General features: G+C 32.5%; 6 protein-coding genes, 1 long non-coding RNA gene and 1 other non-coding gene across 8 annotated transcripts; 5 read left to right on the forward strand and 3 right to left on the reverse strand.

The window, feature by feature from the left end:
• Window positions 1-347: 347 nt before the first annotated feature.
• LOC118180912 (uncharacterized) lies at window positions 348-21,552 on the forward strand. The gene is made up of 4 exons (XR_015043112.1): window positions 348-582; window positions 2,706-2,744; window positions 10,188-17,593; window positions 21,355-21,552. It is a non-coding gene; the product is annotated as an uncharacterized LOC118180912 (long non-coding RNA).
• Window positions 21,553-28,948: 7,396 nt separating this feature from the next.
• On the reverse strand, window positions 28,949-48,539 carry LOC118180836 (uncharacterized). Its single transcript, XM_035349920.2, has 3 exons — window positions 48,385-48,539; window positions 43,749-44,039; window positions 28,949-32,081 (listed from the first exon to the last, which is right to left on the reverse strand). Exons 1-3 carry the CDS (start codon window positions 48,403-48,405, stop codon window positions 29,961-29,963), a joined length of 2,433 nt encoding a protein of 810 aa, XP_035205811.2. The 5' UTR covers window positions 48,406-48,539; the 3' UTR covers window positions 28,949-29,960.
• An 80,919-nt stretch (window positions 48,540-129,458) lies between these two features.
• On the forward strand, window positions 129,459-195,502 carry LOC118180207 (putative ATP-dependent RNA helicase DDX10). The gene is made up of 19 exons (XM_035349594.2): window positions 129,459-129,706; window positions 131,782-131,842; window positions 131,955-132,085; window positions 134,749-134,907; window positions 135,258-135,378; window positions 139,264-139,378; window positions 139,669-139,765; window positions 146,291-146,395; window positions 146,485-146,647; window positions 157,984-158,068; window positions 164,962-165,063; window positions 168,707-168,794; window positions 170,832-170,920; window positions 181,189-181,387; window positions 183,815-183,937; window positions 186,265-186,429; window positions 190,580-190,654; window positions 194,964-195,151; window positions 195,268-195,502. The coding sequence occupies exons 1-19, from the start codon at window positions 129,542-129,544 to the stop codon at window positions 195,410-195,412; spliced, it is 2,376 nt and encodes a 791-aa protein (XP_035205485.2). The 5' UTR covers window positions 129,459-129,541; the 3' UTR covers window positions 195,413-195,502.
• Window positions 195,503-210,161: 14,659 nt separating this feature from the next.
• On the forward strand, window positions 210,162-233,535 carry LOC118179279 (histone deacetylase complex subunit SAP18-like). Its single transcript, XM_035348759.2, has 3 exons — window positions 210,162-210,330; window positions 211,597-211,703; window positions 233,127-233,535. Exons 1-3 carry the CDS (start codon window positions 210,253-210,255, stop codon window positions 233,410-233,412), a joined length of 471 nt encoding a protein of 156 aa, XP_035204650.1. The 5' UTR covers window positions 210,162-210,252; the 3' UTR covers window positions 233,413-233,535.
• A 12,135-nt stretch (window positions 233,536-245,670) lies between these two features.
• LOC118205275 (uncharacterized) lies at window positions 245,671-458,351 on the reverse strand. Its single transcript, XM_085824214.1, has 3 exons — window positions 457,986-458,351; window positions 303,313-303,505; window positions 245,671-247,484 (listed from the first exon to the last, which is right to left on the reverse strand). The coding sequence occupies exons 1-3, from the start codon at window positions 458,109-458,111 to the stop codon at window positions 245,917-245,919; spliced, it is 1,887 nt and encodes a 628-aa protein (XP_085680340.1). The 5' UTR covers window positions 458,112-458,351; the 3' UTR covers window positions 245,671-245,916.
• Window positions 458,352-483,024: 24,673 nt separating this feature from the next.
• LOC118193814 (guided entry of tail-anchored proteins factor 1) lies at window positions 483,025-507,303 on the reverse strand. The gene is made up of 5 exons (XM_035364964.2): window positions 507,145-507,303; window positions 502,690-502,855; window positions 499,738-499,805; window positions 492,260-492,374; window positions 483,025-483,134 (listed from the first exon to the last, which is right to left on the reverse strand). Exons 1-5 carry the CDS (start codon window positions 507,229-507,231, stop codon window positions 483,058-483,060), a joined length of 513 nt encoding a protein of 170 aa, XP_035220855.1. The 5' UTR covers window positions 507,232-507,303; the 3' UTR covers window positions 483,025-483,057.
• An 8,502-nt stretch (window positions 507,304-515,805) lies between these two features.
• Window positions 515,806-548,969, forward strand: LOC118200496 (uncharacterized). Its single transcript, XM_085824551.1, has 7 exons — window positions 515,806-515,899; window positions 524,028-524,320; window positions 535,951-536,069; window positions 537,927-537,972; window positions 542,101-542,457; window positions 546,310-546,944; window positions 548,736-548,969. Exons 2-7 carry the CDS (start codon window positions 524,029-524,031, stop codon window positions 548,754-548,756), a joined length of 1,470 nt encoding a protein of 489 aa, XP_085680677.1. The 5' UTR covers window positions 515,806-515,899; window position 524,028; the 3' UTR covers window positions 548,757-548,969.
• TRNAI-AAU (transfer RNA isoleucine (anticodon AAU)) lies at window positions 524,834-524,906 on the forward strand. Its single transcript has one exon. It is a non-coding gene; the product is annotated as a tRNA-Ile (tRNA).
• Window positions 548,970-576,716: the final 27,747 nt, after the last annotated feature.

The following is a 576,716-nucleotide window of genomic DNA, read 5'->3' on the forward strand; positions in this document are numbered from 1 at the left end:
CTAGATAGCTTAAAGTCACTTTAAATTTTTATACAATTAATAACACAACACTCGAAGTGCTATTACAACTCATAAAATTACGGCTTGTTTCCAACGTTCATGCAAAAGTACACCTGGGTAATGATTATACCAATCATGATTCATTCACCTACTTTAACTTATCGTCTTCATCAAAACTTCCACGCTTTGACGTTTATGGAATGTGCGAAAGTCTTTCCACTTCTTAATAATACTCGCGAACGATTTAGATAACAAGGCGCCAAAGAAGACCCTGAGTCAACAAGGAAGGATGAATGTATGGCATCTTCAAAGGATTTGTTCCTCCTGAGCAAACACCAAACTTGCGAAATTCAAAGATGAGACTAGGACGTCAGTGAATTCTAGAGCAATCAGAATTTGTAGCGTTTTATAGAGGGTTGGCGCATATATATACAGTGAAGTGATTGACAATATATCAATCCAGTGTGATTTCTAATACTTGAATAAGCTTGAAGTGGCCAAGAAATTAACTATTCAGAATGAAGTTGTTCGCTTACATCTTTTTCCTCTTGATGGTTCTCATTCTTTTAGTGTGTCCTCTAGGTAATTTTTTTATTCTATTTTGCTTCTGCGTAAGCTAAGTATTTTAATTTTTTTTTAATTTTAATTTTTGTATAAAAGAACAATTACAAATTTAAAAAAAAATTTCTTTTACTTTAGAATAGGTTATCTGAATATTTTATTCAGAGATTTTGGATATAAGAAACACATGCATAGATTAAACTTTCGATTTTTCGCATCCAAAATGTTACACTACATTACACTGTCAGGATGTTCATCATAAAAGCAGCCCGAGAAATTTTGCTGTTTCAAAGAGGCATAAAATATTTTCTTTATCATTCTTACATCCTTATAAATGAATTATCAGAAGTCTTAATAAATAAATGAAATAAAATGTTTTTCAATTAAAATTATACTTAGCCTAAATCAACGACTTAAAAACAATGTACTTTCATCTAAATAATGTATATATTTAATTAATATTAACAATATTATTAATTATTTTAACTTAAAATAGCTCTAATTCATGTGTTATACTGTACCTAACCGATCATATTAAACAAGCGTTAACATCGTTACTGTAATTAATAAGATATGTTTCTGTAAAATATGTTGCCACGAAGAACTTTTTATACGTAATATAAGCAAAATCTTGTTTACCTATTGAATATAACTTAGAATGATGAACAAGGAGTGTTATTAATACTCTCGATTTTTTTAAATTAGAAAATTTAAAAAAGAAGTATCAACTCCATTATTTTTATTCCGTAAAATTTAGCAAATGATTTCTGCATGTAATTTTACTTTTAGCTATTTAATCCATCATTTTGTGAATTTCGAATTTTAAAATGTGAAATATTATATAACTAGTAAGTAGTTGTGTGATGTATAATGTGAAAAACAGGCTTACTGAATTAAAATCTTGAGAGCATTTTCAAAGAGCATTAAATTCCAAACAAGCAATAATTTACTGGCTATTTTTAGCTGTTAACTTTAATCTAATTACGCGGTTTTTGTTGTTATTTCTATATCTTAACATTTTCTTTGAATTCTGAGAGAGCATAATTTTTCACAGACACATACATCAATCATTTTCTCCTTTCAGCCAAAGGAAATGTTGGAAATTTCCATGCATAAGTGTCAAAAATTTGATTTCACTACCAGGAAAAAATGTTTTAAAAAAATCCCAAAAATGCTAGAGGAGCAAACAGTACGAATCAGAGCAAACCGTTATTTTGTAACTCTCCCGAATTTTAAACGCAAAGAAATATCAATGACTACATTACTTATTTCTATTTTTAAAACAAATTGCATTCGGTTTCATTTGAAATAAAATTAAAAAATAATGTATTACTATTTGTAAATGCTACTTTATGTAATAAATGTTCAGTTTTTCGAAATATTATATCACGCTTTATAAATATTACATGTAGGAACATAGAAATAAATACAGAATCAAAAATTTATTTAGAATTAAAAATTAAACTTAAAAATGTTTAATTAAGTAGCTTATTTAGTTGTTAGCATTCCTGAAAATTAGAATTGCAGTTTAATGTTATACATGTAAATTCATTTATAAGGTATTTCTCCCGCCTTCTTAGCATGCCTTGGTGATGTAGTGGTCAGCACGCTTGCCGCGAATTTGGGAGATTCGTGGTTCGAGTCCCGGCGACGGCATTGTTCATTTTTCATGTTTCCTGCTTCAAAAGTGGTCCAGTGTCTCTGCCCATTATCTACTTAAACATATGCAATAATTTAACATGTTTAGGCGTAAACATAAAAAAATCACTCTAGCCGTTGTGGCAACAGTACAAAATCAATCTAGTCGTTGCCCATTCCAACAAGGCGTTCTTTAAAAATGATCAAATTATACAGCATTGTTATTTATCAACAGATAATTATGTAAACTTTTTATTATTTCTTTATGTACAACTCGAAGAAGAATAACGAGTTTTGATAATTATTTTAAAACTGTCATATCGACTTAGGAGTTGATGACGACAAAAATGGAAACTGTTGTGGAAATTCAAATAATATTAGAAGAAATCTCTAAGTGTTTTAAGGCAGGAAATTTAATCTAAAAGATATTTTAACTAAAATAATTTTGCTATTTTGTGAAATATATGTATTTAAAAGTAATGTGTTTCTATTTTTTTTTCTTTCAGCCATTCAAGCGGCTGACACCACCACAGCTGGAGCTACAGGTAAGCTTTCTGAACTACATATTTTTTTTCCTTCTATTTTGTTGTTTTCTTAAATCATTTGCTTATTTTAAGCTAATAAAAGTCTTTCTGCTTTATATATTACTATACAGAATGTAAACATATTTCTAATTTCTTTCTAATATGTTGTAGAAAAGCACATTCATTAGTATTATCCCATATAACGCATTAAATGTTTATTAATTGTTTTTGCATCTGCTATAAGGAATTAATACGAATTTTATCACATTAATTTTATTCAAATTTTTTATTTCTTATATTTTTTATTATTTTTCATAAAATATAATAAGGGTGATTCAAAAATATGAAGGGAATCGAAATAAGCAGATTTTGTAAAGGAATATTTGTGTGGAAATAACGCATTGAGTTGACAAAGAATGCTGCTGAGTGGTAGATAATAGTGCTTGTATTGGGATATATCGTCATTGCCCAGGTGAATTTCGAGCGGTATGCATTGCTACCCAAAGATAACTCTAACATAGAGCTCGTCGAAATGCATTTTATTTACATATCTGCAGCTAAAACAAAGCAGCTACTCAAGTATATAAAACGATTTGCAGTTCTGTCCACAGCTCCTTAGATGCATTTCGGTAAATTCGCCAATTAAAATAAGCTTTACAGTTTCCAAGTCAGTAGTGATCGATTCATATTGATTACGTTTTGCTGCTGACACATATCTCTTAGATTTTCTATGCATGGACTGTGAGTGATTACCCGAAATGCATATTCTTATTAAAATATTCGTATTTCAATAGAGACATCATTAAAGTAAGTCTTTTCTTCTTGTTAAAAGCAAAATTATCTCGGAAGGTGCTTCAAATATGAAGGTAATAAGCTTTCAATCTCTATAGTTCAGCTTTCGCTACTGACAAGGCAGTTCAAATAACTCGGTTATATTTCTTCGACAGTATTATTTTCTTCATAATTACGAAACATGACTAAATCTACAAATCATTCAAGTTCTTTTGAATAAATTGTAGATTAACTTTATACGTAAAAAATAGGCTATTTTTTTACATTTATGTAATATCGTAAGTTATATTATAAGGACAAGACTTTACCCTTAATAACACTGGTCAATGAAAAATTTGTCAAAGAATAATTAACCATTTTCTATGCATTTCTGTAAGCTGGGGTTCCATATGTGTATTCAGAATTTTGCTGTTACCCGCAGTTTTGAGTCATGTCACATGATAATTCATAAACTCTTCTTAAATATGATATTAAGATAATTCCTTACCGAACGTGGGTTACGTCCGTAATACATTGCGCATACGTTAAAGTAAGTCGCATTCTGCAAAGTTAACTTTCTATGGAAAAAGCATGGTTAAATATAGTTCACATTAATTAAGTGTGCATAATTTTTTCAAACTTAAATGTTATTGTATTTAAATCGGTAAAATGAAACAAATGTTAATTCAAAGACTTTCTAATATTATTTAATAAGTACATGATAATTTTTTAGTCCAAAGGAGTTTTGTCCCTGAAGGACTATTATTTTCGTTTTGCGATTTTGCATTGAAAACTTTAAAAGGCTGTATCACTTTTCAAATCGTTGCCACCAAATACTATCGCCCTGTATTATATTTGAAGAAATTAAATAATGATGAATCTGTATAAATGTATGTATATTTCTCGCATTGGGGTAAAACAACGGTACATAGAGTTATCGAATTTTGAATTATGTAATTCTTCTACGAATATGGGCATGTGGAAGACCAAATTTGAAATTTTGAATTTGTTTTATTATCGATTTCATATTTTGTAACACTTCAACGAATTTTTTATTAACAAGCTCAACGATTTAAAAGCGAGCAATGGCAACACTGTACGGAAAAAGAACCTTTTTATCTCCAGCGCGTGGAACTGTGTATTGTAAATTCTAGAGATATGCTCATTTTAAAATTATTTTGCGATATTGCTCTTGAACTGAATTTTATGGTCTAAGTGCGAAGAACATGATATTTAATAGCTAAAGGTAACACATAAAATGTTAAAAAAAAACGCCCCTTTGGACGTAATTTAAAATCTGAAATCTTTCAGTTGTTTTCCCCCTAAATAGCTGGTGATTTTTGCTTGGAACGACATCAGACGCAACTCATAAACATTTCGCGAAAAGCAGTGCAAAGTTTTTGAATACTCCCCATAAAGTGTTCTCTGCTTTCTTCATTTAGACAAATCTCCATTACAAAATCAGACAGCCGTTTTTAATATTCATTTAACTTCTTATACGTAAGGCTCTTGATCTTCTTCATCACCGCTGCTTTAACCGTCTGTTAGTGTTGTAAGATTATCCAATTTTACATTCGTCATTTCACGATTGTCATTCTTGAGTGATCCTTTAATTTAGTTTATTTAATAAAAGTATATTATTTGTTTTCGTTTGGAATTTAGTGTTGTACTCTCTGACATCCGCAAAATGAAACAACAGAAAAAGTTCTTACGTTCACAAACATTTATACCACACTAAAACTTCTAAAATTAATTTTAAAACGTCTAATCTTTAGTGAATTCAAATTCATTGAGACTAAGCTGGAGCTGCTTGAAACCAAGTGGATCTTATCTCACTAGTTGTAATTATAATAAACACAGTTTTTGCAAAGTTCATTTTGCAATTTAACTGATTTATTATATTTTTCAGCTATTTTAAGTTTCTTCTACAGTATTTTAAGATTCTCTATAAATGGCTTCTTCATTTCAAATCTTGATTCTGTTTTACTCCTTCTCTCTTCTTGCTAGATTATTCTTCGCGCCCATGTGCAGGCCCACCAGCGGCCGAGCGGTAAAGACGCTGAACACTGGTAGTTCAGTCCGAGATTCGAATCCCGCGAACAGGCTGCCTGCATGGGCGTTTTCGTGGTTTTCCCCATGTGTATACGAGCCAGTTTCCCTTAGAAAATCCTCCACGAAGGCATCCCTCCCTTTAGGCAGATAGCCCTCTAGTGCTTTGCTGTAATTAAATAATCCAATCCAATCGCGCCCATGCGCAATGCCGTTTTCTCTAAAAGTTAAAATAGAAATTATTTTTGAACCTCGTGATGCATAACAAATACTTCATCGAACGAGCGTTTTTAAATTCAGCTAAGGTCATGAAAACCTTTCTTAGGCAACGGCTACAAAATCATCATCACGGATGTGTATTGTTCAAACTTTCGAGAAACATATATATTACAGATATATTACCGAGAAACATATATTACAGATGATTATAAATTCAAAAAGATAATTTTTGTAAGACCATAAATAACAAAATATCTTCTGAATCTGAAATTCGATCAGCAGTTCAATCCAAACAAAAGCCCTGCTCGGCAGTCTTGCGAGACTGTTTACAAAAACTTCGCGAGGAAGTGTAAGCAGAAAACGATCATAAAAGTAACAGTCGTTCCTCCGCAAACAACTATAAAGAAAACAACCGATTCTGTACTAAGCATGTAACATCATAAACACAGATGTCATGATAACAGTCATAAACATCTTATATTAAGCAAACGGATTTTCTGGAAATCTCTATCCTTAAAAATCGAACAATCTGCACGTATACGAGTTCACCTTACAGCGAAAAGACGGTGGAACCTAGATTTTGAACTCTTGTAGTTTTGCATGTGCACACCGAAACCTGAACTTTGAAATTCGTTTTTTTTTTTTTTCATTAGCCCAAAGGGCGCTAATCCAAAAGGGCTATTAATTTCGTTTTGGCATTTTGTGTTGATTCACTATAAATGTCGGTTCACTTTTAAAATTGTTGCCACCAAATATTATCCCCCTGTATTATATTTAAAGAAATTAAGTAATGAAGAATCTGCATTAATACATGTATGTTTCTCTCATTGTGATAAAACAACGGTACCTAGAGCCATCAAATTCTGAATAACGTAATTTTCCACTGAATATGGGCATCTGGAAGCCCTAATTTGGAATCTGAAATTTGTTTTATTCATATTTTGTAACACTTTAACGAATTTTTTATTAACAAACTCAAAGATTTCAAAGCGAGCAGTGGCAACAATGTACGAAAAAAAAAAAAAAAAAACATTTTTATCTCCAGCACGGGAGACTGTGTATCGGAAATTCTAAAGATATGCTCATTTTAAAAGTATTTTGCGATATTGCTGTTGAATTAAATTTTATGATTTAAGTGAGAAGAACGTGATATTTAATAAATAAAGGTAACGCACAAAAAGTTAAAAAAACGTCCCTTTGGGCGTAATATAAAATCTGAAAATGTTCAGACTTTATATATATTGTATTAATTCAAGAAATTTTGGATTTAAAAAGATCTTTCAAATAAATGCATATATTATTTCCTCACTCATATTGTTATACCGATGTCCACGTCTTTTAAGACCTCGGACTCGAAAGATTAAAAAACTACATTTGAAAATTACATAGACTAAAAGTCTATATAACAAAATCACTGGTTTATGAGAAGTTTGAACTCAAGTTTTTTAGTGAGTAAAATATTTTATTATGCATTTTTTATTTTAGTAGCTACGGTATAATTTTTTTTTTTTTACTTTAACCAGCTGTTTGAGCAGCCAGCCTTCAGTCTGGCATGCGTAACTTGTGAAATTGAATGCATGCTTGACGGAATGCTGGCCGCATATTCGGCTAAATATATAAAAAATGTATTGCATCTCTAACTATCTTTAACTAATCATTTAAATGCTTTATTAATGAAAAATATTGATTTAAATTATAAAGAATGCGTTTGTTGCTTTTCAATAGTTCAGTTTTTTAGATAGTTATAAATTCATTAATTCTGTAAATACGTTACCCTCAAATATTTTGACAAATGATAGGCCTGAAAGGACAAGTATACCCCCAGGCGTATGTAGCAAACCGTCATGTTCCTCGCTGTGGCAACGGCTATGGCATGATATCATGTTTCTCTTTGTGGCAACATTTCTAATAGCGAATGGATGACATATAATCGCCCAACATAATGCAGTGTAATAAATGAGTGTACCGCAACCCTTCTGGCCGATAATAATCGGCCAACGCAGCACACCCAACACGGCCTAACGTAATGTAACTGTTTAAAATTTTTGGAAAGACTTCATTTAGAATATTTTAAATTTCGAAATACTGCATGATCTTTTGAGATCACACTTCGGGATGCAGTGTAGCATTTAATTTCGCTCTTCGCCTTCCTGCCTAGAATTTCTTCCTTGCCATTCTCGAATTTATCTGCAATGAACTCTTTCAAAAGGAAATTTCCGATTTTCAGAGAGATATTTCCAGTTCGTTTATTGATTTTTTCTAGATCCATAGCAGAGCTGTTTTTCAAATACAGCAGAAAATTGTACACCTCTATCTTTTAGATAATTTCTTTCCTCAATGTATATACAAGATGTATACCAACAGGAATTTTAACTAGTTTCACAGATATACCTAGCGGAATAGGAATATTCTGATTCATCCACTGTTAGATTGATATATTTTTGCATCTTGCGATAAAAGTGAGTAAAACACGTTATTTAATAAATAAAAGTAGCACACAAAACGTTCAAAAAACCTCCTTTGGAAGTAATATAAAATCTGAAAGCTTTGAGACTTTTTTATTTATTTATTTTTTTTTACAAATTTATTTTATTTTAGTTTTATATATTTATTTTTTACGAGACATTTGTTCCAAAGTTAATTCTGGTACATACGTTTACGAACAGATGGCGCCACTAAAAACTCGTTCCGTAGTTTTGTTTAACATCGAGAATTAAGTATGTTATTACTAAAACATAGCCTCGTCATTGAAATAAAAATATTTCTTTCGCTCATTCAAGATACAGAGCAATCGTGAAAACAAAAGACAAAATTTACTTTGCTGATGCATGGGAAAAAGAAACTCGAAGTTGATTCATCTTATTATATTATATCTACATTACAACATAATACAATTATACTAAAATATATACATTATAACAATTTCCAGGATTTTTTCTGTCCCTTAAAGTTTGAAAACATCTCAATCCGTTCACGTCACGAGGTCGAAAGGGAAAAATCCTTTTTTTTTCTTTTCTACTTCGATGACAGCCAACGCCATTTGTACCTCGTACATCAAATGAAGAGGAGATTTTTTTTTTTTTAATGTTTGTAAGATATTAATCAGTTTCACAACACTCCCACCTTTTTGATTTTCAGAAGCAAAATCAAAAATCAAATAATGGTATCCTTAGTACAGGAATACACTTCTAGAGGGTACAGTTTATGTACAGGGCGAATCAATATGCCATTTCTAGTTTTCACTTTTACAACTCTTACACGTCCTTGTACAAAGTTCTGCTTGTACAAGGACACTTTGTAAAGTTGTACAAACTTTGTACTGGCTTGTACAAAGTTCCTGGACACAATCGATTGACCAGTTCACTCTTTTAAAGTTCTCACAAACTATTAGCACGATGTCTCCGACTTTCAATTCAGCGGCCGAGCGGTAAAAGTCGCTGAACACTGGTAGTTCGGTCCGAGGTTCGAATCCCGCGAACGGGCTGGCTGCATGGGCGTTTTCGTGGTTTTCCCCATGTGTAACGTGTATACGAGCCAGTTTCCCTTAGAAAGTCCTCCACGAAGGCATCCCTTCTCTTAGGCAGATAGCCCTCGAGGCTTTGCCATAATCACACACACACACATTTCCGACTTTCAATTCACAGTCTTTTTGTCCCTGCTTTTGTACTAACTGTCCAAGATACTCCTTGCGGAAACGGCTTCGAAATTGTTCTCGAAGCTCCTGGCAGAAACGCTGATGAGCCAAGAGTTTATTTCGATCTAAAGTATCCAAATCTGCTGTGCCTGAATCCTTAATGTCCTGTAAGAACATGGAAGGCGTTAATGGTAGAAGATAATCAGAGTCATTTGACACATAAATAAGTGGTCGGCAGTTTATTACGGCTTCCACATTACAGATGATGGTGAGTAACTCTTCGTAATTGACTGCAGCTTGTCCTAAGACTCTCACAATCAAATTCTTGGTTGATTAGACGCTCCCACCATCCGCCCCATCAAGCAGCAGTGGGCGGAATGAACTTCCAAGTGATGGGATGCTAAGTTTCCTGAGCAGTTACCTTTATCCAGTCGGCTTTTTTCAGCAATGCAGATGTACCGACAAAATTTATGCCGTTGTGTGAGTAAACTACAGATGGCCGATCTCTTCTGGCTATGAACCTACGAAACGCTTAAATGAAGCATTCGGTACTTATGGATGTCACTAGCTCCAAATGTACACATTGATCCGCAGCACATGTAAACAGTACTACCCAGGCTTTGTTTTTATTTTTGAGAATCAGAGGGCTGTTTCTAGTAAAACTTTCCATTGAAATATTCAAAAATTATTTTGTTTATTTATTTAAATAAATTGTATATAAAATACTTATTTGTGTGTTCAAAGTGTATTGTTTTAATAAAATTCCTAATTTGTTTTTAATTTTCTTTCAGATGCTGCTGCAGGTGAGAATATGGATCTTTTGTACTATATTTGTTATATTTCATACTTAAATGCATATTTAAATATTTTGAGACTTTAATGTAATATAAACTGCTTAACATTTCTTCTTAGTTATCATTTTCATGATTTGCCTAAACTTGTATTTGATAAGCTTTATTTTAGCACAATATTAAAATGTTTTCTTTTCTTTTTTTATTTCAGATGCTTCAAGTGAGTATGCTATTTGTATACATCTTTTCCTTTTGTTATCGTATTTATTTCTAGTATTTATTATTCTGCTTTGAAGAAAGTACTTTTAAGTAGATTTAAAAATTAGTATTATAACTGAATGCAGAAGAGTTCCAACTATTCATTGTAGCTGAGACCACACCCTACCCGGATAATTTAGTTGCGATTATTTTTTTTTTACTAAAGCGTAATTAATATTGTACGATGATAAGTGACAACTTGTTTTTAAAAAATTTGCAAATGTTTTAATCATTTTAAATTAGACTCATTTTTCGGTATTAGTGTATTAGTAATAGTAGTACGCAGTTAATGAGAAAATTGCAGCTTTTAAATACAGAAATACCTTTTACAGCGTAGTATGCATCTAGAACTTATTTAAAATAATTAATTGCATAATGAAGTTGTAGTAACGGAGAATTTTTATATGTTTATAGATTTTTAGTTATTTACCATAATATATTATTATCTATTAATAGTTTGTTACTTCGTTTCATATATAAAATTCTGTTTATTCTTTCCATTTCAGGTACTACTAAAGGTGAATATTCGAATACTTCACATGAGATTTGTATATGTTATTTTTATTCAAAAATGTTTTAGTATGCATTATTTTATAGTAATAATTATCTAATGCAATAATAATAAAAGAGAAATTAGGTATGTCTGTACTCTATTTAAATAATATAATATATTAATGTCTGTTTCTAGTCTGCTACTATATATTTAAAACGTTATTTATTATTTCCATTTCAGGAACTACAGGTGAATATTTGAGTACTCCATATAGGATTTGTATACATTATTTTCAATAATTAATTTAGTATACATAATTTTATAGCATTAATTTAATTTGTGAGGTGCATCATCTATATCTTTAGCTGTATATCTTTTTAATATTTACTTTTGTAGCTTGTTAATTCATTCATATCTAAAATGCTGTTTCATATTTCTATTTCAGGGACTACAGGTGAATATTTGACAACTTCAAATATGATTTGTATACATTATTTTCATTAAGATATGTTTTGGCATAAATAATTTTTATAATGTTAATTTCATGTCAATAATATCATCTATATCATTGTCAGTAGTTTACTTAAATTTTTATTTTATGTCTTCGTCAAACTTACTTTTATTAACTACAAGATTTTTTAATTTTATTTTATGTTTAAAATCAAATAATTTTTTGCTACTAGATAAATAATGTGACATGACTTATTTTTGTGCGAAGGGTAAGGATCGAGATCAATTTCAAAAATCTAATTGAAAAAGAACTTTGCAGACGATGTATGATATTTCGTAAAACAAAAACAGAGGAAACATGTAGGGATAGAAGAGGAGAATTGTATTACAATACCATCCTTTTTCTCTACCACAAAAAATTTTATAGTTTAGAAAATGTAAAGAATTTTGATATCACATGCACCATATATTGCAAAAGGTTATTTCATTAAAGCCATCCTTTAGATAAAATAACGCACTTCTAAGAAACTGGTCTCGTCTATGGTGTTATTTGCTTTATTTTTCTGATATTAATGCCATAGGATATACTTGAGTATAGAAGCACTATGTTAATAGCTAAGATGAAGATTTTAATCTCTATTTCGTATTTCCAAGTTATATGAGATGCAGCAATATTTACTCTAGCAATATGGGTTTGATCTTATAATAGATAACAATTATAATTTGAAAGATTTCTATTTTGGAGTAGAAAAGATATTTCTAAATATCTCCCATATAATCTTAGCCTTCGATTCTCAAAAATTATAGACCAAAGATTTCGCATAAACATTCTACTTGAAACTCTTATTTAAAAAATTTTTTAAAGTTAAATTTATGATGTCACAATGTATAGGATGCTGATCTAAAAAAAAAAAAAAACCTTATATCCAATAATAGTTTTGGAATACTGAAGGGTTGGATATAAGTTGAAAGCAAATGTTAAAAAATTTTTTGCTGTAGCAGAATTAAGAAAGAAAAGCAAATCATTTCTTACTCCTTCTTGAAATGTTTACAATATTATATTGTACACAAGTTGTAATGACAAAAGCTTTTGCGTCTTTAATGTCAAATGTTAAATAATATAATTTTATCGTTACATTTTATTAACTAAGAAAGAAGAAAGGAGCCTAAAATATCATATGCATATTTCATAGATTTAACACTTATCTCACGCGACCAAATTATCTGAATTACCTTCTTATCCGTAAATAAACTTTGTTTCGAAATCTATCACTATTTTTTCTTCCAATAACATTTATCTGTTCTTTCAACAACAGCCAATACTGTTTATTTCATCATTAGAATTTTTAAATATTGTTGCCATATTTGCCTTAAATTCTTCCATTGCTGATGATGGACAGTTTCTTTTTTTGTTTTGTTTTGTTTTGTTTTTGTTTTTGTTCTGCAAGTTTTAACATTTCGTTTGAAAAGCTTTCGATATATTGAGTTAGAGTCAAATAGTTGTTCAGTTACTATTTCATAAAACAATTTTTCCAAGTACCTCGTTTTAAGATCAAAATTTTGGCAAGTTCACAGAAGATGGGACAAACTGTCGCCTAGGAGTTGAAGGCACGAAATTGCTTGTTTCTTCACAGCCGTCAGATTTACTATGACTAGACATGAGAACTGAAAGGTCCTAGCTCGAACGATGAAAAGCAAATAATACCATTATGCTTCTTTTCCAAACTTCATAAGTGGCTTCTAGTTATGTTTTGGCATTCATCATGTTCTTACAATTTGCATATCAATATCAGATTTCAAGAAGATGGAATACGATTCAACACATCTGTAAATAATATGTTTGTTATCTTACAATCCAGTTACGGCAGACTGTATACCACTTTATGCTATTCTAGAATTCTTTTGTGTGATTGTAGTCTCAAATGAAAGCCCTCAGACATCAGTTTAAGCTTTATGTTAGCCTCCAAGCAGCTTTCGAAATATCTCCTTCAATATCGGTATAATCCGTGTCATTGAATCTTAATACTGGGAAAATTAATTTTTTAAAGTGTTAATTTCAGCACCCTTTATCACATTTTATTAAGCTTATTATTTTATATTTTAGCTGCTGTTGTTTTTAATCTCATCTATTTAACAGAAAACAAATTTACTGGCGCTGAAATTAAGATAGAAATTTTCTAAATTATCTTGCTTCAAAACTGTATAGTTTTATGACACTATATTGGAAATCGCATCTATCTCTTCATTTTTTTTGAACCTGAGCTAACAGTATACAGGTAATTCAAGAAGAGTCAGATACTTATAGCTGTATAGTATGAAATCAGGTACTGAAAACATACAAATGTAATTAATTAATAAGTAGTTTTGAATATTGTGATTTTTATTTCTTACTTATATTATAATTAATAAGTAAAGAAAGCTTATTTTTTATTTATTAATATGGTTTATTTAACTTTTATCCAAAACGTATTTTTCGACCGAGATTACAAAATACGCTTTATGTTTTTCTTTAAGCTTCCTCGAGTAGGTGCTTTAATTTTTCAATCTGTATGCGTACATAACCATATTCTGGAGGAAATTTGGGTCGATTAATTTTTCTGATAGTTAAATATTTTCTCCTCATATTACCTAAATTAAAATTATACTATAACACTACATTGTTAGAACTTTCATTGCATTAAAATAAATACCTGTGGAGCTATGAAATATTAAACATTAGAATCCTGACATCATAATTAAAATATTACATTTAATGATGCGTTTCTCATAAATTCAATAGATAATTATTTGGTGCTGACCTATTAGAATATATTTTTCATGATATTTTAAAAAATTTACACAAAGCGTCTACAAAATTTTAGGACAAGTCGGAAATTGAAGAAACTAACATACCTGCTTCTAAGCCTCCAATGAACAATTCTTATAAATCTGTCAACTCTTGGCATTTTCATACATGGCTAAATTTTTTTCGAAGAACTTTTGAAATTCTATTTTTTAGTTATAAAGTCTCTTTAATGTTATTAAAATAATAACTTATGAGATGAGAAATACGTAGATCTCTATGAAAAGAAAACAAGTTGTGACAATTTCAGTGCTAAAAACTTCTTGAGGAAAATGAAATTATGCAGTGGGTGACAGAATTCATTGTTGAACGACCCAGTTATTCGATTGAGATTTTTCAGGACTTATTGCTCTGAAATCTCTTCAAAACACTGTCCACTACGTCTTTATAAAATACAAAGTTCATTGATTATCCATCATTAACAAATTCCTTGTATTTTATCGCTTTTCAATCAAAAAGAAGTCACCAAATTTGTCTTCGCTTGAAACTTCTGAGACAGAAGTGTTTTAGGCATCTACCAATTTTTTAAAGATTTAGGATTAATGACTGTCCCTTGGATCAAATGATATCATACACAAACTCGATCTTCTTTCTGTTCTAGAATCAATGCGTGAGGAACGAAATGGAGGTTTTCATGATCTTCCATGAAATCTTATGAGCAGCTTCTTTATTGTATGTTAACTGTCAATGAGACAACTTTCAGCAGAAATCGTTGCCCGTTTTTGATATTCTTAACCGTCACAGGCTAAGAACGATGCTGCCTCTCATATTCCTCATCAACATAAAGAAATTGGAGAGGCCATTCAGAAATTGTCCCTACGAATGAAGAACAAATTAGATCGTGTTTAATATCTGATCCTCGTATGCTTTGCACAACATTTCAAATGCTTCTATTGCTGTATTTCCTGCTTGGCAGGAAAATTTTATTACTGCTCTTTGCTGAGCTTTCGAATCCATATTTGCAGATGTTCACTGGACCAAAGCAAACGATTAACTGCTAAAAATTTTCAGTACATACGCAGACGATATTTTAGGAAACGTGAGTTGAAATATCATAGTAACAAATGCTGTCAGTTATCATTTCGCAAGCTTATTGGAATTTGTTAAAAAATAATTCTAAAATTTTGTAGACACATTGTGTGTATTTTAATAAGTTTTGTCATTTTTAGCTCATTGTTGAAGAACTGTTTTGCCATTTGCGATTACATAATATAAAAATTCACATTTTCTTAAAATTGCTATTCTCAGTCTTTGATAGATAGTTTTTAAATAGTTACAGATTTTAAAATTATTATTAAATGTTATCTTTAATACTTTTTTAATAATTTTAATGGCTTAAGTTGTTCTTTGAAAGAAAGTTATGTCACTAAAATTTAAAAATTTTGTTTTCTTATCATATTTTGGAAACTAGAGGTGAGTAATTAAATATTTTATTATTTTTATTATTTTTAAGGTCATTTTTGCATGCAACTCCATCTTTAACTTGGGGTTAATTATTTCAAATATGTCATTAACTGTATTTTGAATTTTTCAAAATACTTTCCTATTATCGAAAATATTCTAGATATGTAACGTGAAAATTAACATTCATAATATAGGATATAATTCTTCAAAATACTTTCCTATTATCAAAAATATTCTGGATATGTAACGTGAAATTAACATTCATAATATAGGATATAAAAAGATACTATAAAGATATTCAGTGGTATTCAGGATTTTTGCTTCATATTTTATGAACCTACATTATATAAAACTATATGCTCTTCTTAAAGCGAAACAAACAAAAAAATAGCTATTTTCGCAAAGCAAACAAGTCTGTTTGAAATTTTTACCGATTCAGTACTCTTGTTAATGCTGGTGGAATATAATCCGAAAAATTATATTATCTTTATTAATTCTAAATTTCATTCATTATCAGGAAGTGAAAACTGATTAAACAGACACTTAACTTGAGTTGCTCAAGTAAGAGACATGAGAATATGAAAGTCTTTCGTAATTTACATCATTTTTATTAGTTATAAATGGATTTCTATACATTTCTCCATTTACATTTTGGGACTATTTAGTTTTTTTCATTTTAGGATTCTTAGAATATATACGAATGTTATTTACCACGCCTTGAGCATTTCTTAAATACTGCAGTTTCAGAATTCGAACGCTGTTATATTTAAATATTTAAAATAGTTTTCTGTTTAGAATTATTCTCGTATTAGGGTTCAAAATTTTGCCTAGTTCTCAAGCATTGCCGCCAACGAATTTCTGAAAAATACATATTTTTTCCTAGTGATTTTCTCTTAATTTTCCTGGCTGCCTTCAAATTTCGAATTTTATCTTCTTCTATAAATTGATCAAATGTTTTTAAATACCTGGAAGTTTTGTATTGTTTTTAGCAAGCAAATTTTCTGACACACACAAAAAAAGAGAAAAGAAAGGAAAAGAAACTGTTTCATTTGAGGATAATATTTGTTGCAAGTCCCTGAACACAGTTCCAGTTAAATAAATAGGCAGCTAGATCTTTCACAATTAAATCTTCGCTTTATTAAATAAATGCCCAGTTCCCTGCATGGTGTTAATTAACGATGAAACAATATCGTAACATATTTTCTCTACTATTTGTTTCACCTTTCAAACATATTTTAAATACAAGACTTTATGTTCTTGAATTTCTGAAGAACTAATCTTGAACTAGCAGGCTCATTATAACTTCTTAATTTGAAATTGCGTCAGGTGTTAAGCTAAAATCTGCGTACTAAGATAGATCGCATTCATTTTTAAAATTTGCATTGTAAACTTCTTACTTTAGTTTAGTACTCACTCGGGAATTGCATTATATGATAACATTATAAGAAGAACGTAGAGAAATCGTACATCAGAGACTAGTTTTTTTGTATAATGCATATCAAATTTTTGGACGTCATAGAACTAGTCACTACCTCTTATTTCACGACGAATTCGCATACTTGAATTAGAAAGTATTTATAAAAAATTCTTAAAAATCCTTTAAACGAAATGCTAACTCAAAAATACACTGAGCGCTTTTCGAATTTTTTCCTTTGTAAAGCTTAAATTCTAAAATAAATCCAATCAGTGCTTTTAACTGTCATTATTTTAGTACTGTGTTTATTTGGTTGCAACATTACATGGATACTGTTATACTTTAAAGAACTCGGTGCACTTTAAATATAATTTGTGCCTCAGAATGTTTTCCCTCTATTTAGGCAATACTTATTTAAAAGATATGATTCGGTTACATAATTGCTTTTTTAGTTTTACATTCTTATAAGTTTCTGTTAACCAAAAATACTCTTTATTATTTTGCAGCAGCTGCAGATGCAGCAACGACTGAAGCACCTAGTAAGAGTGAGTATAATTTTCTTTTGTCGTAGATTATTTCTGTGTCTTATGTATCTCAGTACTCCGATATTACGATATTTTATACCGCTTGCTAGTGAAATTTCTGTACCGTGAAGTAAAGGCGCAATAAAACTTAAATCTCTATGAAAGGTAGAACGTGTTAGGGTATGCAAATGATTAACATTTCATGGCATGGGTACTGTACAGATATGAGTAATGGTACCTCAAAGTAATAAAAAGATAAACTGAAATGAGTTTCTCTTTTAAAAATCGCGTGTCTCGCTGTTTTTTTTTTTTTTTTTTTCACTGGAGATTACGGTTTTTTTTTTTTTTTTTGTTTTGACTCGCATTAGCACATCTCAGAATTCGATAGAGAGCAATTCGAGCTAATCCGGAATGCGAATTATCACAAAAACCAACTCCTGCCGTTAATCGAGATCTGATGACCGTGATAAGAAGTTGCGATTTAAGGGCCCAGAACGATGATGCCCGAGACTATGGAGGAGGAACAGTGCAAGAAAACACACAGTGCAAGAAAAATATTTCAATATTTAATTTCATTGTTAAATTCTTAACTTGATTTCTTCAGCATTTTTTATATTTCCTTCTTTCTTGCAGAAATCGTCGAAACTATGTCATATTAATCAAAAATGAGGTAAACTCGTGTAAGCCTACTTACTATCGCTACTCGGCCTTTTATCTAAGATCAAAGTGTAGTAAGCCTACTTACTGTCACAGTGATTTGATTTCAAAACATAGTGGCGCCATCTAGTATTGACAAACTCAGTATCAGTTTCATTTCTTCCAGTATTTAATATTGCGTAAAATCGATCGATATAGAAAAAAAATTGATCTTTTACTTCACAGGCATTTACTAGAATTAAAGAAATTCTTCATTTTTCATAAGCCTCTGTCAATTGCCTCACAGAGAAGTGGGAAGTCAGTTGTCTCCGTTAAGCTCAGATAAACCGCAATCTGAACGGTCCTTAAACTGCTCAAAAGCCGTACTGAAGTCCATTTTTTTTAAATTAAGGATAATTTTGATTATTTCAAAAATAGATGCAACTCACAGAGTTTCTTCCGCAGTCATGCCTTTGTCCTTTACTACTCAACATACTCAAAATTTATTCTTTTTCCCCATAAGTACAAAAGTAGGCATCTATAGCAATAATACTCGCTAATTTTCAAAGCCTGTGGTAAAACCGTAATTTGCTGTAAGCATGCCATTCAAGTTTAGATTCACTTGAAAAATAAAGTTTAGAAGAGTGAGAATATTTTTTAAGCCTTAAATATTTATTTCATTGTTAATTAATTGGAGCAACACATCAGATGCCTATATACTCATGTCTTCGTGGGGGAGTTTCATCGCAACTTTCATTATGGTTGATATTTTCGATTCCTGAACAGTATAGCTCGTCAGGACAGTTCTTTTAGGTATTTTTATATAACTTCCATACTTGTTTTCAACATATTACTTATTTTTTGACATAAAAATAATATAACCAGCTTTTAAGAAATAAGGCTTACGCAACGCTTATCATAGAACACTCCAAGTAACAACTTTTTTAACTCAACTCGTTGTTGCCACACAGCGAATCTGAATAACTATGAAAAAACATTACGTCATGTTGCCAATTAGAAAATCTTAATAATTATATAAAAACATTAAATTATGTTTCACTAAAAGTTGTTTCATAATTCAAATATACTTGCGATAAATTTAATGGTTCATAGTTCGTGTAATATATGGACTAATCTTCTGATCTGTGAGTGAGTTTTCTGATGAAATTAATGCGACGTCTAAGAATAATCAGTGTTCTAGTGTTTGCACATTGTCATATAATCGATCCTTTGATCAATTCATCTTTGTCGGTTCGTTTCTATCCACTTATGAATGTTATTAGTCAACTCTATTTGCAGGAAATAAACTGGGACACTTATGCAGGTTTAAGAATAACATGAGCTATATATTTTTAAATTTTGTAAATACACATTAACGTTTCACAACGTATTGCTTTTATTCACATTTACATCAAACGCCCAAGTAATACATTGCATCTCTCAGTTCCTAACAAAAGAAAAGAAAAAGACAAACTCTCCTCTCGGAATACAGCCAAACTAATTTCAAATTTTTTTTCACGAGGATGCCGTTCTTCTCGCATCAAGCACGTTTCTTCTTCTCGTTGCCAGATTTTCCCCTCTCCTTTCAGATAAACTGTTTTTTTCACACGAGCATGCCGTCCTTTTCGCATCAAGCACGCTTCTTCTTTTCGTTGCCAGATTTTCTTCTCTCTCCTTTCAGCTATAAGTCGTTGGCTTTCAGCTATAAGTCTGTTCTTCTGGCAGGTTTGGTCGGTAGCATAGAGTATGTGCATGACACACATGTTAAAAATTTAATATTCGAGCTCTGATATTGATAAATATAAAAATAATATTATCGCCTAGAATTTTTAAGAACAAATAATATTAGATTCAATGATCTTGATACTGGGATAAATTTGAAAGTATTTTCAAGAAGAAGAGAATCCAAATATACTCTAAATCAGAAACGACTAAACTTCATTTCACTCGGAGTTGCATCTTAGAATTCAGAAATTTCAAGAAATGCATCTACCCATTTACAACTTTTAAAAGTAATAAAACAGTTAAATAGATAATAATAAATATAATTAGTAACACTTTAAATAAATTGCCAATGAATTCACATTTTGTTTTATGATTTTGATAAGCTTATGTAAATAATTATTAGTCCAAAGGGATTTGAATCCCGAAGGACTATTAGTTTCGTTTTGGCATTTTGCGTCGGACTCATAAATGTCGGTTCACTTTTCAAACTGTTGCCACAAAATGTTAGAGTCCTGCATTATATTTGAAGAAATTAAATAATGAAAAATCTGCATAAATGTATGTATATTTCTCGTATTGTGATAAAACAACGGTACATAGAGTCATCGAATTTTGAATAACGTAATCCTCCAACGAATATGAGCATGTGGAAGACCAAATTTGAAATTTGAAATTTGTTTTATGATCGATTTCCTATTTTTTAAAACTTTGACGAATTTTTGATTAACAAACTCAAGGATTTCAAAGCGAGCAATGGCAACGTTGTGCAGAAAAAACATTTTTATCTCCAGCGCGTGAGTCTCTGTATCGGAAATTCTAAAGATATGCTCGTTTTAAAACTATTTTGCGATATTGCTATTGCACTGGATCTTATGGTTTAAGTGCGAGGAACATGATATTTAATAAAGAAAGGTAACACACAAAATGTTAAAAAACGCCCCTTTGGACGTAATTTAAATACTGAAACATTTCAGATTTTTTTTTTTTTTTTTTTTTTTTTTTTTTTTTTTTTTTTGCTTTTACTCTGTATTGAGAAAAATATGCTCTTAAGACATATAAATTTAAATTTTGAGTGGTGGATAAACTTTTTCCTTCAAACTTAAAAATCTAAGCCTTTATTATTATTATTATTATTATTATTATACCTCTTATCGTATCATTTAAACAAGAGTGAATAAATCTCTTTTGTTTTCTAGAGAGATCTGAGATAGGTACCTTTTTTTCGAAACAATTTTAAGAAACAAGGACTTTATGGGACTAAAAGGGGATTATATTTAAAATCTACTCATTTTTGCCTAATTTTAAATCATTATGAGTTCTTATTATTTCATTAAAATTGTCAGTTAATCTGTGCTATAGCCACAAGTTCTACATATTTTTACAAAACAACGAACATTTATGCATTCTTTTTTCTTTAACAGAAGCAGATTAGAAGAACTCCTTGTTTTAGCGACTAATCCGGTGAAAGCAAGACTTAACATTACTGGAGTGGAGGGTTTTGGTGGCGTTGAATCTTAACAGAGAAAGATGTTTGGGCGGTTGCGGGAAAGAATATTCTGTATATCTCCCAATTCTTAATTTCCCGCCTCTGCAAAATAAACCTATTTTTTGTATTGAAATCCATGTGTCTTATTTATCGGGACAGAAATGCATTTCCAAACCTCTTTCCTTCAAATGTCCTTCTCTAACAAGTACAAGCAAAAACACTTCGTTTCTTAGTTTTGAATATCAATTTTCTGTTTTTTATTCTAGTAATAAATTTCCAAGTATTAAACATTTTGATCAAGACACAGCATACAGGTTGTCACACAAGCCAATAAATTTGCTTCTTGAGGCTCGAAAGTGCTTAAAAATATTACTGCAAGACGGTAATATTTCTAGAATCTAACATAATTAATGAAAATTAAATTTTCTGAATACCTAACAGATTAATAATTCGCGAAATAGACAAAATAATTATAAATTTTCAAGGCAATAAAATTAGGAACTATCACTATGCCTAGATTTTTCAAAAAGCATTTAACTCAATCTGATTGCTAGTAGTCCTCAATGCACTCAAAAATACGAAGTGCTTTAAAGGTAATTCCTCGTATTTCAAAAACAAAAATCGTGTAATCATGCATAATAACTGCAAGACAGAAAAAAATTAAGCAAGCTACTCTTTAGAAATTTTATACTTAGCGCTGAGCTACGGACACTACGTTTAAAAATATCTTTTTGCAAATATGGTCAGATTACTCAATTGTATTACATTTTTAGGTCATATTAATTTCTAAGGGGGGGCCAAGACGTGATATTTTGCTACCAAGTAACATGCCAGAGACCTACTTGAAAAGAAAGGAACCAGAAATACTAAGGATTTTGAAAAAACTCTATGCAAATCAAAAATTAGAAATCTTAGGAAAAAAAATCTATAGCACTGGTATTCCATAAACCTCGTGAAAACAAACAAGTTGTTTAAGTGTTTAAATAGAAAGCAAAAACATAAACACTTTTTTGCGATTGAAATGCCTAGGAATAATACTTGATGAAAATATAAAGTTATAATCACATTTAGAAGAAATTAAAGGAAAGAAAAATCAAGATAATGACAACCTTAAGGAAGACCTAAGGCTATAACTGTGTCCTTAATGCCCAAATGCAGGAGATTTTGTATCAAACATTTCAGATATAAAAACGAACGTTAATTTACCCAACTGGAAAGTGTAGAGAAGAAGCGAAATAATAAAAGGTAGAAATTTTAAACAATAATATTTGTTTTAAAATCTTACAAAGTGAATTAATTTTTTTGGAAAAAATTGTTTGAAACTCAATTATCTAAGATTAGAAGTAGTTTAAGAGTCTTATAAAATAATTTCTAAACTTTTTAAACGCTCTTAATAACTTTTCTGAAGACATAAGAAATACATGAATTCATGCTTTTTCATTTTTTTGTTTAAATTATTATTAATCCAATGGGCCTTCACCCAGAAGGGCTATTAATTTCGTTTTAGCATTTTGCTTTGATTCACTTTTCCAACTGTTGCCACTAAATATTACAGCCCTGTATTATATTTAAATAAATTAAATAATAAAGAATCTGTATAAATGTATGCATGTTTCTCGCATTGTGGTTGTTAAGAACAGAGTCTTTAAAATTTTCCGCATAATTATCGTTTGTGACAAGCACTCTGCAACTCAACGTTACACTAACAGCGCGCTTAGAACGAGCGGCGAAAATAGATGTATTCTATGACATGTAAAAGATATATTCTGAGATATACAAAATGTTATTTTAAAAGATATTACAGTGTTCATTTACGTGTGGCCTCTTAATTGAGTTACACTAGTTTTCTGAATGCTCGTCAAACATCGGAAATACAGTCATGCTGCAAAGAAAAGGCTAGCTGAATTTTGATATTTCACTTGAAATAAAAACGTTTAAAGAAAATAAAAATATTAGGTTAATTTTGTAACAGTGATAAAACAACGGTACCAAGAGCAATCAAATTTTGAATAATATAATCCTCCACTGAATATGTCCTAATTTGGAATTTGTTTTATTATCTATTTCATATTTTGTCAAACATTAAAGAATTTTTGATAAACAAACTCAACGATTTCAAAACGAGGAATAGCAACACTGAACGAAAAAAAAAAAAAAAAAAAAAAAAAAAAAAGACATTTTTATCTCCAGCGCGCAAGACCGTATATCTGAAATTCTAAAAATATGCTCATTTTAAAATTATTTTGCGATATTACTGTTGAATTGAATTTTATGTAAAAAAAAAAAAAAATGTCCCTTTGGTCATACTGTAAAATCTGAAAGCTTTCAATTTTTTTTTTGGGGGGGGATATTAGTATTACTGACAGATTTTGTAACTTAAACATTAATACGTGTTCCTAGCTTCCTTACTGTGGCATCGCTATCAGCATAGTATAATGCTTCTGCTTGCGTTTCACTTTTCTTCAAAATCGTGAAGTTTTCTTTGGCTTTTATTTTTTCAAATGGAAATCTGAAGCATTTATCGGAAATATCTGTCATTTAGCTTCTCATCACGGAATTCATTACCAAAAGTGCACCACAGAGGTAATACTGATATTACGCTCACGAAACAACGGGGAAAGACCAGGCGCAATCAGCTGAAGTTTCAAACTTACAAAACCAGTTATCAAGCTATACTACCCACAATGCAATCCAAAGCGATGAAGACTTCTTAATTAAAAATATATTCTTGTCTCGAAATTAAAAAACCACATACACTTCAACAGTGCTGAGTAGCAGGGAAAAAATCATAAGGACAAATACCGATAATAGACAATAATGATAAATGTACACAATAATTATTGCTACAGAGGAAACGGCCATCACAAATTCGAGACTAACAATGTGTATAACGAGGCTCACTTGTGTATAATAAGGCTCGCTCAACGTGTATACAATAATTATTGCTATAGAGGAAACGGCCATCACAAATTCGAGACTAACAACGTGTATAACGAGGCTCACTTGTGTATAATAAGGCTCTCTCAACGTGTATAATAAGACTCACTTAGCGTGTATAATAAGACACAGACATGGTGGAAAAAATTGACATCACATCAGTGAATTGTGCCGTTGTTCCCTTCTACTTTTTATTTTAAAAAACTCTTCTTACAAAATTCACTGTGATGCCGTATGAAAATTACCTAAATGCTCAGAACTACTAGAAGCACTTTGTAAAACCAGTACGGTAAAAAGCGCATGCTATCACTTAGTATGGTTCTCTGTTGCCAATTATTACTGTTAACAAATACTGCTATTTTATAAATATAGTCTGTTGTGATTCGATGGCTCTTTAAATATACATCTTCTATTCTATTTTAAATCACCGTTGCTTTAATTTTTCATTAATTATATATGTATATATTGTTATGAAATGCACAGGTGTGGTAAGATGGCTTCCCCGCAAAGCAGTTTTAGGGTTGCCATAAAATGGCTAGGGAAGACAGGGTTGCCACATTTGGCGATAAATAGCCCATTTGGCGACAAAATTGGCGATATGCCATAGACGGATGGAGAATCTTCTGGAACCAGTTTAGCCCAGAATGTTCTCGAACACAAGTCGAAAGTTATATAAACCCTGTTGGTCCACAGTCAATTAGAGTGTGCCTTGTCGAGAAGGCGGGTCAGAGTGGGCCTCGTGGAGTGCGAATTAGTTAGTGCGTCTCATCTAGTTAGTCCGTGCGGAGACGATCGAGTTGACAGATGGCCAGCGAGTGCCGAGTGGGTCGTCGAGTGCACCGAAGGAGTCTTTTAGTGCATCGTCGAGAGAGCGCGTTGAGCTCCGGGAACGACTGAACCGAAGAGTCGGGAGCTGTGCTCTGTGCGTCGTCGAGTGCATCGCGAGTTGTAGCCTGGAGAGTACGTGGAGTTCCGAGAACGACCAAGCAGAGTCGGGAGCTTTACTCTGGTGCTTTGCAGTGAAGCTGTCTCCACCGTGATACCTTGATAACCTGAAAGCTGTGTCGCTGATCGTGTCAGCGTGTTTATAACAGTTCGACGACTGTAAACGATATTTTGGAGCTGTCCTGATTAATACCGGCCAGTAAAGCGTGTTTCGATACTTCATCAAGTGTCGTCGTTATTCACACGAACCCCATGCGAACGTGAAGTAAGAAAATAACGTAACAGCTGGTGTCAGAAAAGAAAAAAAAAGTAACAATATGTATTTTATAATTAAATAATATATTAAAAGCTAAGATAAAAGTTATCTCAGCTCTTAACATATTGTTTGTAAAAATTGTGGTCTGTGAAATCTTTGTCCAGGAGGTGACTTTTAGTTATCTGTGCTCATTAATGGATTTATGTCAAATACTCTAAAATAATTTTACAAAAGTAAATAAATTATCAAAATCGGAAAACTATAAATTTTAAATAAACTTTAAAACAGTTTATGCTCATTTGAAGCCAACTTTTTCTGTTGTTTGAGACAATTTTCTATGGACTACCACAAATGTTGACAGTGTTGCACAACAGAATTTATGAAATGTGAAACTTAAGATCGTTTATGGAATACTGAAATGTTTAAGTTTTATGTTTTTGATATTGCAATGTTTTATAAATTATGATGCATTAAATTACACAGCTATTTATTTTCCCTGTATCCCCCCTGCCTTCGAAACTTCAGCTATTATATTTTTCGTTTAAGATATTCAAAATAATAATTTTTATAAAATTTATTAATTTTCTGTGATTGTATAGGCATGTTATTCCTTTCACGTGAATTAAATGAAAACTTTTGAAAAGAATCAGAAAGGAAAGTTTATTTTGTGCAGAATGCAGCTTAATTGTAACACTAGTTTAAAACGGTGACTGAAAACGCACTATTTTTGAATTTTGTAAATTTTATGTCAGACCATAAAAACCTTGCCTGTTCAAGCACTACTAATAGCCAACAACAACAATTGCAAGTAGAAACATCCCTCACTATACCCTACGATTACCAGGCGCGAATGCAAATTTCCTAGAAGCAAAATATGCATAAGGTCTAAATGAGCACGAAGCACAGCTAGGAACAATTTTCTGGCATGTTGGCATTGGGAATTCGGCTTGAATTCTAAAGAAGGCATGATTTTTGGAATGTGTTTTTTCAGCTTGAAGACGTTTAACATACTTTTTAGCAGAAAGTCTTCTTGAGAAGCTGGCGATAGTAGACTCTTTGAGCCGCGCCTCCATTAAAAACGAAATATAACGAAGCTGGGACAGGTCACTCTATTAGGTATTTCTCCCGCCTTCTTAGCATGCCTTCGTGGTGTAGTGGCCTGCACGCTGGACGCGTATTCCAGAAGTCCGTGGTTCGATTCCCGGCGAGAGCGTTACTCATTTTTCATGACTCCTGCTTCAAAAAAAAAAAAAAAAAAAAAAAAAAAAAACCTAATGTCTCTAGAAATTATAGAAGTGCCAACACGAGCTAAAAAGCCACTGTACGATTTCGCTAAATCAATTGCACATTCCCGCATGCCAAACTTTACGTTCTCTTATTGGCCTACAGCTTAAATTATATTCCACAGGTGTGAACGAAGTAATAGTTTTTATGACTTTAGTGGGACTTTTATGACTTAGGACTTTGATAGTTATACCACCGCTTGAAGAAAAAAACACCTGTACTTTATTGAAAACGTTAGGTAGTTTGCTTCAACTCTCAAAATAATTTATGGATAAGCCTTTAAATTTTAGCAAATTGTTTGGAGCGGATAGCTACAAAATTGTTTAGAAATAATTTTGTTTCTTTTTACAAATAATTTTGTTTCTTTTTACAGTGTGGTTCCAGCTCTGAAAAGCGGCAGTTTGAATCATAGTTAATACCTGCGTGGCATATAACGGTATGGTAGTTTACTTTACTTCAGTTTTGAATGCACGTAAATATGAAATTATTGTTTCAAAGTGCATCAAATTTGGAAACACGAATTTTAATTCTGAAAGGCAAGATCATAAGCATAAAGAGAAAGCTCTAAAGGATGTCGGTCTTTTTGAAGTTTTCCCTTGTGTAACAAATATATAAGACAGTTCGCATGAGAACGGTCCTCAGGAAGATGTCTTTCTTGTCAGACAGATGGCGCTCGTATGCTTTACAAACTCAAGACCTTTCAGTTTCCTCATTTCAGTGCAGTTCACAATTTGTGGAATATTTTAAACTAAAAGCAAATACACATAGGATTTTTTTAATTAAAAAATTAAGTTGCTAAGCTTAAAAAGTAACACAAAACATTAATCAACACGAGAAGGCTGCAAATTGTTTTTGCTAAATATGTTGTTTCCAGTAAACGTGGAATCTAATTTCCCGATTTTTGAACAATTTTCACTTACAGAATATGTCCTCGAATAATTTTCCCTCTGACACTTTGTACATATTGGTATAAGTTTTTATACTATAAGCAGACTATTTGGATAAAAATCACACACATGTTTTCTTAACAGATTATATATACTCAAATTACAATAATTTGTTCGTTTATTTACAGACACTTATAAACTGGGGGGCGGAACTAAGCAAAGTTGTACGTTCACCTGTATGGTGCTCCAGGCTCTTGCCAAAGACAGATGCAATTTTGCACTCCTTGCCACGAAGAATTTCGTGTGCTTGTGCTTATGTTACTGTCAGACAAGTGAGATAAGTCACAACAACAACACAACACTGACAATTATTACTAAAATTACAGTCTGTATGTATCATAGACCAGTTCCTTTTGCAAATGATCTGTATCAAGTCACCTATGTACATTCAGCTTACCAAAAATAATCATACAAAAGCAAATGCTTACAATCTGCTTATCATGAACTGCTCATCTTAAAGAAAAAGACGTATGCAGCTTTTATATGCTTAAAATTAAAGTTGTTTTAATATGAACTAAGGCCATCTTTTCATTTCCATGAAAGATGTGAATAAGAAATTGCGGAGGAAATGTCTGATGTAGAGCTCAAACGGATTCACTAGATTCATAGAAGGAAACGAAGTCTGTAACACAAAGCATCCTAAGCATCTCCGAATATTATAATTTTTGGAAGTTCATATTATAGTATTATAACAATGTAATTTTTTTCAAAAGCGAATAATGACTATACTTTTACATAGTAAAATAATTATTCCCTTTTTTTTACTTTTATAAAGTAAAGTACTACTGAAAACGTACTTTGCTTTCATAAATTACTTTTCCTGTAAGAATAAATGTTTCTTAAATTGTGGCATATTTAATGAATTAACATTTTTATAACATAAATGTAATTTTTATACCCCATAGAAAAGCCATAATTTCATGTGTCTCGGTTTTATTACGATATTTATAATGTGATTGTCTAAAATTAAGCAAATCTCGATTTAGGCTTGTAACGTGTAAGGTATCCGAAATTTAAAATTTAATATATTTTGGATTAATTCGGAGGAAAATTAGTAACAAATTTCAGATGATTATAGAGTTAAATGAAATGAGTTCATACCCAAATCAAAATTTAAAAAAAATGTAGTTTCATTTAAATTCTAAAAATAACTACAAGTATTATCCATGACGTAATATATTTTTATTTGAAAATCACAGACACTAAAACAAATATGTACATAAAAATCTCACAAAAGTGTAAATCACTTTAAGAATTGAAATTTGGTTTTCAGTGACGATTTTAAAGTAGACTATTGCATTTTCTTACAGTTAATCATCACATGAATCCCTTTAAATTAATTAAGATCTGAAAAGATGTTTATGAATACTTTCCAAACCCTGCATTATTAACAATAACTTTTCGCACAGTTTTCTTAATTGCAGGCATAGTGTTTTGGTTTTTATTATTTATTATTATCCTATAGTTATCTCCCTTTGTATTAAAAGTGCTTTAAAACAGATGAAGTCTTAGTGTTCTTGGAACCGTAGGCAAGACAACGCATTCCGTACATACCTAATGCTTTAGCTTCTCTTATTTCACTCAGTTTGATGCAAGAGTTTTTATTTACTCATATGCAGAGAATGTTTGTTTATATCCGACACGTCTCTATATTATTGTCAAATGATACGCTCATCATTAGTCTTACTAACCTATGTGTTCTGTAATTTTGATAAAAAATCATGCTATAAAAGTACTTCAAATCCCTATTAGCTTTGAAACTAACTGTACCACCAGCCGTATGAGACACACCAACGTTACTCTTGTCCCATTAAAGCGTTCTTCAATAAACAAAACAAAATGCTTTGGAATTTCTTGAAAGATTTAAGAGAAAACACGTTCTTGAACTGAATTTAACCAAATTCTTTTTTCTCCGTTCTGTTGCAGATTAACTTCACAGCATGACATAAAACTCTGTTCTAAAAACCAAGATGTGTTCTTTGTGCAGAAACGTCTTCTCTTTCTTAATGAGAAGGAGGTTTCAATGAGCAAGATTATCTTATCTACTATTTAGCTCGTATTTCTTTCAATGCGAACAACAAAAGCTAAAGTTTTACAATCAATTCCATGTGCAATATTGTATTTCGAAGCACATTTCAGAAAGAGATGGTGAAGTCAGTTTTTCGTTAATCTTCATTTTGTTTCACTATCCCAAAATACACGCTGTCCTCCTGGAGTACTGTTATTCTGAGGCTTCTTGGTTGACAATTTATGTACAGAAGAGTCTGATCTAGGCAAATTCGAGATATATTGGACATTATGAGCACTTGATGCAGATGAAGTTCCATCTTGTTTGGATTGCCTTCGTATCTGGTTCCATAAAGGTGTTATAGGTATCCACTTAGATTTTGAATAGTCCCGAGTCTTGATAGTTTCCTTTTCAGATTTTTGAAATGTATCAATATGAGGTTGACTTAGTTTATAACTGACATGATCTTTTCCGAGAGAAATGTCTTCTTTATGCGGTGCTTTGTTAGACATAAAATCTATATTTTGTCCATGAGCTATATGCAGAACGATAGCAGCTGGGCGTTTAAGCTTCTCTAAGGGAACCATATTATTTTGCTGTTGATGAGTATGTTGTGCATCATTATGGTTTACTGGAAGATGTAAAATCCCATGTGGTTTTAATGGGAATGCATTTTTGTCAAGCACAACTGGAATCGATGAAGCACGATCGCCATAATTATGACTCTGACCATTATAGGGTATCGCGACGATACGCTGACCTGGAGCTTTGCTTTCAATTAGTTGCTTATAAACATCAGCATCAATCTCTAATATTGCTTGTTGCAATGGAAATTGCTCCTGGTTTTGAGTTGGTGCTTCTGTATTATGCTGTTGCAAAACACTTAAAGGTAAATTTTTTGGATAATTTTCTAACTTCTCATTATAAGGTTTAGCACCTATACGGATTTCTGCTTCTTTGTTAGAATCGGGTTTATACGAAGGTTTACTGTGGGCATCTGCTTTATTTATGTAACGAAGTTGAGGACCGGATTGATGTACAGCTTTTTGTAATATTTGAGTTGGAGGCACATCTCGAGAAATATATCGTGCACCATACTTCATTTGGTTTGGGGTAGGACTTTTATTATTATTATTATTATTATTATTATTATAACCTAAAAGATTTGGTTGCTTATTTCCGTTAAAAAAATCACTGTTCTTATAAAATCCATACTGTCTGTCTCCATAATTAGATTCTTCTTCTTTCTTATGCTTTATAAAGATAGCTGTTTGGCCAGGGTACGGTACACCTTGTTTATTATCCTGTTGTGGAAGATCAGTATTGTATTTTATTTTATCTGCTTGAATTAAAATTAACTTACCTTTCTCGTTGGGGTACGGAAAGTCTGCGTCATTGGCTGAATTCTTAAATATTTCATAAAATTCAGGTTCTACTAAAAGCGGGGCTTCGTGTTTTATTTCTGCTCCCCCTTCATTTTCGTCGAAATTACCACGAATTTCATCCATTTCATTATGTGGATGATTTCCCTGCTCATACTGTTGGTAAACTATCTGAGGACGTTTTTCATTTCCGTAGTTATAATCTTCATTTTCATGATGATAACGTTGATTTGTGGGTGGAGAAAAAGTTTCTAATTGGCTTCCGTACGGTCGGTGATTAGATGTAGTATCGCTAAAATCAATTGGATATTTATGTATTGGAATTGTATTTTCGCGTCGAGGTACATGTTTCTTGAAAAAATGCCTGTATACGACAGCTGGTGAGGCATTTTTGTTTCGTAATTGTTTGTTGATTTTAGTATAATAGTATTCCTCATCCGGTTCACTGGAAGATGGGTTTGCCTCCGGACTCAAATAATGTTGAGGATGAGGTGAATGCTTCAAACCGTAGCGTGTCTCTTCACTGTGTGGTTCGTCATTTATGAGTGTCTGTGGAGGTTGAAGATTAACTTTGTTATCTGTAGCATCCTTGTGTATAGTTACATCACCTGTAGGATAACTGGCTCCAGAAGCTGCAACTTGGGCATGGAGTGTCAAATCCTGACTTTTCTGAATGCCAACATCTGCAGGATCTTCATTAGCAACACCTGCTTCATTCGTTTTTACGTTTGCCCGAAAGCCAAAGTCATCTGCGATGTATTCTACTTGACGGTATTGCCCCTTGCTATCGCGATAACCAAATCGACCTTGGACATTTCCCGCTGCATCCTTTCGTTCATGCCGGAATTGATGGCCCTCTTTATGGTCTTGAACTTCAAATCCAAACTGATATGATTGAGGAACCTATAAATAAAAAAAAATATCTTAAGAGTTCTTTTGGCTAACAAACAAGCATAAATATTAAACACTTATATGTTTGTCAGAAGGAAATAAGAGAATGTAACCTCACACATACACACCCTTAATTTTAGTTATGAGTAACTTCTTCCTGTACAGAATGTACACAACTAATTCCTCATGTATAGAATTTATCATAAGTGAAGACAGACATTTCATTTTCTAGAAATAAAAGTCGAATTCCCGAAGGAATTTATTTTCGTGAAATTTATTTTCTGGTTCATTTGTAGAATCTAGTTTAGTTTACGTCGAAAAGCAGAAACAGTCTCACAATAATGAACTAAAAACATTAATATAATATCAACATTGTAAAATATTTCTCCCGCCTTCCTAGCGTGCCTTCGTGGTGTAATGGTTCTGCACGCTGGCCGGTATTTCAGAGGTCCATGGTTCGATTCCTAGCGAAGCCGGTTGCTAATTTTTCATCTCTCTTGCTTCCAAAAAATCCTAATGTCTCTACAGTGGCGCTCGAACTAAAAAGGTTGTGGATGATGACTCTCCACACCCAGGACTTGGCGATTGGGTCCTCTAAAAACCATAGTCGCCCTTTAAAAGAGGGGTATGTAAGATATTTCTCCCACTTTCCTAGTGTGCCTTCGTGGTGTAGTGGTTCTGCGCGTTGGGCCGGTATTCCAGAGGTCCATGGTTCAATTCCCGGGAAAAAGGGTTGCTAATTTTTTATCTCTCTTGCTTTAAAAAAATCCTAATGTCTCTACAACATAAATAAAATAATATAATAATATATAGTAAAATAATATAATAATATAGAGTATTTAGTTCATATATACAAACATAATATGAACTAAAAAGAGAAGTTTTTACTTTGGTATCTCGGTTGCTTTCATTATTATTCTGCGAGCTAAAACAAAGTTCCAATTTTTATTGTTTTATAATGCTAAGTTGTGGTTAGTCAAATTTCATTAGAAGTTTATTTGCATTTACCTTTATGTGGTTGCTGAAACTTTTAAGCACTAAATTAGACTGAAATAGTGTTTAAAATGATATTTAGCCAAGAAACATTCATAAGAAGCTAGAAAAAATGGATCATTAAATTAAGGCAAAATTTAGGTTTAGAAATTTTGATGAAAAGAACCTTTAGAGACGGAATATGAGAATTTCCTATTCCATCGTTTTTTGCCTATCCTTCAAGAATTACGTTTAACTAGACACTATTCAGCTAGACATAATTTAAGAGAGTAATAACTAACCCACGCATTGCTTAAATTCTTCTGTCAGACGCTTATAGTTAAAGTCAGGAACGTTATTGTTTCATTACTAGTCAAAGACAGAAGGTATTAAAATTATTCTTTTACGATCTACATGAGACCACAGTGCGAGGTGAAATATCAGTGTTTACACAATCGGAGGTGAAAGATCAGTGTTTAACATGCTCTACAAATAGATTAAGATGGCTAGATAGCTACTTTCTTTGCCGACCCGTAGAATGAGTAATCCTGTGATCAGAATAATATGGACGCATAAATTTCTTGCATTCTAAGTGTATGAGAGAATTTCATCCAACAAACAAACAGTTTGAAGTAGAAAGCCAATTTCAACCTATGTATAAATTTAAAGTCCAGTCTGCTTCGCTGAAAAGTGTAGTAAATTGAGAGAACTTGGTGGTCATTCAAGATAATTCATACTTGAGAAAGAATCGTGGTTTTCAAACGAGGAGTAATTGTCCTCAGTTTAGAACGCTCGTGAGATAACGCGAAAATTTTTTTAAAATTATTATTACAAGTAATTTACATGTAAAGAATTCGATTTGTACGAATAATCGATTTGATCCTGCCTTAAGAGATATCCAAAAAAGGAAAAGGAAGGATGTGAAAACCGAAGCATTTGCAAGTTTCATTTTATTTAAAGAAGGTACTAGAAGTCTTCTTTGAAGAATCGTTATTTTAATTGAACTGAAGATATTCAGGAAATGGTAACCAGGGACTTACACGGTGTGTCATAAAATGAGATATATAAAAGAACCAAGCAGTTGTATATATTTGTATACTGAAACCTAAGAAGTAAGGATTTTGTCTTCTTCCAACTTTCAATTTTATGTAAACTTATTTCTAAATTTTGTAGAAGCACTGTAAATAAATATATCATATCATAGAGCTATGATTAGAGCAGTAAAAGAGTCTGAAATATTTCGGCATCACAAAGTATTAAAGCATTTAAATTCAAACAACAGAACATTTTTCATATATAACAGAATTCTTTCAATAAAGCATTAATTTCTCATAATTACAATAAAATTAATACTAATGGAAATGAGTTAAAGAAACTAACAATCAATAAGCAAATCATGAAAGTAATTTTTCCAATTATCTCACAGCATAGTTTCGGTTTTCCAATAAGTGCTTTAAGAAATTGAAAGATATGAGCCAAAATGCGTTTCCTAATTTTCCTACGGGGGGGGGGGGGAAAGAATTGTACTTTTTGAGACAAGGATGAATTTTTTAGAAATCCAAAATTATTAGGTCAGAAGTTCAAATACGTTACTATATATAAAAGAACATACATTAAAAAATAAATATACATGAATTAGTAGAATACAGTATTTCCAGTCCGGTTTCAGCTACAAGTTTTTCTTAAACTAGTTTTCCATCTAATTGAACATAACAACATAACATAACTATTAGGTAAATTAAATAAATCCCACAACTTCAAAGGTGCATATTATTTACTTTTTAATAATGATTGTATATTTTAATCATTCTTAAAAAGGATTTATGAAACTCTCTTTTCTATTTTTCTTCAATGTAAATTTCATCAACTATTTCGCTTGTGCTGGGTAATTTTTCCTAATAAACTGCGAATATGTAAGTTTTTTGTAATCATTTGCAATTAAATATTAAATTTTACCAATTTTAAAATACTGATTTATTATATTGAGGTAAATATGAAATTTCAATGAAATCCACAATAATAATAAATTTTATTTGAATATTTTTGTTCAGTGATGTTCGAAGTAAAATTTTAATAGAACTTTCAAACTCTGTAATTCATTATATTAAAAGGAATTAGACACATTTGAAATTTTAATTTAGGCAAAACTCGTCCCTTTATTGAGCTTTGTTTCATAAAATTCTCTAGCATTTTCAGGGAATAAGTCCTAAAAGTGCGCTTATTCTTTAAATAGTATAAATATTCTGTATGGTATCTCAGATAAAAATAAATGCATATTATTCAGAAAGAAACAATAATCAGAATTATTCAGAACAAACAACAATCAGGCAAAAAAAGCCCAAGAAAATAAAATTATGAGCTAAAATTTGTGAAAAATAATTAAGTTTTTAAAAACTTTTACAGAAAATGTTTCGAAATTGATGTTATTAACTAAAGTATGCTGATTTAATGATAATGTTTAATTAAGGGTTTAATTTTTTCTTAGAGCTTCCTAGAATGAATGACAGAATTTTATTTTCTATAATGCCTAATTTTCTTGATAAGAGGTGATACGATTATTGTTTCTTTTACGTATTATTTATTTACTTTTATTTTGCTTATTTTACTGGCATATTTCTTGTCTACAGAGCTAAATACATTTTTGCTTTGAAAAACGAGGGGTTTGAAGAAATTAAATAAATTTGGTTATGAATTATTTTATACATAAATTTTGTAGATCATTATATTGAAAGACAGCAAGTAAATTTTAAATTTTAATTTGGGAAATTATCAGAAAGGAACAGAATTATTTCAATATAACGTAAGAATTATATATTAACAAATGAAAATTAATTTAAAATAGATAACGCGAAAGCAACGAACAACAACAATACTGTTTTGTTTTCACCTGATTATTCTAAAAGTTAAAACGTATGCTAAAATAATTGGTTCCTAACTTTATGAGGGTTAAAAAGTTGCATATACGTATTTAAACTGTGTAAAACTAATAGAAGATTTTTTTAGGAAATTTAAAATTATCAGTTTACATGTTCAATTACATTATTATAAGTAAATGAATAATACAACTTTTTTTTTAAATACATCGAATTTTTCTAAAAAATAATGTTAATATAAGTTTGGATTTTTAATACATTCAAACTGTTTATGTTCACTATAACACTTACGCCAGATCTAGGTCATTCATTATTACTTCACTTTCCTTCATAGTTTAAGATCATGCAGTTATGCACTCTAACATTAACACCAATTTTATCATTGTTTACAAAATCGCGCATCATCTTCAAAGGTGTGTGTGTGTGATTATGGCAAAGCCTCGAGGGCTATCTGCCTAAGAGGAGGGATGCCTTCGTGGAGGACTTTCTAAGGGAAACTGGCTCGTATACACGTTACACATGGGGAAAACCACGAAAACGCTCATGCAGCCAGCCCGTTCGCGGGATTCGAACCTCGGACCGAACTATCAGTGTTCAGCGATTTTACCGCTCTGCCGCTGATGGGCCCATCTTCAAAGGAGGATAATATTGGTATTTCTTCTTCAAGCAGGAGAACAACATTTGCTTTTTGAAGACAATAGTTTTAATCCTTGAAGAAGAAGGGACCGTGTTAATATCCCTTGAAATATATTCCGTCTTACATAACCTAAAATATGAAACACATATTTTAGGTTATATAAGACAGAATGTATTTCAACTTAATATTATCATATAAAAATAAAATATGATAATATCAAGTTTTTCTACAACACTGGTGTCCAAGATTATTTGACATAAGGTCAAATTTTGAAAATGAAAAAATTTGAATTCAGAGGCTTCTGCAATGTATATTTCATTTTAACCAAAAAAAAAAAAAAAAAAAACCATTTAATTTATGCAAGTAATTTTTTGCAAGTTATTTGTAATATGACAAATAGTTTCAATCTTCTGTTAAGAAAATTTTTTAAAAATCAGTTTTTCTCTATGATCGGTTATTAAATTAAAATTAAAAAGAATGATTAATTTTAATCAGATTTGAGTTTATACTAATCATTAGTTAAGAACTAATGCAAAAACAAATAACAGAACAACTGATGATAGATATACAAACAATATAAAAATTTCGGAAATTCATGAATAGAATAAGTTTTATTTGGCGTATTTACTGAAAACAAAATCAAATTTAAACTTAAGAAAGGTGGAAATTCTTAATGTTAACCTATTCTGCGTATAATCTTCTTTCTTCTTTCCATAGTTGTATTGACCCATGTTCTCTTAAAACTGAAAGTATAAACCTCTTGAAAGCTGTAATGATGCAGATTAGGAAGAGGAAAAACATTTCTAAATGCCTTTAATCTTTTGAAAAATATTGCTTTCAAGCGAAGTAATGGCATCGCTATTGTGCCTTTTCTTGTCACTTTCTCTATTGCAAAATAAAACTATTACCCAGACAATGACCATTTTTTTGCTTTCATGTAATTACCTCCTCCTATTTGTTAAATAAATAACTTAGTCATTATGAATGAATATGAAGTAATCCGAGGAAAACACTCGAATCAATGCCGACCCCATTTTTTTAATATAAATAAAGGATATTTTTATGCGAATGAACTATTACCATGTCTAGCAATGTGTTTCACCCCGGATTGTATGGTTACAGTTACAGAGAGAAGACAGGAGTTATTTCCAAACGCACAGCTATTATTTGTGTATGATATTTTTGATAAAAATCATGCTCGCTGTTTAACCAGAAAACATTATGGCTTTCAAGAGATAGAGAGATATTTTACTTGTTAGGTGAAGACAATGATAAAAGGAATGTCAAATATGCATAAATTATATATTTACCGTTTGCTAATAATCTAAATGATCTGATTTCTGAAGTTAAATAGGAATTAACATAGCATTCATTTTATAATTTAATCAATAATGAATGAATCTTCTATAAACAATGCCATTGAAAATTTTCGTTCATGTTAATATTTATTTTTTTAAACTCAAAACTAGAAATTATATATTTAAAGAAAAGTGATTGGGACCGGAGGAAATGCAGGCAAGCTCCTACGGCAAAAATATATCAGTGTAATATATGATGAAAAATTTATTCTCGGAATTAATATAAAATGAAATGGAAAACACTAAGTGCGAATTGATTTATTTTATTGCTTGATTAGCATAAAGAGATAAAATGCTTTTTCAAGTTTAAGATTCCAACTGAATTTATCCTAAACAGATAGCCTTGTAATTCGAAAAATGCATTTTCATCACAATAACAGGTTAATTTCTTTATTACAATGGAAAGTATATACTTATGAATGCATCAATTCAAAAAGAATTATAATGATTCCAAATTAAAAAAAACGGCGCTTTGATGCGAAGACAAACAGAAAACCTACAAATGCTTTATTTCTCTTTCTAAGCTATAATACGCAATTTTGCGACATACTGAACTAAGTTTTAATCTTTCCAATAAAATTAAACAAAAAATGCTTACAGATGTTTTCTGTCTATGTTTTAAAACAGAGATTCATATTTTAATGCGAAACTTATTGTATAGAAAGAAGAATCAGGAAAATCTATAACTAAAGTACAATGAATATATGCCTTAGAAAAAAACTTCTGTTAATTACACTAATTTCATAAATATTCATAAAACAATTATTCTTTAAATAAAATCAACAATCTATTTTTAAATAGCAATGAAACATTATACGGAAGTTGCAGTTTCAACAACAAATTTTCTATTAATATTCTAGTTATCAAGAAGGTTATTGTTTTTAAATGGCTCATTTACCGATATTGATAATCACAACATTGTTACAATTTGGTGAATAAATGAATGGTATTATATCTTTTAAATTCGTAATAACAAACAAGGCACGGCAACATTCAGAAAGGATTTTATGCGCGTGGCATATGACATTACTTTAAGATATTGATGCATAATAAGTAAATAAGGGGCCCACCAGCGGCCGAGCGGTAAAGTCGCTGAACACTGGTAGTTCGGTCCGAGGCTCGAATCCCGCGAACTGGCTGGCTGCATGGGCGCTTTCGTGGCTTTCCCCATGTGTAACGCGTATACGAGCCAGTTTCCCCTAGAAAGTCCGCCACGAAGGCATCTCTACTCTTAGGCAGATAGCCCTCGAGGCTTTGCCATAATCACACACACACACAATAAATAAATAAAAAAAATTTAAAAATCTGAAAGGTTTCAGATTTTAAATTACGTCCAAAGGGGCGTTTATTTTAACATTTTGTGTGTTACCTTTATTTATTAAATATCACGTTCTTCGCACAAAACAACGCGAGAAATAGACATACATTTATGCAGATTTTTCATTATTTAATTTCTTCAAATATAATGCAAAACTCTAACATTTGGTGGCAACAGTTTGGAAAGTGAAATGGACATTTATAGTGATTCAACGCAAAATCGCAAAACGAAAACAATAATCCTTCAGGGACAAAGCCCTTTTGGACTAATACTTTAAAAATAAGAATACACTTACATAGTCATAAAATTACCCATAATTTCATTTTAGTATTCAGGAAAGAAAGTTACGCAATTCAGCCTGTGTATAAAAATGCAGTTGAAATTCAAAACACAATCGAAGGATTATTTAATATCTTATTTACTGAGTACGTTAATGATTTTTCTTCATCAACAAGGAATTGCTTTGTTTTGTCGCTGCTGATAAAAGTTGCTTAAAACGGGTCTTACTCCTTTTTACCAAGTTTTAAAAAGCAGAATTATAAGGTTTTTATTTGAAACTCAACAGTTATTTATAATTTCATCCGTTATTAAAACTTCTGTTTCCTCACCAGAATGGAAATGAGAATAAAGCTGACGTTTCTGGATGTAAGGCATAGCGTGTTTCTGTCTCTTGCGAACACCTTACTTTAGTTCTGTCATCTCTGATAATAAGTATGTAATTATGCGGCTTTACGTTATTGCTGCCGATATTTAAATTTGATGCACCGGTTAGAGTTCTCTGAGTAAGCTTAGATTTAAATATAATAGACTACTAGTATGCGTTTAAATTTGACTTTTACTTTCGTTACATCGCCACAAGTACTGGTTGATTTGTTAGCACAAGACGTACACTTATATTTAAAGTTCTGTTTTAATTTTTAAAAAATGTATTCTAAACCTTTTCTGTAGGTTATAAGGTATAGAGCTCGAATCCCAGTGACGACATTACATATTTTTCACGTTCTTGCATCGAAATAACCTTATGGCTCCAAAAGTGGTTCCCGAATTAAAAGGTGGGGAACGATAATTCATCGCCACCAGGATTTGGCGATTGGAACCCCTAATCCACAGGGCTCTACAAGTTATTTCACACGCAGCGATCATTCGCTTTACGTCTGTTAAGAATTTTAAACTAGTTTATCAATTTCCCTTGGGCAATAAGGACCAGTGTTTTAGGTATTAGGACCATTTAATCAACTATTTTAATAGGAAGGAGCAGAAAAATAAATCGATAAGCTCTTACCCTTCTTACTCTCTGCCACACGACGAACCGCACGCGAATATCATCGCCTATTATCAGGACTCTAAATGTGGATCTAAATCCGCTTTGCTTTCTGTTTTAAAAGCCTTCCTTGAACACGAACTTGAGGAAGTCCAGAATAAGTTTGCGAGCAAATCTCCTCTGCTGAGCATAAAGAAGTTTTATTTGGTAACAAAAGAAGAAAAGCACAAAGTGTCCATGCCTACTGCTACAATCAAGGTCTTGCCGAAGGAAAGGGAAGTAGGCTTTTAAAACTTAAAGGAGAAGTGCATGTGCAAAGAAAGATATGAGAAACCTTAAGGCAGATATGGAAGAACAAGCAAAGTTGATAATGAAAGAATTAGATAAAATTGGTTAAAGCTTTCCGTTTATAATGAAAGAGTGGGAAGACGCATATTTAAGTGAACTGTGAAACTGAAAGACTATATAGATACATAGTACATGTAAATACTATTTATAACTAAAACATTTCTTAATTCGTATCATTTCCAGCATTGGTGGTGGTTATAATATTCTTTGAAATCTTCTTTTTACTTCCTTATACGAAGTAGTCTCAAAATATCCATTTTGATCGTTACCGAAAGCAATTCAGCGATGTTTTTGCGTGATATCTGTACGAAAGGACAAAATAAAGGACTCTTTTTCTCCAAACGAATTATAAAACTGGCTTAAAAGGGATTCAGAAGAAAACTTTTCGTGGCGCTTGTACGTACGTACGTATGTATGTATCACACATAACTCAAAAAAGAGTAGTCTCAGAACATTGAAATTTTGTATATACGATTACTATACGATATGTAGTTGTTCACCTCACTTTTTGGTTGCAATCGGCTGCACCAACGGTACATATGTTACGGTGAAACATCAAAATCTGCAGAATGTCGACTTTCACCGGTGAATGTCAACATTAACATAGTCGCTTGGTGTATGTCCGAAATATTTTCCAAATACTTTTATTTCTGACTTACACCGATAAATGTCGACGTTCACCATGCACTAATGGTGAATGTTGAACATATAAGAATATTATATTTTCCGTAATTCAGAAACTTACTTGAGACTCGAAAAAACGCACTTGAGACTTAAAATAAGAGTTTAAGAACCTAAGAACTTAAAACACACAGTACATTCAAAATGAGAAAGGAAAATAATAGAAGTAAAAACTTACTAAATCATGTGATTCAAATCTTATTTATTGCAACAACTTAAACTATTATGACACTTTGAATTGCACAATAGGCCCTTGCTTTTACAACTGTATTTATTTGTGGAACACTTCCTTTTGCAAATGACAGCGTGTACATATACTCCTCTATTTTCGACCTACACCAGAGCATATCTGTGATTGTCGACATACACCGGTGAGGGTCCGAATGAACAAGAATGTAATGCAATATTCCATCTTTCACCGACGTATTTGGTGAATGTTGATATTCTCCGGTGAAAGCCGACATTTTCCGATTTCGGTCTTTCACGGTAACATATGTACTCTGTTACTCGGCTCCGTGAGTCCATTTTTTTCCCTTACATTTTGGTAAATTGTGCATTTTTTACTTTAAAAATGATTGAATTATATTGTTCTTATCTTCCAGTTAAAGTTTTTATGCCTTTAGTTAATCTACATGTAATATTTGTAGAATTAATCAGCAATTTAAAAGTTGTTTAAGTGCGGCTAAGCCTGATTTTTTTTTCTTTTTGTACTATAGCAGCTGTATTTGTTTACATTTGAAACTTAGTAGAATAGTAAAATAATTCTTTATTCACCTTCAGTGTCTTTTTGCCGAGTGGGATCAAAAGGAAACTTTTAGTTTTGTGCACCGAAAAATCTGCATTTTTAACAGCTGGCCGAACTGCTTGTTTTTGCGCAGAAACGCTAATTTTAATTGTAATTTTTTTTAATTGCTTTAACTGTATTTGCTGTTTTATATTTTTCTATATCTTTCAACTTTTAATGAAGATAGTTTGAGTTTTTATGTATTTTGGTCTTCCCTCGAAGTGAGAACTGAATTAATTGAATGAGAAATATATCTCTAACGAAATTCGAGGAAAGAAGTGTTTCGTATTAGCAGCAAATATTGTCGCCAGTCTGACTCGGACAGATAAGAATGTTTAGAAGTAGCGCATGCGCATTAGGTAGGCGCTGTATCGTCTGTGAAAAACTGTTTCTTTATTACTTGTTTAAATTCTTTTATACATCGTTTTAGAATTATTAAAGTTTTTGAATAGAACATGTGGCAACGATTAGATAATCCTTCGGATGGTTTAATTTTTGAGTATTTTATGTTATAAAATGAATAAGATGTAACTCTGTTAAATCCACCTAAGACTAGAGTGTCGCTATGGTAAATAAATATAGTAAATTTTAAAGAGTACATTTATTGTATTGTGATTTATTCGCTATCGACGAAGTAGATTTAATTCAATTTAATAAATATAAATGAAATACAGGAAAAATGCGTATAATTTAATATTCCGTACAAGGAAGTCATGTAGTGTACACATCAATGTTTTTAAATAATGTTCCACAATTTGGGTCCTGTATCGAGAATAAAAAAATATTCCCACAATAATATATGAGAAATATCATCAAGCATAACAAGCTTTTTATTACAGCGAATTGCGTTTATATGGGGGGCACTACTGTATGTGAATTTAAGTGCGTATGCTTAAGATTTTAGGAAGTATTGATCTAAGCCACTATTTGCATAAGACTTAAGTTTCAGTGATATTAAATTATTTATTAATCCTGTTTCCTCAGCTCCCTAGTACTGAAATAATATTCTTGATTCCCAAACTGAATGGCCATACGTTACGAATCCCAAAAGCTAAAGTCATAAGAAGCAGTCTTATGGTACCATGGCTGTTATGAAATGACAGAAAATTTCATTATTTTATTTTAATTTTTCATGATTTAAGTTGCTAATATTCTTCTTCTACTAATAACCCACTGTATTGCAGAATTAATGTTTCATCCTAGCGATCTTAAAAATTATTAATATTATCATCGCTGTTTTTAGGTAAAAGAAAATTAATGATTGTAGATTTTATTTTGAAGTTGGTGATTATTATATCAATAACCAATATTTACTTCTGATACCTTTGATAATTGCCTTGGCTATTGTAATAACAATTTTTTAAATAATCCTTAAATAATAATTCTTAAAATGACAACAACCATAAAAATTGTTCAATGGCATACTCAAAATTGTTCAATATTTTACCTGTTTCTCTTCATTCCCATACTTGACCTCCTCGTAGTCTTCTGCCAGCAAAGACTGTCGAGGAGCCGATCTCTGGTGTATTTCTTCTTTTATATCTTCTTGTAACTTTTCATCTTGCTGTTGCTTTGTATCTTGCTGCTCTACGTACTTAACTGGATCTTCTTCTGTTGCTTCAGCCAGCAACGTTTCTGATTTGGCTTTTGGAAGCGTAGATTTTAGTGAATCTGTGAAAAGAGCTTGAGTCCCAGAAGCCGCAACATATGCGATCAGAAGGCAAAATCCTGTCAAGGCCTGAAGGAAAGAAATGTCAATATCCTTTTAGTTTATGAAAGCTTTATATGTGTTACTTTTTGTTTGCGCTAGTAAAGATTATGTATAGAAAAGAGCGTAGAGTATACATTTAGTTTCATTAACCAGTTATTTTATGTTAATTTAGCTTTCTTGTCTTTCTCGATTTCCATTTTCCTGCAGAATGCTAATTTCTAGTTCGGGCATATTCAAATGAGATTGAAACGAGGTATTTAAGGTAAAGACGCCGGCGTGGAAAATAAAACAGGCAAATCGACAACCTTGTATTCGGATTTTGTAAAATCCCAGTCGATTTCGGGGGGATTTTAAAAATTCATCAGGAGCAAAATTTTCGCAGAATTTTTTGCTCCTGATGAAGGGGGACCCGTTTTCCATCGAAATCGATTGGGATTTTACAAAATCTACCCCAAATACAAGGTTGTCGATTTGTCTGTTTTACTTAAGGTGAGTTTTAGAGGGGAGAATCAGAGGCTGTTCCGCCTGCTGAAAGCATCATTTGCTACTTCATTCTCTTGAGAGCGGTTTATCTGCGGCGTTATCTCGACATTAGGCTTTTCAAGCCGGCATTAGGTTCTTGAGCCAAATCTTGTGTATTTTGTCTGTGCACCTTTTGGACTAGCTTACAATTAACTTCGTTTTTAACGTCAATTCTCTTACTTTTTTATTTACGCCGTAAATGCTGGCTGTTTCTGTAAGCACAAAACGTTCCTTTAAATAAAATGTAATTTAAATAAAATGATCCTTTACAATATTCGCAGTCCATGTAGTAATTTTCCAAGACAAATAAGTCTCTTAGGTAGAATTCTTGTAGTTTATGTTACCAAAGAGAACGAGACTCTATAAGAGATTATTAAATTTTTCTCGCTTGTTGCGACTGGAATTATGATACATGTTCATTCTCTACAGTAAAAATAAAGCGGTTTTGTAAAATGATTAATTTCAATTTATCGTTTACCTTATGATATTGTCAATTAAGAATGTTCATAAAAAATTATTTAAAGTAATTAATTTTCAAATTTTAAGTAAAACTTTTATTTTAATTAATAATTCAAAAGGAACTATTTTTAATATAGAACATATAACTGATTACTTTTTAAGAAATAATTATTTCTTAATTTATTTCAACACAAGACTCAGGAAGGAAAATTATTAAATTTAAAATTACACAAGTCATCTTTAGATTCTTGATTTTTTTATAAAATAACAAATAATATTTTTAAAACGGAAAACGTTTCGTATATACAATATTTCAGAATCAGAATTTTGAAAAACAAATGCATTTCCGTGACATTAATTTATCCGAGAAAAAAAAGGGGGTGAGAAGCAGAAAGTACTTGTCATGTTTCCATTGTGCGTAAGCAAATCATTCATCTTTATTAAAATATCAAAAATTTCAAAATTTCAAAATTTCGTGATTCAAACATTTAGTTCAAAATTTTTAATTAAATGAGTCAGTTTTACTGATTTGATTAAAAATAAATTCTGCTGAAACATTTTTAAATACATGTATCTAAGTCTTATGGCATTGTTTAAAGTTAACTATAGCTAAACTGAAGATTACAACCGAAACACTAAAAGCCGAAATCTGCTTTATTGTCTCAAATTTTCTTTTCGAATTGAACATTAAAAAAAAAAAAAAAAAAAAATACGATTTAAAATTTCCCATATTATTATTTAGGATTTTAAAAAGGTTTTCGTTTTTATTTTGCTTTCTTCTAATTAAACAATCGTAATTGTCTAATGAACATAATAACCCTTAATTCCTATACTAATTGGCATTAGACAAATCAGAAGAAAATATCTGATGTATAACAACATTCATATTGATACGCAATACGAAAGATGCTTTGTAGTCGTTAGGGACATATAGAGATCTTTAATTTAAGTAAAATTCCTTGATAATTTTTTTTCATTTTTGAATGGTTTAGAATAGCATTCTACTCATTACCTTAAATTTTTCAAAAGGTTACAAGCATCAAACCAAGTGCTAAAATTTTAGTCAGCAAATACTAATCTAAACCAAAGATTTTCAGAAATTTATTTGGATAATTTTTGCAAGTTTAAAAATAAATATCGTGTTAAAAAGAATTACGGAAGTCTGAAAGCTTTTCGATCATTAATTGTTTTCAGTCTCCAACTGAAGAAAAGTATGCATAAAATAATTGCAGCATCAATAATAAGGATTTTGTTGCTTTCAAACTATTTAAACAGTTCTTCACCAAACATCTTTAAGAATGATTTTTGACTTTCTTAATGATGATTTCGGAAATCTTTACAATTAAAATCTTGAAAATTTTATTTGAAATTAATAAGTAAAAGCTATACAATTTTTAAATATAATTATTTAATAATAATATATGTAAAATACAAAATTAGTCAAAACAACAAATTTATTTTGGCATAGGATTTGAATAAAACCCTATTGATTTCAAGAACGATTTGACACAATTCCTCTTTTTTAGGAAAAAACCTTTCTACAAAAAAAATTCATTGCAGAATTTTTTTAGAGGGGGGGAAGAAGCTACTGAAGAAGACGGACCTGTGTTTGCTCGCCTTTGAAATCGATAGAGTTTTATTTAAAACCTTCGTCAAAATGAGTTACTGCTTTGAATAATAAGTTAGTAAAGTAGTGTACCTTTTAAAAATTATAAATAAAAATATAAATATTTCAAGAAATATTTAAATGTATTATTTAGTTATTTTATTTATATCAATGACTTTATGATAATTATAAGAAGACTGAACATTTAGTAAAATTCAGTAAAACTCTTCGCGAATCTTCAAAAACTATTTTATCAAATTAAATAATTAACGATACGGCTTTAAAAGAATTTCAGATCATTTTCATTCATTTTTCATGCTCACAATAATCTTTTTTTTATATAATACAATAAGTCTATAATGAAAAGAATTTTTAAAAAACACTCAAAATTTTTTCTATAAAAAATAAAAAACTTTCATTTAAAAAAATATTTTGTGCAGTAAAATAAATAAATTAAATTAAATTATTAAAGGCAATTTAAAATAAGTCTAGACTGCCTTTAATTAATACTTGTATTAGAAATGTTTAAGCATGCTAAAAAAGGGATAAAGGATAAAATGATAAACATAAGTATATGTTTAGGTGTACCTTGAAGATACAAAATTTGATCTAAATTATGTAACGAAAAAGTGAGAAAGAGCTTAATTTCAACAGCATACTAAAATCAAACGAACTCAATGCAAGCCGAACAGAAATAATGTGACGAGCACTTTTCTTTTCTAGTGCTTGTTTATAAGCTCAATTATCACTCAAACATTTCTGCTTATGTACTATTTCTAATTATGCGTCAATAACCGCAAAAAAATATTATCGATAATAGTTATGTAAACATTTAGAGATTGATTTTTCATGTTATTATAAAAATACTATCATGAACGTTTTCAAAATACTACGGGTTAAATATGAAAAAGGACTTTTAGAATCATTTCCCTCTCTATTTTTCGAAAATACAAATAAAAGCGTCTTTAAAAATATTTATTTTTTAATAAAACAAATCATTATTTTCTTTGCCTTAAATAAATATTGCATTATTAATTTTTAAACACAATAGAGAATAGAGAATAAAATGATAGGTCTAGCTATAGGTTCATTTAGACACTGAAGATATGGAGCTTAACTGTGTAAAGCAAAAATAAGAAAGATACAAGTAATAATAATACCTTGAAATTCAACAAACAATACAAGTTTTTTACAAACGATAAGAAAACTTTTTCTCTGGAGTGCATTTAGAAGTTCATTTATCTTTCATTCGGCTTCAGAAATTTTGTAACTCATTTTACATTCTTAATTATTAATTTTATATTTTTCACAGAGAGGAATATTTTTAATATGAAAAGAAACGATTCTTCAATTGTTGGTGATGATGCTCACTGCAAAGAACATTTTTCAATGTAACTTCAATTTTTGATCATGATGGTCACTGTACAAGAATGTAAAGATAATTATTTGTTTGAAATAAAACTAATCATCGCTCTGTGTACGAGATGTTAAAACTTCATATAAATAATTATCGAAAAGTATTCTGAATTATATCTTTAGTTATACGTAGTTAAAATAAAGTTTTCTTTGGAAAAATAAAAGCAATGTTTTCGCAACTAATATATAATTATGGAAGGCGATGAATTTGGATTATGGTTAGTAACATTTTTCTTCCATCTGGTCAACAAGTCCAAATGAGGAGACAATAATTAATTCTCTTTTCAATTTGAGTGTTTTTAACAGCATGGATGTATAAAGAATTTTTCATTCGAATATACCTCTCCTGTAAAATCGCAAAACACTTACTCTCATATCATCTGCTGACATTAACGTATCCAGTAGCTATTCTGATAAACACCAACACAAAGCTCTTTGAAACATATCCTCCAAAAACACGTGGTACTCTTCTTATATACAAAGCCACGCGGTTGAACGCACTGATGTAGCACAGAAACTGGAAAATAATGATAGCATCTGCAACAGAAGGAATAAAAAAAATAAATAAATAAAGAGCTCGATGATCTGAAGTGCCTGGAGGCAGTAACGATTCCGAAAGGGATATTAGCTCGTTAGTGCGGCCAGCGCCCGGGTTAGACGAAAGGAAAGAAAAAAGTTGGTCATCCCTCGACTGCTGAGTAGGCGTGTCTCTTCAAAGCTTCCTGGAGAAAGTTTTCAACGGATCATGACAATTCCAAGATGGCCCACAATCATCCTTTTGGCATAATAATGCAATCAAATTTCATAATTTAATAACAGGATTATTAACCGCATTCTGCTGTTTATTGTTCATCATGATTCATTCAGATTTAAAATGGCAAGACTTTGACTATTTCCATTAGCAGATAGTAACATTCGAAAGAAAGGGATGGTCCAGCGATTAATATACCTGAGGTTGTTAAGGGTTTTAATTAAAATGAAGAATTTGTATAATTGATACCAGAGAATCCTTGAAATGGCATTAAGATTTATTCTTCAAATGGGCTGCGAGGAAGAATGTTAAATATTATGGCAAAAAAATCATTTCAGCTATAATTAGTGTAAATAAAATATTAATTATTATAAATATTGCTCACTTTTAGATGTATTAAGGTAGTTTTTGTTGTCAATAATTTCCTTTAGATAGTAGTTTTGAAGCTATTCTGAGCAAAACCAAGAGATTCAGTAGGCATTACGTAGATATAAAATGTGCCTTAATTAATATTAGGAATTTTCACATTTATATGCTATAGAATGATTTCGTATTACATAACAATTTTAAGTTTTTTTTTTTTTTTTTTTTTTTTTTTTTTTTTTGTTTGTTTGTTTTTTCAAAAAAAAAAAAGGATCAAATATTTTTCACTGCATAGAAAAACGAAAAATACTTAAGATTTTCGATATCTGCTTAAAGGATTTTCGTTTCCAAAGATTATTTTCCTTTTTAATGTGCTGATCGAATAATCTTAAATTATTGTAATTATAGTCGTTTTAGATTTAAGAAAATGTTCAAACTGTGCTGCATTTATAAATAAAAGGCTCAGTAAATAAGAATGTAAGATTTAAATTTTTGATTTACTATTGCATTATTTCCTTGTGACAGACCACTTTGGACTCTCTGTCTAAGTTCATGCCAGTTTTGAATTAAGAATACTACTTGGTGAATCTAAGTTTTTTTATTTGTTCTTTCCTGTAACCTCTTCAGATCTTGATTTAGGCTTTAATTAGGCACATGTCAATTCAAATCGTATTTTAACTTAACCATTATTAACTAACCCTGATTCTTTTAGTCTTGTTGGAAAAGAAAGTTATAGAATTAATGGTTATTCTGACCAGTGTGGTGGACAAACAGATAGGAAAGGGAAATCCTACTCAAGATTCGAGGAAGAACTGTTGCGTATGTACATAAGCAAATGTAACTCGTTGACATTACTATTTAGTAAAGAAGCAGAAATGTTCAGTTTAATGATTCGATCATTAAGCAATAATGTGTCCGTTGTCAGTCTCAGTGAGAATTTTACTCTTATCAACTTTGATGCGGGATAATACAGAAATATTTTCAGATACTCATTTTCTTATTCTGTCGCCCGTATGATATTGTAACATCCTGTAACTTTAGACTCATAAAACGTATATGACATTGAAAAGTCTTTTAGCTTTCTTCTAAGGGTACTCATACACAGCACTCAATAATTAAAACAAAAAGAAAAGAAAAACCTATAAGACGGTAATAACGAATTATGATTTGGAAACTAGTTAAATGAAATTAAATAGAAATTGGTGGTGCTTAATTGAATGTAATAAAAAAAGAATGTTTAAGGTTTAACGTCTTTCACTACTATAAATTGGGACCAACCCTTTGACAGATGTAATGCGACTTATGTGTAAGTGCAAGACAGATTTAAGAAGGGTGTAAAATACCCTTTATTTTAAACTAAAATTCATAAACAGAAGGCACATCTTTTGCTTACAAACACGCCAGCATTTATGACGAGAACCTTAAAGTAAAAATTAAAATGTAAATCTTAATTTAAATATCTAATAGCCAAAGGCTGCTTAGAATGATCTAATTGCGAAGTTTCTGGACTTCACCAGTTCGAATTTAACTCTCGGCAAGAAGTAATGCAATGCCGAAGGCACGAACTCTTATCTAAGATAGCAAACATAAACATAGTAACGTGGTCTTCAAGAGGCAGAGCACGCTCTAACTTAACAATCTCAAACCCTCACTTATATATACGCGAACTAATTTGCAATGAGGCAGGAAAATGGAAAGAGATGTGTGACAGTAAGGATTTCAAACATAAAATAACTGGTTAAACAAATTAAATAAACCTCACAAATGTAGCAATAACTAAAAAGAAATCTGTTAGCAGCAAATCTTAATTACCAAAGTCGGAGATTTAAAATGTTTTGGGATATTGGTAGAGTCTTCTATTGTGTTTTGGGAACATAAACTGGTAGATCATACTGAAAGACGAAGTAGCGAATTCTCGCTAGGTCTTGAAAGAACAGATGATTGGTTATAATAACCTTTTTATTTTAACTAAATGGAACAAAAATGCACTCACTCGTGCTCACAATTTAACCACCATTAACATTTTTAATTTGTGGCTAAGTACTTGAACAGAAAATAGTATGTACAATCATAATAGATTAAAGTTTAACTGTCGAGTGGCTCCTATTTTATCTAAACATCTTAATCGGCTGCACACAACAACGACGAGCCTAGAATATCAATATAATCTAAAGAAAGTGGCTAGCACCAACTATTCAACTACAAGGTCACTAAATCAACTACATGACATAAATTCAGAACTAACTCTCCTACCACAAACTCTTGAAACTGCCGCTTAAATATTGTTTAAATTTGCATATATGTCATTAAATTTACATTCTAGCAGGAAATAAAATCAGAAGAGAAATAAAACTTTCTTGAACTAAAAATAATTGGTTAGCACAAAATAAGGTCTTTACGTATTCAGTTCATTTCGTTTAATATTAACGCAATCTACGTTTTTATTGAAATATTTTAGATAAATATTTCCTTTGGCATAAATTCAGTTTTATTATAAGTTACGTACGTTCAATTTTATTTATTAACATAAAGAGCAATAAAACTTTACAAACTCACTTAGATGTGCATATATGTTATTAAATTTACATTCTGGTAGAAAACTAAAATCAGAAGAGTAAGAAAACTTTCTTAAACTAAAAATAATTGGTTAGCACAAAATAGATCTTCAGTTCATTTCGTTTAATAATAACGCAATCTAAGTTTTTACTTTATGTTTTAGATAAATATTTCTTTTTACATAAATTCAGTTTTATTATGTAACATAAAAAGCAATAAAACTGTTGAATACAGTATTTTGTGATTAAAATATATTCCTTTCATGTTATTCTGAGTAGTGATGAGTCGGTACTACCGAACCGGGTATTTTGTAACGGGTACTTAGTTGTAACGGGTACGGAAAATCGGTACATCCAAGAACCCGTTACTTCAGTACCGAAATCGGTACTTTTCGGTATTCGTTACTCTGTACCGAAACGGGTACTTTTCGGTATTCGTTACTTCTGTACCGAAACGGGCACTTTTCGGTATTCGTTACTTTTGTACCGAAACGGATACTTTTCGGTATTCGTTACTTCTGTACCGAAACGGGTACTTTTCGGTATTCGTTACTTTGTAACGAAAATATGCGTCTCTTCTCGGTATTTCGGTATTCGTTACTGGAGGATCGATGAGGGTTCAGCTCACTTCGGTTTTGGTACGAGGACAGTAGTATCTGGTTGTATTTGCGAAATGATGATATGCGCTCCTTGTGTCCATGAATGGTCTGCTCCTCAGACACTTCCGTAGTTGACATGTTTTCTGATATTCAAAATCTTACTTCGTACAGATAAAATCAAACACGTGGTGACGTGGCAGAGTTCCTTCAGTGCGCAAAATTGTTAGCTGCGTATTTCGGTACTCCAAATCGTTACTAGGGTACTTTGGTACTGCAAATCGTTACTAGGGTATTTCGGTACTCCAAATCGTTACTAGGGTACTCCGGTACAGCAAACCGTTACTCCGGTATTTCGTTACTTCGGTACTCCAAATCGTTACTTGGGTACTCGGTACTTGAAATCGGTTTTCGGTACTTTTCAAAGTAACGGTTACTTGAGTAACGGGTATTTTGTACCGGGTACTTGTCTGTACCCGTTACTCTCGTACCGGGTACAAGAATGTACCGAAGTTGCCCATCACTAATCCTGAGTGTTATACTCGTCTAACATGCATAAGTTAGATTTTCTAGTAAAGCCACAGTATTTTCTTTTTAGACACTGATAACATACGCTGATACCATAGAAAATCGCACTGCTTTCCTTATTAGAAAATTTCCCAGCTAGCAGCTTTTCAAAGCAAATTATACCAGACATATGTGAATAAGGGCTATTTGAAGCTGAATTTCACTACAGCTGAAAATACTATTTCCGTTTTAAATACCGCATTCGAATTTCAGTGCGCTCCGATTGAAACCTTATATATTAAGCATTGTTCTCACACAAAGCTGAGGTAGATATGATTGGAATTAAAACAGTTTTAAATATTTCAAGTAAAAAAAACCTTAATACAGTAAATTAAGTTACAGCGTTTTAACTCTAATTAAGAAAAATGTCCATTATAAAAGGTTTTCTGTAACAATACCACTGGAATGGAAAGAAAAAGTAAGATTGTACGTCTTCTAGAGAATATATCCAAGGGAACAGCTGTTTTTATATTTTTATTTAATTTTGTATATTGATGTACAGACTTGTGATGATAATGGTATTTAATAATAGACATATCTATTTAAAGAAATATTTTCTTGCATTCTACACATAACTCACATTACCCTTGAGTAATATTTTCGTTTCTTTCTTTGGAATATAGTTTCTCAAACAAGCCTCTATAAAAATCGCAAAATTTTATATAATATGCGTGAATAACTATACTAATAAGGTAGTCTAACCTAAATATAGTACTTCATCAGGTTACATAATATGGTAAATTTCTTAACTCATTCATATTGAAAGATTTGCCAAAAGTGTTCTTTGTCTACCCATCTCAATTTCTTTTTGTTATAAGCCATTCCATCCATTGGCAATTCTGTACCTCTTTAATTAGTAGAAATTATAGCTGTTCTTATATTAGATCGTGTCTTATTTTGAAATTTCTAAAAATAAATTACCATTAAAAAATTTAAATACCATTATTAAAATACGTTATAGTGTTTAAATACTGCTTTTATCATGGCTTCGAAGAAAGCATTTTTGTACTAGAGATTTTAAAGCCTCAAAAATTTGATTAAAAATAAAAGAAGAAAATTGGACAATACTTCTAGAAAAAACTACTATAAAGAAAGGGCAATAATTTTTTATATATGTCGATAGTGACTTGGGTAGAATGTTAGTAAAGCATATTATACAGAGGTAGAGTATAACGAAGAGAAATTTTAATGATGGGTGAAGAATTATTGAAAAAATACTTTATATCATGCAAGTTCTGTCTCGAGTAAGATGCTATTCTATTTTTCGCGCAACACTCAAAACATGCATTCACAACAAAAGCTGCATGGAATTGCAAAGAAATTTTTTTAAAAAATCTGAAAGGTTTCAGATTTTAAATTACGTCCAAAGGAGCGTTTTTTAACGTTTTGCGTGTTACCTTTATTTATTAAATATCATGTTCTTTGCACTTAAACCATAAAATTCAGTTCAATAACAATGTCGCAAAAAAATTTTAAAATGAGCTTTTCTTTAGAATTTCTGATACACAGCTCCGCACGCTGGAGATAGAAAGGTTTTTTTCTTTTGCCCGTAGAGTGTTGCCATTGCTCGCTTTGAAATCCTTGAGTTTGTTAATAAAAAATTCGTTAAAGTTTTACAAAACAGAAAATCGATCATAAAACAAAATCCAAATTTCAAATTTGGTCTTCCACATGCCCATATTCGTAGTAGGATTATGTCATTCAAAATTCGATGGCTCTACGTACTGTTGTTTTATTACAATGTGAGAAATATACATACATTTATGCAGATTTTTCATTATTTAATTTCTTCAAATATAATGCAGGACTCTAACATTTGGTGGCAAAAGTTTGAAAAGTGAAACGGACATTTATAGTGATTCAACGCAAAATCGTAAAACGAAAACGATAATCCTTCAGGGACAAAGCCCCTTTGGACTAACAAGCTTCGATAAATGATTTAAGATTTAAAAAATATTTGAGCGTTTTTATGTGCAGTGTTACATATTAATAGTTATTTATATGATAATACAAGTATATTCAATAATACAACTATTTTTTTAAAATTTTATAACATTCTAACTAATGGTAAGCCATATTTCTTTTTTTTTCTTTGCACCATACATAACATATACCTGACAAGTGATTTAAACAAAACAATTTTGATCCTTTCCTGCACTTCCCTTTCATTGTTTTCCCCTACATGCTTTAATTTGAAAAGTAGCCGCGGGAAGGTTTTTGACAGGTCCGGAAGCAGGAAGATTCTAACAAACAAATGTTTATCGACTCCCTTACATTTTTCTTTATGGCATAGAGCATAAAACATAACCAGAAAACAAATAACTGCACATGAGTAACTTAAAGAAAACAATTAGATTACGAATGTGAGCAAAATTTTGAAGAAATGGTTTATGAGATTTATATTTAACTAATTTTTAAATTAGTTAAATATAATATTTTTATTTTACAAATATAGAAAAGTTTTGAAAAAATGTCATAGATTCTAACTGCACAAAAGTTCGATTTTAACTAACTGATGTACTGATGCAATTGTTTTTAATATTTGGCATAAAATTGTTGAATTGAATTTTTAAAATCACCTTTTTCAACAATATTCAACCTAATTTTTATTTACCATTCTAGTTGTGCTTTCTTCTTATTTATTTATTGTATTCTTTCTTTTTATTTTTTTATATTGCACTTATTGCATAAACATTTATATATTTAAAAATATATTAAATAATTTTAGAGTATTTTCCTTTGTATTATTTCATATGATATCTTCCCTAATACATAATTCTTCACATCAGTAAGCAATTAATTATCAGTTTATTATTATTTTTTTGTTATCAATAGGATCTTGTGCATATTCGGCTATCAAAACTCAATTGGTCTCCTGATCATCTTCGATCCCTAGGGGATCGATACCCAACCCATTGGAATTATTAATAATCCTTAACTAATTAATTATTAATAATCCTTAACTAATTAATTATTAATAATCCTTAACTAATTAATTAATTAGTCTCAATTAATAATTCTGGGGCATTTATTTTTAAATTTTTCTAATGAGAGGTTATTTAATTCACACTTTTCTTTTTTGCCTTCTTTCGTCACGAGGTTCTCTTCCCCTTTGAATGACAAATAGTTTTACTATAAAGTTAGAGTAATTACGAATAGCCGAGTGTAAGTGTTTTGACCTCTACTAGTTGCTGCCTTTCCGAATAAAAAGTTGGGCTGATGACCACTCCAAATCTGGTCTCGAGTTAAATATTGAAGCCTAAGTGCAGATTCGGATTCGGTAAACTAGTATGTTTAAATTTCTATCTCCGTTTAGGCTAAGCTTGCAGCCATTAGTTAGATTAGATTAAATAGTCGAAATTATGGTAATTGTGAACATAAGCCAGGTGCAGTTGGCTGTTATTTGATTTGATTTGGTTTGTATAATTATGGAAAGCACTGGAGGGCTATCTTCCTAAGGAAAGGGATGCTTTTGTTAAAGATCTTCTAAAGGAAACTGGCTGGCGTACACATTACCCGTGGAAAATAACCACGAAAACGCGCATTCAGCCAGCCCATTTGTCGGGATTCGAACCCCGAGCCGAACTCCCAGCGTTTAGCGACTTTACCGCTAGGCCGCTGGCGAGCCGTTGTTGCGTTTTGTTTGTATAGTTTAATTTAACTCTTCTCAAGTGGTGAAGCAGGATAAATTTAAAGTGATTTTACTTCTGTATTTGTTTGCTTAAAATTAGAAATTCTAGTGGGGATAAATCATCTTCTAAAATAAGTAATACCATATTTTTGTACCAATATGTGCTTCGGTATTGTTTCTGGTCTCCAGAAGCAAAGATTTAAAACAGTGAAGACTTTCATATTTACTCAAGAGAAAGATGGGAAAAATTTTATCAATCATAGTTCACCTTAAGAAGAATAGATTAAAGCCTTTTGCAAATCCCTCTACAACAAAATTATTTTTTAAATATAATTACACAGTCAAAAATTTATTAAGAGAGTATTAAAGAAGCGAGTGTGAAATAGTTCATAAATAATCTAAATTATATTTTTGTTCCCTTTTCACCAATACCTTTAGGTACTTTTTTAGATTTTCAAGCTATTCCTGTGAAAAATTGTGCTGTGCAAAGTACGGAGGCTGCTTGAGTGCTTTCGTGTTTTTCCCTCTGAGCAACATTACCATAACATAATGTTACCTTCATTTATTAAATATCATGTTCTTTGCACTTAAACCATAAAATTTAGTTCAATAGCAATATCACAAAATAATTTTAAAATGAGCCTATCTTTAGAATTTCCGATACACAGTTCCGCGCGCAGGATATAAAAAGGTTTCTTCCCTCCCCCCCCCGTAGAGTGTTGCAATTGCTCGCTTTGAAATCATTGAGTTTGTTAATCAAAAATTCGTTAAAGATTTACAAAATATGAAATCGATAATAAAACAAATTTCAAATTCAAATTATGGCTTCCATATGCCCATATTCTATGGAAGATTACGTTATTCAAATTTTGATGGCTTTAGGTACTGTTGCTTTATCACAATGCGAGAAACATACATACATTTATGCAGATTCTTCATTATTTAATTTCTTCACATATAATACAGGACGAGAGTATTTGGTGGCAACGATTTGAAAAGTGATACGCCGTTTATAAGGTTCCGACGCAAAATCGCAAAACGAAAACAATACTCCTTCAGGGACAAAGCTCCTTTGGACTAAACAGATCCCCTTTTTTGCATATCCTTTCTTGGACGCGTTTCTCCGTTGGAATTCGTACCGAAAAATTGTATGAAAAACTATTTGGTATCATAAGTCACAATTATTTTATTTGTGCTGGTAACATACTATAAATAATTAATCATGTATAAAAGCGCATGCGTTCAGAGACTTGATAAGAATGGCTTTTAAGAGCCAGACAATTTTCATTATCTTGCAAATCAAAAAGTTGTGGATTCCAACTTAATAAATTATAAAAATGTCTGCTTCCATTCTTATTAAGATTTGACTGAAAACAATATTTAACTAAGCAAATTATATTAAGTAATAATTATTCTTCGAGAAATTGAGGACTTGGGAAAATCTGCGACATAAATCAAAATTCGGAACCAGCTTTACGGTAACCACAGATCATATAAGCAAATTATTCTTCGGCAACGTTTGTTGTATCCAGTTCCTGAAATGAGCGTTAGCTTCTTAATTTGGTTGAAGTATGCCAAACGTTTTCTAATTTCCCATGAAAAAAGTGAATCGCTGCTTATTTGTGATTACAAAAATTTTTTTAATTTCAAATATAGAATATTTGTGGGTAATTGCTCTCAGGCGAAAAAGGGAAAAAATGAATAATACAAGAAACTAATTCTTAAATATATAAAAGTGTAATTAACAAATTTAATGGGTTCTAAAGAGTTAAGTACAGTAAGACCCCGCTTAACGCGGAGCATCCGTACCATCAAAGTAGAGCGTAATGCGAAACAGCGCTAAACGAGGCTATCTTAATATGTAAATAGTGGAGTTAGGGGAAGATGGATAGAAAATTGGTTAGGTATTAAATTTAATAATGTTTTTTTTAATAAAAATAAAACCAAACATTTATTTCTTACAAAAATAAAAACAATATAAACGAATATATTTATAAAAACAAATAAAATTCTAAGCCAGTCAGATCATTCAGTCTATTCTGTGTTTCCAATTTTCTGCCTTTTTTTTCAAGAAGGCATTATGATAGATTGGCTTAATGGCATATTGCGTTCAATTTCGTCGTCAATCCATATAGACAGTCGTTTTTCCACTTCCTCTATAATATTATTTCTAGAACGGGTAATTCTAGTTGCAGAACTTGACGTAGTTGCAGTTGCCGATGACAGTATTTTTTCTTTATTCTTAAGAATTGCCCTTATTGTTGAAGTTGCAAATTCAATGCAGCACTAATTTGAGATTGACTCTCACCAGAATCTAATCTTCTAATCACTTGCTTTTTAGTTTCCAGTGAAATGCTTTTTCTGGTTGCTTTCTTTTCTTGTTTTTTATTATCACCCATGATAAAAACTAAAGATCATAATATTTGTCACTGTATTAATCGTTATAGTATTATGTAAATTTATACTTACAATAATGTCAACAAATGTTTCAAATGATAAAAATGCTTCCGTACAGCCCCTCACCGCACCAAACAAGAAACATAACTACAAAGTTTCGGATATGTTATTTGGAAACCTACCGCTGCGCTCAATTTCGAGGAATCCCCGTAGTTCATGCTGCGAGCAATTTCGGGGAATCCCGAGGTTGAAATAAAAGAGCGCTAAACCGAAACAGCGCTAAACGAAACAGCGTTAAGCGGGGTCTTACTGTATAATGCGCTAGCATCAGTATTAATATATTAAGCACACTAACTAGGATAGCTTCATTAGCGTGTTACAAAAAATGATAGTTCCTGTTTTTACTTTCAATACGCTTTTTAAAAATACACATTACTGAAAATCAAGTAGCTTGAGGTCTAGGTAATAGTATCAAAATATATATTATATGGAAGTATAATATATATTTTCTTGTTGGTTGCTTTTCTAATTTTTCGAATTTCAACTTAATATTTAAAAGTTAATATATTTTTGTATTTTTGTAATATAAAACATGAGATGAAAAATTCAGTATATATTTTCTATAATGAGAAACATTTCTTTATACCCATACATGATATGTAAACTTAAAAAATTGAAACTTATAGTGACAGCAACTGTTATACACGAATTAAATGATATCAGTCATAAAAATTATCCTATTTAGAAATACTGCGGCACATGGTTTGACAACATTTCTTATTTCGACAGAACGCAATTTTTTTTCAACCCTGTTGAATAGTAGCATCTGCTTCTGACTATTAAGTAGAGTAGGCTTGTAGGAAATAATGATTTCATAAAAACCTTTAGTGAAATCAGGTATTTTTAAAGAGGTGGACGCCACATCTTTAGCTTATAGTGTATATTTTGTTTTACAGGTAATATTCTCATAGACTATGATTATCATTTCTACAGCTTAAGATGTGATCTGCCTTATCCGAATGAGCTAGGAGATATAACTTTGCTCGATATTCATCTCAATTAAACAGCTGTAAAAATCTAGGTCATGGATGTATTAATCTACAATGATGTTTACCCACATTACCTCATCACCTCAAGTACAGAACAACAGATACAATAATTGACGAATACGACATTAGTAACGAACAAATTATAAGATTAAAGAGATTTGCAAATAAGCCTCCTATTTCTTTGTCAAACCAGGTGAACGTACGAACATACCAAACAATAGATTCAATGAGAAGAGCGGCAAACAGATGAGAGATATGCAAAGTCATTATAAGCGGTATCAGAAGATGTGATATAACAAGACAAACCCATATCAATAAGATTGACTTTCTGATATAGAATAGCGTTCGTTAGGTGTTAGCGAATACAACTATGAAGTTACTAACAGTAAACAGGATTTTGCCCTCAGTGCTTGTTAACGAATTCTTTTCTTGAAATAATTGTGAAAGAATTTATTTTCCTCAACTTGTCTCACTGCACTAGTTCAATATAACTACAGTTGATATTAACTAAAGCATATATTAGAAACCTTATTATTAACCCAGAAATAGATGAAAATTTGGTACGTTCTGAAGATGCATCACATGCGATATTTCTTCGCGCTTCTATTAAAATACATAACCCTACGCATAAATGATTATTTTGTAATTAAATGCTTTTAAAACATTTTTCAAGTTTCATATTAAAGCAAAAAAATCTGACTTTACTTACAGTGTCTCACAAAAGTGATGGGACACTTGTGATTTACAAAATGAAACTGTAGTAAAATAAATTAAAAAAACATGTAAAAATTTTTTGTGGATGTGTTTCACACTTAAATTTAGTAACAATTATTACATAACATACATTTTCTCAAAATATTGAAACATTAATTTAATAAAAATGCAATTGTTTAGAACGGAGAAAAAATGACTCACATAAGTGATAGGACACTTACTTTTCCATCAAATATTTATTCAAAAATTTTACTTTTTAAAAATTTTTAATATTTTGTTGGATTTCCTTTTACTTTTAAAACATGATATAATCTTCTTGGGATAGATTCGACTAATTTTTTTTGTGATTTCTGAAGTGATTTTAACCCATTCTTCTTGAAGCACCGATTTTAATTGTTGTTTTGAAGAAATGGTGTGTTTGCAAATTCTAAATATTCTCTATGGGATTTAACTCTGAAGATTGTGATGGTGTTTTTATTATTTCAGGACAGTTATACAGCAGCCAGAGTCTAACGTTCAAAGCAGTGTGCTTGGGGTCATTGTCCTGGTAGAATTTAAAATCGTTATGAAGGTTCAATTTTCGTGCTGAATATTTCAAATTTCGATTTAAAATGTGAATATACTTGTACTGATCCATTATACTGTCAATAAAAACAAGATTACCAACTCCAGTGGATGACATACACCCCCATACCATAACTCCTCCTCTACGATGTTTTATTGTTGGCACCAAGTTCTGTTTGCGAAATTCTTCCCTGGGTTTTCTCCACACCAAGATTCTACCATCAGAACCAAATATATTAAATTTACTCTCATCAGCAAATATAACTTCATTCCAGTAATCAGAATTCTTATTTATGTTGGATTTTGCGAAAGCCAGTCTGAGTTTTCTATTCTTTTCACTTACGAAGAATTTTTTCCTTGCTGCTCTACCGTGATATCCAGCAGATAGAATTACTCTTCTAATAGTCTCAGGATTAACAATTACTCCATATAATGCTTGCAAATCAGCAGCAACTTTAGGAGCACTCATTCTTGGATTTTTTTTAATATTTCGAACGATAATTCGCTTTATTCCATTGGATAGCTTTGATGGTCGGCCAGGTCTTCTTTTATCCTGAATCATATAATTCTTTTTATATCGTTTAATGATATTGAAAACTGTTGAATGACTCAAGTTAACTGTTTCATCAGTTTCTCTAATAGATTTTTCACGTTCAACATGCAAATTAATAACTAATTTTCGAATTTCAGGCAAAGTTTCTTTTCGTTTAGCATTCATGGCTGCACAGAGCTAAAAAACACAACATTTCCAAAACAAACTGGAGAGATATACTGCAGACGATTTTATAAATTACTGCCAATTGCTTTTGAGTAAAATTAAAAAACCCAAAAAATATTTTTATTGTAGTACGTAGTAGTATCTAATGGTGTCCCATGTGAGCCATTTTTTGCTCCGTTCTAAACAATTGTATTTTTATTAAATTAATATTTTAATATTTTTAGAAAATGTATGTTATGTAATAATTGTTACTAAATTTAAGTATGAAACACACCCACAAAAATTTTTACATGTTTTTTTAATTAATTTTATTACAGTTTCCTTTTGTAAAGCACAAGTGTCCCATCACTTTTGTGAGACACTGTATTTCTATTTGGGATATTTTCATATTCAAATAATAAGAATGTCTCGCATTTCGTTAATTAAAACTGCGTACATAATAAAATATTAAAACGAAAGCTGTTGTAGTTGTAGATATAAAATTAAGTAAAGTTTTTAATTTCCTTTCTATCAACCTATGCATATTAAATCACTATCATAAAAATCATAATGAAAATTTCAATTTCTATTTCTATTTCCTACGCATTTTAAAACTCAAACATCCACAGACGACATTTTAAGTTCTTTTTATAGGTAGTCTAAATGTTGAAACGTTAACTTTAGAATTCAGATTTACAGAGTGTAAGTATGTACTGCAGTGTCCGAAGTACTGCAGTATTACAGTTATTACAGCGTGTAAGTATGTACTGCAGTGTCAGAAGTACTGCAGTATTACAGTTATTACAGCGTGTAAGTATGCACTACAGTGTGCTTGCAAATAGAAATTTTAAATTTTATTTCTAATTTTAAAATAAGTTTTTAAAAAAATTATATCTTTCTCAAAGAGAAACTCTTAAGTTTGTTTTCAAGCAATCATATGAAAGATAGAATAAAATTATTAGTATATTTAATTTCAAATTCAAAAGGAAATTCTTGTTAAATATTAAATACTTTGATCTACAATGCAGTCGTTTTTTAATCTTCAGCAAAAATAAAGTGCATCAAATTTTCAAATATTATTTAGATTACAGACAATCATTGGTGCAAGTCACAGGCAGACATTAACTGCACTGCATATTTCCAAAAAGCCGATCCGTATGTAAGACAAAAAAATAAGATACTGCTGCAAAACTCCAGCTAACACCCCACCTGAAAAACCAGTTTTAAGCCTAATTCACCCAGTATTATCCAGCTATATATCGCCAAAAGTATTAATAGTTAGTCATCTTATTTTATTGGACTTAATCAGAGCTGAAGGTGAGGCTGATATCTTTATTCATCCTGAAAATGGAGAAGCTATATTGATAAAATTCTATACTGAGAAAAATGATATTAATATATAATAAGATTAAATGAAATAAATATAATATTTTTCTTTTATTTGACTTATAACATCATTTTTGTGATAAAATTATTATAACATCATTTTTGTGATCAAATTATTTGTAACCATTTTGAATTCGTATACAAGGCGATGTTCAGTTTTAAATAAGAAAAAATTTGCTAAACATTCTGGACGTATACTCAGAAATATATGGTATCTGAAATGTAGTGCTTTAGTTCCTATTGCAATCAGTGATTATTACGAACGACAGGAAAAGAATCATTAAATTGCGAATAAATTAAAAGATCATAACCCTTTCTCCCCCAAAAAAGATCTTAAGATCCCCTCCCAAAAAAAATCTTCAAGATCCCCTCCCCCCCCGGAAAAAAAAGAAATTATACCAATAGGATGAAATTCGGTAGATGTGCTGTGTGTGTACATATATATATATATATATATATACAGCAACATCTACCGAATTACCTATATTTTTGTAGTATATAGACTTCAAGATTCTAAAGTTAAAAATAAATGGGAGTGAAAGCAAGGTTATTCCTCAACAATATTAATATTAGCAATCGTGTATAAGAGGTATAAGACATAATCCAAACATATCAAAATTAACGATTATCGTATTAAAAATCAGATGATAGATAATTATAATCAAGATATCAAAATTGATGATCACGATTGCTAATATTAATATTGTTGAGGAATAACCTTGCTTTGACTCCCATTTACCTTTAGAATCTTTAAGTCTATTTTACTTCAATCCTGCAGCTAGAGCGCAGAACGGGTATAAAAATGTGCTTGTAATTTTTGCCTGTTATGTTTCTTTTTGTGGATATATAAGATATAACAAAATACGATAGCTGCTTTTAAAAAATAATTGGTGACCTCAAAATTAAAACATTCTAAATTTGGTATTCTCCCCCTAAATTCATCTGTTCTCCCAAATTCGAGATCTTTCGACGTTATGTAACGCTACTAACTAACCAATCATAGATTAACCGTACTTGTACATTAAACTTCGTATAAAAGCTCTGGCAAGCTAGCCAAGCATTCTCCGACACCCAGCAGCCTGAAAAGTAACAGCCATTTCATTGTTGTTCTTAAAAGAACATTTCCGCACCATGTAAATAGTGTACATAGCAATTTCTGAATATTTTATATAATTATTTTGGATTATGTGCTTATATCTTTTCAAATTAGTGCAGTAGTTGACACGCTACGCCCCTTCATGACATTAGATTCGCTGCTTTAGGCAACGTGACCATATAAACGATGCTGACCAGAGTCCCTTTTATAGCTCTATCCACTCTTGGCATTTTCTCGCAGGAAGCAATGAGCTTCAAAGTTTTTCCCACCTCAGCTTATACCTCATCTGGAGAATACTGTTTAAGGGGGCTCATACACCTTAAACCCCTTATGATCTTCGAATTATTTTACTGTTGCAAGAATTGGGATATTTTATTTATTTTAAAAGCAGTTACTTCCAAACTTTTACAGCTGACTACATAATATAGCTGCTTTGGAAACAAGTAACCAGAAAGTTTATGTTGCCACTAATAATTTTGTTTTTTAATCCGCTTTGTGACAAAATTTTTCATCGTGTTTCCAACTTCCGCGTATGATATTTTGAAAATGGCTAATGGTACATACGTGAAATTTGATGGAATTCTTTATATGGGCACTATTTTCTAACTGAACGAAAAATCTGATGAATGTTTTAATATTAAAAAATTTTATGCACGAAAACATTACATATTTTTTTAATAAAATACATTTTATATACTCAACTGTAAATAAAATAAAAATTTTAACATGAAATTCTTAGAATTTTTGGTTCACGGTAGTTTCCAAATGTTATAAAAGCTATATATTAAATATGGAATTACATCATGCAACAGAATGTTTTAAACAGTGCTCGCAATGTAGAAACACGACGAAACATTTTGTCACAAAGCGGATTAAATTGTAAACATATTTGTGGCAACACAAACTTTCCGATTACTATTTCAGAAAGCAGCTTATATTATGTAAGCAACTGTAAAAAAAAGTTGGAAATAGTCGCTTTTAAAATAAATAAGATATTCCAATTCTTGTAACAGTCAAACTATTCGAAGATCTTATAGGTTTTGAGGTGTGTGAGTCCCCTTAAGGACTTCCTCAGACGTCAGTCCCAATTCGGGATTCAATCAGAAATCTGGAAAAAGCAGAGATAGAAATTCCCCGCTGCATGCCAGAATAATAACAATAGTATCAAAGTATCTGCGTGATTCTTTTCCTAGCTTCCACCTTGCTAATAACTCCTCGCTTTGCTTCCTCGTCTAAGCTGCCTGCGTCTTAATTTTAAGAATCAATGTACACATAAATTTATCATATTTAATTATGATTGAATAAGTGTCTGCCAAATTAATTGGATATGGGTGAAAATAAAGACTGGAAATCCTTCATGTTTTATTATCGTCATTTGTAAGCCTTCACCTGCAGCTACGACGGCTGCAAGCTGATTCTTCTTCTATGCTTCCCCGAAGTATGACATATATATGAAACAAAAGAAACGAAGAAAATTTCAGAGAAATTCAACGATTTAAGCAGATACAGCTACGTATAACAGAGTGCAGAATAAATAACAAATAATATAACAGAATAAATCAATAAAGCGTTAACTCCTCCTCCTGGTCTTTATGCAACCTGTTATTCGGCTTGGTACTGACATACACAATTAGCGAGTGATCTCCTTAGGGATTTCTTACCATATTTTACTAACTGTCGAATTAAGCCTCTTACATTAGTGTAGGGCTCACTGGCGGCCGAGCCACAAATTCGCTGAAGACTGGTAGTTCGACCGAGACTGGGTTCGATTTCAGGTGAATGGCCTGATTGGTGGATGCTTTCCTGGTTTTCCTCATATGTTACTTGTATACGAATCCGTTCCCTTAGAAAGTCCTCCATGAAGGATTCTCTCCCCTTAGACAGGTACCTCGAGTGCTTTGCCATAACAAAATAAACCAAACCAAACTAAATGACGAAAAGCGTGCAAGACTGCACTAATGGTTGGCACTAACGAACTGTTCAGCCCGTTCTCCAGGATCCAATCCAGTAAATTAAGTACTGCTATAATGGATCATTTAATGACGGTTCTCTGTTATTTTTAATCGTGTTTTATGCAATACTGTAAACTTTAAGAAAATAACGAATCTCAAACAAAATTATATTAGTAATGTTGAAATTGCTTGATTTCAATTGGAGTAAATATAAATTGATTCTTCTTTTTCGCAATGTTCTTTCATTTTTGACTTCTCGTACTAGTAATGCATGTACCATCTTCAGTGTTTTGGATCATTCAGATAATAAATGCATACTGGCACACAATTTACCTTGCAATCAAATGACATAAGCTTATACAGTATCGCTTTATACAAGGTGGCCCTAGATAAAACGAACCCAAAGTAAGTGAAGAATACATGAACTGTGAGTCAGTATTATGCAAATATGTAGAACCCTTTAAAATTTTCTGATGTCAGAAAATTGAAGAAATGCCCAATGCTTTCGCCAGGATTCGAACTCCGGGTCTCCGAATACGCGTCGAACATGCTTCCAGTTACACCTTTTATACCACGAACTGGTAAACATTACCCTTCAGTTTGTTTCACAAATAAAAATAACAAATGCACAGATTAGGTGACTGTTGAGGGAACAGATCCTTCGAGACAATCCTGTCAAGTATAAAAACAGAATGCACTGCTTTCCAAGGGGGCTTGTGCTGCCTGTGCTGTCGCGCTATTCTGCTGTACACTAGCACTTCTCGGTTTCTTCTCAACTATCTTTGGTTCGGTTTATCTTGGGCAACCTTGCAGAACACAGGTATGTCATATATTCATTTTGATTTTCTGTGTTGTTCTTTTTCTTTTGTACAAGTAATTTACTTTAATACGACATTACATAATAGAAATAGCATACAAAATATCACTAATCAGTTATTTATACTTCTATTAATGTATAAAGCAAATTGATAATGGCAAAGATTTTTGAGAAAAACAAAAACTTATGCTCAGATTTTTAATTGAAAAGCATACAGTTTTTCGCAACTCCCATTTAATTCAAGGATCAAAAGTACATCTTTCTAGAACTACTAATAACCGTACAGTTTCTTTAATAATAACTGAATTTAATAATTTGAAATATAATTACGGCTATTATTGACTAAGTATATTTATAAAAAGAAATATCTTTCATTCAATTCAAAGAATATAATAGGAACTTTTTCTAAAAGTCAACTAGTAATTGACGCTACTTCTGCTTGCAGTCCAAAGCGCTTGGATTTGACAGTTAAATGCATTAAAGATCTATCCTAAAAGCAATTAACTTCAACAGCTTCAATCTAATGGGAGCATCGCTATTATGGTGAAATATAATTAGCATATCTACTCTGATATATCAATGATGCTAAATAAAAATAAGAATTTAAATATGTTTTCACCTTTAGTTTGACAACTTGTAGCACCTGATAATACATACCTGCCATTGTAATTGTCTCGTAAGAAATGTTAATGGTTAACATCAGCATATCACTAACTAAATTTTTATCTTTATTTGATTTGAATATTATTGTTGCTAATAACTACACTCACGTTTGTGAAAATTGCAACACCATGAAGGACTTACGCGAGTGAGCTGAAATTTTCAGGAAATGCAAAGTAGCGCATGATATGCAAATGATTAGAATTGCAAATCCGTAGCGCATGCGTATGCTGAGCAGCGCCCTCTGAACGGCTGATGGATCCGAATAAGTAGATGGCTGTAGCGAGGCGTGTATGGTTATCGGTGGTTATCTGCTAGTGGTAAACGTTAACTCAATCTGTACTTATGCCTCGTCGACGAAAGAGAGCGAGATTTGAACAACTTACAGAGTTTGAACGAGGGAGAATCATCGGCCTTCGTGAAGCTGGATTGTCGTATCGTGCAGTAGCCTCTCGTGTGCAGCGTAACAGCAGCACAGTGATGCGCGTTTGGAAGCAGTGGACGGACGAGTGTCTGACAACTCGGAAATCCGGGAGTGGACCCCGAAATGTGACGTCAGCTCGCGATGATAGACACCTGGTCCGCATGGCGCGGACGGACCGTACAGCTTCCTCTAGACAATTGGCAGCACTGTGGTCAATAGCTACAGGTGTTTCATTGTGTGCTTCATCAATTCGTAGACGTCTGCTGCAGTGTGGACTGCGCGCACGGACTCCTTTATACAGGATCCCCCTAACGCACGACCATCGCCGCCTGCGGCTACAATGGGCCAATCAGCATAGAGACTGGCGTGCTGATTGGCAGCATGTCGTGTTTTCTGACGAATCCCGCTTTAATTTGTGGTACCATGATGGCCGCATTCGTGTCAGACGCTATGCCGGTGAACGCCACCTTCCGGAGTGCATTATCGAACGCCACAGTGGACGAACACCCGGAGTTATGGTCTGGGGCGCCATAGCATATCATAGACGATCTCAATTGCTACGAATTGTGAGCAATCTGAACAGCAACCGGTATATCCGTGAAGTTCTACAGCCCGAAGCTGTTCCCTTCCTTCAAAGCTTGCCAGGCGCTGTATTTCAACAGGACAATGCCCGCCCTCATACTGCTCGGATTGTTAAATCCTTCTTTGCAGCGCAGCAGGTACAGCTTCTTCCTTGGCCTGCGTGTTCCCCGGATATGTCGCCAATTGAACATGTGTGGGATGTCATTGGTCGGCGTCTTGCTCGTGATCCTCGTCCTGTTGCGTCTGCAGACGAACTTTGGGTACGCGTACAAACGATATGGAATGCTCTTAACTTTGTTTGACTCCATGCCACGTCGTGTAGCAGCACTTATTGCGGCGCGTGGTGGCCACACAAAATACTGATTCTGATCTCTTGTTCTTGTTTGTTTGCTTTGAACATTTAATCATTTATTTGTACCACTACCACTCAACTGTGTATTAAATTGCATTCAATTATGACGATTCCTTCTTGGTGTTGCAATTTTCACAAACGTGAGTGTAGTAATAAAAACAGACACAGAAATATAATTCCCGTGGTAAGGAGTTAAATATTGCAGCAACTCTCCTTTTGCATAGAGAAGAAAATAATTGCAATGTGTTAAAATACACCGGAGAATATTTTGGAGATAAATCTTGCATTTGACTCCAAGTAAGCGATTGGAAAATTTCCAAATCCATGAGAGCTACCTGCCTAAGGGAAGAGATGCCTTTTTACGGATTCTCTAAGAGAAACTGACTCGTATTCACTTTATATATGAGGAAATCAGAGAGATATTCATGCAGCCAATCGTTTTACGTGAATTCGAACCAGCATCAAAATACCAGTGTTCAACAGGTGTATACGCTCACCCCCGGATGGGCTTAGCATACTTTTAGACAAAACAAATTGCTATTTTACTGCTATTATGTTATTTGCTATTAAATAAATTAAAATTATTAAATCATTAATTAAATTATAAATTGTTCTTAAATAAATTGCTGTTATATTATTTATTGCTATTTTACTGCCGTGATTCTCTCTATTGCATCCACTCTATATAAGTGCATCTACATTATCAGCCTTCTTTTTCTACATTCTTTCTTATCGTTTTCTAAACCTTCTACTCTATCAAATTTTTATTAACATCCTTTCGACAAAAATATCCTTTTTATTCATTACAATTTTTTAAATCATAACAGTTTTATTTTTGCTCATAATTAAATACAAAATAAAATTTAAAAAATTACGAAACTATAAGAAAATCTGAAAGGTTTGAAATTTTAAATTACGTCCAAAGGGGCGTTTTTTTAACATTTTGCGTGTTGCCTTTATTTATTAAATATCATATTCTCCGCACTTAAACCATAAAATTCAGTTCAAGAGCAATATCGTAAAATAATTTTAAATTGGGCATATCTTTAGAATTTCCGATACACAGTCTCACGCGCTGGAGATAAAAATATCTTTTGTATACAATATTGCCATTGCTCGCTTTGAAATCCTAGAGTTTTTATTCATAAATTGGTTAAAGGTTTACAAAATATGAAATCAATAATAAAACGAATTCCAAATTTCAAATGTGGGTTCTCAGATGCCCATATTCGCAGTAGGATTACGTCATTCAAAATTCGATGGCTTTAGGTACCGTTGTTTTATAACGATGCGAGAAACATACATACACATATGCAGCTTCTTCATTATTTAATTTCTTCAAGTATAATACAGGGTGATAATATTTGGTGGAAACAGTTTGTAAAGTGAAACAGACATACAGAGAGATTCGACGCAAAATCGCAAAACGAAAACAATAGTCCCTCAGGGACAATGTCCCTTTGGATTATTAATGCAAAAGTAACCGTGAGAATATTACGTAATCACGTTCAAAACGTCTCATAAGAGTCTTATTCAAACATCAGTTGCTATTAAAGTATTGATAAGGAAATGTGTATCCAGAAGCAATGTGGAGCAGACGTTTTTGCGAGCATTTGCCATACAGTTTGGGGTAACAAAAAAAAAAAAAAAACTATATACTTTTACTAACTTTAATTGTTATAACCATTTAAAAATTCAGATGAAACGATTAAATTAATTAACATATATACGAGAAAAAGTTATCCATTTTTCTCTTCATTAATATTATAGCAAAGTGCAGCTTCATATCAAATTGGCTATACTATACTTATCATCTTGTATATCTTTCTAACTGTTTGCATTTTATATCTAACTAATATGGGAAATTTCATCTAGAAAAGAAGACACAATTTCATGTAGCTAAAATGTTAACGTCAGCAAATCACACTCCCTGTAGCTATTCTAAAATAAAAATATAAATATATCGCAACAAATAGAAAAAGAGAAAATACCCGGAGCCAATAAAAGCAACTCCGTGAGTAATTGAGTAAATTGAGGAACATGATTCCGTGTAATTTTAGTTTAAGCAAAATCTGTTATTCACTAATTTTTATCTCTAATATTAAACCGCATTAGTTAATTTTAAATACCATTTAGATTAGTTACCATAAATGAGGAAAAAATAATCCTAACAAAAATCTGGTAGCTGCAATTCTGGTTAGTTTTACATATAACTAACAGCATAGTTAGTAATTTCAATGACAAAGACAGGGTAATTTTTGTCACTTGTATTATCACTGTCTGTTAAAAAATAGTAAAAGAGGAGTAAATTGAATTTTATCTATTCAAAGTAACTAATACAAGTACAGATCGCGAAACAAATAATATACAGCCTTTCCTAGACTTGCACCACTTTTGCTCGAATGTAAGGCAAGAAAGCGTTTTTCTTATCAACCCATTGTTAAGTCATTGCATTTTTTTTTTTTTTTTTTTTTTTTTTTTGCATTCACGACAGAAACAGCAATTATAATGCGTTGTGACTATAGGATAATATCCGCTTCTGTTGATAAGGCGAGAATAAAGCGATGGAATCATATTCTCTTCAGTGTTATTATGATCTATTTCTGGATTGTTGTTCTGGTCGGAGCTCTCTGCTTTGTTAAAGATTTCAGACGTACCCTAGAAAGATGCATGCATAATCAAGATAAAAGCCTGCAATTTTCGGCACATGCAAATGCTTTTTGAAATGAGAATAATTATGAGGCTCTTATATTTGACGAAAAGAGCTGCTAGTGACATCATCTCAACTAAAGGTTGAGAACATTCAGAAAAACCGAACTGAAAGTGGTACGTTTGTTATTTATGTTTTTACTATTTATGGCAAAAGCAATTTCATTGCAAACTACGGCTTTACGAAATAAATATTATAAAAAATTTCTAATTTATTCTTCATATATATATATATGTTTTCTACGATACTTTCTTATGAGCATTTACATTTGAGAGCAGAATGTACACACTCGACAATAAATTTCTTTCAGTCTATTTTGTCAAGTTTTGCCTGCTTGAAGATTGTTTATTTGAATATAATAAAGCACATAAGGGTTATCTGCCTGTGAGAAGGTATGCCTTTGTGGAGGACATTCTATAGGAACTGGCTCCTATTTACGTTACGCATGGGGAAAATTACGAAAACTAGCCCGTCAGCCTGTGTTTGAACCCGGGATGAATTCTGCTATTCAGCAGTCTTTAAGCACTTGTTTGAAGGGAATCATTTCATTAGTTTACCATATTTTAACATACATATGATGACTCCAGTGATTACTGACGCACATTATTATTTAAATATTTCATAGTGCTCAAGTTCAGTTAAGAAATATTGATTATGAAATTCATATATTTTCTCAATATTTCCAAACACAACATTTCTTTGACCTCGTAGTGCCTGTGGTATGTCTTCCCTCAGAAATTCAGGAATAAATATTAATTTTCAATAATATATTCGAGCAATTTCACATAGTCCCTTTCAGTCTGAATCAGTTCCTTCATAATAAGCATTAGAGTCTTTTTAGATTTAACCTCTGCGTTATTTCCAATTTCATTGGTACTGCTGATATCTGGGACATTTGCGGGAGATGTTGGAGACATGAGGTGAGAGTTTACAGGAACAGGTCCTCGGGCAGTGTCCAGTCTTGCCTGTGTAGCGGATTTCTTGTAAGCATTCTCTGAGTTACTTGAATCGGTACTTCCCGGGTTTCTTAGATTGCAGTCCGTATGAGGATTCTGAAGCCTTTCTACACGAAGCAAAGCAGTCTGTTCTCTGACTTCAGCTTTGGCTTTCTCAAGAGCTTCGTCTCTCAGCTAGAAAAGAAAAAGAAGGAGATTTCACAAGTATGGGCGCAGACGAACGCATGGTGATGTAGAGGGCGCTGTGTGTACACCACTTCCATACTTAAGCTCAGCTGTTTGACGTGTGCAGCCAGTCTTTATTCCGCTAGGTGACTTTGCAGAAGTAACATGAACCAATATACGGGGAATGAACTTGCAGATATGCATGTAAATTCCAGACATATTCCAGAAGGTCCGATTGTCCATGCAACGTCGTTGTGAGTCATGCATTCTAGCACATGGTCAGCAGTTCGAGCACCTCTTGTAAGTCTGTAAAACCGATGCAAAGAAATGTTACATGTAAAATAATAAATGTTTTTTTCCTTACTAGTCCTTCTTATGTGTACTTTCCATCATTGAACTGGGGTCATTTTGTCCTACTATATGGCATATGCGCCCATGCATTCCTATGTGAAATCTCCTTCTTTTCCTATTCCCTACCTCCTCACCAAATATTGATGATGAATTCTGAATCACCCTGTATTAAAAGGCTGAGGTTCTTGTTTCAAAAGAGGCACTTTGTAAAATAATGGCAAGTTTATTTCGCAGAAGAAAATAATGCTCTTGAAGAAACATAATTTGCGGTTATTTTAGAAAGCTTTTCTGATACCAGAATATGGATACAAAAGCGGATATATTACAGGTGGGTAAGCCTAATAGTTCGATTAGGCCATCATTCGCGCAGTAATCAGTAACCTAAAAAACCAGCACTTTCAAGTTCGATGACGTAAATCCTTCAAAGAATAGGAGATGGATAACAGAATACAGCAGGCCCAGAATTTAAATGCAAGCAGACAAAAAATGTCACAAAAATATAAAAAATTGGTTTCTAGAGGAAGGAGCTTGTTGAGGTTGTAAACTAAAAATGCATCATATCATCACATTATCCATAATGGATCTTCAGTTGTGATAAGACTATTTGCTTTTAATCAGAGAAAGATCGTGCTAGGATCAAAAGGTTTATAACAGGGCAGGAGCTGATGAAAATTAACTGGATTTTTCTTTTAACAGTCAATGCCATTGGCGAAGTTGAGCTAGTGATGATGACTTACATCATTTCATCCCATAAATAATATCGTTTTTTAGAACAGGTATTGAAGAAATAAAAGAATAAATAAGATACTAATTTAGTCAACTCCATGTTCTGCACTTTAATCAATAGCATTCTTCCAGCGGTTTTCTATGTTATTCCTAAAGAAAATGACAACTTATTGACGAAAAAGGTGTTGAAGACAAGTTTTAAGTGCCTGACGAGAACTGCATTCTTTTCCATTAATGAAATTTTGCAAGCTTAGAACTACGTCACTCGACAGATAAATAAAGAACAATGTTTTCCACATGAACTGCCCTGCTCGAGCATTGTCAGTAAGTTTGAATAAAACCTAGCTGCCAGAATTAAACACGATTGCAAGTTTCTTCAAATGGCGATAGACATGAGTTGATAATGAGGAAGTAAACTCTTCTGTCAACGTTTTAATTGCAGTTTTCAACTGCAGCTTTCAACACTTTATTATCAAAAACGACAAGACCCCTTCAGTGGTTGGAATCTTTTAAACAAAATTTGCCTTGTTCAAGTTTACAGATCCATCATTGGCACTTGCGAATATTCAAAACACCTTTAATCTACTCGTCTATATTTTTTGTTGCATTATTGCCTTTTTTGTATTTGCAAAGCATGATGTGTCTGATGTGCTCTTCAGCCACCGCCGTTTTCGTGACGAGCTATTAAAGAAATAAATTAGCACTTGCGTGCGTAGAAGCCAAAATTTTTCTGAATCTGTTTATGCTCAGTGGTATTTAAACATCCACGAAAATCAGTCATTTAAACGTGTTAGAACACGTTTTAACAAGTCCTCTCTGACATTACTTATGGGATTGACTAATAATTAGGTAGCTTAAAATAAACACAATCTTATCCTACTCTACAGCAATTAAGGGTAATCTGAGCCCATTGACTGGAAGGACAATGTAAATGCTATTGAATCTGTTGAAGTGAATCAACTATTCAAAAAGATCATTCCTTTTGGTCTCTGACAGCAGTAATATTTCCAGCCAAAGCAAAAAATGCAAAGAAACTTTTGATTATTCATAAACTGCATTTAATAGGTTTAAACATGCATCTATTAGTGACGAATATCAAAATAAATTTCTCTTCAGTTCATTTGGCCAAATTCAAAGGATCTTTTTCATATTTCTTTCTTTATGAATAATAAAAAAATATTTAACTTATCAAAATATCTCTACTCAATTTTTTAAAACCAAATATCGCTTTCAAACACTATAATATATCTATCCTAGTGCAAATAAAGCAGTAATGATTATCATTTCCATTTTAAACAAGAATTCAACAGTCATTATCTGTGCTATCATTTCATGTTTGCCATCTGAATAAACAATCTGATGATAGGAAACTCTTTCCCTTTATTGAAACTTTGAAGTAATTATATACAATACAATTCAAAGAGTAGAACAAAATGTAGCACACAAAAAATGTCTTTGGAAGATATTATCAATAATTTTCAAATGGTAAAAGACAAATTCAGTTTAAAAATGCAGACACTACGTAGCTTTAGCTACGTAGCTAAAGCTACGTAGCTAAAGCTACGTAGCTAGGAATAGAAAATAAACATTTAAACTGGACAATGTTCGATGGCAAATGTGACACTGAAATCGAGATTTTGTTACTAAATTATAAGGCTTATTAAGGTTTTTGAAGAATGAAACGTGAAAATATCCACCTCTGGAATTGAAGTGCGAATCTTACTACATTTAGTACTTATATATGCTAGCCATTTGTACTTCAGAACTCACTAGGTAATGTTACAGTTATTTACACTCCCCGCCCTCCATCCATATATTTAAAGAGCCAATGGAGTCCAGTATATATAAGTGATGAAGAGTTTACCATGCCCACATTTTAAATCGAGCGCTACTGTGCTTTTTTTATTCCAGAAAATACATAAAATTATTTGTATTCTCGCAAGGATTCCATTAAGGATCTTCCATTTACCAGTTAGATAATTACCACTTACATTAAAAGCATTCCAAATGTAGTAATTCTTAGTAACATTTCGTGTTTTAGACTAATGGGGTAAGTCTTAACTACTGCACAAATTAAGAGGCTTTTCAGACCAAGTATCATGAAAAATCAGCGGTGTCTCGCCAGAGTTCGGACTACGGATCTTCCAACTACAAGCTGCATGTGCTAATCGGTTATGTCACAACAGCCCGAATGGATAAGATACGGAAATTTCTTAAAGCTAAAAATCAAAATTTTGATTAACCCTGCTGGCTGCTATCCATTTAGTCTCCCATTTGTAGAAAAGGCGAAATGTGAGAAATAACTGTAACTTCTCTCCCATTTATTAAAAGAAATTCCATATCAAAATCTCGAAAATCTTCAAACTGTAACCAGACAAAGCTAGATTCTGATTAATAGCGGAACAATTAGTCTTTATATTTGAGAAATTTTGAGGCACATTACCACCATTAGTTTTATATTACACTTTTAAATACCATAAGTATTCAAACTTATCGACGCTTTTGTGTATAAAATGTAAAAATAAATGATTATGAAATGATTATACTTATTGCATGCAATTTTCACTTGTTGCATAAGCAACAAGTGTAAATAAATTAACAAAGATATGAAATACAGAGTAAAAATACCCAAATATATAACAATGCAAAAGGAAAAAAAGGAAAAATTTGCAATATAGCAAAAACAACAGAAAACTCTTGCACTTAACTTCGCTACTACTCAAAACACGAATTATATTGGACGTAAAGGATTTCCGGATTCCTATCTCTTCTGGATTTGTGCTCGAGTATCCTCGTATGCCTGTCCTTTAAAAACCACAAGAAAGGAGTTCAAACTTTCCGAAAACAGGATTTCAGTAACAATTACCAACTTGCTTGTGTCAACTGGAACAAAATCTTTTGCCGCTGTGACACAATGGTTATGGATTCAGTTTTACTAGATAAAAAAGTCAGTATATTTGAGTCAAGTCAGTATATTTCGAATGTTATAAATCTGTGTTCCCATTCATTTTTAAAAGATTACATAAATAGTAGCTTTGCTACGTAACTCTACAAATAACTATAATTAAGTGTAAGATGCTTACCGTCGCTTGTTTATGCATTTATCTTCACTCATATAACCAATCAAAGCATTAGAGCACATTAGAAACTGGCCCCAATGATAATATAATAATCAATGCAAGCTGAGATATTTTCATGCCTTTCGGTCCATTGACCAAATCCTCAGTAACACATGGACATTAATTAGTCTTTGCGATACGGAAGCTTTTGAAATCTGACGAAATGAAAGTCGTCATGTTTTAAAGACATTAGGTTATTTCGAAGCAGAAAAGATGAAAAATGAGCAACGCTTTCGCCGGGACTCCAACCACGGGCCTCTCGAATACGCGCCGAGTGTGCTGACCACTACACTACGAAGACATGCTAAGAAGATGAGAGAAATACCTTCCCCTTTTTAATAATTCCCCTTTTAAAGAGCGACTGGGAATTAAGAGACCCAGTGGCCTAATCCTGGTGGTGGAGAAATCATCATCCACTACCCTTTTAGTTTGGGCGCCATTGTAGAGACATTAGATATTTTTTATAGGGGAGACGTGAAAAACGAGCAACGCCTTTGCTGGGACTCGAACCACGGGCCCCTCGAATACGCGCCGAGCGTGCTGACCACTACAGTACGAAGGCATGCTAAGAAGGCGAGAGAAATATCTTATAATGTAAGGTTGGTCGTAAATAAAGTTCGTATTACTATTTAGAATTTAGATTGTAAAATACTATGAAATTCAATCAGCAGTCCATTCAAAAATTAGGAATCGATTTTCTGCTTGCATTAGAAAGAGAGAAACAAGATGAAATTTTTATACTGTAAGAAATTATCTCACACACGAGTGCGTGATCTCGTGGTGTAACTGATTAGCGCAGAAATCGTCGCAGAATCAGGGCAGAGATATACGAAGTTTGAATTCAGGAAAGAGCACAACTGATATTTCACATTTCCCGTTCTGAAATCTAATAGTTTCTTCAATCAATTTCTGCATGTACTTATACGCACTGAATAAGTGAATGGCACTTTAAAGTTTTAACCAAATATGTTATTTCATAAACAGTGGTAGATAGTATCATGAGTAACATGTTCAAAGATTTAGAGAGAAGAGTAAAATCTTCCAAAGTTTCAGCAGTATCTTCAAAATCCAACCTAGGCTATACTTGTAAGGTTTTGTTTTTCCTCTTTACCGCTGTAATACTTCTTTGGCGATATGAAGCAACTCCAATGATGGAACACAGCAATAACTTTTATTTAACACTCAAAAAAATGGCGACATACAAACAAGAAAAGAAAACATATTCTAACATTTAAAAATAAATTACATTCTTCGTGCGAGAGTCGCACGTGGCACTCTAGTCTGGTTTCAAATATTGCCATACACAAATACCTAAATGTTCATCTATTTAAATTGTTTAAACTACAAGATTTTAATATTATTTAAAGCTGTTACACCGCATACCTTAGTTATGTAATTATAAAGTACGTTTCGTACGTAGCGTCAGAAGGTCCGGAATTCGAAATCTCGGCGAGGGCATAGTGGATTATCTTACCTTTCCTGGTCCAAAACTTCGAGGATTCTATATGCAGAGCACGAGCTAAAAGGTAGGGGGAGCTTATTCGTCACTACTCGGATTTAGCGATGGGGTCCCCTCTTCCCCAGTCGCCTTTTAAGTGGGGAAGAATTAAACGCTTGTCTCCTTCCTTCCTGCTTTTTATAATTGGAAAGGACGTCCGGTTAGCATCGGAAGCTCTTGAGTTCGACTTCGGGCCAGGGCATGGCACACTTTTCATGTTTCCTGACTCATATCTAACTGCATCTATACCACCGCCCGTGAACTTATCACATTCGGGGACTGACACAGAGTACCAGTAAGAGTCACCCAAAACATGACTTAAAACACACCTGCTGAGCCCGGAGTCCCCCACCCCCGAGACACCAACAAATTTTAGGCTCCATCCAGCTAAACACTTAAGTTTAGTGTGTCCCACAGCTAAACACGGGCCAGTCAGAACCACCGTCCCTCCCGGACGGATACCACGGTTGAGTGGGCTGATGACAACTTGGAGCGATGACTGGCAGTTCATTTTGGCTACCTGCCAGCACTACGCGGGATGCCCCTCTCCTTAGGCTTTACTTGGAATACCAAGAACAGCAGTGACCAGACTGTCAATGGTGCAGTTTGCTATTTGGCTACCAATACCCTGGTGGAGGAGGACTTACACATCCCGGCCCATGAAGAGTGAGTATAGACCCACCCCATGGACCATCGGGAACCGCCAAGTTCATAAATTTTATACCCCCGTAGCCGAGACTGTCTAGGTACAGAACCTAGCCAGTACTTCGCAGAGTACTCTACGTCGACCCCCCCGGGGGGTGTTTCCTGACTCAGAAAACCTAATGACTCTTATATACTGACGAAAATAACACATTCTACTGAATGTATTATGAAAATTAATAAAACAGGCGATATTCGCATTGCAAAATATCTGTTCGATGTTATAAATTTACTATAAAAGAGTCGGTAGTGTGACAGGTAAAAGTAATTTAGAAAATAACTGCGAATAAGCTATATAGTCTGTATGGCATTTCGCATCTGTGAAACTTTTGCAGCTAAAATTTTAAAAGTCTTCTGAGCATGAAAGGAATGTTTTCCTGTCTATCGTTTTCTCTTTTCTTTTTCACAACACATGACTAACGGGAAGTGATCCCGCCTATGTCAATCGTGACAATGAGATATTATAGTAGCACGAATTCAAATCAAATCATATTATGCCATCGAAATCTCTTCAGGAATTCTGCCGAAAAAAAAATTTTGCAATCAAGAGGCATCAGCTTTCTCAATGGTCATTAAACTTCGGAAAATCTATTATGATCAACTTGCAATTATTCTTCTGTCTTCCTCGCTTTCTGGAAAGGAAATCATTGCATTTTTAAGAAGAAAAGCTTGGAGAGATTCTATCGATGCATTTTTATAATTAGTAAAAGTTTCTTAATGCATTTAACTTCGTATTTTCAATGTGTAAGATGTGTGTAATAAGATTCAATGTGTAATAAGATGTTTTGGAACATATTGAGAATTTTCTCATTTTTAATATGCTTACATTCTAATTCAGGGTACTTTTAAGTTATACTATTTTTATTTTATTAAAGATTTACATTTCGTTTCACATTTTATGGGGCTGAATTTTACTGCAGAACGACAGGAAAATCTACGTATTTGTCAAAATATTTATATAAACTTATTCGAAAAGTTTTGTGTAAATAACTACGATTATTTCAATTCATGAAACAGTGAATTACTAAAGCATTACACCGAAAAATTTACTTTGAAAAAGCAAATGTTTAAAAAATATTCTTCTCGAACAAATTATTCGCGTGTTGTTTAATACATCGCGTATGGGTTGGTAAATACGCAGGTTTTTAACAGTTCATGTGTGCTTTGTCTAAGTCAAATAACCTATTCCAATTCACTACAAACTTAGAGTAAAATGAATAGTTTATAGAGGGATAAGAATCCTGAAATTTTTTACCTTTCTCAGAATAGTTAATTGAATGATAATGGCAAAGCAGGCAGATGCTGCCTGTTTAAAAGGAAGGATACCTTTGCCGAACATTTTCTGAAGGAACTTAATTCGTATTTTGATTATACGCAAAGAAAGCTAGGAAATTCCAGCAATTAGTCCATTCATGCCTAGCACTGGATCAGACTATATTACAGTTTAACCTTAAAAATTTCCTTATGAAATGAAAGCGGAAGAATGCTGTTATGGTTTAATCAAATTATTGTTGTTTAGAAATAGCCTTCAAGGATATTTTCCAATAAGAGTGATGCCTACCGGGGAGGAGAGATTCTAGAGAAACTGATATAGAAAAACAAGAAATGGAAGAAAATGGAAAAGAAAAAAAAATTAACTAAGCGTGCTTACTGCATTCATTTCTCTGCAAATGGCTGTAAATTAAATCTTGTTTACTAATTTTTTTTTATATAATTTATGATACCTCTTAAACAGAAATATCCTTTAGCTGTTTAATTTACGTATAATTTTTAGTGGATAGTAAGATCTGGGCACTTATAAAATAACTGATAAGTAACATGTACGTATAACTACAGATCCGCTAGTAGTCGAATGAATAACAACGTTAAACACTAGTACTTTGATCTGGCTGCCCAACTGGTATAGTGGTTAACGTCGCTGAGTGTCGTGCCGAAGAGCCCGGGTTCGAATTCCGGAGAAGGCATGGATGTTTGTAAATGTATAGTGTCCGTGAGGCATGAGGGCACTCTAAATATGCGGCGAGCCGAAAGACCTCTCGAGAAGTTGAGGGTAGGGGGAGAGGGTAACCCTCGTGAGGTTTATCATAATCAACTAACAAAAATAACCCACTTTATATTGTCTTACATTTAATGGCTTGAACTGATTGAGGATTATTTTGAAATGCATGATACCGTATTCAGAACTTAACGTATTCCAGCTTGTCTTCGAGCTCACTCTAAGTCCTTCAATAACTTTTCGTTCTTACGATGTACATATTTATTTTTGGTGTGTGTATATGAGTTTTATGTATGTATAACTAAAACCTAGGCACTGTTCAGCTTCAGTATTGTACAGCTAAAGAGAAAACATAATTATTACAATATACACTCTAATACCAAGGCGTTAAAAAATTTAACTTTAAATCAGCTAACCAAAAGTCTATAAATTATCAAGTAATTAAGACACATAACTCCCATTTTCAAGGTTGTGTTATTATTAAAATTTTACTGCCGGTGAAAGTGTTTTAAGTTTTAGTACTTGACAAAAATCGATACTGGTTTAGATGTTAAAAACAGTTATTCATTAATACTTGTGAAACAGGGGTGTAAACTTATTCTGGGTACGTGGTCTTTCTCGCATCCATGGTTATGAAATGATTGACTCTTTTGGAAATTTACAGCTTTTTGAACAACATTGTAGTTGCTTCTCTCTTTTCAGAGAGGGCTATCAGACGTTTGATTAGGAAGGAATTCAAATAAAAGTGGAGAGAAGAATGGGATAACGAAAATACAAGAAGGAAAGTGTGTGACGCGTTCACAGAACTTCTGAAATCTTGTTTATGATCAGGTTTTTTATTTGATTCAGGTTATAATAAGATATGAAAAGTTGCCAGAATGTAGCAGTTGTTATTCCGAAGTGTAAATTTGGAAAATTAAATGAACAGGCTGATATTAATCATTATTATTTGGTAATTTCCAGTTAATTTGGCGTCCTAATAATGTAAAAGCCGTAAAATCGCTGAACACTTAATAGCTTAATCCGAGTTCAAATTCTGGTGAACGATCATGATTTTACATGTATGTAACGTAAATGCAAGCCATTTTCTCTTAAAAATTCTTCCAAGAAGGCATCCCTTTCCTTAAGCAGAAGCCCTTTTCGCTTTTACATAATCAAAATAATCCAGAACAGTTACTTTGGCAGTAAGAAGAGAATTCTTCAATAAAACATTCTTCAAAAAATAGTAAATTACTATTTACGAGTACAAAATTTTGTATTGATATGCAATGATTAATGGATTTATTATTCAGGCAAACGATAAAATAATAGTGCTGAAAATTCACTCCTAAACTTATTTTGCGGTACTATCAGTGTTTTGCAGAACAAGATACAAGGTTTGTACAGCTTTTATATGATACAAGATATATATCATATAGGTTTTATATGGTAACGGTGCACGAATATGACACAATATTTGATTTGTTAGTGCTATGCTTATTTTATCCTATTTTGAACGACTGAAATTATGTATTATTATGATGACTAGATTTATTGTAAATTTTATTGTATTCACTAAAATGTCAAATTTAGCATTTTATGGTGTCAATGCATATTTTTCTCTTAAAATGTTACAAATTTTATCTTATATCTTCTTCATTTGGCCTGGTATGTAGTCATTTGCTTTTATGCCTAGTATTAGATCTGTGTATTAGTATTACCTAGTATTAGTATTTGTACCCAGTATTATTTCAGAGGGGAATTTTTTATTTGTCTTAATTACTTTAGTTTAATTTAGTTCGTTCTTATGATGCAATAAATTAGCATGTGGTCGAACATATCAAAGATACCCTGTTTGATTGCAAACGAACACCGTGAATTTTTCAAAATTTTCCACTCTATAAATCTTTCCTGCATTTGCATTTGACTCCGGAAGTAAAAATGGTGATCGGTAGTTTGTCAGCTGTGTTGACTGTCCACACCCCCCTGTCGTCTTCTAGAAACAAAAGGGGAAGAATGTATGGAGATAAAAAATAGAAAGCGTTTCTGACAGGGAATCTTGGAAAATTCACCAACATACTAAACTTCGCATTACAAGAGCTTATGGGAAGAATGTCTTAATTCCTTACATTTTTTTCAGCTAATAGTGGCTGGAAAGTGACAAGACGGCATTTATTCGGTAATTCTTGATTCGATTACAAATTATAGTTCACTTTTTTAATTCGGGTACCAGACATATAGGAAAAAATCGTAAAAATAATTATGAGTAATTGGCCAGATGTTAGTAATGAAAGTTGTAAGTTTGGTTCCATAAGTTTATTAATGACGGGCACTTCATTAATGACCTGTACACGTTATAATGCCATATTTGAATAAATCATTCATGCCTGCTTAAGCGAAATTATCACGACAAATTTAAATAAAGTAAAATTCTGCATTAGCATTTTTATGCTTCTGGTAGTTTTCTCCTAAGATACTGACTGAGCTGCTTCATAGCATACAAATATATCCTAATATTATCGTCTAGCGATTAATGAGGCATATCAGGAAAAAAGTGTTGCCTTTTCCCATTGAAGGTCATTATCTTGAAACCGAGATCAAGTCACGAAACAGCACCTTTGATAGTAAAAGTACTTTCGTTATTGCTGCTTTGTTTTGTTTGTTTATTTTTATATCCAAATTAATCGCTTTCCTCTTCATTTACTGAAACAAAAGGAAACTTAAACAAATATACAAGCTTCAAATTAATAATTTTTACGGAACATTCATGTATGTTCCGTTATTTTAACTAAAAATAGCGTTTTGGCTTTCTGTCAAAAATAGTTCAGAAATCGAAATCTTAAAATATCCAGTATAAATATCCCATAAATATAGTTGTCGAAATTTACATTAAAACATATTGAACTGAATAGAATACATAATATATACAATGTCTTAGGTCAATATTTTTTCAACCAACTTAAAGTAATGCTGCGAAACGATAACTTACAGCAAGGATTACTGACAAATTTCAACTTATTATTGATTAAAAGAAAGATATTCAAGTGCAACTGTTTGATTAATTTTATGCAGCTTATAATTACTACTTCAAATTTAATATCAGAGGCTGTTCACAACCAGCTTATTGCCCAAAACAAAGCGTCTGCGCCTACAGACATTTTTCTGTTCTTTAAAGTGTTTCTTAAGGATCATTTACTACTTTCACAGCAGTTTAGAAACTGCAAGGTGATTTTACTACACGAGGGTCACTTGAGTATAGAAAAATTTAAGAAAAAAGTTACATATGTTTTGTTCTTACTAACCAAGTTTATTTATTAATATAAATTATAAATTATGATTCAGAACTGAAAAAATGGCTTAAATTCTACAGTATATTCTTTGTTTACATTTACAAAGGTTGTCATTTACAAATTATGAAACTCTAAATACTGAAATGTTATATATTGTTGCGTGCGTACGGGTTCGTAATAGATTAAATGCACAAGTCCGATAAAAAGTTAATAAAATTTATTCTTATCACAAGAAATAAAACAAAATGCTGAAAGTTTTCCTCACAGATATTTGTAAAATATCACACAGTAGTTATATTTTAAACTACTAAAACGTTAAATAGAACACAATTCAAAGCGCAGAGAAAGCTAATCCGATCTCAAAATTGCAGCAGCTAAGTAAACAACAACAACAACTGAATTGAGATGTTTCTCTCCGGCTTTTATAAGCTTTTTAATCAGTCACGAGAGGCTTCTGGTAAATTTCTATTTTCTCGAGGTTTCTGAGAAGCGAAAGCTTTACTAGATATATATTTATTAAATGCGCGTGCTCCTGTATTTTTACTTTTTCGGTGTAGTTCTCTCTTAAAACTTGTCACGCGCTGCATTGCACGGGAAAATGAACAATTTTAATTACAATTTACTAAACAAAAATTAAATACAGGAGCCGTAACAATATTTCCTTTTTTTACTTTAAGCAGAGCTCATTTGAATGTAACAGAAAAAGATAGTGATGAATATTCAGAAATCAGTAACTACTAGCAAAATGATGAAATGAAGAAAGAGAGTAAAAGTGAAGCAACATTATATCGACCACAAAGAAAAATATCAGCTAGAATCTTACGTCAAAGTAATATAAGACTATAAAGTTGAGTTGATAGAAGAAAATAACTTATTTTTCAGAGATAGAAGGATAATTATCCCTGCATACAAAAAGGAATACTGAATTTAATACATGAGTATCACTTTTATATGGAAATATGTAAGTATAGTCGCGTGGTGGTTATATGCTTGGTGTATATCCTCGAATTGACATGACTCCTTTTCTTTAAACATAACCTTTATTCACACACACCATAACTTTAAACACAACTGAAATAACGGAACGAAATAACAAAATCTACTAAACTAAAATTCAAACATCCTATGCTGCAGCTATGCCGCGCTAGCAGTTTTTACATAAACCACATGACGAGGATTGGCTGCGCACGCAGTCGAACGTCAGATTGCCACATAAGAAAAGACCTACAGATGTTTTATTTCAAAGATCAGTTACATAATCAACAATATTTCCGATGACGTTTTCTTTCTGTTAAAGAGCAAATATCTTTCATATGCAATATTTTTCCTAGATACACAGTATTCTGTATAAGTGTTCCCATTTTACCGAAATTAAGATCTTTGTTTACATGAAACTTAAACATTTCATACTTATATACTGATGGAAAATAAAATCCCAGTACCAAAAAGAAATAATTTAGAGGAATGAACTGTAGGCAGAATATTTGTCTAGGTAATATCACAGATTAAAATAGGCGTGAGAAGAGCCATTTGAAATGTTAAATGGTGGTACATGAATAGCTGCTGTAGTCATCAGGGTGTTGAATGCGAGCATGAAAACGCATATTCATTGTGTCGTACAGGTACCCTGTGTCAGTTTGTCGGACGGAGTTCAATGGCTGTTGAACTTGGTCAGACAAATCAACAATGGTCCGTGCTGTTTGTGGATGATGCTGAATTTGTCGTGCCATCATGTTCTGTACATGTCCGATGGAAAAAAAGATCAATTAACCCCGCAAGCCAAGGCAATATGTTGGGGGATAGCAGTATTATGGAGACGAACGTTTTCCTGTTCGAAAATGCTCCTTGGAATATTGCTATTCATCACCGGCAATGGCAGAACAACCGGTGCCACCAGTCTGATGTACAAATTTGTTGTCAAGGTGTGTGGGATAACGATGAGAGTGCTCCTGCTGTTACGGGAAATTGCTATCTCGACCACAACTCCCGGTGCCAGTATAATGTGCGTACACCGCAGCGCTGAACAGCGCTGACCTGGCCTCCATCTAACGAAGACACAGCCATGGCTGGCACAAGTCAGAAATGGCTCCCATCTGAAAACACAACATATATCTATTCCGCCATACATTGAGCTCTGGCAGTGATTTGGAGTTAATGATATGGCCCCAATAAGGCGTCTAGCTTGGAGCTGTACTTCAAGTAATTGATTTGTTACAGTTCGCTGTGTTACTCTGGTACCAACAAAAGATCGAATGTTTGCTGCAGAAGTAGCGCGATGCGTCACAGATATGCGGGGAATACGGCGAATGTGGCACGAATGCGTCCGTACCCCAGCCTTTCATGAGACAGTATCTTCCAGTGACCAGTGCTGCCAACATGCATGCACAGTGTATTACATCCCTGGGTAGTAGTCTTTCTGCAGTATCGCGAAATCAAAATCTGCCTTCTCATAGTTTTATTACACGGTAAGCTTCTGATACTGCCTTTTTCGTCTCCTTAAAGGCACTTTTGATTCAAATCTCGTTCACAACGCCTAGACCGAAACTCTAGCGCTTAAGTTTTAACTTATTCGTCTAGAGCAAAATTTGAATAGATCTCACCTTTCAGATGGGTAAACACGTCTTCCAAATTTCGTTTATCTAAAACAACTCCTTGGCATTTGTATTTCATTTTCCATCAGTGTATATACTATGATTATATATTTCAATACTGTGAATCCTATTACATGGAGAAAAGTATTAGCTCTTATTTTTACACCTTCATCATGAGAACTATTAGCTTTTTCATAAGTTTCAAACGACTAAGGCCATTATTTCCAATCAAACGCGAGATTTTCGTCAAAATTCACTGGCTCTTCTGTCGCTAAACTTCTAGAGTCTCACTCGTTTTGGTAACACACACTAAGTCAAGACTCCGATGTAGAGCTAAGCTATGTCTAGATAAGCAACAGAAACTTACTAAGGGTGTAGAACACTCTTTTGTTAAGAACTCAAATAAGCTGAACAGAAGGCGCTCCTGGTGCTTACAGAACAGTCAGCATTTATGGCCTGAACTCAAAAGTAGAATTTTAAATTAAAACTAAATCTTAAATAGCCAAACGCTACGCAGAGATATTTAAACGCGCAAGTTGGCTCTAACCTACACCGGTTTAACAGCATAACCCCCAAGAATAAAGCAATGCCATAGACAGGAATACTATCGCAGAATGTCAATTAGTAGCGTAGCTTTCAGCAGACGAAACACGCTCTGACTAAATGACTCTCAAACCCTCACTTAAATACACGCGAGCTAAAATTTGCATTCTGGGAGGTAAACGGAAAAGGAGAAGTGATAGTACAGATTCGTAACATATATACCTTACAAGCTTTACATTTTAAGCACGAAAACACACCTGACACCACATACAGTGTCTCAAAAAAGTGATGGGACACTTGTGCTTTACAAAAGGAAACTGCAATAAAATAAATTTAAAAAACATGTAAAATTTTTTGTGGGTGTGTTTCATACTTAAATTTAGTAACAATTATTACATAACATACATTTTCTCAAAATATAAAAATACAATTGTTTAGAACGGAGCAGAAAATGGCTCACTTAAGTGATGGGACACTACGTACTATGCAACAAAAATCGTCTGAAGTAAGCAATAAAAATATCTTTTGGGGTATTTATTTTTACTCAAAAGCAATTGCCAATAATTTATAAAATCGTCTGCAGTATTTCTCTCCAGTTTGTTTTGGAATTTTGTGTTTTTTAGCTCTGTGCAGCCATGAATGCTAAACGAAAAGAAACTTTGCCTGGAATTCGAAAATTAGTTATTAATTTGCATATTGAACGTGGAAAATCTATTAGAGAAACTACTGAAACAGTTAACTTCAGTCATTCAACAGTTTTCAATATCATTAAACGATATAAAAAGAATCATATGATTCAGGATAAAAGAAGTCCTGGCCGACCATCAAAGCTATCCAATGGAATAAAACGAATTATTCAAAGAATGAGTGCTCCTAAAGTTGCTGCTGATTTACAAGCATTATATGGAGTAATTGTTAATTCTGAGACTATTAGAAGAGTAATTCGATCTAGTGGATATCACGGTAGAGCAGCCAGGAAAAAATTCTTCGTAAGTGAAAAGAATAGAAAACTCAGACTGGCTTTCGCAAAATCCAACATAAATAAGAATTCTGATTACTGGAATGAAGTTATATTTGCTGATGAGAGTAAATTTAATATAGTATTTGGTTCTGACGGTAGAATCTTGGTGTGGAGAAAACCCAGGGAAGAATTTCGCAAACAGAACTTGGTGCCAACAGTAAAACATGGTGGAGGAGGAGTTATGGTATGGGGGTGTATGTCGTCCGCTGGAGTTGGTAATCTTCTTTTTATTGACAGTATAATGGATCAGTACAAGTATATTGACATTTTAAATCAAAATTTGAAATCTTCAGCACGAAAATTGAACCTTCATAACGATTTTAAATTCTACCAGGACAATGACCCCAAGCACAGTGCTTTGAACGTTAGACTCTGGCTGCTGTATAACTGTCCTGAAATAATAAAAACACCCCCACAATCTCCACAATTAAATCCCATAGAGAATATTTGGCAAGAATTGAAATCAAAAATTCGCAAACACACCATTTCTTCAAAACAACAATTAAAATCGGTGCTTCAAGAAGAATGGGGTAAAATCACTCCAGAAATCACAAAAAAATTAGTCGAATCCATCCCAAGAAGATTAAATCATGTTTTAAAAGTGAAAGGAAATCCAACAAAATATTAAAACCTTTTAAAAAGTAAAATTTTTGGATAAATATTTGATGGAAAAGTAAGTGTCCCATCACTTAAGTGAGCCATTTTCTGCTCCGTTCTAAACAATTGTATTTTTATTAAATTAATATTTCAATATTTTGAGAAAATGTATGTTATGTAATAATTGTTACTAAATTTAAGTATGAAACACACCCACAAAAAATTTTACATGTTTTTTTAATTTATTTTATTGCAGTTTCCTTTTGTAAAGCACAAGTGTCCCATCACTTTTTTGAGACACTGTAAAAGAAATGTATCCATTGACTACCAAAACTGATATATTAGCACAATTGGTATTCTAAATGAATATAGTATACTAAATTATGATACAACTTTGCTGATTTAAATTCTAAAATATTGTGAATTTCTAAATTCCAAGATTTGAAAAACATTTTCAGTTTTTATGTATTTTTGCCTTGTCACACAAAGTGAGAACTGAATTAATTGAATGTCAAATATATCTCTAATGAAATTCGAAGGAAAACGTTTGAATGAAATGCAACAAAAACATTTGTATAATTTAATAGGGCATACAAGGAAGTCATGTGGGTGTTCACATCAGATATTTTCTAATTAGTATTACTAAGATATTCTTCATTACTATGTAGTGAACACTTGTCATAATTTTATATTAAACTACAGTTTTTTTTCTTTTTTGTGATGTTAAATTATGTATGATAATCATACTATTAACGTCTTTAGCCATTAAGTACGATTTTGGTGAGTTATTTAATTTTGGAGCATGATTATTTTACAGTATGTTTTCTGCGTCTACCGAAGATAATATTAGATAATCTAATCATAAATAGTCCAAAAGTTTTAAAAAGAAATTTAAAAAATTTCACTTTTAGCTGTACAGCATGAACACTAGTCAGCTTTCATGAAAACCTCCATAAAGTCGTTCCTTCTCTTAGACTAACAGCCGTTGGTTGCTAAATATGAATTCTTAAATAATAAAATATCCAACAGAATTTTTCAAAACTCTTTGAGTGATTCGTTTCGTTGAACTAATTTTTAAAATATTCTAATTCATGTATTCTGATATTTAAAATATTCGCTGACTTAAATATCCCGGTTTTTATATCATGTGAAGTACTAAGTAATAAAAACGCAGCTTCTAAACTTATTTTCGCTTAGTTTAGAAAATGAAAGAATAAACTAAATTCTTTTATCACTAAAATCTAAAATCGAATCTACGTTTTTCCTTCAATATTTAATTTTTCATAAAGTTAATAAAATTAATCTCTTATAGTATTTAAGATAGTCTGCAAAAATATAAGCATTAGAATTCAATATTTTATAATGCTGTTTATTGTGTTAATGATGTGTTATGTGGAAAAAACGTTCAGGAAAAAATGCAGAATTATCTTTCAGAAAAAAAGGTATTTTATTGCTGCTTTTTTCATTAGAAAGAACCATAACCACAGTCGTGACCATAACCTTTTCTCTTTCCTCTTTATTTGACTCAACTGATAACACATAGCTTAGATCTTTAGTACTATCGTTTGGTAGTGATACTACATTAAGAAGAGCAATAAAATTTGAAAACGAACAAAAATAAGTAATGCATTTTGGCAAAAACGGTAGAAGGAAGTAGAACATAAATGTGAGATTTTTCGAAAGACACGGAAAACGTTTTGATGAAACCGTACTTTAAATAACTCTGAAACATATAGAAGTTCCATTAACTCTTAAGCATTTCGTACATTTGCTTTTGAATATGAGATCGGTATTTAGTAAATAGATTTAAAATAGATTCTTTGCAGCTATTATATGTGCGTATGCTTCATTAAACAGTTGTGAGTGAAGGAAGCAATTCTTTCAATAAAAGCTTGGTAGGCAAGTGTATTTTCGTTTGCTAATCTTTTTAATTTAAAGAATAATTGTTATAAAATGCTTTGATTGCAATTTAATTTTGCTTCATCTACTTTTCTCATACATTAACAAGCAATCAACTAAGTTACAAAATAATAATAATAATAATAATAATGCGTTTATCGATGAACAATACGTCCAAGGATAAATGTACATTAATTAATTTTCTATTAAATCAAAATCAGGAACATTTTAGTCATTTTATTTTATTTTATTTTTTGCCTAATAAATCAGTTACTTCTGTTACTAAAAAATGAGAAATTTGTGGATGATGGTATGAGTTCATCGTACTGTGGAAAGTCGGTCGGAATGAGAGACGCCACATTTTGAACACACGTAGTCCTACACCCGAATGTGTGCATCTTCAAGTCCAAATTTTGAATTGCAAATTTGTTTTCTTATTTATTTTATATTTTGTACGAATTTAAGGAATTTTTCTGCTTCCTTGAACGAAGTAAAGGAAGTGCTTTGGTCGCGAAAACATTCGGATATCATATTTTAACAGAAATATTTATTTTGACTGATCCCGAATCTCTTTGAACTATTTTTTGGATGATGTCTGTACGTACATACAGAATAAAGGATGTTTCCAAAACGGATTTAAAAATCTATTCAAAAGGGACTTTTTTCGTGATGTCTGTATGCACGTATGTATGTATGTACATACATGTGTACCTCGCATAACTCAAAAAACGATTAGCCGTAGAACATTGAAATTTTGTATATGCACTGCTATAACATATAGTTGTGCATCCCTCTCTTTTATTGCAATTGGCAGAACAAAACATATATACATGTGTGAGTGTGTTTGGTTCCGCCGGGGGTTAGTATGTATATGTATATATATACCCACTCTTTTACACTGCATAAAAGTCCTTACCCGGTCTTTTTTTCGCAGTTGTTGGTCGTAGTTATATACTTCCAGTAACAAAAATGTTTCAAATATATGCATGTGTTTGGCAACGTCAATTTTTTTTAAAATGTTAATTTTTGACAAATAATGAAATCGAACTTTTAATTCGGTCTTCTTTAATTAATTAATTAATTTTCATTAATAAGTCTTCCGGTTCCTATACATATATTTGGCTAAAATGTAGATTCGTTATGAAAAAATAAAATTAGAAGAAGTTTGACTATCGTATGACAACAATTGACAGGGATATTTAATTTGAAAATTTGCAGTTTGTAATGTCATTTTCAACTTGCCTTGGGAGATCGGTTAATTAAATTCCTTAATTAATTAATTAATTTTCATTAATATGTCTTCAGCTATTGATGATATAAATAATAAAAATAACGATGGAGGTAATAATCAAAAACTTAAATTATTTATTCCTGGGAAAGCTATATCAGGAGCCCCTAACATAAATGGTACTAAGCAATTACCAAATCCACCAATTAAAATAGGCATCCTATACATATATTTCGTTAAGTTTTATATTACTGACAAAAAAAATTAGAAAAAGTTTGACTGTCGTACGAAAAAAATTGACAGGGATATTTAATTTGAAAATTTACAGTTTTTAATCTCATTTTCAACTTGCATTGCGAAATCGGTTAATTAAGTTAAAATAATTCGAGGAAATACGTTTAATGAAGTGAAACAAAAATTATATATGGTTTAATAGGCTATAATAAGAAGTCATATCAAAAAATTCATAAAAATAATCCAGATGTATAGTTATTACTGAATAAAATAGAATTTTTTCTCGCAAGTATTTTTTATTTATTTGTGATAATTTACAAATATTATTTTAGATGCGTAATTTTATTTTTATGCCCTCAGTTTACAAATGTCATTTAGATAAGTTATTTCGTTTTTATACGGTCGAAAGAATCTTATTTAATGATTAAATACAGGAATTAAAATATGGATCAGCTTGTTCCTTTCCTTCAGATCTTCCTAATCATATTTATATAATTTTTGTTATCTTATTCTAATTTGTAATATATATTGACAGCGCTGATGTTAACTGAAATACAAATAGGTTCTCCTCTTTAGTTTTTATTGAAGAATTCAATGATAATGGACACAAAGTCATATTATAGCAATCCTCATATGTACAATTTCTGAAGTAAAATTTCGCTTTTTCTCTCTATCTACGCAACGAAACCTTGGATATCTTTCTAAAAAGAACACCATAAAAAATCAAGAAACAAGCCTAATGATGATAGTAAAATAAAGAATAAACTGCGCGGACCTATAGCACGACTGGATAGTAATTGCTAAAAACCATGCTTAAAGCTATCAGACGAATGACGGTTTGCATTGAAGATAATGAGGAAGATTCCCACTATTAAAATAAATATATCTCCTTGGCACCCACATTTAATCCCTGCATGTCATTTCTAACTTTCTCTACGGCTAGATATTTCCCGGTTAATTTAGGAAGTTCATGGCCTACTTACGTAGTTTAATATTGTTTTGCTAGACATCACAGATAAAAACCTGATTTAAATGCTCCAGATTGCTAAAAACAGTTTAATAAATTAGTAGGAAAAGCTGCCCGCGAGGTAAATGCGAGTTTCGAAGTTACAATTAATTAATCTTCGGTCTCAGAAGAGTTGGAAAGTATCATTGTAATCCTGTAACCAGTTTTAACTGATATTTTCCTTTTTCACCTGCTTCAACAAGGAATGGTTCTGGAGTATTTTTAAATGGGCTGGATGGAGCGTAATTGTGCATAAATTCTGTCTGATGAATATTAATATTTGCAATTTTAAAACTTTAATAATTGTATCAAGGGAATTCTATATTCTCTTTTGTAAAGGATAAATGAAAAAGAGAATTCTTAAAAGGATATCTGCTTAAGTACGCTCGCTGTAAATAGATTATTAGTTTTCGATAAATCTTATCTAAACTAATCTTTATAAGAAAGTCTTGTGACCATTCTTGTAGATAGTCTTCCTTAACAAATTCATTTACATAAGGTTTATTCCTATTTCGCTTTTTACTACAAGGAAGAATCTAAAATTAAACGTATAGTTTATAAATATCCGTAAGTAATACAATATTACAAGTAACAAAATATCTATAAGTAAGAGTACAAATAATTAACTAGCTTTAGCAAAATCCTTATAATATTCAGTGCAAGTACATATATGCTTCAGTAATGCCTGTATTTCCCAAGAAAACAAATTCCTGGCTGTGTAGCTATTGGTATATTGCCTCCTTTACCTCATTGCCTCGACTGAAATTTTATCAATATGTGCACCTTTGAAATATTTAAAATCATAAAATAAATTCCAGTCTTATCGCCCATTGCCTTTTGATCACCCACTTAATCTCTGTTTTCCAGTTTCATTATCCAAGAAATAGAAAACTGTTTGGACCTTTACGATTGCTTCCAAATGGAAGAACATCTTGGTTATTGTTTATTAACTTCGTATTTTCCTTGAGGACGATGATTCTTTTCCCTATGCAACCTCTTATGATGCGATAAGAGTTATATTTCATTTAAAATAAAAAGCACAATATTTACATATCTTATAAGATTCTTATCTGATTTGGATTTGTATTGCCATATTAAAGCTACTTGTTCATTCTTTCTCTCGTGACTACAAATTTAGCAACATTTACAGTTTTCATATTTTCTCTTCCTTTCAAATATTCGTGATTCAATCCTTAAAGAATTTTATTGATGTATGATCTAAAAAGAATTAATAAATATTCCGTCGCTTATAGTTGTTGGTCTTCGTTATCGTCTGCAATGTTTCAGTAATCAAATTCCTTTTTCTCTCTGTTTATGAAACAAAACCTGGCGATTCTTTCTCAAGGAACATCGAAATAGATCAAGAAAGGAGCTTAGCGATAATGTTCTAAGATATAGGACAGAATGGAAGTCTTTTGAACAGCATTTTTTTTTTTTTTTCAATTTTTCTTCTACTAAAATTTATATGAGCTTAAGAACTAACTTATTATTAATTTTTACCCTTTACTTAACTATGAAGATTAATCTTTTCGTGCAGCAAACAGCTTGATTAAATTACAATCAATATGCATAGATTTCACGCTACCACAACATGAGCGTAAATATAAAAAATTTGATGTGGACATCATATGAGTTCCTTGTGCGACCTATCCTATTAAATCACACAAATTTTTTGCTGCACATCATTTAAAATCATTTCATATACATTTCTCATTCAATTAATTGAATTCTCTCTTCGCCGCGAGACAAATGTACATAAAACTCAAAACACCTTCATTAAAAATTGTAAAATACGGAAAAACATAAAACATACAGTTAAAACAGTTAAGAAATTTTTTTTACAGTTAAAAGTAGAATTTTTACGTAAAAATAAGCAATACGGCCAGCGGACAAGAACGCATATTTTTCAGCGCACAAAATTGAATGCTTACGTTTGGTCCAACTAAGCAAAGAGACACTGAAGGTGCAGAAACTGGCTTAACTCATTATTCTACTAAGTTTCAAATATAAACAAATGGCGGCTTCGTTAGGCTTAGTAGCACTTAAAAACTTTCTAAATTTTTGACAATAATACAGCTATTACATTCAGATTAACTAAAGGCATAAAATCCTTAACCAAAATATAAGAGCAAAATAATTCAATCACCTTTAAAGCAAAAAATGCACAATTTACCAAATATAAGAATAAAACACTGAACTCAAAGAGCTGAGTAACTGATTGAGTACACGTTTTGTGCGGTCGATTGGAACCAAAAAGGGAAGTGCACAACGTATTATAGCAGTCCTATATACAAAACTTTCCCGTTCTGAGGCTACTCGTTTTCGAATTATGCGAGATACATACGTACACACACGTCACGAAATAAAATCTCTTCTGAATCCATTTTAAATCCATTTTTCAGTCTGTTTTAGGAAAAAAAGTGGTAGAGCCATTAGGTTATTTTTAAAGGAGTAATGAAAAATGAACAACGCCCTCGCCGGGAATCGAACCACAGACCTCTGGAATACACGCGTAGCGTGCAGACCACTGCACTACGAAGGCATGCTAAGAAGGCAGGAGAAATACCTTATATACCCACCTTTTAAAGGGCTACTGGGGTTTTTAGGAGACCCAATCGCCAATTCCTGGGTGTGGAGAATCATCGTCCACCACCCTTTTAGTTCGAGCGCCACTGTACAGTCATCAGGTTGTTTTTAAAGCAGGAGTGATAAAAAATTAGCAACGCCCTCGCCGGCAATCGAACCACGGACCTCTGGAATATGCGCCCAGCTTGAAGACCACTACACTAAGAAGGCGGGAGAAATACCTTAGTATATAGTCCTTTAATCTGGCGGCCGTACATACATATGTCACGCAAAAACATCGTTCGAATAGATTTGGGAGCGGTCAAAAAGGATATTTTTGTTGAAATATGATACCCGAAATTTTTCGTGATTACAATACTTCCTTCCTTTACTTCTTACAAAGAAATGAAAACAGTATTTACCTTAATCTGTTTTTTTTTTTTTTTTTTTTTTTTTTTTTTTTTTTTTCCAAAATTAAAATAGAGGAATTTTGTAACACGTAGTGAAACAGCATATTTAGAATTTTCTATAATTATTCGTAATTAAAGAAGCCCATATACTCACTGAGTACTGTAGTCATGAAATTGACTTTTTTAATTGTCTATTGAAAAAATGAATGAGACCGGCTTTTTCAGGTTTGTATTGCATACTTCACTTATGAGAGCTTATAAACTAATAGCAAATATAATATTTAAAATTAGGCAAAAAAGTAACCTCGGTTTAACCTATATTTTGAATTTAAAAAACTATTGATTTCAAAGGCGATCAAATCCTGATTTTTAAATTTTTAAATCGCATGTTTCCCTCCAGTTTAAACAAAGAACATACCCTAGGAACATTAAAAATCCTTTGAAAGTTTAGCATATCATGAATCTATAAAATATATGTAAAAATATTTTTTTTTGTTTTTCATCTATATTTTTTAATTTACCAGGCTGAATAAAAAAACTGAGCGGATAAGAGCACACAATAAATGCAGACTTTCACTTGGCACCACTGGTAGTTAAAAATATATGCATAAACTTAAAACTGAACCATTTTATAATAAAATTAATTGTAGTATACGCATAAATATTGTAATAGTTTTGCAGCCACTTCCCTGTTGTTAGTATTGTGGTGGGCTCGAATGTCGCAAATATCTGCTTAAGACGCCATACGATACTAAGCATATCTGTCTGAATTCATCAATACAGTAAAATGAGCGCTCAAGTAAAAGATGGCCCGCCGAGTAACATATTCGTCGCATTGAGGGTAATATCGTAAATAATAAATAACACAAAAAGTAAGTCCAGTAGGAAGTGCTTCTAGTTCTGATGGAATTGCTCCCAACAAGTGAAGAAATATACTATGAGCAAAAATTGAAATGCATAATGTTTTATATAAACTTTATTTAATGCAGAGAATCCAAAACTATAATTTAAACTGGAATATGTTACTATACGTTTATAGGATGATAGGAATGCGGATCATTTGCAGTCAAGTCGTAAATTATAAAGAAAGGAAAACACGGGATACTAGAAACAGAAGGGTCTGCGGGCTTCGGAGTTGTGTAAAAATACGAAGAGCCATTTAAACATCTAACTTCTGTGCATTCAGTTTTATAGATAGGAAAATATAGAAAAACTCAATTCTTTGAATATATGTAATTTTTTACCATGAAAATAAATTATTAAATGATAACTATCACACAAACAAATCTTGGCTAATCTTTGGAATATGGTAACAGGTAGTTTGGCGACATTTTGGTAAGGCGATAAAGGTTACTAGCTAGGACTTTAACAGTGTACATGGATATAGTCAAGAGTGTTCGCAATGCCATTTTTGTGCAATTATGGGATTTTTTTTAAGTGAAAATGGGTCGATGTGTACATGAATGATACCGTGTATGTGCAATTCGTAAAAACGCGGCAAGCAGTGGGCGATTCTGCTCTTTGTCCCAATTTCGCACCTAATCTTCGTCATGATTAAGCACTTTTGTTCCATAAAAGTTCTAGCATAAGCGTAATTCGGCTAGCAGATTGTTGGAAAAAAATGTTGGAAATGTTGAGTAAAAAAAAACAAAAAACATGCCTTTACTTCGTGAGAACAAAATGGCGTCCAAACAAAAACTAGCAGGTTGTTGGAAAAAAATGTTAGAAATGTTGAGTAAAAAAAAAAAAAAAAAAAAAAAAAACATGCTTTTACTTGGTGAAAACAAAATGGCGTCCAAACAAAAACTAGCAGGTTGCTGTAGCAGGGTTGGTCGCCAAATTTTCGCCAAAATTCTCTAAGTTACCATAATCCAAAGATTAACCCAAATCTTTTTTAAAGGGACAAGGGAGGAAGACACATATTTGTTACGTCAAGGAATATGATTGTAAATATTATTAAGTTTCGTACTTCGAATGCCATGTTATATGAATATGAAATATCTGAATATCTAAGAAATAGTCTTAACTAAAATGGCTTCCAACTTTTTTATCTCTAAGGGCCTTTTTTCAAATTACAAATACGTTGCGGGTGGCTGCATTTTGAGTTAATTTTCTAATGCCATGTAAACATTTATTTATTTTTAATTCGGATCTTATGAATAAATGTGCGTGTTACATGTATGCGTGTGTATGTATGTACGCATATAACTAGAATGTAATCATTTATTGATGAGAATAGATGCCAAAAGTCGATGAGAAGCTCGTAGTCAGTAAATTCTAATATTTATTTGAAGAATAAATATTTATGTATCCTTGTTAAATATATTTTCAAGCCCTCTTACATGTGTATATGAAATGCGTGTTCTCGTAATTACAGATACATGTGTGTTATTCCCCTCGTACGTTTCAATACATATACTTATATTTATAATTAAAAATCTTTTAAAAGGAGATTCAAAATTTATAGTTTAAAACTGTTGTTTAGAAATGCATTTATCTCTTTTATGTTTACGAAAGGTATTTCTCTCTTTACCCATTCACTGTATTCAAGTCGATAAGTCATTCCCAGTTTCAAACCGGGTGAATGGGCTAGCTGTGTAAGCTGCAGTGAAAATTTTAACAAAGGGCTCGTACTTCATCTTATGACAACAAGGTATCAGAATATAATTAAATGTTTCACTTCTTAGAAAAACAGAAAGTACAAATATTTGTGAATAAAGAAGAAAATATCTAAAAAAATTAAATTTTAATTTACAAAATTATCAGCATTACAATTGCAGAAATTACAAAGAATAGCGAATAAATTTATCCCGTACAATCTCGCTAAATGTAAAATAGATTGTACAGTCAGAAAGCTCTCCTTGTCACAGAAATATTGTCCTTCGATATTCAGACTAGCTTACGAAGTTCAGTGAGTAACATGTATTTTTCTTTGAATAAGTAAACTACGATAAGAAAAAGGGCGGAAGAGACTTGGAAAATATATGCAAATTTAACAAATGGATTTCACCAGCTTCCCTACAGCCTAGTACTATGTCCAAGCATTTTCGTGATTTTCCTTACGTTTAATGTAAAATATGAGCCTAATTTTCCTAGAAAATTCTCCACGAAAGCATGCCTTTGTCAGCCAGCCTTCATATGCTTTTTGATATTCAATTAAATAACCACACGAAATCTCCTTTTCTTAAGATTATAAAGCATAAAAACTAAGATACATTTTATAAACATTTAGTGCTATTTAATTAATGCTATTTAACTGGAATTGGATTTGATTAAATGTTTATAACAGTGTTTCCCAAGCTTTTCAGTCTCATAACTTACATGTATATATTTCTAAGGGGGAAGAAATTCCTAGACGAAAATAACGTAATAATAATTTTTTTATAAACAGATAGATATAATCAATAAAATAATCTGAGAATGATAATTTAGTTCGCGTTTAATGAGCAGATAATATGTTATTAATAATCCAAAAAGTGCTAACTAATATTATTAAACTGATACATAAAAGAAAAAGAGCATTTCAAAATTTTCTTGTTCTATATAATTTGTCTCCATTCTTGTTACCAGTAGTTACCTATTGGTAACTACTGGCTTACACTAAATAACAGGGAAGAGCTCTCTTTCTGTAACTCCATTCATTTTTTTCCTGATACAGTGATACTGAACGAGACCTAAAAATATCTTTTTTTTTTTTTTTACAATATGTCTCCCCTTATGACCTCTAACACATAAAGCCATGAAGCACAAAAAGCATATATTAATCAATAGCATATGTTATTGTGAAGGCTTTACTAGCAACAGACCGTGAAAAATTGAATATTTGAGAAATAAAATTTGTCCATGAATTTGCAAACGTACGGTATGCTGATATCCCAGTCATCGGATAATTCATGGGTAAGCATTCATTTCAATTATTTAGAGTTAAAATAATTAGATTTTTAAACTAAATAAATAAAAACAATTAGACGTAAAAACACTCCTTGCTGATTACTAAACTCATGCAGTTGCGAATTTTTTATCTTCAACAATTCAACATATTAAGCAACCGCTAAAGAGATTGATGAATTCCTGAAATGGTTATCAGGCTTAATAGCTTAATCATCCACGTTCACTGATTTCATTTATCGTTTAAACTAGAAAGCCCGGCGGTCATACGAAATGACCGCTGTTCTAGATATTATAAATTGTAATTAAAATGATTTGTGCAAAGGTGTCTGCTAATTCAAACTGAATTACCCAGGGCAGGCGGCGAGGACGCCCTTTGCTTACTGCCCCACGTGGTTTCCCCCTTCTACTTGCTTAATTGCTTAAAGTAGAATGCAATGAAGGAAACCACTGGCGGTATATTTATTAAAAGCCACCGCTAGCTCAATCCGTGGCACGCCATTTTGACCATTCGCGTCTTCGTGGGACATTAATTAGCCGAGATATATTAATTAAAAACTAATTTTCCCCTACGTTTTCCCTACATTTTCCACTTTCTTTCTTGGGTTTTTCCTATTAGAGGGATTTGGCTACGCGCCAAATTCTTTTTTCTCGAATATCTACGGAACGGCGCCGAGTTGAAATTCGAGACGCGTATCTTCGGATTCCAAAAATTTCTCTGAATCCATCGATACCGTTCTCATCTTCGTACGAGTTTAATCGGCCGGGATATTAATTAAAAACTGCGGAAACGTTAATTTCTGCGCTCATTTTTCCGAGTGGCAACAATAAACTATCGGCGACACACACTTTAGCCGCTTATATATATATAAAGATGTTTCTGGAAAAATTACGCAGAACTCTTTAACTTTTAATACTAAGATATATATTTGATAAAACACTGAGTAAGAACTCTCCAATATTTAGTTTCCCCTTCCAACAGTTTGCTTAAGTGCTGGGATTGATAGTATAGTATTTAGGAACCTCACAGAAAAAAATTTAAGATGTCCGTGACAATGAGGGCTATAGATGCTCAGAGCAAAATAGTTCTTTTAATTGTTAGTTATGAAACATCCTCGGACAGATGATTACTATTAGCAAAGATATAAATGCCCAGATGAGAGAGAACACTGTTTAACAAGTTTAGTTGTCACCTTAACGGGAAAGTGGTTAGTGAATCTGACTCTTCGAATCCCGCAGAAGGCAGGGATGTTAATTGTCTGTCCCTTCGTAGGAGGCAACGGTGGTCCCTATTAGGAGCCTCCATAATAAAATGACCGCCGCTTCTGGCCTTTGGAGCAGCCAAAGCCTAAAATGGCTAGAGCCTGCCCTTAAAAAAAATTAGGTTATGAAAGTTTTATTGCTTAAGATGATTTTTGAATATTTTTAAATTCTCAGACTGCCAACATGAACTTCTAATATGACATCATTCTCAAAACTAAGAAACTATCAAATTCACCTGAAAGTTGCAATCTTTTAAATTTCTTTATATCACTTAGAAAACTGCTGATGCTGCGATATTGGAAAGGATTTTCTTCTTTGAAACGAAAAAAGTTAAATTTTGACACACTAAGATTATGATTTCTGAAAATAGAACTCAAGCCTATCCTGCAAATTAGTTAAATATACCTTGGCTGAAAAAAAAATTCAGATTCTTTCTTGATGTAGCTGAAATCTTTGATCATAAATGAATGTTCCGACACGCAAGTTTTATTACTTTAATTCCCAGGAGATGTTCCAAGAGTGTTGAAATCTTAACTTCTTCTTAAACACTTTGCCACAACTCACATCAAGATATTAAAACCAGTACTACGAGTGTACATTCATGGCTAGAGTATCAAAAATTGCTTGTGGAATGTCGACATTCCACAAGCAATTTTTGATACGCTAGCCATGAATGTAGACGATACTGTAACCCTTACATAAAATGCATATCTTAAACTAACAGCTAAGGACTTCGAATAAACATCGATACGCTGAAAGCCTGTCTCGTTAAACAGAAAACGAAAATCAACATTTGACAGTTAATTGCATTGCTCTTCAGTAGAAAAAGAAGCCCCTACCAGTATGTGGCATCGCAATACCTTGGGTAAAGAAATGTGCTCTGGGATCTTAATTTATCATAAGCTTTGCAAATTCACACTTCAAGCCTCACATTCATGATATAAGTACTGTGCATACATCAACTTATCAACCAACTTACCAATCAATCAACTTATCAACCAAACAGCCTGAGGAAATTATTAATTTTTTCTTGATTAAAGAGCATTTTTAAATAGGAACATTTTGTTTCACTGGTTGAGAACAATAGAAAATATTTCTACTTAAGATTCACGAGGTATTACGTCAATTGCGCCGTAAAAGAAATAGCTTTCTAAAGCCAAACAATTGAATTTATCTGTTTTTGTTCCGAATTCGTTTACAGTTGTACTCTATTCAGAATTTTTATCTATGCATTATACTATTTTTGTTCTCTATGGACAATTTATGCGAATAGATACAAGAAAAGCAGTGTTACTTTTATTTAGTTTTCTAAGTTTTAAACATCCTCATACATATTTATTTGAATATTTCTATTTTTTTAATTTTTATGTTTCAAAAAGTGAACTTGATTTGTTAGGTACCGAAACTAAGAGATCATGGTAGTTGATTTAGCAAATATGTTAACCTAGAAAATTTTATTTTAATCTATATTTTTGTTTTATGAAGAATTCATAAGTATCCTGCATTTGGAATAATTTATGCACATTACTTATATCATGATCATTATTCCGTAAAATTCATCTATAAATGTAATCACAAAAATCTCAGTTTCTTTTTCCAGCTAAATGTACACAAAATATTTAAACCTGAACTCGTGCATTAAAAACAGATGCTCGAGATTTGTGCTAACTCTTATAGCTAAAAAAAATCGAATATTATTTGTAACTAGTTTTAAATAAAATGTTAATATAGTTGGAGCTGTAAAAAGATGCAATCTGAATTTTTCATGCAATTTTCTACAAGAATTATTTTTATGAGAAATAAACGTCAAAATTTGAAATTTGTTAAACTATGTTAAAAACTAGTTTTTAACATAGTTTAATATTCCCCGATTGCTTTTGATTTCACTTTATTAGTTTAAGTTTTGATTGATTCTGTATCTTCCTTTTCTTATTAGTCCAAAGGGGCTTTGTCCCTGAAGGACTATTGTTTTCGTTTTGAGATTTTGCGTCGGACTCATAAACGTCGGTTCACTTTTCAAACTGTTGCCACAAAATGTTAGAGTCCTGCATTATATTTGAAGAAATTAAATAATGAAAAATCTGCATAAATGATTGTCTATTTCTCGCATTGTGATAAAACAATGGTACATAGAGCCATCGAATTTTGAATGACGAAATCCTACTGCGAATATGGGCATCTGAAATCCCAAATTTGGAATTTGTTTTATTATAGATTTTATATTTTGTAAAACTTTAACGAATTTTTGATTTACAAACTCAATGCTTTAAAAGCGAGAAATGGCAACGTTATATAGAAAAAAAAAATACTTTTATCTCCAGCTCGCGAGACTGTGTATATCGGAAATTCTAAAGATATGCTTAATTTAACATTATTTTGCGATATTGCTCTTGAACTGAATTTTATGGTTTAAGTGCAAAGAACATGATATTTAATAAATAAAGGTAACACTCAAAACGTTAAAAAAACGCCCCTTTGGACGTAATTTAAAATCTGAAACATTTCAGATTTTTTTTTTTTTTTATTATTATTATTAATTTTGTTCTGTATTTATTGTTTGAATGATATAACATGGAAGAAAATCCTTGTTCACACAAATAGGTTGTGCAGAAAGGCAATAAAAATTTAATAGCTTTATTTTAAATGACTTTTAAATTTTTTTTTTTTTTTTTTTTCTTTTTTTCGGTTCAGCCAAAAGTTAACAAGCGAAAGGTTATTGTTTTTGAAATCTTCAGTTAGAGTTCGAATACAGAAATTTCTATCAATCGCTCTTTTTCTTCGCGAGATAAAATTTCAGGTACATTTGAACAAAATAGATTTCTAAGCCAATTTTCTTTTTATTATCCCTCGGAAAATACACATTGAAATTATTTATCAATTAAAAACAAAGATTTTCAAGGTCGGGTGTTAATTCTTCGTTTATTTTAAAATTATTTTTGGTTAGAAAACTTTCTAAAAGTGGTAAAAGCTTAAAATATTATTGTCCAATTCTTTAATTAATAGCTCGAGTTTTTTTATCATTGCATTTATTTTATTTCTAATGGTAAACAAATTAAAAGTTTGTCCCTGTAGTAAATTTAAGGTACTTTTCCAATTCGCCCGCGCAAATCTAACCAAGCAGACTTTAGTGGCGAAAGCACACAGTATACACATAAAAAAAATGTCAACAAATATTATTTCTAAGAATTTTTTACTTTAGAGACATAAACATTTTAATATCATTTAAAATATTTTTTTTTTTTTTTTTTTTTTTTTTTGATAACTTTTCAGATGATGACATGCCTTTCCTCTGGCCGTTCTGGTGCCGTTTCAGTGCACATCTGTTCCGTGACTGATATCCAACTGACTCATTTTCACACCATTTAAATGAAGTTAATTCTTCACCTCAACCATAAATAAACCTCACAAACTTCAAGAAACTCAATTTCGATGACTCAAACTATGTGTGTTTCCGGATGCGTTTACTGTGACAAATTCAAAGACTGCAGCACCACTGCATTTCGTCTCCGAAATACAATTTCATTTCAGAATTATTATCACAAGTAGCAGTCTTAGGCAAAACCCCTTTCGCTTAAAAGAATTTGACAGATTCTGGGCAATTCCCAAATTTTCATTGGTTTTTCTTCCATTTTTGACGTATTAGGGAAAAAACGCGGCTGATAAAAAAAAATGGCCGCGACTTTGCGCCGAGCAAAATAGAAAAGTACCAAATTTAATTCATTTAATTTTCCAAAAATATCAGCTAAATTTCTTAGATTGCATAAATTTATGTGCGTTAGAGAAAAATCTTAAACAGGATGTTGGGATTTTTAATTTTTGAATTTAATAGTTAAAAATACTGTTTCTTTTGCGTATCACCTCTTTTTCTCTTGCGTACCACCGATTGAGAATCGCTGTTCTGTAACAACGTCATTTACCAGAGGGTGCTTCATAGTGTTTTATGAAGTGACTTCAACCTCTGAAAAAGCAAGGCGAAATTATCAAGTTAGAGTATATTGGGAAAAGTAAATTAGCTGACGTAATATGTAATTTTAGGCCAGTTTTGTAATAAGAGGTTGAGATTCTGTAAAAGTATTCATTTCGTCTGAATGTTAAGAAAGGAAAAGAGAATTAATTCGTCTGATATCACAATTAATCAATCATTGTTTGTAAGACAAAGACATTATCTTTCTATATGCTATTGAGCTGATACAATTTTACGATGTTGATTGTTATAATATGAGATGGAGATCTTTATTGTGATCCATTGTAGAATAAATGTAAGATGTATATTTTTAGCTCCTAGCAAGCAACATAATTCAAAAGTAAAATTTGTATGGGTGATCAATCCTTAAGCACCTCCTTAATTTTCCTTTGTTGGTTTAAATAAATGAACGATCTCTTGATTTGACAAAAAGATAGTATAAATTTAAGCGCTCCTCATTGACTTTCAAGAGTGACGAGAATTAATGCTAAATGTATTATAAGAACGGGAAAGAGGCAATTACTCGCTTAATCAAAATAGTAATTATTCTAACTTTGTTGAGGGCCATCATGAAATTAAACTAAGTTTAAAGATTGCCTTCAAGATAGCTTTTGATCTGTAAGATAAACAGTATCTTTGTCTTCCCAAAAGAAAGAAAAACCTAAAGAGTGATTAAGCCATAAAAAATCTTTCAAAAATAAATGAAAGTATTAAAATAATAAAACTTTCAAGACAGAAATTTAAATTAAATAGTCTAATTAAATGCTTCTCCGGTATCTTAGTAAGCGATTGAACTTACGTTTTCGGACCATTTTGCGAAAGTTGAATATCTCAGTGTTATTAATTCCCTACGTATTATTAATTCGTCATATTAATTAATACCTAATACTTAATTACGTATTATTATTCCTAACGCTTTACTCTCTTGAGTCACAATAATAATAATGCATATATTATTAATAGCATATTTCACGTCAAAATATTGTCGTGAAAACAGTTTAGTAAAATTTAACTTCTGAACAGTCTGCAAAATGTTTGATACGGTTGTAAGGTATTTATTTTAATTAACCAGTTATTTTATATTCCGAAACTTTACTGTCACTTCTCCCTTTCCGCTTTCCTGGCAGAATGCAAATTTTAACTAGCGCGTATTTAAGTGAGAATTTGAAATTGCTTTTGTCGGTGTTCCGAGTGCTGAAGGTATAGACAGAAATGCTGTAGATGCTATTCTACAGCATTTCTACAGTATAGACAGAAATGCTGTAGACGCTATTCTACAGCATTTCTGTCTATACTGCGTTGTTTTAATCTTGCAAATAGTGCTGTCAAGCCGGTGTAAATTAGAGCCAAACTGCGCATTTAATAGTTCTGGGTAGCCTTTGGTTAACTAAGTTTTAATTTTAAATTTTACTTTTTTTAGTTTACTCCATAACTGCTGTCTGGTTTTGTAATTGTTGAACTTTTCATAGTATAGAGGGCGCTGTCGCGCCGAAAGAATTCTTCTGTGTGTTTACATTATGTAATTGTCGGTTCGCCGTTGCTATGTGTTTGTATTACTGGGATATATTTTGGTGTTTTCATTAAATATAAACGAAAGATGTCATCATGTATTTTGTATACCAAATCGAGATAAAATTACCACTGGTGCAAACTCGTCGAAACAAAAATAGCATTCGTACAAGAATCGTCAGTTGTTGTTTTCGCCTTTCGAACTTCGCATTCGTATGGTTAATCGCTTCGTATTATGTGGTGCATCGGCCCGGAATCGAACCGCGGACCTCTGGAATACCGGCCAAGTGTGCTGACCACTACACCAGGAGTGCCTTCTGTTCAGTTTATTTGAGTTCTTAATAAAACACCCTTTTAACGGGATTTTTTTTTTATTAAGAACTCAAATAAGTTAAGTAAGTTGTTCTACACCCATCTTAACATTTCTGTTTGCTTAACTGGGCACAGCGATAAGTTGCTTTGTTCTGTTTAAAGTGACTTAGTGCATGTTACCATAATTAGCGACACTTTACACGTTCTGGAGATATTTCTTAATTTTAAATTTAAGCTGCATTTTTCAAAAATAGTTAATATTAAGAAGATGAAAGTTTAAGAAATTTCTTATCTGCTTACCTTATCTAAAAGTAGGAAAAAAAATATCAAAACTTTTGTAGGATGTGAATTAGTATATGCTCCCGAATGATGAATAATGACTGCCACACTTCATTATAAACTGCAATTTTAAAATTTACAAATAAGATTTGCCTATAACTTTGAAGTAGATCTGCAATAACTAAAACTTTCAAGTAGATCTGCAATTTCTAAGACTTAAAGCAAAATGCAGCAAGGCTGAAAGCAACAACTTTTGAATAAATCCAGAATATACACAGTCAAACTATTCGTTAACTGGATCAGTCAGCATATATTGAACTTCATTTCATATCTTACCCTCAATTTCGGATAAATTTATTTATGAATAAATTGTAATTAACAAAATGCTAAACCAATGGTATAAGGAAATGGCCCCTGTTGGCGCATTTTACGCCAACAAATCTCGCCAAATTATCGCCTCCTACGATTGAGGCAACAGACTTGAAGAAGAAATCTAACTGGTCTGACGTGAGCAATTACTTGTAACCGAAGCTCACAATTAAATTGTATTTTGCTTCGCTGTAAATATTTGTATATGATGTTTTTCTAAATAAAATAATTAAAAACGAAGCAGTGAAGCTGGTCCGTCGATAAAAAATAACCTTTAAGAAAAATAAGTTTATTCGTCTGGCTCCGTCGACCCTGGAGCCTACTTCAGCGGTATGGATATATTAATGAAAAGCAAAGCATCCCTAAAGGGGAAAATAACTAGATTCGAAACTTTTGTGCAAACTGCAAATAATGATGTGGACTTAGTTGAACTTAAAGTTAAACTAAAGAACATTCAAGCTCTTCAAAAGAAAGTTGATGAACTACGAAGTGCGTGCTACGCACAAAGTGAAATGAAAGATGATGATCTGACCAAAATTGATGACGACTTAAACCAATGTGATGATCGTCTGGAAAAATTGGAGGTAAGAATTGAAATTCTCATTAATTCTTACAATAAGTTAAATTCTGCAAAAGCAGTAAATGTTACTGAAAGTAATGTAAATGAAAATTTTCAAATCAAAACTAAAATCCCAGCGTTAGTTTTGCCTGAATTTTCAGGAAAATATGAAGAATTTAGTTCATTTAAAACTCAATTTGATGATTTAATTACAAATAATGTTCAGCTGAGTCATTCACAGAAATTATATTATCTAAGATCTTGTCTTACTAATGATGCTAAGCATTTAGGTAGTAACTTTGATAATTTTGAATCTTTGTACAATGCTTTAGAATCTCGCTATGATAATGAACGTCTGATTGTTGACATTCATGTGCAGAATATTTTAAATTTTGAAAAGATTCAATCCGAAAATGCGAAAGATATCAGAAGTATGATTGATTGTATACAAAAGAATTTACGCGCTTTGAAAGTATTAAAATATGAAAAGAACAAGTTATGTGATGTTTTTCTAATAAATATTCTTCTTCAAAAACTAGATAAAGAATCTAGAAAAAATTTTGAATTATCTCACAAATCGAAAGTAGTTCCAACATTTGACGAGTTTATTAGATTTTTGGAACAGCGTGAATCAGTTTTGTTATCTATAAATAGAAATATTACACCCGGAAGTAAGGTTAATATAAACAAGAATTCCACTCCTTCCCATAAATCGAAGGTTCTTTTGACAAATGAAAATAAAAGTAAAAACTGTGTTGTGTGTAGGAGCTTTCATCCTATTTTCCTTTGCGATACATTCTTAAAGTTAAGTGTTCATGAAAGATTAAAATTAATTCGTTCACATAAACTCTGCCAATTATGTCTAAGGCAAAATCATAAGAAAAGTCAGTGTCTCTCGAAATTTAAATGCGCTTGCGGGGAAAAACACAATAAATTAATATGCATGGATAATGAAGGTCATTCGAAGACTCCTTGTCGCTCGGTGACGCCACTTAGACAAAACAAAAGTGAGCTCGATGCCGCCGCTGGAAAAGGTGACTCAGAATTGAAAGCGTTGAGTGTTTTAAGTAACAAGAATAAACAAAAAAGAAAAAGTGTACTTTTTTCTACTGCAGAGATTTATGTCCGTGACGCCAATAATCGAAGAATAAAAATCCATGCGATTTTAGACAGCGCATCTAATATATGTGTTCTTACAGATAAAATAAGTGAATGCTTAGGAATAAAAAGGGAGAAAATTAAAATGTCTGTTACAGGTCTTAATGGATCAATTCAAAATATTAAATGGAAAGTGAATACATTTATTTCAAATGAAGAATGTACCTTTAATGAACCAGTTGAATTCTTGATTGTAAATAAGATAACAGGACTAACTCCGTGTACTACGTTAGATATTTCGAAAGTAGAAATTCCACAATTTTTAAATTTAGCTGACAAATCATTTTATGAAGCTTCAGAGGTACATGCCCTTATAAGTGCTGATTTATTTTTTAAGGTTTTGAAAAATAATACGTATAAAATAAATGATGATTTATTGTTTAAAGAGTCTGAATTCGGATGGATCGCATGCGGGAAGCTTAACGAAATACAACCTTCTTATCAGGGACATTGTTTTCTTGTGCAAAATGACTCTCTTCAAAATACTTTAAAACTTTTCTTTGATTTAGAGGAACTTGGTATTCGTGATGATCCAGTTTTGCATGAAAAGGATCAGGCAATGGAAATTTTTAATGACACCGTTGAATTTAAAAATGGACGTTCTGTAGTACAACTACCTTTTAGGAAACATTATGAAGAATTATCTGATAATTATTCCTTGGCGCGGCAGCGTTTTCAGAATTTGTGGAGAAGATTTAGTCATGATCCTGAGCTACATCAACAATACCGTGAAATTATTTGTGATTATTTAAAGGAAGGCATAATCAGCATCGTAAATCCTGATACAAAAGAAAATGCTTTAAACAAGCCTATATATTATTTGCCTCATCAGGCTGTGCGGAAAGAAAGTAGTTTAACGTCGAAAACTAGGATCGTCTTTGATGCGGGTAGTCATCAAAATAATGAACTTTCTTTAAATGACTGCTTGTGGCCAGGGGTTAACTTAAATCCAAATCTTTTGGATTTACTAATTAATTTCAGATTGAACAAAATTGCATTTTGTTCAGATGTTAAACAAGCTTTTCTGCAGATATGCCTCTCTGATGAACATAAGGATGCAGTTCGTTTTCTTTGGAGTAGTGATGATCCAAGTGTTGATAAAAGGCCCAATTTACAGATTTACCGTTTCAATCGAGTAAATTTCGGGGTCAGTTCGAGCCCATTCCTGTTAGCAGCTACTATTAGACATCATATTAAAAAATATAAGGAAGATTTTCCCGAAACAGTTGAAATTTTAGACCAGTGTTTTTATGTAGATGATCTCATTTCTGGAAGCGAGGATTTTGAAGAAGCACTTGAAGTATCTAAAAATGCCAAGAAAATTATGGAAGAGGCTGGAATGGTCCTCAGGAAGTGGATTAGCAATAATGCTGAATTAATGGAGCAATGGAAGAATGAAGAATTCTATACCTATCCTGCAGACGCTACTCTCAGCTTGGGCGCACACCAAACTAAAATCTTGGGACTTTCTTGGAAGACGCACGAAGATTATTTAACTATGGATACTAAAAATCTTTTGGAATTTCTTTCTATGGACAAAAATACGAAACGCTTCTTACTTCAAGCAATAGGGAAGATATTTGATCCTTTAGGATTAATTTCGCCTTTCACCATTCGAGTTAAATGCCTCATCCAAGATCTCTGGAATGGAAAAATGCAGTGGGATGAACCTTTACCAAAAGAAATTGAAAAGGAGTGGAAGAAGTGGTGTGCTGAACTTCATCACTTAGAAAATTTGAAAATACCTAGGTTGGTTAATGATTCTGCATCAAAGGAAGATACTGTTGAAATACAAAGTTTTTGCGACGCAAGTAAAAAGGCATATGGCGCTGCCATATATTTGAAGGTGAAGACACTCAGTGGAATATCGGTGAAACTCCTAACTTCAAAAAGTCGTGTGGCTCCATTAAACGGTGTAACCTTACCAAGATTAGAACTATTGGGTGTTCTAGTTGCAGCTCGTCTTAGTTCTAAGGTAAAGAGAATCGTGAATCTGCAAAGATCTGTTGAATACCATTGGACAGATTCCAAGATTGCACTTTTTTGGATAAAGGGTGCAAAAACCCGATGGAAGCAATTTGTGGCAAACCGAGTGAACGAAATCACCAGCTTGACAGATCCCAACTCTTGGCATCACTGTGCAGGTAAAGAAAATCCTGCCGATCTTCTCTCACGTGGAATGAATGCTGATTCCTTGGTGACAGATTCTAGATGGTGGACAGGTCCAGAATTCTTGATGCAGCCTGACAGTTTCAAGAACTTGCAACCATTTATTCCTGAAATTGAAACCATCGAACAAGTCGAAAAAGAAACTTTGCGGCGAGAAAGGAAAATTCCTTTTGAAGATGAGACTTGTAAAGAGACAGCCCTGCTAAATGACAGCTCTCAACATTTTATTGTGGACAACCTCTTAGAACTTTCAAACAATTATTATAAAATTAACCATGTTTTGTCTTATATTTTCAGGTTTATTTCCAATTGAAGGAATAAGGTAAAAAACACAGGACCATTGTCAGTGGAGGAGGTAAGAGAAGCCGAAGAAGTGTTGATTAAGCATGAACAACGAGTTCTCCTTGAAGGAAAGAATCTGCCAAGTAATATTTCGAATTTATTTCCGTTTTTTGATGACAAAGGAATAGTACGTGTAGGAGGAAGGCTGAAGAATGCTTCAGTGCTATATTCTCAAAGACATCCTCCTATTTTACCTAAGGGTTCAAGATTAAGTAAAATTTATTTTGAAAGTTTACACAGGAAATTATTTCATGTTGGACCACAAGGTCTGCTAAATGCAGTGCGCTTGAAATTTTGGCCTTTAGGTGGCCGTAGTCTCGCACGCAAAACAGTACATCAATGTGTAACGTGCTTTAAATGTAAGCCCACTCTTTCTTCACAAATTATGGGTAATTTGCCTAAAAGAGTTAATGTTTCAGCTCCATTTTCTATTACAGGTATTGATTTATGTGGCCCTTATTTAGTGAAATTTAAAAATCAACGTAAAGGTATTCTGAATAAATTGTATATTTGTATTTTTATATGTTTCGCAACAAAAGCCATCCATCTTGAGACATTAACAGATTTGACTTCCGATGCTTTAATTGCAACACTTAAACGTTTTACAAGTAGACGTGGCAAATGTTTCAAAATTTATACCGACAATGCTACTAACTTTGTTGGAGCGAATTCAAAATTGAAAAAATTTTATAAGCTCATTAATTTCCCAGACAAAGAATTAGCTAATCATTTTTCGCAAGAAAATATAGATTGGAATTTTATTCCACCCAAATCGCCTCACTTCGGTGGACTTTGGGAAACTGGAATAAAATCGGTGAAGTACCATCTTAAACGTACGATTGGCAATTTTCATTTCACTTACGAAGAATTCGAAACGATTGTCATTCAGATAGAAGGAATATTAAATTCGCGACCGTTTACTCCTCTTTCTAGTGATTCAGAAAGTTTCGAAGTTCTGACGCCAGGTCATTTCTTGATAGGGCGACCTATAACAGCAATTTCTGAGCCGCTTTTAACGGATTTAAAGAAAAACCGCTTAAGTCGTTGGCAAAAAACTACAAAAACTATACAACTTATTTGGAAAAGATGGAAGTTGATTACTTGAATACTTTACAATCTAGATCAAAATGGATGGTTGAAAAAAATGATCTGATGATCGGCCAAATGGTTTTGATTAAAGAAGATTTTCTGCCAATTAACAATTGGCTTTTAGGGCGAATAACATCATTGTACCACGGTTCTGATGGAAAAGTCCGTGTTGTAAAAGTTCGTACCAAAACAGGGGACTTTAAAAGGACAATTAATAAAATAGCTGTATTGCCTATTGAAGTTTAGCAAGTTGTGAATTATGTTACTCAGTTGTTAGTAATTATATTGAAAATTATTTTTCTCAATAATTTTTATATTCATGTTTTGTTCACTTATTTTATTTTTTTCTATACATATTTTATTGTTTACATGAATAACTGAAACTTTAATACTGGTATTTCATAATTAAATTTATGTTAAGTTCTTGCATGTGAACATAGCAAGGCCGGGCGGGATGGTGGCGCATTTTACGCCAACAAATCTCGCCAAATTATCGCCTCCTACGATTGAGGCAACAGACTTGAAGAAGAAATCTAACCGGTCTGACGTGAGCAATTACTTGTAACCGAAGCTCACAATTAAATTGTATTTTGCTTCACTGTAAATATTTGTATATGATGTTTTTCTAAATAAAATAATTAAAAACGAAGCAGTGAAGCTGGTCCGTCGATAAAAAATAACCTTTAAGAAAAATAAGTTTATTCATCCCCATCCGGTAATGGATGTAAAAAATGCACTACTTTTGAACTTATATAAATAATTTTAAAAATTCAATTCTTATTTCGTATTAACTTATGTAAAATAAAGACTATGAAATTTGAGGGGCAATATGTCTCTTTTGTGTCGAATTAACTCAAATTCATATGTCTTGAAACATAAGCTCAATGAAGTTTAGCCAGTTCTTTTAATCTAATTTGTATAGTCCAACATATCATACGGCAGAGGTGGCCTAAGTGCGGCTCATGAGCCTGATACGGCTCTCGCAGGGAATTTGTGCTGCTCATGCATATAAAATATATGTATGAAATATGGTAAACTAAAACTATTCAGTCTCTAAAAAGAAGTAATTAATTAGTTTAGACTCTTTTTACAAAGTTATCAGGGATTTCTTTCTATTTAAAACCTCTTTCACTACGTGTATAATGATGCAAATATGAACTTGTGGCTTGTAGAAAATCTAGATGCAGCTCTCGAACATTCCTGAATTCAAATGTGCGGCTCTTACTGACATGAAGTTTGGCCAACCCTGTCATATTGTATAAATATCAATATTTCGTTTTTCCCCTCAATCATGCAATGTGTTTATCACGCCATTTAGTGTGACACTTAATAGAGTTCACGTTAGTGCTACTTGCTACTATTATTCATGTACAGGAGGAGGAACCCATGTCCTTACCGCTCAAAATTTATTGCTACTCTCTTTTAATAAAATTTAAACGATTCAGAGATATCTGAGGTAAATCTAAACTGTTATTTTTAGAGAACCTGTATTTTTAAGGTGTACGTGTTATTATGCATTGATTACATTTTGGTTAAGTGCATTTTGCGCTTTATAAACAATAAATTTAGTAATTATGTATCACAATGTTAACTGATGAATAAGCATGTTGATTGCACAATTATATACATAGAACAATATAGAATATACCGTAATTAAAATATCGAATACAAATATGCATAACATATTAAAAAGAAAACAGGAAATACTTTTCTATTTCGTAAACCGTGCCCGGAACCGAAACTGTAAAAGATGGGTATGCATGATGGATAGAAAGCTCTACCTGTTGGAAGCATGTGGAAATATGACAATCATTCTCGTAAATTTTTAAGTAGAGAACTGGGTATATTATGCATGAATTTAAACTAAAATTTTCTGTGAAATTAAATGGCACAATTAGTTTATCAGAATCTTAATTCGGTAAAGGGTTAAGGTCATAATTTATGAAACTGGTGTACATAGACTGTTCGCTCGCGGTCCAAGAAGGGAAATGGCATGAGACAGGTTATAAGGTATTTCTCCCACTTCCCTAGCGTGCCTTCGTGGTGTAACGGTAGCACGCTGGGCCGGTATTCCAGAAGTCCGGGGGTTCGATTTCCGGCGAAGGCGGTTGCATATTTTTCATCTTTTCTGCTTCCAAAAAAACCTAATGACTCTACAAGTGGCGCCCGAACTAAAAGGGTTGTGGATGATGATTCTCCGCACCCAGGATTTGGCGACTAGGTCCCTTAAAACCCTAGTCGCCCTTTAAAAAGGGGAGTATATAAGGTATTTCTCCCACTTCCCTAGCGTGCCTTCGTGGTGTAACGGTAGCACGCTGGGCCGGTATTCCAGAGGTCCATGGTTCGATTCCCGGCGAAGGCGTTTGCTAATTTTTCACCTTGCCTGCTTTCAAAAAAACCTAATGACTCTACAAGCTCTACATTATGATTTATGTTTACTAACAGTTTTGATGGAATTTGTTATGATGGATCTAAATTACATCGGTATGATTGCTTTTATATGATAATTTCATTAATCAAGAGGAAATCTAAACTAGGATGTCAGATTTTCCCCATAGCGTGAAAAACTATCGAAAAAACTAGTCTGAAGAAATAGGTTCCTTTTACTAAGAAAACGAAGCGAAGGAAAAAATTTTTTTTTAATTTGTTTCATGTTAATGCTATTATTATGTTTATATTTTATTTATATATCTCACTGCTGTATAATTAATTTAAATATTTTCATTATCTACGTAATTTAAGCAGCCTTCTTGAAATAATCCTTCGTATTTTTGAAATATATATATTGCACACTTGCTGTGAGATGTCCTTTGATATCTGTAAAATTATATACATTCTGGAATTGAAATTCAATTCATACCAATAACAAAATAGTAAAATAACTAATTGTTTTCAAAGAATAGAAAATAAAATTGAATTCAAAGAGAAAACTATATTCCAAAATTGAATCTACATCATCATAAAAACGGAGTATAATTTTTTTTTTTTTTTTTCTGTAGCATGCAATATTTTGTAATTAAAAATGGATAAATTCAAAAGAGGAAACGTTTGCTCTAATCATGCTGAACTAAGTTTCAATTATATTACATTATTTACCTGAAATTTTCAGAATAGCTCATTCCTTTCTATTACACAATTTAATACGAGTATATTGAAAATAGCGTAGGCAATTTTCAATATATTAGTTTCAACAATATTTTTGAAATTGTATATTGTATAAATTGGGGCATGTTTATAAAACATTGAAAAATACAAATTTAAAAAAAAAATATTCATTTGGGGCTTTGTCCCTGATGGACTATTGTTTTCGTTTTGCGATGTCTATGTCTTATCACTTAGTAAGAGGCAATCGACCATTAACGGCCTTTACCAATATATGATACTTGACTTTTAAATGCTTGAAGAATCAAGTAAGTTGTATCCAATAATATGGAAGTACTTGTACACATGCTGTGCTAGAACTCAGAGATTACTAGCGACGGAGGCTTTCTGTGTCGCCGTCCGTAGAATAAGTCAACTTTGAACAAAAGAGGTGCTCGTGTGGCGCCATCTATTAGTAGTGATCAAAAGCATTTTAGTTGACTGAAGCCCTGGTTGCGCCATCTCTTGCAGGATGTATTGTAAGGCATTTTCAAAATTTCACAAAAATTATTCTTTTGATAAGCAATAATTGGCAAGTAAAATGATGAAAAACACAATTTGCAGTACATTGAAACGTTTCACAAGAGTAAAAACTATTTACACACAAAGTCTACCTGCTTTGGCAGAAACAAAGTCCATAGAGCTTTGTAATTTGATAAGTAAATCGTTTTGCGATTTTGCGTTGAATCACTATAGATGTGCGTTTCACATTTCAAACTGTTGCCACCAAATGTTAGAGTCCTGCATTATAATTGAAGAAATTAAATAATGAAAAATCTGCATAAATGTATGTATATTTCTTGCATTGTGATAAAACAACGGTACATAGAGTTATCGAATTTTCAATTATGTAATCCTCCTTCGAATATGGGCATGTGGAAGACCAAATTTGGAGTTTGTTTTATTATCGATTTCATATTTTGTAAAACTTTAACGAATTTTTGAGTAACAAATACAACGATTTAAAAGCAAGCAATAGCAACACTCTGCGGGAGAAAAAAAACCTTTTCATCTCCAGCGGGCGCGGATTTGTGTATGTGAAATTCTAAAGATAGGCTCATTTTAAAATTATTTTGCGACATATCTATTGAACGGGATTTTATGGTTTAGGTGCAAACATGATATTTAATAAATAAAGGTAGCACACAAACGTTAAACCCTGAAGACCTTTAAATCTTTGGACGTTAGAGCTTTGGACTTCATTTAAAATCAGAAACCTTTCAGATTTTTTTGAATTAATCTTTCATTTATAATTTCAGTTTTTAGTATAAATTCTCCTTTCCAACAAATCAGTTAGTATTTAAATTGGCCGACCAGACGGGGAAGTGGCTAGTGACACTGACTGCTGTACCGGAGGGCCCGGGTTCGAATCCAGGAGAAGGCATGAATGTGAATTGTCTCTGCTCCTTCATAGGCGACAACGGTGGTCACCTATGCACCACATATACTTCTGTGAAACCTATTAGATGCCTCCATAATAAAATGACCGCCGATTCTGACCTTAGTAGTGACCAAAGCCTAAAATGGCTAATATTTAAACTGAGGTTTTGAAAGACAGATTGGGTTTCTGTTTTTCACGGCAAGTTATGTTAGTTCCTGCTAGCTCTGGTAAGTTTGTAATTATTCGATAGCAATATGCTGCTATTCAGTTGTTGAATTTGATACGTCGTTTAGAAATTCTGAGGCAGCATAGATTTAAATTTAATGGTTTACAGTTTTTGGCTACTATTCTACGTTTAAATTCAAATATGACTGTTACTTTAGTTCCATCACCACGAGTTGTAGTTAATATTGTTAGCGGGAGAACGCTCACTTATGTTTCAAATTTCTGTTTAAATGAAAAGTTAATTCTATACCTTTCAAGTCTTTGTAATTACTTTCAGACATAGCGATAAATCCGAAGCTTAAATTGTGCCGGGGCTATTGCTACGGTACTTTTTAGCTTTTGGAATAAATCATAATTCTAGTCGGAGCGCACCGGAGCCCTAAATAAGAACCGGGGAGCCCTAAATAAGAACACTTCCGTACTTCTCTTACATGACTGAACAACAATTTCAGTAGAAAACTGACCTCGAAAATTTTATTTTTAGTAATAAAATTATATTAAAATCGCTTATTAAATTTTAATTTATCTCTTTACATTTTATTAAGTTTTAATTTCAATTCTTTATTTACTTAATTAATTATTTAATTTATTTTAATTATTATTATTAGTTTATTTTTGTGGCTAGCGCATGCGCAGAGATGGACGAACTGTCGTAATGATAGGTCGTATTTTGTAGCGTGATGCTTGATCGCCGATATTTCGTAATGCCGGCTTATATGTAATTGTGCATGTGTCAAACATAATAACTGAAGCAGCAAACTTCATATGTGATTAGTTGGGGGGGGGTATTAAATACAGAAAAATGGTGGTTCATTTTCAACAAAAGTGTACTTATGGTGCTTTTTTTTTTTTTTTTTTTTTTTTTTTTTTTGGCTGGACTACGTGTCGAGCTATTGGCAGTTACTAGCACTGCATATGGTTAGCATGGTCGCATTACAGTAAAGGTAAATATTGAATGAAGTATACACGGGGGAGGGGAACTCTTTCAGCTAAGCATGAGCTCATATGATATGATAGCAATGTAGGTAGAAGTGCTTTTTTTCCGCTTATGGAATGCTGGAGTTGTACATACCATGTCTCAGCAAATATGTTATTACATTTTCCTGTAAATTTTTGGGATTTAGTAAAACATCATATTTAATAATGATTATATTTGGTTGAAAGTGAAGAATAAAATTATAATAATTCTTTCTAATTTAATAATGACTGTTCTTAGTTTAGCCTATATAGTTCAGTATTAATAACTGTAACTATAACATGTATTCTATATATTTACCTATTAAATACTTCTGTTAAGAAATGTATTGTTTCTTATAAAATATCAAGTGGATGTATAAAAGTTAATAATTTATTCATTTTAACAGTTTTTATTTAACTCATTTCATCTTCCTTTGCTTCCGTTGTCTAGTTTGTAACATATACAAACATTTACCAAGTGTTATATATTTTCCTTTATATATATATATATGGGGACATATCATGAGTGGCATTGTATTCAAAATATGTATTTAAGTTTTAAAGGAAAATTCAATCTGAGAAATATTTTATTATGTAAGAAATGTTTATCAGAAGTAACATAGGTAATATATTATTTTGAAAGATCATGTTAAGTAATTATTACATTTATAAGTGTTAGGTTTATTTTAGATTTTAACGTATACTTGAGTAATTGATTATTACTATTCTTTTAATAACAGATTTAAATAAATTATAAATCTATCTTTTCTTACTTAGACATAAGTAATTATCACATCTGTTCCTTTTTCTTCATTAAGAGACTGTTAGTTTTCCCACTTTAAAAAATTCTATAATTTTTAATTTAATAATTTGCCTTAATAAGACATAAAAAGTATATTTTATAACTCATAATGATAGTGTTCCTTTTAAAAACTGTTATTAGAAATGTAGGTACTTTTCCTGTTATATGGGCACTGTAAAAGACAGTGTTAAACTATGTGATAACTTGCTGAAGATAGCAACAATGTGATCAGCAAAGTCATCTTGGTTTTATGAGTGAACTGAGCCGCCAAATATCCATATGTTATTATTTGTTTATTACACTTTATTATTCTCATTAAATAAATATAATTTACATGCCGTACAGCTTTGGTTGTGCATTTTTCTAATATTAACCGTAATCTCTGTTCATTGGACTGCAATATACAATGGTGGCAAAATTGTGGACACTTTTGGAAATTTTTATGTTTTTAACTTTGTATGCTTATAGAAAATGTTACGTTTCGCAAAATGCAAACTTGTATATATCTTTTAAAGAGAATTTATTAAATTCAATACAAAACACAAAATTCAATTATTTGCAATACAAAAAAGTTAATATAAATAAAAAACACAGTTATGAAGTGGTTTGTAATGTCTAGCTTTCTTGGCCAATCACTGTTCTTGTTCTGAGAACCAATCAAATGTTAGCAACTGCCAGTAGAAGCTGACATCATGTTTACATTTGAAACAATTCATTATTTTGCTTTGTTTTGTAGAAGGAGGACCTGTTTCTTATACACTGCAATTACAAGTAGGAATTTTTGTAAAAATTTTTAATATTTAGTCAAGAAGCAATGACATCAAATAAAAGAGTAGATTGGACACCTAGAAAGAGATGTAGTGTTATTGTGTTACGAGAAAGTGTTCTTTCCTATGCTGAAATTGCAAGACAGGTGGGTGGTTCAGTGACTACATCTGGAGTCCGAAAGTTTTGTTTACGATATCAGGAGACAAAATTCAATAAAAAACAAAGAAGGAAAAGGCCGAAAAAGGTGCACCACATCTATTGATAACAGAAGAATAAAAAGACTATGTCTCCAAGATAGAAAAATGTCATCAGCGGCCATCAGAAGTGATCTGAATGATGCTGGTGTTTCTGTCAGTTCAAGAACAATCAGGAGAAGATTAACAGATGTTGGACTGAGAGGTAGAATTCCACGAAAAAAGCCTTATCTTAATTTTCAGCAACGAAAAAAAAAAAAAAAAAAAAAAAAAAAACATTACAGTGGGCAAAGGAACACATTAATTGGACAGATCATCAGCGGTCACAAGTTATATGGAGTGATGAAACTAAGATATCGTTATTCGGTAGTGATGGGCGAAAATATGTAAGACGTAGAATAGGAGAAGAGCTACATCCTGACTGCATTCAAGCAACTGTGAAGAACCCAATTAGTGTTATGATTTGGTCATGCATGTCAGCAGATGGTATTGGTCGCTTTCATGTCATCGATGGGACACTGAATGCCAGAAAATACATTGACACTATTCTAGAATCAAAACTTCTACCTTCCATCAGAGATCTCTTTCCTAACAATGCTTCGTTTATTTTTCAGCAGGATTCTGCTCCTTGCCACACGGCCAAAATATCGAAAGAGTGGTTTCGTACAAAGAGCATTAAATTGTTGTCATGGGCAGGAAACAGTCCTGACCTCAATCCTATCGAAAATTTGTGGCACCGTTTGAAAACTCTTGTCCGAATAAGGCGCCAATGAAATAAAAGGGAACTAATTGAGACTATAATTGTTTCCTGGCATCATGTAATAACGAAAGAAGAGCTTAAAACTCTTGTCAGCTCAATCAAACATCGATGTGAAGCTGTAATCAAAAATAAAGGGTACCCTACTAAGTACTGTTAACTCACTGCAATCATCTCTATCTAATGTATATCGATAACTATTATCGTTTAACTTTTTTTGTATTGCAAATAATTGAATTTTGTGTTTTGTATTGAATTCAGTTATAAATTCTCTTTAAAATTATATATACAAGTTTGCATTTTGTGAAACGTAACGTTTTCTACAAGCATACAAATTTAAAAAACATAAAAATTTCCAAAAGCGTCCACAATTTTGGCCACCACTGTATAAAGCATTTGTAATGAAATCTAGAAATTGTTCCTTTTGATGTCACTTCAAAACAGAAGATTTTTTTTATTTCCCAGTCCTCTATGAAAGCATGCAGAACCTATTTATCGGGCCCTGTTGACATTCTCATTCCGAGCATATATGACAGAAATTTAAAAAATTATGCACGATGTTCCATCGATTTAATTTAATGTCTGCTGGACTTGTTTTTGGCTGTGCTAAGCAGCATTTCTGAAACAACAAAATGTTGTTCAGACCATGAACATCCTTGAAAAAGAAACTGTCACTGCAATTTTTTATATCCTGTATAGCATGGCTTTATACTGACTGCTGTTAGAGATATAGTACAAAGATCTAGAATATTCGTGACATTGGCAATTTCAGATTTAGGACTTTGCTACATATTAGATCTTACGTTTAAATCCAGTAAGATGTTAATTATAAAATTAAAAATATGAAATAGTGATTTATGAAATAACAAAGTATGTATGACCTAAAGGGAATCCAAATGTACAAAAAAGAAAAGCTCAATATTTATTTGTTTGCTTTATTAAGCATTTATTTCAATGTAACTTGTTTAATTTTTTGTGCTAACACTTTCTCTTTAATTCTATAGATAGAAATTCTTGTTCAATAGCAAAGTTGCATGGGATTAACCACAAAAAAAAAAAAAAAAAAAAAAAAAAAAAAAAAAAAAAGAAAGAAAGAAAAAAGAAAGAAAGAAAGAAATGAGGAGGAAGCAGTGAAATTACTACAGAAAAAAGGGATTCGTCATAGCTGAAAATTTTGTAAAAATAATTCTGAAATGATGTGTTTTACCAATTACGATACACCAAAATAACGTTTCAATCTTAGATCTTGCCCATAAAAAAGTCTCAGATCTCACACTTGGTTTGAACGATCGCATCTAAATTTCCTTAGAGCTGTAGAATTTATGTACCATTGTACCATGGACTGACCTCAGTTGAGTTCTGTAATCAGTGGCGTAGCTAGAACTCTTGGGCCCCTATGCAAAAAAATTTTCCTGGCCCCTTTCCCTATAAATTTAATGTGCTTAAAATTAAATAAATAAAAAACGCAAAAATTTTTAAAAAATTCAACGATTCCAGGAGCCAATGTTTTCATGATGATTTTTAGCACATCTGGATTAATTGTTAAAAAATAAAAGCACGTTCTTAGGGAACCAGTTGAAAGATATGTAACGTGAAGAAAGAATAAAAAGGAAAATAATTTCCCTTCACCAACTGGTGAAATGAAAATTTGCTTTAGTCTGGGTATTTGACGTCAGATGATTTTAATTCAGTTAATTAAGACTTTTTGTGTGAGTGCGAGAGACAGATTTTTCTCTCCTTTCATTGAGATGCGTACTGATAATAAATGAATAAGTCTATATAAAATGAATAAGTCTATATAAAAAAAGGAACATGTCGGCGTAGGATGCACTAAGAAAAGGAAGAAAATATGTCTACTGATTATTCGATTATAATGCGAATTATACAGAAACAAATTAATACATAAAATAAGTACTTTATAATAAATAGTTACAATTAATTTCCACTTCCACCGCTTTTTGATTTGGGATTGCAAAAGGAGAAACCTTTCCTTTAGGGGGTCGCCTTTAATAATTTTCAGGTTTGAGACTAAAGAATACAAAGAAACTTTTCCTATTTTCCGCTCACTACTATCCTAAACTGGGGTAGGTCATGAAGTTATTATTTCATAGTCGAATGCTGGAATTTTAACTTTTGCAAACACTTGAATTTAGCTGTTTCAGGTGCTTCCAAGAGCCTCCTATCTGCGTCATACAGAGAATTGCGTCATTGCGCCAAATAGGTAGGGGGCCCTTAAAAACTTGAAAGGAAACGAATTCTATTATCTACATATACTTAAGGATTCTAAAGCTAAAAGTAAATTGGAGTCAAATGAAGGCTATTCCTCAACTATATTAATATTAACAATCGTAAAAAAGGGGTTAAACACAAAATCAAAACATATCAAAATTAAAATAAGAATTTATAGTAGTACAAATTCTAAAAATAAAAATGAAAAGCAAAAGGGAAAAAATACAAGATAAAAAATAAAAAAATATTAATTAATCTTCTTTTATTGAAATTCTAATTCCAAACTAATCAAGGGAAAATGAATTAAAACTTCTATATATATATAGTATATATGTAATGGAATCCGTCTTTTAAGTTTAAACATGTTAATGTAGTTCAGCAGGACATTTAAGGGATCCCTAAGCCTTCGGGGCCCTATGCGACGGCATTCCTTGCATACCCTTATTTACGCCACTGTCTGTAATATGCAATACAGTTGTTGATTGGAACAATTATATGCAGAAATTTTTTTAACCATTTTATATCTAGGTATGTCTCATGCCTGTTTCTGAAGTCTGTTAATAAATGTTATTTTATCAAATCCTAGTTTATTTCTCATTTAAACTACAACAGTGCACAATCCTAAATGTTGGAAATTATTTCTTACAAATTTTAATCTTTATGAAAATTGTTAAAAAATATATTGAAGCACTTATGTCAGCAAATTGGAGTTAATGGCAATCGTATGGACATTGAACAGGTTAAGAGAATTCTTAATCGACATAAGATTTACAATATAAAAGCATTTACTGCAAGAGAAAAATTATTTCTAATGTGTCAGCTAAGTAATTTGACAATTGTAACGTTTAAATATTAATTACATTGGCAAAATGACAATTTTATGTGCTACCTCTCTTGCAAGAAATATATCTCATTTTAAAAGCATGAAAATATTTTGACTTCTTTTTAATATTTTTTTCCTCTTATTATACAGCAAGGATTATATACACCATAAGTTTGGCATATTGTTGCTATTTTAGGTTATGTGCTATTAATATATGTACTGCGCACTTACAAGAAATAACTATTTTGAAATTTAAAGTTTGAAAATTATGGCAATTATTTTAATTAATAGTGTCAAGCTGATATAATTACAGAACAATTTTCAAATTTTAATTAAAATCAGATTTTTTAATACATAATGAAAGCAATCTTTCATTGAACATTTTTATAAACAAAATGGTATATATCAAAGAACTATTTACCATTACTTTAAATGGAAAAAAGTTCTCGGATTAGAAAAAAATACCTTTCAAATTATATTTAAACAAATTAAAATTACTAAAATATAAGATGATGTAATAAATATATAGTCTAATTAATAATATATATATTATTAATTAGCATTTAAAATTCCAGCAAGTGCATTATAATTACAGGTGGTTGAGTAATGATTATGTTTAGTATCCTGAGTTGTTAAAGATCTGATAGTAAGAGGTGCAATTTTTTTAGGCAGAAAGAAGAACGAGGATCATTTAGTAGTATCTTAACCATTGCTTGAGTGTGTACTATTCCTATGATTTCTATGCCTGTTTGCTCACAGCACTGGCAGTTCAGGCTTATATTGTGTTATGGTTAGCACAAAATATTGAAATTAATATATTCAATAAACAAACATTTGTTTAATACATGATAAAAGCATTTTGAAAAAACTGTGTTAGATCAGTATACTTTCTTAAAACTAAGGCGTACATTTTTGCAGTCATTGCATTAAATAAAAGTATTAAATAATAATTTCACTTTTTCATTCTAGAAAAATGAAAATCCATGCTTTCTTTTACGACCCTTAGTTCTTTATGAAAGTAAATTTAAGGCCTTTGTAAAAGAGAAGTGGCATAAAGGATTTAGTTATTATAGTCATATAATTCAGGAATAATAAATTTCCAAATATTAGAAATATTTATTATAAATATATTAGGGATTGAGTGGGCTTTCTACTAAAATACAGAACTTGCCAATGTTCAGATATAATTTCATTTTTTGTTTCAAATTATTGAGGTCACATAAGAGATTTTTGAAGAATGAACAAAAAAAAATTGAGTACCACATATATTTTTGTTTTGATGCACTGTATTCATATGATAAATCTGTATTTATTTTGAAAAGCTTAGAATGAGAATTAAAGGGGTGCAGGTTGGTGGCATTTAAATTTCTCTTCACTTTGTGGCATTTGTGTATATAGCAAAGCTTAAATTGTGCCGGAGCCTGGCTCCGATAGGTCTAAGTTTTCGAGATAAATTATAATTTCAGCGGAAGCCCTAAATAAAAGGGCTCAGGCCCTTTTTTTACGCTAGTGAACCACAATTTTAACAAAGAAATTTTGTTTTAATAGTAAACATGGTTTAAAAATCCGATTCTAACTTCTGAATGCAAGCCTGTCTTTCCATAGCACTCAAGCCTTGCAGGTGACGGAGGACGGGGACGCCTGGCTATAACATAGGTAAACAGGCATATGTCCCACGTCCTCCACTATCTCGAAGAAGCAACTCGCTGGAGCGACGTGAGGCTGTACCGGGAGTTTACATGGCCATACAGGGGCTAGATGTCGAGTAGTTTTTACATAGGACGTTGTTAATAACACAAAGTAACTTAAAAAGAATATGTATTCCTCAAAGAACTAAAAGTGACACCCTGGTCGTGCCCGTTTCATGCTAGTGATTTCCTTTGGCCAGAGCTGTAGACTTTCTGAATGATATAATCAAACGGGGGGACCACTGCTGCCACTTGTACCGAAAAGTCTTATATTTATTCTCACGTTGTATTCAGGAAAATTTCTGCTTGACGGCTAGAATTATATATCGGCAGGGCATCGCGATCAGGTAGTCTTGAACTCTTCCCTCTTTATCTTCAAAGCTAGACTTTTCAGTTAAATTTCTTTCCATACCCTTATACTCTTTCTAGAATTCTCACTATTCTCCTTAGTGGAGCTTTAATCGATAATGATACTTGTCATCCCTTGGAATAGTACATTTTATGTATAATCAGGGTTTAAACTCAGCTGCTTCTTAGCACCTAAGTGGAATTGTAATTCCGGACAATGTCTCAAATAAGACGAGGTCCGACACTTTTTTTTTCTATTTAACTATTCAAAATTAATTTAATAATTCATTAAACTTCTCTTTATCTTCACATTTTTCTTACTTAAATTAGATAATTTAATTAAATTAGTTAATATTAATTTTAATTTATTATTTAATTATTAGCTATTTTAATTATTTATTTATTTTTTCTTTTCTTCCTCACAGTCTTCCATAGGGCTCCGGCACTTCTAATTTTAGAAATTAAGCCCTGATATATAGCATGGAACAATAAGTCCTCAAGAGTTAATGGGAACGGAAGAGGGGTAGATGATCTTTGGATCTATCTTCTAGTCATTGTTTCAAAATGAGATAGAGCTGGGCAAATTCATATCGTCACCTATAATGTGTCGAAGGTTTAAACTAATGACAGACATAACTAAGTGCACTCTTGGTCAATGATTTCGTAGACGTTTTTGATGTTACTATCAGAGGAATCTGTGATTATATTTAGAATTTAACTAAATCAAAAGTTATTATGTGTTATTAATTGCTTCAACATTCAATTCATTTATTATTAAATAATCAATTAGTTAAGTAATTTTTCCTTCTATCGTGTCTAAATAATTTTAAATTCCGAAGCTGTTATTTCAATATACATATAGAAACTATAAATTTATTCATTATTCCATAATGTAATGGATGAATTAATATGCTTAACAATTGCAACCTAATGTGCTTTCAGCTGTTGAAAAAAAATGCCTTCAAAGCTTCTTAACTAGAACAATTAAAATAATACCCATACTTTAAGTAAAATTCATTGTACAAAATGTGAGGTACTGAATATCACGAAAAGCAATAAAACATATTGCTCTTTAGGTAGAACAATTTTATGTTCAGATACACGTTTATTGAGACTGCCTTTACCGTCACCATTTTGACGGTATTTACTGACAGTGAATTCTGTGGATGTATAGCAGAATAAAAATATTATATTATTAATTGTTATTTTACCGGCACAAAAGTAGTTGATGAACACTTCTTTCACAGAATCAATTGAGCGTAAGCAATTCGACGCTTCAACAACAGCACATGGATATGTATGCCAAAATGAAACTGATATGCATTCACAGATTCTTTTTTACATACTCATCACGACATCTTTTACACTAATTATTTTTTTTAATTCTGACATGCAAAGCAGATAAACATTGTTTATTTCTGAAACTAGCCTCTTTCTTATTTATCTTGCATGTTGACACACATAATCTTTCTTAAAAATAAACTTTGCTGTTTCCGATTTGCATTGTTTTGTTTCGGAAGATACAATCCAATGCACGTAGGAAACAGGTTCAAAATGTATTTCAAAATCCTCCCATCTGTCTTCACTCTTCAGACACATCTGATTTCAAAGTCTCTCATCCTCTTTTCCTCCGAAATTGAAAGACACTACTTCGTAGGAATATCCATCAAATACAATTTTATAAAATTCATTTTCCACTTCGTTTGACATACTCGCAGCCATCACAGATTAGAAACATAAACTGACAGCGTTATTTCCTTTTGCGCGTGCGCCTGGTGTCACAATTTCGCCAAAACCGGATAAATCGCCAAATTTAGTCACGGGTTGCGTTTCCTAGGGAGGAAGTAAAAATACACGAACGGGTTAATATTCCGTACAAGGAAGTCATGCGGTGTACACATAAAATTACTCTTGGGATTTTTACAAAACTTCACAGTTTGGCATAATATGGGTCATAGAACAAAAATATGGAAAAAAATTGACATGTCACTTCAGAAAAAGTCCGATTTTATGTCAAAATATTTATATTCGGACAATGCTATATACAATCTAAAAAATATCCTAAGTCGCACTTTCGAGACATGAACAAAGCAAGATAATTTCCTCAATCGGCCGAGTAGCATGGGAGATATAGAACTGTCTTTTTTTTTTTTACCCGGAGTGTAATTTAAGTTAAAAAATTGTGGCTCTCAAACAAGGCCAACTAGATATCTAGTTGCTCTCAAAAGGGATTTCAATGCAAAATTAAATACAGCTGCTAACCAAGCCGCCAGCACCAACATTTCTATAGACAGTATAATCAAAGAATAGCTTCTTTGGTATAATACTGAAGAAACAAAAGTCTGTGCTGATGTTAAATTTAAAAGTCAGTACTTTTTATTAACTAGCAGTTTTTAGTATTTTATATGTTTTGAAATTTAACCTAAAATTACAATTTGGCAACAGTGTCATAAACATTTATTTTGCTTGTCTACTTTACAAGCTGTGTTACTTCCACTTTTGTAGCACGTTATTTAAAAATTTACTAGTGTCCACTACTATATATATATTTTTTTTCTAAAAAAAGAAAGAAAATGGGTCCGAATCCAAATTTCGGTCAAAAAAGTGGAAAATTTGGAAAGAAAATTGATAAAAGATTCTTAAGTAAAAATAAATCCATAAAACTTTATAAGGAGAAGAAGAGTAAGATCGATTTATTTAAAAAAGAGGTTGAACAGTTGAAACAAAAATATGAACAAGTATGTATATTTTCATATTTTATTTATCATTATTTTTTACCGAGAGGAGATTTTCTCAGTTATAAAAGAAAGTATTATGTTTTTATAATATCGGCACATTTTTCAATATTAAAAGAAAAAATTCCAATACTTTATCCGCTTACCGAATTTTGGATGTTTGTAATTTAGGTAATAATTTTTGTAAACTTTTCTTATGGAAAGTCAGTCTTAAACTCCGATTTACAATTGCGGTTATTTTTTGCATTTTAAATGGATCTTATTATAATTTTGATGTGAAATATGTATGTTTTATCTATTAATCTGTCATTTTATCTACCTTTTATTTAATGCAGTGTAAGCGTAAATAAACAACGTATTTCATCCAGATTCTGCACAAGTTTTCTAAAATAAAAGAAATATTAGGTAATAAAAGTGTAAAATTGGAGTTATATTTCTGATGCATCCTTAACTAAATTAAAGCCTTTTCCTATTCATGGTGCTATCTGTGATTCAGTCATCAAAAGTTTTGGCACGTATTTTTTGCGAAAGAAAATACTTCATTTGTGTCTGTTGTAAGTAAAGTGAAATGGGAAGTTTTAGGCCAGATGTGCATCATTTTCTTCTCCTGGTACCCCCCTTTTTTTTTCTTTAACCCTACAGTGCTCGCGTAGCATATTGTTAGGTTAAAGTTCACGTCGCATCTCGCAGACTCCAGGTATTTTGCTGTACTAATATATATTTAGGTCATTTAGTTCAAATTTATGAATGCAAAGGGATTATTGAAGTAACACATGTATATTTGTGGCATCATATTACAAACACAAATTAACAAAACTTCAGTTTATGATGAAACTTAATTTTATTCAACTTAGGCGAATACAAATGAAAATACAACTGAAATTATCTCATTTAGTTAGTTGCACGAATTAGCAATCAGCGCATATTTGTTGAGCGTGTTCTAAACATAGAAATTTTTTACAACTGCGGCATTTGTACTTGATGTACTTGATCTTGTAACGGCCACATTCATGACATCTCTGCCTTTTTTTAGCCTTAGCCTCTTTTAGGGTTTTTTTTTCCCTTAGGTAAAATGCCTTTCCGTTAGTTTCAGTAGAGCTAGTAAGCATCCAGGAAGACTTTTCCTTTACCATGTACTGCTGCATGCATAACAATCAGTCAAGCGATAATATCCAACTGAAATTGTAAAGTCGTATCTTTACCACTATGTTTTTTTTATACTAGATTTTAATGTTTTTTTACTAATCTTGTAGAGAACATTCACTACTCCTTCACTCAAGATATTTCAGGTTCTGATACTGAATCACATTCTGAATTGCAAGAAATTAGTCACATACATTCTGAATCAGCAGTTATTGTATGGTTAAAAAAAATGTTTACTACTTGTACATCGTAAATTATCAAATCAACAGTACAACTTTAAAAACTATGACCTAATGAGCATCTACATCCATATCTATATGACTAATCCGATATTAAAAATAGAAAAGATAGTAGCAGAACAGTAAAAGTAACTGAGAAATTAACTTAATGTATACAGCTTATGAGAAAATCAGTCATGATCCAAAAGCAGCACCTTATGGTGCGCAGGCTAAACAGGGAAATGTGTAATTTGAAATAAGACAGCTGTCTTGAAGGCAGCAGACAGAAGAAAATATTTGTGAAGAAAGTAAATCATAAGTTAATAATATTGTAAGAAGAAACACCACCACATTATAGGTTATTACAGCCTTGTAAAATACGTAAGCAGTTAGAAAAAAATTCCATACCACAATTCAAAAATTTCATAAAACATATTGTAAGTCTTTCTTAAATCACATGTTTTTCTGTTCTGTTAATGTAGTAAAAAAGCACAGGAAACATGGACGTTAGTAATAAAGAGTGGGAGTAAACATGATATAAATGTACACTGTACTGTAGCTGATGTAAAAAAATAACATCTGCTTTGATGGTAAGTGTACAGATTTAGATAATGATTCAAAATTATCATTTTTTCCCAAACATTTGATTATATTTGTAATTATTTATTATTATTATTTCTTCACTATATTCTAAATGTGCCTTTAATTCTTTTGAAGATTGATGTTCAGACCATTGAAAAATTTGATGATTTCCCATTATCTGACAGAACAAGAAGAGGTAATCTTATTTTATTTTCTGTTGCACAAAATATATTTTTAGTCTTATGTAATAAATAAAATTTTGTGATCTTAAAAAACCCTTTTTTAATATAAATTTCTTTCTTTTGAAGCATTAAAAGAATGCAACTATGTTACACCCACAGAAATACAAAAAGAATCCATTGGTTTTGCTTTGAAAGGACATGATATTTTAGGAGCTGCTAAAACAGGATCAGGAAAGACGCTGGCTTTTGTCATACCTGTAAGTATATTGCTCTCTAATGAATTAAGTCCTTACAAATAGGAATATTTGTCTTTTTGTAGATTGATTTTAAGCTTTGTAGAGTAGCCTCAACCTTTTTCAACACATTTCATGCTAAAAATTTAAATTTTGGATCAGAGTTTAAATGCTTAAAATGGCAGGGTTTGTCAGAATTTAAATGCCAGGATTAAAAGTTTCCAGTTTCTGGCATTTAATTCTTTTGGAACGAGCACCTCAATCATCCGTCTGCGTTCTTGGGGTAGGGTGCCACTCAGGTAGTTCTCAGAATTAAAAACTTTATCATTGTATTTTCCTTGCCATTTCAACTATAAAAATGTTTCACTAAAAGTATTTGCCTCAACAGTAGCCAAACTCTAAGAAGAATGAATAAAATCTCCAAAATGGGAAGACATGTATCCCCATGTTGCCAAAAATAAAAACGAGTGTTCAGAAGTATGAGAACTTCCCCCGTGAGTTAGTTAGCTTTCACAGTTATGCTTATGCAGTTAACAGCTAGCTTTGTTTATTTACATTACTCAACCCATGATTTCTGCTTTGACTCCAGACTCTGCACATGGCACACGCATTTCAAAAGGATTAAAACTCTAATTGTTGCCTTTTTTTTTTTTTTTTTTTTTTTTGAGAAGGGAGATTAGATAACTAAATTCATCACTAATGCATGTACAGAATTTTTTAATGTACCATAATTAGTTCATGATAGTAAAGGCATTAAGATCTTGTGATTCAGAATTAAACTTGATCAAGCTAAAATTTAAATTAGTGTTTTTATTATATATGTTAAAATTAATTTTTAGATTTTACCAGAAATTATGATTAGTTATTGGTATAATTAGGAATGATATAGGCAAAATATCTGTTGTGGACATCACATGACTTCCTTGTGCAACCTATTAAATTATACGTATTTTTGCTGCATTTCATTTAAACTTATATAGTCAACAGTCGTTAATCCGGACTCGTTGGGACTTCGGCGATTCTGGATTATCGATTTTTCCGAATTATAGATCATCAGTTTAATCTGGTAAGATGGCATGCAGAAATTATAAAATTAAAAATATGAAACCGTAATTTATGAAATAAAGAGCAATTATGATCTAAAGGGTATCAAAATTTACAAAAAAAAAAAAAAAAGCTTAATATTTATTTGTTTACTTTATTAAACTAATGACAAGGAATTTGATTTAAATCATATCAAAGACGGAGTACATCGAGATGAAATACTACATTTAGTAAGGAATTATAAACCAAATAAAATAAAAACATCTGCTCTGAAGATTAGGATAGTGCTGACAGATCAACTTCCAATTCATTGCCCGCCGCGGTGTTCACCCCGCAAAGCAGCGTGAAATTGATAAACAGATTTCGGAATGGTTAGATAAACAAAGGATATGCCTTTATCCATTTTTTGCAGCAATTCCACTTTTTGTTTAATGGACTTCGAAACATGCTTTCGCTTTGTAGATCCTTTACATATTAGTAAATATCTATCAGAAATTCTATTTGACATAATCGAAAGTTCAAGTTTACTTTTATAAAATTGCTCTAACAGTCTGCAAAAAATAATAAGCCGGATCCAATTCGAAAATTAAGGAACAACGCAATCTGCAACATTAACTGAGTTAGATAATTTTAGCTTAGCTTATACCGTCCGTTATACATTAAACGCGCATTCGTAAACGTATTTTGCACACGCATATTCGCAGCCGTAAAGGTCTTACGCGACGCATACGCAGAAAGTTTGTAGCTTTGAGGTCCGGATTATGGGTGTCCGAATTAACGACTTTTGACTGTATCCTAGAATTTCATTAGAGATATATTTTTTATTCAGTCAGCTCAGTTCTCACTTTACAGCAAGGCAAAAATACATAAAAACTCGAAGCATCTTCATTAACAATTGTAAAATACAGAAACAGCTAAAACATCAAATACAATTAAAAAAAAAAAAAAACAATTCTTACAATTGAAAGTAGAGTTTCCATGCCAAAGCAAGCAATTTAGCCAGTGGGCAAGAAGATATATTTTTGGGGGCACAAAATTGAAAGTTTACTTTTGGTCCCACTCAACAAAAATATACTGAAGTTGGTGCACACTGGCTTAATTCACTATTCTACTAAGAGTTTCAAATGTGAACAAATGGTGGCCTCATTAGGCTTAGCACCACTTGCCTTGTGTAGGTTGCTACTGTCATAAGGATTTAAGTTTTACAAAAGTTTCATTCCTTGGCTGGAAGCAGCCTCTGTTTACCATAAGACTTATGGAAAGAAATTCATTTTCTCAATGAATTAACAAGTTGTCACTCTTAATTTTTTAGATTTACTTTTTTTTTTTTTTTTTTTTCTTTAGTATATGTATGCCAATAAATTTCAGTATTAGAATTTTACATATTTTGATATGAAACATTTGTTGTGTCTCAGTTTAAAGTCAAGCATTTTTATAAATATATAATTTGCGTAAAATAGTAGGCATGTGTTTTAAGATCTGTGGTATTAGACAAAAGTAATGATATATATCTCTGAATTTATTTAATCCACATATTTTAATCTTATATTGATAGTGTGACTTCTAAGTATTTAGGAATTGAATTTTATACTTTTTCTGTGGAAAAGGAAATAAGTGTAAATTACAGTGTCTTTATTTTTCAGGCTTTAGAATGCTTATATTGCTCTGGCTGGTCAATACTTGATGGCTTGGGGGTAATCATCATAACTCCCACACGAGAATTAGCATATCAGATTTTTGAAGTTATGAATAAAGTTGGCGTTAATCATCACTTTTCGGTTGCATTGGTTATTGGTGGAAAAGTATGTATCAAAAATATTGTAAAATTAATTTTAAAAATTTTAATATTTTCATGTGAAAATCTGTTTTTAATCATCTTCGGATCTTTTAAATTATAGGAGAACATGGAAGTAAAACTTTTCTAAACTTAGAAGCATATCTCTTTAGCTAGTTATTTCAGTAAACAAAAAAATGGAAATTTTCATTTCAAAAAAATTGATACGGGAAAACGTGGTCAACCAGTGGATAGTTTTATGTTAAAAAGACAAGTAAAAAACATAGGATAGTAATATATAGACTGTTAAACTTCATGATTTTTAATTCAAAGTGCATCATATTTTTCTTCCTTGATACATATATTAATTCTTTTCAGGATTTAGCAAAAGAAAGAAAACTTCTTGATAAATGTAACATTTTAATTTGCACACCAGGGCGTCTTTTGCAGCACATGGATGAAAATCCTTTGTTTGATGCTATGAATCTCAGAATGTTAGGTATGTAACTATATTTTTAACTGAAATTATTTTCTATCCCATTGTCTCATAACATGAAAGATTTTTTTGCATGCTAATTTGTTTCTCTGAAAATTGTTTTCATAGATACCTCTCCAATTATTCAGTGTAATTATAAATTATTTTTCTTGCATTCTGAATAAATTGTATATGGTGTTATTTTCATGTATTTTTTATTAAATATTAATATTCCCATTGTTGTTCTATATTGATAAATCATTGAGTGTAAATTTAAAATATAGTAAAAATAGTTAAACAAAATGTATTAATTAAACTTTTAATAATGTCCTGTTCAAGATCAAGGTTTTCTTGTGATTAATCATAGCACACATAGGATGCCCCTCCCCAAATAGAAATGCAATAAATTGAAAGAATATGCAATGAAATTACATAAGCATGCTGAAAAATAAAAAAGCATGTATGATTATAGTGAAATAAAGTACTTTAGACTGATATTGTGAGAACCATGTTTAAACATTAGTAAGAGAGTTAGCATACAACCTATTTACTTTGTGAACAAACAGGATTTAAAATATTTAAAAAAAAAAAAAATTTTTTTTTTGATTTTTAAAATTTAAAAAAGCAAAAACTACTGTTTTACTAATGCTTAAAATGTGCCTTTTAAGCATGTCAAGCTAGAATATTTATTTTGTTTCCCATAAGTATACTGGCTAATGCTGTAACCAGTGCCCAATACTATAATGATTTATGTTAATTAAATACAATTGAACACAATATTGCATTTCCGTGCAAATGTGAGCAATGGAAATATGCAAATTTGGTGATTAACAATGTGGTACACAGTGGATGTATATTGGAATTCCTGTCTGTAGTACTATTTAAGTTAAATCTGGTTTCTGAGAATGATCAGTATTCAGTAATTAAGCATCATTTAAATGGTAAAGTCAAAAGGCAAATAATTGGTAGAATCAAGGGAGGTCACAAGATGGATACACAAGATTGGGATATCCCTAAAAGCAAGAGTTTGTAACAGCTTTTTAAGCACTGGATCAGTTGATAGACAGTCTGGTCAAGGAAACCCATGAGCAGCAACTGCATTAGAAGACCGTTTTCTGTCTTTGCCAGCTCAATCACAAAGCAACTACAAGGAGATTTGGTTTTAGATCTTCAGGCTGCCACAGGAACTTTAATTAGCCATTCTACTGCTGCATAATGCGTTAACGAGGTTGGACTATATGTGAAAAAACCAATTTCTGTCTCACTCACTCCAGTTTTCAGAGGGGCCCATTTAAACTGGTGCCGTCGTCATGTTTAGTGAAACCAAGGCAGGTGGGCCCGAATGTTGTTTACTGACGAGTTCAGATATAATATGAAAAGTAATTCTACACATGTTTTATTCTGGAAAATGAAAGGAACACCCAACTTGTGTTTCCTTGTCCATGAAATATTCTCTTTTTGCGACTAGCGATTTTAAATTTTGGGGCGGAATCATGACAAATGGCCAAACTGAGTTTCATATCTTTCAAAGAGGTTCTGTAACCGCTCAGAGATACATGCACGAGGTATTAAAACCCCAAATTAGGCTGTTTATGTGTGCTGTTAGCTTATGGTTTTTACTAATGGATGACGATGCTTGGCCTCATTAAGCATATGTGACGTCAGAATACTTGTAAACAGAAGATGTCACTCGAATGGAGTGGCCACATTGCTCACCCTACTTGAAACCAGTTCATCATTTTTGAGATGCTTTGGGTGTCAAATTCCTCCCTAGACCCTCCAAAAGCTGAAAAAAGGTAGTCATTATCCTTTAATTTTGTTCACTGGTGTACAGAGGCTGTTCGCACATTTCTTAGATGATTTTGGTAAGCGGTAATAAAAAAATGTTTGCTGCAAAAGAAGTAATTGCAATTGTACTATGTTTTTAAAAGTCAAAATTATCGTCTGTGGCTTGAAAGTTTTGTTTTTATTCAAAATGGTGAATTTAACAAAGCAGTGGTTCAAAGGCTACATTTACACTCTTCCCGAAGAGAAATATGCATACTCCGTTATCCAAAAACGATGTGAGAGTCATGGTTTTGTAATATTTAGAGCATCGATAGGTAATATCATCAACAAGAAAGGAAAAAAATGTCAAATTGGAGCCTCAAGTGGGACAAAAATCCAAACAAGTATCCAAGGAAAAAACTGACATCTTCGACTATTGCAAAGATACATTGTTTAATGTTAAAAGGAAATCCCCCTAGTCAAAGGACAGTTGCAAAATCATTAAAATGCTCAGTGTCCGCCGTAAACAAAATGATAAACGTTGATTTAAATCTAAAGAAAGCGAAAAAACGCAATGTGCATAGTCTTCTTCCAAAGCATGTCGCTCAATGCAGGACACGCTGCAGAATTCTATATGAGAAACACTTATCCAAAGAAAAATGGAAAACAATTGTCACAATAGATGAAGCATGGGTGTATTTAAATGGCTGTAACAAAAAAAAAAAAAAAAAAAAAAAGAGCCATTTATTATCATAAAAGGGAAGGAAAAAATTTAAGTACATGGTTCAAAGAATCGAAAGAAAGTTTTTCTAAGGGATTCATGATAGTTGCTGGTTTTTCTCATAATGGCAAGTTAAAAATAAAGAGAGTGCAAAAAAATGTCAAGATTAACTTCAAATACTATCAGGAACATATTTTATCGCCAATTTTTCTGAATGAAATACCATCGCTTTACCCACAGTGCCATCAATCTGTGAGACTCCATCAGGACAAAGCTAGCAGTCACATATCAAAATCCACTGTAAATTTCCTAAAAGAAATGGAGCAAAAAACTGGTATCAAGGCCATACCCTTCACTGATATTCCTACTAAATCTCCCGATGTGCCACCTATGGATTTTTGTGCTTTCGGACTTTTAAAAACTGCCTTATCCAAATGTTGTCCCAAAACCGTAACAAGACTCTGGAAAGCTGTTCGGGAGGAATGGGATAGAATACCTCTTCTGCCACTTCAGAAGGCATTATTATCCTGGAAATTGTGGTGTCGAACATTTAAAACACTAGAATTTTATGTAATTTAGTTTTGTGAATACAATATACATCATCTTAAAAAATGTGTGAACAGCCTCTGTTTATTAAATTGTTATATATCATGAACAATGCTAGGTACTATCTTTTAATCAATGAAGTATGTTAAAAGTATAATGAATTTGTTCTGAAATTGATAATTAAGATAAACTTTGCATAGGATTGCAAAAAATTATTTATTATGTTCAGATGTATTATTACATATATGTTATAAATCAGTTACATGTGCTGAAAGTAAACCTATATTTAAAAGCAGGTTACCCCAGCCGTGGATGAAATTTTTGTGACATTTGCTTTAAATTCAAAATAGTTTAGATACTCTGAGGTAAAAGTAATGTATTCATGCAGGAATTTTAGTGTGATTACTTTAATTCAAACGAATCCTACAGGTACATATTTAAAGACTGAAAAATTCATATCTGTACAATCACAATGAAAGTCATTAAAACTTGGAATGCATAAGAAAATGATAAAACTTATTAAAACTGAAGAATTGTTATGTTAATGGTTTCCTGAAAAATAATTACACAGATGTATTCCAGAATTTCACGCATTTTAAAAATGACAACTTCTAATGTGATTGCACAATACATAATTACCTAACAGATGTTGAGGTAATTTCGAAATTATTTAAAATGAGAAGTGATATTGTGGAAATCAGTGAGGTAATAGTCATGTAAAAAAAAAAGAAGTCAGTCTTAACATTCATTTGATAGTATACTGTTCTGTATATGTGTTACTTTGAAACTTTTATAGTTATTTTGAACATGTGCATAAGGTATTATATTAAAATTAATTCAGTTTTTGAATTAATAATCATTTCTCAATTTTCTAGTCCTGGATGAAGCAGACAGAATACTTGACTTGGGTTTTGAGAAAACAATGAATGCTATCTTGGAAAATTTGCCACAAGAGAGGCAAACAGTTTTATTTTCAGCCACACAGACAAAGTATTTCTATTCTACATTTTGTTTTATTTACATATTGCTTAAAACTTGAATAGCAGCTTTTTAAAAATGCATGTATAATTTATATATATAGCTGTTATTATTAGCTTGCATAATTAGCTTACAACCTTAATTATACTAACTAAACAAAAAAGGAGATTTAGATAAAATAGACTTTGTTAGTGTGTTCAAATTTGTTTACTCTCAAAGTATCTGATAAAATTCTCTGTTTATTGTCATTTTATTTTTCTGTTATTTTTAAAATCTTTATGTAAACTTGTTTTCCATTCAAGGTCTGTTAGAGATTTAGCCAGATTAAGTTTAAAAAACCCAGTTTATGTCTCAGTTCATGAAAATGCAAAGCACACAACACCAGATACTTTGGTACAAGTAAGTATTATTAATTAATATTATATAATATCTTATTCTAATTTTTAAATGTGTGACAAGGCATACTTACATAATTCTTCAATAAAAATGTATTATTTTATGAAAAAACAAAATTGGTATAATTTTAGCTATCCTGAAAATGTTCTGTTATTTTCAGCACACTCAGATTATGTCCAAGCTCAAAAATTTAGTTATGGCTAACGGGATAGTTTTGATCTTTCTATTTGCTGCATTATAAAAATATATTGCTTATGAGAATAATTAAATGAATCATTTGAAAATAGTATGTATTTTCAGTAAAGTTTGAAAAGTGTCATCTATATTTATATCCATTACCATTGCAAAGAAAATATATTTATAATAGCATATATTACTGTACCTCCAATATGAAATTTCTGTTTAACTCTTCAACTTGTGTATTATTATATGAATACAAAATTAAATCTTTTTTTAGAGTTCTAAACTGTATCCTTATACATTATTTTTTAAATTCCATTTAACTAATAATGCTCTTTTTAATAATAGTTTTACAGAGTTGCCAACTCTCCCGATTTTCAACCAATCTCCCGCCAACCCGATTTACAATATATTTCTCCCGACTTTTTCTTATTCTTAAAATTTCTCACGATTTTTATGGAACTTGGCTTAATACTTCGTTATATGAACAAAAAAAGAAAAGTGATTTTGGACATCTGAAAGCAATTGAATTTTATCTAGATTATATCTAAAACAAAACCTTGCGAATCAGATGAGAATTTCTGCTTTGTGAGTGAGAGATTATGTATCCAGAAACGTCATTCTCCAGTTCTCTAATGGGCATCGAGCTCCACTGCGTGTCATCTGGCATATATCGGCCAATAAGCACAAAGCAAGCTCAAAGCTGTTAATTGTATGTTCTTTAGTTATTTCGTTCATCTTGTCCTGAGTTGTGTGAATACACGTGCCTTCGGGAAATAGTTTTAGAAATTATCATCTTTTGTTATGTCTGTGAGAAAGGTGAAATACTCGTGTATGTTTAAAAAATCGTACACAGTTAACTTTCCTTCCATTATTTCCTCGAGGAAATTTAATAAACTTGCGATGTGTACCGCTTGTCATTGTGATTTTTGGATTTCGCATGGTGGAAGGGCGGATGTTCTCAAACATGTGCGTACACAAAAACACAAAGACAGCATGAGTTGTTTTGAAAAAAAGAAAAAAGCGAAAAATAGAATTTTTCTTCGGAAACAAAGGACCGAAAAGTTATTATTGCAGAATGTCTGTTCTCTTCCTTTTTACTGGAGATCAACCTGCCACTGAATGCATCGGATCACGCTGCAGCTTTATTTAGAATAATGTTTCCCAATAGTAAAATCGCTAAGAAATACTCAAGTGCAAGGACCAAAACAGGTGCAATTGTTAAAGAAATGGGTTTGAAAAATAAATCTTTAGTTATTGATTGCATTAAAACAGCTTTGTCCTGCCTCTTTACGGATGGAAGCAATAATACTGATTCAAAACTGTATTCAATTGTTCTTTCTTTTTTTAATCCAGAGTCTTCAGAAATTAAGTGAAGTTTACTTTCTGTCCCCACTTTAGAAGGACATTCGACAGGCTTTAATATAGCACAGCTAATTATTAAAACTTTAAAAGAAAATGCAGTCCCTCTGGATAATTTGCTTAGCACTTGGTGCCGATAATGCACCAGTAATAAGAGGCTTGAAGACTGTTGTTGCAGGCATCTTAAGAAAGAAAAATTCAGATTTGCAGATTATGAGGTGCACCTGTCACCTCTTAAATTTAGCAGCTGAAAAAGGGGCAGCTTCTTTACCAATAAATGTGGATAAACACATTGTAGATATTTATTATTATCTTGAAAGAAGTTCTAAAAGGAAGTAAAATTTGAAACAGTTCCAACAGCTGCATAACTAATATTAGTGATGACGCATTAGAAAAACTTTTATTAGCGAAAGCAGGCCTACGTGGTAATTGCTATGAACAAAATTATGAAGTTTCTTTCTTAACAAAAGCAAAATCTGCCACTGTTCATAACATTTGTATGAAAACTGATTAAAGTGTCTTTTTTTTCCTTAAAACGATGCAAGTAATAAAAATGTTTTTTTAACATTGTGAAAAATCTCCTGATTTCTTAAAAAATGTCTCCTGATTTTTGAGTGTCCTTTTTAACATTGTGAAAAATCTCCTGATTTTTGAGTGTCATAGGTTGGCAAGTATGGTTTTATATTTTTCAGTTTACATCTTTTTATGTTTAAAAAAAGAAAAAAAAAACTCTTGGAACAAACTTTTTTTTTAGTTCGTTTTTGATATATCTGATTTATTGTTAGAGGAGTTAAGGCAACAAGAATCAGTGTAATATTAATTACAAGAAGGATTTCATAGTAATGTTTTTTTAACTGTTTATGGGGCTATTTTAAAATTATTTCATATGTATATTATTCACAATAAATTTCAGCTGTATTTCTTATGGCAATAACAGATTTTTATATAATATCACTTCTGCCTTAGTGTGAATGCATACAAGAACCGAATGATTCATTTTAAAATTATTATTCGTACTTAAATCAGAATTTCCGGTAATGCTGTAATCTCTCTGCAAAATTTCTTCAAGAATTGTTTTAAAACTTACTTTTCTTATTTGTTGGATTCTTCTCATTGAAATTATTTCTAGGGCAAAGCCCGGAGAAGTAAATAATGACTATGCATAAAATTTTCATAATTGTGAATATTCTAAGGAGATCTGACCTGTAGTCTGATGATGTTTTGAAGTCTGAAAATTTTTTTTCTAACTTGATCTTTTTACCTTTGCATTGAAATATACTTCAAAATTAAATTTTTAACTGTTCATGTTAAGCAATAAATTTTTTAAGTCTGCATTTATTTTTAATGAAAGATTGCAGTAATGTGTGGGGGATGATATCAGGTTCTAACTTTAAAGTTTTTAAAATATATATATATACATTTCAGACATTTGTAACTTTACATATCAAAATGACAAAATATTATCATTTCATTCCCAGTTGTAAAATTGCATTATTCATTCAAAGTAGGTTTTGTTAATAATCATATACTAAATAACCTTATAGTCATCAAGATTGCATATATATATGTATATATTTGTGCATGTTGAAAACTTCTCTAACCACTAAAGCAATGTTTTGTAAAACAACAACAACAACAAAAAAAAAAAAAAAAAAAAAACATATATATGATGTGGATACCACGACTCTTCCTTGTGCCAACTATTAATTTCATTAGATATATATTTCTAATTCAATCAATTCAGTTCTCACTTCACGGTACGGCAAAAATACGTAAAAACTTTATTAAAAATTTTAAAATATAGAAAAGCCAAAAATACCAAGTACATTTAACAGCAGTTGAAAACAATTTTTATGATTAAAATTAGTTTCTCTGCAAAGACAAGCAATTCGGCCAATGGCCAGGAAGACTAAATTTTTGCTGCAATAAAAAGTTAGCTTTTGGTTACAATGGACAAAAGACACTGAAGTTGGTACACTAGCTGGCTTAATTCACTGTTCTACTAATAGTTTCAAATGTAAAGAAATTGCTATTTAGTTAGGCTTAGCAGCATTTAAACTTTTAAATTGTTCATAATTCTACAAATTTTTTTAATATTCTTTTAAATATTCAATCAGTATTCTTTTAAATTGTTCACAATTCCTGTTTTAGGATGAAAACCTTAACCAAAACGTAAGAGCAACATAATTTAATCGCTTTTAAAGCAAAATATGCACAATTTACCAGCATATATGAGTAAAAAAACTGAGCTCACTGAGCTGGGTAATAGAGTGGCAATATATATGTATATAAAGTAATTAAAAGTAAATTAAAAAGCCTATTACTTGCACTTAAGCTGCAAAGTTATAAACCAATAATTCATAATATTAAATAATAGAATAATAATTTATAATGAGAATTATGATAGAAAACTTTCCATATACCATCTCCAAGGAACACAAATTTAATTTAAAATCATGAATGAAAAAATTTTAGTCAGAATTCTAATTGGTATTTTCAATCCCCTTGCTTAAAAACATAAAAATTTGCTAAGAAAAATCTTTAATGGACTTATCAAGGGATAAACCAATCTACCATCAATTAACAACAACTAAATTAAGAGAGAATGTTTCATCTTACTTCCAAGTAAGCATCAAATTATTTGCTAGATCTAAATCATAAATCACAATTAATACTCAATCCAAATATAGACATTAGTCCATTTAAGTCAAAAATATCCTGTTAAACAAAATAAATAGTAAATAATGTTAAAATTAAAGTTTCTCATTAAGAACACAATTAATCTGATCGAGATGCTTACTTTAGAAGACACATCCCCTACACTTTCATTTTCAAACTCAAAAACAAAAGTACTTTAGAACATTAAAAGTTAATTCAAAATCATAAGAAGTTCAAAAATGAACTAAAAATTAAAGTTTAAAACAAGTAGTTAGTTAGAAATTTAAAGATCAAACTAATAAATTAAAATTAACAAACTTGCTTTCAAAATTTTAAAAGCAAGTGGCTGGAAATTCAAATATTAAGTGATGGAAGTAAAATGGTTGCCATAAAGTGCAGTTTTCTATTTAAGAAAGTTTAGCCTAAATTGATGAGAAAACTGGAATTCAATTTTGGAGATAATACATAGAGAGTAGGCTATTACTAAAATAGTACTAAAAACTGCTACTAGTTAGAATATAAATTCAAAATAAAGTAATTAAAAGTAAATAAAAAAACCTATGACTTGCACTAAAGCTATATATATGTATAGACGTAAAGCATCTATAGTTAGTATTAAATTGGAATTTAATGCAAGGCAATTTCTCAACAATATTAATAATTGTAACTGTGTATAAGATGTTTAACACAATATCTAAACAAATCAAAAACGAGAATTCGTGTTAGAATAAACTCAAAAAAATAAAAATGCAAAAGGGAAAATATACAAAATTTTTAAAAATACACAAAATATAAAAAATTATGTATAATGTTCAAATTATGCAGCTGTAAAAAAATAGAATTAATTATGGTGATTTGGAAAAACCTGTTTCATTGAAAAATGGGTAATTACAACAGTTTTAAAATTGATTAGAATTCTGACTATTTGCTTGCAATTATCACGAGACAACTACTATGAAAGCACTGTGTGTGAGTTAAAGAATTATACACTACAAAGTCTTTAATCCGGACTCATCGAGACTTTGGCGATTCCGGATTAGGGTTTTTCCGGATTATAGATCATGAATTTAAATCTGGTAAGATGGCATGCAGAAATTATGCATTTAAAAATATGAAACCAAAATTTATTAAATAAAGAGCAATTATGATCTAAAGGGTATCAAAATTTACAAAAAAAAAAAAAGCTTAATATTTATTTGTTTACTTTATTAAACATTTCTTTCAATGTGCGCATGCGTAAAGCATACATTACGCATAGTCGAAATTAGAAAATTGCAACCAGAAAACTATTTGATGTGTGTTCGTGATATTTATGATGACGAGGAAATTGATTTAAATCATATCGGAATACATCGAGATGAAACAATACATTAAGTAAGGAATTATAAGCCGAATAAAATAAAAACATCTGCCCTGAAGATGAGGATAGTGCTGAGAGATCAGCTTCCAATTCATTGCACGCCGCGACACTCCCCCCCCCCCCAAGAGCAGCGTGAAATTGATAAACAGATTTTGAAATGGGTAGAGAAACAAATCACCTCTCTGTCACTTTCTTCATGCCTTTATACATTTTTTGCAGCAATTCCACTTTTTGTTTGATGGACATCAAAACATGCTTTTGCTTTGTAGATCCTTTGGCAGCTCCAGAACCAGAAACTCTTTTTGACATAATCGAAAGTTCAAGCTTACTTTTTATAAAATTGCTTAAACAGTCTGCAAAAAAAAGCCGGATCCAATTAGAAGATTAAGGAACAATGCAATCTGCAACATTAACTGAAATAGATAATTAGATAATTTTAGCTTGGCTTATACCGTTCGTTATACATTAAATGCACATACGTAAACGTATTATGCACGTGCGTAAATGCATATGAGCATGCGTAAAGGTATTATGCGGATGCGTAAACGCGTGCGCAGAAAGTTTGTAGCTTTGAGGTCCGGATTATGGACATCCTGATTAAAGACTATACTGTATTCTCCAAAATATATCTAAAAAGAAAAAATATGTCTACTTGTATCGAATGTAAACAGGGTTACAGCTGTCTTACTAATCCTTATTTTTTTGACAAATTTATAAATATTGAATATAAGCACTCTTCTGTTTAGAGGTGTTTGGAATCTGTGAGCAATCTGAAGTTCATAGAAGAAAAAGAGGAATTTCTTTTGAGTTCTAACTTTTAGTAATAGTATGATTTATAGTTGAGGTATGATGTGAAAAGTTTAAAGAATTCTCTGTAATTATGTTATTAATTACTGTATTAGTTGGTTATGTAATTACTCATTCATAAATTGATTGCAAATTAATATTAAAATATCCTTTCATTTTAGAGTTATGTGGTATGTGAAGCTCATTCAAAAGTGAATTTATTATGGTCATTTATTAAAAGTCATAAACAGCAGAAGATTTTAGTTTTTATGGCTAGCTGTAAACAAGTAAGTTATATATTCAAATGTTTTAATATTATTATATCCTCTTAAAATTTTGTCTCTTATGATCATAATTTTTAACTTATCTTGGATAGGTTAAGTTTACTTGTGAAAGTTTTTGCCGCATGAGACCCGGTGTTAGCTTAATGGCATTATATGGAAGTCTGCATCAACTTCGAAGAATGGAAATATATGACGAGTTTTGCCGAAAAAATCATGTTGTCATGCTTGCCACTGATGTTGCTTCAAGGGGATTAGGTGATTTAATTTTCTTATCATAAAATACTTGAGCTTCTAATTACATAAAAGAGAATATTTAATAATAACAGCTAAGTGATTAAGAACATTATGTTATCCTATTCATCTTGTCTCACCATAATGATTTTTCTTGTGCTTCAGTTATAATTTATAATAATTATCTAGTAATCTATATGTTAAATCATTAATGAATTCATATAATCTTTTTAAGGCACAAAATTAGTATTATTTATTGTAACTTGTGATATTTTATTTGGTATATTTGATGACTAAATTTTGTTGTTTTCTGTCAGTGGGGTGCCACTTAATGCCAAACATAAATGTTGGCCTGAAATCTAACTAGATTGTGGCAAAACTAAAAATGCTTAAAGCTTCAGGAAAAGAATAACTATCATGCATATAGGAGGCACACTAAAGTCTGGTATCACCCGTTTAGCTGCCAAATGGCTGCAGCTATAGTCATAAAAGTGGTGTCTAGGTATAGGAAAGTTGCTACAGTCAAATACTGAAAATCCGCCGACCTTAAATCCACGTTGCCTCTCAGAATATAAACATTCAGTTTATAGGTTCCAGAAACCGCAACATTGAGTACGAAATATCGAAGACAAAAATACTTACAGAATAATGACGTCATAATTACCGAATGATAATGAGTCAAAACGGAAATACCAAATTATTGACATAAAAAAGTTAAAAAAATAAGATAAAATAAGTAAGTTTTTTTTTTTTTTTTTTCCGTCTAATCTGCATCGAGATAAAAAAAAAGACGATTCACTAAACTCTTTGTTCAAGTTCACGATTCACGTTGTTGTATCTTCTGAGTTTGTTATTTCATTTCACGAGATTTTTTAGTGCTGCCCTTTTTTTATCCGGATATTTTGTGGATAAATTAAGAATATTTTAAATTTCAGCCCTTTTTAATATAATGACAGATAAGAAACGCACTCATGATTTTACTGCTTGCAACTTTGAAAAACGTAAACACGTCGCATTGACGGTAACGCAAAAAGTGCAAATTCTGCAAGAGATGGAAGCAGGTGCTACTCCTCGATTTATAGCAGAATGGTATGGAATTGCAACACGATTGTGTATGATATATGGAAAAATAAAGAAAAGCTGTTGAAATTTTACAGCAACAGTGATTCTAACACCGGAATTTGAAACCGGAAATCTTTGCATGAGGTGAAATCGCCAAACCTCGATGCTGTGTACGTATAATATAATGAATAATATAATCAATTTATATATGTAATAATAATTTAATGCATATAATAAATTATTGCAATAATGTATATAATAATTTAATTAAATGTATCTTAATACGCCTTATTCATTTTGCACTTTTAGTCTGAATATTATGCTTTATCTTTTCTGTCCTGAAATCCGCAAAATCCTAAAATCTGCACAACCTCTGGTTCCAAGCTTTGCGGATTTCTGGAATTCTACTGTATTAGCTACTAACGGAAATAGCTTACTGCACCACCTGGTAGAAAACAGCGGAGTTGGCGTCCTTATCTTGAAAACAATACGAGAAAGAAAAGGTGAATTACAAAGTTGCAGAACATCGTTGATTTACTAAGAAAAGACAGCTTGTGGACATGAATAGTCAGAGAATAGAACGTTTTAAATGTGCATTTGTTTGTTCATGATTTCCTACACTGTGACATCACAAAAGGATCTTAGAAAGAAAAACCAACTAGTTTTCACAAGCTGCCTTTATTTTCAACGTTCAAACTTTTCTCCATCAGCTGAAATGCACATCTAGACCCTTGTTATAACATCATGTTATACACATTGTAGCATAGCGGTTATTAATTTTCTGAATTCCTCCATCAGGTACTGTGTCACTTGACATCTGGTGCGCTGTCATGTTGAATCCATCCATTCTGGAGCTGAAATAATGGCAGGTTCTCAACAAAACCAGATATTAAGTCTTGCGAAGCTCTAAATATCATGCGTCCATTAATGTACCCTAGTAAAATATTGGGCCGAATTAGCTTGTTATTATAAATTTCACAGCAAACATTAATCAAAAACTGGATTTGATGTCAAACGTCGGAAAAATATGATGGATTTTCCAGTGCCTAATAATGGGTATTCTGCCTATTGTACATTTCATTTTGTGAAAAGCATGCCTCACCCGTCCACACTATATCTGCCAAGAATGTTGGCTGGACCTCTATCTGATTCATGACGAAGTTGCACCATGCGAAACCTCTGCATTCCTTTCCAGTAATGCCTGATTAGGTGTTGGCCGGTATGGATGAGCACTTAATTCATTTAGGACTTTGCAAACGCGATTGTTTTTTAGAGGCCATAGTTTTCACTTATCTCTTTTGTGCTGCTGTTTAGATATTTAAGGGTGCATGATAAGACATCTCCCAGCTGTACTTTTCACCCTACATTAGCTGGTCTGCCAGATCAAAGTTGGCTAGTCATGCAGCGTTTCTCTCTTAAAAGTTTTACAACTTGTAGGATGGTTTTGTGTGAAGGATGCGGGCCTGAAAGAAAACATTCCTGATACTACCATGCTGCCGACTGTGTTTTGCGTCCACATTCACTGTAAAGTAAAACCATCTCACAATAATCATTTTTTGAAAATCGCTCTATGAGCATGAGCTTCAACATACAACCCCAATGAGATATCTCTTCTATAGTTGTCTCAGGAGAACAGGTGTGACGTTTCATACACTATTTGCATAATGCACAAATTCGCACACCAAGCTCAAATGTTGTTGAGTTGATGTGCTTTGCGACACAATTGTGCACATTGTTTACTCTGTAATGACAATCTGTACAAGGATGCACCCCACAGGGTTTGAATCGCAGTTCTCTCGATTGTGAATTACAAACGATACAACTGTGCCGCGATACAGGCTCTTGTTTCATCTGAAACACAATCTCTTCTCTTTCATTCAAGTTTTGTGATGCCACAGTTTCAGAAATCACGAAGAAACAAATATGCCTTTTCAGCGTTCTGTTTTTAGTATTCATATCTACAAGGTGTCTTTTTGTACTAAATTGGCAATGTCTACAACTTTGTAATTCACTTTTTCTTCCTGTCTCATGTCGTTTTCAAGATAGGAACACTAACTCTGCCATTTTCCACCAGGTGGCACTATAAGCTATCTCATCTAGTAGCACATAGCCACTTTACTATACCTAGACATGACTTTTATGACTGTAGCTGTTCGGCAGTTAAACAAGTGATTCCGGACTTTAGTGGGAACCCTCTATAATGAAAATAACATATTATACAATATTAAATGTGTGCAATGCCAAGGCTGTGGACGATGCAAAATTCGGTTATTCTCTGATGTTTTTTTAAGCGATAATGGATTGCTTTCTGCATGGGGCAAACAAAGGTGTTGTTCTATGTACATAATAATCAGTTTTCTCTTAAAAAAAAAAAAAAAAAAAGGAATAGCAAAAATTTGGCGTCGAGCACAAATTTAGTGAAGAATGATTATCTGTGTTTCAACATAAAAGCAACTGAAAATCTGTGATGGGAAATTACTGTTTGGTATTTATTCTTTTCACTTGTTGGCAATAATGCATTACTAATGCAATGTAAACAGGCTATTACATTTGCCGATGGCCTCCACATTAACAGAAAAACATCCTAATTTTTTACTTTTAAGTACATTATAGGAATCGTACACATATTAGATAATTTATTGTAATAAAGCTGCTTGTTCATGCTTCTTCGTGTGTGTGTATCACATAGCAAATAGTCTCAGTTACAAAATTTGATACATATTTGAGTAATAAAGGTGTGCATCTCAAAGTGATTTTTTCAGAATCTATTATAGTTTGTTTTTTTTAACCACCTCTTTTTTTACTCATATTTTACCTTTTATGAATGAAAGTTGTGCTTTTTGTTCCTCAAACTGGTTTAACTGTGCTATTTTGTTTTACGCCCGTCATGTTCTACACAAATTATGCCTCGAAGATCGTCTCATTTCCCTATTAATGTGCCTCATACAAGGTCACTTATTCAGCAGTTAGCTCATGAAAAGAATGAACAACTGTTTGATAGACTGAATGAAATTGCTAGGCTTCAACATGAAGTCCTGTCAGGCTATCTGCTTGATATTCATCTTCACCGTGAGGAAGTGAATTTTATTGACTATTTAAAAATTATGAAAGTGATGTTCGTCCCTTCAGAGATTCTGAATGACTCACTCACTTTGCATTCTTGTCTGACGAGGCCTATTCATCCAAATTCCAGAAAAACAGGATGCTGAAAGTGATACTGTTAGTATTGCAACCTCCAAAACTGATGACAGGTACTCGACTACCCCGTCTAAAGTTGCTAAAATGACACTGACTCAGACTGACAAGCCGGCACCGGCTAATGCTCCTGAAAAGCCTGTTACCTCCACAGATTTAACTCCTAATATTTCTACCATGAACAGCTTTGAAGTTGTAGAAACATATCCTGTTCCTGAGAACTTGGTAGACTCTAATCATGAACGCTCTGCTACGGAGACAAACCAACCGGATGTTAATGTCACCAGCATTTCAGATGTTGTCACTGATTCACTTGAAAAATATAGAGAACGTGCACTGCCGATCATCTGACTCGACTGGAAAGTATTCTGGAAGGAAATGAAGCATTTTTACTAAACATGGAGTAAAAAGATATACAGAAATTCTGACTACAGATAAAATTACCATCATCTTTGACAATGCTGCCAGTCAAGAACTCACACTTGCAGTTTTTGTTAAAAATGAATTGCAGTTCAATACTTTTCTACTGGAAAAAGACTCTCATCTCAAGATTGTTATCTGTTGATTACCAGAAGATTCAGATGTTAATGATATCTGCACTGAATTCTATAATAATGGTTTTCCGTTCCTCAAAGTTGCACATTTTGTTTGGAAGTCTAATGGAACTGAAATGAAGCTGCCTGTATTTTTCAGAAATGATACTGGCAGAAGTATTTACAAAAAGAAAATTATCCTGGATCTACATGTTAATATCCGTCGATTCAGGTCAAACAGAAATACCATTAATGTGTTCCTGCTGCCGTAGGTTTGGTCACGGACAACTTTTCTGCAGTAATGCACCGAGGTGTCTAAAGTGTGAACTCAATCATCTAACCTACACTTGTGCTTTGCCCAAGATGAAAAACCTACCTGTGTTATGTGTAAAAAATCTTATACTGTGCTGTATAAAGGATGTGAATTTTTCCCCAAAATTCACAATATTAATTCTGATGATAGGTCTGCTCCTGAGTTGCCCAAAGAAATTGAAAAGAAAACTACAAAAGCCCAGAAAATCTATTCCTGATGTTGCTGCTGCTTCAAAAGCTCCAGATACTAAGTTTTTTTATATTGCTTAAAAGTCCCAAGTTGTTAATATTCTTGACAAATTTTCTGGATTCTTCAGAAACATTTTGCAATTTGCTATGATTCTAAAAAATATGAACTCTCACGAAAGCAGATTACAGCTTGCCCTGCAGTTTATTGGATTAATTGAGGAGTTGAATATTTAATTCTCTTTCAACTACTTCATGACAATGACTGTGAATAACTGCGCCAGACCTTACTAGATAGTGTCACTTTTCAAGCACGGTTCATCCCGTGCCTGACAACAAATTTTTTTCTTGGGCCAGTTATGCTTCGGCCCTCTTCGTTTACTCTTTGTGATTTTTTGTCTTCAGATGATGGACATTTTAACTTTCGTCGCCATCGAGCACACTACTACATTGAGCCAACAAGAAGCTACTTTATTATACTAGCTAGGGTGCCATATCAACAGAACAGGAAAAGGAAATCACAGAAACAAATCTTTAACACTTGGCATGCGGGCAATGTATTTTTATGTTTTTTGCAGTCTGTCACTGGAGCGCGGGTTACGTAAAAATACGTATGGCATGCGGGCAACGTATTTTTACGTTTTTTGCAGTCTGTCACTGGAGCATGGATCACGTAAAAATGTGTATGGCGGGCAACGTATTTTTACGTTTTTTGCAGTCTGTCACTGAAGCGCGGATCATGTAAAAATATGTATTTAGTAGATTTATGGTGGATACCTGCTAACCACCACAAATCTAGGCATGATATGGGTGTTGTTTGCGTTGGCAAGCAATGCTTTGCATTTTTTCTTTCAACAAGTTACGATTGGTCAAGTTACTTAATGTTTTTTTTTTAGTTATTTCGTCTTCAATCGAATTCTTAGCTCCAGAATGTACAAGTCGTGTTTTGTCAATTTGAAGCTTGGTTTTTTATTATTGATTAAATAAATTGATAAAATGAATCATTGTGACAAAGATAGTGATGAAGAAATATGCGCTGACAGATTATCGAACTTTTTGTATGATTGTGATTCTGAAAGTCAAGATATCGAAGAAAGTGACAATGATGAAATTATTCCAAGTTCTCAAGTGTTCATCCGAAGAAGAATTTCTAGTACTTCTGAAACAACTTCTGATGAAGAAGCAGATGAATGGTCATCAACTGACAATCCTCCAGACCTTGAAGAGTTTTTGGGTCATCCTGGGATAACTAACATGGCTGATGTTCCTGAATCCACAGCTGATGCAGTAAAGTTATTTATAGGTGATGACTTTTTTGCATATTTAGTCGAGGAATCAAACAGGTATTATTATCAAAATATGAATCAGTTCAAAATATCTCCCAAAAGCATGAAATGGAGAGATATTACGATTCCAGAGATGAAGAAATTTTTGGGGCTTATTATTTTCATGGGACAAGACGCCCGAGACGATTATTGGTCATCTAATTTCCGCACAAGTACGCCATTTTTTTTTTTTTTTTTTCAAAAACTATGTCAAGGGATAGATTTTGCCAAATATGGAAGGTTTGGCATTTCAATAACAATGAAGATATCACGGACGATTCTGATCGATTATTCGAAGTCAGGCCTATACTAAACTATTTTGTTGAAAAATTCAATAACATTTACAAACCGAAACAACAAGTACTGTTAGATGAGGGCATAATACCTTGGAGAGGACGATTGTTTTTTAGAGTTTACAACGCTGGAAAAATTATAAAATACGGCATATTCATACGAATATTGTCCGAAAGTGACACTGTTTATATTTGAAATTTTAAAGTTTATGCAGCTCAAGGATTACGTTTGATCGAAACGATACTCACAGTAGTTTCGCCATATACTGATGTCTGGCACCATTTGTTCACGGACAATTACTACAACAGCCTTGATAACAAGGAAGCCCTTTCACAAAAAAAAAAAAAAAAAAAAAAAAAATACGAATTTGCAGAACAATTAGGAAAAATAGAGGTCTACCAGAGTGCTTGAAAAAAACTAATTTGAAAAAAGGAGAAACAATCTTTCGAAGAAAAAATTATATATTGGTACAAGTTTGGCAATCCAAGAAAGAAGTCAGCCTCATGTCCTCAATCTATTCCGCGGAAATGAAAGAAAGTAGTAATGTTGATCGTATCAAGAGACAAAAATTATAAAGCCAAATGTTTTGATCGACTACAACAAGAACATGAAAGGAGTAGATCGGGACGATCAGTATTTGTTCTGCTATAGTATTTTGCGTAAAACAGTGAAATGGACAAAGCGCTTAACTATGTATATGATGAATTGTGCATTTTTCAATGCATATATAGTATACAATTTGACAAAGACGCAAAAAATAAAATGCAATAAATTCTTGCACGACATTGGGTTACTGATGAACTACCTGAAATCAGCACTGAAGAACCAGAGCAAATGATATCAAAATGCGACCCTCCTGGAAGATTGTCCATGGATATGCGCAAACACGTATTGGAGAAAATTGTTGGTGCCGGGAAGAAGAAAAAATCCACAAAGACAATGTCACGTTTGCGCAGCCAAAAAAGTGCGAAGTGAAACATGTTTCATATGTAGCTTCTGCCGTGTTCCTCTTCATAGAGGAAAATGCTTTAAACGGTGCCATACTGTAAAGAACTATTAACGTATTATCAGTTCTATTTGTACTTGTTATAAAAAAATATTTTTAATACATTGTAAAATTTTAAAAATCGTTTATTTTTGTAATTTCGTAAAAATATCTTTTTTTTTTTTTTTTGGTTAAATAATTATACAGTATATATTTAAGTGTAAAATAAAAATGTTTCGTTCATAAAAGCGAAGTAGTTTTCGATTTACTGTGATTTTCCTGAATAACTATACTTTCGAGCGATTAACGAAAAAATGCCCGCTGCACACATAAGTTCGTGGCGAAGTATAACCGCATGCCAAGTGTTAAATGAAGCTTATTGTGAATCTAATCTGTAGCATAGTTTGGTTAGTAGATGGCTTTGTAACTTTTGAAGAGTTTTTTTTTTTTTTTTTAACTGCTGTATGCTTATTAGTTAAAAAATTTGGTACTTTTCTGTTATCAGGACCGGATTCTGAAAACTATATACATGTGCATGCATGTATGGATATATGTGTCAGAGTTGCCACGCTACCTGGAAAACCGGAAAAAGTCAGGGAATTCGAAAATTGACCAAAAATTCAGGGAACAGTCAGGGAATTTAAATATTTTGGTCAAAATCTCAAAAGTCAGGGAATTTCATATGGCTATTCCCCCCAAAAAAGCGAGTTTTTGCTGACGTTGGAAGCAATCACTTCCTTGGTGAATTATGTATCATGTGAGCATCATTCAGCCAGCTGCCATAAAGCCCATTTTCGCAGCTCCAATCAGATTCTCTTTTAGAAGGCAAAGCAAGTTTCCAGTAACCTTGAGTATCAAGAGACAGGGTACAGTGGAGGTTAGAATAGCCTCCATGTAACGTATACAGGGGATTTGGGGATATTATGATGAGTAGTAAACTGGTCAACTGTTGGCGACAATTTTCAAAGTCGTGCCAAGGCTGTAGCGTATACTAGGATTTTATCGCAAAATCTTTTTAACACCCCTTTTTTTTATAAATGCGTTATTTGTCATTTTGCAGTAAAATAAAAAAATAGTAATCAGTCACCTAGGCTAACTATTTAATGTATTAATTATATTCGTTGATTATTCTAATTCAATTTTTAAATAATTATCTTTTTTAATGTTATTTGTGTCATTTAATGTTGCTTCTTCTCTCTAAATTTATTTATTAGTAAATAAAGTACAAAAATTATAGTACTAAGCTTACTTTAGAGAAGTTTACTAAGCTTACTTTGAGAGCATCTTAGAGTGTCTTTTCATCCTATTTTTAGATGTTAAGACTCATTGAGATGCCATATAAATTTTAATTAATGAATTTTCAGCATCACTAAAATAGTATGCTGAAGTAACATTAATTATACATTCTGTATTACTATCATACCGTAATTCCGACTCGTCGGGACTTAGTGGATATACTGATTGGGGGGTTTTCCGTATTATAGATCATCAATTTAAATCTGGTAAGATGGCATGCAGAAATTATACAATTAAAAGTATGAAACCATAATTTCTGAATTAATGAGCAATTATGATCTAAAGGGTATAAAAATTTGCAAAAAAAAAGGCTTAATATTTATTTGTTTACTTTATTAAACATCTCTTTCAATGTAAGTTGTTTAAGTTGCTTCATTTTTTGTGCTAATACTTTCTCTTTAATTCTATAAACAGACATAATTTCTTGTTCAGTTTCAAAGTTCCACAGTTCAAGTTCTGTAATTGCTGTGTCAAGAATACCGACTAACTTGTCAGTCGAAATTTTGTTTTCAATAACCTCTCTGCCACTTTCTTCACTATCGGAAGTGGTATTTTCTGGATCAGGATACTACAGATTTCACTGTCCGTTAATTGATTGATGATTGGGGCATTGTTGTCGCAATGAAAAATTTCTGTTATATCATCTTCATTTATTACTGCTTCCCCACATTTCTTTACAAAATCCAATAACTGGAAAATTTCACCTTTAATCCACAAAAAATTCAAAAAGTTTTTTTTTTTTTTTCTTTTTGCTTATGTCATATACAGTTGACTTTCTAGTGGCATACTCCTTGCATAATTTTGAGACAGATATGCCTTTATCCATTTTTTGCAGCAATTCCACTTTTTGTTTGATGGACATTGAAACATGCTTTCGCTTCGCATGCCAAACAGCCTTTGGCGGCTCCAGAAACAGAAACTCTTTTTGACATAATCGAAAGTTCAAGCTTACTTTTTATAAAATTGCTCAAACAGTCTGCAAAAAATAATAAACCGAATCCAATTAGAAGGTTAAGGAACAACGCAATCTCCAACATTAACTGAAATAGATAATTAGTTCATTTTAGCGTGGCTTATACCATTCGTTATACATTAAATGCGCATGCGTAAAGCATACAAAAAACAAAAAAAAGAGTTTGTGGCTTTGAGGTCCGGATTATAGATCATTCTGAATAATGAACGTCTGGATTATGGACTTTGTACTGTAATACTTTCAAATTTCAGGAAATTGTCTCTGGCATAATCCTGAAATTAATTCTAGCAATATGATAACTTACTATCACGAAATTTAATGCACATATTTTTTGCTTATATATTCTACTAAATAAATATAAAATACCTGAATTTATTTTAAAATATCACTAAAAAGATTTTTCTTTCGTTTAGCTGCAAAATGTCTGCAAAAAAAGACATTTTTAAAACCAGATTGGGCAGATTCTAATCTCAATCTTCAGTGGAGAAAACAACTATTATAGTTATAATAGTAATGCTTTGGGGATTATATATTATAAGTCATATGTAATTGGCAAATTTTTTTTGTTTTCAAGTGGTACCCTCTTTAATTTATCTTTTAGCACAGCCAATGTGCATTGCACGGATGGACTGGAATTTTCTTTAAAAAAACCTGGAAAAGTCAGGGAATTTTATTTTCCTGTTTGAGTGGCAACCCTGATGTGTGTGTGTTCATGTATATGTAAGTACGAATGTGTGTATGTGTATATACATTCATGCATTTCTGAATCTGGTCCTGCTAACAGAACAATACCAAAAATTTTACTGATTATAAAATAAACTTTTCACACTCTTTTAAAGTAAGAATGATATTTAAACTAAAATGTTAATTATTTTATTTTCTGCATTTTTGCAAATAATGTAAGTAATAATCAAATAATATATGATACGAGTAAAATGTTGACATATTTGAAACTCTTAACACATCACATTTTATAAGTATATATACTTATTAAAAGTGTAAAGAAGCTTTATTTTTTAGTTTAGTTTAATAACGAAACCATGTGTTAGCATATAACAACTATGCAACCTTAACATAAATGCTCTGGGTATATGCTGTTTTAATTTTTTTTTTTTTTTTTTTGTCTTGAGTTTTTAATCTTAGTAAATAACTTGTTGTAGATAGAATGCTGTGAACTATTAATTTTTAATTAATTGCAGATTTTCCTAATGTTAATTGGGTTGTTCAGTTGGATTGTCCGGAAGATGTTAATACTTATATTCATCGTGCTGGACGAACTGCTAGGTAATTCAAATTCCGTATTTGATTGTAGTATTAAGCAGTTCATAAAGATGGAAAATAATTTTGACGTATATTAGTTCTAAGATTATACTATTTTTTAGTTGCATTTTTACTAAACTTACTTTGAGAGCATCTTAGAGTGTCTTTTCACCCTGTTTTTCGATGTTAAGACTCATTGAGATGCCATATAAATTTTAATTAATGAATTTTCAGCATCACTAAAATAGTATGCTGAAGTAACATTAATTATACATTCTGTATACCTATTATAGCAACCTCATAAAAGATCTGTGTTTTGTAATTTATGAACCTTTTGGTGGTAAATAAGGTCAACTTGCAAACAAATTATAACTCAGAATGGGTACAACCAATTTAAGTTCGTGTTAGGGATTTCTTTCTGAAAAGTGATCAAAAGCTGATCTCTTCCCCTTGAAAAAAATGGAAATATTTTTGCTTTACAAACAAGTATAAATCATAGAAATTACTGAATCGTATTTAATCCTACAATTTTTTTCCATAACAAGGAAAAAATTGGTCTTGCATCTTAGCATAACTGGTTTCCCCTTTTCAGGTTAATTTATGTTGATGAAATGGCATCCCCCTCAAAAAAAGGGAAAGCATTATCAGCAATTAGTTTCTGAGTTTGATAGAAGTGTGGACATTAGCGTTAAAGCTCAGGAAATGAATGTATACTGTAAAACATGAACAAGCTGAAAATGCAAAACAGTCATATAAAGTTATTTAAATAAATCAATTTGAGTTGATTCAGCTTTACAGGTACTACCAGAATGAATAAGGTGATAAACATATGTTTCTTTAGAATGTCTTAACTGTTTTATGATAAATTTATAAATTATATCACTGTTAAAATGAATTATTATACAACTGAAAATATGTATCAGTTAAAAAACAAATGACATTCACATGTGTATCATTAATCTCTGCAAATAAGTCTCCCCCCCAATATTAATATTGTAAATATTATTGTAACATTACTGTGTTTAGTATTTATTCAAATTAAACGTGGAACAGTACATAAGAAGGGGGAAACTTTTATCAGTATATTTTTTAGTGTTAAAGGTTTAATATCATATATGTTAGTTGATTTTTTAATATACATTCTTTGTTTACCTCGCCATATTAATAGTGCTTGTTAAAAATTCAGTTTAATGTAGTTAAAATTCTACTAAAAGTATACAAGGCGCACCTTCAGAAATGTTATTGTGTTGCATCGCTGAAGATTAATACCATTTAAAAAAGCAAGTGAAGAAAAACAGGTTGCAGTTTTGAATGTTACTGCTATGGGTATTGTGCATAAGGAAAGCAATAACTTAATTTTGATAAACTTAAAAAGCTTATTTGTTGTACCATGTTCTTATTCGAACACCATGAGTGTAACTTGTTCTGTTCCTTTTTATCTGCATATTATTTATAGTATTTAGCTACTAAATTTTTTTGAAGCTGTAGATTGTTTTACTTTGTAAGAAAATATGTATTTTATATTATATAATAATGCATGAAGCATTTAGTTGCCACCTATGGAGATTTTTTGCATTGCAAGAGTCACATTGACATATGATTTTGTATGAAAATGGGCATTTGTTTTCACTAAGTGCTGGAATTATTTGTATTCTGAACTCTGAAGGTATTATTTTGTAGTTTCTGGAAGGTAGAGAGAGGATAATAACTGGTTGGAAGCATCTTAGAGTGTCTTTTCATTCTATTTTTTTTTTTTTTTTTATGATAAGACTCATTGAGATGCAATATAAATTTTAGTTAATACTTTTTTTTTTTTTTTTTTTTTTTTTTTTTGCATTGCTAAAATAGAAATGCAGAGAAAATCATTAACTAACATCTTTATATTTCTTCTAAAATAGCTCAGTTAATGGTGATCACTATTTTCTTTCATCTTCTTTAGAATGAATTCAAGAATTTTGTAATTTGTCAAATATTATTATATATTTTCATTCTTCGTATAAACTATTCCATTTTCTTCAGTTTTGTTATTTTTATCTACATCATACTCATTTCTGCTAAACAATTAAATGTTTGTAAGCTACCTGCAGAACATTTTATGTAGAATATTGTTATATAGCATGTACATTAAATTCCTGTCCTGACTTTTACTTTCACAACTGTCAGTCAAAGACATGTTTTTCTAACTATAGAAATGTTTTAAATGCAGCGTATATTCACATTTTGCCATACTTAAAATTAAAAAATCAGTTGTAAAATTTATGAAATCTTACTTTTTACACTTTTTCAATTCCTATTCAATAAAATTTTGCTCTTGTATGACAAAAATTGGCCAAAATATATAATTTTAAAATGTGAAAATGGTATATTTCTTGAAAGTTCAGGGGTTCTATGGTGAAATATTTAAATTTGTATGCAACTAAAAATAAAATATCAATTTAGGAAAAAGTTCCTAATATTTCTAATACATTAGATAATGAAAAACTATATGCAGACTACCATAAAAAGTTTTGATCGGTATGATCTTATTTTTCAGAATCTTATAGAATTTATGCTACCTGCTGATCTACTGAGAGGCCCTTGTAGCAGTGAGAATCAGCAATGGAATTAAATAATATGCTGTCCGAATTAAAAACTTTATTAGAAGCTGTGCTCTTAATAGCCATTTTTTTCTCAAAAAAAAAAAAAAAAAAAATTCTGCAAACTACTCCGAATACAAAAATTTGTTAATAAACACGGAAGTAAGAGGGAAATCAAGAAAAGAAAGTTTAAGATTATTGTTATTAAAAGGCAAAATTATTGTATTTTTAACGAAACAAAGATCTTATCTTGCTGCTCTTTTTCAAAATAATTTATGGTTGTTTAAGTTATACTATTTGTCAGATATTTTTGATAAATGATCTCAATTTGTCTATTAAAGGAAAAAATAGCAACATATTTATTTTGAGTGATACAATTAAAGGTTTCTTTAAAAATATCTAAGAAACAGGTTGGGAAATGATTCATTTAAAATATTTTTGACTATCAACAGTTTTATTATTGAAAAAAAAAGCAATTGCAAAAACTATTATAGGTAACTTAAAAACCCTAGTATCATATTCTTGTAGATACTTATGTCAGCTTTTCATTTCAAAAAATTAGCTTGGTTTTAAAAACCATATTTGATTGGTATTTATGAGATTAATTACTGCTATATATAGCCCAAAAGGAATTGGTAAGTTTATCGAGTGATTGAAATTTAAAACTTGAGCTTCCACAAAATTTGTTACTTAATTCTGAATCAGAACTAGAACTGATTTTCTCACAATTTTTGAAATGGCATTAAATGGTCTTCTGCCATTCAGCACTAGGTATTTATACGAAATGACTTTTTAAGCTTTAATACTTACTAAACCCAAATATCGTTTAGTGCTGAAATGTCAAATATTGCACCAAGATTTTACAGACAGAGCATTTAGGTACTTAAGCAAGTACCTGAATATAATTTACTTGTAACCTAGTTATAATTAACTTATTTAATACTTGAATGCAAGTACTTAAATGTTTTTTTGTAATTTTCTTTGATGTAGGAGCATGAAAGTTATTTAAGAAACTATTTTGCTGGTAGACATATTTTTTTTTTAATCTTTTGAATTAAAAAAATAAAAAGTCTTATCATTTATCCTTTCTCACCACCACCAGCAATATTTTTTTAAGTACTAATATTTCCTTTGTTCATAAATATATTTTTAAAAATATAATAATTTTTCATGTGATAAATTCTGATCAAATAATCCCTCAAGTATGATTTAATAAATTATTTAGGTACAAACAATTAAAATTTGATATAAAAATTAAAAGAGGGTAAATGTAAACAAAGCTGAGAAATTTATTACCTATTAATTCCGAAAATTCAGTAGTCCATTGTTCTGAGGTATTCGGATGATCAGAATTCGACTATATTAACATATTTTTAGCATTTTACCACCGAATTACTTTTGCAAAAATGCTTTCAAGGTACTAAATATTAACAAAGTTATAAATTAAAGAATGTTACATATTAGTAATCACTCAATGGGATTACATGGGAAGAGGACTTTGAAGTATTGTAATTTATTTTTAAACCATTGAAACTTCGTGAAATGCAATGAAAGTGATGAAAACTAGTTTTTGACACAAAAATTCTTTTAAAAATCTCAACTTTTTAGGAGTACAAACTACTAAATTATAGCTCTAGAACTGGGAACTGTAAAAAAAGTTAGCTTTTGTAATTTTTACAAAATTGATTATTTAAAGTATTATAATATAAATTTCACATCATTTAAAACATTTTTGTTACTGGAAGTCAGTGTTCAACAGTTGTGAAAATAGATTGCATAAGGACCTTTAAGGGCATGATTTGTAATGAAACTCAAAACCTTTGGTTATTTTTTTGGATTGCAGTAGTGACATATTAAGATAGGATTTAGTAGTAGAAGTTATCATTTTCATTGAATGCCAGAAATATAACTGAATTTATACTTTGAAACCCAGTTTGCGTATTTATAGAATGTGATTGAATTGATTTAAAACATCTTAGAGTCTCTTCTGCTGTATTTTGTGACAAGACTCGTTGAGATGCAATATAAATTTCAGTTAATATGTTTTCTTCATTGATAAGATGGAAATGCAGAGATATTATTCAGTAACATTTTTCAGTTTCTTTTCTAATGAGCTGATTGTCCAATTAATGATGATCATCATTTTGTTTGTTGTTCTTTATGTTTGAATTTAATAATTCTGTTATTTATCAATTATCATTTCATGTTTTTGTTCAAACTATAAACTGTTGCTTTTCCCTCTCTGTTATCAGTTTTGTTATTTTTATGTGCATATTCATTTCTAAGAACAAGCTACTAAATTTAATTTTTTTAAACTGCTTGCAGAATGTTGAATAAGTTGTTTGAATGTTGAACCTAATATTTTTTAATGTTGTTAAATGACTTGTTTGAATGTTGAACCTTTTTTTTTTTTTAATTGCATCAACCTAAAATCTTTGTTCATAGATTTTTTTTATTATTGCAACAATCTGATATTGAGATAATTTTTTGGTTTGGTTACTTGATAGTTATTTCTGCAGAAAATATGAAGTTTTGATCTTAACAGATGGTAGCAACTTGAAACTGAATTTATATAGAATGCAACATAGGAGTAAATTGGTTTAAATTAAAAAGGTTGAAAGTGCAAATTCAAAGTGTTAAAAAAATCAATTCCCCTTCCTAATTTTTTTTTTTTTTTTTTTTAGTAATTGGTTAGGAACATGAATCACTTTCCTTGAAATTAATAAAGCGGAGGATCTGGCTGAAGAAATAAGCTGTAGAATAGCAGGCATTTAAAAAAAAAAAATAACAAAACATGCATGTTTATTTATTTTTTATGTTGATGTTGTAAGTACTAAAGTAACAAAAAAGGATAATTCTCTGTATGTGTTAACAAATCACTAGCAGCGGAGTGATAAAAGTATAGACCACTATTATTTTGATCTGGATTCAAATCCTAGCAGATTGGTTGGCAGCATAGGCGTCTTCATGGGTTTTTCCATTTGTAGCATGACTAACAGGCTAGATTCCCTTAAAGTCCTCTGTATATCTTTCCTTTAAGCAGATTATGTGCTTTGCCACTATCTAAATAATCCAGTTTAGTCTTTAAAGTATAACTAGCCGTGAACTTTGTCATTATTTTGTAGGAGTAATGAATTCATTAGAATTTTTAGCATTTTGGGGGAAATTGCTTTTAAATATGCTAATTAGTCTAAAATGTAATATGAATGCCCTTAGAAAATGGTGGCAAGTTAAAAAAAAGAGGCAGTCATCTCTGAAAATGAGTGTTGAGTGATACTAAACTATAAACCATCTGTGATAAATGTATGTTAGTTTTATATATACTTATATAAAATAGTATTCATGTAAAAAAGTGTATTTTGCTCAAAGTAAATTTAATTGCCAATATTGAAAAATGGGTCATTTAGGAGAGCTATTATTACTAACAAATAGACACTGACCATTACTATAAGAGAACTTAACTGAAATTGTTTTTCAAGCTTTTTAGTAATTTTTTTTTTTTTTAATATCCAGTTCTTCCAATTAATTAAGTGGTAGGCTGCCTCTTAACATAGAAAACAAGTTTGTCACTAAACTTAATTCTATCTTTTTAAGTTTGTATCTCATTGGTACTGGGGCCCACCAGTGGCCGAGCGGTAAAGACGCTGAACGCTGGTAGTTCGGTCCAAGGTTCGAATCCCGCGAACAGGCTGGCTGCATGGGTGTTTTTGTGGTTTTCCCCATGTGTAACGTGTATACGACCAGTTTCCCTTAGAAAGTCCTCCACGAAGGCATCCCTCGCTTTAGGCAGATAGCCTTGTGTGCTTTGCCATAATTGAATAATCCAATCCAATCCTCATTGGTACTGGTATGCTTGATATTTCTAGTATTCATACACCAGCCAGCTTTATGTAATCTGAGTATTACATTATTTAAATTATTGAACTTTAGTTTTTAATGTTAAACTCTCTTGTAGAGTTCATCTATATTCAACTGGAATTTCCTGATTCAATAATTCTCAACATTTTCTACTTGTACAAATTCTCTCCCCCCCCAGCCAATATTGTAATATATCAGATACTGAAAATCATTGGTAGCACATAGAGTACATGCTTCTTTACCTATTAAAGCTCATTTGGAATAGTAATTTATTTCCTTTTTTGGTAATCAGATGATCAGAAAACTAGAGATGTATAAAAATGGATCTGAAGAATCTGCTCAAAAATAAGACATTTTATTACTTCTCTAATGGTTATTTTATCTCATGCAAAGGGAAAATACAAAGTTATGTACTGCTTTTAAACATAAGGATAATACATTAGAGAATTTTCATGTTTTTAAATACCTTGTTGTTTCATTTAGGTATCAGAAAGGTGGTGAATCTTTGCTTGTTCTTTTACCATCTGAAAAAGAATCTATGGTGGAACAATTGAAAAACAGAAAAATACCAATAGAGGAAATAAAGTAAGAACAAAATGTTCTGTTTGTGATAGAATTTGTGTGTAGAGGAAAATTATAGAAATTAAGTGTTGTATGTGTGAATGATTGAAGAAATATTTTATCTTTTTTGTGTTATGTGCTATTTTGTGAATGCTAACAGGAATTCAGTCAATAATATGTGCAGCATTATGAGGTTTGCTTTATATTTCAGGAGTTTCGTGTCATTTATTTTATATTTTATGCAATTTAGTGATTACTCAAGTCAAAGTTTTATTAGTTTAAGTTAAAAATTATTTATTTATTAAATACATATTGATGAAATCAGTGCTTTTATAGTGTTAGATCTTTTTTTTAAAGAAAATATAATGATATTTTTTAATGTTGCAATTTCATGGAAGAAAGATATTTATTGTTTACAATTAAATAAAATGATTCTCTCTCCACCTCCCAGTTTGAAATTGCATTCAGCAGAGCATCATGCACACAGGCAGAAAAATCAAAGAAACAACTGTAAAAAAAAAAAAAGAAAAAAAAATTATGCTAATTCTATTGCAGGAAGGCCAATGAAATGTAGTTGTTTGATAGTTCAACATTAGCACATAATTTAATGGGATTCGCCTTCACTACAAGGGAATATGCAGATTTTTCTGTCTGTTCTTTTGACATGTGTGGAAATGAGTGCACAAGTCTCTAAATTCTTAAAAGTATCCAAAAGCATTCTGTTAAGAAGCTGGAATTGGTGTAAAGATGCTGATGCATACAACCAGATCAAGATCGAAAACATGCCACAACAGACTGTTGGCTGTTATTTGGCAACAATTGCTTAAAGAAAGGATAATTGACATTAGCCCAGATTTTAAGGGAATTTGCTGCAGCTGCAAGAAGTTGACTATCCAGATATACAGTGAATGGCATGCTCATGAAAGAGGGCTATATGCAAGGACACCCATCATTTATGCCCCTCTAAATTGGGCTGGGAAATGCACCTGATTACAGTGGTGCAGAATTACACAATCAAGTTGTTTTTGTTCGGAGATTGATTCCAGACATGTTACAATCTAGAGCAAACAAAATGCATTGCACTAAGTTTGAAAACATCCTTGAAAGGCATACCTGCAGAGATAATGGAATTATGGTATAGATGAGCAAATCATTTTGAATTGCCGCACTATCTTGAAACATTTTTACCAATGCACTTATGATTGCTAAAATATACAGAAACGAAGTTCTTGATCCTTATTTCAAGTAGGTTAGGAGTGCAATTGATAATAGCTTCCTCCTGACAAATAGTGATGTTTATCTGTATTGTGCTGAACTAGTGACCAATTATCTTGATCATGAGGGAATCCAATGGATGGAGTGGCGGACATATTCTTTAGATTAAAATCTAACAGAACGTGTGGTATGCACTAGGGCACTGACTTTGCCACTGTAGCTCCCACCCTAGCACTTTCCAAGAGATTCAAAACCTTATATATTATCAGTACACTATAGGAGATCCTGGAAAATCTAATTCACATCATGGAAAATCACTGTAAAACTTGCATTTCTGTTCAAGTGACCATACCTTATTAATTTTCCTGTGTATCTCTAAGAAGTTGTTGTACCATTTTTTTCCGTTACCCTGCTTTATATCACATTTCTATGTTCTTATTTAAATTCATTTCTTGCAATAAAAGGCAATTCTGCATTTTGAAGTCATGCTAGGCATGATAAAATAATAAAGATCTACAAGTTTTATATTTTTAACTACAAAGTATACAATAGTATTTTCTAACTATCTATGCCCAAAAAGTCATGTAACATTATTTAGACAAAACAGTATGTTGCTAAAATAGTTATGTGGCAACCTGTGATGTTCCAAAAAGTAGTCGTGTGACGATCCAGGTATGCACGCAGAACGTGTCTGTTTTGGCTGAATGTGCAATGCCAAAGTTGTATGATATGGAGCTTGTGCGATTTTCTGTACTTTTTTTTTAAACAGATCATTTTTTACATGGAAAGAAACACAGTACAAAAAAGGGGGGACTCGTTGAAAAGGTAATTGTTTTATTACCAATGTTTCTTGCTTTTTTAATTGCATTGATTGAGTGCTCTTGTATGGAATTCTCGAAAGTGTCTTGCCTTTTGTGCATTAGTTTGGCACAAAAATTAACTGTCAACCAGTCTGTGACTTTTTGGTGGGACATCAGAAAATACTCATTTAAGTTACAAGAGTTTTTATAGTTGTCCTTTCATTTTTCTCACCCATATATGTAATGCTCTCTGATTTTATATTCTTTAAAAATGTTTCTTCTAAGATATTTAATGTAAACCTGTAATTTTTATTTGCATGCAGTGTTTATAAATTTCATATAAGCATAAATTATATATGTTCTTGTATATATAATGTAGCATCAAAATAAACATTACAAAAACTAGTAATAAGTGACTAGTAAAAGTAAAAAAGAACTAAACAAAATCATCATAAGTAAGATAAAAAAAAATGTAGCTTTAATTAATTTTCTAGTGAGAAGAGTTTTTAGCATTTTTTAAGAGGTGAAAAGTATGAAAAGATTGTAATGCTATTTTGTGATGAAAGCCAAGAGCTGAAAATTTTTGTATGGAAAGAAATGATGAAAAAGTGTTATTTAATCATTAAGGCTTTTGAAATCGATTGGTACTGAGTGATGTAAAACTTGTCCTCATTACAGAGGCTCAAATGTTTATTGTATTCTTTCCTCCAAATCATTTATTCATCATTTAGTGAATGGATATTGAAGTGTGGCATGCATTAACTTGTGAACAGGGGCAAAACCATTCTAGAATTTTTGAAATATTTGAACATAAAATCTGCTGTGGAGAGTATCGCAAGGTCGTGAAAGGATATGCCTGCAGATGTTTTTTAAAATGCTTAATATAATTTATGCCAGCTACCGTATTTGACGGTGGTTATGATGATTGTAGTGTATCGAGAACTTAATGGTGATTGAACTTAAAGCTGGTGCAGCACCAAGCACACAAAGCTATTGTAAACCAGAACTGAGGCTGAGAGTGCCAGTAAATGGAGCTGTACCTGTATATGCGAGTGATGATGTGTTTTATATGTAATAAAGTATCACATAATTAAATACAGTGTCTTGTGCAATAAATTCTCACTAAAGACTTAGTAATGATGATGATGATAGCCTCATATTTGAAGGTTTTTTAATATCACATGTAAAAGGTGGAATTTTCGAATTGATGGGATGAGATGCGGAAATGCGATACTAAATGAAGATTATATAACAGAAATTTTCTGTAGCAGTGACAATGCCCCAATCATCATTCAACTAACAGATGGTGAAATCTGAACTATGGTTTTAAATCCACACCAGAGAGAAAAGTATTAACAGACACATACATTGAAAGGGTTAACACAAAAAACTTTAAGAAAAAAAATTTAATTAATTGAAAGTGTTTAAGAAAACAAATTTTAATTCCTGTAAGATCATAACCGTTCCATATTTTTTATTTAATAATTTCTACATGTCATCTTAGTAGATTACAATTGATGATATAAAATCCACAATCCTTGAAATCCCAATAATTCCAGATCTCTGATTTTGCATTCTGTTAGCATAGAATTTCCTACAGTAGTTGCCTTGTTTTTGTATAACAAACTGCTGATTATTTCATTGCATTTCAGAGTAAATCCAAGTAAACTGTATAACATGCAGAGGAAACTAGAAGCTATATGTGCAAGAGATGTAAATTTAAAAGATTCTGGTCAAAGAGTAGGTATTTTATTTTTAATAATGTTAGTTAAACATGTGATACACCACATCTGTGGTCTAAACCACAAGTCGCCTTTTGTGCTTTTATATTGTATTTGTGTTTTAATTCATTCTGGGGTATTTTATTATGTAGTTCTTTTGCAGAATTTCATTACACAGCATTATAAATAAATTTTTAAATAATTCCAAAATTAGTTATTATGTAATTTAGTTGCTTTTAAATTGGTATTTTATATGAACTAATTCGTACAACGTTTTGCATTTCAATTTATAGAAAAATTCTAACTGTGGACTAAATCAGTCATTTCTTTTTGGTAACATTTTTATTGCTAGCATTTATTGATAAAGTCCCATATTAAACACATTTTAAATTACAAATAAAAGACCATACTTTTATCATTTCTCTTGTGTAGTTTATATATTGGATTTAAATCAGATTTTTAAAAACATTTAATAGGAATCCTGGTACTTTAACCTTAAAAAAGTTACAGAAGTTAAGTGATTGCATACTCCATCAATGGATTTTTGAAATTTTCTGCGAACCTGAGTGTAAACAACAATATTTCTGCATTGAAAATGTGTATAATTTTTTTTTTAAATATATTACTCATTAACCGGGCAGTATTTTATTAATGTGAGATACTATTAAACTATTCCAAATAAGACAGTAGAATGAGAAAACAAGGCCAACCAGCTGCCGAGCGGTAAAGTCGCTGAATGCTGGTATTTCGGTCCGAGGTTCGAATCCTGCAAACGGGCTGGCTGCATGGGCTTTTTCGGGGTTTTCCCCTTGTGTAATGTGTATAGGAGCCAGTTTACCTTATAAAGTCCTCCACGAAGGCATCCCTTCCTTTAGGCAGATAGCCCTCGAGGCTTTGTCGTAATCACACACACACACAGAGAGAATGAGAAAACATCAACTTATAATATTTGTAGACAAAAATTTAAATTTATTCTTTTTGCTATGTTGATGGCAGGAACAAAGGTTTTTATCAATAGTTTGCTGTTTTCCACAATCTCCCACTCATTCTCCTTATTTATCTGGAGTGCTTTTCAATGTTATATTTCCAGAATAGTAATTTTTAAAGTGCATTATTTATTTTTCTTCTGTTTATATGGTTCAAAGTCAATATCTGGGCATTTCTAAATACATTAATTTTTATATGATATTTTCTAACATGTTTGTTTTTAACCATGCATTATGGAAGATAAGCAACTTAATAGCTTGTGTAACAAGAGTCAAGAGTTGCTATTTCTTTTAGAATTTGTGTGTTTTGAATCACTTTTTAAAATTGCCTTATATTTTAAAATTATATGCATAAAATATACCAAAGAAAGAAAGTTATTCATTATTAATAGCCTAATTAGGTGATAAATGAGCATTTTAATTAGCTTGAAATAATAACTATATTATATAATTTTAGAAATGGAAGGTATTTTTATTTTGTGCATTTTCAGTAAGATCTTAGTCTGTTATGAGCCTTTTTATTTCCTTGTACAAAGTAAAGGATATGTCATTTAGATATTTAATGTGTTGCAGTTAGCTTACATTCTATGATTCAGTATTCAGTTTGTTTCAATTATTTAGATATTAATTTTATTGCACTTAGCTTACATTAAATTATTCAGTATTCAGTTCATTTTAATATTAAGAAATTGCATGCAATTTGTTTACGCATGTAATTTTTAATGATTATCAACATGAATTTCAGTTATCAAATTCTTTTGGTGCCTTCATATAGTTTTTTCTTTCATAGCTATAATAATAATAAAGTTTTTTCTTTCATAGCTATAATAATAATAAATAAAGTGTAATTTATTTTATTTGAGCTAACAGCTTATCAGTGAGCAATTACATGCATTTTAATGTATTCTGGGGTGTATATTAGTTAATAACTTGTTTTCAATAGGATGATATAATACTGAGAAATGTATTGTTTATAAATGTTAATCTTATGAAACATTATTTTTTTGCCCTGTAATAAATCAGGAAAAAATATGTCTTATGAAACCTATTAATTGATGATTATTTTCTAGGCTTTTAAAGCTTATTTGAAAAACATATTTTTGATGAAAGATAAGACAGTGTTTGATGTAACCAAAATAGATGCTGAACTTTATGCCAGGTATGTTGAAGCTATCTTTATCTTTTGTATCAGATGTGTTTCACAGTTCTAGATTTTATGTGTTAATAAATACAATATAAGATATTAATTTAAGTAATAAAAATATTTTTTATGTAATGAACAAAAAGCTAGGCAGTGTGTTAAAAAAGTGAATTTAAGATCGAGATAGGTAAATGCAGTAATCTTTAAAATTGCTAAAATTAAGTTTATTAAAATAAAATTCGGATAAGCTAAAATTGAAGTAAGTGAAAAAGTTTCAAATCAAAAATTCAACTTGTCAAGCAAAAATCGAAATTCACTTGATAATAAATTCAACATATGAAAAATTTTGACTCGTCAGAGTTTTCCATCATTAGGTGAACTTCTTGTGGTAAATGATTCGATTTTGGCTAAATGTTCCCAAAATTGTGTAGAAAAGATGCTGTTATGAATTTTATATATATGTAAATAATTTTACTGAAATTATATGTAAAATATCAGTGTCTCTTGTATAGGATTGGAGGAAAAGTTCTGTTGTATTTTAAATAGGCAGGTGATTTTTCTTGTAAATAATAAAAAAAAAAAATCTGCCTAGTGAGTCATTCGGATTTTTTTTTTTTTTTTTAATTTTTATTTTTCAGCTGCTGTATAATATAAAAGGAGTCCTTTTTTACTGTTCATTATTTACTTGTGATTTTTAAAGTGAAAAACATGTCAGTAAAAAAAGTGCATTTACGACACTGCATTTTGTATGAATTCCAAAAAGGAAGTGACGTATCATTGGTTGCATGTAAAAATTTATGTGCGGTATTTGGAAAAGATATTGTAAATGTTTGTACCTGTCAAAGATGGTTTAGCAAATTTCGTTCTGGGGATCTGAGGCTCGAAAAAAGTGATCGATCTGGACGACTATCCAAGATCGATAATGATGTTTTGCAATCCATGTTGGAAAATAATCCACATTTAACAAGTCGAGAAATTGCAGAAGAGTTTGGCATTCATCGTACAACTGTTGGAGATCACATTAAATCTCTTGGGTTTGTGTTAAAGCAAAGTGTTTGGGTTCCACATGAATTAATGGAAAAGAATTTGTCTGATCGTGTAAGAATGTGTTCATCACATCTGATTAGACACAATGTGAAGCCGTTTTTGGACAGGCTGGTTACTGGAGATGAAAAGTGGATTCTTTACGAGAATGTTAAGAGAAAAAAAATCTTACTGCAAACCAGGAACATCATCAGCAACAGTTCCAAAAACAAGTATCCATCGAAGAAAAGTACTGCTTTGTTTGTGGTGGGACAGGAAAGGTCCAATGTACTACGAGTTGCTGAAACAGGAAAAAAACCATTAACATGGATCTGTACAGCAGTCAGCTGGATAAATTGAATGCAGCTATCAAAGAAAAAAGGCCAGCATTAGAGTCCAGAAAAGGAATAGTGTTCCACCACGATAATGCTCGACCGCATACTGCAATGGTGACACAACAAAAACTGAATGCGTTAGGATGGGAAGTCCTTAGTCACCCACCGTATTCACCTGACATTGCACCATCTGATTATTACCTGTTCAGATCTCTGCAAAATTATCTAACAGGAAAAAAATTCAAGACTTTTGAAAGTGTTTCTAAGGCAGTTGCTGACTATTTTAACTCCAAGGATGAGAACTTCTACAAAACAGGAATTTACAGGTTACCTGAAAGATGGCAACAGGTTGTAACAAATAACAGCATATATAATTGATTAATATTAAACACATATTTTTATAAATGAATTCAAATATTTTCTTTAAAATACGACAGAACTTTACCTCCAACCCAATATAATGTAACATGAAATGCCTTGAGAATGTGAAGCTGTGTCGGAAATATGAGATTACAGGGACAGGTTTATTTAACATTGAAGTGTCTATCTTGCCGAATTGTTGAGATAGCACAGTGCCAAGCTAGTAAGGACCATTTGGCAATTTTTGGGTGTGATCCTTGTGTAACTGTAATTGGTCTGAATCTAATATGTAACTTTAACTGTATATGCCTTCCAGCAATTTTGAGAATTCAAAACTGAAGGCACTTGGCAGCCTAAGGAAAACTATGTAATGTCAGAGAGAGCATCAGATCCAAGTTTTTAGTTTAGAGTTGAATTCAGAGTATTGAGAGTCTGTATGAGCTTTGCTCTTTAAATGTGATTTCAATTATGTTGTATTTAACATTCTTAATAGTTTGAAGTGGTAAATACTGATTAACTCTGTCTTTTGTAAAAAGTTCCAAAACTTTAGAGTGTTTCTTTTGGGAATGTAAGTTTTGTCAAGCTGTGATCAGTTCTGTGTGCTGTCAATCCATTACATACCCATCACACATAACATTGTGAAGTTAATCTTATATAGCATAATTAATAACTTGTTTAATCCAAAATTTTAAATAAGTAAAAAGTCTCCCTATTTTTATAATGTGATACAAGTCTGCCACCACATGTGACAGGCTTGATATTTTTGACTTATGATCAAAAATGGTTACTTATCATTTAACTGTGAAAGTGGAAACATGGCTACACCAAGAAAATTTTTTTTTCTGTCGTTTTAAGTGTCAGAGTGCTGCAGCTGATTATGCTGTTTCTTTCAGGCCTGTGGTTGAGCATTTGCATCAGTTTGTTGCTGCCATCAAGGGAAGCCCAATATGCATAGGATAATGATTTCTTTATTTTCTCTCAACAAATAATTTTTCTTTTTTTGTCCCGAAGGACTATTACTTTCGTTTTGGCATTTTATGTCGGACTTCTATAAATGTCGGTTCACTTTTCAAACTGTTGCCACAAAAAGTTAAAGTCCTGCATTATATTTGAAGAAATTAAATAATGAAAAATCTGCATAAATGTATGTATATTTCTTACATTGTGATAAAACAACGGTACCTAGAGCCATCAAAATTTGGATAACGTAATCTTCCATAGAATATAGGCATTTGGAAGCTCCTAATTTGAATTTGAAATTCGTTTTATTATTAAATTTATATTTTGTAACACTTAAACGAATTTTTGATTAACGAACTCAAGGGTTTCAAAGCAAGCAATGGCAACACTCTACAGGCGGGGGCGCTTTTTTTTTTATCTCCAGCACGTGGAACTGTGTATCAGAAATTCTAAAGATAGGCTCATTTTAAAATTATTTTTCGACATTACTATTGAACTAAATTTTATGGTTTAAGTGCAAAGAATGTGATATTTAATAAATAAAGGTAACACACAAAATGTTTAAAAAATGCCCCTTTGGATGTAATTTAAAGTTTGAAACAGTACAGATTTTTTCCCGTCCTCCCTTTTTTTGTTTTTTGCTTAATCAGTTTTTTGAACATTTTGATTAATAAAATAGCTATTTTGCTTTTTAGTTTCATCTTTCTTTTGCTTATGTTGCTATTTAAAATTCAATAAAATTGTTTAAAAGAACTGAAAGAGTGTAATATAGCCCCACTTTCCACTAAGTAGTTTTTTTTTGACAATCGATGTAAAATCATGTAAGAGCTCAGTGAGACCGTATCAGTACATCAAACAGCTTAAATAAAAGTTTTAGCTTAAGCAGGAGAATGTCAAGTTTTCGACATGAGATTAAAATAGAGAAACTCTATTTTTTTTAAACAAATTTTTCTTGGAAAATAATTATCGAATGTCGTGTATCTATAGAAAGAAAGTATAAAGTCTGAGATTTGGACTCATTGTGATTTTGGTGTTTCTGGAATTTAGATAACCAGTTTAAATTTAGTAAAATGACATGTAAAAATTATGTAATTAAAAGTCTAAAACTCTTTATTAATAATGAAGCATTTATGACCCTAAGGGAATCAAAATTTACAAAAAAAAAAAAAAAAAAAAAAAAAAAAAATGTTTTTTTATTTGTTTGCTTTATTAAGCATTTCTTTCAGTGTAAGTGGTTTTAAATTACTCCTCTTTCTTTTTTTTTTTTTTTTTTCTAGTACTTTCCCTTTAATTTTATAGGTAGACATAATTTCAGCTTTAGTACAAAGTGGTGTAATTATCATGTTGAGAATTTTTATAAATTATCAGTTATTTATTTCATCAGTTTATTTATTTTAAGTCCACAGGGGCAATTTGCATAGAAGGACTATTTATTTTGTTTTGGCATTTTGCGTTGTTTCACTATAAATATCAGTTAACTTTTCAAATTGTTGCCACCAAATATTAGAGCCCTGCATTATATTTAAACAAATTAAATAATGAAGAATCTGCATAAATATATATATATTTCTCGAATTGATAAAACAATGATAAAATTTTGAATAATGTACATTTCCACCCGAATATGGGTATCTGGAAGCCCCAATTTAGAATTTGTTTTATTATCTATTTCATATTTTGTAAAACTTTAATGAATTTTTTATTAACAAACTCAACAATTTCAAAACAAGCGATGGCAACAGTGTACCAAAAAAGTGCATTTTTATCTCCAGCACACAAAACTGTGTAGCTGAAATTCTAAAGATATGCTCATTTTAAAATTATTTTTAGATATTGCTGCTGAATTGAATTTTATGGTTTAAGTGTGAAGAACATGATATTTAATAAATAAAGGCGACACACAAAACATTAAAAAAATGCCCCTCTGGGCTTAATGTAAAATCTGTAAAGCTTTCATAGTTTTTTTAATTTATTTTTTGTTTAATTCCTTAACAACAATTCTCAATTTGTTCACTATCGGTAGCAAAATTTTCTGGATTTAGAACCATACTACAAATTTCACCTTCTGTTAGCTGTTTGCTTACTGGGGCATTATCATTGCAATGGAATACTTCTGTTATATGATTTTCATTTCTTCACAATGCTTTTTATTTGTGATATCCAAAACCTTCATATTCATGGCTATCATCAAACTAAAGCTTAGTATGCATCTTCTATTCATTACTGGTAATATATCATGAGATTGGTGGCTAAAAACTTGTTATTCTGCTGAAGAAGTAAAGCCTGAATTATATTAGTTTCATTATTTATTATACTTGTGTCCATATAGTGAAATAAATTCCCATATATATTTAAGGTAGTACCTTCTGTTGTGCACTTGCCATGCATTTCGGCCGATATTTTAATTGTAAACAATTTCTAGTTATAGGCCTAGTTTATAGTAGATGGCAAGTGATGATCACATCATCGTCACCTGCCATGTGCCAAAAAAGCGTGACAGGTGCATAATTGGAAAGTACCTTTAAAGCTTATCAGAACAACAAATTAGTTGTTTGTAATTTAAACAGTACTAAATGGCCCATGTATTATGGCTTAAGAATATCATTTATAAAATATATTTTTAAAAATTACTCGTCGTCATCACACTTAACACTTCGCAACGCAGTTGGTTGAAATCTGTAATCGTTGCCAAGCATGTGCCCCATAAAAGCTTTCCATGCTGTCTGATATTCAGTTGCTGATATTTAAAGCGAAAACTGTTTTAGACATCGCTGTGTGATTCATTTAACGGACTGATATATTAATTCACCAGTGTTTAAGGAATACTCTGGCAGTTACTTTTAAAGGCCTCCACTTCTTACATAAGGTAACTGGCCTTTATGAACTCTACTAAACATTCCACTATATGTAAAAAGTAAAAATAATAATTCTATGGGGGAAAAAAATCACATTTTTTCATAAGGTAAGGAGCTTTCAACTTTATCTTATATGAGGAGTGTGAAAGGAACAGTTATTCAGAGGTAAAAATAAGCCTCAGTTTCTGAGCCAGTACTCCCTCAACATATTCCGTCTTTACATGCATTAATTATAACTTTCAATTACCATAATTCTAAATTAATTTCAGATTCTTTATTAGTTTCAATTTTTAGTTACATTACTCGTTTAATTTTACCAGTTATTCAATTTTTAAAGTATTAATATTTCTATATTTTATAACAAATATTTAACATCAAAACACTTAATATTTTCAACATTATACTTAAAACACTGTTTTATATTCATTTTCTATACTAGTGTTCAAAATTACTTTCCTTATTTATATATTAACTTCATACTCAAAGTAATTCAAAATTCTTAACATTAAATTTCTAAATATCATAAAATTTTAATTTGCTGTGAAAATAACATTAAATATATCTACAAAATGTGTAAATTCAAAACCATTTAAAGAAAATGAAGTTATACTGTCATTTTTTTAATAATATTTGCTTCTGTTTCGAAACAACACAATCAAATTTCAGGAATATTTCATTAAATTTAAGAATAAAATTTTAAAATCTGCAAAAAAATCTAAATTTAAAATAAATTATATTATTCTTTTTATTGAAAATAAAAGTAGACAAAACATTTGCCTAAGCATTTTAAGTCACTTCTGAATACATTATATGTCGAATGATTTTAATTTTTCTTGCAACTTAAATTATTGCTACTTTTGAACCAGCAGCTGGTTGTAAATTTAAGCTGTAGAACATCACAAACAGAATGTTGATATTACTTCTTATCCATCTTCATGATATTGCTATTAAAGAACTTAGAATTTCAATTAAAACAACATAGAACTTTTGAACTTGCAGTTTAATTCTGTAGACCAATTTTTAACTAAGCAGGGGTCCTTTTCCACAAGCTCGATCCTGTCCAACTTATTGTAATAACTTGGGGAGTCATTGTAATACACTGGAGATAGTTGAAAAGCATAATAGATGCACAACAAAGCAGAAACTTGCAGATGGGGTAAAATTAATTATTTCATTTTTATTCATGGTTGTCACACATTTTTCATTAAACCAACACAGGTAAAATGAGCTTTACAGTGCCCTGTGCTTAAAATAAAAAAATTTTCACGTCAGTACTGATAAATTTGTGAAATATATCCTTGAAGATAGTAAGCAGCCGCAAGTTGACATAGTGAAGCAGAAGTTACACATTCAGGAAAATGTGTGAGAGATGTGTGAAAAGTTTTGGTTCAAAAAAAAAAAAAAAAGTGATTGATGGTAACATACCTGCATTATAGGATTATGTAATATGGCATGAAACACATTAATTTGGAATCATGCAGTTTATATCGATATATTATAAATGGTCACTATTGTTAGGACAGAAAGGGGAAGTACCCAAATTAAAGTGAAGAATAAAAGACTTATTACCAAGTTATAATGTGTGTGTGTGTATGTAAAATATAAAATATCTACCTTTACAGTAGATATTTTGCATACACACAGTTAATAATTACACATAAATTAACAGTAGTTCTTTATCTTCACTTCCTTCTTCATACTAAAATAGCAATGCAGTAACTTTTCTAATATAATCTTTATGCCCTGTAATTCTGAAAGTAATCCGTCATCTGTTTAATATCGAACATGAGCTGAGATCATCAATCAGGAGTGCCCTTTATTCCATATGTATGCCAACCATGTAAAAAAAAAATCATATATGTACTCAGTGAAACAAACATGTGAAAAGGGTTATTTTTATTTTTTTACATGCAGTGCTTCTGTTTCAAAATTCTACTACTCTAATTTTTTCCATTTAATTTATTAATTAATGCAATAACATTTTTTTTTATAATCAATGAATAAAAATGGGAATGATATACATTACTTTGAAATTTAGATATGATTTTTTTTAATGTTACACTGTTTTATGAAAATATCAGACTAAAATTTTACTGTATTAGAAATTTGAATTTTAATAATTTGATCTAATTAATTAAGTAAAGAATTTTAATATTTCCTTCAGGGAAGATTATTAAATTGTAGTGTGATTAATCATTATATTTTTTAGTTATTTTTTAAAATATTTGAGTTAATATTCAGAGCTTTATAATTATTCTGAGAATGAAGTGACTATAAAAATAAGTAGCATTAATACAGCTAATTTCAAATTATGGTAAATGAACGGTAAAAATTAATGGCTGATATTCTGTTAAGACTAGAGTGTCTTGAGGGAGTATGGCTTTAAAACAGTGGCCCTGTTTTTACCTGTTATTTATCCTTTTTACCCTCTTTATGCAACATAAACCAAAAGGCTCACACCTAATGTAGTTTATATTATTATTACAGTCAAAAGTCGTTAATCCGGACTCGTCGGGACTTCGGCGATTCCGGATTATAGATCATCAGTTTAAATCTCGTAAGATGGCATGCAGAAATTCTAAAATTAAAAATATGAAACCGTAATTTATGAAATACAGAACAATTATGATCTAAAGGGTATCAAAATTTACAAAAAAAAAAAAAAAAAAAAAAAAAAAAGCTTAATATTTATTTGTTTACTTTATTAAACATTTCTTTCAATGTAAGTTGTTTAAGTTGCTTCATTTTATGTGATAAAACTTTCTCTTTAATTCTATAAATAGACATAATTTCTTGTTCAGTTACAAAGTCCCGCTGTTCAAGTCCCGTTAATTGCTGTGCCGAGAATACCGACTAACTTGTCAATTGAAATTTTTTCGTTTTCACTACCCTCTCTGTCACATTCTTCATGTTTTTATCCATTTTTTGCAGCAGTTCCACTTTTTGTTTGTTGGACATCGAAACATACTTTCGTTTTGTAGCGGCGCATGCGCAGAAAGTTTTTAGCTTTGAGGTCCGGATTATGGGTGTCTAAATTAACGACTTTTGACTGTATTATTATTATTATTATTATTATTATTATTATTTTGCAATCTAATAACATAGTTCAAAAAGGCCAGTTGCTTTATGAGTAACTCCCTAGCACTCCTTTAACCTTTGCTGAATATACATATAAAATATGTACTTGTCTAGTAATAAATTAATAATAGCTCTTAACTTCACTCTCTTCATTCTAATATAGCAAAGTAATAACTTTTGTAATACAACCTTTACTTCCAGTAATTCTGAAAAGTAATCCATCATCTGATCTCTGTCCTCAGTTATTAATGGAAGTAAAAAGTTCTTTAAGAATAAAGTGCTGTGGCACCAATTTAAATTGTGTTGAATTAAATAAAATTGTATGCCAACTATGTGGGAAAAAAAGTCTGACAGGTTTCAAATTTTAAATTACGTCCAAAGGGGCATTTTTTTAACATTTCGCCTGTTACCTTTATTTATTAAATATCATGTTCTTCACACTTAAACCATAAAATTCAGTTCAACAGCAATATTGCAAAATAGTTTTAAAATAAGCATATCTTTAGAATTTCCGATACAGAGACTCACGTGCTGGAGATAAAAACGTTTTTTCTGTACAATGTTGCCATTGCTCACTTTGAAATCCTTGAGTTTGTAATCAAAAATTGGTTTACGTTTTGCAAAATAGGAAATCGATAATAAAACAAATTCCAAAGTTCAAATTTGGTCTTCCACATGCCCATATTCGTAGGAAGATTATGCCATTCAATATTCGATGGCTCTATGTACCATTGTTTTATCACAATGTGAGAAATATACATACATTTATACAGATTTTTCATTATTTAATTTCTTTAAATATAACACAGGGCAATAATACTTTTTGGCAACAGTTTGAAAAGTGAAACAGACATTTATAGTGAACCAACGCAAATTCGCAAAACAAAAATAATCGAATTAGGCCATGTCTGCATGTTTCTGGTTTATGCATCCATCTACCACACCAAGTTATTACATTAAAGTTATCTTCTTCCAAATTTTATTATATATATCAATTTGAATATTAATCTGCAATGTTTCTGAAATTTATTTTACTTAAGGTAAACGTTTTTGTAATGTAATCTAAAATATAATCTCTATATAAGGTTTTTTGCTCTCATTTAGTCACCTCTTCTCTTTGTTCGCAGTTTCCCTCTCTTTTAGCCACCTGTTCCCTTAGCTCACTGTTTGTTTGCCTCTTTTTGCACTCTTTTACTTCACTGCAGCAACATACTGCTGTCTTAAAAAAAAAAAAAAAAAAGCATATTTTTGAAGTTTATGTAATATAAAATGGTCTTTAAGAACAAGGCACTGTAGCACTGATTTGATTTGTGTTGGATTATATAAAATTGTATGCCAACCATGAAAAAGAAATTGATGTTAAAAAGAGATTCGCCTCATCCCTTTATTAGATAATGTATATGAGATTAATCATTTATAAATTAAGTAACTTTCTGAAACAAGTAAACCGTTTGTAATGCTTGGAAACTTTTCAAGTCTTATTCTATTTTATGTCTATAAATTAAATTTTGTAAAATCATCTTTTTTTGTTTATGATGTTTAATTTTAGAGTGATTATTAAATATATGATAGGTATATGCTAGGGTACAAAGTATTAGGACCTATTTATGATAGTGTTATTAGTTTTTTTATTGAATTATTACCCATTTCTGTAATATCCCCTCTTATTTTTCAGGTCATTAGGCTTGGCATTTGCACCTAGAATTCGTTTCTTGGAGAAGCATTTAAAAGCTTCTGGTAAAGTATTTGAAACAAAAAGTCGACCTTTTGATGAAAAAGAATATTTGAAAGAGACAATTAATTGCAGTGATGAATCTGATGATGATTTATTGAAGCCAAAAGAAAGTGCTCATCTAGATCCAACATCAGGAGAAGTAAAACTTCCATATTAATTTGGTTTAATAATTTCTAACATTATTTCATAACCTTAATCGTGGTCAATTTCTTATGCTCAATAATCATTGATGATTGTGTTCTTTAATACCTGCTAATTTTCTCAAGATCATAAAATTTTACAGATAGCAGTTTCCTCTTAGTCACACATTTTTACATTTCACATGTATATGTTATGTGTATTGAGTAATGTGAATTTAGCTATTTGAGTGTTCTGTGAAAAGCAGCTTTTGCCTATTAAATATATTGCAGTGCTTGAATACCTTCTCATTCAAAAAATCATAAGCATTCTTTCTTTTCTTTAAAATCTGCAGTTAAGGGAACCTGTTTGAAGTTACTGGGTGAACAAATGTTGGAAACTGATTTGAATCCTAACTTTGGTCTGTGGAAGACAGGAATATGTGGCTAAAGGAGTGAAGTGTATGGAAGGCTGTGAAGTGAACATACAGCTTTTCTCATTCACTAATGTGTAATTAAGATATTTTACTTCAGTTGTAATTTCTTTCTTTCTGACTTTTAACCAGAAGGTTTCCATGATCTGTGTATAGTAATATTGATTCATTATTATTCCATTTGGAATCAAATGATGCAAAATTATATTTGTATTGAAAGAGTCTATTAGTATGTTAGCAGTACTCTTTTTTTTTTTTTTTTTTTTTTTTTTTTCATTTGTTTCTTTTTGTTTTGTTGTTACTGACAAAAGCTATCCAATGCAAATTTAGTGTTGTGCCAGAGATTTTTTTACCAGTTTATCGGTATATTTTATTTTTGCAATATTCTGATGTTTAGTTCTTGATCATTTTGCATTACTTGACTATGTGACTCATATATTTTGCCATTATGTTGATTTTTAATATGGACGAATATTCAGTGTCTTCATTCTTTCAGTTTTCTTGAAATTATAGCACTCAAATGCATATATGCATAACAGTTATTCTAAAAAATTCTAGTTAGCATAAAAAATTTATTTCTTATTTTATTCATTTTTAATGCAATTATCATCAGGCGCTTTATTGCAGAGCAACAGTTCTTAATTACTGCTTACCGTATTTAGTATTATCATAATAATTCCTGTTTCTCAAAATAAAATTTCACCTGATTGGGCACTGTTGAGAGATATTGGGGATTTGTTCTCCCTTGCCTTTTATGTGTGTGTGCATATTATTGTGTAAAATGAGGGAATTATTTTATGCAAATTTTACACTTGCGTTAATTATTTTATTCCAACAGTTGTTTTATGCAAAGGTATCCTGAAGCTGTAAAAACATGTGAATGGATGTATATAGCATTAGAAAGTTAAATGAGGGAAAATTATATTTTATTCTAATCTATCTAATTAAATTTGTAAGAAGGGAATTATCAGATTCAGTTTCAAAAGTGAAGTGGATGCCTAGATCAGTTGAATTCATAACAAATAAAATCTTGATTAAACCATCTTTATAACCATAAGAAAGCATGTATATTTCATCAACTTGGTGATTCCAGAACCAAAAAAATAATTTTTCAAATTATTTGACCTCAAAATCATGCATGTAAATGTCAGTATGTACTGGACTAAGGGAGTTATGCATAGCTAGTCCTTTAGTTTAAGAATAGTAATTATTTTGAGAAATGAAGCAGTCTGACTCAATTTTAGTGAGAAAAATTAACTGTTGAATTTCAGAATGAATGAAATGTAATTCTTGAAATCAGTTTCAAGATATTTTACTGATCCCTCAACTGAAATGTTAGTAAATATTGATATTAGTGAAAGCGGTTTCATGAACTAAATATATATTCTTAAATTTTCACTCAGTGTTTCAAAAAGCATGTGACAAGAGCAAATAAACATGCCTATTTACCTGTGTTTCTGAGTGTGGTTCCAGATTCTTTGGAATGTATTCAATTTCCTTTGATTGCTACTGCAGTATTCCAAAGCATACAATGGGGGGGGGACATCCTGTCAAATTCCTTCCATTTCGATGTTACTCTGTTTCTGCTGCAGGGATTCTTTTCCCCCCATTTCTTTCTGTTCAGAAGAAGATGGACCTTTGTTAGATCACTCTCAAAATCATAGAGCTTTCTGAGTTACCTCCAATATTTATAGAGTTTTAATAAAAAATCTCTGCCAAACTAAGGTTGCTTTTTTGTCAAATTTTAAATATGCTATGTATATTTTCTGTTATAGATGTTTGGGGTTTTAATTTACCCGAGTTAAATAAAATTACTAATTAGACTTCTATATTTTATTTTTCCGTTTGAGTTGCTTACTAAAATGCCAACTCACCACGTAATAAAAGCACACAGTTTCTTATCATGAACATTTGCTTTGTTTATATTAATTGTTGGCAAAAATAGTATTTAATTGCAGTTTACATAAACAATGAGTTTTTTTTTTTTTTTTTTTTTTTTTTTTTTGTCTTTACTAGGAAAGTGAAGGTAATCAGATTATGAAGCCAAAGAAACCATTGACTAAAGCAGCCTTAGCTAAAAGAATATTGAAAAAGAAAATAAAACCAAATACCATTACCAAATTTGATGAAAATGGTGAGGTAAGTAAATCAAACTTACAGAAACTTACTTCAACAACAACCTGCAGGAAGTTGCAATTTAAATACATCTGTGCTATTGATAATACAGATCATTTCTTTGTTAATGCTCCAAGTAGCCAAGGTTTTTGTCCCCAGACTCCTGTAGTTCCCAAAAAGGCCATATGTATTTGGTATTTTCTTAATTACAATTCCAAATGACCCTCTCCAGTTGAACATTGACACTTTTTCTTCCAATATATATGCTATTTTAATTGTCTGGACATATTTCAAAATACATGTCTAAGTGTTGAAAAATGCCAAGACTATTATTATTATTATTATTATAATATATGGTTTGGCCACTTATAGGGTTAATACTTATAGGAAGTCTGGATCCATCTTTCATTAGCCTGATGTAATTTTTCTTTTTTTGTATTGATCACCATTCATTAGTTAAAATTACATTGTAATGACCTTCAGTGATTTCTTTTTTCTCCTGAATTGATGAAATATTGATTAAGTCAACATCATGTGGAAAAGATGAAATATGCAAGTAGTCTTTATGCTTACTGATGCAAATATAGGAAATGTTTTTTAAGATTTCATACTTTTGAATAGTCTAGGAAGTTTGTCCTTTAGAATTATATTGGTCTCAGAAAGGAAAAAAACTTTCATTCTTTTAAGTTTTAATAGAATAATATATTAATAAACCACTTTAAAGAAATTCAAGCATCATTCCATACACAAAAGTCTTGCATTTCTCATTCAATTTATGATATATAAATTTAATAGAGTATATTTATTTCGTAAGTATAATCTGATTTTAATTTGCACATTTTAAAATATTTGAATAATTGATAATACTGGGTAACACATAAATTTCATGAGCTTTGAGATACTTAAAAATGAGCTTTTAAGGAAAAAATAAAAAAGAAAGGGTTTAATGAATTTAAAAAAAATGATATTAAATAAATAAACTTGCATATTTAAGGAAAAGTTAGTCTATATAGAATCAAGAGTTATCACTTTTGAAACCTATTTTTGTATTTAAACTTTGTTGCCAGTTACATGCGGGCACATAGCTGCTGCCAGTTACATGCAGGCACATAGCCAATCATGCACCATCACATGATGAGGTATATGGTAACACTTGGTTTTCACATTTGTCAACTTTGGTGAGTTTTCATATACTGACATTGACAACAGATTTGTTAATACTAAAATAATGTGTAACACACAAGATAAAGAAAATTAGTAAGTTTTTAAATAAATAATTCTATTCATCAAAAAGCAATTGAAAAGACCCTCTGGATTTTGAGAAAAGTAGCATAATCTTTCGTAGTAAAAGAATAATATGCAAGATTATTTTTAGTGTTAACATCTGTGTTTAAAATTAATGTCTAAAGGAAGTTTAATTTTACAAATTTTCAATTTTTTGCAAGTCAGAATTTTATTGTTTAACACTTTTATTATTTACATCATATGATGTGACCATTTTTGTACGGCTAAGTATTCATTTAAAAAAAATTATTTAATATGCTGTTTTTAGAAATTTTAAAATATGCTTGGCATTTTTAAAGTAATAGTAAATAACCAGCATGTTGTGAATGAATATTGAATTTCTCTTCAAATGATAATTATGTTTGAATGATTTTCAAATTTCTGCTCAAATGATCATTTCATTAGCTACAACAACTGTGATTATCTTCAGCAACTTTTATTAACTGCATCATATGATATAATCATTTTTATATATTTAAGTGTTAATTTCCAAAAATTACATTGGATGTGCTGTTTTATAGAAAATAAAATATGCTTGGCATTTTTCATATAGTGTATGCTATGAGTGGTTGTCGAATTTCTGTTCAAAGAATGACTTTACTATCTTCAATAACCTATTTAGTGTATGATAAAACTGCAGAATGAATTCTTAATATTGTTATATTTATTTCATTCTGTGCCCCTCCCAAAGTATTATTTACATATTAGTGCAAGATTAATCGATTTCAGTATCTGGAAATACTTAAAAGTATATTTATATTGTAGTATGCCATTAATTAAGATTTTACATTTCCTAGCATTTGTTAATGTGCACTGTAAAAACACCCTTTATCAGTGCTTAAAATGCTAAGCTTTTCAATTATAACTAATGTTGATATTGTGTATATGTTGTTATAGTTCATGAAAGCAATTCCTGTTATGTAAAATTGTTCAAGAAAATAGTCATGAAAAATTATTGAAGATTGATCATAGTAAAATCGTTTATCTGCTTTATCCTGCTTCACACTCGCAGATTTTTTTTTATGTAGCATCATACTAAAATATGTAATAATTACCTATCCTTCTAGCCAATTCGAGAAGTATGTGGTAAACCTGTACCTGTAGTTGCACCTGAACTCCACAAACAGCTTCTTGAAGAAGGATACAGCATTGAGAAAGCAAAATTACTAAAAGAAAAGGAAGATGAAGTTGACAAGCTTTTGTATAAAGAAAGAGTCAAATCAAAACATCGGGTAAGTTTTTTTTTTTTATCTATTCATTTATCATGCTTAAGTTAAAATAAATTTATTGTTTCAGTATCTATTAATAGTTTATGTGGATAATTATTACCTATTGTTACAAATTCGGTACTTAAAAAGCTAATGTTAGTTCAATTATAAATTAATTGGTTTTATTTCCCGCCCAGTGCAGCGCGTGACGAATATTAAAAGAAGAAAGCTAAGCCGGAAAATTAAAATTACAAGAGCGCGTGCATTAAATAAATAAATATCTCTTTTTGATTTTGAGAAAGTACTGGAAAATTCTAGCGCGTGATTTTAAAAGCTTATAAAAGGAGGAAAACATCTCAGTTCGTAGGAGTTGCTTAGTTTGTTTTTGTTTAGAAAACTGCTCTTGTTGATTGTAGCGAATTCGCGGATTAGCGTTCTTTAGCTGTTTTGAATTATGTTCTATTGGATATTTGAGTAGTTAAAAGATAACTACTGTGAGATATTGTAATACTGCATGATAATTTGAGAAAATTTAAGCATTTTTGTTGTGATAATAATAAATTTTTGTTCATTTTTCCTCGGACTTGTGCATTCATTTCATAACGAACCCGTACGCACGCAACAATTTTTGGTGTCAGAAGTGGGATTTGAATGCCAATAACAAGAGGGATGGAAGAACAATTGAGACAGCTCATTACTGCTTTTGCTGCGTTCCAAGAAAAGATGGAAGCTGGCCAATCATCTTTTAAAGAAGAAATTAAGGAGAAAATAGATGCTGGTCAAAAATCCGTACAGGAAAAGATTGAAGCGGGACAGGAAGAAATGAAATTGGGCCAGGAATCCCTTAAGGAAGAAATGAAAACGGCACAGGAACAAATGAAATGAGCCAAGAATCCGTTAAGGAAGAAATGAAGGCCATTCAAACTGGTCAATTAACTTCTAAAGACGAAATAAAAGTTGTTAAGGAATGTGTTAAAGAAGAAATAAAAGCTGTTCAAGTCAAGATTGAAGAAAGTCAATGCGAAATGAAAAGAGAAATTGCCTGCATAATAGAAACCAAATTCGATGCTATGGAAGGCAGAATAGATGTGGTTGAGAATAAAGTGGGACAAATTGAGGAAAATGTTTCTTCTGTTAAAGAAGAAATAGAAGAAAGAGTTTGTTCCGTTCAGAAACAAATCGAACAACAAATTGATGACCGGGTTTCTGCGGTTGCCAAAGAACTGGAAACTTTAAAGAAATTCGTAGCTATGGCTGGGAGTAAGAGTGATGATTTTAAATTCTTACCGATGCCTGCTCGTCCATCTCTGAAGCTATCCACATATGATGGGAAGACATCCTGGCAAGTGTATAAGACCCAGTTTTCTATCGTGGCGGATGCGAATGGATGGGATTCCCAAGCTAAGGCCTGTCATCTCGCCGCTTCTCTGAAAGCAGATGCAGCGGATATCCTGCAGACGCTTCCCGAAAACAAAAGGTTAGATTTCGAAGCTCTGTCCGGCGCCTTGGAGTTGCGCTTTGGGGAGAAGTGTTTAAAAGACTATAGCAGGCTCCAATTAAAATCTCGTCAACAGAAGCCTACCAAAACACTTCAGGAGCTCGCCACGGATGTTGAAAAGCTGTCACATCACGCCTTTTCGGAGTGCCCGACAGAAACAAGAGAAATCCTGTCGCTGCAATATTTCATCGACGGCATCCGGGATCCTGAAATACAGAAAGCTCTTCGAATGGCAGATGTAAAGGACATAAAAAGCGCTCTGTTGTACGCCATGAAGTTCGAGGCAGCCCAGCAAGCAACTAGTAGAGATCGCTACCCAGTTAGAGCTGTGCGAGTCCATGAGCCAGTGGATCAACTGATGGTTCGTTTAGATGATTTAGCCAGACAAGTCGACGCTTTGATACGGAGTAGCAGTGAGAACAAAGTGGCTGTAAGATGTTGGAGATGTGGTTCTGAAGGTCACCTACGACGGCATTGCAGAACACCCTAGGGCACGGATAATAAAATGGATGAGTTGACAAGACCAGTGAATGCTTTAAGACTTCCGTCTTAGTGGTGAAACGAAACCGACCCTAAAGTGCTGGAATTGCGGTGTTGAAGGCCACCTACGAAGGAACTGCAGAACTCCCCAGAGCACGGAAAATAAGGCATACGATTTAAACAGACAATTAAATGCCACGGGAAGGAAAAGGACTGACAAGAAACCAAAGTGCTGGAACTGTGGAGCTGAAGGCCACATACGAAAGAATTGCAAAACACCCCAGGGTACGAAAATTGAGACAATTTCTGAGCAACGACGCAGGAAACAAATTAATGACCATATCAAGGAACGGAGGTTGCCAGATAATGAAAAACCCTGTTTTAAAGCGCTTAAGATCTCTATAGTGAGTGGCAACAATAACGGACTGTCCATCAATGGAAATATCGATGGAGTTCCTTGCAATATGATCATTGACACAGGAGCTAATGTTACCACCATTAGGAAAGATTTAGCTGAACAGTTTAAAGATAAACTTATTTGGACGCCATCCTGTGTTACCTTTCGGACTGCGTCTGGTGACAAGATCGACATAACTGGGAAGTTAAACGTAAACATCACGTTTGGAAGTGCCGCCTACCATCACACGGCATATGTGGCGGATATTACAGATCCATGCATACTCGGATTGGACTTTTTAAGGAAATACAATTTTTCCTTAGATTTCAAAAACAATAAGCTGCTTTCAGCATCTGATGGCATGACTATCCATCCTCAAAAGGGATCCTCGCCTGGAAATGTCGACGCCTTGTCCGAAAGATCGAGCTCGGGAAGCTGCCGAAATCATACCAGGGTCGAAAAGAAACGCAAGACTACCAGCTATTCTCCATCTCAGAAGCTCTTCGGTCGAGACCTTCGTCTGCCTTGTGACCGCCTGTTTAGTCGCCCTACGGATGCGCCTTCATCGCCTGAGGAACACATCCAAGATGCCTGGGCCCAGTTTGAGGGGATGCACCGTTCTGCACGAAAGCGAGTCAACTTGGCGACGGAGAAAATGAAGACCAGATGCGACACAAGAGCTACTAGACATAGATCCAACAAAGGAGACAAGGTGTGGTTGTGGAACCCGATTCAACGAAAAGGACTGAGTCCTAAATTACAGTCACCTTCGGATGGTCCATAAACACGAATGACGTCGTGGTTCGGATCCGTGAGTCTTCGAAATCTTACGACGGGTTAGCTTATTACTATGGCCATAGTACATAATGTAAATAATTGTAAATAGTATAAGACCATGGTCCTTTTTGTTTTTAAATGTGTATTTGATTTGATTTAGTATTTGATTTGTATTTAGTATTTGTTTTGTATTTAGTATTTGATAGCATTTGATTTGTTTAAGTTAGTTATTGCATTTATTGTTCATGTTGTTTGATATTGTAATGTAATGCTTATGCCTCAGTTGCATTTATGCCTCAGTTATAAGTTTGACTTCCTGTCCAGGGATTGTACTGCCCGGGACGTGCAGTCCTTGGGAAGGGGGCAGTGTTACGAATTCGGTACTTAAAATTCTAATGTTAGTTCAATTATAAATTAATTGGTTTTATTTCCCACGCAGTGCAGCACGTGACGAATATTAAAAGAAGAAAGCTAAGCCGGAAAATTAAAATTACAAGAGCGCGTGCATTAAATAAATAAATATCTCTTTTTGATTTCGAGAAAGTACTGGAAAATTCTAGCGCGTGATTTTAAAAGCTTATAAAAGGAGGAAAACATCTCAGTTCGTAGGAGTTGCTTAGTTTGTTGTTGTTTAGAAAACTGCTCTTGTTGATTGTAGCGAATTCGCGTTCTTTAGCTGTTTTGAATTACGTTCTATTGGATATTTGAGTAGTTAAAAGATAACTACTGTGAGATATTGTAATACTGCATGATAATTTGAGAAAATTTAAGCATTTTTGTTGTGATAATAATAAATTTTTGTTCATTTTCCCTCAAACTTGTGCATTCATTTCATAACGAACCCGTACGCACGCAACACTATAAATTTGAAAAGAATAGACAATACTTTTGTAATCATTAATATTTGGCAAGTAGAATTAAATGTGTAAACGTTAGTTATTTCAAAAGTGACATTTTTCATAGGAATGATTTCATGTAATTAATCCACTGGCAGTTTTTCTTAATTTTTTAATGTATTACAGGAACAGAGACTAAAAGAGAAAGAAAAAAGGCGAATGAGTAAATCTGGAGCTGCTGCAAGACTAAAAGAACCAGAAGTAAGTGAACATTTAAAGAAATTTCATACAGTCTGTAGTAGATCTAATTTCGGTAGTGAATTCTCCAGCCCCCCCCCCCAGAAACTTGTAGGCAAAATTGTTTACAATATATGTTCTTTGTGATTACTGCTGATGTAATATATTATATACACGTGTTTTGAAATTTCTTCAAAACAGTTTAGAATTAAATCTTTTTGAGCATTTTGTTAGTGTAAATCAGAACCCTGGAAAATATGCAGTTTAAGAAAATAGTTGTTGAAATTAAAGCTTTTCTTGATGTTGTTTTGAGCTTGTTTTATGTAATTTTGTTTTCATCTGGTAGATTTTATTAGAGACTTATAAACATAAACTACAATATTTTACTTGTATTTTTGTATTCCCTTTCATTATTATTTTGCATTTAAATTCTGATATATATGGTTTTATTTCAAATTTCATAATAAAAAATTAATAATTTTTAAATTGAATTCTGAAGCTTTTAAAAGTTTTATGTGCACAGATTAAACACTCCAGGGAAAGCCATAAATGAAAATTTTTACATTAATATGTATGTTTACTTTTTAGTAAAAAGAAAAAAAAAAACTTTACCATTATCATGAACAAAATTTACCTTGCGGTAACTATACATAGCCTTTGTATGAATAAAACTCTTCTTTGTAAACAGTATATTTGATATGTTTTCCCTTTATATGCATCTTTTGTAGGACTTTTTAGACAAATGTCTTTGAGGGTATCCTGTAGTGAAAAAAGTTGACATGATTAAAAAAAAAGGTTTTGATAATTAGTACTGATGTATATAAATTTAAATTATATTGCATTATATAAAAAATTTATTTTGTAAATGTATTAATGCCTTATACTGTTTTGTATAGCTAAAGCCATGAATATTAGCAATTTTCTTTCCATTTTTAGTTTACATCATTGATACAAGTTACTGTGTGGATGTTTTTATAGTTTTTCCATTGTGTAATGTGATTTTAAACCATTTTCCTTAAATCTGCTCAACAAAAGCATCCTTGTTTTGCTTTGAAATACTTTGCTAGAATTAGCTAATTAAACATTCATCCACAAAACCATTGGAAGTAAATTATCAGACCATTGGAAGTAAATTATCAGGATAAGTGCAATATAATATAACTTTTTTCTGCTGATTGAAGGATGAGAGAAGTATTACATAACTCTTTTCCTTAGCTTCACTTTAAACTAAAAAGTTGTTTTTTATATATGATAATGTTATTAACTTTTGTTTTTATGTATGTAAACTCAAAAAAAGTTAATATTGTTGGGCGCTATGCTTTCATAGATAACTTTAATAGATTCTTACTGATAGATTAAAAAAAAAAAAAACTTAGTAATTCTGCACAGTAAATAAAGCAACTGAAAACAGATGAAGAAATTAAATATAAGCCAAAATTCCCACAAACATGTGAGAAATATTGCTGAATAAATCAGAGTACATTGCAGATACTTAGCTATACCATTTCCCAGGGAAAAGGGGATGACATTGCTGGAACCTTCTGGGAAAATCAGCTCTACAGCTTCAAAAGTGTTTTCATTAGAAACGTCCAGAATGCTACCTAGACTCGGTAGAATAGATTTTGTCCATATATCTGATTCTATTTAAACTCTGAGCCCATCAGCGGCTGAGCAGTAAAGTTGCTGAACAGTGATAGTTTGGTCTGAGTTCAAATCCAAGTAAACAGACTAGCTGCATTGGTGTTTTTATGGTGTTCTGTTTGTATAATGTGTGTTTCCCTTAGGAAGTCCTCTATTAAGGCATCCCTTCCCTTAGGCAGATAGTCCTCAAATGCTGTGCCATAATCAAATAAACAACAACAGAAAAAAAAAAAAAAATCTTTTTAAACTACTTTCAGTTTCAATGCTATTCAATTTTAAAACTTTATGGAATACTATATAAAGTAAATGCATATAAATGCTATAAACAAATTTTAACAAATTACATAGCAATTGAACATAAATTATCATACAATATGCGCTAAATAATTAAAGTAGCAATAATACAAAAATACATAAATTACAACATCAGAAGTAAATATTAGTATCTAAACATGTTGCCAGATTTTGCAATAAAATTTTATCAGTATACTAGTTCATATCATTAGTCAAACTTGTAGGTTTCAACTAAATGAAAAAGATCTTTTGAGTTAAAATTTTTTATTGTTGGTGTAGTTTAAAAATTCAGTGCTGTTTATGAGTTTGTTTGATATATAATTTTTACTAGCATTTTAAGTACATTTAAAGAAACTGAGCAGTGAAGTCGCTAAACACTGATAAATTGAACTGAAATCCCAATGAATGTTGCACAGGTGTTTTTGTGGATTTCCCGAGTGTGATGTAGATATGAGACAGTTTCTCTTAAAAAATTCTCCACGAAGGCATTCCTCCCCATGGGATAGCCCTCGAGTTGTTTAATCAGTTAAAGATTGATGGTATTCAAATTTAAATGGAAATTTTAGTATTCTCACAATTAAAGCAAACAGTTAAATTAACTACTGAACTATCCCTTCCTTAAACCATGGGAAATATTACTTATTAATTGCCATTTTGTCAGAAGGCCTTAACATTTCAAATTTCATTTCACTACATTTACTATTCCATTCAGACCTGAAACTATACTTGCTTTCTAATTTATTTACATCAGGTATACAAAATTGGAATAAATTCAGTTAAAATTCATTCAAATTGTATAAACTGTAGGAACTTAAAGAATGTTTTACGGCACTTCTTCAATCGTCCTTGTTCTTTTCTAAAATTTTCTTATTGCATATTTTCAAGCTGGTTCTTTGCCCCATTTGATGGAAGTAAAAATGAAAATAGTAGATTTTCAGACAAAAGTTTTGGATGTATTTTTTGAAGTCACTATCATGTGACAAAGTGTAGACACAATGATGTTCAAAAATTCTGTATGCAAACTTTGGTACATCATTATTTTCACGAAAGCACTGAAATGCTGAATGCCACTAAGTAACTCTTAAAAATGTATATAACTCAAAAGTACTTTCCAAAACATTAGCTTAATCATTTATTGAATTTTGGCAGTACTTTTTCCAAGTTTGTAACAATGTTTAATGTATAAATGTTATATTTTTTGTCATCCTCTATATGCAAAAATTTGATTAAATAGCAAAATGCAAGAACACACACAGTCTTAAAGAAGGATTATGCTGCATCGTTTGCAAACAGAAAAGACAAATTTAAGTGGTTGGCCTGATTTTCCCTCTCAACTTCATGCAAATTTTTGGATGGTCCATCTTATCCTCTACCTAAGAAAGCCATATTTCTTAATGTTATACTTCAATCCCCCTGTCATTACTTAATTATTAGGTTTCGACCTTTCTGGAAGTGATAATTTTAAAAACTAATGGCATTAGAATGGTGATTTAGAGAATTTATCATTTTAAAAAAGTGAGTATATCTCACTTTTTTAAAATAATAAATTCTTAAATACAACTTTTTTTTTTTTTTTTTTTTGTCTAGATTCATTATCAGTTTCTTCCAATATGTGATTGCTTTAATCCGTGTTCTGCAAATCATTGATTGAAAATAATGTATTACGTTTTTTGTCACATGTGGAAATGCCATAACTGCTGAAATATATACTAATATTTTCTAAACCATATGAAAATTTAAAAATATTTTAATATTTTGAACCATCTTTTGTGTATAATTTAGTTCTGTGAATAATTCAAATACAAAAACTTTCAGATCATGTAATTCAGCTATTCTATTACATTTTAAAGTATTCTGATCATATTTAAACATTTTTATTTACATTGGATATAGTTTGGAAATAAACATTTGAGAATTCTATACCTGCTTATTTTCCATGTTATTATAATTTTTTGGATCATAGGCATAATACCAATCGTAACTTTTTTTAAATATGCAGGTATGATCTTTTCATATAAATAGATAGAAAACATTTAATATGCAATTACATTATCAGACGCGTTTATGAAAAATATTCCTAACTGTTGGGATCTATTTTTTCAAGGCTAATCAAAACAATGGACTTCTAGGTTTTGCCCATGAAATTATTTTAAGTAACTTACCTGTGGCAAAATTATTTTCTTCCTCATGAGGAATTTTAGCCCTTTATACATTTGTTAGTTTTACAGAATACTGTTTCTATGTCCTCTCTTACTTTATTTAAAAAAAAAATAATGTGTTTAACTTCCCTTTTTTTAGTGTGTTCTTACTGTGATAAAATTATTCACACTCTTCTCAATTTTGATGAAAATTACCTTCATCTACCATTTGCTAATTAAAAAATTATTTCTTCTTTCAGGATGAGAATGAACAAGATAAGAATGAGAGCTCTGAAGAAGACATTGACCCAAATAATATGATGAGTTCTGAAAGTGAACCTGAAGATGAAGCATCAGATTCATCTGACAAAAAGTTCAATAAAGAAGAAACTTTAATGTCTTCTGGGGGAAGCTCAGATGAGGATTCAGAAAATGAACTTCAGTTTGGGTATATACTAGTTATGCAAGTCTTTGCTCCCACAAAAATTAATTAAAACAATAGATTTATATATAAATTAAGCTTTCAGTTTTTATTCTTCTAAAAATTGCTTTTTCAAATTTTAGAAACAAAAGGAAAATGGGTGTGCAGATGACACAATTAAAGAAACAGAGAACAGATGAAGTTGAAAAAGTGTCGAAGACCAGTAAATTAAGTCGTAGCTTAGAAGATGATGAACAATTGGCTTTACATTTTCTTAGCAATACATGAAATTAGAGAATTGTTAGATTATTGTATATAATATAATTTGTGCATATTATTGAAAATGTAAATATAAATATATTTATTTTTTACAATTTTTTTCTTTGTTTTGTTGTATATCTTTACAAAAATTTTTAAATAACTGTGGTTTGTTTCACTTAAAAGGAGAAAAGTCATGCTATTTTCTGCAGGAAAGATAAGCAGACTAGGAAGCTAGTGGTATTCAAGGGCTAAAAAAAAATACAAAATAAAATTAACATGAAAAAAACTTAATGAGAATGAATTGTTATTAACCAGACCTAGTGAGGATAAATGCATAAAAGAAGTAGTACCAGAAAAACAAACTGAGAGAAGACTATTGATTATTTAAGACAGCATTTATTTTTTTATAGTATAAACCATGGCTGGCCATGCTTTTTATTTAATAAGGGTTAGATTTCAATAATAAAAATATAAATTTTAGTGAGACATCTGGTTTTCCTTTACAAAACTAACCACTTGTTGAATGAGGTTGTTGCTACTCAGAAACAATATTCTAAATTAACATTAATGATTCATGTTTTCAATTATGATTTGTTATGATTCAGCTGACTAAAATGCTGTTCACAAGTGCATTTCCAAATAGTGCAATCATCAACAGAGCATGTATTTTTCATTTGTAATTTTCCTGGCTATAAATCCACGCCTACGAAGAATAGGGTTGCAAATACAGCTAACAGTGTATGATGATTTTTTAAATCTTAAAAATAGGTTTTTGAATTAAAGATTCAAGTGGGATATCTATGAAAGTAATTATCTGCAGCCACCTGTATGACATCTGGTTGCAATAACAATGTAAGAAAATAAGTGTAGATTTTTAGCCTCATCTTTTATTTCCAAGTATCATTTAAAATGCAGAAATCATATCAAACATATTGATAAGCTGATATTTCCCTTATAGACTAATATTAACATTATATACGTGGCTAGTTATATCGTCCAGAAATGCAAAGTTGCAAACCCCCTCGTCTTCAAACCCTGGGATACTTTTTGACTTGCTTTCAGAGAATGACTGTATTTCTTGCTTCAAAGAAAAAACAAACCAAAATCAACCATCTAAACTTAAGGAAATATGTATAGTTACTGAATATGAAAATCTTAACACCAAGAAAACATAGATTTTACTGCCATATAAAATAAACATTCATCTGAATATTGGTATAACAGGTTGCAGAGGAGATAGGAAAAAAAAAAAAAAAAACTGTAAAATGAGGTATTTTTATGACCACCCTTAGTTTTAAGGGTAAGGGCAAAACAAACTTATGAAATGATCTATTCTATTAACCATTTATATAAAAAAATTAAAGCTTGGTTTGCATACCTTCAGTATACACAAAAAAGAAAACAGGACTTGATATAGATGGCGCTTTACTCAATTATAGTAGGTTCTGTTCCTACTAATATTATAAAACTGATCACAAAATCTCTTGAGACACATCATGAATGCACACATCTGATAGCACTGCCAAGTTGCTGCAAATTGACTGGTGCTCAGCTTTGCAACACTGCATGGCATAGCTCTGTCTTTCCACATCATGCAGAATCAGCATGTGATGATGGAATGTTCTTTATTGGGATATGATGGTTGTTTTATGTACTATATTGTGTTCTAATACTCTCTTTAATATGAACCAGCTCTGTAAGGCATAAGCTGACACTTGGCGGGCCGCCCGTGGTATAGACCAGGACTGACGAAACTTCACATCAATAGGAGTCGCGTGTTGGAATTCAATAAAGTTCTAGAGCTGCAAAAGAAACATCTGAAGTACATTAATGAGAAATTCATATTTTTAAGAAATGAATGTGTTTAGGTATAAATATATAATTCTTACTTCTCCATATTTAAGAAAATATTTTTCGATGATATACACATATGAAAGTATTTTAAAATGCACGTGGATTTTTTTTTTTTTTTTTTTTTTTTTTTGAGACAGAAGCATTTTCTTTTTATTTCCCTCTCCTTTTTCATTAATTGTTGAATGGTTTTGGCAAGATGTAAATTTGCAGAGACATTAGGGTTTTTTTTTTTTTTTTGGAAGCCAGAGAGATGAAAAATGAGCAATCGCCTTCGCCGGGAATCAAACCACAGACCTCTGGAATACTGGCCCAGCATACAAAGCCACACCAGGAAAGTGGGAGAAATAGCTTATACATTGAAATCAAAAGAAGATGTAATGGCCATTATGAGTACAATAATGTAAAAATCTTTATTTGAATGAAGAATAAAGAATTAATTTAAAAGATTCGAAAAAGGAAAATGTATTTTAAAGAAAGTTGTCCACTAATGAGGTTTTTTTGCGTAAAAAATCATTTAGCTTTTTCCCCCCACTCAATTAATATGATACTGAGATCAAACATAACCTTAAATAATTGAGTTAATTCATTAAATGTAAACTCAATTATTAATTACCTTTTTTTTAGGGATGGAATATTTGAATCTTGAGTTAATATTAAGTGATTTAAAACAAAGCAACTCAAGGAATGCTTCCTGGAGGACCTTTTAAGGATAACTGGCTCATATCCATGTTAAGACATGATGAAAATCATGGTAACTTCCATGCAGCTAAGCCATTTGCAGGGATACGAACCCAGGTTGAACTACCAGTATTCAGCAATTTTACCGCTCAGCTGCTGGTGGGACTTTGAATCTTCAAAAAATTTTAATTTTAGCCTATTTCATCATTTGAATCTTAAGTAATCATTACATCTTTTAACTCGAATCATCGAAAAATTTAATTTTATTGATTTCCAATAAAGCATTATAATTTTCCAGCATTATATTCAAAATCTACCAGTATTTTCATTATCAGTGCACTGTGCTTTCTCGGACATTCTCAAAAAACAACTTTCCAATCATTTCGGTAATTCTGGGCATAGATAACCTACTACTGGATATTTCAATCAACTCGTGCCGTGATATATCAGTGTTGAGTTGCGCATATTACTTATCTACTAATTGAACTGTTCAGTCATAGTTACTGAATTTTGAACTGTTAATTGAAATCTGAACACAAAATGCAGCATAATTTGGCAAACATACCCAAATAAGTTTGACAAATTATGTTAAAATTTGCCGCAAGATTCAAGAATTATATACTTCATTTTCTAAATTTAATTCATATATATATTTAATAAATATAGGTGTATATTTTTAAACTATGCTCTTAAATTTTTCTCTTAAGCAAAATTTCATATTTTGCCTTATTTAGAAACTTCTAATGACAAATGATTTTTTTGTTTTTTTTAATTATGTTGTTATTATTCGAAGGATTCAATAATAATTCAAGATTTGGGTTTAATAAAATTGTGAACCTACTTTAAGATTTCTGATTGGAAGTTAGAAAACTATACATATTCGTAGAACAATATTTGACATATGCAATCAGTACATCATAATGCATATGAACAAAAGTCATTTCAAAGATAATGCACAAGAAATGGAAAGTGAGTGATGTAATAGGACTGAAATTTATGCCCTTAATTTTGACTTAATCATCGGAACTCCAATTTGACAATAAAAACAAAGTTTTGTGAGCTAAGTATATATAACAAAAACTGAATAAATGGGATGACCGGGTATTTGAAGCAAGATTTACACTCTTATGTTTGCCAAAATTTCTTGCTGAGGAAATATTCAGACATATAAATCCAAATCAAGTTTTACTAATTATGGAAATACTCCAATGTAAAATGTGGAAAACTTAATAGGAAGTATTCTACAGGTTTGTATTGTTGGTCAGATGCTGATGTTACTAGCATTATCCTAGAAACCAGTCTGTGTAAATGCGTATTGAAAAAATATCTTGCAGTGCTAATAGAAATTAATGGTCTCAAAAAAACTTTTGGACTATACAGTCAAAAATCTTTTAATCTGGACTCGTCAGGACTTCGGCGATTCCGTATTATAGATTATCAATTTAAATCTGGTAAGATGGCATGCAGAAATTATAAAATTAAAAATATGAAACCGTAATTTATGAAATAAGATCTGAAGGGTATCAAAATTTACAAAAAAAACTTAATGTTTATTTGTTTACTTTATTAAACATTTCTTTCAGCATGTGAAAAGCATACATTACGCATAGCTGAAATTAGAAAATTACAACTAGAAAACTATTTGGTGTGTATTCGCGATATTTATATTGACGAGGAATTTGATTTAAATCATATCAAAGACGGAGTACATCGAGATGAAATACTACATTTAGTAAGGAATTATAAGCTGAATAAAATAAAAACATCTGCCCTGAAGATAAGGATAGTGCAGACAGATAAACTTCCAGTTAATTGCGCGCCGCGACCTTTCCGCCCCCCCCCCCCCCGCAGAGCAGCGTGAAATTGATAAACAGATTTCAGAATGGTTAGAGAAACAAAGCATATGCCTTTATCCATTTTTTGAAGCAATTCCACTTTTTGTTTGATGGACATCAAAACATGCTTTCACTTTGTAGATCCTTTGGCAGCCTCGAGAATTGGAAATTCTTTTTGACATAATCGAAAGTTCAAGCTTAGTTTTATAAAATTGCTCTAACAGTCTTAAAAAAATAATAAGCCAGATCCAATTCAAAGATTAAGTTACAACACAATCTGCAACCTTAACTGAAATAGATAATTAGATCATTTTAGCTTAGCTTATACTGTCCGTTATACATTAAACGCGCATGCGTAAAACGTATTATACGCATGCGCAGAAAGTTTGTAGCTTTGAGTTTCGGATTAAAGACTTTTGACTGTACTAGAAGAAGGATATGTATAGTAATCCAACTTATAGGAGTTCGCTAATATATCATATTAGTTAAAGAATGAATAAGTCTGCTTTTTGTACATAATTTTATGAAATTTTTCCCATCTTTTATTCATACCATATCTTTCGGTATAAACATGTTTAACATTAAACCAACTACAAGTCTTTTAGTCAGGTTGGTAGATGCTGTTTCCATCCCCTATAAGTAGTCCTAACCAAGAAGCAGATTGTATACAGTTGCATTATTTGTAGCTGCAAATTTAAGAGGAAAGCAAGTGCCTACTTCAGTTCTCTGGCATAAGGGCCCTTTACGGTAATGAATACTTGCAAGGGAGTCTGCAAGCATCTGGGGCATAGTAGCTGTAAGAAATCAAAGATTGTACATTAAAACAAAAATCTGCACGCAAAATTCCAAGAGGAATTCAGAGTGAATTTGCCTGATATTTGATGTGATCAACATGAAGTAGTTCCGTTGAGCTATTCTGAGAGATATTACTTCATAATATCTTTTGGTATAAACATATTTGACATTAAACCAACTACCAGTCTTTCAGTCAGGTTGGTAGATGCTGTTTCCATTCCCTATAAGTAGTCCAAACCAATAAGCTGATTGTATACAGTTGCATTATTTGTAGCTGCAAGTTTAAGAGGAAAGCAAGTGCCTACTTCAGTTCTCTTGCATATGGTCCTTTAAGGCTGCGTTCAGACGGGAGTATAAGTGGTTAAAGCCGAGCTCCGTTGCCAAGGCAACCAGTCTGTGTTACGTCACAAAATCTAGTTTAGGGCTCGCGCCTTAATGTTCTAAGTTTGCAACTTTACGGCGAGTTTGAGATAAGCGTAGACCAATCAGAGTGAAGCTAAAACGAAGCAGCTTTCTACAGACGATTTCGATGTGACATCGAAGGTGACTTATTTTTTTAATATGGAGCACATCGTATCTGAAAGAGTTGTAATCGTATCCGAACGAAATAATGAGTTGATTTCGCAAGAAGTCTATAATGGTGACGTGCATTTTTTAATGAGTTTGCACAATAAATTGAAAAATATGGATGAAACTCGTAAAGCGAAAATTAAGCTCAGGATCATGCAAGCTGTGTATGATCCTGTAGATGATTGATCCCATCCATTATTTTTCATTTTATTATGAAAACTTTTTTTAAAACGCATGCTTGCAAAAATTTTATTTTTTCTGTGTAAATTATTATTACAGTCAAAAGTCGTTAATCCGGACACGTCGGGACTTCGGCGATTCCGGATTATAGATCATGAGTTTATATCTGGTAAGATGGCATGCAGAAATTACAAAATTAAAAATATGAAACCATAATTTATGAAATAAAGAACAATTATGATCTTTATTTGAAATGCCTATCATCTTTACTTGAAATAAGATTTGATCTTTATTTGAAATAAGGGTATCAAAATTTACAAAAAGAAAAAGCTTAATATTTATTTGTTTACTTTATTAAACATTTCCTTCAATGTAAGTTGCTTTGTTTCATGTGATAATACTTTCTCTTTAATTCTATTAAACAGACATAATTTCTTGTTTAGTTACAAAGTTCCCCTGTTCAAGTCCTATAATTGCTGTGTTGAGAATACGGACTAATTTGTCAATCGAAATGTTTTCGTTTTCAATAACCTCTGGGTCGCTTTCTTTACTATCAGAAGCGAATTATAATGACGAGGAACTTGATTTAAATCATACCAAAGACTGAGTACATTGAGATGAAATACTACACTTAGTAAGGAATTATAAGCCAAATAAAATAAAAACATCTGCCCTGAAGATAAGGATAGTGCTGACAGATCAACTTCCAATCCGCGGCGTGAAATTGATAAACAGATTTCGGATTTCAAAACATACTTTCGTTTTGTAGATACAATTTACATATTAGTAAATATATATCGGAAATTCTATTTGACATAATCGAAAGTTCAAGCTTACTTTTGTGAAATTGCTCTAACAGTCTGCAAAAAATAATAAGCCGGATCCAATTTGAAGATTAAGGAACAACGCAATCTGCAACATTAACTGAATTAGTTAATTTTAGCTTAGTGTATAACTCCGTTACACATTAAACGCGCATGCACACATATTCGCAGCCGTAAAGGTCTTACGCGCTCTCGTAAACGCGACGCATGCGCAGAAGGTTTTTTGCTTTGAGGTCCGGATTATAGATCATTCCGGATTATGGGTGTCCGAATTAACGACTTTTGACTGTATTACTTTCTTTCTGTTTATTATTTTTGTATAAATTATTACTATCATTTTCTTCCTGTTAATTATTTTTGTATTTAAGAATAAATTTATTGAAAAAGTTGGAAATATTGTATTGCTATTTGCTTCAAATGCTGATTTTCTTTCCAAACAAACTTCACAAATTAATTTTACTAAAACATCAAATCAATATTAGTAATCTGCTGGGTATTTTTTTGACAGTAAAAATATTACTTACAAAAAAAGAAATTACTTTTCAAAAAAAGAAAAAATTATTTTCACTTATTTAAGAATAGTCACAGTAGTCAATTGAATGGTGTAAGCTTTGTATACGTAATAAAAAAATAATCTTTTGAGAAAATGCTCTTATGAAGTCCAAGAAGGAAACAAATGTAGTGAAATATCCTCAAAACAACAATGAAGTCTAGACAGTTTTGTCTCCTGATGATGTTCTGTTTTTTAATTACATTCTCCATGAAAGGAATTGACTTTTAATGAAACTGAATAGCACATGTAATTCAAAACATGGATTATAATTTAATGAATAGTATTTGTTATTATTATCCACTGTTTATCAGTATCATTTGAATGGAATTTTGATCATTAAATTCATGCTATTTCTCTGGTAGAAATTCCTGGATAAGGTATGAATGTTTATAATTTTGTTGTATTTGAAGACTTGGGTACCTAAAATTTGTCAATGTGAAATTACTTTCGAGATATTGGTTGTAAATAGAAATGACAGCATATGTTGAAATTAAACTCTTTTGGGTGCTTCAATATGCATGTCTGCCAGTGAGTGAAGAATTGTCATATCTTTCAGCAAATGAAAAATCATTAAAAGTAATTACTTCTGACAATAGACATGGATGAAACTTACATCTATGACATCTCAAAGCAGAGCAAAATTTAATTTGAATTACTCATATGATATAAACATACCAGTTTGCAGAATTATATACAAAAATTTCTGAAAATTACTGTTTACTTTGTACTGTATTTTCTCGAGTAATTTTGTACTGTATTTTCTCGAGTGTAACCCCCCTTTTTTTTTTCAGAAAAAGCATATGAAATTCAGGGGTGTGGCTTATACATGCAAATGATTAGAAATAGATTCATAAAAACAGCTGGCAACATAACAAAATATATTTAATGATTGAGCATAAAATACAATGTTGTGTGAACGTTTCATAGTATTGTATAAGTTTAGTTGTCGTGGTGACCAGTTGTGAGATACTAGTACTAGTAATAATTGATACTGGTAGTGCAACCAACTACTGTAGTGATCGACAGTGACTGAATAAGGAGTGCTAAGCACAGAAACATCTTCCTTTTGATTGAAAATTAAAATAATAATAATAATAATGAATGTATAGTAAATACTGTTTTCTGCTTAACTGCTTTCACACCTGCAAAATGGAAAAATATTATATACAGGCTATCTGTCTCTTATCCTGAAGATTTTTTTTTAATTAGGCATATTTAGAATATTGTATTTCTCCTAAGAGGCATATTTTACATATAAAAATTGAAGAAGGTTTTATATATATAAATATGCATGTTCATGTTTATAGTATAGAGAGTATTACAGTGCAATACAGAAATATTTCATACTGCTTTGCACAGAAATATGTGCCAACCAAGTATTGGTCTTTCCAAAAAAATATCTCTAGACCATTTCGCTCTTTTTCTTTTTTTACCATCTTCCGTTGGCTCTTGGCTAATAAGAAGGGCAGATAAAAGAGCCTTCTGTCGAGCCAGTAAAACTTTGTGGTGAGCTGAAAAAGCCTTGACACAAAATAATGAAAACAAGCAGAGTGAATGTGGGAAATCAATCGAGCGGTAAAACAGCATGCGAAAGGTGTAGGCACATCTACACATGCACAAATTTAGCTTCTCTCATTGGCCACAGCTTAGATCCCGTCTCGCAGGTGTGAAAGGAACTCCCATATTTTATGACCTTATGACTATGACTCTATGCCCTTTATGCTGCCGTCTGAATGCAGTCTCAGGTAATGAATACTTGAAAAGGAATCTGCAAGCATCTGGGCCATAGTAGCTGTAAGAAATCAAAGACTATACATTAAAGCAAAAATCTGCATGGCAAAATTTCAAGAGAAATTCACAGTGAATTGCCTGACATTTGATGTGATCAATATGAAGCAGTTCCATTGAGCTATTCTCAGATATATTACTTCATGAAATCATGAATCAAATGAGGTATATTATTATTACTTCAAAATTCATGAAGTAATAATAATATACCTCAGACCTACAAAAAGACTGAAAACCTAAGAGATAAAAAAAAGTCAACAGATGAAAGAATTGTGATACTTGTGGCTGTCTAGAAAGGAAGAAATTCACTGAGCAACATGCGAAGAAATATCATAAGTTACAAAAATTTCCCCAGCATTAATAAACTGTGTTTTGAAAAGCTTCATAAGAGGACTTTGTATGTGATGGATGTTTCATTCCTTGTTGCAACATTATTGAAATAAGAGTTGATTGAAGCTGAAAGATGTATGTCTCAAAAATATGCTACTGACCAAAATGTGAAATCGCTGCCAATACAATGAAGAAATCCATTCTCCCTGCAACCCAAAATTTCAATGATAATTGAAATAAATAGTTATCTCTCCTTAGGATTACCAATTAATCATCATGAAAGTGTCATTTATGGAAACTGTGTACACTGTGCAGAAAAATATGCAAGAAAAGACTTGGTTAGCTTAGGGGTAAAAAATTCATTTTGAATGTTAGTGCATGACTTTACATCAGAAGCCTATAAGAGATCTGCTGATTAAGTACGAGTCTTATCTCATCCATTACAAAGTTTGCACGTGAATCCATCTCAAATTCTTCCCCAAATCAAAACAGCCCCTGTAAAAGTAGCATTTTCTCTTCCTGATTTAAAGGCTACTAAGCTATCTGAGAACAGAATAAGAGTAATAATCTAAAAGTAACAGAATTTTTCCGAAACACTACATCGTAGCTATTGACGAGCAAGGGGATTACATAGAATCATAATAGCACTGTAAGATATTTTTTCAATACACATTTACACAGACTGGCTTCTAGGATAATGTTAGTAACATCAGCATCTGACCAACAATACGAATTGAACATTAATTTGTGAAACATAGTATCAACTTTGTGGATAATGAATCTGGCTGTCATATAAATGAATTAAGATTACAATGTCATAATAGATTACGTGGAGGCATGTTAAAGCGACATTGCAGACTTCTAATCGGAAATGCAATTTGGAGTTTTATTTGGTGGTTTATATATTTTTCCATCATTGTTCTGAAACAGGAGAAGATGCTTTTAACAAATTTGTGTTGAAATTGTTTTGGAGCTATTTGAAATTGGTATTTCTGCTGTTCAAAGAAGCATTTATTTATGGTAAGTGCATTTTGTTTTATTCTTGTTCTTATTTAGTAGAACGTTATTTGTTTTTTTAGTATGAATTTCTGTCGTTATTGTTGTTTTTTTTTAATTGTTTGAAATTTATTTTAGTTTATTTTCTTGATTAGTGCATTGTTTTTTTGAATTGTTTGAAATTTATTTTAGTTAGTTTTGTTGATTAGTGCATAATGCCTACATTGTGTAATTCGTAAATGTTTTGTAAAATTTAAACAGAACGCTGTGTACACGGTATTCTTGAAATTCATTGTTGTTAGTTAATTTATTAAAGCGAGGTGTGCGTAGATCGTAGATTTGTTTGTTACCTTGACTGTGCAATGTGTAGACTTTTTTTAAGTTAAAACATATCGCTGTGTACATAGATTCTTGTCAAATATTTTTGGTTAGAAACTTTACATTTCTGCTACCTAAATTTTTTGTTTTTATTTTGGATTTTTAGCTTAAATTGTGTGTTCAAAACATTGTTTTTGCATACGTTTTTGGAGACATTTTTGGCTTAAAGTTCGAAATGTAGACAAAAAATTTAGATAGCAATATGTCAGCGTAGTTTCTTTCCAAAAATGTTTGCCGAGAAATTTGGCAACCTGAGGGTGCATATTTTGCACAGCAATTTATTAGAAAGAAACAATTTTAAGATGAAAAAAAAAAAAAAAATCTGCATGGCCTATATTTACATTTTTACAGTTAGTGGATATTATTCAATTATGTAATAGTTAAATATAAACCATTTATGCCTTGAACAAAAGTAAATGGGATAGTTCTATATCTCCTAATCTACTGGACAGATAGTCAAAATTTTAACTTGCATTTTCCATGTCTCGAAAGTGCAACTTAGGATATATTATAGATTTATATATAGCATTTTTCTAACATAGATATTTTGACATGAAATCGGACTTCTTCTAAAATAATATACCAATTTTTTTTCCATATTTTGATACTACGACTCAAATTATGCCTATATATTAAATTTTGTAATTATTTGTGGGAAATTTATCTTGGCACATTTTTTTCAGTTTGCACCAAAAACAATTCGAATGGCGAACTTCTTAATTTACAACAACTTATTTCCCTTTCCCTTTTTTTTTTTATTATACACAGGCAAAAAAAAGGTCATTGTTAATACTTTCAAATAATTTTAATAAAGATTCGGCATTACTAACGCTTGTAACACTTATGGCAAATTTCAAAACACACCAATATGTAAATTCATATATATCTAAGGAAATTTTGAATAATAAACTGTTATTTTTTGCAGGTATGCTTAGAAATACATCTTAAGGTATTTCTAAGTAAGCAGGTATGCTTAGAAATATTTCTTAAGTTGATGATGGTGAAAATTGTGTAGGTTATAATTCAAAATTTATAAAAATTAATTTTAAAATAAATCATAAAAAATGATGAGTTTTATTTGGAATGAACCTAAATTTTGAAATGTGAAAGGAAGAATTAAATAAATTTAATAAGAAAAAAGATATTAATAAATATATATAAAATTCAATTAACATAGAGGAGCTAAAATTTTAAGAGCTATTTTTTTAAAAACTACTCATGCGGTTTTTACAAAACATGGCACTCTAACATAATTTGAGTCATAGAATTGAAATATGTAATAAAATTGATATGTTATTTCAGGAAAAGTCCCAGTTTGTGCCAAAATATCTATGTTAGAACAATGCTATAATATAAATCTAATATATATCCTAAGTCGCGTTTTCGAGAACTGGAAAATGTAAGTCTGACAGTCAATCCAGTAGATCAGGAGATATAAAACTACCCTTCCTTTTTTCGTGTGCGTGTGCGCAAGGCGTATATCCACGTGTCTGGCTTGGCTTTTGTCATGTGCATATATGAAAATATGCCAAAAACAATCAGACTGAAACTGAGGCTGCAGTTAATCAAAAAGTACTGAAATAACATTAATTTTAATATATAAATTCATAGGTATATTCAACACATCTGTCACTTGAATTATGAAAGCATAAAAATAGTCAGCAATTACATCACAGTCTTCAAGTTTAAACATTTTAGTGTTTTTTTTAATATATATATATACACCAGTAAAACCAACAAAGATGAAATAAATATGCATAAAAAACAAATACTCTGTTGCCAAATAAATCTTTTAAATACAATAAACATCCAACACTTAGAATATCTTTGAATTATAATTTTTTTTTTTTTTTTTCAAAATTTATAAAAATATAACTGATTTGTATAAATACAATAATATTTTTTACAAAGAACTAAATTGCCTCCCTTTTAGGTATTTTATAAAAAGTATAATTATCTGCTTTTACATTAAATGATTGATAAAGAAATTCCTATGCTTGAAAACTTTTCTTTATGAATTCTAAACAGCTAGTTTTTATTGCATAACAGTCAGATACATTTTTTAATTCCTATGGTCAGAAACTTTGATTTGTTTGTTTTCATTTTAAATTACACTGCTCTAATGAACAAACACTACTCAGTTTTTGAGTTTTGGGGATCTTCAGTAGGAGGTTTAATTAATTCCATCTTACTTTTCTCAAGTTTTATATAGCATTCAACTAAAGGATCCAAAAGTTCCTTTAATTTAGTTTTTGGGAATGCCTTTTTTTCATCAGAAAATAAAGCTTGATTAACTTCTCTCACTGGGAAATCATCTGTTTTCAGGCCTTTCTCTCGGCAGGATTGCAAGATGGCTAATAACAGTGCTTCACTTTGTACTGCATCTGGTACAGCATTAAGGGCTGGGACATCACAAGATTCAAATTTATGGTATACTGCATCACGCAACAATGAAAAGAGGTGAAAATGTTCTTGCTTCAAAAGATTTAATTCATTGACTATGCACAGAGGTTCTGATATCAATAAAGAACTCAAGGACTTATAATTTAATTTGTATATTGTTTTCATCGAATAAAACCCAATGCTCGGAATGCAAGAAGAATGATACCACATACCAGTAACTGGAGAATATTGAGTTAAATCAAAAGCCTGCAATACCTGCCCACTTTTTATACTGTATACAGACAAATTCTTAACATCATCTGAAAAAACAAACAATGTATTCTGCATTATAAAATATTCCTCTAAATTTCCTGCAGTGATATTCAGAGTAATTTTGCTACGAATTTCACCATTTGGTGCAACTGCAAGCAATTTATCATTATGTAAAAAATAAGCAAAATTTTTCACACTATCTAAAATCTTGCAAACTCTGACAGTACCACTCTGATTCCACATGCCTAATGTTTTTGTACAGAGTGAAATAAAATCTGCTGCAGTGTCAATAACAATACCCCTCCATAATAATTTTCCATCAATATGGAAAAGCCAAATATGTGAACGAGCAGACAAGATAATGTACAGATTGATAGAATTTGGAAGGTGTGGTATAATGCAAATATTGTCTCTTATTTCTACAAGTTCAAATTCTGGACAGTTTTTTAACAATTTCTGAGGTACACCAATTGCACTCTGAGTTATTTCTCTCACACCATTTAGTGGTATCTCACGTTTATGCAAATCAAAACAAGTATCACCATTACCTGTTTTCTCTGACCAATATATCATATTATGCTGTTGCGACACTAATGCTTTCGTCAACACAATATGATGATTGTTGTTACTATTCGGAGATACAATATTAACATTAAAATACCCTATTCTAGCCCATTCAAACAGAATAATCCTATATTCAAATATTTGAACATCTCCATTGATTAAAACTATAAACATTCGGGTTGACGTGCTTTCAGTATCGAAAAATATATCCAGAACAGGAGAAACGGTTGTAAGCAATTCATCGGTATCAGCTTCGCTAGGTGATGTACTGAAATCATAAGGTCTAGCATCACAAGTATGGATTTTAGTGTCATTCGTAGTGAATACAATATGCCCAGGAGTTATCCAGAGACGAGAACTATCCTGTGGATCGAAATTTTCTTCGAAACGTTTAATGAGCAGCTCATTGAATATACCACAAGATTTGAAACAGTCTTCAATTTTGAACATTCTAGATTATATATATAAGTAAAATCAACAATGATCTAATGATGATTTTCCAGTCGTAAACATATGAAATCAATTTGGGAGCACAAATCCTAAACACATGATACTCTGTTGCCGAATGGTTATCTTAAATACGATAAACATCTAATATTTAGAATATCTCAGAATTATATTTTTCTCAAAATTATATTATTATTTTATTTTATTAAAACAAAATTGATTTTTTTTAAAACAATAATAGTTCTTCGATAATTATTCCCTAAATCAAAGAATCAGACAAAATATCCTGTCTTGCCTGTAACTAAAAAACACTGCGAATATAACCGCGAATTCAGATGAATGCTATTCTTCTGGAAGTGTTGATAGCAATTGTGTACTATTTGTGAGATCTATTTTGTTTTTCCATTTTCTGGTTTCAAAATGGCACATTCTGGTGGAGTCGTCGAATCGGTTGTTGAAGAAAAGAATGAAGCTGAAAAATTAATAGATAGAGAAAAAGTAATTATTTTGACACAGTATTCAAGTTTAGCATTGTTTAAAACTTGTATTGTTAGGTTTAAGTAGGCTGTTAATTTTTTTAAGATAAATAATAAAATAGCTGTTTATGAATCATTTTAATAATATTCTTTCAGTGAAAGTTGGTGTAAATGTCTGTTTATTAAATTAACATAATTGAATGCTCAAATTATATTTATTTCTGTTTGAAAATACTTTGGGTTTTATTACTTAAAATTATTAATGATAATTTACACTACATTTAGAAATATTAAATGTAACTATTTTTCATGAGCATTCTTTTCATTCTCATCATTCTTTAAGACTTTCAAATTATTTTTTTTTCTAATTAGGTTAGGGATTTTTTTTACGTCTGCCTTAGCTCATACGAGCTTAATTTAGTTTTAAATTTTTTTATATGAATTTTACTGCATGGGATTTCACTTTTAAATAAGCTTTGTGCTCCTTCAGATTACTAGTCAAAGATTAGCTTGTTATAGTAGTATAATTTATGTTAATAAGTTAATGTTACTGCATTAAGTTGTGTTATGTTTTCATTATACATTTTTTTTTTTTTTTTTTTTAAATTTTTAGTTTCGTTAGCTCAAGTGTAATTAGTGAAGGTTAAGTTATTATTATTTATTATTTTAACTGTAACATAAACTTTTATGTTATTCTAAGAACTGCAGAGGTGCAAATAAATGCTTAAATAAAAGTTCAGTTTCTTCATGGCATATAATTTTAAAATTATTTCAAATTTTCATAAAAATCATTAAATCCAATTCAGGGAGATTATATGTTTATGTCAGGGTCAAAATATTTTCTTCTAATGTGTTACTTTAAAAATGTAAAAATAACGGAATTAAAGCTGAAGAAGAATAAATTAAGTAAACTTAAAGTGAGAAAATTTGAGAAGCAAAATGGTATCTTATTTTACATTGCATTTTTTTAATCAATCATTTTTCTTAGCAACTGGTTTCACAAGCTTTTCTTTCTCAGAAAGTGCTTTTATTTATTAAGATTATTTTGTATAATTGATGACTATTACAAACAAAAAGAAAAGTTGTATATACATACTTTGCATTCACATATCATAATAGGTTATTTATGTGATGATTAATTCAAAAGTTATCATAAATATCTGAATTTTTCCAATTATTTTCAAATCTTTGTAATGAAAAATTTAAATTATTTGAAGAATATATTGAATGTATGTTACTTAATGTTTCCATATTTGTAGTTATATATATTTTAATATTTATGTTTCAGACATGTCCTCTGTTATTGAGAGTCTTTTTGAACAATGGGCGCCATCATTCATTCACTGAATATACTCGAGGAAATGTTCCCTCTAATGAGCTTCAAATTTATACTTGGTATGTAAAATAAAATTCTCTATATAAAAGTACAACTTTATATTATACTATAATATAACAAAGTAAAGAATTCTTTTTAAACAGACTTCATTGCCAAACTGCATATTAAATACTGTTGTCATTCAAAAAGAAAACTTCCAATAATTGTTTTGAAGATTTAAAGTTAACTGACATTTCTATAGTATATGTTTTTGATTAGTATCTTCAGCAGCTCAAATAGATGAACAAATGCTTAATATGCATACAGGAAAATCCCAGTTTTCAGCATAAATTAGATTAAATAGTGATAAAAAAAGGAACTACTCTGATATGCGCCCTCAAGTCGGCAAATATTTTTGGCGAGAAACTTTACGCTGCCATATTACTATCTAAATTTTTTGTCTACATTTCGAACTTTAAGCCTAAAATGTCTCCAAAAACACGGTTTTCGCACATGCAAAAACTACGTTTCGAACACACGATTTAAGCTAAAAATCCGAAACAAAAACAAAGAATTTAGATAGCAAAAACGTAGTTTCTAACCAAAAATATTTGACAAGAATCCATGTACACAGTGACATGTTTTAACTTAAAAAAACATCTACGAATGGCACACTGTAGGCAACGAACGAATCTACGAACTACACACACCTCGCTTTAATAAATTAACATAACAACAATAAATTTCAAAGAATACCATGTACACAGAGTTCTGTTTCAACTTTAAAAAAACATCTACGAATTGCATAATCTACACTAAAAACAAATCAAGAATATAAACTAAAATAAATTTCAGACAATTCAAAAAACAACAATAAAAACGGAAATTCATACCAAAAACAATGAGTATAACATTCTACAAAATAAAAACAATAAAATAAAATGCACTTACCATAATGAAAGCTTCTTTTAAAAGCAGAAATATCTTTCCCCCCTATCTTCTCAGATACAGAGCATGCAAAGTCCAAAATACATTCTTTAATAAAATTTCACCAGTCACACAACGTCTGTGAAGAAAACTTCCATGATTTTGCTATATCACATGCCTTCCTACGATTCAAAATTTCAAAAGTAACAATAGAAACTTCCTCCAACGTTAACTTGCTACATGAAAACCAAGATCCAAACCTTAAACTCCGCTGACACCCACATACTTTATTAGCAACAATTTTACTGCAAACCCACACAAGTCTATCAGAAACACCATTTTTCGTCCGAGTTCCCATATCAGCTCCGCATTTCGGACACGTCAAACTCCGTTTTAAAAGTCTCGACTCCCACAGAAATTCTAAAAATACACTACGATCTCCATAAATACATCCATGAACAAAAGACTCATTAACAACTCCAAAATTGTACCTTTTCGTACTAAATTTACTCTGCACATAATCTAAAATACGCAGCTGAAACCTTCCCACCACGTCTGTCTTTCATCGCAACACACGCGACACGAACCAACTAGCAATTAAGAAGCTACTCCACCAAAAGACTTTTCAACGTCGACATGGTTGCCACACAACACGCAATCGTGCCAAAAACCAGCGCAAAACACATATCGTCACATTTGGTGAAATTAGGGCGTTTATCAGAGTTGTACCATAAAAAATATCTACAGAAAATGTAAAGTAGGCACTAAGTTAAAAAAAATACTTGAAACAATAAGGAACTTAATCACTGCAATCTGAAGTCAGTGAATGTATTAATTGAGTACAGTTTCATTAGGAGGACCACAAACAAAAACTGCTATATAAATTACCGTAATTTCCGGAAGAAAGGCCGCATCAGCGTAAACGCCGCACTCGAGAAAAATGGTGGGAAAAAAATTAAAATTACACAGAAACGCCGCAATAGATTTAATTGCGCGTGACATCGTCGTGGGCCGTATAGATGCAAAATCTCAACCTATGTCTTGATATATGACATATAAGTTAAGAAAATTGCATGAAATGAAATCATAACTAAAAAATAAATTAAAGGTAAGAAATGTTGAAAATATATTTGTGTTCACGAATATACTTGTATATACCCACTTAAGAAGTCCATATTTGTAATACTCAGACTATATTATAAAAAATGTTGCAACAACGAACTATTAAATTTGGATTACAAAAGGAAATTTTAAATTTTAGGTTGATCTTTACATTACGGTAACTTGGCGATTTTTTGGCGAAAATTTGGCGACCAACTCCCCTACAGCAACCCTCTATTTTTTTTTCCCCGCCGCCATTTTGTCTTCACGAAGTAAAGACATGTTTCTTTTCTTCTTATCTACTGAACACTTCTTCTAACAATCTACTAGCCGAATTACACTTATGCTAGAAATTTTATCAAACAAATCTGCTTAATCATGACAAATATTCACTGCAAAATTCGGAAAAAGTGCACAATACCATACACCTTACGCGTTTTTCAAAATAACACATACACATAAACCATGTACATGCCGACTTATTTTTACTTAAAAAAACATCCCAGAATTGCACAAAAATGGCACTGCGCACACTCTTCACTATATCCATGTACACTGCTTTTTTCTCATGAATTCGAAAAATTTCACGAAAATACATGACAATTTTCTCAATCTTTAAACCCGGTAAAAAGAACATATATGAAATTACCTGATCGCGAAAAAGTATTTACCCTTTACAAATATGAACATTTCCACATATAAAATAAATAAAATATCCAAAAACTTTTACCTCTAAATCATCTATTACATTATACACGTCACCAACGAATTCATACATGAAGCATTACAAATATTTAGTATCAAATGTTTAAATTATTTCCATGCACGTTTATTTCAACTTAAACGTAAACCAAATTCCTACAAGCATAAAATTCACAAAATAACTATCATTTCATTAAAATATCACTGGACCATGTACACGTCGACTTATTTTTACTTAAAAAAACATCCCAGAATTGCACAAAAATGGCATTGCGCACACTCTTCACTATATCCATGTACACTGCTTTTTTCTCATAAATTCGAAAAATTTCACGAAAATACATGACAATTTTCTCAATCTTTAAACCCGGTAAAAAGAACATATATGAAATTACATGATCGCAAAAAAGTATTTACCCTTTCCAAATATGAACATTTCCACATATAAAATAAATAAAATATCCAAAAACTTTTACCTCTAAATCATCTATTACATTATACACGTCACCAACGAATTCATACATGAAGCATTACAAATATTTATTATCAAATATTTAAATTATTTCCATGCACATTTATTTCAACTTAAACATACACCAAATTCCTACAAGTATAAAATTCACAAAATAACTATCATTTCATTAAAATATAATTAAATTCAAAAACACCACTTAAAATATACATGAGCACATACATTCAATTAATAAAAATTACCTTACAATCCTAATTACTTTAAACTAAATCATTGCTAATAACAATTTTCCCAATAATACCAAATTCCTTTCCACCTTACATTTCCAACAATGCATAAAAATAATTAAAAATACTAACTTACCTAATCTCCTTCAGAATCTTCATTACGTGGCGGATACACTTTTCTTCATTCTCTTTCAGAATCTTTAAAATCATACTTATCTTTCAAAGCAAGATACCACGTAAAATAAATAACATAATAAAACATGTTTATTTCTCTCTCACACAACCTTAAAAAACATTTCTTACTATCCTTTTCAATACCACTATATACCCATTTCGAATTCACTTTACTTACGGCCATGGGATCCAAAAATTCACAAACACTATTTCACACAACACAGAATAAAGCCAAATACAAAATTCCCAGATTTTTCCCCATTAAAGAACAGTAATTCGTCCATTAAAATCACATGACATATCCCATGATCTCTTCCGATTAAAGAACCGTAATTCGTCCATTAATATCACATGACATATCCCATGATCTCTCATTTCCCCCACACAAAAAAATGCGTAATCGGAACTCAGTACTGCTCACATTATTACCAAAGTCCCAGGTAGTAACCTTTATCGCCTCCAAAATGTCGCCAAACTACCAGTTACCGTAATGTAAAGATCAACCAAATTTTACTTACAAAAGGAATTACAGCAAACTATACATCAAATGAAGCCATCAAAATCTGATTCTTCACTTTCTGAATTAAGATTTAGTAAATCCTGATCTAAGTCCAAGTCTTCCAGATCGTCACATTCATCCTCTTGGTTTACAGTCTCTTTATCTAAAGATATAATTTCAGCTTCTTTGAATCCTGCTATTATTGACAATGTTTTTACCGATTTCCACGCACTTCCTACCCACATTGCAACTTCTTCATAAGATGCTCTACGCATTTTGCCGCTTTTGGTATACGTATGCAATCCTTCACTCATCCAACACTCCCACCGCTTTCGGACATCAGCTTTGAAAGATTTATTACCTGACAAATCTAATGGTTGTAAGATTTTTGTCAAACCACCAGAAATTATTGCTACGGTCGTAGACAATTTTTGACATCTGGTTTTCACTGACTCAAGTAAATGCGCACGTATGGAATCCATTATCAATAACCCTTTTGGTTGGAAAAAAGATCCCTTGGAATGCCAAACTTTTTGTAGCCACTCATGCATGATTGTTTCGCACATCCAGCCGTTCTCGTTTGCACAAATAATTACGTCATTAGGAAAATCTCCCTTCGGAATAGTTTTCCATTTAAAAATGATCATCGGCTTTAGCTTGTCACCGTTTGCGGCAAAAGCTAACACACATGTAAATGACGTTCTTTCATGCCCCGTCGTAAGCACAGATACAGTTTTTGCACCAGTTTCATCAACAGTTCTGTTTGCAGGAGAGTCGGAAGCTAACGGCTTTTCATCCATATTTATTATCTGTGACCGAAGAAGTTTTCTTTTGTCAATAATATCTGTCACATATTATTTTAGAAAAGATGCCTTTTTATCCCGCCAGTCCATTGGTAATTATTGCCCGACTGTTGTTCTAGTACGCACAGAAATATTTTTTCTTTTCATAAATCTGCTACACCAGCAAGGCCCTCCTTTGGAATCATTTATGTTCATTTGCTTTGCTATAAATTTTGCTTGTAAGCGAATTTTTACAGTCGGTTTCTGTTGTGGCATATTTTAAAGTTCTTTTTCAGTTTTCCAACGTCGAATACATCTCTCGTCCACTTCAAACTCTCGAGCTGCTGCTCTATTTCCAATTTGTTCAGCACGTGAAATTACATTAAGCTTAAAACCAGCAGTATAGCTTCTGTGCCGTTTAGGTGCCATTTTAAAAAATTTTCCGCTCTTACAAACTATCCAACAAGTACTTGTACCCAAACTGATGGGATCTGTATCTGGCAGAATGCCAAGAAAAATCGATTCATGCTGAAGGGGAAATACGTTATTGCGAGGCAGGTGGAGTCGTGTCCGCCTTTGGAAAAAAATTGCAGAAAAGGCAGGGGTGGAGAGAGGATGGTTCCTGGAAGATTCATAGAATGGCAGAGGAGAGAGACTATTCGATGAGAATGCTGATTTCAAAGGGGGAAGAATGTTATTGTTCTGAGATCCCGTTTAGGGTGAATAAGGCATGTAGGTACGTTCAAGGGAAAAAATGTAAACAAAATAACGTTCGCAAAAAGCAACTGAGTGGTCTTTTGTGTTGGAACAACTGAGTGGTCTATGTACAATGACGACGCCATCCAAACTATGTACAATGACCATCAAAGGAAATATTTTATTTTTAGTACACCTAAACGCCGCACCCGCTGAAAATTTAAGTTTTAAACATGTAACCGCTGCGGCGTTTTTTCCGGAAATTACAATATAAATCACTCAAACTGGCTTCTTTAGAGAATTTTTCTTCTTCACCTTCATTAGAACTACATATAGAAAATTGTTTGGTTAGAGTAGACTGGTTCGCGATAATACAAGGGTACCTCTTGTATTATCGCGAAGTTGTTGTTTCATTTATGGTGATCTGAGTAGTTGAATGTTCCGTAAATATACTTTTACCTAGAATAAGGTGCTCTTTTTACTTTTTAAGTGAAAATATATCGATGTGTACATGAACAAATTCAAGGGAGTGCGCAATGCCAAGTTCGTGCAATTCTCTGATGGGTTGGGTACTAGCAGATCATTACAATAAAGAAAGTCACCACTTAATTTATGTATGAGGAGTTTGCTTTTGATAACTCTATAGCCCTGTTCACAAGAGCAGATTCGACCAACAGAGAAAACCGTTTCTTCCAACGTGTCGCATTCACATGGCAAATAAGCATTAACTGCTTCTCCGAATTGGAGGTAGAATTTGCTAGAATGCTCCTACCTCTCGGGAGAAGGGAAAATGTGGAGATTTCTCGTACTATACTGTGCGGTTCACTTAATTTTAGTTACTGCTCGCTGAACTGTCAGTGAAACAAACCTGCTGATAGATGTCTGGGGATGTGATAGCATCCCCCCAAAAATTAGATAGAACTGTACAAGATACGGAAATTAGGGACAAATACAGACAAGGTTATCTGATAGGTATTCCAGAAATATTGTTCAAATTAAAACTAAAGACAAGTGCATATCAGCTTCAGCGCGACAAGGGAATTGGTATCTTTTGAATGATTTTTTTTTATATTATTATTAAAGCATTTTCATCTACTTTTTATGAATATTATTAAATAGTTTTGTAAGACAAAATAATTTTAAGCTGAAAAAAAGTTTTTGCTAGTAATTTTTTTTATTTAAATTTTTGAAGAAAAATTTTACAATTAAAATGTCTTTCTTGTCCTACAATTTTCAATGTTGTCCCCCCAGTTGTTTTATTGTATTTATTAGAGTGTTCTTAATAACTTCAAGGAATGATTTTGCAATTAATGAATTAGTTTCTGAGAAAAAAAATAAAAATACACTTTTATCTAAAATCTTTAAAACAAATATGATCTCAGTCACATTTTAATTTCAAATCATTTTTCTTTTCAGTATTTTGCAAAACCCATTTTATCTATAAAGTATATAATTTTAAATAAGCAGTAAAAATAATAACTAATTTAGTCCATACCTGTATATGTTTTAGGACTTTAAGTAAAAGGATTTATCGAAAAAATGCAAAAGGTTTCTCAGTTTGCATTTGCATTTTAAAGAATACAAACTGTCTAAATAGACATTAAATCATTTCAAATTTCTTTAAAATTTTATTACTGAATTTCAATACACGCACATAAATATAAATCAAACCCAGTGCTATTTATTCAATTGGTAAATATAAACATAAATTACAACCCTTTTTTTTAAACCTTATCTGGCCAGAAAAATTGCAAAAAAAATCATAAAATGCAAGCAAAATTTTTCTTTACCTGTTTTTGTTTTGTAAAACACGTTCAAAACAATTTTAATACGTTAATTAATTATAATACTGTTGCTTGCATACAGGTTCGTAATAGATTGATAATAGATCGTAAATGATTGTCATTGCACTCAAATCCGATGATAGCTTACTTAAATTTATTTTATCAACAGAAACACTTCAAAGTTTTGGAATTTTCCACAGAAATACTCATACAAGTGTTTAGAATATCAGTAAGTATAATCAGTAGTTATGCTTCAATCTAATAAGAACGTTAAACACAACGCAGTGCAAAACGCATATTAAGAGAAAGTTAACTCAGAAATATCTCCAATCTCATGCTGAACTAAAAACTGGCAGCAATAACAACTTATATAGTATAAATAATGTCATAAAAATAGTGTGCTATAAGGAGATTATTACTTTGAAACCGATGTTTCGAATTGATGCTCAAGAAGAACCAATATTTCCCATTCTGCTTCATTGCATATCTTTTAAAAAAGTAAAAAAATCATTCAATTAATTTCCTTTATCATTTTTTTAAACGCAACAAGTTTGTTTTTTAAGCTGTGAAAATGTCGGAAATTTGTAAACAATATATTTTTAGATATGAAATTTTAAAATTAATGGGCACCAAAAAGTCTAAAAATATGAACGATTTTCAAAAATTCTCCCAAAATATTTTTTTTTAAATTTCACTAAAAATTCCATTAATTTTTTCCCTCCACTGTGTCCTATTGTGCGAACTATAATATTCTGAGATTCTCAGTTTATTTGTTAATATTTGCAAAAAATTGTTTCAACTTTAAATTTGAAAAAATCTAATCCTCTAAAAATCAAAAGCGTGACACCTGATTCACAAGCAGTGTATGTACAAAGTTTGAGTTCTATACCTTATTGGGAAGCAGTTTAAAAATCCATGATCATCTTCAAGAGTGAATTAAATAGCAGCTTATAAAATAATAATAATAATAATAATAAAGCATATATTTTTCAGGAACCATTACGAAAGTTCAGGTACCAGTTGCGAAAGTACAGATTACAAAATTAACAACGGTAAACAACGTTAAAAATGTGTAATCAGTATTAGAAATCGGCCAATTCGAAGACGTGATTGTTCACAGAGGCTTAGGTGTAAAGGAAAGGAAGACGATGGTCTTCTGAACGTGTCCTAGAGACGAAACTCTTTCATGTCTCCTTTTTCTCCTCTTGCTAATGGCAGCTGTGCGAAGGAATGTTGCATGTGAATGTGGCTTATTATGTGGACAAATATTTTCAGTTTTTGTTTAGTATTATCGCGAAGTTGTTGTTTCATTTATGGTGATCTGAGTAGTTAAATTTTCTGTAAATATACTTTTACCTAGAATGGGGTGCTCCTTTGACTTTTTAAGTGAAAATGTATCGATGTGTACATGGACAAATTCAAGGGAGTGCACAATGCCAAGTTTTTGCTATTCTCTGATGAGTTGGCTACTAGCAGATCAGTACAATAAAGAAATTCACCACTTAATATATGTATAAGGAGTTTGCTTTTGATAACTCTAGATATGTGTTGCCAGACATTTTCAGTTTCTGTGTAGTGTAACTAATGCAATTTTATTCATTGCGTAAAACAAGAAAATTATTAATCTTTACTTTTGTCTGCGAAAATTACTATCCATTTCATATAGAACAAAATGTTACTTTCAGAAGACATTAAAGGATGCTATTTTGCAGCTTGAATTTTCCAGTTATATGCCAAATAATATTAGCTAAATTCCTGAACAAAAGAGCATCATGAACATTCCTAATTCTGTTTAGGAATACATCATATTGTTACGTTTTTCTTTTCTGACACCAGTTCGTAGATATGGAGTGAATAATGATGACACTTGATGAAGTATTGAAACACACTTTATTTACCAATACTAATCAGATAGCTCCAAAATCACTTTTACAGTCATCGAACTGTTATAATCACGCTGACACGTTACACGCTGACATTCAGCTACACAGCCTTCACACTGTCAGGCAATAACGGTGGAGACAGCTTCACTGCAAAGCACCCGAGTACAGCTTCCAACTCTGCTTGGTCATTCTCGGAACTCCACGTACTCTCAAGACTTTTCACGCGATGCACTCGACGATACACAAGAGTATAGATCGCGACTCAGCACAGTCTAAGACAAAACTCGCCGATGCACTAAAAGACTCTCTCGATGCACTTGACGACCAACTCAGCGTTAGACTTTGAGACACTCGCTCAATGACTGACTATCAGCTCGCTAGACAAGGCACACACACACTGACTGACTGCAGACCAGCAGGATTTATATAGCTTTCGGCTTGTGTTCGAGAACATTCTGGGCCAAACCGCTAAAAATTCGTTCCAGAAGGTTCTCCATCTGTCCATGGTATATAACCAATTTTGGTGCCAAAAAGAAAATTTCTCGCCAAATGTGGCAGCCCTGCCTTCCCTTGCCATTTTATGGCAACCCTGAAACTGCTTTGCGGAGAAGCTATCTTACCGTGCCTGGACATTTCGTAACAATATGTTCGGATTAACCATCATTCCAATGCAAGGAATACTATGAGCTTTGTTTATTATCCTCAAAATTCAGTGTGCTCGTAAGATTACAGTATGAAAAACATAGCGTTGGACCCAAAACCCCAAAGATTTATCTACCGTGAAATTGTTGTCGATCAGCGCGATTTAGTGTCAAGTGTGGGTTAGTGTGATGTAATAACATACTCGTACCATTTGTGCTGTTGTTTGATGCACCGTCGACCGATTCTTAATAAGTAAGCCACATTTAAGTTTTTCAAACAAGGATATAAATTGAATATTATTGCTGCATTTTTTCTTACATTTTGAGAACAATGATTAAAACTTCAGACCTGACTTTCACAGAACAACAAGCAGTGGATTATTCATTAAGTTATGGGATAGTATCATAAAAAAACATGTGCTTTAATGGATACTATATGGTAAATTGAATATGATCGAAGAAACAGTCATAGATTAGAGCAAGTTTGTATTCGCAGTATTCGAACCAGGGATCCTTCAAAATCCACAGAGGGGCTTAACAAAATAGTAGAAACCGTAGAAGCTTCTTCAGGAAGCAGGTCGAATATTGACTGTTTATTAAATAAAGAGACTTCAGAATTCTGAAAGAAAGTTTGGCGAAATCTGCCAGCAGCGCTTTTTCAGGCAAAGGGTAGGATTTACCTGAAAAAGAATGACAAAAAGAGTTTTCTTTAGGGTGGTGGTAGATGAACATTTAATTCAATTTTCACCGACAGATGGTGTTGCATTCTATCAACTGAAGTTAGAATAGCACCCAAAACAATTTATTCACACGACAGAAATTTTCATGCGTCTTAGAAGTAATTCCTAAGATTATTCATTACTAGGAAAACTATTGTTCAATGTTAATTTGATTATTTCCTTTACTCTCGATTTGGTAGATCGACCTGTTTTGAATCCTGACGGGTTGGGAAACTGCTTTAAAGTTTCTCAGGTTTTCACACAATATTCCTTCTTTTGCTCTTGTGTTTTTTGTCTATAGTGAAAGTGATTACTAATGCACTAAACGTGATCTCAGGATTGCCGTCTTTGCGTCTGCTAGTTTAATGCGAGGGTGCAGTAGTGCATGTGCTGCAAATTAAAATAGACAACAAGTTTATGGCGTAGAACTCATACATAATATACTGACTATGAGCAATGTATTTCCCTGCCTCCTTGGCTTCCCGCTAAATTCAATATTTCACTTAATTGTAAGTCGCCGGTGGAGTTCAAGGCTACCACAGTCTACATTGATGGATCAAAAGGAGAATGGTTGACATTGTATACTAAATGGAAGCCAGATCCTGGGAAAGAAAGCTCAAACACATCTCAGTTTCTCAGGCATGAGTTTGGTTGCATCAAAAGCCACAATAGCTGTTAGCTAATAAATAGTACAATATTTATATAGATTCTGCCTCTAGCCTTCAGACGATCCAGGGCCCATACTGTAAAAATATACTTGTCAGGTCCTTACAAAAACTCCTAGTAAATATACCAGTAAACCTTAAGCCTAAACTCCAGTGGGTATCTGCGCTCATAGGAATACTGGGTAGTGAAATTGTAGGTGAAACAGCCAAGAGAGCAACGACTGAGCCTCATGTACGCACACTGTTGCCTCTACTTGGCTCGTTCTTAAACACAGCTTGAAAGAGAATCATTGAAGCATTGGTAACGTGTATGGGAAACAAAGAGTACTGGCAAAAGAGGCTACAGATTTTTTCCAAAAATAGGAGAGCTTCTATCTAAGAAGTGGCTCTACTCAGTTTCTAACAGGGCATGGGCCCTTCATGTCTTATCTGGATTGCTTTAGACGACGTGAAAATGGCCTTTTTTCATGGGGGTGGCAGCAGAAGGTCCTGATCACTATGTGTTCCTTTGCAGAGAAGCATATCCGTACATTCCATACATGGGTTGAAGTTCTTTAAAAAAATTGCTATGCTTTGAAACTCATACTCGATTGAATCAATATCGCACATAATACAGTCAAAAGTCAATAATCCGGACTCGTCGGTACTTCGGCGATTCCGGATTATAGATCATCAGTTTAAATCTTGTAAGATGGCATGCAGAAATTCTAAAATTAAAAATATGAAATCGTAAGTTATGAAATAAAGAACAATTAGGATCTAAAGAGTATCAAAATTTACAAAAAAAAAAAAGCTTAATATTTATTTGTTTACTTTATTAAACATTTCTTTCAATGTAAGTTGTTTAAGTTGCTTCGTTTTATGTGATAATACTTTCTCTTTAATTCTATAAACAGACATAATTTCTTGTTCAGTTACAAAATTCCACTGTTCAAGTCCCGTAATTGCTGTACAGAGAATACCGACTAACTTGTCAATCGAAATTTTTTCGTTTTCACTAACCTCTCTGTCACCTTCTTCATGTCTTAATCCATTTTTTGCAGCAATTCCACTTTTTGTTTGATGAACATCGAAACATACTTTCGTCTTGTAGATTCTTTGAGAACTCCAGCATTGGAAATTCTATTTGACATAATCGAAAGTTCAAGTTTACTTTTATAAAATTGCTCTTGCAGTCTGCAAAAAATAATAAGCCACATCCAATTTGAAGATTAAGGAACAACGCAATCATCAACATTAACTGAAATAGATAATTAGATAATGTTAGCTTATACCGTCTGTTATACATTAAACGCGCACGCGAAAACGTATTCTGCACTTGTGGACACGCATATGCGCAGTTGTAAAGGTATTACGCGCTTGCGTAAACGCCTATGCGCATGTGTCAAAGCGGCGCATGTGCAGAAAGTTTTTAGCTTTGAGGTCCGGATTATGGGTGCCCGAATTAACGTCTTTTGACTGTATTTCAAACAGGATGGAGTAAATTTCAGCTGCCATCTTCGTCGCCAGCACTGCCTCTATATGTTCTGTGCCTTATTTAAGTTATACGATTTGTATTTTACTAAACTTTTTCTGTTTATTTTTATTTCCTTTTGACATGCAACGTAAATCTACCTCCTCGTGGTGCACCCTTACAACTTTTGGCATTATGTGCTGCTCTCAAAGAAAGTTTTCCCTGAAGGTTCTTCAATGGAATGCAGGCGGTATCTTCCAGAGCAAGAGAGGTGAATTAATGAAGTCCTTGTGCGGCCAGATAAAAATGTTCGTAAGGAAATGGACGCGAACCATTTGAGTCACTGCCCTACACTAGGATCAGAACACTTGTAGGAGAAATACTGGAGTGCTCAGCACAGTATGAACGGTTTATAGACTTACTGTAGTTTTATTAGCTGTTTCTTCTGTGAATATGTTTGTATTTCTGCCTACGATTGTCTTCTAAGCTGCCATCGGAAATATATATATATATAATTTATTATTAGAAAAGTTTTTATATATCATCTGCAAGGAACATAAATTTAATTAGTACAATGAATTATTATAAAAAAATTTGCACATTAATAAAATTCATTGTTAAGTTCTTATCAGTGCGAATTCTGCCTTCGGGCCACGTCATTACTTGACGTCGTTGTGTTTGCCAGTGAAGTTTAATTACGAGTCAACTCGATTAGTCATCTTTGTACTAGACGAGGCACACATACTGACTGACTGCGGACCAGCAGGGTTTATATAGCTTTCGTCTTGTGTTCGAGAACATTTTGGGCTAAACCGGTAATAATTCGTTCCAGAAGGTTCTCCATCCGTCCATGGCATAACGCCAAATGTGGCAACCCTGTCTTCCCTTGCCATTTTATGGCAATCCTAAAACTGCTTTGCAGGGAAGCCATCTCACACTGTGCCTCTACATTTCGTATATCATCGAGAGAGCGAGTGAGAGTGCAAGATAGTCAGTATCAAGTTGGTGTCTCGTCTAGAGAGTCGATCCCCCGAGTTGACAGCTGGGCAGCCAGTGCATAGTGGGTTGCCGAGTTCACCGAAGGAGTGTCTTAGTGTATCGCGGTTAGTGCATCGTCAAGAGAGCGTGTTGAGCTCCGGGAACGACTGAACCGAAGAGTTGGGAGCTGTGCTCTGCGTGTCGTCGATTGCATCTCGAGTTGTAGCGTGGAGAGTCTCGAGAGTACGTGGAGTTCCGAGAACGACCAAGCAGAGTCAGGAGTTGTACTCTGGTGCTTTGCATAAAGCTATCTCCACCGTGATAGCCTGACAGTGTGAAGGCTGTGTTGCTGATTGTTCCAGCATGTTTATAGTAGTTCATTGACAACTGTAAAATGTGTTTTGGAACTGTGCTGACAATACTGACTAATAAAGTGTGTTTCAATACTTCATCAAGTGTCGTCGTTATTCACTCCAAATCTACGAACCCTGTATGAACGGGTGTCAGAAGAGAAAAACGTAACAATATCTTGTTGTCAAATAGCATATCTGACAAAATGTAAATTGTGTCATCTTAAATTCCAAAGGTAGATGAAAGTAAAATTTGAGTCATGACAAATTATTTAAGTTTGGGGCATGTGTTGATAAAAGGCTCTTGTAAGCATTTACATGAAAAATTAGGTGATAGTGCTATAGCTTATTTTGTGACCCCCAAATATGCAATAGAATTCATGCAGTTATCATTCATTTGCATCAAGACAGAGAAAACGATTGACAAAGTGGAAGAAGTTGTCTGATAGATGAGTGAGTATTTCATCATGTTGCAGAGACTGTGGGTATTTCATGGAGTGGTATAGCATCAGTTTTAAAGAAATATCTGATGGTCTCAGCCATTGGCGGCACAAAAGGTAGAGTGTTTGAAGACTTCAGAGTCGCTTTCTGAACACTGTTTCAGTGGGACTCGAAGATTTTTTATATAGATGTGGGACTTAGGATGAAGCATGAGTTCATTGCTTCAATGCTGAGAATAAACAACTGTGCATGGCCTAGAAATATGCCTTCTCTCCTGTAAACAAAAGATCTTATATGTTAGTATCAGTAGCCAAAGTTATGACCAATATTTTTTTTAGATGTTAATGACCTCTCAGTGACCAATTACTTTCAGGAAGGAAAAATAATCACAGGGAAATATCATGTGCAATTAATAGCAAATCTGTTTGGAGAAGTTGAGAATAAACAAGGAGCAAAACTGACAAAATTAATTTAAAGCACTTTACTTCTTAATGTCAAATAGCTCCCCCCCCCTTTTTTTTTGTTCACTTAACATTGTTTTTTATACTCCATTCTATAAATTTTTTGATTGCATCTGATGAAAATTCTTTGTGAGCTTTGACTTAAATTAATAACACAAGCCAACATTTCTTTCAACTTTGGAAGGAAAGTTGTGGTTTAATATCATGATTATTAATTTAAGAGTAGAAATAAGAGTTAATATTTTGTTTTATTTCAAGGATTTTTATGTTTCCTTCAAGCTTTATTATTATTATTATTTTTATCATTTCAGCACATTATTAAGAGTGTTATTCATACAGCTGGGAAGTTGTGTATATTGATGTTCATAGTAATGAAATATTTTAAGTGAAATCTTCTGATTAATTTTATAGACTGATTCATGTATCAGTTGCAATATAAGAATTGCATGTATGTCCTGCACATATTTCACAATTAGAATTGATAATCTACAGTGAAATCTCGGTCCATGAATTTATTTGTTCATAATGACCAGGAATGGGCAAACTTTCAGTCACGGGCCAAAAATCGAAAAAAAAAAAAAAAAAGGTTTGGCGGGAGTTCCTTATGTTGAGGTTCGAAGTGAGATGTACTGATTCTAAGGAACGAGGTTAAATGCTCATCTGTAAGTGTACTTCTGAAATAATTCTTTCTAAGGTTCATAGTTGAAGACAGTTTTTCATATATATAAGATGAAGCAAACATAACGCTGATTTTCTGGGCGTGAGATATTAAATTTGGGCAACTTACTTTTGATAATTATTTGTAAAACTCTAACTTTGGCATGTTTAGAAACAACTGCTTGAGATGAGATTGTTAGATTGCAAATCAATTAATTCAAGCTGCAAATCTGACCTCACTGCTTCACAATTTATGTTGAAAGACATGGCAAAAATAACCAATTCTGAATAAAATAGAATTGAATAGATTGAAATCTGGATAATTTGTACCTTTTTGAAAAAATTTTAATGACCTGATAAATTGTTTTACAAAGACTTTCTGGATTTTGCTTTCTTTCATATTCGGACATTGCTTCGTAATTGGAATTCTTATGCTTAGATGTGAAATGACAGGAAGTGTTATATTCTTTGAAGACTGCTAACGCTTCATTGCAGATGAGACACACTGGTTTATCTTTTATAATTTAAAAAAGTATTTGCAGGACCATTCATCATTAAAAGCACGGCACTCTGAATCAACATTACGTTTTAAGTAGCCATTTTAAAGTTGAAATGTTTTACGAATAACCCAAACAAGCACTAGCTATGCTATACTTTTAATAATTTCACCACTATTCACAATGATACTATATGTCTGTAATCTTTTCATACGTAATCAATAATATTAGAATTCGTGCCAAAAGAAAAAGCCGCAGGCTGTAGCTTAAAATGCGCAGTCTACCGCATGTGAGGTCTAATTCACCTATATCGGATTACCGAATGTCTGCTCCCAGAAAAATAGATAACGCTTGTTGGCACCAATCTACAGCTATTTGGCTTTAAACACTTTACCGATTTAAAGCTGTCTATGCTTGCTATTTCCGTCGATTTATGTTTTGTAGAACAAAAAGAAAGTAAAACAGTCATCAGTCCTTTGAAAAAAAGAAGAAATAAAATAATCTTTAAACAATGTAGAAAAGGAAATAGATATATAATATATAAATACATATTTCTTTTATTTTGCCTCAGACCGGCAAATTAAAATTCTATCCACAAGCCGGATTGAACCTTCCGGCAGGCCGTAGTTTGTCCATCCCTGATAATGACTATTCATAAACTGAAGAGTGATAAGAATTACAAGTTTCTTATAACTCGGTTTGATTTTAACACAATAGGGTAGTTGCAGAAACCTTCCTATAGCACACACAGTTTCATTCTAGCACGCTAATGGATATGCTAAAAGTTCTAATAGCACGGATATACGCTGCGCAAAAAAAAGGGGGGGGGACAATTCTATATTTCTGGTTCTACTTGGTCGATTATTGAAATTCAACTTTCATGTCTTGAAAGTGTGACAGGATATGTATTAGATTTATATATAGCATTGTTCTAATGTAGGTATTTTGATGCAAAATCAGGCTTTTTTTTTTAAATGACATGCCAATTTTCCCACATATTTCGGTTCTACAACTCAAATTATGTGAAACTGCAAAGTTTTGTAAAAATCGCACAAGTAAAAATTAATTTAATTAAATTTTAAAATTTTGAGAGCTCTCAAAATATTAGCTCCTTAATGTTGAGTTTGGTATATATTTATAAATATCTCTTTTTTTATTAAATTTATTTAATTTTTCCTTTCACATTTCGAAATTCAGTTCCTTTCCAAATAAAACTCACCCATTTTTTATGATTTATTGTTAAAATTTGTATTTTTAAATAATTTTTATAAATTTTCCAAAAACAAATTGAATAATTATCTATAAAATTTTTACCATCATCTTAAAGTAGATGTTCTAAGCACACCTGCAAAAAATTAGATTTTTTTATTAAAAATTTCTGCAGATATACTCGAAATTATATATTGGCGTGTTTTGAGATTTGGCGTATTTGTTGAAAGCAATAATAACATCAAATGTAGTTTAGGCAAATTGTTAAAATTATATTTGAAAGTAGGAACGAGATGACTTTTTTCCCGCTCATCCACGATGTAAAAAGGTAGGAACGATGTGGCGTTTTTTCTGCTCCTGCACAATGGAAGGGAGAGGAAAATAGGTTGCCATATATTAAGAAGTTATCCAAGTGAATAATTCTTGGCGTAAACTAAAGAAAATGCGCCAAGTTAAATTTTTGAATTTCTCCTTAAATTTCGCACCAGATTTTACAAAATTTAATATTTATTCATAAATTGGGTCGTAGAATTGAAATATGGAAAAAAAGGTATGTCATTTCAGAAAAGTCCCATTTTGTGTCAAAATGTCTATATTAAAGCAATGCTATATATGAATCTAACATACATCCTAAGTTATGCTTTTGATACATGGAAAACGCAATTTGAATTTTGTCAATCGGCCCGGTAGAACAGGAGATATAGAACTGTCCCTCTTCTCCTACAGTGTACATATTTTGATAACACGGTTTTTATTCTAAATAAACAAAATTAAATTACTATGCCACCTTGTGACAAATTTACTGAATTGTAAACCGAGTGTTACGAGTTATCCCTGAAATTCGGGACTTCTTCAAAATGTCATGTAAATGGTATTTTCTAGATTATAATTAAAAAACAACTTTCTTACTTTACTTTTTTTCCAATATACTTCATACTTGAAATGGAATTCATTAAAAGCTGGGGCTGAAATTTTCATGTGAAATACACTGCTCGACATTGAAAAAACACCAAGAAGGAGTGGTCAGAAAGTGATGAAATTTGGAAAAAAGACAGAGACAGCAAGCAGCAATAAGTGATTTTTATTTCAAAATGATAGTCAGAATACAGAGCGAGAACGGCATCGGCTCAGTAGGATGTAGGACCACCGCAGACAGCGATGCACGAAGAAACACGTCTAGGCTTAGAGTCAATAAGACTGCGGATGGTGTCCTCAGGGATGGCTCTCCATTTCCTTTCAACCATTTGCCACAGTTCGTCTTCTGAATGAGGCAGGGGCAGAGTCTGCAAACGTCATCCAATCACATCCCACATATGTTCGATTGGTGACAGGTCAGGAGAGTACGGTGGCCAGGGAAGCATCTGTATACCTTGCAGAGCATGTTGGCAGATGCGAGCACTGTGTGGTCAGGCATTATCCTGCTGAAAAATTGCATTAGGCAGCCCCTTAAGGTAGGGGATTGTTACCGGCCGCAGTACATTATCCAAGTATCGTTGGGCTGTCATAGTGCCCTGGACTAGAAGTGTCCTGGAATCGTAGGCAATAGCCCCCCAAACCATTATGCCACGAAGTCGTGCGGTGGGCATTCCATAGTTACTTCCGGATTAGATCTGTCTCCGCGGCGACTGTCACTGGATAAACAGAAGCGTAACTCATCTGAGAACACGACGTTTCGCCATTCTGTCATCCACATCGCTCCAGTCCGGCACCATTCTAAACGTTTGCGTCTATGCTGTGGGGTCATTGGCAGTCTTCTTAACGGACGACGTGAGTGCAGGCTGCGTTCAACCAATCGACGTGAAAGGGTTCTGGTTGACACAAACACCCAGGGTATCTTGCCCATGCTGCAGAATCGCGATACAAGTGACTTGCGGGACCACCACAGCTTGTCGGCGGATTCGTTGATCCACGCATGCTGACGTCACTTTGACTGCACCTGCACCTCTCCTTCTTCCCACATTTCCTAGTTCCAACCATGTTCACCATAGCCGATGCACCGTACTCGCATCCATGTGGGTATCAGCTGCGATTTGACGCAAGGACCAACCCGACCGTCTCATTCCGATCACCATACCACTTGTAAAGTCGTTTATCTGCTGGTAGTGACTTTGTTGAAGGCGGCCTGGCATTCTCTCCAATTACAAGTATCCTCCGGGACAAAAACCAACTTTCTTTGATAATTCGTCTGACAGAAATAATGACACGAATATTGCCCATTCTGCACCTTTCTTCCCTTATAACTTACTTCACGTGCGTCGGAGAGCTGCGCATTTCACATCATTTGCATAACTCAGTGACGTGTGATACTCTAAAATTTGCATAAATTTCTGATCGCTCCTTCTTGGTGTTGCATTTTCAATGTTGAGCAGTGTAAATACGAAATTCACCTTTCTGTATTTAATTTTCCATCCATAATGCTGAAGCGGTTAAGTTACTATGGCATGCTTGTGAATAACAACCTTTTTATTTACACATACACAGATAAATGAAAAGAAAATTCCTGGAATATCCACTTTCTCTCTCATGGAAATTCTTTTGAAATTGAGTCGTGCATATCATTTATGCAGTACGTGTCTTGTGCTCTGAAGGCCTGTTCGGAATGGGGTTTATCTGAGCTGACGAAGTCTTTTCTATGTGTTGACTAGCTCTGCTATGCAGGCAGTTCAGAATTTTCAACTCGCTGATCTATGGGGAGTAGTTTTGGAGATAGGTCAGCTATGTCAGTAGTCTCTGTTAGTTCAGATAAACCCCAGTCTAAACGGCTTAAGTGTTCAGTTGGTAGATTGCCTAAATTACATAACTGTGAATTTGGAAGAAACGGTTAAAAAAAATCTGTGTGTTAATAATTAGCTTTGTTGTGCTTAGGAGTACTTATTGCAAAATTGTATTTCAGTCCCAAGCTATGTCTGAAATAAGAAAACTTTTGAAAGGAAATTTATTTCTGTGGAGATGAAAATACAAATTTTGAATCATTTGCTGAAAGAAAAAAATGTCTGATGTTGCGGTTAGGATAATTGAAATGAAATCTTATTGCCATCCTAATTCTTTTATTGATAATGAAAAAAAGTTGTTATATTACATTAAATTTAAATCATGACATCGTACGTATTAAGTGGAAGTGTCAAAAGTTTCTGTTTCCTGTTACAACCAAAAATCATTTATGAATTGATTGTTGCTTGGAAAGACTGAACTAAATTCATTCATATTAAAATGTTGTTATACATTTTCTTTTCAAGTATACACAGAACTTATAAATTTGGCTTAGGTCATAGCCCGCTCATCTGGCGAGTTTGCCCGCTAGTCTATAAGAAGATATGTCTCGTATCACTACTAATATGGTAATCTCAGAAAACAGTAATGAGTTTTTACTTGTCCTCCTATCAATTATGGCAAAAGAATACAAGTTAATTGTCTAAGCTTCATGGGAATTTTGATTCAGAGCATGCTGGAAGGTGGAATCTAAGGAATGTCATGCTCTTCTTCCCCTATCACCAACTTCTGAAAGATATTTTTTAGATCACTGAATTTTAACTGCTTCTGTTCTACAAGGATACTACAGTTACAAACATCTGTGTCTTTCTGATAGTGAAATCTGATGCAGCCCATTGGCATGACAGCCAGCCTCCATTAACTATCATGTTAACTACAGAAGCATTTAATTTATTGACATAATACTATATTTATAGAATGAGTGAGTATTTATCGAAGTAGGAAACAGGAAAAATCAGTGATCTATTCTCAAGGATTTGAACTGTGGAAATTCCGATTGCTAGTCAGACAGATATGCAGTGTGAAAGGAGAAAATTCCTTATATCCTCTTTGTGATGGCAAGCCCTTATTACCGGCCCAAATTAACACTCTCCCACTTACACGGCAGCTAGGGAGATGATATCCAATTGCCAAGTCTAGTTGATGAAGTATTGTCCACTTTATCTTAGGTGCCACAGTGGAATGATTAAGTATTTATAGAAACAGAAAAAATCAGCTGTGCTTTCAATTGCATTGCAAAAGCCATGCATTAAGAAAGGAGGAAATTCCTTATATGTTTGCTGTTATTATGTTAACAAGCATATCTAAATATGTGTCTCATAAATTTGTTTGAAAAATGTAGAAAGTTTGTAATTTAACCTTTGGTTCAGTTCACATGTTTTAATGAGAATAAAAATCTTAAATTTCTTCTTCTAGGATGGATGCAACTTTGAAGGAATTGACTGGTTTAGTGAAAGAAGTCAATCCTGATGCCAGGAGAAAAGGAACTTACTTTGACTTTGCTCTGGTATTCCCAGATGTTAGAGGACCTGGCTATAGAATGAGAGATATTGGTACTACATGCTCTGGGGAAAAGGGGGTGGATGATAATAAAACTCTGGCAGCTTGCCGTTTCAAAATTGGTGATTACTTAGACATAGCTATAACACCTCCATCATCTAGAGGGCCTACTTCTTCAAGAAGAGGAAGACAAAATTATTAACAATTTGTCTGATTTTCACTTTTGTAAAGAATTTGAAAATATTATGTTATGAATAAATTTGTATATTTATGTTTGTAATTTGTAGAATGGTTATTACATTAAATTTTGGCCTTACTTTGTTTAGGGCATTGTTTATTATCTGATACAAATGAAATATTTTCTTGAAATAATAAGGAGAAATTCTATAATATTATTTGTTTTCTTATCGAGATTTGAAAGTAGCAGAAGACAGATTTTAAATGTGCAATAACAAATATAACACATTCATTAATCATTCTATTCAAAATCACCCTATGTGATTCTTTTAAATTAATATAGAATCTTTACTTTTTATTATAACATGCAATGCATAAGATTGGTTTCCCCCTTCAACTTTAGGTACATAATGTATCTTTAGAAAATGGAAAACTATGATAAGAATATGTTATGATACCATACTTAAGAAACTGCTATACTTAAATCATTAGCAACTATGTTTTTAACACAGTAGGGCTAATTTTTTGAAATGTGTACTGGTTTTGTATGCTGTAGAATAATTCCATTTAGCCAATACTAAGAAGTGCATTTTTATACACATCTATCTGTCTATAAAATATTTAGTTTAAAACATCTGTGGTGATATTTTTTGTAAACAAGAGAAAATTAAAATGGTTCTCATGGAAATCATCTATTCATTGCCAAACATGCATCATCTTTAAATCTTTTAAACTAATATGGTGTTTATTAAATAATCTTGTTAAGATAATTTGATATTTCTCAAGAGTAGCAAGATTATTAATAAAGATCTGCCTTCGAAAAAGATTTTCATTGTGATTTTTAAATACCAATACTGTAGTTAATTTTGTTTCTCAAAAGACTTTTATGTAAAAATAAGTGATCAATTAATTTCTTTAGAAAAAAGAGGGGAACTAATTTACTTGTTTGAAAAATTTAATTTCATACAATACAGAAAAATGTCCGTATGATCTAAACACAAAGGTGGAAATTTTCTTACCATGTATATATATTCATCTCCCAAAAGTTGGTATATATCAAAGCAATAATAAGTTTCATGCAATTATATGCATAGTTGCTAAACTCTCTTTGTTTTTTGTCCCTGCAGATCACTGAATCTCCTGTTTTTTAGTTTTTAATCTCACTAAGAAAAATGTTTCTCAGCAATAAGTAAAATTTATCGAATTATTAAAACAAAGTGTGATTATTCTATATCTCCTATTCGTAGTGATTTTAGTATAATTTTTCAGTCTGAATTCTCTTAATCTACTGTAGCCCTTTATGAAACTTTTTACAAAAACTCAACCAGCATTTAATCAGTTAATATTTGTATTTAATATTTTTTACATTGCATTAATAAGTTTATACATGCAGTAGTATGTACATTAATTATTAATTTTATGTCCAACATTTTCAGTCGTATACAGTAAAAATAATATTTTAGCTAGTTTCCAATTTTGAAAACAGAATAAAAGTTTAATTCTTATCAATGTGTAATCGAATCAAAAGATATAAGAACTTAGCCAGAGAGTGTACTCAGTAATTAAAGAATTAGTTCAGTTCATAAATGTCTGATTACGGTAATTACAGAATAAGTTCTATTAATTAATGTCTGAATTTTTATATGATAAATTGAAACTTCCGATAGACCAAAAAAAAAATCATCAGCTTCCGAATGGGAGAAGTGTTACTGGTTTGTGTATGCATGAAAGGAAGGAAACTGTGTATTGCTAGTTTTACAAATAGTAAGTCACTTTGTGGTTGTGTTGTGAGACATAAGGACAGATATTGGAAAGAACTTTCTAAGCTTCTTTCTATTCATGAACTGTCTCGAAATCACATAAATCATAAATGCTAACTGAAAGAATTTTGAGAGTTCAAAACTTATTAGATCAAGTAATATAACATCAAATTGAAAACTTCTATCTAGAACTAGTTTGAGAGAGGTTGTTTTCTATCATTGTATCTAGGAAAAGGGGGTCTTCCTTCAAGAAGCTGTCAAAAAACTAGAAAATGCACTCAATTGGAACTTAAAAATAACACAAGGTTCGATTAATGGCCAAATATGATGCTTGTTAAGTAAACTTGTTCAACGATTAGTGAAACCTTGATAACTGGTTACATACTTTAGCAAGGATATTCAAAGTGAAGTATTTATAATTGTTATGAAAACAGTGTTAGACACAAATGTTATTTACCAGTCTAGACAGCACATCAGACACAAGTCACAAAGAACAGCTGAGTATGAAGAAGTGATAGATGTATGTTTCAGATCAGTTACCATTTAAGAATATTTTATCCAATTTTATGGAATTGAAAATATGAACATACTGGGAAAAGTTTCACTGAATTATTGCTCTATACATCATCTAACTTTGGGATATCTCGTGCACATTGCCATGGACGGTCAACACACCCTAGATAGATAAGGATTTAAGTGTAGGGGTTGTCGGGATAATGGAAACAACACAAAAAGGTAAAATGTAGCACACAAGCGTGTATTTTTTCAAGAAACCCCTGATAGTTCATTACGTGATTATTCAGTCAAGACATCAATTCAGTTGTTAGCAATGCAGATAAATCTTCAACTGTTACACTATTTTTTTAATGTGGTTTAAAGATTACTATTTAATTTTCTGCAGCTATGAACTTATTTGTGAAGAATTTGCAAAAAAAAAAAAATTAGGGTATGAATAGCAGTTATAAAAAATTGCAAATGCTTTTAAGAACCCCAGACAAAATTCATGAGGCAAAAGTACGAGGGCATTTCGAAAAGTAAAGATACAATGGCTCGCATTCCTTAAAAAAACATTTTATTTAGAAAACGTCAGTTACATCTTATTAACTGGATTATTTATTATTTTTCGACATAATCACCCCCATTATCCAAACATTTGTTATGTCGGTGCACAAGCTTTTGTATCCCACAGTCATAGAAGGTTGCCGCCTGTTGGAACCCAGCGCGCACACAATTTCCTGTACCCTAACTTGACAGTCACAACTTCAAAGAGTTGTCATTGACACTTCCGGTATGATCTGATGCAATTCATTCAATTTGAGACGTCTATTCGCACGAATTGCTTCCTCTGTTCTCTGAAGAAGGGCATCAGAGATCACAGATGGCCGACCTGTTCTTTATTCGTCATGAACATCGGTCCTACCTTCAGAGAAATGACAACACCATTTCGTTACATTTTGTCAATTCATAATGTTCCCATAAACAGAAACAATTTCTTTGTGAATATCCGCTGGTCACTGACTTTTTGCATGAAGAAAACGTATGACGGAGCGCACTTCGCATTTGGCGGGATTCTGAATCGGCGCAGCCATTTTAAACACGACCTACTCCAACCAGAATCAATGTTGAAATGCCGAACGACCGCGAGGAGAAAGCCAACGGTTCAAGGTTAACACCTGTGTTGCCAACTTGCTCACCAAAACTTTTTTTTTTTCTCTGGCGTACGGTGTATCTTTACTTTTCGAAATGCCCTTTTATACCAAGTACCCTCACATTATAACAAATTACTGACAGTTGTGTAAGAGTAGTATATCTACAAAAAATTCGGAAGACATTTCCTCAGTGTGTCAATCGCAGTGAGAATTTTTTTTTTTTTTTTTTTTTTTTGTGTGTGTGTGCACTAGTATTTGTACCTTCAGCGGAAATCAACCTTTCAGAGCTAATATAAAGTACGATGTTTAATAAATGAAGGACGTTTTAGAGGGCTTTCTATTATAATAAATGAAACACATCTCACATTTATTTGCATTAACAAGTCAGTTACGGCTTTTGATAATCAAAAAGCAAGGCCTATAAACATTAAAGTGACTAATGTAGAAAAAAGAAATACAAAAGGGAAAGAAATTAGAAAAGAAAATACTGGCTGTTCGTAAAAGAATGTCCGAGTTTTAATGGTATATTACAGGAGTTTATTTTATACTAAATATAACAAATCATACATGAAATTGAAGGAAAACTAACCTAGTTTTTCCTATAAGTGCTCAATGTGTGCGCCTTTAGTGATACGGCACACATCCAAACGAAAAAGCAATTCTTCCCATATTGTCTGCAGCAAGTCCGGAGTAATGGAAGCAACAGCCTGTTCAATTCTACCTTTCAAGGTTGGTAAATCGTGGGGTAGGGGTGGAACGTAGACCCGATCTTTTACGAAGCCCCAAAGGAAGAAATCACAAGGCGTGATGTCAGGTGAACGAGGCGGCCAGGGTAACAGAACTCTGTCGTCTGGACCGTGACGCTCAATCCAATGGTCAGGGACTTCGACGTTTAACCAATCTCGCACAAAGAGACTCCAATGAGGAGGGGCTCCTTCTTGTTGCCAAATAAAGTTTGCAGGTTCACTTTCTACTAATTGGGGAAAGAGCCATTGTTGTAGCATATCCAGATAAGAAACCCCTGTAGCTTCAGCGAAAAAAAATGGTCCGTACACTTGTCGTCGTGAAACAGCACAGAAAACGTTTATTTTTGGAGAATCTCTTTCGTGTTGTACAAGTTGATGAGGATTTTCTGAACCCTATATACGAACATTATGGGTACCTTCCCACTTGTATTAAACGTCGACTCATCACTGAACACCACATGATGCAGAAAGTCATTGTGCTACGGCACAACACCATTTCAGAAGAACTTCACATGCAAAACGAAATCATACTGCACAATCATTTGGCTTTAATTGCTGTACCAACTGTAATCGGTATGGACGTAAGTGTAAATTTTTTTTTAAAAAAATCGTCCAGACTGTCGTCTTTGGCAACTGTAGTTCATGACTTGCTTTCCGAACAGATTTCTGCGGACTACCACGGAAAGATTCTTCGACACGTTCCACATTCTCTACAGAAACTGGGTCTTCCCGGGCTTTTACCTTTACAAAGACATTCGGTCGTTTCGAATTGTTGATACCATCGGCGGATATTTCTGTCACATGGGGGATCACATTTAAACTTTAATCGGAACGCTCGTTGAACGGCAATTACCGAATCACTCTTAACAAATTATAGAACACAAAACGCTTTACGCTCAGAAGTCGCCATTTTGAATAGATGACGCTGCAACTGTGAAAACGATGTAGCGGTACAAACGCATGCGCTTATCTGAAACTGTTGGAGTTATTCTTTATTCGTCACCTTCAACCACAACTGTCGAACGATTACAGCTGATACTATTACAATTTGAAACTCGGACATTCTTTTACGGACACCCTGTATGTGATTTTATATAATAAAGCTGTAACGAATATAAGATAGCTTTCATCAAAAATGACAAAAAATAAATCAGACTACGTTTCGAAGTAAATGTTTATGACACACTATTGTAAAATTCAGGAGAAACTTCAGGTAAGTGCTGTAATGTGTTGTAATTTTGAATGTAGTGAAAATATGCTTGACTTCTCAGATTTATTTTACTGATACTTATAGATTTATTTTACTGAATGTGCACTTTAATTACACTGATTTCTAAAAATTAAAGAAAACATCACAAAAATAGCAGTAACTTATTGAAAAATAAGCCAATCCGTATAAAATTTGAATATGTTGTCAGATAAGAGTTGCTGAGTAAAGCTGCTGTAGGCAAATTAGTGCGCTGCGAGTGGAATACGTCATCTGTGAGGACCATAAAAGTGCTTGTTTGAGAGTAACATGGAAATTTCGCTGTGATACTGAGATAAGAAATCTGGGATAGCCAATTCGTAACAATGCCATCCTGGCATCATTTTCCTGAAGAACTGTGATGAAGAGTTATTGGGATACTATAGGCAGGACAAAGTCAGACAGAAGTGGCCAGGTGGCTAAATGGGAGTCTTTCTGTGGTTCATAGACTTTGGCAACAATTGTTAACCACAGATTCGACATCCAGGAGGTTCAGCCTAGGACAGTTAGCCGCTATGACGAGCGCCAATGATCGATAGTCGTTGTTATGGGCACGAAAAAATAGAATCGTATCTCCGACTCATCTCAGATATTCATTTTCACCAGAAAATTGTTGTCAACGTTAACTGTGCGTAGAAGGCTTCAAGATAAACGTCTGCACGTGAGGGGACCAACCATTTGCGTGCCCTTCACGTCACGTCATAGAAAGGAACGTTTGAAGTGATCATATCAATATGTCCGCTAGATGGCTGATCAGTGAAGGGCGTTCTCTTTACATATGAGTTTAGGTTTAGCCTCCAAAGTTGCAATAGGCGTTATTTAATTTGGATAAAACCTGGAACCCGTTGTCATCCGTCAAACATCTGGGAAAGAGAAGTGTACGGAGAAAGCAGTGCCCTTGTTTGGGATGGTATCTCTTTGTGTGGAGCACAGGCCTCTATGTCTTTTCACGTGGAACCGTGAATGCTCCAGGCCTATAGATATGATATCCTCGATGCTTATGTGCGCCCTTATGCCAGAGCAATAGGTGATGATTTTCTGCAATAGAATGACAATGCTAGAGAGCACAGGGCTTGCATCGTGGATCTCCAGTAGCAAACAATTCAGCGCATGGAGTGGCTACCTCGATCACCAGACCAGAATTCTATCAAACATGTTTGCAATGCTGTCTATCAGGGGGGGCCCAAGAGCGATGCGCAGTGCAGGGAGAAAGTTATGCCACATACGCATGACGTCATGTGGGTGACAGCGTTAGTTCTTGGCGTTTGTTTACTTTCGTTGCATCAACAGTTTGATTTGATTTGTGTTGTTAATTTGCTATTATACCTAGGCGGAAGTGGCAAATTGTGCTATAGCGTTGTGTCAGAATTATACACGTTAATACGTTTTTTGGCGGAAAACACTCTTTACAACCAGATAAAATATTTATTTTTTAATGTATTTATGTAGTTTTCATACATAACTGTGTAATTTTACATTTATTTTTCATTTTACTGCTATTTTACATTTAAATTGAAAAATTTCTCATTTTAAATCATTTTTTATCATAATCTTCATTTTGTGTATGAGACTTACATCGTAGTGAGATATTTAAACTCAGTGTCATGTTTACCAATACTGAGTACCTGAATGATTAGTTAATAAATTCGCGTATCCAACTTCATTCACATGTTTTGGTTACTTTCTTTACATCCCAAATGCAATTCTATGTATTGAAGCAGCGTCTGGGTTAAGCTTTGCGAACTAAATAAACTGATACATGCCTCACCGTGAGGAAAGAACAATTTCTCGACCACACTATGATGCAAACATCGAATGAGTGAGTGACATATTTCCTTCAGTGTTTTTTAACTGATGCATACAGGTATGTGTGATGTAATTTAATTGATATAACTTACACATGCTTGAACCCGAAGGAAAACAAATCTGTGTATAATGCTAGAATACAAATAGCGAAAGAGTAAGTAAGATATTCTGTTCAGTGTTATTTAACTGCTGCATATGTTTTAATTTTGATTCCATATAACTTGTTTTTAATTATAAGAGAAAGAAAAATAATTCAATATTAAACACATATTTACAGTATAACAAAAGTATTTTAAGAAACAACCTGATAAAAATACATTAGTAATTAAAAATATTTAATTTGTGTACAGGCTGAATTGAAATTAAGATGTGGTGGTGTATTTAATTATGGCAAAGCACACTAGGGTTATCTGCGTAATAGGTGTGATGCCTTCGTGGAGGACTTTCTCAGGGAAACTGGCTCGTATACACGTTACGCATGAGGAAAACTACGAAAATACCCACGCAGCCAGCCCGTTCGCGGGATTCGGACCGAACTACCAGTGTTCAGCGACTTTACCGCTCGGCCGCTGGTGGGCCGAAACTAAGATGTAGGGCAAGTTTATTATTATTATTATTGTGCGTATATGTGTAAGAAAATGTATTTTAATTGTTCCATTTTTAATGTATGGAAGGAATAATAGGATGCCAATATCGAAGATTATTTACTATAGCAAATAATCACGTCAGGATAAATGTTATATAGAAATCTTAGGAGTGTAAGGGATTATAAGAGTACTTTTAGATTATACTGAAAATATACGCACTTCTGCTAAAATCTGAAGTGAATCAGTATGAAGTGACTTTTCACTTTAAAAAGAATGTGATAAGTATACTATTTAAAAGTATAATGACGGATATTAAGAAATTTGTAGAATTTTATGGTATTTAAATATGAATTAAGTCAAATCTTTTTATATATTTTTTTGCTTGAGATATGTAATTTAAACTGAAAATCACGATCATATATTTCTCATGGAATGTCTAAGTTCATTTTTATTAAAAAAAGTGCATGAGCAATGAAAGTAAATAGAATAATACTTTTTGATTATGTTTTTACCATGGTCTTAGCAGTTATGCCATCATGTGTTCTGTTTAACAAGATTTATTTAGTGCAAAAAATACTACGAAAAAATATTGAAAAATACCTTGTTTTACAATATTTATTTCCCTTAATTAACTTAAATATTGTTTTTCATTCTCTAATGCTTTCCTTTACGAAAAGAATTTAATGTTTACAATTATTTTCAGCATTCGTACGAATTCTATGCATAAAATAAACATTTTCTTTAACAAAATACTTAATCGGAAAGTATATACCCGGTATTTCCGGTGTATCTACCACATATAAAATGATCATTTTGCTTTAGTTTACATTTTTTCCATTACCAAAATCATGTAGCAGACGCATCGGCCGATGCGTCTTGTCTCCCGGGTCACGTCACTACCAGCAACCAATGGCACGCTTTTTTCGTTCCTGGCCTAACCTTAGTATATTAAAGAACCTTGGCTGTCTATATATACCTGATCTCAATCCTCTTCTTCAGACCTTGCCACATTTGCAAATGCTTTGCAAGAGCAATGGCTGTCACTTCATACATAGCTGATAGACCGCATATTTGACAGCATCATACATCGCTGCATATGCTGTATTGCTTCTAGGGGAGATATACTCCAAACTGAATGTAATTTTCCTATACCAAACTAGCACATCCGAACTGATCATTTTATACTTATGCTAATTTCTATAACACCATAATTGTCTGGTAATTTCTTTTCATGTTATTTTATACCTTAATATATACTGTATACATAGTGGTGGTGGTGGTAGTGTATTTAATTATGGCAAAGCACACTAGGGCTATCTGCCTAAGGGGAGGGATGCCTTCGTGGAGGACTTTACGAAAACGCTCATGCAGCCAGCCCGTTCGCGGGATTCGAACCTCGGACAGAACTACCAGTGTTCAGCGACTTTACCGCTCGGCCGCTGGTAAGCCTGTATACATAGTAGCTATACATATTGCTCAGTTTCATTAAATTCTACGTGTAAAAAAAAACTTTTTGAGTACTTGTCATTTTTGTGATTTTCCTTTTATTAATGTAATATTATGCAAGTATCATCTTACAGTGTTTTATTACGTTCTACATGGATATTGAAATTGTATTCTACTTGGATATTGAAAACTGCATAACTTTGAAAACTGTCAATATACATAAGTGTTCTTAATTTTTGTTTCCGAAATAAAATGGTTAGTGGTAATCAGTTATTTAATAAACTAAGCCTGCTGTAGAAAATAAAATTTTAAAGTGGACCCCATTAGGAAGCCCACTTATCCCTATTTCCAGTATACCCCACAATTGCATAAACCGACCTTGTTTCCGCTCATCAACAGTTATTGTTGCGCTGAATTCTCTTCTGAAGTCAGCGCATTATATTATGACTTTTAAAAAATATGGAAGTTCATCATCCTGTGCCTCAGAAAACATATTCGTTTACAATCGAGAAGGGTAACCAATATGGCCTTTAGTTTAAATTTCTGAAACCGAACTATCTATGGCCATCAGCTTCTCCAACTCAAGCAAATGACTGCCATTTGTCTCAGCTTAACAAAGCCCCAAGTTTTAATTTATTTGAAAAAAGTCGGGATCAATGTCTACCATGTTTAAACCAAATCACGAAATTCAGTCTTCTTTATACTCTGCAGTGAATACGTGAAAGACAAAATGAGAACATTTTTTTAAAACTTTTTCCACAATATTTTTCGGTCTTTTTTTTTTTTTTTTTTTTTTTCAGTCCAAAGGGATTTGAATACCGAAGGACTATTAGTTTCGTTTTGGCATTTTGCGTCGGACTCATAAATGTCGGTTCACTTTTCAAACTGTTGCCACAAAATGTTAGAGTCCTGCATTATATTTGAAGAAATTAAATAATGAAAAATCTGCATAAATGTATGTATATTTTTCGTATTGTGATAAAACAACGGTACATAGAGTCATCGAATTTTGAATAACGTAATCCTCCAACGAATATGAGCATGTGGAAGACCAAATTTGAAATTTGAAATTTGTTTTATGATCGATTTCCTATTTTTTAAAACTTTGACGAATTTTTGATTAACAACTCAAGGATTTCAAAGCGAGCAATGGCAACGTTGTGCAGAAAAAACATTTTTATCTCCAGCGCGTGAGTCTCTGTATCGGAAATTCTAAAGATATGCTCGTTTTAAAACTATTTTGCGATATTGCTGTTGCACTGGATCTTATGGTTTAAGTGCGAAGAACATGATATTTAATAAAGAAAGGTAACACACAAAATGTTAAAAAACGCCCGGACGTAATTTAAAATCTGAAACATTTCAGATTTTTTTTTTTTTTTTTTTTTTTAAACTCATCAATTATAATTCGAAGAGCCAGATGACGATTTTTCAGCTACAATTTTTGAACTTTGTTCATGCTCTCATTCGTTGGACATTGCCACCACTCCCGGGTTCATCATGAAACTGTTCATACCAACGAAAAATATTGAACCATGCTAATGCTCTACACCTTGCGACCACCAAAGTAATAGAAAAAAATCAAAAACCTTTACCTTTAGGGTGCTTCTAAATATAGGGCCGACATATGATTATTATCCAGTTTAAAGAAACTAAAGACATCAACTCTGATCAAATAATTTTTGACTAAAAAGTAATACTAACCATTTTATTTACACTCATTTATACACACAGTATCCAAATCTTCTGTTCTTATCTGCAGTCAAAAGGAAATTGTTGATAGTCCTCTCGTCAGTTCTTCTCTAGATGGCGCTGTTAGGGGGGAGTTAATAGTTTTAATAATACCAGTGATTCTTAAACTGTAATCTGAGGTTCGCGGGGGTCCGAGAGTCAATAATCAGCGGTTTTGCAAGAGAGTGCAAATTTAATTTGTTATTTGATTTCATTTAAAAAAAAATAATTTTCCCCCAATGGCGAACTCAAGTCGTCGATTTCCCCAATGGCGAACTCAAGTCGTCGATAGACGTTGGTCCTACTAAGGCCGGATGTGGTGGTCACTTTATTATGGAGACATCTAACAGGTGAGCCACCGTCTCCTTCTATGAAGGGACTGACAAAGTACATGCATGCCTTATTCGGGATTCGAACTCGAGCCCTTCCGTACGAATGCCAGAATCACTCACCACTTTTCCATCTGGGTGGCTGAAAAATATAATAAAAGAAATTACAATAATTAATAAATAGGGTTCCGGCAGAATGTTCTTCATGTAAAAGAAATCCAAGAATTTGTAAAATTTAATAATCTCTGCTTTGTGCAACATTTCAAATATTTCAATTACTGTTTTTTTCCACTTTAATTCATGTTCCTTACTTAGCGTTTAAATCCATGACAGATGTTCACTATGTCAAAGCAAATTATTAATTGCGTAGAAAATTCTGGGATTATATTTCAGGAAAAATAAAGTGAGAATAATAAATGTTGTCTTGCTTAGCAATTCCCTGGATTTTTTTTTTAGCTTTAGTCCTAAAACAGATCTGTCTCTCACACATCTCCTTAGAAGGGCAATTATCCTTAATAAATTAATGAAATAATTTAGAAGTCACTACACTATATTATAATAAAGAAGCATATTAATTTAATAACTTTTTCAATCAAGTGTAACTCTTAGCTCTTTAGTTTTATTTTGAAAACCGTAGGAGTAATATTTATTATGAATTATTATATTTTTTTAAAAAACGTATCCTTTTTCTTTTTTAATTTAAATGCACGTTTACCGTGTATATTTCTTTCATCTACTTCATAGTAAAAGTAAATTTTTACGCCATTCATAGTTATTGTATTGCATTTTGTAGTAAACATATAAAATTTTCCTTATGTTTAGTTTGATAGTTAATTCATTATATTTGGTCAGGAAAATTAAATTTGAGTTTCAGTGAAAACTATACCATTGTTTCGGAGTGCAAGATCTTCAGAATGCATAACCACTGCATATGATATCCATGTCTGTTATGAGGCACTTTTAATGTAATTGAAAAACAGATGTCTTTAAAATTCATTTAATAAACTTTTAAAATATACATACAAAACATTTGTTCTAATTTACTGTGAAAAACACATACTCCAATACTTCATATCTAGAGTTTCTAGTTTATTGTCTATAAAACATAAATAATAAAATCCTTTGCCTATGAAATATTTTACCCCTAAGAAAATTTGTATTCAGTAATGTATCTCGGATACTTTGTACAATATTTATAAATTGTTTTAAATTAATTTACTATTTCCTATTCATCGTGTCTTATTCCTTGTTAAAATTAAACGATGTGTTTGACTATCATTATTAGTCACTGCATAAGATGAAGTGTCAGCTGCTTGCACTTGTTTTTCACCCTTTAAAACATTTGCTCCATGACACGCATTAGTGGAAATGCTTGTCTTTCCTGGAATCTTTGGACTGTTGCTGTCTGAATCTAAATGTACGCAGTCGTGCTTATCTGGTGAACTAGGAATGTCAGTTGACCCAGATTCACCACTATTAGTAGATTTCTTCTCCTTTGGTAGAAAACTTGATAAAGGAATGGGTATGGGTATAGGAACTGGAAGAGGCACAAATATGGGATAGGGTAACATGACAGTATTAGGATGCATAACAGTGCTTGAGTTAGGAGGATGTGGTGTCCCACGTGTAGCTGGTAACATGGATTCATGGAAGAGATGAGGTGGCAGGGGAACACCGTGCCTCATACTCGATTGCATTCGTAGAAGGGCATCCAACTGCTGTTGCTGTGACAGAGGGTTCATAGGTGACTGAAAAAGTGAAGGATTGAAAGGTGAGTGCATGAAATCATTGTTCAAAAGAGGAGGAGGTGGAGGCAATCCTGGTGGTAAAAGTGAACCCGTTATTGCAGGATGCGGTTGAAGAGTATTTGTATGAGCAGCAGGTGGATTTAATGGCGAAGGAGAGGTTGTGTTAAGGGTTGGCGAATAAGGAGAAATCGACGAAGGAAAGACTCTGTTTTGATTTTGCAGTGACAGCGGAGGGTGCGCTGCTGAAGAGAGATGCGCTGGTGGTGCTTCAGGATGATGAGTCCTGTTTCTCATCGATGAAATGCGTTGTCTTTTTCGTGCATGTTCCCTTTCAGTTTCATGCAATCGTTTCTTACGTTCTAAAATACTTTTATCTCTTTCATCTCTTAAATACGATGCTAAAGTATTGCACTGTTCTGTAGGTTGCCTGTCCCTTATCTGTGAATTTTTGCGAATTTCATGAGAAATGTCTCTGTCATGTACAGTTGTTGTGTTGCTGCCTGGCAAATTACTGCGGTCTGGTTTTGAACTAACAGTGAGATCTTCGAGTTCAGATCCATTACCAGATTTCTCTGTATTGGAAGGGGTCATTTCATCCTCACTTTGAGATAAACTAGCTGCTCCCCCGCCGTTCACCGGTTCTTGACAATCGCGCAGCCACAAGTCAGGCGTGATTAACTTAGAGCCTGTACCTCCAGGATTTTTATTCGTTTCTTCATGCAAATGCGGATTCATCTGGAGGTAAGCTTGCGTTTCTTTGCAGAAAATCTGCATCTTATATTGATTGAGACACTTGTCACTGCAAAATTGTAGCTGATCATCGCCGTCTTGGAAATCGACATAATTAACAGTGTGCCGTACGTGCCTACACCAGTTACAAACACGATTTTTCTTGAAAGCTGCCCTTCGACACTGATTGAAGCAAGGCTCGCTACAGAACACTTTAGTTTCACCGGAAGAAGTTTTTAAAGTGAAAAGTTTTAGACCAGTTTTCAAGCACCAGGCACAAATGATGGTCCCGCCATTTGTATTTGTCGCCTTGGCCGATTCTGAAAAGGAGTAAATAAAATTAGATTATGCGTATATAATCGAAATAGTTATAGTCATTAATGTACTAAAATTTGATGTAATGCTACTGTTTTCTGTTGAATGAATAATGATTTTAATTATATTTAACTACTACAAGTTTATAATGTACTTTCAAAGAATCTGTCGATTTATTTAAGTAAAGAATAAAACAATATTGAAATGCATTAAGAGTAGAGCAATTTTATAAAATCACGTTAATTTACACTGGTGACCATTCAAAATGCAGCACGAAGAAGGACAAGAGATATTAAATACAAATTCATTTTAGAGATTACACATCGTATTAATGTTAATTGATCTGAAATACATCATTCTTTGAGTTGAAGAAGACAAGAAAATCAGTAATGAGTGTTGCCTCCACGTTTGTCAATAATCGCTACTACACCGCGCGAGTGAAAGAGACTTTGGATGTGTTACCTGGGGAACGGCAACCCATGCTACCTCCACACGTAGCCAGAGTATATTTGGTGTACCCCCGCGGGCGCAGCATGCGGGCCAAGCGTTCTCCTATGATTGACCAGACATGTTCGAAAGGCGATAGACAATAGATGGGAAGAATGAGCATGCCAAAGTAACCATGCAATGTCTAAAAAGAAAAGAAAAAGCTTGAACATTGACTGCAACGTGTGGTCGCAGGCCAACCTTGAATGTAAGGAAGGAGAAGAGGCTTCAAACCCTCAGAGATATAGCTTTGACTGGTAAGTATATCGATAACGCGTACTAGGGAAGTGAACGAGTGGAATCCAATATCACCGCACACCATAACACCCGGTGCAGGATCAGTATGACGATGCGATAACATAAGAGTCGAACAGCCTCTTTCCACGTCGTCTCCAAATTTAATCTCACCATCGTGATACTGCAGGCAGAAGCGTGATTCGTCCGAAAACACAATACCATGCCATTCGAATGTCCGTCTCCGACGTTCTGTACACAGTTGCAAACGTAAACGCCTGTAGTTTAAAGCTAAAGGCAAGCGAAGGAATGGAGTTTAGCAGACAGTGCATTGTGCTAAAAACAACGTCGAATTGTTCGTGCAGACACTGATTGTTGTGTTATAGACTGCATTCGTCGTGATATGATTGCGGATGTGGCAGTGCGCTCCATCAGTGCCATGCTCACAATATGCCTGTCTCTCTCTTGGAGTGGTGCAATGAGACGGTTGTAATTGCTCCTGTCTGTTAGTCGTTGTCTGCTGCATCCACCAATTCCATATTCGCATGACTGTTGCTTGGCTACGTCCGACACGATAGCCGATTTCCCAGGAGGATAATCCGCAATCTCTGTATGCAACGATTCTGTTTCGATTAAATAACTAAGTGAGCATAATTTTATCATATATTTTGAAAATTATTTCCTTAATCACTTGCGCTACGACTAAACTTCACGATTGCAGTGCTGTGCGCTACAATATAACAAGCGGTAAAGTGTATCATTTACACCGCTTCGCGTCTGCGAGTGCATTCCAGAGCTGTAACTCGAGAAATAAACAATCTCGTTGTTAGGCGACGTGTGCACCACGTTATTTTCATTTTTGCGATAAATGCCCATTGACGTGGTGTTCACGTCGCTCGCGGTTTCAAACAAAAGCATCTCGACGTGCGTGGCCCGTCTTTTTAGCGCAAGTGGTTAATTGTAATAATATTTTAAACCAGTTTATTCTTTGTCTTTTTTAATTGATTGATGATTGATTCTAGCAACTAACTTGTTGATTGTTTGATTAACTTGATTTTGTAGATGTAGAAAAATAAATAAATAACATTATGTTAGTTTAAGCGTACAGAAACGTTGTATTGTTTCAGCAAAGATCTTATTTTCAGTTTAACGAGCGCCTAGTAGGCAATGTGCAGATTGAGTGCCTAGCAGGTAACGTGCAAAGTGGAGACAGAGGGAAAGGAAACGAGAGAAACAAATTTTTGAATTTTACGGAAACCATTAATGTGCACATTACCTAGGTAAAATGCGGAAAACTCTTGATTCAGCACTTTAACGGAGCAAATCAGTTAATCTGAAGATTAGCTAGGTAATGTGCACATTAACGATTTTCGGACTTTAGCGATAACATAAAATATTACCACAAATATTACGGAAATCATAATCTTAAATTTCCGGAAATGGTGCAAAGATATAGATACAGGATGTAAAAATAAATAAAAGAACATATGATCAGAAAGATAACATGCTGCACATTGCTTACGTATATTGAAATTTTGAATTAATTTTTGAGTGCTGATTATAATAAACTGGAATTTTAAACACATTATGAGGAAAGAAACCACATCGAATAAAATGGAATAGTTTTATTTTTTTATTTTTATATAATAGGATCATTTACTGTGTGATGTTTGTTAATAAAAGGATATAAAGATTACAGAAGATTTCACGTCTCCTCTAAAAATAAATAAATAAATAAATAAAAAATCTCAAACGATTTTTTAGCTCCAACTTAACTGCGGTTTGCCTTTAAAAAAGTAGGCCTTCTATTTATATGTCTAACGGTACACGCTATAAGAACTATTTTCGCTAAAAACAAGGTGTCGAACACTACGTTTTTCTCCAGTAAATAACGGATCAGTTACGCTATAGTGTGACTGATTATTCTAATGTTTATTCTCATTTATCATGCCAGTTAAAAGTCATCAATTATCCAGAAAAAGACTTCACCGATGTGATAAATGAGGAAATGTTAAAGTTAACAGACATTAAAAAATATATCACCGGAATCAAGAGAGTAAGAAAGATAATTTGCGTTCGAAACTGCGACTGCCAGCTCATGGAAGCGCTTAAAAATGCGACTGCCAAAATGGTGGATAAAACTATATTCTTATTATAGTGCAAATTAGAATGAGTTTTACTAAAACTAGGACCAAAAAGAAAAAGGCTTAGAAATTCGGAGCATTTTCATTTATTTTCTACAGTGTCTCACAAAAGTGATGGGACACTTGTGCTTTACAAAAGGAAATTGTAGTAAAATAAATTAAGAAAACATGTAAAAATTTTTTGTGGGTGTGTTTCATATATAAATTTAGTAACAATTATTACATAACATACATTTTCTCAAAATATTAAAATATCGATTTAATAAAAATATAATTGTTTAGAACGGAGCAAAAAATGGCTCAAATAAGTGATGGGACACTTACTTTTCCATCAAATATTTATCCAAAAATTTTACTTTTTAAAAGGTTTTAATATTTTGTTGGATTTCCTTTTACTTTTAAAACATGATTTAATCTTCTTCGGATGGATTCGACTAATTTTTTGTGAATTCTGGAGTGATTTTACCCCATTCTTCTTGAAGCACCGATTTTAATTGTTGTTTTGAAGAAATGGTGTGTTTGCGAATTCTTGATTCCAATTTTTGCCAAATATTCTCTATGGGATTTAAGTCTGGAGATTGTGGTGGTGTTTTTATTATTTCAGGACAGTTATACAGCAGCCAGAGTCTAACGTTCAAAGCAGTGTGCTTGGAGTCATTATCCTGGTATAATTTAAAATCGTTATGAAGGTTCAATTTTCGTGCTGAAGATTTCAAATTTTGATGTAAAATGTCAATATACATGTACTGATCCATTATACTGTCAATAAAAACAAGATTACCAACTCCAGCGGACGACATACACCCCCATACCATAACTCCTCCTCCACCATGTTTTACTGTTGGCACCAAGTTCTGTTTGCGAAATTCTTCCCTGGGTTTTCTCCACATGAAGATTCTACCGTCAGAACCAAATATATTAAATTTACTCTCATCAGCAAATATAACTTCATTCCAGCAATCAGAATTCTTATTTATGTTGGATTTTGCGAAAGCCAGTCTGAGTTTTCTATTCTTTTCACTTACGAAAAATTTTTTCCTGGCTGCTCTACCATGATATCCAGCAGATCGAATTACTCTTCTAATAGTCTCAAGATTAACAATTACTCCATATAATGCTTGTAAATCAGCAGCAATTTTAGGAGCACTCATTCTTGGATTTTTTTTTTTTTAATATTTCGAACAATAATTCGCTCTATTCCATTGGATAGTTTTGATGGTCGGCCAGGTCTTCTTTTATCCTGGATCATATGATTCTTTTTATATCGTTTAATGATATTGAAAACTGTTGAATGACTCAAGTTAACTGTTTCAGAAGTTTCTCTAATAGATTTTCCACGTTCAATATGCAAATTAATAACAAATTTTCGAATTTCAAGCAAAGTGTCTTTTCGTTTAGCATTCATGGCTGCACAGAGCTAAAAAACACAAAAATTCCAAAACAAACCGGAGAGAAATACTGCAGACGATTTTATAAATTATTGCCAATTGCTTTTAAGTAAAAATAAAAACCCCAAAAAATATTTTTATTGTAGTACGTAATAGTATCTAATGGTGTCCCATCACTTTTGTGAGTCATTTTTTGCTCCGTTTTAAACAATTGTATTTTTATTAAATTAATATTTTGATATTTTGAGAAAATGTATGTTATGTAATAATTGTTACTAAATTTAAGTATGGCGTGATCGCTTACAATACAGCAGAATTTTCTAAGAAAACTTCGAACATCTATACAGGATGTATCAGTACAGGTGACAGGTGAGAGCAGGTCCGGACACCCAGACGGCTTACATAGATTAATCGGGTATCGTCCGGATCCCGCTACTATCTGAAGCTACACTCCGAAAACAATACAAGGGCAAAATATAGATTTTTCTGCATTCAGAATTAAACATTTTCCTGGCTACATCGCATATTAACACATTGCTATACATGGTGTATCAGTACAGCGGTGACAAACTTTCAAGAGCGACAGAATATACCTATAGACGATGGGAAATCACATAAGAATGCATGGTCGGAAACGCTTTCCTGGCGTAGTAGTGACGACTCAAAAGTCAAGAAAGAAAGGACACGAACAGGTGCGAAACAATGTTTATTATTCGGTTATTCGGAGTTAAAAAAAAGGGGGGAGAGAGACAATGGTCATCATCAAAGAAGGTGTTCGAAATTACAACTCGGACCGTGAAACCGTGCGTCATGCATCTCCCATGCGAAAGAAATGCCAGGAAAGCGTTTCTGACCATGCACTATGTTATTTCTCATCGTCTAGGTGTACTCTGTCTCTCCTGAAAGATCGTCACCGCTGTACTGATACACCCATAATTACAGGTATGTTCAAAGATATATAGCGCAGTCTTGCTTACATTTCGTGGTTAGGTGTGCGTGTGTACATATATTGTACATATATTAAAGAATTTAGTTCGCACGATATGGCAACAGCTTAATTTGTGTGACTTGTTCATTCTAAATTTGAGCCAAATGAAAAAAATATGATTTGAAAGATTCTTTCATTTGCTATTAAAATTAAATCGTAAAAATAATGATTGATGCAAATTAGATTATTTGAATATTGCAAAGTACAAGAGGATATATATATATATATATATATATAATGTTGTATGAATTTAAATCCATTTAGTGCGAATACAAGTTATTATTACTTGCGCAATTGCTGCAAAGTTAGTTAATAATAATTTATTTCCTAAACAGTATTGATTAATTGATTATATTATCTCCTAAGTTTAATTAAAGTAGAATTATTTTTAAAGTGTGCATCCATACTGGTAAGTTATATTTTGAAAGATGTTTTGAAGTAATTTGAAAGCAAAATGTTAATAATGTTTTAAGGGGGACTGGAGTTAAATCATCACGAAGAATAATATTTCAATTGTAAAAGGAAAAATTAAAACATGTAATTATTGTCATTGATCGGAAATTAGTTGACTTTTCAAGGGGAACAAACCAACTAATTTCCGATCAATGACAATAATTACATGTTTTAATTTTTCCTTTTACAATTGAAATATTATTCTTCGTGATGATTTAACTCCAGTCCCCCTTAAAACATTAATAACATTTTGCTTTCAAATTACTTCAAAACATCTTTCAAAATATAACTTACCAGTATGGATGCACACTTTTAAAATAATTCTACTTTAATTAAACTTAGGAGATAATATAATCAATTAATCAATACTGTTTAGGAAATAAATTATATATATATATATATACTACCTGGAGGGATGCCTTCGTGGAAAATGTTTTGTGGAGAACTGACTAGTGTTCACGTTACACATCGGGGAAAACTATGGTTTTGTGAAATGTAATTGCAATTACAATTAGATTATGCAATTACTTTTTAAAAATAAATAAAATGCAATTACTTTTTCAATTAAAATTACAATAATTGCCATTGTATTGTAAAACTTAATTACAATTACAATTTAATTTCAATTATATGACCTAATTACAGTTACATTTAATTGTGACCAATGCTATGGAAAACCACGAAATCAAGCATCCCCATCTGTCTGGGCTCGAAGCCACGTCGAACTGCCACTATTCAGTGATCTTAACCACTTGGCCACTGGTGGGATCACATTGATTCGATTCATGTACATTTGAAGTTAATAAATAAGGTTTTAGATGCAAATTGCTTTTTTATTTCTTGTTGCATGGATTTGTTGTTAGTGTGCCCCGTGAGGATGCACTTCGATAGATGGTTAGTGCAGTGGGACAATACCACTTTTGCACATGGCGATGTTTTGGTGCCCCCAGCACTTGTTCCTGTCTGTATGAATTAGTTTTTATTCTAAGCATTTATTTTTTACTTTAAAGGAATATAAATTTATAATATGTGTATACTTTAAATGTTTAATTTAGTTATGTTTTAAGTGTATGTTTAAGTTATGCATTTATATGTATGTTATGTATTGTATACATTGCATATACATCTTATTGTCATACATATAATATTGAACATTACTCTGTAAACACAAAATCTATTGTATTTGAGCAGAACCTCTGCCACCTCCATACTTATGTTTGAATCTGTTGTTAATATACTCCAGATAGAACGTATTTAGGGACCTCACGGAAGGTGTTAGTGTCTCCAGATAGTGGAAGACGAGGGATTAATACCTGCTTACCTCTGTAGTAAACCTTTAGACATAAGGTATCCCCGTCTTCCGTTACCAATAATTCTTTCAGTCTCAAAGAAGTTTATTACTAGTATAATACTACTAATTTATACTAGTAGAATTCATTACGCCCTATGGCGGGCTCTAACCATTAATAGGTGTTGGCCAGAGCTCAAATTGCGCCGGAACCCACCATACTTCTTAGTTTTGGGGATAATTCATAATTCTAGCCGGAGCGCCCCGAAGCCCTAAATAAGAAGACTCCGGGACTCTTTTTATGTACCTGAACAATAATTTCAGTAGAAATTTGGTCTTGAAACTTTTATTTTTAGTAATAAAATTATATTAAAAATCGCTTATTAAGTTTTAATTTATCTCTTTGCATTTTATTAAATTTAAATTTTAACTATTTAATTACTTTAACCATTAATTATTTAATTATTTTATTAGTCATTTCATTTATTTATTCTTGTTCCTCTTTCCTGAAGGTCTTCCACAGGGCTCCGGTACTACTAATTTTAGAAATTAAGTCCTGGCGTTGGCCACTATTAAGGCCGAAAGCAGTGGTCTTTTTATTATAGAGGCACTTAAAAGGTGGGCCACCGCTGCCTCCTATGAAGGGATGGACAAATTACAGTCATGCCTTTTCCGGGCTTCGAACCCGGGCCGTTTAGAACTGTGATCAGAGTTACTAACCACTTTCTGTCTGAGCGGCTTATACTAATAGAATAAACTTAATATTTACAGTTTTTCCTGACGCATTTTCTTTGGAAAGGGTGTGATTCCCGCCGTTTACATCTCAGAAAGTTTATTACGGTACAAAAAGCTTCAGATCGTCTTTTTACAGTGTATGAATCTAAAAATGATGTTAATGGCACATAGCTGCAATTATAGCTTTAAAGAGGTACAAAGAAATACTAAAACAATACTGCAACGGACTCGTTTGAAACAAAAAATGCTTATGTTATATGCTTAGATTTGCTATGCATAAAATTTCATAAATGGTTAAAAAAACTACCAAGAATAATTAGGAAAACACCACACATACATTCATACTGAATCAGTAATTAAAGTATATTTGAGGCGCACTTTTAATTTGCAAATGAACTACGAAAACCGTTACTTTTAAAATGATGGCCTTAGTGAATCTACATACATGAGCTCATTTATTTTATATAGGTTTCTGAAATTTTACAGAAAGCCTCGGATTATTTGAGAGCTAGCTAGAAAACTTTTAGAAGCGAACAAAATGATGCCGTGTTAATCGTAGTTTCACATCTTCTAAGTGCAAATAAAAGTTCAGAAGTTGTTTGTCCACCTTTTCCTCAGCAAGTGAATTCTTATCTGGAAGTTGCTTATGTCATTCTTTTAATAACCTGAACATTGGTGAAGCAATAATAATGTACCTACAATAACCCCACAACTTAATTCTTCCGCTGGGAAACTGACAAGGAAACAGCAGACGCAGGTCCCGACGCAACTTCCCATTGTCAGTCATCTGTCATCTTCGAATATTCGACTGCGAAAGATTCATCCCTCTTTCCCTACCTCACTCCCCGTGTTTCATTTTCTCTGCTTCATTCCGAGATGTCAAGGTTCCTCATTCACCTCCTGTTGAATTTTCTCACCACCATCCCTTCCCCTTTTCTATCCACTTCGCATTCGAATGTTTCCTAAGCTGAGTTTCTCTTTGTTCGATTTCCCGCGATTTATTTCCAATGGCCTATTGAGCATCTGTTGTGTTCGTTTTTCTTTTTTCCCTAGCCTTTTCGATTCACGTAATAGGTTTTCTTCGGCCCTTGAACTGCTTCTTTTCGAAAGGCCGAAAATGAATCGGATTAACAGAAAAATAATATGGAAAAGTGTGGGAGTGGTGGCAGCAAATAGTGGATGAGATTCGGCCCACATAGTCAGACACAAATGGACCATTGAAATGTTTGAGAATACAAAGGCAACGGGTGGAGGTAATAATAAAGTCTTAAGCAAAGCAGCAAAGCAAACGAATGCTCTGGTCAGACATATTTTATTTAGCGATTTATCGAAATAAATCCGAACGAGTATTTGAACAAACTGAGAGTACATAATCTTTCTCAGCTTTTCTTCGTTCAAATCTGGGGTCGCTGTTTCCTTGGGAACATTTCTGTGCAATAGTTTATATCAGGTTCATTAAGTTGCTGAATGCTGTTGTAAGTAACACTTATTCTTGCGTACATATTCCTGAAAAATACTTGACAGTTTGTTGGTGAATCAATAAATGGGACTTTTGAAGGATGCATGCTGCATTACAACAAAATTTTTCCACGTTAAATGTACATGATTATTTAGTTTCCATTTTAATAAACAGAAAAAGATTTGATATTGTTATCAAAATAGATTTCTAAGGACTGGTTCTAAGAACTGAGCTCTAAAGAATGCTGTTATCGATAAACAATTGCGTTTGGTTAAATGTAAATCAGAATCAATCTTGAAAGACATAATTCCCTTACATTTTCTCTTCCCCTCAAAGAATGCTATGCAGTTGTAAAAAGGTGATGACACTTAATTATAAAAACTGCATCATGAGTATGCAACTAAATATTGTAAACAGCTTCAGATAAAAACATCATCTTGCCTCTTAATATGCTAATTAACTAAGGACGTAGGTTTGCCTAGTTTTTCAAAAGTAAAATGTTCCGATGAATCTGTCGTAAACTGAAAAAACGTAAAACGAAGAACACTTATCATTAACCTCATAATATGTTCCAACTACGGAAGAAACATTGCACATTTCCAAACCTATACTATAAACGATGGAAGTATAGCAAATAGCACATAAAACATGGAATACTAAGCGCAAACAGAAATGAATATGATAAATATGCAGTCTGAATAAAACAGAAATTATATACGTACATCAGAATTCAGCTGTTCTGAAATATCGAAGATAATGAATGTTCGCACTGTGGGCTCAAATGTAGAAAAGTAACCGAAATTCAAATACTGGCAGCAGAGTTGAACATAAGAGAGAAAAGAATATAATTTAACATTACATCGCCATTTGAAAAATCTGTCAAGATAGGCAGGTTATTAAAATCTGCAATTTCTATGTCTATGTACCTCGATATCCACTCTCAAATTCGTTATTTTCTATGATTGATATGAAAAGCTTGAAATACGACAGTATGTTTGACGGTCAATCATTTTTCTATCCTATAGTAATTTGCAGAAAATCGAAATGTCTTGAAAACCTACCCTATATCCTCATATGTAATTACAAAATTGTATACTATTTTGTTGTATACTATTTTGTTGGAAATGCTGCATAAAAATAGCCGACGATATCTTAGGATTCCGTTTTCCTCGTCTTTAGATTTATTCTATGCACCGAAAAGAAGTATCGCAGTACCTTTTGTTAGTTATGTGAAGTCTTCACGAATTTTCATAAAATTGGGGCTGATTCTACATCTAATCACATGGAAAGAATATGGTTGCATATTGATGTAATACTCATACATAGCGTAACGTTATTTAGAAATAGTTGATATTTCAAGGAATCGTTTTTGCTATGTGTACACCCAGTTAAAAAAAGGGGAGGGGACAGTTCTATATCTCTCGTTCTACTCGCCTGATTGACGAAATGCAACTGGCTTTTTTCATGTCTCGAAAATGCGACATTTCTTTTAACGGCTTATTACATCCAGAAAACCTTAACGCTTTAATGATTTTCTTGAGGTATTCTGAAGATATATCCACAATCATCCTTCCTTTTTATTCGCTATATAAAATACTCACTTTTCAATTAGCTTGTTTTCTGCGACATTCTTATGAGCAAAGATGTCGCCATCCGCTTCATCAGTAATTGGTCAGAGTAAAAGTGATTTTGACCAGTGACATGATTTTGTACAAGATAATCAACGATTTTGGAGACTAGGCATTTTGAAGGCATAAGATAAAAGAACTAGTTTTGTTAACACTGGAAAACTTTTTAACTGGTATCATAAACATGTTTAGATAAATTCATAGATCTTCAATAAATTCATCTGAGACATCTTTGAAATTCTCCATTTATGATACGATATGACATTTAGTGGCGTAATTTAAATTTATATAGCCCTTCTTGGGTTAAAAAAAACAGTTGCTCTTGGCGATGTTATTTTTTGTCTTTTTCGCTAGTATAGGCCTGTTCGCTGGAACATTTGACACACTACTCTGAGTGAAAATTTCAGCAAAATATTATTTGAACCTCCAGATATTTCTCATTGAACATTTATGTTGTTCATAGAATAACTAATGTAATTTTGCTAACAGAAGTTTATATATGTTATTCAAAAACTCTCTTTCTCAAATATTAATTTTTATTAACGAACAAAGCAATATTTCGCTGAAACTCATAAGTGTGCAAACACTTTTGGGAGCCAGTGTATATTCATAAGCAATCAGAGTGTATTAAAATAATAAAAATGTCGCAGAGTTTACATAAATGCAAATATAAATACGAATCTGCCTTAATATAAATACGACATCTAATTAAAGAGAATAGTTTTAGAGGTATGTTTTTGGCACGAGTGTAAAAGTAAAACGTCGCATTTCTTTTATCTCTTCCATGTAAAGAAAAGCTTTCTTTGTTAGCGATTCAAGCAGACATTTAAAATTGTAGCATTGCTTTGGCACCTCATTTTGTAAGTTAAATCTAGTATTATCTATATAATCTATATAAAAGAAAGTCTGTTTGTCGTCTAATAACTCAGTCACTATTATAGCTATCGTCACAAAACTTTCTGCAAATATTTTTTGAGTCCTGGAAAAGTCTACATCCACTTTTTTCCAAAAACAAATAACTAAAATTAGAGATATTAATTAAAAACTCGGAAAAACGATAATTTTCGCCCTCATTTTTCCTAGTGACAACAGTCTCGCAAGTTGGAGAAGAACATTTGCTTTATTTCGAAAATTGTTGCCACTGCTCGCTTTCAAATACTAGAGTTTGTTAATAATAAATTTCGAAGTTTTACGATGAAATAAAAATAGCATTGCTAAACATTAAATGCATTATTCGCGATTCCAAAAAATCGTGGGAAGCCATTTCGACTGTTCCCCTCTTCATACGACTTTAATCAGCTAAGATATTAATTAAAAGCTCTGAAAAAAATTAATTTTCGCACTCATTTTTCTGAGTGGCAACAGTATTGCGCATTGAAGATCAAAATGCTTTATTTCGAAAAGTGTTGCTACTGATCGCTTTCAAATCGTAGAGTTTGTTAATCAAAAATTTGTAAGTTTTACAAAATCTATATATATAAGGAAGATTATCTGTTTATGTGTTTGTTTGTTCACGTTATTGATTTCTGATTAATTATGATAAATTTTTTGCCACATTTAATCGACGTAAGATTGAATATAAATGAAATATTGGTTGGAACTTGAGCTTTTACGACCATCTGATTAAAAAGACGAAAATCATAAAAAATTGCGTGCCATTGTTGCTGATGTAATGAAATAGAATTAGTTTATTTTTCTATCAAAATTTTTTATGTGGTTCCATATCGCATCAGACTTAAAAATGTATGACTATGAATTGTATTTTTGGCAATGTTATTAGAGAAAGACTACAACGGTATCGTTTTCTCTGTTATTAGATGCATTATTCTCAATATAATTTAACTACCATCAGGTACTTCCGCTAGTATATATCTAAATAACTGTTTACTTTCTCATGGTGAATAACGCATGAAGATAATTATCTCGTCTTTGACAACGTTCATTTGCACTACGGCTTTGGAAGTTTAAAAACTAATGCGCTAACAAAACTCTACTGAGTGTTGTTAGCGCACAAAACTCTGCTTTATGTCTGAGAATATAATAATAGAGTTTAAATATTTGCAAATCTAATACTAAAGTAGAATCAGTAGGGCTGCCATTATAATAGGAAATTAGAGTTAAAAATCCTACAGACCCTAGACAGAGAGTTATCACTACGTCTTAAACAACTCACAAAATACAGAAAAAGGCTTAAGTACTTTTTTATTTTAATTTCATTCTGAGGCACAACTTATGCTATAGAATAGGTAAAATGCTAAAGCTGGAGTATCATTTTTAAATAGAGCTGGCAAAAAATACTAACAGCAAAACGCGATTACCAAAAGTCTCAACTAAAGATTCGAAACCGTCAATTTAACCCTTTGGTGGTCATGAATGAGTTCAGTTCGTTTTCCAGTTACACACCACAGTGGGCGCAAACGAATAAGCTACCATTACAAATTTACGACTGATAGATAGCGTGTGTATTGGGGAAGAAAGAACTGCTTACTCTTGCAAACACCGAGGGTTTAAATTCACACAAAGATAATTTGCATTCTGGTGAGGAATACGGAAAGCAGAAGTTATAGTAAAGCCTTAAATCAAAATAATTTGTTAATTAACATAAGACGTGTAACAAATCTAATAACCTGTTTCTTAATTTAAGCCATCCCACTGGTGACCGAGCTGTGACTGCTTATAGTTTGTGCCAGAAACCAACCTAGGCGAACGAGCTGGCTGCATGGTTTTCATTATTTTGCCCTTGTATGCAAAGTGCCACGTTTCTTTAGGAAAATCCTCCATGAAGGCTTTCCTTCCCTTAGGTAGATGGCCTCCATATGCTTTGCCATATTTAAATAACCAACCAACGTAATTTATGCTCGATTTCTAAACTAAGAAAACCAGTAACATACGCAAACCTAGTGTAGTTATACAATCGGGGAGGAATATAACAGATACAGTGCCAATAGTTGAACTACCAAAGTCACTCACTTAATTTGTAGTTTTGGGCAGAGTTGAAGCGATAAAACTTCAGGTGCTAAAATTTTGATTCATATAAAATTAGCATATATCCGCAGAGGAGAATCTTCTAAATTTTTGAAATTATTTTACAAGAGGAATTTTAATAAATTCTAATATAACAGAAAATGTTATAGAAATAATGGCAATGTGAAAATAAATATAACAATAATCATCATTTATCATATTACTAATGATTTAAAATTCAGGTTTTGACAAATCACAATTGATTTTTAAAAATGTGTTTATTCTAAGTTTTATGCTTACATAAAACCTATTTTGGTTTAAAAAAATAGCTCTGATAATAATTAGGTGCCCTTTCAAATGTAACATTACTTTTAAATAATGTTGTTTACATTTGAAATTAGATTATTTAAAAAATTTATTATGCAATAAAGGAATATCTTCGGATATAAAAAATCTACAAAATCATTCTTTTTGTTGCCTTAGCTGCACACGGAAAAGAAGATAAAAATGTTATGTTCTAGTAAATTTCCGTAGTAGAAGACAGCATGTTTTATTAGCCCAAAGGAACCTTAGCTAAGAAGGGCTATTAGTTTCGTTTCGGCATTTTGCATCGATTTACTGTAATTTTCCGTATCACAAACTGTTGCCACCAAATATTGTCACCCCGTGTTATATTTAAAGAAATTAAATAGCGAAGAATCTGCATAAATGTATGTATGTTTCTCGCAATGTGATAAAACAACCATCAAATTTTGAATAACTAAATAAATAAAAAATAAAAATATAAATAAAAATCTTCAGGGCGCGAGTCTTGTGTATCGAAAATTCTAAAGATATGCTCATTTTAAAATTATTTTGCGATATTGCTCTTGAACTTAATTTATTGGTTAAGTGCGAAGAACATGATATTTAATAAATAAAGGTCGCACACAAAACGTTAAAAAAATAATAAATAAAAAATAGGCCCCTAATGTAAAATCCTTTTTTTTTTTATTAGTGCAAAGGGGCTTTGTCCCTGTGGGACTATTGTTTTCGCTTTGCGATTTTGCGTCGAATCACTCTGAATGTCCGTTTCACTGTTCAAACTGTTGCCACTCAATATTATCATCCTGTATTATATTTGAAGAAATTAAATAATTAATTATCTGCATAAATGTATGCATGTTTCTTGCATTGTGATAAAACAACGGTACCTAGAGCCATCAGATTTTGAATGACGTAAACCTCCTTTGGGAATTTTTTTTATTGTCGATTTCATATTTTGTAAAACTAACGAATTTTTGATTAACAAACTCAAGGATTTCAAAGCGAGCAATACCAACGCTATACAGAAAAAAACATTTTGATCCCCAGCGTGTGAGACTGTGTATCGGATATTCTAAAGATATACTCAATTTAAAATTATTTTGCGATATTGCTCTTGAACTGAATTTTATGGTTTAGGAGCGAAGAACGTGATATTTAATACATAAGGTAACACAAAAGATGTTAAAAAAAACGCCCCTTTGGACGTAATTTAAAATCTGAAGTCTTTCAGATTTTCTATATATATATATTTTTTAATCTGAATTTTTTATATTTTTGACTAATCTGCAAAATAAATTTCAACGCATCTCTATATATGATAGAAGAAAGTGTTTGTGTGATGATGGCAAAGCCTCGAGGGCTATCTGCCTAAGGGGAGGGACGCCTTCGTGGAGGACTTTCTAAGAGAAACTGCTCGTATACACGTTACACATGGGAAAAACCACGAAAATGCCCATGCAGCCAGCCCGTTCGCGGGATTCGAACCTCCGGCCGAACTACCAGTGTTCAGCCACTCTACCGCTCGGCCGCTGGTGGGCCCCCAATAAAAGAAAGAAACTGTCTGTGTGTGTGTGTCTTTCGTTCGCGCTTGCGCGTAAGCGAATAGACCCACGGCTACGAAATTTGGTACATAGGTGCATCTAGACAAGAGCCAGTGCAGCTTGAAGCGAGTTTTTCGAAACTCGAATTCTAATTTTTTTATTTTATGTTTTGTGACGAAATCGCGTCATTTTGAGACATAATGGGCTATAGGAAAGCGAGATTTTACTCTACACACTCCATTTTCACATCGTCATGAAACGTAGGCATTTAGCTATTTTACGAATTTAAAATAAATTTCAATAAATCGATTCAATACGAATTTATTTAACAAAGTGAGCTTAACACCTCTTCAACGGGATTTTTTCTAAAAAAGTTTATTTTTTAAAATGTACAGTTTATTTTTCTTTGATTTTTGGACACGTTAAACTTTCATCCTTGCGATTGCTTTTACAAAAAGAATTTTGGAAAAATTATAATATTTTGTATTTAAAATTTTTTTTTTAAATGAAGCTTCCGAGTACACTTCTCTCATCTTACATCTTTAAAAATGTGATTTTGGCAACAATTTTCCTTTCTTATTGTTGTTGATAGATTTTTGATGAAATCGCATCATTTTGAATAGTTTCATTCTTTTACAAATATAGGTTTGGCAACAATTTTTCATCGTATTTTTTATGTCACTGTTTTTAAGAGATTGGCATATTTAATTGTCATTTATATATATATATATATATATATAATACATTTTTATTAATTTTTTTTGACAAAGTTGTTCTGCAGAGTAAAATTTTGCGCGGAATTTTTTGTTTTTGAGTTTTTTTCATGTTATTTTTTGCTTATTTGACTGTTTGTAAGATATTGAAAAGTTTTGCACGATTTTTTTTCTTCAACGGAAAGTTGGTTAATTCTTTATTAGGATAATTAATATTTGTATTAAGGGATATAGCCTATTTCATTGTAATTTTTTTACTTGAAAATATAAGATAAAATATCATTAATTATACTTTGCTTTTCAGAATTTTTTTTTTTTTTTTTTTTTGTATTCTTTTATGTTATTTATTGCTCATTTCACTGTTTTTAAGATACTGAAAAGTTTTGAGTGATTTGTTTCAGGAAACAAGGTTCTTAACCTCCTTTATATCATTTGAGTTCTTAAGATTTTGCAAAGGGAAGTTGGTTAATATATTTATTAGGATAATTAATATTATCTGTCAAGAAGCTCATGAAAAATGTTATTGAAGCAACTATTTTAACTGGTCCTGCAAAAGGAAAAGACGTGTTCATCCCAAGAATTCCCATTATACCATCTGATATACCATTTCATTTTAAACGGCTTCAGTTCCCAATATCTTTAAGTTTTGCAATAAGTATAAACAAGGCACAAGGACAGTCATTAAAGGTTGTTGGGCTAAACCTACAAAGTCCATGTTTTTCACACGGCCAGTTATATGTTAGTTGTTCTAGAGTGGGAAGAAAGAATAATCTTTACATCTTTGCTCTCAATGGGAAAACATTTAATATTGTGTATCCTTCAAGAATAGCAATAAATTAACTGACTGTAACACTTTATAAAATTTTTGCTTAAAATGATCCTGTGTCTGAAACGAAGCTGAAACAATTTGCTTTACAAATTAAATGGCTGCGATGTGACTACTGACACATTTTCTCGGAAGATTAACTAAAGTATCATAACATTTCAAAATTACAGAAAAAGAATCATTCAAACTATCGAGTAAGAAACACTTTATAAAATGCTTGCTTAAAATCATCCTATGCCTAAAACGAAGCTCAGAGACTTTGCTTTAAAAGTTAAATGGCTGCGATGTGCACATTTTCTCAGAAGATTCCTAAAGTATCATAATATTTCAATACTTCAGAAAAAGAATCATTCAAACTATCGAGTAAGAAACTGTTTAAAAAACTTTAATTTTATTGTAGAATTTTTATATAATTTTTTATATAGTTATGGTGGTGGTTAAGAAGGGGTATATAAATTATGCTTTGACAAATGTTTAATGCACATCTCATGTAATCAGTTTGCTAAAAATTCAAGATGTATATGTTTTTCTGGAGATACAACAGGGCCGTATGCAAGGGAGGGTTGGAATCTTAACAAAGAGAAAAATGTTGGAAGAACTTAGCGGCCATCGGTCCCAGGTGTGCCTTTTAGGCATTTTTCCGGTACGTTTAAACGCAAGACGAAGGCTGGCCGCATAGCGGCTAATATAAAATGAAGTTAAGTAAGACAGCAGACGATAAAATTGCAATGGTAAAAATTTATTCTTTATGAAAGGAAAAAGAATATTTAAACTTTTGATTAACATTCTTTATAAATTTATCCGATGTGAATACCACATGACTTCCTAGTACGGATGTTCACATAATTTTATAATTTGTACACATTTTTTGCCTTACTTCATATAAAATTACTTTCTTGAATTTCATTAAAGGTATATACACATTGAAGAGCGAAATGCTTGCAATTATACAACAGAAAAATGAAATATCAATTAAAAAGAAAGGTTTCTATTTCGATGTTAATAGATTAAGTGAAGAGAATTACTGTGCAAACTGTTATGAAAAGATTTTATTTACAAAAATCTTGTAGAATTCGGGTTTGAGAAAACAGTGGCAGATTTCAGTTTTGCTACATAGCAACTCGTAATAATATTTACTTAAAATTTAAAATATTTCTAATCCGATGATTTTTTGTATGATTATTAGATTATGACTCAAAAGTAATAAAACTTCATGAAAATATTAATAATGTATTTGCAAAACATAAAAACTTATGAATTATTGGTGTAAAAATGCTTTCAGAATACCAGTTGTGCCAAACTGAAAATAAAATTTTACACCGTAATTGTTCTCAAAGTAACATCACTGATCGACATTAAAGGCAAAAAAATCAGCCTTTAATTATTTTAATTTATTAACGCCCCTTCAAGGCAAGCCGAAAAAGATATCGAAATTCCCATATATTGAAATTAAATATGTCGGTCAACATACGTCGAAGGGGAATCAAACTTTTTGTATTTTATTTGTTATAATAAGTGTGAATGTTTATTAAGCTAACTAAGCGACCGTGTAAAAATTACATTTTATAATGTTTACAAAATTGATATTTTAAATTTATAAATAATATAACACAAATATTTGCGTTGGTTAATATATTTTTGTAACTGAAAGTATATGTTTACGGCAAACGATTGCGAAAATGAAGGTGTACCTACTTTCGATGTACAAAACTAAGCGTCGTAACTGCTATTTTTAAAACAGTTGTTGCTTAATGTATGACCCCACTTTTCTTAAAAACAAAATCAATATTTTGTTAAAATTAATTGTTGAAATACCTGTTTGTTTTTCCGCATAAGTAACCTGTTGTGTCGCAAGGCAGTACTTTTTTTAGCTCCATTTTTAGAACGCTTGTTAATATCGTGATACCTGTAACTGCAATGTGTGGCAAGAAAGAGGTAGTATGTGTTTTTATTAATTTTTAAATATATTCTCAAGAACACATTTAACCTTTTATTTCTATTTCTCTAAAACTGATATTTATCGTTTTTGACAAATAAATTTTCAAAAATTCTTTATTGCGTCCGTTTTGCCTTTACATTATACATTTTATCAAATACCTCACTCACCACTATGTATGTTTTGTTTTGTTTTTTTAACTATTATGAATTCGTGTTTTCACAGAGTTTAAAGAATAAAAATAGACATTTTTAATTTATTCCTTACAAGTTAGTATGCATTTTTATCAGTGATGAAAAATGCTTTAAAAATCTGATGTGGGTACCACATGACTTCCTTGCGCGGCGTATTAAATTACACACATTTTTGTTGCACTTAATTTAAACTTATTTCCTGGAATTTCATTACAGATATATTTCTTATTCAATTAATTCAGTTCTCACTTCGCAGGAAGGCAAAAATACATAACAGCTCAAAACATCTTCATTAAAAAGTGTAAAATAAGGAAACACCTAAAACACCAAATACAGTTAAAAACACTTAAAAAATAATGTTTAGAATTAAAATTAGAGTTTTTTACAAAAACAGATAGGAAGGCAAAATCTTCGGTTTGCAAAATTGGTCTTTTTGCCTAGTGAGCCACCAGTCAAAAAGACATTGGTGCATCAGCTGACTTAATTCACTATTCTACTAAGTGTTTCAAATGCAAACAAATGGCAGCCTCGTTAGGCCCCCGCACCACTTTAACTTTTAAACTCTTGATAATTCTACAACTACTGCTTGCAGATTAAATAACGGCATAGAAACTTAAATGGAACATAAGAACAACATAATTCTATCACTATTCTATTTAAAGTAAAAAATGCACCATTTACCAACATATAAGAATAAAAACACAAAGCTCGCCAAGCCGGGTAAGCGAGTGGGTGTATATATACATATTTATATTATGTTTGGTGCTGCCGACTGCAACCAAAAAGGGAGGTGCAGAGCTATACGTTATAGCAGTCCCATATACAAAATATCAACGTTCTATGGCTGACCGTTTTTGAGTTATGCGAGATACATACATATATACGTACGTACAGACGTCAAGGAAAAATTCCCTTCAGAATCCATTTTACAATACTTTTTCGAAAAAATATTTCTTTCGCGTATTTTAAGTGTATCGTACGTATGAATCTCCGTTAATTTCTTCGTACGTATAAATGTCGCGGGGAAAAAAATCGTTTAAATGGATTTGAGAAAGGTCAAAATGGATATTTTCCTTCAAACATGATAACGGACATTTTTTGCGATTACAATATTTTATTTTGTACAAGGAAATAAAAAACGATCGTTGACTTTTTTATTCGTAGTTTTTATAAGAAACACTTGTTTTGTCATTTCTATAATTTTCTATTAAATATTAACATGCAAAATGCGAAAATTTAAAACCGATTTGTCAATGGTCATCACCATCATAGAAGACAAACCGAAGCAACGAAGATGCACTTTTTATGGCCAGTTGACTATTCTGCGTATGATTACATATTGTAAATTTCTACGTAATGATGATTATATGCAAAATCACTTACAAATTTATTCAGCCACTAAAAGCAATTAGGAAAGAAAAAATTTAATCTCAGAAAGGTAATAAATCATCTGTTCCAACAGCTGTATATAAAAAAATAAAACATGAAAAAATTAAAATATATAAGTGAGTATATTTTTTTCCGGAGCCCGCTCTATATTTTCGAGCTTAGTTTAAAAAAAGTAAACGATATTGAGTTCCCTTACTCCACCCTTCGTATTTGAGGAGCTATGTTACACCTCCGTTTTATACGCAGTCATATAGCGGTTAGATTTATCGTTTTATTAATGAAACGTATCAGACAGCCTAACATATCAAAGCACTCTTTTATGTTGTTTTATTTACAGTAGTGTAATAAAATATCTCCCGTTCATTTTCCATCCATATCGCAGCTTTAAGTTTCTGTTTAATGGGCTATTCAGTTTCTGTTGATATTTCGGTTAAGGAAGTTCATATAAACAGGCAACCCTCGATTATAGTCTGTTACTTTAAAAGCCACACTGATCGGTATAGTGGTTAGTATATATCGAGCTCACTACAATATTTCTTCCTATCATATATATATATATATATATATATACAGCGGTTGGACAAAAATATGGAAACACCTTTAAAAAAACATGTTTCTTTGCTTAATTTGGTGTAGGAAACCCGTTGGCATCCAAAACAGCTTGCAGTCTTCTCGGAATGGATAAATACAGTTCCTGTATGTTTGCCAAGGGAATATTATACCATTCTTCCTGCAAAACGGTGGCAAGTTCAGATAACGATGTTGGCGGTGGATAACGAGAACGCACTTTCCGTTCCAATGTAGACCACAAAGGTTTGATAATATTCAGGTCTGGTGACTGTGGTGGCCAGGGGAGATGGGACAACTCATCCTCGTGCTCAGAAAACCAGTCCTGGACAATGTGAGCTGTGTGAACAGGGGCTTTGTCGTCTTGGAAGACACCATCACCATCGAGGAACAAAGTTTGTACCATGGGATGAACTTGATTGGCCAAAATGTTCACATAAGTCTTGGCAGTCATGTGCCCTGACACAGTTACCATGGGGCTAGCAGAGAACCACGATATGGCTGCCCAAACCATAACAGAACCCCCGCCATGTTTCACTCTTGGCAACATCAGTCTGTATTATAGGCTTGAGATGGCGTTCTCCAGACATAAACTCGGCCAGAAGTGGGAAACAATGTGAAAGAAGACTCGTCAGACCATATTACTCGCTTCCACTGCTAGTCCAGGCTTTATGACTTAAACACCTCCTTTTCCTGTTACGGGCATTAGCATCAATGATGAGTGGCTTCTCAATTGCAGCACGGCCAGCAATTCCCTGTTCATGAAGCTCCCTTCTAATTGTTTTGGTACTCACAGGGTTCGGTAACACAACATTCATTTCAGCAGTAACTTTTGCAGCTGTGGTCTTCTTATTTTTCGTCACAATTGCCCTTAATGATCGTCTGTCACGATCACTCAGGACACACTTTCGTCCGCGCTGTGATTTAGCAGATGATGTTTTTCCGCGTTTCAAATATGCGGAATAAATCTTCGATACAGTACCTCTTGAAACACTAAACACCTCGGCTACCTTGCTTACGGAAGCACCTAGCATACGTGCTCCAACAATTTGCCCACGTTCGAAGTCTGTTAACTCTGACATAATGCAATGACAACCTCACATAACAGTACTCCGACAACAACTGAACTGCTTAGCACATTTACGAAGTTGTATAGGTGGCGTCAGTAGTCAAAAACGCCAGCGCCACCTACATATTTCATTAAAATCAATCTTTCTTTTCAAACATGCATTTCACAAGGTGTTTCCATATTTTTGTCCATCCACTGTATATATACTATATACATCGTATCGAGAAGCCATAGTTTCGAGTTTTTATGTAGTTAGAACTTTTGTTTTTTATAGCACAATGTGAATGCATTCAGAATTATGTACAATTAAGCTGCGTATTTTTGTGAATAAAAAACAATTTGTGTAGAAAATTTTGTTTTACGCTGATGATTTAGGATAGTAATGTATCCGTCGTTCTGCAATAAATAAACTTTTTTCCCTAACACAGGGCCGGGAGCCCACCAGCGGCCGAGTGGTAAAAGTCGCTGCACACTGGTAGTTCGTTCCGACGTTCGAGTCTCGCGAACGGGCTAGATGTATGGGTGTTTTCGTGGTTTTTCTCATGTGTAACGTGTATACGAGCCAGTTTCCCTTAGAAAGTCATTCACGAAGGCATTCCTCTTCTTAGGCAAATAGCCCTAGTGTGCTTTTCCATTACAAACTAAATCAAACCTACATGATAACTCCAAAACAGCTTAGCAGCAGCCATAGATATTTCATAATATATATACAAGAAATTATATTATATTATGTTATATATATTTGCTTATATAAAGACATAAAGTAAGCCACCAGTCAAAAAACTTTAGAACTAATATATATATACATAAGAAATTTGGAAAAACATCTCCATGAGATAATTTAGTGAATCTGATGTCCTCTATCTATTATCTTTTCCGGCACGCTACCTTTTAAAGTCGGAGTTTTGATAAAAAAAAAAAAAAAAAAAAAAAAAAAAAAAAAGTAGGCAGTCTAATCAGGCCTAGAGGAGTACACAAGTAAAATTTTGTGAAGATAGCACTTATCGTTTAATTCTCTGGATGTGCCCAAAGTGGGCACACTGATTGAATATTGCTTCGAAAAGAGTGCTGAACCGAGCATTGTTGTCAATGAACTGACCGATGAGATGCGTAGAAACAAAGAATACAGACTCTCAGTTGTCCTACATTATCGGTGACCCTAGGTGAACCCTAGGTGTGCTCGGGCACACCTAGGGTTCGCCGTTTGATTTTAGACAAGATTTTAAGGTAAAAATTTAAAACCAATATAGAATAAGGAGATTAGCATACAGCCAAAAAATAACATAGAAAGTTCTTTTCAAACAATTCCTTTTATAACTTTAAAAAAAATTTGGAAGATTTCTTTGAAAAATGAGGGTCTTAAAAAAACTAAACATGGCTAAAATATATGGACTGGTTTGTGTTGAACTGCCATCTACTATAAATAATGAAGGTTCAGAGTAACCTATAGTAACCTATAAATCTTTTTTCATTCAATTTTTCTGTGCGTACAGAAGGAAATTTTTAGGTGTGTCCAGACCGGACACATTGTGCCGCAAAGGGTTAAATAGGAGTACTGTTCGGATAAAAGGTTATGAGGAATTGTTTCAAACAAAAACAAAAAAAAAAAAAAAAAAGACTGAAAATAATATAAATTAATATTACAGTATACAAACATGCCACTGCCCAAGACGGTTATCCATCGCAGCTGTCATGTTTAATCAAAAGAATTTCTAGAAATGGAATCTTAGAGTCTCATACTTCTCTGTTCCTACGATTAACCTCTCAAAATAACTTCTGGATTCACAGGTTAAAAATTTACGCGATGTTATTCCACAAAGGTTTTTGGGTCCCACCAGCGGCCGAGCGGTAAAATTGCTGAACACTGGTATTTTCGACTTGGTTTTGATTCCAGGTGAACGGGCTGACTGCATGAGCGTTTTCGAGTTTCCCCGCGTGTAACGTGTATAAGAGGCAGTTTCTCTTATAAAAAGCCCGAAGGCATCCCTTTCCTTAGTCAGATAGGCTAAGGATAGCCTATCTGACTAAGCAAACCTATCTGACTTTCCTATAGTCAGATAGGTTTGCATGATCAACTAAACCAAGCCAAACTAAACCAGAAAGACTTTAATTTATAGTTTAATTTTTGAGTTTTTGTACCCTTTCGCTGAAGTTGATATATTTCTTATAGTTTCAGTCTTTGGCTGGTTTGTTCACATTCTGATTATGAAACATTCTGGCATTCTGATTATCTTGTAATATCAGGACGACGAGAAAGATAAATTTTACTTGATGACTCCGTGTAGTAAAAAGGCGAAGAAAGCTCATCTGTTTGCTCATTGTGGTATGCCAATGATTGCATGATAACCAGCCGAAGATTGTTCACTTCAAGTTATTTACTACGGATAAGAAAATGCTGTGACTTTTAATTAAAACATTGCATTATCAGAACAAATACTTTTTATTTCATGACTAATGAAAAATTTGAAAGCAGTTTATTCATGCATTCAGTTCAGTTTATTCATGCATTAGGGGGATTTCATCCATCTTCTCGTCTACGGCAGCAGTTTTACTATCGTTTCTTTTCATTATTTTGTAGAGACATTAGGTTATTTCGAAGAAAAGATGAAAAATGAGCAATGCCATCGCCGGGACTCGAACCACGGACCTCTCGAATACGCGTCGAGCGTGCTGACCACTACTCCACGAAGGCATGCTAAGAAGGCGAGCGAATTACCTTATAATTTTTTAAACGACTTAAATCATTTTTAAAACCTTTACATTGTTTTAGGAACATAGATAACTATTGATATTTTACATTATTTGGAAAACTAAATGTATTTCATTTCATCCAGTCTTTGCTGATTTAATTGTATGGTAAATTATATTCAATAAAAAGATGCATAACCATTTGAATTTAGCAAATTTAGTGTTATATTGTGCATAAATAAACGGCGTGTAACATTAACTATGAATTTAGTTCTATTTCAAGAATGCCTATAAAAGTGAAATTCAGTGTCGGATAATATCCAAAAACGGATCTTGTCAATGGACTGCATTTTTCATATAAAACAAATCTAATTCTGAAAATAATTGATATCCTATCGTTTGTTTCAAAAGCACATCTACAAATTATTGAAAAAAAAAAAAGGTATGTCAAAAAATTATTTGACTGAAAGATAATTGAATGAATTTCTGGATTTTAAAGAAATTAACAGTCAATCAGAAAGATGCCAAATAAAATATTTTATTATTTAAAACATTTTAAATATTTAGGAAGTAATAGAGATAAAATATAATTTATCACGGTACTAAAAAAAAAAGAAATCAAGGGAGTTTCCCGCTCTTTTTGAAAATATGTCAAGTCTCTAAAAGGATAGAACATTTTTGAATAACAAGCAAATGAGTTGCAATCGCTATTTCTAAGCAATGTAGCCAAATTTAGGCATGTAACAAAAATTATTCCCTCAAAAACTTAAAAAACGAAAATAAAAGAAAGAGAAAGAAAAGAAAATGAGAAAAACTTTTTTTTTTCCTTTCTTTATCGCAGGGTTTCTTAGACGTTTTTCAATCGCGACCCCTTTTTATCACTGAGATTTCTTCGCGAACCCCAGGACTCCATAACATTTACAAAAATTTTGTTGGATTCCATAAGTTTTGCGCAAAATCCGAAACACGCGTGATTGAAACTGTCAATTTTTTCACTTGTACTGTCAAATATTATTGCAGTTTAGGTCCTAATTTTAAGACATAGAACAATGTGAAAATTTTAAATAAGTAACAGACGAAATGACAGCGTCAAGTGCAAAGCAATGAAAATGAACGTTGATATTATAAAAGGAATGCGTCGAAACGTTTTCGTTTTTTGATTTGTCTGTATTGTCTTATCTATTTTCAGATATATTCTGTAAAAATATTTGGTAATTGTTAAATTATTATAATAAGTTAAAGAAATATCAAAACTTCTAAAATTTTTGGAGACTCCCTTGGAGGTTGTGACCCACAGTTTAAGAAACCCTGCTTTATCGGACAGGTCTTTAAGCATACGTCGGAAATTGACCATTTCCGACGTATTGAGGCCATTTAGCCGCCCCATCACCGAGAACATTGCCCAAAGTGCACAGCTGTAGATGACAGATATTATACCGATGATCGTTGGGAAAACAATATAAGATAAAAGCCAAATCTCCATCAGGAGTTCAAAATCTTAGCCTTGAGTTTAGATTAGTAATCAATCTCTATTTATCACCGGCCCACCAGCGGCCGAGCGGTAAAGTCGCTGAACACTGGTAGTTCGGTCCGAGGTTCGAATCCCGCGAACGGGCTGACTGCATGGGCTCATGCAGTCAGCCGTTTTCCCCGTGTATAACGTGTATACGAGCCAGTTCCCATAGAAAGTCCTCCACGAAGGCATCCCTCCCCTTAGGCAGATAGCCCTAGTGTGCTTTGCCATAATTAAATAAACCAAATCAAACCAAAACTATTTATCACGGCCTAAATTAAAAAAAAAAGAGAGAGAGAGAGAGAGCTATCTGCTTGTAGAAAGGAATGCCTTCATGAAGGCCATTCTCAGGGAAACTAGCTGGCATTTATGTTAACACGAGAAAAACAGGAAAAGCCCATACAATTAGCCCACTTGCTGGGATTCAAACTGAAATGGAACTAGTAGTGTTCAACTATCTTTATCCCTTCGACTACCAGTGGACTATAGAAATGACAGAATATGCTCTTCATTCATACAGGAACTTTAGATTGTCTTCCATCATCACCATAAAACTAATAGTGTTCGCTAAATTTTCATTTTTTTTTATTTTTTCCATCTGCCGTTTGACAAAAAAGAATCAAAATTTGGCAAAAAAAAGAATCAAAACAAACATAATTCTGTAAATTATGTTCGTGTGTTTAATCAAAACAGCAAAGCAAACGCAAGCTATTTTCCTAGGATAATGAATTCTATTTAAAAGAACCCTCAAAGCTTAACTGGCTCGTATTTAACTTAATCATTGAAAAAAATTAACAAAACACTTACGCAGCCAAACTGTCTGTTTAGATTCGAAGTGAGACTGAACTAGTAGTATTTAGTGTTGCGTTGTTGCTGTTGTGAGTTACCTCACTTGTCTGACAGTAACATCAGAACAAAACCACGAAATTCATCGTGGCAAGGAGTGCAAGATTGTACCTGTCGTTGGCTAGAGCCTTGAGCACCAGACAGGTGACAGTACGACTTCGCTCAGAACCGCCCCAATTTTGATGGAGAGCACCCCGGGGGACGGATCCAAGGGTCTCTCACGCCTCTTCCCCTACCATCAACCTCTCGGGAGGACTTTTGGCTCGCCATGTATTTAGAGTGCCTCCATACCGAAAAGACACTATACATTAACAAATATTCGTGCTATTAATTTAGAAGTCAGACAAAAAAAAAAGTCTTATATTTGCAAATGTTCACAGGACTAGTTTCGAACCATCATCCTCAACTGCCAAAGATGATGCTGAGGATGATGGCTCGGTAAAACCATCAAAACTAGCCCTGTGAATATTTTTGAAATATAACACGCTTATTTTTGTTGTTTGACTTCTAAATTAATATTTGTTCGGCGTATTATTTTATCTTAAACATCCGTGCCTTCTCCGGCATTCGAACACGGGCCCTTCGGTTATCGCAGTGGGCTCCCCTAACCACTAAACTATCTGGGCGGCCCACTAGTACTTAGTACTTTTATCCACTTAATCACTTGTAGATTCTATGAATTAGAAGTAAGTGGCTTTGTATATAAGTTTTTAATATACCAGAAGAGTTCAGGTAGGAATTTGGAATCGAGATACTTGAATTTGTATATCCAAAGATTCTGTTAAAATAAAAAAAAAGATCGAAAGTATTTTACATTTAGACTGCAATACGCAAAGAAAAATCAAAATATCTTACTTACAGTGTATTTTATCTGTTATTATTACTATAGTATATTTTTATCTATTAGTGATAAAGAAATCTTAAAGCGTGACATAAACATACAGATAAATTTAGAACTCCTTTTCACCTTGAAAGTGTTTAAATTGATTAGTTACTCTAAGGCTGCGCATGTCTCTGCGCAATCACTTTTTTTTTTTTTTTTTTTTGAAAAAATAGTACTTAGTTCAAAGGTCTAGAACCTCTTTTTTTCTGTCGCCAGTTTCTTGAAAATCATTACAAACCAAGATTTTTATGTGCCCTACTCTGCATAGATACTATAATCAAAAACTGTCTTGCCTTGTTCGGCGCGGTAGTGGCCTTCATGGATCACCTTGTCTATTGGGTGGTTAATTTTATCTTTTGAATTGATTTAATTGAAATAATTGAATCCTATATCAACTTGGAATTCTATGTGAACGTTGGATTTTCCGAAAATAACCCGTTTTATAAAGTCTAGTACAAAAATATTTCTCTTGAAACATCATCATAATATTAATGATGGACTATTATCAAAATATTGTTCGAAGCTTAGTTTAAAGTAACATGCTTGGGAAAGCAAACACTTCTTGATAAATCAAGATGCTGAGTGTAATAAACTGCATACTGTTTTCTTAATAACTGTGGTTTCTGGAAACATCTTTTTCATTACAAATACTGCAGTTTCACACGTCAAAAAGCTGGTCATAATTTGGTGGTGTTAACGTCACCGAGCTTTAGATACAAATCGACTGATATCTCTGCATCTTGCATAGAGGAAACAATCTCATCGCCCCCTGAAGTTACCAGCGATCACAAGTTCTTGCATCTTTTCGACCATATGCGGTGAGTTGTTTCTCGAGTACAACAGCGGTGGCCAATGACGAACAACTCCATGCATCAGCTACCCTTTGGCAACAAACATCCATTCTCCGCGAAACAAGCCTCATTAGGAATTTGCGTCAAATCCTGAGTGTGGATTGAAAGATGGAAGCTGCTGTAAAGAGACGGCATGGTAAGTAATGGGTAGCGAAGAAGGAAGGGGGGACAAGTGAACCTCTGGAGCAAATTAATTCCACGCCCCACCGCTCATCTAAGGTCCCAACAGCTGTTATTACATACTTGGGAAACTCCTTTACTTATTCGCAGGTGGGGGGTCGCTACCAAATGGTAAAGAGAACCTTCCAAGATTTCTTACCAGCAAAATATTTTCGCGTTTGAAAACTGAAATAATTGAATAAAGAGAACTAATTTTGTAAGTACACTGTTTAACTATCTGTTATCAAAACGATACGCTGAATATAAAATTCTCATTTTTTCTCTCAGTAGTTTTCCTAACTTATGTTACCATATTTTTATAACGACTTGTTAATAAAATTTAGATAAAAAATCTACATCAGTCTTCTGTTGTCTGGTAGCGAGCGATTGTATATTAAGTGTGTAAACATGATCATATAAATCTGACAAGGCCTGCCCATGGAAAGAGACGCTTTCGTGAAGGATTTTCCAAGGGAAACTGTCACTTGTTTACGCATGAAGGAAACAACCACGAAAACTCCAAGCAGCCATCCCATTCAACCACCAAAAATACAACGAGGGGCAAATTACCAAATCTTCGCAGCTTTAGACATTCTACCGCTGATTGGAGTGTAATGTTAGGAATTGTCATTGCCTTTTAAAGCAGTCTCTGCTTTGAATTAAGGGGTATTATAGATTTCTTTCGTCTTTTATCCGTCAACTTCCCTTATAACAAGTAACAATTTTGAAGATTTCCGGAACTCGGATTTCTGTATTTTTATGTTTCTTTCCTATGAAAACATATGATTGAAATGCATTAAACTTATTTCCATCAATGTTATGGTAAATTATTTGTGACTTTTATCACATTTCAGTGTTTTACTTGAAATTTCAGCTTTAATCTTTTGTGTAAAATAATATTCATGCATCTTTTAAATTAGCAGAAATTAATAAATTCGTTCATGAACATAATTATTTTTCGTTAGTTTTATCTAAAGAATAATGAATCAGACTTTGGATATGAATGATCAGAATATTTATAAACATTTTTAAAGTTATAAGGTATTTTCTCCCTTCTTACTGCATGCCTTCTTGGTGTTAATAGATAGCACATCCGGCTAGCAATCGAGTGGTCCGGTGTTTGAATCTCTGAGAGGGCAGAGCATATTTAACACGTTTCTGAATCGATATAGCCTAATGACGCTACAAAATAATAAAAACTTTAGCTAAACTTCTAACAAAAGAATAGATAAACGCAAGTATGTGAAAGTAATGATTACTTTAAAATATTCAGAATGCTATTGGGTGTAAAAAGTAAATCACTTTGGAAGCACATTTAAATTGAAGGATTCTTTGCATAATTTAATAGTAGTAAGCGATTTAATTTATACGAATTGCTAGTTAGATATTAAAAATTATCCTACTGATATATAGAAAAGTTCTGTTTGCTAAAACATTTTTTTCAACAGATAAAACCTTTTCACTTTTAAAATTTTAAAGTAAAAATATAAAACAAAATTAGTTTTTTGAGTATATTCGCTTTCAGATAGACGTTAATTAAAACCTAAGTTACTGTAATTTTAACAGTCGTGTTGTAAAAATTATTGATGAAGTTTGGTAACTACATATTTAAAAAAAACTTATCTTTTGACTATTTTCTCAAGAGGAAAAGCATCATTTCTCCTCAAAGTCTCCTATAAAAAACCGTAAGGCTTTCGAAATAAAGTACATTTTGGTAGATACTTCGCTGTTATTGAAAAATAAAGTTTTTATAATTATTTAAATTTCCATAAATCTGCTTAAAATAACGAGAATGAGTTTCCAAATCTGAACTGAAATATGTGTTTTCCTTCTCGCAGTATTTGAAAGGTGGGAATTTATTTCTCACTTACTTACAACTCAAAACTGCATGAAACAAAATCACACGTTTAAATTGCATCTACTCTCGTGCATAAGGTTAGAACAGTTACTTTAATAAATTAGTATGTCCGATAGGTATAGAATAAAAAGCAGTACTCTAGCCACTACAGATGTCAGATTTATTTCCTATTAACACGTTACTGTGTAAAAAATATTCTGATTTCTTACCGCGTTCCTTCGTGATATAATTGGAAGCACCTCCACCTAGCAGTCGGGAAGTTCGGACTTCTAATTCCAGCGACCCCCCCTTAATTTTTCATGTTTCCATCTCCGAAATAAACCTAATGACTCTTATAACAAAGTCTGGTGTTTCTTGTAACAAAGTCTGGTTTATTCTCCTACTGTTTCATTTATTTATTTCACCAAAATATGTAAATGAAAGAAGTTTAATCTAAGAATAAGACTATAAGATAAAGAGAGAAGATTGGCTACTTCAGTTCACTGTAAAAACTTCTTCTATATCTGATATGAAATATATTCATATCGGTTGATGATTTTACCTCTTTTCTTTGAATATTATGTGGTAGATAGTAATTTAACCTTGTAAATTGTAAATAACAGTTACTTGTTGCCTGCTATTTTAACAAGAAAAGAAATCAAATTTGTTTGTATTTTAAAATTTAGTTCTGTATTTCGATTTAAAATCACAAAAAAGTTTTTAGTTGTTTTTATTTCTGTTGTAGTAATTGAATGTTCTGTTATTTTTAATTAAAGCCGGGATGAAGCTAGAAGATTAAGCTAGCATTTAGAATTAATCCATAGTGAGTTTAGCCTCATACAGAAAAGGCGTTTCTGGATTTAATATGGTAAATTCTGGTAATAAATAGATGCATGCCATTTGTGAAGTCAATATAAGTTTGAAGCCTTCCGTAATATGAATAATTAACGTTTAATCATAATGTCACAATGCAAGTTAACAAAACAATTGCAAAATTACAATAATTACTCCTCTTTTAAATTTATTACTTATTACATTAGAGCATAAAACGGTTTTTTTCTGTATATTTCAAAAGAACATGCAAAAAACTGTAGACGAGACCCTAGGAAAGTAACGTTACGAAAGCTAAATCTCTCCACAACCTTCATTATTTCTCTAATAGAGCATCTATTAAAAAATCATTCGCAACATAAAGGAATGTTTCACATAGCAATCTAATAATAATGACTAGAATTGAGCCAATTATGCCATTAAATATACAATGTGTTACAAAATGCAAAGTGAAATAAACGAGAAGAAACGTTAAACGGTAAAGTAATTTTTATTGAAAAAAAAAAAATCAGTCAGAAAAATTTAATAGCAATTTCGTGATGAATAGCAGTCATAAACCGAAGAACAATGTTCTGAATCCACGAATGGTTGAAGAGGGAAGAAATTCACTAAAAGATCTAGCTTGTCTTTTGATAACAGATCAGTAACCCGCATCGAACTGCATGTTTAACAACGTATGTAATTTCAGCACTCAAAGAAAGGATCAAAATGTTTGCAAACATTGATTTTCTGGAAGAAAATTTCATCTCTTTAATGAAGGTACATATACACCAGTTCTTAGAGGCATAGCAAATTTGAATGGTACATCGCCACAAACGAAGGAAAATCTTTGTTGTCGCACTGTGAACAAACAGGTAATTAAATAGGCAATTTTTTTGAATCAAACTCGACCGCTTCCGCTGGTCGACCTACAGTTGGAAGTCATCAAGGGGCGGTCTGAGAAGAAGAAGGAAAGAGGAGGATTCCCAATTATTGTCGAGCATCAATCGAACATCTGTGATTCAGTATGATGGACGAGATAATGAAGGCCTGGAAATTTTATTTCTGAAGACGGGATATTTCAGACGAAGTAAAGAAAAGACACAAGTTGACCGGAAATTAAATCGAAAACCATGAAAGGTAGATAGCACAAGAAAAGTAAGAAGACTGTGAAATTATCTGTTTTCTGTGTGTGCATAAAATTTCTGCTTTTATTCAGCTGTATTCAGATAACAGAAATGACGAACATTGCACTCAGATATTTAAAATTAAAAAAAATCGAACATTAATGATATTCCGCGAAAGTGCTGTACGTTGTTAGTCGTTATGTGATGATAATTATAACATTCTTACTTATACAAATTTAAATTTTATTTCTTGATTTTTAGCACAGGGAATAAAAGTTGTCGGTTATTTTATTTCGCCGGCAAAAGGCAAACAAATTGATTAATCGACACACAGTTTTGAGAAATTGAGTTCCAAATTTTGGTTTTTAGGTCTAGATATTAAAAGAACTCAATGATTTTATTAAAAATTCTTTGTTTTTAATTTTGGCTAAAATTTTTATTTCAGCAAGAATTTAAAGAAACTTAGAAATTAAGGTTCGTTGCTTGCTATTAAGTGGATGCGTGTCCTATTAAGTTGTTTGCTATTAAGTGGATGTGTGTTACGCATAGGCCTAGACTCATCCGCGTCTACAATGAAAACAAAAACTATGCTATTCAAAAAGGCTAGAAGCACGGCGAAAAGATATTTTATTAATATTTTTTTCTACAGTTTTCGCTGCAATTGCATTAAGCTCGCGTTCCACATTTCTGACCTCTTCGGGTCATTTGATTTCAAACGCGCTGTGGTCTGAATTTTTCATGAGTGTCGTAGTTCAATTGAAATACGAAAACTAATAGGTTATAACTCGAAAACTTTATATGTTTGCGTATATTAGCTTGTCATGTAAGTATGTAAATATCAAATGAAACAGTGGGATTGAGATGATAATGCGAGGTCAAATAGAAGGTTACGCTTATGTAATTGATCTCAGAATTCATTGTAGCGCGTATCATGGATGAGTTCCTATTGCTGCCATACATGAACAGGTTACAGCTTAATCGAAAGCCTTGGCTTAGACCCCAGGTAATTACGTGGAGACGAATAAAATACATCAGTTTTAGGTATGAATCATATAGACAATAGCTTAACGAAGGTTTGGTTTGATTTACTTGATTATGGCAAACACGTGAAGGCTATCTTCTTGAAGGAAAATAGCCTTGGTGGAGGGTTTTTTTAAGAGAAAATATCCCGTATCCGCTTTACATAAGCTGAAAACTATGAGAACGCCCGTTCGCCAGGATTCGAACCCAGGTCGAACTACCAGCATTCAGCAACTTTACCATTCGGCCACTAGTGGGCCAAGTGAGAAACGCTGTCGTGGACACCACATAACACGCGACTCGTATCGAGTTTTTAATCAGCTGCTGTCCGCCTTTAAGACCAGAGGTTTAGTCCTCTTGTTACTTAAAACGTATTGTAGTTTTTGTCCGTTTGCGTACTACATACGTAATATTTTAAAAGGCCAGTCTTAGATATTTGCGTAAACTATTCAAAGTCAGCTCTTATTTAAAATTTTAGTTTGTAGTTTTATATTTTTACGTTCAGACCACAAGTGGTTGGTCTCTGTATCCCAAAGTGCGGGAGCACCTGTAATTATAGTATAATTATTGTAGAAAATGAAAGTTAACCCTTCCTGCTTGTGTTGTCCATTCCACGTCTATTTGAACATAGCTTGAGTAAGCTCCCTGTTCCCATTCAGGACACGTCATGTTCCCAAAACAGATTAAAAGGAATACAAGACCTGATAACCTTTATTTATTAAATATCATGTTCTTCGCACTTAAACCATAAAATTCAGTTCATCAGAAATATTGCAAAATAATTTTAAAATGAGCTTATCCTTAGAATTTTTTATACACAGTTCCGTGCGCTGGAGATCAAAAGGTTTGCTTTTTTACCCATAGAGTGTTGCCATTGCTCGCTTTTAAATCGTTGAGTTTGTTAATCAATAATTCGTTAAAGTTTCACAAAATATGGAATACATAATAAAACAAATTCCAAATTTGGCTTCCAGATACCCAATTCGGATGTAAACCTACGTTATTCAAAACTGGATGGCTCTAGGTACCATTGTTTTATCACAATGCGAGAAACATACATACATTTATGCAGATTCTTCATTATTTAATTTCCTTAACTATAACACAGGGCGATAATATCTGGTGGCAACAATTTGAAACGTGAATCGGACGTTTATAGTAAACCAACGCAAAATGCCTAAACGAAAATAATAGTCCTTCAGGGAAAATTGCCTCTTTGGACTAAAAAGTATATTAGAAATTAGCTCCGTGTTCATTTGTGTGAAATACATCAACATTGATTTTAATCCGAGTAGCATATCCTGTAATGAAGCAATCCTCTTGCAAAGCTTCCTTACATTATTACATATCGACGTGTTTACCGTTTTAATTCGATTTAAAAAAATATTTTTGCTTTTACAAACATGGAGTAAACACTAAATAAACAGGTATATAAGGAAAGTAAGTATTAAAGCGAGACACGATGCATTTATTTTCCTGGTGAATTCATACATAGAATTTTACACAGAAAAGTTCCCAATTCTCATCTTTAGTCAGTTATTTGACAAAGATGAAAATATACCCAAGCACGGCATACGGAGACATACGATAAGGTAATATTGAAATTAATTTATTTAATATATTGCCCGCAGTGCAAATTAAGACTGATTTTTCACCGAGTACAGCACATTTTCCACTCAAGTAGCGTGTAATAATATCCCTAAGATATGTAAATAGTTTCGATTAATGTAATGATGGTTAGTTTATATTTTATAAAGCTTACACAATATGCAAGAAAGAAAACTCAGCTATGCATTTTATGAAGTTCATATGAAAATTAAGGTAATCGTTACTTTTTCATTACCAAGGTATTTTTTAGCAAGGTCAGTAAACAAACAAGATTAGGCTCTTCCCAGTGCTCACACTTACAGAAGTATGATACGGTTGCTTTTGAGCAGACTAAGAGTCAATGGTGTCGCACAAGACAATCCTTAGAGTATAGCGACTTTGCTTTTTAGTTTCTTTCGCCTATAGTTAAAACAAGTCATCAATATATTCTGCGTCGAATTCGATTCAGTCCACGATGAAGTTTCTCGCGTTTATTAGAAATATAGGAAATATTCCTTTTTCAGTTAAATTTGCTGATTAGTAAAATGACTAAATATTTAATTTCACTGACCATCTCAAGGGGATCGTTATCAAAATCCAACTGATATCCACCATGACATAAGTTGGATTTCATTGATATGTCTTCTATCAATGAAAATGGTGTTAGATTTGCATAGTTAAATTTCAGCTTAAAATTAATCGACCATTCACAAATGAAATTTAGAACAGCAAGAGAAAAAACGTCATGCAACTCCTTTCTCTGAACACAGAGTAACAGATTATCATCAAAAGCAACAACTTTACAACTGAAAGAGATCAGCAGATTTCCGCAAAAAATCTTTGATAATGATAATCTAAAGCCTGGAAGTAATTACTCCAATGATACTTCCTAAGTCATTTTACAAGAACAAAAGTAGGGATGATACAATACTCGAGTGGAATGAACTATACAGGAATTCTACTACTGCCTCTTTGACTAAACTATATTTTGCTTCCATTCCTCACAGACTGAATAATAAACACTTTTTCTGCAATTTTGAAGTTACTCAATTTCTAACTGGACATGGTAAATTCAATTCATATCTGAAGAGATTTAGATTATCTAGTACAGACTTGTGTTCATGCAGTTTCGGGGGAGTGCAAAATGTCGAACATTTGTTGTTCTATTGTTTAAAGCTCAAGGAAGGACGAAAGGAACTCATTTCTAAGTTAAACTCTGTGAATATTTCATTTCCTCCCCCTCTTCATGTTTTTGTTCAACATAAAATGGCTTTCTCTTTTTTCTGTAAATTTATCTCTTACGTATCATCTGTGAATTTGTAAGTTTATTTTATTTTGTGTTGTGTTGTTGTATTTGTTTGTTTTTTTTTTTTACTTACCTCTGTAAGCCTTGTGTAATACTATGTGGTGCACAAGGATTTAAAATTTTCAATAAAAAAAAACCCTTCTGAGGTTGACAAATTCTTCAGTGGACAACCAAAAAAAGCTCAATAATACTATCCTCAGCAACAACATTAAACACATTATGAGGCAATTTCATTTTCTTCCAAATTTAGGAATTTCAAAGTCATTTTCCACCTCCCAGATATTTTCGTAACCATGGAAACGACAGCTACAACAAACAATTCGTGTCGCCTAATTTTTCTTCCGCTCCATTTTTGTTTAAGGATGTTTTGCTTCAAGAGAAAGGGCGCAAATGAAGGCTGACTTGAACTACAGTTTTAAAATGAGGTAAAGGAAATTAGTGTTGTGCGGTGATGACAGCATAAGTTACGATAGCAAATGGGAAGGGTTGGCAACGTCCTTGAAGTATCTGTTTTAACTAAAAATGAGTGTTCAGAAGGAACAGGGATATTTTTCCTTTTACAACGGGTTTTACAGTGATATTGTGCAGAAAGCGATCTGACTTATCTGTCAGCAGTTTGTTAATTTCACACTGTAAGGAATTAATACATTCCTTTGTACGTGCTGTCCTGGTGTTAGTGACAAAACATTCAGCTAGACTGAAAGATCAGTCGTTCAAATTTTAACGAGGGTGCAATTGATTTTCTATGTTTCCTGAATTGGAAAATTTAATATCTAAACAACATTTGCTACAGAGATAATTTTAATAATAATCAGCAAGAGAGATAATTTAATAATTTCAACTGACTGATATTTAGATGCGGAGAAAGATTTCAATTTAGAAACAAGAATCAGAAATGCTTATTCCAGTGCTTCTATTCTAAAACTGATGATACAGCTGAGAGTAAGGAACGCTTAAGAGCACAAATATGTGGATCGGCTTCTCGAAATAAAATATAACAGAACCTCTGTGAATGTAACTTGTGATTCACTATTATCTGATTCAGGAGAATACTACAAGTCTGCCGGAAAGCAAAACTTGGGGACCTTCGACTTACACGATTCAACACATGTGCGTTCCCTTTACCTACACTGAGGTGAGGAGCGGCAGGCGAAAAGGAGAAGGAGATCTCAAAGTAAATGTAATAAAAAAACATCCGTAATTACAGCTCGCCTCCCTTGCTCAGCTTTAGCACCTCCCGTCGTTACGCGCCACAATTCCCTGAGACTGTTCTCCATCGTATTACCTTAATCACGGCCCACCGAAAAAGCTGATGACAATGCAACCGTCGTCCTTTTCAAGATACCCCGCTGTCAAAAAACTTCAAGGATGGGGGCTTTCATCTTCTCCATCAAGAGCAAGTTCTTCCTATTATTTCGATTCTTTTTCTTTTCTGTACTTTCACCTCCTTCTCCTCCTCCTCCTTTTCTTGTAATTTTTATATTCTGCAGATTATACAGAATGGGCTACGAGTTTGATTCTTTTTTTTTTCTTTCTTCCACTTCGCCGGCTGTCGACTTTCGGACCTCAATTAGTTGCCCGGGAATCAACAGGTTGTATTCCTAGAAGGTAAAGGAATTTTTTGGAAGTGATCACGCAACCTGCTAGAAAGATATTTCGAAAGTAAGAACTAAGGCGGTTTGTGAAACATGGACAGATCAAGATTTCTTTTTTCAAACATTTATTCCTATTTGATTTGAAGAAAGGTGATAGAAAATTGAGTCTTTATTCTACAACATTTCAAGCTTGCCGGATTAATAAAGGCATAACGAAACTAGTGTCCAGCAAAGCCAATGATTTTGCAAGTTTTACTATTTAAACTTTTCATTCTTTAGTATGTTGTTCGTGAATGCTATTTACATACACCATTATCCAAATATGTACGTAATTATGGAATCGGCATATACATTTTTGTAATTGAACTCTTATTCCTACAGCGGAAGACTAGTTTCTGAAGATAATATAACCTGGTGATAATTAATTATAAAAGCTATTATAAAGAAATAACTCTATTTTAAATATTTATAGAGTCTCTAAATCTTGTCGGAAACTAATATTTCAACCCTGGTGTCAGAACGTAGGATCAGTAGTTTAATCAATAAATAAAAAAAGAGTTATTATCCTTTTATCCTTACCTTAATTAAATGCAAGCAATAATTTTTAGAATAGCGTATATGAATCAATTAGCGTTTAAAAGAAACGTTGCAGCAATTATAATGAAAATAAATTTATGAAACTTCCGGAAAATAAGGTTCTCTTCAGAATTACGTATATACTAGGATGCTTCAAAAAGACTGCAGAATAAGTATCTTTTGAAAGTTGCTCGTAGACCCATAAGGAAATGAGATAGGTCTTCAGGCTGAAAAAGCTTTGGCCACATGATATTTTTAACACAAATATAAGAAAGTTGAATTTTTATTCAGTTATATATATGGGATCGTTCAAATCTATACATAAAAAATGTATTGATTGTATAGATTATATAGATTTATAAGGATTATATATTCAAGGATATGAATTAAATTGCTGTTTCTTCAATTTTCGATTTTGAAACAAATTTTTCTAAAACTCTATAGAGCATTAGGTATGTACACACATAAGTATAAGAACGCAAATGTTAAAATTTATTATTGGAAGAACAGACTCCTACTATTTGAAGCTTCGAGGAGTGGTTTAGTTTGAATTCACATTATTCTTCTGACCTGGCCAGGATCTGGTTTTTCCCGAAAACAAAATTCTTAAAAAAGTATCGGCAGGAAAAGAAATGTGCCGATTTTTGACATCATGGCAAAAACATCTATCTCCTTCAATGTGATAATTAAAATATTTTTATAAAGTAAATTATTATTAAAATATTTTATATAGTACTGGAGATAAAAGTCTCTCTGGTAATATTCAATAAATAAAAGAAAATTATTAAAAGTTACTATTCTTTCTAAGTTTCAAAGGGGATTTTTAGAAGCATTTGGATTTAAAGGCGAGCGCATGTCATTAAAAATTCGTTAATCTTTAAATTTACTTTTAATAATGATAACTATCTTAATTTAATTAATGTTCTAAATTATTAAAATTACATTTAGTAAGAAATTACAGAAAATAGTTTTAAATGAAATGTTATATCCTTTCTTTTTATTTCAGAGTCATTCATGAGGGAATTACTTTGCAACACATAATTAATCGAAAGCTATTCAAGCGATGAAGATTTTCTCACCCTCAAGACAAAAGCCTTACTGATAATTTTGATGACTGGATAATTTAATGCAGAGGACCCCAAGAACCTCAATCAAAATTATCATTAAATATACTTATGAGTAGTTTAATCAATAAATAAAAAAAGAGTTATTATCCTTTTATCCTTACCTTAATTAAATGCAAGCAATAATTTTTAGAATAGCGTATATGAATCAATTAGCGTTTAAAAGAAACGTTGCAGCAATTATAATGAAAATAAATTTATGAAACTTCCGGAAAATAAGGTTCTCTTCAGAATTACGTATATACTAGGATGCTTCAAAAAGACTGCAGAATAAGTATCTTTTGAAAGTTGCTCGTAGACCCATAAGGAAATGAGATAGGTCTTCAGGCTGAAAAAGCTTTGGCCACATGATATTTTTAACACAAATATAAGAAAGTTGAATTTTTATTCAGTTATATATATGGGATCGTTCAAATCTATACATAAAAAATGTATTGATTGTATAGATTATATAGATTTATAAGGATTATATATTCAAGGATATGAATTAAATTGCACCAGGTTCTGACACCAGGATTGAAATAATGCGTAAAAATGCATTAAGAAATCTCTGAAGAGATTAAACACGTGGCAGTGCGATAAACGGAAATATTACACAATTGCAACGCAATTTTGACTACAAAAGGAAGTCACCCATAAAGTTATTAACGGAGTCAATGAAGCAGTCATTTATTGACAATTGTTTGGAAAATTATGCGATAAGAATCCATCACTGTCGTATGTCAATGCATCTAATAAGTCTACAACAATGCCATTCATAAGATTCTAGCCTGTTTCTATTCTAATTTCACTTCAGTTGTTACGATTTCAAATTTCATTCATATTTCCATCTTTTTCTCTTCAATTTTAAATAAAATATTTTATTTTTGCATTTCTCTTTTTCTATATAGTATTAGACCAATGTGATACCACCAGAACAGCAAATGTGGTGAGAATAATTGAAGAGTATGTTGTTGTTTTTGTTGCCTATTCTCAACTGTCTGACATAGTCAGTCCAAGCCCACGAAATTCCTCATGGCAAAGAGCACTAGATTACGCCTGCCGTTGGCAACATCCTTGAGCACCAATCAGGTGACATTGCGATTTTGCTCAGTTCCGCCCCCAATTTTGGAGAGCACTCCGGGGGGGGGAATGGGTCCGAGGTTCTCCCACCCTTCTCCCCTTCCACCAAATCACACGAGAGGACTTTCGGCTCGCCGCATATTTAGAGTGCCGCCATACCACACTGACACTATACATTTACAAATATCCATGCCCTCTCCGGGATTCGAGACGCTAACCACTCTACCGGTTGGGCGGCTTGAAGAGTGTGTTATGTTAATTAACCAATTATAATGATTTTGGCTTTTGTTAGAACTTTTCTTTTCCACATTCCTCAACAGAATGCAGTTGGTTGTTTGGATATTTAAACTGAGGTTTTAGGCTTTTTGAGAGAGAGTGTTTCTGATAATATTTGGTTAGTTTCTGCCAGCTCTAGCAGTTATAATCTATTTCGACTTTGCATTATCTCGAATCCGATACTCTAATCTGACGCGCCGGTAATTTACAGAACCCGCTTATAGCTTAGTATATAATTGTATAGTCTTCGACTACTGATCACCCTTTAATCTGCTACAGCTTGTGGCGCCACAAGCTGTAGCATTTGCCACGGTCGGTGTAGCACAAAACCGTACCCTTATGTTCAAAGTTCTGTTTAAAGAAAAAGGTTGTTTCATAATCTGAGTAAGACTTTGTCGTTCTAGCTCAGTGAAAACTGGCTAGACATCTATTAGGGTTACGGTTTAAGAGAGCATTGTCATTCCAAAAATGAAATTTAAAGCACTTAAAGTAGCAGAACCAACAGTCACTTTAATTTTGCTGTATAATCGAGTAAGGTATTATTTTTAAAAAATTGAAATGTTAATTTTGGAAAATGTAAAAAACTCACTAATTTAGTTAGTTTTTTTACATTTTCCAAATTGATAAATTGAGCTCTTTCTTAGTTATTATTACCAGTCAGAATTTAAAAACAATTACGTTTCTTTTCGAAAGCTTCGAATTACAACCTCGAAGATTTTATCATTAAAGTTTCAAAACATTAAACAAAATATTTAAAATCTTAAAAGTTATACAAATCATAACGTTAAATTAACAAAAATTAAACAATCGTAGCACTCAGATTTGAATTTAACGCTTTAAAGAAATTAAGGTAAACAGTTACGATCAGCGTACCGTTCAATAATTAATTTATAGAGAAAAATAATTATTATGAATAATCTATAGAAAACAAAAATATATATTTAAAAATTATTACTAAAAATAGCAATTTCATCGTAAATTATCACCATAAGGAAACGTGTGTGCTTACTTATTAAAGAACATACTAAATTATTCAATGTGTAGTCGTACATTTATTTCACTGGATCGTTTTCGTTTCAGGACTGCAACAAATATTTCGCTCCTGTAGGAATGTACGTCTAAATGGATTCGAGAGCATTCAAAATTCATATTTTTATTAAAATATGATACCCAAAATTTTTTTGCGATTACAATATTTACTTTCTTCGTATAAGGATGTAAAAAATAAAAATTGTAAATAATTTTAAGAAGAAATCGATAAGTTTGGCAATGCCTTTCCATAATTCTTAATTAAAAAGAAAGGGCTTTGCCATTTTGTTCGCAATCGGTTCAACTTAAAAATGCGAGCAAATATTTTCGCACATGAAATTTATTTTAAATAATAACAGGAGTAACTTAACTACCAAAAATTTAGATGCTCGTATTCGTCTTAAGACGACTAATTATAAGCCAGACTTGACTAAATTGACGTAATAAGTTCAGTATCAAAAAGCCTTTGTTATCGAAGTAGGGGAGCTATCGATATCGAATTGAAAAATAAAGTTCATCCAGTTATGCTTGTTTTTATAATAATTATAACTTTAATTTTTATATTTAAAGGTTTAAGCGTAATATAATTTCTTTCTCAATAAAATTCATCTTATTATGCACCAAGAAAGCAAATTTTAGAATGAAAATACTACTGACCTGAAACGCCTTAGTAATACATACATTTTGGTTTGTTTTGATCCGTAGCCAAAAAAAGGTTGAGACATCTGATACAGAGAATAATGTTTTAAACGAGCTGTTGAAAACATATGATGTTGCAAACATATGATGGAGAAAAACTTGCTATCATATTAATGCAACGTGGAGACGTGCACTTATTGCATTTAAAAAATATTAGACGCATTTGTTCGTTTATTTTATTGGGAAGGCTGTATATGAAGCTTGCAACAAATACTTTCCTCAGGTAAATACCTTTTATTTTGCAAGAACATGAAGACAACTTGCTGAAAATAATAAATACTTTTTCTAAATTTTTAAGAATCGGGTTACTAAAGACAAGAAATATATTTAAAAAAAATGTGTTTATATTTTCAAACACGAACGCTACATTTAACAGATTCGATAGTATAGAAGTATCACATTTATATTCCTCTCCATTATAAATTACACATTACACTCATAGGACCAATACTGTACGATCCATGGACCTTATAAGGGATAAACTAAATGAATGGATGGATTGCGTAGTCTTTACATATCTGGAAGGAGAAGTTGGAACGATCAGCTTTAATAGAACATTGAGATCTATAGCGATTATGTCACATGACTATTTTTAATTTTTTAAATCAAAAGTTTCATGTATCACGGAATTAAGAAATTTACAGCTTTTGTGAATAAGATTTTATCTCATCGTTCACGCGTAATTCTTGTTTTCGTATAAATATCATTACTTCGTTAAAGCAGTAACAATGTTCATTCTTAAAGGTTATATTACTCTAAAAATTTGAGTTTTAATAACACTATTAAAAATAGAAATTCAGCGTTTGTTCAGCATCGATTTTAAATGAAAAGTATTTGTGCATTACTGGATTAGCAAAATCTGATGTGTACACCACATGACTTCCTTGTACGGAATATTAAATTATACGCATTTTTTTCCTGCATTTCGTTTAAACTTATTGGATTGAATTAAATCTACTTCGCCGACAGCGCATAAACCACAATAGAATAAATGCATTCTTTAAAATTCACTTTGTTTACCATAGCGACACTCTGGCGCTAGGTTTACTTAACAGTATTATATTTCATTCATATTATAACTCAGAATGCACAAAATGTATATCATTTAAAGAATTATCTAATAGTTGCCACATGTTCTGTTCAAATACTGTAATAAAGCTAGAACGATGTATAAAAGAAATTAAGCAAACAAAACAAAGAAGAAACAATTTTTCACAGACGATTGACTATTTCTCATTAATTAATTCAGTTCTCACTTCGCGAAAAGGCAAAAATACATAAAAACTCAAAATATCTGTATTTTAATTACTAATTATTAAAAATTAAGTAAATCCCTAACGCTTATTTCTTTGAAAAAATTCCAGTAAGGATTAAGCATGATTTAATTCGCAATAATAAATGAAGGCGTTATCTTTGTTGTTGCGAAGCTACGTTTCTTTAGATTGGCAACAAATCCACTACTCTGCTGTTTCAAATGTAAACAAGCAATGGCCGCCATCAAAAAATTATTAAACTTAGTGGCACTTAAACAACTTTAAAATTGTTGATAATTCTAAAAATATTTCATACAGATTTACTAAAGGCATAAAAACCTTAAGCGGAAGACAAGGACAACATAATTCAATCATTTTTAAAGCAAAAAATGTACAATTTAAAAACATATAAGAGTAAAGAAACTGAGATACAGATATCACGCAAAAACATCGTTAAATTGCATTCGAAAGCGGTCAAAATGGATATTTTTTTGAAATATGCTGCCTGAAACTTTTCGCGATTACAATACTTCCTTTTTACTTTGTACAAGGAAATAAAAAAGGATCATTTCGTGTGAAAAAACGACGGTACATGGAGTCATCAAATTTTGAATAACGTACTCCTGCACCCGAAAATGTGCATTTAGTTTGCTTTGATTACCGTAAAGCGCGCGACAGTTATCTATCTAAAGGGAGAGATGCCTTCGTGGAGGACTTTCTAAGTGAAAGTGGCTCGTATACACGTTACGCATGGGGAAAACCACAAAAGCGCCTATGCAGCTAGTCCGCTCTCTGGGATTCGAACCTCGGACCGAACTACCAGTGATTTTACCGCTCGGCTGCTAGTGGATCCACATGCGTGTAGAAGCCCGAATGTTAAATTTCAAATTTTATATTTCATATTTTGAAAAACTTTTGTTTGACAAAATGATTTTAAAGCGAGCAACACTGCATGGAATAAAATATTTTTACCTTCAATGCACGAAACTGCCTAACGGAAATTCTAAACATATGCTATTTTTTAATATTTTGTAATTTTGCTCTTGAATTGAATTTTAAAAGGTGTAAGTGCGAAGAACATGTTATTTAATTAATAAATTTAACACACAAAACGTTAACAACCGAAAGACAAATGAAAAGTTTTGCAAACCATTTACTATGAAAACTGAGTCTTGATATGATGAAAAATTGAAAAATGTATGCCAACACTTAATACTGCATCGGGAATGCTAAACATATATTTCTATGCTGCTTTTAAAATTTTTGTAATTTTGCTGTTGAACTGTATATAGCCTAAGTACGAAGAAAATAAGGCTTAATAATAAAGCTAAAAAGACAGAAAGAAATGGGTTAGCAGGAGTGGGTGCAACAGCAGACTGGTAGACTGCACGCTCAAGGAGAGCTTAAAAAGCCTTAATAAATCCTTTTCGGCGATTTTCAAAGTCTTTCATTATTTGATGGTCTGATTTATTTGGTTTCCTCCGGCCTTCCTGATGTAATAAGTGGAGGGAAAAGTGCGTTATATGAATACTGGTTGGTTCTTTTTTTAAAAAAAGTTTTAAAAATTAATATAATTTAAAGTTCGTTTTATTCATCATGAAAAAAAATCTATTTGTTTTATTTCCTAACAATTTGAGAAATACTTTTTCAAATATGCTATCGAGATTTAAATAGTTCACTAATTCCAGTTAGCAAGCAAAAGTACCGAGGCTCGAATCTTGGCGAGGACACTGTTGATTTTTGACGTTTCTAGCTACAAAACTTAATAGTATCTACAAGATTAGATTCAGATGTTTCACGTTTCTAGCTACAAAACTTAATCTCTACATATAATAAAATAAAGAGTCTGTCTGTGTGTGTGTGTGTGTCTTTCGTTTGCGCTGCGCATAAGCTAATAGATCCACGGCTACGAAATTTGGTACATAGGTACATCTAGGCAAGAGCCAGTGCACTTCGAAGCGATTTTTTCGAAATTCGGATTCAAATTTTTTTATTTTTTTATTTTATGTTTTGTGACAAAATCGCGTCATTTTGAGACATAATGGGCTATAGGAAAGCGAGATTTTACTCTACACACTCCATTTTCACATCGTCATGAATTAATAGCTTAGCTATTTTACGAACTTAAAATAAATTTCGCGTTTCAATAAATCGATTAAATGCGAATTTATTTAACAAAGGAAGCTTAACACTTTTTCAACGGGATTTTTTCTAAAAACATTTATTTTTAAAAATGTACAGTTTATTTTTCTTTGATTTTTGGACACGTTAAACTTTCATCCTTGCGACTGCTTTTACAAAAAGAATTTTGGAAAAATGATAATATTTTCTATTTTTAAAAGATGTTTTAAATGAAGCTTCCGAGTACGCTTCTCACATCTCACATCTTTAAAAATGTGGTTTTGGCAAAAATTTTCCTTTCTTATTGTTGTTGATAGATTTTTGATGAAATCGCATCATTTTGAATAGTTTCATTCTTTTAGAAATATGGGTTTGGCAACAATTTTTCATCGTACTTCTTATGTCACTGTTTTTAAGAGATTGGCATATTTCATTGTCATTTTTAGCAGAGTAAAATTCTGCGCGGAATTTTATGTTTTTTGAGTTGCTTTCATGTTATTTTTTGCTTATTTCACTGTTTGTAAGATATTGAAAAGTTTTGCATGATGTTTTTTCTTCAACGGAAAATTGGTTAATTTTTTAATTACGATAATTAATATTTGTATTAAGGGATATAGCTTATTTCATTGTAATTTTTTTCTCTTGAAGATAAAATATCATTAATCATGCTTTGCTTTTCAGAATTTTTTGTTTTTTTGCATTCTTTTATGTTATTTATTGCTCATTTCACTGTTTTTAATAATATATTGAAATGTTTTGAGTGATTTTTTTAGGAAACAAAGTTCTTAACCTCCTTTATACCATTTAAGTTCTTAAAATTTTGCAAAGGAAAGTTGGTTAATTTATTTATTAGGATAATTAATATTTGTACTAAGGGATACTGCTTATTTCATTGTAATTTTGTTATACTTAATAACTTAATAACTTTTTTTTATGAAGTTGTTCTGCAGAGTAAAATTCTACGCACTTTTTAAATTTAACGTTTGGTGTTCCCTTCAGCCATTTTTCCAGTACATTTAAAAGCCAGACGAAGGCTGTCAGCGAAGCTGCTAGTAGTATATATAAGATTAGATTCAGATGCTTCACGTTTCTAGCTACCAAACTTAATAGTATCTACAAGAATAGATTCAGATTTCTCACGCTTCTATCTACCAAATTTAATAGTATCTACACGTATATATTGAATGTATAAAGTAATTTTTATACCTTAATTAAAAAACATCCATTAAGAAATTTCTCCAAAAAGTGGTTTTTCCTAACGTAAATAACTTTCGATCTATAATTCGTCAAGCAGTTTATTTACGGTATCAACACATTAATTGATGAATTATACATTTGCTTTGCTAAAGCTGCAAATCTTTTTTAAAATGAACCTAATTGGCTCTTGTGTCTGCAGTTTGGATTCGTCTTCTGTTATGTAATTTTTGTGTTTTAATACTAGAGCATGCTGAAAATTAGGTAAGCTAACCAAATAATAATTTAATAATTTGATTAGCTTATATTATTCCCAGTACCTTAATCGACATATGTTATTAGCTCATGCTATTTGCAGTACTTTCGTCAGTCAGCCAGTTCATCAGTTTTGCAGTACGTTCATCGGTTAGTCATCAGCTGCTGGTGTCATCTAGTGAGCTTTTGTGGCTTGCTTTATATTTATATCAATTCTATTCAGAGAAAGAAATATACTCATTTTTCCCTCTTTTAAAATGGAAGGTTTTTCGCTTTCCGATTAATCTCTTAGCAAATTTCTGCGCATTACTTCGCTCTTCATAACGTCTACGCCACTGCCTTTAGAAATAACAGAACGAATAATAATAACCTTCTTCCGTGCCTAATGATTAGTCCTCTAAAATTTAATTTCGTTCACACATTTCACTGTGACAGGGGCTTTGTTACACCTACGTATTATGAACTGATTGAACAATGTATGCCCCATTACGTATCCTTTGTCTGTAAGAAATGAATTGAAAAATGACAGACATAAAACGAAACGCTAAATCAGTATGTTTCACATATAATCTTCGAAGCTATTCTCAGTAATTGATAAACACATCAAATACTGCAAACAATAAGGTGGTGGTGTATTTAATTATGGCAAAACACACTAGGGCTATCTGCCTTTGCAAACAATAAGAGTGAATACATGTAGTAAAGGAAGTAGTTAGTGATCAAGCTTGTTTAATAAAGAAAGCAAATATAAAAAAAAAAAAAAAAAAAAAAAACTACTTCCTTTCAATATCCGGAAACGTAAGTTGTCAAACAGCGTGTACTTCTTGAAATCATTAACTAGAAATCAGAAAATATTGGGTGACTATCAATAATTCTCTTTCTTAGGAATTACTGACAACAGAGAACTTTGTAGATTAAATCTACATTTACAATATAACTTTACTCAACTATTCGCTGACGAATTGGTCCATGCAACCAGCTGCCTTTTGCTTATTTCTAACATGAAAAAACTGCCTTTTGTCCGATGATATAATATTAGTCTCAAATTTTTAAAATAATTTTTTCTATTCTTAATTGTATTCATAATGTATTCAAACTTATTGCAAAATTTTTATTTTTGGAAGAATATAAATTTTTAGTATACGGTTTAAATTTTATGTTGGTTACCTAATTATCTCACTTAATCCTAAGCGACCTTGATAGTCTGAGATACTGCATATTTGAAATGCAGCTATCGTTAGACAACGATCGAATAAATATTGAAGTTTTATTAATTTGGATTGCGGATCGAATAAGTATTGTATCTTCATTTAGATTGGGGATCGAATAAGTATTGGGAATTCTTTTAATTTGGATTGGAGATCGAATAAGTACTGGCAACATATTCTCAGGTAACCATGATCTGAGACACTGCATATTTGAAATGTAGCTTTCGTTAGAAAACTATCGAATAAATATTATGGACCTTTTTAATTTGGATTGGGAATCTAATAAGTATTGGGGACATTTTTACTTTGGTTTGGAGATCAAATAAATATTCGGAACTTTTTAATTTCGATTAGGGACTGAATAAGTATTGGCGACCATATTCTAAGGTAATTATGGTCTCTAGAAACTGCATATTTGAAATGCCGCTGTCGTTAGAAAACAATCGAAAAAATATTAAGGATTTTGTAATTTGGATTGCTGATCGAATAAGCATTGGGGATTTTTTAATTTGGATTAAGAATGGAATAAGTACTGGGGATATTTGAAATTTGGATTGGAGATCACCGAATAAGTATTGGCGACATATTCTCAGGTAACCATGATCTGAGAAACTGCATATTTAAAATGCAGCTATCATTAGAAAACGATCGAATAACTATCGAAGATTTTTTAAATTTCAATTGGGGATCGAATAACTACTGAGGCTGTTCGCACATTTTTTAGACGATTTTGCTTTGCTATAAAAATTTTCTCTGCTAGGAAATTTGTTTATTAACTGCAGCTACATTTTTTAAAGTATTAATTATCATCTACTACGTGACAGTTTAGTTAACATGCAAAATGGCGGTTTTAAAGAAGCAGTGGATAGAAGGCTACGTCTGCCTTCTTTCCGAAAAAAATTATTCTTATCTAGTTATTACAAAACACCGTGAAAGCCGATATCTAAAGCTTGTATAGACATTAGGATTTTTGATGCTGAGAGACTTGAAAAATGAGCAATGCCTTCGCCGGGACTCAAACCTCGGACCTCTCGAATACTCGCCGAATGTGCTAGCCATTACATCACGAAGGCAAGCTAAGAAGGCGGGAGAAATACCTTATATACTCCCCCTTTTAAAGGACGACTGAGGATTAGGGGACCCAGTCGCCAAATCCTGGTGGTGGAGAATCATCATCCACCATCTTTTTTACTTAGGGCGCTAATGTAGAGACATTAGAATTTTTGATGTTGAGAGACGTGAAAAATGAGCAATGCGCTCGCCAGGTGGAGTGGAGAAGAAATTAAAAATTAAATTAGAAAATTAAATTAAAAAGAAATTAAATTAAAAATTAAATTAAAAAGAAATTAGAAAGTGGAGAAAAATATTAAGATCAATTCCACATAATATCAGGAGCACATCTGATACAAAATATTCAAATATAAAATACCTTCTCTTTAGCCACAGCGCCATCAATCAGTAAAACAGCAAAGACACAGCAAGCAGCCACATGTCAAAATCTACTGTTAATTTCCTGGAAAAAAACGGAACAAGAAATGGGTATCAGGCCCCTACTATTCACTCATATCCTTACTAAATCTCCAAATGTATCATCCACGGATTTTTGCTTTTTGCGCTTTTAAAAAGCGGGATTGCCCAAACGTCGACCTACAACACTCCGTGGACTTTGGAAAGCTGTTCAAGAGGAAAGGGATAAAATACCTCTTCCGAAACTCAAAAGACTCTGTTGTTTTTGAAATAATAATGTAAAAAGAAAGTGAAAATGAAGGGTTATCAAACCGAACATTTAAAACACAAAAATTTTAGGTAAGATATTTCTATAAATACAAGGCAGGCCGTCTAAAAATGTGCGAACGTGCGAACTACCTTTGTATTGAGGATTTTTGAATATGGATTGGGAATGGAATAAATACTGGAGATTATTTTAATTTAGATTGGTAATCGAATACGTATTATCGACATATTCTCAGATAACCATGGTCTGAGAAAGTGCATATTTGAAATGCAGATATCGTTGATGCAGAAAACGATCAAATGAAGTTTGGGGAATTTTTAAACACAAATTTTAATCAAGTTTGGTTTCAAACAAATTATCACTATCTTTAGATTTTTATTAATGACGGAAAGACATCTCTTGCGTCTTACATCTAATTAAAAAGGCATTTTTTTTTTCAGTTTTTTAAACTTTTAGTGCAACATGTATTTAAAAGGTAAGTAAGAGGCTTTCAGCATAATAACAAGGGTCACATGAAAATTATTAGAGATGGTCGATGCAAATTTTATTTTCTATGAAAAGTTAGATTGCAAGACCCATTTGTCCTGGCGCTTATAGAATAACGAAAAGTACCTCAAGACCTGCCTACTCTTTCTTAACTTGAATTTTCATTATATCCAAAAATTTATTTTTATTTTCCAACTTTTAGTAAGTTGCACAAATTTTATTCATAATGTTTTCATTTTTGCAAAAATTAAATGTTTGCTCAAGTCAGGAGCCTACGAAATAAAATGAAGGAAGAGCGAAATTATTCGTCCATGCAAAAACAATCGCGTGAAAACTATTTCTGAAACACGAGTTTAAAGGATTAGGGGGATTAGGGGACCCAGTCGCCAAATCCTGGTGGTGGAGAATCGCCATCCACCATCTTTTTATTTCGGGCGCCAATGTAGGGACATAAGGATTAATTCGAAAAGCCGGAGCAACCGACTTCGCCGGGAATCGAACCACGGACCTCTGAAATACTGGCTCAGTATGCTGACCACTACACCACGAAGGCACGCAAAGAAGGTGGGAGAAATACCTTATAAGATTACAAAAATAGAAAAATTAGATTTTCCAGTAAATTATAAAAAAATTGCAAAATACATGAATAAAATGTTGTTATTCTGCAAGGAAATTTGTCAGTGGTTCAATTACTGATGTTGAAAATAGTATACAGAAAGATTTCCGAAACTGGAAACTCAGTAGATTCATTCAATTTGTCGAAGCAGTCAACATAAAAAATGAGCTTTGCTGCCATCGGAACTCAAACTCTTGACCTCTCGCTTACTAGCTGAAGATGCTTTCAATTACGCTGCCAAGGCACGTGGTAAGGGTGGAGAAAATACCTTGCATTCTCTCCCAAAGAATTATTGGGGAGGATAAGAGCCAATGGCCGAATCCTGGTAGTGCTAAATTATCGACTACCACTTTTGGATCGAACGACATTGTAGAGTAGCTGTGCTACGCAGAGCTTTAAGAACTTGCACGTGCAGTTTCTTGGGGGTAATGGGCCAGGATACCTGATTTCAATGAGTGGAAGAGAGAACAAGAAAAGCCAAGATGGGGGTGAACCGATTTTCGAAACCCCTGCTTAGCTGAGAGGAGTATACGATATGGACGGACTGGCCAAGGGAAGCGAAATTTACAGGAAACAAACCCCTTACGCCTTCGTTTCGGCATCTAGCGTCATTCGTTGAAGATTGCGTAGGAAAGCAGAGTTTTAGGCGCAATTTATTTCATCTCGCGACTCCGGCTAGCAATACAGTGGAAATTAATCCATTCTTCCTTGGGCGAAAGACGGGGAATTCCTTGAGGAAAGAGATCATCTCGGACATTCTAAGCTGGGATCAGGACCAGCGTGCCTTGTAATCAATGTCATAATCCGTGCTCTAATCTTTCTTATCGGTAAGGACATTCTGCACTATCAACTCTTTACGGATTACATAAGCTCATGAGCTTAATATTATTACCTTAAGGTATGTGACGTTACATGGGTTATTTTCCATATGCAGAAACTTATGCTTACTTTTTTCTTTAAAATGATTTTGTTTAATTGATAAATTATTCCGGATATCTTAAGAAAATAATATTCTTTTTTTTTTTTTTTTTTTTTTTTTTTTTTTTTGTACTGTTTAATGAGAAAATAAATGAATGTACTTAAATATGGTATATAATTCGAAGTTCCTCTGATATTTTTAGGTTAAATTCACTAATATTTATATTGACACGGTTGTATTAACCAATACGGAATAGTTCTCAATCATTATTTAATTTAAAGTAAAGGAATTATAGTTTTTTTAAAAACAAATTAGTGCTGTGGTTTTCTACATAACATTCCGCTGCTTCAGGAAAATAAAATAATAAAATTGAATTTAAATAAAAAAATGAGAAACAAAAAAGGGAATAGCAATAAAAAAATTACATTCTGAACGAAAATTTGGCAGTTTTAATTTAATGCCTTCTCTAACGGGTGATTCCGCTGTCACTAGCTCCAAATTTATTGTAGGAGAAATGGACCGACGACAAGGCGTCGACCGATACATACGAGATGGTTTCTCTCTTACCGTTCCAGAGTTTCCCGAATCCGCTGGAAAGTTTACGAAACGTAGTGTCCCATTAAATAGAAACTGGCTAGTCGATGTGGAGTTAATTCCCAATACATTTTTATAGCGATGCTACAGAGATTTTTCCGTGAGTTTGTCCTCTTTGTGAAATTTATTTTTGCAGTTAATAGATGTTCATTAATAAGTGTTGCATTTTGTTCTTCTGATACACTAAAACCTTGAAAATGGTAATACATCCCCGGTAGAAAAACGTTGCATTATTGACTGACACGAGCGCATTGTAGTTTTCAAGTAGGTAAGCATTTGTGTTTTTTGGCATAAGAGTTTTATTTGCCTTATTTTGTACGCAAGATGAATTTTCTAGAAAAGAAACAACTTTTGAGTGCGCATTATCAATTCAATCATTACTTGAAAAACGCCACAGAGTTGGCGTATCCTCCAAATAAAAAACGAAAATACTGATATTCACAGACGCAAAGGATGGTTGGCCGTTATGTGTAATTTATTGATCATTCCATGTTTTCTGCTAAATCTGACGTAATTTCGAGGAATGTAACGGGAAGTTTTTTTATATAATACTAGCCGTTTGAGCGGCCAACTGTCTAAAATAGGAATTATAAAAATGAAAAATATATTTAATAATTTTAATGGATCCAACTAATTTAAATCTATAAATCTAGCTAATAATTAATAATAATACAAAGGAATAGTTGCATTTATCGCTTTTAAACCGCTTTATAAGGTATTTCTCCCGCCTTCTCAGCATGCCTTCGTGTAATGGCCAGCACACTCGGCGCGTATTCGAGAGGTCCGAGGTTCGAATCCCGGCGAGGGCATTGCTCATTTTTCATGTCTCCTGCTTCGAAACAACCTAATGTCTCTACAGCTTAATTTGTTAATTAATTTTGGAATAAATTTGAAAGAAAAATGAAATATCTTGAGACAACGACAATACACTGCTGCATGGAAAAAAAGAATATTTAATTCGAGCTGTAGCAACATACTTTTTAATCGCTGCGTTTGTTGATTAAATTCGAAAGACAAATGCACTGCATTTCGTTGAATGTCAACACACTTCTTTTATATTGCTGCGCTTTCAAATTAAACTTGAAATATAAATATCTTACGTGGCAAAACAAAGGTTTTTATATTGCTGGATTTTTAATCAGAAAGTTCCTTAAATTCGCAGAAGAAATGAAATGAATAAAAAAAATTCGAAATTCTAAATTCGGACTTCGATTTGCACATGTCCGAGTGGAAGACTCCGTGTGTTGAGAATTTGGTTGTTGTAGGTACTGCCGTTATTCCACAACGTGTTTAAATTCGAAAAACATATGTTGCATTTTGCCGAGAGACAACATACTTGTTTTATATCGATGAGTTTTCTAGCTAAATCTGAAACATAAATATCTTACGCTCTGTTATAGTGCTATCGATACAACCAAACTTTATTTGGGTTTCAATAAAGAAAAAAAAACTAATTTACACTAGCGGATGCTAGTGCTGAAAGTATTGCGTGGTACAGTTTTTTATAAAAGCTGTAAAATAAACATTTAAAAGATGTTCCCCCCCTCAAATGACCAAAATCTTCCTCTTGAAACTATTTGTCGGGAATGGCGAATCCATCTGTCATTTAACTCGCATCACAAGAACACTGCCCAGCATGCACCACAGGAGCAGACCCTACACCAGAAGGAAGGAGGAGGTACTCAAACAGTGAAGCCTTATGTGGGATTTGAATTTGAACCAGGAGTTCGGAATTAAATCCTCCACGAAAGCATCTCTTTAGGCAAATAGCTGTTGTGGCTTTGCCATATTCAGATAACCTAACCTCTCAAGAGCAAGAAAGACTCGAAAGAAGCCTTATTTTAAATGAAAAAGATGTACAAATGCTCTGCAATATAGGTGAGTAACTTTAATGTAAGACATTCTTTTGCTTAATGTTTTTGTAAGTGCTTATTTCTGTTTACAGTTGCCATAAATATATTTGCCATAAATTATTCGAAAATAAAGTTATCCGATATAGCTTTGTTCCGGTTATTTCGGATAATCGCAGTTCTACAAATATACCACGCAGTATCTATAGAAAGCACAAAACCTAAACCGAAATGGTAAGAAATTAAAAATATTTAGATATTCTTGTACGATGTTAAACTGAGTTCATTTCTAAGAATCACGAATACCTGTCTCGGGGTGGGGAGAACGCGACCTCCCCGTATCTTCTTCCGAGATATCTTCGTCTGCTCTTAGAGGACTCGAAGAAGATGACGATGTTGGGAAATGGTGGTTGAGAGTCTTGAGGTTTAAACCCCTGGTGTCCAATTTGTCGTAACCGTACCAGCCAAGAAGCTCATTCATTGTGGTTTCGGCGTAATCCTGTAAACATTCCAAAGTCAGACAAGAACGAAAATACAATTCCTAGTATAATATACATTAAATATATATATCTACATTGTTTACATTTAAATTTTGGGTTTTGATTTTGCAAAGAATTTTCTTGCTTTATCGTCATGGTATGAAACATATCTTACAAATACTTTGAGACTAACAGATATTCAAATATCGCTTTACATTCTTATTTGTTTGGGACAAATAAAACCCATTGCTTTCTTTTTAACTGATTAAACACCAACTTTTTATTTAGCTATATACAGTGCAGTATACACTGCTATATATAGTGCAGTAAATATATCTAATTTTCTTTATTTATGTATTCTAAATAAGACAAATGTTTTTTTCTACTTTAAAAAGTTAATATAATTTGGTTAATGATATATTACTTTTAAAATAACGTGAATAACAGGGTAGAAAGAAGTGTATTAATAAAACCAAATACTGATACGAATATTTGCTTAATATTATATTTTATGGCTGAGGCAAATATAATATTGGTTTATGCAGTGCATAAACTTTTAAGGCATCAATTTTAAGTAGTTTCTCAATATGTGCAATGTCCAAAGACATGCCGATTCTAAAATGCATAGTGTAAATTTATAAACATAATGTTACTGAATAAAGGCTTGTGTATTTATTCATTAACTCTGAAAATACTTTTTTTGTCCAAAGGGGCAATTTGGCCTGAAGGACTATTAATTTCGTTTTGGCATTCATTGGTTCACTATAAATGTCGGTTCTCTTTTCAAATTGTTGCCACTAAATATTATCGACCTGTTCTATATTTAAAGAAATTAAATAATGCAGAATCTGCATAAATATATGTATGTTTCTGCACTAGGAATAAAACAACGGTACCTAGGGTCATCGAATTTTGAATAATGAAATCTTCCATCGAATTTTTTGCATCTGGAAGCCGAAGTTTGGAATTTGAAATTCCAAACTTGTTTTATTATCGATTTCATATCTTGCAACACTTTAACGAATTTTTAATTAAAAAAAAAAAAAAAACCGATTTCAAAGCGAGCAATGTCAACACCTTCCGGAAGAAAAAAAACATTTTATCTCAAGCATGCGTAACTGTTGCTTATTTTAAAAGTATTTTGTAATATTGCTCTTGAAATGAATTTTATGTTTAAATTGCGATGAACATGATATTTAATAAATAAAGGTAACACACAAAACGTTAAGAAAACGCCCCTTTGAACGTAATGTAAATTCTGAAAGCTTCCAGATTTTTTTTAAATTATTTTTTGAATCCAAATTCTGCAAAAGCTGTAAATAAAACAAGCAAGTGCATGGGGCTAAAAAGGCTGAGAACCACTACTATGCACCTTCAATGATTTTTCCAGGAACGGACAACAGATTTATTACTTTATATAAAAAAAAGAATGATTCTTTATACTCAAAAAGGCAATTCATGCGAAAAACAAATAAAAATACAAAAGGCATTTTTTTCGCTCCAAGATTGGGAGAAAAGTAGCAGCTTCCGCATAAATAATGGTTTTCCACTCTTTTTTTTTTTTTTCCTCCTTTCGTGCGCCCGTGGCTCTGAGCGTGGTTCGTGTCAAAGGCAGCGGCGCAAGATTGAGCGAAAGCTGAAATGGACGAAACAGATGTTGCTCGGCGTTGATAGAGAGATGCTTCTGGTTACACAACCGGCCGAGGGAAAGTGCAAGTGGAATAAGGTTACCTCTCGTCTTCAATCGTGGGTATTTTTAACTCCTCTTACTCCCGTAGGCGTCTCGAGAGGGCTCCAGGGTATTATTTTGACATTGATGCAGGACAGGATTGGGATGCAAAAACCATCTGATGAGTAACTACTACTTAACCTATTGTAAGGAAGAACTTTGAAATATGATCTAGACCAATGGTCTCAAACTCAAATTATATGCGGGCCTAATATACGATCTTAAAGCAACTGATGAGCCGGATTATTTTTTTTCTGGTATTAATAAACATTTATCAAGACATACATAAACAGCAATAAAAATATTAATAAAGCAAAAGGAAAAAAAATTCAAATTGACCTAGACCAATGGTTTCAAACTCAAATTGTATGCGTACCTAATATACGATATTAAAGCAACTGATGAGCCGGATTATTTTTTTCTGGTATTAATAAACATTTATCTAGACATACATAAACAGCAATAATAATAATAATAATAATAAAGCAAAAGGGGAAAAATTCAAATTGATATTATATTCTCTCTGAATTTTAACGTTTTGCGCCTGCGAGAAAGTTCTGTTGGTTACACTCTGTAATTCAAACGTATTTACAGCAAAATATTAAATTTTAATACTCACATTTATTTCAAATAATTCTAATACATCGAATTAACAACTAAATAACAAACTTGAATCAAAAATTAAAAAATTATAAAAAATTTACAAGGAAACTGCATTATACGCGCGTATACCGTGTAAACTTTTAAAGTTTTAGATAAAACTTGAGAACAAATAATGACAATCTAATTTGTTTCTTTCATTTATAAACATTTCTTAGACACATAGAGAAAAAAAAACTGTTTGTAAGCAAATTATTATGAAGAGACATTAGGTATTTTTTGGAAGCAGGCAAGATGAAAAATTCGCCGAAAATCGAACCTCTGGAACACGCTTCCAGCGTGCAGACCACCACACCACGAAGGCGTGCCAGAAAGGTGGGAGAAATACCTTATAATTATAAATTTCATTTCTTACGACCAACTGACATTTAATGGCATTTTGAGTGTGATTATAATTGCTGGAAACTCATTACAAATCGTAGAGGGACTTCAATAAGTAGAGATCTTTTCGTAGACTTGTTAATTTTCAATTATGAAAAGAGAAATCATCTCACATATAAATATGTTCCTTACAAAGCGATTATTCATTTGTAAAATTTCTTAACTGAGGATATTTATCTCTTTAGAAGCGCGAATAAAAATTAATCAAATCTGTATCTTCAAATCTTTTACATGTAAATAATTAGCTCCATTTGTAGAATTTTTGGGTGCATTATTCATGTTCCCTTGTTAATTGGTGATGAAACTAATATAAAATTTAACTCTACATCATTAACATCTTTAAATCTATTTTCAAATTCTTGACGTAATAATGCTATTCTTGTTGCATTTTTTGAGATTCTTTTTTAAATAATAAATTAGGATTTAAAACATAGGAAATCTACCAATGTTTTTGATTCTAACTGTGTTCCCCAGTAACTGCAAAATCCTCAATACGAGCCTACATGCTAGTGATAAGTTTATTCTTTTCTTGCAGCTCTTTATGGAGAATATTTAAATAGTTGGTTAAGTCAACAAAAAATGCTACATCATAGCACATGAACTGGATTACAACTATACAGTGGCAAAGTCCCTACCAATTCCTTCCATCTTTTTTTCATTCGGTAACAGTCACACATATAAGCTCTTTCCGTATCTCTATGTCCTTAAAATTAAGAGCACCGTATTTACAATAAATGCATAACTGAAATAGTACGTTTGTAAGGATCTTAAGTTTTACTAACGTTTATTTTTATTTTAAATCTTTACTATCACTTCTTATTTTCTACTTCCGGCAGAATTAAAAGCGTTAACTTATTTATGCAAAATTTGTCTGGCGAACGCCAAGTACTTAAGTTGTGGCTTTTTGCCAAGCGAGAGAGAGGAAGGAGTTAGGCGAAGCAGGCCGCTTGCCTTAGAAGTTTTACTCGGTTGCTGTTTGCCTTCCAGGCCAGAGGTTTAATCCTCGTGATAATTTTAAACGTATTGTAGTGTTAACAGTTCTCTGTACTACATACGGCTTCCTGTTAATATCCGGCCAATCTTACACGTAGGCCCTTGTTGATTATTCCAAATTTAAGTTAGAGTTTAGTTATATTTTTATATTCTTACGTTCAGACCACAAGTAGTTGGTCTCTGTATTCCGAAGTACGGAAATTATTGTAAAGAGTGAAAAAATAAAGGGTTTTGTATACCCTTCCTGTGTATCTTGTTTACTTCCCACAGTTATTGAACATAGCTTTAGTAAGCTCCCTGTTCCGAGTCAGGTCCTTGCATGTTCCCAAAGAAAGTAAGACGGAACATTGAACCTGATACGTTCGCGGGCCGCCAGGTTGAGATCACTGACCTGGACAACGTCTTTATAATCAGAATTAATATGGGAATTAAAAAAGGTAAGTCCTAATAATAAAAAAACCGTACCATAAATTGCTTATATATTATATATATGTCTACATACAATTAAAAGTTAAGTTGTAAGAACAAACGAAAAAAGACCAATTTTAGTCAAAATACATATGTATAAACATGTTTATATACATACATACATATGTATAAACATGTATATATACATATATATATCAAATGTTGTATGATCTTAAATTCACTTAGTTCGAAAACAAGTTTTTCTAATACTTGCGCAATAGCTGCAGCAATAGCAAGTAAGATAATAATTTATTTACTAAAGAAATACTGATTAAATTATCTCCTAATATAAATTTAGTAGAAGTATCCAAGAGTGAACTTATATGTAGGAAATTTAATTCCGAAAAATGTGTTTTAAAGTAACTTGAATGTAATGTATTAAAAATGTTTTACGGGGACTTGAATTAAATCATGAATAACAAAATTTCATCTCTTTTTCATTCCATCAAATTCAATTAAAAAAAAGAAAAAGAAATTCAATTAAATGCAAGTAATTATCGCTATTGATCGGAAATTAGTTGACTTTTCAAGGGGAACAAACAACTCCCGTTCAATGAACAATAATTAATAAATACGAAGATGCTTCGTCTTTTACTCAAGTAAGAATGATTATGCCAAACTGGCAAATTAAGTTAGGCCAAATAGTTCCATGAAGGGATGGGATTTAGAACCAAAGTAGAGTACCAAAGAAATTCTGAATTAAGCATTTTCGCTAATACAAATTTTGAGTGAAAAGCAATTTACGTAGTAAAATTTATAAAATACTTGAGTAAATGTCCCCCGACACCTTCGCTTTTATGCATGTTAATTCAAAACTATTTGTATAAAAATTAAACAGTGGTAATCTTAATTTGAATTATGAACTAGAACTCAAAGTAATTGAAATAAACATTAGAAAATTAAGAAACATAATGCTATCTTGGCAAAAACAAATCAAATAATAAAAATTGAAAAATTAATATATATATAATAAGAAAAAAATGTGAAATATACATTAAATGGCCAGAAAATGCATTAATTAACTTTTGCGTTCTTTCTAGTGGGATGTCGTTAAAGTGTTTTCTTCGGTGTCTTACTCAGAAGGGGTGTGTGTCCGAAAACGTTTTAAATCTTCATGTACATTTCACATTTTAGGGTACCCAGTCGCCAATTCCTGGAAGTGGAGAATCATCATCTACCACCCTTTTTAGTTCGGGCGCCACTGTAGAGTCATTAGGTTATTTCGAAGCAGGAGAGATGAAAAATGAGTAACGCCTTCGCCGGGACTCGAACCACGGGCCTCTCGAATACACGCCGAGCGTGTTGACTACTACACTACGAAGGCGGGAGAAATGCCGTATATCATAGCACTGCAATGCGTCTAAAAGACATCTTTGTGTCCTGATTGCAATATCAAAGCAGGAAATCCTCTTAAAGATGCTCATGAACCAGTTTCTACAGGTTTTTGGCTTTTACAAATGCTGCGCTTTTCTCATGCGGGTAAAGTTAACTCTGTCACATCACTTGTGTTAAAATTCTTATTATTTGCATCATTCTTCAAGCATGAGTTGCATGCCGAGTTTTGTATTTGTAGTTTTAGTTTTTATTGTATTTATTTATATTTTCTTCTTGAAATATTTATATATTACGCACCTCAATACAGAATCGTTTGATTTTTAAAATTCTTATTTTCTTATATCAATACATATGTTATTTCTCATAACTAGAGAAAAGGGAACCGGTTCATATTACATATTGTTTGTTCCTTATCCCTTAAGCAATAAGTACGATTCCAAAGTACATTATCGTAAAAATATTAAATATAAATCGTTATTTCATCGAATTAAAAAAATATACAGCTACTGTGATCCGAGCTCTGAAGTGGTAATTAATATTATTTTTCTGTTTAATAAGCTCTGTAGTTACAATCTCACTCTGTCTGCAAAAACTAAAACGAATTTTTACGTAGGTCCGTGATGTAGTTTTGACGCATTTCAGCTGGAAAGAAAGGAAAAAAAATATTTCATGTGTCAAATGTGAGTAGTACTGAAAATCATTCTAATTCTGTTCCTTGCAATTTAACTTTTGCTTTGGCGGGGGAAATACCATGATGATATACAATGATTTATTTCATAAAAAGGACACTTTAAAATTAAAGTATGATTCTAGTTCGACCTGCCGTAAATATCTCCAGCAAAGTCTGCAGTTTCATCAACTTTTTTAGTTAATAATTTGCGTAGTCAAAAACAAAACAAAACAAAGAAAAAAAAAAAAAAAAAAAAAAAAAAAAAGAAAGAAAGAAAAAGAAAGAAAAAAAAAAAAAAAAAAAAGAAATTCTCACTTAATGTTTCAATTAAAGTGAATAAATTCAGACTGTTTCTATGAAATAAAGTTAAGAGCTACTAAAATTTTAATCAAGCCTATCGCTGCCTTTTTGTTACAAAATTCGTTTGAGAAATGCTTTAAAAAGGTAATTCATCACACTGAAGTTTGAAATTAAATGCAATAACTACACAGTGTTATGATATATACCACATGCAATATTTTGTGGTTCTCAGACATTCAGTTCCAGGTAGAAGTATCAGGTTCTGTGTTCCTCCTTACTTGCTTTGGGAAGCATTAACTGTCCTGACTCGGAACAGGGAGCTTACTAAAGCTATGTTCAATAAATGGTGAAGTAGACAATACACACAGGAAGGGTATACGAAACCCTTTATTTTTCTATTTTTACAGAGCTTTCCGGACTTCGGAATACAGAGACCAACCACTTGTGGTCTGAACGTAAGAATATAAAAATATTAACTAAACTCTAACTTAACTTTGGAATAATAAACAAGGGCCTACGTGGAAGATTGGCCGTATATTAACAGGAAGCCGTATGTAGTACAGAGAACTGTTAACACTACAATACGTTTAAAATTATTAAGAGGATTAAACCTCTGGCCTGGAAGGCAACCAGCAACCGAGTAAAACTACTATGGCAAGCGGCCTGCTTCTAATAACTCCTTCCTCTCTCTTGCTTGGCAAAAAGCCACAACTTAAGTACTTGGCGTTCGCAAGACAAATTTGCATAAATAAGCTTTTAATTCTGGCCGGAAGTAGAAAATAAGAAGTGATAGTAAAGATTTAAAATAAAATAAACGTTAGTAAAACTTAGGATCCTTACAGAAGTACATATGAGTTCGAAGCTCATCTGTCCAAAACTGTATTTCAATGAACATTTTGATTTGACAAAGTTTTATAATTATCAGGTTGTTTTCTAAATCTAATATAATTGAATATTGCGATCAAAATATCGTAAAATAAAAAAAACATATTCAATATAATTATGAATTAAGATGAAGTTTAACCAGAAAGATCACATTTTATTTACTTTAAATTATAAAAATTATGATTTTAATCTCAGTTAAGTAATTAAACATCTTTTGATGTTAGAATAATATTGACGTTAGAATTGTTATGATCTTAGGTTTTCCGATTTATGTTTCCTCGTCATATTACAACACGTTACATTAGCACATTATGCGGTATTTTTTCCTTCCTTCCAGCATGCCTTCGTGGTGTAATGCTAGCACAATCGGCGTGCATCGAGAGGTCCAAGTTCGAGTCCCGGCGAGAGCACTGGACTTTTTTTATATCTCTTGCTTCAAATTAACCTAATGACTCTACAATATCACCATCCATTTTTATTCGCCTTACAACATTAATTGTTTACTGAAATTGCAAATTAAATATTTCTCATTTAATTTCGAAATTGCAACAACAGAGTATGATGCAGAGTAAAGCATTAAAACGAATATGCTGTTGTTAATAGAATTTTGACATTTTTCAATAAAAACAAATTTTATTAGCATTTAACCTTAGCGTAAAGGACAAAGGTCGGTTCCAGCGGAAAATATTTTGCCCCCTAAGCACAGCTTAGTGTAATAATACAATATACAATGTATTATATTAATATCTCACACTTAAAGTTGTCTAAAAGCAAATATTTGTATCTTAGGAATTTAAGTAATCTGCTGTTACCATTACTCATCGACTTCAAAATTTAATTTTAGTTCTAGCAATATTTTTGGAAAACAATTCCGAAATCTGTTTTTAGAATAGTGCACACCAATTTTATGACAACTACCAGATATCGATAATAGTATTTCTACATGTTTTGATCTGCTCTTCAAAAAATGGCGTCGAATCACTTTCCAGAGAAGCGCATGAAAAACAATCCGTTCCATATCGTCTGCTTATGACTCTCGGTTAAACACACATGGGAAAGCGTCTTTTTTTTTCATCTGGCTCTTCTCCGGTTACTTTGACGTCACAATGAGCTATAAGGATCGCTTGCCAAGAAAATGTCGCAATATTGTGTTTGGATGAAGTTTTCAACTTTTCTGCGGATTGCTTGCCTTTGCGTTGTTTCCCAGGAGCAGAAAGAGGGAGCTAAATCTTTGTTCTCTGGTTACGGTTGCAGTGATAATTGAAGGAAAAAGACAGAATGTATAAGATAAGAAAACGTTATTTAATTTGAAGAACGCGTCAAACGTTTAAGTATTTTAATGCTGTGGACGTTATATAGTTTTGGAATTAAGATTCTAAGCTAAAATTATTTTAGTCTAAGGCTAGGCTTAGACTAACAGAACGAAAATAATTTTTTTTTTATCAAATATTTTCTTTTTATTATCAAATTAATATGTAATCTAAGAGCTTTAATAAATATTTTTGCGTAGTGTTGGTAATCCTAGTAGCTTAAAATATATTGTAACTTTAAAAATCACGGAACATTTAATGCAAAAAATGTATCCAGTTTAAATTTTATTTTATAGTCACCGAAATTTATTCACTTTAGACTTTTAGGAAAACATCGGAATACTTTTATAGCGTATGTAGAGTTTATTTAATTGGGCTAGTGTGTAAACTCTTGGTAGACGTAAGCGAATTTATCGCTAAGTAACAACTGAAACTTGGGAAGCGTATTAAATACCCTTTATTAAAACTACATAAGAACAAAAAACCTTCCTTGTGCTTACGACCCAGCTAACTACTTCTAGCGAGATGACTTAAGTTAACAATAAGTTGAATGCAAAATTTTAAATTCAAATAAACTAGTCGTCAAAGGCTACTTCATCAATTTAACGTGAAGCTGGCTCATAACTTAACCGGCGTACAATTCATTTATCGGCAATTATAATGCAAGGGCGAAGACAAAAACTCTTATCTAAGAGCAAACTAGTAACGCAGCCACGACAGGCAGAACACGCTGTGTCTTACAATCTCAGAACCCGAACTCTAAATACTCGTGAACTAAATTTGCATTTTGGTGGAAAAATGGGAAAAGAGAAACGACAGTACAGATCCAAAACATAAAACAACTAGTTAATTAACATAAAGGAAACTAAAAATATGCTTTTTTATTGCAAAATGATTTATTGTATGCAAATAAAACACGCTCAACTTATCGGGTACGTATTACTCTACAGAGAGGAGGAGATGGAGGTCATTGAAAATTGTCTATCCTCTTCTGGCCGTTTATGATCCTCGGCGCACTGAATTGGTTAAATGTTTACCAAGGATTTTCTTAACACTTAAATATAAAATCGAGTCTCTTTAGAAAGACTTTAGAGAAAGGCCATACAACCCATGTTAGACGAGTATCACTATTTAGTCTTTAAATAATTACTTATTCATATTATACTATGAAATTTAAATATATATATAAGTAAACATTTTAATTGATCGTAATAAATATTTTATATATATATATATATAATCATTATATATAATATAATATATATAATGTATATTGAATTATAAGTAAGGTTGTGAGAACAAACGAAAAAAGACCAATTTTGGTCAAAATTGTGCGCATTGTGCTGCAAAATTAAGGAAATTAGAAGATAAATTTTAGTACGCACGCCAAAAAGTTACCAAAAACTGTGGCTCCGAGAAAACTCCAACATAAACATATTTAGTTCTATGAAATGTGTGAAAGAGGAGAAAAGATATTTGAATATTTATAAATTAATAATTAAGCTATATGCTAAACAAATTAGGTAATTTTTAACACAGTAAAAAAAAAAAACAAATCAATTGAACGAGGTAAAATAAAGATAGTAGCCTATATACTAAACGAAAAAAGTAGATTATAAAACACAGTAAAATACTAATCAATTGATCAAGGTAAAATATAAATTATAATTAATTAATGTATATTGAATATATATAATGTTTTTTGATCGATAAACCTATCTGAGGAAAAATGTGTAGGGCCTATTTATGATGTTGTTATATTAAAAGTGGAGATATATTGTGGTCAAAGTTGGTAACCTAAACTTTTCGTAAGGAAAGTTAAAAATTGTTTAAACAGTGATGTAATCATTAAAATTAAAAAATAAACGAAAAATCAATTAATCACCTCTGATTAATGATTCAAACAGAAGTTCTCAAGGAGTAAGTATTTAAAACATTAAACCAGATCGATTAATGAATGCTAAATAACATGTTTTATTCCTCTCGATACTGTAAGACTCCAAACTGCTGTAAATTAATATCATGTTTGAAATATTATTTTTCAGACAGTCTTACACTCACGAAGAGCTACCCCTACATATTATTCCTCACTCTTCGAATTTACTAAATTATAGAAAACTAGAGGGGGGGAAAAATAGTGCACAAAAACGTTTCGAAAGTTTTTGAGTGCAGTTTTACACGTTTTTCGTTCAGTTTACTATGATTTTGTAATTTGTATGCTTTAATTTTATTTTGTACATTTTTAATTTAGTTTTGGTTGTTTTTTACATTTACTGTGATTATAATTCAAGGAGTAACATGTAGGGGTAGCTCTTCGAGAGCGTAGGACTATCTGAGAAATAATATTTCATGCAGTAAATTAATTTACATCAGTTTTGAGTCTTACAGTGTCCAGCGGAACGGAACACGTGGTTTTCCCCATGTAACGTGAATACACGTCAGTTTTCGTTAAGAAATCTTCCACAAAAGCATCTCGCGTATTTCACCATAATCACTCAAGCCAACAAACAGAGTTATCGGGAAGCAGATGGCGTAGTATTTACTTAGTTTTTCAGCGAAGTATTAGTTAGCCTAACTTGATTTAAAGTCGGCGAATGTTTTCGAAACTTTCTGACTTCGGATTCCTGAAATTTACCTTTTAATGACTGACGCCTCGTATGACTTTCGATTATTTTCACGTTTATTTGTAATATCTTAGGAATAAATGTTTGCCATCTGTTGCTGATATTCTCTGAATTCTCTTTGACAGGAGGAATAAAATCCCCGAATTAATTCATATCAGAGAATTGGAATACAATTCCAATATGAATTATAAATAATTTTTACATTAAAAATATAACATTTCGAAAGAAAAAATACTGTCACAATAGATGAATCTTGGGTATATTTAAATGACCGCAATAAAAAGAGACCCATTTATTATCATCAAAGAGATTCAAAGAATCTAAAAAGAGTTTTTCAAAGGGATTTACGATTGTTGTTGGTTTTTGATATAACGACAAATACAAATTAAAGAGAGTGCAGAAAACTGTTAAGATCCACATATTATCAGGAACACATTTTATACCCAGTTTTCAAATATGAAATATCTTCTCTTTACCCAGAGTGCCATCCGTCAGTAGACAAAGCAAGCGGCCGCACGTCAAAATCCACCGTTAATTTCCTGGAAAAAATGGTACAAGAAATATGTATCAAGGCCATACCATTCACTCATATCCCCTGCTAATCTCCTGATGTATCATCCACAGATTTTTGTCGCTCTGGACTTTAAGAAAGCGGATTTTTCTGATGCCGACCTACAACCGTCCTCGGACTTTGAAAAGCTGTTCAAGAGAAATGGTATAAAATATCTTTTCCGCTACTAAAAAAAAAGCTTTATTGTATTGAAACTTACAGTGTAGAAAGTAAGTGAAGATTAAGGGTTATCAAATGGAACATTTTAAACGCAAAATCTTTAGGTAAATATTTCTGTAAATACAATGATAAATCGTTTAAAAAATGTGCGAACAGCATTAATGTATATAACACTGTAAATGATTTAACTACATTTATAGATTTGCTGGAGCGTTGTTCACATTCGTTTTTAATGTAAATGAAAATAATATAAACTTGAAGTTCAAATAACTAAAATTTTGAAATCTTTGCAACACCGTGTTTGCAACAAAGCTGAAATGTCTTCGCGGGCCGGCTAAAATTGCTACGTGCCTCGTGCCGCCAGTTTGACACCCTTGCTTTAGATAATACCATAACACAGCAGTGCATTCATTGTCACCTTGTAGAGACATTAGGTGTTTTGAAGCCGGAGAGATGAAAAATGAGCAATTTCTTCGCCGGGAATCGAACCACACACCTTTGGAATACACACCCAGCGCGCAGACCACCACACCACGAAGGCATGCTAAGAAGGTGTGGAGAACCATCATCCGCTACCCTTTTAGTTCGTACGCCACTGTAGAGACATTAGATTATTTCGAAGCCGGAGAGATGAATAATGAGCAACGCCTTCGCCGGGAATCGAAACACAGACCTCTGGAACACGCGCCCAGCATGCAGACCACTACACCACGAAGGCACGCTAAGAAGGCGAGAGAAATACCTTATAAACTTGCCGCATTAATCTTGTACTCGGCTTGGTAAATTATCAATTCACGCGTCATAAAATATTTCATTTGGCTTCCGGAATATCACAGTATATTGCTTATTAGCAGTGTTAAAAAGTTAACTCAAAACAACGCATACGCTTAATAATATTTTTACACTTTTTGACAATTATTTAAAAATAGCTAGTTAATTTTCATAACACTTTTATCGTTGTGACAAGACGATCCAGCCACCATGCATTGTTCATCTGAGATGCAAAAATTATATACATATATATAATTAACAGATAATTAAACCACAAATTAAATCAAGAAAGAGCTCAACCGTCTAACCGGAAGTACACACAACAAAACGGATACAAAAATAATTCAATAAAATAACGTAATACAATTAATACAATTAATATAGCATGATCAAATTAATATACAAAATGTTGTTCTTTGGTCCTTTTTCAAGGAGCAGCCGAAGAATTGTCAATAGAATCACATTTCTGATTTATATTTGGATTATTATAAGTTCTTGAAATAATAATTGAAAGAAAATTATAACATAAAAAGTAATTTAATTAAAACTATTGAAGTTCTTTAAAAGCGCCATAAAATGAAAATCTTCTTTAAAACGTTTTTTTAATTAATTTCAATTAATCATCAAGATATAATTTGCTCCGAAGTGATATGAAAATTAATGCAAAAATAAACATTATAAAAAAATCTATAAAAAAAATTCTCGAGTAAGAAGCCAGAATAACCACTAAATAAATATTAATTAAATTTCGAACCAGAGAAAAAGCAGAACTACTTAAAACCTTTACAACTCAAAAGCAATTACTGTAAAAGAAAGAAAAAATATTTCAAGTCAAAACTTATATAGAAGAAATTAACCAATAGTGAAATAGATAAGAATTTAAAATTATAATTAATATAGAATCGTTTCCAAATTGCGGGAGAACGAAAAGAACTATATAAAAATGGAAGGGTTATAGCCTACAAAAAGAATAATTATTAAATAAATAAAAATGAATTAATTAGTTCAGTGTGAATTAATCTGAATATGAAAAATAAAATAAAAACCTGAATGAAGCAAAACATCCACACAGCTATTTTCCGCATATTTCTCGGGAATACTGTTTAGAAGTAAGAGTTGAGTTGAGTTGGAGGAGGCAAACTTGATTAAATGTGAATTAAAAAACGCAAAAACTGAGTTGAGGGTGCAAATATGCAGCTTGTAAAATTGAAAATTTTGGAGATTGTAAACTTAATGTTAAATTTGAAATTTAATTGGGATTAATTTCATATTATTTAATTTAATCGCAGGAACATAATAATTCATAATAAAATAAACTAATTTAAAAACTACTTTTTAAAGTATGTAAGTTGTGTTAATTTTCAATTAATTTAGATTAATACAAGTGAATTAATTTTTTAAGTGTATATAAAAAGGAACTTTGAGTAGTATGGAGAATGGGGAGCAGAAAAAGTTTTGAAGAGGAAAAAGGTGAGTAACAGTAAAACCTCTTCTTTCATTTGGCGTATAATGGGACTGGAAAAGAAACGTCCATTTGTTAGTAACAAAGCTAGAGGGATTAGTTGCAGATATACAAGTATATTTAAAATTGTTACACTCCACTAAATATCTTCAAATATGGTTTTAAGTAATTTCTGTCATAAGTAACAATAAAAAATAAAACGAGCTTCTAAGTGACATTAGGTTATTTCGAAGCAGGAGACATGAAAAATGAGCAATGCCCTCGCCGGGACTCGAACCACGGACCTTTCGAAATACGCGCCGAGTATGCTGACCACTACACCCCGAAGGCATGCTAAGAAGGCGGGAGAAATACCTCATAACCTATTGAGCAATTTTTGGAGAATTAAGTTAATAAATTCAATTATTTTTTAATACTCATAGTTTTAAGACGTTGAATTTCTTGATTAATGCCTTCAATATCAGCGAAAATATTTTTAATTCTTCGAATTCGGTTGATAATGGTGTTAGCAATATTTCTCTCAGAAATATTGGAATTCCAGTATACTAGTTTAATTAATTAGTTAAAATTAAGTTTTGTTTTTAATCAAAAAGTTTAGTTTCTTTACAACTGAAAATTTTAAGGTCCAGGTAATAATTACGTTATCATTGGAATTGGTGATCTTGAAATGTTAATCTTGAAATATTTTGGATAAATATTAGCAGTTTCAATTAATCCAGAATTATTGAAAGCGATAAGGTTATCATTACATTTAAAAATAAGATTAAATTTTTCTGTTTGATTATAGTTTAGCATAAAAATGAACTCTTTTACAAAAAGAAAGCGATTGCAATTAAAGTTAAATATTTTGTCCCCATGGGAACGTTCTTAATTTATAGAAAGTTTTCATCTCTTTGATAAAATTATGGAAATTCAAGATATGTAATCCATTTTTCGAAATTAAAGATGTTACTTAGAGCTAAAAATAATTCGTTAAGTTTTGATAAGCCTATTATTGCTTTCTTTTAATGGAAGAAAGGTATATAAGTTTTCAAAATCATAACTGTAATTATCAATGATACAATCTTTTTTAACGATTTTGATAATTTTTTATTACTTTTAATAATTTTTAGTACCATTCGCCATTATAATTATAATTATTACCATTTTATTGTTTTTAATAAAGTTACTTAGTGGATTTTAAATTAAATTTTATTTAGCATTTACTTTTGAATTTTTCATTTGTAGAGACATTAGATATTTTTTCGAAGTCGGCAGGATGAAAAAAAAAATATATGCAACGCCTTCTCCGGAAGTCGAACCACGGACCTCTGGATACGTGCCCAGCGTGCAGACCACCACACCACGAAGGCACGCCAAGAAGGCGGGAGAAATACCTTATATAGTCCCCCTTTTAAAGGGCGACTGGGGTTTTTAGGGGACCCAGTCGCCAAATCCTGGATGTGGAGAATCATCATCCACCTCTCTTTTTATAGTTCGTGCGCCACTGTAGAGACATTAGGTATTTTTTGGAAGCAGGAAAGATGAAAAATATGCAACGCTGTCGCCGGGAATGGAACTGCGGTCCTCTGGGTACGCACCCAGCGTGCAGACCACCCCACCACGAAGGCACGCCAAAGAAGGCGGGAGAAATACCGTATACATTAATTTATAATTATCCAGATATAATTCAGGAACGTAGCTCTATTGAAAACTCTTTGCCTTCTCCTTGAAAAAAACTGTTATATTATTTTATTCAGTTGTTAGTTTATTTACTTGTTTTGTTTTGTTTCAGATGTGTTTCACCTGTTATTTTTCCCTCTCTATTTTGATTTAATTATTATTTCTTAGATATTTTATAAGGTATTTCTCCCGCCTTCTTAGCGAGCCTTCGTGGTGTAGTGGTCTGCACGTTCAGCGCGCGACTGAGAGGTCCGCGGTTCGATTCCTGGCGAAGGCGTTGCTAATTTTTCAACTTGCCTGCTTCCAAAAATACCTCATGTTTCTACAATTTAATCAGTTTCGCAACACACTGCGCGACATTAATAATCTTTATTTTGAAATTTCTAAACTCGTGTTTATATATATATATACTGTCAAATTTTCTAAGCACAGTCGGGGGATGGCTAGAACTCTCAACAGCTTTCGATGTCCGTCATGGCTGTGGTTAAGATGAAGATAATAAAACATGAATTTGAAGAATTTACAGTCTTTATTTTCACACATATTTTAATTAATTTGGCAGGCACTTATTCAATCATAATTAAATATGATACATTTCTATATACATTGATTCTAAAAAATTAAGACGCAGGCAGTTTAGACGGGGAAGCGAAACGAGGAGTGGTAAGCAAGGTGGAAGCTAGGTAAAAAGTAACGCAACACTTTGACACTTTGTTTGCATATTCTGGTTTACAGTGGGAATCAATTCACTACAGCGGGGATAATTACAACAAAAGCAGCTTTACGTTTTTCATTGGTATATCTGAAAAAGAATGAATTTTATTTCTACGATCCCTTGAAATAGTACATTATGTTGTATATTCAGGATTTAAATTCAGCTGGAGTCTGCTTGAAGTTTTAGTTTTTGAGTGAAATTGTATTAATTCCATTCGGAGCCCCAAATAAGACGATGTCCGGTATTTATTTTATTATTACACTATTTATCAACAGTTTAATAATTTAATAAAGTTTTATTAGTCTCCTTATATTTTATTCAGTTTTAATTACTTTATTTGTTTATTTTTGTTCATTTTTCCTGACAGCTTGCATGGGGCTTCAGTACTTCCAATTTTAGAATTAAGCTCTGATAACAACAGTTTGTAATATGTAGTATAGAGCAGTGGTTCTCAACCTTTTGACTAACGCGTACCATCTAATCAAAAATTGGAAACCTTTAGTACCAGCACTACAAAGTACTACTACCACCACCCCTCTTGAACAAAGCTTATATCGCATAAATTTACGAGTGTTAGAGAAAAACCTCAATCAGGATGTTGGGGTTTTAATTTTTGAATTTAATACTTAAAAATGCCTTGCTTCTTTTTGCGTACCACCTATTTTTCACTTGTGTACCACCGGTTGAGAACCCCTGGTATGGAGTATATGATGTTTAACGTCTTTCACTACCGTAAACTGTGACCAAATCTTTGACAGACATAAAGCGACTTATCGCTAAGTCTGACTTAAAAAGTATGTAAAAGACCCTTTATTTTAAACTAAAGAGGATAATTAGAAGGCAAACTTGGTACTCCCAAATACGCCAGCATTTATGGCAAGAAACTCAAAATTGAAATTCGAATATAAAGCTCAATTTAAACATCTAATATCAAAAGGCTACACAGATCAATTTAGTCGCGAAGTTGGATTGGACTTCACCAGCGTGAATTTAACCATTGGCAAAAAGTGATGCACCGCCGAAGACAGAAACTCTTATTTAGAATAGCAAGCCTTGAAGAGGCAGAATATTCTCTGACTTAACAATATCAAACACTTATATACACGCGAACTAATTTTCATATGGAAAGAGAGAAGTGAAAGTAAAGATTCCAAACATAATTGACGTTAAACAAATTAAATAAAGCTTATAAGTATTATGTATGAGAGCAAAGTTTTGTAAATCGAACCCTGATAATGGAACTAATTGAAAGGATTTTCTAATGGTGTAAATAGTTAGTTTCATAATAGTACTTATTATAATTTTCACGATTGTACTAAGAGAGAAGAAATTTTAGGAGTAATATTAATTATTTCATTTGTTTTACTTAATATTCGCGCCTATTATATATATTAGTTAATGAAGTGCGTCACCTTAGCTATTGGACACCGGGTACCAGCTTCTTACCGCAAAATCCAACGCCAAACGTGGCAAGGAACTAGTACTTTGGGGACGAGGGGCAGGGGTCTGGGATACCCGAGATGAGGAGGGCCGAGCTATTCCAGGCTGTTGCCGTCATCCGAGATCTCTCCGGAGGAGGAGAGGCGGGCGTCAGGCCAGGGATGGAAGATCTGGGCTGAAACATGACACTCACTAGCGAGGAAAAGAAAGTGCTCAGGGAGCGGCGTCTTACTGACGAGAGCGCATTTCCAGGTCGGGAACCGCAAACGCGGTCGCAAGCACCGCTCCCAGATGAAGCGTCTTCAGATCGCTTTTAGTATAAGCATCTGCTGATGCCTCAGCACTCTATGCAATTACCGAGAGTTAAAATGTTCTAACTATAACAGAGTTGAAAAAGTGGTTGCCCGAGAAAGAGGAAGAAACTGAATGAAATGGCAAATATTTTTCTCTAATTACGCATTCCTCTACCGCCTCCCTCCAAAAAAACAACAACAAAAAAAAAAAAAAAAATTAAGTGTTGATATCAGCACTCTTCCTTTTCTCAGTTTCACACAATGCTTATAAGTTCAAGCGTTACTCTTTCAATTTAGCTAGTTTTGCGGTAGATTTCTCATAGCATCGTAGTAACATTCAAACTTCTTTTATCTTTATTCTTTTCATCTCAATATGGTTATACTAGCACTTTTTAGAAATAGATAAATAATGGTTGTCATATATCAGCTTTCGTTAATAAATTTCTCGTTAGTGATTATTTATTTCAAAATTCTTATTTACTGTAGCTATAATTAAGATAAAATAATGTGCCGAACAAGTTTTAATTTAAAATTCAAACAATAAAAAATAAGCATTATATTGGCAAATTTTGACAGGACTAGTTTCGATGCCATTTGCACTTTGGCAACTGAGGATGATGGTTCGGTAAAACCATCGAAACTAGTCCCGTGAAAATTTGTAAATATAACGCTGATTTTTGTTTCTTGAATTTTAAATCAATATTGTACCTATGTTATCATCTGCTATTCCTCTGACTATCTATAAGATACCTGGTGACAAACGTATGTTAGGTCGAGCCGATGTTATGGTAACTTGTCCGTGTTGGCGATTAAAGCTTGGCTGGTGACTATTACAGCCAGCAGAGGCTGTCGATTAATGACTAAGTCGTGCCAAGAGTAGTACGAATGATTCACTTTCCTTCGGTAAAAAATAAAACAGGCCACATTAACATAGGTATAATATTTAAAATATTAATTAATATGAGCCACCCAGGTGGGAAAGTGGTTAGCGACTCTGACTGCCATACCACAGGGCTCGTATTCGAATCTTGGAGAAGGTATGGATGTAATTTGTCTGTCCCTTCATAGGAAGCAACGATGATCCACCTAATAAGAGCCACCACAACAACGAGACCACAACTTCCGACCTTAGTAGTCACCAACACCTATAAATGGTTAAACCCATGGAGGTAGGAAGTAAGAAGGAGTCGCCCTAAACAAGTTTCTCCGTACTCTGCTCTGAAGCACCGGCGATCCCTACGTGGTGACCAAAACATTGGGTCATTTACCATTGAGTTCTATGGGATTTGACGCGTTCGGGTGTAAATATTTTGTAATTACGTCGCAAATATACATATAAATGTATATATTTTCTTTTTCTTCAACACTTCAGAGTCCTAAGTATGTGAAAACAACATATTTTTAAACAACATTTCATTCTGAACGGAATTAAATGCTATACTTTTCACAGGACAGTTTTCTCAGAATGGTTTAATTTGAATGAAATATTTTCACAAGTTTTCGTTAATTACATTAGAAAAAAAAATTAAGGTAATTCGATTTTATTCGGTTAAGGTACAAAAATTAAGATCAGAGTTTATTGTATTATTAATATTAAAATTATGCATTATTTCTTTTCTATTTATAGAGCTTCTTCCTAAAATACTTTCTTAAATACGACATGATTTTTTGGCTTCTTTTAAATCGAAAAGTGTAAGTCAATTTATAATTAATGCTCTATTCGGTTCATTTTAAATTAGATAATTATTAGGAATTAGCGAAATACTTTAAATAAGTATTTCGCTAATTCCTAATAATTAAATAGGTATTAAATAGTATTTGACTTTCTCTGAACATTTCTGAAAGGAAATAAAATAAGTTTTTTTTTTTTTTTTTTTTTTTTTTTTTTTTTAAAGTATTATTTAAAACTTGTAACTGAGTTATTATAAAATGTAAAGGGAATAATTCTTTTAATTATACTTATCAGATTTTTTTTTTTTACCCTTCATTTCAACAATACATATTCCAAAACTCTTTATTACGTTCTTAAGTGCGCATCTTATAGCATTTGCTTTACAATACCTTTTAACAGATTGCTTTCCAATACGAACAATTCTTGCTTAAATAGTTTTATAACGTATTTGTCAACAGGATTTCAATTTATGTTTACAATTCAATATTAAGGTTATTATATATTTAGATAACATTTATAATCATTATAAATTAGATACATTTAATCATTAGATTTCTTCACAGTACTTTCACAGTTGTTTATAAGTGAATAAATTCTTCATTTCAAATACATTTATAAATAATTTAATGAATATTTAAGTATTTTGTCAAAGGCAGATACATGCTTTTTGCAAGCACATGCATAAATACCCGTATAAATAATTTATCATTTCCAGCATGTGCAAATCTTTAATTTCTGTGCATTCACTATATTTTTCGTGTAAAGTAATTTACGCTAATTTAGCATACACCCGAAAGTTTTACATAAAAAATATATATGAATATAATTTGAATGAAAATTATAAGTATTATTTTTAATACCCATTCAAAGGTCAGTTTTTCTTCAAAATTCCTCCACGATGGCATCTCTCTCTTTAGGCAGATAGCCATTGCATGCGTTACTCTATTTAATAAAAACTTAATCTGACCTATGTGCCTAATTACAAATATTTTAACATACATAATTTTATATTTAAATTTAGCCATCAAGTTTCAAACTTTTCAAATCTTCTAGAAAATAAATTTTGGCAGATCTCTTTTAGCAATTTTCTTAAAATCTATATTTTTGTAGTACAACAGCTTAGAATTTTATAAAACAAATTCATAATCAAAATCGCTGTTGTTAGTTATCGAAAAATAACCAAGATGTGATTTTTGCGTAAATGTCAGTAAACTATACAAATTGCTATTATCCATCACACTATGAATGTTTCTTTCATGCGAGAGTGTCCCTTTTTCGATTTCTATGGAACTGTCGTGTGTCGAAATACTATCAGAATCTTGTCAAGCGAGCTTCTGAATGTAAACAAAGAACGCCCCGTCTGGTGACCCAAGCTTCAAAGCAGTGCTTCACTTCTAGCGCGGAATGGCCCCTCCTCCCTTTCCTACCTCCATGGTTAAACCCCGCTAGTGTTTGTGAGGGGGATTATTGATTTGAAAAGTGATTTAAAATCTTTAAGAGGCCACAATTTGAAATTTTTCTCCTGATTTAAAATTTATCAGCAAAATGCCTGATGATAATGGTCTTTTTTTAAAGTATAATGTAAACTGAAAGAAGAAGTAAGTTTACGTCTTCTTCAAAATTGCCGTTTCACATTAACAAGGAATTTTGATGATAATTTCACAATGGGTTTACACTTTGTAATTTTAGATATTGCATTTTCATGGAGTTTTTCTGTTCTTTCTCAATACATTTTCCCTTCTTCTTGAGTTCGTGTTATACGATCAGTTGTCATGCAGTTAAGAATCAGAAATTTTCATAGTTGCCTTAAAATGCAACTGAGATCGTTCTTGTTCTATAAATGTTTCTGCAAGTAAAGTACGGTTTTAATTTTTGGGGATCTTATGACTTTCCAGTTAAATAAACAGTGAAGCATTCCCTAACACTACAACTGGGGTTTCCGAGCACTAGTCATCTACAAATGTCTTATCTTAGAGATTATTATTTAAAATATTTTGTACCTATATTTATTTATATACTCAAATACTAGTCGTTTTCATAAATGGTAGTACGACAGTGGTCTAAAACTCAAAACGCATGAGGGCTGAATGCACAATCTGAAAACAGCCGGGCAGCTAGAACCTTTTTTTTTTTTTTTTTCCAAGAAATTTTCAAGCTCCCGAAAATTACCCGAATAAGTTGTATTTATTTGGTTATGTACCTTAAATACTTTTCTTTGAACATATATCCAACGTGAAATCAGATACATCGGGAATTGGAAAAATTTTCATGTTTAAAAAACTGGAGAGCCATCCTTCGGTACGGAATTTTACATCCTTAACCCTTGGAGCAAATACGGAGGTGATATTTCTTGTGTTATCGTGATACAATCTATATCGTGTATTAAAATAAGTATTGCGTGTATTGTCGAGACCTTAATTTCGTAAAGCAACTTAGTGTAATAAATTTGCAGTTCTGCTAGTCAGAGTACTTTGATCTCCATATGCTAGGATGAGAGATTTTATTTAAAGGTAAATGTGTATATTATATTTTTCTTGCTGATTCTCCATCTAATCCAATATGCTTTATACAGTTAGAATTTGCACAAAGAATAATACTTTAAAAAATGCAGTAAATAATACATATATCGCAAAAATAATACATATATCACAAAAGCTGTCAGCGAGTTTTCTTAAAGGTGGCTTTTTTAGCACACGAGCTTGGATGGAAAAACAAACTCATAATTTGCCAAGAACTGGCTCACACTAAAGTGCTTTAACTGCTTGTCTCTAAGACATAGAAGACATTTTCAATTTATACATTTAACTTTCTAATTTTTACACATTTTAACGAATTGCCACGTTTAATTTCTGATCAGAAATAAACGAAACAGATACAAATTTCGCCGAATAGAATCAAACGCTGACATATTCCAAGTAATATTTTCTAACTGACTGAGAATAAGCTGCCAGCTCTTCTACAGCAATTTAGCTCAACAAGTAGCCGAGTGTTTAAGAGCTCTCAATACTAAGATTTCGATTCGGATTCGATTCCAAGCTAACGGGCTAGCTGCTTGGTTGGTTTTCGATGTTTTTCTCGTCTGTAACATGAAATATGAGCTGATTTTCCTTATAAAGTCCTATATGAAGGTATCCCTTCCCTTAGGCAGATTCCGTCCTACTCAACCTAATTTACAAAAATTTATACCTATTATTTGGGCTCTCAAAAATTTATTTTGAACATTGCTTGTGTTGCTACTTAATTTTCAACGAAGGAAACCGTTTTCTTTAAAAAAGAGGCTCATTGAAATGTTTCCGCCACGAAAGTTATTATGCAAAGTGATATTTAAAAAAGATATTGATAAAAGCCGAAATTAATATTGTCTCAAATGAAATTACACTCTTTTGCAAAAAAAAAAAAAAAAAAAACTCGAAGCACCATGAAGGAAGTGGTTGTTTTTGATGAAATTGAATAAGTGTATAGCTCATACATAGATAATAAAAATGATTAAAAAATCAAGGTCATAGTACCTGTTCACAGCTCACAATCACCCATTGAGTGTTCAAATTAGTAGTTAGTCGAACCGCCCCTGGCGGCAATGCATGCTTGAATTCGTCGACGCAAGGAGTGGTAGAGGGTCCTGTCATCCTGTGACACATTCTGCCAGGCATTCATCAGTTGTCGCTCCAGATCTCTGCGATATTTTGTGGTGCCCGAATCTGGCGGCCTACTATGCCCCAGACATTCTCGATTGGTGAAACGTCCGGTGACCCTGCTGGCTAAGGAAAATTATCAACCGCACGGAAACACTCCAGAGATATGAGAGCGGTATGTGTCCTGGCGTTATCTTGTTGTAAAATGGCCCCAGGATGACGTGGCATGAAGGGTAATGCAACCGGCTGCAGGACGGTATCAACATATCGTTGAGTTGTAAAAGTTGTACGGAGGATGACTAAAAATGACCTGCTGTCATAAAAAATAGCTCCCCACACCATCACACCAGGGGTTATGGTGTTATGGTGTGATTAAAGGCTGATAAGGACCGCTGGCCCCGTTTCTCCAGACACGAACACGGTGGTCATCTGCTTCAAGAGTGAAGCGAGATTCATCGCTGAACACTATACGATGATCGGCTGCGACAACACTGCAAACGACTCCGCCAATGTTGTGGGGTCAAAGGCAAACGCCTCTGTGAGCGTAACGCCGCCTTCGAACAAGCGCCGTGAGATGATGGACGGTACCACGAGAGTTATAGACGTGGCTGTAGTGCGTTGAATAGTCGACAATGATACCGCTGGGTGGTTCAGGCCCGGCGAACAATCATCCTGTCTTGCCTCGCATTTCTGCTCCTTGGCCTTCCAGAGCCTTCCTTTCGTCGGCAATTTCCTTGTAGCAACCATTGCTGCCAGCATCTTTGCACAGCAGTGTCTGTACCTTGCAGGTAACAGCCTATTGCTAGGTATGACCATCCAGCTTCACGCAACCCTACAATGCGACCACGTTCGAAGTCGTTTAGTTGTCTGTAACGTCTTCGATATCGTCGTAATGGCATCCTTAGTTGCTTCTTTACGGAATTACAATGGCCAGCAACATAAAAAGATAAATTTTTCGCCCCTGTTACTGGTTTTATACTTTGCGAATTGCGTAAAGTATAAAAGTATATAGTATTTGCCTTGAAAAATTGATCATTTGCACGTTCGATCAAAATGTTTTTGTATGCCAAATTTCGTCTCGATCGCAAAAGTGTTTTTGCAAAAGAGTGTATTTTAATTTTATAGCATAAATATGTATATGTATTGGTCACATTTTAATAATCTTAGTTCTTAAGTACGAAACTCTTTACTCGTTTCCACCTAGTAATCAATGAAAACCTCCGTTCAGTAGATACCTTGTAAGGTACTTCTCGCGCCTTCTCAGCATGCCTTCGTCGTGTAGTGGTCAGCACACTCGACGCGTATTCGATAGGTTCGTAGTTCGAGTCCCCGCGAGGGCATTGCTCATTTTTCATCTCTTCTGCTTCCAAAATATCTTAATGTCTCTACAACCTAATTCAAGATTTCATTGATATAGAGGCTGGTATTAATCTGAAATCAAGCAAAAGAACTCTAATTCGGTTACAAAAACGAACTTTTATTTTTAATATAAAAGCTTTTCGTACTCCTTTTTTATGGATGATATCGCTTAATTTTTGCGTGTACGTCTGCAAATTCGCATTTGAGATTGATCACTTTTCATTTAAATTTTAGTTTAATATATACCTTATATATATATATAAAAACAAACTCAGAAAAAGTTTATCATTTATTCTGACTCGTATAGTGCACTAAATGCTTTGGAGGCATTTTCTGATGGCCGCAGTCAACTAACTGTTGAAATTTTAACACTGCATTTGAATTTATCTATTCGTGGATATCGGATTCTTTACTGCTGTGTTCCCGGCCATTTAGGCATTTAGGGGAACGAACTGGGAGACGTTACTGCACAATCTGATGACCATCAAGAAGAGTATCTTAGATAAATGGCAGCAAAGTTGGAACCTGCAGCAAGTTACGAAACATCAAGAATAAAGAAAGTCGAATATTGGGAGACTACTAGGAAACCGGAGGGAGGAGATAATTTTAACTCGCCTTAGAATTGGTCACCCATAATTATCTTTTAAAAGAATAAAGTGAATCTATTTGTTGCCATTGTAATGTTATTTTATCAGTGTGTCACTTACTTTTTAACTCAGTGTTCTTATCTTAACAGACTTCGTATGAAGCATTTTAATAACTGTGACGTACCTCTTAAACAAACACTGGGAAAAGAGGTCAACACTAATTTGTTTTATTACCTGCAAGAGTCGGGTTTTTACTACTTAATTTGAATCATGTTTTAGAATATTCGTTTTCATATTAACACTGTGTACACTAATGTACTCATGTTCACATCTGTAATCTTCTCATTTTTATATACATTTCATCTCAATGTGTTTCGTTTAATGTTCTTGGTTTTAAACTTGTATTTGGAAATATTTGACACTTGTCTGGCACAAATAACCTTTTAGGTTATGTGCCAAAAACCCTACCAACCAACCAACCATGTTTTGTAAAACCTTAGAGAATTCTTGATTAAAAGACTCAAGATTTCAAAGCGAGAAATGGCAACACTGTACGTAGAAAACATTTTTATCTCTAGAGCGCGAGCCTGTATATCGAGAATTGTAAAGATATGCTGTTTTAAAATATTTTTAGCCTAAAGGGACATTAGCCCAAATTCTCTCGAAACGTGTATGTTTCTAAACGAAAAAAAGGCCCTTTGGGAGTAATAAAAAAATCTAAAATCTTTCAGATTTTTGCTTCATTATTTTATTTTATTATCATTTCATATTTTGTAAACCTTTAATGAACTTTTGATTAACAAACTCAACAATCTGAAGCGATCACGAGCAACACTTACATTTTTTAACATTTTTATTGCCAGCGCACGAGATTGCTGCCATTCGAAAAAATTCTTTATTTGTCTTTCAGTTTTAATTAACAAACTGGGCTGTATGAAAGCAATGTGTTGCCATGTCGGAAATAAAATACTTACATCTACGACTGTTGAGTGTTTTGCCATTCAGTAACATCTAAGATACTTTCAAATTTAATCTGGAAGATTACCCAGTGATAAAAAAAAGCGATTGAGCAATAAACACAGTTCTAATTTTTTTCCCTGCTTTTTAATGTAATTGATTTAAATAAACGTATATTAAAATCATAAGAAATTCTAGTTAGAAATATTAAATATTTTTATAAAATTACACAAGCCTAACTCATTAAAATCATTATATATATTTTTATGATAAATATTTTAGGTGGCTGATCGCGCGAGTGGCTAATTTTTAAAAAATAATATAGCGAATTTAAAAATATGTATGACAACCTCTAAGATTCTGTCGAGATATGTTGTTTCTAAATATTTTGCGATTTTGCTTTTGAAGTGAATTTTATATGGTGTAAGTGCGAAGAACGCGATATTTAATAAATAAAATTAACACATAAAAAGAATAAAAAAATTTTCTTAGCCATCTTAAGCTACCTTTGCTAGCCATCTAAGGAAACTGAATATGGATATATGAACTGAGAAAGGACTAAAAAAGTGCAAAATTGTTATGCCAACACATAACACTGCATTGGGCTGCTAAACATACGCAGCTTTAAAAAATGCTGTAATTTTACTGTTGAAAAAAAAATAAAGTTAAAAAGACAGAGAATGGGAGGTTAGCAGGAATGAGTATAAAAGTAGAAGGGCAGACTGCAAGCTCAGCGAGAGCTAAAATATCTAAAGAAACCCTTAATTTTAAGACAATAAATAGTTTGCTATGATTTAAAACAGTATATATTCAAAAAAACCAAATGCGACTTTTTCTCCATAGCCGAGCATTCGCTTGAAAGGAGAAACTGAGTTTAATTCGTTTGACGCTGATCTTTAACAAAGATTTTCATCAAGTAATGGCTTAAAAAAATAGTTTTCTCTTTTAGGTATGGTTAAACTGGTAGATTCTTTTTTGGATCCCCTTATGTAAATTAATTAAAAGTAATTTATCGTAGAAATAAATGGTCTCATATTTAATCTTTTTATTTCCTTTTACGAAGTAAAAGTATTGTAATCGGGAAAAAATTGAGTATCATATTTCGCATAACTCAAAAAGAGTATCCTGAAAACCTTGAAATATTGCATATGGGACTGCTATTACATCTAGCTGTGCACCTCATTTTTTTTTTTTTTTTTTTTTTTTTTTAGTCCAAAGGGGCTTTGTCCCTGAAGGACTATTGCTTTCGTTTTGCGATTTTGCGTCGGACTCATAAACGTCGGTTCACTTTTCAAACTGTTGCCACAAAATGTTAGAGTCCTGCATTATATTTGAAGAAATTGAATAATGAAAAATCTGCATAAATGATTGTCTATTTCTCGCATTGTGATAAAACAATGGTACATAGAGCCATCGAATTTTGAATGACGAAATCCTACTGCGAATATGGGCATCCGAAATCCCAAATTTGGAATTTGTTTTATTATAGATTTTATATTTTGTAAAACTTTAACGAATTTTTGATTTACAAACTCAATGCTTTAAAAGCGAGAAATGGCAACGTTATATAGAAAAAAAATACTTTTATCTCCAGCTCGCGAGACTGTGTATATCGGAAATTCTAAAGATATGCTTAATTTAACATTATTTTGCGATATTGCTCTTGAACTGAATTTTATGGTTTAAGTGCACAGAACATGATATTTAATAAATAAAGGTAACACTCAAAACGTTAAAAAAACGCCCCTTTGGACGTAATTTAAAATCTGAAACATTTCAGATTTTTATTTTATTTTATTTTATTTTATTTTATTTTATTTATTTATTTATTTTTTTCAATTGGCTGCACCTAACGTAGATATACAAACCCACCCTCTTAGCTGGATCGGTGAACTTAATCACACAATTAAAAAATTTCGGAAGAACAACTGCTAGTAAATTGTTTCTGCTGTGTCACATGATACAAAATAACCAATCCGAACGGATTACTTCGAGATTATCATGTAGAGGGGAAACCAGCCGTCCCATATAAATGATGATCCATGACGGGGATTTGATACTGATAGCTAACTGGTAATTGAAAACGAATAACTTACAATTTGTTTTGTGAAAGGAAGGAAAAATCGTGTGTCTTTCTTTCAGTGGTAAAGCTGGTAGAAAAAATTGTTTGAAACGGTTGTTTATTCGAAATAATGGATGTGTGAAAGCAGCCAACTGGTTTCAGGTCACTACTCGACATCACAAGATATTTAAAGCTGCTTTAAAAGTAAAATGGTCGTTAAAATATCTTTAAATATCTTCTTTTGCCCATTTTTGATTTTAGAGATTGTAAAATATAAACAGCATGAACAATTAATGCAGAAACCTGTGCACGGGAAGTGAAATTTAATATACATAGCACTCGTGAAGATTCAAGTAATGTTATCATTTAGTTACAATTCCTTACTCGGCAGCTGTAATAAGTTAAAACGAACGTTGGTGACTATACTTCTATACTGAAATACTTCGCCTACTGCTGTCTCACTGTTTACTTTCGGACATATCTTCTCCATGTGCTAATTTTTTTATGAAAGCTGCTTTTTGCGCAAAATAGTTTATACCATTCTAAATTTTTAAAAAATATATATTTTATTATTTATAATAAAAATATGTGTATCGAAAGCTCGACTTTAAGTCGAGCTCTCGACACGTTTCATGAATATTTTACATTCTTTTTGATAATAACATTTCTGATATTTCCTTAATATATGAATGTTATGATACTTCCTTATGCCATCATTTCTTTATGAAAGAGACACATACATACATCATATGTACAGAATGTACATTCTTGGTATGTACAGGAATGACGATCACAACTATATTTTAATGTTTCTTCTAAACATCAATGATTTTTACAAATTATAATTTTCTGGGATTATAGACATATTTCTGGTATTGTTTCTGGTGTTCTCTTTCGTTCCACACAGTGAAGTTTTACTGTTGTGGAAAGAACTATATTCTACGAAAAAATAAGTGGCGAATAATTGAACGGCGCAAATGAAGTCACGACCCTTTAGGAGAACATCTCCCGGAAGCACTGTTATGATCGGATCATAACGATCAAAGGAGTTCAGTTGTGTTGTGAAAAGATAAATACACGAAGAAGAAAATGAAAAGAAAAATAAAAAGTTTAAAAATAAAATTTATATTCGTAGAAATTGAACAAAATATGAAAAATAAAAACTTTATTTTTTAAGAAATCTATTGTATAAATACTAAAAACTAAATTAAAATTAATTCGCAAAGCAAAAATCAGGCAATAACAATAAAATTTGAGTTTCTTAAAACAAACACTATAAAAGAACGGACAGCTAAAATTTATTTTCGGGACCATAAATTAGAAATGTAACATGGGTAAATACTGTACTACTTCTAGTTTAAGTTGTAATTGGATTTTAAATTGGAAAATTGGGGGGAGAAAAAAACTAAAAATTTTCCGCCCTCGAATTTAATCCTAATAGAATTTTAAAATAGGAACTATCTTAAAAAATCAAAATAATTTTGATATTGAAAAGTATTTTATTTTAAATCATTTTGATTAGCTTGATTAACATGTTACTGTGTAAGAAACTTTCTCCTTCCTTCCCGCTTGCCTTCATGGTGTAGTAGAAAGGAATGCTGCCTATATGCGATCAAGTCATAAATTTAGAATGCCTTTTTTCAGCCCCGTAGAAAGTACGTCCGGCTAGCAGCCGGAAGGCCTGGAGTTCGAATTCCAACGACGGCAGAGATTATTTTACATGTTTCCTGCTTCAAAATTTCCTAACGACTTAACAATTAAATGCTTGCTTTGATCCTTATCGATGATTCTTTTTATATCCTTGCAAACAAAGCTATTATAAAATCCAATGATCGTACAAATTTGTAGTCAAAATTGTCACAGTCGGGAAAAAAACTTACCATGCCAAGAACAATTCCGAGTGCACTTCTGCTTTCATTTTCTAACAACTCAATTCCACTGTGGCGCTCACGTGGCCAAAGTGATGGTACTTCTCATGGAGGTATACCTCCGTGCTTGGAGGGGGACGTGTTTTGTGACGTCACTTCCACCCTGCGTTTACTGCACTTAGTACTGACGTTTTATAGTGCCACTGATAATTACAGTTATGTCATGTAAGACAGAAAAGTTCACTTTCTGTGAAGATACAAAATACTATCTTTGGGGAATAAAACATAAAAATTTAATTTCATAATATGATAATATTTTCACTCTAGTTGACTTTCACTGAATGTTCTCCTTTCAAAATAAATCATCTTATCATTGTAAGTTCTTGACGCATTTTTTTCTGAATTAATCAGCTGCATAACTGTTCAGTAAAATGATTCTTCAGACCACTAGTTTATTATTTTGATAAATTGGTAAACTTCATAATCCACAGTAAAAATATCATAACTATTGTGATATTTGGCTTATTTAATTATGGTAAAGCACTTGAGGGAAATCTGCCTAAGAGGTGGATGCCTTCGTGGAGGACCTTCTAAGAAAAACTGGCTCTAGTATACACGTTACACATGAGGAAAATAACGAAAACGCCCAAGCAGCCTGCTCGTTCGCCGGGACTCGAGCCCCGGACCGAACTACCAGTGTTCAGCTACATTACCTCTCAGCCGCTGGTGGGTTACAGTTATTGTGATGAAATCAAGAGACATGTGAATGGTGTAATGTGGTAAAGCTCTATGGATTCTCTGTTTTGGGGAGGACTACTTTCTTAGAAGAGTTTCTAGTGAAAGCTGCATCTAGCTTCGTTACATATGAAAAAAATCTACGGAAGTTCCGAAACAACCAGCCCATTCCACCCCTTACAATCTAATCCAGAGTAGATTGTTTTGCGATATTATTCATTCGGATGTTGTTCGTTAATATGAATAAAATTGAAATACTGAATTTGATGATTTCATTCGTTACCAACTTTCTCATCAAGATAGGAGCTTCCTCACGAATAAGTTAACCTGTATGAAAGAAAAATTCCCATTCTTATGCTAATGATACCTCAGACCTGCTTTAAAGGCATGAAAAATGCATTCTTCTGCTAGCCAACTGAAAAGGTTGAACAAACTTTATTTTTGCTTCATTTTATTAACATCAAAACTCATCAGAAATTTCATTTGTTTTTAAATGAAAGCAGATGGAACAAGAGTCAACGACATTAGATATTTTGATGCGAGAAAATTATATAGAGATAATAATTCTTTCCGGAAACGGAAATTTATGTTTTTGTTCCCCACCAGTTGGTAAATATTTGATATTGTTTTAACCAACATTTTCACCCATCCTAATCTTTAGCAAGAAAGGTCTCATTACACCATTACTTCAACACGATGCAAAAGAAAAAAGAAGGAAAAAAAAAAAAAAAAGAAAGAAAAATAAAGAATCCCCTAACACTGAAATCCTGTTTTCTTTTCGTTTTCACCTCTCATTTCCCCCACCTCTTCTCTTAGTCGAAATGCGACCCGAGTAGTTTCGTATGTCGTCTGTTAAGAAGTCGTGGGTTTCAGATTACATTGCGTGCCTATTGTTATATGCTGTGCGTTCACAATAGAGAATGGAATTCAGCTCAGGTATAGGGAGGGAAAGAGGATGCATATTTCTAGAATTCATTTGTGTGATTCATTCCTAAAATCAAAGTAAAGAATAAAGCATACTTACGTCCCAATTTGTTGCTAAGCTATCTGTGATTTCTTTTGATAAAATATTGGTCTTGAACATTCTTGAAATTGATGAGACCAGTCTTGGCTTTCATATGTAATAGTATGATCTCAGATTTAATATATAATATTTCCCAGATACGTTTTAGCCCAAAAGAGCATTTTGCCCAGAAGAGATACTAATTTCGTTTTGGCATTTTGCGCTGGTTCACTCTAAATGTCCGTTTCTCTTTTCAAACTGTTGCCGTCAAATTTTAGAACCCTGCATCATATTTAAAGAAATTAAATAATGAAGAACCTGCATGAATGCATGCATGTTTCTTGCACTGTGAAAAAACAACGGCACCTATCGACATCAAATTTTGAATAAGTAGTCCTCCACTCGAATATGGGCAATCTGGAACTCCAAATTTGGAATTTGGAATTTTTTTTTATTACCTATTTAATATTTTGTAAACCTTTAACGAATTTTGGCTTGACAAACTCAACGATTTCAAAACGAGCAATGGCAACACTGTACCCCCCCCAAAAAAAATTATCCCCAGCGCGCGAGACTGTGCGTCGAAAATTCTAAAGATTTTTTCTTTTTAAATATTTCGTGATATTGCTGTTGAATTGAATTTTATGGTTTATTAAAAAAAAAAAAGAAAAGAAAAGAAAAGGCCCCTTTGTGCGTAATATAAAATCAGAAAGCTTTCAGATTTTTTTTTTTTTTTTTTTTTTTTTAAGTTAACAGAATCTGAATAGTGCAAAAAGACTAAAAAATTGACAGTTACGGGAAATTACATAATTAATAGTTTATTCAAGAAATTTAATCTATATACAGGGAAACTTTACAACGAAAATGTTTTTAAATCATTATATCTTCGCTTTTTTTATATCTATATTCGAATCTTTTAAAAGCCTGACCTAAACAAATCATTAATCGTTTCAACTTAAAACTTTGGAAAGATTAATTTTATTAATACTTAATAAAAGCGATGTATAACTGGAACTTTGTATAAGTCTTGCAGAACCTACTAAACTGCTAGCGAGTTCTCGCTTAATTTTAAGCAAATCACAAATATTGAAGAAGGTTAAAATAATCTTTTTATTTAGTTTTAAACTGCCGCCCAGACGGTATAGTAGTTAGGAAGGCCGAGTGCGATGCCATAGGGCCAGAGTTCGAATCCTGGAGAAGGCATGGTTGTAACTGTCTGTCCCTTCATAGGAGGGAAATGTGACCCACGTATTAGGTGCCTCCAAAATAAAGTGGCCATCATTTCTTCCCTTAGTTGTGGCCCGACCGAAGTCGGCTGAGTGCCCGCCATTGGGAAAATAAAGTCTTAAACTGAATAAAGCAGGCGCAGCTTGTGCTACAACGAATTTCCGCTACCTTGCGGATATTTAAATTAATATAACAGAAAATTAAGCTTCAAATGGACATTTAGTAGTCGTGGGCTATATATAAAATAGACTAATTAAACTGGCTCAGAATTTTACAAGCGAATGTAACCTTAAGCAAAGTTGGCGGGAGCAAAACGCGGCTGCCAGAAGCACTCATCTAAACATTCAAAATACTCAGCTTTTAAGTATACAAAACCTAATTAGCACTCGGGTGAGTAAAACTTTAATATTCAACTTACTCGATACGAGCCAGTTTCCCTTAGAAAGTCCTCCACGAAGACTTCATTAGCATAGCTAAAGAAGATTGCAACTGTAACAGCAACAAAAGGACGCCCACATTCATTTTATCGACCTATAGTGCTTTCGAATGAAATGTTGGATTATCACAAAACACAACAGGGCTATCTGTCTAATGGGAAGGATATCCTCATAGATGATTTTCTGGAGAAACCGACTTGTATTCACGTTATGCGTGGGAAAACCACAAAAACACCCTTACAATAACCCCGTTCCTAGGAATTCGAATCCAGTCTATCTATCAGTCACCAGAGGTCTTGTCCACTCGGCAAGATATTGCTCTGGAAACATTTTGCTTTCGATAACATTTATGCTGCATGCTGCACATCTTAACTCACGAAAACTAAAGTTAGAGAAAGTATGCAAGAATCAAAAGCAACTGCGGTCGGGAAAATGCTAGGATCTAATTAATGGATCAGGATTATTTTCTTACCCTTTTCCTATAGCAATTTCCAGTCTTTTTTAAATTTTTTTCACAATAGCGGTTTTTTAATTTTTAAACTTTTAACAAGGCATTGACATTTATTAGATACTACCAGTTTCTTAAAAAAAGATTCATTCAATTCATCAGTCATACTGTGTTTAGAAATTCAACTAATTAAAACTTCTGTCATTATGATAACAAAAATATTGCTTATCACGGATACCGAACCTTTATTTTCAATGTGAAAATTGTTAAGCACCTCCAGGTTCTTAAATAGGAATTTTATTCGCTTAAGTATCATGTTTAGAATACTTATTACTAATTTTATCTTCACCGTTTGATTTTTTTTATTTCAAAGGCTTTTAACAGTTATTTTTAAAGAAATTCCAGCTTTCCTGAGTACTTTAATGGCATCATTTTTATTTTCTAAAAAAGAGCACATACTGTTATTTCATAATTTTTATCCAGTTATCTTAGGATAATTTAAAATGAAAGATTTTTTTCATAAGCAATGGCTTTTATGATTTTACCAGCGAACCTAAAATTTCTACCAAAATTAAGATTTCTGTATTTATTTTCTCTCATTAAACTAAAAAAAAATAATACTTTAATCAATAACTTTTCAAGCTTAAGAAAGGGGAAAAAATTTCAAATTTTTATCAAGGTTTGTTATTGTGTTTGTCTATTTTAGTTTGATTTTAAAAGAACATCATTCTGCGCAAAAGTTATTTAAAAAAACTCTTCTTCTGATTAGAGAGAGTAAAATGTTCTTATGTTTTAAAATTCCTTTAGGAAGGAATATTGAAAGGAAGTCTGAAATATTTATCTTATTACGAAGTAATAAATTTACACCACTTTTTACATGTTACGAAATTCTACTGCTTGAAATATTTATATTATGAATTGGGCTATAATACACTATAAGTGCAATGAAATCTCTCAGTTTTACCATCTCCCATAGGTGACCTACCTTGAAAGTAAACAGTACTTCTGAGAACATAAGTAAATGCCAGTACTGAAGATTTCTTCTTTAAGTCGACTTTCTCTACAGACAGGTTACGTTATTTGAAAATGTCAAGGGTACGAGAGCTATCTTCAGATGAGGAATGCCTTCGTGGAGAACGTTACGGAGGAAATTGGGTTGTATCCACGTTACATCACCAAACCCAACTATGTAACCAGCCCGTTCGTCTGCAATCGAACCCAGAAGCAGGTCGATTCAGGAAAAAGCGACCACAGATGGAACATTCTCTACAGATGGAAAGGTGGTGTTCAGTGCAGATGTTGGCATTCTTAGAAATATTAATATTTTCGAAAGTGGTCGTATTAGGGAAATGGTCGCCACAGATTGTTTACTATTTGAAGATAACATATAGAATTCTTATGTGTTCTGCTACATTTGTAGAGTCATTAGATTTTTATTTCAGGCAGGAGACGTGAAAAATGTCAATCTCCTCGCCGGAATCCGAACCTTGGACCTCTCGAGCACGCGTCGCGTATGCTTCCAATTACATCACGAAGGCATGCAGAAAGTAGGGAGAAAGAAAATACCATTTATATTTAGTATGAAATGTTTCGAATTTTTAAAACATTCAAAATTTTCGTACTTATTTAAGAAAATTGCTAAACTGTAAAGCAACACTTAGAAAATGACAAAATTATTGCAGGTATGTACTTACAAATGCTCAACTTTTGGTCTTAATAAAAATATAACATTTGTGTGATGAAAATTATATGTGGTAACCTTAGAACATGATGCAGTTGGAGCATAAAAATGTAACTGCAGTCATAGCCGATTAAATATTTCTTTATTTTTGGCATAACATTCTTGAATACAAAACATGCCGCTAAACTGTTGCAAGATGCAAACTCATTCATCAATAATTATTACGTATGTTCCTTTAACAATTTATAGCAATCTAACTGAAGTAAGAAACGAAAGCGGCGGCTGGCACAACAAAGAAAGAGAAATGAAGTTTGCGATACGATTACGATGGACTGGGAATCGTGAATCTGCTTTATTTCTATCGATTGATTAAGATTTTGGTTTACAAATTTAATATTATTATCAGGTAGAAGATTTCAGTTTCATATTTGTCGACTCATGTACTTAAGAGCGTGATATAAAAGTCATATGACACGGATTAATTTTGAATGACACAGTTCAGAAAGTTTTATTTATAAACATGCCAATACTTTAGGATATAGAGAGAAAACAGCCAAATTAAACAGCAGCGATTAAAGTTAGAATTTTATTTTATAGATAGAGAGAGATTGTTTACTATTCAATTGCATTTGCATATACATCAATAACACATATACAGGGTGATTGTAAATTGTTTTTACAAATTAGGAGGGGTGATAGTATTTATCCAAATGAGCAATAATTACCATAGAACATAGGGTCGCATTCCACTCTGAGAGGTAGAAAAGAGAAATATTAGAGTTACAACCTGAACTTATAACAGTGTTGGAAGAACGAATGAATGAGACCAAAATTTGCCTCATCAGTTTAGTGAGAAAAACTCACAGAGAGATCACAAAACGGATAAAACCGAAAACGTAGCATTCGAGTGTTAGTTCAAGCTCAGACTTTGATGACAAACCCTCAAATGCGGTTAGCAAGGTCTCAACCTCGCAAACAATTGCAACAAGTCAATTATCTAATCAAGGGCTGAATATTATCAACTAACTGCAACTCAATGTAGGTTTGATACTATACTTTCTCTTCTTTGCCATCTTCTATCCTGTTCTCCTGGAATTACTGTGCTACTTGAAGTGCTCTTCTATGGGACACGAAGTTCTGACAGCCGGAACACAGCATGAACTTTTCATTCTAACCTCGGTATACAGCGGAAGTTAGAGTTAGTTGATGATATTCAGTCCTTGATTAGATAATTAACTTGTTGCAATCGTTTGCGAGGTTGAGACCTTGCTAACCAAAGATGTGCATCTGAGTGTTTGTCATCAAAGTCTGAGCTCAAATTGACACTCGAACGCCACGTTTTCGGTTTTAACCGTTTTGTGCACTCTCTCTAAGTATTTCACTAAACTGACTGCGCAACTTTTGCTCTCATTCAGTCGCTCTCGCAACACTGTCGTAAATTCAGGTTGGAATTTTAATATTCCTTTTTTCTACCTCTCAGAGTGGAATGCGACCCTATAATCTATGGTAATTATTGCTCATCTGAATGAGTACTATCACCTTTCTTAATTTGTAAAAGCAATTTAAAGCCATTCTGTAGATACACGTAATACATATGCCCATTTATTAATTCATAACGACTTTCCTTACTTTACTTCCCGCTTTAAGATTTTATAAACGGAAGAAGTGTCAAAAGCATGCATTTTTCCTAGATTACCCCTTTAAAGACATTTTATTTTCTTATAATATCTTCCCGTATATTTTTTTCAGCTACCGCGTCTAAAGGCTTTTCAGTGTTTCATTATTAAAATGTTAAGCTTGAAGCAGAATGAAGCAGATGGGGGAAAATGTGACATCCCATACACCGTCCACAAGATGTTATCGCACCTTCCCTCGTAGACAGGACTGGATTAGGTGTCCGATTTCCAAACGCTCCTTTCACATTAAGCTTGCCATCTCTGAAATATGATATCGGCTGCGGGCAAGTATGGGTTTCGTCTCCTGCGTAGGTTTCGAATGAAGTGCTCACCTACCAGCGTAAAAACACCATCTAATAGTAGGCTTCTCTATTCAACACCCAAGATTTATAAACAGAGATTGGAATCGTTGGCTCAGTTTTCAAGAGCAGCTAGCATAAGAAATGCGTCATAACTTGAGAAAGGAATTATAAAAGAACGCGATTCACTTTTCGAAACGTTTCTTTCCAAGCGTATATAAAAATTCAGAGAATGAAATGTTAAGATACATTACAATACACGAAACAGTTGTAAATGGAAATCATTGTTTAGGGGTTCGAATGGAATTTTCTGATGGGATTGCATTACTTCGATAAAAAAAAATACACAGTGCACATAGATTAACAGGAAACAGCAAAACATCATTTTTAATAGCAACTACAGTTTATGAAATCACTTGATTACATGAAACATTCTTTCAGTCATTTCATACATTACCGTAGATACATTAATTATAACATACATCATCTTTAAGACACTTCTGTAACACCCACAGATAGATCACAACAAAAACGACAAACTGACAACGTAAACTACTGATTTTTAGAACTTTTATTGTGTATTTACTTATTTAATCATGTATACTGCAGAAAACTATTCTATTCACTATACCGATATTTTGGGAAATTGACAGGCAAAACAATTCAGGGTATTTAAAATCATTTTTTTAAAGGAAGGTTAAACATGTCCCACGGTTATGCTGAAATATGCTGACGATATCTATAACAATAAAAAAATCATAAAATGTTTGATTTTGAAGCTTTTCTAACTTTGATGATTATAAAAGTACATTGACATCTATTGCGCATTCATCACCTTCTGAAAAACAGTAGATTTATCTTAAAAAAATATATAAGTAAAATATAAATGAACTTCAAAACTTTCATTTAATTTTATTCCTCTTATTTTGAACTTATAATGAAAAGATAATATTTAAGAGTCTTTTTTTAATGTCTAGCAAAACTGCTTTAGATTATGGTGGATCATATTCTCAAAAACAAATTTTAAATAAATACTCCTACTCATTGTAGCAACAGTTACTTTATTTGGTATATTGAATGGATGCTCAAAAGTGTCCGAGCGATTAAATCGCTAAACACTGGTAGTTCGACCCCTCAAATCCCGGATGCAAGCTGGCTGCATGGGTGTTTTCGTGGTTTATGCATACATAAAATGAAAACGTTTCTCTTAGAAAGTCCTCCATGAAGGCATCCCTCCCCTTTGGAAGATAGCCTTCGTGTGTTTGCCATAATCAAACAAATCTAGTATATTTATCTTGGCATGATTCCTCGGATTTTCTTATTCCGTAATGATATAGAATTATTTTGTGCTGGCACAAAAATACTTTAATTTATTCTCAGTTCAAATTTCAGTTCTCTTTTTTAGAGTTACACTACCTCAGAATTGAACTGTACATTAATTATTTTCTAATGATGTATTTTCAACATTTATAATGTCCTGAAAATATTTACTGATTTCTTATTTGAGAACAAAACAAAACAAACAAAGGTTTGCCTAAATATAGATTGGTGACAATGAGAGTTGTTACAGTTAATATGCAAATAATTTCTAGGAATTAATTCTTAGGGACGCAAAAATAATTAATAGAAATACTTAACATCAAATGTAGTAACTCACCCATAATGTCAAACTTCTACGATTTCATTTGGAATGGAAAAAATATTCACCACCACACGTAATTTTTCAACGTGTTTGAAAAATAATATAAATATTTATTATTTAATTATTGTAATTAAATTAATACCATTTTAGGAATAGTTTATTTCAATATTATTTATTAAACGTATTTTTTTATATTGAAAAGCCTCAATATGCATAAAAAATTAAAGGTTTTTTATTTAAAGGTTTAGGAAAATTAATACATGCTATTTATACAGCTTGCCTTTCAAAACGTGCAAAAATATTTCTTGAATGATAAGTCATAGATGCAAAGTTTGGATTTTAGAAATAAATTGATTTCAGATTATGATAATTTTGGTCACATGAAATCTTTTGGTAAAAATATTCGAAATTTAAATTTTTATACGTGCCCTCAGTGAAGAAAGCTCCAACTAGTGTTCTTCATCCAACTGGAAAACCTTTTAGAAATATTTGTGTTAATACGCAAACCAACCTTGGGGGGGAGAAAAGCGAAAGAAAAGAAAAGAAAATTACTGAAACAAGCATTTTCATCCCAAGAAAAGGAAGGCGATTTATAGGCTGAAACAAAGTTAAATTGCGTTAAATACAGAATTAATCAGCATTTCTGCACATGGAAATTTGAAACTATAAAATAATTATCTTCAATGCAACAGGTAGCTTTCAGGAATTCGTATTGGAAAATTTATCATAAGCATAGTTGTCTATGGCAATATTTGTAAATATCCCCAAAAATTTTAATTAATGATGTCTCAAAAGTGTGAAGGATTTCTTTTTTCTGACTATTTCGGCGGGAAGACTTTTTCTCATTTGCATTATTGTTAATACGGCTCGCAAAAAAAATATTTCATATTTTTTTAAAAACAAACGAGAACAAAGTTTAGGTATTTTGAAAGCTTACTTATCTGACTTCTTTTCAAACCGGAACTTTGAGTCAACCACTAATGAGATTATTTAGCTGTATAATCTGTTTCGAGTACCATAAATAAACTCTTTTTCAATATTAAACTACAGTTTATCATTTAATCAAGGCTTTAAAAAGTGCCCTTAATTTGCCTTTTCACCCTCCCTCATAACTCATTTACGATCTAATGGGTGTTGTCGTGACCTTACATCACTTATCGTTCTCCACCTCATTTGAGACTTTCAAGTCATTCTTCATTCGTCAGCTTTTCACGAAGCGAAACATGCTAAGCGGAAATTAAGTAGAGGGAAGAAACTATTAGGACACTCGATCTTCTTCTGCAACTGTCGTTACCATGGTTACGAAGCAAGGCGGCCAGCAGATCTTATAGTCTTTTACTCTGAAGCGTCCATTCTAAAGTAAAAGACTATAAAAAATAATTAGTTGTTGACCTGAAGCCTCATCGACAACATAACTTATAGATTAATACCTATTTTCAATGTTATATGCATTGTACATAATCCAATTAACAGCAAACGGATTAACAGGGCCCAGTCTAAGGAGGGAATTAAATTATTATGAAAGGATGGAAATCGATGATTTTTCTATTATTTAATAACGTTTATTTCGTTATTTACTGCGTGTTATTTTGTTTTGAATACTAATTTCATTTACATTATTCTCCATGTGAAAATGCGTGGAATTACAGGTAGCGTAATTCATTAAGTGCACATCGGTATCGCAACCGAGAGAAAAGCTACTAGAACGAATCAATGAGCTCCCAATAATTATTTGTGTTTTATCACGTGACGTTTGCAGAGCCTAAGTCGAGACAGGTGAAAATTTTTAGCCGCCCAATCTTCTGTACAACATCCATTGGTCTAAATTCGAAGCTCCTCCCTCGGTTGCGATACCGATGTGCACTTAAAATTATGCCGGCAGGTAAGTTCTTAGTTCTTCTTTGTTAAATACAAAATGGGTTGCCTCCCTTTCCGGTGTTTTTCAATTGCCTGCGGATTAATTGTGAACGCCATCACCGGCATTATACGAGTAAACAGGAGTTGATTGTATTTTTGCAATAAAGTAAGCTAACGGCATGGACAATATCATACGAAGTTTAAAGCATAAACAATATCTGAATTCATCGCAGTATTGAGTTTGCAGAGGGGTGCATTTACAGTAGCGTATTAGTTTATTTCATGAATATGCCTTTTACCTTTGCGACTGTTTACACTGCTCTCACTGCCGTGGAACCATGTGACGTCTGCAAGTGTGTGTGTACTAACATATGAAAATTTCAATGTTTTATAACAGATCGGTGTTTATTTTATAGTAGTGTGGCATTAAATAAAAAAACCTAGTAATAACTACACGCATTTTAATGTATTCATGAATATCTTAAAAGATATTTTTTATTCTAGTGCTACATAGCTTGTTTGTAAGTTTCAACAAATTTACTATACATTTACCGAAGGGAGGAAAAAAACCGCATATAAGCGGACCGTGTGCTTCAAGAATTAACAATATTTCATTGAGGTTCCAATGAGCCTTGAACTTATTCACCTCCCTTACTTTAGTAAATTCTAACTGCATTGCAAGATTCATATAAAGCTTTATGATTACCGCATCGTGCGGGGACATACTTTACGAAAAACATGTATGTCCCATGTTTCATCCTGTCATATTTCTAAACATTTCCTTTTTTCTTTAACCCTGTGCGTTTGGTTACTTTTTGTACCAACTGGTTAGCCGCCCAGACGGTATAGTTGTCAGAGGAGCCTGACTACGATACCAAAGGTCCCGGGTTCGAATTCTGGAGAAGGCATAGATGTAAATTGTCTGGCCCTTCATAGGAGGCAAAGGTGGCCCATTTTAGGTGCCTCCATAATAAAGAGACCACCACATCTGGCCTTGGGAGAGGCCAATGTCGGCATAGGCAAATGTCCGCTTGGAAAAAAAATGTACCAACTGGTTTTAAATGTCTGTAGTAGGGGTTCTCAACCGGTGGTACGCGTACCACTGGGGTACGCAAGAGAAAGATAGGTGGTACGAAAAGAAGCAAAGTATTTTTAACTATTCATCTAAACAAATTCAAAACATTTCAAATTCAAAAATTAAAATCCCAACACCTGATTGAGTTTTTTTCTCTAACACTCGTAAATTTATGCGATATGAAAAAGCTTTCGCCAAGAGTGGTGGTATTAGCAGTACTTTGTAGTGGTGGTACTAAAGCTTTTCAATTTTTATTTAGATGGTACACGTTAGTCAAAAGGTTGAGGTCTGTAGGATGCAAGGTGTAGTAAGTGGAAAAAGAGCATTCCGAAGGCGTGTATATTTTAGACTCCTGAAAGAATCCTTCGAGTCAATCGAAAATAGTGGACTTAGGACGGGAACGTTTGACCTGATGATTCGCTTAGAATGGAATGTTAACCACTTCTGGTATCCCAGCTCATCGCATTTTAGTACAAGCGGCTAGTAGTCAGCTAATGGATTTGACAACCATTTGATTATTGTTTTGAATTCTAATTTTTAATCGTTTCTTTAGTTTTTGAATATAAGTGTTTCCAATATTATTGGAATGCGATTTCTGTTTTTCAAATCAAATAATGAACGCAGTTAGTGAACTATGTAAAAATTCTTCAACCCACATATCTTAGCATTAAGTGACAAAATTTTATGCATTTATTTAATTTTACTTACTCATTCTTTTTTATGAAAAATTAGGGCTGTTATATTGTTCGAGATATGGCTAAAATCAATACGCCCTTGCCACGGTGACCACCTAACACAAATATTTCGTATTAACGTAGGCAGGAAAAAGGTACTAGATCGGAAAAGAAAGTTAAATTTATATCTAACTTTGTTTATGTTTTTATTTTATTATCATAGATAAATTCAATGTAAAACAATTAAATTATAATTATTAAATGTATTATGAATAGAAAAATGTAACCTGTTGGGCAAATGTACCCGCTAGGTAAATGAGTAGTCGGACAAACGTATCGTCGGGAAAATGGTATCGGACAAACGACTTAATGCGGAAAATACATAATATATTTAAAATTATATTTATTCTATATACATGATTACTTGCATCAACATTAGAAGCTAAAACTGTATAACATTTGCAGATGCATCATCTGGTATTTCACTTAGGACATGAGTTCAACATAAACTAACAGTTCAACAGTTCTCTGTAACCTGACAAAAAAAAGCATGTGTATCTTCTACGGACATATCCTATGTTTCTTCTCCTTCATAAAATATATATTCTAATTACATAATTATCTACAGCTAAGGTTCCCACCTCTCCTGGAATTCCGGGATTTTCCCGGAACTAGGCCCTGAAAATTAAAAATCTCCCGGCTCCCGGAAGGAATTTAAAATAAATATTACTGCCCCGGAATATCAGGTTTTTCGAAAATAACGATACAATGCGCACGGACGAAATGGTTGAGAGCATCGAAAATTACACGACCGCGCACTACAGCCAAAGAACATCTACAGTGGATGGACAAAAATATGGAAACACCTTGTGAAATGCACGTTTGAAAAGAAAGATTGATTTTAATGAAATATGTAGGTGGCGCTGGCGTTTTTGACTACTGACGCCACCTATACAACTTCGTAAATGTGCTAAACAGTTCAGTTGTTGTCGGAGTACTGTTATGTGAGGTTGTCATTGCATTATGTCAGAGTTAACAGACTTCGAACGTGGGCAAATTGTTGGAGCACGTATGGTAGGTGCTTCCGTAAGCAAGGTAGCCGAGGTGTTTAGTGTTTCAAGAGGTACTGTATCAAAGATTTATTCCGCATATTTGAAAAGCGGAAAAACATCATCTGCTAAATCACAGCGCGGACGAAAGTGTGTCCTGAGTGATCGTGACAGACGATTATAAGGGCAATTGTGACGAAAAATAAGAAGACCACAGCTGCAAAAGTTACTGCTGAAATGAATGTTGTGTTACCGAACCCTGTGAGTACCTAAACAATTAGAAGGGAGCTTCATAAACAGGGAATTGCTGTCCGTGCTGCAATTAAGAAGCCACTCATCAGTGATGCTAATGCCCGTAACAGGAAAAGGTGGTGTTTAAGTCCTAAAGCCTGGACTATAGAGCAGTGGAAGCGAGTAATATGGTCTGACGAGTCTTCTTTCACATTGTTTCCCACTTCTGGCCGAGTTTACGTCTGGAGAACGCCACCTCGAGCCTATAATACACACTGCTTGTTGCCAAGAGTGAAACATGGCGGGGGTTCTGTTATGGTTTGGGCAGCCATATCGTGGTTCTCTGCTAGCCCCATGTTAACTATGTCAGGGCACATGACTGCCAAGACTTATGTGAACATTTTGGCCGATCAAGTTCATCCCATGCTACAAACTTTGTTCCTCGATGGTGATGGTGTCTTCCAAGACGACAAAGCCCCTGTTCACACAGCTCACATTGTCCAGGACTGGTTTTCTGAGCACGAGGATGAGTTGTCCCATCTCCCCTGGCCACCACAGTCACCAGACCTGAATATTATCAAACCTTTGTGGTCTACATTGGAACGGAAAGTGCGTTCTCGTTATCCACCGCTAACATCGTTATCTGAACTTGCCACCGTTTTCCAGGAAGAATGGTGTAATATTCCCTTGGCAAACATACAGGAACTGTATTTATCCATTCCGAGAAGACTGCAAGCTTTTTTGGATGCCAACGGGTTTCCTACACCATATTAAGCAAAGAAACATGTTTTTTTTAAAGGTGTTTCCATATTTTTGTCCAACCCCTGTATGTCCATACATATTCTCTGCAGCAGCGATCTACGGTGAGCAGTGAGTAAGCGCCTAAGTGAGTCGTGATTTCATGCCGGCGTGTCGCGCTCATACGCCCTCATACCCCCTCACCCTCTCATTTTCAATCCATTCTTTTATTTAGTCTGCAATTAGCTAGTGCAGACTAAATGCCCCAATTATCCACGAACAAGTGCGTATTTTGAATTTATTTAAATACTTTCATAATAATGTCTAGTGAAAAAGAAAACGATTCTGATTCTGAGAGTGAACAAGTGCCACCAAAAAAAAGACAAAATTTTCGACGTAGTTTCAAGACAAGTGGTTAACTCAATTTGATTGGCTTATGAAGAGAGAAAACTTTAGCAGAGAATGTAAATTATGTCGGTGCGAGGGGGTTAGAGTTATAACTGTACATTCCCGAAGCAAGATACACCAATCGTTAATACTGAATAGGGATTCTTCGCAATCGGTTTCGAACGTTTTCATGAAGAAATCTTCAACAGAAGATGACAATATATCGTATATAATTATATATATATAATATTCATAATCAGCAATTGAAATTACTCCAGTCTATCATGGGATTAAACACCATAATAGCCAGGATTGTATAGCACTCTATTTCCAGATTCTTCCTCGACAAAAAAGATTTCTTGTGGTAGAACGAAACGTACAAGTATTTACGAGAGTGTGCTTGCTGCTGCAGCTCAAGAAATATTTTTAAATGAGATTAAGGATACGAAGGTTTTTCAATTGCGACTGGAAAAAACCTTTTTTTCTTCTCCCAGAAACTTTTTCCCCTCTCCCGGATTTTGACAGCCAAGAGGTGGCAACGCTACCTACAACATTACAAGCAAAAGTAGCTGTAACCTTTACAAATATAGCCTTCGGAATTTTGCAAATAAGTTCTGCTTTGATAACTAAGTTCTGCTTACATTATAGGGTATTTCTTCCGCCTTCTTAGCGAGCCTTCGTGGTGTAGTGGTCAGCACACGCAGCGCGTAATTGAGAGGTCGCGGTTCCATTCCTGACAAAGGCGTAGCTAATTTTTCATCTTGCCTGCTTCCACAAAATACCTAATATCTCTACAACATAACTACGGCTTGTAATATCACAAGCAAAATATCTGTAGGCTTTACTGGGGTTATCCTTGTACTAAGAATTCACCTGTATATGTTATTATAAAGGTCCATAGCATCCAATTTCCTATGAGTTTCTTTAATAACAGTCCAGAATTTTTTACAGTGTGGTATCGTTTGAAAAAGAAGAAATTTATTCGAATATATTTTTTTCAAAAGAAGAAATTTATTCGAAACGTAATTTTTTTTTCCCAAAAGAAGAAATTTATTCGAACCATAACTTTTTTTCAAAAGAAAAAATTTATTTGAAACGTATTTTTTTTCCAAAAGAAGAAATCTATTCGAACCGTAATTTTTTTTTTCAAAAGAAGAAAATTTTTCGAACCGTCTTTTTTTTTTTTTTTTTTCTTTTTCTTTTTTCAAAAGAAGAAATTTATTCGAACGGTATTTTTTTTTTTTTTTTCCAAAATACTATTCAAAAAACAGTTACCGATACGTAGTTTCATCACTACCATATTAGATTTTATTTTTATTACGGCTGCTGTTTGGACGCAAGAAGTAAAGTAAGAAACATTGCTATCATATGGCTTTAGAAATGTATTTTATTCATTGTATTAATGTGTTGAAACAACAAATATTGCAAATTATTTCTAAGAAATAAAGATAAAATTGCTTTTTAAATTAAAGTCGCTTTGTTAAGTCTAATGAAAACACGGTTTTAAAATAGGGAAGACAAATTAAATTTCTAAAGTTTTGTCAAATCGCAACAACTTTTGATTTTTCTTGTGTCGGACGAAAAGCGAAAGTGAAGTAACAATTCCTTAAATAAGTCAATAACATTTAATATACGAATGTTAACTTTGAACTTAAACTAAAATTTCTTCTAATCCAAGTAATAAAGATGATATACGATGAAAGAATTCTGTTTATTAGAGCAACAATTAGAAAAATCTTTGCATTGCATTGTTCGAAAAAGACCGGTTAAATATAATACATTATTTTCTTCTAATCTATAAAAGTTTGACATGAATACTGTATCTCACGCGCAAAACATCCATGCAAGGTTTCTGACGCAGATAATCTAAATATTGAAGCGCAGCAGTTTTGGATATTGAGCAGCAGTAAGACACTAGCATTTTCAGCATGAGATGACAGTGGAACTTTTATGATAAACAAATTAGGAACAGTTATAAAATATTTAAAGACAATTTTATGAAAGCTTATGACGATAACATGTACTAAAAATGATTTGTTTTTCTTTCTTTAGCCCAAAAAGGCTGTTAGTCTCGAAATACGATTTTGCATTGTGTCACTTTTCATTCGAGTCTGTTGCTATTTGGAATAACGTAATGCATTATTCTTTCATATTTAATATGTCTGCTATTATTTAGAAAATTAAACTATTTAAAAACAATAGATGCAGTTCTTAAAAATGCTACTAAATAAAAAATGCATTTAATTCATGATATATCTAATTCAAAACATTAAATATTTTTACAGAATTTTACATCAACCATTTTGTCACCTAAATAGGCAGAAGGTATATAATGTTCCCATGTTTGTCTTAATGCATATTCAACCAGTATTCTATAAAATGTTCCACTATTATACGTGCGCCCTCTCTGTCTATGATCTCTAATGTTAAATCCTGTTAAACTTTTAAAGATCTCTTTCCGGTGATTGATAAAATCTAAAATCTGAAAAATTTCATATTTTATTTACTTTATACGTTCGAAGAGGCTTTGTCTCTGAGGGACTATCGTTTTCGTTTTGCTATTTTGCGTTGAATCATTATAAATGTCCGTTTCACTTTTCAAACTGTTGCCAGCCAATGTTAGAGTCTTGCATTATAGTTCAAGAAATTAAATAATGAAAAATCTGTATAAATGTATGTCTCTTTCTCGCAATGTGATAAAACAACGGTACATAGAGTCATAGAATTTTAAATGACGTAATCCTCCTACGAATATGGGCACGTGGAAGACCAAATTTGAAATTTGGAATTTGTTTTATTATCGATTTCATATTTTGTAAAACTTTAACGAATTTTTGATTAACAAACTCAACGATTTCAAAGCGAGCAATTGCAACACTCTACGGGGAAAAAGAAAAACCTTTTTATCTCCAGCGCGTGGAACTCTGTTTTGGAAATTCTAAAGATATGCTCATTTTTAAAATTATTTTGCGACATTCGTGTTGAATTGAATTTTATGGTTTAAGTGCAAAGAACATGATATTTAATATACAAAGGTAACACACAAAGCATAAATTAAAAACGCCCCTTTGGACATAATTAAAAATCTGACTTTACATTTTTTTTTTTTTTTTTTTTTTTTTTTTTTCAGTCTAAAGGGGCTTTTTCCCTGAAGGACTATTGTTTTCGTTTTGCTATTTTTCGTTGGTTCACTATAAATGTCTGTTTCACTTTTCAAACTGTAGCCACCAAATGTTAGAGTCTTGCATTATATTTGAAGAAATTAAATAATGAAAAATCTGCATGAATGCATGTCAATTTCTCGCATGGTGATAAAACAGCGGTACGTAGAGCCATCGAAATTTCAATGACGTAATCCTACTGTGAATACGGGCATGTGGAAGCCCAAATTTGAAATTTGGAATTTGTTTTATTATCAATTTCCTATTTTGTCAAACTTTAACGAATTGTTGATTAACAAACTCGAGGATTTCAAAGCGAACGATGGCAACGTTGTACAGAAAAAACATTTTTATCGCCAGCGCGTGAGTTTTTGTATCGCAAATTCTAAAGATGTGCTCATTTTAAAACTATTTACGATATTGCTGTTGAACTGAATTTTATGGTTTAAGTGGGAAGAACGTGATATTTAATAAATAAATGTAACACACAAAATGGTCAAAAAACGCCCCTTTGGACGTAATTTAAAATATGAAATATTTCAGATTTTTTACATTTATTTTTACATTTTTTACTTTTAGTTAATTTTTTTAATTTTTAACTTCAGTTTGAGACAAATATTCATAGGGAAAAATAATTATAATATTAATTGCTATTTTTAAAATTATGTATAATATTACTATGTATAACTATGTTAGTTATATAATAAACGATATATTGCAAACAACATCAGTCTTTATGGAATGCTTTAGCAACTGGCAAAGAGAATAATTTAAGTTAATACTCACAAATTTAGCTCCATTACATTGACTGTCAGTGACAAAATAAACTGAACATGGAGCGGGATCATATACTAACATCCACAGAAAGAGATTATTCGCTGACATTGCAAATCCCTTTATAGTCCTATTCTACAGTCAAAATCTTTTATTCTCTATACCCTAAAAGCGAACGATTTTATATATTCTCCAGACAGTGCTCCTCCAGCCGAAAGCAAACATTAAATTCTATCCGACTAAAAACATTATCTTTTAGAACAACAACAAATTTTAGTTAAAATATAACTTTTCGTAAACGAGTTCGGAAACCTTTTACTGTCTGCTTTCAAATCTCTTCGCAAACTATTCTAGACTAATAGAATAAATATTAACTATTGCCATTCGTAGAAATTTTTGTTCGAAATGTCTCTACCAGGCACTTTTTCCTCACTCATGTAATAACATCGTGCGATATAATATAATATAAAAGACAGGTTTAATACTATTAATAAACACAGATTTATTGCCAATTATATCAAAGTAAAGTTAAATAAAGAACATTTATATATCTTCAGAGACGTATGCTACCAGCTGCCTTAAGAAAACGATTTATTTAAAACATAACACGCACGTACACTGTGTACTTAATTTTTTTTATCTATCATATAACACTGTGAGATATTAGTCTGCTGTATAGAGCAGGGTACCAAAAAAAAAAAAAAAAAAGGTGATTAATGCTATGTGCATTAGCATTAGAAGTCTGCTTAGTATTTGACTACTGCCTAGAATCTAAAGCTTCTTTCCTATCTCGTACCTTATAAATGATACTAGCTTATAGTTTATATTGAAGAGAAGATCCGAAATTCTAATCGGAAAATTTTCTGTCATATGGAAAGCACAAAACAAATAAGCGAATATTATATCATGGTAACGAGGAATGCTTGGGGAAAATATATTCTAAAAAACTATATATGAATTTCTTGGATAAAAGTAATAAAATCTGTAACGTTTAGTTTAAATTCTGTATTTTTCAGATGTCTAGATCATAAAGGATTTTCATACCTATCTAAATGACTAAGCAAATCATCGCTCACGGGAAAATAAAGAGCTTACAATCAAATAAATAACAATAATGCTTGCTGGAACCCCGCCTTATAGTTGAGCATAAAATAATTAATAATACAGAATTTGAAGGGTTCGCTAACTTTCAGATAAAAATAAAAGTAACGTACAAAGTATACCACACTTCTAACTGCTCACACAGTTAGACATCTGATTTTTTTTTTTTAGAAATGAGAGAAAGTCTTCTAAATTTCCACTTATTCCTAATTATATTTCAGAGTCATGGTCAACCAGCAGCGCAGAACAGCTCTCAGCTCTCAGATGAAAACGAGTACACTTGTCGTCAATAAGTTATTGTAACGAAAACTAAGAAATAGCATAGTGTAAGAACGTTGGTTTTTGAGTAATATTTAACTGAGAAGAGCACAATATAATGCCAAAAGCTAAAATTATTTTCCATACACGGGTTTCAGAAGCCGAGTAATTAGAGAAGGAGACTGAATGCCAAAGCAGCGAACGAAATTTGCATTTCAAATTAACAAATAAAACAAGAATTTTGCCATACATTTAAAATACGAAGTGAATCTTCCAGCAGCTCTAATTGGAATAGTGGTTAAAATGGCTTGCTACCATGCCGTTGGGTTCGAACCATCAGCCTTTCATATTCGAATGGTGTTTAAAAGAAGATGGCAACCATGCAGATTAATTCGATTCGAATCTGGAATAATACAACATGCAGCATTATGTTGCACATTCCAAAAAGGTGAAAAACCTTTGAAAGCACTTAATATGCCTCGGAATACCCTGCTGATAAAGTGAAGGTCAAACTTTTTCGTGAAAGTTTCAATGTAATTACAGTTGCTCAAATGATCAGATTTAAATCCAGAGTGCTGATACGTATGTTTTAAATCCAGAGTAAATGAACCTGGAGTAGAAAAATTTATGATACGGAAAATTTAATGTATTTTATTGTTTCTGTAGAACCCTATAAATTCAAAAGTGGTGTGGCATAGTGCCATAATTGTCAGTATTTTTTAATTCCACTGGCGAGTGTTAACTCTCTCCGAGGTATGTCAAATCTTCACTCCCGTATAAAAGTTCACATTGCCAGGCCAAATAGATTTCTAAGCTGGTTTTTTGTAAGTGTGGCATGGATCACGCTGCAAACTTTTGCATATGCCTGAAAAAATCCAATGAACATTCGCAGAAGAAATTCAGAAAAACCCAGGCCTCTGAATATGTAAACTCTGGACACATGGTAAAAGGCCAGGATCCGCCACGCATGGGAATACGAAAAACCACAGGTATCAACTCCCCTGAGTGAGAAGAACCAAGCTACTAATACAGGAAACAGAAATCTGCCTAAAGATAAACGCTTAAAATTAATATGTCTGAGAGGCCTGTAACTTCAATGAAGAAAAGTATAAACAGCTCTGATAGCACTTCCACTACCTTAGCTGACATCTTTAAATTGTTTAATGAAGTCAAAAAGATATACGCTGATTATTCTGTTCTCAATATTCTGAAAACTATTACTAGGAGATAAGGAGAAATTAGAGAAGCCCCCACACCCATTGACAAGATGTTTGTTGCACTTAACATTCTTGAGGAAATCTTGTTAGTTATATTTTAATTCTTTCGCATACTGTTCGCTATTTTCGTAATTTTCTTGTTTGCTAGTGTTTTGTTAATTAGTTGGTATTAATATAAGTATTTTTGGTATTTCGTTGATTGTATTTGGTATTTTCTTTTACATTTGTTATGATGTCCTTTGAAATCATATTGCTTTTATATGTTCAATTTTGAAATGCTGGTATTTAACACTCACCAGTTCGATAGCTTGCCTTATTTTCATTTATGAATCATTCGTGTAAGCGGCGTTATCTTCATATTTATGGACTTTGTTTTTCATTAACCTAGTAGTACCTCAGTTATTTCGTAGTGATACCTAGTAGTACCTCAGTTATTTCGTAGTGATACCTAGTAGTACCTCAGTTATTTCGTAGTGATACCTAGTAGTACCTCAGTTATTTCGTAGTGATACCTAGTAGTACCTCAGTTATTTCGTAGTGATACCTAGTAGTACCTCAGTTATTTCGTAGTGATACCTAGTAGTACCTCAGTTATTTCGTAGTGATACCTAGTAGTACCTCAGTTATTTCGTAGTGATACCTAGTAGTACCTCAGTTATTTCGTAGTGATACCTAGTAGTACCTCAGTTATTTCGTAGTGATACCTAGTAGTACCTCAGTTATTTCGTAGTGATACCTAGTAGTACCTCAGTTATTTCGTAGTGATACCTAGTAGTACCTCAGTTATTTCGTAGTGATACCTAGTAGTACCTCAGTTATTTCGTAGTGATACCTAGTAGTACCTCAGTTATTTCGTAGTGATACCTAGTAGTACCTCAGTTATTTCGTAGTGATACCTAGTAGTACCTCAGTTATTTCGTAGTGATACCTAGTAGTACCTCAGTTATTTCGTAGTGATACCTAGTAGTACCTCAGTTATTTCGTAGTGATACCTAGTAGTACCTCAGTTATTTCGTAGTGATACCTAGTAGTACCTCAGTTATTTCGTAGTGATACCTAGTAGTACCTCAGTTATTTCGTAGTGATACCTAGTAGTACCTCAGTTATTTCGTAGTGATACCTAGTAGTACCTCAGTTATTTCGTAGTGATACCTAGTAGTACCTCAGTTATTTCGTAGTGATACCTAGTAGTACCTCAGTTATTTCGTAGTGATACCTAGTAGTACCTCAGTTATTTCGTAGTGATACCTAGTAGTACCTCAGTTATTTCGTAGTGATACCTAGTAGTACCTCAGTTATTTCGTAGTGATACCTAGTAGTACCTCAGTTATTTCGTAGTGATACCTAGTAGTACCTCAGTTATTTCGTAGTGATACCTAGTAGTACCTCAGTTATTTCGTAGTGATACCTAGTAGTACCTCAGTTATTTCGTAGTGATACCTAGTAGTACCTCAGTTATTTCGTAGTGATACCTAGTAGTACCTCAGTTATTTCGTAGTGATACCTAGTAGTACCTCAGTTATTTCGTAGTGATACCTAGTAGTACCTCAGTTATTTCGTAGTGATACCTAGTAGTACCTCAGTTATTTCGTAGTGATATGTTCGGCAACAGCCAAGTTTTCGATGGAGGAAGGTACCTGGACTCAGATGCTCCGGTCTCTCATCGCTTCTCATGGTTAATCTGGGATAAAATATGGACATCTGGAACTGAAGTAGCTTTGCAAAATGGTGTCTTTTAAGATTAGGAGGTTGTCAAATCCTATGAAAAATGACAGGAACATTTTCTGACCTACCCATAACCATTCATGACAGCCTGGACATATGATTAACGATAACAACAATAAACAACCCTTCTTCGAGAGTTACTTAAAGCATCGAAATACAATGTACCGTATAGATATTCCAAATTGTATTGAGCTTTTGTTGTCAATCATATTAATAAGAAATACAAGTTGAATTCTATCAGTTCAGGAAGTTCTTATCAAATATATTTGCTGTGATTATATTATCAATTTGTTGATTTTTTTCGGCTCCCCCTTCCAAAAAAAAAAAACGAAATATCAGTTTAATGAATGACAAACGCTCAAAAATTCTCTCATTATATTAGGGTTTTATAGAGTCCAATAATGTTTCGTCTGTTTTTGAAAAAAAAGCAGCTTACTGAAATGATATAATAAATTCATTAACAATTTCTCCTTGTTTACATCTTACTTCTTGTTTGTAACTTTTTTTACATCTTGCTTATAACTACACGTTTTTTATTTAGATGCAACTTCGTATGAATTAGATCAAAAGAACTATTAGGCTCGAAACACAACTTTGCGCTGATTCACTTTAAATTAACTTTAATTGACTTGTCATTCCATTCAACAAAATGCAAAATATTTAATCTGTCTGTTACTAAAACTAAAAAAAAACTAATTCATTTAAAAGCAAGGGATAAAGTTCTTATTTTTTTTTAACCTAGTGGATTTAAGCAAAAATGCATTTAATTCACATTATACCGAATTAAAAACATTCAATATTTTTATATAATTATGTTATTTGTTTCACCTTTCAAAAGTGCAGAAGATATATATAGTTCTCATGCTATTCTAAATGTATCTTTATCTATCATCTTCATTCATCCATATATCTATATGTATTCTATAAAATGTTTCGCTATTCCATCTGGCCCATCTGTATTGATAATTTCTAATGATAAATGATATTAAACTTTAAAAGAGCCCTTTCGGGCGACCATTGATATCTGAACTTTTCCAGATTTATTTTCTTCTTTTGATCAAGCAAATGAAACTTTTAAAATGAAATTTTTGTATGCATATATTTCACATCAAATTTGAGTTGAGCTATTTATCACTTATTGCAATTTTTTGGATTTTGAAGTCATCTCGATTTGTAATTTTTAAATTTATTTTTTAAGAGATAGCTTTTACTACTTTAATATTGTTTCTAGATGTTACATAATTTTACATTTTTACTAAGGAACTATAGTGTCAAATGTATTTTTTAGCATTAGCTTTTTACATTCCTCTTATAAAATTTTAAAAAGTTTTGCAGCTCAATGGGCAAATTTTTTTACCACTAAGGTCTCTCTAATTCATGTTGTCTTGCTACTTTCGCATATATGTATATATATATATATATATATAATTGCCACCAAAAATGGATTGCCACAAAAAAGGGAGGTGCACAACTACATGTTATAGCAGTTCCATATACAAAATTTCAACTTTCTAAGATTGCTTGTTTTTGAGTTCTCTGAAATAAATCATACGTACGTACAGAAGTCAAGAAAAAATTTAAATCCATTTTACAATCCGTTTTAGAAAAAAACGAGTCCTTTATTTTGTTCGTATATAAACATATCACGCAAAAGCATCGTCCAAATGGATTCGAGAGCGGTCAAAATAGATATTTTCTTTGAAATATGATAACCGAAATATTTCGCTTCCTTGCTACTTCGTACAAGGAAGTAAAAATATTTGTCAATAAGAATAAACCTATATTAAAATCGGCATATTTGCAAACATCTTTAATGTAATTACTTCTTTATGCATCTGCAAGTCAAGGAGCTCTAAACTATTACATTTGTATATCACAGTGGGGGACTAAAACTTCGAAAATGTTTTAATATTATGTACTATATATTTAATACTACTAATTAATTTGATATTCCTATTTAATACTATTAATTTCACAATTTTTTTCTAAAAAATGTAGTTTGAAATAATTTGAACAAAATATGATTCTTTTAGTCTACGTATTTTGAAATTTAATTCTCAAGAGTTATACAAAATATTTATTATTCTTAACATTTGATAAACTTTCGCATTTTTGAGAAATAATATCTATTTATTCTTATACCAAGCTGCATAACACTTTTTATTCAAAAAGTACAAAAATAAAAATGCATTTGTCTTATGTAACTTATCCATTATAGGCAAGATGAAAAACTTAAAGCTGTCATAAAAATTTGCTCTTTTTCTTTGATGACGTATTTCTGGTGGGAGTGCTGAATAATGCTTTGGGGGGGGATGAAGTGGAGGGCGAGCATGACAATGGACTCGTCCTATTCCATGTTAGCCTTATATTTGGAAAGAAATAACATGGAAAGTGATAAAAACTCCTAACTCTCTGTTTCAGCTGGAATGCCATAAAATACAGATGCCAGAAATAACACTGCCCCACTCGATGTGAAAACACGCCCAACAAATTGTCTAAGAATAAAAAGGAAAGATTTAAATATTTACTAAAAAAACTGCATAAATACGATACGTGAAAACCATTATTTCGATATTCTACTTTTATGAGTCACTGAAAAAAACAAGTCTGGATTGAACATTAGACGATGTGAAACTTAAAGAAAGCTTAAACTATGCTATTATACAACAGATTAGACTTTGAAAAATCTGATTTCTTTACCATGAGCTAGTACTAGTAAATCCTCCAGTTATAAATGACTTATGACTAAATCGTTCACTTCACTGATTAAATGATATACTTGGGATCTTCTGAATTAACACGTATTACAAAAGTTATAATACACAGGCGCCATATGAAGTATTCAAGCTTAAGTTATGTTGTTACAAAGCAGATTAGACTTCTGGCTTCGTTACCATGAGCTAATAACATAATCATGAAAATTGTTCACTTTGGTAAAGTGATATACTTAGGATTATCTAAATCAACACGTTACAAAATTTATGATGTACAGGCAAATACTGAGATTAGACTTCTGGCTTCGTTACCATGAGCTAATAACATAATCATGAAAATTGTTCACTTTGGTAAAGTGATATACTTAGGATTATCTAAATCAACACGTTACAAAATTTATGATGTACAGGCAAATACTGAGATTAGACTTCTGGCTTCGTTACCATGAGCTAATAACATAATCATGAAAATTGTTCACTTTGGTAAAGTGATATACTTAGGATTATCTAAATCAACACGTTACAAAATTTATGATGTACAGGCAAATACTGAGATTAGACTTCTGGCTTCGTTACCATGAGCTAATAACATAATCATGAAAATTGTTCACTTTGGTAAAGTGATATACTTAGGATTATCTAAATCAACACGTTACAAAATTTATGATGTACAGGCAAATACTGAGATTAGACTTCTGGCTTCGTTACCATGAGCTAATAACATAATCATGAAAATTGTTCACTTTGGTAAAGTGATATACTTAGGATTATCTAAATCAACACGTTACAAAATTTATGATGTACAGGCAAATACTGAGATTAGACTTCTGGCTTCGTTACCATGAGCTAATAACATAATCATGAAAATTGTTCACTTTGGTAAAGTGATATACTTAGGATTATCTAAATCAACACGTTACAAAATTTATGATGTACAGGCAAATACTGAGATTAGACTTCTGGCTTCGTTACCATGAGCTAATAACATAATCATGAAAATTGTTCACTTTGGTAAAGTGATATACTTAGGATTATCTAAATCAACACGTTACAAAATTTATGATGTACAGGCAAATACTGAGAAACGCCCTGTGAATTCAGTCGAAACAAATAATTGAAAGTTTTTGCAAAAGCAGCATCTCAGAAAAGAATAGAACCAAACTGAAAATTCTCGATTTTTTTCGGGCCTGTTTTGAATACTTATTACAAAATAGTTGCATTAATTGTCAAAATTTCTACAGCAATTATGTTCAAAGAAAATTTCTAATTGTACTTTTTTTACCATGGGCCGCCACTACCAAGTGTTACGATTGATGAATTCGTTGGCAATAGGAAAATCATTAAAATGGCGGACGGTTTCAAAAATATACTCAAAAGTATCGTCCACTAATGGCCAACTAGTAGTTAGTAAAAGATATGTATTCTTGGCAATTAGTTCAAAAGATCATTAATATATAACTGTGTATTATGAATGCTTCAATGTAAACAAATTCCCGAGCATGGTGTTAGCTTTTGTCCGGTCATGGAACACTTCCATAGATGATTAGCAGAGTGGAGCGATACCAGTTTTGCCCATGGCGATGTTTTGGTGCCCCCTGTACTTCTTTCTGTCTGCTGGTAAGATAAGAACGGTAGGAGAGATTCTTGGATTCATCCCTCTGGGTGTTATCTATCAAAACTGGGACGAAGCTGAACAAACTCGTACCGTCATATTTAATATGCCCAAGCCTTGGCCAATGCAGATGCTCTCTTCCTATTGATAATGATGAATTCGTAGACTTCATATCGATCATGTTCAAATCAAGAGGATTAATAAATACAACAGTACTGGTAGCTTGTCTTGAGTTTACTTGTTGATAGTCGAAAGAGATGAATGTATACGTTTTCAGTGATTTTTAAATTAGTTTTCTTTACAAAGTTCTCCACGAAGATATCTTTAGTCTTCGCGTAGACTTCAAGAGTGCACATGTAGTCTTCATGAGCTTTAATATAATAATTAATCAGACCATTAATCAACGATAAAGATGTGTTTGTCCACTTATTAATGCTAAACAGGAAAACTCCGCTTAATGCTCAATATGTGGGATAAACATTTAACGCGATTAGTAAAACTGAGGCAGCTTCGCTTGCTTCAAATGTATGGCTTTCTGTAATGTAAGTATGGCTTTCTCAATGCTTCAGGCGGAAGAAAACTTGTGAGTTATTCTTTTCTAATTAAAAAAGATCAAAAACATTGTTTTTGTTCGATATTTCTGAAACCGAAGTTCCTGTGGCTGTGGAGAACTTTCTCCAATCCAAACAGGTGACTGCCGTTTTGTCTCTAACTCATAAGCAAAGGGACGCGTTTCATTTTTAGTTGCGATTTGTTTGAAAAATAGGGGTTGATTCCTTCCATTTGGATCACAGTTGTACGAGTAGAAATCCAATCCTTTTCTCTTCTGCAGTCAGCATAAAAGACAAGATGAGAACACATTTTTTTTGAGACATTCCACCGCAGTTTTGTCACCAGTGTCTGATGTTAAGATCATCAGCTATCATTCGAACAGACGGATGACGATTTTTTAGCGACAGCTGTCGAATTATTTCATGTTATAGACCATTTGATACTTCGAAACGGTTCAGTTATCAACGTGGAGCTTGTTAATGTGTGTTTTACACAACTTGTAAGCTTTGCAGAACATTTCAAGTGCTTCCGCTGCTGTTTTTGCCACTTTACAGCAAACTTTTGTTGCCACTCTTTGCTCAAGTTTCGAATCCATGAAAGCAGAGGCTCGATCAAAGGAAAGGATAAACTGCAAAGAAAATTCTCTCCAAACATAGACGATGTTTTAAGAAAAACACGTTGAGATGTTATAGTCATAAATCCTGTCAATTATCGTTTGGCAGGTTTCGCAGGTTTGGTGAAATTTGTTAAAAAATATAGTCCTAAAACGTTTTAGATGTATTACATACTTACATACTTTTTTTTCATATTTAAACTAATTGGGGTATAAATTAAATTATCTGTATTTTCTTTACGTGAATTCACTTAGCGCGCATTACTTGGAGGATTAATTAACCAGTTTTCTTCTGCACTGTTCGTAGTATGGCAGGACGCTTATATGTGTTATACAGGACCAAGATATACGATCTCAAATTAGAACAAGAGCAAATGTAAAGACTGGCAGGGAAAGAGAATTAAAAACACCGATGATCACTGGCTGCATTAGCAATAACTCGAGCAGTAATTTTATCGTAGAGACAAAAAAATTCGCGAGAAGGTCAAGAGATGAGTAGCGAAAATTAACGAAACTTCTGTGGCCAGGGATATATATTAACAAATCAGAGAAAAATTTCGCGATCTAAGATATTGCTTTAGTATTTCAGACAGAATGTAACTATCAGAAACGAAGGGACAACAGAAATAACTAGGACGTAAGTAAATTTTCATTTTACTATACATTTTAAAATTAGTATTCATGTTTATAAATCCATCAGAGCATGGAAACGTATTCAACACTGCTACAGCAGATCAAGATTATCATTTAATTGGACAATGTTTTTTATACTATTGAAAATACATAAATTTTCTTTATTTAATTATTTTAATTTAAGTAGCATGTTTTTTAAGTAAGGAACTATCGATGTCAGAATTATTTGTCAGCACTTTAATCTTATATAATTTGGGGGAACAACTTTTTATCCTATTCTAGGATATCCCTTTCTCCTGTTCTAGAAGTCTTAGAGTAATTCAAATTTCTCATTTGGATTTTAGTAAAGGATTACCTTACACTAAACTTTTTGTAGAAGCTCTAACTAAAAACGGCATAAATATTATTTAAATATAAAATAATCTAATAGTTGGAGTATAAATTAAAAAAATAATATAAAAATCCGAACATGCAGATTTATTACATATTTAAAAAACTTAGAAAATCTCTTAAAAGTTGTGAAGATAATCGCCTAAATTTGCTCCACGATATAGTAATTGCCATAACAAAGGATTTGATTTTACATGGAACATATTCTTATTATACCACAAAGTATCACAGAGGCTGAGCGGTACAATCAGCAAACAGGTACTGGAACTCAAAGATACAGAAGTCAAGCAAAATTATCAAACAAACGATACACGAAAAGAAAGGGGAAGGTGCATACTTTTACAATCGGCAGTACCAAAAGTTTATATATGTAAGATATAACAAAAACGTTACGTAACATAGAAAGATGTAAGATATATATGTAATATATTATATTTATGTGCAAGATATAAGATTAAAACGTATATTATGATACGTAATATTATGATACATTATGAACATTACGTATGACAGCTGCTTTAAAAAAATAATTGGCGACCTCAAAATTAACATTCTAGATTTGGTGATCTCCCCCTAAATTAATCTGTTCTTCCAAACTCCAGATTTTTCTATGTTACGTAACGTTTTAATACAGCTACCTCTTGCCCAATCAAATTAATTGTAAACTAAAACTTTCTCTAATTTGAACTGAAACTATCGACTCCCTCCCTTCTTCCTCTGAGTTGCAGCTCTCTCTTTCGCTTACGCCTACCTGCTGGCAAAACGCTGCTTTTCCATGCTGGGGCTTATTATAACAGCTTTAAATATTATTAAAATCTTGTAGTTTAAAATAAATAATTTAATTAGATGAACATTAAGGTATTTGTGAATGGCAGTATTTGAAACCAGGCTTCAGTGCCACGTGCGACTCTTACACGAAGAATGTAATTTATTTTTTAAATGTTAGAATTCTTTTTTCTTCTTGTTTTGTATGTCGCCATTTTGAGTGCTAAATAAAGATTTTCCTGTGTTCCATCATTGGAGTTGCTTCATATTGCCAAAGAAGTATCACATTATTTGCCGTCGTACTTTAAAATAGGACTTACTGTATTCCACTATAATTAAGAAATATCTTGTCTGCAAAAGGATGATTTGATATACGTAAAAAAATAAAGATTGTAATTCTTTAAGCTCAGTTGTTCTAAATGCGTCATCATGCTCTTCCACTCGGCGCTACCTTCAAGCCACTGCGGTCTTCTCGGCCATCTACGCAATATCGAAAGCTGCCAAAAGTTCCAATGCTTTCAAATACACATTTGGAATCATTACACACACACACACACACACATATATATATATACATAATTTTTCTTTTGCGATGTAATACGGAAACCGAAATAGGTTGAGTCCAAATATTCTTACAGCTACGTTAGGTTTTTGATCTTGACTTTTATAGTCATTTAAAAATTAAGCAGCAGCACTGGACGCTAATTTTCTCTCACTCTCTCTCTATATATATATTAATAAATCATTATGAATTGCCTAATACTTGCGCAAAAGCTGCAAAGTAATAAAATAATAATTTATTTACTAATGGATTATTGAGTATATTATCTCCTTTGAGAAAATTAGTAGAATTTTAGTTGAATGAAGAAACTTACAAGCATTTAAAAATGAATCTTGAAATTATTTTTAAAATGAAACATCAAATATGAATCATGAAAAACTGAAAATGGAAACATTTAAAAATGAAAAAGTAATCAATAAATGAAGTAATTATCGTCATTGATCGGAAATTGGTTAACTTTTCAAGGGGAACAAACCAAACCAATGACGATAATTAACTTGGTTTACTGATTACTTTTTCATTTTTAAATGTTTCTATTTTCAATTTTTCATGATTCATATTTGATGTTTCTTTTTTAAAAAAATTTCAAGATACATTTTTAAATGCTTATAAGTTTCTTCATTCAACTAAAATTCTACTAACTCTCTCAAAGGAGATAATATACTCAATAATCCATTAGTAAATATTTCGGCTTAAAAGTCCTTGACCGGCCTTTATTTTCGCAATCTTAGGTCGCAATCATATAATTTCAATTATAGAAATGTTTTAAATGACGAAAATATTAATGTTTTGTCAATGTCAAATTTAAAAAAAAACTTTGGACAAATAACGAAATCTAACTTTTAATGCTGTTTTTCCTTTTCCCATACTTATAGTTGGGAAAGTTTTCTGTTCGTTATGAAAAAGTAAAATTATAATAAGGTTAACCTACCGTATGACAAAAATTGAATGGAATATTTAATTTAAAAATTTGCAGCTTCTGACATCATTTTCAACTTGCCTGGAAGGATCGGTGAATTAAAAGAATAATTTATAAAAATAAGTTTAAGCAAAGAGTAGCAAAATATGTGCAGCAAAAAATCTGTATTATTTAATAGGCCGTATAAGGAAGCCATGTGGTGTTTGTTCACATCAGAGTTTTAATAGCAAAGGGAAAAAACTGTTAAGGAACATTACCATTCTGAACAGTTTATTCAATAATCATGATTATTTATAGTTTTCTAGATATTGTTTTTCCAATAATGTTAACAGTCGGAATTTTGAAAATTCTTTCCATTATCCGAAATATAATTATGCAAAAGCTGTTACTATGAGAGTATTCTTCAACCGATTTTAATTCCTTTTCAAAAATATAATCGGAACTTTTCTTCTAAGAAAAGTGTTCCTTCGGCTGCTGCCTTGAACACTTCTATAAAAATATTTTGTGTATTTTGTGACTCTTCAGATCATACAAGCTTGTGTTGTAAAAGGTATACAGACCAAGAGAAACGTTTTAAATTAAAGAAGGGAGGACGCTGTTACAAGTGTTTCTTAAAATCACACCTGTCTTCTAACTGTAAAAGTAAATTAACCCCATGTTCGAAATGTGGTAATAAATTTCACAATGAGCTGTTCTGTAATAAATCAGAAAAACATGAAAGTACTGAAAATATTAACGCAGATAAATCCACAACCTTAGTATCTTGCGTTTCTGAACAGAAAAATAAAACTATTTCTACATTATTCCGAACTTGTATTGTATGTGTCTCTGGTGGTGAAAACAGAATCCATGCAAGGGTTTTGTGTGATAGTGGTTCAGAAAAATGCTTTATAAAAGAAAATTTAGTAAGAAAACTGAATTTAAAGCCTATTAGAAAAGAAAATTTATTAGTATATTCATTTGGCGGACGAAAACCACAAGAATCATCATTTGACGTAGTTTCTCTTGAATTACAAAATGTTTCGCAAACAAACAATTCCATAAATATTGAAGCCTTGGTAGTTGAAAAAATAACTGGCGCTACAGTCAAAATTCCAGACAAAGGTTTGATTCAACGCTTGGAAATGAGAGGATTTAATCCTGCTGATACAGGGCATGAACGGGAAATAACTATTTTACTAGGGTCAGACTTTTTATGGCAAATTCAATTAGGTATTGTAGGAAAAATTGGAAAGCATTTATACATTGCAGAAACTATTTTCGGACATACTATTCAGGGGCAGATAGAATCAAAAGATAGAAGAATAAATTGTTGTAGTGTATCAGTTGAGAGTGAAAATGATGAACTGAAGAAATTTTGGGATTTAGAAGTCATGAGTATTGTTGAGAATAACGAAAAGAATTCTAGTGATTTAGAAATCATAAATGACTTTCAAAATAATTTGAACTTTAAAAATGGCCATTATGAGGCAAAGTTACTATGGAGCAAATCTCGCGATTTATTGAGAAATAATCTTGAAGTGGCTAAAAGAAGATTTGCTAGTCTAGAAAATAAGTTTAAGTGTAATGAAATGTTATTTGAAGAATACAACAATATTCTCAGGGAACAAGAACATTTAGGAATTGTAGAAGTATGGCCTGAAAACAGCTCGACACTTAATTCTTATTATATGCCTCACCGTCCTGTAATTAGAGACGACAAAAGAACAACAAAAGTACGCATCGTTTACGATGCTTCTTCGAAATCAAATAATGCTCTTTCTCTCAATGATTGTCTTCACCCAGGCCAAATCTAAATCCAAATGTTTTGGACGTTATTTTGAAATTCCGCGAAAATAGGATCGCCTTTTCGGCAGATATCGAAAAGGCATTCCTTCAAATATCAATCGCAGAAGAAGACAGAGATTATCTGAGATTTCTTTATTTTAAAAACCTTGATAGAAAAGAGAGTGTAATATCTTACAAAATGACAAGATCAACCTTTGGTGTAACTTGTAGTCCTTTCATCCTTGTCTGCACAATAAAACATCACATTGATAAGTACAAGAATTCTAACTTTAAGACTTTTGAAATGCTTAACTCAAATCTTTACGTGGATAACCTGTGTTCTGGAGCGACAACTGTTGAAAAAGCGCTTAATCTATCAAATGAATCTGTTAAAATTCTTGCTGAAGGAGGTCTAAATCTAAGAAAATTCGAAACCAATTCCCTAGAGCTTAAGCAGAAATGGCTTGAGGAAAAGTTAATCTCTCTCAATAGTGACACTCCATGTACATCCTTAAAGGCATTAGGTTTAATATGGAATAATGATGAAGATGTCTTAGGACTAGAATTAACACCCTTACTGTCCTCTATAATCACTGACTGTACCAAACGTAATGTATTAAAAATAGCAGCCAAAATTTTTGACCCATCTGGATTTATCGCACCCTTTGTAATTCGAATTAAATGTTTATTGCAACAGCTATGGCTTCAAGGGATACCTTGGGATGAGGTCTTTTCTGGAGAACTTGAAAATGACTGGAAAATATGGCTCTATGAAATAAAAGAACTTAAAATGTTGAAAATTCCCAGATATTAATTTCGTGTACCAAATTTAGACAGGGACACTGTTCAGTTACACATTTTTAATGACGCTAATCCGAATGCGTCAGTTGCATACTTGAGATACAGAACTGATGAAGATAAATTTGAAACTACATTTGTTTTGGCAAAATTACGTGTGGCACCAATAAAGAAGTTAACGCTTCCCCGCCTTAAATTGATGGGAGCACTGGTGGGTGCTAGGGTTGCCAACTTCCTGAAAAATATTCTACATATTTCAAATGTCATTTTATGGTCAGATTCGGAAATAGTTCTACATTGGATTAAAAGTACAGCTAAAAGATGGAAACCTTTCATTTCTAATAGAATTTCAGAAATACATGAAATTTCAGATCCTTGTTCATGGAGACATTGCGAAGGAAAACTCAACCCTACAGATCTAATAACAAAAGGTTGTTCTGCAAAAGAACTGATAAATTCTTCGAAATGGTAGCATGGCCCTGCATTTCTTTCGTTACCTGAAAGTCAATGACCAAAACCCAAACTATCAACGTCAAAATTACATGATGTATCAGAAGAATCTCGAAAATCGGAAGCTATCCTAGCGTGTTTGATCAAAACAGACAAAACTGAAAATGTTCCACTCATGAATTTGACAAAATTTAGTTCCTTGAAAAAACTTTATCGTGTGACTGCTTGGGTTTTCAGATTTATATCAGATTTAAAAATAAAAGGGGAAAATAGAAATTTTCCGGATAGGGTTAATGAATCTCCGCCTTTCGCAATTTGTGGACTCGATTTTTCAGGTTCTTTGTATGTAAAAGAAAATAACAACAAATATTACATATTATTGTTTACTTACGCCATTACAAGAGCTATTCACCTGGAGCTCGTAAAAGGCATGAGCACTGAAGAATTTTTACTTGCGCTCCGCAGGTTCGTATCCCGAAGAGGTGTATGTTCCACTGTGTACTCGGACAATGCTAGAACATTTAAAAGAGCCGAATTTGAATTAAAGCGAATGTGGAAAGTGATTAGCCACCCTGAAGTTAAAAAATTTTATGCTTCGCATGGAATCACATGGAAATACATTGTGGAACGTGCTGCCTGGTGGGGCGGTTTTTATGAACGTTTGGTTCGCAGTGTAAAAACTAGTTTAAGGAAGAACATTGGGAAATCATCTTTGACTCAAAGTGAATTAGAAACGCTTTTGCTTGAAATAGAAGCGATGATAAACTCGCGTCCATTAACATATGTCTTTTCTGATCTTGAAGAACCCTCCGCACTTACTCCAGCCCACCTGTTGATTGGTAAGCGACTCTTGAGTTTGCCAGCTGTAAGGAGGAATGACTTGAATTTACCAGGTTCCAGAGAAGTAATGTTAAACGTTTCCGTACACGAGAAAATCTAATAAATCACTTTTGGAACAGATGGAAAAAAGAATATCTCCTGTGCTTGAGATCTGCTCATTATACCGATCAGAAGAAACCATCTGCATTCAACGTAAATGATATAGTACTTGTTCACGATGAAAACTTACCTAGAAGCTAGTGGAAATTAGGAAAAATAACCAAAACCTTTATTGGTAGAGATGGAATGATCAGATCGTGTGAAGTGAAAACTGGTAATTCGGTAATCAAACGTCCAGTGCAGCTATTGTACAACTTAGAAATTGATGATATCAATAATTGCAATAATCAGTGACTGGTCAAAAAATAGACTGAATGACTGATAAACTGATAATTTTTTTTCATAATGTTTTCATTTATTCATTTTACTATTTTCCTTGGTTTAATGATTTGTGGTGATCTTGAGAAATATTAATTTAAATGTCTTGTTTTTCTATAGTTTCAGAAAAAATTTTCTTGGTATTAAGAAATTATTGATATAATGTGACCTGTATATGTAAGTAATTTTTATTTGTTTCTTATGTTTATAGTAATATTGTAGAGGTTAGTTAAATTTGTGATGAACCTATTGTTCATCGGGGGAGAGTTTGTTGAAATTATTTCTTTTCCCTCCGATGGAGATAATTTGTCTTTTATTATTTATCGTCTGTCGCCGACTAGGTCACGTGACTGGCGGCAGAGAAAGAATGTAATAACTCTTTGAGTTTAGCTTGAGTGCGATGCTTGAAATGATCTGTTCTTGGCCGCATAGCGGTAATCAACAATTATAATAATTGTTCTTGATAAGCTAATCTTGGCCCTATGATGGGAAATTTATATTATATGCAAATTTTGTGTTTTGAATAATGTAAATAATGTACATAAGCTCTTCATTAAATATTTCTGTGTTTCAACTAGAAGTTCTTATTTTCAAGTTGAGTCTTTACGTGGAAAGGGTATATTGACTCTTGATTATACCAGTATATTCTTGACTAATTTGATGCTCTCCCAACTCGTGAAAAATAGAATCGTGAATTCGTGATCAAAACGTAACAAGTTTTTATACACCCAGATCTTGAAAATTAAAAGTATATTCAATGAAAATTACAATTCTTTTTTCGATTTTTTACTTAGCTTATTATTTTTATTAAAAAAAAACTACAAATAATTCGATGTTAATTAATTTATCCCAAAACAGAGCTTCTACGTAATAAAGAAGGAGAGATGGAACTAAGCGGTGATCAAAATCGAGCATGACAGTAAACCCTTAGTTGTATTTGGTATAGTAAAGAGGTGCTATTCATATACCCCTACACACTCGTTCGTAATATGAGAACACTGATAAGATACACGAGGAGAAAAGAACGCTGACCTTTTACGATGGCCTGAGAATATGGAATTTCCGCTACTCTCTTTTCAGTGTGTTATTTCGGAATACATTTTTGGCAGCGGATACTGGTAACCAGCTGTATATCCTCTGTAGTACAAAGTGTGAAATTCTTTGCTTTTATTTAAACATTTTACATGCATTTACTTGAAAAAAAAGAAGGATCTTTTACATAATTCGGCGATATAAGCCTTTTATTAAATTTATTTTATGCATTATAGGTAATATTTTAATAGCACATGATTAAAAAATTTTAGCAGAATTTAAGGAAAATCCCAAATGAGTAAAATTTGTTTATATGCTTTAGATATGTAAAAAATTAAACACCATTTATATTAGTAAATCGTATTATAGTTAGTAGGTTCATTATTTTTCCTATTTTTATCCATTATTCATACTGCAACAAATTAAATTACATTGTTAATGTTTTAAATGTAATTTAAATTAAAATATCTGAGATAGGCTAAGAATTAAACGTACAGCTACTACTATAATAATGATGTTCCAACCGGCCGAAAATTAAGAGTTTAATGCGTTCGCCCGGTATAATCATTTAACCGTCCCATCACCGAGAACATTTCTGGTTCTGGAGGTGCATCAGTGGGGAAGATAGAATTACACGCTTGAGAAGGAAGAAGCTCCATCCGAATTTTAATGGCCTGAAAAAAGACGTGTCCAACGGTTTCACACCCTTCTTTCCCTATCACTAATTTCTCAAGAGGACCTTTTGTCTCTCAGTATTTTAAGTACCTTATGTCGCAGAGACACTATACATACAAACATTCAAACTTTCCCAGGGATTCGAGCTTGGGCCCAACGATACGGCAATCAGCATATGAACAAAAAAAAATTAATAAAATCACTTTCAATAGAAGCATTAACTATTTTATATCACATATTAAAATTTAATTTTAAAACACTATCTCAAATACTATTATTATTATCAAAGAACTAATAGACGGCCGGAGAGCCAAAAGATGATCTCCTAAGATAATAATTGGACTCGATTCCAAAGGATCTTTCAATAAGTGAAATCCTGATAATAGTAACAACAGTTCGAATGGTATGAAAATAATTATCAACCTATATTCAAACTGAAAGACAGAGCAAAGAGATGCGTCAGATGGGTTTTGGAGTGTACGCTACCAGATTCCAAAAACAATAAACAATAAATATATAATATTAGGATGGCAAACCATGAACATCATAGAATATTTAGGCCTAAGAAGATGTTTTAAATGTCAATAGTTTGACCACTCACAAGACAAGGAAACAGGTGTTGTCCCCTTATACCAATGTCTATTTGGAAATACCAGCACCTCACCATTTAATAAATAACTGATTGTTCCCTATATTTCTACATATACCTATATATTCGCTACACTGTATAACATTTGAGATGTAAATTCCTAAAGACACCAGGTTCTGCAAAAAATTGTTACCGCTTGGCGTTGTAAAAAGGTCGAAGTATTATTTTAAAACTTTTGGCTCTTTTGGCATGTTTATTCACAAAATTTACCCGAACTGTTAACATTAAAAATACTAATTCAGTGTTTAAAAACACTGGAAAATAAATATCCAAATGTTTCATTTAATTATTCTTTGTTTTTGAAGCTGAGGGTGGCACCGATTTCTAAACCAATTTAATATGCAGTTCTAAGCTTTACGACTTTTATTTTGGAAAACAGACACAATATTATTTTTATACATTTAAAATTGTGAATTTTAAGATTCCAAATAATACACTGAATGAGATGATATAAGCCTTATTATTATAATCTAATTTTATGATTTACATTCCGCGAACTCGTTCGATGTTAGCTTTACGGTATTATGAGATGAATGGACTTTAAGGCTCTATTTGTCTACTTTAGTTATTATTAGCACAAAGGGGCAATTTGCCCAGAAGGTCTATTAATTTCTTTTTGACATTTTGCATCGTCCACTATAAAACGGCGTTTCACTTTTCAAATTGTTGCTACCAAATATAAGAGCCCAGCATTATATTGAAAAAAATTAATAAGGATGAATTTGCATGAATCTATGTATGTTTCTCGCACTGTGAAAAAAACGGTACCTAGAGACATCAAATTCTGAATAGCGCAGTCTACTTGAATATGGGCCCAATTTTGGAATTTGTTTTGTTATCTATTTCATATTTTGTAAAGCACTTATGAGTTTTTGATTAAGAAACTCAATTATTTCAAAGCGAGCAATGGCAACACTGTACGAAAAAAAAAATTTATCTCCAGCGCGCCAGGCTGTGTATCGGAAATTCTAAAGATATGTTCTTTTTAAATTATTTTGCGATGATGTTGAATTGACTTTTATGTAGTTTAAGTGCGAAGAACATGATATTTAATAAATAAAGGTAACACACAAAACGTTAAAAAACGCACTTTTGGGCTTAATATGAAACCTGAAAGATAAATTCACCTAGCTTAGCCTGATTCAAATAAATTCACCTAGCTTAGCCTGATTCAAATAAATTCACCTAGCTTAGCCTGACATATTTTAGGGAATGAAAGTATTGTATTGTGAATTATAGATATTAGAATAAGGAAAAGAAGAACAGCCGTTTTTTACTAAGAATTCACGGTACCTTAAAAATGTTGATTAAAGATAAATGCTTCTAAAATTTAAAAAAACGAAGTTAACGAATTTAATGGAAATAAATATTTAATAATAGCAAACAAAAAATTCAAACATTCATTACATTACATTTAGAGCGGACATTTTTTTATGTTGTTGCAAAACTATAAAAAATAATTTTCCTCCACATCATATCCTTCAAAACTGAACAATTATGCACCATTTGTATTTTAAAATCTCCAAAAAATAATAGAAAACTTAAATGCTTAATATAAGGCTTATTAAAAAACATTCAGAATCATAAGGAGAATATAAGGTAAACCAGGAAGAGAATATAAGGTAAACTGTAAATAAATATGTCATAGTTACATAATGAGAGTAAGGTTATTTATACATACATAGTTACATAACGACAGTAAAGTTATTTATACATACATAGTTACATAACGAGAGTAAGGTTATACGCAGATTTTCATTTGCTAGAAACAAACGAAAATCTGCGGCTCACCAGGCGGGCACATAAACAAAGTCGTTAAGCTCTCGTAGTTCGACTCTGATTCATATCAGGCAAAGGAATGACTAAATGGGAGTTTTCATCGTTTCGCCATGTGTTACATGGATAGCGGCCAGTTTCTCTTAAAAAGTCTTCAATGAAGGCATCCTTTCCCTTTCGTGGATATCCTTGTGCGTCGCCATAATCCAAATAAAATAAAAAAGTAAAAGAATATTTGAAAGGTTTCAGATTTCAAATTACGTGCAAAGGGGCGTTTTTTTAACGTTTGGTGTGTTACCTTTATTTATTAAATATCATGTTCTTCGCAATTAAACCATAAAATTCAGTCCAAGAGCAATATCGCAAAATAATTTTAAAATGAGCATATCTTTAGAATTTCCGATACACAGTCTGAAGATAAGCGCTGGAGGATAAAAAACTTTTCTTTACAACGTTTGCCATTGCTCGCTTTGAAATCCTTGACTTTGTTAATCAAATATTCGTTAAAGTTTTACAAAATATGAAATCGATCATAAAACAAATTCAAAATTTCAAATTTGGCCTTGCAGATGCCCATATTCGCAGTACTATTACATCATTCAAAATTGGGTGGCTCTAGGTATCATTGTTTTATCACAATGCAAGAAACATACATACATTTATGCAGACTCTTCATTATTTAATTTCTTCAAATACAGGGCGATAATATTTAGTGGCAACAGTTTGAAAAGTGAAACGGACATTTATAGTGATTCAACGCAAACTCGCAAAACGAAAACAATAGTCCTTCAGGGACAAAGCCCGTTTGGACTGAAAGAAAAACTCTTAAATTCGCGTTAGTTTTTTCATAAAATTCTAAAAAATTTCGAGAGCGACTGACATAGGTCTTCTCCTCCAGAAGCACAAAAATGTTTCAAAAGAAATGAGGGATGTGTAGAGTCACAAGAAACTAAATCGAGACTCAAGCTGGATTTTGAGCGACTTATCGTTATGTTCAGTAAGAAGCTAGCGAGCGTAAAAAGGTTGTAAAAGACCCTTCAGAACTCAAAAATAAAACAGAAGGCACTTCTCATGCTTACAAACCAGGCAGCATTTTTTGCGTAACTCAAAAGATAAGGAATTTAAATTTAAAACTAGGTTAAATATTAAGTCCTAAAGACAAAACAGAAATGAATAACGCGCAAATTGGCTCAGACCCATACCGGCGTGACAAACACTATTGGTAAGAATAAAACAACGGCGCAAACAGACTTATCTTAAAACTGCTACTAGTAAGTGGCCTTCAGCAAGCACAGTACGCTCTGATTAAACAATCTAAAAACCTTTCTTTAAATAAGATCTCTTTCTACCTCATTTGAATACGCGCGAACTATAAATTAGCATACTGCCAGGAAAACGGAAAGGGAGAATGACAGTAAAGAATTATAACATAAAATTACTTGTAAGTTAAAAATAAATAGATCCTTACAAATGTTGCCTTGATGTATATCACTAGAATCAACAAGTTCTATGCTAATAGTGTAGGAAATTGCTCAGTTCAGAATTTATTTAAAAATAAAAGTTTTGCGTTCAGTATTAGTTTAGAAGAGAAAGTTCAGTATTCTCCAAATAATTTTAATTAGACTACGTGATTGATGAGTGTGATATCAAATTTGTCGTACCTGCAAAATGTTTAGCAGAAAATGAATTTAAAAACTTTTATATTACCTGATAGGATGGCATCAGTCAAATACATCGATTTTAATTTACTTATCCTTATTGCGCAGCTTCGTAATACAGTATTGCTCAGTAAATGTATGAAAATGAACTATAGAGAATAAAAATTCTTATGGTCGTAGCCAAGACTTAAGTGAGCAACATTTAATAACTTGAATGTGGCAAATATTTAGCTTATAACTTTCTCTCTTCAGCTCAGATTTAAAATTTTATTGTTTGTCAAAAGGAATCCCTCATTTTCAAAAAGGTTTTCCAGCTTAGCTATCCTCTATTGACTTATTTGAATCAAGTCTCGGCGCTCCAGTTTATCTGTCAAAAGGGAAGGTATGCTTTCATGGGGAACTATGTCGTATTTTCTCGCCTTAATTAGTTAAATTTTTATGGCAAAAAAAAGTCTGTTTTTGCTTTCTAACTGCATTCGGATAAAAATGCATACAATTTGGAATTTTTCTTCCGTCTTGAAACTTTTAGATTTAATTTTTTTCATCGCTTGATAGCTGTGTTAAGAGAGATCTACTAAAAGACAGTAATTCTTTAATATGAGAGAATAAGCTAGTAGTCAATGTAAAGCGTACTGTAAGTCCCTAAAACTCGTCTCATTAAACTTGCGGATGGTCCCTGTTTCATCCTCAAGGATTTCCAATTTATCCTGACACCTGTACATCGGCTGAAATTCGCTCTAACTGTTACGGCTGTTACCTGTTTCCAAAGGAAAGGGTTTCTTTACCGCTTAACTTAGCACCTATATATTAGCGACGATCTTTTTTTTAACCCTTTTCTCTATTTTTATTTTCACCATTCCTCTGCATTAAACGTACCATTATATTTTAAAAGTTCATCTACAAACGGCGAAGTTCTAGAAGGCTTTGAATACATGACATAATTCTGGGGGTTGGGGGGGGGGTTCAGAAACAATTTTGCGTGGCCTCTGTCAGTAACACTGAAGCAGCAAAGCGGTGTTCTCTGAGAGGGATCACTTCCAACGTGGTGTTCCGAAAAAACAAAAGCGCGGCATATTTATTGTGTTCCCTTCTCCTCTTCGCCCTCGTCTCAGCTGACGTCTTAGATCCGTCGTTTTCCACAGCGGCTAAAAATAGTCCTTGTAGGATCAAATGACTCGAGGAGATCAAAACACACCACACACACACGTACGTACCACGGTAGACCACGAGAAGGAAACTCCCCAGATAAATTAAGGACATTCTAAGACCCATCTCTCGCCATTCCCTGCACAGCCATTGTTGTTTCCAGCTGCTGTCGACTGTTGGCGAGATTCCGCTTAATGAAGGGTGACTTCGTTTGCCTAATCGACTTTTCTCCAGCCACAACACCGCATTGAAACTTTATGCAGTTCGTTCGGTATTCAGATGGTAGCTGGTAGCATTCCAGACTGTTCAAATTTTCGCTTGAACAAGCACTTAAAAATTTACAGAAATTAGTAGTTGAATTTAAAAGTAATTAAAATTTTTTATTGTTTTTAGAATTTATAAAAATTCGAAATTTGAAACTTCAGCGTTTTAAATAGTAATGTGTTGAAGTAAGTGATTCAGAAGATAAAATGTCCATCTTCGAACAATAACTATACCAATTCGTTCGAATGAATAATAATAACATTAAAGAAATATAGTTTTTACCATTTAATAGTCCATTTTGGCATCAACATTCTTACAAATAAACCAACAGCCAATTTTTTAAACATCTACGATTTACGCCATTAATGTAAATGCAAAACCATCATAGACTTATCTTCCTTAACTGCTATCATAAATAAATTTACCAGTCAAATTAGTCAATTATGGTAAAAATTTTATAAACATAAAACCGATTCATGGTTTAGCTTATTAAATTAAAATAGTCAGTCTAATTTCTTTTTCTGAAAAATATACGGTTTTAGCGATAATAGGTATCAAAAGCTGATTTTATAATGCATTTTTAGAAAAGATTTTGCTCTCATGCGCAATAGATTTTAAATAATAACATAAAAAATTATATTCGGTATGTGTCCGTTTCATAATCCATTAATATATATCCTAAATTTATGAAATCTGTGAAAATTTTCTTTTAAAGAATAACAATTAAAGTTTCACTGTTTTTTAATTTCTGAATTTGTTATCAAGTGATTAGAATACTATGTGATTTTCTTTTCAGATAAATCATCTGACGTAAATTAAAGTATCATAACGTAAATTAAGATAACTACCATATCTATACGTAGTATTTTTTCAGGTATGAATTAAAGCATCATAATGCATGCACGATGTATAGAATCAATATATAATTATTATAGTATATTGATTATATTAATGTATTCTTATATACATGTATTAAAGGTACCGAATCAATGTAACACTTTTTCGAGAATAAATCTTAGTAATAAAGGCCCACCAGCGGCCGAGAGGTAAAGTCGCTAAACACTGGTAGTTCGGTTCGAGGTTTGAATCCCGCGAACGGGCTGGCTGCATGGGCGTTTTCGTGGTTTCCCCATGTGTAACGTATATACGAGCCAGTTTCTCTTAGAAATTCCTCCACGAAGGCATCCCTCCCTTTAGCCCTCGAGGCTTTGCCATATTCACACACACACTTTGGAATAAAACTGAAATAATCAGCCCTTGAGTTATTTATTTGAGAATTAACTGAAACAATCAGGCTTTCAGATGTTTATTTCGGAGTTAAGATGTAGATGATTTCAGTCATTCAACGCATTTCAGCACCGATTTAATTCTTTTCTGTTATAAGCACGGAATCATAAAACAAATGACAAGTTTAAATATGTTGCAAGTATTACAAATGTACATGACATGGATGAATCAGATCTAAAACTTTCTCAAACATGCGTTTCTAAGTAAACACATAAAAACTGAGATAAATATCGTTCTAAAATTTAGAAATGTCTTAACAATAAATCACTTTTAAAGAAATCAAAAATACATTTTTAAAAATAAATTTGGCTTCAGTTATGAAAAAATTTTCGAAATACGTTATATGAGCTAGATAAAAATTTAAAGACTGTTGGGGCTTTAAATAAATGAATACTAAACTAATGCGGTGAAACAAACTCCATTCAATAAATGAAGACAAAAGCTGACGAGGTTCGAGGTATAGTGGACTGTGCTGCCAACTCGATGAGATATTCTTCTGCTGGTAAGGTATAAAATAAATGGATTGGATTACTTGATTATGGCGAAACAAAGTGGCGCTACCTTGCAATACGATGGTATGCCTTCGCGGTGGACTGCTGAAGGAAACTGGCTCACATTCTTCTCAGTTTTTGCATTCAAAGCAGATTTCGGGGATTACAGAACGTTCGAGCTTCGCTCTTTGCATATGCTTAGCATTGTGCAGTGTTTAACGTTATTAGTATGTAAGATTTATCCTAAGTTATCTTTAGTTAAAGCTACTTTCCTCTCTCTCCTAATTTCAGCTTACTATTTCTTGCCAGAAGTGTGTTTTTAGAATCGCGATTAATGCGAATGAAGGAAGAGCGGTACTTAAGTCGAAGTTCCACTGACTTCGTTAGAGAGCCCGAGATTCTGACTAGCGCGCGTTCACCTTTTGGCTACACTCTCTCTAAGCTATTACTACGTTAGGCCGTATTTCAGGCCCTCGATGCTTCACCGTTTAGTTAACATTCAGGGGCCAACTCCTTTAGAATTTTGATAGCTTCGGCTATATCTTTTTAGTTAAGCATTAGTTAAGTTTGATTTCTTAGTACTCTTGAGTTCAAGCCCAGGTGGAGGCTTTACTGTACGCTCTGAGACAAGAGCCGTCTGTAAATCCTTACGTTCAGAAATAAAGGGTAATCATCACTTATTGAGTTTACGTTTCTGTTTCCGGAGCTAAAGCGATTATTCGCTTACCAATTCTCCAGGTTCCACACACTTAGTTGTAAGAGAAAAGGTTGGAACCCCATAAGTAGTTTGGAAGTGGTAAGTACTGATTGTGCTCTTTTATATAGTGAACAGCTGTACGAATACTTTTGAGAAAATAAATTTTATCAATCATCGTTTCTATGGGCATTCAACCATTACAAACCCGTACGCATACAACAATATTTATAATTAATTATATCTGCTTAAATAGTGCTGAGATACTGAAGATATCCGTTTTCTATTAATATTAAATTAATTGCTACTTTTTGCAGCTCAAAAGAATGCGATAAAGGAGAAAGCTTATGCAAAATCGTTATATTAGAAAATGTAATTTGAAGTAACCGTTTACAACATAAATATTTGTGTGAAAAGTCGTTAATTCGTAAACAATTTGAAGTTTTAAATTTAATTTAAATGTGAAAATTTTTTACTTTTAATTATGATTCCTTTGAAAGTTCATTCAAACTGCCCGATAAATTTACAACGTATTGATGAAAAGTGTGCTGCACATTTTGTATTAAATAAAGTTCAAGGAATGATTGCTTGTTAGCTGCTGGTAATTTTTAACAATTATTTTATTTGATACAATAATTAAAAATATTTAAGTAATTTTTTTTAAGATTACTGGCAAAAATTATTGACAGTTCATTATATTTATTTATTTTAGTTCATTAATAGTTAGCTGGTTACTTGTTTGATAACCAAAAATTACCCACCATATATTACCGTCCTGTATTATATTTAAAGAAATTAAATAATGAAGAACCTGTGTAAATGTGTGTATGTTTCTCGCATTGTGATAAAACAACTGTACCTAGAGCCATCCAATTTTGAATGACGTAATCCTACTGCGAATATGGGATCTGGAAGCCCAAATTTGAAATTTGGAATTTGTTTTATTATCGATTTCATATTTCATAAAACTTTAACGAATTTTTGATTAACAAACTCGAGGATTTCAAAGCGAGCAATGGCAACGTTGTATAGAAAAAACATTTTTATATCCAGCGCGTGAGACTGTGTATCGGAAATTCTAAAGATAAGCTCAAATTAAAATTATTTTGCGATACTGCTCTCGAACTGAATTTTATGGGTTAAATGCGAAGAACATGATCTTTAATAAATAAAGGTAACACACAAAATGTTAAAAAAACGCCTTTTTGTACGTAATTTAAAATCTGAAACCTTTCAGATTTTAAAATTTTTTACTTTTTATTTATTTTTTTACGGAATGTTGTTCTGTATCAATTTTAGACCTCAAAATTATCATAAATTTTCTTTTCAAAAGCACGAAATTTTTAATTCTTCACTAGCGAAAAACTTTCCAGAGCCATTTAGAGTAGAATATCAGATTTTAAATAAAATTGTTAAGATAGAGCAACTGCAAAATATGAATCAAAACTGATTCATATTTATTTATTAATTTAATTAATTTAATTAAATTATTCATTAATTTAATAAAAAAATTATGCGAATGAATATTACGCAAAATTTATCTGAAATGTACATTATTTTTGAATAAGAAACTGCATGCATTTATCTTATAATGTCTCTTCATTGGAAAAATTTCAACTTTTTAATCAACAGAATGTAAGTTCTTTCAAATGTATTGCAGGAGAAAATCATAGACCAGGTTTAATAACTCATCTAAAAAAACAGCTAGTAAAGAAAGACAAAAAGATTTAGAAATTATTCAGTAACATTTATTTGATATATTTTTCAGTGTAATAAAAAACAAAGGAATCTTCCCGTCTTCCTGGAATAATAGGTAAGATCGTAATAATAATAATAATACGTAATTGTAATAATAATAATACATAATACGGAAGTTTTTTTAAAAAAATTCTATTTCAAATTATACTATAAATTATGAATCGTGAATAATAAGTAAAAAATTTCAAATTTTACGACAAATTAAAAATCGTGCATAGTAAAGGAAATAAAAATTAAGATTTTAGTATACATTAGGAATCGTGAACAGTGAGGCAACTAAAATTTCAAATTTTACTACAAATTACAAATCGTGAATAGTGAGGTTTGGTTTGGTTTATTTTAATTATGGCAAAGCACACTAGGGCTATCTGCCTAAGGGGAGGGATGCCTTCGTGGAGAACTTTCTAGGGAAAACTGGCTCGTATACACGTTACACATGGGGAAAACCACGAAAAAGCTCGTGCAGCCAGCCCGTTCGCGGGATTCGAACCTTGGACCGAACTACCAGTGTTCATCGACTTTACCGCTCGGCCGCTGGTGAGCCGTGAATAGTGAGGTAAATAAAATTTAAAATTTTAGTATAAATTATGAATGGTGAACTGTGAAGGAAATAAAATGTTACATTTTACTATTAGTTACGAATCGTGAACGGTGAGGGAAATAAAATTTCAAATTTTACTATGAATTATGAACCATGAATAATAAAGGATACAAAATTTCAAATTTTATTATAAATTATAAATCGTGAATACCGTGAGGGAAACAAAATTAAAAATTTTACTGTCAATTATGAGCCGTGAAGAGTAGAAGAAATAAAATTTCAAACTTTACTTATAAACTATTGATCATGAATAATGAGGGAAATTAAATTAAAAATTTTACTATAAATTATTAATCGTGAATAGCAAGGGAAAGAAACAGGAAAAAAGCTGAAGTAAATCAGTACGCAAAGCAAAAGGTGCATCAGGAGCAGAGCCACCAGCAGCCGGCCTTGTGCTAAGAGGTCACGTTTTCGTGCTCAGGCCATGTAACTATGCTAACAAGCTAAGTATTTGCCTCAGATGGAATTCCCAGGCAGAACGCTGCGAAGTATGATATTGATGCGAAATGCCCAGTGGCTGAGCGGTGAGATAGGTTCACCTCAAAGCCGGGTTAGGGTTACCAGAAAGTCGCAGGAAAGCAGGGTTGACAGATTTGGCGCAAAATCTCCCCTTTGGCGATATGCCATTGACGGAGCCAGAACATTTTAGAACGCATTCTTAGCGGTTTTCTCGGGAATATTCTCGAAGGTAGGTTAAAGCTATATATACCCTGTCTATACGAGCAGAAAGTAGTTTCTTGAATTCAGAGATTAGCTTGAGAGTCATCGATCGAGTTGAGAGCTGTACTTTAGCGTTTTGCTAAAGTACAGCTCTCAACTCGCACTTTACCGTGAAGCTATCTTCACCTTTATAGCCTGAAGGCTGTGTTGCTGATTGTTTCAAAGTGTTTATCGTAGTTTTTCGAAGAGTATAAACGTGTCTTTGGAACTGTCCTGTGTAATACTGGCGAATAAATTGTGTTTTCATTCTTCATCAAATGTTGTCATCAATTACTCCAAATCCACAAACCCGTAAATCCCAACAATATTATAAATATAATAAAGTAAGTATGATATAAGCATACGTTTATAAGCATGATTAAATAAGTATTATATTATAAGTATGACAAAATAAAAACATGTAACGAATAACTTTAAATTTCAGTCTAAAAATTAGATTTTTTTTTTTTTTCAATGGCAGATTGTGAACAATTACAAATGTAACCTAGTCCAGTAATTTATACAAGGCCGGATGTGGTGGTATCTTTGTTATGAAGGCACCTAATAGGTGGGCCACCATCTCCTTTCCTATAAAGGGACGGACAGTTACAACCATCCCTTCTCCGGAATTCGAACCCAGGCCCTTCGGCATCGCAGTCAGCTTCCCTGACCACTATACCGACTGGGCAACCCAAAAATTAGATCATTATCTCAATCTTTTTATTCCAATTATTCTATTATTCAGTGACTGTAAAGTTATTTTCCTTTTGAGATCATAACTCCAATTTCCCCTTAATATTTTAAGATCTTTTTCAATTTGAACATTCTGCGCATTGTCCATTCTAGAGGTGAATGTGTTCAAACAATGACTTCTTGTCTTTTCAGCTGTCTAAAAGTGAAAGTACCGACAGAAATAATTAAAGAAACGCATTGAATTCTGGTATCGGTCTCATAAACGTCCTCCCTCAGTTACGCCGTAAATCTTTTGAAATAAAAGAGATAAACTTGAGAAATAGAAATCGTTTCCTAATAAAGAAAAAGTATCGGGAGAAATAATTAAGGAAACGCATTAAATTTTGGTATTGGTCTCATAAACGTCCTCCCTGAGTTACGCCGTAAATCTTCGCAGGTAAAAGATATAAACGTAAGAAATAGCTTGCTTTTATTTATTTCATTGCAAACATATCAAAATGTAATTTCTCCTTTAGCGCTACTTTTTTTTTTCTTAATATCAGTATACTAAAATTAAATCAATTTATATTTGTTCTCGACTGAATCGAGAAATCAGGCTTTGAATGAATGAAGTTTTTTCAAATTTATTCTTTACCAGCCCAAAGGGGAAATTTGTTCAGAAGGACTATTAATTTCGCTTTGGCATTTTGCGTTGGTTTGCTATAAATGCCGGTTCACTTTTCAAATTGTTGCCACCAAATATTATCGCCCTGTGTTATATTTAAAGAAACTACATAATGAAGAATCTGCATGAATGTATGCACGTTTCTCGCAGTGGGGGAAAACAACGGTACCTAGAGACATAAAACTTTGAGTAACGAATATGGGCATCGAATATGGAACCAGATGCCCATATTCCACTCGAATATGGGCATCTGGAAGCCCAAATTTGGAATGTGTTTTATCTATTTCATATTTTGCTAGAACTTTAACGAATTTTTTATTAACAAACTCAACGACTTCAAAGCGAGCAATGGCAACACTGTACGTAAAAAACATTATCTCCAGTACGCGAGACTGTGTATTAGAAATTCTAAAGATACGCTCTTTTTAAATATTTTGTGATATTGCTGTTGAATTGAATTTCATGGATCAGGAGACATTTTCGGTGGGTCACGAAAAGTACCCTAGATCTCATTGTCTAATTATATGAACTTGCCTGTATTTATAGGTTTATTTATAATTATGAATTAATTGTTGGTAATTATATATCTTTATTTATTTATTATTGTATTATTATCTTCCAAGAATCTCCATATTTTCCCTCCCTTTTTCCTCTCTTTCAGAGAAACTTTATGTATATGAGTCGGGAAATATCACAATTACATGCAACATGTAACTACTGTATGCAGGTCACATGCATGTGTAATGATTTGTAATCACAATACAGCTGTATATGCAATCACATGCGTATGATCGCAACTGTATTCATCTGGGTGACGTTGAATAGCAAGTACGTACACGTGCGTCGCAATGTTAAAAAATTTGAAAAACGGAGCTATGTGTACAACCTTTCTTTATACAGTACTAGTAAATCACAATTATTATGTGTCGAAATCTTCTGTACTATACTATTCTGCACTGTACCACAATGTTGCGCATTATGTATTATATATATCTGTATCTTAGAATTCTCATCACTTGCTTCCTGAAATCTGAGCTGATTGTGTTGGCGAAATGTTTGTCCTGTAATACGTTAGTAGTGATAAAATGGGAGTTCGGCATCACCATTCATAAGTTTAATATTTTATTCCATTTTAGACACTAATACAGTTTTTAACATTTTGAATTGTTATAATTTATCGTGTATTCAGATATTTCTTTATAATTTTTAATACATATGCTATGTTCTCCGATCATAACTAATGGTCAGTATGATTTCATTTAACTGAATTCTACGCACAAATTTCCTTCCAGAACTTTAACGATATAATTTAATACCATTTATACCTGAATGTGAATATTTATTTCTCATATATTTTTAAGGTCTTCGGTTGTTTCTAACATCATGCTTAGTTTTAAATCTCGATTACCTTTAAGCGTATTCATAATTTTCATTTATACTTTACAACCATATTCACTATTTCATCCACTTATACCAAAATATTTCTTGCAACTTCTGATATGTAGTATACACCATATTTCAAAATTTCACGTTAACATACAGGTCGTAGTCTTACACTTACAATTACAGAAGTATACAAAATGACGAAAATATTCATGTTTAGGCGATTTCAGAATTAAAAAAAAAAAAAAAAAAAAAAAAGAATTTTGGGCAAGTAGCGAAATCTAATACGATGTCCCCGTTCTTATACTTACATTTGGGGAAATTTTACATTCGTTTTGAAAAAAAAATAAAATAAAATTATAAGTTTAATTCTCGTACTAGAAAAATTGAGCGGGATATTTAATTTTTTAAATTTGGAATTTTTTATGTCATTTTCAACTTGCCTTGAGAGAACAATTACTTCAAATAGAAAAGTTCAAGGAAGTGAGAGTAAATGTAAATTAAGTGCAGCAAAGAATGAGAGTAATTTAATAGGAAGGATAAAGAAGTGATGTGGTATCCATATAATATTTTTTTTTAGACTAAGAGGGCTTTAGTCTCGAAACGCGATTTTGCGTTGTTTCACTTTTCATTTAAGTATGTTGCCATTCGGCAAAATATAAGATATTTATCTTCCAAACTAAATCCATTTGCTACTGATGAACAAACTAAGCTGTTAAAAAGCAATAGCTGCAGTTCTTAAGAATATTAGTTTTTTTTTTTTTTTCCTTTTTAATACGATTCATTTAAACAAAAATACATTTAATTCTTGATAGAGCTAATTAAAAACATTAAATCTTTTTATACAGTTATATCATCATCATCATCACAAGGGACAGCCCTGATCCTCCTAGTCGGCACAAGCCGGCCGTATAATAAAAAGTAGGACTGGTCAGAATTTCACATACTGATATCGAATTCAACATGAGTCGAATTCAACATGAGTCGATATCGAATTCAAACATCAGTCACATATTCGAAGATCATAAGGGGTTTAAGGTGTATGAGTCCCCTTAATCTCATTACAGCCGAAGGGTTAATACGATCGAGTTTTATACGATGATTTCCCACACTGCGCTTACAGCCGAAGGATTAACACGATCGAACTTTATACGATCATTTCCCACATTGCGCTTACAGCCGAAGGGTTAACACGATCGAGTTTTATACGATGATTTCCCACATTGCGCTTACAGCCGAAGGGTTAACACGATCGAATTTTATACGATGATTTCCCACATTGCGCTAAGGAAGATGGCCGTTAATGAAGAGTGTTTTCAGCATATTAAGCATTCTAAGAAATCAGAAATTAATATATAATCACCACCTTAAGTGGCTATCGAACTTTATACGATAATTTCCCACATTGCGCTTACAGCCTGTAACAACTTTAAATAGTATTAAAATCTTGTAGTTTAAATAATTTAAATAGATGAACATTAAGGTATTTGTGAATGGCAATATTTGAAACCAGACTCGAGTGCCACGTGCGACTCTCGCACGAAGAATGTAATTTATTTGTAAATGTTAGAATATGTTTTCTCTTCTTGTTTGTATGTCGCCATTTTTGAGTGTTAAGTAAAAATTATTGCTGTGTTCCATCATTGGAGTTGCTTCATTTCGCCAAAGAAGTATTACAAGCCGAAGGGTTAACACGATCGAGTTTTATACGATGATTTCCCACATTGCGCTTACAGCCGAAGGATTAACACGATCGAATTTTATACGATGATTTCCCACATTGCGCTAAGGAAGATGGCCGTTAATGAAGATTGTTTTCAGCATATTAAGGCATTCTAAGAAATCAGAAATTAATATATAATCACCACCTTAAGTGGCTACGACAGGAAAACGGAACATCAACAAAACATTTAAAGGCATGTAAAATTTATGTGTACTTTGTTTAGTGTTTCTAAGATGAAATCTAATCAGTCTTACGAAAGGAGAGACCAATTATGTTTATATTTTATGATGTAAGGAAAATAAATTACTGCCTTATAAATATCCCCGTTAATATAAATAAAAATTCTTACATCCTGGATTTATGTTGGAAATGAGGCTTAGAAAACTTACGTTGTATATTTTAATACGAGATGATGTTAGTCGTGCCAAAACATTCTCCTTTTCCACGTAATATTTTCGAATGAGTTTATTTTAAAAAACTTAGTTGACGTTTAAATTTATAAATGTTATTATTTTGGCTTAAGTCATAACTTATGAGTAATCTGCAAGAAGATCTGTGACTAAATATATTAAAATGTGTCTAGACTGAGAAATGAAAAGAAGTAGTAAATTATAGAGATAGGATGCAACTCAAATTTTCTTGAATTCGAAACCTGAAAGATTCATAAATCCCTCACGTAGGATCAACAAGAAGAAGGAAAAAAAAACTTTTTTTTAAATATAAAATAACATAATTTACTTAATATCTGCTTAATATTAAATTAAAGCAAAATTTCAAAATAGGATTTTATTAAACAAAATTAAGAATATAAAATTTTTAACTTATTAAGAAATTGAAAATGAAATTTACATAATTAAAACATAGTTAAAAATTGCTATACATAATTAAAATTTTGTATCTTTTTTTACTTATTACGTGCTCCGCCCTTAGGCAGTACACGGAAAGGGAGAAATGCGCCGTGGAGGTCCTTTTAAGGGAAACTGGCTCATATCCACGTAACACATGGGGAAAAACAAAGAAAACGCCCATGCAGCCAACCCGTTAGCCGGAACTCGAACCTCGGACTGAATTACCAGTATACAGGCTTTTACTGTTCGGTCGCTGGTGGGACAACTTTTGAATCTTGACGTTTATTACTTCCTCGTACGAAGTAAAAGAAGTATTGTAATCACGAAAATTTTCGGGTATCATATTTTAATGAAAATATCCATTTTGACCGTTATCGAATGCAATTGAACGATGTTTTTGCGTGACATCTGTACGTAAGGACAGAATAAAGGACTCTTTTTCCCAAAATGGTTTGCAAAAAGAATTTAAAATGGATTTAGAAGAGATTTTTTTTTCCGTGATTATCTGTACTTATATACGTCTGTATGTATCTCGCATAACTCATAAAACGAGTAGCCTCAGAACGTTGAAATTTTATAAATAGGACTTCTATAATATGTAGTTATGCATCTCCCTTTTTGGTTGCAATCGGCTGCACAGAAGTTTATAAATATACATGTCTCGTCTCCGTGAGCTTACTTTTTTTATATGTTGGCAAATTGTGTATTTTTGTTTTAAAGATGATTTAATTATGTTGTTCTTATCTTCCGGTTAAGGATTTTATGCCTTTAGTTAATGTGCGTGCAATAATTATAGAATTATCAACAATTTAAAAGTTTTTTACGTGCGGCTAAGCCTAATTTTTTTTACCATAGCATCCATATTTGTTTACATTTGAAACTTAGCAGAATAGTAAGTTAGTTTCCGCATCTAAGTAAATTTTCAGTTTTGTGCACCGAAAAATCTGCTTTTCTACCCGTGGGCCGATTGCTTGTTTTTGCTTAGAAACTCTAATTCTAATTGTAAATTTTTTTAATTGTTTTAATTGTATTTGCTGTTTTATATTTTTTCTATACTTTTAAAATTTTAATGAATATATTTTGAGATTTTGGTACTTTTCCGTTTCGCCGGCGCAAATCTCGCCAAGCAGACTTTGTTGGCGACAACATACAGTACACACATAAAAAATGTTAATTCTAAGAATTTCTTTTATTTTGAAGGCATAAACATTTTAATATGGTTTAAAATTTTGTAAAAAGCCAATAAATAAAGACAATAAATTTGTAAAAAGACATTAATTTAAGAATTTACTATGCTTTCATGGTTCAAAATCCTGATTCGCCGGTTCGTATCACGTGACCCCAAGTGATCTCTTCTCACGTAAACTACGCTACTAAAATCTAATTCGCTCAGTAATTATCTACATTAATTTCAAGTTAAATCTTAATTTGGAATACAAGTTTAAATGCAAGAATTATTTCAATTCGTACGAATAGCTTACTCAGAAATTATGTAAAACCGCAGTGCTTTACTTCGCTAGTGCATTCTCATTAGAATTGATGAATTTAACACTTGATTTCGCCTTCGGATGAGCGGTGTAATTGCGTTCTAATTGACTTAGAACTAATTGACTTATTACCGTGAATTGTCTTAGGGGATAAAATTTAAATATCGTGTAAAAATTCTATATGCCAGTATTGAAAGAAACAATCTGATAAGAAATGGCTTCAACTTGTTTTGAAACTGAGGCGTAAAATGTTACCAGCGAAGATATTTCGTCTGGCATCAGTTAAACCATTATTGGCGACTTTATCGTTTGCGCCGGCAAAACGGAAAAGTACCGAGATTTTATGTATTTTTGCCTTGCCGCGAAATGAGAACTGAATTAATTGAATCAGAAATATATCTCTAATGAAATTCGAGAAAATAAGTTTAAATGAAATACAGCAAAAAAATGCGTATAATTTAATAGTCCGTACAAGGAAGTCATGTGGTGTACACATCAGATTTTTTAAATTTTTATTTTAAACGAACATTTCAACTGCACGTCGAGAGAAGAAACATTTCCAAAGCCTTGAAATAAAGATTTTAATAGTTCTTAAGCTTAAGATTCGAATGACAAAAAAAAGCACGAAAATTCGAGTTTTCATGTTATCTTTCATTAGATGGACATGGGATTCGAGATGGGATTCAACATGGGATTCGAGATCTCGAATGTCTCATCCTTCATAAACTGCCTTAGACATTTTAGACTCTATAAGAATAAATTTATGTCATTTGCAAATTTGAATACATAATTATACAGCAAGTATTTATCTTTGGTTCAATAGAATAGTAGTAAAATTAATATATAGTGTGCAATAAACGTTGCACATGTAACAAAACGTAAAAATAAATTTTATATAGTGATGTCAGAAGACACTGAAGAAACAGGTACACTGCGGGGAGGGAGGGACAGTTCTAAATTTCCTGTTCTACTGGGCCAATTGACGAAATTCAAATTGCACTTTTCATTGTCTCGAAAGCGCGACTTAGGATATGTATTAGTTTTATATATAGCATTGTTCTAATATAGGTATTTTGACACAAAATCGGACTTTTTCTGAAATGACATGTCAGTTTCTTTCCATATTTTAATACTACAACTCAAATTATGCTTAAATATTAAATTTTGTAAAATTTGGTGCAAAATTTGCGAGAAATTCAAAAATTTTAAATTTATCTTGGCGTATTTTTTTCAGTTTGCGCCAAGAAATACTTGGCGAACTTCTTAATTTATAGCAATCTAATTTTCCTTTCTTGTTTTGCATTGCAGACGAGCCGGAAAAAAAGTCGTCTTTCATACCTTAAGTCGTCTAATACATACCTTAAGTCGCGCTTTCGAGAGATGAAAAGCGCAATTTGAATTTCATCAATTGACCCAGTAGAAGGGGAGATATAGAACTGTCCCATTTTTTCATAGTGTATATGACGAAGCTTTATTGTAGCATGATTTGGATACATACTGAAACAATATAATTGGGGGCTGAAAGAGTGATGGCGATAATTGTACAAAGGCAAGCATGAGAAAAACAAAGATCATGATAACTGATATCAAATGAAGAAGAGTGAAATTTTATGTCGTAATTAATTTCTCAAAATAAGAAAATAGTAATAAGTAATACTTCATGTATACAGAGTCCTAAGATTATACGACGAGGATCCATTTTGAAATGATGCAGTTCAGAAAGACTTATTATAAGCATGTTTCTAGCTTTAGGCTAGAGAGAAGGAATAGCCAAAGTAAAATGGAAATTTAATCGGCGGTTATAAATTAAAATTAGAATTTAAATAAATTAGAATATGTATGTACAACACTTTCTCGCCGACGAGAATGAAAAGTAATAAATTTTCTGATTAAGGCGGAATGAAAACATTAGAAATGACAATGACATTTTAAAAGAACAGCTGTCGTTCCTTAAGATAATACTTCCTTACGTGCAGAAACGACAGATGGATGAACAGATGTAATATGCATCTCCTGAATGCCCCAGTTTCTCGAGACATAGAAAAAAAAGGGGGGGCGAAAATCCTGGAATTCATTTCTTTATATAGAAGCTGTATCATTCTACTAGAATTAAACATGTTAGATGTCTTTAATTTCGGAAACATTACATTTTTCTTTACATATTATGTATGGATTCATTGATGTTTACCTTAATAATAGTGCATTCTTATTACCGATAGTGTGTTGCTATATATTAACAAGAATTAAAGAGATATAATCCACATCAGATAGAAAAATATCTGATGTGGATTCCGCACGGCTTCTTTGCATAGCCTATTAAATTATACACGTTTTTTCTTTGCCGCACTTCATTTAAACTTACCTCTTTGAATTATTCTAACTTAGTTCACCGATTCCTCAAGGTAAGTTTAAACTAACATAAAAAATTCTACATTTTGAAATTTTGTCGTAATGGGTCAATTTTTGCTGTTAACGGGAGTCAAACTTCTTTTAATTTTTTTTTTTTTTCTTCATGACGAGTGTAAATCTTTCCTAAATATAAAAACCGGAAGACCGCATTGAAAGTTAGATTTCGTCATTTGACAAAAATTATTTTTTTAAATCTGACATTGACAAAACATGAATACTTTCTTCCTTCATTTAAAACCTTTCTGTAATTAGAAGCGTATGACTATGACCAACGATTGCGAAAATAAAGACTGGGTAATGACTTTTAAGCCAAATAAGCGGGTGGGCATGTATCGTTTGGTTCTGCCAATTGTAATACAAAAATTTAGCAGCACAACTAGATGTTATAGCAGTCCCATGTACAAAATTTCAACGTCCTACGACTAATCGTTTTAAAATTAACAGAGATACGTTCATATATACGTACGTATACGCACGTACAGACGTCACGAAAAAGCCCCTTTTAAAACCGTTTTAAATACATTTTACAGTCCTTTTTGGAAAAAAGAGTCTTTTATTTTATACTTACATATAAACGTCATGCAAAAACATCATCGAAATGGATTCCTGAATGGTCAAAATGGATATTCCGTTGAAATATTACGCGCAAAATTTTTCGCAACTGCAATTATTCCTTTACTTCGTACAAGGAAGTGAAAAGGAAAATTCTGCAATGTAGTCGAGGGGTAAATAACAAAAATTCGCGAAATTTGGCAGTCTGGAATTTCATTAATACTTTCGCTATCGAAAATTTGCATTCGCGTTTTGGAAAGGTACTAGAAACAAAGCAATAATACAAATAAAAAGCATTTAACTAAATAAAATAAAATTTCGATTTAAATTTACATTTATAGACTTTAAATTTACATTTATAGACACTCGGCATTACAATTTTAGTGAGAATGTATTTGTATTCAATCTATAATACTGTTGCGTGCGTACGGGTTCGTTATGAAATGAATGCACAAGTCCGATGAAAAATGAACAAAAATTTATTATTATCACAACAAAAATGCTTAAATTTTCTCAAATTATCATGCAGTATTACAATATCTCACAGTAGCTTTCTTTTAACTACTCAAATGTCCAATAGAACGTCATTCAAAACAGCTAAAGAACGCTAATCCGCGAATTCGCTACAATCAACAAGAGCAGTTTTCTAAACAACAACAAACTAAGCAACTACTACAAACTGAGATGTTTTCCTCCTTTTATAAGATTTTAAAATCACGCGCTAGAATTTTCCAGTACTTTCTCGAAATCAAAAAGAGATATTTATTTATTTAATGCACGCGCTCTTGTATTTTCAATTTTCCGGCTTAGCTTTCTTTTAATATTCGTCACGCGCTGCACTGCGCGAGAAATAAAACCATTTAATTTATAATTGAACTAACATTAGCTTTTTAAATACCAAATTCGTAACAATACATTCTCATTATTTTATAGCGGGTTTCAGAAAAGAATTACTCGACGCCGAAATTCTTTCTCGTCGGCTTTTGGTTTTAGTTTATTATGGCAAAGCACAACAGGGCTATCTACCATAAGGGAAAGGGGTGCCTTCGTAGAGGGCTTTTTAATGGAAACTGGCTCGTGTACATGCTACACATGAGGAAAACTATGAAAACGCCATGCAGCCAGCGCGTTCGCCAGGATTCGAGCCCAGGCCGAAACTACCGTGTTCAGCGACTTTACCGCTCGACCACTGGTGGGCCCTTCGTCGGCATTAACAGACAACGAAAAGCAGCTTTATGTAACTTTGGGAAACGACTTTCGTATTCCAGAAATCCAGCAAAGCTTAATTTAGTTTTTCAGTTTGACTTTCGGAACAGATTTACTGTGCAGTGCATTTTTTGCAAAACATTCTAGTATAACAAATACCGTGAAAATGATTTAAATGCAAAGTAATCTAACAATTATAATAGAAATTAAAAAATATTCTTATTCTAACATATGTGAAAAGTTAAGAGAAATCTTAGAAAATCCTCCTAAATTCTTGAAACATATTCAGGTAATTTCGCGCTGTATAACGCTGCTGCACTAACTTTTAAAATACCATGATTACTAGTAATGCATAATTTCTTATTTGAACACAAAAATTACAAAACATGGAAATAAGGTAATTAAAACGCTTGTTCCAACGTAAGTGATATAACATTGGCCATTTTTTTTTCGATTTATACACGTTGATTATAAAAATTCACGTATACTCGAAACGTTTTAAAGTGAAAACTAAACTAGATAGATAATACTAACTAGATAAAAAAACGCATCAATTTCAGCAGTTGTTTTCATTTTCATACTCATCAAATGATATCCGTCATCAAATCACAAACTTTACACGCATTGAATATCTCTTAACTGGTTTTAAAGAATCAATATGCCTTTTCAAAAATTCTCCTAGCTTAATTTAGGTCATTAACAATGTGAGTATTAAATGATCAGTTTGCTTTACAAGATATCGAAATTCTTTTAAAACAAATTGATTACATGAAAACGTCTAAAACTTCTCATTCCTTTATTCTTTCGCATTATTAGAGCGAGAAATATTTACTCATACTTGATTATGAATGACTATGAGCAATCATTCAAATTTTATAATGATTATGAATAACTGTGAGCAGTCATTCAAATTTGAACACTTTCGTTATAGCTAAAGAAGCTTATGCCAGATTCGGTTCAGAATATTACGGGTTCAAAGCAATCCCTCTAAGCTTCTTTAACCCTTTCGCCGTCCTCTCCTGTCGGCGAAAAGTTCCCCCCAGCGGCCGTCTGTTTTTCGTAGCGTGTAATGTTGTTTTCTCTGTACATCATAACTTTCCATACATGACTTTCGTAGTGGATGAATGTCAATGAATATTAAGTAAAATTATAAGGAAATAAAGCATAATGGAAAAATAATATCTCTGCTTATTTCTAACAGCAAGATAATTTGATAACATCTGATCCAGGCGGTCCACTCCTCCCATTTTGTTGTTGTAATCTTTCACAATTATTTGATCTTTTAGAGTTCTTTTCCGTGTTCCAACATCCATCATCGAGTAATTATGGACTGTACTCATCAAACGTATATCCTCCTTATCTTTCCAATTCACAACTTCATTTTTTCTCTTTTTCCGCTGAGTAGACATTGAAGCCATCTCTCACTGTCTTGTATCTTATGTAAAATGGCGCGAGTATTCATAAAACCCGGGGCAGATTCAATTAGAAATAGAATACTTGATTAGTGCTACTCTCTAGGAGGTATTAGAACAAACAAAAATAAAAACTCAAACAAGTAAACATTTAGAAAGCGTTTATATGTTTAAAAGTTTTAAAAGCGCGAGTATTCATAAAACCCGGGGCAGATTCAATAGAAATAGAATACTTGATTAGTGCTACTCTCTAGGAGGTATTAGAACAAACAAAAATAAAAACTCAAACAAGTAAACATTTAGAAAGCGTTTTAAACGTTTAAAAGTTTTAAAATGTAGAAGAACGCTTGAGGCGCGTTACGGCCGCCCTGCGGAAGTTTCACTTGAACGCGCTAGACGCGTTACGGACGACGAAGTGGTTAAGGAATTATCTCATCCCCCCTTTTGTGCTGCCGCAGTGTAAGTAGTTAGCAAGTCCAGCTAGCAACTGGAAGATGCGCGATTCGAATATCGCCGCCTAGCTGATTTTTCATGTTTCCTAGTTTCGAAAACCCTATAGATCTCTACCATAACTATACATAACTAACAGAAAGTCAGCAGTGTAAAATCTGAATAGAACTAACTGACCTGAAAATGCGTCCCCGGAAAAGTTTCAGAATGTTACCAATCTCACGAAAAACCGCCGGATGTCGCCAAGGCGGTAGGAAGGATTTATCTACATCTTTGGGTCTGCTTCGGGTGTTCTTATAATTCCAACGTCAGTCAACTCATTAAAATAACACATCAACTAAACATCAACAAACACAGTAAGTGGCTAAGGTGGGGTGCGTTTTCGAGTTCCTCGGAGGGAATTTTCTCCATGTTACCAGAAGTTCGTAACGTACTCCTACTGTTAGTTAAATAATTACGACTTTGCTCAGGCAACGATCATGCTAAACTCCCATATTTCTTGCATATTCATTTTTCTAATTTTCGCCGTAATGTATTATTTTTTTGTGTGTATGAAATGTGATTTAATGTGAAAATTTCCCAAAATGTGTTGTTTTATAGCTTTTTATCTTCCCTCAAAACTTGTTATTTATCTTAGAAAAGATTTAAAAATTCCTGCTCATCTGGCCTAGCTACTTAAAGAGATCTCTACTAACTAACGGGACGCACATATATTTAGGGAATATAGCTCAAATATAATAATACAATATAATAATAATATTTAGGGACTGTAACATGAAATAAATGTAATTGTTTTCAATGCAGCAATTTAACCTTTAACTGGCATGGTAAAAATGTTTATGAGTAAATAATACACAGAAATCGAAACGGTTTAACAATAAAATTATATTAAATTTCTTTAAATATATGTAGATAAATAGTCAACAAAAATTATAATTTACGTTCAACTACGCTCAAGTTTCTTTGAAATGATGAAATTGCGGATGAACGCATAATACTACCTGCGCAATAATCTCTTGCCGTAAAACATACACGGAAAAGAGAAAAGTCGCTATGTAAAACACAATCCTTGGAGTCCTTGGGATACGAAATGTATCAAATGAAGGTTATTATATTGTTCTTTGTCAATAATTTGAAACTGAAGTGAAAATCCAGTTTAAAACAAAGAAAGCCAACTGTTTGTTTAATTACAGCGGTAGAATTTTTCACCATTTCATCTTGGAAATCCTATCTTCTCCGCTACTTATCGGCATCGTTTAATTAATAAACTTTCAATTTTAAAATGTTTTTCGTACAATTATCATTTTCAGAGCAGAACTCGGAAGTGAAACAGCTGCCGACCTCTTCCACAAACACTAACTGCCTATTTATATCTTAATTTGAGGATTTGAATGTTATGTAAATCTAAATTCATAGCTCTCTGTTATTTCCAATAGTACTAGACTTACAATATCACTTCAGAGGAGAACAACAAGGGTTAACAATTAAGAAAAATATCAATGTTCAAAACTTGAATTACGAATGTAACTTAACGCTCATCGCTTTCGCCTCATTATTAAGTCGAAAAAAATCAGATGGTAAACCATTCGGAATATTTAACCACGTTAATATTAATATTCATAACACAGTTAAACAAACAATGTCAACAAGCATTGAGAACAGTTTACTCATTGCAGCTTTTTGGAGGAAAAGGTATCACTTTCAAAGATTTTCAGAAGATTGTTGTACTTCAAGTTCTAATTAGTATACTTATTATCGTTCTTATTTTGAAAAATGGCATCGTACGCACGCCGTTATCTTGCGAAAACGATTCCCACAGATGAACACTAGACAAATAGGCACGTGGGGAGATGAGAGGGATGGGACACGTGCAGACGATGTACGGAAGCCGATTAATTCGTCGTCTGACCTTCACCGCGCCGTTATTTCGCAGATCGGAGTTGTTCTCGGGTTACCGACGAGACTTCGATCCCTCCGTACTCTGATAACGATCAAAAACGATCAATAACGGTTTTTTAAACTATCTATGGATAGAATTTCATAGGTTACAGTTATCGCTGGATAAGCCGGGACATGAAAAACAGATATTTGACACTATTTTTAAAAAATGTAATGGATCTTTGTATATCGTATTCAATGCCTTTTCAGCTTAAAAATAAGGTATCGCATTAATTTTAAATACGATATTCTATACAATATGTGCACGTTACAATAAATATTATAATGGTTTTTAAGATGGTAAGATTTATGTTAGCAGAATTCGCTGAATATTATTTCTAGGTTATCAATTAACAACACCGAACAGAAAAAATTACATAAATAAGATAGGTTTCCCGCCATTTTTTCTTTTAATTAATATTATCAACTTAAATTAATCGCAATAATAAGTTACTCTCTTTTTAAAAGTGTAAACTATAAACTGAATAAATATTTTCCCCCCTTGTGAGAACGTAATTATACAACCTTTTTCAAGAACAGCACTGTCAGTATTGACGCACGCAGACAGAAACAGTTCTCCAACTTATTCTTGCATAACATTTTGATCTAACAGCTTAAATCTTGTGATAGTTTCCGGGTTCGACCCCTGATAATTCCATCATTTAGGATAATGGATTCTATTCACCGCCTCAACAGATGGCGCCACCAGCAAAGTTTCACTTATTCAATGACTTACTCATTACCGATCTGAACGGTGTGCTCACACAAGAGCTTTGCAAGGCACGAAAAATGGTATAAGGATTTTGTCTAAATGTTCTAACTGCTCATCTTTATGCCAACTTGAAATACAAACGGACTAATCACAGCGAAGGCAAAACGAACTGGTCGGCAATTTTTCCGTGTCACCTTCATATTTACACAAGCGCACAGGTCAACCATAAAGCGTGGACAATCAGTTTCTCTGGCATTTGCTACGGCACGTATTTTCATGACAATAGTTTTATCACTTATTGCAGTATCGAGATCGGTTTCCTTAGAATTAGATCTTTTGATAAGATAAATTGAAGAAGCCATTGTAACAGCTTTAAATAGTATTAAAATCTTGTAGTTTAAATAATTTAAATAGATGAACATTAAGGTATTTGTGAATGGCAATATTTGAAACCAGACTCGAGTGTCACGTGCGAGTAGCTTTAAATAGTATTAAAATCTTGTAGTTTAAATAATTTAAATAGATGAACATTAAGGTATTTGTGAATGGCAATATTTGAAACCAGACTCGAGTGTCACGTGCGACTCTCGCACGAAGAATGTAAATTATTTTAAAATGTTAGAATATGTTTTCTCTTCTTGTTTGTATGTCGCCATTTTTTTGAGTGTTAAATAAAAGTTATTGCTGTGTTCCATCATTGGAGTTGCTTCATTTCGCCAAAGAAGCATCACACCATATTTGAAAGATATAAGATTCGGGTCCGCCCACCACAGAACCCAACAAGGGAACACAGAACTCTGTGTTCGGGATAGTGAGACCTATATGCAAACTGAAACTCCACAGTCGGCTTTCCCGAAAGCAGGTACTCCCGAGAGCTTACCCCAAGCCACTGACAGAAGGCCTAGTGTGACCAGCACATTCACACCCATGAGGACGACAAGATGCCTCCCGTTTAGCTGAAGCAGAGGCAAGATCATCTTGATAGGAGATGATCCCATCAAGATGGCAGAGGCCGAAGCAGTGTTTTGGGGGCCTTTCAACTACCAGAACCCTCCTTTCCAAAGACACAGGTCTCCACGTACGGAAAATACGTGAGCAGTTTTCTCGCCACTGAAACTATGCTCAATAGTTTCAGACAAGGGCTGTTCCAGTTTCTTACGGTGAGCCTCAACCTCCGCAGAGGAAAACTACAGGGAAAAAGGGAAGAAGAAAAGTATCAGCTAAGAGGAGAGGAGACCGAAAAGAGAATAGATCACTGAGGCTCCAGGATCGTAATATCCGTCTCACCAAGATCATCCTCTGAAGGGCTAGGGTATCTCGGGATTGCCACATCGGAACTCACAAAAACAAAACAGCCCCTGAGGGCCTAACTTTTTTTAAGATCTCCGTAGAATAAAATGCCCAGTTATCAAAATGCATGTTATGCTGTAATAAATTAAAAACAAAAATGTTCTTAACTCTATATGAAAATTTCGGAGAATACGCGAGAACGAATTTATAATTTAGATTACTTCTCAAAGTGATGTTAATGAAAAAATTCAAAATTTCCCGTGGTATTCAGAGAGCAACTTCATAACAAGTTATTCGTTTCGTGTTATAATTGCTTTATGAAACAGCGTTTGTTATTAAATTTATAGCTATGCCATGAAAATACAAATTAAACAAGACTCTGCTAATTTGGCTATAAAAACGAAACATTTTCTTTTTTCTCTGTTTAGCTTAATAAAGTACAATAAATATTTTATTAATTGAAATTTTTGCTGTAAGAATATCATATAAAAAATAGATTTTTATATTTCCAGAGCCTTCCATCCTGTTGTCATAAAATTTTCTATATATCTTTGATCAGCATCGTAGGTGAAAATACATTTCTAGAATGAATGTTTAAGTAAATAAAACTTGTAATCACCTTTTAGAATAGTCTAGTATAAATATTACTCCTATTCGACTATTAAAGGAAAATAAATAAATTTAATGATAAAATTAACAATTAATAATTATTATAATTAATTCTTAATAAAAAAATATGAAAGGTTTCAGATTGTAACGATCGCCCAAAAGGGTTTGTTAAGGTTTTTTAGACTCTCGCTGAGCTCGCTGTCTAGCAGTCTGCTGTTGCATTCGCTCTCATTAAACCTTTTTTTTTTTTTTCCTTTTTCGCTTTATCATTAAGCATTATTTATTTCCCACTTACGCCACTTCGCTAGTTCAACAAGAAAATTACAGAAATTTTAAAAATAGCATATATACGTTTAGAATTTCCGATGCAGCGTTAAGTGTTGGCATACATTTTTCTGTCCCCCCCCCCCCTCAATCTTTTCTCAGTTCATCACATCAATGTTCAGTTTTCTTACTAAGATGGTTTTTACAAAACTTTGTTTTTTGTCTTTTTATTAGCAACTTTTTGTGCGTTTAGTTTATTTATTAAATATCACGTTCTTCACGCTTACGCCACATAAAAGATTCAACCGCAAAATCTCAAAATATTTAAAAACCGCGTATTTGCAGAATATCCGGCAGATATGCGCTGGAGATAAAAATGTTTTATTTCGCACAGTGTTGCCACTGCTGACTTTGAAATCGTTGAGTTTGTTAATAAAATATTCGTTTAAGTTTTACAAAATATGAAATAGGTACTAAAACAAATTCCAGGTGCCCATGTTCAAGTGGAGGACTGTTTTTTATTCAAAATTTCACAAAACTAGGTACTGTTGTTTTTCACAATGCGAGAAACATACATACATTCATGCAGATTCTTCATTATATTCAATTTCCTTAAATATAATATAGGACGATAATATTTTGTGGCAACAATCTGAAAAGTGATACAACACATTTAAGCGCTGCGACGCAAAATGCCGTTTCGAAACTAATATCCCATTCGGGACTAATGTCCCTTTAGGTCTAATAAAGGATAACTGAAAAATTTCATGCCAGAAAATTATAATTCGTATTTGTGTGATATTATATTTCAAGTATCATATTAAATGTTAGATAAATATAGCATTAAATAGAAAGCAGCATGCATCGCAAAACTACACTTCATAAGCCACATGCGACTGTTTGCCCTGCTGAATTAGGTTTACATTGTAATAAGAAGGAATTTTATATTTGAAGCATAGCTTAAAATATACACTTTTTCTAATTCTCAGGAATTTAAATTACTAAGTTACTGAATGCGTATAATAACTTTAAAACAAGCGCTATGACACTAATTACAAAATTGCCAAAGTATTGAATGAAATCAATTAGAATTTAGTACACAAAAAACAAATAATTTTCTGTGGTTATCGTTGTAACACTTCTACCTTTAGGTAATGGCTAACAGGTATAGTAGTTATCAAGATACGATAAGAAAAATACAATTGTTGATTAAAAAGTTTTGAGAATGCTTCTATTTGTCATTCTAGGTGATAGACTTGCAGCATCTCATGAACAATTACAGAGTTTCAGTCATAAAAGTCACAGCAAATGGAACTGCCTAGCACATTTTATCGTGGCGGCTGAGACAACGGCTGAGATACTCAACAGCGGAAATATAATCAAGTCTGGTTAAATTTAAGTAACAGATGTCACGAAACTCATGAAATGTTATAATTTTGCATACGATGAGGAATATGTAGGTTTGGTTTGCTTGATTACGGCATTCTGGTTCGCAGGAGTTATCTGCCCAAGAGGAGGAATAAGACTTTCTAAGGAAAACTGCCTCGTATTTACTATGTTACACACGAAGAAAGATTAGGCATGCTTCAGTGTTTCAGTGAGACAGTCTCTTCAAATTGGAAACGTGCGAGTGATCGATGATCCAGCAGATTATTCACCGCGGTTACGGATATCAAGATTGCATATCCACGGAAAACAGTCTTATTATTAGCTTCTGAGTCGATTATAAAATGCGGTAAAAAGTGAAATTCTATGAAAATGATTCAAATTTGAAACATAAAATATCTGATGAGGATATCATATGACTTCCTTGTATTATACACGATTAAATTACACACATTTTTTGCTGCACTCCATTTAAACTTATTTATTTCATTAGAGATTATTTCTAATTTAGTTAATTCAGTTCTTCCCTCGCGGAAGGGCAAAGACACATAAACACTAAATCTTAATTAAAAATTGTTAAATGCAGAAAAACCTAAAACACTAAATACAGTTAAAAATAATTAATTTTTTTTTTTACAGTTAAAATTACAGTTTCTACGCCAATGCAAGCAATTCGGTCAACGGGCAAGAAGACAAAGTTTTGGGTGCGCAAAACTGAATGTTAACTTTCGATCCCACTGGGCAAAAAGACAATGAAGTTGGAAATTTAAATGATTTAATTCACTATTCTACTAAGAGCTTCAGATGTAAACAAATAGCCGCCACATTAGTCTTAGCTCAAATTTTTAAATTGTTGATAATTCTAGAACTATTGCACGCAGATTAACTAAAGACATAAAACTCTTAACCGGAACATAAGAACAACATAATTCAATCACTTTTAAAGCAAAAAATGCACAATTTACTAACATATAAGAATAAAAAAATAGTGAGCTTGCCAAGCCGGTTAACAGAGTAAGTATATATAAGTATTAGTGGAGCCGATTGCAACAGAAAAGGAAGGTGCTGAAAGTGTTATAGCAGTCTATACAAAATTTCAACTTTCTACGGCTGCTCGTTTTTGAGTTATGCGAGATACACACAAATGTACATACGTACAGATGTCATGAAAATAACTTTTCTGAATCCATTATAAATCCATTTTACAATCCGTTTTGGGAAAAAGAGTCCTTTATTCTACCCGTACGTACAGATATAACGCGAAAACATCGTTCAGATGGTTTCGAGAGTGGTTGAAATGGATATTTTCGCTGAAATATGATACCCGAAATTTTTCGCGATTACTATACTTCCTCTACTTTGTACAAGGAAGTAAAAATGCAGGCCCTGACATGACTCTGGATAAGAGATTCAGTCCTGAAGTGTTTCAATCGATGAACATGAGCAACAGTGTTAACGATATACTTCGAATTTTACCATCAGACGGTAAGAAAATATCTAGTTATGACCTTGCAAAGGAATAAACAAAACGTATCTCATGACTCATGTTCCTAATAAATTAATTACATGATTCAAGTCTAGATATGATCTTCGTATGTTGGAGTGCAATTTTTTTAATAAACTTCTATTTTTTATGCAAAATCCCTTATTGATTGGCAGTTTAATTTGAAATAATTTTTGTATCAGCTACAATTTTCTCAAAGCATGCTCTACGTTATTATGCTTGTTTTTTATTTATTTTTTTTTCAGAGCAACGTACTCGGGTAACTATTAAAAAAACTTCCTGTTCTGCATTTTAAATTACAGCCCTTATTCTTAACATGAATAGAATTTTTATGTCAATGCAAAGGACACCTATTATTTCGGTTTTATTTACTTCTTTTAAAATCAGCTGACTGCTATAACAGGTAAAAAAAATTAACAAGATAATAAAATAATGCTTGGCTTTTCTGCCTGAAAGGAGCAACAATCAAGTGGATAGCGGGAAAATGTTTTATTTATATAAGGTAGAAATATATTTATTTGAAGGCACAGCAAAGGCCTTTCAGAACTATTTATGCTTGTAACAGGTATTATAAATTTTGAAATATAAAATTTTTGTTGATTAAGTGAAAATGATTCTCTCTGCTCAAAAACTATTTTACCACTTTTAAAACGATAGAAATATCTAGTTGCGGGTTCTTCAATATTTCTGAATTTTTATTTATGACTTCTGTTGAAATGAAGTTTTTCTACCCCTGAAATGTGCCATTAAATATACTAAACTTCTTTTTCCTTGTTTAGTATTTTTTCTTGTTAAGAAAAACTTTATAGATACATGATTGTATAATAAACTAAAATTACATATTCAAAAAAATCTCAAAACTTTCAGATTTTATATTACTCCCAAAGGGGCATTTTTTTAACGTTTTGTATGTTACCTTTATTTATTAAATAAATATCCTGTTCTTCGCACTTAAACCATAAAGTTCAATTCAACAGTGATATCACAAATTAACTTGAAAAGAACATATCTTTAAAATTTCTGATACACAGTCTCGCGCGCTGGAGATAAAAATGTTTCTTTTTCCGTAAATTGCTGCCATCGCTCGCTTTGAAATCGTTGAGTTTGTTAATGAAAAATTCGTTAAAGTTTTACAAACTATAAAATAGATAATTAAACAAATTCCAAATTTTGGCTTCCAGATGCCCATATTCGATGGAGGATTACATTATTCAAAATTGGATGGCTCTAGGTACAGTTGTTTTATCCCGATGCGAGAAACATACATATATACCACTTTATATTTATCATGATATTTCGTCTTAAGGTAACAAAGTTTAAGAAAATTCTGCTCATGTTATGACATTTATGTTTAAGTTTTACTAAATTCTTGCTTCTTTCTGCAACGAGTTTCTTTCGTTTCAGAATTAATAGAGTTTTGAATTGCAAGCAGTTTTATGATAAAGTTTAAAGAAGGACGAACAGGAGTGTGAGAATTGTTGGCTGCTTCTACTGCCATGATGTTCTCTCATTTTAGAAATGATGGACGTTTTGAATGGTAGGCAGTTTATGATATGTTGCCTGCTTCCACTGCCATGAGACTCTTTCCTTCCAGAATTGATGCAAGTTTTGAATGGCAATTAGTTTTATCATAACGTTTAGAGATTCACGATCAGTAGTGTGAGAGTTGTTGCTTGCTTCCACTGCCATGAGACTCTTTCATTCCAGAATTGATGGAGGTTTTGAATGGCAATCAGTTTTATGATAACGTTTAGAGATTCACGAACAGGAGTGTGAGAGTTCTTGCCTGCTTCCTACTGTTGTGATGTTCTCTCATTTTAGAAATGATGGACGTTTTAAATTGTAGGCAGTTTTATGATAACATTTAGAGATACACGATCAGTAGTGTGAGAGTTGTTGCCTGCTTCCACTGCCATGGGATTCTCTCATTCCAGAAATGATGGAGGTTTTGAATGGCAAGCAGTTTTATGACAAAATTTAGAGATTCACAAACAGGAGTGTGAGAGTTGTTGCCTGCTTCTACTATCATGATGTTCTCTCATTTTAGAAATGATGGACGTTTTGAATGGCAAGCAGTTTTACGATAAAATTTAGAGATTCACGAACAGGAGTGTGAGAGTTGTTGCCTGCTTCCACTGCCATTGGATTCTCTCATTCCAGAATTGATGAAGATTTTGAATGGCAAGCAGCTTTATGATAAAATTTAGAGATTCACAAACAGGAGTGTGAGAGTTGTTGCCTGCTTCTACTGTCATGATGTTCTCTCATTTTAGAAATGATAGACGTTTTGAATGGCAAGCAGTTTTATGATAAAATTTAGAGATTCACGAACAGGAGTGTGAGAGTTGTTGCCTGCTTCCACTGCCATGGGATTCTCTCATTCCAGTATTGATGGAGGTTTTGAATGGCAAGCAGTTTTATGATAAAATTTAGAGATTCAAGAACAGGAGTGTGAGAGTTGTAGCCTGCTTCCACTGCCATTGGATTCTCTCATTCCAGAATTGATGAAGATTTTGAATGGCAAGCAGCTTTATGATGGACGTTTTGAATGGCAAGCAGTTTTATGATAAAATTTAGAGATTCACGAACAGGAGTGTGAAAGTTGTTGCCTGCTTCCACTGCCATTGGATTCTTCATTCCAGAATTGATGAAGATTTTGAATGGCAAGCAGCTTTATGATAAAATTTAGAGATTCACAAACAGGAGTGTGAGAGTTGTTGCCTGCTTCTACTGTCATGATGTTCTCTCATTTTAGAAATGATGGACGTTTTGAATGGAAAACAGTTTTATGATAAAATTTAGAGATTCACGAACAGGAGTGTGAGAGTTGTTGCCTGCTTCGACTGCCATGGGATTCTCTCAATCCAGAATCGATGGAGGTATTGAATGGCAAGCAATTTTAGGATAAAATTTAGAGATTCACGAACAGGAGTGTGAAAGTTGTTGCCTGCTTCCACTGCCCTGCCGATAGAATAAAAGACTTTTGTCGCCGAGATTACTATGGCTGAGGCTAAATCCTGTTTGGCAAGTGTATGTGTTTTCGTAATGCTATCGCGGACTAAGGAATATTGTAGTCTCGGCCTAGATTAGCTTAAAAGTATTGAATTTGTATCTGCTGTACTTTAAAAGAAAACTTTACATGGAAACTAAGTGAAGGTTGGCTGGTAATTTTATGTTTCATTTTAATACGTTCATTATTGCATATTTTTATTTAAACGTACAGGAATGGTGAGAATGAATAAATTTAAAGCATCTTAATTATGTCCATTTGTTGGAAGGTTAGCTATTCTGGTGGTGATAATTAATTGCATAGATCAGTTGTAACAACTTATTTTAATGGTCATATATATCACAAAATTAGTTGGAACCCACACCAGGTGTTATAATATGAGTTGCTGAATGTAGTTCGAGACAAGAATCCTCATTACGGTACGTTGAATAACAAGTGGGCTCACTAAGCAAGTTGGACTTTACAGGGTTCGTACACACTTCTCCACACGAAAATTAAGGACTTTTAAGGACCATTAGTAAAAAAAATTAAGGACCTATGAGCAAACGGGAACTGAATAAATTCAATTGAAGATATTATCTATGCCTGAATTTAACTTTTGTAATACCATCCTAAAAATAAAACAGATCCCTAAGTAGTACGCATTATTCCTAAACATGACTTAATTAACATAATTGTTAATAAGTTTGAGAATAAAATAAACTATGCAATTTATCAAGTAGCATTGAATATTTTACACTTATGATAGTTAGTCATATTTGAACGTTTATATCGATTTCCTTCTCTTTTAAGAATAACAATTGGAGATTTGTCTCAATATGCAAATCAATGCTCTCACTAGTTTCTGCGTGCTTCATCTCCTAACTTGTCAACCTCTCCATAATGTACCTATGAGGGTTTAATTGATCTGGTAAAAGTTAAATAGTCCAAAACCCCCGACAGACGTGAAGCATATTATCGCTATGTCTGAAATTAACTACAATATCACACAAAGGTTTAAATAAGCCTCTTATTTAAAAAGAACTTAGAACATAAAGGCATGTTCTGATGCTAACAAAATCAATTACAGCTCACGGTGACGTAATTAAACAAGAACAGTCAGATTCAAACTAATAATGTGGACTAGTGGTCAAAGATTATACAATTTAATTGTAATTTAATCTGGCTCAATAACTCTATCATATGAGGAAATAGAAATGGAAAATTATAGTAAAGGTTGAAATCATAAACAATTGGGTAATAACTGCACATATTTTTAAAGAATAATTTCGTTTACGTACTCAGTTTCTTTCTTCAACACGTTTCCTTTTCATTTTAGAATTTTTGGATTTAATTAAGGATTTCCGTTATTCTAAAAAACACTAAATGCATTTAGAATGTACAGAAAAAGCGGCTAATTTTATTCCTTTAGTAATATGAACATTCAGAAGCAATATGAAATATATATAGTAAAGAACGGTTACAGAGCTAATGTGGCAGAATTTCTAGAATTTAGTGACACACCGAACAACAAAATCTAGAAATGGCAAAACTTTTAGAATTTAGAGCAAGCATTGGAAGCAGAATTTAAGATCCCCAGAGATTACATCAGGTGGAAAAATGCCTAGTGCCAGCTATGTGTATGATGCATTAAAAAATATTAGATGAATATTAGATGAATATTTTAAATTAAAATATTCATCTAATATTTTAATTAAATATTAGATGAATATTTTAAATTGTAAGTTTTCAATTTCTTTATTAATACTAAAACATCCCTTTCTATAATGCATTCCCATGTGATAAGATCACAAGCATTTTTGATATTTTCCATGCTTCTGTCTATGAAAAGTAGAGAAGATAAACATGTTAAGATTCTAGTATCAGAAGTAATACATTCAAATATTATGTTTTCATTTTCTTCCAGATGTTCTCCCAAAATTAAGAAATTCATTGCAAACTTTCTGTAAAATATATCCACTACGTGCTGATAGATACATTTTTCATTTTGTCACATATATCTTGAATCTTCTAGAATCGTGGGTCTATAAATCTTGCCTTCAAATCCTTCTAAACTTTCTAAGCTGCAATGTCTAAAATCCTAAAGAAAAATTATCCCTACCATTTCTGTCACAGAAAAAGCCAGAAATATTTTGGAAAAAAAGTAGGAGGGAAAAAGTATAAAATTAATTTTATAGAGAAAACTGATGCACATTCTGAGAATTTTGAATATTCTGAGACAATTACATAGGAAAAACTCTTACTATGAAAACATTAAAAACAAGACATTTTAAATTAATTACATAGCTAATTTTGCTTTTGCTAAGAGCTGTTTCGTAAATTGTGCTTTATGGCATTATACCTTGTTTATTTTTCAGATTGAAAATATTGTATAAGTTGCCAAAATGAAACTTTATAATATGACAGTGAAAAATAAAAATATTTTATTTTAATGTTATTTTTTAAATATAATTTCAATATATTACCATTATTTTAATAAAATTTATCAATGTTACGATGTTTAAAAAAATCGTCGAATAATTCTCAGATTTTGAAATTAAAAAGTTTCTATAGAAACTAATATTATTCACATCCCCAAAAGCAAAAAGTTGTTTAAGAGCTCTTTACTAGAAAAAATGAATTTCGAAATGCTTATGTTTCACTTCTTGCTTAGAAACTCAATCCCATCATTCATATTAGAAATAGAAATAAATTATAACTCATGAATCCATTCAAAAGATTACCATATATACGGCAGTGAATCGCCAAAAATATTCCTCAAAATGCTAATTCACACTCAAAATGACAGTCGTAAAAACAGACAGAAATTTCAGAATATTAAAATTAAGGACCCTCTGTTGATTTTGGCCAAATTTAAGGACTTTTAAGGACCAAAAATCAATTCCAAAAAATCTAAGGACTTTTAAGGACTCTTAAGGACCGTACGAACCCTGACTTAAGCTTGCTTTTCTGTTTAGTTAGTTCCGTAAAAACATCCTTTGCATAAAGATTTCGGAACAATTTCAATGTTTTCTTCACTTAAATAAAAGACTTTTGCAAAGTTACCGGCAACTTTATGCGGACCAACATCTCAACCATTCAATCTTTAAGAAGTGCATTTTTAAATCAGAAATATATAAGAAGTTATTAAACTTACATAATATGTGGATGATTTTCTGTTTTCTAAAATATCTGCGTGACGCAGAGTACCCACTATGTGTCATTGCAAAGTTCACTATATGAGTCAATAAGCTTTATATGCACGTTGAATATATGCTGAACTATTTAATACAAATATAGAAACAGTCGAGAATAACATGTCAACATAGATAAATTTAGCTTCAATAAAAACAGCATGCATTTAGTTGTTAAGTTTGTAAAGAAGAAATAACGGGTAATTCGAAAGTTGCGCATGTTTAAACTTTCAAAACCTGCGGAAACTCCAGAATGGATATTAATTGTTTAGATACAAGACACATTAAATTTCAGTTGCAATTTATGCTGTTGACTTTAAAGATAGTCTGTATGGTGCAGAATGGGGATGCTAAGCAGAAAAATTTTTGTGAATGAGCATACTTTGCAACGCAAAGTTTGGTTGCGATGCCATCTTTCTCACGCTTTGTGTAGCATTTTTTTAAAATGATTTCGTCCATTTTCTTCGAACTCAAAAGAGACGAAAGACTACTTCACATCTTAAGGTGAATGCTTCTAGTTTCGGGAAGGTTTCTTTAAATATGCTTCAGCAGCTTCGCCTTAATAGTGATTGCGAAGTAATGCTCAATTATAAAAATTCATTCTGCTTGGGCTAAACTCATCTCCATCTTGTCCCAAACAAATGGTGTTTAAAGCTAACAACATAAACTACAACTATAATTTCTAGCGATATATTACTTGTAATAGTATAGAGGTGATATCCATTAAAACAGATTGCCATTAATATCCATTTTAGAATTTCCATAGTTTTTGAAAATTTAATGTGCGTGGCTTTTGGATCATTATTTATTAAAATTTAAATTAAATGTACTTACAGTTTTGAAATGTCGTTTTTTGTTTGAGGGGTAAATTATGAACGAAACTTAATGAGCTATCAGAAATAGAGTACTATTTTAAAATAAATCCCTTTTAAGTCATGATTGAAGTCACTGTAGTTACCATAAATTATTTTATAACGGAAATTTCAATTTAAAAAAAAAAAAAAAAAAACAGAATCTTCGAAATACGATGTTATGCTACGAATTCATTTAAAGATAGTTTGCTTATTTTCAGAATATTTGCAGAATCACAGGTGGTTAACTCAATCTATTTGTTAAAATACTGTTTCGCAGAAGTTAACATCAAAACAGCACACTGACCCTTGACGGTAGTCGCGACCGTAAGTAAACACGTGCAAATTGCAAGATGAGATCCAAAATGGCTGACAAAAGCGGTTCAGCATTTTGATAATATGATTTTTCAAACTTTACTGCATGATTTTTTAAACTATTATGGAATGTACTTTACCTAGTTCGAACTGTCAAAAGTTCAGAAAGTATTTAAGCATGATATTGTTGATATACCACATTCAGATTATACGCATTTATTAATTAATTTTTCTTACAAAAAAGAAAAAAATACTTTGCATATTAATTTAATAAAAATACTGTGTAATAATACATTTAGTTATGTAGTATATAAATGCAAAATATAAAATATCTATCTTTCGACTAATAAATTAATTATACCCCTTTAACTCCCTCATTCTAAAAATAACAGAGCAATAATTTTTCTAACTAAACTCCCTGCAATTCTGAAAAGGATCCGTCATCTAATCTCTGAACATTAATCTGTCATGTGTTCTGAAATGTAATCTGGTATAAAAACTCAATTGCTGCACAATTACCTTCCTCTTCTGCTTTTTCTTGATGCTAGCCACGCAGAGTTCATTTGCCATTTTTGTCCAATGTCTAAGAAGGTGTCAACTATATAAAATTGTGGGTGCATAGCGCGCCCACAGTGATGATATGCGACGAAAAAGAATATATATTCAAGGAATTAATTATCAAGGAATAAAATTATGTATGGAATATGCGGCTACGTCTGTCTTCGAGGGTCATCTTTCTAACTACGCAGTTAAGCCTCTCCAAGGTATTACAATGCAAAGAACCATCGCCAATCCGTTACAACTTTCTCCAGGTCACTATACTAGTCTATCTAGTCTATACTAGCCTACTAGATCTGACTAAACGCTTCCCTGCTATGCTCACGATTATGAATCTTAGTAAATGTGAAACCTACCTCAAATGCACCCTTTTTCATAACTACATTAAATTTCAAAATCAACTTTTTAAACAAGTCAGAGGACTTCCATTGAGCTCACATTCCAGTAATTCGATCTGTAATCTCTTTTTATTTATCAAAGAATTTACCTTCCAAAAAAATTTACAACAACAAGAATTAAATCACTGCAAGCACACTTACAGATATATAGATGATCTTATTACATTTAATAATTTTAATAAGATTGAATACTCCAAGATTTATCCAGAATGCCTTACACTTAATAAAACTAATCCTTCGCAAAATAACATCGACTATCTCGATCTTCAAATCATTAATTACAAAAAAATTTTACTGTTTGACAAAACAAGAAATTTCAATTTCAATACTAACAAATTAATAAATTGGACTTCCAACATCTCCAAAAAGTTATTAAAAATACAATATTAAATCAATTACAACGGATTAAAAATATTTGCACAGATACGACAGATCTACAACGCGAAATTTTGTTCCTTATTAAAATTCTCAAAAATATTCCTAATCGATTTATTAACTATTGTCTTAAAACGGCAGGCGTTAAATACTCACTCTAGTAAATCATTTAACTGATAGGGATATGATAATTTGTTCCTAAACCTGAGAAGGCGGTATAAGTTGGATGACTATCAGTTGGAGGATTTGTACATAGTGTAATTACAAAATTGTATATAATGTGAAAAGCTAATTGTTTTTAGACTTTTATTATGCTGTTACTAAAAAAAAATTTGCCTATTTCATAATCTCTAGTCTGTCAAATAGCTCGTTGACAGTAAAAATTATTTTTTCTATATCTAATTTCTTCCTCGTTCCGACACGACAATTAGCCAGAAATTAATTAATTTCCATTCACTAGTTAGTATATTCAAAATTTTATCAGACGTTTTCAATCACATAAAAACTCCGCGACAAACGTCCCTCCAACATTCCTAGTCCCTCCCACACTTCATAAATTACTTCTCACAAGTTTCACCGCCTGAAATAATTCAAAGTATCCCCGCTGCCGATAACGGAATTTCGGACACACACCCCTTCTGAGTAAGAAACAGAAGAAAACACTTTAGTTAAACGTAACGAAAGAACGGAAGTTAATTAATGCATTTTCTGGCCTTTTACATCTTCATGTACATTTCATATTATACTTTCTTATTATATATTTAATTTTTTAAATTTTTATTTGATTAGTTTTTGCAAAGATAGCATTGTTAGGTTTCTTAATTTTCTCATGTTTATTTCAATTACTTTGAGTCTTAAATTAACATGCATAAAAGCGAAGGTGTCGGGGGACATTTACTCAAGCATTTTGTAAATTTTACTACATAAATTACTTTCCACTCAAGATTTATAAAGAATCTAGTATTAGCAAAAATGCTTCATTCAGAATGAGTTCTTTGGTACTCTACAGGTTATAAATTCCATCACTTCACGGAACTACAATTTTGGCCTAAATTAATTTGCAAGTTTGGCATCATCATTCTTACTTGAGTAAAAGACGAAACCCCTTCGCATTTATTAATTATTGTTCATTGAACGGGAGTTGGTTTGTTCCCCTTGAAAAGTCAACTAATTTCCGATCAATAGCGATAATTAATTGTTTTTAATTTTTAATTTCTTTTTCAAAGTTTGAAATTTTGCTATTCATAATTTAAATTCAGGTCCTCGTAAAACGGGTTTTTCCCCCATAAATTACATTGAAATTACTTTAAAACGCAATTTCGAAATTAAACTTCCTACATATGGGTTCCCTCTTTTTTGATACTTCTACTAAATTTATATTAGATAATATAATCAATATTTCTTTAGTAAATAAATTATTATGATCTTTGCAGCTACTGCGCAAGTATTAGAAAAACTTGTTTTCGAACTAAGTGAATTTTAGATCATACAACAATATATATATATATATATATATAAGTTAGGTAAGAAATATGAAAGCAAACTTCTAATTTTAATATGCTATAACCTCTTTTATTTTTCATTTAATTTGGGGACGTCCTCTATCTTAAAAATAGCGCTATAAGTCTAAACTGCGTCATTCAAATTAATCATGCGATGCTTAATGCAGATACCTCCTGACCAATCAGCAAATTGTAAATCAAAACTTTTTTAACTCGAATTGAAACTGTTTGACTCCCTCTCTTCTTCCTCTGAATTGCCGCGGCACTCTCGCTTACACTTTCTTCCTGCAAACATCTATGCGCTGTATGTTTTCCTGTTTTAAGATGACGTCTTGCTTTTTAACCTGTGTATATAAAAAATATTGTAATTGCTTATGATCAAAAAGTATATTACCTATAAAGAAATGTTTTTGATGTGCCTAGAAATAAACATGGTGATTTCCCGAACTTAGTTTTGTCAACATCTTATTCCTGCCTTTCCACTCAGACACCACGACTACGCAGTAAAATATGACATACATACATATATATATCTATAAAGATCAACTAATTCCAAAAATAATGAACTCAAAATATTAGCCCCTGACTCATTTAAAGTACCAATAATGAAAACCAAAAGAGATTCACAAAGATGTTTCAATATGTCAGTTAATAAAGCACTAAAAAGAACGTAGATTATGCGGAAGTAAACACGGAAAAGTGAAAGAAAAATCTCTGATTTACAGTACGAAACGTACAGCGGATAACTGCAGTGGAGTAAAAGTTACTTTGTTTTTAATAATAATTTTGAACTGAAGTGAAAACAGAACTATGCAATACACTACACTTGATTCAATATTACTTAATTACATTTTTGCTACGGAATGTTAAAAATTAATCGAATTAAAGGTAATAAGTGAAAATAAAAGTAGTTCTTTTACACACTACAAGCCAGCACAGTTTTTTATCACCTTAAATAAAATCTGAATTGAATTAAGGACGATAGTAGCTGAGTGCAAGCATGTACTAATTAAACTTTGTGCGTCATCCCGAGTAATCGTTGAGTTGTGCCATTGCTATGCGTGTCGTGAGTTCTCCATTTTGGTGTACACTTACTGCGTTTTTAAAATTAAGGTTGCACTCAAAAATAATTCTTGGCCAAGGACAAAATACCTTGAAAACTTAGTGGACCGTTAAAATCATTAAAATATAGGAAATTCCTACAGGACATCTTATGGGTGATTTTCGTGTATTTTACACCACTGATTTCGATTATAAAGTCAGAATTTCTCCACCAAACTCCTCCCTTTCTTGTTTGGAACTAAAATGGTGTTATCAATCTTTGAAAATTAAATTTAACTGCCATTCTCAGTACTCGACATATAAATTTCTAGTCAATCTTACAGAAATAATTTTGCTTGTTGCTCCAATTTACTTCATATGTTATTCTGAGATATTAAAATCAATAGAATTTCTCAGAAAAGTGAGTAAAAGCACGTAGTTTTCGTCACAAATGTCAAGATAAATTTTTAAACATAAATTTTCTAAAACTAATTGATTGCAAAGATACAGTTTTGAAGCTCTTGGGCACCAACAACTTCTGAAGAAAGAAATCTGTTCATAAATTCCTGGAAAACCAGCTTAAAAAATAGTCTTTCATAACGGAAATGGCAATCCGCTAGTGACGCTTGCTTTAAATCATAAGGAAATACGAGACTACTACTTCTCGACACTTTGTAAGTATAAATTACAAGAAACACTCATTGCATATTTTGTGGAAACCTGAAATTAATAGCTCTACTTCTTGAACTTAGATTCATAAAATACTACTGCTTTTCGCGTGAAGGGATAATATGAACAAAGAAAAACATTGTTTGAGATAAACCCTAGCAAAAATGCAGTTCTTGAAACTCAGAGAGTAAAATAGAAACCCTGCAAAGGTCCTTGAAATTTTGATCTTACAGCAATTTTTACAAAAGTCTGTTAAAGGTTTTACATCAGATCACAGTCTAATTAAAGGTTAACAATTATGGTTATCAATTATTAAAGTTACAACTAAAGCGTGTAATATGGATTCTTTCTTTAGTAAGCTATGCTTGTTGATAACCAAAGATGCAAATTAGCTCTAATTGAAACAGCAGTATAAGGTACGATTGATTGCTAATCCTGTTTCATAGAGTCTTTCAGTTTGTCGAAGCAAGGACCATGAAAAAATATGCATAATCCTTGAGGAAATTCGAACTCCTGAACTGTCGAACGTTCTTCCAATTACAACGTGAAGACAGGAAGAAATTACCTTTAGAATGAATTCTGCCTTTCCAATGTCTCGTATCAACTACTCATAGGATTAAATTCTAAGAATTCACCTCTCCGAATGAGGTACTTAAAGGCAAATGAACTCGTGTTGCAAATGATAAGAATTAAAAGTTAAAACCAGTAATATTTGGCAAATAATGTAGTCTTACAAAATATGTAAAGGTGCCAAATTTGAGACTGATTTTTTCAAATGCTAATTGTCTGACTCTCAGTTTTTATTTTAACAAAAACCCTGTCCAGACGTTCTAATGGTTGGGGCAGCCGACTGCGATACCGAAGGGCCTGAGTTCGAATCCTGGAGAAGGCATGGATGTAAAATGTCTGTCGGCTCATAGGAGGTAATGATGGCTGCCAATTAGTCACCTCCATAATAAAATAACCACCATTTCTGACTTTCTGACCTTAGTAATGACGAAAGCTTAAAAATGGCTAGTGCCTGCCATTAAAAACGTCTTACCAAAAACAAAAATGTTCCATTTTGCTGCTTAAATACAGATCTTTTTCCAATAATATTTATTCTGTATCATCGTTCATCATCGTGAACACTGCTTATTAGGCAGTCAAATCATTCTATTACCACCAAAATTCATACTTATGATCTAAAATTGATATAAATGCCTAATATGCACTATTGCGTTGCCAACTTTAAACGTGAATAACTTTAAAAAGTCGAAAATTTATCCAATAGGGTCGGTTTTTATTAAGAAAGCCAGCATAAGTTGGTCAAATAGTAAGATTTTCGAAACAATAATACGGCATTATCTGGTTTTCAGATTTCTATAACGCTGATGAACATTTTGCTTTTAATTGCTTGAAATGTATCTTCGGTGGTATTTTTGAGGTTTGGCGTAGTTTGAAGGAATCTTTGCTGAATCTGATTTGTAGCAAATCTACAGATGAAAATTCGCTGGGATTTAGGAAAATATGGGAAATCCATTCATTGGTTTGGGTAACAGTAAGTGATGATATTTATACAAATTGATTAAGTAACGGGAAAAAATAGCTTTTTAAATGCGAATTGCATGTATAGTGGATCGACATGCTCTTTCAATCAAGAAGGAGACTGTTTCGAACTTTCGATTTAAGCTTTCTAATATGGAACGAGATGAACATGACTGTTCTTGTGGATTGCTAACTGCGTGCACAATGCTTTCATCTGGGAATTCACAGCAGGAATAATATATTTTAATTTTAAAAAAATCAATCTTCTGAAAAATAATTCACATTTAGAAATGCGTGAAAAAAATAAACCAATGTTGCTGAAAATTATTTTTTAAGGAGCTTAAAGTTTCAACAAAACTTATTGCCATAAATACTCAGCCGTTCTTGAGTTATTCGATTTTTAAAGTTGATAATAAAAAAAAGTGGTATGTTATTGCACATTATGCCATTTTCCGCACAAAACAGATTAACTCAGAATACTGTAAATGACTGTAGAAAGTCAGTCACGAATTTGATGTGTCAAAACTAAGTATTTAATAGACAGATTAGGTTATTTGAATACGGCAAAGCTGACAAGAGCTATCTGCCGTTTTAATACGTAATTTTAAATCTTGTGCATATTTTTTGTGGTTTGGACAAATTTCGTGGTTATAATCGCCGCTAGCAAAAAACATAGAACTTAAAAATTATAACTTAAAATTATTATAAATGAAAACACTCTACGGACTACAGCCGTATTATAGCTCACAAACAATTTTCAAATTTTCTACTCAAAATCAGAGAACTATTTCTTTTGGTCGATATCGAAATGATATTGTAACCTAACAATCCTAACCTCTCTTATTTTTCTATCCTCAAGTCTAGGCAATAAAAGCAAAATTCAAACACATTACAGTAGGCAAATAAATCGAGTTAAAAATATTTACTTGCAACCCTGGAAATGGCTTTACTGAAACGAAACCTACTTCATTTCACAAAAATATAGTAAACTTTGTCAGCCTAACTCAGTAATAATATGTTGTTATTTAGTAGCAGCTCAGTTTAGTTAAGTTACTCAAGTAAGTTTAAATACTCAAGACTATTGCTCGCAATTTATTTTCAGATACAAATAAATCTTGCGTTTCAAGTTACTCAAGTACGAGAAACATTATTGAATAGTGAATAAGTAGTATTTATTACTTTTTCACATAGTTATTAAATAAAAAATTGACGAGTTTCTAAAGATAAATGGAAATTTTGTTTGAAAAGAATACATAATTATGTCGTTTATTCACAGCACTTAATAATCACAACATCGTCGTTTAAGTTCTCGTATAAACTTTCTCAAGAAGATTTACTAAAAATATATTGTTTGCAAAAAGTTTACTAAAACAGTTTAGAATCAAATTGGATGTAAATCTTATAACACAGAATATAGTAAATGTTCAATTCTTAATATTTTCACCTTTAAATATTTTTAGGCCCAGAAATAAAATTATACGTTTCATTCAGTCTTGCTTGAAATTTTAAGAGCCTTCATTTTCATGACAGATTTTTAAAATATTAAGACTGATTTTAAAAATAAGTTTAAAACTTAATTAAAAGAATTACATTTTACTAGTAAACCATAAACACATAAAATGAAAAAAAAAAAAAAAAAAAAAAAAAAAAAAAAAAACATTTTCACTGATATAATTTTAGAAAATTGTTATGCAAAAAAGTACATAACACTTTCACAATAATTTTAACTACTCCAGTGCAAAATTAACAGAATTTGCACATTATGCCTATTTTTATGAAAACTGTTGAACCAAAGGTACCAATTATACCGTCAAAGTATTATCCAAATATTCAGAGTTAAATATGTATGAGTACAAATGCATGTCTTCGGAACTGTGATAGTGAAGGAGGTATAAGCGCACAAAATTCGGCGATTTGCGTGCTTGTACCCCTTCACATTCGCGGTGCTCAAAGTAGCTCATTGTCGTCTGCAATTTGTGGAAAAATTTTCAGGACACTGAAGCCATATCGAGAAGACCTGGACAAGGTCAACCAAGATCCACAATGACGAAATGAGGATAATTATTTGGCACTTTCCAGCACGACGACACAGGACTACTACATCTTCACAGCTTTCACGTGAGCTATATGCACTACTAGATCCAGCGTTTCACTGCCAACAGTTGCCCGACGGCTTCAGAAGATAGCGCTGTATGCCAGAAGAGGCGCTGTTTGCGTTCCGCTCACTGCAGTGCACAAGAGATCATGTTTAGCATGGTGCAGACAACATGCGTCTTGGACCAGACTTCAGCGGAACATCGTGCTTTTTACAGATGAGTTGAGATTCAGTCTGGACACAGAATCTCGGCGTATCTGTATCTCGAGAGAGCCTGGAGCACAATAAGGAAAATGATCATTAAGGCAGCGGAGGCATAATGGTTTGGGCAGACATTATGTTGGACGGCCATCCACCCCTGCATGGGTTTCAAAAAGGTTTCCTGACTGCTATGAGGCACATAGAGAAGATCTTAGAGCCCGATTTTCGAATTTTCAAGGGCGCAGTTTGTCTTGGGTTCCTGTCAATGGGCTGCAGTACTCGCCGACATAAGACTCAGCTGGTCGACGACTACTTGGAAAGTGAGAATATTCGCCGCATGGCCAGCCAAAAGCTTTGGATGCTTGATGAATTATTTTAATTAAAAATGTTATTAATAAAGTAGAGACGAAAATTGTTTATAAATATGTAGCTTGCTTTTAAGTCACTCAGTAAAACTCTACATCAGAGTTTTAAGTTGACGGGTGGATTAAAGAACTTATGCCATATAGAATGGTAGCATATTTGAGAACTAGCAAACTGACAAGCAGAATGAAAGATAAATTAAAAATTGCGTAGATTGGCGAACTGCAGCATTTGTCCGTCCGTGTAGACGTTAAATATCCTGTAGCTTAACGTAATGAGTGGTTAAAAATAGAAAGACTAATGTGGAGACGTTCTGAACGTCGAAATGTTTAAATATTTAGAGAGATCAGTCAAATAACCAACAACAATATTGGTGTTTAAACAAACTGGGCAACTAAATACCTTTTGAGGAAGAAGAAGACACAAAGTTCCAGCTTCTATACGACAGGTTTTTTTTTTTTTTTTTTTTTGGTTTTGGGATTTGAATCCCGAAGGACTATTAGTTTCGTTTTGGCATTTTGCGTCGGACGGATAAATGTCGGTTCACTTTTCAAACTGTTGCCATAAAATGTTAGAGTCCTGCATTATATTTGAAGAAATTAAATAATGAAAATCTGCGTAAATGTATGTATATTTCTCACATTGTCATAAAATAACGGTACATAGAGTCATCGAATTTTGAATCACGTAATCGTACTGCGAATATGGGAATATGGAAGCCCAAATTTGGAATTTGTTTTATTATGTATTGCATATTTTGTAAAACTTTGACGAATTTTTGATTAACAAACTCAAGGATTTCAAAGCGAGCAATGGCAACGTTGTGCAGAAAAAACATTTTTATCTCCAGCGCATGAGTCTCTGTATCGGAAATTCTAAAGATATGCTCGTTTTAAAACTGTTTTGCGATATTGCTGTTGCACTGGATCTTATGGTTTAAGTGCGAGGAACATGATATTTAATAAAGAAAGGTAACACACAAAATGTTAAAAAACGCCCCTTTGGACGTAATTTAAAATCTGAAACATTTCAGATTTTTTTTTTTTAATAATTTTTTTTTTTTTTTTTTTTTTTAGAATTCGAAAATTTTTATCACATAACACGTTTTGTAAAACTACATAAAATTTAAATTTTTATTTCAACATTCTTTGAAGAGAGTTCTACCTTTATCCTACCAAAATCCTTTTAGGAAGAGGGAAAAAACCAACTCGGGAAGATGTAAAGTGGGAAAAAAAGGAAAGATTATACGGCTGAAGAAAAGAGAAAGCGATTTAAGGGTCATAAAAAATTAAATTTAATTAAATGTAAAATTTCCGATTTTAGCATTTCAACAATCTCTAAACTCTAAAAATTACTTAATCTTCTTTGAACGTAAAAGGAAATTTTTAAGTACTTCTCACTGAAAATGTTCAAAAGTCTATATCACAATATATATTGAATAAACTTATTTTTCTTAAAGGTTATTTTTTATCAACGGACCAGCTTCACTGCTTCGTTTTTAATTATTTTATTTAGAAAAACATCATATACAAATATTTACAGTGAAGCAAAATACAATTTAATTGTGAGCTTCGGTTACAAGTAATTGCTCACGTCAGACCGGTTAGATTTCTTCTTTCAGTCTGTTGCCTCAATCGTAGGAGGCGATAATTTGGCGAGATTCGTTGGCGTAAAATGCGCCAACATCCCGCCCGGCCTTGCTATGTTCACATGCAAGAACTTAACATAAATTTAATTATGAAATACCAGTATTAAAGTTTCAGTTATTCATGTAAACAAGTATAAAATATGTATAGAAAAATATAAAATAAGTAAACAAAACATGAATACAAAATTATTGAGAAAAATAATTTTCAATATAATTACTAACAACTGAGTAACATAATTCACAACTTGCTAAACTTCAATAGGCAATACAGCTATTTTATTAATTGTCCTTTTAAAGTCCCCTGTTTTGGTACGAACTTTTACAACACGGACTTTTCCATCAGAACCGTGGTACAATGATGTTATTCGCCCTAAAAGCCAATTGTTAATTGGCAGAAAATCTTCTTTAATCAAAACCCTTTGGCCAATCATCAGATCATTTTTTTCAACCATCCATTTTGATCTAGATTGTAAAGTATTCAAGTAATCAGACTTCCATCTTTTCCAAATAAGTTGTATAGTTTTTGTAGTTTTTTGCCAACGACTTAAGCGGTTTTCCTTTAAATCCGTTAAAAACGGCTCAGAAATTGCTGTTATAGGTCGCCCTATCAAAAAATGACCTGGCGTCAGAACTTCGAAACTTTCTGAATCACTAGAAAGAGGAGTAAGCGGTCGCGAATTTAATATTCCTTCTATCTGAATGACAATCGTTTCGAATTCTTCGTAAGTGAAATGAAAATTGCCAATCGTACGTTTAAGATGGTACTTCACCGATTTTATACCAGCTTCCCAAAGTCCACCGAAGTGAGGCGATTTGGGTGGAATAAAATTCCAATCTATATTTTCTTGCGAAAAATGATTAGCTAATTCTTTGTCTGGGAAATTAATGAGCTTATAAAATTTTTTCAATTTTGAATTCACTCCAACAAAGTTAGTAGCATTGTCGGTATAAATTTTGAAACATTTGCCACGTCTACTTGTAAAACGTTTAAATGTTGCAATTAAAGCATCGGAAGTCAAATCTGTTAATGTCTCAAGATGGATGGCTTTTGTTGCGAAACATATAAAAATACAAATATACAATTTATTCAGAATACCTTTACGTTGATTTTTAAATTTCACTAAATAAGGGCCACATAAATCAATACCTGTAATAGAAAATGGAGCTGAAACATTAACTCTTTCTGATGTTGGCGCATTTTACGCCAACGAATCTCGCCAAATTATCGCCTCCTACGATTGAGGCAACAGACTGAAAGAAGAAATCTAACCGGTCTGACGTGAGCAATTACTTGTAACCGAAGCTCACAATTAAATTGTATTTTGCTTCACTGTAAATATTTGTATATGATGTTTTTCTAAATAAAATAATTAAAAACGAAGCAGTGAAGCTGGTCCGTCGATAAAAAATAACCTTTAAGAAAAATAAGTTTATTCATATATTATATCACAATTCAGCAAATATTTTAATGGTATCAATAAATAGCGGGAAATTTTGATCGTATAAGGTTATATTTTATTTTTGGTCGAAATGTTCGGCTATGGAAAAAAATTTTCCCATTAACACTATTTTTTGGCCACAAGTTGGCTCGTATAAAAATTTAAAATTTAAATTTAACACGCTCAGTTTTCAACAGGAATATTATACACGGCTGCACATATCGATATTTTTAATTATATCAATATTTACTTCTGGCAGTCTATAGTTATCCGGCGACTTTTGTAGTATGCGGGACCGGCATCAGAGCCAACCGGACGGCAGAATTCAGGAGATGGCGGCAAAATGCCTAGTACCTGCTCTGATCGCGCAAGGTTTGATTTTATTTTTAATCGGATACATTGGCTATGGATAAACATTTTTCTCATTGACGCCTTTAAATATTATACGGACCAGGCAAAATGTGATATCTTATGTAAGAGAGATATTTTAACTAGAAAGCATCGCTATATCAAAATTATCGTAAACTAATTGCCCGCGTAATTTAATTCAGATTATGAATCCTCGACCAGCTATAAACAAAATATTGAATTGTAAAGTTCTTTTTTTATCGCAGTATTTGTGTAACAAAATTTCCTACTGTTCAAAGAGACTAAACTAAACATCACATTTCTTTGCTACTACTTGGCCAACCCTTCTTGTCTCTGGCAAGCATTAAGAGCGTTTAACTTACACTGAACTGAACTTGCAAAAACAAAGACCGGTGAATGTAACTATAATTAAATGGTAACTAAGAGCTGCGAATATACGCTAAAAGCTTATTTATTTGAAGGCTGCTGCAGATTTCGCAACTTTTAATTCAGTAGAACTTCAAATATCCAAACTAAATAAAAACAAAGGATATTCGGATAATAAATAACGGATATAGTTTTCTTTCTATAAGTTGAACAGATATTTACTATAATGGAGGAGGAAAAACTTTAATTTTTGGTACATCAGATTTTATTTTAACAAATTTTACTTGAACAAAAGGAACATAGTTTTCTTTCTGAAAACAAAGTGAAACAAATCTGATGTGTACACCCCATGACTTCCTTGTACGGAATATTAAATTATACGCATTTTTTCTTACATTTCATTTAAACTTATTGGATTGAATTAAATCTACTTCGCCGACAGCGCATAAACCACAATAGAATAAATGCATTCTTTAAAATTCACTCTAATATTTGTTTACCATAGCGACACTCTGGCGCTAGATTCACTTAACAGTATTATGTTTCGTTCATATTATAACTCATAATTCGCAAAATTTATATCATTTAAAGAATAGAATTAGCTAATCGTTGCCTCATGTTCCATTCAAATACTATAATAAAGCTAGAATGATGTATAAAAGAAATTAAGCAAACAAAACAAAAAAGAAACAGTTTTTCACAGACGATTGAGTATTTCTCATTCAATTAATTCAGTTCTCACTTCGCGAGAAGGCAAAAATACATAAACTCAAAATATCTATATTAAAAATTACGAAGTAAATCTTAAACACTTATTTCCTCGAAAAAATTCCAGAAAGGACTAAGCATGATTTAATTGGCAATAATAAATGAAGGCGTTGCCTCTGTTGTTGCGAAGCTACGTTTCTCTAGATTGGCAACAAATCCACTAGTCTGCTGTTTCAAATGTAAACAAACAATGGCCGCCATTAAGAAAAGGATTAGGCTTAGCGGCACTTAAACAACTTTAAAATTGTTGATAATTCTAAAAATATTGCAGAGAGATTTACTAAAGGCATAAAAACCTTAGCCGGAAGATAAAAACAACATAATTCAATCATTTCTAAAGCAAAAAATGTACAATTTACAAACATGTAAGAGTAGAGAAACTGAGATCACTGAGCCGGATAACAGAGTGGATAGGCAAGCTTACTACAATTTTTATATTTTACTTATTTTGAAGCATATTGCGCAAGATGTTTTCTAGACCAAATTGGTTTTTTAAAATTGTAATTACTATCTTGCTTGATATATTATATAAATATATTTATATACGTTTGGTGAGGCCGATTGCAACCAAAATACAAGGTGCACATCGACATGTTATAACAGTCGTATATACAAAATTTCAACGTTCTGAGGCTACTCGTTTTTGAGTTATGCGAGAAACGTACGTACGTACGCATGTACGCAGGTACGTACATACGTTCGTACAGACGCCACGAAAAATTCTCTTCAGAATTAATTTTCAGTTTAATAATTTTTTTGGAGGAAAAGAGTCTTTTATTCTGTCCTTACGTACAGATATCACGCAAAAACATCTTTAAATTGCATTCGATAGCGGTCAAAATGGATATTTTCGTTGAAATATGCTGCCTGAAACTTTTCGCGATTACAATACTTCCTTTTTACTTCGTACAAGGAAGTAGAAAACATATTCTTTTAGACAAAATTGAGTAATAATATTATTTTCATACTCTCAATAAGTCCCACTCAGGGAAAACGGATACAACACGCTCCTGAAAAGATTTAGTTTATTTTATATATTGGTAACTAAATCCACTTTTATTCGAACATTTCAAGAAATAAAATTAATTTTTATTAACTTACGTTTTAAATAGAAATAAAATCTTTTTTATGCATTAACTGAACTGAAATTAAGCAATTATTTCTTTTGCTTGAAGAACTTGGTGAAAGCGTGACTCAAAAAATAAACAACAGGCTTACAGTATCAAATGCATAATCGCTTCCCATTAATATTTAATAGCTACATAATTATTCAACTCTCTACGCCAATTATCCCGCCATAAAGATTCATTTAAATTTTAAAAAAGACATGTATGTTGTATTAATTTGTATTAATTTATATAAAGTGGCCAAATAGTTAAAATCGCTGGATACTAATAATTCGACCTGAGTTCTAATCCAGTACGTAACTCTGCAGCCGTAATTCACTGGCTGCATGGTAGTTTTGCGTGTTTTTCCCATGTGGTGACGTGAATAAAAGCTAACTTTCCTTTTTTTCTTTTTTTTCAGAACTTATTTCAGAGGACAAATGTAACGAGTTCACACCATACGCCGAAAACAAATTTGATTCAATTCACTCGGAGCTACTATTTAATTGATGAACGTCATGCCTTTGACGGAAATTCCAAGCAAATAAATTTCTCGCACGTTTTTGATTCACTTCATTCGAACATATTTAATTGACGATCTTGACCTATAATACCGAATCACTCGTTATTTCGAAAGCACTTTTATCTCTCTAAACTGAGTTTCATTGCTTTGTGTTGTAGTTGTAATACCATATCTCATTTCATTCGTTAGACATTTGAGCTTGGTATCCATTGGGATGGAGAAAGGTGAAAACACAGAAACAGTCCAGAAAAATTTATTATAAATAATTTAGAATGGAAAGGGGAGATATCTGAATTAAAATCAAGAATTATGTGACTATTACTAATTTAAATTGTAATTTTGCTTTGCCTATTTTTAGCCCAAATTGGCAATTTGCCCAGAAAGGCTATTAATTTCGTTTTGGAATTTTGCGTTGGTTCACTATAAACGGCGCTTCACTTTTCAAATTGTTGCCATCAAATATTAGTACCCTGCATTATATTTAAAGAAATTAAATAATGAAGAATCTGCATGTTTCTCACACTGTGAAAAACAACAGTACTTAGAAAAATCAAATTTTGAATAACAGTCCTTCACTCGAATATGGGTATCTGAAATCCCAAATTTTCAATTTGTTTTATTATCTATTTCATATTTTGTAACACTTTAACTAATTTTTGATTAACAAACTCAACGATTTCAAAAGCGAGCAATGGTAACATTGTACGAAAAAAATTTTTTTTTTCTTTTCCACCGCGCAAGACTGTATCGCATATTCTAAAGATATGCTCTTTTTAAATTATTTTGTGATATTGCTGTTGAATTGAATTTTATGATTTAAATACGAAGAACATGATATTTAATAAATAAAGGTAATACACAAAACGTTAAAAAAAAGCCCCTTTGGAGGTAATATAAAATTTGAAATCTTTCAGATTTTTATCCTTCACATAAACACATACATACACGTATATATGTATATTGGTCACCTGACTATTTATCATACCTTATATTCGTTTATGTGCCTTTAAAACTAAGCTAATTTGCGTTTTCTATAGACAATGGATGTGTCTTAGAAATGAAAGACTATTTTAATTCGAATCAACGTTCGGTATTGGATGTCGAACGTATTCTTTCTCTTTACACATTACTAATCGTAACATTTACTGCTATGTATAATGCCTTTCAAAAATACTTTTTGCCTTATACTCAAATAAGGACATGAATCAAACAAATAAACGAAATACTCACGATGCCATTTTGTGACTGATTCTAACAAACGATTTTATACATATAAGTGAATACTTTACTGATAAAAAGACAAAAATTTTATTTGTAAAAATAACAATTTGCAGTTAAAGATATAAATATAATCTATAAATATTTGGTTAAAATTTTTATTAACTAGCTACTTCTAAAATTGTAATTAAATATTAAAATTTCATTCACAGGAAAAACAATCTACGTAGAATAATTTTTTTTCTTTCACAATCATATCGATGCTTCATAACTATATTTTTACTTATGACTGTTTTTTGCAATGACGTCATCTGAATTATTCATATTAAATTAACTCAAAATAAAATTATCCTTTCCAGATAAAAACGAGAAACGAAATGGTGTTTTGAGACCATTGGGTCATAGAACAAGAACTTAGAAAAACTTCATTTTTGGTTTTAAATCAGGTACAAGAACAAGAAACTTGTAATATGTATAGAACAAGAAAAAGAAACTTGTATTTAAATATCTCACATTCAGTCTTCACATTTGACTTTTGAACTTACAAGTTTTAAAAAATTAAATTTTTTCAACAAATGGGCATATGAATAACCCGTAGGTTTGAAAAAGAATTTTTTTATGTATGAAGATTGACCGAGTTGGATAGCGTTAGGGCAAAAGCGGCGGGTTCTAAAATTACAGAAAAACTTATGCTAATGTCTTTTTAATTCCAAATTCGAAATTTGGGCTTCAGATGCCCATATTGGAGTGGAGGATTAAGTTATTCAAAATTTGATGCCTCTAGGTACCGTTGTTTTTCACAGTGTGAGAAACATACATACACTCATGCAGATTCTTCATTATTTAATTTCTTTAAATATAATGCAGGGCTCTAATATTTGGTGGCAACAATTTGAAAAGTTCAACAGTTTTATCCATTCGGTGTTCAACAATTTTATACATTCAGCGACTTGTCGCTAAAACGTCTGAATAAAAGCACACATATATAGGAAAGTTAAGTAGAAATTGTTAAAGATGCCATAATTCAACATATATTTCCTATCTCCAGGATTTTGAACCTTTTGCGAAACCATTTGCTGTACTTTCGGGCGGCACTGTTACGGCGACAAACGAAACCAAATTACTACATTATCGATATCGAATTCGGGAAAAAAACCATCAATATTCACTGGCTTTTACCCCTTCATTACTGGAAAGTCTAGGTGATGGTATGATACTGTGACATGGAAAATGAGAATATTTCATGATATATATATGTAATGATTTTGAATGCGCAGTTGAAGCCTGGAACTCTTAACAGCTAATATTTAAATTAATTAAATTCAATTTCTCAGCTCATTTCAAATGTACAGAAGCATAACAGATTTCGTCAGAAAAAAAGAAATTTTGTTATTAGATGACTTGACCACTTCTTGGTAATGCAAAGAGTCTGGAAATAATAACGCAACTTTTTCCATTTTGCATTTGATCACAGTGTATTATTTTATTTAAATTATTTTATTTTATTTCATGCGGTTCTTAAGAAGTTTGGAAAAAATTATAATCAGTGAACATTTTTTTTAACTTGCTAATGTATTTTTACCTGTTTATTTTTTATTAAAATTTAATAAATATTTGCTAAATAACATCTTAGCAATTTGCGCAGAATATGTTTTAAGTCCTTTTTACATAATTTTACAATTTAATAAATATATATATACATATAAAACTCTTTATCCGGCTTTTATTTTCGCAACCATTAGTCGTAGACATATAATTCCTGTTACTAAATCGTTTTAAGATATTCTTATAAAAATTTTGACTCCCATATGATAAAAACTGACCCAGATATTTACTTTCAAAATTTAGGATTTTGAATTTGCAAAACCTAAAGAGCATAATATTTTTATGAAATTTTATTTTTTTAGAATCATAATCTGGTAATCATACAAAAAATGATTAAACTACAAATATTTTAAAGTTTTTAATCAATGCAAACAATATTACGAGTTGGCTATGTGCCAATACTTAGGCCAGCCTGTGTTTTCTTGACTACGAATTCCATAAAATTATATTAATAAGATTTCCATTTTGTAAGAATTTATATTGATCTACGTTTTTTACAGTAATCTACGCAGAAATTCTCGTCACCTAATCTCTTAACATGAGAATTGTTTTTCTAATAGTCGATAATTTATTACTTCTTTGTACGAAGTGAAAAGGAAGTATTGTAATCGCGAAAAATTTCGGGTATCATATTTCAACGAAAATATCCATTTTGACCGAATGCAATTTAACGATGTTTTTGTGTGATATCTGTACGTAAGGACAGAATAAAGGACTCTTTTTCCCCCAAAAAATTATAAAACTGATTTAAAATGAATTCTCAAGAGACTTTCGTGGCGTCTGTACCTACACATCTCGCATAAATAAAAACGAGTAGCCTCAGAGAACGTTGAAATTTTACATATAGGACTGTTGTTAACATGCAGATGTGCACCTTCCATTTTGGTTGCACTCGGCCACACCGGAAGTATATGAATATATATATATGTGATGTAACAGCTTTTGTTCGGAATAAAATAGAATGCTGAAGAATCATAAATGAAGTCGTAGCTTAAATAATCAGACGATAAGTTTAAAAAACAGGATCCATTATTTATTATTCAGGAGAAAATAGTAGTTACAAAATCAGATATCCGGAGTAAATAAAAGAATTACTAATAACTTTTTGTATGAAGTTTACTGCATCGTGACATTTAAGAAAAAGCCCCGATATTCCTTTTGCGAGTCATTTTATAGCCTATGGAAAGGCGGAGCTTCCAAGAAATGACGTTAGCCTCGTCAGCCAATCCATTTCGCTTGAAATATTTCCAGAACATTCTAAAACTGTACGTGTAGAAAAGGCGGGAAAAACAACTTGACAACGGGGCTGTGGATTTAATTCCACGTACTTTCAAATAAGAGAACGTCGCCATTAAAAATGAAAAGAACATACAGTTAAAATTTTAAGTGTATTCTTGATTATGGAATTTTATTATTACAAATATATATATATATATATATATATATATATATATATATATATATTTGTAATAATAAAATTACAAATATATATATATATATATATATCCACTCTGTTACTCGGCTCAGTGAGCTCAGCTTCTGTATTCTTATATGATTGTAAATTGTGCATTCTTTGCTTTACAAATGATTGAATTATGTTGTTCTGGTTAAGATTTTTATGTCTTAACCTGCATGCAATAATTGTGGAATTATCAACAATTTTCAAGCTAATTAAAAAGTTTTTTAAGTGCGGGTAGGTATAATTTTTTATTACCATGTCAGCCATGTTTGTTTATATTTCAAACTTAGCAGAATAGCGGATTTGTTGCCAATCTAGAGAAACTAAGCTTCGCAACAACAAAGCAACGTTTTCTTTTATTATTGCGAATTAAACTATTCTTAATTCATTCTGGATTTATCATTTAAATCATTAGCTTGTTTTTGCGTAGCTGTTTTATGTTTTTCTATATATTTCAAATTTTAATGAAAGTATTTTGAATTTTTATGTATTTTTGTCTTAACGCGAAGTGAGAACTGAGTTAATCAGTAGCGCATGCGCATTAAGTAAAAACTTGTAATTCTTCAGATGATATAGTTTTTGTGCACTCTTATAAAATGGACGAAATGTAATGATGTTAAGTGAACCTAGCGCCGAAGGGTGGCTGTGGTAAATAACTGTAGTGAATTTTAGAGAATGTATTTATTCTATTGTGGTTTGTGCGCTACCGACGAAGTAGATTTAATTCAAAATTCTTTAACTGTTAATTCAATACATTTAAATGAAATGCAGAACATTGCGTATTTTGGTTTTGTTTGTTTAAAAAATTTAACTTCATTTAATCTTTGCAGTACTTTTCACTTACTTCATGTAATAAAACTAAACATATTCTATTATTTAAAGCTATAAAATAGAACCCATTTTTGTTACACAGCTCATGAAAGCTTCCAGTGGTTTAAACTGGCATTTGCATATAAAATGTGTTAATGTATAATAGTATGGAAACCTGTAACAATCTACAACAATTGAATGTCCTATATACTCTGTAAAACATTAGTAAAACCATTATTTCTTGTCAGTCACAGGGTGTCCTTTTTGTTGTTGTTGCTAAAGGAGAGGTTTTATTCTCAGCATAAATAACAGACAAAGCATAACTAAAAGAGTTGACCCAGATTTGTCAGTATTCTCATCAAAAACAGAAAGTAAATCAGGAGACATTTTAATCTTTTACTAGCAAATGCTTTGCACTTTTGTCTGTTTCCAGTATTATGTTATTGCGGTTTTCCAATATTATGTTTTCCAGCTAAAGGAGTGCATTTTATCTTGCGAAGAGGATTTCTCTTGTTTATGAAATCTTCAAAAAAAATATAGAGTAACGTTTAACCCTACATTTTTCATACATTTTACATCATTGAAATATTTTCCGTTTTTGCCAATAATGTTTGAGATAATGAAGCTAGCCAGGGCTTAATTTCTAAGATTAGAAGTGCCAGAGCCCTATGGAAGACCGTCAGCAAAGAGGAACAAGAGTAAATAAATAAGTAAAATGACTATTAAACTCATTAATAATTTTTAAATTAAATAGCTAATTACTATCAAATTAATTAATAGCTATTTAATTAATGTTTATAAATTGTTATTTAATCAATAATTATTATATAATCAATTAATTATAATTTAATTGATAATTATTATTTATTGAAATAATTAAAGATTAAAGTAATTAAATAATTAAAATTAAATAAAATGTAAAGAGATAAACTGAAATTTAATAAGCGATTTTTAATATAATTTTATTGTTAAAATAAAATTTCTACTGAAATTGTTATTCAATTACATAAAAGAAGTGCCGCAGCCTTCTTATTCAGGCCTCCGGTGCGTTCCGGCTAGAATTATGATATAATTTATTACAAAAACTAAGAAGCATCGGAGCCGAGATCCGGTGGGCTCCGGCCCAAGTTAAGCTCTGATTAGAGGGGGGGGGAGTTCTTTTATCATCACAAAATTTAAATATACTTAAAGTATAGCTGATGAAAATTCCAGGGCGAAACAGAATGAGGATATGAGTGGGTGGAAATAAAAAATGAGGGGAATTTTGATGAGAGAGAACGTTCTCTTTGACCGCGGCTCTCTGCTGCTATAATTATAGCTATCAAGCAGATGTGTGTCAGGAGTAAAATGAGTCCTGAATCTGACTCCTAAGGATGAATGTAAATTTGCTGTTTACGCTTCCCCCCCCCAATCAGTGGATACTGTGGGAAGACGATGTATAGGACGTGCTTGAGCAATTTATCTGGAGCAATTTATTGTACTCGCTGTCACTTAACGCACATTTAAGAACACAAATTTTCCTTCCTGCGAAGATAACTAACTGTAAGTATGGATAACAATACACTAGATGCCATGGCATGGCGAGAAATTTACGCGTTTCTAAACAAACTCCCCCAAATTTATTGCCCTTCTTAAAGGGAAAGGTTTCCGTATGTGAGTGAGGGGACTTTACTTGAACGTCTCATGAGTTCGTATTTCTAGAGAAATAAAGTATTGCAAAGTCTGCTTATTGTTAAACTAAAACGTTAGGAATTCTATATTTTTCCCTTTAAATTGTGGTTCATTTTATAAAAAGAAGTACTGGAGCTCATCTTATTTAGGGCTCCGGTGCGCTCCGGCTAAAATTGTAATTTATCTTAAAAAATATAATGTAATTTATCTTAAAAAATTGTAATTTATCTTAAAAATTGAGAAGTACCGGTGCTGGGCTCCGGCGCAATTTAAGCACTGAAACTAGCAGCAATTACGTTTGAATGGTAGATGAATATTTAATTAGGGTATTGATTAAATATTCTTAAAACTCAAGCAATAAATATTTGAGGAAACAGTTTTATCATTTGAAACAGAGGACAAGTGTGCATTATTATTGAATTATCTCAGAGGAAACGTGCTAGCGTATGAAACCATTTTTCAGAAATGGTTAGGTAAGGTTAGGTTATTTGAATATGGCAAAGAACAGGAGGGCTCTCTGCCAAAGGTCTTTCTAAGAAAAACTGGCTCGCATTCACATTACACGTGGGGAAAACTAGCCATGCAGCCAGTCCGTTTGCCTGGGTTCGAAATTGGGTCGAAGTGCCATCATCCAGCGATCTTAACCACTCGGCCACTGATGAGTCGTTTTTAAGAAAGTAATGTTTGAATGAGTAACAATGATTTCACCTATATAAATTATAAACTACTAACTAAAAATTAAGAGGCTGTATTATAATAATTCTGTGGTGTAAATTTTAACATAAATTGCATTTTCAACCTAAAGGCTAACTATTAAGTTATATTATTGGCGAGTTATACCACTTGCGGCTATTTAACTGTCAGTATAAACACAAATCAAGTTAAAATCAAGTAAATGTTTATTTATCCATTCCTAGTGGTTTACAAACTAAAATGATTCATTTATCGCTACTGAAAATTACAAGATGACGGTATTTATCTTGGACACTGAATTATTTGCAGGATCTTAAATTCAAACCTAAAGAGGTGGTCGGTCTCTAATTTCGTAAGTATTTAACAGCACACACCGATTGGCTAACTCTGGCTGCTTACGAACTCAGACACAGTGACGATGTGAGGAAAGCTCCAATAGTCTTACGGTTAAAATTAACAGCCTACTTTTTAACTATGGCTCATGTCATTAAATCTGTATAACTTTCTAGTCTGAGATGAAAGCTAAGAATGATGGAACAGAATTTAATTCAAATCTAGGACAAAACAGCGACAAAAGCTAAGAATGACAGAACAAAATTTAACTCAAATCTGATTTTCAGTAAACCTTAAGAATAATAGTCACAATAAAATTAATATATTTAATACAGTGGTACCTCAGCATACGTCCACTCTGAAATACGTCGAACTAGATATAAGTCCTGTTTAGAAGCGAAAATTTGTGTTTGGTATACGACATTTGTTTGCAATATCACTCGAGTTCGAAGAGTCACGACTGCGCGCATCGAACTGATTTACCTTTTTCAAAACAATGCTACGAATACCCATGAGCGTCAGTAAGTCTATTGTTATTATTCATTTAGCAATCGACTTATAAATCAAGTGATTTCATGTTTTTTTGGATTTTGTGTGAATTTTCAAGTGATTTTGTGTTTTTTTTACCGCATAAATCTTTTATAAATTCATCACAGCGAGTTTCCGGAATGTTAATGAGAAGAGTTAAGCAACGAATAAAATTGTTAGGATCACCACGGAGGTGAAAAAAGATATCGTTGAGAAGTATGAAGATGGCATGCATGTCTGGGACTCAGCTATTGTATGCTTCACGCCGAGTTTGATGGTGTCTGTGATTGTGGAAAAAAAAAAAAAAAAAGAAAGAAAGACGCTATTAAATAGGCTAACGTTGCGAATGGGGTGAAATGGGTAACCAAATAAAGATCAGAGATGTTAGAATACATTGAAACATTGCTTATGATCTGGGATTGCAGAAAAACATTTTTGCACAATATCACGTGTAGTACTTTATTTATATACCATATGTATTTCACTCTGTGCATTTTCATTTTAGAATTAAACAGTGTTATAATAATAATTGGATTTTTTATAAGAATAAATTAACTATTTTCCTTTTATTTCTTATTGGAAACGTCCGTTTGATATACGTTCAGTTTGGTATATGTCCAAGGATCTGGAACGAATTAATGGCATAGACCGAAGCACCATTACTTACCACTTTTTAATGGAAGTATTAAGTACCATCGTTTAATGCAATGAAACGTCGTTTCCCTTAGATGATATCACTTATTTTTTCAAAGACCGCTGATGCTGATAAAAGCATAGTTTGGTTTATTTAATTACGGCAAAGCCTTGAGGGCCATCTGCCTAAGGGACGGGATGCTTTCTTGGAGGACTTTTCAAGGGAAACTGGCTTGTATACACGTTACACATGGGGAAAACCACGAAAACGGACTTGCAGCTAGCCCTTTCGAGTGATTCGAACCTCGGACCGAACTACCAGTGCTCAGCGACTTTACCACTCGGCCGCTGGTAAGCGATAAGAGCATAAATCTTCTAATTTTGAAACGAACAAGAGTGACTTTTAGTTTGAAAGCATGGCCCACCAGCGGCCGAGCGGTAATGTCCCTGAACACTGGAAATTCGGCACGAGGTTCGAATCCCACGAACGGGTTAGCTGCATGGGCGTTTTTGTGGTTTTCGCCATGTGTAACGTGCTAATACGATCCAGTTTCCCTTAGAAAGCCCTCCACGAAGACATCACTCCTTTCCGTATAGTGCCTTAGGACGGAACACGTAAATAATAATAATAGTTTGAAACCATACATTTCAAATCAGTACTTCAGATGGTCTGTTATTCTACTTATCTAAAGTATTCAAACTCAGAACTCCGATACAACGCATGATAAAGTATAAGTGCAGCTCTCGAAATGCAAATTTCAAGCAGTCTCTGTCCAGTTTAAAGCAAGCTGTTTATTTTCTCGATAGATCTTGTGCGAAAGTTGGGTTTGGTTTTGCTCCATTTACTCGATACCAGGTTCGTTAAATCTAGGAATCCGAAAGTAGGCTCAAGGGCTAGAAAATTAGAAAAACAAGAATATAAAATACTGGTATTTAACAGTGCCTCGAGCTGCTCTCGATAAAAACTAGGATGGTGTGTTACTTGAAACCTCGATCTGTTTGGAAGCATCCGAGAATACAATAGAATAGTTATTGCCAAGAATACAATAGAGACAAATATCAACCCTTCGTTGCAACAACAAGTCTCCAGTTCTCTGTTTAGTCAGTCAACTTGAATTGTTCAACTTTTAACGAAGGTTTGAACAATATAATTTTATTTAAGAGAAGTAACACAGCAATTTAAATCTAGATGGATTTCAGAGATGTTACATAAGAAACTTTGTAATTGCATGGTAATGCAGCTCATTTCGTACCCATCACATTCACGCATACTAGACATAAAAGCAAAATATGCAGAAAATAATCACGAAAGATGATTAGAAAATTAGTGGGATTTAAGAGTGATTGAAATATGCATTTCTAACAAAATACCCTTATTTTTCTCAAGCCCATAATGTTGAAGTTTTTGTCATTTTTCTATAACAATAAAAAAAGTTTCGTATCTAGAAATGCATAAAGTTTGTTTTCGAAGTTGTAGGAAGTTTGACGAGCTATCAGAACAGATTCCGAAATTGATATTCATTCTAAATATAAGCAGATGTTCTATATAATAAATAAAAGAACCCCCCCCCGAAAAAAAATCTGAAAGGTTTCAGATGTTAAATTAGTCCAAAACGGCGTTTTTTTAACGTTTTGTGTGTTGTCTTTATTTATTAAATATCGCGTTCTTTGCACTTAAACCATAAAATTCAGTTCAGTAGCAATGTACAAAATAATTTTAAAATGAGCCTATCTTTAGAATTTCCGATACATGTTCCGCGCCCACTGGAGATAAAAATGTTTCTCCCCCCCTCCCCCGCCCTACAGTGTTGCCATTGCTCGCTTTGAAATCCTTGAGTTTGTTAATCAAAAATTCATTAAAGAGTTACAAAATATGAAATCTATAATAAAACAAATTCCAAATTTCAAATTGGGTCTTCCACATGCCCACATTCGTAGGAAGATTACGTCATTCAAAATTCGATGACTCTGTGTACCGTTGTTTTATCACAATGCGAGAAAGAGACATACATTTATACAGATTTTTCATTATTTAATTTCTTGAAATATAATGCAGGACTCTAACATTGGGAGGCAACAGTTTGAAAAGTGAAACGGACATTTATAGTGATTCAACGCAAAATCGCAAAACGAAAACAAAGTCCTTCAGGGACAAAGCCCCTTTGGACTAATAACTGTACTGAGTATAACTGCGTAAGTAAGAGACTTTAGTATCATCTACTTTAAGTATCATCTAGGAAATGTGTATGTCATAGTCGTATAGACGTAAAAAGGTTATTATTATCATTATTAAAATCACTTAATTAATTTAATCAGTAAAATACATCGGTTAATCATTAACGTAATTTAATATCTATGTTAGTATATTTTCCTCAAGTAGATAAGTACCGTAAATAATATACTACAAGAATTAAAGTACATTCATATAATGTGCTTTAATTCTTGGATATTACGACTATTTCTAGACGTCTATTTACAGTACAGATAATTTTGTATCTATATGAATACTTGAATCTCAGAACTCAAATGCGAAACATTCTGCTGTGTTCAGATTTTAATATACATGACACATAAGCTCATTATGACTAAAAAAGTTGTGTTTACAAAACTAAGAAGTAAGATAATTTATCTGCCTTTAAAAAAAAATCATGAAACGTATCATGAATTAGTTGCTTTTACTGATAATCGGTAAATCTGTGGTTAATATTATTTTTAGCCCATTTTTTGCTAAGGGAGACACATCAAGCACTTGGATAATTAATTCATTTGTTACTAGCGTGGGCGAAGCATTCTAACAGGTTGTCAGATCAAGATACTCTACTCCAGTATTTCAGAATGTTTTTCGGATGATAATAAATTAAAATATATATTCGATTTGTCTACAATAGGGGTCTTCAACCTTTCACGCCTGAGGGCCACATCAATAAATTCACGACAGAGATCAGCGGGCCACATGTCTGTCAAAAAAAATAGTGGGCTACATGTCTGTCAAAAAGGAAGGTTTGTTTTGCAATCCTACAATTTATTCTAAGCGAAGAGATAGTGTTATAGATTTGTATATATAGACATTGGTTCCAAAAAGTCAAATGGGAAACGAATTAAAATCTTTTACAACTTTTTTAACTATGAAAAAAAAAGTACAAAGATCATTGTACAGAACGTTGTTACAAAATGTATTTGAAATAATAAAAAAAGTAAAAAAAAAACTTACATTACTGGCGGGTTATGGTAGCTACTTAGTCTTAATGAGAAGTTTGACTTTTTTTTTTTTTTTTTGCTTTATTAAAGCTTTAATATCCGGTTTAATCTGTGTTGTTGCAATTTGTAAAGTTTCGTCCAAATGCCTGTCTGTCAGCCGTGTTCTTGTTTTTGATTTTAGGATTTTCATGTTACTAAAAAGCTGTTCACATACTATGTAGGTACTGCCAAAGATAGAGGACATGAAGAGAGCATATTTACGAATTCCTAGATACTTGTCTTCGGTCACGTACTTCGAATAAAAATCAATTAATGTAGGATTTTCAAGAAACTTGCATTTTACTGCAGAGTCACACTGTAAATCTATAAATTCTAATTGAAGTTCAGGTGAAACACAAATTACATAAGATAAAGTGAAATTTTTGAAAAATTCGTTATTTTCAGAAAATTTTATTCCAGATAATATCAAGCATGCCAATAAAATGTTTTAAATATCAAGGATAAGAGAAAAAAAAGTTTTTTATGACAAAAAGCTGACAAGGGAATTTTTCTTGAAATCAAAATTTCTTAAATTTTTTGAATTTTTCTGCAAATTCAAATGTGGGGCCACTAAAATATCTTCAGCAGGCCAACCGTGGCCACGGGTTGAAGACCCCTAGTCTACAACTTTCCTTCCGAACTTCGAAATTCAAATCTACTGTTCCCTCCTCCTGGCATTCCTCTAGCTCATGAGTGGTACTTTGGGAGGTAGCCGGGAGGTGCTATTGCTTGTAAGAGCAATCGTGCCCAGCAGACTACTTTGACGAGGCTTTTAAGTGGACATCTGAAATGCCTTAAATTTGACCGAGGAAATAAGATCCACCCCATCTGCAGGAATTGTAATAATGATCATTTCACTCCTGAACATCTTTTCATCTGTTTGGAACTCGTAAAAGAGGACCTATTGAAAAGACCTACCTTTGCTTCAGATATATTGACGGCTCTTGGACTGATGAATCTGGTCTAGCGTAATGGCTAACCAGTTAGGATCAGAAGCAGCAGCAGCAACAACATCCTTTCATAAGGAGGTAGCGGTGGCCGCCTATTAGGTGCTTCCACAATAAAATGGCCCCCACTTCTGGCCTTAGTAGTGGCCAGTGCCGTTATAGGCAAGTGCCCGCCATTGGAGGGGGGAAAAAACAGAACTTTCCTATCAAATGATTCAATATCCTTGGTAAATGAAACTCAGTGCAAACTAACTAATGGCAGATTCCAAGCTTGATGTGCCATTTCAAGACTAGACAGTAAATGTCTCAATGATGATACGCGTAATTGATGACTTTAATCGATTTAGCTTCTATGCTATATCTAATGCTTGTAAAATTAACTAACTGGTATATAACTAACACTTGGATTCAGCCAGCTCAGCCGATTTAGTATTATTATGTAGTAAGCATATGCCTAACTCATAAAGTTAAGTTACATTGCCCCACAAAGTCGTTTCAAATTTTACAGACATTTTAAGAAAGTAAATATCTGTCCTTAAAGCAGTTCATTAGATGTTCGATAGTCTTTACAGTACTATATTATGCAATTATTTACAAAGCATTAAAGCTTTGTAAATTAGCAATTATTACAAATTGCTAATTTACAAAGCTTTAATGCTTTGTTAATTATTAATGTTTAATGCTTTGTTAAATTATTAGTTAGCAATTATTACAAAGCATTTAATTAGCATTAAATGCAATTATGAAAAGGAGAAACTTTACAATGCAAGATATCCCCTTATCTCCTTAAATGCTTCTTACAGCTTTGACAACTGTATAAAGGAGTATTGTCTACAAAGTAAGTCAATGCCCGCACATTGATTCTTTTCGATGGACGATGCGCAATCTCTGCAGAGTTTGAGTTCAATTGTTGAGAAATTTACCTAGCGAACTCTAAACTCTTCTTAATAAATGCGATGACCCAGTGCACTAAAGAATATTTTAAATCCTTTTGGGGAAAGAAAAAAATCTTTAGGCTTATTCATTCTAAACGAGTGTTCAATGAACTCATTTTGATTCAGAATGATAATTTTGGAGAATCCTTCTGTAAAGCAGATTGGATTCATCTCGGAAGAAAGTACTCATTTATTTCTGACCATCTTCAACATGCTGCTAAGTTCAAACATAAGCCATTCTGAAAAGCACTTATCATCAGTCGCATAATATGCATCTTCTCACACAAACTGGAACTAGTCCAGCTTAAAATTATCTTTCTCGATGCAGCAGTGAGTTCCAGAGCAGAAAGAGAAGCTTGCCAAAGGCTATCGCATTAACATGCGATCGGTTTTTACCTTCTAACACATAGAATGATCCATTCTGTCTACCTGATGGCAGCGTTACCCTTCAGAAATTCCTTTAAACACTAAAATCAAAACTCAAATGCCTTGCATATTATTACATCAACTACGATTCACAGTTAACAAAAAAGCGGGAGCTATAAAGGTTCCTTCCACTGAAAAATTGTAAACGCCTACTATATACAGTGTAGATTTTGGTGAAGATAATTTAAAATCACGTCTTTATATATATATATATATATATATATATATATATATATATATATTTGATACTTTAATGAACCTGTCTTTGGCAGAAATTTGATGGTATATTTTTGCAAAATTTGTCATTTTTCCAAAATTTTACACATACGCACAATATATATATTGTTGCGTGCGTACGGGTTCGCTATGAAATAAATGCACAAGTCCGATGAAAAATGAACAAAAATTTATTATTATCACAACAAAAAATGCTTAAATTTTCTCAAATTATCATGCAGTATTACAATATCTCACAGTAGTTATCTTTTAACTACTTAAATATCCAATAGAACGTAATTCAAAACAGCTAAAGAACGCTAATCCACGAATTCGCTACAATCAACAAGAGCAGTTTTCTAAACAACAAACTAAGCAACTACTACAAACTGAGATGTTTTCCTCCTTTTATAAGATTTTAAAATCACGCGCTAGAATTTTCCAGTACTTTCTCGAAATCAAAAAGAGATATTTATTTATTTAATGCACGCGCTCTTGTATTTTCAATTCTCCGGCTTAGCTTTCTTTTAAGATTCGTCACGCGCTGCACCGCGCGAGAAATAAAACCATTTAATTTATAATTGAACTAACATTAGCTTTTTTAAATACCAAATTCGTAACAATATAGTATATATAAACTTTCCATTGATGAAAACTGTTAAAAGTCGTAATATATAAAATAAGACTGTAAATTTCAAATTTCATAAAAATTTGAAATTTAAATAATAATACGAGAAAAATAAAATAAATAAAAAAATTTTGTAAACCAGAAACCAGACCAGAAAGGAATTCAAGGTCACGTGTATTTTGATATTCTTATAGAAATATTTACATAATGTATCCTTCTAATTTTTCTAATCTTATCAGCTCGTTCTTTCTAAAATTAATATATATATATATATATATATATATATATATATATTGATGTCCATAGATAAGGCGCTCAGAAATAGTTTAAAAAATATTTTATCAATATAACTAGATAAGTTTTATTATTTTTAACATAATTTTGCTTTAAAGAGTAAACGTAAACATGGTGAAACTTCTCATTGGTTATGTTGTAGAGTGCAGTGGATGAACTTCTGTTTGTATACTGGAGTAGCAGGAAACTACACAGGAGCAGGATTAAAGTACCCTTTATTAACTCTTTAAAATTTACAATGCGTCAGCTCGACGCTGACAAACTTCGCCTCTACTTGGAAGGTAACTGAAAGTCAGATAATTGAAACTAAACGTTGAAATATTAACAAGCGATAAAATTAGCCTACAGGGCTCAGCGAGATTCTGTAACATAAACCCCCTTTGAAGCTAGTGGCAGCAGATAAATGCAATCAAGCCAAATAAGCAAACGTACCTACGGCAGAGACGGCAAACTAGAGTTTAACTCCCTCTTTCTCCTACCGAAACTCGGTTTTTAACTACTTCCTTCAAAGTAGAAAATTTGATTTTCCTTCAGCGCGCTACAACATTTAACCATTCTGGCACTGACAATTACGGGAATGAAGGCTTATACGAACGTTTCAAATAAAACTTTAAATTATTAGTTAAAATAAATATAAATCCCAACAATATATTAAATTAATACAAAAATGCATGATTTTAGATTTTCGAATTTACTTTAAGGAATTTAATAAAGAATAATTCAATCAATCTCAAAAGTTAAAATGAATCGCTTTACGAGAGATCATTGTGGAAAAACTAAGTTACTTGTTTTATAATTTAACTTATAAAACTTACGCAAATGTATCAGTTTCTGCTATTTTTCAGATTTTTGTCCTGTAAAATATAATTTGCAATAAAGTAATATGAAACAAATTTTAGCCAAATTAATTGGTCAAGTAATCTTTAACCACGAAAATTTTTAAAAATATTTTTGCAATCAATATTTAAGATTTATAAAAAAAAATCATTAATTTCAAAAAGATAAACAGAAGCATTTAAATCGTTATACTTCAGCTTCGAATGCTTAGTATCCAAATTCCTGACCCTTCCTTCCCCCAAGAAAGGAGATCTGACTAAATATAAGTCTAAAATCAAGCACTGAAGTTGAATGCATATAGCACTTTAAAATATTTATTACCGCCCAACCGGGATAATGGTTAGCGATGCTGACTGCCTTACCGAAGGCCCCCAGGTTCAAATTTGATAATTAAGAAGGGCATGGATGTTTATAAATGTATAGTGTCTGTGCGGCATGGGGACACTCTAAATATGTGGCGATCCGAAAGTACGACAAGCGCAATCTTGCCTTCTTGCCACGATGAATTCCTTGTGCTTGCTCTGATATCAGACAAGCGAGATAACAACACAAAGTATTTATATATATGGTTAATAGAATATAAAAAGGCTTACAAGAACTCTCTGCCAAAGGTGAGGGTTACCTTCGCAAAGGGCTTTCTAAAGTGAAAGCATTTAAATTAAAAGTTATGTAGCATGTCTTATGTGTTAAATGTCCATTGATATTGTCATGAGAAAACTTCATTGTGAAACCAATTTTGTTATTGCAAAAATATCCAAACTGAATAATCAATAACAGAAATGCAATGTAACACGGCTTGTTCGATGTGAAGTTTAATTTGGTAAATGTTACAAAGTTTTGCAGTATTTTTCATTTTTGAGCTAATTATTGCTCATTACGATTGCATCACGGGAAATAAATATATAAACAAGTAACTTGGTAGCATCTTAGTTAAAAGTTCATTCAGTTGAAATTAGAGTTTTTTTTAACTTAACTAAGTAAAAACATTTCAACTGAATTCTCAAAACCTTGAACTTTGGCATTTAAATGTATCAAATCAAAGAATAAGTCAGCATGTCTCGCTGTCAGAATACAAAAAGTTAAAATGAAGAAATTAGCATCTTTTGTTCAAATTATTGCAAGAGTATCAGAAACCGAAGTTTGTTAATTATTATGCATAGTGTAAGCATAGTGAACAAGTGACATACCTAAGTCTCAGTTTGAACATATTATGGATTTCCTTTGATTACACACGAAGAAGTTTATTTATTGTTAAGACTTATCTTAGTCTGACTGTAACGCGAGATCAAGTCCGCGAATTTTATCGTGGCCAAGAGGAAAGAATTGCATTTGTCGTTGGTTAGGTCTTCGGCATCTTATAGATGATGGCACGAAAGAATTTGCAACCTTTCAGTTTTGGAAAACTTAATAAATAAATAAATAAAAAGAAAACAAAGAGAAAGAAGAAAAAAAAAAAAAAAAAAAAGAGAGAGAGAAGAAAGAAAGAAAAAGAAAAATTGAAAAAAATCTGAAAGCTTGCCAGATTTTATATTACACCCAAAGGGGCGTTTTTTAACGTTTTGTGTGTAACCTTTAGTTATTAAATATAATGGTATTCACACTTAAATCATAAAGTTCAATTCAGCAGCAATATCAAAAATATTTAAAAGAGCATCATATCTTTAGAATGCTCGCTTTGAAATCGGTGAGTTTGTTAATAAAATATTTTTATATGTCTGACGAAATATGAAATAGATGCTAAAACAAATTCCAAATTTGGACTTCCAGATGCCCATATTCGAGTAGAGGACTACGTTACTCAGAATTTGATGTCCGTTGTTATTTCACAGTGTGAGAAACATACATACATTCATGTAGATTCTTTATTATTTAATTTCTTTAAATATAATGCAGGGCTCTAATATTTTGTGGCAGCAATTTGAAAAGTGAACTGACATTTGTAGTTAACCGACGCTAAGTGCCAAAACGAAATTAATAGCCCTTCTGTGCAAATTGCCCCTTAAGGCTAAAAGAAAAGGCGGCAGAAGAAGTGTTAAAGAAAAAGAAGGTCACATTTCAGTTACACAGAACAAGAGCACTAAAATATACTCCAGTAATTAGACTGTTATTAATTTTAAACCAGTAATTAGACTATTAATTACTCCAGACCAATTTTAAACCAGTAATTAGACCATTAATTACTCCAGACCGATTTTAGGCCATTAATTACGCTAGACGAGCTGGTCATACGCCTAGAAGCATTCACGCAGCGATTGCATCCCCTCAATAAACACGCACTCACTGCAAAAATTATTAACCAACTGAATTAAAAAAAAAAATGAAAGTTTTTAGATTCAACAGCAGTATCACAATAATTTAAAAAGAGCATATCTTTAGAATTTCGATACACAGTCTCGCGCGCTGGAGATAACTTTTAGTCCAAAGGAACAATTTGCCCAGAAGTACTATTAATTTCGTTTTCGTATTTTGCGTTGATTCACTACAAGCATTCTTTGACTTTTCAAATTGTTGCCACCAAATATTATCGCCCTGTATTATATTTAAAGAAATTAAATAATGAAGAAGCTGCATATGTGTATGTATGTTTCTCGCATCGTTATAAAACAACGGTACCTAGAGCCATCATATTTTGAATGACGTAATCCTACTGCGAATATGGGCATCTGGGAACCCACATTTGAAATTTGGAATTTGTTTTATTATCGATTTCATATTTTGTAAACCTTTAACCAATTTATGAATAAAAACTCTAGGATTTCAAAGCTAGCAATGGCAACATTGTATACAAAAGATATTTTTATCTCCAGCGCACGAGACTGTGTATCGGAAATTCTAAAGATATGCTCATTTTAAAACTATTTTCCAATATTGCTCTTGAATTGAATTTTATGGATTAAGTGCGAAGAACATGATATTTAATAATTAAAGGTAAGACATAAATTGTTTAGAAAAGTCCCTTTGGACGTAATTTAAAATCTGAAACCTTTCAGATTTTTTTAACCTTTTTACAGTTATTTTTTTTTCTCGTACAGTGTTGCCATTGCTCGCTTTGAAATCGTCGAGTTTCTTACTATTACTAGAGCTATTTTACGTATTATTGTTAAATAATATTGCTTATCATTTAGCATTAATAAGCAATATGATTTAGTGCAGTATATCTTAGCAATAATTACTCTTAGCAATCATAAATGCCTTATGTTTAAAGCAATAATAAGCAATATAATTTAATGCAATAAGTCAATAAACTCAAGAAATATAATTTAATGCAATTAGTTAATAAACTCCAGCAATATAATTTAATGCAATTAGTCAATAAACTCATTTCAAATAAAAATTCCAAATAGTAAACATTTGCAATGGTTGGTAGATAGTTTAATTCGTTCTCTTGACAATAAACACGAAAACAAAATTTCTAAGTACTCGTAAATCATCATTTTAGATTTCTGTGATAACCTTCCACTATGGTACGGTGAACATCCAAGGCTGACTGTTAGCCTAAAACTCAAGAGTGTGTGTGAATTCCCGTGTAAGGCTTGGTTGTATCTACACTCATGTCCATAAATTAAGGATAATTAGGAGTCACGAGGAAATCGAAGTCTAAAATAAATATATCACCTGTAAAATCACTACACACAAGAATAATATGCAAATTTCAGGAAGTAACCAGATGACACCGATGGTACGTCACAATGACGAGAGTGTAAGAGAGTGATATATAAGGAATGCAGGCAAAGAAGTAAAATTGTTCGCAGGCGCTTTATAAGCCTTTCAGTGCAATAACCGAATAGATATGACACAAAGGACGCATTTGGATGATTTTTTACGTGGTAAAATTATCAGCCGTCTGGAATGTGGGCGTACCCAACTGGAAGTATCAGACAAACTTGGAATTGCCCAGAGTGTCATCTCCAGGCTTTGGCAACGATTCCAAGATGATGGTAATGTGAGTAGACGTTACAGCAAAGGTCGCCCCAGAGTTACAACGCCGAATAAGGACCGGTATTTGGCAGTTACTGCCAAAAGAAACAGGCGGAGCACAGCCTCAGACCTGTCTCGTCAGCTCTCTTCAGCCACTGGTACGACAATTTCAAGGCAGACCGTGTACAGACGCTTAGGGCAGATTGGTCTATATGCTCGTAGACCTGTCAGATGCGTTCCACTTACTCAAACTCACTATCGCCTGCGGTTAGCCTGGAGTAGAGAGCATGCATTATGGACACAGAAACAGTGGGCTTATGTGATGTTTTCCGACGAGTCCAGGTTTAGCTTGCAGTCTGATTCTCGCCGGACTTTCATATGGAGAGCTCCAAGTACCTGTTACCACCAAGAAAACATCATTGAACGACACCGTTACGGTGGTTCAGGAGTGCTCGTTTGGGGTGGAATTTTTTTGGGTTCCAGAACTGACCTGCATGTTCAAATTGGAACCATTACAAGCCACATTTATCGGGACGTCATTCTGGAACAACATGTACGTTTGTTTCGGGGCGCCATGGGTGCACAGTTTGTGTTTATGGATGACAATGCCCCTCTTCACCATGCAAACATCGTAAGCGAAAACGCCTTTAATCGGAGGATATCACCCGTATGGACTGGCCAGCATTCTCACCGGACTTGAATCCAGTAGAACACGTGTGCGACATGCTTGGCCGACGAGTTGCAGCCCGTCAACCTCCTCCTACAAGTCTACGGGAACTTCGGAGAGCATTGCTTTTTGAGTGGTGTAATATACCCCATGATCAGATCGATAATTTGATACTCCGCATGCCTAGGCGTTGTACGGACTGTATTGCATCGTCTGGGAGACATACAATGTATTAACAATCATACCAACCATCTAATATTGGTCTTTTGTAAATAGGGTTTTTTTGTAATTTGCTCCAGGGAGAAAAAATTCGCTAATTTTTTAATAATATCAAACATATAGCATCTTTTTTTGCTCTTTATCTTTTGTTTAATAAATAAGCTTTACAAATAAGTCAAATTTGTTTTGCTTCTAACTCTTCCTTTGCCTGATTTTACATTATCCTTAATTTATGGACATGAGTGTATATTCTCTTTCCCATCTTTGCGAGTGAAATATCGGTGGCCTTTGGCATTTAGTTGGGAGAGGATTTATGTACTACAATTATGTGCTTTCATAGCAATTTTTGTATTTTTATTGGGAAATTAGAATTTTTTACAATGAAACTAATAAAATCTAAACATTAAAATGTTAAAACATACTGTTAATGTACTTATAAAATGGGATGCATATTGGTCTGTCAACTGTAATATCTTGTTTTGATACCCAGACGCTATATTGACAACCTAATCTATTCATAATAATAATGATGATAATAATAACGTCATTGGGTAGCAAAATCATGGATGTTCAGTAAGTGTGTTATGAATCGAAAAGAGTTGAGATTCCTTCTATTAATCTACAAGAAAAAGTCTTTTTGTGACGTTTCTAAAAAACTGCTTCTATTCTCTACCCTTTTATTAAGAAATCAAATAGCTATCAGAAGACACTCCTTGTGTTTACAAACCCGGGCAGCATTTATGGCGTAATTCAAAATGAAGGGCATTTTTTAAGGTTATTTGATTATGGGCAAATTATTAACAGGTTATTATTCGGCAAATAACTCGAGGGTTATCTGCCGAAGAGGAGGGATGCCTTCGTGGAGGACTTTCTAAGGTAAACTGGCTCGTATACATGTTACACATGCGGGAAACCACGAAAACGTCCATGCAGTCAGCCCGCTCGCGGGATTCAAACCTCAGACCGAACTACCAGTGTTCGGCGACTTTGCCGCTTTGACGCTGGGGCTCTTAAAAGTAAAGAAATGCAAATTAAAACTAAGCTAAGTCGCAAGCTAACCAAAGGCCACACAGAAATGATTAACACGCAAGATGGCTCAAACCCTGATAAAGTGTTTCATTCGTACAGCTAAATGGAATCTTCAAAGAATTTCTAATTTCCTCTTCAAGTATCTTTTTTTAATGTCCCGAATTTATTTCAGAAGTCCAACTTTATTATGCATTCTTTATGAAGAGAAAAGAATTTGGGTAATGGTTTTAATCGATTTGTTTCACCCTACAACCATGTAATACTACTCATAATTAACTCAAATATTTTTAACCAGTCGGTGGATTGCTTAGTTATTAAATTTCAATTATAAAGTTTAACCTTTCTTTGTTAGCATAAACTAGAGTCAAACTCCTAGGAGAGAATTATTGCTGTGCCTGAAGTAACAACAAAGTCTTAAAAAGGGTTAAAATAGCCTTTTTATTAAAACAGAACTTGAACACAAACGCACTTCTTGGGTTTGACAATTTCAACTACCACTTAAGGCGATGTAACTTAAGGTAACAATCAAATTCAAATTTTAGAGTTCACAAGAGATTTTAACTCTAAGTTGGCTCAGAACTTCTCACCGGCGTAACAAATAAATGTCGGCAGCAATAACGCAGAAGCATTACAATCCAAAGAAGAAGCCAAAGCATTTTAATCTTATCAGAGTTGGCGAAGCCTTATTAACGTGGCCTCGAGAGGCAGAAACACGGCGTAACTTAATGTAAGGAATTTCAAATTAAAACTAAATTAAGTCTTAAGATAGCCAAAGGCTACACAGAAATGATAAAGTAACATGACCTTCAGCAGCCGGAACACGCTCTGACTAAACAGTCTAAAACCTTCCTTTAAATACTATCTTCTTCTAGTTGGCTCAAACCTATATCGGCGTGACAAGCACTATTGGCGAGAATAAAGCAACGCCGAAGACAGACTACTTTGTAGAAATTAAAAAAGTAACGTGACCTTTAGCAGCCGGAACACGCTCTGACCAAGTCTAAAATCTTCCTTTAAATACTATCTCTTTCTACCTCCCTTGAATACGCGCAAACTAAAATTTAGCATTCTGGCAAAAAAACGGAAAAAGAGAATGACAGTAAAGATACCTAATATATAAAATAACTTTTTAGATAAAATAAATAAACACCTTGTAGGGTTCCTCACTCTTTTTGTCTAAATGAACGTTGAGGAACCTAGTGAACTGTGATTTATCGCTAAGTTCAAATACCTAAAAATGTAGACTCAAGAAGGGTTAAGCTACCTTTATTTCACTCAAGTATTTCAAGTAAGAAAATAGTCGGCCCCTTTTTCGGACTTACAACAAAGGCCTCTACACAGAATTAAAGTCAGAATAAGAAATAAGAACTTAACTAGCTAAAGGAGACTTATCCGAAGCTAAACGCAAGTATTTAACGTAGTTGGCCTTCAATTTAACCTAGCCGGCGAATATCAAAAGGCACGTAATAATACGGGTGAGCGTAACAGCTGCAAGAGAGAGACTTAGGCAAACATGCGTTATTCAGGATTCATAGCTCTCTCTCACGAAGTAGGTTGAACCTTCCTTAAATACTTCTTCTAACTCATTTGCATTCAACGCGACTCTAAAAACTCATTCTGGTAGGGAGTCGTAAGTGGAAACAAGAACTGACAGGAAATTGACTTTAAAATTAAAATGACCGTTATAAAATTAAAATAAACCTTACAACTCATTTACATTTATAGTGAGGAAACGGAAAAGTTATAGTAAAGGTCGTAAACCGTAATAACTAGTTAAGTGAACTCAAATCATTTTGAAAATTCAGTATAATGAGTACAAAACCATTCTGTTAAGAGCAAGATAAATGGCTTTCACTTTTCCCTAAATTTCAGAAAATTACTGGCTTTTTCCCTGCATTACATACGTGTTTCATTTCCGCTAACAAATGCCCTGCCAGTTTCAAAAATGGCTTTGAATACTCAGTATTAGCTGCACTCTTGCACTTGACAGCCAAGTGAAAACAAGTTTGATATTATCAGATAAGTTGAAAGCAGAAGAGTACACAACAATCGAAAATACCTACATCGAACAATTCAAGTGCGATATAGAATACATTCAAGTTCATATTGCTCATGGCTCTTCAATCCGTGCACTAAACAGAAAGAAACTTGAGCCTGTGATAAACATATGAAAAGTCTACTATTCTTGAAGACAGTAGTGTCACTCAATTTTACTGTGAACAAAAGTGACATTTCCGATGAGTTAGTTTGTAAGTCTGAAAATAGTGTAAAAACAAATCTGAAATGTGGAATGAGCTGAAGGATCAAGTGCCAAGGAAAAATCATCCGTGAAATGCTCGCTCATTTTACAAAGCAGACTCTATGTATTGGGAACTTGAAATACCTAATTAGCTTTTGTTTGGCTCTTCCAAAAACTATTTTCCATTAATAAATAGGTGTCCGCCGATAACATCGCGGCAAAAACATCGCAGACGAAAACGTCGCGGAGAAAACACCGCAAGGCGAAAACGTCGTGCTACAAAACATCGTGGAAGAAAACATCGCAAAGAGAAAACATCGCAGTTCTAAAACATCGTCGTCGAAAATAAAGCGATTCCAAAACTTCGCAGTTTAAAAACATCGTCGTTGAAAATATCGTAGTAAAAAATAAAATATCTACAAATGATCGCATGACGATAACATCGCAGACATTCTTTTTTCTGGTTTTAATAATTGGAAATGGATATTCTCATAATGATTTGTGAGCGCAAGTTGTAAAGAAGGATAATTTTTACTTTCACATTTTTTAAATAACTAATAAATTTTTGCTGAAAAAGTAAGAAGGAAACTTAAGAATAGAAAATTAAATGCAACTTATAGCTTATACTTTTCATGAAAAATTACCAGTAAAAGCATTACAAAAATTATTTATTAATGGCCTTTGTTAGTTAACTATGTCGGTTTAAAATTCCATTAAGTGCTATAAGTTGCATTAATTTTCTATGCTTAAGTTTCCTTCTTATTTTCTCAGCAAAAATTTATTAGTTATTTAAAAAATGTGAAAGTAAAAATTATCCTTCTTTCCATCTTGCGCTCCCAAATCATTATGGGAATATCCATTTACAGTTATTAGAGAATGTCTGCGAAAAGCATGTCTGAAAAAAGCATATCTGCGATGTTATCTTCTTGCGATGATTTGTAGATACTTTTTTTTTACCACCATATTTTCGACGACGATGTTTTAGAACTGCGATGTTTTCTCCCACGATGTTTTGTAGCATGACGTTTTCGCCTTGCGTTGTTTTCTCCTCGACGTTTTCGTCCGCTATGTTTCTGCCGCGATGTTTTCGGCTGTAACCAATAAATACGCCCTAACAGTGCGATAAATGCAGATTTAAAGTTGAAATATGGTTTTAACCATGTAAAGACATATTTAAGAATTTCCGTTCCTTCTGCGATCAAGTAGTACAAGTACAGATATTTCTTATACACGTGCATATCTCGCCAAAGATTCTGATGACTCTAAAATATAAACGTGACTATTGTGTACGTTTTAAAAGAGAAAATTTAAAATTTCTGCCCCTGTATATTTGGGATTTTTGAGATTTATAATATTTTTAGAGCAGAAATTTTATTCAGCTTCATAAAAAGTACTTTTACTAGTAAATCATAAATATATATGATTTATTTTTAGTTTTTTCTAAGGTTCTTACGTCTCTGCATGTATGTATTTCTCATGTGTGTCTCTCACCTCCATGTATGTATATAAGGACTTTTAAATAAAACTTTAGAAATTCTCCGGTCACTTTTTAATAAAACTTCAGAGAATCCTATCTTAGTCCATACTCTACTTCCTGTAGTTTATACTGAAATCTTTTTAAAATTACAATAGTAAAAATACAATTTTTGGAAAAGCTTACAGTTTTGTAGAAATAAAAAATCTGACGTGTACACCACATGACTTCCTTGTACGGAATATTAAATTATACGCATTTGTTCTTGCATTTCATTCAAACTTATTGGATTGAATTAAATCTAGTTCGCCGACGGCGCATAAACCACAGTAGAATAAATGCATTCTTTAAAATTCACTCTAGTATTTGTTTACCATAGCGACACTCTGGCGCTAGATTCACTTAACAGTATTATATTTCGTATATAACTCATAATGCACAAAATGTATATCATTTAAAGAATAGAATTATCTAATCGTTGCCACATGTTCTATTCAAATACTATAATAAATAATAAAGCTAGAATGATGTATAAAAGAAATTAAGCAAATAAAACAAAAAAAGAAACAGTTTTTAACAGACGATTGAGTATTTCTCATTCAATTAGTTCAGTTCTCACTTCGCGAGAAGGCAAAAATACATACAAACTCAAAATATCTATATTAAAAATTACGAAGTAAATCTTAAGCACTTATTTCTTCGAAAAAATTCCAGAAAGGATTAAGCATGATTTAATTGGCAATAATAAATGAAGGCGTTATCTTTGTTGTTGCAAAGCTAAGTTTCTCTAGATTGGCAACAAATCCACTAGTCTGCCATTTCAAATGTAAACAAGCAATAAGCCGCCATAAAAAATGGCTTAGCGGCACTTAAAATAACTTTAAAATTGTTGATAATGCTAAAAATATTGCATACAGATTTACTAAAGGCAAAAAACCCTTAACCGGAAGATAAAAACAACATAATTCAATCGTTTTTAAAGCAAAAAATGTACAATTTACAAACATATAAGAGTACAGAAACTGAGATCACTGAGCCGGGTAACAGAGTGGATATATATATAAATATATTTACATACGTTTGGTGCGGCCGATTGCAACCAAAATACGAGGTGCACATCTAAATGTTATAGCAGTCCTATATACAAAATTTCAACGTTCTGAGGCGTTTTTGAGTTATGCGAGATACGTACGTACGTACATATGTTCGTACAGACGCCACGAAAAATTCTCTTCAGAATTAATTTTAAAGGTTTTATAATTTTTTTGGAGGAAACCAGTCTTTTATTCTGTCCTTACGTACAGATATCACGCAAAAACATCGTTAAATTGCATTCGATAGCGGTCAAAATGGATATTTTCGTTGAAATATGCTGCCTGAAACTTTTCGCGATTACAATACTTCCTTTTTACTTCGTACAAGAAAGTAAAAATGTGCATTCTATGTTATATACATCCGTTTCAGATAATTACACGCTACAGACTAAATTTCTTTAAGCTAAATAGTTAAAAAAAATTTTAAATTATGGTTTTAATATGTAATAAAGAATTTTCAGGCTTCACACTTTTCATTTTTAAGTATCTTCCCTTAAATACAGAAAAGTACGAAGTGAAAATAATATTCACGAATTTAAACTCACAAAATTTTCATGAGCAAATTTTCAAAAATCTTCCAGACAAAAACTTTATCTATGAAAACTCTGAATGCCATCACAAGTGTTTTGAGCTAAATAAACAGGTAACTTTTATCCTATAAAAAAACTGAAATATCTCAACTCGCTTCCACACTACTTATCTAACTGGAACTATTTAAAATTTGGTACTTTTCTGTTATCGGGACTTGATTCAGAAATGTATGTATGTATGCATATGCATGAATGTATGCAGGTATACACACACATACATACACCCACATGCATACATACTTTTCTGATTTCGGTTCTGTTAGCACAAAAGTACCCAAAATTTTGCCAACGAAATTTTCAGTTAGCTCTTAGTAGAAACGTAAGTTAAAGAACAACTTACAATCAACAATTAAATAAATAAATGAATAAGAATAATTTTACTGCAACTATTCTAAACAAATTCTCTGTATACTGTTATTATATCAAACATTTTCAGTCTGTGTCATTGTAAAAATAACACTTGAGTAGTTTTCGCTTTTTTTTTTTTTAAGTTTAAACTGCTTCATACCTTTAAAGCTCTAAAATCCAAAATAGATAATAGGCTAGTCGTTTGCACTTTTGTTTATTCAGATCATATAACGTAAACAACAGAGCAATAGAACTGCAAAAAACAAAGCGGAAACTTAAGTGCTATTTTTACAACGACACAGAAAGAAAATATTTCGTGGAAGAATAGTTCATAGATTTCAAACCTGCCTATACTAGCAGTTTTTAACTTTTTTTTTAATTCATGGCATACCAAGTTAAATTTTGAAGCCATGCCACTATTTTTAAGAAAAAATGTAAACAATTTAAAACAAATCAAATTTAAAATATCAGTAATTCAAGTTTTAATTACGGCGTATTTTTTAAAAAATTTCTTTACACAGAAATACAGTCAACTCTCGATTAACCAGGGTGCAGGTTAACCAAGCTCCGATAAAAAAAAAAAAAAAAAAAAAAAAAAAAAAAAAGATAAAAGTTAAGTTTATTTATTGTAGAACGATGGAAAAATTACTATCACAGACCATCAGCATGAAACAAAACTGTCTACGGAAAATACAAACAGGAAAAATGCTTAATATAATAGCATTGATAGTAGATGATATCCTAATATTTGAGAGTTGTTTACATCCACAACAGTACGTTATTTAATTATACGAAATTCTGAATATATAAACATCGTACAATAAACAACGAAATGTTCTAACCTAGTTTTTTACGAGAAACTGAGTTCAGTGATTTCGTTCAGTTTCTGTTAAATAATTTAATTGCATTTATAACTTAGCTTCTTTCAAAATAGGCCTCTTTTTTTTTAATCGAACCAGCTGATAAAAAGTTAAAAATTATAAAACTCTGAGAAAAAGACTCAAATTCATGTGAGTAAAAAATACATATTTATTCTATATAGACAAACTACATTGAACTCTAAAACATAACATAAAAACTCTCCAGAGAAGATATACCGCTGTTGCCACAAAAACATCTTTAACATAAAAAATAATTATTGCGCATTGAAGATGTAAGTTCTATCATGGTACATTAATATTTATCTTATAGTTTCTTAATTTCTAATGGTGGTTATTCTTTTATTATTTATAATATGTTCATTTTATTTTGAAGGCTGTTTTAATTTACTTAACCAAACCAACATTTTCTAATTAAACATTTTCTAATTAAATTGCTTGAAGGTGCAGCTATATTTCTAATAGTATTTTACTATAAATTATAATACAGGTTGTTTTCCATTCCTGTTTTCTTAATTGCTTTCGGATTAATCGCGATTTTGAGTAAGTCATATTTGGCATCGCGAGTTTATTTTACCCAAAACTTAAGAACAGCCCAATGAGCACGTAACTTGTGCGTAAACACCAGTGCGTTATATTATTTATCCCCATAAAACAGGAATTAGTATAACACCTACTATTCTTGTCTTTTTACATTTTGGTTTAGTGACAAGACCCATACAGAGTTTGTACAAAAGCTATGACTTAAAAATACAAATTAAAATCTTAAAAGAATTCAGATTTTAACGCTCGCCCAAAAAGGCTCTTTTTTAAAATTTAATATGGTTTATCGAAGGTTATCAATAGGGATGTCCCGGATGGAATAGCGAAACATTTTGTAGGATATTAGATGCATTTAGACTAACGTGGGAACGTTATATATCGTTTGCATATTTAAAACGTGAAAAAAATGTGTAATGTAATTTTATAAAAATATTTAATGTTTTTAATTAGATAACATGAGTTAAATGCATTTTTATTTAAAAAATGAAAAAGTAATATTTTAAAAATATGAATCTATTGGTTTTAAATAGCTTGATTTGTGAACTATTAACAGACATATTAAATATGAAAGAATAAATCTTGCGTTTTTCCGAATGGCAGCAAACTCGAATGAAAAGTGAAATAGATCATTTACAGTGGACAACGCAAAACTGCATTTTGGGGCTAATAGCCCTTTTAGGCTAAAAATAGAAATTCTTGGTAAATGGAATGCTGCAATCTACATAAATAATAAAACATGAACATTCTTTGTAATTAAACCAAAATGATTCGGAAATGACTGATTTAGTTTAGAAGGGGGAATTTGTTTTTATATAGAACTTGGTTTCATACCTAATAAAAATAAAAAATATATACACTATCTTCTTTTACTATTACCAATAATTGAAGAAGTATTTTGAGTAAAAATTTGAAAATACTACCTTCCTTTAACTATGCTTTCAACATTCTGTGACGCGCCATTTAGCAAGACAATAAGTAATTTTATACTGTTAGGGTTTCTCTATGAATATAATATGAAAGATATGCAAAGAAATCAAAGAATTGTTTCATAAATATTACATGCATATTTAAAAAAAACTTTACTAATGAGAATGTTGGTTACGTCAAAATTTAATAAATCGTGAAAGTTAAAAACAAACTCGCATTGTTTATTTTCCGCTTCTCCTAAGATAAGATTAAACTTTATCGATTACTGATAAAATTAAATCTTATTCACGGTTATTATTAATTTATTTGCAACTTCTAGAAGTTCGTTAGTTTAAAAGAGAATACGAGATTAACATATTGAAAAATGCCGCTTTTTATCCCAGGTTTATATGCACAGCTAAATTCACTAAATTCCCGCGTGAGGAAATACGTTACAAATACAGTAAGTACTCCAAGCAAATATAGAAAATCATATGCAACAAACACCACGCCTTTTTTGTAAGTATTCACTTGCGTAACTAGTATCTTAACATTTTTTTACATGTAATTCTGAAATTATTTAGATGATTTATTTTGTTTCTAAATTATTTATCTCACTTTTTTTCAACATTCAGTTACAATCAAGAGATTTTACAGGCACATCTACGCCTTCCACCCCTCCCCCAAAAGAAATCACTGATAAATATAGTTAGATTTTCAGATAGCTGAACTAACTGGAAAATTTCGGCTGAAAGTGTTGCACTTTTTTGGTCTTTGCGGGCCAAATGTTCATTTATTATAAAGTAGATGAGAGAATGTTTTTCCTTTGGTTATAATATAACACCTCCACAAAGATCATTTTATTAAAATGTACATGCATTTGTATTTCTATAAAGCAAAACGCAAACCACGTTTTTGATTAATGAAATTATAGACTAATAAAACGAATAAAAAATATTGACTTGCAGTTTAGCTAACAAGCAAAATATTTTTCAGTGAAGAGATGACTGACATAACGTCGCTAGATTTATTTAGCCTATTTTTAAAGAAAACGCACCTTTCATGACTAAGCAATGACTCACGGAGTAACTCCCCCCCCCAAAAAAACTGCAATTCTGTGTACAGCATTTAATGACATTCTATTAATGTTTGCTAGACAAAAACTGTAAACCAATCTGACTGTGGTACACATTCATCTAAATTAGCTTAAAATTTCTTTATTACGCTGATTACCTGATTATCTTTTCATGGTATTTAAATTATTAAAAATCATGTAAATAAAGTTATAACACACCTAATTTTACTTCGCTTGGAGGAAATAACAAACGATCCGAATAACTGGAATTATAATTTAATTGCATTCTATTAATATACATACATTTTAATTATATTAATGTCTATTAATATATATATCAAGCTAAAATGTCCTCATCATAGGGAGAAGGAAATGTATTTAAAGCTGAAATGCTAAAACACAGATGAGAATTCGAAAACTTTATAAAGGTAAACAAGTTTTGTTTTCTTAAAAAGTCATATGTGATTGTGTACAGCTGCGCTAGTATTGACTATCACTTACCTTTATATCCACATCTGACTCCACTTTGATCCTCAGCGGCGGTTCTTCTACTGTCCTCTCACCGTCGACCCCTCGGTCCCGGCGTCGGCGGCTTTCCGGCGACCCTCCGGCCACCGCAGAGCTCATCTTCCTTCCTTCCACAAGCTATCACAAGTTCGCGCGAAACTGCGTCACCAAACGATCGAGCGATGCTCTTCTTCCACCAGAGCCACCTCGACCATGAGACCGAAGATCGTGTTTCCTTGGCAGCTCTTTTTTCGCTTGCTCGACAGCTCTCGAGTATCCTGTTGCTCGGAGTAGAAAATGGAGTTTTTTGGAAGAAGAAGGCTCTCCAGGTTCTGTGGAAAAGTTCTCGTGTTGTTTTCCCGAACTTATCCTACTCTTGAAAGCGGAGAAAAAGAAGGTAGTAGTTAGTGATGATCGTTTGGCGTTCTAACCAAGTTTCGCAGGATGCCAAGCTCCGGAAACCGAAGTGGGATAATTCATCGCTCGTGACGTCACAATACACGCGCGCACCATAAACACAACTCCACTTCCACGTGGAGAAATGAAAGATCATCTTCAAGGTATAGGTGTAAAAATATATTCTAAAAATATTCTAATGCAAGTTTTTCGAACTGAATATAAATTTTAGACATTACCCAATCTTTTTAACTTAAGTTTTGAAATAACAGCCGTGATTATTTATGAAATCGATATCGACAAAGTTGATTTATATCTAACTTTAATTTTATTTAAATTAATTTTTCGATTCAATTTGATTGTAAAATATACCTTTTAAGATCTCGACGAACAACGTTGCATCTGTCGTTTTAGAAACAAAGAAGTAACATCTAATCATTCAGTCTTTTTGATTATTTATCTTTTCTAAAGAAGACTCTTAATACTTTTAAAATACAATTTTGCAATGCCGAAAATTTCAATGGAGGTTTTATCTAAATAATTAAAATAATAAAAATGATATTGGTACTAACTAATAAAACTGTCTTTTTAGTTTACGAGTGTGTTGCAACCCTCCTGGCCAATAATAATGGCCTCATGGTTAAAGCAGCATACCCGACGCAAACAAACAAAAATACAGTTAAAAGATAAAAACAAAGGATTAAGACACAGATTAACACAGATTGTGTATCTTTAAAAATACACTCACATAGTACAAAATAAAGAAAATCATAAGCATAATCGATTAAGCTGTGTCTTTAGTATGAGATAAAATAAAAACTCAACCCCCAAAAAATCATTTTGAAAATTCCGGTGTTTAGTTTCGTATTCCTTTTTTTTTTTTTTTTTTTTTTTTTTTTTTTAGCGCAAATGATATTGATAAGAAAATATCATTATATTAAAAAGGATAAAAGGATATTTAGATCACTCCTATATAGTATGTAGCTAGGTAAATACCCTGAGTTCTTGATCCCCACCCTATTTCAGACTGCTAGATTAAGGAACTTGGCAGTTTGTGAAAGTTCTGAAATAACAAAATTACAAACGCTTTCGCATTAGAAACATTTTTTAAACTTTCATACATTGCTTGAATTGATATAAATTCGCCTGATTATAAAGTATTAAAAGGTAAAATCTAAAATTAGAAACTATAAACAAAAGAGAAACAATCCTAGCATCCCGATGAAACTAAGCTTGATGTAAATTATCCGCTGTTTAGAGTTTCTAAAACCTAATACCATTATTATAGAGCTTAATGCAGCGTTCATATGAGGGTTTTTTGAGGCACAAACCGACAAAAACTTTGTTGCTGAGCAACAAATATTGCTATGTCAAAGAAACTAGCATACGTATCTTGTAAAATGTTCCAATTGTTCACCCTTTTGCAAATCCGTATAAGAAAAGACACGTTGATCAATCACAGCAAAGAAAACACAAACTGACATCCGGTCGACAATTTCACTGAGTCAACTGCATATTCACGCATGCGCAACTTTACTTTCCTGACTGACTATAGCTTAAATCCTGCTCCACTAGTGTGAACGGCATCAACGATTGTTAAGCCTTAGAACTATGACAATAATAACAATTAGACCATTGTGTGAATGCTCCCTGAAGGACTACTATCATGATATACATGATATATATAGTAGATACAAATATCACAAACGGTACAAGCATAAGATCGTTTGGCCACACAATTTTTCGCACCACAGAGATACAATTTCCTAACTGAAAAATTTCACTTTCGCGCCAGTAGACACATGATATAAATTAATCTTGAAAGAAAGTTGACGATTTGAATAACAATCTTTTAAAAACTAAAATTGACATCAGATGGCGCTTGGAATAAATGTAACATTTCTTCTAAAAGAAACTGTTGTAGGTATAATATGTAATTATATTATACAAAGCGAAAAACTGAAAACAAAGCAGGATTTAACTGTGAATTTAACGGTGGAACACTAACGGCAGAGAAAAAAATCAAACAAATTAATTTACTGGAAGCAAGTGTAACGTTGAAATATACAAAAGAGGTAGCTCGCTATAAAAATTAAATATTTCAGTATTAAATTTAAAATATAAAAAATGAATGAATTTTCAAAAATGATAATACTATATATGTTAATAGTGATATCAACTCTCAGGAAAAGCTAAAATCGATATTATTGTATTTAAAAACTATTTAAATTTTAGAAATTAGGTACTGTGAAACTAGACTAGAATTTTTTTTATTTTTAAAAATAATAAATTAAATTAAATATTATTGCTGATTCCATGGAAAAAGGCTTCCGAAGAGATAATCTCACTATTAATATTTAATTAATCTTAGCAGCGTTTGAGCTAGATTTTTGCTTTGAAGATCAGTTTTTGCATTTTTTACATTAAGTGTTATATACGCACATAGAAGACCAGAAAAAAATTAAATATTTATTATGTAAAACTTTTAATAAATCGATAATAAATTTTCTTAAAATTTTTAACTGTATCAGTTTTTATATTTTTCTTACCTATTTTTCGCTGTTAATGCAGAAAAGCCATTTCCATGAATTAAAAAAAAAATCTGTTGTGGACACCAAATGACTCCCTTGTACGGCCTACTAAATTATACATATTTTTTGCTACACTTCATTTAATCTTATTTCCTCAGACTATTCTACTTATTTAACTGATTCCTCAAGGCAAGTTGAAAATGACATCAAAAATTGCAAATATGGGGGGATATATTTTCTTGGTCAGTTTTTGCCGTTCGGGAGTCAAACATCTTATAACTTTATTTTTCATAACAACACTTCTGTGATTGGAAGTATATGACTAGGACCAACGATTGCGAAAATGAAGGCCGGATAAGGAGTTTTAAGCCGGATAAGGGGATGAGTATAAATACACACACATATTTATATATGTGTTTATACATATACTATAAATATATGATATGTGTTTATACATATATAAATATATGTGTGTGTGTGTGTGTGTGCATAAAAGAGATAATCATAAATAAAAAACTGTTAATTGAATTTACATATAAATATGTGATTATAAAATTTAGTTTGGCAGTCGGGAACTTTTGAAGAATCACAGAAATCACTTGATATTCCAAATATACCTTTATTTACTTGTGGCACTTCACAATGGGTGGGGGGGGGCAATCTGCACCCTACAATTTTGTTGATGGCGCATTACATTTTAAACAAAAGCAGCAAAGCAAGAGACGTCCCTCAGCCAGCAAGCACAAGGAAGAGAAAGAGGGTGTGGTAGAATTGCAACAATATTTATAGTAAAATATTTCGTTAATCTGATCGGCTAAAACTTATAGGCAATGCAGTAGTTCCAAGATGACATAGCCAGGGTGGGGCAAGGGGGGACGTCTGTCCCCGGGCGCAACGTCCAAGGTGCGCCAAATTCATGCTACGAAATTTTTTAATGAAACGTTTTATATTCTTGGCACACAGAAAGGGGCGCAAATTCTTCAATTGTCTCCGGGCTCTGGAAACTCTAGCTACGCCCCTGTATATATGTATATATTGTTACGATATGTCCAGGCGCGGTTAGATAGCTTCCCCGCAAAGCAGGTTTAGGGTTGCCATAAAATGGCAAGGAAAGGCAGGGTTGCCACATTTGGCGAGAAAGCACCCATTTGGCGACATTTTGCGATATGCCATGGACGGATGGAGAACCTTCTGGAACGAATTCTTACCGGTTTAGCGCAGAATGTTCTCAAACACAAGCCAAATACTATATTATAAACACTGCTGGTACGCGGAGAGTCAGTGCGAGATAGGGTGTCACACCTAGTTAGTCCGTGTGGAGACGATCGAGTTGACAGCCGTTGAGCGAGTGCCGAGTGGTCGTCGAGTGCATCGAAAGAGTCTCTTAGTGTATCGCGGTTAGTGCATCGTCGAGAGAGTGTGTTGAGCTCCCGAAACGACTGATCGAAAAGTCTGGAGCTGTGCTCTGCGTGTCGAGTGCATCGCAAGTTAGCGGAGAGTACGTGGAGTTCCGAGAACGACCGAGCAGAGTCAGAGTCGGGAGCTGTACTCTGGTGCTTTGCAACGAAGCTATCTCGACCGTTACAGCCTGACAGTGTAAAGGCTGTGTCGTTGATTGTGTCAGCGTGCTTATAGTAGTTCTTCGATGACTGTAAAACGTGATTTCGGAGCTATCTTGATTAATATTGGCTAAAAAAAGTTTCAATATTTCATCAAGTAGTGTTGTCATTATTCACTCCAAATCTGCACGAACCCCGCAACGAACGTACCGAAGAAAGAAGACGTCACGAAAAAATCCCTTTTGAATCCATTTTGAAAAAAAAAAAAAAAAAAAAAAAAAAAAAAAAAAAAAAAATGAGTCCTTTATTCTGTACGTATGTACAGACCACACGAAGATGCAAGATATTAGCGGGATATTAAATACAGTTCTGCCTATATGACGTATATCTTGATATGAAGATGAACAAAAAACAAATCTTCAAAATGGACTCGAGAACGGTGCAAATGGATATTTCTGTTGAGATATGATGCCCGAAATTTTATGCTTTTACGATACGTCCTTTATTTCATATAAGAAAGGAAAAAACTGTATTCAAAAGTTTAGAATTCCTTTTAAATAAGATAAAAGAATTATAATTACATACAGTATTTGTATTATTATTTTTATTATTATTATTAATATTATTATTAACTAGCAGCTTGGCTGCCAGCCTTCGTCTGGCTTTTAAATGTACCGGAAAAATGGCTGAAGGAAACACCAAACGTTAAATTTAAAAACTGCGTAGAATTTTACTCTGCAGAACAACTTCATAAAAAAAAAGTTATTACTTATAACAAAATTACAATGAAATAAGCAATACCCCTTAATACAAATATTAATTAGCCTAATAAATAAATTAACCAACTTCCCTTTGCAAAATCTTAAGAACTCAAATGGTATAAAGAAGGTTAAGAACTTTGTTTCCTAAAAAAATCACTCAAAACTTTTCAATATCTTAGAAACAGTGAAATGAGCAATAAATAACATGAAAGCAACTCAAAAAACATAAATTTCCGCGCAGAATTTTACTCTACAGAACAACTTTATAAAAAAAAAATCAATAAAATGTATTATATATATATATATATAAATGACAATGAAATATGCCAAACTCTTAAAAACAGTGACATAAGAAATACGATGAAAAATTGTTGCCAAACCCATATTTCTAAAAGAATGAAACTATTCAAAATGATGCGATTTCATCAAAAATCTATCAACAACAAGACAGGAAAATTGTTGCCAAAATCCCATTTTTAAAGATGCCAGATGTGAGAAGTGTACTCGGAAGCTTCAATTAAATTTTTTTTTTTTTTTAAAATACAAAATATTATCATTTTTCCAAAATTCTTTTTGTAAAAATCGCAAGGATGAAAGTTTAACGTGTCCAAAAATCAAAGAAAAATAAACTGTACATTTTTAAAAATAAACGTTTTTAGAAAAAATCCGTTGAAAAGATGTTAAGCTCCCTTTGTTAAATAAATTCGTATTTAATCGATTTATTGAAACACGAAATTTATTTTAAGTTCGTAAAATAGCTAAGTGCCTACGTTTCATGACGATGTGAAAATGGAGTGTGTAGAATAAAATCTCGCTTTCCTATAGCCCATTATATCTGAAAATGACGCGATTTCGTCCCAAAACATAAAAAAAAAAAAAAAATTCGAATTCGAATTTCGAAAAAATCGCTTCGAGGTGCACTGGCTCTTGTCTAGATGTACCTATGTACCAAATTTCGTAGCCGTGGGTCTATTAGCTTACGCGTAGCGCAAACGAAAGACACACACACAGACAGACTCTTTCTTTTATTATATGTAGAGATTATTATTATTACTATTACTATTATTATTATTATTATTATTATTATTATTATTATTATTACTATTATTAATATAGATCTTGGGCTTGTATGAGTTTCGTATCATTTTCGTGTTTAATTATTATCAGAATTTCTTTTACTTTTTCTTACACTTATGCTTTACGTAAATAAAATAAATACAAAATTAAATTAACAGTGAAGATACTAGTAACTTTCAGTATCACGAGTTAAGACTGTTGTCGAAAAAAAATTTCTGCAAATTTTCATTTTCGACCTATTTTACGGGAAAAACCAGTTCTTTGGTTCCCCAAAGACTTAAATGAAACATTAACGTTAGGAGGGACGCAGACTTAAATGAAACATTTTCAAGTCAAATGTAAAACATTCCCGCGTAGCTAGTCGGAACATCGGTAAACATGGTTCGGTTAGGAACCCTCGATGGTAAGGTAAGGAGAAGCTCGTTTCCTGAAGAAGTTTCTCCTAGCTTCACTTGTCGTTAGCTACGACAATCCTATAACTGAACCTGAATGACTGATATCGCTTGCCTCAATTGAAATTCATTCAAATTTTAAAAAATGAACATGAATATTACAAAATGTACAGTGGAATATAAATTAAAATAAATTTTAAGCAAAGTATACGTAAATAAATGACTATAACACTTTTTCATTTTTTTGAATTCGGCAGTATAGAATTTAATTTTAAATCATACTGAATAAAATTAGATATATGGAATTTTATGAAAAGAAATGGTAAATCCAAAACTTATTTTAAAGAATTAAAATACTGATAATAAAACACAAGCTCCCAATTTGTTACGATTCTGATCTAAAATTTTGTCGTATGATATAATAATCAAATACTTAATTATAATTAAATAGAAATAATACCGCAAAACGCATTATGCCTATATTACATAATAATAAAATATTATACAATGCAGCCAAACGCACGGCTCAAAGTTTACGAAAAACCATCTCATTCATGTTTTCATACAAACAGACGTGGCTGATCGGTCATCCCGGGACTTTGTTAAAGTTACCAGCTTAAAAATATTTTTCAGAATGCTGAAAATGCTGAAAGCTATCTGCGGGCTAGCTGTCTTTCTGGTAATATAGTGTAGTGTACACTATGCCAGAATATCTGTAAATTACCGATTGGGAGAAACTTTTCTGTCAACCATCGACATGACTCTATAACATAGAAGTGCTCGCAAGATGATGTGTGAAATTCCGCCAAAAGGTTTTCAATTTATCATCTAATGGACACCAATTATCAAAGAAAATGTAAAATAATATATATACATATTTTGTAATAATAAAATTCCATAGTCAAAAATACACTTAAAATTCTAACTGTATATTCTTTTCATTTTTAATGGCGACGGTCTCTTATTTGAAAGTACGTGGAATTAAATCCACAGCCCAGCCCTGTAGTCAAGTTGTTTTCCCGCCTTTTCTACACATACAGTTATAGAATGTTCTGAAGTGGCTGACGTTCTGATAGAATGTTCTGAAGTGAACTGGAATGGCTGACTAGGCTGACGTCCTTTCTTGGAAGCTTCGCCTTTCCAGAGGCTGTAAAAGGACTCGCAAACGAATATCGGGGTCTTTTCTTTAATGTAACGATGCAGTAAACTTCATACAAAAAGTTATTTCAGTCAAAAGTCGTTAATTCGGACACCCATAATCCGGAATGATCTATAATCCGGACCTCAAAGCTAAAAACTTTCTGCGCATGCGCCGCGTTGGCACATGCGCACAGGCGTTTTACGCGTGCGCGTAAGACCTTGACTACTGCCCATATGCGTGTGCGCAAGTGCAGAATACGTTTTCGCCTGTGCGTTTAATGTATAACGGACGGTGTAAGCTAAAATTATCTAATTATCTATTTCAGTTAATGTTAATGATTACGTTGTTCCTTAATCTTCGAATTGGATGCCGCTTATTATTTTTTGCAGACTGTAAGAGCAATTTTATAAAAGTAAACTTGAACTTTCGATTATGTCAAATAGAATTTCCGATGCTGGAACTTCCAAAGTATCTACAAAACGAAAGTATGTTTCGATGTCCCACAAACAAAAAGTGGAATTGCTGCAAAAAATGGATAAAGATATGAAGAATGTGACAGAGAGGTTAGTGAAAACGAAAAAATTTCGATTGACAAGTTAGTCGGTATTCTCGGCACAGCAATTAACGGGACTTGAACAGCGGAACTTTGTAACTGAACAAGAAATCATGTCTTTTTATAGAATTAAAGAGAAAGTATTATCACATAAAATGAAGCAACTTAAACAACTTACATTGAGAGAAATGTTTAATAAAGTAAACAAATAAATATTAAGCTTTTTTTTTGTAAATTTTGATACCCTTTAGATCATATGTTATTATGTTCATGTCATTATGTTCTTTATTTCATAAATTACGGTTTCATATTTTTAATTTTAGAATTTCTGCATGCCCTCTTACGAGATTTAAACTGATGATCTATAATCCGGAAAAATCGATAATCCGGAATCGCCGAAGTCCAGACGAGTTCGGATTAACGACTTTTGACTGTAGTAGTTCTTTTTTTTACTCCGGAGATCTGATATTTTGTAACTGATATTTCTCCTGAATAATAATAAATGGATCCTGTTTTTTAAAACTTATCGTCTGATACTTGGAGCTTCGACTACATCTATGATTCTTCACCAATCTATTTATTCCGGACAAAAGCTCCCGGTTGCTTGTCTCAATTGAAATTCATTCAAATTTTAAAAAATGTATATATATATATACTAAATAATATTGATTATATTATCTCCTAGTAGAATAACTTAATTTCGCACTAAGTGAATTTAAGATCATACAACATTATAATATATATATATATTTCAATGGCGTTTAGTACACAGCCTGTACTGCATGCACTTGTCCAGGAATAGGCTAATAATGCACTTGTCCTCCCAGATGAGAAGAAAATATGTGATTTTGTATTGATGAATATGTAACATGCGTGGGTTATAGTATGTGTGTTTTTGTATTTGTGCAGTACTGTATTTCTATTACCTACTTATAAACACCTACTTTAAATAATTAACAAAAATTTATTCATGTTATTATTTGTCTCCAATGTTTGCCGCCCCCTTCCCTCTTGAAGCTTTCCTGCATACGTCCATACCACACGATTAGTAACTTTGTAGAGACATTATGAATTTTTTGGAAGCAAGAGAGATGAAAAATTAGCAAACGCCTTCGCCGGTAATCGAACCACGGACCTCTGGAATATCGGCTCAGCGTGCAGAACCACTACACCAGGAAGGCACGCTAGGAAGGCGGGAGAAATACCTTATAACTTTATTAGTAACAACTCCAAGTAAGATTTAAATTTTAACTAATAATTTTAGTGTAAACTATGGATTAAACTATTTGTCTATAAAAAAAACCACGTTTACCAAAGGTTAGATTCTAACAGTAGTTAAATGCGTAAAATATATGTTTTTTTAGATGTAAATGTGGGATCTTTACGCCTTTGTCATGTAATTGAGTTTAAGTGTTTCTTGCTTTGCCGTCTTCATACTTTTAACTGAAAAAAATATTCTAACGTAGACAAAAAAATTTAAAAATGTAGGCAATCATCATCACTCACATTTATTTTTAAACGTTTTTCATCCTCCTATCGTATTATCAAGGGAACGGTACTTTTTTAAACACAAAAAGGTTTTTTGTATCTTAGAAACAAAGCTACTGAAAACGCCCGCGAGCCATTTAAAATAATCAAGAACGAGGGTAAAAAACTAAAAATGTAAAATTCCGAAGTGCATCAGACATGTCGCTTTGTTTACGAATATTAATTTTCATAACTTAATTTTTGCTATGTAATCCGTAAAGACTTATAAATATACAAAACATCGGCTCATTAATATCCAATCACTGATATTGTTGAAAGGATAAATGGCTCGAAATTTAATAATCACTTCAAATAGAAATTATACAAGTTTCAATTTTAACAATTTAGCAACAGAGTGCCTATTACAGCACAGAAAAAATCCAAGCGGAGTTCGTTTTACAAAACCAGAGGCACACCCCTTCCTTATAAATGTTTCGTCATATAAGATGCCAACGATGTAAATGACATTTCATCTTAAAATTTTTTGCGAAATAAACAAAGAATTTAATATTTTTCATTCCAACACTTAAATAAAAAAGTCTGTTTTGCTTTCATGGTTTCAGTCCATTACTAGCTATGCAATATGTAAACTTAAATATTTAAGGGGACGGTGGACTTTAAAATAGCTAAAAATCAACCAAAATATTAAATTTGTTTTTTTACTCTCATAATATTCCATATACGTAGCTACATCGTATGCAAGAAACAGAGTTCAAATATTCTAATTTTTTAAGAAGTTACAAGCACTTAAGATGTGTATAAAACGTAAACTTTGCCCTTTAAATTTTGGAGAAAAATGTAAAAAAACGTATTTCAACAGTTATTTACTGATGTAATAATTTATATATTTGCCCAAAAGAAGTGTTTATTTCTAAAAAAAAAAAAAATCTGATGTGTACACCACATGACTTCCTTGTAAAAATATTAAATTATACGCATTTTTTCTTGCATTTCATTTAAACTTATTGGATTGAATTAAATCTACTTTGCCGACAGCGCATAAACCACAATAGAATAAATGCATTCTTTAAAATTCACTCTAGTATTTGTTTACCATAGCGACACTCTGGCGCTAGATTCACTTAACAGTATTATATTTCGTTCATATTATAACTCATAAAGCACAAAATTTATATCATTTAAAGAATAGAATTATCTAATCGTTGCCACATGTTCTATTCAAATATTATAATAAAGCTAAAATGATGTATAAAAGAAATTAAGCAAACAAAACAAAAAAGAAACAGTTTTACACAGACGATTGAGTATTTCTCATTCAATTAATTGAGTTCTCACTTCGCGAGAAGGCAAAAATACGTAAAAACTCAAAATACCTATATTAAAAATTACGAAGCAAATCTTAAACACTTATTTCCTCGAAAAAATTCCAGAAAGTCTTAAGCATGATTCAATTGGCAATAATAAATGAAGGCGTTATCTTTCTTGTTGCGAAGCTCAGTTGCTCTAGATTGGCAACAAATCCACTAGTCTGCTGTTTCAAATGTAAACAATTAATGGCCGCCATAAAAAAAAGGCTTAGAGGCACTTAAGCAACTTTAAAATTGTTGATAATTCTAAAAATATTGGACACAGATTTACTAAAGGCATAAAAACCTTAACCGGAAGATAAAAACAACATAATTCAATCATTTTTAAAGCAAAAAAATGTACAATTTACAAACATATAAGAGTAAAAAGACTGAGATCGCTGAGCCGGGTAACAGAGTGGATATATATATATAAATATATTTATATACGTTTGGTGCGGCCGATTGCAACCAAAATACGAGGTGCACATCAACATGTTATAGCAGTCCTATATACAAAATTTCAACGTTCTGAGGCTACTCGTTTTTGAGTTATGCGAGATACGTACGTTCGTACAGACGCCACGAAAAATTCTCTTCAGAATTAATTTTAAAGCAGTTTTATAATTTTTTTGGAGGAAACCAGTCTTTTATTCTGTCCTTACGTACAGATATCACGCAAAAATATCGTTACATTGCATTCCATAGCGGTCAAAATGGATATTTTCGTTGAAATATGCTGGCTGAAACTTTTCTCGATTACAATACTTCCTTTTTACTTCGTACAAGGAAGTATAAAGGCTAGAAATGTGAGTATTGACAACTATTAATGAATTTAACTTTGGTTATGTGAATGCTATATGCTTAGAACAGGAGGAAATAATCTCGTTTTCCCTACTCGCTCCAAAAAAGGGTGATCAACATCGCTTGAACCAAAGCAAAAAGAGAAGTTTACCTGCTTGGAAAAGCCAGAATTAGTAAAAAATATTGTAAAGTATTAAAAGATAATGTAAATGTAACAAATGAAGGTAAAACATATGATGCGAGTGAATTTTAAGTTTCATTGAATATAATGCATAAATTGTTTTTACTTCTAACTTCGAATCACGCACCAATTTGCGATATGTTTATTTTTCTCATATTATGAGATTAAAAATAGTTAAATGATACGAAAATGTTATCTAGTGTCTACATATTCATATTTAAAGTTAATTTACTGTTTCTCATGACCATGTATTAAAGGTAAGTTTGAAGAAAAACTTTAAACTCGGTTTTCTCAAAACAAAATTCTTCGCAGTTCGTATGACTTGAAAATACTCCATGCGTCTCATTTTTAGTTAAAAATGAATGAAATTTGGAAGAAACTATCTTGTTATATGTTACAATAGCTCTGTGTATGCATTTTCGGATATGAAGTTATTAAGAAGGAATATTGATATATTTCTTCTATAAGTTATTAAGAAGAAATATTGATATATATTAAGAAGAAATATATGATATTGTGATAATATTTAACAAAAGGTGATATTTTTCCGAAAATTAGGTTTAAGTTCACAAAAACCCTTTTTAAAAATTTCTGATCCATCATATTCAATAACGGATACACAAAAACTTTTGTCAAGTCTTTATAACTAACTTAATGAAAAATTAGAAAAAAATATTGCAAATTAGCGCGCAAGGAGCATTTTAAATCTTTAATTAAAATAAGTATTTGTTTTAAAAATTTTTAATTTTAAAAAAATTAAAATTTTGAACATATATTTTATAAACTCATGACGTATATATATAAAATTTCTTGCTGAAAACACAAAAACTAATTTTTAAAGTCCACCGACCCCTTAATACCAAGATCGTTATCCTTCCTGAAAGACGCCAGAAAAAGAAGGGAATAATTGAAAGAATTCTTGCTGATTTTATTACTAATCTTCATAAGTCTTTCAAACATGACAGAAATCCTTTTTTCTGATGAGGTCTGCTTCTAATTACATATTTTTCGAACTAAAACCGCGGAAAAATGCGTAAATTTTACATGTTTTAAACATGGTAAGGAGGACCTGGAGACTCGGGGTACATGCCGCGTTTGCTCCTGAGAAAATCAGGTCCCGGTCCTAGGTTTAATTCCAGTTTCTGGGTCAACAGATACAAGGGTTGCATACCAGGGTCTTTAGAAATTTGAACCAGTCTTCAGCATAGTATTAATTTAAAAGAATTAAAGCACGGTTAAATGGCGAAAATACTGTCTCTGCTTCCTCAAACAACAAAGGCTGATTATTTTTTACTCGAACTTTAATGCCAGAAACATGGGGGATTTTGCCGTTAATAATTGGTAGGAACCCCTCAGATATTTACCTTCAGGAGCAGAACTTTCTTGACAGCAAATGAATAAGTTTACACAAGCAAAGTATGAGTTTTAATAGAACAACGTAAAGTTGCAAATTTCTGAAGCATTAATGATATTGAATTTACTATTATATTATCAATACGGACATATTTTATACGAACAAGAGAAAATATGTTTAAAGATAAAGCGCTGATCATAAATATTACAGATTCCAAATGCTTTATAATTTAAATTATTTTATGATATTGTTGCATCTAAAACCTTAAAAAGTTACCACGCATGTAACTAGCAATTAATACGTTTATCTTCACATTAAAGTCATTTGCAAGCGTTCTAAACCGGGAAAGATGAGAAGTCACAATTTCTTTAGCGAATGCTTTCTCTTATCCAATTCAGATTTTATTAACGAAGATGTGGAGGTAATTGCATTCAATTGCAAAGGTACTCCGTAACAAAAATGCCTTGGTCTTTGGTTTAAGATTCCAACCATAGATTTTCCAATTGCTACCTCGCCGTACACAAACATTTACACCACGAACGTACGCATAAGAGGTACGTTGACATATTTCATGCATAAGTAATCTATAGTGTATTTTACTTAAAGCATTTCATTCATAGCAGAGAGAAATGAAATAATTAAACCATTTAAACAATGAATTGTTTCAAAATAGGCTTATACGAATGTATTAAAAAGGTAAGAAGATACAGCTGCAATGAAGAAAGAGAGAATTTAGCAGAGATGAGAGTGATCTCCATTTTACCCTGCTTTCCTTTGATGTCGATAAAATCCGTACAGAATATTACGTAGAGACATCAGGTTTTATTACATGAGCAAAGCTGTGAACCCAGCTACTTTTCCTTCGCTACTAACGAGTATAATAATTATTATTTCTAATGGCAGATTACAAAGACAACTGCAGACAGAACAAGCAAAGATGAAAGAAAACAGCAATCCTATAGGCCGAGAAGCGTACACTTAAGAAGTCCTTGAGGGCAGTAGAGACGATGCTAAAGAAGAGAGCGGTAACAAGGGCCGCTACCTCAGAATAATAACAAATAATGAAAAATTAATTTTGAAATATATACATGATATATATATACATATAATGGCAGGACAAACTAAGTCATATGATAAACTACATTATAACACCTGAAAAGATGAATATTGTTACGCTTTTCTTTTCTTCTGACACCAGTTGTTACGTTATTTTCTTCCTTCGCGTTCGTACGGGGTTCGTAGATTTGGAGTGAATAAACACGACACTTGATGAAGTATCGAAACACGCTTTATTTAGCCAGTACTGATCAGGACAGCTCCAAAGTCACGTTTGACATTCGTCGAAGATCGACTATAAACACGCTGACACGATCAGCGACACAGCCTTCAGGTTATCAGGCTATCACGGTGGAGACGACTTCACTACAAAGCACCAGAGTACAGCTCCCGATTCTGCTTGGTCGTTCTCGGAACTCCACGTACTCTCGAGACTCTCCACGCTACAACTCGCGATGCATTCAACGACACTCAGAGCACAGCTCCCGACTCTTCGGTTCAGTCGTTCCCGGACGTCAATACGCTCTCTCGACGATGCACTAACCGCAATACACTACGAGACTCTTTCGGTGCACTCGAAGACTCGCTCGGCACTCGCTGCCGGGCTGTCAACTCGATCGACTCCGCAGGGATTGACTCGCTAGACGAGACACCAACTCGATACTCTCTAACTCGCACTCTAGACGAGGCACACACACACACTGACTGCGGATCAGCAGGGTTTATATAGCTTTCGGCTTGTGTTCGAGAACATTCTGGGCTAAACCGATAAGAATTCGTTCCAGAAGGTTCTCCATCCGTTCATGGCATATCGCCAATTTTGTCGCCAAATGTGGCAAACCTGCCTTCCCTTGCCATTTTATGGCAACCCTAAAACTGCTTTGCCATCCCACCGCGCCTGTACATTTCATAACAATATATTACTTTTCGAAAGATGACTGTACTGTCTTGCATTCTTAAAATTTTTTGCATTTATAATCAATCTTTGACCTTTATTTTCTAAGCTGATGAAATTTTATTTTAACTTCTATAGATGAACAAATTATTAAATAAATGACTTGTGAGGTTTCTTTAGTCTGAATAATGTTATTTTATATTTGGAATCTGTACTGTCTGTACTCTTTACGTTTTCTCGTCAGAATGCAAAATACTTCGCGTGTATTTTAAGTGAGGTTTTCAGATTGTTCGGATAGACCGTGCGTTCTGCTTCTTGAAAGCCATGTTACTAGGTTTGCTAATTTAAGAGTTCCTGTCTTTGGACTTGCATTGTACTTGCCGATAGTTAAATTCACGCCAGTGAAGTCTGAGCCTACTTCGCGTTAAATTACTGTGTGTAGCCTTAGGCCTGTACTTATTTAACTTTACATTTGAATTTCTACCTTGAGTTCTCGCCATAAATGCTGGCAGATCTGTAAGCACCAGGATTGCCTTCTGTTATCTTATTTAGTTTAAAATAAGGGGTCTTTTACACCCTTCCGAAGTTTTTGTTCTTACTTCAGACTTCACGATATGTCGCTTAACGTCTCCCAGAAGGTTGGACACATTACGATAGTGAAAAACTTTAAACCGTATATAGTACTATAAATTAAATTATTAAAAGTATTTTGAACAAATTCTGCACAAAAAAAAAAAAAAATCTGACTCTTCTCTCTCTTATGTAGTATTACGAAGATGCTAAAATTATCGAAAAAATGGGGAGAAAAGTTGTATTCCAATAGTTAATAGCAAAAATGTTGAAAACAACTAATAATTTTTAAAAAAATCTGAAAGCTTTCAGATTTCAATAAAGGAGTTGGTGCGAGGGAGCTATATCTATATTGAGGAGCTTGGCCAAAATAGCAGGACAGTCGAAGATATGGTCTGGAGAAAGTTGGATATAAGTACAGTGAGGACAGCTATTATAATTTCACTGGCCATCAGGGGATATCTTCATTCTTTTTAAGTGTTTTGTTCTCAGTCTGGCTATGTGGAAATGACACGGTTACAAATTAGGGCAGGAATGGAGTTCTTGATTGATTGGGAGATAAGTCTTCGGCTGGCTATTGCGTCAGCATCGGGAAGGGTTAAGCATCGGTAACGTTTTGTGTGTTACCTTTATTTATTAAATATAATGTTCTTCGCACTTAAACCACATAAAATTCAGTTCTATACAAATATCACAAAATATTTAAAAACTGCATAGCTTTAGAATTTCCGATACACAGTCTCGCGCGCTGAAGATAAAATGTTTTTTCCCGTACAGTGTTGCCATTGCTCACTTTGAAATAGTTGAGTTCGTTTGTCAAAAATTCGTTAAAGTTTTACAAAATTTGAAATAGATATTAAAACAAATTCTAAATTCCAAAATTCGGGCTTCCAAGTGCCCATGCTCGGTTGAAGGACTACTTTATTTCAAAATTCGATGGTTCTAGGTACCGTTGTCTTTTCACAGTGCGAAAAACATACATACATTCATGCAGATTCTTCATTATTTAGTTTCCTTAAATATAATACAGGGCTCTAACAATTGGTGGCAACAGCTTGAAAGGTGAACCAACGCAGAAAGTGAAACGACGCAAAATGCCGTTTTCAGTCTAGGGTCTAAGGCCCCTTTCGTCTAATAATAATAATAATGTAGGGAACAGACATGTTTAAAACTAATTCTTTGACTTTATTACAACAGTTCAAATCAAGTAATAAATTCTCACTATTATTTTAATCTTCTTTCAACGGTTTATTAGTCTACACGCAATTTATTTTTTTAAAATGTTTTTGTACAATAACACGCTTGCTTGCTGTTATTTTCCCAAGGAATGATCATATTTCTAATTCATTATGTGTGTATGTTCGACACCTTTTTTTTTACTTCGCATCATCCTTTTGTTAATCAAATGCAATTCAGTCAGAAGGAATAAGAGTGGCACTGCATAAGAAGAACTAACATAATTATTTATTCTTTAAAAAAAAAAATAATAATAATAATAAACTTAAGAAATTAGTTTTAAAAAGTAGAATTAACTTAAGCATTGGTCAAAATAACATAGGGTTCCCTCCCTTTCTTTTCTTTTTTTTTTCCCTAAGCCGTGTGGAATTCTATGTTTAAACCCTCATAAATGTTAGCTGCATTTCATGAAGCTAAATGACACTATTTAACACATTAATGTTCTAATCAACGTGAAGAAAGCATGTAGAAGATGCAGATGTCAAATTTAAAAAAATTAAAAGCATTTGCAGACTTTTCGCTTTTCTTGCTGAAAGTTAGAATATACTTCACTTAACTGGAAATTGCGGAACTGGAATGAAATACTTGCGTCTTATCATTTGCGCTTGTTTAGCTCAAGAGAAAAAACGTACGAGAACAAAAACAAACAGGAGGGAAAAAAAACTCTCGGCATTTTTTAAGTAAGCTAGATAAAAAAAAAAAAAAAACAGAACACTCCTTCAATCAAAGACAACAACCCAAAAGACAAGCACTTCAAACAGCATCTTCTGAATAAAATAGAAAATTTAAGTGACCAATTTATAGCATTCTTGATAGAATTTTGCTTGTATGACAAGTTATAAGTTATCCTATTTACCTCGAGCACATTTTTCCCTTTTTTGACTAATTTTATCCTACGAAAATCGAGAAGGGAAAATTTTGCGAATAATTTAATTTTCGAAAGAGAGCGACGAATTCATTTTAGCGACGTTTGTTGTCATGTTCCCAACATTTTACTGATACTTTGTGGGTCCTATAGCTCCTAAACGCTTAGTCCTCTGCCCCGAAGATTCCACAGTTTCTCTACTTGTGAAATAAGCTTCTAGACAAAATATGGGCTTCCGGGAAAACAGGTATCAAAGGAGAGAAGGTTTACTTGTGAATCACATCAAACAAGTACTTGCGGCCTCGGATTGTGATTCTTTGTCACTGAGCATGATTGATAGCCATATTACTTTTTTTTGTCGATGATTTCGCTCGCGAAAATGCGCATCTGATTTAACAGTCCTTACCTGGTTATAACGAAGAATTCTGGTAGGCACAGTCCAGTTGGTTGGTCTGGTAGGCACAGCACAGTTTTGTCGTTCTGGTACAAAAAATTACGAGTGGGAGGGAGGCCTTTTATAAGAAAATTTTTTAGTTTAATAATGAAGTCATATACTATACCGCAGTCTCAAACTGGTAACACCCCCAATGCATTTCAGCTATGCATTTGTATTAATACAGTGTTAATAGATTTCGATATAGCGTAAATTTATTGGGCAGAAGATTGCAAGATAGTGTTTATTTAGAAAATAGAAAAGCACAAGCAAACAGTATATTCCAATTGAGTTCAAAGCTAGTACTGGCATACAGCCAAAGGTACGTAGGTATGTAACACATATATAACAAAACCTCTCACAGAACCGCAAAAGGAGCTAAGGGAAAAAAGGACATTGACCATCGTATCTCAGGAAATAACAATTTAGAATGTAAAAACATTAGAAACATGTGGATTTTGTTTATATGCGCGATTGTTACTGAATGAAAAGAAATAGAATGAATAGCTTTACGATGTCAGTTAAATTTTTTAAAAAAATAGACTTTTTATGCTTCTATGCCAGAACATAACTATGCTAAGATGGAACGTCTTCACAGTCAATAAATTTATTCGCCAGCCGATAGTTGGCAGAGATAGATCATTACATGGGATTCGCTTGTAAACTTCTGAGTGTGAAGGTGCATTTGCTATTCCCTCATCCTATTCGACGATTAGCTAGTGTATTTTCCCAGTTTGGATAATTGTTTGATTCCAGTTATGACTTCTACCAATGCTTCTAGTACGTGTTAAATTACGAGATCGATCTACGAAGCCAACATGGCATGTGGATCTGTACCGATCCAAAGATCTTTCAAAAGTTGATATCAGGTTTTTTTCTGCTCTGTTAGGTATCCAACATTCACTTCCGTAAAGGGCAACAGGCCTTATTAAAGTTTTATATAAATTTAATTTACCTTTTATGTTGATTATTTTGGATTTAAGTTGCTTTTTAAGACCGTAGTACCATATATTAGCCATAAATATTCTATTTTTTATATCCTTGCAACTTGTGATCAGTGTGCCCAGATATTTAAATTGTTTTACGGTTTCAAAGGTATAACTGCTTATCTTCAAGGGCGGAATAAATCAACAGTTTTATTAGATGCTATCATAAATTTAGTTTTGTCTTCATTAATGATTAGGCCCATCTTTCTTGCTGCATTTTCAAGCCAGACAAATGCCTTGACCACAGCTCGTTTTGATCGCCCAATGATTCTTCATTGGTATCCAGGCAATTTAAATCTCTTTCAGAAGAAATGGAAAGTGAATATGTGGATCTTCCCTTATACAGCTATGTCCACTGGCTTAATTGAGGTTGAATAAGTTTGTGTCATGCATGGAACACATTGAAGTTTTTCTTATAATGAGAAGAATCAACAATTTTTCGAATTGAATGATACAGAATGGTTATGCAAATTGATGTTTCTGATTGATATAACTAAACATCTCAGTGAACTAAGGATTGCAAGGAAAGGGCCAAACAGTGCTTGAACTTTTTTAATGCTGAAAAGGCTTTGCTACAAAATCAAACATATTTTCCTGTGATGTTAATACTAGTATGTATAAACACTTTCAAAATGTAAATTTCGATTATTTTAGATAATATTTTCACTGTTTTATCAGTCACTCTGTTAAATGCTCATATATTTGCCCTGTACTCATTTATTGTTCACATTGTGGATGCCTTTCGTAACCACCTATCCATAACTCTGTAAATATGTAACTGAAATTGTTCTCACCTGCAATGGGCTCACCAGTGGCCGAGCGGTAAAGTCGCTGAACACTGGTAATTCGGTCCGAGGTTCGAATCCCGCGAACGGGCTGGCTGCATGGGTGTTTTCGTGGTTTTCCCCATGTGTAACGTATATACGAGCCAGTTTCCCTCAGAAAGTCCTCCACGAAGGCATCACTCCTCTTAAGCAGATAGCCCTCGAGGCTTTGCCGTAATTAAATAATCTAACCTAACCTAACCTCACCCGCAATGCACCCTTCTTCCGTCACTGCACTATCGTCTCGTCCAGCATTTGTTTCCACTGTCCCCAGCACTCGTCTTAAGCACAATATGTACCAAAGTATGTTATGTTGATCGAGTTATTTCCGTCAGCGGGGGTATCTGGCCGATATGCTAACTGCCCCAGTGGACCGGCTGCCTCGCTGTCGGTGGAAAGAAAGAAAGTCCAAAAAAGAAGTTGGTTAACAACTGAATATTCAGAATCATGTATCAAATTGAAAGTCACAAATTAAACGCCGTTAATGCGATATTAAGTACAGCGGTAGAGTGACATGGTTCGCATTAAACTTTTAATTTTTTTATTTAACTGTATTGAAGGAATACTTTATATTTTATGTCTTATATTTTTCATATTTTAATAAATGTGTTTAAAAGATACATAACATAGTATAATTTTAATTTTTTATTTATCTGAAAGGAATGGTTATATTTTATGTTGTTTATTTTTATGAATATAATATCTTTAAATGATGTATAATTAATATACATTCTATAACAAAAAAATCGACGCACCAAGGAGGAGTTGTCCGATGGAGACAAAAACTGGAGGATAGAAAGATTTAGTACAGAATAGAAAATGATTAAAACTTCAGAGAATAATTGAATGACTTATTTCAGAGTTACATAGTTACAAAGTAACGAGTTCAATAAGGTGTTCACTCACCTCTAGCCTGGATGCAAGCTGCCACACGGCTAGACTGATAAAGCTACCGGATGGTCTCCTGCGGTATTTCTCGCCAAATTTGTTCCAATTGTCGGGCTAGGTCATCAACATTCTCTGGTAGATGCAGTTGCCTTTCCATCATATCCCAGACATGCTCGATGGGAGAGAGATCTGGCAACCTGGCTGGCCAAGAAAGTATTTGACAAGCTGTTAGACAGTTCAAAGCAACACGTGTCGTATGTGATCTGGCATTATCTTGCTGAAAAACAAGGCCAGGGTACTGCAAAAGGAACGGTAGCAAAACAGGTCGTCGATGTACCGCTGTTATGTAAGTGCGACCAATGGGTCCAAAGGATCAAGGGAAATGACACCCCAGACCATAACTCCTGGCTGAAGGCCTTGTGTGGCATACAATCGTGAAAAAAGAATCGGCCCGCTGCTCTAGGCGTCTCCAGACACGTCTTCGATGATTGTCACGACACATTTGGAAGCGAGATTCGTCGCCAAAGACTATGCGTCCCCAGTCGGCATCTTTCCAACATAATCGAGCCAAACACCACTGTAATCTGGCTCGACAGTGTGCAGACGTGAGTGGTAGGTGGCATAACGGTCGGTACGAGCGTAGATTCCGCTCTATCAGCCGTCTGTGAATGGGCATGGTGGACAATTGTATGCAGATCGCCAGTCTGATGGTTGATAGCGATGAATCAGGCGCTGTGACAGTTGATCTGACAATCACTCTGTCCTCCCGATCTGTTGTGGCCCTAGGTAAACCGCTATCATCATGAGCTGAAATCTGCCATTGCACACCCGTTCTTGCCAGCATCTTTTAATCGCCGCATCGCTTCGACTCATATGACGAGCGATTCTCCGATTTGCCCAACCTGTGTCTTTCAATCCAATGATACGACCTCTTTCAAACTCTGATAGTTGCTAGTAATGAGCTCGAATCCTGCGAGGCATCTTTTCAGTCGTTGAAATGTATCCTGAATCGCAATGCAACAGAGATTTTTAATAGCAGTTCAAGATCAGCTCCTCATATACATCTGCTGGATGCGCTGGAGATGGCACTATTCATTCATTGGACACCAAATTTTAATCATTTGCATATTCGGTCAAAATATTATGCATACGAAATTTCAAAGCAATGGATGATTCCTTCTAGGTGCGTCGATTTTTTTTGTTATAGAATGTATAATAAAACTTTCAGTCTGTATTCTTGTCCTGTATTCCCTAACTCTGCACACATTGACTTGGGAATTGCATTGTATCAAATATTTCCTATTGTGCGGCACCCTGAATCATATTGGTAGATTGATTTCAGACACCACATTTCTTTGAATAAAAGATGATTCAGAAAATTTCATATTCCAGCAAGAATGGGCTCTATTTCAATGGCATGGTGAAATACGCCCCTAACCTAAATAATAATAAGCTCTCACGTCTCTAGACTGCTCAACATACAAAAGATGATATTCCATTGTTCAGACAGTCACTAAAGTATCCTGACCTTATGCCCAGAGATAATACTTTTTTCTTTCCTTTTAGGCTATATTAAAGACAATGCTGATGTTTCCCCCTACTGCCAACCATATTACAGTAGCTTCAAAACTGCATTATTACTATTTTACTGACAGTCAGCGAAAAACATTACAACACATACTGACATACTTGGAGTAAGGCTTGGCTGTGTATTCTGTAACAAGAGGAGCACACACTAAACATCTGTAGTGTTATGATTAACATCTGAAAGACTTTTACTTCATTTCATGTTGTAACCATTCTTTTAAAATTTGAAATACTTTACAAAATATATCCTTTCGAAACCCTATCATTCGTAATAACGTTGTACTATGATTGAGTTCAATAAAACGTAGCTGGATAACGTACATTATTGTTTGATCTTTTTCTTTTAGTGGACCTTATACATATGTGTTATCATATATTTTACACATTCAATCCGAAATCAGAACATTCTTAGTCACATGAAATATGTACTATTTTCTTCGTGTGAACATGACGATTTTCAGAATTCCCTGCATACTTATCGCGTTTTTTCCAAGATTCAGTACCTTTCTTTTCGTGTTAGATTTTGATATTATTACGTATTAACAAATATATATATATATATTCATTAAATTAGGTGTATATATATATGTGATGTATCAGCTTTTGTCCAGAATAAATAGATCATTGAAGAAATATAGTTGTAGTCGTAGCTTAAATTATCAGACGATAAGTTTAAAAAACAGGATCCATTTATTATTATTCAGGAGAAATAGCAGTTACAAAATCAGATATCCGGAGTAAATAAAAAGAATTACTAATAACTTTTTGTATGAAGTTTACTGCATCGTGACATTTAAGAAAAAGCCCGATATTCATTTGCGAGTCCTTTTATAGCCTCTGGAAAGGCGGAGCTTCAAAGAAATGACGTCAGCCAATCCAGTCCGCTTTAAATATTTCCAGAACATTCTATAACTGTACGTGCAGAAAAGGTGGGAAAAACAACTTGACTACGGGGCTGTGAATTTAATTCCATGTACTTTCAAATAAAAGAACGTCGCCATTAAAAGTGAAAAGAACATAAAGTTAGAATTTTAAGTCTATTCTTGACTATGGAGTTTTATTATTACATATTTATATATTTATATATATACCTATTTTAATTAATTAAATATAAGTATTTATTTATTTAATTATTTATTTATTATTACATATTTTCGTTTTAAGAATCGATCATGAGATTCATAAAATATGAAATTTTGGAAAATTGCAAAATGCTACGTCGTAAACATCTTTTCATTTTATTGTTTCCTGCTTCTAGGCGATTTAGCAACTATTTTTTTTTATTATTATAATAAATGTCTAGAAAAAAGAGTTAATATTTTTTCCAAACATACTGAATATTTTAGATTGAAAGAACTTTTAATAAGAACAAAAGTGACAAACTTATTCTAAATACGATTTATGACAACAAAAGAATATTTATGTTAGCATTCTCTGAGTTGGAGGCCTTTATATATCCATTAACTGAACCAGCACTGCTGCGTTCATACAGATTTCAATGAGAAATGCATTTTTGTTAATACTGAAAGATTTTTAATAATCAAGTCTTATAAAGAAAAATATGAGGTTTATAGAGAAACCTCTGAAACATACACTAATTTAAAACTTCGTTAACAACAACAAAAAAAATCAAAATATTTTTATTACAATTTGATATGTCACTACCCCCAGTTTAAAAAAAAATACACTGCTTTAGTATTACATACGTAATATTGAAATTTTAAAAAAAAATGGTAGTTGATAAAAGTACGCTACACTCTTTACAAATATGCTAAAACAAAAATGTTCTTATGTCATTGTATCAGTTTTAATTACAATATTTTCAATTTTGTAAATCTTAAGTTTTTAAGAATATCGATTAGATTTAACTTATTGCCAAGACAGTATGAAATGGTTTAACAAGAAATTTTTGCTGGATCTTTGACTCTCATTACAATTAAGGTCAAGCTTATAAGCATATTTTATCAATACTGAAGGAGGCAGAAATGTAACAAACGATAAATTAGAAAAAAAAACAACAGTTTGTTTTAATGATTTATCAACATAATTTAATAGTTATAGAATACAAAAAGAAAATTTACAAAAAACGACTTGTATAAAATGACTATGATATTGCAAAATTTTTTTTAATTAATTACAAATTTTACAATGTTAATGAAGTAGCCATAACTCTTCCAAATGAACCAGATATAAATAACCAAGCTGTCAGACTAATACCACCTAAAATAAAAATATATATAAATTACACGCATTTATACATAATCTTTTTATGTTATTCAAGTATTAATAATGCTTTTCCTTCTGATTAAAATTTAATTCAATTATGGTATCATAAAGAAGGAATAATATGAAATGCTTAAACATAATCAAACTGATTTCAATTCAAATAAAAAAAATCGCTAAATATTCCAAAATAAATTATGCATAAGTCTTGCATTATAAGAGCAGTTTTATTATTTATATATTAATTATTTATGCAGCAAACTGACAATAGAATAAATTTCGTTTTTACAGGCACAAAATCGACACATAACATTCGGTTTTTCTCCTTCTGCCTTCCCCTTGTTGCTACTTCTCGAAAAAATTTTTCGAACAAATAGTTGGGAAGAGGGAAGCAGGCTCTTGCAAAGGCAATACCAAACAAGTGCTGTTAACCGTATGCATTTTTTAAAAATAAAAATGGCTTGTTTTGTTACCTGTAGCAAATGACTTACATCGAATTAAAATGCATTTTTGTCAAATATATATCAGTATTTCATTTGACAAGTACTGAATGCACAAAAATCAGCGTTATATTTGCAACTTTTCAAGGACTAGTTTCGATGGTTTTAGCGAACCATCAGCCTCAGCCGCCAAAGGGCAGATGAAGGAGATGAAATATAGTGAAGAGATAAGCTGAGAATGGCTAGACAGGAGTTAAGCTACTGGCACCATCTATTGATGAAACAAGAAAACTAAAATATAATTTTCTTAAAGGCTGAAGATATTGGAATTCGGATCGTTAACTAGAACAGAAAGATTTTTTTTAATGTGAAATGCCTCTAGAAAATTTAATTCACCAACGGAACTTGTTTTTTGAATAATTTTGGCTGCAGAAAAGTGGAAAGTGTGATTTTTCTGACCAACAATGCTGGGCAACAGAAGACTTCTGTGTTTCCTTTTTTCTAATATATGCCTAATATATTATGTTTAACATATGCCTAATATTAAATGTTTGATTAGAAATTCAAAGTCAGGAAGTGAATTGTGCATTTATATTATATTGCACATAATACGGCAATCTGTTTCCTGGTCCCTACAGTTATATTTAAACGTTTACAGGGTTCGTACACACTTCTGCACATGGAAATTAAGTACTTTTAAGTACCATTAGTAAAAAAAATTAAGGACCTATGAGCAAACGGGAACTGAATAAATTCAATTGAAGATATTATCTATGCCTAAATTTCACTTTTGTAATACCATCCTAAAAATAAAACAGATCCCTAAGTAGTACACATTATTCCTAAACATGACTTAATTAACATAATTGTTAATAAGTTTGAGAATAAAATAAACTAAGCAACTTATCAAGTAGCATTAAATATTTTACACTTATGATAGTTAGTCATATTTGAACGTTTATATCGATTTCCTTCTCTTTTAAGAATCTTTTCTAACAATTAGAGATTTGTCTCAATATGCAAACCAATGCTCTCACTAGTTTCTGCGTGCTTCATCTCCTAACTTGTCAAACTCTCCATAATGTACCTATGAGGGTTAAATTGATCTGGTAAAAGTTAAATAGCCCAAAACCCCGACAGACGTGAAGCATATTATCGCTATGTCTGAAATTAACTACAATATCAGACAAAGGTTTAAATAAGCCTCTTGTTTAAAAAGAACTTAAAGAACATAAAGGCATGTTCTGATGCTAACAAAATCAATTACAGCTCACAGTGACGTAATTAAACAAGAACAGTCAGATTCAAACTAATAATGTGGACTAGTGGTCAAAGATTATATAATTTAATTGTAATTTAATCTGGCTCAATAACTCTATCATATGAGGAAACAGAAATGGAAAATTATAGTAAAGGTTGAAATCATAAACAATTGGGTAATAACTGCACATATCTTTAAGGAATAATTTCCTTTACGTACTCAGTTTCTTTCTTCAACACGTTTCCTTTTCATTTTAGAATTTTTGGATTTAATTAAGGATTTCCGTTATTCTAAAAAACACTAAATGCATTTAGAATGTACAGAAAAAGCGGCTAATTTTATTCCTTTAGTAATATGAACATTCAGAAGCAATATGAAATATATATAGTAAAGGACGGTTACAGAGTTGATGTGGCAGAATTTCTAGAATTTAGTGACACACCGAACAACAAAATCTAGAAATGGCAAAACTTTTAGAATTTAGAGCAAGCATTGGAAGCAGAATTTAGGATCCCCAGAGATTACATCAGGTGGGAAAATGCCTAGTGCCAGCTATGTGTATGATGCATTAAAAAATATTAGACAAATATTTTAAATTGTAAGTTTTCAATTTCTTTATTAATAAAAACATCCCTTTCTATAATGCATTCCCATGTGATAAGATCACAAGCATTTTTGATATTTTCCATGCTTCTGTCTAGTGAAAAGTAGAGAAGATAAACATGTTAAGATTCTAGTATCAGAAGTAATACATTCAAATATTATGTTTTCATTTTCTTCCAGATGTTCTCCCAAAATTAAGAAATTCATTGCAAACTTTCTGTAAAATACATCCACTATGTGCTGATAGAATGGAGACATTTTTCATTTTGTCACATATATCTTGAATCTTCTAGAATCGTGAGTCTATAAATCTTGCCTTCAAATCCTTCTAAACTTTCTAAGCTGCAATGTCTTAAATCATAAAGAAAAATTATCCCTACTATTTCTGTCACAGAAAAAGCCAGAAATATTTTGGAAAAAAAGTAGGAGGGAAAAAGTATAAAATTAATTTTATAGAGAAAACTGATGCACATTCTGAGAATTTTGAATATTCTGAGACAATTACATGGGAAAAACTCTTTACTATGAAAACATTAAAAACAAGACATTTTTAATTAATTACATAGCTAATTTTGCTTTTGCTAAGAGCTGTTTCGTAAATTGTGCTTTATAGCTTTATACCTTGTTTATTTTTCAGATTGAAAATATTGTATAAGTTGCCAAAATGAAACTTTATAATATGACAGTGAAAAATAAAAATATTTTAATGTTATTTTTAAATATAATTTCAATATATTACCATTATTTTAATAAAATTTATCAATGTTACGATGTTTAGAAAAATCGTCGAATAATTCTCAGATTTTGAAATTAAAAAGTTTCTATAGAAACTAATATTATTCACATCCCCAAAAGCAAAAAGTTCTTTAAGAGCTCTTTACTAGAAAAAATGAATTTCGAAATGCTTATGTTTCACTTCTTGCTTAGAAACTCGAGTATCCCATCATTCATATTAGAAATAGAAATAAATTATAACTCATGAATCCATTCAAAAGATTACCATATATACGGCAGTGAATCGCCAAAAATATTCCTCAAAATGCTAATTCACACTCAAAATGACAGTCGTAAAAACAGACAGAAATTTCAGAATATTAAAATTAAGGACCCTCTGTTGATTTTGGCCAAATTTTAGGACTTTTAAGGACCAAAAATCAATTCCAAAAAATCTAAGGACTCTTAAGGACTGTACGAACCCTGGTTTATACTTGTTATAAAAAAGAAAATACAAAACGCTAATACAACAAAAATTGCAGAATTATTTATCTGCGCGTGTCATAAAGGACATGTTGCGCAGGTAAATTCAGCCGTGTACAAATATGTCCCAACTCGCTGACTAGTTGCTCCATTTGTGGCACAATTTATCGCAGAGGGACAGTGGCAACTTTATAGACTCCATGTCCAACGAGTATCAGCTTGTATAATTGCCAGAGGTGGCTTTACCACCTTTGGTGATGACAATATATATGAAAATTAATTTTCTAACCAAATGAGATACATTCTGCAAGAGAACACAGGAAGCACGACCTTGTTTGCTTTCATTAGCTATACATAAATCACATGGGCTCTGAGATCATTTACCTTGTTTGTTTACATTAGCTATACATAAGTCACGTGATCTCTGAGATCATCGGAACAGATATCATTATTATGCCAAGAAACATAACCAAATTTGTTCCAAGTAGTATAGCCCATATTTAAAACTGGAAAACTATACATTTTATTAACTTTTTTAGTTTTCCACTCGTCCTTCTCGAACTTTTGTATACCTCAGTTACAAATGAAATCGAGCGAAATTTTGGAAAACAGAGAATCGTAGACTCTATTTTGCATGACAGATAATATTACATTTTATTGCTTCCTTTTCTATATTTATTTTTTAGCTATTTTTTATTTCACCTATTTAAATAACATACTTCCGGTCTGTAGTGCAGAACATTTCACTTCTTGATGATGACACATGTACGTCTCCTTCAAAATCAACGAAGATTTTCTACAAAACCAACATCAAAGTAGAGTTGATTCTTGCCTAAATGTATATATTCTTAAGTGCTTATTAGAACAGCAAATAGAAAAGAATAATGCATTCCAATATTTTTAACCTTGTTTCTCTAATATTTAAATAAACAGTTTCCTGGCTTTGAAATTTATATTACTCCTGGTACCTGCTGAAAGCACTATACATCAACTGCCAAAAGGCACCATCTCTCTTTCATGCCAGTTTACACCTGTATCCAAAATGGAAATAAAAACTTTAATCAGCAAGTATATTATAGATTCCATTCAAATTTTTATAGACTTTTCTCTTAGCAAACAATCCGTTATTTTTTCATAATATTTATCAATTTCACAGGGATGAACTTCTAAATTTTCTTCAAAATGCATTTTAAACATTTTTTTATCAATATTTTAATCCTTTTCATGCTCAAGATTTGTATCACAAAAATCTTTTCCTTCTATAAAACATAAAATGTATGTTGAAAATATATACTGAAAAAATAAATAAATAAACAATTTTATGGTAGTTTCAGAATTGCAATGAGATTCAGAAGATTCCAATTTTAATAACAGCTGTATCACATTAAACTGTCATGTATTTTCTATAAGATTTCAAATGGAGAATATATTATATGAATCTAGTTTTGTATTTCAGATTTACAATCAATTAAATATAACAACTCTAATTTAAACTCTGGATCTGAGATGCATTACTATACATATTACTTCATTATTGTAAATAAACTATACAAAAGTAATAAGCAGGTCAATAATTTTAAAAAGCTTGAAACTAAATTTCGATTAAAATCTGCTTTATGTAACTCAGGAAATTTCAGTTTCTTTCAACAGATGGCAGCTCAAGTTCTTCAGCTCTTAATGAACAGCTACATTTGATTAGCCACTGAAACGGCATTTGAGTATAAACTGACAAACTCTAATGGTTAATGATCAACAGAGTAAAAAATTTATATTATGGTATAAACACAAGGCAAAACATATTTTCAATTCAAAATTCTAATTAATGAAAAAGTCATATTTTGTTATAAAATGCTTTACTGGAATCTACTATTACGAGATTGAATACCTATTTATTTATGAAATGTATTTATATTATAAATGTATGACAGAAATGAACCTGTCATTGGTATACTGATATGTTCTATATATCTTACTTAATCAACCTTTTTTTATTTCACTGGCTACAACTCAGAAATTTTTCTTTTTCTAGTAAAGTTTACATTTAAGTAAAAAAATAATAACTCAGGCTAAATGCCCAATGATTCTGTGTTATTTTCACATTATGGCAATTATGTATCCTTTTTTGTTTCAGAGAAGTAAATTGCAAGCCAAACAATTGATAAAACAAAACAACTATGCTCATTAATTTTTATTAACTCATGCAGCTGTAGAGGTCTTTCAGATAAAAGATGCACTTTAATGTTATCTCCATATTTTCATTTTTCTACATTTCATATCAATGTTTAGGAATTCAACAAAAGTTCTGTACACTGATGTTTTATTTCAATAAAAAAACACTTCAGTCTCTAAGATTTAAAAATAAGAATTCAAAGTAGGATATATCATACGGCTTGATCTTTTTCACATTTTCTAGAATGGAGGGAAAAAACTTCCATGTTAGCTATCTAATTACTTTTTATCTGAAGAAAGCTGAAACATCTGACCATTCTGATGTATTCATATTCTAATTATGTAAATAGTATAAGTTTAAATGAAATACACAAATTAAATGTTATAAATCAAAAAGTGTTTGTTTTTATTAAGAAATATTTAACACCATTTTGTCGAGTAATTCTAAGTGTACGATCCCTTCTTTTCTTTTGTTTCCATGGTATTAGAATCATGTAAGCACTTGGTATCAGTCAAGTAAAACGGCCACTAATCGAGTAGAAGTAAGCTTTTCGTGTGCTTGAATTAGCAAATGGAACTTTATTACTGTTGTACATTGTAATTTTAAAACATGTTATAGACAAAAATTTGCCTCTCAATAGACCAGAAAGTGTTTTTTTTTTTTTTTTTTTTTTTTTTAAATCAATAACAGGCCCTCGGCTGACTTCGGCTTGGCCGCTACTAAGACCAAAAGTGGTGGTCACTTTATTATGGAGGCACCTAATAGGTGGGCCACCTGTGCCTCCTATGATGGAATGTACAGTTACAACCATGCCTTCTCCAGGGTTCAAACCCAGGCCCTTTGATATTGCAGTCAGCTTCCTTAACCACTATACCATCTGGGCGACATAGACCAGAACTTAGCTCTGGCTTGTTGGTTACCAAGAGGCCCAGATTTTATATTATGTGAATTCTTGCAAGGATAAGGACCAAGTTTTTGCTCCTCCTTTTCCTACAAGTTTGAATTATCTGAAACAGTGCATTATAATAACTGCTACAACTGCTGGCATGGACATGCTGAAATGTGTTTGGGATATCACAAATATTGATATCTACAATGTTAAAAAACTGTCCCCTTAACCATATAAATTTAGGGAGTATTCCTTTAACTATGCATTTCTGCCATGCTATTGAAACTCTTGCTTCTGTAAAACTTTGAAAGTGTTTATCTCCTTTAAGCCCTATACATAGTCATAATATATGAGGTCAGCAAACGGAAAGAAAACATTTTTACTTTTTTTTAAATGTCAAACAATACATAAATATTAGTATAGAAACAGGCAAACAATGAACGAATATAAAAGATAAAGATGTAAAAAAAATTACGGTACTCTCCCATTTTTCAGGGCCCAAATCATAATGTTGCCAAGATTATCGCCAAGTTCATGTGAAATAAAGTGTGTCCTTCTAGAAGAATGATACAGCATTTTCCTCAGTCATTCGTAAATAAAAAATTATTTAGGAAAAAATGGGGGGGGGGAATCAAAATGTGGCCCACTTCCAGCTTTTCAGCAAAAAGCATGCTACACAATTATTATGGACTCATACTTTGCAATGTGTAAAACACAGAACAATTTCTGTTGTCTAGTTGCCATCTAGACAACACTGAAGTGGAGGGAGAGAAAAGAGTGCTAGCACTACCTGTCACCAACTGCATGCAACACAAGATTTCCCTCTTTCTACCCATACATTATTTGATCAAAACAAATTAAAAGCTGAATAGTTATGATTTTTTTAAATCGTATAATTCATTTTTAAACACTCTGAGAAGTCTGAAAAGTTTCATTTCGTGGTCATTTTTGCATACTTGATAAAATGCCTCTTTTTTAGAAGAACGGTGTAACATCTTCTTCGGTCCTTCAAATAAAAGAGTATTAATATTAAAACATGGTCTAGCTGTTATTTTCCTGTGGTCAGAAAATTAAAAATTGTAAATATATTTTTTCAAGAATAAAGCACAGTAACAATGCCTAATCACAGCTTTTCTCATGACAAATAGAATAAACTATAATCAAGTTGTCATTAGCATAAATATCAGTCCAACTTTCAAATGTATGAATCGATAATGCAACAAGATATACTGAAATTAGACCAAAAATAAACAACAACGAGTGTAGCAGCAATAATCATCTTAACAGAATTGCAATTACATACTTTAAAATTATTTCAAAATAATATGCTCTTATCTTTTTTGTATGCTGACGGATGTTTACTTTTGCAGTGACTAAACAAATAGCACATGCACTTCATTTTTGTCAAATTTACATAATTTACATTAGATCTACTGTTGCCAATTTATTGCTATTCTTGGCAGCATTTAATAAATGTGGAAAGTATGCAAAAAATGGGAAAAGTAACAAAATGGATGAAAAATACACAAATTTTAAAAACAGTAACAGAAAAAAGTCTGTAAATACATTCATCTGCTCACCTTCCAATTCTGTTCACCAAACTACAGAAAGAAAAGGCAAGATAAAATAAGCATAATTTTCATGGCCAGAGTGAAAAATAGGCCAAACCCTATATTTTGCATATAAAGTAATTTCATTTATGAAGCAAGTAACATTTAGACTTACCATATGCTGCAATTAATTTTCATACTTCGATTTTCACTACTGAAATTTTTTTTAAGCGAGTTATGATGTATACCGTAGCATGGACTAGTTCCATATATTCATAAACACATCATAATATTATTTTTAAGAAATACAAAATTTCAGTCTAAACAGATTATTTATTATATAGAAAAGAAATAAGATTTAATATTATTACTTTTGCAACATGCTGTTTCTACTTTTTGCGATTCTGGTACTTTTTCTGTCTCCCTCCCCCTTCAGCCCTGATTATATTTCTTACAATGTAAAACTGATTAAAATACAAAAACTTGAGTTTTATGACATATAAATGATTTCCAGAAGAAAATGTTAAAGTTCATCAAATAATGCATATTTAATGCATGACCATTTCACAAATACATAGACTGCTAAAATACTTAAATACTGAATAACTTTAATAAGTATTAATTAAATTTAAAAACACTTTTTAATAAGACTGTTAGAGCTGTGTAATTTTTTTTTAATATTGAAAATGTTTGTGTTATTAAAAAATGTATGAATGAATCAATTGCATATTAACTGCACTGTTGAAAATACTTTTGAACAAAGTAAGTACAATACTTTACAATTCCCTTCCTCCCCCTGAAAAAAACACTGCCATTAAGAATATCATGAAAATTCTAATTCTTCTTGATATTTAAAATTTTTGGTATGATCATTACTGAAATATTTTAATGTAGTTTCAATGTGCCTTACTGTTATAATATATATATTTATATATACATGTAATTTAAAGTCTATCTTATTGTTAATTGTATTAACTTTTCCTTTCAAAAGTACTTTATACAAAATACTTACCAGGAACACCTGAAGGATAAGATAATACAGAAGCTAATGGATACAACCATTTTTCAGGCAAAACAGCTACAGGTACTTTTCTGTAATTCCATAATAAGAACACTATTGCAAAACCCTATAAATACAGTATAATTAGCATTTCTCAGTTTGGGTTTCCATGCATTTTATACCACAGATTTTAATTTTATACAATATTTTAATTTTATTACCAAATGCATGTACTATCACAAATCAATCACATTATCCTTTACTCAATTACTTTGATATGCTTCAGAATCTTATGCTGTTAATGCTTTATATTATTACAAATATATAAAAGATATCATACATAAACAAAAACAGCTTTTTTTTTCTTTAACTGAAAGGGAGATAGATACATGTAAAAACTTATTACAGTATCTTATGATCAGCTCCCAAACCTCTATCCATACAAAAATGTGATGATTTGTTGCATAAAATAATACTTTCCTATAAAATCATTATCACATACCTAATAAATTTTGCCATACTTCATGTAGAATGGTAAGATCTATTACTATCGGTTTATTTGCTTATTTGATGATGCCCTGCACTCTTTAAATACTTAATAACCATAGTTTAGCATCAAGGTCAGCTGACACAGGTAGCCAACTTTCAGAGGGTACAAGTTACAAGGGACAACTAAATAAAAGCATATGTTGCTTTGAATTGTTAAGATATTTAAGTATACAGATAAGAAGATAACCCCAACGTGCTTTGCCATAAACAAAAGAATCCAATTCAATCTATACAGAGCACTGATTACCTAGGATGCCAAAAATGGTGTAGCTAGGCTTGTTTAACATATTACATGCAGCCTTATTAAATACAGCTTAACTATGATGGCAAAACTATGCTTTATATATTACAGTGATTGCAGTCTCTTCCATGTAATGCATTAAATCCATGCTGATTTCATGAAAATGAGTAAATTCATAAAAGATGCTAACAGAAACATGAAATTAACACAAAATAAAACTACAAAATCAAATAAAATGAGTTACATTTTTTATTTCAGTAACATAAAATAAATTACAAAAATTAAGAAATCAGATTTCAAAGTAACAAACACAATACAGTGTTAAATAATAAATCTAAGAAATATAAATCAAATAAATAATGATAAACATAATATAGAAATTTGCAAATGAATATTCAGACCAACAAATCAATTTTAGCAATTATAATATTGCTAAAATTCATGACAGTCATGATTTCATGATGTCCTGAAAAGTCATGACAAATTTTTCTATGTTCTTCAAAGATCCTTTAGTTATATAAAGAATAATTATCAGTCAATGGTATATTTTCCAGTTTGAAAACATTTTACTTTCTTTCAATAAGTTTCATAATTGCTCATTTACAAAAGAACCTAGCTTTATTGGTGAAAAGCCGAACTAGATGCTGATTTACAGCCTTATTTGAATTGAATGTTATACAGCAAAAAAAAAACATTTTGAAGACATATGAAAGTCTGAAGGCACGAGATAGGTGAGTATGATACATGTGGCAACACTTTTCATCTAAATTTCAATACCTTTTGTCAGTGATCAAACTTTTATATGGTTTTGTGTCCAAGCTTCTACCAATGAGCCAACAAATCAGTTCAACTGTGTGCTGTTGCCAACTGTACAGTTTCAATAAATTCAACTTCCAGAAACTTTCAGAATTCATTACTTATATAAGAACTGGATTCCATCCTGATAATAGAGACCACACTCAAGTTTGATCACCTGACAAAAGTTATTGGAATTTGGATGAAAAGTGTTGTCTTGGATGAAAGCTTGATCTTGTTACATCAAACTTGTTTTGCTCTCTTCAAAATTTCTTTCATGGCATAGCATTCAACTCAGATGAGGTCATAAATCAGAACCTTGTTCAGCTTTTTGCTGATAAATCTAGGATTGTTTGTGAATAAAGAATTACGAAGCTAATTAAAAGAAAGCAAAAAGTTAGCAAGCAAACAAAAGGAGCAATATACTATTGACTGATCATTGTTCTTTACATAAATAAAGGACCTATGAAGAACATAGAAAAAAATACATTATGACTTGTCAAAAACTCAATATAAAATGCAAGGTATTGATGATTTAAATAAACATGCATAATTTTTCTGTAATTTTGTACCTTAAAAACTAGTAAGATTAAGTCAGAAATTTCAGTATAGCTATTCAGAAAACTTTAGTCTAACACAGAAAACACAGTCTAACACAGAAAATATAAAATTTTACCTAAAAAAATTATGTTTTGTAATGAGATAATGCATAGTTAAAACAGCAAATTTAAACTTCTTAGTAATCCTTCTCAGATTTACATCACATTAAAAAAGGATTATATGGCAAGCTAAATAAAGTGAAGAGAAAATTCCAAGTTATTGAATATTATCTTGGTAACAAGCATAAAAATTTGATAAGCTAATACACAACATTTCTAAGGTGCTCAGCACTAATTCTATTACACTATATTTATTACAAGAATAATTTTCCCTTTCACAGATGCTATATATGTACTTATGCTCTATATACCATTATAATAATTTGCATATTTTTATGACCTGCATGCATTTATTTTATTATATTTTAGTGTGAGAAAGATTACATGTAGAATAATTTTTCAGATCATATATATTTAGTTCTGGGCTGAATATTAGGTTAAAAAAAATTTCTCATTTGGCCCCATTTGTAAATAATTAGCTAAAATAAAAGAAATCTTCATATCTAAATATTTTTCAAAATTAAGAAAAACACTGATCTCATGTGGAAAATGGAATTTTCTACTGAAATAACATATACTTGGAAAAATTTAAAAAAACTACCCATCCCACTACTATACAACATAAGAAAGAGCAAAGCCAATTAGCTTTCTCTTGTTCATAGAAGAGAACTATACAAATCATTCTTTGTAATCACTTCCAGTTAAAAAAAAAAAAAAAAAAAAAAAAAAGAGAGAAAAGAAAGAGTCTGCATTTCATAATATAATTTCAATTCTGTTTATAAATTTACTCTTTTGTATGCATTTTCAGGCTCTTTTGCTAACAGTTTTTGAATTCATCATTTTAGTACAAAAAATGAGCAATTAATCCATTTCCTTAAAGATTCTCAGTGATATCTTTACTGCTAGTACAGCCATCAATACATAATGATTATAGAGTGCATATCAAAATTACAAAAAATATCAAACATTTGTTACCATAAGAACAATCATTTAAACACAACAATACAAGCAAGGTGTCTCCAAATATATATATATATATACAATTTAACAGATGATAAGCCACTTAATTTCCTCTGCTTACAAGTTTAACGGATATGAAATAGTACAAGTAGTTAGATTAAGCTTTTGACCCCCTGGAAAAAAAAAGCAACCCTGTCCCGATGTGCTATTGAATATTCTCTCTCTATATATATATATAAAGATCCACCTAGGCAGCTAACTATCAAGGTAAGTCTAGAAGCATATGAAACTGCTCAAATTGTCACACAAACTTTATCATCATTCAAGATATACATAATTTTTTTAGATATATATTTATAGATACCTCACATGCATGTGCGTGAGTATTTTTGTAATAAATATTTTTAGTTTGTCAATAGATGATGGAAGCAGGATGATTAAATGAAAGAGATAGTCATGAATGGTTGAACAGGCAATGACTGCCTTTCGTAATATAAGCATACTTTTCACATATTCACAGAATTGTGTGAAGTGGCAAACTACATGTCAGCAGTTGCTGCAACTTTTCATCGTAAGAGGGAACTGCTGTGCCAAAAGAGAACATTGTCATTCCATCATATGTCTGTGGATTTTAGCTGATGCATTATAAAATTCACCCAATTTTTGTGTGAAACATAGTGAATGCCATGAAAGAGTATGAGCATACAAATCAACAAGTGCATGTAAAAGGTCCAAATATACTTATGATAGCATATTATGATTTAATATATGATTTTTGGCTATATACTTATAATAGCCAAAATGATAGCCGATTTATATTACATTATGAACAGCTGTATAATAATAATATGTATACTGTTTAGTTTATGATGCCAAACATACATATTTCTCTGTTGTCGTTTTTTTAAACAAAAACAGATTCTTCCGTACATGAGAACAACAGTTTCATTCTCCCCATGTGCACATCAATCTCTTTTTGCTTTAAAAAAACACAGAATATTTCAAATTCAGCATCTTTCATTAGCTGCAATATAGCTACTCTTTTCATAAAGCATTATGTATCGATAGCGCTGACACCATCTAGTAAGATTTCATGACAATTTTTGTTTATGTTTGGTGCTAAGAGGCTAAATGTTAATTTAAAAGCATCTATGTTTCTAGAATATTTTCTAGCATACATGCACCAAAAGCCAACTCATAGATGCCTTCTACAGATGTCTAAATACATATGGCTATACATACTTTATATCAAAAAATACCCTCATCTCTTTTCAATCCCATAGGGAATGCAAGATAAATATATCTTGTTGTCACCTGGTGAATATAATAATAAAAATCAAGCTTAATTATGAGTTAGTAATCATAAAAAAATGCTTAACATTTTTAATGCCCTGACACTGAGTACACCAATGTAACTTTATGCATCCATCATAAGCCATAAAAAGTAATTTAAAAAGTATAATCTACACAAAATCATGGTCATCAAATTAATTTGATGTATAATCTACTGCACTACATTTCAGAAGCATGAATGAAGCAATATTAACATGAAATTAGGCCCTGCATCAAGATATGTTTTCTGTAGTATTTCAAACATATGTATTATAGAGTATTCAAATAAACTTCAACTGCGACATGATGTTTCATAAATTATGTGACATCTTAACACATGGATAGGAAGTTTAAATATAATTCAAAAATAATGTATAAAACAATGAAAAGTTACAGTCAATTCATGTTACAATTTCTGAATGCCTTTCCACAGTGCCAAAAATCCTTTCACAATAATACTACATTGGTATATATCATTAATCCATTCCAGATTGTATACCACATGATTATTTTCCAATAAGAAATAAAGGAAATGAATTAATCCATTCTTATAAAAAATCCTATTGCTATAATTATGACACTGTTCAAAACTAAAATACAAATGCCATGGATGAAATATTTACTGTACATAAATGATGCATGGCCCACGGCACTCTATATAAACTTTTTTTGCTTTCCAGATCAGAAGCAAATTTTCAATATGCTAATAACTCTGATCTTTATTTGGTAATCAAACTGACTTCCTTCACAATGATAATTAGATAAAATTATATCTTTGTTTTTCACAATCATAGACATCATTGTGCTTGGTGTACTGCATGCAACAGGCAAGTCTCAAATATGCTAGCTATCTCCATATTTTTCAGCAATCTAATTTTTCACCTTCACAGTGAGCCTGACAATTTTCTTTGTTGACTGACCCTTTCATCAACATTTCTAATACTCTATTAATGAATTTACTAAAACAATTACATAAGGGAAAAAAAACACTTAAATATTAAGAATTATAGTGTGGATTGTTCACTGAATAGTAGCAACAGATGTACGAGGGTTGGAACTTTAATAGTGGCAACACAGCTGAAAAAACGCTATGCAACAAAACCAAAGAATATCGCGTATACCACACGTAAACTACATACCTATCTTACCTCTCAGCAAAAAGACTCGCCCTGCCTACGTCATGCACATGCGGAGTGATGCGAAGAACGGATTCTTGTATTAGCTTGCAGTCTAAAGTAAGTGTTGTCAGGATGTTTTCAAAACAAGAACAATGATGTTGGATAAATATTGAATGTGCCAGAGGTCTTACAGCACGACAGTGTCATCAAGGGCTTCAAGAGGCTTGCGGGGAATTTGTATTGCCTTACAGAACCGTAGCAAGATGGGTGAAAGCATTCAATGAAGGATGCCAAAACGTGGCAGACATGCTGCGGCCAGGTCGTCCGAGTGTGAGCGATGCAGACGTGCAAGCTGTTGCCGCACTAATGGACAGTGATCGCCGCCAAATGATTCGTCAGCTGGCCGGACAAACAGAATTAGCGCATACGACTGTGCTGCACATTTTGAAGGAACGCCTGTCCATGAGAAAAATTGCTTCACGATGGGTTCCACATCAATTGACAGAAATGCAGAAATGGCTACGATGCGATGCTGCCCGAACCCACCTGGAGCGCTATGAGAGCGAAGGAGATGCTTTTTTACGCCGTATCATTACGCTGGATGAGACTTGGGCCCGATCATACCAGCCAGAACTGAAACGTCAATCAAACGAATGGCGTCATCATGGGTCACCACGACGTTCGAAATTTCGCCAGAACCCCAGCATTGTGAAAGTTATGGTGATTCTCGTGTACGACTGTGATGGTGTCATCCTAACGGATACTGTTCCCCCACAGCAGACCGTCACTGCGCAGTATTACTGCTCATTTTTTTAGCACAATCTCCGACTAGCTTTGAGAAAAAAACGGTGACACTTTCTGCAGAATGCTCCTCTCATTTTGCATGACAATGCTCAGCCGCATGCAGCGCAAGCTGTGACTGATTTGTTCAAGGGATGGGGCTGGGAAGTGCTTTAACATCCACTATACTCCCCACATCTAAGCCCTTTTGACTATGGCTTAATTCCTAAGATGAAGGAACCACTTCGTGGCACTCACTTTCAAACTGTTCCTGAGATTCTTGCTGCAGTAGACCGGTCCATTCAAACTATCAACAAAACAGGCGCTGCTACAGGTATTCTGCGACTCCCACATTGTTGGAAGCGGGTTGTACACAATGCTGGCGACTATATTGAAGGACTGTAAAATATGGTGACATGAATCACTTTTGTATTCCTTGTAAATAAATAGTTGCCACTATTAAAGTTCCAACCCTCGTAATTACACTTATGGTCAGATGTAGCATTATCATGAAAATAGATTAAAAGCGATGGTGAGCACAGTCATGAATCACTGAACTCAAGCTGTATTTCAAGTAAACATTTCTACATCCAAATGAGATGTACACCAAGTTGGATATATTTCAAAGCAGATGTATATTGTGGTACCACTGTACTGCAATAATTTACAATCAAAGGTTTCTCATGACCCAGAATAACACAGATGATCATAGGTTTCCATTCATATGCTGTCATACTAACTTTTCTACATGCACTATAAATTTGTCAATAATATTTAGACTCATTCTCTTTATATCACAAACAATAAGTCATGTTGCAACAAAGGTCTGCAGTTGTGTTTGTCTTCAACTAACATTTCAGTTATTAAGCTCACTTTTAGTTTTTTGAAGTCGGTAGATAAATAAATAATCATAGATCTTTATTTTAAATTATTAACATAAATTTAACAAAAACTGCTCAAAAATAATAAAAAAAGTATAATGAACATATCACAAATCAAATTCTGCACCTTTACAAAGTAAAATAACTGAGGATTCCTGTACCTGTTTTAACTTACCATAATGGTATACAATGCAGCAGTTGCAATAAAACGAACTTTCAATGTATATGAACTCCTAATATCAGCTGTGAAGTAACAAAAGAAATCAATTAGAAAGAATCTAAGACATAAAATTTCTTATTTAAAAACTCTTCCAGAAATACAATAATTAAAATGGTAGTTCCTTATTATAACGAACCCCAAGACTGAATCGCTAGTCAACCGAAATAGCTCATTGAATCTCGTCATGTGTTCTTATACCTCGCTACATGTTACATTTCAGTTGATTAACTATTAAATTTTGGGGGCTACTATACTAAGGAAGTACCATTAAAACCTTCTTATTCAGGTATTTAGTCAACAAGTGAAAAACAATGAAAATTGTATTTATTATAAATCTAAATTTAAAACAAATGAAAAACATGTAAAAAACCTGCAAGTAAAACGTAAATTTTTTCACTGATAGTTAAATGGTCAATGAATGGGAGGATTTAGATATACTCAATCACTGAAATTTACTGCTACCAGAATTCCATGATAAATAAGCCAGTATTTTGTTTTGTTAATGATGTAAAGGCCTATATACTAATAAATGGCAGCATTTTATAGCATTAATACTAAAATCTATGATTATTGTATACAATGCAATCTTAATATTTGAAAACCGTCTGGGAACTTCACAAGTATAGGAAACCGACTTTGACAGATTTGTTGTTATTCTCTGATAAAGTTGGCGTAGGTGAGCGCCCTACAGCTTCGTTCACATGGTGGTTTTAAAATAAGTGGTCTAAGCTGAGCTTTGTTCCTAGGCAACCTGATCTTGCTACATTAGAAAAATTGCTTTAAGTAGTTAACTTAAATGCTGTAACTTTATGCCACTTAGTATAAGAACTAACCATCACAGCAATGAAAACTTTAATTTGACATAGGTTGACAGTTTCACTGTGTCAGCTACACATTTATGGATGTGCAACTTCCATGATTGGCTTAAACCTTGTTAAACAGGTGTTAATGGACTTTATGATTTTTATGTCTTAACCCTTTGACTACCAATGGGACATATATGTCCCACTACAAGTTTAAAAAATTATTGCTGGGTTAAAAAATACTTAGAATCTCCTGAATGCTGGGGATCATCTTCCAATAGTTGGAAAATCAAGATGCTGCTGTGCTTGTTGTACACAAATGAACACACAGAAAAGAACAAATATGAGTTGCTCAACGTGTAATGTTGGGTTATGCAAAGAATGTTTTACCCTATAGCATAAGATGTAAAATCTATTTCATATAGTAAAGTTTTCCAGAATAGTGAGTGTGCTTATAAAGTCAATCACTACATGTAGGACATATGTATCCCACCATTACCTACGGCTGGGACATGTGTCCCAACCGTAGTTAAGTCAAACTTGAAAACCATTTGTCAAAAACACCCCAAATGCTAAATTTACCTTATTTATGACATATTTTGTTCGCTTGGATAGAAAACAGAAAAATTTTCACTTCCCTACTTACATAATCCAAATTTGTATCTGGAACTAAAATAATTTCTTTTCCTACTGCATGCCACTTACTATGCAGAGCTTATTTGACACTGTATTCAGAGTGACACTATATCAGTACATTACAAATGCAATTAATGTTATGATCCGGTAGCCATACTCGGGGCATACAGCATCATTACCTCATCATTGTAATACAAGTGTCTCTTATATTAGACAAGTATTATATCAGACTAGTATAGACTATACATGGTGTACCGTAAATGTTGCAACAAACTTATAGGGAAGATATGGCACATCATAAGGATTAAGAATTGCATCGGAACCCATGCCCAGTAATGCCAGGGTAGCAAAGGCATAAGATGGGAAAAGAAACAAGAGTGATTAATTTGAAGCATTTATTGGACATCAATACAAATGGCAGTTTGAATCTGTTGTACGTTAAACAGATACCAAACATGCTTGACACCAACGGATCATTTATTGCCAGACATGTTCAAACACACAGAGAGTTTCTTTGAGTGTAGCAGCTGCGCAGGCAAATCTTGCCATGAGATCCATTTCAGACACAACAGGATCGTGATACATGACACTTTTGATGGTTTTCCACAAAAAGAAATCAAGGCTTGATAAATTCAGTGAGCGTGGAGGCCAGGGAACTGGTTCACCCTGCCCAATCCATTGACACAGGAATGGTCTGTTCAAATGGCTACGAACATCCAGTCCAAAATGAGCAGGGGCCCCATCATGTCAGAATTGCATGTTGTGCCTCACATTTGGTGGAACATCGTCAAGCAAATTGGGAAGAACCTGCTCCAGAAAGATCAAATAATTCACAGCATTCAAATGGTCCATCGGTGTCAGGCATGTTTGCCGTCTAATGGTGCAAACTTCAAGCATCTGTTGTAACATTCAAGCTGTTGTACACCATTTGTATTCCTGTCCAATAAATGTTTCAAATTAATTACTCTTGCTTCTTTTCCTATCTTCTACCTCTGCTACCACTTACCCCTAACATTTCTGCATATAGGTTCCTATGCAATTCTTAATCCTTATAATGTGCCCTATCTCCTTTAGAAATTTGTCACAAAATTTACAGTACACCCTGTATATTAGACAAGTATATTAGTAGTATTATGTATACAAGTATATTATCTTACACAAGTACTGAAAGCATTAAATTCTTAAACTGTTCATAATACAATGGTTCCGATTACTCAGATTTTAGTAAGTCAAAATTTCTGATAAGTTGAATGCCAAAATGTTTAAATCTGAAACGAATGTTTCTTTGATAAATCTAATATTTGATTAGTTAAAGTTTTCTCCTGTTTCTTTTAATCTTGGCTAATAAAGTTTGATTCTACATAAAAAGGCAAAGACAAATAACAATTACATTACTTAACAAATGTAGAATATAACATAGAATATATGTAATCTGATTTCAGATATAATGTGCACATCAAATACTTACATTGATGCGAAAGCTCATCTGTCACCTTATTCACTTTTCTTTTTATTTTTGCATATTTTGCAAATTCATCAACCATACTAATGCTTCCCAACTCTGCTTTCAAATCACAAACTTGTCTTCTTAGATTAGCTTCCATTTCAGTTTCTCTGTTAATAACTTGCAAGATCTGAATAAAATAGAAGTCATGAAAATTTCTTAGCAATTTCTTCAATCACAACACATAATCTTTAATATTAATAAAAAATATACACACTATTACATATCTATTAGCTTTTATGTATAAAAGTATATTTACGAAGTTCAAATGCAAAATCTATTACAACATAATATGACATAATTCAACGTTATACTTGTTTCTGCACCTCTGCAAATTTATTTTCAGAATACAAGTTTCAGCACCTAAAAGTGTGCAATTAGTTCAACTTCTCAAATTAACAGTCAATTATATTAACAGAGAAAAATGAAATAATAAATACCTTCCTTTCTATTTCTTTTTTAATATCCGACCATAAGATCCATGAACAACAGAAAATTTTTAAATTCCTACTTTAAAAAACTTCAAACTACTACATTTTAAAAAAAAGTTCGGATCTTTACTGTTATAGGACAATATGGCTAGCCTATATTTGACGGTGCCCTCGCCAAGTTGTTGTTTCATTTATGGGAACCCAAGTAAAGGGTGCCCGTTGGATTATCGCCAAGTTGTTGTTTCATTTATGGTAACCTTAGTAGTTGAATGTTATGATAACCCTATTATGACATAATTGGTTGCGTGAATTTGACTGATGGGAAAACATTTGTAAGGGCTTGTTTGTGTGTTGTATGTTGGTTAGGAAGTTGCTTATTTTGTGGTTTACACTATAAAACGGCTGAATGTGGTAAGAATAATTTGAAATTTCTATAGGATTTGGAACGAATGGGAGGAAGCATTAATTGACTGGTGTGTAAATGAAGGTTTAATTAGTAGCAAATATAAGTGTACTGTTTGTACAAAGGAAATGCAGATGGTCGAATGTAAAGATCGTTCAGATGTCTTTGAATGGGTTTGTTGCAAGAAAGGTTCAAATGGTCACCATATAAAGCTTTCCATTAGAAAAGGAACATGGTTTGAGGAAAGTTTTTGGATGCTGTTTAGGAATTTTGTGTGCCACAGACTGAAGACAGAGAAATTTTTAAATAATGTAGGTGGCTATTTCTTTTGTGTAGTGCATAGTGCTTTTTTATGTTATTTCATTGTTTGATTTAAAACACAGTTTATTGAGATTATATATTTTTTGTGTGCAATGCTGAGTTTGTGCAATTCTGGGATGTTTTTTTAAGTGAAAATAGGTCAATGTGTACATGAACACCGAGTTTGTGCATTTCTTTAACTTGTTATTTTGGCTTTGTTTAGCAGCGCTGTTTGGCATGAAAATTGCCATTAAACAAAGCTAAAATAACAAATCAAAGAATTGCATAAACTCTTTGTACATGTACCACCGAAAATCGCCAAGTTCGCCAAGGGGGCACCATCAAATATAGTTTTACCAGACAATACATACCAAACAATTTTCTTTAAAAAGATATATGCACTAATGTTGCCACTAAATTTATTTTCATTGAATTTTATAAAGTGTTCTTGTTCTTAAAGTACATACTGCTAATAAAACATTTTAAAAATGCATCATTTTATTTCTTTCATTATTTATTGAAATAATTAACCTAAAAATTCATTTCTTGCAGCTGAGATGAATTCATGAAAAAAGTATGTTCTTTAGCTGAAATCTGGCAAATATAACTTGCTACAGAAAATCAAATAACATGTGCTGTCCTATAAGGAGAAAAATTTAAAAATTCAATCAACATTATAAAAGTGCACATTGAATTTTCTTAGAGAACATAATGATACAGGTACACATTGAACCAATGGTGGCACCAGTGCATTCAAGTGCATATTAAGGCATCAACAGGCTTTAATAACTGCTAAGCTACTGCATTAAATGAAATTCCAAAGAATACCCCTGGGTGCAGGCCAAAGGTCTCCCAACCCTCCTCCCCTACCATCAACCTTTCGAGAGAATTTCGGCTCATTGTGTATTTCGAGTTCCCTCTTGCTGCACAAATACTATTTGCTTACAAACATACATACCTTCTCTGGGTTTCGAACCCAGGCCCTCAGTATGTTCGTTACTAACAGCCATATCGGTTGATCTTTACATTATGGTAACTTGGCGTTTTTTTGGCGAAAATTTGGCGACCAACTCTCCTACAGCAACCCTCTATTTTTTTTTCCTGCCGCCATTTTGTCTTCATGAAGTAAAGACATGTTTCTTTTCTTTTTATCTACTGAACACTTCTTCCAACAATCTACTAGCCGAATTACACTTATGCTAGAAATTTTATCTAACAAGACTGCTTAATCATGACAAATATTCACTGCAAAATTGGGAAAAAGTGCACAATACCATACTCCTTACGCGTTTTTCAAAATAACACATACACATAAACCATCTACACGCCGACTTATTTTTACTTAAAAAAACATCCCAGAATTGCACAAAAATGGCATTGCGCACACTCTTCACTATATCCATGTACACTGCTTTTTTCTCATAAATTAGAAAAATTTCACGAAAATACATGACAATTTTCTCAATCTTTAAACCCGGTAAAAAGAACATATATGAAATTACCTGATCGCGAAAAACTATTTACCCTTTCCAAATATGAATATTTCCACATATAAAATAAATAAAATATCCAAAAACTTTTACCTCTAAATCATCTATTACATTATACACGTCACCAACGAATTCATACCGCAACCATTACAAATACTTAGTGTCAGATATTTAAATTATTTCCATGCACGTTTACTTCAACTAAAATGTATACGAAATTCCTACAAACATAAAATTCACAAAATAACTATCATTTAATTAAAATATAATTAAATTCAAAAACACTACTTAAAATATAAATGAGCACATACATTAAATTAATACATACATAAATACCCATTTCGAATTCACTTTAGTTACAGCCATGGGATCCAAAAATTCCCGAACACTGTTTCACACAACACAGAATAAAGCCAAATACAAAATTTCCAGATTTTTTCCTGATTAAAGAACCGTAATTCGTCCATTAATATCACATGACATATCCCATGATCTCTCATTTCCCTCACACAAAATAATGCGTAATCGGAACTGAGTACTGCTCACATTATTACCAAAGTCCCAGGTAGTAACCTTTATCGCCTCCAAAATGTCGCTAAACTACCAGTTACCATATTGTAAAGATCAACAAAGAATTTATGAAGCATACATACTCTTTCCTTACATAAAGATTTTCTCCAAATCCCATGTATTAAATAAAAAATGTTACTCCAATGAAAATTTTTTATCGTAAAAGAATAAAAAAGATATAACATAACAGAGATGTATTTTTTTTCTTACTTACAATTTTCATGCTTTCATTTTTATTCATATGGTAATTTTTAAATTATATTTAAATTAAATTAAAAATACTCTTGTATGCTATCTGACATGAAATTAAATTGTAGAAGCATATTTTTTTTAATATGCAGCCCTCGTTATTATACAAAATATCTCAGAACACATTTTGCATTGTAAAGAAAAAAGAAAAATTCCAACTAGTTTTCCTGATTAATGGCAATATCCTTTTGTTTAAATTAAATACAAAACTAATATATTTTAATCCTGTGGTTTTTGTAGACAAGTCTTCAACAACTGCCAAATCAACTGTAATTCCAAATAATGATTATTTAGTCTTCTTCACATTTTTAAAATCTGAAAAATTATAGAATGAAGGGCTAGTGAGTAAATTACTTTTTTTAAATTAATATAAACATAAAAACAGCTACACCGTTTTCACATTATATTAATAATTAAAAGCACGACAGTTCACGTTTCTAATTATATTGCTATTATAAAATTAGAACATTTACGCATTTTTCAATTTAATAAAATGTAGCATGCCTCAGATTTTCTTAAAGGTGTTATAACTCTTCTGAATAAATTAAGAATGTTTATTACATTCCAAACGTGAGTTAAATTGGACTTCAACGGTGAAAACTACATAATTTTCAAAACAATACGCATGAATCCTAAGCAATAACAAAATGAACTTTAATATAATTGAAGTTATTATTTATTTATATATTATAACCCTAAGCCGGATCTTAGCTTTTTAAATAATAACTGGGATTTTTAAAGTACAAAACACCAACATTAAACCAAAGATTTCAAAAACTCTTTAAGATTATAAATATTCTAACTCTGTTGGATAAAAAATCTAAATAACACATTCCCATATGAAGCTCTTAGAGTAAATCGCAAAATATTATATATATATATATATATATTAAGAGGGCAGCATAATCTCGGAACAGCTAAGATGCAAAATCGAAATTTGTTTATTAATATAACTAGACAAATATAACAAAATTACCATTTTAACAACTATTGGTATAAAAGATGAGAACATGCCACATAAGGTACCCATCCAAAATAACTTCACATCAAAAGATGAGCTCATTTTCAATAGTTAATTCACCCACACGTTTAACCTGAAACACCGAAAACAGAATATTGTTTACAAATAACAATAAAATGTTGCCAACGGTTTCTAGTGAAAAATACAACATAAAAATTTCTAATGTTGCCAAACCTACGCTTTTAATCTTGGCAATAAAATCAACAAAATTGGACTGGAAAAGTAAAATTTTGATTAACACTACATTCCACATGAAGGTATAAAATAAGTCTATGCATGAAATAAAACAAGCATTATAAACAGAAATTTAAACAGTATTTATTTTTTTAAATTATATGACACATTTTAGTCATTAACAAATTGATTATTAAAGTAAATAAACAAAACTTACATTAAGAAATTATGGGACCATCTCGGATCTTCACACCAATTTTACAACGATTCCTCCTGTTTTCAACGAAATTATTAACCAGAATGCAGCAATGGCCATTCTTGCATCAAAGCAGCTTCCTACTGTTTGAGACTCGTTGCAGGAGGTGAACGCGCATAGACAGCACGTTCAGGAGTATCCCAAAGATTTTCAAGAAGATAAGGGGAGTTAATACTGCTGTCACTCTATATGAGAAGTATTCTTATATTCAAGGCACTTATAAACAATGTTGGTTCGATGGCGACGGTCACTATCATCCATTAGGAGGAAATCAGAAGCAACTGCTATGGGGTGTAGAAGCATTCATAAACAACATAGCTGTCACAGAAACGACTTTAAAGGTATACAACTGAAGGCGATATCCTACTGAAATTCCAGTCCATATCATGATCCTGTGTGATGTTCAATGATGTTCTGGGCCTGATTTTGCATGCCTTGTGTTCTTTAATGCCAGTTCATACCAGCTAACTCAACCTCAACTTTTTGCTGCTTGCCACGTCAGTTTTAGATATGAGAGCATTTCGAAAAGTAAAGATACGCCGTACACCAGAGGAAAAAAAAAATTGGTGAGCAAGTTGGCAACACAGGTGTTAACCTTGAACTGTTAGCTTTCTCCATTTCGGCATTTCAACGTTGATTCTGGGGACATTTATTTGTACTGTGGTCAGAAGCGGCAGCACGATCGCTGCGCTCCGTAAAAAAGTGAAAATTTTTCCTTTTCTCTTGGTGATTATCAATTAAATTTCTTTGAAAAATGTTTATTTTTCCCCTACAAAACCTATATCATTCCAATGAATTTCGGCTCCGATGTTGACGAGAATAAAACAGCGGACAATGTAAGGATATACTCCAAAAGCCTGGAATTTTAAGATAAGTACTTTTCTTTCATCTAAACTAAATCAAATTTCTATAAATAAGTGCCTTTAAATCAATAAATCTTAATTTTTCATCAGTTTAAAGCATTAAAAAATACTTGAAATTGCCATTGCTTGTGGCTTCCTTTGTGTATCAACTCGAAACAGACGCCAGCGTTATCAGTTCACGTCTGTCAACACTTACAAAGCCCTTAAGGAATCTCGAGAGAGGGAAAATTTGGGGATGAGAGGGATAATTTGGGCATCGCGCTATTTCCCTCTCGGATCTTCTGGATTCTCTTTTCTTTCTAGATCGCTTGAATATAGTTTCGCCTTTAAATAATATTATACTTCACCGATTTTTTCTCATACTGTTCTTTGCTATCTGTTAAATGTCCATATGTAAGGGATGGTTTATTCTTCACCGCCTTAATTGAATTTTTAGAACTATGAGCTTATATAAATAACAGTGTGCCTCATTGTGTTATATTAACATTATTTAACTAGTAATAAATTATGATAGTAAAATAATTAATCTTGTAATAAATTATGATAGTTAAATTAATAAATACTGTTTAATTTGTGTTTTTAATACATATACTCAGTAATTTACACACATAAATATATGTATATATATATATAATGTTGTATGAACTTAATCCATTTAGTGCGAATACAAGTTATTATTACTTGCGCAATTGCTGTAAAGTTAGTTAATAATAATTTATTTCCTAAACAGTATTGATTAATTGATTATATTATCTCCTAAGTTTAATTAAAGTAGAATTATATATATATATATATATATTATTTTATTTATTTATTTATTTATTTGGGTGTATGCGGTTGTGGTCTTGTATTGTATATGGTTCTATGTTGTTAACCTGCTGCTGCTTTTTGAAAAATGTATGAAAATGTTGAGAATGAAAGTAGCATAAGTTACTTTGGTTAAATTAATATATACTTTTGTTTGATGACCTTTGTTGATATCTCAGGATGCAAGCGTACATATTACTTTATATTCCATGCTAAATACCTTGATACGAAGCATTTTAACACCGTCAATATTTGTTTTTTTCCCAGTAACACATCTATTCACCATTACCAAACACACTCACTACACAAACACACCTGTGAGACACTATTTATTGTAAATGAAGACAGTTTCTTCTCCTTTTAACTACACTCATGGACACAATCGTATTTTAGGATATTTTCTACTTTTTTCCTTTTCTTTCTATAGGCCCCCCCCTTTTTTTTTTTTTTTTTTCTTTTTCCCTCTATTATTTTTGGGCAATTTTTTTTAAATTTTATTTTGTCCCATCTTTTCTTCCTGGCCTTTTGAACTCGTACAAAATGTACGAAGTTCCTTTTTACTCTCATCAAATACGAAATTGCCCCTCTTTCTATATACCTTTCCTTCGCACCTATGCTTGATTTTTCGCCCATCGGTGCAGAAAGACTTAGCGGGTGCAAAACAAGACATCTGTCTACTTTGTCTGTCTGTCTGTCCGTTGATTCTGGTTGGAGTAGATGGTGTTTAAAATGACTGCGCCGATTCAGAATCCCGCCAAATGCGAAGTGCACTCCGTCATACGTTTTCTTCATGCAAAAGGTCAGCGACCAGCGGATATTCACAAAGAAATTGTTTCTGTTTATGGGAACATTATGATTCGACAAAATGTAACGAAATGGTGTCGTCATTTCTCTGAAGGTAGGACCGATGTTCATGACGAACAAAGAACAGGTCGGCCATCTGTGATCGCTGATGCCCTTCTTTAGAGAACAGAGGAAGCAATTTGTGCGAAGAGACGTCTCAAATTGAAAGAATTGCATCAGATCATACCGGATGTGTCAATGACAACTCTTTATGAAGTTGTGACTGTCAAGTTAGGGTATAGGAAATTATGTGCGCGCTGGGTTTCAACAGGTGGCAACCTTCTATGACTGTGGGATACAAAAGCTTGTGCACCGACTTAACAAATGTTTGGATAACGGGGGTGTTTATGTTGAAAAATAATAAATAATCCAGTTAATAAGATGTAACTGACGGTTTCTAAATAAATGTTTTTTTTTTTTTTTTTTTTTTTTTTTTTTTAAGGAATGCGAGCTATTGTATCTTTACTTTTCGAAATGCCCTCGTATCTTGTTTCAAAGGTTCAGTTTTTGCCACAGTTTTTAAAAGGACATGCTTTCATAATTTTTTCTAGAAAAATGTATGAAATCATATGGAATAGTCTTTAAAAAGCTTCAGATGATAATTAAAAATGTATAAGTTAATAAATTAAATAAATTGTTTAAAAGAAAATTCTGAAGTTTATTAAGAATAATAAACTAAATTTTCAACCGTAAACGATATATGTCTGATAATTTTTACGCAACAGCCTAAAGCACTAGATTGTTGAGAGAAAATAATGCAAACCGGATCCTCCGATACGTTTTGTTTTTATTAGTGCAAGTAACAACTAAATATACTTGTAATTCCATTCAATGAGGTTTGAGGTAATGCTGAATCTCAATGAATGCGTAAATTTAATTCTAAATTAAAATTTACTTCTGAATTGAATCGGAATTAGGACAATAACCGCAGTAACTATGACTCGAGGGATTTTAAATTTCATAGAAACTACATTTTGATTGCATTATTTATAAACACATGAGATATGCATAGCGATAGCTGCAAAACACATCTTTATTCTCTCCTTTATTTTAACATTGTCTCTAAGCATACATCACTCACAATTGTCAATAACAATTACTTTCTTCTTTTTACAACTGTTCAACAAAGCTGGATTTCCTTTATCTCATAAAAAGAGATGGGAAATTGCAGTACTTGAATAAGGTAATGTGAAATTTATAAAAATCGATGTACATCTTGATAAAATTAATACTATTAATGCATAATAAATTTTAAATTAATTATCAGAGTAATTTTTATCTCCTGAAGAGCCGTGGGCAGTCGGCTACTCATTTAAGACCTAAAAGAAATTTTTAATTTTTCACACAAAAACGATCTCAAGCCACCTCAACGAAAAGCACAGAGACTGAAACTTTCATGTTTACAACCCCTGTGATTACTTTTTACATGATTATACAATACATAAAAAAGCTACACTTACAGGTACAAAGCAGGCAGCTTTCATGACAACAGATCATTGTCAAAAGCCTAGGTATAACTATCCTGAGTAATTGCTATTACCGTTTTGGATTTTCTGGCATTTCCTAAATTATTGTCAGATTAGCATCTAATTAATTTCAATTGAATAGATTAAGCAATAATACCGGTTGAAAATGCTTATATATATATATATATATGCATATATATCATATTATCTACAATATATATCCTATCATCATATCATCTACAATAAATTACAAGGCTTAAACCGACTTATTAATAAGGAAAAAATCACTTGTGCCATTAATTACCTTCGAGCCATCATTACAGATGCAATAATTATAGCTGTCAAATCAGCAAAAGAAAAGCAAAAACTTCCGAAAAGTATTACAACCAGAGCCGTGTCTGCTTAATGATGAGGTGATACGATATAACATAAAATCTTCAATAATACGATTCTGAGAAAATAATTCAGATTTTTTTTACCTATCTCTCCGATGCCCTAGCGACTACATTAGATCTTCTTTCTGAGTAAATGATAGACACGCTTCAACAATAAATCCAACTCTAATGGTATTTTATACTCTTTCTACAACTAGCATGAAATAGTTCATGCCATATATATATATATATATATATATATATGTTACGGTGAAACACCGAAATCTGGAGAATGTCGACTTTCAGCGGTGAATGTCAACATTCACCTAGTCGCTTGGTGTATGTCCGAAATATTTTCCATATACTCTATTTTCTGACTTACATCAGTAAATGTCGACATACTAGTGGTGAATGTTGAACATATAAGAATAATATTCTTGAATGCTTATATTTTCTTCCCCGTTATTCAGTCTCGAAAAAACGCACTTGAGACTTAAGAACGTAAGAACATAAGAACTTAAAACACATTCAAAATGAGAAAAAAAATAATAGAAGTTAAAAACTTACTTAATTATACACTACGTTCTAAATGAGAAAATAGAATAATAAGAAATTTACTAAATTATGTGATTCAAATCTTACTTATTGCAACAACTTAAACTATTATGACACTCTATGACTTTTCTTTTCGACCTACACCAGAGCATATCTGTGATTGTCGCCATACACCGGTGAGGGTCCGAATGTGCAAGAATGTAATCCAATATCCGATCTTTCACCGACGTATTTGGTGAATGTTGACATTCTCCGGAGAAAGTCGACATTCTCCAATTTCGGTCTTTCACGGTAACATATATATATATATATATAAGTGGAGATATCAGTACATACTTATTGCACGATTTCATGATTTCTGTTCTTTTAACCAATGGAGTCTATTTCATTATTTTTCTCCCTCCTTTTCGCATGTCTTGTTGATGCAATCGAGAGATCCAGGGTGCAAGCATATTCAATGTTCGAGAGATCCAGGGTGCGAGTCACGGAAAGGGCACTGCACATTTTTTACTTTCCTGACATCGAAAAATTCTAAGTGACTTTACATCATATCTGAATCGAAACTCACAAATTGGAGTCAGAGCGTCGTCTTCGTCTCTCTTTTCTGTCTGGGCATATGTTCTGTTCTATTTGCATCACAGAGCATATCTTTGTTAAAATTAAAAACTAAAACAGGCAAAGGAAACAATTTCTCCCTCTAAAAAGAGAATGCAGAGAAATTTAATATGAGTCAATTTTGGAATTTCGTATGACATTTAAGATCAAAGATGTCTTCAAAAAAGTTGTTGGAATATGAAGAGGAGAATTTTGATGCTGAACAACACCAAATTTCATCTAATCTTGATGACTCAGTGAATTCAAACACTGATCTCCGTCATAAAGATGATACTAAAGAAAACTTGAAACTTTATAACAATAAGCCAATCTTAAATCATATCAACTGATTACCTCAACGAGTTCATGAGAAATCATGGACATAATATAATATCTAACAAGTCTTGCAGATTAACAAAAACAAAACCACCGCTATATATTTTCTGGATATAACGAAGGCATTTAAAAAATTGTGGCATACTTGTCTCCTTTGTTAACTGATTAATTATGAATTTCGTGAGGCACATCTCTTTCTAGCTGAGATAACATAAAGATTTATCCTAGTAACTACTTTGTTAAAGCTGTAAGGTCTGAAGTTTTTCTCTATTGTAAACTGTGACCAAATCTTTGACAGACGTAAAGTTGTTCATCAGTATGTTAAACTAAAATAGCTGAATAGAACTCCCACCTATATCTTACAAATCCGTCAGCATTTATGGCGAGAACTCAAAGCAGAAATTCAAAGCTAAATTTAAAATCTAATAGCCAAAGGCTACGTAGAGTAATTTATTGAGAAGCTGGCTCTGATTTAACCGGCGTGAATTAACTACCGTCAAACAGGCCGAAGACCGGAACTCTTATCTTAGGATAGGACACCTAGTAACATGGCTTTCAAGAAGAAGAAACTTTACAACTCTGTCTTTACAAACTGAAACCCTCACTTATATACACTCGAATGTAATTGCATTTTGGAGGGAACACGGAAAGAGAGAATTGGCAGTAAAGGTTCCAAACGTAAAATAACTGGTTAAACAAATTAAATAAATCTCCCAATGTCATACATTAAAAATCTTCGCCACAGCCGCCAACAATTATCGTTGGCAAATAAGCAGATGATTCATAATATGATTTTTCCACTTGCGTATCCATGGTTTCTCAATTTCAACTGAATACAAAAATCACACATTGATACATTAATTGATCATGCAATGATCTATTTATGGAGAATCTATATATGGAAATCGAGATCAATCCAATCAAATGTTTTTCGGCGCTCTGCAAAAGACATAAATTTAAGAATTGTGTGGATGAGCGGATATTTATAATAGTGAAAAGATTTCAAATGGAAACTCGCCCAGATATCTTGAAATTATTTTATATATAATGTTGTAGGTTAATTGAAATTAGGTTATTTGAATGTTGTAGGTTAATTGAAATTAGGTTAATTGAAAGTAGGACAGCTGAAAAACATGCAACCGCCTTTGCCGGGAATCGAACCACGGACCTCTGGAATACCGGCCCAGTGTGCAGAACCACTACACCACGAAGTCTCGCTAGGGAAGTGGAAGAAATGCCTTATAATGTTAATACTGAAATATCGTGTTCTATAACATGACATTTTGAAAGTCTATTTATTTACTTTATAGGTTTTAAAGTTTACATGAGAATATACTCATGATAATATGATGATACCGGGATTAAAAATATGTATACTCATGATACTATGATAGATACTAGATATGCTCATGATATTATGATGATACTATGACGGAAAAACTCTGAAGAATACATACAAACTCAAAGAATTCTTTATCTTAGCAGGATGCTCCCTATACTCATCTACAGAATCGCTATCTGGGCGAACAGACCTCTCCCCCCCCCCCAAAAAAAAAGAGAAAGAGAGAGAGAATTCTTCAAATAATACAGAATAAAATATTGGGAAGCATTTTGAATGTCTCGTGCATATATATATATATATATATATATATATACCATACATACATAACCTGAGCATTCATAATGACTTTAAGTTGCTATTCTTTGAACTAAGCATAACTTGTATATGAAAAGTGGGAAATTTATTAAATCATTAAACTATGGCCTGTTTATTGCTGAAGTATTCAAAAGTCCACGAAATGTTTTCAGTAGTGGGAAAATGGCAACGTAGCAGCTTATCCTATCAGATATTTTTCTTTTTTATTATTACACACTATCTCCAATAGTTTACTATTGGACCGTGCTTTTATTCTTTCAATTATGTATAACTTGTACATGAAATGTGGGAAATTTATTAAATTATTAAACTATGGCCAGTTTATTGCTGAAATATTCAAAAGTTCACGAAATGTTTACAGTAGTGGGAAAATGATAACGTAGCAGCTTATCTTATCAGATTTTTTTTTTCCTTTTATCATTACACACTATCTCCAATAGTTTACTATAAACAAAGTAATAAGACACATCTTCAAAGCACTAAGTAAAATTCTGATTTCGATTATACAAAATATTTTTATATTATTTTCAAATAAGTGAATATTGCACTGACATCACTTCGCGGCTTAAAATATTCGAAGTAAGGCTCGAGTTGCAAGAAATTAAGTGAAGTGTTGAATAAATTACTAGTTTGAATTGCACTATGAAACAAAATTCTCGTGATCACGTTAACTCTTTGAAATTCCAAAATAATTTGATTCTGTTATAAATCACATTCAATTCTTGTAACTTTTGCATTATTTTGAAGGTGTGTGGATTTTGAATTATTTAAAGCCCGTTTTGAAGGTAATAAACTGTTTTGGTTAATTGTTAAGTTTCTTTTAATTATTTTGTAAGCTTGTTGCAAAAAATATTTTGAACAGCTCACAAAAATTTACTTTTTAACCTTTTTGTGCTGAAGCAGAAAAAAACGTAACAAAATACTCTATCAGAAATTGATCATATTTTGCCACGGATGTTTAAAAAAATGTTTGGAAAGTCTATTTGTCTACTTAATTCATGTTTTTGGAACAATTTTTGTATGCCCTGGGTAAGATAAAAATTAAGTATATTTTTGTTCCCATAAATTATAATCTCCTGTTATTTTTATGAATGTAGTAATGTTTACTGCATTTCTATTGTTTTTAACCGCAATGCCCACAGCTTATTAAAATAACATACTTTCAAAACAAATTTGAGTATATTAAGTGCAAAATTTAATAGATGGCGAACAATGTTATGCTAATGTTAAGACAACATAAAATTTTCTAGTAAGATAATGACTTATCCAATAATTAAATTATCTGGAAGAATAATTAAAAGTTAATGCTAAACTTGTGTAGTTTTTGAAATTATTTATAAGTTTTTAAAACAAATGGTTTATATAATTTTGTATATGATGAAATTTTAAACTTTTACAAAGAACTAATCAATCCGTGTTTGCTTTGTAATGTTTATTAGAAGTTTCTCAGACATGCTTTCAAGTTTCATGAAACCGCTGGTAACGTTGCTGTTCATTCAAATTTAAATTAAGGAGTTTTGCTTCGAACATAGACCACCAGCGGCCGAGTGATAAACTTGCTGAACATTAATAGTTCGGTCCAGGATTCGAATCCCGGCAAACGGGCTTTTCGTGGTTTTTCTCATGCGTAAAGTGTATACGAGTCAGTTTCTCTTAGAAGGTTCTTCACGAAGGCATCTCTTTCCTTAGGTAGATAGCTCTCGAGTACTTTACCATAATCAAATACACCACCACCATTTAAATAAGTTTTGATAAGTTTTTCCAAAATGTCTCAATATTACCGTCAATCACAAATCATTCCGTAAATGAATCTTCAGAATTTTTCTCATTAGATATCCGTAAAGTAGTCTATAGCTTGCAATTACTCTGAATACTCCTTTAAAAAAATTCCACTTTCTAAAGCAGTTTTTAATTGCGTTTTGAATACCTGCTCTTCTGCATTGACTGTAACATGTATGGTATCTGACAATAGCTATGTCTTCTGAAGTAATGATGTATTATATATAATGCTGTCTGAAAAGGTTAAAATATGGCTGAATGACAGAAATCAAGTTCAGAAAGAAAGACAAATTTAAAGCCTTATTGAGTTATGCAACAGTAAAACTGTTTTTATTTATTTATTTATTTATTTATTTTAAAAGTTTGTTATCCCCAGGACTGCCTTTTTAATTGTTGCATCCATATTACACTTTAAAATCAAAATAATTTTTTTCTTTCAGCTTCGTAAAGCCAGTTGCAATTTTACTTTTAACCACTAATATGTGTTGATTAAGGCTTCGTAAAATAAATTAGTTTTGTCTGTATTATAAACTCCAAGTAGCTTTTATTTAGCGAACCACATACAAGGTTTGTTATTTCTCTCTTTTTGTCTTACTAAGTATTTATAAGTTAGAAGGAAATTTTCTTGGAGCATTTTGACGTAATCCAGAACATTTGCACTCAAAAGAGCTCTAGAAATAGCACTTTGTTTACTCTAGTAAACTGACCCTTACAGAACAGCAGTTTCAGTGTCACTTAATTTTATATTCTTTTCTATTCCTTTTATATTTTCTGAGACATTCGCATTTTTTAAAAATTCTTCATCAGTTTAAGTTCTTTGTTTAGGTGAAAGCATTTACCATCAACTTTTAACAGTTTAGATTCCACTTTCAGTTTTAAATGTTAGCTTTTAAACAATTTCAGCATATTAAAATTACACACAGTGCAAATTAAAAAATATTTCCTGCCTTGATTTGTCTATATTCAGCATTCTTGTTTCGCACCAGCAAGCTGATTTCATGTTCTTTCTTTCTTTCTTTTTCTTTCTTTCTTTTTCGCTCACTTTCTCTCCGAGTTCACCAGAGTCCGAGCAGTAAAATCATTAAAAATTTTTTGACCCGCCATCAAATACCGACAAACGGGATAGCTGCATAAAAGACTTCACAGTTCCTATTTGTAAATGAAATACGAGGCATTTCCTCTCAGAAAACCCTCCATGTTGGCATTCATCTTTTAGGCAAATAGCTCCTGCATGCTTTGCCATCATCTAAGCCAATATCTTTCTTAATTCACGACCTCCCAGTTCATGGTTACAAGCAACCAGCAACTCTTTCTTTGTCCTCTTCCTTGAGTCTACCTCGACCTCTACTTCTTCACTCAGATGTGAAGAATATGAAGTGTTAGAAATGAATATCAGAAAATATTTTAGAAACTTTTCTAAGAAAGCCCTATGCACATACATGTATAATCCGCATTAAATGGATAAACTGCAAACAGTCTCGGTGAGAATTCGAAAGACATTTTAGCCATCAAATAGGCAATCTTTTTATAAATATGAGCTTGATAAGTGGCGACAGTGAGTGCGAAAAACTTCGGTTTTTCTAACTAAATACTAATAATAGGGTGCAAACACATTTTTACAACGCTTTCGGGGCTGTTTAATTAATGTTAAAAACGTAAACAGTATTTTTTTTTTTTAATTTTTAGTCTGATAGCCTTTTTTTCATCATGATAAGTCTATAAGTTTGCATCGTGATTTCCAAGATAGAAGGACTTTTGCAAAATTTTTATTCCTCTTCCACTACTTTTTCACTAGTCCATCAATTGTACTGAGTTTGCCCTTAGAAAGAGCTCTTTTCAACAGACCAAAAGCACACTAGTCTATAGGTGAAATGTCAGGGGACCTTCACAGGAACATACTGAAAAGTCTGCAATACCTTATCAGTCTTCGTTTTTTCAAAGAGGGCAGTGGTACTTTACGACGTGTGACTTGTCGCTTTCTCTTGAGGAAACTTCAATCTTTGAAAGTCATTGCAATAAAAAACGGAATTTCTTCTGTAAATCTTGGATGTAAAAGTTTCTCTTGATAGAACGTTTAATTGATTCTAATATCTTTCCCAATCTTCTCATTTTTAACTTCCCATTGTAAGAGAATTCTGCAACAATCATAAACCCGTTACATAAACATTCTTTGCCTTGACAGAACCAGGTTTGTGTATTTTTTCCCTTCGTTTTCCATAATAAATAGACTTTTTTTTTTTTTTTTTTTTTTGGCTGTCATTTAGGTAACTCTAGACTCCATCAAGGGTCACAATGTATTTATTTATCTTCTCCTAAATAGTTTTCATACAGGGTTCTACAAATCGCTCTGATTTGAGCCACATGCATCTCTAAAAACTAGTGAACATTATGTTTTTAATGTTTTTTTAAGTTGTAAATCTTGGTATATTATTTCATTTATTGTTACTACAGATGTAGAAATTTTAATACCATGCATTTCACTAAGTTTTTGAAGCCTGGAATAGGAATACAGAAAGCTCTTCTGAAAGAAGAATAAATTTAAAAATAGCAGACGATATTCCTCATTCAAATAACAAGCTGTTGCCAGAAATTTTGATTCCAAAATATTTACTTTTTTTAATTTCTGATCGATTTCATTCTAAAAATGTGTAAACACTATCTATATTTTATTTGGTTCCAGAAAATACGGACATAATAAAATCCATATTTTATTAACATGGGAATTTTATATTATGGGTGTCACGACAGGAGTGCCGTTCGTCCACTCAAGTCAAAAAAACCTTTTTTCAGCATTTGAAATTTTAATTGTTTTACAGCTACATATATAATATAAGAAAAAGTATTCTGTTGTGCGCAACTTCGGATTTACTGCAGACTGTTCAATAAGTCTTACCCTAAATCTTTCGATTTCAAATTATCGTTGCGTGCGTAGGTTTCTAATGGATTGAGCGCACACAGAACTGAAGCTTGATGAAAACGCAGCTTGATGAAATTTATTTTCCCGAAAGAAACATTTTACAGATCTGGGATTTTTCAGAAAATTATTCATAAAACTCTTCTCAGTATGACAGAGCACAGACAGTAGTTAACCCTTCAAACTACTAAGAATGTTAAGCACAAGACAATGCAAAGAGCCTCAAACGCGTAAGCTCGAGCAATACTCTGAACTCAATACTCTTAACTCTCAATATTCTGAACTAAGAATGACACTACTTCAGACTCTGAGCTAAGTCCCGGGCAGTACAATCTCTGGACAGGAAGCTGTGCTTACTACTAAGAAAAATCAATAACTGAACGCTAAATGCAGTACTAAAATAATAATTTCATTAAATAAGATACAACAAATCAAACACTAAATCATTAATAAATTGCATGTATATATCAATTTATTGACACCTATGGACTATGACTTTAGTATAAAATTTGCATTATACACACAATGTAGACTACGTCCTGAAGACATAGTTAGAACCTAGTTTGTAGTAATTAGCGACTTTATGCTTAGAATTTAATGACTTACATATCCGAACTGCAAAGTCATTCAGACTGCTTAAAACTGGGTGTGTCTAGCTGTTTTAAGATTTCGAAACTGAATAGCAATTGTGTCATGTGATTGTTTCAATTCTTTTAAGGTCTAACATAATTTCACATGAGTTAAGCCTAACATGTGTAACTATGTGAACGTACAATAATTCCGGCTTTACCAAATCGTTCTTTTAATAGCTCAGCACCTAAATCATAATTATTTTGCTTTATTGTCAGTCCTTGTATACATTTTTAATGTGGAATCCTTTAAGAATGATTTTAAGTAGTTCAATTTATCAATTTTTTTTGTTTTAAATTGTTTATTGTTATGAACTTCACTTTGAAATTGTCCTCCCAAATACCTGCCAGTTTTCATATTTGCCGTCGAAAAGTTATGTTTTTTTTTTTTTTTTTTTTTTAATTTATTTCGGCAATTCGACATCAGGGTAATTAGCAATTATTCCTTCTTCAGAATTTCTAAAGGATTCACTGTGTGCATCTATTTTACTTCCGTTTCCATGTTTACGCATGAAGTACCTTTCTAATTTCGATTTGCAACTCGTAATCTTTTCGCGGTATTCCTGTCTTGTCAGAACATCAGCTTCAAGCATTTCTAAATCTCTTATAATGCTTTCTATATTAGAATCTAGCTAATAGATCTGATTAGCTTTTTTTTTTTCTCTAACTAACTGATGTTTTGAATCGTCATAATCAGTGTTGTCTCAATTTAATGTGCCCAGTTTTAGTTTAAGAAGTTCGAATAGGTTTTCTTTTACTCTTTAACTTCTCTAATTCGCAAGGTAGTTCCATTTTAGATTATTGTAGCTCCCGGTTACTTCGGTACCATAAAACAAAAGAGTTCAGTTGACAAGCAGATCAATTAAAATCGAAAGTTCTTACCTGGTTCTTGATCTAATGAGCTTCAGTGACAATAAATGAGCCTATTGCACATATTGTTGCGTCGTATGGGTTCGTAATAGATTGAATGCACCCAGAACTCATGATAGCTTGATAAAACTTATTTTATCAAAAGAAACACTTCAAATCTCTGGAGCGTTTCATAAAAATACTTGTATAACTCTTCACAGTATCACAGAGTACAATCAATAGTACACTTCAAAGTAATAAGAACGTTAAACACAACACAGTGCACAGCGTATTTAAAGAGCGAAGCCAATACGGAGTTATACTTGGAACACACGCTGGACTAAACAACTACTCAATTGATACTCACTCCGTTTTTATACAATTTTCTTCCTGGCCGCTGAGAATTCTCTAGCTCTCGAAATTACTAGAAAGCATATGAGAGCCAAATACGGTTACAGTTACGCGGAGAACCAATTACCACTATTCAATTATAATACCCATTAGAATTAAACCGGGATCAAATGAAAAATGTCACCAAGTTTGGTGACTTTTGGTAATTCTCGCCAAATTTTGCGATAAAACTTAGTCATTAAAGCCGTAACCAGCTTGGCGATATCTTGCCAATTTAACAAGATAGCCATTTACTCAATGTTAAATAGACTTGCTCTGTATTCTTACTTTTACGGCAAAGTATCAAATCTCTAGATTTCCATGTTACATTATACAAAAAATTCCAACAATTTCCCTAAAACTATTTATATATGTACAAAACTCATAACAATATTAATCCTTTATTCACATAATGAGGGACAACAGAATGAGGGACAATTTTATGCTCTTGACGATACACAACACATCTTAGTTACATTCTAAACATTAACAAAATGTTTATACTCGTCATCTATCGGCTAAAGTTCATGTTATTAAACATGTTAAAAAACATGTTATTAGCCGGTTCATAGAGATTTTCTTTAATGCCTGATATGACGTTGCCAGTTCAGACAGTTATCTAGTATGGCACCCAGATATTTGAGTTGTTTTGAAATTTGAATGTTCTTGGCATGGAGGCGCCCTGTTCTTTATTATCGCAAGCATGGGTTTATAACATGATCTGTGTTTTGACTGCAGAAACCACCAGCTTACGCTCCAGTGACCAGTTTACCAGGAGATCAATGTCGGTTTGAGCATTCATCTTATATTCGTCCCTTGTACGACCGTTCGAGAGGATGATAGAATAGTCTGCATTCTCAAGTATTCTGACAGCATCATTTATAATGAACAATTCGAATCTGAAAACTACGTTCCATACTGTGGACCCAGACAGGAGGTCAGCTTGTATTAATCTTAGCTGTGTAGAAACCTTCGCCTGCTGTGGTATGGACATGGTGAATATTTAGTTACATGTTGATAAGATCTAGTAGTACCTTAGGGCGCTTGAAATCTAGTAATCGCTTGAGCACATCCATGATGTCACAAAGAATCGAAGGCGCTCTGAAATTTCTCAGAAATTATGACTGAGTGCAATTTATTACTTTTTTCCCTTACTGTAAGGGTAGTTAGGCATTTCAAAGCGTGGTCTACTGATAGACCGGCTAAAAATCCACATTATTGGTCATTTAAGAGATGTCTTGTGTTCAAAACGTTGCTCAATCTCTACAGTATGAGCCTCTCTTCTCATAGTAGGAAGGAGACCAATTTTGCAGTCGTAGGAATTTTGCCATTTTTTTTTAATAAATATCACTTTTGCATTCTGAATGGTTCTAAGGTAACTCCGCAAACATCAGCTTGCTGTGTAATATGCCTAAATAACCGCAGGGTACCTCGTTTAAAAAAGATTGCACGTATTATATAGCTAAGCATCCCATCTGGCCTTGGTGCCTTGCTGATTCATTAAATGACCGAATCAGGTGCTTGTAGTCATGGGCTCATTGTATGTTACTTTTACACCGTTCATCAGTTTTATTCCCATCCTAATTATTTCTTTATCAAGAGTACGGGTATTTTGAGGTATTTCTGGAATATCTCGAACATATGTGCCGTTCTTTTTAGGCTGGAACGGGACATATTGAGGCACTTAAGTTGGATAGCCAATACGTCTTGTCAAGGGCTAACTTCAAAGAAACTCTAAATGTTTTTATTGGATGTGGTGCAGTGAAGACGCCGAGAGGCGAGTTTGCCTTCTTTACAGTTGTCTTGAAAGCTCTTCTGCTTCTGTGGAGTTTAGTGCTAAGTTACAGTCTTTCATTTGGATCATGATATCCCTCCATTCACGCTTCTGCATTCTCATTATATTATTTGTATGCCTATCATATGCCCATCACTTGACGAACAATATCACAAAAAGTCTGGAGATAAGTAATAGGTAAGAATAATCAGTATAACACTGGAAATATTTTGTTCCCCTCAAAAAAAAAAAAAAAAAAAAAAAAAAAAGCTCTTGGCTCTAAGTAAATTACCGCCAAGAAAATGTGACGACAATAACCAATAAATGCCAGACTTACGATCAATTTAAAGGACAACATTTTGATAAATTTCATTAAGAAAAAACGTTCGTGCAGAACGTGTTCTCAGTTTAAAGAATATTCGTGTAAAACATGCGCAAAATATTTATTTATTTTTCGCCTTAGACAGAAAATTTTTCTCAAAGAGAGCTTAACGTCGTTTACTCGAGTTGGATATAAATGAAAGACACTGGATTTGATTTATAAATATCTGAATTTTCATACACAGCTTTCTTTCAAGCATGGATATCAAACAAGAAATCAAGGACATCCATTGCGATGATGATGAGATGAAATCTTTGACGGATCTGATTCTGAAGTCCACGTCTAAACGCATTTGTCGTCCACCTAATGCCTTCATGCTTTTTGCTCGAGACCACAGGAGAAACCTCGCCTCAAAATATCCAACAGTCAATAACAAAGAAATCAGCATGATGTTGGGAAAGATCTGGGAAAGATGCGACAAGCAAACCAAGCTCAGATACTTTCAGAAAGCCAAATTTCTGGATGAGCTACATAAAAAGAAATATCCAAGTAACTTTTACTTTTTTACTTGAATTTTGATTAATTTATATTTTTTGGTTTCAAGAAATAATTATTCGGTACTTCAGGTAATTATTTTAAGATATTACACATACCGTTTGTATTTATAAATAAAGGGAGGCTAAAGTTCAATCATCCATTCTATATCCACAAGTAAAGTGATGTAATTGTGAAGAAATACATTATAAAATCTCTGTTATAAAGCATCTGAGCCCATTTTAGATAAATGTATATGATGCATAACTGGAAAACCAAGCTAAATTCATTATAATATCTTGTAATATCCTCATTAATAATACTAAAGCAGATAAACATCCTTTATTAGGTCACAAGCCCTGTGAAGGAGTAAGACTATCTCTATTTCTTTTATGTTTTTAATATAAGAGAAAGAGAAAAATGTGTGAAAAGAGGAAAAATATTAAATTTTGAATAAAAATTTTATAGAGTCCTTTTAACTATTATAAATCGTAACCATATAAGGTATTTCTCCAGCCTTCTTAGCATGCCTTCATGGTGTAGTGGTCAGCACGCTCGGCGAATATTCGAGAGGTCCGTGGTTCGAGTCCCGGCGAAGGCATTGCTTATTTTTCATGTCTCTTGCATCGAAATAACCTAATGTCTCTACAACTAAACTTTAGATCGACTGAAAACAAATTATCTCAAAGCGTAATATACCAAGTGAATCTTGAGAATGGTGTAAAAGACTCTTTCATTAAAACTAAAAAAGGAACAGAAGGCGGACATGAGGATTACAGTTCAGCCAGTACATATAGTGAGATAGCTTAAATAACAGTCAGATGAAATTTAAAATAAGCTAGTAGTCAAACACTACAGCATCCAATTTAAAGCGAAATTTCCTCACAAACCTAACACGGCGTAGACATATATAAGCTCAAATATCGGCAATTTTAGCAAGGCAAAAACTACAAATCTTAATTACGCTAGCAGCAACTTAATAGCAACTTAGTAATCAGAAAAATCTCTGTCTTACAGTCTAAAAACCTTAGCTTAAATACACGCGAGCTAATTTGCATTGAGTGGAAACGGAAAGAAGAAGTGACAATAAAGGTTTAAATCATAATAACTGGTTAATAAAAATAATGAAGCATTATAATTTTTATTCAAAACAAGCTGTGAATCCCAATTTCTTACATGATTACTAGAAGGTAAACTATCTATACGATCAACGAATAATTTCAAAGATAATTGCAGTCTACTTTCGTTATAGTATCCGTTGATTATAATGACAGATATAAAAAACTCCAAGTGAAAATAAAGTATATTAAGTCGATTTTTACTGTAGCGATTACAAAGTCTTTTCTCTGTAGGACGCAAGGACTCATTGTGGCGAGCGTCCTCAACTGTAGAAATTCTTTCAATAAAGCTAGCTATGTGTCCTTCAAAATATGAATCCTGATTCAGAAGCTTTATAAGTAGGATGCATTTGAAATCATCTTTTTCATTTCAGTGTATGTTCTACAGCAAGTAAATCTGGTACAAAAATGCCCTGTCATTGATATTGCGTATAATAGGATCGCTAGAAGTTTAGAGTTTAATCATACTCTAAATTTTGGGGAAAATTCCAGGGTGCAGAAGATGTTAGAAGGTAGGATGGACAAGATCTTTCCTATGTGTATCTATACCATAGAACAGTATCAGAGCGAGTACACCAGTTAAAGACTTGTCAGTAGACATAGGAATTATTGTATGTAGAAAAAAATGCTGTCTTCAATTCTCTGAGACTTCTATTGATGCAAGACGTCTCGCTATATGCATTCCTTAAAGAACACATGGTTTTTCCCAACATCTTGCAATGAAGCCATTGCTTTTATTCCATAACAGTGAAGTATTATTACTAGATGTTCGAAAAGGAAACACGCCTGAGTAATACAAACAACTGTTTTTCGAACCTATAGTGTCTTAAGTCAAGTTTTATTACTCGCTCCGCTTGCAATAAAGGACACTAACCGGATGCCTTGCCGACCCAACCCCCTCCCGCAGACCTCCCCATATTAGACAGAAAAATCGGGAAATAGTCAGGGAGAGATTGGAGAGAAGATATACAAATTCACTTATTACAAACCGGGGATGGGGCCTCAATCCTCTAAAAAAAACTTAAACCCCTCATTTCATCTAAGGTGATTACGAAAGGGGGAGGTAACTATGACGTCGAGTTATTTGGCGGTCATGCTACCCACTCGGATGTCCAATACCGTCGAGGATAGTATATGATACCATGTATGGCCGTAGGTACCGAGTACATGTTATAATGCCCCAGAGCAGCTACAGTGGTGTTTCCATGTTACCCATTCGGATAGCCGCTATCTTTATACCTGCATCTGTAGTTGCTAGAACATATGTTTGAGAGATCGGACGTGTGTCGTTTCGCTCCTGTTTTTTCGAGATTTTCTATTGGAAATTCTGCCGCCGAAAGTGCGCCGTTGGTTTTAAAGTGTGTATGAATATCTGCTACATGCGTGGATACTTTGTTTATGTGTGTGTGACCATTTTTTACGGAGATATAAGTGTTTTAGTGCAATAACAAAGGATTATAGGCTGCTGCAATTTCAGCGGACTTCTGTTCACTTACCTCGCCGCCTTCCCTACGGAAGGTTTCCGCCGGCCAAACACGTGGCACCAAGGTAGGCTTAACTTTTTGCTTGAAATTTTCTAAGTCCAGAGACTAGACAATTGTTTTCAAAAATCCATAACTCTTCAAATTTTAGTGATTTTCACACCGGGTTTTGTTCAAAATGTGTTAAATTTTAAGTTCTATCTTTTTGTATTACTTAATATAATCTTGTATTGATATTTAACGAGTTAGTATATAATAGCTATGTTTTTATGCACTTATGCTAAATTTCACCCTGTATTTAAATAGGCTTAACTGTATTTTCATATGTATTTGCTCCAAAGGGTTTGTCCTTTTGGCAGTTGTTTTTCGCGAAATTTTTAACATTGTCGAGAAGTTGAACTTTTTGTCGAGATCCAGTTCTCGTCATTAGACTATTGTCGAATCTCACTCGACAAGTGTTCGGTTTTCGTTTTTTGACATTTGTATTGATTAAAATAGTGTTTTAAGTATATTTCTTGATCTCTCAACTGTCTTATAATATTCCTTAAGCATTGTTTCACTTTATTTTATGGTTTTTTTTTATGTAATTTAATTAATTTTACTGGACTTAGTTGTTTCATATTGTGAAGATTGAAATCTATAATCTCTGCCTATATTTAGTGTCTTGCTATTATAACTGCTGATAATATACCTCGATATGTATTTGAGTCAGTTAAAATTTTAGTCATTCTGCTGTCTAAACATTACTTTGTGTATATTGATTAGTTATACAGGAATTTTGCTTGTATTATTCTCTGTTATCACGTGTCACATAGACATTTTAATCTGATCGTTCTTAGTGACTTTTGGACATTGCACTTTTAGTCTATGTTTTACTATTGCTCTTTAATACTTTATAATGTCCCGTAAATCTGTTTTAACAACTGCCAGAGAAACATCACAGGGGGCTACTAGCGCACCCGATTTGTTAGACTCTGACTTACCTTATGCGGATAAAATTACACTACTCTGTGCTGATATACGCAAAGTAGCTACCACCAGCAGAGGTGGCAGAATCCTCTTATCTTCGGATCTTCGAGAGCATCTGTTACAATCTCTGACAACTTTGCAAACTTTGGCCTTACAGGGGCCTGAGGGCTTACCTATTCCAGAATTGGTGGACGCTGAAGTCAATACATCTACCATAGTTTGCTGTGAAGCGGTTCGACAACATTCTTTCCAGTCACCTGTTCTCCCATCTACAGCTGATCAGGCTTTGGCTCCTGCTCCATCTTTTGCGGATATTGTTCGACGACCTAAAAAGCCTAGCCTTATTATTCGTCCTAAAGCTGACACTACTAGTGATGCGCTTAAAGAACAGCTTAATACCAAAGTTCCGCTCTCACAACTTAAAATTGGAATAGATCGTATTACTAAAATAAATAACGGAGGTTTGGAGGTCTTCTGTCAAACACCTGATGATGTTGCGATACTCGAACAAGAACTCACGCGCTCTGATGTACCAGCAGATGTCAGTAGACCAATCAGACGAAAACCAAGAATTGCTATCCATGACTTGCCGGAATCAATCACACCGCAAACAGTACTTTCAGAACTCAGCGGAGCCACGGGATTGCCAGAAACAGCATTCACGATGCGATTCCGTCTCAGGGAGCGACGGAAGGGATACATTAAATGGATTGTTGAATGTGACTCCCCAGGTTTTGCTGCGGTCATGCGTCGGCGAAAAATTTTCGTCGGCTGGCAAGCTCACAGAGCCACTGAATCTATTGGAATTAAAAGATGTTACTCCTATCAGCAATATGGCCATGTGCAAACAGAATGCAAGAGTAAGCGAAAATACTGCTCCTACTGTGCAGGAGATCACGGGCTCAAAGATTGCACAGCTCAAACACCTGAATGCATCAACTGTGGCGAAGCCAATAATCGTTACGGTACCAGATATGACTTCGCCCATCCCGCCTACCACCCCGATTGTCCAGAGTATCAACGTCGCGTCCAGCTCATGAGGGCAAACACAGACTACTAACTTCAATCCTTATAGTCTAGCATCAGGTAACTTAGTATCTGATTTTTCATTGGATCATATACAAAAAGATCTTAATACCGCTCTTCTGCAACGAACTTTACCGACGGAATGTCTACAAATAAACCTTCAACATGCTCGAGCTGCGACGGCACAGACTGTAGAATATGCTACTTCTGAGCATATTGACTTCATCTTAATCCAGGAGCCGTATTGTCTAAATGGTAAGGCGGTTGGCTTTCCACTGCACTGGACACTATATCAAAAGGAAGATCCTTTACTTCCACCCCGTGCAATTATTGTCAATTGTAATTCTTCCTGGTCTCCTTTACTTGTCACTGCGCAGCGAGATATTGTTGCTGTTCTTCTGGAAGTTCATCATCTGACAGTCCTTCTGGTTTCCATTTATTCCTCACCGTCCTCAGAAATCGAACCTGTGTTCTCTGCGATGCAAGATTTACTGACCTCAATTCAAATTCCAAATTTGCTCTTTTCTGGTGATTTTAATGCTCATAATGTTTCGTGGGGATATGCTACTACGGACGTAAAGGGTAGACTTCTGGAAGATTTTATATCCAGTTTTAATCTCGTGAAACATAATTCACATGATGCTCCTCCGACTTTTGATCGTCAACATTCACATGGTTGGCCAGATTTGACTTTGTCTACTTTGCCTATGGCCTCTCTTCTTCAAGATTGGCGAGTAATTGAGGGTCTAAGTCTATCAGACCATAACTATATACGTTTTTCACTCGCGGGAACTACAGCCACCTCTATCATACGGCGTTATAATTTACCTGGCCGAAAGGTCAGACAGTTTACTGCAGCCATTCAAGCCAATTTGGCCTCTTATCATTCTCGTCTTCAATCTCTGCATTCTCGTGAAGATCTACAAAATTTTACTAGTGATCTTATGGCTACCATTCGAATAGTATGTGATAGTGTTTTGCCTATTCGTACCACTAAGAAGTTATGTACATTAAATTGGTGGAATGCTCAGCTTCGTACTCAACAACAAAAATGTAGAGCTCTTCGACGTCGGCTAAAGCAAGAGCGTCGAAATAATATCAGCTCCAATACTCTGCTTCTTTACCGACAGGAAAGAGCATGTTACAAACAAATGATTATACGTGCCAAATTAACTAGCTGGCGCAAATTTTGTTCTGAGACAACATCTGTTTATGGTATTCATCATAAGATTGCGACCGACAAGCTGTTTAAGCCAGCAACTTTCCATCTTTTACCTACAGTTAGTCCTAATAGTCACCTGACTGAATCAACTCTATCAGAAGTCCTTGACACGGTTTTTTCTACAGATGATAATTCAACTGATTCCTCCTTTCATCAGACTATTCGAAATCAAACTTCTAGTCTTCAAACACCAGACGATGTTATTTTTACTACTCAAGAAATTCGGCAAGTCTTACGCCAACTCCCTAATAAGCGCGCACCGGGTCCAGATGGTGTTGACTATCGTATTGTCAAATTGATTATTAGCACCAATCTCAGTCTCTTCCAAAGCCTGTTTAATAAGCTATTCAATAGTGGAACTTTTCCTCAATGTTTTAAAATTGGCCAGGTGATCTTATTTTTAAAGAAACACCGTGATCCAGCCCGTGCCGATTCTTATCGCCCTATTTGTTTGTTGTCAGCTTTTGGCAAAACTTTTGAAAAACTTCTTATGGGACGATTGAGATTTCATTTGCACTCAACAAATTATCTGTGTCCTTTTCAATACGGTTTTCGCACCAAAAGATCAACACTGCACGCTTTAAAGGAAGTTCAAGATACCATCCTGCGCAATAAGTTCTCCGGCCACCACACAGCGTTTATCTCAGTGGATTTAAAGAGCGCCTTCGATACGTTGTGGTGGCCGGCAGTTCTATATGCATTAAGAGATGCCAATTGCCCCCACAATTTATATAATACTCTTGCACATTATCTGTCCGATCGACATTTGATCATTTCCTATAATGGAGGCCTGGTACATAGATGTCAGACTCGAGGGTGCCCGCAGGGTTCATGTGCGAGCCCCTTTCTCTGGAATGTGACATACAATCTTATCCTTAAGCAGCCATGGCCTGAACATACAACTGTGGTTACTTATGCCGATGATACCGCATTCATAGTGCGAGGTAGGACTCGTGATCAACTTCAAGCAAACTCACAGGAGACCTGTTCTTTGTTTCAGACTAGATGTGAAGATTTTAAATTGCAAATCTCTGAAGAGAAATCGCAAATTCTGATCATTCCTAAGAAGGGTGGTTCTATGACTCGTCAGCCGAGAATAACCATAAATGGCAAGCGTCTTCGTATTAAACGTGAACTTAAATACCTTGGAATTATTTTCGACGACAAACTCAATTGGATTCCCCATGTGTTAGATCTCAAGAAGCGTACTGCTGTGATTGCTCAACGCCTTAAACTTATGAAGGGAATCCACTGGGGCTTAAATCCACATCTTCTTAAAGTTTTATATGCAACAGTAACTGAAAAGATTGTTTCATATGGTGCTGCAATTTGGGCAGCACCAATGCAAGGACGCAAAGTCCGACATTTAAATAGTATACAGAGACCATTTCTCTTAAATATCACTCGTGCCTTCCGCACATCACCAACTAACGCCCTCGCAGTTGCAGCTGCAGTCTTGCCTTTACCTATTGCGGTTGAAAAGGACGCAGCTTATCAGTTGATTAGACAACTTGGCTGTTCAGTTCAGTTTGGAGATCACTCTTTCTCCTCCCATGATTATGAAGCAGCAATAAACAGAGAAGATCAACACCCCTCCCTCTATGGTACGGGAGTTAAAGTTAATCTCAAACCGAGTCATCAAGTTTCTCATGCTGATCTGGTCTTTTATACTGATGGCTCTAAATTGGAAGATCAGGTTGGCTGTGCATATATAGCCATACTGCAAGATCAGACAACTCTTCACCAGTGGAAATGCCATCTGTCTTCTTTTAACAGCGTCTTCCAGAGTGAGGCTATTGCTATTCGACAAGCAATACAAACAATCATTAATCATCGATATTCACATTCCTATGTTCTTACCGATAGTCTCTCCACATTGTATGCCATTTTAAATCCTCTGCATTCATCCCCCATTATTGTGGACATTCAAACTAGCTTGTCTCGACATAAAAATCTACACATTTGTTTAGAATGGACAAAAGCTCATGTGGGGAACTACGGTAATGAAACTGTCGATAGGTTTGCTAAAGAAGCAGCACAGAATCACGAGATAACACAGACCTTGACGGTTTCACGCCCAGTATCTAATCTAAAGTGTCACTTACTTCTCACAGCCATCTCCTTGTGGCAAAATGCATGGAGTTCGGAGGAAACTGGTCGCCGAGCATTTGCCCATGTCCCTAAAGTAGATTTAGACCGATTAATCATGCCACCACAGCTGATCTTCTACATTACGGGCCACGGGCCTTTTCCCTTATATTTCGAGAGACATGGACTCTCTTCCTCAGCACTCTGTAGTTGTGGACAACTGAGCAATCCAGAACACTATCTAATCGATTGTCCACTTACTACTGAATTCCATATTCCTTTTCCACCAACGGATAGGACTGCCTTTAGTCGTTTTTTGATTAAGCAACGGCATCAAGTCAAAAAGATAGTCCGTTTAATTGACAAACTGATGAATCTGGGACTTGATCTTTGTGCCTTATAATATCGACATATGATTCAACTTCTTCAACTGCTTGTATATATTATAACCCATCTACTTTTATGCTCTGAAGTGTTTGTAACCATTGTAATCCATCGTAATCCATCTGTTATAAGTCGCTGTGTATAGCAGCAGTCAAATATTTGTATATTCTCTCTCAGCATCTTTTTCTAAGTGCAACCAGGTAATATTGTCTATAACAACTGTCCTTGTACCTATGGTACATTTAATACCAGGTGCTGTTTAGTATCTGTATATCTTGCATTTGCCTATTTACCGATGAATAATAATGTTATCTTTTGCATATGCACATTTATTATCAAGTGCTGTTAAATATCTGTATATATTGAATTTGCATATTTATCTGTTGCATATGTATTGTCCTAATAGTCTCTTTGTTGTCCATAGCAGCTATCAATGTACTTATGGTACATTTTTTACAAGGTGCTGTTAAATATCTGAATATATTAAATCTGCATATTTACCTATGAATAATAATGTTATTGTCTTTATTTTTATCTTTTACCCATGTATTATCAAACATATAACTGTCTGTATTCCCTCATAATGCACTATGATAATATCTACATTGAACGTATTTTGCGTTTTTCACTGTATAATAGTATATAATATCTTGGCATATTTAGTTGGGCGTATTAATGGTACATTGTTTGCCAGTTGCTGTTAAACATCGGTATACCATATACTTGCATATTTGGCTACACATTATACTGTTACTGTCTTCTTTTCATCAGTTGCCCATGTAATATCATACATTTAATTCTCTGTGTAATAATAACACTGAATGTATTGGGGTCGCTAGAGATTTTCATTGTATAATATATCCAACCATTATCCATTGTTTTAAATATATCCATTGTATTTATACCAACATTGAATGTATTTTGTGTTTTTCACGGTATAATATATGTTCATAATTTGTGGCATACTTAAGTCTATATTTCATCCTTTGCAAATGTATAGTAACACATTTAACTGTCTGCATCAATTTATTTGCTGCATAAGGATCACAAGTGTCATGATAATTTTAAATGTATATTTGTGTTACCAACACTGAATGTATTTTATATTTCTATTGTATAGTATTGTATAGTATCTACTGTATCGTATCGTATTATGGTATTTTTTTTGTATTGTATAGTATCTTATATCAATTGGCTTTATACAGGTTAAATATGTTAATTTTTATTCATTATAATCGTTTAATTAGCTTTTGTATTGTAGTATTGTATAGTATTGTATGGTATCTTATATAAGTTATCTTTTATGCAGGTAACTGCATCAATTTATTTGCTGCATTAGGATCACTGGTATCATGACAATTTTAAATGCATTTTTGTGTCACCAACACTGAATGTATTTTGTATTTTCATCACTAGTGTCATGACAATTTTAAATGTATTTTTGTGTCACCAACACTGAATGTATTTTGTATTTTCATTGTATAGTATTGTATAGCATCTACTGTATCGTATTATATTGTGGTATTGTATCTACTGTATCGTATTGTATTGTGGTATTGTATAGTATTGTATAGTATCTTATATCAGTTGTCTTTTAGTACAGGTTAAATATGTTAATTTTTTTTGTATTGTATTGTATTGTAATATTGTATAGTATTGTATAGTATCTTATATTCGTTAACTTTTATGCAGGCTAAATATGTTATTTTTATTCCTCATAATCGTATAATTAGCCTTATTGCATGTTTTTCCCACAATACCACGTGATCAAGTGTATTGTACCGCTATTGCATTCTGTTACATTGTATTCTTTTATTTTTATTTCTTTTGGTATATCCTCTCTGTATTGCTGTAATCATTTACATTCATTATTTCACTATGTTCTCTATTTTTATGTTATATTGTCATTAAGTCTAATTCTACTGTCTATATTTTATTCATTGTATATTATTGGGCTGCCCAACATCAGACTGTACTTTAGCTTATGTATATTCTATATTTGTGTGTATTACAACACCTTTGTAAAATTTTTGCTTATTGTCCAAACTCGCCCTTTTTGGCCCTGCATGCTTTTGTTATTTTATTTAATAAATGTGGGGCCTGGGCGGTTGTTGGGACTGTCTTCGAGGGCATTTGGTCTGTTGGACTGCCCCCGGGTTGAATTTGGCTCTGGGTTTGGGCGCCCGGCGCGTGGCGTCTTGTGATTCCTCTTTAGGCTCTAGATATAGGTGGACGTGGTGCTATACCGATTAACCTTTTGGTAAAGGGACAGTGCCCACGTCCTCCGTTGCTTATCGCTTATCGCTTACCTGCATCTATAGAGAGCTTTGAATACGATACTATCCCTCCCTCATCAGAGAAAAGGATCGTTGCTGTGTTGGAGGGGTGATGGTTTGGGCAGGCTTTAATTTTGGACTGTCGCAAACTCATGGATGTGCTTGACACGGACTGTCTGACTGCTATGAGGAATAGAGAAGAGATCTTAGAACGCTGTGTTCGACTTTTGAGGAAATCAGTTGGTCCTGGTTTCCTGTTAATAGATGACTAATCTCATCCACATAGAACTCAGTTGGTCGACGTTTACTGGAAAAGTGAATATATTTGCCGCATGGCTTATCTAAGCTGGATCTCCTGGCCTTAGTCCTATACAGAATGTCTGAATACTCTTGGAAGGGCAATTTCATCTCACCATCCCCCTCCGAGAACCATTTCATAATTGAAACCTCCTTGCTCCAGGAGTGGGATCGACTGCTACAGAGACTCCTCAACTTACTTCTGTTCAGTATGTTGTCACGTTACGTGACATTTCAGGTTGTGCCAGGGAACCATACTTCATATTAGACGCATTTTCATTTCGATAGCGCAACGTGGATTCTCGTTTTCTGCTAGATATGTATATTCATATTAAATTTTATTAAAATCTGCCCGTTAGTTTTTCAGAAATTCGACATACTGTGCAATTCTCTTAATTTTGCACACGATTGTAGTTAACATAGTTTGAGACTATACATAATCAGGCTACTTAAGGTGGCTAAGATGATTAGCGACGCGTATTTTAAACGTCGACTTGTAAGAGGCCAAAACTGGAAGTGAATTCTTTGACTTAGGCAAGAGCTGGTGATAGTAAATAACAGCAAGGTAAGGCTGCCAGAAGCTCTAAAACTTAAATGCCAAACATTCAAGCCCTCGGCTTAAATACACAATACTAATTTGCATTCTGTTGAAGACTACGAAAGGAAAATGTTATAGCACAAGTCAATTAACTGGTTAATTAACATAAAATCAATCTTACAACCTAAGTATCATTTACCTTCATGAATGGCATACTAAGCTCTAATTATAATCATGTTCTTTTAGATTATATCTACAGTCCTAGAGAAGCACGACTGCAAAAACAGAATCGTCTGAAAAATAAAACAGCTGCAAGACGAGAGTTTCTTAATTCTGGCATTAAGCAAGAAGACACAACCAGCCAGGTTTTGCTACTTTTTTATCACACGCTTTTATTTATTTTATCTTAATACAATTAATGCATAATTTAGGAAAATATCTGTAGTGATAATTTCTAACTTATTTCGTTAATAACATTTTAATCATTTTATGGAGAACAAAATGGATGAGTTGTTTACAATATCGTAATTGATTTATCTGAAGATAATTCTGGACTTTGGAGCAAATTACTAATGAAAATTGTTTGAGTATTAAAATGAGAGGTGAGCCCAATTTTCATAACCCGCCAAACGAAAGGTGTTTGTATGAACCTGCCCTAAAATTAACTAACCTCTTAAGAAAAAGATCCAATATTTTTTAAAGCACTAAAAATGTAAAAGGCTTCCACGCATATTTTTATATGCATTATTATATTGTATGCTACATATATTCTTAGAGAACATACGTAACTAATGAAGGGAAATACTGTATTAATTCTGTATGCAATTTATTTATCGTAAAGAATATATTAATAATAATGATAATCGCTTATAATTCAGTTTAATATTTAATGGCGCATAATGTTTAAGTAAAACTTGTTAATTTCTTTAATTTCAAAGTAGCAAAATTTTTGATTCAGACAATACGCGTTTGGCTCTATTTAATAACCTTTCTTAAAATTGCAACGAGTGTTTTTTCTTATCGAACATTAATAATGCTTGATTAATTAGACTATTGATAACATTATTATGTGGTATCATACTATATTATTAATAATTAAATATGAAGGATTCAATTTTTTAATTTACATTTTATCCTTTTTCCTCAATAAGACTGGAATAGCTTTGATATCATCTATCACTTTGCACAAACTTTTGCACTTTAATATTTGAAAATAATATGAAAAACTGAGGGTTAGGAGGTATCAACATTTGACTTCAAGCCGTATCTTTTGCCATAATCATCAAGTTGCACACTGTATTTTTCTGTAACTACTAGAATCAGCTCGTCATTTTAGCAAAAATAATTTATTATCGAGTGCAATGATTGCCAAGAGTGTATTTTAACTGCACGTACTGAGAATCGTGCATGGGTCTTCAAAATCAAGAACATATATTTAAAAAAAATGCTTAATTAAAAAAATTTAAACTAGTCCAATAACCACAACAGACTTAAAACGAATTATCGCTATGTCTGATTTATGTATCTCTGTCTGTCTTCGGCGAATTATCGTTACGTAACTTCAAAATCTTAAGATGATTTAAATAAACTTTTTATTTAAACAAAATTTAGAAAATAAACGCACTTCTTTGTGCTAACAATATCAGCCACATCTGATGGAGATACAACTAAAAGAAACAGAATAGTCAAATTTAAGTTAAACATATAACAGTAGTCAAAGACTACACAATTTAAATATTACTCGATTCTGGTTCTGTAATTCTTCCGAAGCTTTAAAATCAAGGTGTCGTCTGCGATGGAAAAGTCGAATGATTACTATTTTATCACAGCTGGCAGGAAACTAACACATAGCGTGTACTCGAAACCATTTTATCAGAGCTGGCAGGAAACTAACACACGCTCTTTCTTAAAATCCAGAAACCTTAGTTCAAATACTGGCTACCTCATTTCCATTCTGGTGAAGAATAAGGAAAGGGAAAGTTATAGTAAAGATCAAAATCATAACAACTGCTTAGTTTAAATATTAACCTTACAAGATAATAAAAGTTATCTTTAAAAAATCCTACAAACAGCTTTTATAAGAAACTTAAAGTAGACAAATGTATCAAAGTTATTCAGACGATTTTATATTTTTATCTGAATTCCTAACGTATTTTTAAAAAGTAATTTTGTTCGTTGGAAATTTTAATTCTATATTACATATGTCATAACTTATATTCCAGTACATTCAAACTGAGAAAGAAGACTGGAATATTGACAGTAAAAATGGTAAGTGTGCAGATTCTTAAATTACTGAAATCTTTAGTCTTTTACAATTGCATAACGAGGAACTGGAAGATATCGAAACTGAGCTTCACACAATAATCCAATAAGTCCTTCTAATTTCGTAGAAACTATATAACTGATTTATGTTGTACTTTGGAAACTTAGTTGCTCAACATGCTTTAAAATAATCGCCATCATTTCCTCAGGAAATATGTCGACTACTCATAATACTTGTGAAAAATCATCTTTCCTCCTTTATCGAGTTTTTTAGATTGTCCTAATGGCATCATTTGAAATCTCGTATTTTTTTCCACAAAGAGGAACACTTCATGTTAAAGAAAAGCCAAATATAAGCTGATGTCAGATAAAGAGCATCTCAGATAAGAATAAGAAATCTATATTTATGAAATATGAATTAATAAATATAGATACGAAAATATTGCAAGTTGCTAGGATAAACAACGATTCATTTCCTTGGCAACAGTTGTTTCAGTTAAATACTAGATTTATAAAATGGCATTTCACTTAATGATGTTATTAATAAAAAATAGTAAGCCTTTATAATCGTGGTGGTAAAAGAAGCACAATTGCTATATTCAAATGTTACAAAAACTATAAGACATCAAAAGCAATCATTTATTATGATTTGAAATAATATGAAAAGTACGAACATGTTGATAACCAACAAAACTTTGTGAAAAGGGACCAAAAAAGAAACAAAGAGTTCATGTCAAAATCAGTGGCTCATGAACAACAGAAATTTATCTTGAATTCTTGTACGACATAGATAATTCCCAAACACTAAAAAGGTTAGGAAATTTGCAAAATTAATTTGCTTTAAAATTCATAAGCAAATGGTTGTATTCAGAAGTGTACAAAAATTCATCAAAGATGCTTATGCTTAGTTCTCAGAAGCAGCATTAAGCGTCATCGTTTACTGTTCCCGAATTAATATCCTGCTACACTTCAGAATGAAACCTAATTAAAAGAATCTCAAAAAACATAAGCATAGGCTCGCTGTAGACGAAGACAGCTATGTTTCTAAACCAGTCTTCTTTCAGATGTCTTTCAATAAACAGTCAACTGCTCTGTTTATTAAAATCAACGCACTAAAAGGAGTTAATTCCTTCCATCAAACAGCATCATCAAATGGAGATGCTTTGTTTTGGACGAATTTAACTGGCAAGCATTATACAAAAGGTGTTGTCAGCTATTTGAGCAAGAAGAAAACTGAGTTTGAGTCTAAATCAAACAATTCCTCCAACCTATTCCAGTTACACATATCGAAAGTTTTCGGATCATTATTATAAACGAGTATTTCAATGAAAGAGTTAAAAAACTTGACTCAAGGAATTTATCTTCGCTTATTAAAGCCAATTAAAAAAAACAGTAATGATGCATGAACAGAGCCAATCTTCACAAGTAGTCCAAAAAACAATTTATTCAGATATTTAAGCGGGTACATCGGAAAACAATTAACTGAATAATAATCTGACGCGAGTTTTAATTTCATATATAAAAAAAATCTCAAATTTATCTCATTCTTATCCGAGACGCTCTTTAAGTAGGACAAATTAGAGCTTGAACCAGATTAACTTTTTAAACTGCAATTGGGAAAAAAAAATCTTGTCGTCAGAGCAATAAGCACTAAATTTCTTCATTTGAAGAAATGCATTAAATGAGAGGCTTTGAAATTACGCTAAAAAACGCCTTCAAAAAAAAAAAAAAAAAAAAAAAAAAAAAAAATATTTAAGTAAGTTATATAAAATCATGTTTCTTTTAAATGCACGAACATTTTGTTACTTCCCCGCATATAGTGGAGCCTCTGCTCTAAGTAGGGATTCCTATTTGGAAAACATTTGTTTAAATATTGTGTTTTTAAATTAGATTTTAGAATTAAATATTAAAAAAGAGTATGCCATCATGAGAACTTTTGAGAAGAAGCAATTGGAAAGGAAACATATAATATCTTCGGAAACGTAATGTCATTCAAATAATTGCAAATGATCATTTGAAAAGTACTAACTAGTTTTTTCTTCCTTTTTTTCATTCATTTCATATTGATTATTTTTTATTGATTATAATTTTATTGTAGTTTTTAATTGAAGGAATCAATGAAATTCTATACCATTTGAAGGCTTATTCAATAATAATGTGGTGTGAAATCTGGTAACTCTAGGATTAGACTTCCTATAAAATTAAAATATGGCAGATGAAAGAAGGTATATGTATCCTAACGTGAAACAAGGCACTTATCATTAAAGTAGTATATGCTTAGGCAACAATTTTAAATCGTATTTTAAGAACAGATTCAGAAACTATTTTCCTCATGAGTGCATGATATTGCTCAGATATCTCTGTGCTTTCTCTTAAATATAAAAATTTAAAGACATTTAACTTAGATGAGTCAGGTACAAAATTATGTTCCATGTTTTCAAAAATCTGAATATTGTATACCAAACAGAGGATAAGAAACTACTTTTTTCGATAAGCCAATAAATTTAAATCGTAACTTCAAAACATGTGCGTTTGTTACATAGCTTATAATGAAAGTTACTTCTATTGAATGAAAGAAAACTTTTTATGGAGAGCGAGAATATAACAGATCGACCTTTTACCGATTTACATTGAAATATTATTAACGCATGAATATATCTTAATTTTGTATGTTTACAAAGCAACAGGGGAGAATTACACAAAGCAGAGAATACTACAGTACCAACATCTCCTATATTAGAAAAAGAAGCGTTTACTTAAGAATTTGCTAACACTGTTTAAATAAGAGGGTTGGTTTGGTTTATTTAATTACGGCAAAGCACACTAGGGCTATCTGCCTAAGGGAAGGGATGCCTTCGTTAAGGACTTTCTAAGGGAAACCTGAGGCGCCCTGTTGAGAAAGCAGTTAATGACTCTAACTGCTTTACCAAACGACCAGGGTTCAAATCCCGGAGAAGGCATGGATGTAAACTGTCTTTTCCTTCATAGGAGGCAGTGTCTGCAAAATAAAATGACGGCCACTTCTAGCCTTAGCGGTGTCCGAAGTCCGCCATTAAAAAAAGAGCTCTCTGAGTGATTTAGCAATGACTGGCTTAGCGACCATCACAGCAATAAGAACACTGGAAGTAATTTTGTATGGGTACCTCATAATAATAGGAATAACAACTGTGTAAGTCAGCATTAAATAATTATGTATTGTGTAAATAAGCTCTTGTTGACTTCAGACTTTCTGCACCTATTTGCTAAGTGCAATTAATAGGAGTAGAGTGGTTCGTCTTCAGTGCTGATTATTTGTGTTCCCGCTCACCGCGTTCTGTCATTTTGTGGTGTGTGACCACAAAGAACGAATAATATATGTGAAATTTCGTTTTTTGTTGAGAAAAATAGGGGCGAAAACTGGGTATATGCTTTGGCAAATATTCAGAGACAGTTTTTGACTAAATCACAAGTTTACGCGTGTTTTTCCAAATCAAAAGTAGCAAAATATCAAATGAAAACTCCTATAGCTTGGACATCCATATCGAGCAAAAAGGAGGAAAACGTTGAGAAAGTGTGACAGGCTGCTAATGAGCAACTTTGAAAGATAATTCACAAGGTTTCTGCAGAACATGTTCCCATGCGTTTGCTCTTGGGAAGAACAAGATGGTGCTTGTATTCTACTCATGCCACTCGATAAATCTTCTTGTCAGTGCGACTGTTTTCTGTTTCAACGAATAAAGAAAGCTTTGAAAACGTAATTCAATGGATGAAGTAAAGGAATTCAATTATGAAGATCAGAATCAAGAAGGTACATTGCTTGCCTTGAGCTCTTTACGCGGAGTTCTAGAACCGTTTCCATAGTTCTAGCTGTGGGCAAAATGTTGGAAAAAGTACATCGATGCCGGTAATCAGCATATTAAGGGAAACTAAAATGTGTAGGTGAAAAATATAATATAATTGCTTAAAAATGATTCCAGCTATTTTTGAGTACCCCTCGTTACAAAGCTGTTAAATATTTTTCACTGAGCTGTTTTAGGTCAACTAAAGCTTTTCAATCTATGACAGCACAAATGAAAGAACATAACAACCTAGAAGTGCATTACTTTTTACTAGTGATCCTTACTGCATCTAATGAAACATTTTCAATATCTTTAGTTGCTTGGGATCCCAGCATTACCAGCAATGGAAAAACGACCTCCAGTCCCGAGTATGTTCCGAATAATCCACAGTTTGTTCCAGATACTGATCCATTACCTAGCATTGTTGAAACAAACACGTTACCAGTGCAAGCTTCCAAGCCATCTACTTCTCGTTCTGCATCCATTGATTGGAATTCAGGAGTCTTTGAAACGTCCTATGGTACTCCATACCCATCTTTGAAAAGAGAGCCCAAAACATCTTATAGCAGTAATTTGCGATTAGAAGCGTGCACCTGCAAATTTTGCAGTCCTCTGCAAGAAGTATCACATGTTCCAAGACCGGCGGAGAACCCCTGGACTTCTGGTTTCATGGGTGAGTCCCTTTGGAAGCATGTTACACAAATGAATGTATGCCCTTAATCAATAGTGTTAAATTCACAAAAGTCGCCATTAAATTTTGCTAACTATAGAATAAATCTCGTAAAGCATTGTTTTACATTTAAAATTGTTTTAACGTAGAACTCTTTTTGCTTTATGTTCTAGAGCTCTTTAAGAGAGTTTTATGATTGTAGTGTGCCGTAACATTGTTGAAATTAGGAGAAGGTTGCTATCGATGGGCCACTTTTACAAAATGATCCTTAAAATCGTCAAATTTAGCAATTTTACAGTTTTGTACACGTTAATATAACTATTACTTTCCATGCTACACATGTCTAGGACTAGACGTAATAATTATGAAATGTTCAGTAAATATTAGAAAAATAAAAATAGGTTGCACTGGCCCAATGAAGGAAACCGGTCGCCTTCATTGAGGCCGGAGAGTTTCTTTAAATGCGAAAGTAACTATTTTCTTAAAATACAGTATCGTCTTAATGAAAGCCAATAAAATGTTTAAAACTATTTTGAGCATGATTCCTAAATGTAAAATGCTGGTTAGAAATTAGCACAGGCCCCTGAAAATACATTGAAACATACTGATAGTTTCGCTTTATTCACAAAGAATAAGAAGATGGATTTTAGTTTAGTCTTTATAATCATAAAATAGGCCTAATGCTAGAATCTACGAAATAACATTGGATTTCCTTCGTTATAAACAATTTAATGAAAATAAGAATTTGAACGTAATTTGTAGTTAGGTTAGTATAAAAAAGGATACTAACCATAACGTGAATACTTTCAAATAGTATAAAATAATTATTAAGCCTACTATTAATATTAGGCTATAAATCTTACACAAATTTACTGCGTCAGTCATTTGTTCTTGATGAGTTCAGTTGCATTTTCCGCAATAATACATTTTAATCCCCTTTTCACACCAGCACATTTCTCATGAACTCACACTTTACACGATAGACATTGAATCATGTCTTCCTTGAAGTCATCACAACAGATAGCACATAACCGTGAATGCTTGGTGGAACGGATAGGCCTATTTACTGAAAACAATGAAAGTTTAGCCTCTAATTGTCTTCTCCAATCCAGAAGTTTGGAGTTGTCTTTTCACAGTGGTGCCCCGATTTTATATGGTTAACATCAAAATCAGAGACATACGGCAGAAAAGTACAAAACTACTATTAGATCGCAAAAATATGTAGCGTATATCACAAATTTCATATCTGGCTGCTGTTGGCTAAACTGATTGTTGAAATTAGGAGAAGGTTGCTATAAATAAATAAATATAAGTCTCTAACAAGTGTGCTTTGTTGAAAGGTCTTGATGAAAACAACAGTAAGAATTGCGCTACCCTACCATTGAATTTGTTAATCTTCTGACTACACTGTGCATGTTTCTTACTTTATTTAATGTGAAAATATAATATTAAAACAACAAACGGGCATAATTTATCCAAGAAGTAATGAAAATCATTACGATAATTTCAATAAAATATTCATTTTACACACGAATTAGGGATACTCCGGTTTAGATTAAAATTGGACTAATCTCTTATCATTATTTTTGTAACAAAGAAACTGAGATCATTATCTAATTATAGATTTAATTACTCCTGATAGCTTTTTACGAAATCAGATATAGTAACATTTTATTCTTCAACTTGAAAAGGTTATAAAATATTAGCCTCGATATGGTTTCCATGGTTGGACCACTAACCCATTCATAGCAATGACTCATTGAAGGCGACTACCAGTCGGTATTGTAATACATCCGTAATTTCGGTTATAACAATCCATTGTTACTGCAGCCAAATAACGCTAGCTGAGCATAGTTTTAAATGTTATCACTAACAACTAAAACACTATTAACGTTTCATAGACATCTTATTTTCTTTAAATTGATAAATTAGAAGAAAAGTACAAAAATCTTATCTTCTTATAAAGCAACTTTGTTTGAAAGTGGATTAACTCCCAATTAAGATGGCGGCTTTCAAGTTTCATGTGGTATACTATGCAGTCAACAGATAGCGCCTACTATCAATAATTAGAAAATAACAGAGTTGGCTCAGAGCAAGAGCCAGCCCATCGATAGCAACCTTACCCTATATTCTGGGTTATGATTTATTCTGCAAGCATGTATAGTCAATTAATATACAATAAAAGTTTGCATTGTTTAATTTAACCAAATATCTCGAAGGAATTCATTGCGTTACTCAACCTGCTCAGTTCCCTTCCTATTCCTTTTTTCTCCCACCTATTGCATTGTTACTGGAATTTTATTCCGTTTCTGAACATTTTTATTTAAATGAAAACATTGAAAGCGATTCTTTTGTATTTTTCTTCATTGATAAACTGTAGATAGAGATATTAGGTATTTTTGAAGCATGTAAACTGTAGATAGAGATATTAGGTATTTTTGAAGTAGAGATATTAGGTATTTTGAAGCAGGAAAGATGAAAAATGAGCAATGCCGGGGTCGGGATTTGAACCACAGACCTCTCAAATACGCGCCGAGCGTGCTGACTGCTACACCACGAAGACATGCTCAGAAGGCGGGAGAAACACCTTTTAAAACAACCGTAATATAATTAAATTAGTTCATTTCCTATGAAGTTTTGCAGTAAAAAAATACAAATTTGAAAATAACAAAAAGCATTTATTAGATAAATAACAGGATGTTCGTCAAATTTTTGTTACTTCAAAAACAACATATAGGTTCTTGTCTGATATGGGAATGAGTGGGTGAATAAAAGCACAGAATGTGTCGTCAGTTTTGCAATTCACAAGCGCACGATCTGAATTAGAATACCATAGGGAATGATAACCATGCATTTCATTTGCTTATTCCCTACCAATAAGTAGGCAAGACAGCTCTTATTTACTAATTAAAGTTTATTTGCTTCTGAAAATTTTCAGTTTATCGAAACAGAGTTACTTTTTCACAGAACGACGCCTATATGCACGTAACAACGCCTAAATCTATTCGGAAGTGCAAGAGACTTGAAAACAAATATGTAAAGAAAACAACAATTAACTAATTAAATTGGAATATAAAAATATCAAATTACAGTTTCACGCCTCGAAGAGTTTACAATTAAAATCTCAAAAAGTTAAAATGCATTAAATTTTTTAAAAAATAATAAAGATCATAAATTAAAAAACTGTAGTCTTATCTTTGCATGTTTATTTTACTTTAGCATCTAAAATAATTATGAACTTAAACAGCTACGATTAGCTCAGTAGCATCATATTGAATCTTTCAAGAATTTAGGATAAAAAAGATAAATCATGTTCTTATGAATAACTTTTAAAAATAGTATTGCCAAATAATAAGGGAAGGGGGATTCAGTAATATTATTTCATCAAAAAAGCTCACAAGAGCTATCTGCCTAATGCCCATCGCAGTTTGGCTGAGAGCATTCCGGAACATAGTTCGTTCGTTGTTGCCAAATAATAAGGGAAGGGGGATTCAGTAATATTATTTCATCAAAAAAGCTCACAAGAGCTATCTGCCTAATGCCCATCGCAGTTTGGCTGACAGCATTCCGGAACATAGTTCGTTCGTTGTTGGTAGACTGCTCTTCCACATACAGCTCATATCAGCATATCTGTTCGGCAGAAAGTATATGTATGTAACAGTAACTGAAGGTAACATAGTTGTAAACGTAAAGGTAAGCACGTAATCAACAAAATATTACTGCCATACATTTAATTATTAAAATATAGGACTTCACAGAAAGTCTTTTGGGTACCCTTTAATGACCCGATTTATATTTAATATCTGAAGTATTTGTTTAAACTGATAATTTTTAATGCAAATATTTTTTCTACAGGCTACAGAGAAAAATACCCTACTTTAATTCGAGGAAATTCGGAATTGGATAATAATATAAATTCTCAGAGTCATAATTGGGAAGATATTCAGAAGCCACTATCATCCTATCATTTTTCTTCTTCACCATTCAATAGAACAGATTTTACTTCTTACGGTACCATTCACCCCAACGGCCAACTGGAATACCCATATGTACCGAGTCCGTGCATATACTGGAATCCACCTTCTGTGGAACGAAACCCATATCACTATCCCAGAATGGAGCCTTTCTATAGGGAAAGGGATTGGGAATTTAAAGTGCACGGTATGCCTTTTCAGTGTTCTATGCCGCCGTCTGAGCTCCCTAGATACCCTTCAGCATACGGTAACAGGCCTTTTGTGAACTCAGAAGAGAATTCGAAAAGATGGGATCCAAACTTCTATCAAAATAGTGGACCGAAGACGGATAATAGAAATGAAGGCATTTCTTCCTCTGAAGCTGCCGTGGATGACATAGTTATAGATATAAGTTGCGACAGCAATGAAGCCCATGGAGCCGTGGATGGAAATAACCAGGAAAACCAGCTGAAAGCAAATATAGAGAACGATAACAATTTTCAACCAGTTGAAAATAGAGAGGACACTTTTCAACAAGTAAATATGTTGTTGTATTTACATTTTATATAATTATACTGAAATTAGATTTTCCTAGATAGACTGCTTTAAACCTTTTAGCATATTTTAATGGCATCCAAAATGTAAATATATAATTTCCAAAATATGTAAATGTATTGTTCAATCTTTATTGATGAGCAGTAGGATTTACGCTATTCAACTATATTTTAAAACTCTCTTACATTTAATTTTAAGAACTGATAACTCAAATAAAGATAAGTTTATAATCAGTGCATATTATGAGTACTGAATAGGAAAACAGTATTTCTTACGTTCCTTAGCTAGAAATAGAATCGCTATCCGCCTAAAGTCTTGCACCATTAATACGTTGCTGTAAATAAAGTCTTGGTAATATGGCCAGCTAGAAACATGCTCATTAGCTGAAGCCATGGTAATAATCGAAGGACCAAAAGCAGTGTTGGCACAGGCTGTTTCTATCTCCATGCCATAAGCAGATATTTCATCGAAGTGTTGCTGGTGGTCACATTTCGAGGCAAGTGATGAAGTGGTGGTTTAAGTACGCCTAAAGCGTGTTTATCAAATCCGATCAGCGACTGTGGATTATTATCCAAATGCTCAGTAACAAAAAAGCTCGAGAATATCATCAAGACTTTCTTTTGAAGCCTTTAAGAGCGATGTGTTACAATACTGGATGACTGCTTGATGGATCAGTGCATTTTGCTTTGGGATAAGTTAATACTTTCGTTCACCGCAAATCGACGTCCATTCCTGGTGAGCAGATGGGTTAGACCGAGGTCTTTCTAATACCTGTGGACGGAGTGACCACGGAAAATTATTCGGCAAAACTTGAAATCAATCATTAAAATTGTACAGGGTTTGTTCATCTCTTACCGCGTGCCATCGCGGTATGATCGAAAGCCATGTCTGGCTGGCATTCGGGAAAATCCAAATTCTGGCAAAGGTGAAACTGATTCTCCATAGCATGTTACGATGATGTCAAGCTTCACGACTTCAAAATGATGACAAATGGTAACCAAACTGCAATGCGGTGGAAGATAAAATTCGTCACCACCAGGATTTGCTGACTGGGTTCTCTCCTCCCCAGTCGCTTTTTAAATGGATGGTAATGTAAGGAGTTTTCTCATTCCATATCGCTCACTTTCATGATGTAATTTAAAAGCACGCTCGGCTAGTAATCGGAAGATCCACAGCTCAAGTTCCGGAGAAGGCATCCTTGATTTTTAGTGATTCCCACTCCAAAATAAATCTCTCTTCAAAATATGTGGTACAGAGAGTGATACACGAGTACTTCCTTTGCGTAGCTGCTCCATTTTATCCGCAGCCTTGTAGATAAAATATATAACGATGAGCTTCGTGTTTGTGTGGTGATGCGTACCGCGCGAAATCTACGTGAGAAATGATAATTTATGCCAGCAGAACCCACTGCTCAACAGTGCCCCTGTACCACGGTTTGTTCACACGCAATGCTTATTTTTCTCCCTTCTATCTGCATTTATCATATTATATATATATGAAATATCTATCTGTATTTATCATATTATATATATATATATTAACTGGCAGAAAGGAATATATCTATTCTTTTCTGCCAGGTATTTTTAATTCTGAGAAAAAAATGCACTTTCATTTATATTTTTCTAGTTGTTTGAGAAAAAATTATTTTGGTATAATTAAAGAATTTACAGTTTAAATCAATTTAGATTAAAGTGTGATAATTATAGTGAACAATTCATAGAAGTATTTAACCGATAATTGCACGCATATTAATCAAAGTGATTATTTATTTAGGTACATGAAACCGATGTATAATGCCCTTACTCATGCACTTGTTGATGACCTATTACGAGTATAAGACCGATATGATGAGAAGTATTTCATCTTGTTTATTTAATTTATATTTTATTATTATTATTCCAATTATATTCTTTTTTTTTTCCCTTTTTGCTTATCTATTAAAACTTGTTGATGATGTAGTCGTATTATATGTATGAAATCTTTAATATGCTTAAATAAACTTTTCAAAATTTTAGTGTTTCGTACTTTTTTTTAGTTTTGACTCAAAATTATCTGATAATTGACAATAAAAGTGCTTTATTTGATATAACATATTTTTATATAGATTATAACAGGATCGATGGTAACAACCACGGTCATCAGACAAAGTTATGCTCTTCTCAATGGGCGAATTCAGTGGCTTACTTGATTTACAGAAATGGGAAAAAAGGAAGCATAATTGCATTTAGTTCGTATTTAAAATTTTTGCATGGAGAAAATTATAAGTCAGTGACGTCACACACTCAAAGCTTTAAACATCGTTTTAAACACGGATATTTACGATAATGTTTGATATTTATAAGAATTGTTCAAGTAAACAAGCAGCAACTGCAATATGCGCATCGCAAAGATAATGAGTCATGTTTAGAGATACAGATTGACGCTACGGAAGATCTTGTCGCCTGAATCAGCATCGCTACTTCTGAAGCGCGTGACATGTCGGACACTAAAGTGTATGCCAATAAATTCGTCGTCATTGTTATATATGTATTACAGTTGGAGGTTGTTCATTTGAATAACTCTTTTTAGTATCAAATATTATTCCTTGTTAAATAAAAGGACTTTTCTTTTTCCATGTTCTTCATATTTATTGTGTTTCCACCACGGAATGGATTACGAAAGTTGTCACTTTTGTCGTGTTCTATCCCATCTTTAAGTTATGACCATCAATTCTCTTACACCTTGTAACAGAATTCTTATTTTTTGTTTTAGAATTATTAAGTAGCTAATTTATTGTCATGTTACTTTTAAATTTCGCTTTTTACAAATTTGATTATTAACTTGTCGACTTTGTTTTCGCAATGAAATTAAATAGTTGAGAGAATGAAACTTTTTTGAAGTAATTTTTATAGTAATTTATCATCATTTTAATGATAAAACTTCAGAGGCATATGCTGTAAATATAAAGATAAAAACACAAGACATTTAATACACATATTGCAAAAGAAAACTGGTAAATAGTTTACGATATGTAGGAAAAATTTTTCCTTTGCCATGACCTGTTGTAAATTATGAATTTCAGAGGGTTATTTAACATGCATTTCAAGGCATTTAAAATTTCGCTGTGGTGGAGGCTTGATTCAGCAGGTCCAGGTAATCTGTTTTGAGTGAAGTCGTAATTCCAGCCATAGCACACTGGAGTTTCACACTGCAACACAAATTCTTGTACATCTGAATCGCAGTATTAACAGAAAATACTGTTAACGGAAAATATTAATGGCCGATCTTATTTATCAGTTAGTAAAGCTGATATTATTATACTACAAGTAGAATACAGGATGGACGGGAATGTGTGAGAAATTTCGAGCTGAGGAAGAAAATTCCCTTGCCAAAACATGAACCCATCAGTAGGAGGAATTTTCATAGGCCTTGTATTCCTTTGCTCAATATATATATATAAGTTCGGTGCAGGCGATTGCAACCAAAATACGAGGTGCACATATACATGTTATACCAGACCTGTTTACAAAATTTCAACGTTCTGAGGCTACTCGGTATTTTTGTAGCGAGAAGTGTATGTCTACGACCAACGGTTGTGAAAATAAAGACTGGGTTAAAACTTTTGCAGAGAGGTACCTAATAAGCGGAACTAAAATAACTTATCTCAAAAATTGAATGAAATAATAAAACCAATAAAAGATGAGTAAATTAATGATAGCAAGATGTGGTATCGTGGATTACAGAAAGGTAAATACTATTCTAAGGGAGAGGCGACTGTTTTTTATAAATATTTCCTTATTTTGGCTTCTAATCATTTTAAAGCCTTTTTGATCAAACGGATAAAAATTAGGATTATCTGAAGGCTGGTAAACCTCTTAAATATTCCCACTCTTGGTAATATTTTGTTTTTATATGAAGCATTTCTTCTCCAGATTCCAGGTTTTTCGTCATATATATAGTGAAACATGCCTTCTAACTAATACGAATACTGACTTTCTAGCTGTTAAATAAAAGTATTAATAACAGCATTTTCGGTAGTGCTGAGATTCAGTTACAGACTAAAGTATCGGAGTTCGTCTTATTCTTCAGGATTTGTTCTGAATTGAAACACTATTCCTTCCCATTATAAATAAACAAATAAATAAAAATTCAATAAAATATGAAAGCTTTCAGATTTGATATTACGCTCAAATGGACTTTTTTTAACGCTTTGTGAGCTACCTTTATTTATTGAATATCATGTACGTCGCACTTAAAACGTAAAATTAAGTTCAACAGCAATATCACAAAATGTTTAAGAAGAGCATATCTTTAGGATTTCTGATACATAGTCTTGCGCGCTGAAGATAGAAAAAATGTTTTCTCTCCCCCCCCCGTACAGTGTTGCCATTGCTCGCTTTGAAGTCATTGAGTTTGTTAATCAAGAATTCGTTAAAGTTTTACAAAATATGAAATAGATAATAAATAAATTCCAAATTTAAATTTGGGCTTCAAGATTCCCGTATTCGAGTATAGTTCTACGTTATTCAAAATTTGACGTCTCTAGGTACCGTTGATTTTTCACGGTGCGATAAGCATACTTACATTCATGCAGATTCTTCATTATTTAATTTGTTTAAATATAATGCAGTGCTCTAATATTTGGTAGCAACAATTTGAAAAGTGATTACAGTGGACGACGCAAAATGCCAAAACGAAATTAATAGCTCTTCTGGGCAAATTGTCCCTTCGGGTTAATAATAATTATTAAAAGAAAAAGAACAGTCGAAAAATACTTAATTTTGTCTGAAATAAAACAATTTAAGATAATGTTTTAAAGTTACTAAATTCCAAAAGATATTATTTAAATGCATTGACACGAAATAGAAAAGGGATTTAAAAGAGAAATTATTTGGAACCACAATTACAATTATAAATGATTGCTATAGCAGCCAATAGATGTCGCCACTAGATTTTGAATTACTTCGGTTGCAAATTTTTGACTGGCTCTAATTTGCATTCTTTGTTCCATGAGCAGGTAATTTCATCAATGATGACTATTATTATTACGTTTTTTTATAATTTTTTTCTATGATAACTCTTATACTACCTTCTACCAACTGAAATTAGCACTTAAGATAAGTTGTTATAGGTTTATAATGAAAATTATGTTCAAATTAATCTTTAGCTATTGTAATTCTTTGAAAGATTTTAGCTTTTATTTATTTATTAATTTATTTTTTCGAATCATCACATTTCTTTATCATTTATTTACACTTACGCAGAGGAATTATTCTGATATTAGAGGTTCCGTGTTTTCGTCTTTTTTTAATCAGATTATAATTGCTGAACCCTATAGAGTGAAAATAAAAATAAACCTAACAGAAAGTAAAATTCAACCAGCTGGGGAAAAGCTAATATAATTACGATTCTCGTTTCGTTTTTAACAAAGACAATAAAGATATTTTAATGAAGCAAGCATGGTTTTATGATGAATTATAGCAGGAAATAATGCATGTATCTTCTCGGTATGTGGACAATTAAAAATTCGAAGTCGTCTCAAGAGATTGTGTCATGGAAAGAGAAGTCTAAGATTCCCATGAAAATCACAAATCCCTGATTCCATCCCTTATTGTGTTTTCTGTCAGTCTACAGAATAATGTTTCAACTAAAATAATAATCAGTAGAATAACTTACACTAATTGAAGAAAAACTGCGTGAAATCAGTTTTCGAAATAGCCCTTAGCAGAAGGGATTACGTTGCTGACAGACCCAGCCGCCGCCAGGGTTCCCGAGCTCCGAAGTTGCTTGAGGAACCCTTGAATACACTGGAAAGATTTAGTGGTACTTGCGCACACGACACTGGAGCACATATCGAAAAGTAAGGACGCTTACGCACAAAAAACATTTAATGCTTGGATGGATAATAGTAGTTTGTATAGTATTGTGGCAGTCACGCACAAAATCACATCTTGATTATCTTTCAATAATACAGTACAGCAATTTGTATTATTAATTTACGTTGTAAAATTTTAAGTTATTGGACTGCAAAAAATATAAATTTTAACAAAATGTTTATATTACGTGTATGTTAACATGCATCGGTCGGTCGTCCTTTTAGTCATAAGGCCGGCTTATGCCGGCTAGGTGGACTGGAGGTTGCGCACGTTAACTATAAAAATAATAATAATATGTTAACGTGTAAAGAATGATAAATACCTTAAGGAGTCAAGTGCCTTTAAAATGTCAAAATACCCCTAAAATGCAACACATTTTAAAGCTCGTTGTCTTTATAACTGCTTTATGAGATGAAACTTTGTATATTTATTTCGATATCGTTGGTAATGTATTTGTTACTTTCATTTTATATTCCAAATATTAAAATATTTTAAATAAAATACCTTTTTGTCATCCACGTAATACTGGAATAAGTGCTGCGCGCAGCATCATATAAACGAATCAATAATTTTAGCTTTTCAGTCCAAAAATGCTTTGTCCCTGAAGGACTTGTTTTCGTTTTGCGTTGAATCACTATAAACGTCCGTTTCACTTTTCTAACATTTCACCGAATGTTAAGAGTCCTGCATTATATTTGAAGAAATTAAATAATGAAAAATCTGTATAAATGTATGTATAATTTCTCGCATTGTGATAAAACAACGGTACACAGAGCCATCCAATTTTGAATGACGTAATCCTACTGCGAATGTGGGTATGTGGAAGCCCAAATTTGAAATTTGGAATTTGTTTTATTATCAATTTCCTATTTTATAAAACTTTAACGAATTTTTGATTAACAAACTCGAGAATTTCAAAGAGAGCAATGGCAACATTGTACAGAAAAAACATCTTTATCTCCGGCGCGCAAGACTCTGAATCAGAAATTCTAAAGATAAGACCCCATTTAAAACTGTTTTGCGATATTGCTCTTGAACTGAATTTTATGGTTTAAGTGCGAAGAACGTAATATTTTATAAATAAAGGTAACACACAAAACGTTAAAAAAACGCCCCTTTGGACGTAATTTAAAATCTGAAACCTTTCTGATTTTCTTTTCTTTTTACTTCCTTGTACGAAGTAAAAAGGAAGTATTGTAATCGCGAAAAATTTCAGGCAGCATATTTCAACGAAAATATCCCATTTTGACCTCTTTCAAATGTAATTTAACGATGTATTTCCGTGATATATGTACGTAAGGACAGAATAAAACACTCTTTTCCTCCAAAAAAAATTATAAAACTGCTTTAAAATGAATTCTGAAGAGAATTTTTCGTGGCGTCTGTTCGAACGTATGTACGTACGTATCTCGCATAACTCAAAAACGAGTAGGCTCAGAACGTTGAAATTTCGTATATAGGACTGCTATAACATGTAGATGTGCACCTCGTATTTTGGTTGCAACCGGCCGCACCAAACGTATATAAATATATTTATATATATATCCACTCTGTTACCCGGCTCAGTGATCACAGCTTCTTTACTCTTATATGTTTGTAAATTGTACATTTTTTGCTTTAAAAATGATTGAATTATGTTGTTCTTATCTTCCGGTTAAGGTTTTTATGCCTTTAGTAAATCTGTATGCAATATTTTTAGAATTATCAACAATTTTAAAATTGTTTAAGTGCCGCTAAGCCTAATAATGTTTTTGATGGCGGCCATTGCTCTTGTTTACATTTGAAACAACGGGATGGCGGATTTGTTGCCAATCTAGAGAAACTTAGCTTCGCAACAACAAAGATAACGCCTTCATTTATTATTTAAATCATGCTTAATATTTTCTGGAATTTTTTTCGAGGAAATAAGCGTTTAAGATTTACTTCGTAATTTTTAATACAGATATTTTGAGTTTTTATGTATTTTTGCCTTGTCGCGAAGTGAAAACTGAATTAATTGAATAAGAAATACTCAATCGTCTGTGAAAAACTGTTTCTTTTTTGTTTTGTTTGCTTAATTTCTTTTATACATAGTTCTATTTGCTTTTCTACTTTTTTACTTTTATACGTATTTGTTTAGAATTTAAATTTGTTTAAATTTAAAATAGTTCTAGCTTTATTATAGTATTTGAATAGAACATGCGGCAACGATTAGATAATTCCTTAAATGATATAAATTTTGTGCATTCTGAGTTATAATATGAACGAAATATAATACTGTTAAGTAAACCTAACGCCAGAGTGTCGCTATGGTAAACAAAGTGAATTTTAAAGAATGCATTTATTCTATTGTGGTTTATGCGCTGTCGGCGAAGTAGGTTTAATTCAATCTAATAAGTTTAAGGGGACTCATACACCTTAAAACCCATAAGATGTTCGAATAGGTGACTGTTGCAAGAATTGGGATAACTTATTTATTTTAAAAGCAATTACTACCAACTTTTTACAGCTGACTACATAATATAGCTGCTTTCTGAAATAGTAATCAGAAAGTTTGTGTTGTCCCAAATATTTTTATAATTTAATCCGCTTTGTGACAACATTTTTCGTCATGTTTCCAACTTGCGAGCACAGTTTAAAGCATTCTGTTTCATAATTTAATTCCATATTTAATATATAGCTTTTATAACATTTAGAAACTACTGTGAACCTAAAATTCTAAAAATTTCTTGTTCAATTTTTATTTTATCTTGAGTTGAGTTTATAAAATGTATTTTATTAACAAAATTTGTAATGTTTTCGTCCATAAAATTTTTCAATATTAAAATATTTATCAGATTGTTGGTTCAGTTAGAAAATAGTGCCCATATAAAGAATTCCAGCAAATTTCAAGTATGTACCATTAGCCATTTTTAAAATATCATGCGCGCAAGGTGGAAACATGGCGAAATATTTTGTCACAAAGAGGATTAAATTACAAAAATATTTGTGGAACACAAACTTTCTGGTTACTAGTTTCCAAAGCAGCTATATTATGTAGTCAGCTGTAAAAAGTTGGAAGTAATTGCTTTTAAAATAAATAAAATATCCGAATTCTTGCAACAGTCACATATTCGAAGATCATGAGGGGTTTAAGGTGTATGAGTCCCCTTAAATGAAATGCAAGAAAAAATGCGTATAATTTATTATTCCGTACAAGGAAGTCATGTGGTGTACACATCAGATTTTTTTATTTTATTTTTCTAGGTTCTTCTTTCTTTCTAGTCCCTCCCTCTTTTTTTTTTTTTTTTTTTTTTTTTTTTTTAAGCGAAAACCCAATTAATCAAAACTTTTTCAAATTCTAACAAGCCAATTCAGAAAAATGATGGATGCAAGCAGAAAAATTTCACTTTTGTGAAATCTTAATTGGAAAATGAAATTACCTTGAATATATAAACACATAATATGTCAGCATATTATATATATATAAATATATATCTGTCTAAATGCATTTATTATACAAGTATCAATGCATATAGATAGATATGCTAATGAGTTAAAGCTTCTGTCATGTGCAACTATATATTTGTGTAAACATAGAAACATTTTATGTGCATAGTTCGGGGGATTTAATATAAGGCATTTGCTGATATGCAACGATGAACCAATCGCCTGGCTCTTTAAATCGCAAATGCTTAGAACTATCTTTTTTTTTTTTTTTTGTGTGTGTGTGTGTGTGTGTGTGTGTGATAACTTTGGTCATAAAGCGAATTTTCACATCAGCCTCGTTAGACTGGACTCTTCTGTGCATAATCTGGAAACTTTCCCCCTTGTTTTATAAAGAGATGATTTGAAACTTCGCCTAAATGGTATATTGACTACAACGTCATAACCTTTGTAAAACAAACCATTGATTTCATCATTAAAAATTTTTGGTATCAAGCTATCTTCTTTTGCTCGTTTACACATATTCGATAACTGAACTTCTGCTTCCACTATATCATCAAACTTAAGATATATTCGGCAGTTTTCAAAACTACTTCATTTTGCCCCGCCATCCACCGTATGCATCTTTTAGCTTTGCTTTTAAGGCATCTCGACTTCGTCACTTTAGAATTGCGTTAACATGGAACAACCAATACCGAGAGTGGCCATAGATTTCTCATGGTTAGTCTTCACATATTTCAATAAGGGTGAAATTCATTTTACATAGATGTGCTAAAAGGACTTTGAAAGAAAACTAACGATAACAAGAAGCACACAGAACAACCGCCAAAACGGAGATGGGCACCGCTTGAAAAACCAGATCAATATTCAAAGGCTGATTGATTGTTTCTGATAGGCTGCGCGGAAGTGTCACTTGTCGTTCATTATTGTTTACACTTGGTAGAAAATTTCGTGTTCCCTCTGGGGGTGATGTGTGCATGTGCCATCTGTGCGGAACTGCCATGAACGCAGTGTCACATCAAGTCTGCAAATACAAGCTTTTCCTAATACAGGAGGATAATCAATTAAAATTGTTTATTATCCATCCATTTTACTTAAACGTAAGGCCCATATCACACGGCGTTTGTTTCAAACGAACATCTGTTTTGGACAATTTTTACTACTGAAAGAAAGACGTGCGACTTTTTCCTTCATTTCCAAAAAAATTGCAAGGTGTTCGTTTTCAACCAATCAGCTATCAGTTTCGAATGCTATCAGCTTGTTTGTAATGGGGAACCACCAAGGACTAAGGATCAAGGAAGGGTTCTATTACGGGGCTCTTAGGCATGTAGCCTTTATCCCCACATCGTCAAAGAATTATCTTTATCGCCAAAAAGAGGGTTCCGCGAAGAGGTAAATTTAGTGCCAAAATGTTAATTTAACAAAAAGAGTAACTGCCTTCCACAGTGAAAAAAGGTAAAAAACACTGAAGGACTTCAGTGTTTTTACCCCAAAGCGATCTATGATGATTGGCTGTTGTGACATAGCAGAAAAATTGTTCCAAACAGTTGTTCTTCCGAAACAAACCGACATGTGATAGCAGCCTAACAAAGCGCACTAGTGACATTTAGAATTTTGGCGCATTCTCTAACCTGCTTATCTTTTTATATTCTTAGAAATTGTGCCTTGAAAACGGCCGCCTTAGTTCCAAGCAATTTTGCCCTTCCACAGAGTTGATCGCCTTAGAGAAAATAACTGTCATTCGTATGCATAATTTGTTTGTTTCCAAGAAACATTGATCGGTTTCAAATATTATTCAGAAGTGGGTGCTGTGAAGACTTCTAAACGTTTTATTTGACAGCATCAAAGCCAAAGGTCTTTTATTGACTACTGTAAATGAGCCATTAAGCAGTAAACGACCTTCCTCATTTTTTAAGTAAGTGTGGCGGCGCTAGACACAAAAGTCCTCAATGACTGTTATATAAATCATACACTTGGGCCGTGCGGCTGCAACGTTTCAAACAGTATTTGTTCTCAGAATTCAAATCCATTATTTTAAATGGAGTTTTAATGTGCATCGTATACGGTTTTTGTTAATATTAATTTCGGTGAAAATCTTTATTACTGTTAGGCATTTCTTAGAAACTGATTAAGTATAAGCATTTGTAATAAATAATGTTTGAATGTCTTTCACGAATGAGATAGCATTTCAATTTAGGTACAGTTTTAAAAATTACCGTATTATTTAAACTAATTAGATATTTAATTATAAATTAATGTAAATTTGAATAGTACTGTATTTTGTAAGGAAATAAATATTCTCAAATTTAATTGTTCCTACAATTTAGTTTCGATTCATAATGCTCAAAACTTCTTTCTGAATTCTTTCCAAATAGGGCATTAATAATTCCTATTTGGATAAAATTCAATCCGGAATTAAAAAAAAAAAAAAAAAAAAGTGGAACTGTTAATTTAGTTATGCCGTATACTATCTTTTCAGTTATTTTTCACATTGTAACACAGTAATCTTTGCCAAAGTGGCACATGTAAAAACAATATTTGTTTCTTGACTATATTTTGCAACAAGTTTATTAACGTTATAGCATCAGTATAGTTCATAAATTGTGCTTCGGAAGGAATATATTTATATACCTTCGGAAGGAATATATTTATATACGAATTTATTTTCTGAATGTACGCTATCACTTGCACCAAAACTAAAACATAGCGATAATGATAAAATTTTGTAGCAACTGCTATTGTCTATATCAGTGTTTCCCAATTGAATTCATTATGACCCTTTATGTTTTGAACAACATAGAGGAACTCTTCTAAGTGCTTTTATTAATATAGCATATAAAAGAAGTGTATTAATTAATGGGGAGAGAAGATTATTGTTACTCTTGGCCAAAATGCATTTGAATTAAAAAATCCATCTATGTTTCTCCCTTTTCATGCCCGTGTATATATACAATCGAGTGTGGTAATTAAAAGAAATAATTTTAATCTTATTAAATAATAATGGTAGTATTAGATCCTTAATTTTTTATAGTGTATAAAAGTACAAAAAACACTAATATATATTTTTAATAATCTCAGTTAAGACTCATTTAACTGATTTTGTCCCATATGATAAGACTCGAATCCATCACTTCTTCGTAGCACTTCTGGCTTAACACTGCATAGCACTTTGAATGCCAATATATAGTGTATAGTGCTAATGCATAGTATATAGTGCATAATGCTAATTCAAAATATGTAATGTATGGCGCTAATGTGTAGTATTTAAATGCTGATGCATAGTTTTATATGTAATAATGTATAGTATAGTATTAAATGCTAATGTATAGTATTACATGTACTAATGTATATAGTATAGTATTAAATACTAATGTATAGTATAAATGTGCTAGTTCTGAAATATACAGACATTTTAGTACATAAGATATGCATACAGTAAAAACAACTCGACTGTATTAATGCTTTGGCCACCAGATATGAAAATACATACAAATTTTTCAAATTTAATGAGCAAAATGGTGGAAAACAATTTGGCAGTCCCTAATTAATGCATTTACTTATTTAAAAAAAGTATTTTACAAGGCATTTATGTTAATTAGCTAGTTATTTTATGTTACGAACCTTTGTTGTCACTTCTCGCTTTCCGTTTTCTTGCCAGAATGGAAATTTTAGTTTCCGTGCATTTAAGCGAGGGTCTGTGTTTAAGTCCCACTTTACATGTTCCGCCTGCTTAAAGCCACGTTACTAGTTAATATTCTGCGAGAGCATTCCTGTCTACGACATTGCTTTATTCTTGAAGATTGTGCTGTCGCGTCGGTGTAGATTATAGCCCAATTTGCTCCTTTAATTCCTCCTTGGAAAAACAAGTTCTTTATTTTGTCCGGATGTACAGACTTCACTTAAAATAACCGTCGAAATGGATTCAGGTACGGCCAAAGTGGGTATTTCGGTTTTTCGAATTTTCGAATTTTCTATATCTTTCAATTCTTAACGAAAATATTTTGAGTTTTTGTGTGATTTTGTCTTGCCGCGAAGTTAGAACAGAATTAATTGAGTGAGAAATATATCTCTAATGAAATTCGAGGAAATATCTTTAAACGAAATGCAAGAAAAAATGCATATAATATAATATTTCGTACAAGTCATGTGGTGTACACATCAGATTTTTTACTGTTAGCAATTTCTCACCAGCTTAAGAACATTTTAGAAGTTAAAACTTTAAGTATAGAATATTTCTAATTCACAAAGAATTAAATACCTTTTGGTTCTTCTATAACTATCGTTTGCGCTTTTTCTTTAATTCTAAAAGTTTATTGCCGCTTAAAGGTCCAACAAAATTTTATGTTTTAGTCTTAACCTGGCTTATTGAAGTCCAAGCGAATTGTTGTGTACCTATGTATAATATATATATATATATATATATATATTACCGTGAAACACCGAAATCTAGAGAATGTCGACTTTCACCGGTGAATGTCAACATCCACATAGTCGCTTGGTGTATGTCCGAAATATTTTCCAAATACTCTTATTTCTGACTTACACCGGTCAATGTCGACATTCCCCATGTACAACGGTGATCAAATGAAAAGGTACGAAATGACGTAAAAAAGTAACAGTTAAATATTTGCATATTCTGCCATGGGAGAATGTAGCGAGATCTTGGAATGCGATTGGAATCTCTGACTGGGATCGGAGCATGCGCGGGTGCCCGTATGCGCAGGAGAGAGCAGAGCTATTATCAAAAGCGACGTCCAAATGATGCGGCAGTCCGTATGAGGACAGGATGGCGTTCGCGTCGCAAAATTCGACGACTGAGGAACAGCGAGATGTTATCCGATTTCTGACAGCGGAAGGTGAGAAATCAGCAACTATTCATCGCCAGATGGTGACAGTTTACGGGGAGAAATGTGTCTCTGACAAGTCAGTCAGAAAATGGAGTGCCCGTTTTCGTGCAGGCGTGAGAGTGTGGGTGATGATCCGAGACCAGGCCATGCAAACACTGTATTCACGAGCGATCTCAACAAGGTGGACGAACTAGTGAGAAGTGATCGGCGTGTCACATTGCGAATGTGACAAATGTGACATTGCGAATGGTGAAGGTGGATGTCAGCTATGGAACCGTGTGAACAATTGTTCACGACAGGTTGCGATATCGGAATGTGTGTGCAGCTTGGGTTCCGAAGCAGCTCACCGACCAGCAAAAGGAACTGCGTATGGGGCTAGCACTGCAACATTTGTTTCGGTAATCAGGAAGACCCCGCTTTCATGGAGCGGATCGTCACAGGTGATGAAACCTGGTGCCATCACTACGAGCCAGAGACAAAGCGGGACAGCATGCAGTGGAAGTATGCGTCGTCACCTCCCCCTAAAACGTTCAAAGCCGTGCCGTCAGCAGGTAAAGTGTTGCTCGCCGTCTTTTTCGACGTTCAAGGTCCGCTACTTGTGAAATTCCTGGAGCGCAAAAAAACCATTAACTCCGATGTGTACTGTGAGACACTTCGACGCCTACGCAGGTTCATCAAGAACAAAAGACCGGGGCTGCTCACGGAGGATCTGGTTCTGCTCCATGATAACGCGCGTCCACACGTCTCCAGAGTCACACACATGGAACTGGCCAAGTTCAAGTGGGACTCTTTGGACCATCCGCTCTACAGTCCGGACATGTCGTCCTGCGATTTCCATGTGTTTGGTCCAGTGAAGAAACACCTGAAAGGGAAGCGCTTGAACTCGGACGACATACTCAAGGACGCTGTGAAGTAGACTGGGTCTCGTCACAGCCACAGGAATTCTGGGAATAAGGAATCCTTCGGCTTGTTCATCACTGGGATCGTTGTGTTCAGGCCTATGGTGTATATTTCGAATAAAGTCTACATTTGTACCCACCGTGTCGTTTCGTACCTTTTCATTTGATCACCCCTTGTACTAATGGTGAATGTTGAACTTATAAGAATATTATATTTTCTTCTCCGTAATTCAGTCGCGAATAAACGCATTTGAGACTTAAAATAAGAACTTAAGAATATAAGAACTTAAAACACACAGTACATTCAAAATGAGAAAGGAAAATAATAGAAGTTAAAAACTTACTAAATTATGTGATTCAAATCTTATTTATTTCAACAACTTAAACTATTATGACACTTTGAGTTGGACAAGAGGTCCTTGCTTTTACAAGTGAATTTATTTGTGGAACACTTCCTTTTGCAATGACAGCGTGTACATATACTCCTCTTTTTTCGACCTACACCAGAACATATCTGTGATTGTCGACATACACCGGTGAGGGTCCGAATGTACAAGAATTTAATGCAGTATTCGATCTTTCACCGACGTATTTGGTGAATGTTGACATTCTCCGGTGAAAGTCGACATTCTCCAATTTCGGTCTTTCACGGTAACATATATATATATTACATAGTGTGTGTGTATATATATACTGCAATTCATTTACTCCGATATATCTTAAGCTAACGTTAACATGTCTTAACACCAGAAAACTAGCCTTATTTAGAATTTTCGTATCTAAATTACCAGTGTTACAGTTTTGTCACAATTCTTTTTCCTCATATGTACTATAGGCCAAGCTTCATTTTAAAGTCATGAAGGTAAGAAAGGAAGGAGGGGCAACTCCGTACTACAGGTGAAGCACTGCTCCGAAGCTTCGGTCTCCAGATGGGGTGTTTTTTTATTTACATTCAGAAGCTACCCTAACAGCGCTTTGATAGTATTTCGAGACATGATAGTTCCATACAAATCGATAAACGGAACACTTCCACATAAAAGGAACATTCACTGTATGATGGATAATAGCAATTTGTATAGTTTAATGGCATTTACTCAAAAATCACATATTGGTTATTTTTCGATAAATAACAACATCGATTTTGATTATGAATTTGTTTTATAAAATTCTAAGCTGTTGAAATACAAAAATATAGATTTTAGCAAAAATGTTATGCTTAAAGAATGAAAAATACTTACGGTACCTGTAAAATTGTATACGTCTTTCGATAACCTTGATAGAGTATTCACTACTTTCATTTTATGTTCCAAACGCCAAAATGTTTTAAGTATTTTTTTTCATCCACAAATTAATGTAACGTGTACTCTTTAAAAATTTTTAGAGAAGAGGCTTTATATTTTCTCATTTTAAACTCATCATGTTATTTTTACATGATTGAAAAATAATCACTTTGGGTTTACACTTTTTACTTATTTAATTAATTAAAAAATAAAACTACCACCAAATGCTGCAATCCTCGTCAAAATTAATAAATATACACACAGATATGCCAATAAGTTAACTTCTCCTTGATTTGTAACCACACATTTGTGTAAAATTATGTACAGTTTTACACAAATGTGTGGAACAGAAGACGGATGCATTTGCGAAATTGGCGAATGAAACAATATTACGCAGAGTAAGGCAATTAAGTTTGAAACTTGATGGCTAAATGTAAATATAAAAGTTTGCATGTTAAAGTACACTGACTACCAGTAAGTATTTGGACACCTATGCAAATGACGATATCTGAGGTCCTAAGGTACGTCACGGTCTCCGCCGATATATGTCGTGTAGGAAACAGCATCGGCTTTAGTCGCATGCAAGATGCCTCGCAGTTCGGAGCTTTCTGATTTCGAGAAAAGTATAATTATCGGGTATCACAAATGTGGCCGATCCTTAAGGGACATATTTAGCGATCTGAAGTACCCAAAATTGACAGTGGCCTATGTGATTAAGAAGTGGAAGGTGAGCGATGATTGTCGGAATGTGCCCCGAGTCGACAGACCAACGAAACTCGGAGATAGAAACCGACGAGTGCTGTCCAGAGAAATTCGGAAGAACCGCACCCAACTGATGGCCCTCATCCTCGAGGACCTTCAACAGGCATCCGGGAGTATTGTTTCAATGAATACCATCCGTAAGGAAGCACATCTGCTTGGTTTTCATGGTCGTGCTGCTGCCCATAAGCCTTTGATCATTAAGTCCAACCGCGCTGCTCGGTTAATGTGTTGCAAAGCACATCGAAATTGGACCGTAGATTCAGTGGAAACGGGTTCTTTGGAGTGTCGAATCAAGGTTCACCCTTTACCGTTCGGATGGCAGGGTCTGGGTCTGGCGTCTACCTGGAGAACGTCTCCTGCCAGAATGCATTGTGCCAACAGTCAAGTTCGGCGGAGATGGAATTATGGTCTGGGGGTGTTTCTCCTGGTATGGGCTGGGACCCTTGGTCCCCATTCATGGTAAGCTCAACTCCGATGTCTACTGCACTATTTTGGATGACAATGTGCTTCCTACGTTGTGGCAGTTTTACGGGTTGGACCCCTGTTACTTTCAGGACGACAATTCCAGTTGTCATGTTTCGATGTTAACCAAGGCTTGGTATGGTGCCAATGGAGTTCATCGAATGGACTGGCCTGCCCAGAGTCCAGACCTTAACCTTATCGAGAACCTCTGGGACGAGTTGCATCGCCGAAGTCAGGGGTGCAGTACCCTTGCAAAATCGGTGAAGGAGCTTCTATGTCTTCTCCAAGCCGAGTGGAAGAAAATACCTCAAGCTGTCATACAAAGACTTGTGGAAAGTATGCCGCGGAGGGTCCACGCTGTAATTACCTCTCGTGGAGGCTCTGCCAACTATTTATTTTGAATAAAGTTAGTTTTTCTTTTCTACCACATGTGTCCAAATACTTATTGGTAGTCAGTGTATTTGTAATTAGGCACATAGGTCAGGTTAAGTTTATATTAAATAGAGTATGTGAGATGCCATCATGGAGGAATTTCGAAGAAAAACTGAACTTTGAGTGGGAATTAAGAATAATGCATGTAATTTTCCTTCAAAATTCTATTTAAACATATTTCTTATGTCAAAATTTCGGGTATATGCTAAATTATTGTAAATTACTCGAAAAATATAGTGATTGCACAGAAATTAAAGATTTGCACATGCCGGAAATGAAAAATATGAAATATGTATGGGTATTTATGCATATGTTTGCAAAAAAGCTTGTATCTGCCTTTAACAAAATCCGTAAATATTTATTAAATTATTCATGAATGTATTTGAAATGAAGGATTTATTCAATCATAAACTTCCGTCAAAGTTACTGTGAAGAAATCTAGTTGTTAAGTGCATCTAAATTTATAACGATTTTAAATATTATTTAAATATATAATAACCTTAATATTGAATTAATATAAATTGAAGTTCTGCTGACAAATACGTTAATAAAACTATTTAAGCAAGAATTCTTCGTACTGGAAAGCAATCTGTTAAAAGGCATTGTAAAGCAAATTCTATGAGATGCGTACTTAAGGAAGTAATAAAGAATAATAATAATAATCATTTAGAATATGTATTGTTGAAATTAAAGGTAAAAAAATCTGAGAAATATTAAAAGAATTATTCCCTTACATTTTCTAATAACTCAGTTACGAGTTTTAAATAATAGTTAAAAAAATAATTTTTTTATTGTTTCAGAAATATTCAGAGAAAGTTAAGTACATGGAAATGGGCACCAATATTTAACGTATTTCACTATTAAAATAAAAGATGCTCTAATTTGAAATTACCCAATAAAGCATTAATTATAAATTGACTCAGATTTTTAATTTAAAAGATGCCTCAGGAACTAGAAAATCATGTCATATTTGAGAACGCATTTTAGGAAGAAACTCTGTAGATAGAAAAGAAATAATGCGTAATTTTAATGTTAATAATACAATAAACTTTGATCTTGTTTTTTGTAATTCTTAGCCGAATAAAATCGAATTACCTTATTTTTTTTCTAATGTAATTAACGAAACTTTTTTAAAATACTTCATTCAAATTAAACCGTTCTGAGCAAACTGTTCTGTGAAAAGTATAGCATTTAATTTCATTCAGAATAAATTGCTGTTTAAAAATGTATTCGTTTCATATACTTAGGACTCTGAAACATTGTAGAAGAAGAAAATATATACATTTATATGTATATTTACGGCGTAATGTTTACAAAATGTTTACATCCCATCGTGTCAGAACCCATTGATGTTAATGGTAGGTCACTGAATGTTTTGATTTTTCACAAAGGGATCGCCAGTGCTTCAAAGCAGTGTATGGGGAAAACCAGTTAGAGCCTGTCCTCTTACTTCCTATCTCCATGTTACACATAGGAAAACTCATGAAAATGCTCATGCAGCCAGCATATTCGCTGGGAGTCGGTTATAAAGAAAAATGCATGCTACCATTATGTATAAATTAACCAATATAAATATAAATGCAAGGTAGTATGCTCCTTTAATCAAATTTTACTTCAAAAAATTATTTCATAATCGCTTCTTTATTATTGTTATTATATGTGAGAGAATGCAGAATAAAAGATAGTCATGTTCTGGTTGCAAAACCTTTATTTGCATAGTGTTGCTGTCGTAGTCATGACCCAATTTCTCCACATATTTTCTCCTATTAATCGTTATTATCATTAAAGGATTTTTCTCCAGCCTTAGTTGATCGTTTTTATTTCCCACAGCTCCAAGCCAATAGAAATTGAGCATGAAATGCATACTTTAAAATTTAATCAAGTATTGGCACCATTTTTCAGACAAATGACCTTCGACATTTTTTTTTCTTTTCTTTTTTTTTTTTTTATTAAAAATATTCTTATCCTTGCGGAGACTGAGAAAAACAACTTTTCGTTTTATTAATCAAAAGTTATTTGGGCGTAATTGAAACTTAAAAAGCGATACAAGATAATAAAGAGATCTTTTAGTAAACTCTGAGTGAAACAAAGGGTTCAATTATTTAATTTCATGCCATTTGACCTACAAACCCAAATCATCCCTTTGTGTTTCGAATGTGAGTACAAATTCATTATTTTATTAGGGAAGTCATTAATTCGAGATTTGTGATGCATACTGCGATTCATCCAAAACGGGAAAAAACCCTCACTCCCGTTTAAAGAGGCCTTTTAAAATATTTTGCCGCAGATTAAATTATTTTTTAAATTAGTTTAGAGTATCTAATACAAAAGCTGAATAAAGTAGAGAAATATGATTTCCATAATTTTGAGATGAGACTCGTCGTTCAATCATAGATTCGAGCAACCTGTGATTAAAGGAAATAACATGAAAAATACATTATTTGAACATTTCGAAAACTCAAAGTAACACAGCTGTCTTTAAAGTTATACACATATATATATAACTAAAATTAATTATAACTTATCCAGGTAATTTGTGCCACCCAATTAATACAATGAAAAAAACTTTAATAATTTTGTTGCGCTGGATATAAGTTTCAAAAATATTAAGAAGAGTTGAGAAATTTTAAATTAAGATGGTGTATTTTGTTAAAGTCGTGTAGTATGCTGCGGAATTAATTAGTAGCTAAATTAAATTAATATATTCTAAAATTTAACTGATAGTTTTGTAGAGGCATTGGGACTTTCTATGCCGGAGACCAGAAAAACGTACAGTGCCCTCGCTGGGATTCGAACTTTGGACGACGCGTTGAGTGTAATTCCAGTTTCATCACTTGGGCATGCGGAAAAGAGGGAGAAAATACCTCATAGTTCCTTTTTTATTGTTTTCAGATGTTCATAATTTTTATTGTGGGGTCACTTTGCAACAGATTATATCTTAATGATGAATTAACTTTAAATTCTTAAATTAATTTTTAAAAATTTTATCTTATTTTGTTGCACTCTTAAATCACTTAAATTATCTTAATTTTGACTAACTTATCTTAACTGGTATTCTTTTTTAATTTTTTGCAATTTTTCCAGTATTAACAATCACGCAGATATAATACAGGAACTAGACTCTGTTGAAAATTCTTTGGCTACTCCTCGGAAAAGACCAAGGAATTTTCAACAATTATTTATATTTAATATCAGTTTTATTAATTTTATTAAATTGTTTTTGTTTAAATTTCGCAATGTTTATGTTTATATTTCTATTTTAATCTTGATATATGCTCTTTCTATTAGATGACAGCCCACCTTTCATTATTTAATTTTGATTTATTATTATTTCCTGATTAATGATATATACATATTATGAGGTATTTTCTCCCTCCTTTCTGCGTGGTTCGTGGTGTAATGGTTAGCACACTCGGCGTGTATTCGAGTCCTGGTGAGAGCATTGCACATTTTTCATGTCTCTTGCTTCAATATATATATATATATATATATGTATATACAAAAACAAGGATAATAAGAGGCAAAATTCAAAGCAAACTTTTATACTCGTCCTGCGCAATAGCTACAGGTTTGAAGTAAAACAAACTTAAAGATTCTAAAGTTAAAAGTAAACTGGAGTTAAAGCAAGGTTATTCCTCTACAATATTAATATTAGCAATCGTGTATACGAGGTTTAACACAAAATCCAAAATTAAAATAAGAATCCATAGTGGTATAAACTCAAAAAAAAATACAAGTAAAAATACAAAACAGAAAAAAAAAAAAAAAAAAAAAAAGATAAAAAATATAAAAATAATAATTAATCTTCTTTTACTGAAATTCCAATTCAGAACTCATCAGGGGAAAATGAATTAAAGCTTCACAAAAGTCGATTAATATGTTTCGAAAACGTGTTTGGTTCTCTTGGTTCATTTGAGATCAAAAACCGAAAAAAGAATCTATTAAATTTTTATTTAAGACACTAAAATTCATAAGAAACCGAAAACTCAAATCTCAAATGTACCTGGATCTTACCTACACACCTTCGAAAAACTTGGTAAAACGCATAAAACATAACATTGTGCTAAATTGACTACTCAGAAAAACCACAAAACATGCCATTATGTAAAAAAAAAAAACTATTCAAAAAATCCGTTTGGTCTAAAATTATTATATGCAAATCCGAAATTCAAAAGCAAATAGATATAAAGAATAAGATTAATATACTTTAAACCAAATTGTCTTTTAAACAACATTCAAAAATTGAAAATTAACGATTAAAAAAGAGGGCCTGTTAAACCACCATTACTAGGATATGTACATATCCTATTTTAACAAGCCCTCTTTTCCTAATCGTTGGTTTATCAACATAAAGTGATACGAAGTACCCCATCTGTTTATTCTTAGATGATTCAATGCGATTGTCTTCGTCCTGGAAAACATGATGTTATCGGAACAAATAAGGCTATTACGGATTAAAGGAATGAAATCTTAACGAGATAATGAATCAAATGATCGTTTCTTATCAGCAAATGACTATATAAATAAATTTGTTTAAAAATAGCTCATCTCAGTAGATTTCTCATTTCATTGCAAATCTTGGAGGATTGTACTTCGAAGCAGTCATTCTTAACTCTTACAATACTCACGATGGCCGAAATAGTTGATGATCAATTAATACTATCCTATTTCAAAGATTTTCATGGCAAAGAGAAGGCTGATTCTGTCTTTGCGGAACTCTGCACGTATCCTTTCCAACCTGTAAAACTGAATATTTACGGCCACCAACATATTCCAGCTCGACTTTGTTGTGCCTTCGGGGATGAAAATGGACTCACCTACAGTTTTTCGGGGACATCGATCGCCGCCCAGCTCTGGACTCCTGTGCTACAGGAAATTAAAAGTGAAGTGGAAGCACTCACCCACGAAAAATATAATTACGTTCTGCTCAACAAATACCCTGACGGAGATGCCAAGATTTCCGCGCACAGAGACGATGAAAGCTCCCTGGACCCTTCCTACTGCATTCCCACACTGAGTTACGGTGCGACGCGAGTAATGCATTTTACAAGAGAGAATTATATGACACACATTCTGAGTGTGGAACATGGATCGCTTCTGGTGATGAAACCCCCCACGAATGTAGTCTGGAAACACGGTATTCCATCCCAGCCTGAAGTGAAGGCTATTCGAATAAGTTTGACGTTTAGAAAAATTATATCTTCGCAACTGAACCGTTCTTCTGATGAAATGGACTTCGGTTACGACGACATAATTAACTCCATAACACCAAAACTGTATATGAATAAAAAGACTTTTCCTCGCAAGAAAGCACGTTTAGAAGATGAGATATTGGAGATACCCCAGGACGACTGGCTGAGTCGACATTATCAATCATCACGAAATCATGATGAAGTGATCAATTATTGGTCATTAGAATGGATGTGCCGTTTTTCCATCGTTGTAAGTAGAAATAATAACGTTCGAATTCATATACAGAACTTTGCAGAAAAGAATAATTTCAACTGTGGATCTTCTCTTGAGGGTGTGAGTATGACTCCTGCGACGTGGTATGTTTTCATGAACAAATTACCAAACTTTAATTTAAAATATTCAGAAGCATCTTTCATAGCCAATAATCAGTTGGCGGTATTTTGTACAAAAGCGCAATGTGTTCTTCAACAAATTTTTAAAAACTCAGACCGACAAACTTTTAGATTTATACGGTGAAATAACTCAGACTCTCCAAACTGCTCTATTTCAAAATGTGTTACCGCATGAGATAAGGAAACGGCGATCAAAATGCCAGCAGCTGGAACATTTAACTAGCGAGCAATGCATGCAGAAACTTAACAATATTATTTACGAGGAGTACTCAACGAGGTCTCAACGTTGAGTACTCCTCGTAAGTAATATTGTTAAGTCTCAACGAAGTATTTATCTGTGAGGGATGTGCTGTCGATCATCCAAGTCAGCGTCGCCACCCCTGTATAATGCAGACGACTCGGGAAAAAGCTATGAATAATATTGACAAAGCTATATTGTCAATGAACATTAAAAGACTTGCTCAAAAGCTTTATGTAAACAATTTTTGTTGTATTTATGACAGTGATGACGTTTAAAAGAATATTTAATTGTCAACTTTACGTGATAGAATTGAAAATTTGTGAGAAAACATTGTTTTAGTAAGTATGTATTTTAATAAAAAAAATGTTTCATTTATATTGAAATGTATCTTTATTTAGCTGTCAACTGTTTCATATTATGTTTTAAATGAATATCTCTTTACATTACTCTTACTGCTTAAGTCTTCATAAGAATATTATTTTTTTTTTACCGTTTACATCTTATAGGAAATGATATGTTACTCAGATTTTATACTAATGCATTGCAAGATTTTATATTTCATTTAAGTATTGGTAAAGTTTTACTGTTCCTAATGAGTGGGATTTTCGTAGTGTGTACGTGGATATTTAATTGCATTTATCTTAACAATACTTGGGAATAATTTGATAATATGTCGCATAAATATACTTTTCTTTTTAAAATCTTAATTGAAAGTTAATTAAAATTAGTTAATTAGTATTAAAATGTTAATTGTACTGCAAAATAATTCATGACTATTTTGTATATACTGACAAGGCTAGATGAAGTTAACTTTATGTTTTTTCCACTGATAGTAAATCTGAAGCCGATAAAAATCTGTTAAGACTCATGTTTAGGTAAATAAGTTGCTTTCTATAGCACATTTTCTAAAATTTGTTGGAATTCTGGGTAAAAGAACTTAAATTTGGTAAAGGTTCTATCTTCATTTTGCACAAAACAGTAAATATTCTACAGTGGACAATGTTTCTTTCGTATTTAGTTCTTAAGAAAATAGTTCTAAGATAGGTATTCGATACTGCGGGAAATACTGCAGGCGAAGATGAATGATTTGAATAGTCTTTGAAGTTGGAAAGTTGAATGATCTTTGGAGTTTTTGCCTTAGAAAAAGGTAATATTTAACAGCATTAATTAAATTACATACATAGAAAGTTCCTATAATGTAAATTTATATGTACAATTATAGGAAAATGGAACACTTATCTGGATGTAATTTTATATTCTAAAAAGGTTATTCCTCATTAAATGGGTATTAGTAAGGAGTATTTAATTGATGTAATGAGTATTTATGAATAAATTTCTGTATTCGAGATAGATGAAGTTAAAATATTCGAAAATATAGCGGAGATTTTGGTAAAATGTCTCTTACTGTTTCTTTCTTTGGTTCGTTCTGTAAATATAAGTATATTGGTAATGATATATGTTGTGTAAAGGTATGGCAGTGTTTCACAAGATTTCATTCATAAGAGAATAAATTGGTAAATAATTTAATGAAAACTGACACTCACGAAAGAAAATCCTAGTATAAGAAATTAGAAAAATAGACTATATATGCAATTGTCTAGGGAAATTGAGTTGGAATTGAACTAGGTTCGAAGAAATGTGTTAACATTATGCACTAAAAATAAAAGTATATCGATTAAACATAATTTCAAGAGCTGAAATGATAACCAATGGGTAAAATCTATGGACATTCATCTCTCATTTGATACTGAAAATGTTTATCTTAGGAATTTCTTTTGTGCATGTAACGTAAATAATCTGTAATTTCACTTGAACGTTGTCCATGAAGGCAGAAATACTCGTACTTGGTGCCGGAAAAAAGTGATAAATTTAAAATTTGCATAGTCGGGGCATTTAAAGTGTAAAAATGATGGTATGAATGCAGTGAATTAGCAAAAAATACCGAATTAAAAACGTATTAAGTGTCCAAAACTGAAGAAATAAATAAGCCTAAATAGATTGTAATATCAATGAACATTTTTAATGACAGAGATTAACTTAAACATAGTTACGTACAGCACAGAAAAAAGGGGGAAGAAGTAAGAATGGTATACATATACATACATACGTAATAAACAGTTACGTCATCATTCATCACCGCGCGGATAAACGCGAACGGCGCATGCGTCAGGAGAAGCTCTCTTAAGCTAAACGTCGTATTATAATTTATGATACAACAATCCCCCTTTCGACGTTTGGCGGCTAAAAAAAAAATAAACATTAATCATTTACAGTTATTCCAATAAATTTACAGCACTTAGAATGTTTCGAAGCAGTCAATGTTTTTGTCAGTACATCAGCAGGCATTTTCTCTGTTGGCACATATTTAACGTCTATTTCATTTCTTTCATAAATTTCACGAATGAAATGATGTCTAATATCTATGTGTTTAGTGCGTGAGTGATGAACAGCATTTTTCATAAGCTTCTGTGCACCTTGATTATCACAATATATAATGGTTGGATAATCAGCAGTAAAATTTAATTCTTTAAGAAAACGACGTAAATAAACTGCTTCTTTGGCACTTTCTGAAAGACTGATGTACTCTGCTTCAGTACTTGACAATGCAACAGTTTGTTGCTTTCGTGATTCCCATGTTATCGGATTTCCAGCTAGCTTGAATAGGTAACCTGTATACGATTTTCTAGTATTAACATCAGACGCCCAGTCGGCATCGGTATATCCAATAAGTGCTTTTCCAGTCTTTCGGAATTTTAAACAATAATTTTTAGTTCCTTTTAAGTATCGAAGAACGCGCTTTGCAGCCAACCAGTGTAATTTTCCAGGATTGTTATTAAATTGGCTCAGGTGACTGACGGCATATGTAATATCCGGCCTAGTAAACACAGAAAGATACATAAGCGAACCAATTAGACGGCGATAAGGTACATTGTTCATTTCTTCCTTTTCAGTTTCAGAAGGACACATTTTACTTAATTTTATACTAGGATCTAAAGGAGTTGCTACTGGTTTTGCATCTTGCATATTAAACCTTCGTAGAATATTATCAACATATTTCTGCTGAGATAAACTAATAGAATTATTATTTACATCTTGATTAAATTCTATTCCAAGACAATAACGAAGTTTGCCTAAATCTTTAACATGAAATTCTTTAGAAAGATAACCTTTAAGTTCAGTATATAAATCACAGCTATTTGTTGCTATTATTAAGTCATCCACATATAAAATTAGAATTAACTCACCTTGAGATGTTTTCATCCTGTATACACACTTATCTGATTGTAATGGTTGTAATCCAAAGTTTTTGAGTTTTTTGTCTAATTTTTCATACCACTGTCTTCCACTTTGTTTCAAACCATAAAGAGACTTTTGCAAAGCATAAACATAATCAGGATTATTTTGGTCTTCAAAACCTTTAGCTTGTTCCATGAAAATTTCTTCTTTTAAATCTCCGTTAACATAAGCCATAACAAAATCTAGTTGAAATAACATAAGGTCTTGTTCAGCACTGTATGCAATCACAGTTCTTATAGAACTTGCTCTGGCTACTGGAGCAAAGGTTTCATTAAAATCAATTCCGGGTTCCTGTGCAAATCCTTTAGCAACCAATCGAGCTTTTCTCTTTTGAACTGTTCCATCTGCATTATATTTCGTTCTAAGAACCCAGCGACATCCTATTACCTTTTTGTTGTGTGGTCGCTTTACTAATTTCCATGCACCATTTTTAACAAGTGCTTCATACTCACTTTGCATAGCCTTATGCCATTCTTCAGCATAACTTCCATTTAATGCTTCTTCTAATGTCGGATTTGTATCTTCTTCAGCAATTTGTGCTTCTTCCTTTTCTATGTTTATATTTTGGTACTCCTTTCTTGGTCTTCCTGGCTTCCCAGTCTTGACTTTCTTTGGACGACCTGGCCCCCTTTTAATCTGCATTTCAGGTAGTGCTTCGGAATCAGAATCTTCATTATCAGATGATTCAGCAGATGCTTCTGCCATATTTGAGGGGTCTTCTGTTATTTCATCAGCCGGTATTTGATTTACATTCAGAGGTTCTTCCTTCTTTTTATCAGGAATATTTTCGAGAAATAAAACTTCTAAATCTTTATCATAATTTGTACAGTTTTCAAATTCATTAATGAATCTAACATCTCGGCTTATAACGATTTTTCTGGAATTTTTATTCCACAGCCTGTATGCTTTCGATTCATTTGAGTATCCTACAAATATATGTTCTTCTGATCGAGGATCGAATTTCCCTTTAGACCTTTTATTAAGTACAAAACATTTTTGTCCGAATACTTTGAAGTGAGATACAGTTGGCTTGATGCCAAAAAATAATTCATAAGGTGTTTTGTTTACTCCCAGGCTTCGATTCGGGCAACGATTACGAATATAAACAGCACAGTTCAACGCTTCAGCCCAAAAGGATTCGGAAAGATTACTTTGTAGTAACAAACATCTGGCCATTTCAGTTAAAGTGCGGTTCATGCGTTCAGCTCTCGAATTCTGTTGAGGAGTCATTGGTGCAGAGAATTCTCGTTTAATCCCGCATTCTTGAATATATTTATTAAATTCTTCTCCGAGATATTCGAGACCGTTATCAGTCCGAAGGATTTTTATTTTCTTTCCTAGACGATTTTCGACCGCAGCTTTGTATTTAATGAATGCATTTTTCACTTCATCTTTAGTTTTAAGAAAACTGACTTCGACATAACGCGATTTGTCATCTATGAAAGTAACAAAATAACGCGAACCAGCATGGGATGGGACTCTCATAGGTCCACACAAATCTGAGTGAATCAAGTTCAGTAATTCATTACTTTGAAATTTTGATTCTTTTTGAAAAGGTTGCACAGTTTGTTTACCTCTGATACAGACTTTGCAGTCTTTTAGAGATTCAGTGTTATTAAAATTTAAATTTCTAACCATGTTATCAGACTTAAGTCTTTTCAAATCAGACTCATTTAAATGACCTAATTTAAGATGCCACTTTACAAAATCACTTACCTGTGCTATTGCAGCTGTTTCAGTGCTTGGATGTATATAATAAAGATCACCATGACGAATAGCCTGCACTAGTATAGATCCATTTGGTTCTATTATTCTAGCATGTCGTTCTGTAAAAATCACTGAACGATTATTTGCAGTAGCTTTAGATGTTGACAGCAAATTACATTTTAATTCCGGAACACATAACACATTTTTGAGCGTAAGTTTAATTGTCTTATTTCCGTTAGGTACTGTTATAAGGACAGTTCCAATTCCTGTAATTTTTGCTGTTTTGTTAACTGCTAACTTTATGGTTGAATTCGTTAGAGGGTGAAATTCTGAAAATAACCTTCTGTCATTGCACATGTGAGATGTACAGCCACTGTCTAAGCACCATGAGGAGGTCTTCTGATAAGCATTGTTTACTGCTAAACTAATCTGCTCTTCGTAATGAGAAGTCATCATAGAACCTTGATTTCCCTTATTTGATTGCGCATATTTTCTATCAGCTATTTTCTTTCTGCATTCAGATGCCTTGTGCCCAATTTTCGAGCAGTAATTACACTTCAAGTTCCAAAAATTTCTTTCAGCTGGAAAATTTTTGTTTGAATTTACCTTCCATTTTTCATTTTTCTTCTGTTCTTGATTTCTTCTTTTATAATCAGTATAGTATGCATTCTGTGAATCTTGAGACGTTTTCCCTTTTCTTGCTTCCCATTCTTCTAACATTTTGATTTTCAAAGATTCGGGACTAGGTAACTGATCTCTTGATTCGATGGCGCATCTAAAATTTTCAAAATTTTCTGGAATACTAAAGAGCAGAAGAATCGATAATAAATCATCAGCTATGTCAATTTCCATTTGTTTAAGCTTATCAACTATTTCGAAGAAATTATTCAAATGTTCAGACATCGTTTCGCTTTCCACCATTTTTCTAAATAAAAGCTGTTTTAATAATGTAGCCTTCTTCGCAGGTCCTTTCGATTCATAT

Source organism: Stegodyphus dumicola, chromosome 9 (assembly GCF_044657685.1).
Source record: "Stegodyphus dumicola isolate Sdum_Otavi_A_Nest chromosome 9, ASM4465768v1".
NCBI classification, from domain to species: Eukaryota; Metazoa; Arthropoda; class Arachnida; order Araneae; family Eresidae; genus Stegodyphus; species Stegodyphus dumicola.

Excerpts from the sequence above, each read along its gene's own strand:
- LOC118180207 (XM_035349594.2), top strand. The coding sequence starts at position 129,542 with ATGGGTCCGAATCCAAATTTCGGTCAAAAAAGTGGAAAATTTGGAAAG. Across the intron at positions 186,430-190,579 it reads GAGTCAAATCAAAACATCGG|GAACAGAGACTAAAAGAGAA; the intron begins GTAAGTTTTTTT and ends AATGTATTACAG. Across the intron at positions 195,152-195,267 it reads GAAAATGAACTTCAGTTTGG|AAACAAAAGGAAAATGGGTG; the intron begins GTATATACTAGT and ends TTCAAATTTTAG.
- LOC118180836 (XM_035349920.2), bottom strand. The coding sequence starts at position 48,405 with ATGTCAGCAGATGATATGAGA. Across the intron at positions 44,040-48,384 it reads TGTCAGCAGATGATATGAGA|GCCTTGACAGGATTTTGCCT; the intron begins GTAAGTGTTTTG and ends TCTTTCCTTCAG. Across the intron at positions 32,082-43,748 it reads ATGGGAATGAAGAGAAACAG|GTTCCTCAATCATATCAGTT; the intron begins GTAAAATATTGA and ends TTTTATTTATAG.
- LOC118205275 (XM_085824214.1), bottom strand. The coding sequence starts at position 458,111 with ATGAGCTCTGCGGTGGCCGGAGGGTCGCCGGAAAGCCGCCGACGCCGG. Across the intron at positions 303,506-457,985 it reads AGTCAGATGTGGATATAAAG|GATTACGCCGAAACCACAAT; the intron begins GTAAGTGATAGT and ends GAATGTTTACAG. Across the intron at positions 247,485-303,312 it reads TTCTCCCCACCCCGAGACAG|AATCGGCCAAGGCGACAAAT; the intron begins GTATTCGTGATT and ends ACTCCTTTTCAG.
- LOC118193814 (XM_035364964.2), bottom strand. The coding sequence starts at position 507,231 with ATGAGCTCATCTTTTGATGTGAAGTTATTTTGGATGGGTACCTTATGT. Across the intron at positions 499,806-502,689 it reads AGATGAGCTTTCGCATCAAT|CTGATATTAGGAGTTCATAT; the intron begins GTAAGTATTTGA and ends GTTACTTCACAG. Across the intron at positions 483,135-492,259 it reads TTATCCTTCAGGTGTTCCTG|GTGGTATTAGTCTGACAGCT; the intron begins GTAAGTATTTTG and ends TTTTTATTTTAG.
- LOC118200496 (XM_085824551.1), top strand. The coding sequence starts at position 524,029 with ATGGATATCAAACAAGAAATCAAGGACATCCATTGCGATGATGATGAG. Across the intron at positions 536,070-537,926 it reads AAGAAGACACAACCAGCCAG|TACATTCAAACTGAGAAAGA; the intron begins GTTTTGCTACTT and ends CTTATATTCCAG. Across the intron at positions 542,458-546,309 it reads CTGGACTTCTGGTTTCATGG|GCTACAGAGAAAAATACCCT; the intron begins GTGAGTCCCTTT and ends TTTTTTCTACAG.
- LOC118179279 (XM_035348759.2), top strand. The coding sequence starts at position 210,253 with ATGGCACATTCTGGTGGAGTCGTCGAATCGGTTGTTGAAGAAAAGAAT. Across the intron at positions 210,331-211,596 it reads AATTAATAGATAGAGAAAAA|ACATGTCCTCTGTTATTGAG; the intron begins GTAATTATTTTG and ends TTTATGTTTCAG. Across the intron at positions 211,704-233,126 it reads GAGCTTCAAATTTATACTTG|GATGGATGCAACTTTGAAGG; the intron begins GTATGTAAAATA and ends TTCTTCTTCTAG.